A 576,716-nucleotide genomic window follows, 5' to 3' on the forward strand; every position below is an offset into this window, starting at 1 on the left:
TGGTGGCTACCCCGAAGAGCCCCCCCCTTGCCTGCCTGCAACGCTGAAGAGATCCCTTGATCTCTCATTGAAAACCATTGTGAACCCGCCGCGTGTTTGCACCCTGCACCCGGCCGCCCCGCGCTGCTGAGGGTGTACTTTCTGTGCTGACTCGTGTCCCCCCCGGTGCCCTACAAAACCCCCCTGGTCTGCCCTCCGAAGACGCAGGTACTTACCTGCTGGCAGACTGGAACCGGGGCACCCCCTTCTCTCCATTGAAGCCTATGTGATTTGGGCACCTCTTTGACCTTTGCATCTGACCGGCCCTGAGCTGCTGGTGTGATAACTTTGGGGTTCCTCTGAACCCCCAACGGTGGGCTACCTTGGACCCAAACCTGAGACTTGTAAGTGATTTACTTACCTGACAAAACTAACAAAAACTTACCTCCCCCAGGAACTGTGAAAATTGCACTGTGTCCACTTTTAAAACAGCTTATTGTGTTTTATGTAAAAAGTATACATGCTAAAGTAATGATTCAAAGTTCCTAGAGTACTTACCTGCAATACCTTTCAAATGAGATATTACATGTAAAATTTGAACCTGTGGTTCTTAAAATAAACTAAGAAAAGATATTTTTCTATAACAAAACCTATTGGCTGGATTTGTCTCTGAGTGTGTGTTCCTCATTTATTGCCTGTGTGTATGTACAACAAATGCTTAACACTACTCCTTGGATAAGCCTACTGCTCGACCACACTACCACAAAATAGAGCATTAGTATTATCTCTTTTTGCCACTATCTTACCTCTAAGGGGAACCCTTGGACTCTGTGCATGCTATTCCTTACTTTGAAATAGCACATACAGAGCCAACTTCCTACATTGGTGGCAGCGGTGGGATACAAGACTTTGCATTTGCTGGACTACTCAGCCAATACCTGATCACACGACAAATTCCAAAAATTGTCATTAGAAATTGATTTTTTGCAATTTGAAATTTTTCTAAATTCTTTAAAGTCCTGCTAGGGCCTTGTGTTAGTCCCTGTTAGCATTTCTTTTAGAGTTTAAATGGTAAAAGTTTGAATTAGAACCTAGAACTAGTTTTAGATTCTAAAAAAGTATTCCAACTTTTAGAAGCATAATGTCTAGTGCAGAGATGAATGTGGTGGAACTCGACACCACAACTTACCTCCATCTTAAGATGAGGGAGCTAAGGTCACTCTGTAAAATAAAGAAAATAGTAATTGGCCCCAGACCTTCCAAACTACAGCTCCAGGAGCTGTTGGCAGAGTTTGAAAAGGCCAACCCCTCTGAGGATGGCAACACAGAGGATGAGTATAGTGACTTGGAGGGTGATTCCCCCCCACCAGTCCTATCTAGGGAGGACAGGGCCTCTCAAGCCCTGACTCACCAAATCATAGTCAGAGATGCTGGTTCCCTCACAGGAGGGACCAACCTCTCTGAGATCACTGAGGATAACTCCAGTGAAGAGGACATCCAGTTAGCCAGGATGGCCAAAAGATTGGCTTTGGAAAGACAGATCCTAGCCATAGAAAGGGAAAGACAAGAGATGGGACTAGGACCCATCAATGGTGGCAGCAACATAAATAGGGTCAGAGATTCTCCTGACATGTTGAAAATCCCTAAAGGGATTGTAACTAAATATGAAGAGGGTGATGACATCACCAAATGGTTCACAGCTTTTGAGAGGGCTTGTGTAACCAGAAAAGTTAACAGATCTCACTGGGGTGCTCTCCTTTGGGAAATGTTCACAGGAAAGTGTAGGGATAGACTCCTCACACTCTCTGGAAAAGATGCAGAATCTTATGACCTCATGAAGGGTACCCTGATTGAGGGCTTTGGATTCTCCACTGAGGAGTACAGGATTAGGTTCAGGGGGCTCAAAAATCCTCGAGCCAGACCTGGGTTGATTTTGTAGACTACTCAGTGAAAACACTGGATGGTTGGGTAACTGGAAATGAAGTGCATGACTATGTTGGGCTTTATAATTTGTTTATGAAAGAACACATTTTAAGTAACTGCTTCAATGAAAAGTTGCATCAGTATCTGGTAGACCTAGGTCCAATTTCTCCCCAAGAATTGGGAAAGAAGGCAGACCACTGGGTCAAGACTAGGGTAACCAAAACTTCCACTGGGGGTGACCAAAAGAAAGGGGTTACAAAGCCTCCCCAGGAGAAAGTGGGTGACACTAGAAACAAAGAAAAAGAGTCCTCTGTAGGCCCCCAAAAACCAGACCAGGTGGGTGGGCCCCGGGACACAACCCAAAACAAAGGTGGGTACCAGGGCAAGAACTGGGATGCCACTAAGGCATGGTGCCATAACTGTAGACAGACAGAGCACCACACCAAGGACACTTCTTGTCCCAAAAACAAACCCCCTAGCAAAATCCCAGGGGTGACCAGTGTAGCCATTGGGGATGACTCCTCAGATGAAGAGGTCTTCATAGCCTTCAACTGGAAAAAGGGCCCAACAGGTGAGTTGGAGATTCCAGAGGGAAGTAGACACTTCCACCACCTACTGGTGAATGGAATCCCAGCCACTGCCCTGAGAGACACTTGTGCCAGTCACACTATTGTGCATGACAGGCTGGTGTTCTCCAACCAGTACATCCCAGGTGAGATGGCCAGAGTAAGAGTTAGCCCAGACAGGGTCACTGATAGGCCTGTGGCTTTTGTGCCCATAGAAGTGGGTGGGACTTTTAGCTGGAGAAGGGTGGTAGTCAGTACAGACCTCCCCCTTGATTGTCTCCTTGGAAATGACTACCCAGAGGTTAGTCAGAGCCGAAGAGAGGAACTGGTCCAGTGCCAGTCCTCTCCCAAGGATTCTGAAGGTGCTACCCCTGCAGTAACTGCAAGTAGGCCCCAAAAGAAAAAGAAAAGAAAACAGAGTAGGAAAGGTGGACAACCTTTAGCCAAGGTCCCAGCAAGCCAGGGAGATTCTGCTCCAGTAGGGGAGAACTCCAGAAATGGCACTGTTAAAGTCCAACCTGACCCACAAGAAGTCCTGACTAGTCAGGCAACTGTTAAGCCTGAGTGGGTGGCTCCTCAGCTAACAGAAGAAAGAGTGGAAGAAGGGTGTTTACTACAAGATGTGGTAACCCCCCACTCTAATACAGCAGACAGGCACCCTGAACCCAAAGAAGCCTGTAACTTAGCCCCTTTCCTTGTAGGTGAAGAGCTAAAGGTGTGGGTCTGGGCACTGACAGCTGTCAGTGGCCTCTGCTGGGTGTTAGCCTTTATGGCTGCACTATCCTTGGCATGGTGGTCTGACCCCATGCCAAATAGCAAGTTAGGCCCCCTGACCCTGTTGGTCATGGTGGGGTTACTCCATCTCTGGGTACCCTCTTTGGGTAAGCTAGGGGTGACCCTGGCTAAGATAAGATTAGCAGAGGTGGATACCTCTAACCCCAAAATAGAGAGAATGGGTGAAGACATAAAAAGCACAGACAAGAGGCAGTTCAGACTAGGTCCTATCACTGTGGAAGTGGGTCAGTTCCCCAGAGGGAATGACCTGAACAGGAGGATGTAAGGCAGAGTAGGCCCTGCAACAAACCAGCCTATTTCCTCTACTCTTCCTCGCCTGACAGACTAGGAAGACTCTCCCAGCTTTGGCTGAGTCTCCTGGCCTGTGGGCTGGGGGGGGCTTGTGTAAAGAAATGGCTCCCTGTTGCAGTTACCCCCCACTTTTTGCCTGATACTGATGCTGACTTGACTGAGAAGTGTGCTGGGACCCTGCTAACCAGGCCCCAGCACCAGTGTTCTTTCACCTAAAATGTACCATTGTTTCCACAATTGGCACAACCCTGGCACCTAGGTAAGTCCCTTTTAACTGGTACCCCTGGTACCAAGGGCCCTGATGCCAGGGAAGGTCTCTAAGGGCTGCAGCATGTCTTATGCCACCCTAGGGACCCCTCACTCAGCACAGACACACTGCTTGCCAGCTTGTGTGTGCTGATGGGGAGAAAATGACTAAGTCGACATGGCACTCCCCTCAGGGTGCCATGCCAACCTCCCACTGCCTGTGGCATAGGTAAGTCACCCCTCTAGTAGGCCTTACAGCCCTAAGGCAGGGTGCACTATACCATAGGTGAGGGCATATGTGCATGATCACTATGCCCCTACAGTGTCAAAGCAAAACCTTAGACATTGTAAGTGCAGGGTAGCCATAAGAGTATATGGGCTGGGAGTCTGTCAAAAACGAACTCCACAGCTCCATAATGGCTACACTGAATACTGGGAAGTTTAGTATCAAACTTCTCAGAATAATAAACCCACACTGATGCCAGTGTTGGATTTATTAAAAAATGCACACAGAGGGCATCTTAGAGATACCCCCTGTATTTTACCCAATTGTTCAGTGCAGGACTGACTGGTCTGTGCCAGCCTGCTGCTGAGAGACGAGTGTCTGACCTCATGCGGTGAGAGCCTTTGTGCTCTCTGAGGACAGAAACAAAGCCTGCTCTGGGTGGAGGTGCTTCACACCTCCCCCCTGCAGGAACTGTAACACCTAGCAGTGAGCTTCAAAGGCTCAAGCTTCGTGTTACAATGCCCCAGGGCACTCCAGCTAGTGGAGATGCCCGCCCCCCTGGACACAGCCCCCACTTTTGGCAGCAAGTCCAGGAGAGATAATGAGAAAAACAAGGAGGAGTCACTGGCCAGTCAGGACAGCCCCAAAGGTGTCCTGAGCTGAGGTGACTCTTACTTTTAGAAATCCTCCATCTTGTAGAAGGAGGATTCCCCCAATAGGGATAGGAATGTGACCCCCTCCCCTTGGGAGGAGGCACAAAGAGGGTGTACCCACCCTCAGGGCTAGTAGCCATTGGCTACTAACCCCCCAGACCTAAACACGCCCTTAAATTTAGTATTTAAGGGCTTCCCTGAACCTAAGAATTTAGATTCCTGCAACTAACAAGAAGAAGGACTGCTGAGCTGAAAAACCCCTGCAGAGGAAGAACAGAAGACACCAACTGCCTTGGTCCCAGACTTACCGGCCTGTCTCCTGCCTTCCAAAGAAACCTGCTCCAGCGACGCTTTCCAAGGGACCAGCGACCTCTGAATCCTCTGAGGACTGCCCTGCTTCGAAAAAGACAAGAAACTCCCGAGGACAGCGGCACTGCTCCAAAAGAACTGCAACTTTGTTACAAGGAGCAGATTTAAAGACCCCTGCAACTCCCCGCAAGAAGCGTGAGACTTGCAACACTGCACCCGGCGACCCCGACTCGACTGGTGGAGAACAAACAACTCAGGGAGGACCCTCCGGCGACTCTACGACTGTGAGTAACCAAAGTTGTCCCCCCTGAGTCCCCACAGCGACGCCTGCAGAGGGAATCCCCAGGCTCCCCCTGACCGCGACTGTCTGAACTCCATTTCCCGACGGCTGGAAAAGACCCTGCACCCGCAGCCCCCAGCACCTAAAGGAACAGAACTTCGGTGCAGGAGTGACCCCCAGGAAGCCCTCTCCCTTGCCCAGGTGGTGGCTACCCCGAGGAGCCCCCCCCTTGCCTGCCTGCAACGCTGGAGAGATCCCTTGATCTCTCATTGAAAACCATTGTGAACCCGACGCGTGTTTGCACCCTGCACCCGGCCGCCCCCGCGCTGCTGAGGGTGTACTTTCTGTGCTGACTCGTGTCCCCCCCAGTGCCCTACAAAACCCCCCTGGTCTGCCCTCCGAAGACGCGGGTACTTACCTGCTGGCAGACTGGAACCGGGGCACCCCCTTCTCTCCATTGAAGCCTATGTGTTTTGGGCACCTCTTTGACCTTTGCATCTGACCGGCCCTGAGCTGCTGGTGTGATAACTTTGGGGTTGCTCTGAACCCCCAACGGTGGGCTACCTTGGACCCAAACCTGAGACTTGTAAGTGATTTACTTACGTGACAAAACTAACAAAAACTTACCTCCCCCAGGAACTGTGAAAATTGCACTGTGTCCACTTTTAAAACAGCTTATTGTGTTTTATGTAAAAAGTATACATGCTAAAGTAATGATTCAAAGTTCCTAGAGTACTTACCTGCAATACCTTTCAAATGAGATATTACATGTAAAATTTGAACCTGTGGTTCTTAAACTAAGAAAAGATATTTTTCTATAACAAAACCTATTGGCTGGATTTGTCTCTGAGTGTGTGTTCCTCATTTATTGCCTGTGTGTATGTACAACAAATGCTTAACACTACTCCTTGGATAAGCCTACTGCTCGACCACACTACCACAAAATAGAGCATTAGTATTATCTCTTTTTGCCACTATCTTACCTCTAAGGGGAACCCTTGGACTCTGTGCATGCTATTCCTTACTTTGAAATAGCACATACAGAGCCAACTTCCTACACACGTCATCCTGCCCTCCCCACAATCTGCATCAATCGCTTAAGGAGCAAGTACTTTGCCCATGTATCCTGTCTGTGTGTTCTTACTTGGCAATAAGGACGGCGACTGCTCCACAGCTTGCTGCCTTACCAGCTATAAGTTCCTCTCCATTGCCGAGGTGCCAGCTGGCTGTGCCCATGCCCCTTCACAACCTGAAAAACACACTGGCTATAAGGAGGCATGGTGGTGGTAACACTGAAGAAAAGTAACCAACATTAGTTCAGCAATGTAAAACATGAAAATTAACTGAGCTATAAAAATTTCACAACACACATCCTCCTTTACCATCAAATGTTACCCCAGAACACATACACTTTTTGCAAACAAAACATGAAATGCAAACAATAGCAAAACATTTTTTTAAAAATATTTGTATAAAAATTTCAGTGCAGATCTGCTTTCCATCATGTTGCATTTACAATATTAGGATTTGGTTGATCTGATATAAAATAAACATGCAAAAAAAACAATAAAAACTTAACTTAGGTCTTATTATAATGCTCGGAAAGTATTTGTCTGCTGTCCCTAGGTGATAAGTCTTGCAGTGTGGTTTTGATCGCCATGTGATCAACAGCTCGGTTATGCTCTTTCTTGCTAGTGTATGATTTGTTTGTGTAGGTGGGGGATTCCGGTCTAGTGTCTGTTTGTGGCATGTGGTGCAGTAGTACTTATTATTCGTATTCTAATTGTTTACACCTCACTTGTTAGTCGCTGTAGGTTGCAGCAGAATGAGGGTGTGGGAGTGGGAGCGCTCTTGACCTTTATAGTTTATCATGTCCGGCTTGCTTGGTGATGGAGGTGATCGGGTGCAAGCCTATTTATCTCGAAGCTGTCACTTAGTCGAGTTCATGGCGGCCTCTCATCATTCTTGGCCTCTAGTCTGCTTACTAATGTTTTCCCAGGCTTCACATCCTGTGGGTTGTTGGCCCTCCCTTTCTAATTTTCGTAATACCAGAGATTCTGTACGGGCCCAAAGCAATGTCATGTTGTGCCAGGCTCTGAAACCTCTTCTACCACTACACTCCACTCCCTGTTCACCTGGGCGCATTCCCAGACCATATGATAAAAATGTGCCAGTGGGGCTTTACATCTAGGGCGGGCTGGGTCCGAGCCGGGGAACATGCGTTTAATCCTAGCTGGCGAAAGGTATGTTTGGTGTGTGTAGTTGAATTGTGTGTAGCGTAATCTGGGATTTCTCGATACCCCCATGTGTGGTGTAAGACTTTCGGCCAGTCCTCTTGCGGTATTGGGTTTGGCAGGACTGTGTTCCATCTTTCCCTTACATTCTCCAGGTTAGGTTCGGGGAGTTTATTCAGGGTTTTATGGAAATTCAACACTACCTTTATTTGATTATCATATTGCAGCATGTGGTGCAGTGCAGGGGACATCGCTGGTTCTTGGTTCCAGCCTCCCATGCCTTCTTAATTGAGTGACATATAGCATAGTATGTTATAAATTGCCCGGGATTCACTGCTGTGAGGGCTTGCATAGATTCGAATGACATCAGTTTCCCTTCCTCAAAGTAGTATCCTGCTGACACTATGCCCGCCTCTACCCAGGCCGTTAGCGAGTGCATCCTTGCCGCATTGGTCCATCCAGGAATCAGTCCCAGTGGGATGAGCGGCAAATAGGGGAGCGCACTATGACCGTTTTGAATATATCTCTTCCAACATGCATGTGCCACTAGCATTAACGGATTGTCAGACGCCCCTTTCGGTGTTTTGTTTGCTAGCCATGTGATCAGAGGTTCCCCGAGTAGGCTCACCAGCACCCAGGCAGACTCGCCTGTGTGGGTCTATGTATCCAAATAAGTATCCACTGTAGCTGTGCAGCCGCGTAATAGAGTTCGAAGTTGGGGGCGCCCAGGCCGCCTGCGTTTACTGGGCGCTGCAATGTGGTGAGTGTGACGCGCGCTCTGCCTCCTCCCCATATAAGCTGCAGCAGGATTGCATTCAAGTCGCGAAAGAAACTCTTGGGGACCGGGAGTCGCAGTGCCGCGAAGTAATATAACAGCCGGGGCAATAACAGCATGTTCTGATGGATACACCTACCTGTGGATTCCTCACCTAAAGAATTCTCCCCTCGTGCCAGCTTCAACTGAAATTTCTTCTAGCTCTGCACGTCGACGATGACGTCACAATCGCCCGACTCCACGCGACGCCGTCTGACGTCATCTAGGCAATAAGAAGCCCTCGTCGACGTGCAGACGTCAGTTCTCTTTTTTCCGTGCCTTCGAATAACATTTTTTCTTCGAGGCTAACAGGGAGCTACAGTTGCGCATCTGTAGTTACAATGTCGCAGCCAAGAAAATCAGGTTTTCAGCCTTGTAACCAGTGTGGGCGTCGAATGTCGGTCACTGACCCCCATGAAAATTGTATCTGGTGCCTTAGTTCCGACCATGAGGTTGAGTCATGCAGTTCCTGCCAGCACATGAACCCAAAGGCGCTTAAGGAAAGGGAGGCTAAATTGTTCCTGGCCCGTTCCAAGAAGTGGAAGGAAAGGCGACATCGGAGAGAGTCCTCTTCGAAATCTTCGAGGACTCATCGTCGTCATGGAGACTCTCGGCGCCGTCACGACTCCCGGCGCCGATCGAGTAGAGGTCGGTCCAGGTCCAGATCTGCATCTCCATCAGCTCGGCACCGTCTGACGTGGGAGATTAGCCCGACCATCACTCCTCCGCCTCCTACGACTCCGACTTCATCTTTGTCGGTGTTTGAAGTCAAGCCGCTTCAGGAGCCGGCGGCTTCTCCGGAGCAGGAGTTGCCTGGCCCATCATCGGCTTCTATGCCGGCGCTGACACCGCAAGCATACCCAGCTTTCCCGGCGCCGGGTACGGATCCTGCGGCATTTTTAAATGCCATATTCAATATCTTTTCCACCATGGCGCCAGGTGGAGGGCATGCGGGTCCGTCGGGCCCTTTGGCTTTTAATTTGGGTGCTCCGGCTCCTTACAAGCCGACGCCATTCATGCCTTTTTTGCTGTCTGGAGCCGCTACGGCGCCGATGCCCGTGGCGTCACCAAGGAGACCAGCGACACCTACAACGTCTGCAACTCCGGCACTGGTGGATTCTCCACGGATCCAGTCTACTGTCAAGGTGCCTGTGGCGCCGGAGGGTCTGGCGTCGGATGCATCCGAAGAACGGCGCCGGCAAAGATCTTCGGTGTCGGCCGACGCCTTATCGACGCCAGGTCTCGAGTCCAGACTCCGGTCCAGACGTCTAGCTTTGCGCCTCCTGGAGGAAGAGGAATATAGCAGGCAACATCTGGAAGAAGGCGAGATCTTGAGCCTTCGGGTGATTTTCAGGGACTGGACACTGCGAGCGGTATTGATACTTCCCCTGAATGGGATTTGGCTTCCCCTGGGGAGTATACTGAAGAGGCTGCATCTTTTCATGCAGTGATAAGGAAGGCTGCAGACTTTTTACATCTTCCTCTTCCGGCTGCTGAGGTGAAAAGGAACCTTTTGACGGAAGTGCTGCATCCGGCCTCTGTGGTGGCGGAGCCTCTCTTGCCCTTCAATGAGGCTCTCCTGGACCCCATCAAGGACATTTGGAAGAAACCTGTGACTTCTACAGCTGTCAACAGGGCGGTAGCAAGGCGCTATCATGCGGCTCCAGGTGACCCGGACTTCCTCTCCAAACATCCAACTCCGGAGAGTTTGGTTGTTCAGGCTTCCTGTTCTTCCCGGTCGTCTCCTGGTTCGTTCCCCGGGACCCCTGCGGACAGGGAGTCAAAGAAAATGGACCATGCTGCAAAGAAGGCCTTTTCGTCATGCAGTATGGCCTTGAAGTCAACCAATGCAACCTGCATTTTGGGACGTTATATTCATGCCCTTATGGAGAAAGCAAAAGGTCATCCAAACTTGCCGCAAGAGGTGTTGCATTTGCTAGCGGACGCTCAGGCGGCGGCGACCCAGGTGATCCAGTCTGGGTTGGACACCTCTGACTCTGTGGCAAGGGCTATGGGCACATCCATAGTATCGAGACGTCAGGCTTGGCTGCGCTCATCAGGCTTTTCTATGGATGTGCAGGCGACTCTCCTGGATCTGCCTTTTGATGGAGAAAAACTCTTTGGGACAAAGGCAGATTCTGCTCTTGAACGGTTCAAAGAGAGCAGGGCCACAGATAGGTCGTTAGGACTTCAGGCAGCTACTTCCACTTCCTTTAGATCGTATAGGAAGTTTAGGGGTTTTGGACGTGGCTCCTCCTTTCGTGGCAGATTCCAGGCGCCACAACAACAATCTGCAAGCTCCCTGCCTTACAGATCCTTTAGAGGCAGGGGCAGAGTACGTACAAGAGGAGCAACCCAGCAGCACTCTGCCTCTTCCTCTCCCTCGGGAAGGGTACAGCAGGGAAAGCAGCCTTAGTCTTCCTCCACTCCCTGTTCACTTGTCTCCGGTAGGGGGGAGACTTGCCCAATTTCTTCCAATGTGGGAGTTTATAACATCAGACTCTTGGGTCATCGACATTGTGAGGAGAGGGTATGCTCTTCCCTTTTGGGAGTTCCCTCCTCCCTTCCCTCCCCGCCCATCCATCTGTTCGGAAGACCATCTTCTGTTACTGCAACAGGAGGTGTTATCCCTATTGGCAAAAGGCGCAGTATTGTAGAGTTGGTTCCCGAGCAGGAGAGTGGTCAGGGCTGTTATTCAAGATACTTCCTGATCCCCAAAAAGGATAGTCGGTTGAGACCAATTCTGGACTTGAGGATTTTGAATTGGTTCCTCAAACAGGGGAAATTCAAAATGCTGACCCTTTCACAGGTTCTTTTGGCATTGAACAAAGGAGATTGGATGGTCTCTGTCGATTTGCAGGATGAGTACTTCCATATTCCGATCCTCAAATCGCACAGGAATTATCTCCGGTTTGTGGTGGGATCGCAGCATTATCAGTTTGCGGTCCTCCCGTTTGGTCTTACTTCAGCACCTCAAGTCTTCACAAAGGTGATGGCGGTGGTAGCAGCAGAGCTCAGAAGAAGAGGGATAGCGGTGTTTCCCTATCTGGACGATTGGTTGATCAAAGCCAAGACTCCGGAGCTCGTGCGGCATCACCTGCAGTCGACAACTCAGTTGTTGTACGACCTGGGTTTTTCAATCAATGTGCCCAAATCTCACCTGGAGCCCTCTCAACGCCTGCTGTTCATAGGGGCAGTACTGGACACGACATTGAATAACATTCAGGCATTGATTCCGATGTTTCGAAATGGAGCAGTAGTTCCAGTTCTCAAGGTCCATCGTCTGCTCGGTCTGTTTGCTTCTTGCATACTGCTTGTAGGAATCACGCGGTAATCCTGGTTCGTTTTCTTCGTCTTTATTTCAATGTTGATGGTACAACAATATATATATAACCCCCAGCGACATATCAAGCCTCCATCTCCGCTCAGCTCCTCACTGCTTCTCCCTCTCTTCACTTCCGGAATCCTAGGATCCTAAGATTCCACCCTCTCAACATTCCATCACTCTGAGGCATGATCCTACACATCTTCCCCCTTATGAATTACAACAATTATAACCATAATGAAATTACAATAATCGGAAAGAAAAAAAATAAGATGAGTTGAAATGGGAAGAAATAAAAACAAGAATAAACATATAATATACTCCTAAGCAATACATTCTTAAACATGCAACAGTGTATAATTTCCATTACATATAATTTCCACTACTGGAACATCGCAAGATGTACATCATTATAGTCGGTGCAGATTGCATGGAATTGTGTGTATAACCATTACTTCTGTTTGACTATGCACAGATTCCCCGTACTCCATTCTCTCCCATCTTCCAACTTGACTACAGAATTCTTTACAGAAATTACTTTTTGTGGCATGTAAAATTTTCTGTCACCCTTTCTTACCATTCCTACTTTCTTAACTGCTACGAGATCCCCACACTTCACTTCAGTAAATTTAACACCTTTCCTTCTGTCGTAACTCATTTTATTCCTTTTCTGAGAAAACATGACTCTTGTCTGCAACTTCTCCTGATCAACACACACTTGCCGTTTCTCACTGATCCACCAAGGAGATTCCTTAGTACCCGGCTCTCTCCCTTTAAGAGCAATGGTGTATCCTGTGCGCCCATAACATATTGTTCAACTCACGTCTCCAGTTCAATCCATTAGATAAGGACAATTGAATATTCCCATTATGATTCTGTTCACTCTTTCTACTAGACCGTTAGCCTGCGGACGACCTAACGCAACTTTCTCATGTTTTATCCTCAACTCATCTAGAAACGTGGTCATGGAAACAGAAACCAATTGTACACCGTTGTCCGTTACCAAAATTTTCGGAACCCCTTCCTCTAAAAATGAATCTCTAAGAAACTCAATTACTTTGTCTGGAGTAATTTGCTCAGTGCACTTAATACGGAACCATTTACTGTAATAATCCACAAGGACCATGAGGAAGCGATTATTTTTTCCTAATCTTTCAATTGGCCCCACTAAATCCAAAGCTAGCTTCTCCCATGGTGCCTTGGGAAATTGCAATTCACCTAAGGGAGGTTCCCTCATAATCTTCGACTTGTCACTGTTCCTACATGCTTGGCACTCTTCAACCACCTTCTCTACATCCCTGTCCATCCCAGGCCACCAGTAAAATTGCCGCAACCTTCTTTTAGTTGCACTTTTACCCAAATGTTCCTCATGCACAATTGTTACCAATCTTTTCCTCAATTTCAACGGTGGTACTATTCTATTCCTTCTCAAAATCTTTTCTCCTTGTAAACTTAGTTCATCTTTTACTGCTAAAAAAATCTTCAAATCTTCCTCCTCCCCAAAGTTTTGATCCATCACAAGCACTTTTAACTTATTATATTCTGAGTCATCTTTCACAGCTTCATCCCATTCCTCCTTACTTAAAGCCAATTCTCCATCAATCAAGAAGGCCTCCAATTGCACACTGCACATTTCATCATTTCCATCTCCACACCCTTCAATAGGTAGTCTTGACAGGCAATCTGCAACCACATTCTTCTTTCCCTTCACATATTCTACCTTAAAATTGAACTCCATAACAGACAACAACCACCTGGAAATCCTGGGAGTTAAACTCCCTTCCAACCCTCGACCACACTTAAAAATTTGCAATAAGGGTTTGTGATCAGTTCTTAGAGTGAAGGGTAGTCCCCATAAATAATACTTAAAATGGTTAATTCCCCAACAACAAGCCAAAGTTTCTTTTTCTATGGCAGAATATGTCCGTTCCGCCCCTTGCAATCTCCGTGAGGCGAAGCCAATGATTTTTTCAACATCATCTTCAATCTGAATTAAAACCGCCCGCAATCCCACATTACTGGCATCGGTAAATATAATTGTCTTCCTCATCACATTAAAATGACCTAAAGTTGGAGATCCAGCAATGGACACCTTAATCTGTTCAAATGCCTTTGCACAATCTTCATTCCATTCAAACACTGCTCCTTTTTTCAGTAAGATCCTCATGGGTTCTACACGTTCCGCAAAATTGTATACAAATATTGAGCAATATTCTGCTAGCCCTAAAAATGACTTAAACTGATCTTTACTGGTAGGACATGGGGCATTTCTAATTGCCTCCACTATGCTTCTCTTCGGTTTAATGCCATCAGCTGAAATCTCATGTCCCAAGTAATTCACACTACTTCTCCTTAGTTGACATTTCTCTTTTTTTACCATCAAACCATGATCTTCTATCCTCTTCAACACTTTCAACAGTAACTCATCATGATGCTCCAGTGACTTTCCTATTACAATTACATCATCTTGGAAACATAAGACATTATCCAGGTTTCAAAAAATATTCTGCATTATCCGTTGGAAGACAGCAGAAGCTGATGCCAAACCGAAAGGCATCCTACAATACCTATATGCTCCAAGAGGTGTTACAAAAGAAGTCAAAGGTCTAGATTCTGGATGTAAATTGACCTGGTGGTATGCAGCTGACATGTCCAATACACTAAATACCCTTCCACTACTCATTACGCTCAACATCTCGTTAATATTCGGAAGAGGCTGCCTATCCACCCATATATTCTTATTGAGATCTCTCAAATCGATGCACAACCGCACCTTGTTCCCATCCTTGGGTGCCAAAACTATTGGTGCCAACCACTCAGACGACTCAATAGGTTCTATTATTTTTTGTTGAAGAAGTTTATCTAATTCATGTCGTAATGGTTCTCTCATCAAAAAGGGGACTGGTCTTACTTTATGTACTATGGGGATCGCCTGTCTTTTCAAAATTATACGGTGTGTAAATCCCTTCAATTTCCCAAGTTTGTCAGTGAAAACTTTCGAAAACTTAGACATTAAGGGGGTCATTCTGACCCTGGTGGTAATTACCGCCATGGCGGAGGTCGGCGGTAGCACCGCCAACAGGCTGGCGGTGCACCGCTGGGCATTCTGACCGCGGCGGTTCAGCCGCGGCCAGAAACGGAAAGTCGGCGGTGTCCCGCCGACTTTCCGCTGCCCTTGAGAATCCTCCATGGCGGCGGAGCGCGCTCCGCCGCCATGGGGATTCTGACACCCCCTACCGCCATCCAGTTCCTGGCGGTTCTCCCGCCGGGAACAGGATGGCGGTAGGGGGTGCTGCGGGGCCCCTGGGGGCCCCTGCAGTGCCCATGCCAATGGCATGGGCACTGCAGGGGCCCCCGTAAGAGGGCCCCAAAAAGAATTTCAGTGTCTGCCTAGCAGACACTGAAATTCGCGACGGGTGCAACTGCACCCGTCGCACCTTCCCACACTGCCGGCTCAATTCTGAGCCGGCGTCCTCGTGGGAAGGGTGTTTCCCGCTGGGCTGGCGGGCGGACTTTCGGCGGTCGCCCGCCAGCCCAGTGGGAAAGCCAGAATGACCGCCGCGGTCTTTTGACCGCAGAGCGGTCTTTCGGCGGGAACCGCGTGGCGGGCGGCGACCGCCGTCCGCCACGGTCAGAATGACCCCCTAAATCTTCAGACCACTGTTCATTGGGAACCAAATTATCCACATTGGCCGCTTGCTCCATAATCATAACTGGATTTGGAGCATTCGGATCGAGCACTATATTCAAATCTTTTTGATGTCTCCATCCCAGAAGATCTGATCCTTCGTTCGTGACATAAACTTTACCATAAACTCCATTCCCTTCAAACACAATATCCATCCATTTCATTCCTAAAATTTCTATTCTCCTGCCTCCATAGCCAACCGCCTTCACATCAGTTTTAAACAAATCATCAACCCTTTTTTTTAATGTGCCTTCAAAAGTCTCCCTAGAAATCAATGTGAATAGACTACCCGAATCTAATAATACTTTCACTATTACAGAATCCATAAGCACATGACAATGTGGTTTTTCTAATTTGTAGGAACTTTCACTCTTCTACCTTCCCACACATTTAGGTCCTGCCAGAGATTGCTTTGTTTCACCAATTTCATGGATGGGTAATATGATTTCTTGGTGATCATCATCTAAATTGTCAATAGATTTCACACTATTCGTTGCCTTCCCTTTGGATCTGCATACCTTAGCCAAGTGTCCCTTCCTCCCACAGTACCTACATACTAAGTTACGTGCAGTACACTTAGAACTAGATGCAATGTGGCCTGAACACCCACATCTAAAACATATTATGTTAAAAGTCTTTCTTTCACCTATTTTTCTTTCTGTATTGTCAACTGAATATCCCTGTTTTTTCAATTTTACTTCCTTCACTTATATCGTTGATTTATCATCAGTATCCCTCAACTGAGTGCTGGACTTTTCTATTTCCTTCATCCAGGTAGCCGTGTGTTCCATACTCCTGGCTACTTGAATACTTTCCTCCAGCGTAGTGTCCATTGATAATAATTTTTCCTTCACCTTCTTATTATTTGTGCAACGTACTATTTGGTCCCGAATCAAGGAGTCAGATAAATCACGAAAGTCACACGTGACTGCCAACCCTCTAAGAGTTGCCACAAATGACATAATGTCTTCATCTTGGCCTTGAACACGGGAGAAGAATTTATGACGCTCAAACACTATGCTCAGTTTGGGAGTGAAATGTTTTTCTAGCATCAGCAATGACATTTCATAGACATTAGTAGGATGACCATCTCCAGTGCCCAAAGGTATTTCAGGTAGGTCATCATAAATTCTTCTCCCCTCCGCTCCAAGATGGTGAAGCAGTATTGCTTGTTTCCAAACAGGGGTATATCTATCCCCCGCAATGGCCAACAAATATGTGGAAAACATATTTCGCCACCGTTTCCACGATATTGAAGGTTCGCCAGGTACAGGTAGGAATCACGGTGGTGAAGACATATTTTGTTCTGCCATCCTGAAGGAGGAAAAACAATAAACTACAATAATATACTAAAATAATAAATTTAAGTAAGAAGTTAAAATAATAATCTAAAATAATAATTTAACATAACAACACTTTAGCTCAAATGCTCCCATTAGTTCATAATATAATTCTTCTCCAGCACTATGTGCAAACAATAGTCCTTTTTTCTTTCTACTATTGTTTCTTCTGTCCAGTAGTCCTTTTACACTGTTCACTACTCTATTTCATCCAATCGGTGTAGCCTCGTCTCCCACAGTTAAGCTGAACTCCACGAAAGAGGAAGCTGGCTGGTAAAACTGTGTTCCGAAAATAGTAAGGTAAGCATATTTAATTTTCCATGTCTTTTCTTTTCTCAAATAAGGCACGTCAGTAGCACGATGTATGTCCATGCAGCACGCACGCTCAAATGCTGTGCTCGGTGCAGTGCGTGTGTGCTCAACACGCGCACTGTTTATGCTTGAATTGAATCCGTTTTACGCGTGTGTTTATACACGCGCGCGCCGCTTCTTAGCTGCAAGACGGTTTTTTGAAAATAACCAAAATCTACTTGGTCACGCCGCACAAAATTAACGACCAAGAGATTTTTTTTAAATTTATATAATCATACTAGTCGTATTTAACTCCAAAGTTCCCACTTCAGATTGAAGTTCGTTTGAAACATACAAGCTGTACAAATAGCATTAACACCGTTAGAAAGTCTTTCCTTTCGATTATTGCTGCATCAAATGACAAGAAGAACTTACTTTTAGGAAGCAGATACCTGTTTACAGTCATTAATAAAAGTCTTGCCTGGTTGATAGAGATTGAAGATATCCAGGGGTTGGGGGTTATAAGTAATTTCTGCCCCCTGCGCAGAACAATCCTTGTCGCCAAATTATGTAGGAATCACGCGGTAATCCTGGTTTGTTTCCTTCGTCTTTATTTCAATGTTGATGGTACAACAACATATATATAACCCCCAGCGACATATCAATCCTCCATCTCCGCTCAGCTCCTGACTGCTTCTCCCTCTCTCCACTTCTGGAATCCTAGGATCCTAAGATTCCACCCTCTCAACATTCCATCACTCTGAGGCATGATCCTACACTGCTGGTCACTCATGCACGCTGGCACATGAGGGCTCTTCAGTGGTGCGTCCGCAGGCAGTGGTTTCAGCACAAAGGGGATCTTGAAGATTCGATTACGATCACCAGAGACACTGCAGTGGATCTTCAGTGGTGGGAAGCGATCGGCAACCTGTCGCAAGGAAGGCCGTTCTCGCTGCCTCCGCCGGTGGCCACAGTTGTAATGGATGCTTCCACTCTAGGGTGGGGGGCTCATCTGGGGACCTGGAGATCAAAGGCCTTTGGTCTCCAGTGGAACAGAGATTTCACATCAATCTGTTGGCATTGCGGGAAGTACGTCTGGCTATCAAGGCCTTCCTCCTTTCCATTCACGGTCAGTCAGTCCAGATTCTGACGGACAACACTACCGCGATGTGGTATATAAACAAGCAGGGAGGAGTGGGGTCGTACCTTCTTTGCAGAGAAGCTCTTCGACTCTGGTCCTGGCTTCAGGACCACAAGATTTGGTTGGTAGCAAATCATTTGGCCAGGGTTCTGAATGTACGTGCAGATGTTCTCAGTCGACGCAGCTCAGTCGACCACGAGTGGAGTCTTCATCCGGATCTGGTTCTTTATATCTTCCAGATGTGGGGGTGTCCGCAGATAGATCTGTTTGCTACTCAGGAGAATGCGCAGTGCCTGTTATTTTGCAGCCTCCAGTATCCGGTGCAAGGAGCTTTGGGGGACACGTTTCAGATGTCCTGGAAGGGTCAGTTGCTTTACGCGTTTCATCCCATACCCCTGATTCCTCGAGTTCTGAGGAAGATCCGCCAAGACCGAGCCCAGATCATCTTGATAGCTCCGGATTGGCCAAGAAGGGTGTGGTACACAGACCTTCTTCAACTCTCTCTGTGCCCTCCGCTCCATCTCCCTTACAGGGTGGACCTCCTCTTGCAGTCGCAGGGGCTGATTCTACACCCCCACCTCCTGAGTCTGCACCTTCATGCTTGGAGATTGAACTGGGCAATCTGAGTGCTTTTTCTCTCCCACCGGAAGTGGTGGATGTTATTTTATCTGCCAGGCAACACTCCACTAAATCGATCTATGCAAATCAATGGGCTAAATGTGTACGTTGGTTTGGAGAGAACCGAATTGATCCCTTAAAGGCTCACTTGTCTGATATATTATCATTTGCTCTTTCCTTGGCACAGAAGGGTTGTGCAGTTGCCACAGTTAAGGGCTATTTATCTGCACTGTGGGCTTTTCTGTGCCTCCCTAATCAACCTTCCTTGTTTAAGTCTCCAATTGTTTTGAGGTTTGTTAAGGGGCTCACTAATAAGTTTCCACCCTCACCATTTGTTATGCCTCAGTGGGACCTTAATTTAGTATTAGCATTTCTAACGGGATCGCCATTTGAACCAATGCATTCTTGTGCTTTGCATTTGCTGGTTCTTAAGACTGTATTCCTGGTAGCCATAACATCGGGCAGAAGAGTCAGTGAGCTTCAGGCTCTTAGGGCCAGATGTAGCAAACAGTTTGCGAGTCGCAAACGGCGAAAATCGCAGTTTGCGAGTACAAACGTGTGTTTGCTATGCAGAAATGCATTTTGCGAGTCGGAACCAACTTGCAAAATGCATTTCCGACTTCCAAATAGGAAGGGGTGTTCCCTTCCTATTTGCGACTCACAGTGGTATGCAATTCCATTTGCGACTGCATACGCGGTCGCAAATGGAGCCGCAGTTACCATCCACTTGAAGTGGATGGTAACCCACTCGCAAACTGGAAGGGGTCCCCATGGGACCCCTTCCCCTTTGTGAGTGGACCCAAAAATATTTTTTCAGAGCAGGCAGTGGTCCAAGGGACCACTACCTGCCCTGAAAAAATCCGAAACTAAAGTTTTTTTTTTTTTTCTAAGTGCAGCTCGTTTTTCTTTAAGGAAAACGGGCTACACTTGGAAAAAAAAAACTGCTTTATTTAAAAGCAGTCACGGACATGGAGGTCTGCTGTTCCCAGCAGGCCTCCATCCCCGTGAGTGCCCATAGTCGCTATGGGAGCGCAAATTGCGACCCACCTCATTAATATTAATGAGGTGGGTCTTTGCACCCCATAGCGACTTGCTCGGACTCGCAAATTGCAAGTTGCAATTTGCCGGCTTCCTACATCTGGCCCCTAGTGTAGAGTCTCCATACCTTTCCTTCTTTAGAGACAAAGTGGTGTTAAGGACCAAGGCGTCTTTCCTCCCGAAGGTTGTTACACCCTTTCACTTGGGGCAGTCTATTACTCTCTCTTCCTTTTCCCTCCGCCTCATCCATCCAAGGAGGAAGAGAGGCTCCACCAACTGGATCCACGAAGAGCATTGAGCTTCTTTGTTGACAGGACGAGGGAGTTCAGGCAAGATGATCAGCTCTTCGTTGGATACGTGGGGAAGAGGAAAGGTAGAGTAGTCCACAAGAGAACGCTATCCAGGTGGGTCATTCTCTGTATTAAGCTTTGTTATTCCTTAGCTAAGAAAGAACCACCTGTGGGGCTTCGTGCCCATTCTACCAGAGCTAAGGCTGCTTCTTCGGCTTTGGCTAGGGGTGTTCCTGTGGTTGACATCTGCAGGGCGGCAACTTGGACATCCCTCCATACTTTTGTCAAACATTATTGTTTGGATTCTGAGGTTAGGAGGGATGGCCATTTTGCTCGCTCGGTGCTGCAGGATTTCTTGGTTTGACCATTAGGGCACCCACCTCCGGAGGTAGTACTGCTTTGGGACTCTATTCTTTAGGTGAGGAATCCACAGGTAGGTGTATCCATCAGAAGAATAAGTTACTTACCTTCGGTAACGCTTTTTCTGGTGGATACATTAACTACCTGTGGATTCCTCACGGTCCCACCCGCCTCCCTGTTGCCTGAATGGTTGTTCCTCGAAATCCTTGGGTGAGCGCCTATTGTCTTGTATATATGTGTGTATATATATATATATATATATGTATGCCTACTTTTGGTATATAGTTAAAGCATGTATATATGTATTTCGTTCTCTAGAATTGATAATTCACGTACTCATGATTAATTTTGACTAGCATATTAAATTGCTTGCTATTTTTAGTATAATAAATGTTGTGTTTTCAATTCTTTGGATGTGATTATGTTCTCTTCAAGGTCTAATTTTCACCTGTTCGCCTCTAAGGCACGTAAAAAATGGTGATAACTGACGTCTGCACGTCGACGCAGGGAGTTAATAGCAAACTTCAAACAGAGTATAATGCAATAGGTTAAGGTCTTCAACCACACAGACGACAATATACAATGCATGTAGCTTGCTAAAATTCCCTCAAAGGCAAAGAACACGCAGAATAGTTTGTAGCAGTGGTAACTTCCTTCTTACCCACAGCAGGTTCGGCACATCGGCAGAGGAGTGAAAACATTCCTCACATGCATAGACACAGCACTCCTACAGTTTCAACCAAACAGAGCAGTATTGAACTAGAATGAGCATTCTTCAATAATGCATTTGTACTTCAGTCCCATAATGCAGGTAGCAGATTACTGAATGAAGGAACACATATTGAAATGTCAGGACTTCCAGGGGAATCATTTTTGTTCATATTTCAATAGTGATGGAAAAGGCGATTGTTTTAATAATGTTAAGTAGCACTGAAATAAGAATCAACTACATGTTAGTGAATAACACATACTATGAAAGTGTGCCTTTCTCTGTGTCTGCTGTAAATTTGTCTAACTACATAATTTATAACACTGCCAGCCCCGTGCCTATTGGTATCTTTGCCATGAATAAAAGACACAACCACCCACACACACGTGAGACTGCATGTGTGTAATACTGACCAGCTGTATATGTATTGTTTCTTTTTTCAAAATAAAATGTGTGTATTTTGCTCTGTGTTAAAAAACACATATACATCCCTTTTGTGCAAAGTTTAAATGATAGGTAGCCAGCTGCACCCCCCTCTATTAAAAACAAGAAATGGTAATTTGGGAAAGGAAATACTGTTGAGCTTTTCAGATGAGAAAGGCAGATGAAGTCCTTTACATTAGGAGGACAGGGGAAGAGGCGCCCTATTGCCTAGATGACATCATACGGCGTCGCGCTGAGTCGGGCGATTGTGACGTCATCGTCGAAGTGCAGAGCTAGAAGAAATTTCCATCGAAGCTGCCGCGAGGGGAGAATTCTTTAGGTGAGGAATGCACAGGTAGTTAAAGCATCCACCAGAAAAAGCGTTACCGAAGGTAAGTAACTTATTCTTTGCTACCGCCACTCTGTCCAGAGGTGACAATGGTAGTCTACTCCAGAATTGCAGCGACCCCTTCATAGAGGCCAATGCTCTCCCCAGATTTCCATCTCTAAAGTCTTCAGTTCTATGATATATATGGACCCCCAAATATTTGAACGTGTCAAAACACCATTTCAAGTGTCCAGCTGGGGCCGTTTCTTTTCTCGACGGGGACCATATGGTTAATGGGAATACACACGATTTTTCCCAATTTACCACCAGACCCGATATCTCCCCGTATTCAGTCAGGAGTGAGATTGCTAAGAGTATCATCTCGCTACCTTTACGCACATATATTAGAGCGTCGTCTGCATATAATGATATAACTTGGTGTAGCCCATTCCTGGATATTCCCCAACTGTCTTCCATGGCCCGTAATCGAGTCGCTAGTGGTTCCATTGCTATAGCGAACAACAAGGGGGAAATGGGGCATCCCTGTCTGGTGCCTCTAGCAATCGGGAAGCTATCAGATATGACCCCTCCTGATTTCACCCGAGCTTGTGGGTTGGCGTATAATGTCTGTACCCACTGTATGTAATTAGGGCCAATTCCCATTTTCCGCATGGTGGCGAACAAGAAGTCCCACCCTAGTGTGTCAAATGCTTTCTCAATATCTAGCGAAAGTACCATTTCCTCATAGGCATCTGCGGATGTTTAAAAAAGTGTTGCGTTTTGTGATGAATCCATTTTGGTGGTCGTGTATCAAAGTGTGTATGATGGGAGCTAACCTGTTAGCCAATATTTTACCTAGGATTTTACAGTCGAGATTTAGGAGTGAGAGTGGGCTATAGGATTTAACATCTGTGGGATTGCGTCCTTGCTTAGGAAGGACCACTATCATTGCTTCTCTCTGAATGGGGGATAGTGCCTTACGGTTCCATGCCTCCTCGAACATTTTCAGCAGGTGAGGCTATAAGTGTTTTGAATACATCGCGTAGTATTCTATAGGGAGGCCGTCTATACCTGGCGCTTTGTTCCTGGGCATCTGTGCTAATGCTAAGTCCAGTTCCTCCACGCCCAGAGGGGCCTCCAGCGTCTCCCCGTCCGCCTGTGACAGTTGCGCCAAGGGAGATCCTGCAAGAAAGGATTTGAGTTGTACGGCCGTGCAGACTGTACGTTTGGTATACAGGTTTGTGTAGTATTCCCTAAACGCCCCATTTATCTCTCCTTGCGTGGTGGCCATTTTACTGTTGTCTAGTTTTATAGCCCCTATGGGAGACTGCTGTCGGTTCTCATGAAGGAACCTTGCCAGCAGCCTGCCCGATCTATCCCCCTCCAATTGTAGGCGCATTAAATGGTATTTGGGGTCGCGTCGGCGGAGATGAGAATCTACTTCATTATATTTTATGCGCGCCTCTTTTAGCACTGTATAGGGTGTCTTCTTTCGTGCCACAGCTGTTTCCATTGTTCTCAGTTCCTTTTCCAGTTTACTAATCTCTGCATGAAGGGCACGTCTCACTCCCCAAGTGGACGATATACAATGTCCTCTGACAACCGCCTTGTGTGCTTCCCACTCTACTGCTCTTGTGTCTGTGGAGTCTTTCTTGATTTCCCAGTACTGACTCAGTGTCATGTTCAGTCCCTCTGCGAATGCCTGGTCCTGGAGAGCTTCCACTCGTAATCGCCATGCAGGGATCACCGAGCATCTCCTGCCCCAATTTAGTGTCAATCTAAGCAGCGAGTGATCCGACAGTGTCTTGGCCAGGTATTCTGTCCCATTGGTCAGTGCGCATATGTCCAGGGTCCCCCATATTATATCTATTCTAGTGTGCACTTTATGGGGTATTGAGTAAAATGAGTATTCCCTCTGTTGAGGATGTTTCATGCGCCATAAATCATAGTCTCATGTCTCCCGCCCATGTCAGCAAGGGGCACCTGGCATTTCTATTTGTTGATCCTTTCGGGGGGTGTTTGATCTGTCTAAAACTGCATTCAGTATACTGTTGAAGTCGCCCCCCCCCATATGGCCGGGGCTGCAGGGTTTACTAGTAGTGCTGGGGTGAGCATGCCCAGGAATTCCGCTAACAAATTGTTGGGGGCATAAATCCCTATTATCGATAATTGTCTCCCATCTAATTGCCCTTCTATTGCCACATATCTTCCTCCTTGATCTATCCTATGCAAGGTTTGGGCAAATGGGACGCCACCTGCTATCCTGCTAGCGAAGGCTGACTATGTTGTGCCTGTTATCTACCCACCCCATTTCCCGCGAATCTCCTGTAGATCAGGCTCCAGTAGGTGTGTTTCTTGTAAAATAGCGATATGTACTCTCTGGCATCTGAGACGTGCATATACCCGAGCTCTTTTACTTGGTGCACCCAGTCCTCTCACGTTCCACGTGACTATTTCATATTGGTGTGTATTGAGATTTGCGTGCTGAGTCATGTAGTGTTGTATGATATACCTATATGAAACCCGCTCCGGGTTACAATGCCAGTCCGGGCCCCGCCCTCCTCACCGAATATGTATTTAAGGCTGATAACCACAGCAGTGTTCTCTGTGTTCTGAGTTGACCTATTGTACACAACTTAACTATCTCCCCCCCTCCTCCCGCCTCAACTAGTTCCCTCACACAACTACAAACACGTAGTAAACTACACAACACACTACTACTTAGGAAACCTGTATCCGTGCTAATACCTGTAGGGGAGCTATTTTGGCAACCAGATGTCGCTCTTATACCGGGCTCACATCCTTCCACAGACATGGTCTGCTCATATATATATATGGGCGCTCCCGGAGTGTTAGCCCCTCCCCCGAACCGCATGCACAGTAATATTAGACAATGTTCACAGTGAAGAGGAATGAATTGTTCAAAAGATACTCATGGGTGGCAACGGCGTCCAACGAGTAGATTCCTGCATCGTCCACCCCTGCTTCCCATCAGCTTGTCACACAGTTCGGGTGGGGAGGCGAACTAGCCTTTTACATTCACAGTGCATCTGCAGATCTGGGGGTGAGGTTCGGGCCCCTGAGCACTTCTGTTATCGTGGAATCCGAGCTGGCTGAATCTGAGTCCGAGCTGGCGGCAGGGGCCGCCCTGAGTGCCTCAAAGGAGTTTTGCGTGTGCAGGGGAGTTTCTTTCAGCACTTTTGCCCCTTCTTCTGCTGCCTGTCTCTCCATGGGTTGACCCTAGAGGTGCCTCCTGGTGCGCTTCCTCGATGAGGAGGTTAGCCATTCCTCACCTTTATTCATTCCGTCTTGGGATTGTGTGAGGCCTTTGGCATGCAACCACGTCCAGGCCTCTTCAGGGGAGGTGAATATGTGGGTGCGCTCTTCTGATATTACTCTCAATTTAGCAGGGAAAAGAAGGGCATATTTAACGTTGTGCTCGCGAAGGCGTTGTTTAATTTTTACATAGGAGGTACATTGTTTCTGTACCTCTTGTGTGAAGTCTGGGTAGGCATTAACCACTGAGTCTTCGTGTCGAAATGGGCCTTTGCTGCGGAATTGCTGCAATATTAAATTGCGATCTCTGTAGTTTAAGAATCTTGCTATCAGTGGTCTAGGTGGTTGACCCGGGGACGGCGGCCTCCCCGGGACTCTATGCGCCCTTTCCACAGAGAAGAACTTCGATGGGGACCCATTTAGTACTTCTTTGATTAGCCATTGCTCTAAGAATATTTCCAAGCTCTGTTCTGGTAATCTCTCAGGAAACCCTAGAAAGCGAACATTATTGCGCCGGAATCTGCTTTCTGCTTCTTCAGCGCGTCGCCATAGGATCTTCACCTCTGCATCCAAATACTGGATTTGTTTTTGATTATCCAAGACTATGGGATTTGTCGCGTTTAGCACATCTTCCGTCGACTTCACTCTCTCCGCCAGGTTGCGATGGTCCACTCTAAGTAGATTCAGATCTTGTGATACTGTGTCTATTCTGAGTTCCAGAGAGGATTTAGTGTCCATGATTGCCTGTAGCACTTTTTCAAATTGTGTAGAGTGGGCTTAGAGTGTGCTTTCCAGCGACTGTAGGATTGGAATTAGCTGTTGGTCGCTCGGTGCCGGTCCAGGCGCATTTCGTTCTTGATTTTTGGCAGATTTAGACTTTCCAGTCATGTTGCATGTCTATGGGCAGCTCTCGCGATGTAGGGCAGCGTTGTTATGTGCTGCTTAGACGTCTTAATTCACTGGTGGCGCCGGCGCACTCCACGTGTGTGATTCCCCGCTGTGGCTCCGCCGAGCTTGCCTATGACTCCCCTCGGTCCAACCGGTCGGCGACGGCACAGGTCGAGGACAAATGGGTGGTAAACACTACCCCTGATAGTTAAATGCCCTGGGATCGAAGTGCGTCTCCTCCTTCAATGTGCCCAACCACCGCCAGCCAAATGAATTTCTGGGCAGCCCGGGTAACCCCCTATGGTCCACCACAGACACCGCTCCCGCGTGTGTATGTGACCTCTGGCAGAGACGAGGAAGGGAGGCCGGAAGGAGAGGCCGGTAGAGAAAAGATGGCGGGTGGGGGGGGAGAGCCCGGGCCCTCCTGTCCGAACAGCCCCCCCAACAGTGTTGTTGTTGCCCCCGCTTTACAGGGGGGAGGGAGTTCGATTTTATGTGGTGCAGTGGGAGCTGTCCTTCGGTCGCATGGGTGCCACCCCTGGGTCCGCGTGAGCGCCCGTTAGCCCGGAGCAGCTCCTCCCCTGTTGCACTGCGACCTTGTCACCGCCTCCGCCTCACTTTGGCCGCTGCAGGCGGCAGAACTTCTCAGCGGAGCGGCGCTCATCGCCCGGCCGCGGCACACCAGCTTCCCTGCTCCTCTTCTCCAGATGCAGGGGGCGTCCCGCCCTGCGGGGGGATGCCGAGTCGACCGTGGCAGCCCTGCCGTCTGATCGAGGTGGGGGGTGGGAGGGAGAGTGGAGAAGCCGTACGTTGATGCAGTCCCCCCCAATGAGATCCCCCCTCCGTTACGTCCCCCTCACCTCTTGCCGCTGTCCGCCGATCGCCGGGGCGTGTAGCCCAGCGCCGCCTCCGCGGCCGCCCGAAGTCAAGCAGTGTTGCGGCCTCTGGCTGCCTCACGGCACACGGCCGATCCCGGCACCTCCGTCCTCCCGCACTATGTCGCTCAGCTCTTCAGTAGCGCGACGGCCTCTGGGACTTGCGTGCAATGTTTTGAGCACCTAGTTCCACTCCAGGAGCGCCCTGCAGGATAATTACCGTAAGTCCGAGTCGGAGCTCACAGATTAGGTGTCCGACACGACCACCATTTTGGCTCCTCCGGGTCAATAGCCAACATTTTTAATTAATTCAATGCCATCCCTGCTCTAAATAAATTGTTAGAAACATATACCACTGAAACATGTATTTCATACACTGATGATTGCCCTTTCAAAATCTAGGCCACATATTAAAATAATATCTCAAATGTTACAAACATGTAGGAAAGGTAATGAGCTGTGCAGCAATTTTCCTTTACAAAAGGAGAAAAATCAATAAAATGCAAAATAAATAGTTACTAGTCCTATACTAAAACTCCCGTCCACCCACTACTATAAAATTAAAAAATCTGATTAAAGTACAAAGAAATTCTGGTGCATGCCCAAGCAAACAAACAACATCCTTACTTGTATGATTCAACAAAAACAAAGTCCTTAAATCCAAATTTATATCCAGGAGACAAAGAGGGTGATCCTTCCACCTAGAATTCCAAGTATCCAAGTAAAAAGTGACCAGGAGATGGACAAAGCATTGGGAGGAGCCTGCTGGACTGGAACAGGAAGTTGGAGTCTCTGATGCACGTCCTTCCTGTTTGGAAAAAAAGGCTTCCTAATCTGAAAAACAATTGCAGGGTCCACTGGAGTAGAAATCTCTTGTTATAGTCAAAAATCTCTTTTTGACAGTATTTAGTGGCATCTGGAGTAGAAAATCCGTCCGGAAGCAGTGCAAGCGAACACAAAGTCTTGCGTGTGCTTGCTAGCGGCCCAGGAGTATTTCGGCGCTTGTTTGAGAGAGCCAAAACCCAATCTCAAGCGCGCCAGAGTGTTAAATTCGGGAACTCCTTGCTATTCTGCATAGAGTGAAATGTCCGAATTCGGGAAACTCCACAAACGGAGCAGAGTTCTATGCCCGGGCCTCGTTGGAAGGTAGTTTATTAGTAGGGGATGGTAGGTGTTTACCACTAATAATAAGGCCACAAACACAATGTAAGATACAGTGAAGCTCTCCGTAAATTAATCTCTTGCTCAACCCTTGGTAGCTGGCAATGAGGAGGCAGGCTTAATGTAGGAGATTTAAAAACACCAATACAATAAATAAATAAGACACAAGGCACAATAAAAATAAAACACCAATTTTACAAAAAAATAGGGAATATTTTTGTGAGTGAATGACACCAAAATGGCAAAAAATCCAGTGTAGAGAACCAGAAATATGAATTTTAAACATTAAAAGTAAAACTAGCACTTTGAAGCAAATTGAACTCAAAGGGTTAAAAAAGGTCACACTGGACCGGGACATAGTCAAGGGTTCCAGCTGCCTGCAATGTAACACTTTTACACTTACTTCCCGACGTGTTTCTTGATGCTAGAAAGTGGTTCACAACCCCAATCAAAAGGTTCCAGAACCTCAAAGTTTTACCTTGGGACTTTGGGACTACAATTGCTACAATGCACCTGGCTAGATCCTTAAAAGTCCACTGAATGCTGTCCAGCTGGGCTCTTCTGGCAGGAATTGATGCAGGTGACTCTTGGTAGCTCCTTTATACCTGTTGCGTACAGGGAGGCCACTCCTAAATACTTTAGGAGCCCTTTGTGAATCCCCGAGGGTGCACAGGTGCAGTCCTTGTGAGTGCAATCCTTCTTGGTGCAGACCAAGGGTTCGGCAGGGCAGTCTTTCTTCTTGCAGGGATCTTTGGGTGTCTATAACATCAAATCAAAGGATATATAAGCTCTGGGGTGGTCTTTGGGATATTGGGACTATGTTTCCCAGAATGCATCTGGCCAATTCCTTCAAGGTTAGGGGAGGCTGTCCAGCTGGGGTCTTCTTGATGGAGATGCTGCAGGTGAAGCTCTGTTAACCTGTTGCTGTCAGAGAGTCCACTCCTTCACTTTTTAAAGCCAGGCAAAGTCATTAGCGCTGTAGTTCCTCAGTGTGCAACAGGTGCAGTCATGCGGCATGCAGTCCTTTGGGGTGGAGACCAGGGTTCCAGCAAGGCAGTCCTTCTTATCTTTTCAGTTTCAGGCAGTGATCTGAGTTGCTGGGCAACTCTTCTATTTTTATTCAGTGTTACTCGGCTGGCAAGCAGGAGAGCACCCCTGACCAATGGGTGCAGGGTGCCACCTTCTGTGGTAGCCACTTCCTGCAAAGTGTGGCAAAAATGAATCCACTGGTGTGGCTAATTTTCCTTAATACTCCCCCTCAAGAACCTCTACTAATTTAATCACTACGGCTTGCATCTGGCTGGGGTGGAAGAAAGTAGGGGTGAGCCTGTGTCCTGTCCTAAGTGTAATTCCCCATTTGAAAACCAGATTGGCTACCCAGCACCTTTCTGCCTTTTGCTCTGCACCTCGCAGCTCTCCAACCATCAGATGTCTCATTGCCAGATGCAAGGCAGGGCTGGCTTTTAAATTGACGGCAGGCAACACATCAGTGCATACTTAAGAGCATTAAGTCTGCTGGGTCTCAACATATACAAAGGATGTACAGGAAGGCTGTCATCCCAATTATAGTTATACCTAATTGGCATGTACCTTTTAGTCACAGCACAGGCCCTGGGTCTGGTTAGCAGAGCCCAGGGCACCATCAGAGTCAGACAACCAGCATCTAGTAGTCATAAATGAGGGCAAAAAGTGGGGGGACACTGCAAAAGGTCCTGTTTTCTTACAGTTGAAAGGTGGACCATTGTCAGACTTGAGGATCCCAGGGATACCCCATGTCTCAAAGATGCCATCTAATCTAAGTCAACAGCAATTCTTTGCTAGGCATGCTTTGGCTACTCTGACATGCTTAAGGGGTATTGAGTGTTTTTAGATGATAGGCAGTTGCACAGATGACAGGCCTTCAACTCTCTTTCAACTCTTTCATCAAGATGAGGAAACCAAACTCAGTCTCAGAGAGCCCACTTTGTAGCAACTATTCCACAATGTCCTTCATGTGCCACTTCAATTATCTGTTGACTCTGGAAAAACAATCCTCAAACCTCTCTGGATAAGGCCTTGAGTTATGAACAGTTCATCTTTGACAATCTTCAACTTCCACTATTCGCTGTCACTGATAAAAGGTCGAGTGTGGTTCCACAACTCATGTGTAATAATGTCTTTCAGTTTTAACATGTCACTATCTTGACTCATGGCAGTGACAATTTGCTTGAACGATAAACCCAGATGCTTTGTTTGATTTAATAATGAAGTTTATGTAGGCTTCAGCTGTCTTGGATGGGATACCCTGACACTATATAGGCACTCCAGAGAAGTAGTCGGCAGAGTTTTGATCTTTCCCTGGACGTTGCACAATTGTGTAGTTGTACGCTTCTATTCGTAGGCCCCAACATTCAATGCAAGAAGACACCCTGGCTATTGGATTGTCAAAGATGATCAACAGTGCTTGATGATCTGTCACAAGCGTAAATGGGTTCCATATAAGAACACATAGGAATGTTCAAAAGCCCACACCACTGCTAAACTTTCTTTTTCAGGTTGTGAATAAACACACTCAGTTTGGGACAAATGTTTGCTTGCTTATGCCACAATATGTTTTCAAGCGTGTCCACTGTGCTATGCAAGGATTGTGCCTAACCCAACTAGGCTAGCTTCAACAACTACTTCTGTATGGAGCTGTGGATCAAAATATGCCATTTCAGTAGCATTCTCAATAGCTTGTTTGATTCTCTTAAAGCTTTGCTCAAGTTTCAATGAAATGAAACATTCTTTTTCGTCAAGTATCTCAATGGAGCTTTCACAGTGGCGAACTGGAACACTAACTGGCCATGCCAAGGAATTAACATAACCTGGAAACATCTTGTGGGGGACTTGCAGTTGATAACACTTGCACTTTAGCGGGATCAGGTCTCATACCTCATCAGAAAAGATATTGCCAAAGAACTTTAGCTTTGTTTTATTAAAATCACATTTCTCAGTTTTCAAAGTTAAACCTGCATCAACTAGTAAACAATGCACTTGCGTGAAAGCTTTATCATGTTCCTTCTGTGTAGCACCGAAGACTAATAAAGCATCACTATAGTTAAAAGCATTCATGACAGGCTATATGATAGGTTAAATGACATTTTGAAAAATCTCTGCAGCGGGTGACACACCAAAATGTAGGGCCTGATTTACGGTTTGGCAGACGGGCTTACTCTGTCAAAAATGTGACAGATATCCTTGTCCACCGTACTACAACTCCATTATAGCCTATTGAACTTGTAATACGGCGGACAGGATATCGATCATGTTTGTGACGGAGTAACCCATCCGCCAAACTCTAAATCAGTCCCTCAGTCTTTTATATCTATATAGATCAAATATGTGTAGAAAAGGTTGTAATTTACCTGCAATTCTCCTCAAGTTTTAACTGATGATATCCTTTATTTAAACCAATGGGAGAGAGAACTTCTGCACTGTTCGATTGTGTTATCACGTCAGCAATGTGGGGACCTTGATGTCGTTCTCTTTTAGTTGCCTTGTTCACTTGACGTATATCCACACAGATGCGTACAGCTCCTTCACTCTCCTTTTGGGGCACTACCATTATGGGAGAAACCCATGTCGTTGGACCAGCAGAATGCTCAATGATATCATGTTTAAGTAATGATTTGAGTTCCTTTTTAACATCTTCTTGTAAATGAAATGCAATTCTTCTGTGTCTTTGTGCAACAGGACTGACAACCTTATTAATATGCAGCTCTACTTTCATAGTTGTAAATGTTCATAACCCATGAAACAAAGAAGGTAACTGACTTACGATGTTGTGATGAGCATTCATGTTGTAGTTCACTGAGATCAGTCCCATAACAGCAGCTGTGCTGAAACTGAGTAAACAGGCACTTGTTGTCATATCTTGAAGCACATGAATGGGTGCTTGCGCTTTCGTCTTCTTGTGTTTCATTGTCACTACGAATGAACCTTGACTTTTCAATTATGTCTCTGTGTAAACTTTAGCTTTCAATGCCATCAGTCGCGGTAATGCAGATAGTTTATTGTATTTCTCTCCAGGCATATTGTTTATTGACGCACCACTGTCGATAATGAAAGTTATTGAACAACAGTTTACTTTCAGCATCATTTTCTGACAATGTTTAATGACTTTTCACCTTTTTCATGCCAAATTTATTTTGATTGCTACTTCTCTTGTGGCTAGTCCCCCACAGGCACATTTTTCTGAGGTAAACATCAGCATTGCAACATCATCTTCTTCACTTTCACTTGATAGTGATACTGAAGAATATTTAGATGATGATTTAGATGACGATCGACTTCAGTAGGTGTTGATTTGTCTCAACTGGTGTTGTTGCTTGGAACTGTGGACGTGCGTCGAACATCGCTTTTGCAACATTCAGGCAGCCATTTTGTCTTCTCTCTGTGATGCACTTTTTCCTTCACCTTGCAAACGGTTACAAAATGGTTCTCCTTCCCACAGTCTTTGAAAATCTGTCCAATGGCAGGACATTTACCTTTGTGTGTGAACGACAATCCACACCTGAAACGCAACTTCTTTTTCTGTGGAGACATCACCTTGTGTCTATCAGCTTTGTATTTCTGTTTGCTTTTCATGTTCATGACTGACTCACTGTGGGCACCTCTGGCCTCCATGTCAGCAGCTTGTCGATTGGCAAGCTCTTCTGCTCTGACAGCCATGAGAACTGGCTCCAGACTAAGAGTTTCTCTCATCAATCATCGCCTGAATGAATCTTATAAAGATTCATCAATGACTCGGAGGCGTATTGCTTCCTCATCATTATATTCACTAAACTTACAGTGTTTGGCAAGGGTATCCAGTCTCTCAACAAATTACTTTATGGTTTCACCAACTTTCTGTTCTTCTTGACTGAAAATGTACCTTTTGTAATCTACATTTGGTATTGAATTGAACTTTAGATTCAATGCTTCCTTAATTTGACAGTATGTAACTCGCTACATTTTATAATGACTTCTTTTACACATTCACAAGCAAGATTCTTGACCCATTTCATAAACTTCTTGTTATCAGTTTCTTATAGTGCATAAATAAAATAACAAACCGTCTCTATCCAAGCAGTCCATCTATCACCAATAATCTGCTTTTTCGTGGTATCAAATGGTGGTGCATTATAACTGTTTACAGAATTGACTGATAATCAGAATGGAGTTCTCTCTGACTTGTGGTATTGGTGAACTTGTTCATGATCACCATTTTTGAGACCTTATGATGCGCTGGCCTCTGGGTCATCTTTGATAACTACCGGAAAGATGGCATCTTTCTTGGTCTCCATTGGAAGAACAGCCTTTGACTCTTCTGATCACCTCTTCAGATCTGGATGGCTCCGTAAGCACAACCCTGGACACTTCTCCTTGGGTCACTTCCCAGTGCTGCGGTGTTAGAGCTTGGGTCACTAGTTGACAGAGGTATACACCCTGTCCAAGTAGGGCAAGTCACAACACAACCTAAATTATCCTTTGCTCACGCTCCAGTAACTTGGCACACAGCAGGCAGCCTTAAGTTAGAAGGCAATGTCTGAAGTATTTGTGCAATAACTTATACGGAAACACAGTGAAAATACCCCCAAAAGTACTCCACACCAGTTTAGGAAAATAATTAATATTTATCTGACTAAAATAAGACCAAAACATCAGCAATCCAAAATGCATAAGTCAACCCATCACTTTTAAAAGGATTAAACGAGTCTCAATCCTTAAGGATCAGTGGTTGTATCCTTTTAACACACAGTACCTGAGATGCATAGAAAATAATGACGCAGATGTAAAGCAATGCGTCAATTTTTACAGAGCAGCAAGGGCGATGCATCGTTTTCTTCCATGTTGCAAGGTGATATGTCGGTTTCCAGGAGTGCAGCCTTAGTTCCTCACAGCAAAACGGGGATATTTTGACACCCAAGAACGATACATGGAAAACCCAGAACCTGCTGAGAAGAGGCAACAGACGGTGCGTTGATCCGGCAGGTGATGTGGTGATTTTTCAGTTGTGAGGCAGGCACTACATCAATCCGGCAGGCAATGCATCAAAGTTTGCAAGTGTTGTGTTGATTTTTTTCCACACTGGATTTTCTTCTCTTTGGTGAAGTATTTGGCAGCCCTGAGTCCTCAGAACAGGAGACAAGCTCAATCCAAGCCCTTGGAGAGAACTTGTGGGGAAAGGCAAAGTACTGTCAACATCAGGGCAGTGCGCGCTCTACGAGCGACTGGAATGCAAAAATCCAGCACTCCCAAGATAACATAATTCATGCATTATGCTGATGTGCTTTTGTTTAACCTTTTGCATTGCAGAGTTTAATCCTGAAGACTAATATTCAAGGTGCTTATAAATACTGTTCATTTGCAATGTATTGCTGCAGGCTTTCAAAGTGTGTCAGGGTGTGGTCCCTTTCCAGGGCCTTTTAGAAGCTTCCTCTGCAGCATGACTGGGTGTGGTTGTGGGCTGAGCCAAGACTCTATATAAGGGAGGCAGCCCAGCTCCACGTGCTCACTATTCAGGGGTCCAGGTGCAGAGCAGCAGCAACTTCCAGAGCTCCTGTTCCAGAGGCCTACTTTGATCTTCCAGGCCTTGCCCTTCACTTTGTTGGTGATTCTTGATCAGGGTGGTAAGACCGAGGTCAGGCTGGGCCCCCGATCCCGTTCTCGAAGGCTTTCGAGTTCTTGGGCCTAATTTTCATGATAAATGATTTTACCTTGTGCATGTGAATGTGTGCTTGGCTTTTTCTGGCATTTGCATGCTAGCATTCGAATCGGCAAGACACGCGATTCATTTCTTGTGCTAAATCCATGTTATTCATTGTGTGCTACCATTTCATGACATTTACAAGGTAGCATTCGAATCGGCAAGACACGCGATTCGTTTCTTGTGCTAAATCCATGTTATTCATTGTGTGCTACCATTTCATGGCATTTACAAGGTAGCATTCGAATCGGCAAGACGTGCAATTCAATTCTTGTGCCTAACTCGTGATATTCATTGTGCGCTACCATTTCTTGGCATTCGCATGGTGGCATTCAAATCGGCAAGACGTGCAATTCATTTCTTGCGCTTAACTCGTGATATTCATTGTGTGCTAACATTTCTTGGCATTCACATGGTGGCATTTGAATCGGCAAGACGCGCAATTCATTTCTTGTGTTGAACTCGTGATATTTAGTGTGTACTACCATTTCATGACATTTACATGGTGGTTTTCAAATCAGCAAGATGCGCGATTCATTTCTTGTGCTTAACTCATGATATTCATTGTACGCTACCATTTCATGGCATTTACAAGGTAGCATTCGAATCGGCAAGACGCTCGATTCATTTCTTGTGCTTAATCCATGTTATTCATTGTGCGCTACCATTTCATGGTATTTACAAGATAGCATTCGAATCGGCAAGACGCGCAATTCATATCTTGTGTTTAACTCATGATATTCATTGTACGCTACCATTTCATGGCATTTACAAGGTAGCATTCGAATCGGCAAAACGTGCGATTCATTTCTTGTGCTTAATTCATGTTATTCATTGTGCACTAACGTTTCATGGCATTTACATGGTGGCATTCGAATAGGCAAGACATGCGATTCATTTCTTGTGCTTAACTCATGATATTCATTGTGTGCAACCATTTCATGGCGTTTACATATTCTTGTGGAAATCAGCAATGTGCGCAATTCATGTTTCTGCATTTAAAAACTAAGGGTGTCATTCCGACCCCGGCGGGCGGCGGGCAGCGCCCGCCGGGCGGAGACCGCCAGAAGACCGCACCACGGTCAAATGACCGCGGCGGTCATTCTGACTTTCCCGTTGGGCGGGTGGGCGACCGCCAAAAGGCCGCCCGCCCACCCAGCGGGAAAGCCCCAGCAACGATGAAGCCGGCTCCGAATGGAGCCGGCGGAGTTGCTGGTGTGCGACGGGTGCAGTGGCACACGTCGCGATTTTCAGTTTGCAGACACTGAAAATCTGAATGGGGCCCTGTTAGCAGTGGCATGGGCACTGCAGGGGCCCCTAGGGGCCCCACGACACCCGTTCCTGCAAGCCTCTTCCTGGCGGTGTAAACCGCCAGGAACAGGCTGGCGGAAAGGGGGTCGGAATCCCCATGGAGGATTCCCTGGGGCAGGGGAAAACCGGCGGGAAACCGCCAGTTCCCCTTTTCTGACCGCAGCTTTACCGCCGCGGTCAGAATTGCCCCAGAAGCCCCGCCAGCCTGTTGCCGGTGCTTCCCCCGTCCCCGGCGGTCCATGACCGCCAGGGTCGGAATGAGGCCCTCAGTGTTAGAATTCTAGATGTTACATTATATGTGCATAATAAGCCCCTTAATACAACTCCTATGGTGCTCCAGAAAACGTTCAGATTATTTCCTTGTCCTCATGCAAAAAGACTGTGTTTGATTTTGAAGACATAATTCTAGAGGGTGCTTATGTTTCTAGTCAATGTGTAACAATTCATTAAGAGGTTTTATTGAGAAGTTGTATTAATCATTCTTAATTTCTTCCCAGGTAACCAGACGTCTTGAGGCCTAGTTATTTTAGTCCATGCTTAAGTTATTCTAGGTTACAATATGACAATGCTTAGAATCATAGGGGGTCATTACAACCCTGGTAGATGGCGGAGAACCGGCAGTAAGACCGCCAACAGGCTGGCGGTCCTACCTAGGTGAATTATGACCATGGCGGTTACCGCCATGGTCATCCGCCGGTTCTCCGTCCCGCCCGCCAGGGCGGAAACGACCGCCGGGCTGGAGACCTGGGTCTCCAGCCCTGCGGCCATCAGTATACCGCCGGCGGTATTTGGACCCGGCTTACCGCCGTGGATTTCCAGCGGTTTGAACCGCCATGAAATCCATGGCGGTAAGCACTATCAGTGCCAGGGAATTCCTTCCCTGGCACTGATAGGGGTCTCCCCCACCCCGACTCCCTCCCCTACACCCCCACCACCCCTGCCACCCCCCAAAGGTGGCAGGGCCCCCCCCAACCCGACCCCCAACATAACATTACTGACACACACCCGACATGCATGCAGGCACCACCAACACACACACGCACACACCCCGACATACATGCCCACAGCCACACACACTGTCAGGCACGCACACCCACATTCAAACATACACACACACATCCATACAGACATACCCACAGCCATACACGCACTCATTCCCATACACACAACACCCCCGCAAGCATACACGCACTCACACACCCCTTCTACATACACACACGCACACCCCCATGCACGCACACAACACACAACACCTCCCCACCCCCTCCCCTAATGGACGATCGACTTACCTGTTCCGTCGATCCTCCGGGAGGGGACAGGAGCCATGGGGGCAGCTCCGCCGACACCGCCACGCCAACAGAACACCGCCACAGCGAATCACAGGACGTGATTCGCTGGGCGGTGTTCTGTTGGGGTGGCGGTGGAGGTGGAGCAACCTCCACTTCCCCGCCGCCCGCAAGTATGGCTGTTGGCGGCTCTCCGTCGGAATAATGATGGAGAGCAGCCAACAGTCATAATACGCCGAGCGGCAAACTGCCTGCACAGGCGGTCTTCCGCACGGCGGTCCCTCGGCGGTCTTGCAAAAAGACCGCTGAGGTCGTAATGAGCCCTTAGTCTAGTAAAGATTAATATGATATAATTTCGATATTGTGAGTTTTAACCTTTTGCTTTCTACAGGTGTCCTTCCCAACTGTTCGCTACCTAATCCCCTTTTCCCCACTTGGACTCTCTTAGACTCTGTGACATTCTATTCAGAGTATTGGAGCTGTCTTGTGGTGGACATGTTGGGAATGTGCACAGACCCCGAGGATCTGGTGACTATGACAAGTACTTCCAGCACAGTCAAGGGTCAGCATGTAACAGGGCAACAAGCAGGCCAGCAGTCCTTCCAGCAAAGCAGTCCTGATGAGTCCTTTGGGCAGACAGGCAGTCCCTCTGACGGAGTCCAGTTGTAGGTCCAGAAGTGTCTGATTTGGTGGGGTAACAGGCCCAGTATATATACCCAAATGTGCCTTTGAAATGGAGGAAACTTTAAAGAGTGGTTTTGAAGTACACAAGTTCCCATTTCAACCCAGCCCTGTCTGAAAGGAGCCATGTTGGGGGAGGTGGGTATCAGTCCTTTGTGTGAGGGCAGGCCACTGGCCTTTGAAGTGTACAAGAGAGCCCCTCCACCCTTACTGCCCAGGGAATCCCATCTGTATGCAGATTAATGCAGATGCAGCTGAGTGTCCTGATTTTGTAACTGTCTGGGTGGAATGCACAAGGGGGGCTGTCAACGAGCACAGACCAGACATGGATTGGAAACAGGCTGTAAGGTACAGATGACAGTAAGTGCAGAGAAATGCCTACTTTCTAAAAGTGGCATTTCTGAAATAGTAATCTAAAACCCAATTTCACCAGTAATCAGGATTTCTGATGGATACAACTACCTGTGGATTCCTCACCTCATGAATACTCCCATGGCGCCAGCATTCTACGGAAATCTTCTTACTAGTCTCTGCACGTCGACGAGGACGTCACTGTCTCGCACGCGACGCCGTCTGACGTCATACAGGCAATAAGAGGTCCTCGACGACGTGCGGACGTCAGTTCCCTTTTTTCCGTGCATTCGAAACGGTTATCTTCGAGGGAGCAACTGTTACTCTTGCGGTTACAGTGTATATCTTGCTGCGTACTCTTTCTCCGTGGAAATAATGTCGCAGAGAAAGTCTGGATTTAAGCCTTGTCGTGAGTGTGGAGGCAAGATGTCGGTGACGGATCCTCATTCCGATTGCCTTTGGTGTTTGAGCTCCGACCACGACGTCTCGACTTGTGATTCATGTCAGCACATGAATCCGAAGGCCCTTAAAGAACGTGAGGCGAAGCTGTTTATGGCCAAGTCAAAGGAGAAGCATCACAAGAAGTCTTCTCCAAAACATCGGCGTCATCGAGACTCCCGGCGCCGTAGAGAATCTCGGCGTCATTCAAGGGAGGCTCGTTCCAGGTCTCCGGATCGGCGCCGAAAGACATGGGAGGTCAGCCCCACGGTGACGCCGCATCCTTCGACGCCGTTGCCCTCTCCGGCGTCACCAACTTCGCCTGGACAGGCGTCGGTGATTGAGGTATTGGAGCCTCAAGTGTTTTCTCCGGCGCAGACGCCGAGGCCGGAGTCGGGGTCGCCTCCGAGACAGGCACCCCAGTATCCGGCTTTTCCCACCCCTGGAGCCGATAGTTCCGCATTCTTGAATGCGATGTATGCCATCTTCCAACAGATGGCTCCAGGGGGTGCTCCGGCTGGGCCTTTGGCCTTTTCTTTGGGTGATCCTGCGCCTCTTCGGCCGGCACCCTTTATGCCCTTTCTCCCGTTTGGGAACGTGGGCTCGGCGCCAGTGTCGGCGCCGGTGGCCGCTCCGGTGGCTTCAGAAGGATTGGCCCCGGGGATTTCCATCCCGTCGACGTCGGGATTTCGGCCTGTGACTCCGGTGGGTCCATCTGCTTCAGCTGCTCTTTCGTCGGCGCCGAAGTTACATGTGGCGCCGGACGCGGCGTCGGTGGCTTCTGAAGATCGGCGCCGATCTTCGACTTCGGCGGAGGCATTGTCGACTCCGCGTATTGAACAACGACTTCATTCGAGGAGACGTGCTCTCCGGGTACTAGAAGAGCAGGAGTACCAACGAGCCCTAGAGGAAGGAGAGCTAGAGGACTCGGGTGATGGGCTGCGTGGACTGGAGTCGGCCAGTGGGCTGGACACTTCCCCTGAGTGGGACCTTTCGTCCCCGGGGGAGTATACTGAGGAAGCTGCTTCCTTTCATACAGTGGTACGGAAGGCAGCTAGTTTTTTGGACCTGCCTTTGCCGGTGGTGGAGGCAAAACAAAACCTTTTGACGGAGGTGTTGCATCCGGCCTCAGCCGCGGCGGAGCCTCTGTTACCTTTTAATGACGCTCTGCTGGATCCGGTTTTAGAGGTGTGGAAGAGGCCGGCATCTTCCCCAGCAGTTCACAGAGCCGTGGCCAGGAGGTATCGGACGGCTCCAACTGATCCTGGTTTCCTATCTAGGCACCCTACGCCGGAGAGCTTGGTAGTGCAGGCCTCCTGTTCGTCCAAGTCAGCGCCTGGTTCTTTCCCGACGGTGCCTGGGGACAGAGACTCAAAAAAGCTAGAGGCGCAGTCGAAGAAGATTTTTTCGTCCTGCAGTCTGGCGTTAAAGGCCACTAATGCGACCTGTATCCTGGGGAGGTATATTCATGCTCTGATGGATGACATCTCCTCTTCGTTTACAGAGCTTCCCCAGGGTCTTTTGGATCTTGTCTCTGATGCCCAGGCTGCTGCGACCCAAATTATCCAGACGGGACTGGATACCACCGACTCGGTAGCCAGAGCAATGGGCACAACTGTGGTGGAAAGGAGACAGGCCTGGCTCCGTAACTCGGGCTTTTCGGCAGATGTACAGTCCACATTGTTGGATCTCCCGTTTGATGGGGACAAACTGTTTGGGGCTAAGGCTGATTCGGCCTTGGAACGTTTTAAGGAGAGCAGGGCCACGGCTAAGTCGTTGGGACTCCAAGCTCCTTCTTCCACGGCCTCTTCCAGATTCTTCAGGAGGTTTCGTGGATTTGGGCGTGGCTCTTCCTCCTCTTCCTTTCGGGGAAGATATCAGCAACCTGCCTCTTCCCACCCCTATAGATCTTTTAGGGGGAGGGGTAGGGTCCGCACCAGGGGAGCCTCTCAGCAGCACTCTGCCTCTTCCTCATCCTCTGGCGGGGTGCAGCAGGGGAAGCAGCCTTAGGCTTCCACCATTTCCCACTCACTCCTCTCCTGTAGGGGGAAGATTACAGCATTTTCTCACCAAATGGGAGACTGTTACGTCGGACACTTGGGTTCTCAGTGTTGTGGGAAAAGGCTACACCCTTCCCTTTCGGGAGTTTCCGCCCCTCATCCCGCCCCGCCCTTCGTATTGTTCACAAGAACACCTCCTGTTGCTAGAACAGGAGGTAGAAGTCCTCCTTTTAAAGGGCGCGGTGGAGTTGGTCCCGGAGCAGGAAAGGGGTCAAGGAGTTTACTCAAGGTATTTCCTGATTCCCAAGAAGGATGGTCGTTTGAGACCAATTCTGGACCTGAGGATCTTGAATTGGTTCCTCAAGCAGGAAAAGTTCAAGATGCTGACCCTAGCACAGGTGCTTTTGGCGTTGAACATGGAAGACTGGATGGTGTCTGTCGACTTGCAGGATGCTTACTTTCATATCCCGATACTCAAGTCACACAGGAAGTATCTCCGGTTTGTGGTGGGATCGCAACACTACCAGTTTGCGGTCCTTCCGTTTGGTCTTACTTCAGCACCTCGAGTCTTCACGAAGGTGATGTCGGTGGTTGCGGCAGAGCTCAGAAGGAAGGGGATAGCAGTATTCCCTTACTTGGACGATTGGTTGATCAAAGCCAAGTCCCCGGAGCTTGTGTTGCGTCATCTGCAGTCAACAACCCAGTTGTTGTTCGACCTGGGCTTTTCGGTGAACGAGCCCAAATCTCACCTGGAGCCCTCTCAGCGCCTCCTGTTCATAGGGGCAGTACTGGATACAACATTGGGTCGGGCCTTTCCTCCGCCTCAGCGGATTCAAGATATTCAGGATTTGGTTCCAATGTTTCGAAATGGAGCGGTAGTTCCAGTCCTCAAGGTCCTTCGTCTGCTCGGTCTTTTTGCCTCCTGCATTCTGTTGGTCATGCATGCTCGCTGGCACATGAGGGCTCTTCAGTGGTGCCTCCGAAGGCAGTGGTCTCAACACAGAGGGGATCTAGAGGGTACTGTCAAGATCTCCAGAGATGCTGCTGTGGATTTGAAGTGGTGGATTGCAAGCAACAATCTTTCACAAGGAAAGCCGTTCCAGCAGTCGCCACCAGTGGCCACAGTCATAACGGATGCTTCCACTCTAGGGTGGGGAGCTCATCTGGGGGATCTGGAGATCAAAGGTCTTTGGTCTCCAGAGGAACAGATTTTTCACATCAATCTGTTAGAGTTACGGGCTGTACGTCTGGCTCTCAAGGCCTTCCTCCCTTCCCTTCGTGGTCAGTCGGTACAGGTCCTAACGGACAATACTACCACGATGTGGTACATAAACAAGCAGGGAGGAGTGGGGTCGTACCTTCTCTGCAGAGAAGCTCTTCGACTATGGTCCTGGGCAAAGGACCATCGGATTTGCTTGATAGCAAACCATCTGGCCGGAGTCTTGAACGTGCGTGCGGACAGTCTCAGTCGCCACTTCTCGGCAGACCACGAGTGGCGTCTCCATCCAGATCAAGTCCGTTTAATCTTCCACAAGTGGGGGTTTCCTCGGGTAGATCTGTTCGCCACTCGAGAGAACGCGCATTGTCCGTTGTTCTGCAGCCTTCAGTATCCGATGCAGGAAGCGTTGGGGGACGCGTTTCAAATGACCTGGTGCGGCCAGTTGCTTTACGCGTTTCCTCCCATACCCTTGATTCCTCGAGTATTGAGGAAGATTCGCCAAGACCGGGCTCTAGTAATCTTAATAGCTCCGGATTGGCCAAGGAGGGTGTGGTACTCCGACCTTCTCCAACTCTCAACGTGCCCGCCGCTCCGTCTCCCTTTCAGGGCAGACCTCCTCTCACAGTCGCAGGGGCAGGTTCTACACCCCAACCTCCAGAGTCTGCACCTACATGCCTGGAGATTGAACGGGGCAACCTGAGTTCCTTCTCTCTCCCGCCTGAGGTAGTGGATGTTATATTAGCGGCCAGGCGACACTCCACTAAATCTATCTACACTAATAGGTGGTCTAAATTTGTTGCGTGGTGTGGAGAGAGGCAGATTGATCCTTTACATGCTCATCTATCGGACGTTTTGTCTTTTGCTCTATCTCTGGCGCAGAAAGGCTGTGCAGTGGCTACCATTAAAGGTTATTTATCGGCCTTGTCAGCCTTCATATGTCTTCCAGACCAACCATCTTTATTTAAATCCCCTATTGTTATCAGATTCTTGAAAGGTCTTCTAAATCAATATCCTCCAAAGCCATTCGTTATGCCGCAATGGGATTTGTCCTTAGTCCTGACTTTCCTTATGGGGTCCCCTTTTGAACCTATGCATTCTTGCCCCTTGAGGTATTTGGTTTTAAAAACAGTCTTCCTGATAGCTATAACATCAGCAAGGAGAGTGAGTGAGTTGCAGGCCTTATCAGTAAAACCCCCTTATACAACTTTTTATGGGGATAAGGTGGTGTTGAGGACCAAGGCTGCTTTCCTCCCGAAGGTTGTTTCACCCTTCCATTTGGCTCAGGCAATTACTTTGTCCACGTTCTATCCTCCGCCTCATCCTTCCAAAGAGGAAGAAAGACTGCACCGTCTGGACCCAAAGAGAGCGTTGAGCTTCTTTATCGATAGAACAAAGGATTTCAGGCTGGAGGATCAGCTGTTTATTGGATACGTGGGCAAGAGGAGAGGAAAGGCAGTCCACAAGAGAACACTATCCAGGTGGGTTGTTCTTTGCATTAAAATATGTTACTCTTTGGCAAAGAAGGATCCTCCTGAGGGCATTAGAGCTCATTCCACCAGAGCTAAGTCGGCCACTTCGGCCTTAGCCAGAGGTGTTCCTGTGGTCGACATCTGCAAGGCCGCAACTTGGTCGTCCCTTCACACTTTTGCAAAACATTACTGTTTAGATTCTGAGGTTAGAAGGGACGGCCATTTTGCACGGTCAGTGCTGCAGGATTTCTTGGTTTGACCATTTAGGCACCCACCGCCGGGCGTGGTACTGCTTTGGGACTCTATTCATGAGGTGAGGAATCCACAGGTAGTTGTATCCATCAGAAGAACGAGTTACTTACCTTCGGTAACGACTTTTCTGGTGGATACATTAGCTACCTGTGGATTCCTCACGGTCCCACCCGCCTCCCCGTTGCCTTTATGGTCTTGCCAAGTAATCCTTGAGTGTGCTCCTCTTGGTCTTTGAGGGTGCAATAGATGTATATATATAATATATTTATATATATGTAGGTATATGTCTATATATCTTTATGTATATACTTGGTGTGTGTATATATTTTAAAAGAGAGAGTTTTATATATATATATATATATATATGTACATAAAAAGATTTACAGTTATTCATACAATGTGGTGTATTTTTACATTATAATGGATGTTGCTTTGTTCTTTCATTGCATTGCCTGGTTGTTCTCATGCACGTAAAAAATGATTGGTACTGACGTCCGCACGTCGTCGAGGACCTCTTATTGCCTGTATGACGTCAGACGGCGTCGCGTGCGAGACAGTGACGTCCTCGTCGACGTGCAGAGACTAGTAAGAAGATTTCCGTAGAATGCTGGCGCCATGGGAGTATTCATGAGGTGAGGAATCCACAGGTAGCTAATGTATCCACCAGAAAAGTCGTTACCGAAGGTAAGTAACTCGTTCTTCTCGCTAATAATCCACCCATACCAAATATGACAAGTCTATTTCTCTCAGATCAGAAATTACCACTACCAGGACATGTAAAACACATAAGTATATGTCCTGCCTTTTGCTTACATAGCACCCTGCCCTGTGGGTTACCTAGGGTCTACCTTAGGGTGGCTTTCATGTAAGAAAAGGGGAATTTAAGGCTTGGCAAGTAGCTTTAAATGCCAAGTCAAAGTGGCAGTAAAACTGCACACACAGACCTAGCAATGGCAGACCTGAGACATGGTTAAGGGGCTACCTATGTGGGTGGTACAATCAGTGCTCCAGGGCCACTAGTAGCATTCAATTTATAGCCATGGACACATCTAGTGCACTATACTAGGGACTTATAGGTATGTTTAATATGCCAATTGGGTATGAGCCAATGTTACCATGTTTTAGGGAGAGAGCACATGCACGTTAGCACTGGTTGACAGTGGTAAAGTGCCCATAGTCCTAAAGCCAACAAACATGACGTCAGAAAAAGAGGAGGAGGAAGTCAAAAAGCGTTTGGGTCATTTTCCAACATGTAGTATGATGTTTCTTTTTCATTGGTTCTGGTAAGCAGATGACCTTTTCTTGAATCTGAATTGCTGTGTTTTCAGGCATTCTTTTGTGCTTTTTGACACCTGGTTGATCTCTGTCTCACAGCATTTCTGATTGCAGAGTTATCTTGCAATTAGCTGTCGCTGTTTGCTGCTCTTTCAAAACCAGGTTGTATCCACCTTCAGCATTATCACTTCGTACACTGTATAGCTTTACATTGCGTAGTAGCACAGTACCTCTCTTTACAGCCTTGCCAGCAGGTTCTGATGGATACAACTACCTGTCGATTCCTCACCTTATGAATTCCCGCAAGAAGCGTGAGACTTGCAACACTGCACCCGGCGACCCCGACTCGACTGGTGGAGAAACAACGCTACAGGGAGGACCCTCCGGCGACTCCAAGACTGTGAGTAACCAAAGTTGTCCCCCCTGAGCCCCCACAGCGACGCCTGCAGAGGGAATCCCGAGGCTCCCCCTGACCGTGACTGCCTGACTCTAAAATCCCGACGGCTGGAAAAGACCCTGCACCCGCAGCCCCCAGCACCTGAAGGATCGGAACTTCAGTGCAGGAGTGACCCCCAGGAGGCCCTCTCCCCTGCCCAGGTGGTGGCTACCCCGAGGCTACCCCCCCCTTGCCTGCCTGCACCGCTGAAGAGACCCCTTGGTCTCCCATTGATTTACATTGCGAACCCGACGCTTGTTTGCACACTGCACCCAGCCGCCCCCGCGCTGCTGAGGGTGTACTTTCTGTGTGGACTTGTGTCCCCCCCGGTGCCCTACAAAACCCCCCTGGTCTGCCCTCCGAAGACGCGGGTACTTACCTGCTGGCAGACCGGAACCGGGGCACCCCCTTCTCTCCATTGAAGCCTATGCGTTTTGGGCACCACTTTGAACTCTGCACCTGACCGGCCCTGAGCTGCTGGTGTGGTGACTTTGGGGTTGCTCTGAACCCCCAACGGTGGGCTACCTTGGACCCCAATTTGAACCCCGTAGGTGGTTTACTTACCTGCAAGAACTAACAATACTTTACCTCCCCCAGGAACTGTGAAAATTGCACTGTGTCCACTTTTAAAACAGCTTATTGTGTTTTATGTAAAAAGTATATATGCTATTGTAATTATTCAAAGTTCCTAGAGTACTTACCTGCAATACCTTTCAAATGAGATATTACATGTAGAATTTGAACCTGTGGTTCTTAAAATAAACTAAGACAATATATTTTTCTATAACAAAACCTATTGGCCTGGATTTGTCTCTGAGTGTGTGTTCCTCATTTATTGCCTGTGTGTATGTACAACAAATGCTTAACACTACTCCTTTGATAAGCCTACTGCTCGACCACACTACCACAAAATAGAGCATTAGTATTATCTCTTTTTGCCACTATCTTACCTCTAAGGGGGACCCTTGGACTCTGTGCATACTATTCCTTACTTTGAAATAGTGCATACAGAGCCAACTTCCTACACTATACATTAACAATCTTAGTTCACACTTAGATAAGACATCGTATGACATTCACAGGCTTAAGGGCACCCCCCTTCCCGCATTACTCTATGAGGATGATGCCGTAATATTGGCTCGTATGCCAAACGCCCTATGCCAGCTAGTTCACTCTTTTTAGTATTTTATGGCCAATTTGTATCTACTGACTAATTTTTCTAAATCATTTATTATGACCTGTGGCTTTAAGCAGTTACAAATCTTCAGTTTCTCAGTTTGTTCAAATTCCTTGCATAGCACTAATATTTTGTCCTACGTGGGTGTGACTTTTGGCTCAGCAGGTTCTTGGGCTTTGCATGTTGCCCAAAGCAAGGTAAAGCTATCCAGAGCAATCGGTTCCCTGTTAAGTCTTCCATTTCCCCCACGTGGCAGGGCACTGGCCACCTTGTTACAAATATATACAGCTCAATGTGTCCCGATAGCTTCTTACGGGCGGGAATTTGGGGCACATCAGATTGCTTTGCCTTGCCTAGTCTTGCAAGGCGAAGAACCGATTATGCAGGGAAATTATGGCTTCCCCCATATCGACCCCTCACTATATCTGCCATGAAGAGCTGGGCCTCACTTACTTGAGTAATTATATCTGTGCTAGACCCCCATTGCTGTGGCTGTCCATTTGGCGGGCAGAGGAAGCAACACTAACAATAGATATAATCACCGACTGCTTATCTTGGGACAAGGGCTTATCAATTCCATGGCTGGCAAATGTCAAAAGATCACTGGAAGAGACTGGTTTTGATCAAGCCTTTTTCGGTACCACCCTATGTGCGGTTGTAGATTAAAAACATGTGCAGGCACTACTTTTATCTCAGTCACAAGAAGACAGGTTAAAGGCTGAATCCTTGAATACCACAGTTGTAACCTATTTGAGCTTTAGTACTGTGGCTACCAGTTATCTGTGGCAGAGCAGGGGGAACTGGGACTGTTATTTTGTTTCAGAACCAATACAATCAAGTTTTTATTGTACTTCCCTCTTAGGTAGCAACATAATCTTGAAGAGAGTGTATGCCCTTGTAGCGGGTCATCTAAACAATCTATGTTGCACTTTTTATATTTTTGTGATTTTTACAAATTGTATACAAAAAAACTTTAGCGCCTTTTATGAAATTAGGAAACCTTAGGCATTGTACTCCATCTTTCCACTATTTGCAACAGCTGTCAGATGAAGAGACATGTACGTGTGTAAGCCTTTTTCTCCGTGCAGCTGTTCGCTCATGGGGCTCAATGCCTTTTTAATTAGACCGGTTCTTATTAATATCTTACTATTGGTGTATGCTAAGTGGGCTTTTTGGTTTATGTAATTGGCAGGCTAACTGATCTCACATTTTAGATTCTTCTTAGTTTTAACATATTTTAAGAGTGTTGGCGTGCTCTGTTCATTGATATGGCAAATTAGCTTCTATTCTATTGTATAGTTTTATATTGTATGTATGCTTTTATGGTTGATTATCATCTGTATAAAGTTTAATAAACTGAAATTAAAACTCACATTTCTCTCTATGAAGTAATGATGAACACTGTCTTGCAGTCTTTGATTGCTTGAGGTGTTCTTCAAGAGTTGGGTGATGTATCAAAGTGTAACTGCTGACATTGCACTCCAGAAATCCTAGCTAACACCTAGTAAACTGCCCTCAAACACTTTTGCAGCACTACACATGCTTAAGCTGAGGTGCTTATAACGCCGGAGATCAAGGTGAGTAGGAGAATATGGTTATGTTTCAAGATTCCACTGCTAGCAGGAGTTAGTTGACGGTACCCCGATCGGAGATCCACCTTCGAAAACCAACAGGACCCTGTGCTCTCACTCACTATGTCGTCTTTCATTGGGGTAAGGTATTTCTCCTGTTTAATGGCTAGGTTCAGCATGCGCATATACACGCATATTCGTACTACACCTGGTTGTTTCAGTTTTTGGGTCACCACAATCAGAGATACCCATTAAGTGGGGCTTTCCAGTCGTACAATCATGTCAGTCATCTACAGTTTTTTTTAGTTCTTCCTCCCCCCACTCAGAAATGATGCAATACTACAGATTGGATAGATTTATAATGTGAAGTGGCACCATTTTCCCTTTGAGACATCCTATACCATGGAACAATAGCTGAAATGTGTTCATAAGTGAGTCTATACCTAGCACGTGAACCCTAAGTGCAAACTTTACCAACTGGAATTTTTCAGCAGTCTGACAACTTAATAATATGCCTTTTCCTACATTTGTGACATATATCTTGGCGGGATCAAATGTCCTATATGACCAATGTCAGTTGCCCTATGTCCTATATGACCAATGTCAGTTGCCCTTGCCAGCGGAAGGTGATTGGTACTCTCAAGCACATATACCCTCACCCTTCAAGCTTCAACTTCCCCTCAAGCATCTCGAAGATTTCCTGTGACATTACATTTATGGACATCCCTGTTGTGATAGTCGTGGTCTGGTTGCAGACTGGCTTCACTGCCTGGACGACATGAAGGGTGCTCTCCAACTCATCATAGTAAATGATACCATACAGGTGTGGCCGGCGAGGGTTCCGTTGGGGTTGTGTGATGTTCACCACTTGTTTGGGTTGTTTTTGAGGCACTAGGGGTCAATCAACATACCTTAGCATTTTGGTTCAGTGTTCCCCACACCAAGCACTTTTTGCCCATTACAGGGCACTTCTCTTGTTTGCAGGAAAGGGCCACCACACCATTTACAGGATCTGCTGGTATCTGTGACTTTGGTCTGTCTCTTGTGTCGGCTGGCCCCAAGATACTTGGTTGATCAGTTCACTTTAGATCAGTCACTGCACCGCTGATTCCATGTGCAATGCTCAAGCTTTCAACGGTTACTTGGACTGTTCCAGCAAAAAGATATCCTGCATGGATTTTCCTGGGTCTTGCAGGATTTGTTTGTTTAGCTTACCAATTTCATCAAGGAGGGTACACACGCTGGCCAGCTCTCTCAGTGTAAAAAGCATCTACTGATTCATCTGGCTTGTCTGGCTTGGTGCATTAGAAATCTTTCATAATCAGGATTGACCATCTACATAAAGAATGATAGGGCTGCCTTTTGTGTGGCATACACGAAAGGAGGCACTGCCTCCAAAACAATTCTGGAGATTTTGGGGGTCATTCTAACATTGGCGGGCAGCGGAGGCCGCCCGCCAATGTTCCCCCGTCAAAATACCGCTCCGCGGTCACAAGACCGCTGAGGGTATTTTGAGATTTGCCCTGGGCTGGCGGGCGGCCGCCAAAAGGCCGCCCGCCAGCCCAGGGCAAATCGACCTTCCCACGAGGACGCGTAGTGGGAAGGTGCGACGGGTGCAGTTGCACCTGTCGCGTATTTCAGTGTCTGCTTTGCAGACACTGAAATACTTTGTGGGGCCCTCTTACGGGGGCCCCTGCAGTGCCCATGCCATTGGCATGGGCACTGCAGGGGCCCCCAGGGGCCCTGCGGCACCCCCTACCGCCATCCTGTTCCTGGCGGGAGACCCGCCAGGAACAGGATGGCGGTAGGGGGTGTCAGAATCCCCATGGCGGCGGAGCGCGCTCCGCCGCCATGGAGGATTCACAAGGGCAGTGGTAAACCGGCGGGAGACCGCCGGTTTACCCTTTCTGGCCGCGGCTGAACCGCCGCGGTCAGAATGCCCTTGGGAGCACCGCCAGCCTGTTGGCGGTGCTCCCGTGGTCGGTGACCCTGGCGGTCACCGGCCGCCAGGGTCAGAATGACCCCCTTTGTATTTTTTTTCTCCTGCACCATGAAATAACATGGGCCACTTTAACATGGTCCTCTTGCAATCATTTTTAATTGCCACAGCTGCAAAAAAAACTGTAACCTCTCAAGCCATTGCTACCATCTGGGTGTTGGTGCAGATGGAGGCTCAGACATTATGAACAGCTCGATTGCTGGGATGGAGCCCATAATAATGGTGGGTAAGCTTGAACTCCTGGAGTCTTAGGTGCAAGGGCCAGCCTCCACTCTGTCACAATATTTCAGCCTTCATTTGAATCACTGACCCCAAGACTAGCCCATCAACAGCATTAGAATCAAGGGGATATTTGTGTTATAGATTCTTTTCTTTTGGGCCTTTCAGTCTCTTTGGGCTGTTATGGTGGATGACTGATTGTGCCCCCTCTATCATAGTCACCAGGCCGTATGGGAAGCTACATGCTTCTAGGGACCATTCCATACTAGCCTTTTCATCTCTTTTCCTTGCCAGCTACAGCTGACTGTTGGTGGTGCAGAGCTAACAGTCACCCTGCCCAGATGTCTTATTGTGGTACCAAGAGGTCAATTGCCCCTACTTGTATCAATCACCACTCAGTGCATGGTCCTCCAGTACCACAACACTCAAAGCACCTCAGGCACCTTTGTCAGCCTTATTATGCCCTGGAGCAATTCTAAATGATTCAGGCTAAGGGGAACAGAGTCCCTTTTCCAAAATTAGTGGGGGGACACTGTACACCTCTGTACATCCCCAGCTTTTGCCCTGGATGTTGTAGATTATAAGTGTGACAACGTTCTCCCAAACATGTACACAAATGCCAGAAAAACAAATGTAGAAATTAAATGCACCCCTACACAGATGCTTGGCACACTGGGCCATAGATTTACATCGGGCCACAGACATGGGCTTCAGCCGATGCACAGTCAGGGTGATGATTGTCAATGATGGGCTCAGTGTTAGTTTGTAAATCAGACATAGCACTGTTGTTAAACTATTACAAAACATGCATTAGCAAAGCCAACAGGTCTTGGTTTAAAGTGCTAATGAATGCAGCGTGACCACACTGATGATGTGAGATGGGATTTGCAAAGCACACAGATACCTCTCAGAGTTCCCCGGCGGTGGCTTCAAGGCCGCCTGCAGAAAGTGGGCTATAGAATTACTCAGGTTGGAACAACCGGGTTTTTAAGTTTCTTTAAAAAAACAATGTCTCAGCTGTTGTGCGTAACTCCAAGGGAAGTTTATTTCAGGATAGCGGCGCAAGATAGGAGAAAGACTTGCCTCCAATTTCGCCCAACAGATTTTGGGGATTCTAGACAACCAACCGGCTGTAAACTGAAGATTTGGAGAGGGGACATATTCTTTAATCCTTTCCCTGAGATAGCCTGCCTATGTGGAATGCAGTGCATTGTGGACAAGGACTAGTTATTTTAAAAGAATCCTTTTTAATTGGAAGCCAATGGAGAGCCTTTAAGAAAGGGGATAAGTGAGATCTCGAGGAAAGGTTAAGGAGAGTTCAGGCAACCAAATTCTGGGCCACTTAATGTCTGTTAAGAAGGTAGTCTAGGAGACCTAAATAAAAGGCATTTCCATAGTCCAGTCTGGACATTATCAAAGCCTGAATGAGTGTTTTTTTTGTGAAAAAGGAAAGTAAGGGAAGAAACTTTTTCAAAGTTCATAGTATCCCAAAACAAGAGCTAACCACCGATTGAATTTGTAGTTGAAAGGAGAGGGCACTATCAAATGTGATGCCCAGGTTCTAAACTGTGTTGTGTTGAGGTCCAGGGAGTGGGGAATTCTTCAGCCAGAAGGTCTGCCATGAGGCTGGCGAGATAGGGCTGAAAAATAATATTTCTGATGGATACACCTACCTGTGGATTCCTCACCTAAAGAATTCTCCCCTCGCGCCAGCCCTCGACGGAAATTTCTTCTAGCTCTGCACGTCGACGATGACGTCACAATCGCCCGACTCCACGCGACGCCACATAACGTCATCCAGGCAATAAGAAGCCCTCGTCGACGTGCAGACGTCAGTTCCCTTTTTTCCGTGCCCGAATAATGGTTAATTCTCCGAGGCTCACAGGGAGCTACTGTTTCCAACGGCGGTTACGATGTCGCAGCCTAGAAAATCCGGCTTTATACCTTGTAGCCAGTGCGGGGGTCGGATGTCGGTTACCGATCCCCACGAAAACTGCCTCTGGTGCCTTAGTTCCGACCATGAGGTCGAGGCATGCGGTTCGTGTCAACGCATGAACCCTAAGGCACTTAAGGAGAGGGATGCAAAGTTGTTCTTGGCCCGGTCCAAGAAGAAGAAGGAGAGACGTCATAGGAGGGAGTCTTCATCGAGATCTTCGAGGTCTCGTCACCATCATAGTGACTCTCTGCGCCGTCATGGATCTCGGCACCGATCGAGCAAGGGACGGTCCAGATCTAGATCGACTTCTCCGTTGGCTCGGCGTCGTCTGACGTGGGAGATAAGCCCGACTGTCACCCCTCCGCCTCCGACGACCCCGACGTCACCCAGGTCGGTCTTTGAGGTTGAGCCTCCCCAGAGGCCTGAGGGTTCTCCTGGCCAGGAGTTACCGGGACCCTCTTCGGCAGCTTTGCCGGCGCCGGTGCAGCAGCAGCAGTACCCGGCTTTCCCGACTCCGGGATCGGATCCTGCAGTGTTTTTAAACGCTATGTATAACATCTTTACTTCCATGACGCCGGGTGGAAGTCATGCAGGTCCGTCTGGCCCTCTGGCCTATGATTTGGGTGTTCCGGCGTCTTAAAGGTCGGCGCCGTTCACCCCGTTTTTATCTGCTGCACCTGAAGCGGCGCCGATGCCTATGACGTCGCCCAGGATGGCTGCACCTGTTACGGCGCCGTCGGATTCGCCTCGGATCCGATCGACGTCTAAGAACCCTTTGGAACCGGAGCCTCCGGCTTCGGACGGATCCGAGGTTCGGCGCCGTCGAAGATCTTTGGCGTCGGCCGACGCCTTGTCGACTCCAGGCTTGGAGTCAAGACTTAAGTCAAGACGCCTGGCTCTTCGTCTCTTGGAGGAAGAGGAGTACGCGAGGCAACACCTGGAGGACGGTGAAGTTTTCGAGACCTCTGGTGACTTCCAGGGACTGGACTCAGCTAGTGGCCTAGACACTACCCCGGAATGGGATCTGGCTTCCCCTGGAGAGGTCACGGAGGAAGCTGCTTCTTTCCACGCAGTCATTCGTAAGGCTGCAGTCTTTTTGGATCTTCCCCTTCCTACCACGGAGGTCAAGAGAAATTTATTAACAGAAGTCCTCCATCCGACATCTGCTTCTGCTGAGCCTCTTCTACCATTCAATGAGGCTCTGCTGGACCCCATTAAGGATATCTGGCTGAAACCTGTGTCCACCGCTGCGGTCAACAGAGCGGTGGCTCGGCGGTACAGGACGGCACCTGGGGATCCGGTGTTTCTTTCCAGACAATCAACTCCGGAGAGCCTAGTGGTGCAAGCTTCATGTTCATCCAGATCCTCTCCTGGCTCGTTTCCTGGGGCCCATGTGGACAGGGAGTCAAAAAAGATGGACCATACTGCTAAAAAGACATTTTCATCTTGCAGTATGGCCCTAAAATCTTCCAATGCCACATGCGTACTAGGGCGTTACATCCATGCCCTTATGGAAGAGGCGAAGGGCCACCCTAATTTGTCCCAGGAGATGCTGCAACTATTAGCGGATGCTCAGGCGGCTGCGACGCAAGTTATCCAGTCTGGATTGGACACTTTGGACTCGGTGGCTAGGGCTATGGGCACGACCATAGTCTCTAGGCGGCAGTCTTGGCTTCGGTCATCTGGCTTCTCGTCGGACGTGCAGGCCACACTCCTTGATCTTCCGTTTGATGGAGAGAAGCTCTTCGGCACAAAGGCTGGCTCTGCCCTGGAACGTTTTAAAGAAAGCAGAGCGACTGCTAGGTCTTTGGGACTCCAGTCGTCAGCCTCATCCTCCTTTAGAGGCTTTCGGAGATTTAAGGGATTTGGACGTGGTTCCTTTCGGGGAAGATTGTAAGGACCACAACAATCTACTTCTACCCTGCCTTACAGATCCTTGAGGGGCAGGGGCAGAGTCCGTACAAGAGGAGCCACCTTGCAGCACTTTGCCTCTTCCTCTTCCTCGGGAGGGGTGCAGGAAGGAAAGCAGCCGTAGTCCTCCAACACTCCCTGTCCATTCGTCTCCGGTAGGGGGGAGACTTTCCTCTTTTCTTCCAATGTGGGAGGTCATAACATCGGACTCCTGGGTCCTCGACATTGTGAAGAGGGGGTATGCTCTTCCCTTTTGGGAATTCCCTCCTACCTTCCCTCCCCGCCCATCCTTCTGTTCGGAAGACCATCTTCTCTTATTACAGCAGGAGGTATTATCCCTATTACAAAAAGGTGCAATAGAGTTGGTTCCCGAGCAAGAGAAGGGTCAGGGGTGTTATTCAAGATGCTTTCTGATTTCCAAAAAGGATGGTCGACTGAGACCGATTTTTGACTTGAGGATTTTGAATTGGTTCCTCAAACAGGAAATGTTCAAAATGCTGACCCTCTCACAGGTTCTTTTGGCGTTGAACGAAGGAGACTGGATGGTGTCGGTCGATTTGCAGGACGCGTATTTTCATATTCCGATCCTCAAATCGCACAGGAAGTATCTCCGGTTTTTAGTGGGATCACAGCATTATTAGTTTGTGGTCCTTCCCTTTGGTCTTACTTCAGCACCTCGAGTCTTCACGAAGGTGATGGCGGTGGTAGCAGCAGAGCTCAGAAGAAGGGGGATAGCTGTGTTTCCCTATCTGGACGATTGGTTGATCAAGGCCAAAACTCCGGAGCTCGTGCGGTGCCATCTCCAGTCGACGAATCAATTGTTGTACGACCTGGGTTTTTCAGTCAGTGTACCCAAATCTCACCTGGAGCCCTCTCAACGCCTCCTGTTCATAGGGGCAGTAATGGACACGACATTGAATCGGGCCTTTCCTCCATCCCAGCGGGTTCAGGACATCCAGGCTTTGATTCCAATGTTTCGAAATGGAGCGGCAGTTCCAGTCCTCAAGGTCCTTTGTCTGCTCGGTCTGTTTGCTTCTTGAATACTGTTGGTCACTCATGCACGCTGGCACATGAGGTCTCTCCAGTGGTGCGTCCGCAGGCAGTGGTTTCAACACAAAGGGGATCTCGAAGATTCGATAAAGATCTCCAGAGACACTGCGGAGGATCTTCGATGGTGGGCAGCGGTCGACAACCTGTCTCAAGGAAGGCCGTTCTTGCTGCCTCCTCCAGTGGCCACGGTGGTAACGGATGCTTCCACTCTAGGGTGGGGAGCTCATCTGGGGGACCTGGAGATCAAAGGCCTTTGGTCTCCGGGGGAACAGAAGTTGCATATCAATCTGTTAGAGTTGCAGGCAGTACGTCTGGCACTCAAGGCCTTCCTCCCTTCCATTTGCGGTCAATCAGTCCAAGTTCTAACGGACAACACGACTGCGATGTGGTATATAAACAAACAGGGAGGAGTGGGGTCGTATCTTCTCAGCAGAGAAGCTCTTCGTCTCTGGTCCTGGCTTCAGGATCACAAGATCTGCTTAGTTGCACATCATTTGGCCGGAGTCCTGAACGTGCGTGCAGACATTCTCAGTCGACGCAGCTCGGTCTATCATGAGTGGCGTCTTCATCCAGATCTAGTTCTGGGTATCTTCCGGATGTGGGGATATCCACAAATAGATCTGTTTGCAACTCAAGAGAATGCGCAGTGTCCGCTATTTTGCAGCCTCCAGTATCCGGTGCAAGGAGCTTTGGGGGACGCGTTTCAGATGTCCTGGAAGGGTCAGTTGCTTTACACGTTTCCCCCCATACCCTTGATTCCTCGAGTTCTCAGGAAGATCTGCCAAGACCGAGCTCAAGTCATCTTAATAGCTCCGGATTGGCCGAGAAGGGTGTGGTATTCGGACCTACTCCAACTCTCTCAGTGCCCTCCGCTCCGTCTCCCTTGCAGGGTGGACCTCCTCTCGCAGTCGCAAGGGCAGATTCTACACCCCCACCTCCAGAGCCTGCATCTTCATGCCTGGAGATTGAACGGGGCAATCTGAGTTCCTTTTCTCTCCCTCCAGATGTGGTGGAAGTTATTTTATCGGCCAGGCGACACTCCACCAAGTCAATCTATGCTAATCGTTGGGCTAAATTTACAAGCTGGTGTGGAGAGAATAGTTTAGATCCTTTAAAGGCTGGTTTATCTGACATTTTGTCATTTGCACTACATCTGGCACAGAAAGGTTTTGCAATTGCCACTGTTAAAGGTTATCTGTCTGCACTATCTGCTTTTCTGTGCCTTCCTGATCAACCGTCCTTCTTTAAATCACAAATTGTTTTAAAGTTTCTAAAGGGACTCACTAATAAGTATCCACCCATGCCATTCGTTATGCCTCAGTGGGATCTTAACTTAGTCTTAACTTTTCTTATGGGGGCACCGTTCGAACCAATGCATTCTTGTTCTTTACGGTACCTGGTATTTAAAACTGTTTTCCTGGTGGCCATAACATCTGCCAGAAGGGTTAGCGAGCTTCAGGCTCTCTCGGTGGAAACCCCATATCTTTCTTTCTTTAAGGACAAAGTGGTGTTGAGGACCAAGGCGGCTTTCCTACTGAAGGTTGTTACACCCTTTCACCTTGGGCAGTCGATTACTCTCTCTTCCTTTTACCCTCCACCTCACCCATCCAAAGTGGAAGAGAGGCTCCACCGGCTGGATCCGCGAAGAGCTCTGAGCTTCTACGTCGCCAGGACGAAAGAGTTCAGACAGGATGAACAGCTCTTCGTTGGATACGTGGGGAAGAGGAAAGGTAGAGCGGTCCACAAGAGAACGCTATCCAGGTGGGTCATTCTATGTATTAAGATCTGCTATTCTTTGGCGAAGAAGGATCCACCTGTGGGGATTCGTGCCCATTCCACCAGAGCCAAAGCAGCTTCATCAGCTTTGGCTAGAGGTGTTCCTGTGGCTGACATCTGCAGGGCAGCGACTTGGGCGTCCCTCCATACTTTTGCCAAGCATTACTGTTTGGACTCTGAGGTTAGGAGGGATGGCCATTTTGCTCGCTCGGTGCTGCAAGATTTCTTGGTTTGACCATTCGGGCACCCACCACCGGAGGTTTTACTGCTTGGGGTCTCTATTCTTTAGGTGAGGAATCCACAGGTAGGTGTATTCATCAGAAAAATAAGTTACTTACCTTCGGTAACGCTTTTTCTGGTGGATACAATAACTACCTGTGGATTCGTCACGGTCCCACCCACCTCCCCGTTGCCTGACTGGTCAAACCAAGATCTCTTTGGGTGCGCATCCTTGATCTTGTAACATATGTATATAGCTGTTTCATGCATATAGTTGTATTCATTGTATATACTTTTCCTTTGCACATTAAGATAGTGAAAGGGACATTTTGGACTGGATTTATACATATATATATTTATTTCTGTCTCGAATTGAGCACTCATAACTGTGATTTTTATTGAGTTTTATATTAAATGTTTTATTTTCATCTATTCTGGATGAATGTGTACTTTTTAGGTTTAACTTGTTCGCCTCTATGGCACGTGAAAAATGGTGATAACTGACGTCTGCACGTCGACGAGGGCTTCTTATTGCCTGGATGACGTCATGTGGCGTCGCGTGGAGTCGGGCGATTGTGACGTCATCGTCGACATGCAGAGCTAGAAGAAATTTCCGTTGAGGGCTGGCGCAAGGGGAGAATTCTTTAGGTGAGGAATACACAGGTAGTTATTGTATCCACCAGAAAAAGCGTTACCGAAGGTAAGTAACTTATTCTTCTGTCTAGTTGGCATTACATTTCAGTTGATTGGTGGACATCCAGTGAAACATGGATGAGAGGCATTTTTTCTGTCCTCCAATCTCCTGTCCCTTTCCACAGGTAAAAGATACATGGGGATTGTCAGCATATGAAATCCCCTTAGCCCCTGAGGCCTCATAAGCAGGGCTAAGGGCATAAGTATTGTTATATAATGCAATACACTGTTCCAAAAGGGCATAAGTAAACAATGAATAAAGTGGGGCTAAGGGCTGATCCTTGAGGCACACTAACTGACAACACATGTACTTTTGAAGACAAGGGGGGCATCCAAACTTCCATAAAGAAGGTGAGCCACTTCAAGGCTGTTCCGACAATCCCAACTGATTGGAGTCAGGCTAGCAACCTTGAGTGGGGGGACTGTATCGAGGGCCATCGATAGACTTAGCATAACCAGGACAGCCTTCCCCTCAGCGACTTCCATCAGCGTCTTCTCAGTACTGAAATTGGACCTGAATCTAGACTGGCTCAGTGCAGTACGTCATTAGTTTCCCAATATGGTGAAAGTTACTAATTTACAAGTTTCTCCAATACATTTGAAAAAACATGGAGTAGGGATATTGGTCTATAGTTAGATTGAACATTTGGGTCAGCAGAAGATTTTTTAAGCAAGGGCAACATTTTGGCTTGTTTTCATTGCAAAGGGATAATTCCTGCTGACAACAAGGCGATAAGCACTTTGCTTGCTATAGGATTAATGGTTGATGCCCCTATTGCAAGTAAGCTGGGTGGACACAGGTCAGATGGAGACCTTGATTTGAGGCTTTTAATGGCCGCCAGTGACCCCTCCAAAGAATCAGGGAGGAAGTTAGAAAAATATGCCGTCCCAGAGGTAATCTTACTACTACTTGCCACCTCAGGTGGATTCTCAATTGCCTGTGAATCTAATAAAAGGCTTGCTTGAATAGTTCTCATTTTATTTTGCAAATATGAAGCCAGATGGTCACACCATTCAGCTAAGGGATGGTGCCTCTAATTGTGGCCTCTGGGCTCATTAACATTTTACCTAGTCTTAAAAATTCCTTGGACTTGTTGCCCTGACTCTTCTATCCTTGCCTCGAAGTAGGTTTTCTTGGCTATACGGACCAATGAATAATATTTCTGATGGATACAAACTACTGTGGATTCCTCACCTTATGAATTCACCCTTGCGCCAGCATCCAACAGAAAATCTTCTTCCCAGCTCTCCACATCGCTGGGGACGTCACAATAGCATGCCTCCACGCGACTCTGTCTGACAACACCGTGCCAATAAGAGGTCCTCGCCGGCGTGCTGACGTCAGTTCCCTTTTTTCCGTGCCTTCAGCGGTAACAGTTTTCTTCTAGCTCTCGCTTCTGTTGGAGGTTTCATCTTGTTGCTATTTGTAGTTACAATGTCTCCCCCTAGGAAGTCTGGGTTCAAGCCTTGAAGAGAGTGTGGGGGTCGCATGTCGGTCAATGACCCTTATGACGATTGTCTTTGGTGCCTTAGCTCTGAGCATGACGTCGAGGAGTGTGCATCTTGCCAGAGCATGAATCCTAAGGCTTTAAAGGAAAGGGAGGCCAAACTCTTTTTGGCCAAGGCGAAGAAGGTTCATAGGAGCCATAGAAGATCCTCTTCCCAAGCTTCTTCGAAGAAGCATAAGAAACTGCCCTGTCATGACTCTCGGCGCCGTTCGGCTCGGAGCCAATCAAGACCGAGGTCTCCATCTCGTCGGCAACGTGCGACGTGGGAGGTGAGTCCGATGGTGACTCCACAACCCCAGAGTCCTGAGGCTTCTCCGGCGCCGTCCGTCTTTGAGGTTGTGGCACCTCAGGACAGTCCTCCGTACAAGGTGGCGCCCTTTATGCCATTCTATCCGTCTGAGGGTACTGGAACGGCGCCGATGACATAGCCTCGAGGACCTGTGAATCCCATGACGTCGCCTTCTACATCTATGGCGCCGATATCATCACCCCGTCAGCCGGCGCCGATGGTGGTGTCACATGCATCCTCCGCACTATTAAGATCCATGCCGGGGCAGGACCCGGGTGGTGGATTCCAGCGGAGTCAACCTTCCTCTCCTGTGCCATGTCAGGTTTTGAACCCAGTGTTTTCTCTTGGAAGAGGAAGAATATCAAAGGGAGTTGAAGGAAGGAGAGATTGTCAAGCCTTTGGGAGAGTATCAAGGCTTGGAGTCGGCCAGTGAGCTGGATACTTTCCCGGAATGGGACTTGCCTTCACCGAGGGAATTTACGGAGGAGGCAGCTTCATTTCACATGGTGATCAGGAAGGCAGTGGACTTTTTAGAACTTCAATTGCCTGCTGCGGAAGTTAAAACAAACAACATATTAACGGAGGTGCTACATCCTTGTTCGGCTTCTGCAGACCCTTTGCTTCCTTTCAATGAGGCTCTTGCGGAACCCATTTTAGAACTTTGGAGGAAGCCGGTTTCGTCGCCTGTGGTGAATAGAGCTGTGGCATAGAGATATAGAGTGGTGCCTGGTGATCCGGGGTTTTTATCGCAACATCCTACCCCGGAGAGCTTGGTGGTCCAGGCCTCTTGCTCTACAAGGTCTGCTCCTGGCTCTTTCCCTGTAATATCATCTGACAGGGAATCCAAGCGGATGGAGCAGTCCGCAAATAAGACTTTTTCTTCTTGCAGCATGGCTCTCAAGGCGGCAAATGCTACCTGTGTGCTGGGTAGGTATGTCCACGCCCTCATAGACTCTGCAGAAGCCATGGTTCCTGATCTGACGCAAGATATACAGAGACCATTTGGGGAACTCCTGTCTGATGCGCAGGCGGCAGCGAAACAAATAGATCAGTCTGGCCTGGACTCTACGGACTCGGTGGCCAGGGCATTGGGTGCATCTATTGCTACCAGGAGGGACGCTTGGTTGAGGTCCTCTGGGTTTTCTTCGGATGGACAGACCACCTTGTTGAATTTGCCATTTGATGAGGAAAAACTGTTTGGAGATAAAGCGGATTCTGCCCTAGAGCGCTTTAAAGATAGCTGGGCCACGGTGAAGTCTTTAGGATTGCAAGCCTCCTCTAGGTCCTTTCATAGGTTCAGGGGGTTTGGACGTGGGGCAGTTTATCGAGGGAGACCCCAGTCCTCAGTCCAGCAGCCTACCATCCTCCCATATCAGTCCTTTAGAGGGTGGGGGAGGGTTAGAACCAAAGGGGCCACCCAGCAGCACCCCACGTCATCCTCTTCCTCTGTGCTCCGATGTTTTCTTTTAGTCGTCCAGGTTCATTTTTTTAAACGCCTAAGGAAGCGTGTGTGTACTTTAGAAAAATAAAAAACATAGGTTTCCCAAACGTTTAAAAAAGCTTTCCTTCTACTCCTACGTTATACTATTGTGGTCTGCAACCATAACTTCACATGATGGCTGGCGAGTGATAAGGCTGTGCGCCTTGTTGTCTGCCACCACAAAATCCCACATCGCTTTATGGTCATCACCAGCTGTTGGGGACAGCAGGTGCAACTTGCTGGAAAACACTGCTCCCCAATTGTTGCAGTTGCAGTATGTATTTTTAAAGTGCACACACTTTAAATTATTCTTTCGCTTTAGTTGCTCTGCTTCGTTCTCCGTTGTTTTTATTTCAATTGCTCTACTTAATTTTTTTAAATGCTTCCGGAAGCGTGTGAAAGATAAACAAATAGGTTTCTGAAGCACGCACACACGCATCCCAAAACATTTTTAAAAAGTTTAGTTTCTACTCCCCTTGTCGTAATCACCGACCGTTGGGGACAGGATGTGCAACTTGCGGGAAACATTGTCCCCCACCTGAAGGCGAACAAAGCTATGGTGTTGTAGTTGTTGCTTTTTCCCGTGATGTATTTAGGTTGTTTGATTAAAAGTGTCACACGCACATTCTAGTCACTTGGTGCAACAAAACAAAACAAGCATCACGTTCACCTTTTCAGTTGTGACATGACCATGATCAGTAACACAGCGTCAGAGTCGACGTGCAGGCACTGAAAACTCCTGTTGTACCATTCAGCAATTATTGTGCATTATTTAGCACAATTTGTGAACTACAACAGCTATTCCTGTTCTTAACCCGCTTGAAATTGCTAGTACACAGCCATCCCAAGCTCCAAAATGGCCTGTTTATATTCGCTGCTAGTGAGGTACTACTATTGCAATGATATTAATTTTATTGACCTTGGGTGTATGAAGAGTTGAATCAGTCATGTCAGGGTTGGAACTGAGACCACAGATTGCACACAAATACCTCCATTTGGTTATTTCCTGTTGAATGTGAAGGTACTGCCCTGAACCTGCACACATGTCTGTCGTTAATCAGTTTAGATGTGCATGAGGCACGTAGAGGTATGATTGGCAGCTCTGCTGTGTTGCACCTGGTGTAATCAGCACAATCGCCAATCCTTTGTCCTACATTGTATTAATCCTCGATCACATTTCCTGGTATGTCATGATCTGCAAGTAAAGGACAGTGTCGGTACTGGGAATCATTGCGCTTGTAATACAATACGTGTGGTTTTCCGTTCACTGCCATGTCTGGGTGTATATGATGTATTTGTTTCACCACCAGAAACTGCACTGCCTGTTTATATTTAAAAGTTCGGAGTTTTTGTTTGTTGGTACTGAGTTTTGCCCATGTTTTCTCCCAGCTCGTTGTCCGAACGTCTAGCATTTAAAAATGGAAATGCAGAATGATATCTTAAAAATTACACTCCTCTAAGGTACTGTAGTTTCTAAGTAGACACTTAGGCCTTCATTATGACTTCAGCGGTCTTTTTCGCAGACCACCAAAGTCATGCCCGCCGCTTGACCGCCAGCGTTGGCAGTTTTCCGACTGCCATATTATGGCTGCTGGCAGCTCTTCGCCACTATTTGACAGGGAAGCCGCCAGCAGCCATACTGGCAGTCGGCGGTCAAGTGGAGCTTCCTCCGTTGCCACCGCCACATCACTACAACACCGCCTGCCATATTACTACATTGTAGACGGCGTGGCGGTGTTGTGTTGGCAGGGCGCTGGTGGTGGAGCAGGCTCCATGAACCCCCGTTCCCTCCCAGACGACCACCAGGTAAGGTGATCGACCGACAGGGGAGGACGGGGTGTTGAGTGTTGTGTGTGTGAAGGGGTGTGTGTGTGTGAATAGAGGGGGGTGGTGGGGGTGTTGTGTGTGTTTATCTGTGTGTGTGTGCAAGTGTCTGTGTGCTTGTGAGAATGCCTGCATGTTGGGGGTGGAGGGGTGTTGTGGCTTTGTGTGCATGTGTACGTGAATGAGTGAGCGTGGATGTGTGTGTGTATGTATGTATGTGTGGTTTATGCGTGCATAGATGGGGGTTAGGGGGTACAGTATGTGGATGGGGGAGGGGATCGTCGCTCCTTGGGGGTTGGGGGGTTTTGATGGGTTCAGGGGTGGGGGGGTTTCAGCATTGAAGGTGGGTTGGAGTGTCCTATAGTGGCGACAGGAATGAGTATTCCTGTCACCAGTATCCTTACCGCCAGGAATTCCGTGGCAGGGCTGCCGCCACAGAATCCCTGGTGGTAAGGATACTCAAAATACCGCAGGCGGTGTTAGGTGGACCGCCAGGTCGAAGGTGGACAACCTTCGGCCAGGCGGTCCTACCCCCTGGAGGTACAGGTGGGGAACTGGCTGCAAACTGGCTGCAATGCAGTCAGTTCGCTACCCTTGTCATAATTTGGCGGTCCTGCACCGCCACGCTGTCGGCGGTCTGGCTGCTACAGCCGGCGCGGCAGGGAAGGACTGCCAGGGCCATAATGACCCCCTTAGTGAAACTACATTTTCGTTACATGCATTTGTGTCTTACATGAGCTTTGTGATGTAAAGTAAAAGATGCATAGTTCATAGTAGCATGATGAAATGAAAAAGTAAGTTATTGAACAAATCAATTGCATAGCTGTCCCATGAGCAGACTTTATGAGGTGACCTGATATTTGCTTTTCAGGTGCTCTCCACCCAGCCATAGTTAAAAATGTAGGCTTCACTTGTTAGTTTTCGCAGAACACCCGATGTCTCCTGCATCTAAATGGCTGCAGTTTGTAGGTGGGCCTGACAGGGTCAGTACTTTTGATCTTGAGGGCATTCCTGGGTCTTCAAACAGTATTCCTATTAACATGACAAACAACACACAATTTCTCACCACATAATTCACCGCCACATAATTCAACACCACCCAACATGATTGCACTCCACATAATACCACTCAATGCAACATTATTCAAATCCACATAATTATACTCACCTTCATACCAGGTAAACACACCCCACATAAAACCACTCTATGCCACATAGCAACAATCCACAAAGATATTTTGCACACCATGCCACATAATTCCAATCAGCATAATTTCACTCAACGCCACACAGTTCCACACCACACAGTTCAACTACACACATTTCCATTCCACACCAGATAATTCGACAACAAACCATTAATTTCAACTCAACAACACAATTACACAACACACCACGTGAGTCTAAATCACACCACAGAATTCCACATTGTGCCACATAATTCAACAGCACAACACATAATTAGACTCCACTACATACCACTCTACAACACAAAATACCACTTCACATAAATACACTCCACACTCAATATCACATAATTACTATTCACATAATCCCACTGCACACCATGCCACATACTTTAACTACACAAATCCACTCCACATCACACTATTTCATGCAGCACAATTCAACAGCTAACAATTCCAATCCAACTCACATATTCCACTCTGCACCACATACACCCACTCCCTAACCCATGGGTAAAAGACAGTGGCCCTCATTATGACATTGGCGGTAAATCCCACTTACCGTCACGCTAACTGCCGCCAACCTACTCCCACCACAGTGGATAACCATTCACCATATTATGACACACACACACCAATCCGTCACTATTCAGCCACGTACACAATTCCGCCACACCAAAGGTCAGTGATAAACTGGCAGTATCAAAACCCACACTGTTACGCCAACATAACTACGCCTATCACATTATGACCCACAAATCACCACGGTGGACATTCAATGGCAGAAAACCATTGGTGGGACATACCGCTGCACTCAAAATACACACACACAAACAAAACCACACCACATAGGACAATTCAAACAACACACACCTGACACCCATACACACACCACACCCACCCACTCACACCACTATAAAACACACCCACATTACCCACAACCCTTTACTATTACAAACAATTGCCACCAGAGAGACAGCAAGACCACAGACACAACCAGAACCACACACTACCTATACCTATACACCACCCAGGCAGCCCGCATCACACACCCCAAAACATTACCCTACACACCGTCACCTACACACCTCACACAACACCCATGGCACCACAAAGACACCCTCGATTCACAGAGGAGGAGCTAAGGGTCATGGTGGAGGAAATCATCAGGGTAGAGCCTCAGCTATTTGGAGCACAGGTGCAGCATATATCGATAGCTAGGAAGATGGAGCTATGATGGAGAATCATGGACAGGGTCAACGCAGTGGGACAGCACCCAAGAACTAGGGATGACATCAGGAAGAGGTGGAACGACCTATGGGGGAAGGTACGTTCCATTGCAGCAAGACACCAACCTACTGTACAGAGGACTGGCAGTGGAACCCCACCTCCTCCCCCGCAATTCACAGCATGGGAGGAGCAAGTCTTGGCAATCATGCATCCTGAGGGCCTGGCCGGAGTAGGAGGAGGACTGGACTCTGGTAAGTCAACTCTTTACTACTATAACCCCCCCTACCTGCATACCATCACATACCCCCACCCTCACCCTCACTCCCATTACTCCACCACGTCCCCCATCATCACATCTAACTCATCCCAATGCCAAGCCCTGCATGCCATACCAATGCATGGGCACCACTCACAGCCCTGCTCACAAAAACATGTACACTAGAGAGAATCAGCTATCCCACCACATACCAACTTACACAAGTGAAAGCTGCCAGGGCAAATACAACCAAAGGAGGCAAGCCATGGATGCACAATATGTCAGACACAGAAACCATAACACATCAATTACATCCCTACAGGTACCCCAGCCAATGTCAGCAGAGAGGAGGTGCTAGCAATATCCAGTGCCCCAACTGAAGAGGCCCACAGTGATGACATCATCTCTGGTCTTCTGGATCTGGATGACCAACCTGGCCCATCAGGAACCTCTGGACAGTCGGTTACCCAGGCACAGTCACACACCACCACAGAGCCTCCCCCATCAGGAAACACCACCACAGCACCCACCCAGCGTACCCACACCTCTGTCCCCAGGACACGTCAATCAGCAGTGTGTCCACCTGTACAGGCACCCCAGGCCAGAACTCATACCCAAGACAATCAGGGACCTGGGTTTAGTGACAGTGGGCACATGGTTCAGGGGACAGAGGCACAGGCCAACAGGGAAACTGGGAGGACCGCTGCGCGCCAGTGGGAGGACAGGCCCAGGGAACCGACTCTCCAGGAGGCACTTGCAGAGATCCTGGGAGCATATCAACATTCCCAGGACACAATGGGCCAGATCATGGACAATGTGCTGGAGAACAGGCGGCTGCAGGAGAGACAGTACCAGGGGATCAGGGAGGACTTGCAGGCCATCAACACCACCCTGGTCTCCATAGCAGGGTTGCTGGCAGACATGGCCAATATTATGAGGGAGACAGTAACAGAACAGCGGGCCCCTGCCACTAGCCAGACATCTGAACAGCCTTCCACCTCCTTTGTCCCTAGTGGACAAGAGGCCTCCCCACAGGACCAACAGGCCACCAGCACCCCTCCCCCTGCAGAAAGAGAACCACCCTGCAAACGTTCCCTGCGATCCAGATAGAAGCCTGAGACACTTGCCAAGACCCCCCCCCCCCAGGAAATGAGACTCTCCTGATTGTCACCCTTGTGTCCCACACAGTCACCCTGTACACCTTGATCTGCCATTGCTCCCCTTCCTATGTCCGATTGGACAATGCACCTGTGCTACAGACTGGAACAATACCCTGGACTTTCCTCCATCATCACCCCATCCCATTGCACTTGCCCCCAATATTTTAGCATTTCAATAAACACCCTTGAAAAAGTATGGAGTATGTCAAATTTTTCAAGTATGTTTTCATTTAACCAGTTCCCAAACATTGCAATTCAACTGTACAGTAAATGAGCATATGTTAATGACCTGTAGATGGCTGCAGTGATCACACCAGGAGCTATTGTGAGGCACCAACATCTATAAAATGAATTGCCAAAGAGTACAGTAAGTGGGCATAGAAGTGGGAAATAACATGCCAGCATGCCAGTGCCACAGAAATAATTCAAAATAATAATTACAATGAAAAGTGAAGAAACATTGCCTTACCTGTGTGTCTTTAGAAGTATTGTCTGATGACTGCTGTTCAGTTGTCCTCATCCTCATCCTCTGCCTCCTCATCCTCACTGTCCACAGGGTCCCCTGCTGCCACACGGGCATATCCAGCCTCCTCCTCCTGCAGAAAAGGCACTTGGCGTCTCAGGGCAAGGTTGTGCAAAATGCAGCATGCCACTATTATCTGGCAGACCTTCTTGGGTGAGTAGCACAGCGATCCACCTGTTAGACGGAGGCACCTGAACATGGCCTTCAGGAGGCCAAAGGTCCTTTCTATAATCCTTCTGGTTCGCCCAGGTGCCTCATTATAACGTTCTTCTGCTCTTGTCCTGACATTCTTCACAGGGGTCAGCAGCCAAGATAGGTTGGGGTAACCAGAGTCACCTGCAATATTGAGTGACAACTTTTAGCCACACAGTATCCAATATGGCCCACACCATACACCAACATATACTGGGTGGGGACAAGGGCTCAAATATTAGCCACACCCTGTGTCTCTGTAGTTGGGCCATCACATTTGGGATGCTGCTATTCATCAGGACAAAGGCATCATGCACCGACCCAGGATACTTAGCATTGACATGGGAGATGTACTGGTCCGCCAAGCACACCATTTGTACATTCATAGAGTGGAAACTCTTACAATTTCTGAACACCTGTTCATTTTGACGGGTGGGGGAAATATGCAACATGTGTTCAATCAGTCGCCCCAATGATGTTGGGGATATGTCCCATTGCATAGAAGTCGGCCTTCACTGTAGCCAAATCTTCAACCTGGGGAAATACAATGTAGCTGTACATGTGTTTAATCAGGGCAGACAACACTCTTGTCAGCACTATTGAGAACATTGGCTGTGACATTCTTGCTGCCAAGCCCACTGTCACTTGGAAAGAACCAGTTGTCAGGAAATGAAGCACTGATACAACTTGCACAAGTGGGGTGACCCCAGTGGGATGACGGATAGCAGATATTAGGTCAGACTCCAATTGGGCATACAGCTCTGTGATTGTGGCCCTGTCAAGCCAATAGGTGAGGATAATATTCCTGACCTCCATTGTTGCCAAGTCCACCATGGGTCTGTATACGGGGGTTCGTCTTCTCCTCCCATTCATCCGCAGCAGCAGGTATCTAAGGTACACAAGAGTGAGTAGGCTGTCACAATTTGAACAATGGGACCACAACCTCAGTGTACATGTTGTATTTATGTGATGGGACAGTCAGTGATGGGATCTGGGCAGTAACGCAGTAAAGGTTAATCTGATGATCTCCATCTCCTATTCATCTGCAGCGGTAGCAATCTATGGGGCAAAAGATTGAGGAGCTGGTCACAAACTGAACAATGGGGCTACAACAGAACATTGCATGCTGTTAACTTGTAATGGATCAGTGTGAATTGTCCAGTATGTCCCTATTTAGACAGTGACGCAGCAATTATCCAGGGCCTGCCCCCCCCCTTCTGAAATGACACCCACCTGTCCTGTGCAGAGGGACAGGTGGAAGTGAGGTAATTCTGCTGACGATGTGTGCCGTTGCGGGAGGCGGTCGGCAACCGCAGTGCAACTCTTCATTGGTTATAATTGGGCCCTATGGGTTGCAGTGGCCAATGGTGATCTACGCTGGTAGTGAGGGTATACACCGCCACGGACGTGACCGCCATTTTATATCAGATTCCTCACTTGCTACCTGATCTTCAACAGGAGAGGACCTACACTGCATGTGCTGCTGTGTCCTGTGTCTGGAACCTACCATGGCCTGTGTGACTCGGGAAAGGGCCCCTGCCTTCACTTCAGCGGAGTTGGAGAGACTGGTGGATGGGGTCTTACCCCAGTACGGACCGCTGTATGGGCCTCCAGACCAACAGCTGAGTACACTGTGGGCATGATGCATGTGGCATGAATGCATGGAGTGGTCTGTGAAGGCCTTGTGTAAGGGGGTTGGTGGATGTCCTCTGGGCGGCATATTGGTTGTGTGCTGGGCCATGTGTGTGGAAATGGTGATGTGAAGGGGTATGGTGGGCCATAAGTGTAACAGGCCCGACTGTCTGACTAATACTATTTTCCTGTGTGTATTTCCTCTGCAGGTCAGCACCCATCAAAAGAAGGGTATATGGCGTGCCATCACCAAGGACGTGCGGACCCTGGGGGTCTACAGCAGGCGGAGCACCCACTGTCGGAAATGGTGGGAGGACCTGAGATGCTGGGTACGGAAGACTGTGGAGTCCCAGCTGGTGATGGCCTCCCAACGAGGAAGGGGTGCCGGTCGAACCCTGATCCCCTGGATGGCCCGCATCCTGGGGGCGGCCTGTCCAGAGCTGTATGGGCACTTGAGGGCATCACAGCAGCCACAATGGGGTGAGTACAGTGCCCATCATTACTACTGATGCCTGGTGGGATGGTATTCGGGTGGTGGATGTGTGTCAGTGGGTGCCCCTAGGCCAGGCCTGACATTGTAGCATAGGTCCCCTGGTGGCTATAATTCTGAAGGGATAATCCTGCTACCTAGCTCGTAGGCATCCACTACTGGTCAAGGCTGCGTGGGTCCCAGGTGTGCTGGATTTGCTGGTGTGTGCCCCCCCATGCCTTGGTGGTTACCAATAGCACTGGTAGTGCAATGCATAGTGTGTAGCCCTGTTCCCTGTGTGACGGTGCTGTGTACGCCAACGGTGGTGTTGGTGCAGCCATTGACCCAGTGTATCCTTTGTCTCTCCCCCACTTCTTGTTTTGTCACCCTGTCCTTATGTGCATTTGCATCATCTGGCAGAGGAGCAGAGGCACTGGCCATGGAGGGAGCTGCATCCCACAGGACCCAGGAGGCAGAGTCTACCGACGATGAGGGCACCAGTGGAGCGGAGGGCGTGGGGAGCACCATGGCAGGGACTGGAGGGGAAAGTTCTGACACAGATACCTCCTCCGATGGAAGCTCCCTGGTGGTGGCGGACACCTCTGTGACCATACCAGCTACAGGTACAGCCGCCACCCTCCGTACCAGCACCGCCCTCCCAGCAGCTCCTCATCAAGTTGCCCGTGCCCTCTCACCCAGGAGGATGGGCATCTCCTTTTCCCCACGCACCGCAGGCCCTGCCCCAGTGAGTCCTGCTGCCCTGAGTGAGGAGGCTATTGACCTCCTGAGATCCATCTCTGTAGAGCAGTCAACCATTGTGAATGCCATCCAGGGGCTGGTAGCCCAGATGAAACAGACTAATGCATTCCTGGAGGGCATTCACACTGGCTTGGCGGCCCAACAGAGATAGATCCTCTCCGATGGCAGCTATTGTCCCTGTTTCCACCCCCCCAACTTCCTCTTCCCAATCCCATTCTCCTCAACCCCAACCTATCCCAAGCACACAGACAGACAAGCATGCACACAAGACAACACACAAGAGTGGCACAGGCAAACACAAGCACCACACTTCATCCTACAGGCACTCACACAAACACCATCCAGATGCAGACATCCCAACATCCACAAATTCTACTGTCTCCCCTCCTCCTCCTCCTCCACCTCCCTCCCAGTTCCGTCTACACTCACACCTGCATGCACTACACCATCATCCAGTACCAGCATCACCACCACACCCAGCAGAACTCACACCTCACTGGCAGACATCTCCACAACAGCCATGCACACGTCCCCTGTGTCCTCTCCGACTGTGTTTGTCCCCCCCTCCCAAGGTACACAAACACAAGCACTCAGACACCCAACAGCCATCCACCTCACAACAGCATCCAGCCCATCCACCTGCACCCAAAATCAGCAGACAGACACCTCCTACAACCACTCCCTCTTCCTCCACTCCCAATCCATCTCCCTCTTCCCTCCCCAATGTCCCTAAAAAACTCTTCCTATCCACCATTGACCTCTTCCCTACCCCTCCCCCCCATCCTGCACATCTGGCCAGGGTGGCAAAAACCCAGCCAAGCACCTTAGCCACCCAGTCCATGGGCCCAGTCGTCACCATACCCGCTCATGGTGGAAAAGGATCCAGGGCACATGTCTTGAGGGTCAAGGAGCCTGCACCAGGCAGCCTCAAAGGAAAGGAGCCTGCCACAGCTGCCGGAAGGAGCAAGAAGCCTGCCCAAGCTGCTGCCAGGAAGACTAAGGAGCCTGCCCTACCTGCTGATAAAAAGTTAAAGGAGCCTGCCCCAGCTGCTGCCAGGAAGTCTAAGGAGCCTGCCCCAGCTGCTGGTAAGAAGTTAAAGGAGCCTGCCCCAGCTGCTGCCAGGAAGACTAAGGAGCCTGCCCCAACTGCCAGGAAGAGCAAGAAGCCAGCACCAACAGGCAGTAAGGGCAAGGGGCCTGGGGCAGGAACTGTGACAGAGCCCCCACCATCAACCATGGTTGTGCAGCTGTCCGAGGTTGCAGGGGATGGGCAGGAGCCTCCCCTCCCCAGCAGCAGCACCACCACCATTGAGCAGCCGTCGGAGGTTGCAGGGGACGGACAGGAGCCTCCCTCCCCCAGCAGCAGCACACCACCATTGAGCAGTTGTCTGAGGTTGCAGGGGATGGGTAGGAGCCTCCCCCCCCCCAGCAGCACCACCACCACCACTGAGCAGCAGTCCAAGGTTGCAGGGGATGGGCAGGAGCCTTACCCCCAGCAGCAGCACCACCACCACCACTGAGCAGCCGTCCGAGGTTGCAGGGGATGGGCAGGAGCCTCCCCCCCCCCCCAGCAGCACCACCATTGAGCAGCCGTCACCGCCAGCAGACGGTATGTAATCCTACCTCCATGGGCTGCTGTGTGGCCTGCACCCACCTGAGAGACTGTGACCTGGCACTCCCCAGGATCGAGAGCACAGGGCACAATGGCCCCTCCAGAACCAGTGGGTAAGACACCTTCCTACCCCAGACTCCCAAGGATCAAGAGCACAGAGCGCGATGCTCCTTCCAAATTCAGTGGGTAAGACACCCACCTACCCCAGACTCCCCAAGATCAAGAGCACAGGGCACGATGCACCCTCCAGAACCAGTGGGTAAGACACCTACCTACCCCAGCCTCCCCTGAATCAAGAGCACAGGGCACGGTGCCCCCTCCAGAACCAGTGGGTAAGACACCCACCTACCCCAGAATCCCCAGGATCAAGAGCACAGGGCACAATGCCCCCTACAGGGCATGTGGGTAAGTCACCCACTTGAGGGACTGTGGCCGATCATTCGTGAGGACCAAGCACAGGGCATGTTGCCCCCTCCAGAGCATGTGGGCAAGCCACCCACTTGAAAGACTCTGACCTATCACTCCCGGGGACCAAGCACAGTGCATGTTGCCCCCTCCAGAGCATGTGGGCAAGTCACCCACTTGAGAGATTCTGGCCTATCACTCCCGGAGACCAAGCACAGGGCATGTTGCCCCCTCCAGAGCATGTGGGCAACTCACCCACTTGGGAGACTGTGGCCTTGCACTCCCCAGGACCAAGCACAGGGCATGTTGCCCCCTCCAGGACCAATGGTCTTGTTCCATCTGCTGGCTAAGGTGCCCCCCGTTTCCCGTCCCTCTGAGGTGCCTGCCTATTTCCAAACTGATGCCCCTGCAGTGTTCTCTCCATGTTGAGGCAGGTGCCATGTGTGGCCCTAGAATTTGGCCTGTGGCCATGTGGACAACATACATTGTGGACTGGGCTTTGTCCCTTTTTATGTACATATGTATATATCTATTATCTTGCTTCACTTATTTATCTTGATGTGTTGCTCTCACTTTTTGTAAAAGGTTTTGTCCTTGCATTATTCATCCGAGGTACAGGGTAAATATGTTTTAGTACTGCAGCTGTTTGTGTGTATGGTGTTGGGGAGGAGTGTGTGTGTTGTGCATGTGTGTGTCACTCTCTTATTCCCTCTCCCTCCCTTGTGTGCTAGGCGGCTGTACTTACCATCATCGTCTTCGCCGTAGTTGGTTTTCATAGTGGAGCAGCAGGTAGAAGACCATGGGGAAGACATCCAGCTCGGGCTCCATGGCAGCATGGTTGTTCCCTGTGTCTCCAATGGTGAGTCCTTTCCCTTCTGAGGTCTGTTTCCACCAGGCTTTTGATGTCCTTGGTACCACCCCGGAAAAGATGGCAGTTTCTTAGGTCATAATATGGTGGGTGGAAAATTGACTTCCACTTGGCTGTAGGCGGCTACTGCCATGGTGCCTGTTGTTCCCGCCCTGGCGGTCGGTGTGGTACATAGCTGTCTATCGGAAATAACACCAACATGGTCATAATTTGGTGGTAATTACCAGCGACGTGTTGATGGTATTACCGCCACTTTTACACCAACCACCAGGGTTGTAATGAGGGCCATTGTCATTTACAACGCCAATATTTAGTTTTAGTCAGAAACAGCCCACATCCCACCCAGCTCCTCTGTTGTTCCCCTAACTCCATACTGCTGCTGCAGCTCCTGCGTTTGTCTTCTTAATTAATCTTTACAGGCCCCAACCCCTAGCTATTCACCATACCACATAATTCCACTCCACACATAATTCCACTCCACACAATTCCACAACTAACAATTCCTATCCAACCCACATAACTCCGCTCCAAAACACATACATCCATTCCACTCCAAACCAAAACACATGGGGAAAAGACGTTGTCATTTTCAACGCCAATAGCTCTAACTTTCACAAATGCAAGCCCTATTGCATTGCAAATACTTGTTTTCATGTTTATTGTTCAGTGTTGCCTTTGTGTTTACAGCCTGATGTGACAGCAGGATGCTACCAGATGGTTGTAAGCACAGGGCGCGTTCCCTGCTTTATTAGTTCCTGACTCATGCTAATGCTGTTGTAAATGCGGGTATGTATTTTAATTGAAGACTACAATTCTCTATGCAACCTCATCTGTCTGTCTACTTATCTATCAATCTACTAGTTTTATCTTTCTTTCTGTCTGTCTAACTACCTCTCTTCTTACATGTCTGTCTACCTGCCTATCTACCTGTCGGTCTTACTGCCTATCAATGTAGTCTGTCTAGCTACCTTGCTATCTATCTACCTGCCTGTCTATTCAACTATTCCTGCAGCACTATCTATCTATCTATCTATCTATCTATCTATCTATCTATCTATCTATCTATCTATCTATCTATCTATCTTCACAGCCCTATCTGTCTGTCTATCTATCTGTCTGCCTACCTACCTGTCTCTCTACCTGTCTTTCTACCTGTTGGTCTGTCTACCTACTTTGCTACCTACGTGGCAGTCTGTTACCTGCCTGTCTGTCTATTTACCTGTCTGTTTGTCTATCCTTCTGCCTATCTGCACAGCTCTATCGGTCTGTCTGTCTATATAAGCAACCCTATTTATATCTATCTTAGCAACCCTATTGATATCCGTCTATTTTTACAACCCTTTATGCCTGTCTACCTATCTATGTACTAGTCTGATCTGTCTATTTACCTATCAACCTACTTGTCTGTCTAGCTATCTACCTGTCTGTCTATCAAACTACCTGTGTGTCTATCTACTCTGTCTGCCAACTTGTCTATTACATGTTGGTCTGTGTACCTGCCTGTTGGTCATCTATCTATCTATCTATCTATCTATCTATCTATCTATCTATCTATCTATCTATCTATCTATCTATGTTTGTCTATCTTATCAACCTTTTCTATCTCTAATCAATCCTTATTCTATCTATGTATCTGTCTTTGCAAGACTCTCGAGCTGTGTTTCTCTGCAAGCCAGCCGCGGCCTGTCCTTTAGGGCAGAGGGGCCACGCCCCCCACCTTTTGCCCCTCATGAAGAGTGCCCGTCAGGCTGAGCAAAGGTCAGCTGACAGACACACTTTGGGGGTCATTCTGACCTCGGGGGTAAAAAGCTCTTACCGCCGGTCAGAAGACCGCCATTCTACCGCCGCGGCCGCGGTAACCCGCCACGGTCATTCTGACCAACAACTGCCAAGCCGCCAAAAACCCGACATCCACGGAAGGCCGCCTCATCAGCGGGTAGCGATAAACTGGAGATGACCCAACCTCCACCGCCACGCCAACACAAACACGCCCATGCCATTACGACCCACCAATCCACGCAGCGGTACTTCAACCATTCCATTGGCGGTACACACCGCCGCGGTCAAAATTCACACCCAGGCTCCAAAACCCAGCCACATTGGACAATTTGAAATACACACACCTGATACACATACAAACACCACCCCCACACATCCAAGCAACTATAAAACACACACCCACATCACCCACAAACCCCCACTAGTTGGAAATCGGAGAGAAGGCGAGAGAGAGCGAGCGAGCACAGCAATCGAAAACCCCAACACACACAGGAACCCAACATCATCAACCACACCACATCTACGCACACATCACCACACACCACCACTCACATCACCGCAACCACCACCCCACACCTCATCCACACCACCCCATGGAACCCCAAAGACACCCCAGGTTTTCGGACCAAGAACTCCGGGTCATGGTGGAGGAAATCATAAGGGTAGAGCCCCAGCTCTTCGGCACACAGGTGCAACACACCACAATAGCCAGGAAGGCGGAGCTATGGCAGAGGATTGTCGACAGGGTCAACGCTGTGGGACAGCATCCCAGAAACCGGGAAGACATCAGAAAGCGCTGGAACGACCTACGGGGGAAGGTACGGTCGATGGTCTCCAGACACAACATCGCTGTGCAGAGGACTGGCGGCGGACCCCCACCCACCCCTCCCGAATTCACAGCATGGGAGCAAGAGGTCCTTAACATCCTGCATCCTGCGGGCTTCGCTGGAGTAGGCGGAGGAATGGACTCTGGTAAGTCTAGTCTCAACTACTCCCCCCCCCACACCACCAGCATGCCAACCCACACCCCCACCCTCACCCCCAACCCCCCAGCCCACAGCCTCCCTGCCAATGCCTCACCAGCACAACCCACCCAACCCAAAACCAAACCCTGAATGCCAACACAAACCATGGACACCCATCACCTATGCATGACCACTGCACATACCCATCCCCCCCACAAACCACCCTCACAACTCCTGCCACAAGGGGATGCCAGCACTGGGGGACAAGGGCACCCACAAATCGCACACCATGGAACACACAGAAGCAATAACCATACTCTTTCACCCCTGCAGGGCCCGAACGCCAACACACCGGCCAGGAGGGTCCAGATATGTCCATCCCACCCCCAGAACAGGCCTGCAGTGAGGACAGCAGCTCTGTCGACCTGGAACCTGATGACCAGCCCGGACCATCAGGGACCTCTGGACAGTCGGTTCCCCACACACAGACACAGGCCACAGCAGACCTAACCCCCTCTGGGAATATCAGCACCGCTCACACCCAGCGGGCCATGCCTCTGTCTCCAGGACAGGTCAATCAGCGGTGTGTCCGCCACTACAGGGCACCCAGGCTGACCCAACACCCCAACAACAACAGGGACCTGGGGGCAGTGGTAGTGGGCACACCGTCCAGGGGACAGAGGCCCGGGGACACAGGGCAACTGGGAGGGCTGCAGTGCGACAGGGGGGGGAGGACAGGCCCAGGGAACCGACTCTCCAAGAGGCCCTCACCACCATCATGGGAGCATACCACCGCTCCCAGGAGACGATGGCGACGGTAATGGCCAGGTTCCAGGAGATCCAGGCACAGCAGGAGGAACGGTACATGGGGTACAGAGAGGAGCTCAGGAACATCGTCCAGGCCCTGAACCTAATAGTCACCACATTGCGGGACCATGTGGCACCCCAAAGGGCCCCTGTCACCAGCCCGGACCAGGAACAGCCTACCACCTCTGCCGTCGCTAATGGACAGGAAGCCCCCACACAACGACGGGCCACCAGAACCCCACCTCCTGCTGAAGATCAACCACCCCGCAAGAGGAGCCTGAGATCACAAAGGAAGACAGAGTAGGATGCCAAGACCCCCGCCAGCCTAAGATCCCCCCGGATGTCATTCCACTGTCCCACATCGTCACCCTGTCCAACCTTGAACTGCCCCTGCTCCATCCTTCCACAGGCATATGGACAATGCACCTGTGCGACCGAGAACTGGACTCTGCCATGGACAACACTCCACCCCCACCCATCACCGTTTTACTATCATGGACCTATATGCAGCACTTTAAATAAATCATTTATTGCACTTAAAACACTCAGGAGTCTGCTTGTATTCTTAACAAATGTATTACACATAACGGGTCAAAAATGTACAGTTACATTGTGATGACAACATACCAATGTCAATTTGCTTTACTCCATGGCCGAACAAACCAGAAGTCACGCAGTGGGTCATACAGCTCTGAAAAGCCAAGGGAAAGTCACAATTCAGTTGAAAGGAACTGGGGGGAAACACAGAAAGTAGAGATGCAGGAGGCCAGAAGTACATGTAAAATGACGTGGGGGATTCTTACCTGGGTGCTACTGAAAATACTGTTGTATGACCGTGTCCCTGTTGTCCGTGTCGTCACCGTCGTCTTCCTCCTCTTCACTCTCCACAGGCTCCACAGCTGCTACAACACCACCATCTGGACCATCCTCCTGCAGAAAAGGCACCTGGCGTCGCAATGCAAGATTGTGAAGCATACAGCAGGCCACGATGATCTGGCACACCTTCTTGGGTGAGTACATTAGGGATCCCCCTGTCATATGCAGGCACCTAAACCTGGCCTTCAGGAGGCTGAAGGTCCTTTCTATAATCCTCCTAGATCGCCCATGGGCCTCATTGTACCGTTCCTCTGCCCTGGTCCGGGGATTCCTCACTGGGGTCAGTAGCCACGGCAGGTTGGGGTAACCAGAGTCAACTATTAGCCACACACGGTGTCTCTGTAGCTGTTCCATCACATAGGGGATGCTGCTATTTCGCATAACATACGCGTCATGCACTGACCCCGGGAACTTGGCATTTACATGGGAGATGTACTGGTCAGCCAAACAGACCACCTGGACATTCATCGAATGGTAACTTTTCCTGTTTCTGTACACCTGCTCATCGTCTTTTGGGGGTACTAAGGGCACATGGGTCCCATCAATGGCACCAATGATGTTGGGGATATGTCCAAGGGCATAGAAGTCAGCCTTCACAGTGGCCAAATCACCCTCCTCAGGGAAAATAATGTAGCTCCGCATGTATTTCGTCAGGGCAGACAACACTCTGGACAAAATCTTAGAAAACATAGGCTGAGACATCCCTGATGACATGGCCACTGTTGTCTGAAAAGACCCACTTGCCAAGAAATGGAGGACTGACAGAACCTGCACCAGAGGGGGAATTCCTGTGGGTTGGCGGATGGGGGACATCAGTGCTGGCTCCAGCTGGGCACACAGTTCATGTATAGTGGCTCGGTCAAGTCGGTAGTGAAGTATTATATGATGTTCCTCCATTGTCGACAGGTCCACCAGCGGTCGGTACACGGGAGGATTCATCCTTCTCCTCACAAGTCCCAGCGGACGGTGCCTAGGAAGGACAACATGGAGCACAGAGTCAAACAACCCACAGGTACGTAACTACAGCTTGCACAGTACACGATTGTCAATGCATTGAATGGCTTGTATGAGTGGCAATGCAAGGCCTAGGCCTGTGTGACGCAGTAGTAATTAAGCCCTGTGGTCCCTTGTAATGGCGGCTGCCTGACCTGTGAAGTGTGACAGTGGGATGTGAGGTCAATGCGCTGGCGTGACACACCGTGGCGGTAGGCGGTCGAAGACCGCGGCGCAAAGCCGCATTGGTTAACATCGAACCCTATGGGTTTCACGAGCCAATGACTAGCTGCGCCGGCGGTCGCGGAACGCACCGTGGCGGTACGCGCCGCCGCGGGCGTGACCGCCATTTTCTATCTGATTAATCACTCGAGACCTGATCATCCACAGGAGAGGACCTATACTGCAAGTGCTGCTGTGACCTCGGTCTGGGAGATACAATGGCTGCTGCGACTGGGGAAAGGGCCCCTGCCTTCACTACAGAAGAGTTGGAGAAACTTGTGGATGGGGTCCTGCCCCAGTATGCGCGACTCTACGGTCCTCCAGACCAACAGGTAAGTACACTGGGTGCACGTTGAATGGGCTATGCCTGGGTTGTGTATGGTGGATGTAAGATGGCGGGGTGGGGGGACAATGACGAGTGCAAGGCACGACAGATGAGAGCATGTGCCACATGGCAAGGTTGGGGAGGGGGGGCCAATCGCATCTATTATGCGGAAAATTGATGATATTTCAATTTCCACCCTGTACATGTCAAATAGGTCAGCGCCCATCAGAAGATCGACATTTGGCGTGCCATCGCCAAGGAAGTCCGGAACCTGGGGGTCCACAACAGACGGGGCACCCACTGCCGCAAGAGGTGGGAGGACATTCGTCGCGGGACCAGGAAGACCGCCAAGTCACTGCTGGGGATGGCCTCCCAACCTAGGAGGGGTGCCAGTCGTACCCTGACCCCCCTGATGTCCCGGATCCTGGCGGTGGCCTACCCCGATTTGGATGGGCGCGTGACGACATCACAGCAGACACAAGGGGGTGAGTACCAGCACATTCAGCTATCTTTACGCGCAGTGGAGGTGCCTGGGTGGGGGAGGAGGGCTGTGGGTGACATTAGGCCAGGGCGCTTTCTGTAGTGTAGTCCTCTCCTTTAGCCATGTCCCTGTACCCCCGCCCCCCACCTCTGTATGGTGCCAGGTACAGCTAGCCATGGTCCTGCATCACCCATGTGCGCGTTTGTTGTCCCTAGACCTGTTGGCCCAGTCACAAGTACTCAGTAGTGTATCCCGATTGCGCGGCTTAGTGCATGAGGCTCCTGTGTCTGTCCTCTCCGCCAACGGTGTTGACAATGCATGTACTCAACCTTTTACTATGTCTCCCCCCACCCTTTTTCTTTATCTTCTTGTGCATGTGTGCTTCAGCATCATCAGGCGGAGGAGACTTGGGACCGGAGCACGAGGGAGCTGCAACTCACAAGGCCCCGGTGGGCCATGGCACAGACACCGAGGCCACCAGTGATACGGAGGGCGAGGGGAGCTTCACAATGGGGAGCCGTGAGGAGACCAGCGACACCGACACGTCCTCGGAAGGGAGCTCCCTAGCGGTGGTGGCAACATCCGTGCCCCCCGCCTCTACAGGTACAGCCGCCACCCAGCGCACCAGCTCCGCCCTCCCAGCAGCCCCTCAGCCTACGCTCCGTGCCCGCTCGCCCAAGAATGCGGGCATCTCCTTCGCCCCAGGCACCTCAGGCCCTGCCCCTGTTACCCATGCTGCCCTCAGTGAGGAGGTCATTGACCTCCTGAGGACCATCATTGTTGGGTAGACTACCCTTTTGAATGCCATCCAGGGGGTAGAGAGGGAGGTGCATCGTAGCAATGCATACCTGGAGGGCATTCATTTGGGTCAGTCTGCCCATCAACGATCGTTCAATTCTCTGGCCTCAGCACTGACGGCAGCCATTGTCCCTGTTTCCAGCCTCCCTCTTCTAACTGCCTCCACCCTGTCTCTGTCTCCTGTTCCTCTGCCTATCCCATCCACACCATCAGACCAGCCTGCACACACCTCAACACCCAAGGGCAGCTCATCCAGACATAAGCACCACAGATCACACAAGCATTCACCCAAGCAACACCCAGATGCAGACATGCCAACAGCCACTACCACCTCTGTGTCCCCCACCTCCTCGTCTCCCTCCTCCCTCCCTGTGACGTCTACACTCACACCTGCATGCACACCACCAACAGCCAGTACACCCATCACCAGCACACCCTCCAGTACAGTCTGCACACGTGCAGTCACCACCCCCACTGCCGTTTACACGTCCCCTGTGTCCTCTCCCACTGTGTCTGTCACCCCCTCTTCCAAGACACACAAACGCAGGCAGCCATTCACCCAACAGCCAACCACCTCACGACAGCCTGCAGCCCATGCACCTTCACCCAAGGACAGCACACCTGACTCTCCTACAACCACCTCCTCTTCCTCCACTCCCATAACCACTGCACCTACCTTTTACCTTGGTCCTAAAAAGTGTTACCTCTCCAATCTTGACCTCTTTCCCTCACCTGACCCACCCCCTCCATCTGCTAAGAGTCCCAAGAGCACCTCAGCCACCACCAGCCCGGGTTCACGTGTCAACATAGTCCATGGATTTTGGAGTCACCCTTTGCCAGCAGTGAGACATCGGTCAGCAGCAAGGGGACAGCCAGCCCCCCCCCTGGAAAGAGGACCCGGAAAGTGAGGGGCCGCCGCGGGAGGAGTGCCACGGCTGCCCCCAAGGACCAAAGTTCGGACACTTCACCTGCCACAACATCCAGGGGAGGCAAGGCCCAGAGAGCCACAGCGAAGGAGGGCAAGGGCAGCAGGGCGGAGAAGTCAGGCAGAAGGAGCGCGGACCAGGAGGGCCCCACAAGCCCCATCCCGGGTGTGAGGGAGGACACCCAAGGGCCCAGGACACCGTCACCGAAGGGTCCAGCAACTGCACGGTCGGAGGGCGACTGAGCAGGGAGTCCTGCCCAGGTTCTGACTCCCTGGAATTACAGCACAAACACCGCTGAAGAGGGCCCCGCCGTGCAGGAAGGCACCGCTGAAGAGGGCCCCGCCGTGCAGGAAGGCACCGCTGAAGAGGGCCCCGCCGTGCAGGAAGGCACCGCTGAAGAGGACCCCGCCGTGCAGGAAGGCACCGCTGAAGAGGGCCCCGCCGTGCAGGAAGGCACCGCTGAAGAGGGCCCCGCCGTCCAGAAAGGCACCGCTGAAGAGGGCCCCGACGTCCAGAAAGGCACAGCTGAAGAGGGCCCCGCCGTGCAGGAAGGCACCGCTGAATAGGGCCCCGCCGTCCAGAAAGGCCCTGCTGAAGAGGGCCCCGCCGTGCAGGAAGGCACCGCTGAAGAGGGCCCCGCCAAGACAGGCCCCGCTCCGCTGGGCCCTTCATCTCAAGCACCGCTCCGCTGGGCCCTTCATCTCAAGCACCGCTACGCTGGGCCCTTCCTGTCAAGCACCGCTCCGCTGGGCCCCGCTGTCTCAAGCACCGCTCCGCTGGGCCCTTCATCTCAAGCACCGCTCCGCTGGGCCCTTCCTGTCAAGCACCGCTCCGCTGGGCCCCGCTGTCTCAAGCACCGCTCCGCTGGGCCCTTCCTGTCAAGCACCGCTCCGCTGGGCCCTTCATCTCAAGCACCGCTCCGCTGGGCCCTTCCTGTCAAGCACCGCTCCGCTGGGCCCCGCCGTCTCAAGCACCGCTCCGCTGGGCCCTTCATCTCAAGCCCCGCTCCGCTGGGCCCTTCCTGTCAAGCACCGCTCCGCTGGGCCCCGCCGTCTCAAGCACCGCTCCGCTGGGCCCTTCATCTCAAGCACCGCTCCGCTGGGCCCTTCCTGTCAAGCACCGCTCCGCTGGGCCCCGCCGTCTCAAGCACCGCTCCGCTGGGCCCTTCCTGTCAAGCACCGCTCCGCTGGGCCCCGCCGTCTCAAGCACCGCTCCGCTGGGCCCTTCATCTCAAGCACCGCTCCGCTGGGCCCTTCCTGTCAAGCACCGCTCCGCTGGGCCCCGCCGTCTCAAGCACTGCTCCGCTGGGCCCTTCCTGTCAAGCACCGCTCCGCTGGGCCCCGCCGTCTCAAGCACCGCTCCGCTGGGCCCTTCATCTCAAGCACCGCTCCGCTGGGCCCTTCATCTCAAGCACCGCTCCGCTGGGCCCCGCCGTCTCAAGCACCGCTCCGCTGGGCCCTTCCTGTCAAGCACCGCTCCGCTGGGCCCCGCCGTCTCAAGCACCGCTCCGCTGGGCCCTTCATCTCAAGCACCGCTCCGCTGGGCCCTTCACCTCAAGCACTGCTCCGCTGGGCCCTTCCTGTCAAGCACCGCTCCGCTGGGCCCCGCCGTCTCAAGCACCGCTCCGCTGGGCCCTTCCTGTCAAGCACCGGTCCGCTGGGCCCCGCCGTCTCAAGCACCGCTCCGCTGGGCCCTTCATCTCAAGCACTGCTCCGCTGGGCCCCGCCGTCTCAAGCACCGCTCCGCTGGGCCCTTCATCTCAAGCACCGCTCCGCTGGGCCCTTCATCTCAAGCACCGCTCCGCTGGGCCCTTCCTGTCAAGTACCGCTCCGCTGGGCCCCGCCGTCTCAAGCACCGCTCCGCTGGGCCCTTCATCTCAAGCACCGCTCCGCTGGGCCCCGCCGTCTCAAGCCCCGTTGTGCCAATGACTGTGCCGGTTCTGTGTCGTGCCAATGTTCACGCTGCACTCGGCCCACCCTGCCTCCTCCATTGCCTGTGGAGACTGTTATCCACTTGATGGACTGTGACTTTGCACTCCCCAGGATATGACAGTGGGCAAGCCACCCACTGTAGAGACTTGAGAGACTGTGGCTTTGCACTCCCCAGGATTGGACAGTGGGCATGGTGGCCCCTTCTTGGATCTGGCGTCATGGACTCATGTGGCTGTGGTGCCCCCCCTTCCCTTCCCCCTGAGGTGCCTGTAGTTTTGTCATCTGATGCCCCTGCAGTGTTCTCTCCAACGGACTCAGGTCTCCTGTGTGGGCTTTGCCCATGTGTTGATACACTTCGGCCCACGGACATTTGCAATTTCTGTGACTGTGCGGGACTTTCTGCCTCTATTTCTCGGTCACGCAATGTTTACATTTGAATTTTTTTCCATCATTTTCCTATTTTGCCATGTCTTCAATGAACCTATTTTGTACATAAATGTTGTTTCTCACTTGAATCATATCTTTTCGTTATTCCGGGGGTTTGGGTGGGGTCACTTTGACTTGGTGCTCTGCATTGGTGTGTAGATAGCTGGGGGGTGGGTGTGATGCGTATGTGTGTGCCCGTAACCCTTCCTCCTCCCCCCCTCCCCTGTGTCGTAGGTGCGGTACTCATCGTTGTCATCTGCGCCGGAGTTCGTACTCGTGGTAGATGAGCAGGTAGACGAGAGCGGGTAGGATGTGTAATTCGGGCTCCATGCTGTCCTCCGTCCTCGTGGAGTGTATAGAGGTGAGCGTTTTCCCGTTCGTAGTCTGTTTCCGCCGTGGTTTTATCGGCGGGGCTCCCGCCCCGGATGAGGTGGCGGATTGGTGAGTTGTGATAGGGTGGGCGGTACATTGTCTGCCGCCTGCCTGTTGGCGGTGACCGCCACGCTGCTTGTCTGTCCCGCCGTGGCGGTCGGAGTGGTAAAGTGGTGGGCTCTGTTGGCAGTTCCTGCCAGGGTCAGAATTCCATTTTTTGAACCGCCAGCCTGTTGGCGGGTTGGCCGCCGCTTTATCACCGACCGCCAGGGTCAGAATGACCCCCTTTGTGTTCAGCTCAGGCAGCCAGAAGAGCGACATGTGCGATTTGCGCAGACTCCTGGCTGCCTGAGCTGAACTTTGCTGGGCTGAATAGGCCACAGCTCCTATGGGCATGACCTCCTCGGCTCAGCAAAGGTGCTTAGAGGCCCTCCCCCTCGGTGATGAGGGGAAGTGTCACTCATTGACTCCGACCTGGGCACTTCAGGTTTAAGCCCTGAAGCACCCAGGGCGAGTGTCAATCAGTGACACCCCGTCACAGAGTGCGGTGGGGTCAGAAACCTCACTGACTCTATCCCACTCTGTGATGAAGTTTGGAGTGTTGCCTTCCCTTATTGGCTGACCCAAGGTCAGCCAGTGAGGGAATGCAGCAGTCCCAACCCTCCTGTGACCTCCAAGGCTGAAGGAAAGTGTGTGTTTGTTTTTTAAACTAATGTTTGGTGCATGCGTGTATGTTTGAATGAATGTTGAAGAGAGTTGTGAATGGATGTGTGTGCGCCTGTGAATAAATGAGTGTGAGTGTGCTTGCCATTTGCCCCCTCCCTCCTAAAATTACCAGCTATCACTACTGCAAGCCTCTCTATCTGTCTTTCTTTGCAATTCTCTCTGGCTGTCTGTAATGACAATTTACACAAACATCACAAAGAAAATCATTTGGAAAGGCAAGATGCTGTCAACCAACGTCAGACTGATTGGCTGTTTTTAGGTTGGTCTTAGCCAAGGCGTTTTGATTTTAATTAAGTTATGTGTATAACAAAGTATAGTTATGGGGGTTTTAACCAGACTTCCTCCATTAGTCTGTTGCTGTGTCATTCACATTTGTCTTTCACCCACTCTAGCATGAATCATGGGGCAATGGATCAGTCCACTTCAGCCACTGGCTAAACTCACTCTGAGTTGCGGCATGCTGCCCTTTGGTAAAGAGCACATCTACGCACAAATTAGTTCCTTTCAGTGGCAGGTACGTCTGTGGTAATTTGTGCTTTTCTCTGACAAAAAATATTTTTGCTTTTAGCCAATGATGTTTTTTTAGATCGCTGAGGGCCTGGCAGCTTCCCTAACAATAACGTTTTGCAAAAACACTTAGCGAACAAAATAAAAACTATCAAAAGGTTAGCGGCCTACAACAGACCTATTGGCTTTGCCAATGCTTGTCACTGTTTGGATGGCAGACAAGTTGTTTTTTCTCTATAGCAATTTCTAGGCATTAACGGTAAAAAGATACTAAAGAATATCTCTTTCTTCTAAATTGTTCGCCTAGTTGACAGAAGTGGAATAGCAGCAATGTATTTATTTATTACCAGGCTGGCACATAGTCCCGCTAAGAGTTATCTTCTGCCTAGTCTACTTTCGAGGTCTATTCCCAGGCTTCTGTGCCCATTCCTGGTATATGCCCTCTCTCTTTAATTTGTCCACCAGTTCATCTTAAAGCTGTTTTCCTGTGGCTCAGGTGAGGTCTGGTTACAGTTGCACTGACAAGCCAGGCTCATGAAAGGTAAAAATTAATTTGAACCCGTGTTAAGAAAAAACCTCTTAAAATGAAAACACATTGACAATGCTACAAGGCAATCAGATCTCCAAAAAGGAGGGCCATCACATTTGCTGAATTAAAATCTAACACAAATTACCAAATACATTTTTTTAGAATATTTGGAAGTTGGATTGTTGTTTTGTTGTTGTTGGTTTACTTTTTCAGTGTTTTGGAAAAATATTTTAATCCCTGGTTGTTTTTTTCAAACTTCCACTTTATTTTATGTATGTATTATCATCCACAAATATTCTTTCCTGTTTTAAATTTGTTGAGCTATTTTAGTGTTAAGTATATTTCAATGAGCTAAGTATGTTTAATTATATGTAATTTCTAAAGCACAAATGTTGCCGAGACATGCTGCGCCATGTAGGATGCCCCTAGTCGGTAACAGTGTGGAGTCTGGGTCCTATGGAGTAGGACATTACCACCATCCACATATGAGAGAACAAGTGCTTGAACAGCAGTGCTGAAGACACTATTTAGAAGAAAGAGCTTGAATTTTTTTAGCAGAGCTAGCTGGCACCAGGTCATCTTTGGGTTTTTGCAATATGTTTTTTGAGGAAGAGGTTAGTGTCTAGAGTGAATCCAAGTGATTTGGTATCTGGTTAGAGTTGTGTTGTGAAGCCATCAAGATTCATGTAATTGAGCCAGGTTCACACTGTATCTTGTTTCTTGTTCTTGCAAATAATAGGAATTCTGTCTTGGTTCGGTTGAGTTTTAGGTAGGAGCTGGACATTCAGGTCCTACAAGCAGTGTCTGACGCATTGGATGTCTGAAGCACAGACGACTTTTCAGTACAGTTGTGTATCATTGCAATATTGTTGAATATTGAGGCAGTTATCTGTGAGTAGACATCAAGTGGCTCTACCTAAAGGGTAAAGATGACAGGAGACAGTACGGAATTCGGAGTACTACATCTGAAAGGAATCTTTTGTGACGTGAAGTGCCCATGTAAACAAGGTGGTGTCGGTTGGAAAGGTAAAAGGAGAACCAGTGAAGGACATTGCCGGTGAAACTTATTTGCGACTCAAGACTGCAAGTAAACATTTAAAGAGTAAATATTTAAAAAGTAAATGAAAAAGTAAGTGTTGCTTTCCCATGAAGGTGAATGTTCTAATTCAAAACATTTCACATTTATACATAGGATCCCAATGAAGATACTGAGTGGAATGATGTATTGCGTGACTTTGGGATCATTCCTCCAAAAAAAGAGGAAAAAGACGAAATTGAAGAAATGGTATTAAAATTGCAGAAAGAAGCCGAAGGTAAGAAAAAGAGCACATAAAACTGCTTCTGAAATTCAAGTCCTGCAGTTCCATATAGCTGTCTGTTACCATATAGCTTTTTTTCTTATTAGTTCACTTACCCAGATAGACTTATGCCTATTGACAAATGTATTTAACCCCAGAGAGAGGGTTAATTATTGAACTAACCTTAGGAATACACCATCATAAGAAATTAGCATCAGGCTGTTACTGATAAGATGTTTTCCTGATAAGGTGTTTTTAATTTAAAGTAAGGTGCAGACATTTGTGGGAGAAGAGCATCAACACTCATCAATTTCCAACCACACCCTATCAAACTCATTGTAGATTTATTTCGGATTTATCAGGAGAATGTTCTCGGCTGAAAGCACAGGAATGAAAAACCTACTTGCCAGTATCAAAATCACTAATGGGTCTTGATTCTTGCTGGCCTGTGTTTATAAATCCCTTGTTATTCTCTGGAAATAAGTAGATTTTCAGGCTTAATAATGTATACCTAATGGCAGCTGTACTGATTAGGACCCCCTTGGATTTTGCAGTTTCGGGTGGCAAACTTTGCACCCCAAAAAAGCACACTTTGCAGCTGGAAACCTCAAAATTCACTGTATTTCTATGGTGGGGAGAAAATGTGCATGCCACAAAAATACTGCACTGCCTGTGCTCAGTCACCGATACCCAGGCAGCCTAAATTTGATGCCTGGGTATCGGTCTTTGACAAAAACCCCCTCTCCTGTTTGAATCGGACTGGGAGGGGCTCTGCGTACAGTACTGGCCTGTTGGTTGGTTTTCCTCCTTTTGTGAAGTACTTCAGAATCATCAATGGAGACCAGTGGCCATCTGGGGTGGTGAGGAATGATATCTGTAACTATCTGCCCCATACTGGAATGTCCTGGGGCTCGACCAGTTTTCGAGTGGGGTGTGTGGCGGTATTTTTGCAGAAAGCTGTATATGGCTTTCTCCACCAATTGGTTTTCAGCATGGGAAATGTGGAGCACTTTGTTGAGGGCCCTCATGAACTGCTTCTCTTCCCAATTCACTTGAGGCTATCTCGGGCTCACATTCCGGTGCTGAATGCCCCATGACTGTAAGTATTCTCTAAATTCTTGTCCATGGAACAGGGGGCCATTGTCAGTCCTTATGCTGCTCATGATGCCATGCGTGGCAATCACCTTTTCCAGTTTTGCGATTACTTCTGTGGCAGACTGGGATCCGACAACCTCTATCTCTGGATATTTGGTATAGTCATCAACGATGACTAGGGAAGACCTCCTATCTGGGAGATGTCCAAAATCAATGCTGGTGGATTCCCACTGCTGGTGTAGGCCTTTCTCTGTGATAACTGGTGGTAGTGGTCCAGGCAGCTTGCCACTTGACACCAGTGACATGATTGAATGGCTTGCATCCATATCGGGAAACCAGACTTTCGTGCAGAGCCTATTCGTGATTCCTTGGTGTCCATCATAGGCTAGCTGGACTACACGGTGGATGAGACTGGTAGGGATGACAAGGGGAGGTCCACATAAAAGACATCCGCCATAGCATCTGTTGATAGTTCACGTTGAATGTGTACAGGGATTCTAAGACTTTCTTGGCCTCCATTGTTTTTTGCGAGAGTTGTGCTTCGAAGGTGCACCAGTTGTTTGACTGAAGTGCAGCCAGGACCAGTTGTAGGCACTCACCTTCCTTTGTAGCTTGCTGCAGTGTTGTCAGTGATATCGGAAGCACTCAAGAACGTTCTTTAATAAAGTTTACATTTGCCTCTGTTTCTGCCTCCTTTCTGAGAGCTGCTGGGGGCTGTCGGGAGAGGTAGTCAGCCAGGTTGGTTGAGCCTGGCCGTTATTCCACATGGCAGTCGTATTCCTGTAATTGCAACATCCACTTCTCAATGCGAGGGGGCGGTTTGGACACGGACCACTTGAATAAGGGTATCAGTGGCTTGTGATCGGTCGTAAAAACAAAAAGGTGGCCATACACATACAGATGAAAATGTCTGCAGGCCCAGTGTATGGCGATGGCCTCCCTCTCAATTTGCGAGTACCGTTGCTGTCGGTGACAGAACAACTTACATATGCAACTGGGGCACAATTGCCATGAGACTGTTGGGTGAGCACCGCCCGAGCCCACTGGGGATGGCATCTACTGCAATGTTCACTGGTTTAGTTGGATCGAAATAGGCCAATGTGGTTGTTGCCGACAGTGCTTCTTTGGTCCGCTGAAATGCTTCCTCTTCTGCCTGGCCCCAAGTCCACTGCGTTTTAATTTCGGTGAGCTCCATCAGTGGTTGGGTGAGGCTGGAAAGGTCAGGAATGAAACGTTCACAGAAATTGACCATGCCTAGGAAGCTCCTGACCTGAGAGGTGTTGGTGGGTGTGGGGCAGCTTGTACATCTTTAACTTTGGTGGCATCTGGGGCAATGCTGTCCATGGAGAAGTGTATCCAAAGAAACATATTTCTTGCTTGAGGAACTCACGCTTCTCCCAGTGTAGTGTGAGGCTGGCATCCCGAACCCTCTGGAGAACTCCTCGTAGATGATCATGATATTCAACGAGGGACTTTAATGAAGATGTCATTGCTGACGTTGAGGACTCCTGGGAACCCAGTGAGTACTTCACGTATGGTGTTTTGGAATATTTTCGTGGCACTTGAAATTCCAAAATTGAGGCGCTGGTAGCGTCGGACCCCCAGATGGGTCAAAAAGGTTCTGATGTATCATGAGTCCTTGTGAAGGGGCAACTGGTGATATCCCGACCGTAAGACAACTTTTTAGAACCATTAAGCTCCTGTAGGTTTGCTGAGAATGTCATCTGCTGTGGGCGTTGAATGTTGTTCCTGTCTGATTGCTGCATTTTGTTGTCTCATGTCGATACAGATGCAGACTACCCCTGGTTGTTTGGGTTTTCTGGTGATGACAATTGGGGAAACCCACGCAGTGGGTCCGACACTTTCTCGATAATGCCAGCTTTCTCCATCTTGAGCAGTTCTTCTTCCACTTTGGGCCGGAGATGGAAAGCAATGCGCTTGTGACGTAGGGCAATTGGCTGGATCGACTTATAAATGTGTTACGACTATGCCTACCAATCTCTGGGGGGTGCTATAAATGGACTATCTATAGCCTGGGGATCACCATTAACACTCACCCAGGGTCCCATTCTGACTCCTGTTTGCATCCCTATTTGATATGTCATGCTATGGAAGAACTACATTTGCTCCCATGGACTTCAGGTCCCATAATGCACTACCTGGTAGTCGGTAAGACCTGTATTCTGCTGTCCATTGTTTCCTATGGGAAAAGTCTGGTTGTTCCTTTGGACTGGATTGTCTCCTCCAGGACTTGGTAAAGATGGAAACTGCACACACCTGTAACCTCTCTTGTGCAGCCCAGCCTTGTGACTCCACCCTGGGTTTGCTGCTGCCTGGAACTGCTTATAAGCTGCCATTCCCTGAAGCTCCTCATCATGCATTGGAGTTCCATTCCTTTGTGTACCAGACCCCTTGTTGGATTGTGTTCCAGTCCTGTTCTGCTTCAGCCTGAACCTGCTCTTTGTTTCCCAGTCCTGTTCCAGCTTGTTCCAGCCAGAGCCTGTTCTCTGTTTCCCAGTCCTGTTCCTGCTTGTTCCAGCCACAGCCTGCTCCCCTGTTCCTACTTTGCTTCAGCCTGGGCCTGTTCCCTGTTCCTGCCTCTGCCTCTTAGTTCATTCCTTCTGTTTCGGTTTCCTCTTGGGTTAATATGTCTGGTAAGTGTACTATCAGCCCTCACCTGTGTGTAGGTGTTTTCCTTTGTACTGGGGTTGGCTCCTGGTTTCCAGGAGGCAATTCCTGCCCCATCCTTTGTCTAGTGTTGTATGTAGTCTTAAGTGCCTAACAGTGACAGTGTACTATTGCTGCAGGAATTGCCACTGTGCTTCCAGCTGGACCCACAAGGGCCTGTCTTGTGTATGTAACTACAATCCTTGTTTGTGCCCTAAGGGTCCACAGACAGAATCACTTCTGCTGCCTCCTTTCTCTGGGGCTTGCGGTGTGACTATTTTTCAGAGTAATCTGCACTGAGGCATTGATACTCCCTGTTGCTGTAGGAAGTTCTGAGCCTTACCCTCTGTACAAACTTAGTGGTAACCCCAGTGTGTTTGTCCATTACTGATCTGTTCCCCATTTGTTAACACTAAGATTGCTCTGCCTTCACTATCCTGTTTTCTGTGCCTTACCTTAGCTGTCCTTTCCCAGTGTATGCCTTTAGCTGCTCTTCTGCTTCGGTACACTACCTCCTTGGGAGATATTCTGTGACCTCAAGGGGTGCCTCAACCAGAGTCATGACAGACCCGCCCGAAACCGTGAAACAGTGTGGAGTTTGACGTCCCCTCCTTTGAGACAGCCAATGCCATTGAAGACATCATCATACTCACACCGAAGGTTTGCTATCTCTTCTTCTTGCACCTCCAAGGCGAATGATATCAACCCCAATACCTCTGTTATCTGTCCACTGATTAGCATGTTGGTCCCGCCTTTGGCTACATGTATAACTGTGCTGGTTTCCATGTTGCCATGGGATATGGACATCTGGAAACATCCCAATTGTGGTATAGGTTCTCTTTAGCCAGAGGCCAACACTCTAACTTTCACTTTGTTTAACTTGGGGGTTTATTTTAGCGATGAGTGGGTTTCCTCTGACATTAGTTCGATAGATGACCCAGTGTCAATGACAGCAGTGAGCTGCTGATCTCCTGTCTTTATTTGACACTTCAAGGGCAGATGGCGGGTTTGAAGTTTGGCTCCTATGGTGAAGACAGTGGGAAGGATATAACTTTTGGCATCATGTTCTATGTCTTCCGATTCTTCGGGGTCCTCTGTGACTGCCTGGACAACTTCCCTCAAGGTCTTGGGCTTGGAGGAGAGGCGCGCTTTTAGGAAGTCATTGTAATTTCCACATGCAGCGAAACGCTGTCCTTTTGCTGAGCAGAAGTTAAGCCGGTGAGGCGCTCCCCCACAGGATCCAGACTCCTGGCTTCTGTCTGAAGGTCCTTTTGGGTGGTCATGTCAGATCCATACTTCCGGAGCCTGTCGGAAGGTCCTTTCTGAGTTGCGCTGTGGGGTCGAACTCAGATGGCATTAATCAGCTTGTTGAGTGGCGCATCCATGTGAGAGGCTCTCACTTCGACAGATCTTTTGACCTCCATAAGGTCATGATGCTCTGCAGTGATTTGCCCAGCTCTTGGAGGATCGTTTCACGTAACTTTGTCGATGAGCACCCTTGTATGATCTGTCCACGTATCTTGTCTTGCTCATCTGCGACTCTAGAGATGCGGGCCAACTCTATTAACTTAATGTGGCATGCGTCTAGAGATTTTTCAGGATCTTAGCGTGCTTGGCAAAACACAAATCGCTCATAGACTTCATTTGCCATTGGTTCAAAATGGCTGTTCAGGGCTCTTAGCAAGGTGTCGTACGTTTTTGGTATTTCTTCTTTCAGCGTCTTATATATTTTATGGACGTCTTTTCCGCCCAGATGTAGCAGTAGGGCTCTCTGTCATTCTGCGGGGATGGCAGCCCCTTCAATGTAGAACTGCAGACGCTCCACCCAGTCTTTCCATTCTGGAACAAGTGCTGAGGGTGCCCCACCGACGGCAAAGGGTTCAATGGTTGAAATGGTAGCCATTTTGTCATAACTGACAAGAGTGTTTGCTTTCTATCATGGTGCAGGCAGTTTCTGGGGTACTGTCCGCTCACAGCACGAGCCCTGTGTGTAGTGGGCGAAGACAGATGCCAGTCCTAGGCTTCCTTGGTGTCCCTTCCTGTCCCCCCAAAGGGTGTTCCAGTGGTTTGGGTCCACTTGGTGAGTGCAGTGTGGTGTGGAGTGCTGCTAGTGACACAAGTTCTTTATTGTAGACCACGTGTGTGTTACTTGCACTGATGTGTGTGTGATTGTGCAGCATGCCAGGGCCATGGGCGTAGGAAGTGTGGGGGACGCGGGGATATGTCCCTCCCCCAGATTTTGGAGTGGGGGGCACATGGGGGACAAGGTTGGGGAGATAAGGGGACACAAGAATTTTCCCTTCTTTTCTGTAATTCGCAAGGCCATTAGCGCATGGAAGCACTACCTATAGTGGCCCTGCACTTGACGTCTGACCTGCCTCCAGGACACTCGCCCTCTGCCCTTTTGTTGTGCTGCAGCATGCAAGGGATTCCTTCTCACCTTGCCGCCACAGCTGCCTGCAGTCTGCACTTCTGAGAACAAAGGGAGACAAGAGGCCCTTTGTTGATTGCTGTCTGCATCCCATCCCTCCTGAGCACTGCCCTTCCCTTCCCTTGAAAATCAAACCCTGAAGACAACAGCAAGATTTGAGAAGGTAAGGAGGTTTGGGTAATTAAATAAACTATTGCCGAGCAACTCCCTTTCTTTTTAATACAGTTCTGTGTTGCAGAGTATCTCCCTTTCTAAAAACAGTATTGTTGAGTTACTGTGAGATATGAGCAGGGCAGGCTTTAGCGCGCTACTGGCACCCTGTGCGACAATGTTTGTTAGGGCCCCCGTTTCTGTCGCTTCTCTCTCACTCTCTTATCTCCTCTGTCTCCAGCTTGCCTGCCCCAGTGCTAATTATTGTCACCTAAGTTGACATCATGCCCCCCCAACATTTCGGTCCCCTGTTTCTCCCTCAGCCTTCCTGGTATTTGTGAAAGCCCGCTCTGAAGGCCAAGGGCTCTGTAAATCTCATTTCCTGCCAACGGCCTGTGGATGCGAAGCCAGCACTGTGGCAGCTCACAGGCTTTACAGGACTTCACAGGCTGTGATGGAAGAGAGCCTGACACTGCTGGATAGACAGCGGAGAGACTAGCACACAGCATGGGTCCTAGGAAAAACCAGATGGCCTGAGAGATGGACAGGGCCAAGTAAGGCAGCAGGGCCTGCTCTAGGACGATGCAGCCAGTGCTGCTGCATTGGGTGCTGACTTAGGATGGGGGTGCTGTGTTTGCAAGTATATTGTGGCTTTAAAAGCACCTGCTGGGTGTTCCTTGCCACCAACAGTTTTCAGGCAACAATAAAAATCTCAAGATAATTCCGGTGATTAATGGTCTTCCTGGAGAGAGATTGAAGTTTTGTCTAGTGGAAATTTTGACTCATCATAACGTACAGGGTTACTATACCTGTTGCAAGAATCTCTACATGCAGCACAAAGTGCATATAATGTGAATAGGTCAGTGGGTTACTGCTTTTGTCAGATGCAGGAAAGTACCCTCTTTTTGACATGATTACCCCACTGTTTGCCTGCTGTCAGTATGTTTTGACTGTGTTCACTGGGTTCCTGCTAACCAGGACCATAGTGCTCTCTCCCATTAAATTTGGTTGCGTGGACCACACACACCCCACATTTGGCATACTGGTGCCCCTTATAAGTCCTTGGTATATGGCATTGGGGGATCAGGGGTTCCCCATGGGCTGCAGCATGTATTGTGCCAACCATGGTAGCCCATCTAAAATGTGTCTGCAGGCCTGCCATTGCAGTCTGCGTAAACCAGGTGCATGCACCCTTTCACTGCTGGTCACTGCACCAGGTCACTGTAAGTCACCCATATGGCGGGCCCGCCTAGCCCAGAGGGCAGGGTGCAAGTACCTGTGTTAAGTACCAGGAGCAGAGGTGCCCCCACGAACTCCAGCTTCATTTTCCTGGACTTTGTGAATGCGGGACTCCATTTTACACGTGTTCTGGACATAGGTCACTACCTATGTCCAGCTACATAATGGTAACTCCGAACCTGGCCATGTTTGGTATCAAACATGTCAGAATCATACCCCAATACTATTGTCAGTATTGATTGTATGATTCCATGCACTTTGGGGGCTTCTCAGAGGATCCCTAACATTGCTCCTACCACCTTTCTGGGGTTTTCCAGGCAGCCCACGCTGCTGCCTCCCCTCAGACAGATTTCTGCCCTCCTTCTACTGCTTAAACAGCTCATGCCCAGGAAGGCAGAACAAAGGATTTCCTTTGGAAGAGGGAGGCAAGACCCTCTCCCTTTGGAAATAAGTGTTACAAGGCTTGGGAGGGGTAGCCTCCCCAAGCTACTGGTGTGCTTTGTGCGTAACCACTCCCCTGTCCGTCACCACCCCAGGGGTGGTGCCCGGAGCTCCTCGAGGTGGCTACTTGATTTAGCCATCTTGAATCCAAGGTGGGCAAAGGCCTCTGTGAGCATCTGAGTGGCCAGGTCAGGCAAGTGACATCACAGCCCCCTCCTAGGTGGTCACCCTCCTAGGTGACCAATCCCCCTTTCTGGGCTATTTAGGGTTTCCCTCTTGGGTGGGTTCTCAGATTCGACGTGCAAAATTCCAGCAGGACTCCTCTGCATTGTTTACTTTGACTTCTGGCCACTGGAACTGCAACTGGACTTCACAGGAACCTACAATCTGCAGCTCCAGTGACGACCTGCAACATTGTTTCTCTGGCTCCTTCCAGCAACTGCAACATTTACCCGGCTGTGCTTCCTCTGAGGGCAGCAAGTCTTCAGTCTGCATGAGAAGAAAGAAGGAAATTCCTTGGAGTGAAGGAGTCGTTTACCTGCATCCGCAGGCACCAACTGCAACAACATCCGGCTGTGTGGATCTCCTCTCCTCCTGAGCTGCGTGGATCTTGCATAAGGCCTGTTAGTCCGGAGTGGTCTCCTTGGTCCTCTCTACCAGCTGTCCAACTTTGGAGTAGGTAGGTCCCTGCCTTCCCATTCAGGACAGTACCCCCATGCACTGCATCTCTTGCATCTACCAAGGCTTGTTCTTATCTCCTCTAAGGGATCTTCAGGCTCCGTGTAGCCCCACCCCCCAGCACTCTTCTCTGTGAAGCACAGCCCTCAATGTGCTTCGCCTGCGACGTGGGACCTCTCTTCAGGTGTGCTGCGTGGGCCTCTCTGCAGCTCCTGGGCTCCTTGCCTGTAGGTCTTCTGTGGGGGCTCTCTCTCCTTCTCCAGACTCTCTGCCTTGCTGAGGGTCACTTGGGACTCCCCTCCATGGGTTGAGTTCCCCTGGACCTTGCTGGTCCCCGGCAGCTCCACTTTTCTCTTACTGCGACATTTGCCTTTGCCAAGGCTTGTTGGCGGGTTTTCCACACCACAGACTGACTGCAATTCTTCATCTGCCGTGGGACCTCGACTGCATCACCTAGGAACTCTTCATCTGCTCCTGTGCTGCATTGCTGACCATCTTCGTCTCCCCTTTCACCAACTCCTGCATCCACAGATGGGAGGGAAGTGGCTCCTGCCACGATCGGACACTCCAACGTAAACTGGACTTGGTCCCCTTCTTTTCCAGGTCTTCCTCTTCCAGGATCCACCTCTAGTTTCTTGCAGTCTTGTCTGCGTTTTGCAATATCCTTCTCTGAGTCCTTTTGGTAGGTTGGGCAAAAAACAGTAACTTACCTCTTTTCTCCTGGTCGCTGGGGGGGCACTCTGGTACGTACCTTTGAGGTTTCCTAGTTCCTCCAGCTCCCCTCTACCGATTCCACTTCCTTGGGTGGGGACCCGGCTTTCGCATTCCACTTTTTTAGTATATGGTCTGGTCCCCTCTAGGCCTTCAGTATTGCCTATTGCTTTTCACTGTTTTCTATTGCTTTTTATGCTAATTTCTGATTGCTGCTGTACATATAATAGTATTGTACTTACATCCTATTGGAGTATTGCCTATCTAGTGTTTTAGTGTTTGTGTTACTGTAATAAGGAGCCTTTGGGGGACGCGCATCATTGGGCAGCGGCAGCACCAGCACAATCGGGGCAGGAGCCCTTTAAAACTCGACCCTCGCGCTCCCGCCCTGCGGGACGCGCATCATTGGGCAGCGGCAGCACCAGCATAATCGGGGCAGGAGCCCTTTAAAACTCTACCCTCGCGCTCCCGCCCAGCGGGACGCGCATCATTGGGCAGCGGCAGCACCAGCATAATCGGGGCAGGAGCCCTTTAAAACTCTACCCTCGCGCTCCCGCCCAGCGGGACGCTCATCATTAGGCAGCGGCAGCACCAGCATAATTGCTTTCACCAACTCATAGGTCTATTTACATTATTAAAAACTCATGGGGAAGAGGAAGGCTACCGAGATGCCGGAAACTCGGTTAGAACATAAAAAAACAAAAAAACGTACAAGTAACCTTGCCATCAAGTCCAAAAGAGACGGACTCAAATCGTTTGAAGAGATTGACCATCTCATTGAGGAGGTGGAGGCAATTTTAAATTGCGCAGCAGGCACCAGGAAAGTCCCTGCACAATCTAAGAGGTTCAAGGACTTCTTCTCCAAGAAGAGCAAGGGCCCTGATCTGGGAAGAAACTCTCCACCTTATGGAGTAGGGGTCGTACTTAATGTATCTTCTTCAACCCCTCGTCTATCCTGTGAAGTAAAGGAAGCAAGCAAGTCCTGTTCTCTTATTCAAAGCTCAATTCAAATAGAAGAGGGAACTAGTCCACCTATTGCTCATATTCCTCTAAGTCCGGAGATCAAAGTGCTCCCAAACATTCCTTGTTTTAACCGATTTCAGCCGTTAGCTGAGGAGGTCATTTCTCCTGGGTCACATGTCGCTTCTTCCGAAATTTTAGATCCTATGATTCCTGTTTGTCCAGCTTCTCCAATTATAAATTCTTCATTGGCCCATCCGTCTCCAGGATTCAACATGTCTCTCATCTTGCAGAGAGTAGACGAGCTCAAAGGGATGGTGCAGCAATTAACTCGTCTTGTCCAAGAAAGATCGGGCACCTTCTCTGGTTGCACGTGTTGCTCAAAGGAGGAAAGGGGGAGAAGTGGTCCTCTTAATTCTAAAGGGAGCACTCATCCAAAGTTAGTACCTGATCCTTACGACAAATCTTACCTCAAGAAAGGTCCTACTTACATCCAGCCCGGGAACCTGCAGCCATTATCTGTGAAGTCTGTTGCGACAAACGGGACATCTACCATTATTAGCCCCCTTCCTCCTACAAGGGCGAGGGGTCTAGAAAGACCCAAAGCTTTGGGAAATTCTAGATATGCTGGGGGGGGTCTTCCTTCGTCCCTAAGTGGTTCTCTTACACTTACCAACGAGTTTACATACCCTCCTCCTCCTCGGGGAGCCTCTGCCGTTCTTAGCCCACTGAAAGATAATCAGAATTACAAGTATGAGAGGAACATTCTCTTTTTATCCAACGTACCCAAGTTGCTTCAAGGAACAAAGGAGGACCATGAATCTAGGGTAAATAAAGCCATCTATTGGCTTCGGAACCAAAGGGGTTGCTTATCGGTTGTACGTTCAGACATTTTTAATGTTAAACGGCTGAGCCCCCCGGAGTCCACCTTTGATATTCTTACAATCAAGTTTTTTGATAACTCCCTGCTTGATCATCTGAGAGCTTTCGATTCTCGTACTCGTTCGCTTTGGCTCAAAGGGAAAAGGGGGGCTATCAACTTAGAGTTTGGGATGTCTGACGCATTGCAGGTCCCAACGATTGCACGAGTCTGTAATGATATTATTCCGTCTTGGCAAGTTGATGTTACTCTGCCTAAACCACAATGACTGCCTATAAGTCAAGAGGCTCCCGACGGGGTTAGAACTAACGAGCCACCCCTGATCCGTACTATTGAGCCAAGCCAACAAGATGTCACACAGCCATATATCACCTCACCTGACGCCAGAGGTGGCTTACTCCTTATGTCATGGAACTTGGCTGGCATTGGGAGGAAATTGGACGATAATGACTGGTGCACTTACATCAAATCTCAAGATGTTTGCCTTTTTCAGGAAACATGGGCTGAGGATATGATCTTTATTGATGGGTTTCTCTCTTTTAATGTCCCTGCCCAACCTTCAGAAAAAGGGTCAGGTCGTGCCAAAGGGGGGCTGTTGATTCTTCTGAACAAAAGATTGCAATGCGATTATAAGATCTTACATTTTGACTGTGCTGACTTGATGGGGTTGCAATTAGTTTTTCGACAGCATCTTACTATCACCCTCATTAATGTCTATGCAAGATCAGTTTCACGTAGTGTAGAATCCCAGACCCTCACCCAGCTTCTTGAGTATTTGGACACTTCTAATTCTCTTGGTCAGCTGATTATAGCAGGGGACATAAACTGCACTTTCGAACCATCGACCCTCCTAATTGATCTAACTAAAGAGGAAGATTCACTATGGGGGATAGCACAATTGAATGCTGACCGCTATTGTTCTCGCACTTGTGTGGCAGTACAACTAGCCACACTATGGGGGTCATTCTGACCCTGGCGGTCTTTGACCGCCAGGGCGGAGGACCGCGGGAGCACCGCCGACAGGCCGGCGGTGCTCCAATGGGGATTCCGACCGCGGCGGTAAAGCCGCGGTCGGACCGGCACCACTGGCGGGGTCCCGCCAGTGTACCGCGGCCCCATTGAATCCTCCGCGGCGGCGCAGCTTGCTGCACCGCCGCGGGGATTCCGACCCCCCCTACCGCCATCCAGATCCCGGCGGTCGGACCGCCGAGATCCGGATGGCGGTAGGGGGGGTCGCGGGGCCCCTGGGGGCCCCTGCAGTGCCCATGCCACTGGCATGGGCATTGCAGGGGCCCCCGTAAGAGGGCCCCTAAATGTATTTCACTGTCTGCTGCGCAGACAGTGAAATACGCGACGGGTGCAACTGCACCCGTCGCACAGCTTCCACTCCGCCGGCTCGATTCCGAGCCGGCTTCATCGTGGAAGCCTCTTTCCCGCTGGACTGGCTGGCGGTCTGAAGGCGACCGCCCGCCAGCCCAGCGGGAAAGTCAGAATTACCGCCGCGGTCTTTCGACCGCGGAACGGTAACCTGACGGCGGGACTTTGGCGGTCGGCCTCCGCCGCCCGCCAAGGTCAGAATGAGGGCCTATGTCTGAAACAAGGTCTTAGGGCCTGTAATGGCCGAACGCCCTCTGACCCGGACATTGCCCCTACCTTCAAAAGAGGCAGTTGTACCAGTACAATCGATTACTTCTTAGTAGATGTCAGACTGTGGCCACAGCTTAAAGATATGCTGGTAGATTGCAGGAGCGAAAGTGACCACTATCCACTATTATTGTCCTTTTCAGGGGAAGTATTTGGTCGTCTTGCCAACAATCAAGTTACTAAGGTACCCACCCCCATTGTGAAGTATTCAACTACCAAGGTTAAATGGCCAAATGTGGTGTCAAATCCTCTCTTGCTGCATGCAATATACTCATCCTTATTAGATAATCTGGCACCCTATCAAGATCAAGACCCCCAAGTCATCCCCATTCTTCACATACATGAAATCTTGGTGGGCAAATTTCAAGATATTTTTTATAGGAAGTGCAAAGCAAGCCCAAAAAGAGGTAACCCGTTAAGGAACTCCTGGTTTGACGAATCATGTGCCAGGGCCAAGTCAGGGGTTAAGTGTGCTATTTCGGAAGGGTCAATAGGGGATATTCAGTCATCTAGACGTATATATAAGGAATCTATCTTACGAGCTAAAAAAACTTGGGAGGACTCCATTTGGCAAGAACTGCTAAAAGCATCCAAATCCAACAATAATGGTAGGTTTTGGGAACTTGTAGCCAAATGAGAGCACGGGGGTAGAACCATCACGTCAACTCACATCCAGCCAGAAAGCTGGGTGAACCATTTTTCCTCCCTCTATAGTATAATGGACATTCTTGATGTTCCCACAGAACATGGTAAGAGAGAAGACCTCGACACTCATCAAGATATCGAATCCCCTCTTATTCAATTGAGAGAGGACCATCTAGATATCAAGGACCCAATCTGCTTCTCCATAGAAGAGACTATAGAGGCAATTTGTTCACTAAAAATCGGGAAGGCTCCAGGTCCTGATGGAATACCAGGGGATCTATATAGATCGGAACCCCGAATTTGGGCCTGGTATATAAATGCTCTCTCTAACAAAATTTCTGAAGAGGGACAGATCCCTTCTACTTGGAAGGGTGCTGTGATCATACCCATTCATAAAAAGGGTAATGCTAATCTACCAGTAAACTACAGGCCAGTTAGCCTCTTAGATAATCTACAAAAGATTTTTGCTAAACAACTGTTTGGTAGATTAATACGATGGGCAGAGGAATGTAAGGTACTATCTCCCCTTCAAGCAGGGTTTCGACCTAGAATCAGCACAGTGGACCAGATCTTTAGGTTGTCAGTGCTGTATTGGAAATACACTGTTCTCGCCAAACAGCCTTTGTACGTTGCATTTGTAGATTTGAAATCTGCCTTTGACTTGGTCCCTAGGGAGAAGTTGTGGGTGGTTTTAGCTAGAACCGGAGTACCCAGAAACCTAGTCTCCCTAATAAAGCTTCTACACGAGGAGAACTATGCGCAAGTTCGTTGGGGTGAACAAGGTGAACTCACGGACAAAATTCCTATACACAGGGGTGTAAGACAGGGATGTGTGCTGGCACCACTCTTGTTCTCTTTATTTATTAACGAGGTAGTGCAACATATGATGAACTGCCAGAGTGACGCTCCCATTCTAGGGACCCATAAAACACCCATACTCCTCTTTGCTGATGATTCGCTTTTAATCTCAAAGACTCCCATGGGTCTGCAAACCCTCCTTGATAGATTTAGTGCTTTTTGCCAGGAATATGGCTTGGAGTTAAACACAAAGAAAACCAAGTTAATGGTGTTGCGCTCCGTGAAAAGGAAGAAATGTTCCATCTTTCTCGATGGAGTTTCCCTTGACAAGGTTAGTTTCTTCGATTACCTAGGTGTAAGGATGACCGATAATTTACGCTGGGAAGAACAGATTAACAAAAGCACTGGCCTTCTCATGCATAGTGCAGCTTCCATCTTGCGCTTTTTCAGGAGTACCTCCACAAAATCTGTTTCCCCTGCTATTAAGATATATGTAGCTAAGGCGCAGGGAGCTGCTGTGTACGGCGCAGAAGTATGGGGCTTCACTAATACCAGCAAACTAACACTTGGGGAGAACACATTTGCAAGGGCCCTCTGTGCATGTCCCCCCAGTACCCCACTGACACCTCTTTTCCTGGACTTGGGTTTTAAAAGGATCGCTGACCTGATAAACTTAAGACCCTTGACATATTGGGTCAGGCTATGGACCGTCCCTGAATTAGATACATATAAAGTCGCACTTTTAGACTTGTTAACATCTTCTAATGCAACTTCTATTCCATGGGTCAAGCATGTATCTACCTGGTTCAGGTTATTGGGATTAGAGGATTACTGGGAGCACCCAAACAAACTTGCAAAAGTCCATCTTAAAACACTGAAACATGTATATTGGTCCTACATAAGGAATGTTGCTATTACCCATAATTCAGGCGGCCATCTAACCAACTTATTTATAGACATCAAATGGTATCCACAGCTTGAGTCCTATTTAGACATTATACCCGATATGTTAGGCAAAAGCCTATTTGCCAGATTTCGTTTCGGGACCTTACCACTGAAGACCGTGGTGTGCAGGTGGGACACAAATGCGTCAAATGACCTTTGCCCTGCTTGTGGCTCTAATTCTGAATCAGTGGAGCACTTTATGTTTTTTTGTCCCGCATATAGGGCTCCTAGGAACAAATGGATTCGAGCCCCTTGTCTAGAAATGGGAATTAGGAACTGTGCACTAGCTTTAAGGATTTTAAAAAGCGATTCTACCAAAATGCTAATAGCTTCAGTTAGCAAATATTTACTCATGGCATGGCGCATTAGGAGCTTTTATATCCCAAAGGGTTAGCGAATATTTTATTTTTCTGTTGTCGATGTTACAATTGTGTTTTTATAGTGGGGATGAAATGCTTTTAATATTCATATTTATATTTATATTTTAATTTTTATATTCGTTATGGTAAATAGATTATGTATTGCTTTGATGATCATTGATCGAATAAAGCTCTGTTGAATGATGAAGGAGCCTTTATTTTCGTAACACGTGTTTCTTTCATGTGTGTAAGTGCTTTGTGACTACAGTGGTATTGCATGATCTTTGCATGTGTCCTAGATAAGTCTGGGCTGCTCATCCACAGCTACCTCTAGAGAGCCTGGCTTCTAGACACTGCCTACACTTCACTAATAAGGGGATACCCGGACCTGGTATAAGGTGATAATACCATAGGTGCCCACCACACACCAGGCCAGCTTCCTACATCAGAGAGCTCCTTTTTTGTCCCCTGCAATTTATAAATTAAAACTGAATATAGAATGGTGAGCAATTAACTCATCAAAGAGCTGCATGCAAACATCAAGATATAGATTAGAGTGTTATGAATTATCCCCACTTTTTCATTCACTTAATGTTGCAAAACAAGTTAATTTGAGCTCAAATCAATTCTTATTATTAAAGAGAGCCCCCAACCATGGTGTTATGTTTTAAATTCTGAGTTTGTGCTTCTCCAGATAAAGCACTCTTAAACTATACCTGCTACCAGTATGGATGACCTGTGACACCTACACCTTGTAGTCCTCTGTCGTATGTAACATTTCATATACACTGATTTACACACACATATGATGATTGTCTCTGTGTAATGTCTGTGTGATGTAAAGTGCTTTGACACCCTAGACTGGTATGAGGGATGAATGATGGAACAACACATGCGTATATCGTGCATGCCTGAACATCGCGGTCTCAACAACGACTGTGTCTTTACTACACATGACTTTAAAATGAATATCGTTGTAAAAGCATGTTTGGTAAAGGAACATGTGTGGTAAATTCTCCCCGCCCTGCCCCCTTACACCTGATACCATACTCCACCCCGCCCATGCACTTAAAAATGCCCCTGGGCCCTAAGCCCCCCACCCTGAGACCTAAAAGTAACCCTGCCCTGTCCTAAAAACTACCCCGACCCCCACTCTGAACCCTAAAACCTACCCTGAAATTCTCTAAAAACTACCTTACGCCCCTGCCCCCACCCTGAACCCTAAAACCTGCCCCGCTCTGTCCTAAATATTACATGACCCCCACCCTGTACCCTAAAACCTACCCCACACTATCCTAAAAGCTACTTGACCCCCACGGCCTCGTCCTGAACCCTAAAACCTACCCCACCCTGTCCTAAAAACGACCCAGACCCTACCCTGTCCTAAAAATGACCCCAACCTCCCACCCTAAACCCGGCCACAGCCCTTCTTACCTCTCTCTCCTCTGCTTCTTCCTGTTCCACCCGGACAGATAGACCGCTCTCTATGCTGTAACCATGCATATGCTTGGTAAAGACATGTGTGGTAAAGGCATGCATGCTAGACCCATATGTGTGGTAATGGCAGCGTGGTCAATGCATTGCATTGTATTGATTGCGTTGTAAGGGATATTTCCCGGTATGAGTGGTGCTATAAAACTAATGAAATGCATCTGAGAGAGAGTGGTGATGGATAGTAGTGAGGGAACCCGTGGCGGAGGTGGTCACTGGGGGGGCGCCAACAAACAATGTCACACAGGGCGCCACTAGCACTAAGGCCGGCCCTGTCAGACAGCACAGCAGTTCACAAGAAGGCGGCAGCACAGAGACTGCCACTTGACAGTGAGACAAGGACCTAGCAGCAATCGTAGCCCTTACTGGCCTTCATAGGCAGGCGGGGGCGCAGAGACTGGCACAGCCTGACTAGAAAGAAAGCTCCCAACAGGCAGCACAGTGCATGGCAGGCAGCACAGGAATTGACAGGAAGCACTGCGCCCAGCAGGCAGTACAGACCTCTTAGGACTTCACACAGGCGAACAGCATCACAGGGACTGTCGCTGCCTAACAGGCAGCAAAGGGCCCAGCAGACAGGGAATTGCAGGCTGCACAGGACTCGACTGGAAGCGACCGCCTCCCCCCATCTGTCCCCCCCCCACGGCAACCCTTCTGGGTGCAAACTTTATGCAGGGGGCCCACCTCAAGGTTGTCCCTGTCCCCCCCAGAACTTTAGTGTCTTCTACGCCCCAGGCCAGGGCTCCCTCACAGTCTGGGGATACTGGTGGTAAATTGGCTCTGTCAGTGGGTGCTGGGATCTTCACTTGAGCGCTCAAACTGAAGTCATGCAGGCTGGGCCCACGTGGAATACTTGTCTTTTCGTCTGCGTTGTGGCCGCATGGGCCAAAGTGGCTCATCTCTAACTGTCGGACCTGGGATGGTGGGGGTGGGCGGGGCCCGCACTCGACTCGTCACCAATGTACTACTGAGCTATAAATAGATCATGCGCTACACAGAGGCAAGTAGGCTAGTCGTGGCGGCAAATGAACACGCAGACGTCCGAGTAGTGCTGGAAGCGGGACATGACTAACAAAGCCATGCCCTGCACTCTTTTATTATCGATCCAGCATCTGCGGGAGTGAACCATTAACCATCACGTATGTGGGGTTCTCCCTTGAGATCACCCCGCTATAGCACCATAATTGAATTCTACACCGAACAGAATTTAAAAAGTCTGGTGATTGTTATCCAGCTTAAAAAACACACAGAGGTCTTGTTGAGGGGACTTAGGGGGTCATTATGACCCTGGCGGAAGGTGGAGAAGTGGCGGTAAGACCGCCAACAAGCTGGCGGTCTTTTTTTTGTATTATGACCATGGCGGTTACCGCCATGGTCATCCGCCGGTTCTCCGTTCCGCCCGCCAGGGCGTGGACGACTGCCGGGTGGGAGACCAGGGTCTCCAGCCCGGCGCTGTCACTATACCGCCGGCTGTATTTTGAACCCGGCTTACCCCTGTGGATTTCCTGCGGTTGGAACCGCCATGAAATCCATGGCGGTAAGCACTATCAGTGCCAGGGAATTCCTTCCCTGGCACTGATAGGGGTCTGCCCACCCGACTCCCTCCCCTACCCCCCCCACCACCCCTGCCACCCCCCAAAGCCCCAAAGGTGGCAGGGCCCCCGACCCCCAACATCACAGAACTCACACACACACAACACGCACGCAGGCACCACCAACACACACACACACACACACTGACATACATGCCTACATCCACACACACAGTCAGACACGCACACCTACATACAAACATACACGCACACATCTATACAGACATACCCACAGACATACACGCACTCATTCCCAAAACACGCAACACCCCCGCAAGCATACACGCACTCACACACCCCCTCTACATACACACATGCACACCCCCACGCACGCTCACAACACACAACACCCCCCTCCCCTCACGGACGATCGACTTACCTGGTCCGACGATCCTCCGGGAGGGGACGGGAGCCATGGGGGCTGCTCCGCCGACACCACACCGCCAACAGAACACCGCCACACCGAATCACAGGACGTGATTCGCTGGGCGGGGTTCTGTTGGCGCGGCGGTGGAGGTGGAGCAGGAGCAACCTCCACTTCCCCGCCGCCCGCCAGTATGGCTGTTGGTGGCTCTCCCTCCGTAAAAGGACAGAGAGCTGACAACGGTCATAATAGGCCGAGCGGCAAACCGCCACCACTGGCGGTCTTCCGCACGGCGGTCCCTCAGCGGTCTTGGGAAAAGACCGCCGAGGTCAATATGACCCCCTTTGTGTAGCATAAAAGCTGACAGAGGCAGTGGATAAGGAAGTGTCAGAATTTACAGGAAAACACTTGTCATTTACTCACCACAGTCGGAACTTGAACAAATGCTGGCCATTTGGTGCTCTGCCACAGTCCAGGAAGCAGTTTTATGGGCCTCCCGGAATACAGACAGCTCCGTTCCAGTCACGCTAAGTTCAACTTCTCAAATGCAGGCTGCATGAGTGCAGCCTCTTGTCCCTTCCCCACTGCCATAATTGCTGACTCCCAAGGCCTGGGCTGTCATAAAACATGTGGCTTTCTTATCTGTTCTGGTTTATATATTTGTAATGTTTATTTTTCTTTTGCAGCATTGCAGCACTATTTTTTGCTCTCCTAGCACGGGTAGCATGTAACCAGCATTGTTACTGTTCTTTGGTGCTTTCAACCACTATGTGCTTTAGACCCCAGTCTGTATTCCCCATCTTGCTATTTCCTTTCTACAGCCCGTTTTTGAGTTTAGTTGTTGTCAACCCAATTTCACCCCTAATGTCTCTAAAAACGTTTTCACATTGATAACATTAAATTGACTCTCTGTTTTTCCAGGTCAACTTCCTCTTATGTCCTGTCTCAATTACGACACAGCATTGGCTTATTCATGAGTTTCAGAGCAGTTTCTGTGAGCATTTGTTTAGAAGAGGATTCATTTCTTCCACTCTCTCCTGTCTCACTATGAGATGAGTCAGATAGGTCTGTATGTTAGTCTAATGGTGAGGAGTTTGCACATTACTTTTTTCTTGTTGATTAGCTCCTCATCTAGCATTATATTTAACATTATCTTCGGCTAGTCTGTGTGCTCATCACTGGCATATCCTCTGGTGCACTCTATTTGTCAGGTGCCCCTATGCACTTTTCCTCCAAGGCCCTTGTCTTAGCTTCTTCTTTCCATTGCTTTTTCCTTCTCTTGCAAACTACTAAATCTTTATAACATACATAATTTTTCATATATTTTTGCATTTCTTTTTGTCTTTTCCGTTGATTTGTTCTGTGATGGGAGAGGAGAAGAGGTTGGATATTTACCAGATTCCCGAGCTTGCTTAAGCTCTCGCATGTAACAATACGGCCTGGTGTGTCCTGATGGCGGGGTGCCACCGGCGGTGGGAGTGTCGGGTCCTGTCCCCTCAGGGAGGAGCACCTCTCGGACGGGCTAAGTGTCCTCCACAGAGTAGGGGGGTGAGGTGTATTAACGGATGTGTATGAGTGTGTGTATGCATGTAATGAAAGGGGGGTAGGAGGGTAGTGTAAATGTGGTGATGGTGATGCATGTGTGGGTGAAAGTGCATTCTGGGTGAGGGTGCCTGTGTGCATGCATGTAGACAGGGGTGCGGGTTGTGTATGTATGTTGAGAAAAGGAGGGGGTGGGGGATGGAGTGTATTCATGTCAATTGGGTGAATATAGTGAGTGCGTGTGTGAGCGGGGGTGTTGTGCGTGTATGGTTTTGGGCGGTGTTGCGTGTGTGCACATGAGTGTAAGGGTGTTGTGAGTACGAGTGAGTATGTGTCAGGGAGTGTGTGTCTGTGGGTGTGTGTGGGTATGTGCATATAGGCGGGGGTGAGGGTAAGTACGGGGATCGGGATTGGAGGTAAGTACAGGGTTCGGGGGTGTCGGGTCACCACTGGGAGCAGGAGGGTTACTGGGGGGTTCGGGGAGGTGAGGGGTGGAAATGTTCTAAGTGAAGGGGGGTTGTGGGGTTCATGGGAAATAGGGGGGGTGAGTCATCTACCGCAAATGCAAATTCCTGTCGCCGGTAGCCTTTCCACCAGTGATTTCGTGGCAGTTATCCAACAGGAGCCCACAGCTTTGCATAAAATATCTACCCAAGTGGAGTTCTTTCTGCTTCCTTGGGTAAATGTCTAGTATGTATTCTACACTACAGCCACGTAATGGAGCACAAGGAAATTTCACCAGTGATTTTGTGTGCGTTTGGCAATGTGATTTTTCCTCATGCATCTTTCTCCAGAATTCTGTGATATAATGAATCCTCCTATAGAGAGGCCAACGAGACTACAAAGATGTACATCTCCACCAAACTAGTGTCCTTCCTCTTATCTATATTAAATAAGTGCTTCTATGTTTTGTGGAGATGTCCTCATATTCCTCGGCATCAAGAACGTGCCGTCAAAATCAGCAGCAAACGCACTCGGGGACCCTTTTGGAAGCTGTCCATCACCCTGGCAAAAGGGGGAAAGATATGCATACTACTAAGGTAGACAGTGCGGGGCCAGGCAGGCACAGCTTCCAGGTGATTTGCACATTTGCTTACTCTTAGCAATTTAAAGGGAGAACCATGGGGGAGTGGGACCGTGTGGGCCCTTCCCTCTGCCGATTTCAGCCCCCGGGACCACATCCTCCAGGGCCCACCACTATTTGGTGGGGGGGGATGCGCTGTTCCCCTCTCTTGGCCGATTTCAGTCCCAGGGACCCCATCCCCTGAGGCTTGTGAGGCTTGAGGCGGATTGTGCCACCCACATGAGTAGCCCTGTAAACATGGCTCAGACCTGCCACTGCAGTGTCTCTGTGTGCAGTTTCAAACTGCCAATATGTCTTGGAAAGTGTACCCACTTGCCAAGCCCAAACATTCCCTTTTTATACATGTGAGGCACCCCTAAGGTAGGCCCCAGGTAGCCCCATATGCAGGGTGCAGTGTATGTTAAAGGAAGGACACGTGCTGGTGTGTTTTGGCATGTCCTAACAGTGAAATACTGCCAAATACGTGTTTCACTGTTGCAAGGCCTCTATCTCATAGGTTAACATGGGGGCTGCCTTTAAATGTCCTTAAAGTGCAGTTTCCCTTGGAGAGCAGATAGACATCTGGAGTTTGGGGTCTCTGAACTCACACTTAAAAAATACAACTTTTAGTGAAGTTGGTTGTTAGATTGCTATTTTGAAAATGCCACTTTTAGAAAGTAGGCATTTTCTTGCTTATATAATTCTGTGACTCAGCCTGTTTGTGGATTCCTTGTCTGGGTCAGACTGACAGTTGGGCTGCTGGTGCATTTCCACTAGACAGTGACGCAAACGGTACTGGGGTGTAACCTGCATATCCAGATGGGCCATCTGGGCTAGGCTGGAGGGAGGAGTGGTCATTCACACCTGGAAGGACTGTGCCTGCCCTTACACAAAGCAGTCTCCAACTCCCTGGTGTGTGGCTGGAGCCAGGCCTGGGCAAGGCAGGGTCCTGTAAACAACAGAAACTTTTATTTGAAGTTGGGCAACTTCAAAGGCAGAAAGGGGTATAAGTATTGGGCCCAAAACCCCGGACCTTAGAGTACTTCAAGGATTCAAGAGGAACCTCTGCAAGGAGAAGAGCCAAGGAGAAGTGCTGCCCCTGCCTGTGGGCAGTGCTTTGTTGGGCTATCCTGCAGTTGCTGCTTCTGCCTGTGAAAGGGGACAAAGACTGGACTTTGTTGTGTATTCCTGTTGAGAGGTTTCTTCAAGGGCTTGGACTGAGCCTGTCTCCTGTTTTTGAATTCTCAGGGACAGCAAAGGCTTCACCAACCAGTCTCTGAGTCTGCATGCTGTGGACTCTAGCTTGCCAGAGGGTGCCATTCCAGTTCCTGGGGCCCTGGAAGTGAATTTCTGGTGAAAATCCTGTGAAACGATGCCAGGCGACCCCGTACGACTTCGCTAATGATGCTGCTGCCCGAAGCCTGCAGTGCAGCCTAAACCTGGACACCGTGGACCTCGCTGAGACGCAACGACCCCACCGTCAACTCATGAGTTGGAGTGTCGTACACCTGACGTTCGTGACACCTGACTCTGTCACAGTGCCTGTGATGTGATTGCAACCCTGTGAGTTCTCCCTGCAGCATTGTGACTTCGCCGGACTTTGACTTTTCCGGAGGTGCCACGTGACCGACTCCTAGCAACCGGCGCCGCCTCACCTTCACCACTCTGCAGCAAGGACCCGACGCCTCTTTGTGACGCCTCCAATCCTTACACTTGCAGCACCGGAACAAATGCTGCATTGGATCCAGTGATGCTTCACTCCCCAACTCAGCGCACCAGCTTTTTTTCCACACATTTTGCTAAGGTGCTGTACCTGGGGGTCCGTAAATGGTGCCAGTGGCTTTGAATTATGGGAAACGACTCACTCACAATGCCACTTTAACATCAGGGTGCAGCATTTGTGCCTCTATTTTGGTGTTTTTAATTGCTAAAGTCATATTTTTCATTGTGTATGGTGGATTTTTAACGTATTTGGCCTTCTTTTAATTAGATAAATATTTAATATTTTTCTAAACCCTTGTGGTGTCCATTTTGCAGTGTTTCACTGTATTACTAAGTGTGTTGGTACAAATACTTTACACATTGCCTCTGGGTTAAGCCTTCTGCTTGTGCCAAGCTACCAAGGGGGTGAGCGGGGGTTAACCCAGGTGTCTTTCTGCTTTTCCCTGACTAGAGTGAGGGTCCTTGATTGGACAAGCGGCAACCTGACTGCCAGCCAAAGAACCTATTTGTAACTATACATATATATATATATATATATATATATATATATATATATATATATATATATATATATATATATATATATATATATATGTATATTACCTGGTGGCGGTCGCCACTAGGTAGTTATAGCTACAATCTGGTTTCTGAAGAAAAAGCTGTTTTTTACTTGCCTATATCTTTGACGCCGCTTGATGAATCTTTTCAAAATTTTCCAAACAAATTCAACAGACACATCAGCTGTTGTCTGGAACATTTTGGGGTGATCCGTCAAGCAGGGGGCCGAAAAAAGTGGGGTCACAAAAGGAACATTTCCCATGTTAATTACCATAGGGATTTCGAACAGCAATAGTGCCCGATAATGCTGAGACCCCCGGGTGGGCCAAGTCCCAGGGGCATTGCCAATTATGAAAACTAATGCAGGGGGGCCACCCAGTCTCCCTGCAGCCCCCAGGACTACCACCTCCCTGGGGTGCCAAAGTAAAACTAATGCAGGGGCACTGTTGCCCCAGGGACAGCCACACCCTACGGCCTGCTCCTGCTGCACACAGCCAAAGGCCGTTCGTGGTGCAGGGTTGGGAGGTTATAGGGGTCAGCTGCAGGTCCTGCAGCCAACTCCCGCTGGGCATGGCTGAAGACCATGCACAGCACAGGGTTGATGGTTATAGGGGTTAGCTGAAGGTTGGGTTGGGTTGTTATAGGGGTTGGCTGCAGGACCTGGTTGAAGGCCATGTGCGGTGGCGGTTGGATTAATGTATAGTAATGAAATTTACTTTACTTTAATAAAAAACATAGAAATTTGCTGAAAATACAAATGTTACAGGGACATTATAGCTAGGCTCACATTTTAAACATACCAAACCATAGAACTTCAACAGTTTGTTCAAGTAACTATAACTTATGCCGTAAGGTAACTGTAACTCTCACCCTCACCATGCACTGCTAATTATCCCACATAATACGTCACTCATGACATCATGATATTATTAATGTAACATCAATCAATATCACTGTAACATTTGCAATAAAATTATTTAGCAGAAAACTGTGCATGGCGGGGGTGCGAATCATAGTTAAAAATGAACTTTGTGGTGCCTGAACCAAAAACTGGCTTTGATCTCGCTTTATCACTGATGTCATCCACAGGCCCATCACACTTGATTGCAGTTACCAACTGGAGTCTCCAGAGGACAAAGGCTTTGCCTATGGGCCAGCTGGGAAGGGATCAGCGATAGTTTGAATAACAAAGGCCAGCCTTAAAACCACCTCTTTTGAGTTAGAGTTGCCTATTGGAGCTGACAGGATCATTTCTGTTCCATTCTGGGGCCCTCCTACCCCATCCATGCACCCAGCTGCAAGAGGAAGAACTAGCTTGAACATGTGCAGAGAGGAGATTATCTGATCTACACAGAGGTGTGGTTTAGGGGGAGCAAGATACCTTCCAGTGAAAGAAAGGGCTAGGCATTTTGGTTTTAGGCTTTCTGGGACTTTTTATAGTAAAGCAAAGAGGAAATGCTGCAAAACGAGATTGACACCCCAGGTGAGAAAGTGGGCATGATTGGGTGGGGAAAATGTGCCAGTCACTGGCTGATGCACAGGATAAAACTGGCATTCTCTACTACCTCCTCAAAACATTCCTGGACCTCAGAAGACTGCACTGCTGACGAACTAGAAGACCCAATGACTTCTCCTCTCCAAGGCTGATGTGGCTGATCTCCTTTTTAGCTGCTACAGGGACATAAAATGCAGAAACAATCCTAACTCCCACAATGTCCAGCTGACCACAGAGGACTGGATTCTGCAGGAGACATGGGTGGGGATAGACATGGTGCCTAGAACTCTGACCTGAGTTGCCAGAAATACATATCTAGCATTTGGAGTAAAGCAAGACTTAATCATTCACCACCCCACCTCCACCCTGAGGCCAAGTCAAGGTATTGAGGCTTGCCACAGGAGGTTGCAAAGAAGTCTGGCAAGAAAATCAGGGGTGTCCTGCTTGGACCGTTTCGGCACACTGAAAACGAGTTCACTGGGATTTCCCAGACCAGGTATTCCCTTCATGGAGCCTTGCCCACAGCAGCTTTCAGCCTTTCTCTGCTGGCAGATTTTGAGAATTAAAAAAGTGACTAAGTGACTGAGCAGGTGGTAAGAAGGAGTGGGGGCCATGGGGTGTGTTGCAAAAGGGGGTTGTGGGTAGCTGCCATGGGCTACCTAGTCTTGATGCTCCCCTGTAATGTTGTCAGGGACCCTGACCTAGAGTTGTGCCTTCTCCCTCTAGTTAGATTGCTGCTGTAGCGTGGGGCTGTGGTGGGGTGGGGTCAGGAGATAGTCTGGGGACCTGGAGCAGTTGCTATCTGCCTAGGCTCGTACTGCTTGTAGATAGAATGGGACGGGAACATTAGGAATCCAGTAGGAGTGTTGTCACCTACCCCCTGATGCCTGCAAGGGTCAGGCAGATGGAATGGTATATACCAGGGAGATACCTGGGAGATACTGTTTCACCCATCTCATAATTAGCCATTAAGGCATGGCAAAAACAGTACAAATCAAAGATATTACCTAAAGATAAATAGGCATTCTATGCAAAGCCATGACATCCTAGGTGACCTTGATGGATCATCTGGAAATGTGCTGCCTTTGATTGGGCCTCTATGCTATCTTAATAATTCTGGCCAGAGTGAAGATTTGCAACATGTGCTCATACAGTGTGCAAGGAAAAGAAATAGCTATTTGGTTAGCCCTGTAGAAACCCTTCAGATGTTAGAGCTGGATGACCAGTTGCGCTATCTTTCTGGCTTCCAGATTCCAGTGATTACTTAGCAAATAGCATCCTTCCTCCTGTCACATGTAGTTGGAATGGCCAAAAATCCGAAATGAGAAAAGACCCATTCTAGATCAGTAGTTCTTAACTTTTTGACTTATGTGGACCCCCACTTAAGGCCTGATTTAGTTTTCGGTGGACGGTTACTCCATTACAACAATAGCCCGTCTGCAAAAATATCAATTACTTTATATCAGATGAGATTTATATTTTGTCAGACAAGATATCCATCAATGTTGTGAGGGAGTAACCCATCTACCGAAATCTAAATCAGGCCCTTAATAATTACTGGAATCCAGGGACCCCCACTAAATGATTCTGGATTTCAGGGACTCCCAGAGTCATTACTGGAAGCTGGGTAACCCCAGCTATGCAATTCCGGTGATTTGAACCACAAAAATATACGCAAAGCATTTTTCAAACAAATACACAAATAAGGAAGTATTTTATTTAGTTCACAAATAAATATAAAAAATCTAAATGTATATTTCAGTGAGAAGGTGAGAGCTATTATAAATTCACCTAAGGCCACCCATCATCCATATTATATTCCGCTTGCTGCACTTGTACTGATCACTCCCATAAACCAATCTTCGGATACCAACGCTATTTTTAGCTTCCACTTTAACATTCCTTCACATTTATAGAACATTTTGGGGGTCATTCTAACATTGGCGGGCGGCGGAGGCCGCCCGCCAATGTTCCCCCGTCAAAATACCGCTCCGCGGTCACAAGACCGCTGAGGGTATTTTGAGATTTGCCCTGGGCTGGCGGGCAGCCGCCAAAAGGCCGCCCGCCAGCCCAGGGCAAATCTACCTTCCCACGAGGACGCTGGCTCCGAATGGAGCCGGCGTAGTGGGAAGGTGCGACGGGTGCAGTTGCACCCGTCGCGTATTTCAGTGTCTGCTTTGCAGACACTGAAATACACAGTGGGGCCCTCTTACGGGGGCCCCTGCGGCACCCCCTACCGCCATCCTGTTCCTGGTGGGAGACCCGCCAGGAACAGGATGGCGGTAGGGGGTGTCAGAATCCCCATGGCTGCGGAGCACGCTCCGCAGCCATGGAGGATTCACCCGAGCAGCGGAAAGTCGGCCGGAGACCGCCGACTTTCCGTTTCTGACCGCGGCTGAACCGCCGCGGTCAGAATGCTCGAGGGAGCACCGCCAGCCTGTTGGCGGTGCTCCCGTGGTCGGTGACCCTGACGGTCACCAGCCGCCAGGGTCAGAATGACCCCCTTTGTTTCTTTATCTATATATATTTAATTAATCTGTTACTATTATTTAATTTTCCAAGCAGTCGCAGACCCCTGCTGGCCCTCAGTGACCCCCAGACTACATATTAAGAATCACTAATCCAGATAGCCTTCAAATACTTTAGAAGTGATTTCGTTTTGTATTGGGTGTTTCTGATGGATACAACTACCTGTGGATTCCTCACCTCATGAATACTCCCATGGCGCCAGCATTCAACGGAAATCTTCTTACTAGTCTCTGCACGTCGACGAGGACGTCACTGTCTCGCACGTGACGCCGTCTGACGTCATACAGGCAATAAGAGGTCCTCGACGACGTGCGGACGTCAGTTCCCTTTTTTCCGTGCATTCGAAACGGTTATCTTCGAGGGAGCAACTGGTACTCTTGCGGTTACAGTGTATATCTTGCTGCGTACTCTTTCTCTGTGGAAATAATGTCGCAGAGAAAGTCTGGATTTAAGCCTTGTCGTGAGTGTGGAGGCAAGATGTCGGTGACGGATCCTCATTCCGATTGCCTTTGGTGTTTGAGCTCCGACCACGACGTCTCGACTTGTGATTCGTGTCAGCACATGAATCCGAAGGCCATTAAAGAACGCGAGGCGAAGCTGTTTATGGCCAAGTCAAAGGAGAAGCATCACAAGAAAAAGTCTTCTCCAAGACATCGGCGTCATCGAGACTCCCGGCGCCGTAGAGAATCTCGGCGTCATTCAAGGGAGGCTCGTTCCAGGTCTCCGGATCGGCGCCGGAGGACATGGGAGGTCAGCCCCACGGTGACGCCGCATCCTTCGACGCCGTTGCTCTCTCCGACGTCTCCAACTTCGCCTGGACAGGCGTCGGTGATTGAGGTATTGGAGCCTCAGGTGTTTTCTCCGGCGCAGACGCCGAGGCCGGCGTCGGGGTCGCCTCCGAGTCAGGCACCCCAGTATCCGGCTTTTCCCACCCCTGGAGCCGATAGTTCCGCATTCTTGAATGCGATGTATGCCATCTTCCAACAGATGGCTCCAGGGGGTGCTCCGGCTGGGCCTTTGGCCTTTTCTTTGGGTGATCCTGCGCCTCTTCGGCCGGCACCCTTTATGCCCTTTCTCCCGTTTGGGAACGTGGGCTCGGCGCCAGTGTCGGCGCCGGTGGCCGCTCCGATGGCTTCGGAGGGATTGGCCCCAGGGATTTCCATCCCGTCGACGTCGAGATTTCGGCCTGTGACTCCGGTGGGTCCATCCGTTTCATCTGCTCTTCAGTCGGCGCCGAAGTTACCTGTGGCGCCGGATGCGGCGTCGGTGGCTTCGGAAGATCGGCGCCGATCTCCGACTTCGGCGGAGGTGTTGTCGACTCCGCGGATTGAGCAACGACTGCATTCAAGGAGGCGTGCTCTCCGGGTACTAGAGGAGCAGGAGTACCAACGAGCCCTAGAGGAAGGAGAGCTAGAGGACTCGGGTGATGGGCTGCGTGGACTGGAGTCGGCCAGTGGGCTGGACACTTCCCCTGAGTGGGACCTTTCGTCCCCGGGGGAATATACCGAGGAAGCTGCTTCCTTTCATACAGTGGTACGGAAGGCAGCTAGTTTTTTGGACCTGCCTTTGCCGGTGGTGGAGGCGAAACAAAACCTTTTGACAGAGGTGTTGCATCCGGCCTCAGCCGCGGCGGAGCCTCTATTACCTTTTAATGACGCTCTGCTGGATCCGGTTTTAGAGGTGTGGAAGAAGCCGGCATCTTCCCCAGCAGTTCACAGAGCCGTGGCCAGGAGGTATTGGACGGCTCCAACTGATCCTGGTTTCCTATCTAGGCACCCTACGCCGGAGAGCTTGGTTGTGCAGGCCTCCTGTTCGTCCAAATCAGCGCCTGGATCTTTCCCGACGGTGCCTGGGGACAGAGACTCAAAAAAGCTAGAGGCGCAGTCGAAGAAGATTTTTTCGTCCTGCAGTCTGGCGTTAAAAGCCACTAATGCGACCTGTATCCTGGGGAGGTATATTCATGCTCTGATGGATGACATCTCCTCTTCGTTTACAGAGCTTCCCCAGGGTCTTTTGGATCTTGTCTCTGATGCCCAGGCTGCTGCGACCCAAATTATCCAGACGGGACTGGATACCACCGACTCGGTAGCCAGAGCAATGGGCACAACTGTGGTGGAAAGGAGACAGGCCTGGCTCCGTAACTCGGGCTTTTCGGCAGATGTACAGTCCACATTGTTGGATCTCCCGTTTGATGGGGACAAACTGTTTGGGGCTAAGGCTGATTCGGCCTTGGAACGTTTTAAGGAGAGCAGGGCCACGGCTAAGTCGTTGGGACTCCAAGCTCCTTCTTCCACGGCCTCTTCCAGATTCTTCAGGAGGTTTCGTGGATTTGGGCGTGGCTCTTCCTCCTCTTCCTTTCGGGGAAGATATCAGCAACCTGCCTCTTCCCATCCATATAGATCTTTTAGGGGGAGGGGTAGGGTCCGCACCAGGGGAGCCTCTCAGCAGCACTCTGCCTCTTCCTCATCCTCTGGCGGGGTGCAGCAGGGGAAGCAGCCTTAGGCTTCCACCATTTCCCACTCACTCCTCTCCTGTAGGGGGAAGATTACAGCATTTTCTCACCAAATGGGAGACTGTTACGTCGGACACTTGGGTTCTCAGTGTTGTGGGAAAAGGCTACACCCTTCCCTTTCGGGAGTTTCCGCCCCTCATCCCGCCCCGCCCTTCGTATTGTTCACAAGAACACCTCCTGTTGCTAGAACAGGAGGTAGAAGTCCTCCTTTTAAAGGGCGCGGTGGAGTTGGTCCCGGAGCAGGAAAGGGGTCAAGGAGTTTACTCAAGGTATTTCCTGATTCCCAAGAAGGATGGTCGTTTGAGACCAATTCTGGACCTGAGGATCTTGAATTGGTTCCTCAAGCAGGAAAAGTTCAAGATGCTGACCCTAGCACAGGTGCTTTTGGCGTTGAACATGGAAGACTGGATGGTGTCTGTCGACTTGCAGGATGCTTACTTTCATATCCCGATACTCAAGTCACACAGGAAGTATCTCCGGTTTGTGGTGGGATCGCAACACTACCAGTTTGCGGTCCTTCCGTTTGGTCTTACTTCAGCACCTCGAGTCTTCACGAAGGTGATGTCGGTGGTTGCGGCAGAGCTCAGAAGGAAGGGGATAGCAGTATTCCCTTACTTGGACGATTGGTTGATCAAAGCCAAGTCCCCGGAGCTTGTGTTGCGTCATCTGCAGTCAACAACCCAGTTGTTGTTCGACCTGGGCTTTTCGGTGAACGAGCCCAAATCTCACCTGGAGCCCTCTCAGCGCCTCCTGTTCATAGGGGCAGTACTGGATACGACATTGGGTCGGGCCTTTCCTCCGCCTCCGCGGATTCAAGATATTCAGGATTTGGTTCCAATGTTTCGAAATGGAGCGGTAGTTCCAGTCCTCAAGGTCCTTCGTCTGCTCGGTCTTTTTGCCTCCTGCATTCTGTTGGTCACGCATGCTCGCTGGCACATGAGGGCTCTTCAGTGGTGCCTCCGAAGGCAGTGGTCTCAACACAGAGGGGATCTAGAGGGTACTGTCAAGATCTCCAGAGATGCTGCTGTGGATTTGAAGTGGTGGATTGCAAGCAACAATCTTTCACAAGGAAAACCGTTCCAGCAGTCGCCACCAGTGGCCACAGTCATAACGGGTGCTTCCACTCTAGGGTGGGGAGCTCATCTGGGGGATCTGGAGATCAAAGGTCTTTGGTCTCCAGAGGAACAGATTTTTCACATCAATCTGTTAGAGTTACGGGCTGTACGTCTGGCTCTCAAGGCCTTCCTCCCTTCCCTTCGTGGTCAGTCGGTACAGGTCCTAACGGACAATACTACCACGATGTGGTACATAAACAAGCAGGGAGGAGTGGGGTCGTACCTTCTCTGCAGAGAAGCTCTTCGACTATGGTCCTGGGCAAAGGACCATCGGATTTGCTTGATAGCAAACCATCTGGCCGGAGTCTTGAACGTGCGTGCGGACAGTCTCAGTCGCCACTTCTCGGCAGACCACGAGTGGCGTCTCCATCCAGATCAAGTCAGTTTAATCTTCCAGAAGTGGGGGTTTCCTCGGGTAGATCTGTTCGCCACTCGAGAGAACGCGCATTGTCCGTTGTTCTGCAGCCTTCAGTATCCGATGCAGGAAGCGTTGGGGGACGCGTTTCAAATGACCTGGTGCGGCCAGTTGCTTTACGCGTTTCCTCCCATACCCTTGATTCCTCGAGTATTGAGGAAGATTCGCCAAGACCGGGCTCTAGTAATCGTAATAGCTCCGGATTGGCCAAGGAGGGTGTGGTACTCCGACCTTCTCCAACTCTCAATGTGCCCGCCGCTCCGTCTCCCTTTCAGGGCAGACCTCCTCTCGCAGTCGCAGGGGCAGGTTCTACACCCCAACCTCCAGAGTCTGCACCTACATGCCTGGAGATTGAACGGGGCAACCTGAGTTCCTTCTCTCTCCCGCCTGAGGTAGTGGATGTTATATTAGCGGCCAGGCGACACTCCACTAAATCTATCTACGCTAATAGGTGGTCTAAATTTGTTGCGTGGTGTGGAGAGAGGCAGATTGATCCTTTACAAGCTCATCTATCGGACGTTTTGTCTTTTGCTCTATCTCTGGCGCAGAAAGGTTGTGCAGTGGCTACCATTAAAGGTTATTTATCGGCCTTGTCAGCCTTCATATGTCTTCCAGACCAACCATCTTTATTTAAATCCCCTATTGTTATCAGATTCTTGAAAGGTCTTCTAAATCAATATCCTCCAAAGCCATTCGTTATGCCGCAATGGGATTTGTCCTTAGTCCTGACTTTCCTTATGGGGTCCCCTTTTGAACCTATGCATTCTTGCCCCTTGAGGTATTTGTTTTTAAAAACAGTCTTCCTGATAGCTATAACATCAGCAAGGAGAGTGAGTGAGTTGCAGGCCTTATCAGTAAAACCCCCTTATACAACTTTTTATGGGGATAAGGTGGTGTTGAGGACCAAGGCTGCTTTCCTCCCGAAGGTTGTTTCACCCTTCCATTTGGCTCAGGCAATTACTTTGTCCACGTTCTATCCTCCGCCTCATCCTTCCAAAGAGGAAGAAAGACTGCACCGTCTGGATCCAAAGAGAGCGTTGAGCTTCTTTATCGATAGAACAAAGGATTTCAGGCTGGAGGATCAGCTGTTTATTGGATACGTGGGCAAGAGGAGAGGAAAGGCAGTCCACAAGAGAACACTATCCAGGTGGGTTGTTCTTTGCATTAAAATATGTTACTCTTTGGCAAAGAAGGATCCTCCTGAGGGCATTAGAGCTCATTCCACCAGAGCTAAGTCGGCCACTTCGGCCTTAGCCAGAGGTGTTCCTGTGGTCGACATCTGCAAGGCCGCAACTTGGTCGTCCCTTCACACTTTTGCAAAACATTACTGTTTAGATTCTGAGGTTAGAAGGGACGGCCATTTTGCACGGTCAGTGCTGCAGGATTTCTTGGTTTGACCATTTAGGCACCCACCGCCGGGCGTGGTACTGCTTTGGGACTCTATTCATGAGGTGAGGAATCCACAGGTAGTTGTATCCATCAGAAGAACGAGTTACTTACCTTCGGTAACGACTTTTCTGGTGGATACATTAGCTACCTGTGGATTCCTCACGGTCCCACCCGCCTCCCCGTTGCCTTTATGGTCTTGCCAAGTAATCCTTGAGTGAGCTCCTCTTGATCTTTGAGGGTGCAATAGATGTATATATATAATATATTTATATATATATAGGTATATGTGTATATATCTTTATGTATATACTTGGTGTGTGTATATATTTTTAAAAGAAAGAGTTTTATATATATATATATATATATGTACATAAAAAAGATTTACAGTTATTCATACAATGTGGTGTATTTTTACAATATAATGGATGTTGCTTTGTTCTTTCATTGCATTGCCTGGTTGTTCTCATGCACGTAAAAAATGATTGGTACTGACGTCCGCACGTCGTCGAGGACCTCTTATTGCCTGTATGACGTCAGACGGCGTCGCGTGCGAGACAGTGACGTCCTCGTCGACGTGCAGAGACTAGTAAGAAGATTTCCGTTGAATGCTGGCGCCATGGGAGTATTCATGAGGTGAGGAATCCACAGGTAGCTAATGTATCCACCAGAAAAGTCGTTACCGAAGGTAAGTAACTCGTTCTTTAGGCTCATAGTTTAAAGTAAAAACAAAATCTACTGTTTTTTTATTGATAATCCAAGTTTTTTTACAAGTCTTGACATAAAAATTCCAACTATGGCGATGTTGCATTTCTGCAGAGTAGAGGAGAAAAAAATTGCATAACATTGGTTCCTCTCAGACTTCACTGAAAGAGACTCTCTCCTTCCTCTTACCTGGATATGTTAGAATCTGACAATGGTTTTAATGTTAGCAAAGTTCTGAAAGAAATTACAGCTCTTTTCCATCCCTTGTTATTTTGTGTTTACTTAATTTAGTTTGAGTGTTGAATGAGCAACCTCTTTTTTGCAATGACCATACTCTGAACGATTTATAGCAAATATTGTAAAAAAAATTCGTTTCCGAAAAGGAAAATGTTTTGCAATTAAAGAGAGGTTTCTATTTTGCACTTATCTGGAATGTGACAGCCCCGTACGTGTTACTGCGTATATCTTTGAGAGTTCCTCCATTTCTGCTTCTGTGTCAAACTTTTTTGCAGTTGGGCAGGCTTTACATACAATATATTGTATAAATACTGTTAACAAAAATATCATCTGACAGAAATATTGCATCCAAAATGTTGTTGACAAAACCTTGTACCTCTGGGTATATAGTTGCAGTTATTAACTCCAACTGGCAAATAATTTGTAAATAACATTTGGGACACACTATTTCTGTATAAATTTACAATATTCTGGCACCAAACTACACATACCCTTAATATGAAGCAAGCAATATGCTTTTATTTCGATAAAATAGCTGAGGGTGATGAGGTAGCTGTTTGTGACATATGGAGAACGTGCTTAGAAACAGCTGGTTTTAGACTGGCCATATCAAGTATATTGTATTGTTTTCAAAGGTCAATTGGTCTTTGTTGAGTCACCATAGAGTTCATTTTGAAAAGGGTTAGTGCTGAAACAGTGGATGTAAGAAATTGGATTACGGATTGAAGGGGGTGAGAACTAATTTCAAATAATAATCACAGTCCTTGCCAGCGTGACTCACAGAAGTCACTAAGTAAACTTCTGCCTAACCTTCTGGTAGCTTGGCAGAAGAGCAGTTAGGCTTAACTCAGAGGCAATGTGCAAAGTATTTACGAAGCACTCAAACAGTAATAAAGTGTAAACACAACAAAAACACAATCCCAAACCTACTTTGAAAAATAGATTATATTTTAATGAATAAAGTGACACCAAAACAAAAGCAATCTAATTAGTAGAATCTGCATAACAGGTTTTTAAAGGGTCAGCTAAAAAATGGCACCAAAAGTCACTAAGCACTAACTGCATGCATCTGGTCACACCAGACAGGGCCAATATCTCAAGTTCAGGCTATCTATGATGAGGTGGCAGCTAGATACAAGACCAATTTCATCCTGCTAGGGGCTTTACCTTCTGACTGTGGTGCAGGGTCTGGACAGCGTTGCTTTGCAGAGCTGTGCATCGCTCGGCATTGAATCAGGTGAGCCTTTCAGCTGTATGGTGATGCTCTGTCCTGCCTTTGGTCACTATACATCAAATACAGCGAGGCTTTTAGCTGTGTGGCAAGTCTCTGAGGGGCTTCGCTTCACTTTCCCTCGGATCCATTGAAGCTTTCAGTCAGGATCTGTGTAGCATGGCTGTGCAGGGCTCTGTGTCTGATCTGGTGAGGCTCTCGATGAGAAGCTGCAAGGTTCTGCGGGGCTTTGCATTGCTTCAAGTTGGATCCAGTGAAACCTTCAGTTAGGCAGGGGAAAGTACACTCTGACTCCAACCAAGGGTCCAGGACATTGAGGACAGCACTTGGGGGTCAGGACTCACTTCCACACTGGCCAGCATAGGGGCCTAGAACAGGTCCAGTTGGAGCTGGTCAGGATAGACCGCTGGAAGTTTGTTGTGTCCCTGTAGCTCACACAGGAGGTCAGCAAGCCGATGCTTGGAATCACTTCTGGGGTCCTGGGTTTAAGGCAAGAATGCCAAATCTTTCTTCTTCAGACAGTAAAGAAGTCCTTTTTCTGAATCTTCTCAGATCCAGCACTGTTGTCATTTTAAGTTCAGGGGTTGCCATTTTTATCTAGTGAAAGCCTTTAAGTGGGGGGAGAACTCTTCATCTAACTCTAAACTGGTTCTGGTCAGTTGGTCCCTTTCCCTAGGTCTGCCTCCAGTCCGGCCAGTGAAACAAAGGGCCGGAAGGCCCAGGTGTGAGCTGTAAGGCATTATCAGTTCTAAAGAATATTCGAAGACTTCAGGCAAAGGACCAAAACAGGATTGAAAGTATTTCCAGAGAAGAATGTTTTTTTTACTGGAACTAGACCCTCAGTCCTTGAAGTCCTCTCGAAGAGGAAAATCCATTAAGAGAAAATCGAGCACAGCAGAAAAAAGAAACATTGCAATGCCATGGTCCCACTTGACTTTGAGCATCTCAGAGTAAATCTTCTACATCAAAACACCCTCATCTCCCACCCATTCAATCTCACACCATTTGCCATCCAGGTATTTGTTAAGTCAGAGCATTCACTATGTAACGCAGCATAGACCAACATCGAGGCTCTAACACTGTCACACTCATTGGTGTCAAAAACTATATCACCAAGGAACAGTTTCTCATTATCACACATACTGGTTTTAATGCCTGCTTCCCTTGGTACTGTGTCCTTAAAGATCACACCAGAGACCTCTGCAACTTCCTCCACATACAACACGAAGAATCACACCACTAAGTAGACTTCAATGCTATACATGAGAAAGAGACATCCATCTCTTCAGAGGTCTCCTAAGAGACTTCTGCCAGAGGAGAGTATCAACCACTGCGGAAGCAGAGACACAAAAGGTCACTTACAAGGTGAGTTGAATGGGACTCAGAAATGTCAACCTACATGCCCCTCCATCCATCAGTCCACCACACACAGGTTCCTCTTTGGATGGCATCTCAACCTTCCATGACGTCTTAGAGTGAGGCATGGAGAAACTCAACATTTCATTAGAACAGCCTCATACTGCAGTCTCACTAATTACAGAGACTATGCAAACAAGATCAGCACCCAGGACTTTACTGCCTCTGGTGCCAGGTATGTTATGTTAAGCATAGGAGCAGGAGACATGCCTTATGCCTGCAGTGATCAACGCATGGCTCCTAGGCTTCTAAAGACATACAGAACATGACCTGGCCTTCTGCAACCTGATCTAAACCACACTCTGCTACAGTCTCACTTGTCTGAAAAAGTCATGCATCATTTCCCAAGATCTGCTTCACCGAACAAAGAAAGCAAGAGGATGGATGCCGCTTGAAAAAGGATATGTTGCACAACTGCCAAAACCTTTAAATCTTCCACCGCTGCTGCTCTATAGAAAACAATGCAAATATTTACAGAAGAGCTTTCTGAAAAATGAACATATTAGCTCTGGGTTTGGTACAGGAGTCTGTGCTGATACCTAATCAGCTAATAACTGGCTCTCTTGACTTAATTGAGCTCACAGTGTAAAGTTACTGACATAGCACTAGACTGAGATAGTCATCTTAGCTGTGCCTTACATTCCTAACACCAGAGGAGGTCATGATCCGCATGAAGAACAACGTTTACACCTCAAAAGCAGTTCCCATTAAGTAGTGCAAACATGTGCATTAGATTGCATTTCTTTCACAAGGACTGCTGATGTTACCAGAGCCAGAGAGTTCAATTCCTTCGATGAGCCTACCAAATGCATCATCAGCAACAACAATAGCAGAGATACTTCCATCAGTAGAGGTAGAGCTAAAGATAGAATTCCTCCAGCAAACCACTATCAGCTAATTTTTCTGGACGATCTCTATCCAATTCCAGTAAATTACTTTTCCATCCTAAAATCCTCACCCCTATATGCCACTCCAGTAGGGATTGTATTTCACAACATCTACACAGGTGACAAATTATTACAGGCATCAAGTGGGTGCTCACCATTATTTGAAATGGAGACAATCAGAGCTCATTACATTGTAGATCAAGCTACCATTAAAAATCTTCACTCAATGCTTTACATAGAATGGTGTAATAGTTTATTTTTATTAGATTGCTGCACCTTCTTTCTTAAGAAGAGAGATTGAGAATATTAAGGAATTTCTAACATTTATGATTATGAATGAAGATCCTAGAGTACAAAATAAATGACTACACACTTGTAGTTCTTGTCCTCTTTCTGTATTGTGGTGATCTTCATTGAACAAATGAACCTCTACCCTCCCAACTGTTTCCCAGTCATGTGGAATAAAGTGCAATGAGCTTAGTTTCTGTACATCTCTATATTTCTGTGAAAAAGACGTGACTCTGAGAGGCAACTGCCTGTACAAGGAACCATAGGGCTGGAAGCCTTCAGATGTCTTAAATGGTCAGTTTGTTTTTTTGTAATTCCAATGTTAAGCTATCCTGCATTCTCTTTCCCTCATTATAGACAGACTTAGGCAGCAGTTTAGACTAAAAGATGCAGGAATGTAATTTTAAATAAGGGGTTTTAATTTGGAATAGTGAAAATGTTGGGGAATTTATGGTTGTTTAAAGATAAATGTGTAAACTAAATGTTCTGGGACCCCCGCATACAGGAGGAACTTATTCTAATGTTTATGTTTCCAATGAATATCCCTACAATCCAGAACCTGACCTACAGTTAATTAATAATTTCTTCAGGTTAAACTATAAAGGGTAGGAGTACCAATATGGTATCATTGAAAAAGCGCTGGAGGGAAGAGTGTCTTTTCTACAGGTAAATGAGCTTCTTCTTTTTGATCACTGTTGGAATTCTAAGGTATTTCTATTGACTTGAGAATCTTCAATAACCTTGATTTGTGAAAACCTTAATGGTATAACTGATCCTATTTCCTTGTTGTTAATATTAAGTGCAGGGCAATCTTATGGATGCACTGGTGGCCAGAGCATTTCAAGTGAGGTACTGACAAGGAAAGAGATTTCCATACAGTGACAAAGTAAATGTTTCATAGACTTGAAAAATATGACTATAACTATTCTTGCTTTGTAAGATACTAAGCAGATGCCTTTATAATAATGAACACATCTGTTGTTGAGTATTAGGGACTGTACAGAATTCTGGAATCTGTGTGTTATATTTAATGGGAAAGATGGCACATTCTACTGTAAATGTTGTCTTTCCGTCAGGCAAACCTTATGAAAGAATGACTCTTCAAGATTTAAAAGAAGCTGAAGATGAGTTTGATGAAGATGATGAAAGAGCTATTGAACAGTACAGGTAAAATAAAATGTGAACAAAAAAATTTCATTAAAACCCCCCACTGCTTTATATCACCAACTAATATGTCTGTGAATAAGGAAATGTGCTAGAAAACATTTCCTATATGTGAATATCGTACTAATTTGAGTAATATCCAGCGTACAATCAAGATATATGATCATAATTGTTTTTTAACTGATTGTCTTTTTTCACATGACTTCATTCGTTCTTTCTTTAAAAACTATTCACAATAAACCCTCACTTTATTAAAACTGCATGCACAGTACCTTGTTTAGAGGAGAAGAGAGAATTTTCCCAAGCTCTAGTGATTTTCAGTCAAATATATTCAACGAAAATTGCAAATCTCATTAGTTTCAAATAGAGATCATTGGATTGTGGAAAACTCTATTATCTAGTGATCAGAAAGTGATGTTGTTATGCAATAATCAGACAGATTGTGAGGATGATGTTAGGGTGCTATTACTAAGTTATGTATGTAAATTGTAAACTGTTCATGTTAAACCTAATTTTTGAATGTGACACCTATGAGAAATAATTGCATTTGTGATTTTACTGGCAAAGTATATATGCATGTGGTGTTAGGTCCCAAATGCATACGCAGGAGTAGAGTAGAACCTCGTGCCACCCTAACCTTTAAGCAGTAGCCACACAACTGTTACAAATTGCAAACAGCTACAAGATAAAGGGGGAGTGAGTTAGGATAGGGATGCAAGGGAGTAAATTCTACTGATAGGGGAAATCTTGTTATTGATGATTTCAACATTTGTGTTTTCTCCCTAATGGCATTTAAATAAAGTCTTCTCCTACCTTTATGTGGAAACAACCCAGTGGCATAAGCATTATTTTTATGCAGCTACTCCTTGACCAGCGATGGGAATGAAGCGGAGTCCTGGTTAAACCGAAACCCTGTAATGATAAACCACAGTTATTGTGAACCGTTTATGAGTGGTACAGTCATATTGCAAGGTTATCAACCATATTGAGAATACACACATTTGTACAGGTATGATTGTTTTTTTCAGTGCGTAGTCATTTTAAACTCGGATTCACGACCTAATGCTCTTTGTTACAATCACAAAGCCCTTCTCCTAGCTTAGGTCTTTCATCAAACCTCCAAGAACATCTTTTACTTTTTAGCTCTTGTCAAGTAACCTGCAAAATGAACTGTAAAGTACTCATTAACTGGTCATGAATATGAGTCAACATCTTTCCCCAAAGGGATCTCCTTTCCTTTCAATTCTTAATGTAATCCTTAAATATATGCTATGTATTCTAGCAAGAAAAAACAACACTGTCTAGTCTTACTTCCATGTTAATGATCAGTGTTCTCATTCTGCCTTTATATTCCTTTGAAACAATGAATTCCACTCCTAAACACATGATTGTAGTCTTCAACCTGTATTTCAAGCCAAATCTTGCTACTGCAGACTCAAGTCCCCAGAAGCTATCCTGCACGCTACTACTGCCATGCTGGATCAGCATCTCCTGGAAGTAAGAAGAGGGGGCAGATTCATCTTGAATAGCTTCTCTCTGCCCAAGATGGCCACTAAATCTCATGGCTTTAACACATACAGTGAGATTTCAGCCAAAGTTTGGGAACCAAAACAGCCTCTCAAGCTAAACAACTGGGCACACTTTTAACCAAGCTAAAGCCAGTTTGATGGAGTGCACATGGAAGTGGTAGTCAATCTTCATCTGATGGATCTTTTTAATTGACTAGAAAGCAAGGGAGTTAAATAACCAATTTACAATTTAACTTGCATGGAGCCCATTTGGCCACACAGTGAGGACCAGGAATTGGTAATTAAAGTTTAGTGGGCTTATTACAAATTAGTAATCAATCCAATATAGGTGCATATCATATTATAATATTATAAAGATACAGAATTATAACTGGCAAGCTGAAACACCGGAATAGGATCAGCCTGAGTAGCATAAGGCATACAAAGAACATCCTGCAGACTCTGCCTTTTTGGTGAGGAGAAGGTCTAACTCAAGACGAAATTGCAGAACCATGGATCTCACAGATACCATTTCAGTATCCACAGCCAATAAAGCTCCTACTGTACTGGTGGACAGATTATCCACTACACTAGACAACTTTCTAATCTTTTTGTCATTTAAAGGTATACATACAGGTGGAATCATTGCACCAAATATGTCTCCCACTACCTGCTCAGCACTAGCATCTTATTTAGGTCTAGAATTAATTTCCCATACAGGATCATTTAAATGTTCCACAGGATATATTTTCGGGAAAACTACACCTATATAACATACTACTGATATACCTATATAACATGTGGGTATGTGTGGAGTTGAAATAGTAACTTTAGACTCCCCAGAGTCCAACACTTTCCCTTTTGTGGTTAGGTGTGGAGTGGGAATAGTAAAATTGACCAGTCCCTAGAACCAACACTTTACTCAATGTGGTTAAGTTTGGAATTACAATGATAGCCCTGAAGCCCTCAAAGTCCAACACTTTCCCCAATGTGGTTAGGAGGAATTGGAATAGTATATTTGAAGCCCCCAAAGCCAAACACTTTCCCTAATGTGGCTAGGTTTGGAGTTGGAATGGTAAATCTGCCCCCCACTCAGTCCAAATTTATTTCCATTGTGGGTAAATATGGAGTGGGAAAAATAAATATGACCCCCCTTCCAAAGTCAAACACTTTCACCAATGTGTGAATAGACAATCTGCCCCCTCCCCCCAAAGTGCATTTTGTGAAGTTTGGAACGGAAGTAGTAACTTAGACTTTCCCCTTGTATACCATTTTCTCCATTCAGGCTATGTTTTTATTGGGAATAGAAAATGTGATCTCCAAAAACTCTAAGCATTTGTTTGCATTTTTTATTTTGTGCATTAAAAAATTATTGCTATATATCGTGTAGATAGTTTGTTAATGAATATAGTTTTATATAAAGTATACCTTTTAACATTTTATTATTATATACATTTTTTAAACATCTCTTTTATTGTATACCATTTTTACTGTGCCTAATTTTCGAATAATTCTAGGTTTTTGGGAATATTTATATATATTTTTTTAAATAATATCTTATGTTCAAATAATTGCATTTCAACATATAGGGCCTGAATATGATTTTGCCAGATAGGATATTCTATCACAAACGTGACAGATATCCCGTCCACCACATTACAAGTTACAATATATCCTATGGAACTTGTAAAATGGCGGATGAGATGTCCGTCACATTTGTGACAGAGTATCCCATCCGCCATGGTCGTAATCAGGCCCATATTATAGTTGTAATGTACGTACATTTTTATTTGGAGTTATACAGTTTTTAAGAACTTGTACAGTCATTTTTTACATTACTTATATTGTTTGAATATAACATACTACAAAGTACTGAAAACATGGGTGTTATATTTGTATCAGTCTTATTAACCTCTATTTCTACATGAAACATGCTGTACATTGTTTAAAACACTGAATTGTTTTTGGTAACTTTTGTAACATTCTGTTTATTATTTTGTAAATTAATAAGTAAAATATTTTTTAACATTGATTTCTATGGAATAGAAATCTTGTTTTATTTTAATTCTTCTGCCAATATTTCCAGTTTCTGTGATTTTGTAGTCTTCCTTTGTCATTTTAGGCGGTTAGTGGAAATTAAGATTGCAGTTTCTCATTGCTGGTATCCGGGTCAAATAACACTATTTCTAACTTATTTTCTAAGCAAAAACACCTCTAAGCAAGCAAGTTGGTACATGCCAGAGCTCAGAAACGCCAAACGCAATGTGACTCGAGAAACAATGGCACACAACCAAAGACCCCTCCGAAAGAGCTGCTCACAAGGCAGCCCTCAACAACTACCACTGTCCTATCAAGACAGCCAAGAGAGCAGCTATCACCACCCACATTGACACCACAGCCAACCACACGAAGGAACTCTTCAAAATCATCAAGGAATTCTCCAACCCGACAGCCACAGAAGCCACCATCAACCCATCCCAGGACCTCTGCAACACCCTCTGAGACTACTTCCACAGCAAGATCACCACCATCTACAACAATTCGACCCCCAACCCACCACTTCCAACCTGGATGACCTCCCTCAAACAGCAATTACCAGCCAAACGATGACCAAGTGGGCCCCAATCACCACTCAGACCACCACAGCCATGATGGCGACCATCCACTCAGGGGCACCCACCGACCCCTGCCCTCATTGTCACTTCAACTTCAGAACCAACACCATGAGCATGGAACTAACCAGCATCTTCAACACCTCCATCTCCACAGCATCTTTTCCAGACGGATAGAAGCACACAGAGGTTAGGACCCCTCCAGAAGAAACCATCCGCTAACACCAGCGACCTCAAAAATTATAGACTGATCTCCTTGCTCCCCTACCCTGCCAAAGAACTCAAAACAGCCATCAACCAACAGCTCGCCGAACACCCAGAACGAAACCACCTTCTAGACTCCTCACAATTAGGGTTCTGTGTCAACTAGAGTGTGGAAGCCGCTTTGATCCACTATGGATGACAATAGGACCCTCCTCGGCCGGGGGAAAATGGCAGCACTAACCCTACTGGATCTCTCTGCAGTGTTTGATACAGTCTCCCACCATGCTCTCTTCAAGAGGCTCCACAACGTAGGTATTCAACAGAACACCCTCAATTGGAATGCCTATTTTCTCTCAGGCCACACTCAGATCATCTGCCTTCCTCCCTTAACGCCCGTACCCAAGACCATCAACTACGGCATACCCCAAGAATCTTCCTTCAGCCCCACTCTTTTTAACATCTACATGATTTCCCTCCCTGACATCATTAGATCCCACGGACCAACATAGGCCCTCATTCCGACATTGGCCGGCGGCGGTCGCCGCCGGCCTGTCGGGGGCCGCCAGAATACCGTTCCGCGGTCGAAAGACCGCGGCGGTGATTCTGACTTTCCCGCTGGGCTGGCGGGCGCCCGCCTTCAGGCCGCCCGCCAGCCCAGCGGGAAAGAGGCTTCCACGATGAAGCCGGCTCGGAATCGAGCCGGCGGAGTGGAAGCTGTGCGACGGGTGCAGTTGCACCCGTCGCGTATTTCACTGTCTGCGAAGCAGACAGTGAAATACATTTAGGGGCCCTCTTACGGGGGCCCCTGCAGTGCCCATGCCGGTGGCATGGGCACTGCAGGGGCCCCCAGGGGCCCCGCGACCCCCCCTACCACCATCCGGTTCCCGGCGGGAGAACCGCCGGGAACTGGATGGCGGTAGGGGGGGTTGGAATCCCCTCGGCGGCGCAGCTAGCTGCGCCGCCTTGGAGGATTCCTATGGGCGGCGGTACACTGGCGGGAGACCGCCAGTGTTGCCGGTCCGACCGCGGCTTTACCGCCGCGGTCGGAATGCCCATTGGAGCACCGCCGGCCTGTCGGCGGTGCTCCCGCGGTCCTCCACCCTGGCGGTTTGAAACCGCCAGGGTCGGAATGAGGGCCATAGTCTCCTACTCCAACGATACCCAACTGATCCTCTCACTCACCGAGGACCTCCACATCGCCAAAAGCAACTTCAACAGTGCCATGACCAACGTAGCTACATGGATGAAAGACACCTGCCTCAAACTTAACACTGACAAAACGGAAGTCCTGATCTTCGGAAAGAACACCTCTGCATGGGACCATAGCTGGTGGCCAGCAGAACTCGGACCAACATCCACTCCATCTGACCACGTGCCAAACCGCTGCATCATCCTAGAGAGCCAACTGTCCCTGAAATAGCATGTAAACTCAGTAGCCTACTCCTGTTTCTAGGTACTTCGAATGCTCTGCCGAATCTTTAAATGGATCCCAACCAATACTAGAAAAACTTCTACACATGCACTCGTAACCAGCAGTCTTGACTACGGCAATACTCTATATGTCAGAATTTCAACCAAGCTGCTCAAAACACTCCAGACCTTACAGAACACCACAGCCAGACGTATCCTGAACTTTCCCAAATGGACCAGCATCACCCTTACCTCTAGGACCTCCACTGGATCCCAATCCAGAAGAGATGCTAGTTCAAAATCCTCATACTGGCGTACAAAGCTCTACATAATCAAGGGCTGGCCTACATCAGCCACCAACTAAGCTTCCACGTCCCAGGAAGACAGCTGCACTCCGCCATGCTCAAAGTCGCACACACCCGCAGCATCCATCGCACCCGCAGCAGGGGCCGCTCCTTCGCCTACTTCGCAGCAAAGCCCTGGAACAACCTGCCCCTCCATCTCTGGACAGCTCCCTCCTTGGCGGTTTTCAGAAGAAGGCTCAAGACATAGCTCTTCAATGTAGACACAGCACCCTCAGTTCCCACATACCCCTACGGGTGATAGTGCTGCACTTTACATATGACTGATTGATTGATTGAGTAGTGTGTGAGAGGAGTTTAGACTTAGGTTGGTCTTTGTAAGTAGCTATTGTTCTGATGGATACAACTACCTGTGGATTCCTCACCTCATGAATACTCCCATGGCGCCAGCATTCGACGGAAATCTTCTTACTAGTCTCTGCACGTCGACGAGGACGTCACTGTCGCCCACGCGACGCCGTCTGACGTCATACAGGCAATAAGAGGTCCTCGACGACGTGCGGACGTCAGTTCCCTTTTTTCCGTGCATTCGAAACGGTTATCTTCGAGGGAGCAACTGTTACTCTTGCGGTTACAGTGTATATCTTGCTGCGTAGTCTTTCGCTGTGGAAATAATGTCGCAGAGAAAGTCTGGATTTAAGCCTTGTCGTGAGTGTGGAGGCAAGATGTCGGTGACGGATCCTCATTCCGATTGCCTTTGGTGTTTGAGCTCCGACCACGACGTCTCGACTTGTGATCCATGTCAGCACATGAATCCAAAGGCTCTTAAAGAACGTGAGGCGAAGCTGTTTATGGCCAAGTCAAAGGAGAAGCATCACAAGAAGTCTTCTCCAAGACATCGGCGTCATCGAGACTCCCGGCGCCGTAGAGAATCTCGGCGTCATTCAAGGGAGGCTCGTTCCAGGTCTCCGGATCGGCGCCGAAGAACATGGGAGGTCAGCCCCACGGTTATGCCGCATCCTTCGACGCCGTTGCCTTCTCCGGCGTCTCCAACTTCACCTGGACAGGCGTCGGTGATTGAGGTATTGGAGCCTCAAGTGTTTTCTCCGGCGCAGACGCCGAGGCCGGCGTCGGGGTCGCCTCCGAGACAGGCACCCCAGTATCCGGCTTTTCCCACCCCTGGAGCCGATAGTTCCGCATTCTTGAATGCGATGTATGCCATCTTCCAACAGATGGCTCCAGGGGGTGCTCCGGCTGGGCCTTTGGCCTTTTCTTTGGGTGATCCTGCGCCTCTTCAGCCGGCACCCTTTAAGCCCTTTCTCCCGTTTGGGAACGTGGGCTCGGCGCCAGTGTCGGCGCCGGTGGCCGCTCCGGTGGCTTCGGAAGGATTGGCCCCAGGGATTTCGATCCCGTCGACGTCGAGATTTCGGCCTGTGACTCCGGTGGGTCCATCCGTTTCAACTGCTCTTCAGTCGGCGCCGAAGTTACCTATGGCGCCGGATGCGGCGTCGGTGGCTTCGGAAGATCGGCGCCGATCTCCGACTTCCGCAGAGGCATTGTCGACTCCGCGGATTGAGCAACGACTGCATTCAAGGAGACGTGCTCTCCGGGTACTAGAAGAGCAGGAGTACCAACGAGCCCTAGAGGAAGGAGAGCTAGAGGACTCAGGTGATGGGCTGCGTGGACTGGAGTCGGCCAGTGGGCTGGACACTTCCCCTGAGTGGGACCTTTCGTCCCCGGGGGAATATACTGAGGAGGCTGCTTCCTTTCATGCAGTGGTACGGAAGGCAGCTAGTTTTTTGGACCTGCCTTTGCCGGTGGTGGAGGCGAAACAAAACCTTTTGACAGAGGTGTTACATCCGGCCTCAGCCGCAGCGGAGCCTCTGTTACCTTTTAATGACGCTCTGCTGGATCCGGTTTTAGAGGTGTAGAAGAGGCCGGCATCTTCCCCAGCAGTTCACAGAGCCGCGGCCAGGAGGTATCGGGCGGCTCCAACTGACCCTGGTTTTCTGTCCAGGCACCCTACGCCGGAGAGCTTGGTGGTGCAGGCCTCCTGTTCGTCCAAGTCAGCGCCTGGTTCTTTTCCGACGGTGCCTGGGGACAGAGATTCAAAGAAGCTAGAGGCGCAGTCGAAGAAGATTTTTTCGTCCTGCAGTCTGGCGTTAAAAGCCACCAATGCAACCTGTATCCTGGGGAGGTATATTCATGCTCTGATGGATGACATCTCCTCTTTGTTTACAGAGCTTCCCCAGGGTCTTTTGGATCTTGTCTCAAATGCCCAGGCTGCTGCGACCCAAATTATCCAGACGGGACTGGATACCACCGACTCGGTAGCCAGAGCAATGGGCACAACTGTGGTGGCAAGGAGACAGGCCTGGCTCCGTAACTCGGGCTTTTCGGCTGATGTACAGTCCACATTGTTGGATCTCCCGTTTGATGGGGACAAACTGTTTGGGGCTAAGGCTGATTCGGCCTTGGAACGTTTTAAGGAAAGCAGGGCCACGGCTAAGTCGTTAGGGCTCCAAGCTCATTCTTCCACGGCCTCTTCCAGATTTTTCAGGAGGTTTCGTGGATTTGGGCGTGGCTCTTCCTCCTCTTCCTTTCGGGGAAGATATCAGCAACCTGCCTCTTCCCATCCCTATAGATCTTTTAGGGGGAGAGGTAGGGTCCGCACCAGAGGAGCCTCTCAGCAGCACTCTGCCTCTTCCTCATCCTCTGGCGGGGTGCAGCAGGGGAAGCAGCCTTAGGCTTCCACCATTTCCAACTCACGCCTCTCCTGTAGGGGGAAGATTACAGCATTTTCTCACCAAATGGGAGACTGTTACGTCGGACAATTGGGTTCTCAGTGTTGTGGGAAAAGGCTACACCCTTCCTTTTCGGGAGTTTCCACCCCTCATCCCGCCCCGCCCTTCGTATTGTTCACAAGAACACCTCCTGTTGCTAGAACAGGAGGTAGAAGTCCTCCTTTTAAAGGGCGCGGTGGAGTTGGTCCCGGAGCAGGAAAGGGGTCAAGGAGTTTACTCAAGGTATTTCCTGATTCCCAAGAAGGATGGTCGTTTGAGACCAATTCTGGACCTGAGGATCTTGAATTGGTTCCTCAAGCAGGAAAAGTTCAAGATGCTGACCCTAGCACAGGTGCTTTTGGCGTTGAACATGGAAGACTGGATGGTGTCTGTCGACTTGCAGGATGCTTACTTTCATATCCCGATACTCAAGTCACACAGGAAGTATCTCCGGTTTGTGGTGGGATCGCAACACTATCAGTTTGCGGTCCTTCCGTTTGGTCTTACTTCAGCACCTCGAGTCTTCACGAAGGTGATGTCGGTGGTTGCGGCAGAGCTCAGAAGGAAGGGGATAGCAGTATTCCCTTACTTGGATGACTGGTTGATCAAAGCCAAGTCCCCGGAGCTTGTGTTGCGTCATCTGCAGTCAACAACCCAGTTGTTGTTCGACCTGGGTTTTTCGGTGAACGAGCCCAAATCTCACCTAGAGCCCTCTCAGCGCCTCCTGTTCATAGGGGCAGTACTGGATACAACATTGGGTCGGGCCTTTCCTCCGCCTCAGCGGATTCAAGATATTCAGGATTTGGTTCCAATGTTTCGAAATGGAGCGGTAGTTCCAGTCCTCAAGGTCCTTCGTCTGCTCGGTCTTTTTGCCTCCTGCATTCTGTTGGTCACGCATGCTCGCTGGCACATGAGGGCTCTTCAATGGTGCCTCCGAAGGCAGTGGTCTCAACACAGAGGGGATCTAGAGGGTACTGTCAAGATCTCCAGAGATGCTGCTGTGGATTTGAAGTGGTGGATTGTAAGCAACAATCTTTCGCAAGGAAAGCCGTTCCAGCAGTCGCCACCAGTGGCCACAGTCATAACGGATGCTTCCACTCTAGGATGGGGAGCTCATCTGGGGGATCTGGAGATCAAAGGTCTTTGGTCTCCAGAGGAACAGATTTTTCACATCAATCTGTTAGAATTACGGGCTGTACGTCTGGCTCTCAAGGCCTTCCTCCGTTCCCTTCGTGGTCAGTCGGTACAGGTCCTAACGGACAATACTACCACGATGTGGTACATAAACAAGCAGGGAGGAGTGGGGTCGTACCTTCTCTGCAGAGAAGCTCTTCGACTATGGTCCTGGGCAAAGGACCATCGGATTTGCTTGATAGCAAACCATCTGGCCGGAGTTTTGAACGTGCGTGCGGACAGTCTCAGTCGCCGCTTCTCGGCAGACCACGAGTGGCGTCTCCATCCAGATCAAGTCCGTTTAATCTTCCAGAGGTGGGGGTTTCCTCGGGTAGATCTGTTCGCCACTCGAGAGAACGCGCATTGTCCGTTGTTCTGCAGCCTTCAGTATCCGATGCAGGAAGCGTTGGGGGACGCGTTTCAAATGACCTGGTGCGGCCAGTTGCTTTACGCGTTTCCTCCCATACCCTTGATTCCTCGAGTATTGAGGAAGATTCGCCAAGACCGGGCTCTAGTAATCTTAATAGCTCCGGATTGGCCAAGGAGGGTGTGGTACTCCGACCTTCTCCAACTCTCAATGTGCCCGCCGCTCCGTCTCCCTTTCAGGGCAGACCTCCTCTCGCAGTCGCAGGGGCAGGTTCTACACCCCAACCTCCAGAGTCTGCACCTACATGCCTGGAGATTGAACGGGGCAACCTGAGTTCCTTCTCTCTCCCGCCTGAGGTAGTGGATGTTATATTAGCGGCCAGGCGACACTCCACTAAATCTATCTACGCTAATAGGTGGTCTAAATTTGTTGCGTGGTGTGGAGAGAGGCAGATTGATCCTTTGCATGCTCATCTATCGGACGTTTTGTCTTTTGCTCTATCTCTGGCGCAGAAAGGTTGTGCAGTGGCTACCATTAAAGGTTATTTATCGGCCATGTCAGCCTTCTTATGTCTTCCAGACCAACCTTCTTTATTTAAATCCCCTATTGTTATCAGATTCTTGAAAGGTCTTCTAAATCAATATCCTCTAAAGCCATTCGTTATGCCGCAATGGGATTTGTCCTTAGTCCTGACTTTCCTTATGGGGTCCCCTTTTGAACCTATGCATTCTTGCCCCTTGAGGTATTTGGTTTTAAAAACAGTCTTCCTGATAGCTATAACATCAGCAAGGAGAGTGAGTGAGTTGCAGGCCTTATCAGTAAAACCCCCTTTACAACTTTTTATGGGGATAAGGTGGTGTTGAGGACCAAGGCTGCTTTCCTCCCGAAGGTTGTTTCACCCTTCCATTTGGCTCAGGCAATTACTTTGTCCACGTTCTATCCTCCGCCTCATCCTTCCAAAGAGGAAGAAAGACTGCACCGTCTGGACCCAAAGAGAGCGTTGAGCTTCTTTATCGATAGAACAAAGGATTTCAGGCTGGAGGATCAGCTGTTTATTGGATACGTGGGCAAGAGGAGAGGAAAGGCAGTCCACAAGAGAACACTATCCAGGTGGGTTGTTCTTTGCATTAAAATATGTTACTCTTTGGCAAAGAAGGATCCTCCTGAGGGCATTAGAGCTCATTCCACCAGAGCTAAGTCGGCCACTTCGGCCTTGGCCAGAGGTGTTCCTGTGGTCGACATCTGCAAGGCCGCAACTTGGTCGTCCCTTCACACTTTTGCAAAACATTACTGTTTGGATTCTGAGGTTAGAAGGGACGGCCATTTTGCACGGTCAGTGCTGCAGGATTTCTTGGTTTGACCATTTAGGCACCCACCGCCGGGCGTGGTACTGCTTTGGGACTCTATTCATGAGGTGAGGAATCCACAGGTAGTTGTATCCATCAGAAGAACGAGTTACTTACCTTCGGTAACGACTTTTCTGGTGGATACATTAGCTACCTGTGGATTCCTCACGGTCCCACCCGCCTCCCCGTTGCCTTTCTGGTCTTACCAAGTAATCCTTGAGTGCGCTCCTCTTGGTCTTTGAGGGTGCAATAGATGTATATATAATATATTTATATATATATATGTATATATGTATATATCTTTATGTATATACTTGGTGTGTGTATATATTTTAAAAGAGAGAGTTTTATATATATATATATGTACATAAAAAGATTTACAGTTATTCATACAATGTGGTGTATTTTTACAATATAATGGATGTTGCCTTGCTCTTTCATTGCATTGCCTGGTTGTTCTCATGCACGTAAAAAATGATTGGTACTGACGTCCGCACGTCGTCGAGGACCTCTTATTGCCTGTATGACGTCAGACGGCGTCGCGTGGGCGACAGTGACGTCCTCGTCGACGTGCAGAGACTAGTAAGAAGATTTCCGTCGAATGCTGGCGCCATGGGAGTATTCATGAGGTGAGGAATCCACAGGTAGCTAATGTATCCACCAGAAAAGTCGTTACCGAAGGTAAGTAACTCGTTCTTTCAGTGCATTTTCATTTTTATTTTTGGTTTACACAGTATTGAGGTACGGCGTATTGTGCAATGTAATGTTTATCTGTATTTTATTAGTGTATTTAAGTGTTTATCATTGATTTTAATACTTTTTGACTGTGCATTGTTTTATGAATGGGGTTTATATATTTTCCTTCACAGTTTCAGATTTCAGATTTTATTTGTAACCTCAATAAATTTTTTCAAACAAATAGAGTTGGCTTTTGTAACGTAACCGACTATTTTTTCTTTTTCCTTGACTATTTGGTTTTCCTGGAGAAATATTTTTTCTTTCTATTTTGTTAGGTTTTCAGTGGCTGCTTCAAATATTTGACTCGTGTGGTATTAGCAAATTTTGTAGTTGGTAGAAAAGTCTTTGTCAATTTAAAATAATGTAGGTTATTATGCATTGTATATGTATTTATTTTTAAATTTGTAATATAGCTAGTATTAACTGTCAATCTGATTTTTTGTCTTTTGAATTATTTTTTCCAGATTAGTACTTTACATATATTTTTAATAATATTAATAAAGTATACATGTTTGTATTTTAGGGAGATTACATGGTGTTGATGTTTAGCGTGTTTTTAAAGTACGGATCTTGCTATTGAGTCTAGATATGGTATGCCTGGGTTGTTAGTAAAGAACCTAACTTTGAATGCTTGGAGTTCATGTTTTCGTTCCGTTTGTGTAGAGATTTTTGGTTTGGGTTGGATTGAAACTGTTTTTTTCTTAGCTTCTGGAAGGTTGATATTTATATGTTTTGCAAGGACTTGGTAGAGTGTAGATTGGGTTCCTGCAAGTGTTCCTTGAAAGGAATTGTGCCGCCCTTCCACTGCATTATTTGTCTTTGGTTCTTGGGACATAGGGGGTCATTACAACCCTGGCGGACGATGTTAAAGCGGAGGTAAGACCGCCAACAGGCTGGCGGTCTTTTTTTTAGTATTATGACCATGGCGGTTACCGCCATGGTCATCTGCCGCTTCCCCGTTCCGCCTGCCAGGGCGGAGACGACCGCAGGGCTGAAGACCTGGGTCTCCAGCCCGGTGGCCGTGACAATACCGCCGCCGGTATTGTGACCCGGCTTACCGCCGTGGATTTCCAGCGGTAGGAACCGCCATGAAATCCATGGCGGTAAGCACTATCAGTGCCAGGGAATTCCTTCCCTAGCACTGATAGGGGTCTCCCCCACCCCCCATCCCCACCCCGACTCCCTCCCCTACACCCCCCACCACCCCTGCCACCCCCCAAAGGTGGCAGGGCCCCCCTCCACACCCCGACCCCCGACATTACCTTACACATACACACCCAACACGCACGCAGGCACCACCAACACACATACACGCACACACACCGACATACATGCCAACATCCACACACACAGTCAGACACCCACATTCACACACACATTTCCGAAACACGCAACCCCCCGCAAGCAAACACGCACTCACACACCCCCCTACATACACAGATGCACACCCCCATGCACCCACACAACACACAACACCCCCCACCCCCCTTCCCTAACGGATGATCGACTTACCTGTTCCGTCGATCCTCCGGGAGGGGACGGGAGCCATGGGGGCAGCTCCGCCAACACCACATCGCCAACAGAACACCGCCGCGCAGAATCACAGGACGTGATTAGCTCGGCAGTGTTCTGTTGGCGTGGCGGTGGAGGTGGAGCAACCTCCACTTCCCTGCCGCCCGCAAGGATGGCTGTTGGCAGCTCTCCGTTGGAAAAACGACGGAGAGCAGCCAACGGTCATAATACGCCGAGCGGCAAACCGCCACTACTGGCGGTCTTCCGCACGGTGGTCCCTCTGCGGTCTTCTTAAAAGACCGCCGAGGTTGTAATGACCACCATAGTGTTGTCATACACATTCCAACATGGAATGTAGTATTTTGGTGGGCATCTGTGGCCAGACCTGTGCAGGCACCCAACAGAACTATGCTCAATTAATCCAATTGTGGGGCTAGTTTTGTTTCATGTTGTTAGTATTAGGGGAATTCAATAGCATATCATAAAATAGGTGACAGCTGTTGTCTTTTTCTGTGGGATTAGCAAGTGTGTCTGTATCTTCATATTTGTTAGGTGCTATTGGTAGTTACCTAGCTGTTCTACATGTTCTGCCAATTTGTCTTTTTAGGATTGGCATCCCAGGGAATTGTTAGCCTGTTGCTTCGTTCAGGAATGTTTAGTATAATATTTAAAAGTGTTGTTCCTGCTGGTTATTCTACACTTGTACTGACCTCTTTTAGGTCCTTTAAAACATTTCCTGACTTCGATTTTAGAATTTTCTGATGGATACAACTACCTGTGGATTTCTCACCTAATGAATTCTCCCAATGCGCCAGCATTGGACGGAAATTTTCTTCCCATCTCTGCATGTCGATGAGGGCGTCACTATTGCCCAACTCCCACGCGACTCGGTCTGACGTCATCGTAGCAATAAGAGGACCTCGCCGGCGTGCTGAGGTCGTCGGAATCGGCCAATTCTATGTCGACGCCGAGGATAGAGGCCGAGCTGCACTCAAGAAGAAGGGCTCTGAGGCTTTTGGAGGAGCAAGAGTATAGAAGGCAGCTCCTGGAGGAAGGAGAGATCGCTGAGCCCCTGGGAGACTTTTAGGGTTTGGATTCCACGAGTGGTCTTGATACTTCCTCTGAGTGGGATTTAGCCTCTCCTGGGGAATTTACTGAGGAGGTTGCCTCGTTCCATACAGTGATAAGGAAGGCGGCAGACTTTCTGGACCTTCCACTACCGGCAGCTGTGGTAAAGACGAACATTGTGATGGAAGTCTTGCATCCTGCTTCGGCTGCTGCGGAACCACTCCTTCCGTTCAATGAGGCTCTTACAGAACCAATCCTGGAAGTATGGAGGAAGCAGGTATCTTCGACTGCTGTAAACAGATCGGTGGCAAGAAGATATAGAGTGGCTCCTGGGGACCGAGGATTTCTCTCTCGGCATCCGACTCCGGAGAGTCTGGAGGTTCAGGACTCGTGCTCCTGATGTTCTGTACCTTTGTCTCCACAATTGGCACAACCCTGGCACCCAGGTAAGTCCCTTGTAACTGGTACCCCTGGTACCAAGGGCCCTGATGCCATGGAAGGTCTCTAAGGGCTGCAGCATGGTTTATGCCACCTTGGGGACCCCTCACTCAGCACATGCACACTGCTTCACAGCTTGTGTGTGCTGGTGGGGAGAAAATGACTAAGTCGACATGGCACTCCCCTCAGAGTGCCATGCCAACCTCACACTGCCTGTGGCATAGGTAAGTCATCCCTCTAGCAGGCCTTACAGCCCTAAGGCAGGGTGCACTATACCACAGGTGAGGGCATATGTGCATGAGCACTATGCCCCTACAGTGTCAAAGCAAAACCTTATACATTGTAAGTGCAGGGTAGCCATAAGAGTATATGGTCTGGGAGTTTGTCAAACACGAACTCCACAGATTAGGATTAGGGATGTGCCCCCCTCCCCACAGGGAGGAGACACAAAGCGGGTGTAGCCACCCTCAAGGACAGTAGCACTGCCCTCCCAGACGTAAACACACCCCTAAATTCAGTATTTAGGGGCTCCCCATAACCTAGGAAACTAGATTCCTGCAACCTTAACAAGAAGAAGGACTGCTGACCTGAAGCCCTGCAGTGAAGACGGAGACGACAACTGCTTTGGCCCCAGCCCTACCGGCCTGTCTCCCAACTTCGAAGAAAACTGCAACAGCGACGCATCCAACAGGGACCAGAGACCTCTGCAGCCTCAGAGGACTGCCCTGCAACCAAGGACCAAGAAACTCCCGTGAACAGCGGCCCTGTTCAACAACCTGCAACTTTCTTGCAACAAAGAAACAACTTTAAAGACTTCACGTTTCCCGCTGGAAGCGTGAGACTTTCCACTCTGCACCCGACGCCCCCAGCTCGACCTGCGGAAAATCAACACTACAGGGAGGACTCCCCGGCGACTGTGAGCCTGTGAGTAGCCAGAGACGACCCCTCTGAGCCCCCATAGCGCCGCCTGCAGAGGAAATCCAGAGGCTCAACCTGACCGTGACTGCCTGTAACAAGGGACCTGACGCCTGGAACCAACACTGAACCCTCAGCCTCCAGGACCTCAAGGAACCGAACTCCAGTGCAGGAGCGACCCCCAGGCGACCCTCTACCTAGCCCAGGTGGTGGCTACCCCGAGAAGCCCCCCCTGTGCCTGCCTGCAGCGCTGAAGTGACCCCTGGGTTCCTCCATTACTTCCTATCTAAAACCCGACGCCTGTTTGCACACTGCACCCGGCTGCCCCTGTGCCGCTGAGGGTGTACTTTCTGTGCCTGCTTGTGTCCCCCCTGGTGCCCTACAAAACCCCCTGGTCTGCCCCCCGAGGACGCGGGTACTTACCTGCTGGCAGACTGGAACTGGGGCACCCCTGTTCTCCATTGAAGCCTATGTGTTTTGGGCGCCACTTTGACCTCTGCACCTGACTGGCCCTGAGCTGCTGGTGTGGTAACTTTGGGGTTGACTTGAACCCCCAACGGTGGGCTACCTTGGACCCAACTTTGAGACATGTAAGTGTTTTACTTACCTGCAAACTTAACCTTTACTTACCTTTTCCCCAGGAACTGTTGATTTTTGCACTGTGTCCACTTTTAAAATAGCTTATTGCCATTTTTACAAAGACTGTACATGATATTGTGATTATTCAAAGTTCCTAGAGTACCTAAGTGAAATACCTTTCATTTGAAGTATTACTTGTAAATCTTGAACCTGTGGTTCTTAAAATAAACTAAGAAAATATATTTGTTTATTTAAAAAAACTATTGGCCTGGAGTAAGTCTTTGAGTGTGTGTTCCTCATTTATTGCCTGTGTGTGAACAACAAATGCTTAACACTACCCTCTGATATGCCTACTGCTCCACCACACTACCACAAAATAGAGCATTAGAATTATCTCTTTTTGCCACTATCTTACCTCTAAGGGGAACCCTTGGACTCTGTGCACACTATTTCTTACTTTGAAATAGTATATACAGAGCCAACTTCCTACATTTGTGGCAGCGGTGTGATCTAAGACTTTGCATTTGCTGGACTACTCAGCCAATACCTGATCACACAACTAGATTCCACAAATTGTCATTAGAAACTGATTTTTGCAATTTGAGCTATTTTTCTAAACTTTTAAAAGTCCTGCTAGGGCCTTGTGTAAGTCCCTGTTAGCATTTATTTTAGAGTTTAAAAGTTTTGTAAAAGTTTGGATTAAGTTCTAGGGAGAGTTTTAGATTTTTAAAAAGTATCCCAACTTTTTGAGAAATATTGTCTAGTACAGATGAGATGGTGGTGGAACTCAACCTCACCCCTTACCTGCATCTCAGGATTTCATAGTTAAGGACTCTCTGTAAAACAAAAAAGATAAAAACTGGATCAAACCCTACCAAAGTACAGCTCCAGGAGCTTTTGGCAAAGTTTGCTAGAGACCACCCCTCTGAAGACAACCTTACAGAGGGGGAAGCTAGTGACCAGGAGGATAATTTCCCCCCTCCTGTCCTACTTAGGGAGACCAGGGTTTCTCAAACCCTGACTCGACAAGTGATAGTCAGAGATGCTGCTTCTCCCACAGGGGAGTCCAGCAACTCTGGAAGCATTGAGGGCAGCCTCAATGAAGATGACCTCCTGTTAGCCAGGATGGCCAAAAGATTGGCTTTGGAGAGACAGCTCCTAGCCATAGAAAGGGAAAGACAAGAGATGGGTTTAGCTCCCATCAATGGTGGCAGCAACTTAAATAGGGTCAGAGAGAATACTGACATGCTAAAAATCCCCAAAGGGATTGTAACAAAATATGAAGAGGGTGATGATATCACCCAATGATTTGCAGCTTTTGAGAGGGCTTGTGTAACCAGAAAAGTAAACAAATCTCACTGGGGTGCTCTCCTTTGGGAAATGTTCACTGGAAAGTGTAGGGATAGACTCCTCACACTCTCTGGAAAAGATGCAGAATCATATGACCTCATGAAGGCTACCCTGATTGAGGGCTTTGGATTCTCAACTGAGGAGTACAGGATTAGGTTCAAAGGGGCTCAAAAATCCTCGAGCCAGACCTGGGTTGATTTTGTTGACTTCTCAGTCAAAACACTTGATGGTTGGATTAATGGCAGTGGTGTAAATGATTATGAAGGGCTGTATAATTTGTTTATGAAGGAACACCTTTTAAGTAATTGTTTCAATGATAAAATGCATCAGCATCTGGTAGACCTAGGTCCACTTTCTCCCCAAGAACTGGGAAAGAAGGCAGACCATTGGGTCAAGACAAGAGTGACCAAGACTACCACAGGGGGTGACCAAAAGAAAGGGGTCACAAAGCCTCCCCAGGGGAAGAGTGTTGAGATATCCAATGGAGAAAGTAAAGAGTCTTCTACAGGGCCCCAAACATCTGCTCAGGAGGGTGGGTCCAAAGAATCTTCACAATCCTCATTTGGGTACAAGGGTAAAAACTTGAATCCCAAAAAGGCCTGGTGTTGTAGCTGTAATCAGCAGGGACACCAAACTGGAGACAAGGCCTGTCCCAAGAAAGGTTCCACTTCTACTACTACTCCAGTTAGCACTGGAATAGCAGTCTCCAGGTGGGATCAACAGTGTGCCCAGAGCAAATCAGGGTTCACACTGAAGCTACATTAGTCTCTGAGGGTGGGGTGGACCTAGCCACACTAGCTGCCTGCCCCCCTAGCATGCAAAAATACAGGCAGCAGCTCTTTATTAATGGGACTAGAGTAGAAGCCCTGAGGGATACAGGTGCCAGTGTCACAATGGTGACTGACAAACTGGTTTCCCCAGGACAATACCTGACTGGACAAACTTATCCAGTCACCAATGCTGACAATCAGACTAAAGTACATCCCATGGCTATGGTAACTTTAGAATGGGGAGGGGTCACTGGCCTGAAACAGGTAGTAGTCTCCTCTGCTATACCAGTAGACTGTCTGCTTGGAAATGATCTGGAGTCCTCAGCATGGGCTGAGGAAGAACTCAAAACCCATGCAGCCATGCTGGGTATCCCTGAACTGGTGTGTGTCAAGACAAGGGCACAGTGCAAGGCTCAGGGTGAAAAAGAGGTGTTGGAGTCTGCAATAATGGCACAACCCTCCAAGAGAAAAGGAAAGAAGACTGGGGAACCAGCTTCAGCACAGAAAAAGAACCTTTCTTCTCAGGAAGAAGTTCTATCCCCTGAGGGAACTGAGCCTATGGAGTTGGAACCTTATCAGGTTGAGCTCTTGGGCCCAGGGGGACCCACAAGGGAACAACTGTGCAAGGGGCAAGAAACAAGTCCCTCTCTTGAAGGCCTTAGGCAGCAAGCTGCGGAGGAAACAAAAGGAAATGTCAGTGGAACCCACAGGGTCTATTGGGAAGATGGACTCCTTTACCCTGAGGCAAGAGATCCAAAACCTGGTGCCACCAGGAGAGTGGTAGTACCTCAGGAGTTTAGGGAGTTCATTCTGACCTTAGCCCATGACATTATACTTGCTGGGCATTTGGGATAAACCAAGACATGGGAGAGGTTAGTCAACCATTTCTATTGGCCCAATATGTCCCAGAAAGTAAAGAGGTTTTGTGCCTCCTGTGCCACCTGTCAAGCCAGTAGTAAGACAGGTGGCCGCCCAAAGGCCGCCCTCATTCCACTTCCAGTGGTGGGGGTCCCTTTTGAAAGAGTGGGAGTGGATATAGTGGGTCCACTTGAACCTCCCAGAGCCTCAAGGAATCAGTATATCCTAGTAGTAGTAGATCATGCTACTAGGTACCCTGAAGCAGTTCTCCTTAGGTCCACTACTGCCCCTGCTGTAGCCAAAGCACTCATAGGTATTTTTACCAGAGTGGGATTTCCTAAGGAGGTGGTTTCTGACAGAGGTACTAACTTCATGTCAGCTTACCTAAAACACATGTGGAATGAGTGTGGGTGACTTCCAAATTCACCACACCATACCATCCACAAACCAATGGTCTGGTTGAAAGATTTAACAAGACATTGAAGGGAATGATCATGGGGCTCCCTGAAAAGCTCAAAAGGAGATGGGATGTTCTCTTGCCATGCCTGCTTTTCGCCTACAGAGAGGTGCCTCAGAAGGGAGTAGGGTTTTCCCCCTTTGAACTTCTGTTTGGCCACCCTGTTAGGGGACCACTAGCTCTTGTGAAAGAAGGCTGGGAGAGACCTCTTCATGAGCCTAAGCAAGATATAGTGGACTATGTACTAGGCCTACTTTCTAGGATGGCAGCGTACATGGAAAAGGCAAGCAAAAACCTTGAGGCCAGCCAACAACTCCAGAAGATGTGGTATGACCAAAAGGCTGCTATGGTTGAGTTTCAGCCAGGGCAGAAAGTCTGGATTCTGGAACCTGTGGCTCCCAGGCCACTTCAGGACAGATGGAGTGGCCCTTACCCAGTGCTAGAAAGAAAGAGTCAGGTCACCTACTTGGTAGACCTAGGCACTAGCAGGACCCCCAAAAGGGTTATCCATGTGAACCGCCTCAAACTCTTTCATGACAGGGCAGATGTAAACATGTTAATGGTTACAGATGAGGGCCAGGAAGCTGAGAGTGAACCTCTCCCCGATCTCCTCTCCACTGACCCTAAAGATGGCTCAGTAGATGGAGTGGTCTACTCAGACACCCTCTCTGGCCAACAGCAAGCTGACTGCAGGCAAGTCCTGCAACAGTTTGCTGAGATCTTTTCCCTAATCCCTCGTCAGACACACCTGTGTGCCCATGATGTGGACACAGGGGACAGCATGCCTGTCAAAAACACAATTTCTAGACAGTCTGATCAAGTTAAGGAAAGCATCAAAGTGGAAGTCCACAAGATGCTGGAATTGGGAGTGATTGAGCACTCTGACAGCCCCTGGGCTAGTCAGTGGTCTTGCTGCCCAAACCTCACACAAAAGATGGCAAGAGAGAGATGAGGTTCTGTGTTGACTACAGAGGGCTTAATTTTGTCACCAAGACAGATGCCCATCCCATTCCAAAAGCAGACGAGTTAATTGATAAATTGGGTCCTGCCAAATACTTGAGTACCTTTTACTTAACAGCAGGGTAGTGGCAAATAAGAATGGCACCAGAAGCAAAAGAGAAAACAGCATTCTGTACACCTGATGGGCACTACCAGTTTACGGTGATGCCCTTTGGCTTAAAGAATGCCCCTGCCACCTTCCAAAGGTTGATGAATCAAGTCCTTGCTGGCTTGGAGTCCTTTAGTGCAGCTTATCTAGATTATATCGCGGTCTTTAGCTCCAACTGGCAGGATCACCTGGTCCACCTGAAGAAGGTTTTGCTGGCCCTGCAAGCAGCAGGCCTCTCTATTAAGGCATCTAAATGTCAGATAGGGCAGGGTACTGTGGTTTACTTGGGACACCTTGTAGGTGGAGGCCAAGTTCAGCCACTCCAACACAAGATCCAGACTATTCTGGACTAGGTAGCTCCAAAACCCCAGACTCAAGTCAGGGCATTCCTTGGCTTGACTGGTTACTATAGGAGGTTTGTGAAGGGATATGGATCAACAGTGACACCCCTAACAGAACTTACCTCCAAGAAAATGCCCAAGAAGGTTAACTGGACAGTGGAATGTCAACAGGACTTTGACACCCTGAAACAAGCTATGTGCACAGCACCAGTTCTAAAATCTCCAGATTACTGTAAGCAGTTCATTGTGCAGACAGATGCCTCTGAACATGGGATAGGGGCAGTCCTGTCCCAAACAAATGATGATGGACTTGACCAGCCTGTTGCTTTTATTAGCAGGAGGTTACTCCCCAGGGAGCCGAGTTGGAGTGCCATTGAGAAGGAGGCCTTTGCTGTGGTCTGGTCCCTGGTGAAGTTGAGACCATACCTCTTTGGTACTCACTTCATAGTTCAGACTGACCACAGACCTCTCAGATGGCTCATGCAAATGAAAGGAGAAAACCTACAACTGTTGAGGTTGTCAATATCCCTACAGGGAATGGACTTTATAGTGGAACACAGACCTGGGACTGCCCAGGCCAATGCTGATGGCCTTTCCAGGTTCTTCCACTTAGAAAATGAAGACTCTCTTCGGAAAGGATAGTCTCATCCTCTTTCGTTTGGGGGGGGGTTGTGTAAGGAAATGCCTCCTTGGCATGGTTACCCCCTGACTTTTTGCCTTTGCTGATGCTAAGTTATGACTTGAAAGTGTGCTGGGACCCTGCTACCCAGGCCCCAGCACCAGTGTTCTTTCCCTAAACTGTACCTTTGTCTCCACAATTGTCACAACCCTGGCACCCAGGTAAGTCCCTTGTAACTGGTACCCCTGGTACCAAGGGCCCTGATGCCAGGGAAGGTCTCTAAGGGCTGCAGCATGGTTTATGCCACCCTGGGGACCTCTCACTCAGCACATACACACTGCTTCACAGCTTGTGTGTGCTGGTGGAGAGAAAATGACTAAGTCGACATGGCACTCCCCTCAGAGTGCCATGCCAACCTCACACTACCTGTGGCATAGGTAAGTCACCCCTCTAGCAAGCCTCACAGCCCTAAGGCAGGGTGCACTATACCACAGGTGAGGGCATATGTGCATGAGCACTATGCCCCTACAGTGTCTAAGAAAAACCTTAGACATTGTAAGTGCAGGGTAGCCATAAGAGTATATGGTCTGGGAGTTTGTCAAACACGAACTCCATAGTACCATAATGGCTACACTGAAAACTGGGAAGTTTGGTATCAAACTTCTCAGCACAATAAATGCACACTGATGCCAGTGTGCAATTTATTGTAAAATTCACCCAGAGGGCACCTTAGAGATGCCCCCTGAAAACATACCTGACCTCCAGTGTAGGCTGATTAGTTTATTGCAGTATGCCACACACCAGACATATTGCTGGCCACATGGGGAGAGTGCCTTTGTCACTCTGTGTCCAGGAACAAAGACTGTACTGGGTGGAGGTGCTTCTCACCTCCCCCTGCAGGAACTGTAACACCTGGCGGTGAGCCCCTTTTGTCACAGCGCCACAGGGCATCCCAGCTAGTGGAGATGCCCGTCCCTCCGGCCACTGCCCCCATTTTTGGCAGCAAGGCTGGAGGAGATAATTAGAAAAACAAGGAGGAGTCACCCACCAGTCAGGACAGCCCCTAAGGTGTCCTGAGCTGAGGTGACCCTTACTTTTAGAAATCCTCCATCTTGTGGATGGAGGATTCCCTCAATAGGATTGGGGATGTGCCTCCCGCCCCCCAGGGGGGAGACACAAAGAGGGTGTAGCCACCCTCAAGGACAGTAGCCATTGGCTACTGCCCTCCCAGACCTAAACACACCCCTAAATTCAGTAGTTAGGGGCTCCCCAGAACCTCGGAAACTAGATTCCTGCAACCTTAACAAGAAGAAGGACTGCTGACCTGAAGCCCTGCAGTGAAGACGGAGACGACAACTGTTTTGGCCCCAGCCCTACCGGCCTGTCTCCCAACTTCGAAGAAAACTGCAACAGCGACGCATCCAACAGGGACCAGCGACCTCTGCAGCCTCAGAGGACTGCCCTGCAACCAAGGACCAAGAAACTCCTGTGAACAGCGGCCCTGTTCAACAACCTGCAACTTTCTTGCAACAAAGAAACAACTTTAAAGACTTCACGTTTCCCGCCGGAAGCGTGAGACTTTCCACTCTGCACCCAACGCCCCCAGCTCGACCTGCGGAAAATCAACACTACAGGGAGGACTCCCCGGCGACTGTGAGCCTGTGAGTAGCCAGAGACGACCCCTCTGAGCCCCCATAGCGACGCCTTCAGAGGAAATCCAGAGGCTCAACCTGACCGTGACTGCCTGTAACAAGGGACCTGACGCCTGGAACCAACACTGCACCCTCAGCCTCCAGGACCTCAAGGAACCAAACTCCAGTGCAGAAGCGACCCCCAGGCGACCCTCTGCTTAGCCCAGGTGGTGGCTACCCCGAGGTGCCCCCCTGTGCCTGCCTGCATCGCTGAAGTGACCCCTGGGTCCCTCCATTACTTCCTATCTAAAACCCGATGCCTGCTTGCACACTGCCCCTGGCCGCCCCTATGCTGCTGAGGGTGTACTTTCTGCGCATGCTTGTGTCCCCCCCCCGGTGCCCTACAAACCCCCCCTGGTCTGCCCCCCGAGGACGCTGGTACTTACCTGCTGGCAGACTGGAACCGGGGCACCCCTGTTCTCTATTGAAGCCTATGTGTTTTGGGCACCTCTTTGACCTCTGCACCTGACCAGCCCTGAGCTGCTGGTGTGGTATCTTTGGGGTTGCCTTGAACCCCCAATGGTGGGCTACCTTGGACCCAACTTTGAGACTTGTAAGTGTTTTACTTACCTGCAAACTTAACCTTTACTTACCTCCCCAGGAGCTGTTGATTTTTGCACTGTGTCCACTTTAAAAATAGCTTATTGCCATTTTTACAAAGACTGTACATGATATTGTGATCATTCAAAGTTCCTAGAATACCTAAGTGAAATACCTTTCACTTGAAGTATTACTAAACTAAGAAAATATATTTTTCTATATAAAAACCTAATGGCCTGGGGTAAGTCTTTGAGTGTGTGTTCCTCATTTATTGCCTGTGTGTGTACAACAAATGCTTAACACTACCCTCTGATAAACCTACTGCTCGACCACACTACCACAAAATAGAGCATTAGAATTATCTCTTTTTGCCACTATCTTATCACTAAGGGGAACCCTTGGACTCTGTGCACACTCTTTCTTACTTTGAAATAGTATATACAGAGCCAACTTCCTACAGGCCCTTACTCTTGATGTGGCTTTGAGTAATTTGATGTTCATTTCTGTATATTTTTTTCTTAGTATGTTTTTAATTCTTGCATGGGACGCCCCTGTAATTTGGAGAAATAAACACATAGCATAGTTTTAATCAATTGTTAAATTTGAATTATATATTAATTTTGTTAGCTTTCCATTCATTGTCAGTCTTACTTTATTTGTAGAGTTTAGCGGTCTGTGGATGTGTTTCAGTCTGCTTTTCTAGATTTGGAATCAGGCAGAGTAGCATTGTCCTACTGTAATTCTTTTTTAATGAAGCATCTTGTTGTGTTTTTTGTGGCCTTTTCACATGGGTTTTAATTGGGAAAAAGTTTCTATTTGTTATGTATTTTAAGGTTTATTTTGCTAGGTTGATTGGAGACTAGTTTCAATTGTATTTGCACCATGTATGCCAAATAGTAGTTACTGTTTTTGTTATATATATTTAATGTAGATGATTTTATTTGTACATATATATATATATGTATATATATATATATATGTATATATATATATATATATATATATATATATATATATATATATATATATATATATATATATGTTTATATTTCATGTAGTAGTGTGTTGTTTTTTTAATTTGTCAATTTTGCAGCGTTCAATATTTTGTTTTTTTAATTGTTTTTATGTTTCTTCAGTTTGATTGTGTATGTGATAGTTGTTATTTATTTTTGCTTACAATGTATTTTAAATATTTTTTCTGCAATATTTTTGTTGTCAATATTTATGTGTTTCGGGTTTAAGTAGAGTGTTTTCAATATTTTTTGGTGATATTCATATATTTTGATATTGTTTTTCTTGATATAGTGTCCTACAACAGCACAGTATTATATTTTAAGGGTTTTATTCCGCACTCTTCCCCTCCCCAGAGTAAATGGATTTACTAGGGGAATTGTATTTGTGAGGTATCTAACCCTCATCAGGAATTCCATATTAAGCTGATATGGTACTGATACTTATAGTTCTGAATCAGTGCATGGTGAGATTCTTCGGGGCTTTAGCAGAGACACATCTCTGCAATAGATGAAAATGAAAAAATAAATATGGAAAAATATTTTACTTTATTCATGCACTCCCACATTTCTTTTTCAATAGTTTATTTCATTTTTATTGTCCTTCACCAATTATGATGGTTAAAATAAATAAACAGACATTATTAGATTTTCAGATCATGCCATGGTGTCTACCAAAATTGCCAAACTACAACAAAGACTTAGATTGTGAAAATGAAGGTCTTTCGTTTACTCAATGATATCCTGGCAAAAAAACAACTATGGCAGGTCAGTTTAGAAGCCTGTTCAGTAAATATCTTTAATGGTACATATATTAATATAAGGTGGAATGCATTTAGGAAAACTATTTGGATCAATTGGTTGCTAAGAATTCAGCGCTGAGGCAGCAGAGTGGAATTACATACCTCTGAATAAGGTGAGCAGCTGGAAGCTAGCAGGTACATAAACACTGTGGCTTTTCTCAATATTTTGAAGGAAAATAAGAGGTTGAAGTTTTTACCAGAAAAGGAGATGTGATTCTGGCAATGAGATCTTTCAAAATCAACAAGTCAGGCAGCATGAACAGTTGGCTTTTCAGCAAATTTAACAACGTGTCCCTTAAGCTGCTTTAACATTCTTTGATAGATAGGTATAGCCATTTTGGTAAGAAGATACAGTGTCACAGTCTATGAGAGAGGGTTATTATGCTTTCTAAACCAGAACAGATCCTATGCAGTATGCACACCTGAACATAGACTCCATATTGTATGCAAATGTCCAAGTTAATATGCTGGATACCCTCCTACTGGATGTCATTAATATGGAACATCCAGGCTTTGTTAAATGTAGTCATTCAGACTTTAGACAATATGACCAAAATTATTGACTCTGCAGGCATTGCTAAATGTTGTGAGATCCTATGGTTCTTGGTTTTACTAAACGCACACACACTTTTACCACGTCACAAGGCCTTTCATAGCAGAGGTACTCCCTTGATTTGATAGACTGCTGATTTACTGAATTTGCCTTTGCTTTATATGCAAAGTCTCACAAACAGATCAGGTTGAATGTCTTTGCTTTCACTAAGATGGTACTCCAGGGAAGAACATGGCAATGATGACCAACTGAAGGCAATAATTTAATTATAGACATTTACACCAGGGAAGAAAATAAACTCTCTTTTGTTAATGATGTTATGATAACCCTGGGTTGATGTCCATGCCACGCCCTACTTCGGAATTTGGTGAAATGTTGGAAGGATTCAGATGTTAAAGTAAATTTAGACAAATCAATGATATTGTAACATTGGATCAAATTATTTGTCCTTGTATAAGGTTAAATATGCAGAAGGTATTATCTAAATTCAGTAACAAATGTGTTTGGGGAGCAATCTGGTGATTTGTGTTGTAGTATCTGTCTCACATTTTAGTAGCTGAGATCCCCAACTATGGGCCTGATTACGATCTTGGCGAGTGGAATACTCTGTCACAAACGTGATGGATATTCCATTTGCCATATTACAATCTCCACAGAATATAATGGGATCATAATATGGCGGACGGGATATTCGTCATGTTTGTGACAGAGAAAACCCGTCTGCTATGTGCTATGATTGTGATCAGGTCCTATGTCTTTAAGTGGATTCAAAGTGATGCGATGTGTTAGGTGTAAAGAGGAGCAGCCTATAGGTATCAAAACATTTTCTTATGTCCTCGAGAAAGGAGGGGGGTCTGGCTTGTGAGAACATAAGGGTATATTATGAAGGAGGACAATCAGAAAATTTAAATTACTCTAAGATGCTTCAGTGGCAGATGACCAAAAAGTAGTAGTTTGAGGCCATCAGGGAGCTTACACTTCTCATGAATCTAATGATTTTCAGCCCATCCAGAAAGTACAAGTAGCCCAGTTTTAATGAAGGGCTGACATTGTTACACATTCTGTTTCATTTTATTTTATTTTATTGGAGTACTTGGTGCCCAAGAGACTTAAATGCTGAATACTTTGAAGCTTCTGTTATAGAAAGATTTGCATACATAAAATGATTCATTATTTTATTTATACACTAGGCAACAACGATTACTAGAATGGAAATATCTACAGAAAACAAAAGTGTTTGGGGAGCTCACTGAAATTCCTGGTGACCAGTATATAAATGAAGTCACAAATGCCAGAGAAGGTACATGGGTTGTGATTCATCTTTACAGATCTGGGTAATTCATACTTTCCATACCAATCCTATATAGTATTGTTGTTTGTAAGAGCCTTAATATTGCATGTCTGTTCATCCTTCTGTGTTTGGAGTTGGTCTACTACTCCCTCTATTCTGAACATTACTTTAAAACAGTATCATAAAGACAGCAAGGCACGCGACTCATTCATCAGACACACTACAGCAAACCCAATTGAAAATGTCTCTGCCAAAAGAGGACACACACAGATGGACCAGATGCATTAATGGTGACATGGTGATACAGAAACCATGTTAATCAGGCATTATCTTGAAATATATATTTGGGAGGGAAGCAGGGAGTGAGGGACGGAGGGAGGAGTAATCAGTCCAATGCATGGACCATTTAGAAGTAGACCTTGATATCGTAATCAGATACCTATCTACAGACAATATTGTTGATGTTTTTTTTCTAAATAATTCCAAAAAAACAATTCAGTTATGCAAATTTTTTTTAGCTAAGCCAATGTATCATTTTACTGTCGTAACATGCTCCTAGAGCTTTATTACTCATTAGGTGTTTTTGGGTCTACCTTAACCCCTTCCCCGCCAAGGACGTAGTGGTTACGTCCAGTGGCGCGGCGCTGAGGCGCCACAGACATAACCACTACGTCCTGGCTGGTGCTTCCCCCAAGGTCCTCCCACCCACGCCCCCAGGGCAGGGCTGGAAGGGGAATCGCTTCCCATACCACCCCGAACCACCCCTCAGTGACGTCTGATGACATCAGTGTACCAACATGCGCTGACCTCATCAGAGGTCAACTCCTGTTGCGCTGGAAGTAATGCTTCCAGCGTGACCAGAGGAGAAACTGATTAGTTTCTCCTTGGTACAGGCGGTCAGGGGAGGCAGAGAGGCATGAAAAGGGAAGGAAAGGCTTTTCCTTCCATTTTCATGGCTCTCTCTGTGCATTCCTGCAGCACGATCGCATAGCGATCGTGCTGCAGGAATGCCCACTAGACATCAGGGACTTTGTTTACTTTAGGTAAACAGAGAAGGGGAGCGGCCCCTTGGACAAGGGTCCCTCCACAAGGAGGGGCATTTAATCTAGGGCCATTTCGCCCCCCTCCCAGGGGCAGATCAGCCTATATTAATTAGGCCGATCTGCCCCCGGGGGGCAGAAGCCATTAGAAACCAGGGATGTTTTTTTTCTATACATTGATAAGGGGAGTGACCCCTTTAGGCAAGGGTCGCTCCCAGGGGGGTAATTCTTTTATTAGGCCTTTTCTGCCCCCCCGGGGGAAGATCGGCCTATATTAATTAGGCCGATGGGGGCAGAAGCCACTGGACACCAGATTTTTTTTTTTATGGATTTATATTGATAAGGGGGGTGACCCCTTAGGCAAGGGTCGCTCCCCGGGGGGCAATATTTTTATTAGGCCTTTTCTGCCCCCCATGGGGCAGATCGGCCTATATTAATTAGGCTGATCTGCCTCCGGGGGCAGAAGCAACTAGACACTAGAGATTTGATTTTTTTATTTATATTGATAAGTGGGGGCGACCCATAGGCAAGGGTTGCTCCCCGGAAGGCAATTTTTTTATTAGGCCTTTTCTGCCCCCCTGCGGGCAGATCGGTCTATAGTAATTAGGCCAATCTGCCCCCGGGGGGGCAGAAACCACTTAGGCACCTGGGATTGGTGTGAGGGTATGTGTGTGTTTTGTTTGGGTGGGCAGCCCCTTGGACAAGGGTCGCTCCTCATGGGGGCCCATTGGGGGGGGCAGAAATCCCACCAGAGACCAGGGAAGATTTTTTTTTTCAAAATAAGAGGGTGGGGTTATGGCCATACCCCCACCCCAAATAAATGGGACCAAAGTTGTTCTGCCCACCAGTGGGCAGATGGGGCAATTACCCCATTCCGCACGCGGGGGTGGCAGAAAGTCTACTAGATGCTAGGGAATTAAAAAAGAAATGGTGTGGTGGTGACTACCAACCAGTATGGGCATGGTTATGCCCCCACACCACCTGAAGGGGGTAACAGTCTTTCAGCTCTCCCCCGCACACTAAAACATCTTATCCCACAGCAAGCAAGAGGACGTTTGATTATTTTGGATTTTGGTTTTACATTTGGGCCATGAGAGCTTGGCTAACTCTCAAAATCGTCCCACTTAAAATGGTGAGGGCTGCACTTTTTGGACTTTGGGGATGCTGCCATGTAGAAAAATCCACAAGACCTAGACACATCTGAAAACTAAACATCTGGGTGAGTCCAGGGTGGTGTGCTTCACATGCACTCTGCACCATTTTCTTACCCACAATGCCCTGCAAACCTCCAACTTTGCTGGAAATCACACATTTTCCCACATTTTTGTGATGGAATCTTCCAGAATCTACAGGAATACAAAAAATTCCTACCAACCAGCATTGTCTCATCTATACCGATAAAAATTCTGCCCCACTTATCAGCCTAAAAACTTTTTTTTTTTAAACTGCCCTTTTGGACCCACTTTGATTGCCCTAAATTTTGACATGTTTTTGGCTATTCCCTGTCACAGGCACTTGGCCCACCTACACAGGTGAGGTATCATTTTTACCGGGAGACTGAAGGGAACATTGGGTGGTAGGAAATTTGTCCTGGTGCGGTGATCCCACAAAGAAATGCGGGAAAAATTTGACTTTTTTAGCAAAATTTTAGATTTGCTGAGGATTCTGGGTAAGAAAACATTGGAGGATCCACGCAAGTCACACCTCCCTAGATTCCCTCAGGGGTCTAGTTTTCAGAAATGTTTGGGTTTGGTAGGTTTCCCTATATCGCTGCTGAGCCCAGGACCAAAAACGCAGGTCCCCCCCCAACGCAAAAACTGGTAGTTTAGTATTTGATCATTTAGATGTGTCCACATAGTGTTTTGGGGCATTTACTTTTGCGGGCACTAGGCCTACCCACACAAGTGAGGTACCATTTTTATCGGGAGTTTTGGGGGAATGCTGGGTGGAAGGAAATTTGTGACTCTTCTCAGATTCCAGAACTTCCTGTCACCGAAATCTGAGGAAAGTGTTTTTTTAGCCAAAGTGTGAGGTTTGCAAAGGATTCTGAGCAACAGAACCTGGTGCGAGCCCCACAAATAACTCCATCTTGGATTCCTTTAGGTGTCTAGTTTTAAAAAATGCACAGGTTTGGTAGGTTTTCTGTAGGTGCCGGTTGAGCTAGAGACCAAAATCCACAGCTAGGCACTTTGCCAAAAAACAGCTTGGTTTTCTTTGGGAAAATGTGATGTGGCTACGTTGTGTTTTGGGGCATTTCCTGTCGCGGGTACCAGGCCTACCCACACAAGTGAGGTACTATTTTTATCGGAAGACTTTGAGGAACGCTGAATAGAAGTACATTTGAGGCTTCTTTCAGATTCCAGAACGTTAAGTCACCGAAATGAGAGGAAAAAGTGTTTTTTTGGCCAAATTTTGAGGTTTGCATAGCATTCTGGGTAACAGAACCTGGTGAGAGCCCAACAAGTCACCCCATCACGGATTCCCCTAGGTGTCTAGTTTTCAAAAATGCGCAGGTTTGGTAGGTTTCCCTAAGTGCTGGCTGAGCTAGAGGCCAAAATCCAAAGCTTGGCACTTTGCAAAAAACACCCCTGTTTTCTTTGGGAAAATGTAATGTGCCCATGTTGTATTTTGGGGGCATTTCTTGTCACAGGCGCCAGGCCTAGCCACACAAGTGAGGTTCATTTTTATCAGGAGACTTGGGGGAACATTGGGTGGTAGGAAATTTGTCCCGGTGCGGTGATCCCACACAGAAATGTGGGAAAAATGTGACTTTTTTAGCTAAATTTTAGATTTGCTGAGGATTCTGGGTAAGAAAACATTGAAAGATCCACGCAAGTCACACCTCCCTAGATTCCCTCAGGTGTCTAGTTTTCAGAAATGTTTGGGTTTGGTAGGTTTCCATATATGGCTGCTCAGCACAGGACCAAAAACGCAGATCCCCCCCTAACGCAAAAACGGGTAGTTTAGTATTTGATAATTTTGATGTGTCCACATAGTGTTTTGGGGCATTTCCTTTTGCGGGCACTAGGCCTACCCACACAAGTGAGGTACCATTTTTATTGGGAGTTTTGGGGGAATGCTGGGTGGAAGGAAACTTATGGCTCCTCTCAGATTCCAGAACTTTCTGTCACCGAAATGTGAGGAAAATGTGTTTTTTTAGCCACATTTTGGGGTTTGCAAAGGATTCTGGGTAACAGAACCTGGCGAGAGCGCCACATGTCACCCCATCTTGGATTCCCCTAGGAGTCTAGTTTTAAAAAATGTGTAGGTTTGGTAGGTTTCCCTAGGTGCCGGCTGAGCTAGAGGCCAATATCTACAGCTAGGCATTTTGCAAAAAGCACGTCAGATTTCAAAGTAAAAATGTGATGTGTCTATGTTCCGTTTCCTGTAGCGAGCATTAGGCCTACGCACGCATGTGAGGTACCATTGTTATCGGGAGACTTGGGGGAACACAAAAAAGCAAAACAAGTGTTATTGCCCCTTGTCTTTCTCTACATTTTTCCCTTCCAAATGTAAGACAGTGTGTAAAAAAGACATCTATTTGAGAAACGCCCTGTAATTCACATGCTAGTATGGGCACCCCGCAATTTAGAGATGTGCAAATAACCACTGCTTCTCAATACCTTATCTTGTGCCCATTTTGGAAATACAAAGGTTTTCTTGATACCTATTTCTCACTCTTTATATTTCAGCAAATGAATTGCTGTATACCCGGTATAGAATGAAAACCCATTGCACAGTGCAGCTCATTAATTGGCTCTGGGTACCTAGGGTTCTTGATGAACCTACAAGCCCTATATATCCCCGCAACCAGTAGAGTCCAGCAGACGTAACGGTATATTGCTTTCAAACATTTGACATTGCAGGAAAAAGTTACAGAGTAAAACGTTGACAAAAATGGCTGTTTTTTTACCTCAATTTCAATATCTTTTTTATTTCAGCTGTTATTTTCTGTAGGAAAACCTTGTAAGGTCTACACAAAATTATCCCTTGCTGAATTCAGAATTTTGTCTACTTTTCAGAAATGTTTAGCTTTCGGGAATCCAGCATTGGTTTCATACCCATGTCTGTCACTAACTGAAAGGAGGCTAAAGCACAAAAAATAGTAAAAATGGGGTATGTCTCAGTAAAATGCCAAAATTGTGTTGAAATATGGTGTTTTCTGATCGAACTCTGCCTGTAACTGAAAGCTGGGAAGCTGGTGATTTTAGCACCGCAAATCCTTTGTTGATGCCTTTTCCAGGAATAAAAACACAAGCCTTCTTCAGCAGCCCTTTTTTCCTATTTGTTTGAAAAAAACTAAGTTTTCGCCGTATTTTGGCTAATTTCTTGGTCTCCTTTATGGAAACCAACAAAGTCTGGGTACCTCTAGAATCCCTAGGATGTTGGAAAAAAAGGACACATATTTGGCGTGGGTAGCTTATGTGGACAAAAAGTTATGAGGGTCTAAGCGCAAACTGCCCCAAATGGCCAAAAAACAGGCTTTGCACCTGAGGGGGAAAAGGCCTGGCAGCGAAGGGGTTAGCAGTGAAGCTTTTGTCAGTACTCTTCAACCAATATGCATACAGTAGATTTCAGAGGAGTAAACATCTCTTATCACATGCTATTGGCTGTATGGGGATTCATTCCGCCTTTTAGGCAGTGCTTCCAGTGGCCATGATATGCATCGGTTTTAGCATCTGGTAAGGACTATGTAGCAAATGCTTACATTATCTAGCACAGATGGATTTTCACTCTAAAACAATACGTTCTGCAGGCTTAGTCGGAGCGTAATATAAAAAATAAGTATGCCAATGTGAGTGTTGTGGTGCTTTTTAAATAACATGGCTTTGTGATGTGGAAAACTAATTCTACATTAAAGAAATACAATTAAAAAAGATGTTCATCGAAAAAAATGACACGACAAATGTTATCCAGTATTTACAAGCATCACAAGCTACAAAACTCCGGCACTAACTTTTTACTGCAGCTTCCACCCTTCAAGACCATGACAGTAATCACATGATTATGCAACAGGTCCTGGGAAGCCACGTGCGTTGGGGCTGAAAAGTGCCCTGAGTCTCTGTCTCTCTATCAGTTACTACAGTCACAAAGCCCTTGTCGAGCAGAATCTCACTTCATTGATAGGCACCATAAATACTGGGTATAGTAAATAAGGTAGCGATTTTGAAAAGGGTGTAATTTTCTTGTCAGAGACTCAGAAACAATCAGAAAGCAGATTTAAGAGCCCCCTAACACCACCTTAGCGCCACCATAGTGTCATTTTATAAATGCTAAGGCGGCACTAAAGTGACATTTTCCCCACGCCATATTTACAAAGTGGCGCAATGCATGCATTGCGCAACTTTGTAAACCCTTGTGCCACATTATGCCTGCACCAGGCATAATATCAGCAAGGTGGGCGTGCTTCCTTGCATATATTATGCCTGAAAAAATGGCGCAAAGAAATCTAACAGATTTCCTTGCGCCATTCTTTTTGGCACTTTTAACGCCTGCTTGGAGCAGGCGTTAAAATTAAAAGAGGACTTCCATTATTTATAATGGGCCCTTATTTACTCTGCAGGCGTAGGGACATATTTTTGGTGCTACTCTTGCTAAGTACATCAATAGCGTCAATAAAAATGACACTATTGCCCCCTAACCTGCGCCATGGTGTGCCGTATTTTAAATAAGGCACACACATGGTGGCCGAAAGGTGAGCTAAGGGGCACAAGGAAAGTGGCGCTGCACTAGGTGCAGCACCACTTTTCTTAAATCTGCCCCTAAATGTCTATCCGAGTCCCGTGTATAATCCCATGTCCTTATTTGCGCAATTAGTTATCATTGTTGAGCCTCTGACAACATCTCTGTCTGTAAGTTTCATACGCCAATTATTTTCACATTAACATCTTTATAAAAAGCTGCAGCACCAATGTCAGTCCTCTGCATCATTGATAGATGAATGTGATTGTTTTGCGAATGAAAGGGGGCAGAATCTACCTATTGGTGCAGCACAGCTTCAGCTGTTTTGGCCTTGTCATGATGAGGAGCCAAGTCTGTCTCTTCTGTTTTTGTGGCGAATGGGAGGACAGAAGTGGTCTCTCAGTGTAGCGCAGCTTCATCCCTTTCCTTCCACTTTTGCGTTTGTTGTGACAGGCCATAAGCAGAGAGTGAGAAACCATGTGCAGGGAACCTGTTTGTTGCCATTATCGACCATCAAGATGGAGGTGTCCTAAATGCAACATCCTCTTACTGACTCTGACTATGTAAAATTGTTCTACCTCTAAATCGTGATCACACTATGGACCTACAAATATATTTCATCGACTCTAGTGACCTTGCAGGATTAATCTAGATAAGTCGGTGTAGAGTTAACAATAATATATACATACTTACCTTGATGGCATAGTAGTAGGTAATGTAGTAGTGGTGTTGAAGATCATGGCGACATTGATGGTAATGGCAGTGGTATTGTTGATGTGGTTTGGGTGGGGTAGTGTTGGTGGCATTGTGACTGGCATCATTTAATGCAACATTTAAGGCAACAATAGCATCACTACATGTCCTAGTCATACAATATTATCTTCAGATCCAGGAGCTTCAGAGCCAATTTTGGACATTAACATTCAAATGCATGCCAACTGCATTTATGCATGCCTGTGTTTGCACACATTAATGAATTACCACCAGGCATATTATTTTTGTCAGTGCTTGCTTTATAATCAAATGTCTTGAGATTTCCACCCCTTTCCAATCAATTCAATGCACATAGTTGTTTTCACCAAGCTGCTTTCAATAATTAGCAATATATAAAAACATCTACAGCTCTGAAAAACAACATACAATGCCAGAGAAGGGGAAAACCAACATCATTGCCATGCACTAATTTGTGATTGGTTTTAGAGGCTACAAAAATATGGCTTGTGGTCTAAACAAGGAAGTATGTACTTTCAACACAGTCTTAGGTGCTGTACAAATCCACCATTGAGAGGTCTAGTTCTCCTCCACGGCAAGTCTCTGTCATTCTCCTGCATTCACAGGTTCTCGTGGACTCCAAAAGAACCAAGAGCACCAAAGGACTCTGAGTGAGGAAACATTTTACACAATACTGCTGGCAGGTAATTCGCCACAAACACTCATGCTTAATGGTGTAAAAATGGACAGCAGACAAAAGTCCAATTTGGGCAATATGGTGGTGAACAGACCACATAGTAAACAGATTTCTGCATGAACTCATAGGAGACCCTCTTTGCCGTGCCCTTTAATCTACTACTTTCATGATTAGGGCCAGAAAGATACTAAGGGGGTCATTATAACCCTGGCAGATGGCAGTAATTTGGGGACAGGTACTGCCAGCAGGCTGGCGGTACCTTTTCCCAAATTATGACATTGGCGGTTTGGCTCAAGACAAACAGCCAATGTACCACTCCGTCCGCCAGGGTGGTAACAGCCGCCGGGCTGGAGACTTTTGTCTCCAGCCCGGCAGCCGTCACAATCGCACCCTCGGGATTATGACCCCACCCACTGCCATGGTTTTCGTGGCATCAGTGCCAGGGAATACCACAACACACACCAACATACATTGTTGAACACAACAGACACGTACACTCACATTAAGTCGCACGCATACCACGCGACTCACACCCACATGCACGCATACAAACACAGATACACACACCCCCACTCACGTACACAACACCCCACGCCCCCCTCTCCTGTCGGAGAACCTGACTTACCTGCTTGCAGGGGGTCCTCCGGCAGTAGACGGGACACAGCACTGCTGCTAGCAGCAGCGTCCGCCATCAAAACACCACCAGGCCGTATCATGTAACATGATACAGTCGGCTGTGTTTTGCTAGCATGGCGCTGCTGCTGGCAGCAGCGCCACCTTACCGCCGTCCGCCACCATGACCGTCAACGGAATTCCACCAGCCTTCTAGCGGAATTCTACCTACAGTCATAATGCAGTTGTTGGCTGGTGGCCATGGCGATGGTATCTTGGCAGCCGTTGCAGTGGCGGTAGGCGGCATTTGCCGCCAATGTCATAATGAGGGCCTAAATATTACAATCAAGGACTTTTTCAGCACCCCGTGCCCCATGTCTGACTCCCAATCTTCGCAAAGGTTGGATCAGTGAAACCGGTTGGTTCATCTGTATGCCACAAGGACTTTGTTTTTGCATAGTTTACCTCTGAACGGATATAGTTTGCGGTGAAAGCAGGAGTCAGCTCTCATTTTGTATGTAGGCCAATCTAGGGCCTACATCCTCTGGGCGCAATTAAGTGGAACTTGGTGCTCTGATGATTCCTGAAGACATTGGAGAATTCCACTAAGGACGCCAAAGCTGACTGGGGTTGACTGCTGCCAAAAATATATGACAGGAGACACAGATCATGCTGAAGCTCAGACACATAGCTGACTGTGTCCAACAGGCACAGTGAATCAGGAGACAAATGTTGGATATGTTTGTGTTCTGTTTTTTCCCTCTCTCCAGTCTTCCTGGTACCAAACGTCACCAAGAGCTACAACCCCAAATTCCATTTCTACTGGCCTGATCCCTGTGATGCCTGATGCCAATCAGGTAAGATGTTTGAATCTTGGGATATTGGGAAAGCTGGGGTTTGTTGACAGGGCACTCAGGACCTTTGACACTAGTCAATAGAGCACATACAAGTAATATTGTTTTCAGGAATTCAACAAGAACGGTAAATATTATTGCTAGAGAACACCACAGGATCTCCAATGAGGAAGGCTACACATTTTTGATCTTCCAGAATCTTGCCTGGGACACTGCATACCGCTAACAATAATTAAGGACCCTTATTGCAGAATTACAACTTACTCCAGTATTGGAGCTTTCATAGATTCACATACTTGAATCATTCCCCGTTGTCGAGATGGGAGTCCCCGATACCTTAGAAAATACAATGTCCCAAAGACATAACAGCTATAACATTAGAACTCTACATTATAGCAATCTATCCAAGTACTTATGTAAAAAGGATCAAACTTGAGCTTCAGCCAATCAGAGAGCACCGCCCTCTAGAACCCTCCTGAGAGAAGCTCCAATACCTCAGATTTTCTAAGCACTAGTGCGCATGTTAACGGTTGAACAAGAGATATTGAAGGTGAGCTTCCCCCGGGAGGTAGGTGGGTCGCATATGAATCTATGAAAGATTCCAATACTGGAGAGCTATAGTTACAGGTAAGTAACTTATTTTCTTACTCCAGTATTGGAACTTTCATAGATTCACATGCTTGAATCAGACTACAAAGCAGTATTCAGAGCACATTGCCTTGACTCTACATCATTCAAATTAATGAGAGATCACTGAGCTGTCCTTAATAACATGAAAACATTACATTCCATGCATATAATATCATTTCTCTGTACACATACTTATATACTATGAAAAAAACATATGCAAATGAAATATATAAAACTTAAACCATGCAATGTGCCTAATAGAAAAGAAGGATGGAGGGAGGCACAGTGAGCTCACCGTTACTGGAACAGATGTCGCAGGACTGCCTGACCAACCGCCACATCTCCCTTAGGAGATGTCTTACCTAAATGTATCTCCTTACACCCAAAAGCTTTATTCAACTCCCGGCTCACTTGCAGTGCAGGTGGAGGAGGGGATAGGTGGGAGAGAAAAGGGGGAAAGGAAGGCATGGGAAATAAAAATATGAAGCATGGCAACAGACTCTTTGAAACTTTTACCATCTACATTTCCAAGCCCTTCAAACAGCTGTCTGAACACAAAATTGTTAAAATACTAAGGAGGTCATTACAACCCTGGCGGACGGTGTTAAAGCGGCGGTAAGACCGCCAACAGGCTGGCGGTATTTTTTGTGGAATTATGACCATGGCGGTTACCGACATGGTCATCCGCCGCTTCTCCGTTCCACCCGCCAGGGCGGAGACAACCACTGGGCTGGAGACCTTGGTCTCCAGCCCGGCGGCCATGACAATACCGCCGCCGGTATTGTGACCCGGCTTACCGCCGTGGATTTCCAGCGGTAGGAACCGCCATGAAATCCATGGCGGTAAGCACTATCAGTGCCAGGGAATTCCTTCCCTGGCACTGATAGGGGTCTCCCCCACCCCCCACCCGACTCCCTCTCCTACACCCCCCACCACCACTGCCACCCCCCAAGGGTGGCAGGACCCCCCTCCCCACCCCGACCCCGACATTACCTTACACATACACACCCGACACGCACGCAGGCACCACCAACACACATACACGCACACACACCGACACACATGCCAACATACACACAGTCAGACACGCACACCCACATTCAAACATACACGCGCACATCCATACAGACATACCTACAGACATACACGCACTCATTCCCAAAACACGCAACACCCCGCAAGCATACACGCACTCACACACCCCCTCTACATACACCCATGCACACCCCCATGCACGCACAAAACACACAACACCCCCACACCCCCCTCCCCTAACGGACGATCGACTTACCTGTTCCGTCGATCCTCCGGGAGGGGACGGGAGCCATGGGGGCAGCTCCGCCGACACCACACCGCCAACAGAACACCCCGCGTAGTATCACAGGACGTGATTCGCTGGGCAGTGTTCTGTTGGCGTGGCGGTGGAGGTGGAGCAACCTCCACTTCCCCGCCGCCCGTCACTATGGCTGTTGGCGGCTCTCCGTCGGAAAAACGAACGAAAGAGCTGCCAACAGTCATAATACGCCGAGCGGTCGGCGGTCTTCTTCTTTACAAGACCGCCGAGGTTGTAATGACCCCCTAAGTTGTAATGTAAATGGCATTTGAAAGCAGATCAAAAGGGCTTGTATTCTATTGGAATCATAGCATCTTCAACCTGATATCTTATGTCTACAAGAGATTGGCACTAGCCAGTTTTTTACTTGCATCTGCTCAAATGTCTCAGGACCAGCTAGAAGCAGAAGAAAGGGTGAGAGCTCAGAGATCAAGACAGACTGCACTTGTACTCACAATGAACCTTTCTCAAGGCTATGTCTGAAATGGAAAATTCTTCTCTGTCTGAATAAAGTAAAGGCTATTGCACGCCAAAAATGTAGGACTTGGTGAGTTCCTCATCTTATGCAGGTATAAAAGAGTTAGTATCAAGACACTGAGCATAGATACAAACGGGGGGGCTAACTTTAGCCCCCGGGAGGCAGTGCAGCAACTGGAGGTCCCACCCACTACCCTTGCGCCAGGAGGTGCTTAATTGGAAGGAGGGGCTCCCACTGTGTGGGTCGAGCATAGCTACGGACCGGGGGGAACCTGACTTCAACCCCTGGCAAGCAGCGCAGCACCAGGAGGTCCCACCCACTACCCTTGCACCCAGAGGTGCTTATATGGAAGCAGGTGCCCAGCTGCGCAGGTCGCGCACAGGACATGCCAGGGCAGAGGCCGGGCCAAAACCAGGCCTGACTGTCCCCGTATGCGGCCTGACGAGGCTGGGCTGAGCCACCCCTCTTAGCCCTGTATTGCTGAGAAGGCAGAGAGTCTTACAAGGTGCTGTAAACATTCCAAGGTCCCCTTAATTTGCCATAGGAGTGCGTCCCTTTATATTTCAACTTAGTGACTGTTAGAGATTGCCACCAGGGGAAGGCATGGTTAAACGTAAAGCTAACCAAAGGCCGTTAGCAGCAGGTACTACTTTAGATGAGTTCTTGCAGTGTGCTGTAGGGGTTATAACAAAATAAATTGAATTGGCTGAACGGAGATTGTTTTTATCTGCCTCTCCCCCATTGATAACAACATTGACATAAGTTAGAACTTTTAACTACATGAGGTAAAAATTGAGAGGGCTTTGCAAATTATAGCCCTGTCTTCTCCAATGACTGGGTGCATGAACCCGCCTGCAGGCCCACTTACCTGCCCCCAAACTCTCAACTTAGACACTGGTATGGAAGAAGGGCAAAAGGCAAAAAGTGTAAAAAATAAAAGAATGGAGGTGGGCACAAAAGCAAAAAAGCAGAGGACGGGACCTCAAAAAGTAATCTAATTCAGAATCCCAGCCTAAAGAGAAGCATATTTAATGTTGATTCAAACAAAGGGAGGGTAGTGAACCTAGCAGAGGAATTTTACTCCTGTATTGGTAACATAATTGTTGATGTTTTAAAACCAATAATGATCTGGTTAGGGAAAATTGAGGATAATTTAGAGGTGCTAGCAAGCATTGCTAAAAAGGGTCAACAAATAGTGCCCCCTGAAGCAAAGTATGGAGGGCAAGTCTGTAACCAACCCTCAGGAATTGAAGGGGGTCCCAACAAGATTTTTTTTCCCAAGAAGCCTTAGTTTCAACAAGTCATACCGCATCAACTGCCATTACAGCAGAAGGCAGGGATACTTAGAACTTTGGGTCTATGTCAAGGGCTCCAATGTAACTATCCTTCTGGGGTTAAACAACGGGCAAACCAGCCATTATTCTGTGCATCTGTTCCATCAAAATGGGCTCCAGATTCTTTGTAATTACTCCCCGAGAGCACCCCATATACATTGATTCTTGTGAATTTTCCGCCATTGGCAGAAGGTGTGCAAGAGAGTTGCTAGAGTCTCTTAAATAAAGCTGCATTTTGTTGTAGGAAAAATTTGGGACACCACCAACCTTCAATTAACAAAATCATAATGGCACCTTGAGTCAATTGGGTTGGTCCCATGATGAAGACCATTTAAGGTGACTGTCTGGTCCTGAATTTTAAGGACCCGGATGATAACCTGAGGAGAATCCAGGTATGGCCTTTAGGCTTCTTTTATCCTCCCTCATTGGTTCAGGCTGTTTTACTACTTATGTGGTAGGCTTCACAGACCTTTATGGAGGCCACAGAGGGCATTGCCCCTTACCTTTCCTTTTTATTCAAATCGCTTTCAACTCTTGACAAGGACTGACGTCCAGAGCGGCTGGGTGCCATAGCGAAGGCTAGTAGTCAAATTGTTATGAAGATCTCACCCACTCACCCCCTCAACCATTGTGTAATGAAAATTGTGAGAATACAAATATCGATCTCTCCCAGGATTTGCAGTTCCTCTCTTGGAACATTGCAGGGTCACTGAGTAAGCTTTTGAGTGAGTATTGGCTGTTTTTTGTTCAAATATTTGACTTTATTTGTTGCCAAGAAACATGGGCCACTGATATGATTGCTTTGAATGGGCTCAAATCTTACTGTGTATCTACAATACCGTCATCTGCGGGGAGAGGAAAGGAAGGTCTGGCCATATTTATCTCCTGTGTGGTTGCAGGTCTCCAGGTTAAAGTAGTTACAACGATCTCATGTTACTAAATTTGATATCTGTAATTAGCTAACATGATAAACGTGGTTTTAATAAAAGAAAAATGTCGGCACAGCGCTTAGAGATACTTGAGGAGTTAGAGTGGACACTCACGGTCTTTGTTGGAAAACAAGAGGAAAAGGCTTCTCAGTTATGTGGGCTGGTGATTGTAATATTACAAAATGTACATATCCTGCAGATCAAGTTTGTGGATTCTCTGATATATATTGAATCCCTGTCAACGACTTTGCGCACTCCGCTTATGGTGAAGCATTAAACCAAATGATATTATCGCATAACTAAGTTATGCATCTGAGGCCTATGGGCAGGGTAACCACAATCCCCCAACTTTTACCGGCAGGGGTAAGGGTAGCACAATAGATTTTGTGCTTCTTTCATCTGATCTTTTGGGTAAAATAGTACACTATGAAGTGCCCTCTACCCATTTAGCGATCATAACCCTATTCACCTGTGTTCTTCTTTTAATGTAAATTGTGAGCCAGTGAATACAGTAAAGGTGCCTCTTTGTCATCCTGAAAATAGGGTGGTACGGCTAAAGTGGCAGAATATTGAACCAGTTAAGGTTTTCAATGAATTGATAAGTGCAACATTTAATGATGTTATATGCTGTCTTTCAATGGATAGGCCCCCTTAATATGTCATAGAGAGTTGTATTAAAATTGGTAGTATGGTGGCAAAACAATTATCCAAAACCATCCCAAAGAGAAAGTCCCCTGTTAACACATGGTTTAGTTCAGAATGTACAGCACACGTAAAGTCTTAAAAAAGGCTACTAGTAAAATTCTGCATAATATAGAAGATGTAAGGGAGCAAGGAAAGCCTACAAGCAGGGAAAATGGAATAGAAGGCAGGAAACCAGAAAAGAGGCTTGGGAGGACTTGGAAAAAGCTGCCCACTTAAAGACAATATATTCTATTGGGATACTGTAAATCAACCGATTTTTTCCAATAAAGAATACTTAGGCATCCAGTGCCACATCAGCAAACAGGACTGGATAGAACATATTACTCAGATTTTTAACCCAGAGAGTGAGGTGGCTGAGCAAAGATGGGATTCCAGTATACACCCTAAAGAGGCAAGCGAGGAGTGGTTAGTTGATTTGATTAACCACGCATCCGTTGCCATGGCCATTCAGTGCGCAGCTGGTGGCAAGGCCCCAGGCCCTGATGGCTTCCCAGTGGGCCTATTAAAAAATGATGTTGACTTCTGGGCCTCTCTTTTGACAAACGTTTTAAGGTTTTAAGGGCGTCAGTTAAGAGTAGCCTATTGGATTCTTGGAAGGGGGCCAATATAGTCCCCATATTCAAAAAGGGTGATCGGAACCTGCCCTCATGTTATCGCTCAATTTCGTTATTAGAATCTACTTTAAAAATCCTTGGGGGGTAATCCTCAGTAAATTGGAGGATTGGGCAGAGGCCACCTCCTTTTTTTCCCTGTACCAAATGACTTTAGACCCGGCTTAGGGACGGTAGAACAGGCTCTTAATTTAACACTCATCTGGGGGAAATATGTCAAGGCCAGGAGAGGTGTTCTCCATATGGCATTTATGGACCTCTCCCGCGCCTTTGACCTAGTGGATAGGGAAATTCTATGGGAGCTACTGGGTCAGGTAGGTATTGATCAGCCCTTACTGGATCTAATGAAGCTTCTGCATCAGCACACATCCACCACAGTTCATTATACCCCTGTTGGGGTTGTACAACACCTATTAGAGTTACTAGAGGTGTAAGGGAGGGCTGCATTTTAGCTCATTTTTTATTTGTATTGTATATAAATTCTTTAGGAGCTTTTTTACGGACATACAATAAAGATGCTCCCCAAATAGGGTTGAAGGCAGTCCCTGTACTTTTATATGTGGGCAATGCCATCCTTTTAGCTCTAACAGCAAATGGTCTCCAGAGTCTTTTAAATGGTTTTAATGATTTTATGATAAAACTAAAACTTAAGGTTAGGAGGCGTGGCTTCGGGCGTCAAGATGGCGGTCGCACTCTAGGAGGGCTCCGTACTCCTCCGTCATCCGCCACGTTAAGCCCTGCCGGCGCTGCGCTCGATTTGTCCTCGTTGGGCCCCCACATGCTTGGGAGTCGGATGAGGCGGTGTGGGGGCCCGGGCTTGCTGCACGTCCACGACGGAGCCCGAAGGGGGAGCTTTGTCGTGTGGAGCCGGTGCTAAAGGCCTGCCCCTCGGCCCCGTCGAGCGGGGCGGGCCGTTGGTGGTGACCGAGGCGGCCTCCCGGAGCTGCACGCTGTGCCTGTGCCCGTGCTCCAGGAGTGAAGTGCTGCCTGATTCCTGCTGCGTGATTGCGGTGAAGATGGCAGGGGTCCCCTGCCCCCCGTGAAATGCGGCCTGAGCGATCTGCGTTTTTTAGTACCCTCCGCCACTTTGCTCCGTCCATAGTCTTACTCCAGGATACTCACTTACTTGGTACCCGGTGCCCTATGATTATGCGAGCAGGGTATGACAGGATTTATCATGCGGGGTTCTCCAGGGGCTCTAGGGGTGTGGATGTCCGGTTGCATCGTTCATTACCCATGGTGGTAGCTGCAGGGATTTTATGTAGCAATTTCCGGGCTGCTCAGGGGGGACCCAGTCAATATTATAAGTGTCTATGCTCCTCCTGGAGCGCTTGAGCGCTTTCTTGTGGCCCTCCGGGATGTAGTGGCGGGGCTTACCCTCAGGTTTAACCATACTGGGGGGGACTTAAACTTGGTTATGAACCCAGAGATGGACATCACCGGGCCTTTGTCTCTGAGCAGAGCTATCCAGGCGACCGGACTGAACCGATGGGTGGAGGGCCACAAACGGGACAATATACCCACACGTCGGCGGCATACCACACTCACGTCAGATTAGACCTCTTTCTTGTGCCAGCCGTCAATGTGTCTACTGTATAGTCACGGGGGTTGAGATACTCTCCGACGGGGTCTCGGACCACACACCACTCATTGTTCAGCTAGATGATATTGACTTGTCCAGCATCCGGTATGGCGACTTAATGCCTGGTACCTGCAGGATAGTGACTATACTCAGTCACTGGGGGACCGGCTTACCGAATACTTTACTTTTAATCTTGGGTCTTTACCGTCCCCGGGTACAATCTGGGCTACTTGCAAAGCCACCCTTGGGGGCATGGCAGACATCTCCTTCGTATATGGGAGCGCGGACGTAACCAAAAGGTGTCGGTGCTCAAGGCCAGGGCATTATGGGGGTCATTCCGACCCCAAAAGGCCACCCGCCGGCCCAGCGGGAAAGACCCAGCAATGATGAAGCCGGCTCCGAATGGAGCCGGCGGAGTTGCTGGGGTGGACGGCTGCAGTGGCACCCGTCGCGATTTTCAGTGTCTGCCAAGCAGACACTGAAAATCTTGCTGGGGCCCTGTTAGGGGGCCCCACGACACCCGTTCCCGCCAGCCTCTTCCTGGCGGTGTAAACCGCCAGGAACAGGCTGGCGGGAAGGGGGTCGGAATGCAGCGCCGCCATGGAGGATTCCTTTGGCCAGGGGAAAACCGTCGGGAAACCGCTGGTTTCCCTTTTCTGACCGCGCCTCTACCGCCGCGGTCAGAATTGGCCAGGAAGCACCGCCAGCCTGTTGGCGGTGCTTCCGTGGTCGTTGGCCCTGGCGGTCAATGACCGCCAGGGTCAGAATGACCACCTATGTCTGGAGGGCCAACTCACCGTCTCCACGCACGCATCCGTCATGAGACAGCTAGCATTAGTTAGAGAGGAGATTAGACACGCTACTCTTGAAACAGCAAAGCACATGTGGCGAGCCTCTGCGGCACGCGTGTACGGGTGGGGGGACAAGAATGGCAAGTTCTTGCACTGGCTTGCAACTGGACCGATAGCAAACAGAGTTGTTCCAGAAGTTGTCGATGACTCGGGAATCATCTCCCGGATGCCATACGAAACAGCGCAGAGTTTCGCCTTTGTTGGAGGAAGTGTCCTTTCCAAAGGTCTCGATGGTGGAAAGACAGGACCTAGACGAACCCATTGGACGCGAGGAAGTTGGTACCTCCATATCGGAACTGGCTGCGTGCAAAACCCCGGGCCCAATGGCTTTCTGGCGGAGCTTTACTATAAGTTTTGTGATCTCCTAGCTCCCCACCTACTCGCCATGTTTGAAGAGGCCAAAAAGACGGATGGTTTTCCCCCGGGCCTTGATCAGGCCACCATAGTGGTGATTCCCAAGACTAGCCCCCCCTCACGGCACTGCTCTACGTATCGCCCCATCTCACTCCTGAATACCAAAATTAAGATACTGTCCATGGTTTTAGCCACTAGACTGAAGAGAGTGTTGTCCTCGTTGATCCACCCAGACCAGTGCAGCTTTTTGCCAGCTAGAAGTACCAGGCATTGTATTAGACAACTACACGTGGCACTGGCTAACAGGGCCCTCTTAACCCCTCCCCTGGTGCTCCTCCTCTTGGACCTCAAAAAGGCATTCGATACAGTGGACTGGTCCTACCTTCAGCGGGTGCTCTCAAGCGCTGGGTTTGGCCCTCGATTCCGAATGCTGGTGAGACTCCTCTACTCTAATCCAACGGCCCGCGTGCAGGTAAATGGGGCAGTGTCGGACCAGTTTCCTATCTGACAGGGAACCCGCCAGGCATGTCCCCTGTCCCCGCTCCTATTCGCATTGGCAATGCAGTTGTTTGCGAAGCTCATACAGGAAGATCCCTTGATTGACGGTTGGTCGTGGCCTACCGGGAGGGAGGACTGCATCGGGTTAGTCGCAGATGATGTACTCTTGTTTCTGGCCAATCCGACCAGCAGTGGACCTAGGGTGATGCAACTGCTGGGGCTGTTTGCTGAGGCCTCAGGTTTGATAATTAACCCCAGTAAATCACCATTGGTTCCGCTATGCCCCACAAGGGATTGTTATGATTGTCAGAGTGCCATTCCTATCCGACGCAATAGCTTCCGGTACCTGGGGGTGAATGTAGCTCTGCTACCCGAGCTGGCATGATCACTTAATGTCTCGCCACTTACCCGGAGAGTCAAGGAGGACCTTGGTTTGAGGGGGGGTTGGTCGGAGTTTAGCCCTGTTGAGGCCAAGACACTGATGGGTGACTTGGGTAGAGGAGGAGTGTTGCGCATATATTGCACCCTAGTCACCAATACAGCACAGACACTTGACAAACTTCAAGAGCAGTGGGAGCAGTGGTTGGATCCGATGGAGGATGAGGACTGGAGAGATGCTTTGATGGCCCCGAGAATACTGACCATGACCTCCCGTCTCTGGGTGGTGCAGACCTACTACCTCCACATGGCTTACCTCACTCCTGACAGGTTGCACAGAGCAGGTCTCCTACCCCCCGCTGTGCAGGTCCTGATGCTGACTTCTACCATATGGTGTGGAGCTGCCCCCACATAGCAACCTATTGGCAAGCAGTGGTGACGGAGAACTCTAGAGTCCTGCAGGTGGAGGTCGAGGTTGCCCCGTTGCCAATTTTATTGGGGGTCCTGGAGGGGTGGGGTCCAGCAGAGTGGACCGGGCCTTTGTGGGAATGGCATGTTTAGTGGCCAAGAGGGACATTGCAGCAAGTTGGAAGGCGGAGACGGCACCTGCAATTGCGAAGTGGCAGCGAGGGGTAGACTGGTGCGCCCAGCAAGAAAATCTTGTACATGAGGCAAGAGGCTGCCCTGCTAAATATGACAAAGTGTGGGGGAAATGGATGGGGACCTGGGGAGATTGTGCTGCAGACATGTGTTAGATGTAGCGATGTTGTGTGCCTTGTCTTTGACTACTACGACTGTTCTTGATCATATGCCTATGTTAATTTCTTGGGACTTGTGCAATGTTCATTCCACAAAGTGTGGTTGAGACCTGTTGGGTTTTATGTTGCTATATAAAACTAATAAAATTGCTTTAAAAAAAAAAACCTTAAGGTTAACCCCTTCGCTACCAAGCCTTTTCCCCCTCAGGTGCCAAGCCTTTTTTCGGCTGTTTGGGGCAGTTCGCGCTTAGGCCCTCATAAAGTTTTGTCCACATAAGCTACCCACGCCAAATTTGCGTCCTTTTTTTCCAATATCCTAGGGATTCTAGTGGTACCCAGACTTTGTGGGTTCCCCTGAAGGAGACCAAGAAATTAGCCAAAATACAGCTAAAATGTTGTTTTTTAAAACAAATGGGAAAAAAGGGCTGCAGAAGAAGGCTTGTGTTTTTTTCCCTGAAAATGGCATCAACAAAGGGTTTATGGAGCTAAAATCACCCTCTTCCCAGCTTTCAGGAACAGGCAGACTTGAATCAGAAAACCCAATTTTTCAACACAATTTTGGCATTTTACTTGGACATACCCCATTTTTACTATTTTTTGTGCTTTCAACCTCCTTCCAGTTAATGAAAGAAATGGGTATGAAATCAATACTGGATCCCAGAACGCTAAACATTTCTAAAAGTAGACAAAATTCTGAATTTAGCAAGAGGTAATTTGTGTAGCTCCTACAAGGGTTTCCTACAGAAAATAATAGCTGAAATAAAAAAAAATGTAATTGAGGTGAAAAAAACAGCAATTTTTCTTCCCATTTTACTCTGTAACTTTTTCCTGCGATGTCAGATTTTTGAAAGCAATATACTGTTACGCCTGCTGGACTCTTCTGGTTGCTGGGATATATAGGGCTTGTAGGTTCATTAAGAACCCTAGGTACCCAGAGCCAATAAATGAGCTGCACCTTGCAACGGGTTTTCATTCTATACCTGGTATACAACAATACATTTGCTGAAATATAAAGAGTGAAAAATAGGTATCAGGAAAACCTTTGTATTTCCAAAATGGGCACAAGATAAGGTGTTGAGAAGCAGTGGTTATTTGCACATCTCTGAATTCTGGGGTGCCCATACTAGCATGCGGATTATAGGGCATTTCTCAAATGGACGTCTTTTTTACACACTGTCTTACATTGTGAAGGGAAAAATATAGAGAAAGACAAGGCGCTATAATACTTGTTTTGCTATTCTGTGTTCCCCCAAGTCTTTCCATACAAATGGTACCTCACTTGCGTGGGTAGGCCTAATGCTCACGACAGGAAGCACAACATAGACACATCAATTTGTACATTGAAATCTGACGTGTTTTTTTGCAAAATGCCTAGCTGTAGATTTTGGCCTCTAGCTCAGCCTGAACATAGGGAAACCTACCAAACCAGTGCATTTGTGAAAACTAGACACCTAGAGGAATCCAAGATGGGGTGAATTGTGGGGCTCTCACCAGGTTCTGTTACCCAGAATGCTTTGCAAACCTCAAAATTTGGCCCAAAAAACACTTTTTCCTCTCATTTTGGTGACTTAACGTTCTGGAATCTGAAAGAAGCCTCAAATTTACTTCTATTCAGCGTTCCTCAAAGTCTTCTGATAAAAATGGTACCTCACTTGTGTGGGTAGGCCTGGTGCCCGCGACAGGAAATGCCCCAAAACACAACGTAGCCACATCTCAGTTCCCCAAAGAAAACAGATCTGTTTTTTGCAAAGTGTCTAGCTGTGGATTTTGGCCTCTAGCTCAGCGGGCACCTAAGGAAACCTACCAAACCTGTGCATTTTTTAAAACTAGACACCTAAATGGTGACCTTTGTTAAACAGTGGTCTACCAAATTCCCACACAATTTTCTCACTAACTACAAAAGGGGGGTCAATACTGGAATCCCTACCAGTGTAGACCCGGAAATTATAAACATATCTTGTACTACTTTCAGACGGCATATACAATTTAATTCCATACCGTGCCCTCTTGCTAGGAATGTACTGCCTAAAAACCAAACGACCCTTGAACAGGACACAAGGCTCATCTACAGATACTTATTTGCCTGGAACATTGATCTCTGAAAACTGATCTACCAAATGATCAAGGGCAGGTCTAATCTTAAAGAGACGGTCAGAATCAGGGCAATCTTGTGGCAAGGCTAAAGCATTATCTACAAAAGGCAACATCCGAAGAAGAAGCTCGTACCGGTTACGACTCATGATTGCAGGAAATATAGCAGTTGCTATCAAGGGACTAGTAGACCAATCTGAAGACAGTGATGGCTTCCTTGTTAGCCCCATCAAAAAGGTTAAACCCAAGAACTTTTTCAACTCTTCCAGATTTGTGGGAATCCACCGGCTACCTCTAGCTCTAGAGTGTGGCCTAAGTCTGGCAGCGTTGTCCCTCAAATACTGCTCTGAATACAAATTAGTCTGCTCAACAATCTCTTCCAAAAATATATCGTCTATAAACAACTCAAAGAAGTTGACAGGCAAAAAGTTTTCCGTATTAAATCGACACTCTGGGAAACCAGTAAATGGCATGTTTGGTGCAACCCACGTGTCAGGTCTTCCAATGGGAAGCCTTTCAGCCACTGGCTGCTGCACCATTGGCACATCAGTGTCCTCCTCTAAAATAGGCCCTTCATCAGCACTGAAAGTGGCTTCATCATCAGATGATTCCTCTCCGACAGAAAATTCACTTCCAGAATCTTGCACTTCCTCCTCTGCCTCAGATGCAGAGTCAGTCTCATAATCATGGTCAGAAGACGACTCAAAAAGCACACGAACAACCTGCTGAGCGGTCATCCTACGGCTAGCCATGATCCTTCCTACAAAAAGTAACTGGACAAATGCACAACTTACAACCAGCACTGTGTAAGATAAGTAATAAACAAAGTGTAGCTTTAGCACTAAGAGTTATAAACTCAAAAACTATACCACTCACTTGCTTGAAAAAGCTTAACTCACCAGCAACTACTCTGCACAGCCACAGCAATCACCAATGATATCCCATTAAAAATTAAAATGAAAAGCAAATTAGACTTAAGACAACACAAATATCATTGTGCATAAATTTAAGGACAATTTCAAACACAATCCTGCATTCAGTACACCACCTACAAACATGTCATTCATGCATGGCAACAATACTCCTTTGGAGTAAATGTATTTACTTACCTAAAAAGTGCAACTATACAAACCGCAGGACAACCACTGCCAGAACCACAACAAGCCACAGCAAAGGAAGCAAAAGCTTTAAACTAGAACAAAAAGGAGAAATAAACTGTTATAATCACAAATGCAAATATTTCCCCAGTTGACAAACACCCCACCCCCAACCATTTATACATTTTCCATGGTGTCCAGTGTTCTCTGCTTGGGGGCAGATGGGCCTAAAAAATAGGCCTATCTGCCCCCAAGGGGGGCAGAAATGGCATAGAATATATTGCCCCTTTTGGGGGGGCGACCCTTGCCCAAGGAGACACCCCCCACCCAAAGCACACACACAATCTCTGGGGCTAAGTGGATTCTGCCTCGCTTGGGGGCAGATGGGCCTAAAATAAATAAGGACATCTACCCCCAAAGGGGGGCAGAACTGCCCAATAGTGCTTTTTGCCCTTTGGGGGTGACTCTTGCCGAAGGGGGGCGCCCCCCAAACACAGAAAAAAAACAAAAGAAAGAAAACAAAAAAACTCCCTGGCATCTTTATGCTTTCTGCACCCCATGGGAGCAGAGGGGTCTAAAAAAAATTGCATAGATTATATTGCCCCCTTTGGGGGGGTGACCCATGCCCGAGGGGCCACACCCCCACACAAAGTACACACACATGATCCCTGGTGCTAAGTGGATTCTCCCCCCTTGGGGGCAGATGGGCCTAAATAAATAGGCTGATCTGCCCCCAAAGGGGCAGAACTGCCTAATAGTGCTTTTTGCCCCTTGGGGTGACCCTTGCCCAAGGGGGCACCCCCCAACACAAAAAAACAGCCACAAAAACAATCCTTGGTTTCTAGTGGTTTCTGCCCCCCTTGGGGGCAGATCAGCCTAAAAATAAAAGGCTGATCTACTCCCAAGGGGGGCAGAAATGGTGATAAATATAATGGTCCCCCAAGGGGAGCGACTCTGGCCCAAGGGGTCGCTCTCCCACACTGTATATACACACATACACACACACTAATTCCCTGCTGTCTAATGGGCATTCCTGCTGCCCGATTGCATCGCGATCGGGCAGCAGGAATGCTGAAAGAGACATCGAGAGAAAGGAAAACCCTTTCCCCCGAGGCGTCTTTTTGTGTATTCCCTCCACCCCCCCCAAACCCGGAGGAAAAACTCACCTTCTCCTCCGTAGACGTGCTGGAAGCAAATGGCTTCCAGCGCATCTTGCACCCTTTGATGATGTCAGTGTGCGATCGCACGCCAATGTCATTGGGGGGGGGTGATGGGAGTCGGGATTGGAAGGGGAAGCAATTCCCCTTCCAACCCTGACCTGAGGGGGTAGAGATGTGGCCCTCAGGGGGAGCGCTAGCGCTTCCCCCCTGGGTACCTTGACGTAATGGTTACGTCTGTGGCGCCTGTGCGCCATAGCCACGGACGTAACCATTACGTCCACGGAGGGGAAGAGGTTAACCAACAAAAGTCATTTGTGATGCAGTGTGGGCCCAGTGGCACGAAATCTAAATGTTTTATTATCAGAGGGACCCTAATTGAGAAAGTTCTGTATATTAATTATCTAGGCTTTCTGCTTGATTCTAGTGGGTCATGGGAGAGGTTAATTAAACAAAGAGCGCAAAAAATGGAGGCAGTGTGTGGCATGGTATTTAGATTTGCTGCAAGGATTTGTCTTAAGCCAATCAGGGAGATGATTCAGCTTTATAGGAGTAAATGTCTTCACACTGAGATTTATGGGGCAGAATTGTGGGGTTGTGCCATGCCAGAAAAATTGTAGGTAATGGAAAATACATTTTTGTTCTGATTACTTCTGATCTCTTGTACTTCTGCAAGTTACATTTTATATCTTGAACTTGGAATAGAGCACTTAGAGAACCTTGCGGGCATTGTTCCCCTGTTATTGTGGCTGAAAATCTGGAACTTGCCAACGGCTAGTTTATCCTGAGAAGTTCTGAAAGATTGTTTGATCTTAGATAATATGCAATCCATCCTATAGCTGGCTTATATTAAGAATACTTTTTATAGTCTGAGTCTGAACACTCTGTTTGATTCTCCCAAAGTGATAAATTGCGGTGTAAAAGACAGAGTGAAAAGGGCTTTTGCTTCACATAGAGAAGAGGGCAGAATTGTAAGGTCCCTCGATATGTACTCTGTCGTAAATTATATTCAAATTCACAATGTGTCAGCAATGAATTCATATCTAACCTGGCTCACCAATCCCCAACATAGGTTTTATTTGACAAGGTTTAAATTAAATGTGGTTCACCATTACGTTGCTTTTTCCATTGCTGGCCCAAGGGTAGAACTTTAATTACGGCGCCTATGTGACGCTGTTTCTATTCAATCAACAGGGCATTTTATGTTATTCGGCAAAATGTAACTCAGAGTCCAGTTCTTGCGCCATACTTTATTACACAAGCAACTTATAGCATATAAAGAGGGTCTCAGATACTAGCAGTCTTTAGCTACACCGGAAATTTTCACCTCTGTACTAAGTTATATAACTGCTGCAATTAGATTAAGGAAATGTTATGCTTTTTAAATCAGTTTAATGATTGCACTGTAGGATTTTATGTATTTTTAGAATTATTTCAAGTTTCTTATTTCGTAAGATATGAATTGATTTATTATTGTGCTTGTATGGCTGGAAAAATGTTTGATCGAATAAAGATTGACTTTGACTCTGAATAACAGGTATATGAGCAAATCCCATAAAACTGTTAAGAAACCCGTTGGTTAATAGCAAACATCACTGCTTCAAAGAAGGGAACCAATTTTACTCTTCACTTGTATATGCACCCCAACCACTACAGCTTCAAGTTTTATCTGACCCTTCGGTTGAACTGTCAAACAATTCTGGTCCTGTTATCATTAGTGAAGATTTTAACTGTATTCTAGATACTCAGTTAGATGCTTCTAATTCTGCTGAAATTGGTTGTATGAAACACTTTAAACTTAGAATGCACAATATGATAATAACCTTGAATCTCCTTCTTGTCTGGTGCCATCAAAATAAAAAATAAAATAAAAACTCGTGCATATCCAGAAATGCAAAACAGAAATTCACCTCCTATTGTACGCCTCTCGTTCCACTATCTTTCTCAGCTGGCACAACAAACATGAACCTTTAGCTGCAAGTAATTGGTCCTTCCCTACCTACATGTTATAGATGGAATATTTTATTAAATATTTCAAAAACTTTAGCTACATAAGGTAAGTATTGGAAGAAAATGAAAGCATATGTCAGAGCTATAACACAATCTGAAAGAAAAGGAAAGCGTATGTCAGAGGTATCGCACAATCATCTTTGATTCAGATCCGTAAAGCAGATTGAATGGGAAAGAGTTCTTTAAGGAAACAAATGGAAATTGTAATTAAGATACAGACTAAGCATGTAGTTAGGGACTCCAATTCAACATATTGTAATATATCTGCTATCTCAGAATGCATACACGCTAAATATATTATTAGAGCCAACAAAAAGCCTTGCAACTTAAATCCAGAATCTTTGAAATAGGAGAACATTTTGGCAGGATGCTCACTTTTTATAAGTAGACAACCAAAATTACAAAAAACATCTATGCTATTAAAGGCAAAATTGGTGATGTTACGTTCAACAACAAAAACGTTTCAACGTCTGAGGAATATTGTTCCACTCGCTACCATTGTAATATAAGCACAATACCCTTAGCACCTCTGAATACATTAATAACCTGAGCATGCCATTGATAGACAAGTACATGAATCCTATTCTAATGGCTGAATCCATAACAGAAGATATTAGGACTGTTTTAACACACTTATCATCCAGGACCAGATAACATTCCAGTCGAAGTCTACAAAATATTGGTAGATGTATGTCAAGATTCTCAGCGAGATCTGACAAAACAAGCAGACCCCTCCATCTTATGCAAAAACAACATTAACATTTTGTTAAACGAGACTAGGAACCCCCTGATGGCAGATCTTACTGTATGATATCTTTACTAACATCAACACTTTGCAGTGCGTAGCACTGACTGCTCATGCAGGAACTGTAATAGAACCACTTGTTACGAATATATTACTAGATGTTGTATTGGGAATTGCTGTGAGAGATGCTATACAAATCCACACAGATTTTAGTAGCTTGATTTAGACTCTATAGGAATCACCCAAGGCCGCATAGATATTAAAAGGAGCCCCTTCCACATAATTCCCATTTTGTGCAGCACCTATAATGGGTACCCACTCTCTGCCCATCAAATGTTTTGTACCTGGACAGGAACCACTGTGGCTGTGGATCCTATATATACAGAGACCACTTTTGAGTCAGTGATGATCTCTAAATCTGACGGATGGTAGTCCATTTGGGTGGAGGGTGAAATGTCCTCCACCATCCTTACGGATGGAGTACCTTGTTCTAATCTTTAAACCTGGCCCATTGAAATCTTTTCTATCAATACAGAAAGAACTAAGCCTACACAGAAAAAAAGTTCTTAAAATATCTACAGATTAAAAAGGTTTTTTTGAACAAACCCTAATTCTTTTGCTTTATCAACACAGTTTCCTGAATTTAGTTTTCAGTCAAAGTAACCCATCTGTCATGTATACTTCCCTAGTTGAAATCAAAGAAGACAATAAGTATACTGGGCAGAGAAATGATCTGTTGTCCAAACCTATATCCCAAGAGCAAATATTTAATCTACTTATCAAAATCTGCTGAATTATCACACCTAGTAGAATAAGAAATCTGGCCAGTGTAGACCAAAATATGAGTGGCTCAGATTCAGACATCTCAAATTCAAGTTATGCATCAGGGAGTTAAACATCTGGAACTTTTTTGCAAGAGTTAAAACATGTCAAGGATAACAGACCAAAGAGCAGCTAGGAGAGAGTAGAGAGGAACAAGTTCAAAAGTCCAGACAACCAGAGGAAAAAGAGGTGAAAAGAGAGGACTTCAAGGAGACAAGATAGAAAAGTATAGAGTACAGACAAGGGCACAGACCACAAAGTAGGAAGGCAGAGTTTGATTACTGTTATCAGTCTGTTACAAAGAGAGCTCACAAAATTGAACTACAAGCGTTAAGTAAGTGACAAAAATGTGCTCCTTTGATGCACATGGTTGAGTTACGAGTTAAGTCAGATTTATTGAAATTCACAAGGACACTCAAATTGAAAACGTTTTTACAGAAAAATCCAAACCGAAATCTCATGTTAAAATAAAGGAAGATGTGAACCATACAACTATTAAGGACCTTCCAGATGTGGCAACATTGATGAGCCTAGAAGATGATGACTTCATAAATATTGAGGATATAGCTGAGGATTTGGGTGTTATAGAAATGGCACCTCCTGATAGTGGACTTAAATTGTCTTCAAAATGAGTCCCTGATTTAGTAAATGATAATTCGATTGATGTTTTTTATAAATTGTACTCAATTAATTTGACTTGTTTTAGAAAAAAGATGAGTTTTGAGCATTACATAGACTGCAGAATGATACCTCAGTTATTATCAGACAAGCAGACAAAGGTGGTAATGTGGTGATCACAGATTTTGTGGATTATGACAAGGAGGCTATCAGACAGCTGAGTGATGTAGAAAATGATGTGTCTGTGGAACAATATGGAGAATTTGTACTTACTGATTATTGTTATTGATATCTTAATACTAATATAGAACACTCTAAAGCACCCATAATTAGTTTTTTCCTAAAATACATATAAAAAGGAAAATTCGACATGGACAGCCTATTATTTCAGGTATTAGGTCTCATACTGAAATGGTGTCACAATATATTTTCAGTGTATGTAGCCCCTCCGGCTCCAACACTCCCCTCGCATGTTTGTGACACACAGTATTTATTGAATGAAATTGCAGAAGTTCCACGGGAAACCAATTTCTTTTTGGTAATCATAGATGTAACTACTATGGGCAGCTTGCTGCCCTTGCCTCTTTCCCCTTGGGTCCTCGTTGTCCATGTGCATGGCGCTGTCCCCTCCCTATCGCTTTCCATGGCCTGTTGTGCTGCTCTGCCCTCCCACTTGCCCTGTGTGGTGTGTTGAGCAACCCCTGGCACTTGCCCTGTAAGGTCACTTTGGTGCCTCTGCCCACTTCTTTCCTGCCTTGTCCGAGTCCATGTCTCTACACCATTCCTGTTGCTGTCCGTGGTAAAATGTACCATACATGCCAACAATTTGAACTTGGTGAGAGGGAGATTTTGAAAAAAGGTTCTAGGGAATTGGCTTTCCCCATGGACCCACATTGAAAAAGGGGAGATTTTAAGTGGGAGACAGCTAAAATTAAGCACTTTTGGACTTAAAAACATCCGAAATGTCTCGTGTGTATCAGGTCTGTTGGCATGTATGGCTGTACTGCCACTGCCTCTCCCTTCTGCCCTCAATAGTTTTTTATATTGCCACTCTTGCCTGTCCTGCACAGTTGGTGTGTTGCCCCTGGCCCCTGTTTCCCTGCCCTTCATGGTCTGTTGTGCTGCCACTGCCCCTTCCGTCTGCCCAGTGTGGTCAACTTGCTGCCTATGCCATCTCCTCCCTGCCCTCAAATGTCTGAGTCCGTGCCCCTGACCTCTGCATCCCCACAATGTTATGGCGAACAACTAGACTGCTAACATTCTATATATACTACAAAAGTATTGCACACCTGAAGTCATGGTGATGTAATTAAAACTGTAATACCTAAAGCATTTCCTTTAGAAATTATAAAAATTAGGGGGTCTTTTTCCCATAGAAATTATGGTTAGAGCGCTAAAAAAGTAAAATAAGGACACATTTTCTGGGCTCTTATATAGTAACAAAGGGCCAGATGTAAGTAGAAAGCACATTGCGAGTTGCAATTTGCGAGTCCTTCCGACTCGCAAATTGCAACTCGCAATTTGCTATGCAGAAAGGTGTCTCAGACACCTTCTGCGACTCGCTATGGGGTCACAAAGACCCACCTCATTTATATTAATGAGGTGGGTCGCAGTTTGCGCCCCCATAGCGGGTCTAGGCACTCACGGGGATGGTGGCCTGCCGGAGACAGCAGACCACCATGTCCGTGACTGCTTTTAAATAAAGCAGTTTTTTTTTCTATCTGCAGCCCGTTTTCCTTAAAGGAAAACGAGCTGCACTTAGAAAAAAATACCGAAACCTTTTGTTACATCCAGTCCCCCCACAGAAGAGGCCTACAGTGATGACAGCGAATCTGCTCGCCTGGATCTGGATGTCCAACCTGGCCCATCAGGGACCTCTGGACAGTAGGTTACCCAGGCACAGTCACACACCACCACAGAGCCTCCCCCCTCAGGAAACACCACCACATCACCTACCCAGCGTACCCTTACCTCTGTCCCCAGGACACGTCAATCAGAAGTGTGTCCACCACTACAGGGACCCCAGGGCACACCACAGACCCAAGACAATCAGGGACCTGCGGTCAGTGACAGTGGGCACACGGTTCAGGGGAACACGATAACAGGGAAGCTGTGAGGACTGCTGTGCGCTAGGGGGCAGACAGGCCCAGGGAACCGACTCTCCAGGACGCACTCACCGCGATCCTGGGAGCATACCAACATTCCCAGGATACGCTGGGCCAGATCCTGGACAAGTTGCAGGAGACATGCGGCTGCAGGAGGGACAGTACCAGGGGATCAGGGAGGACTTGAAGTCCATTAACACCACTCTGGTCTATTGCAGGGGTGCTTGCAGACATGGACAACATAATGATGGCGGCAGTGTCACACCAGCGGGCCCCTGCCACTAGCCAGACTACTGAACAGCCCTCCACCTCAGGTGCCGCTAGTGGACAGCAGGCCCCGCCACAGAACCAACAGGCCACCAGCACCCCTCCCCCTGCAGAAGGAGAACCACCCCGCAAATGTTCCCTGCAATCCAGGCAGAAGCCAGAGACTATTGCCAAGACCCCTGCCAGGAAATAAAACTCTCCTGATTTTCACCCTTGTGTCCCACCCTGTCCACATTGAACTGCTATTGCTCCCCTTCCTATGCCCCCTTGGACAATGCACCTGTGCTACAAATAGCCTGGACTCTACCCTGGACTTTCCTCCATCATCACCCCATCCCATTGCACTTCCCCCTTTTCTTCAGAGCACTGCAATAAACACACTTTGAAAAAATACAAGTATGGAGTAAGTCAAATGATTTAAGTATGTATTCATTTAACTAGGTTTAAAATTTAAACATTGCAATTCAACTGTACAGTAATGTATACATAGGAAAGACCTGTAGTTGGCTGCAGTGAACACACCAGGTGCGATAGTGGGGCACCAACATCTGCAAAAAGAGTTGCCAAAGGGTACAGTGAGTGGCCATAGAAGTGGGAAATAACAGCCTGCCAGTGACAATGTCAAGCAAAAAATGTCAATGAAATGTGAAGTTACACTGTCTTACCTGTGTGTCATTGGAAGTATTGTCGTATCACTGCAGATCTGTTGTCCTCATCCTCATCCTCTGCCTCCTCATCTTCACTGTCCACAGGGTCCACTGCTGCCACACGGTCATCTCCAGCCTCCTGCAGAAAAGGCACATGGCATCTCAAGGCAAGGTTATGTAACATGCAGCATGCCACGATTATCTGGCAGACCTTCGTGGGTGAGTAGCACAGGGATCCACAAGTTAGATGAAGGCACCGAAACCTGGCCTTCAGGAGATCAAATGTACGTTCAATGACCCTTCTTGTTTGCCCATGTGCCTCATTGTAACGTTCCACAGCCCTTGTCCTGGGATTCCTCACAGGGGTCAGTAGCCATGAGAGGTTGGAGTAACCTGAGTCACCTGCAAATATCGAGGGACAACTGTTAGCCACACACTAACCCTTATGGCTCACACCATACCCATACACCAACATCCACTGGGTGGGAACCAGGGCTCATCTATTAGCGACACTCTGTGCCTCTGGAGTTGGACCATCACATTTGGGATGCTGCTATTCCTCAGGATAAAGGCATCATGCACAGACCCAGGATACTTAGCATTGACATGGCAGATGTACTGGTCCGCCAAACACACCATCTGCACATTCATTGAGTGAAAACTTTTTCGATTTCTTAAGACCTGTTCATTTTGCCGGGGGGAGACAAATGCAATATGTGTTCCATCAATTGCCATGGGGGGTGTACATGGGGGGGGTGTCTCCATCTCCTATTCATCCGCAGTGGTTGCAATCTGTGGGGCAAAAGAGTGAGGAGTCGGTCATAAACTGTACATTGAAGCAACTACAGTTCAATGCATGATGTGATTATTCAATGTACAATTGTGAACTGTGACGCAGTTATGACCCATGGCCTGCCCCCCTCCCCCTAAAATGGCATCCGTCTGTCCGGTATGGAGGGACAGGTGGAAGTGAGATAATTCCACTGATGTTGTGCGCCGTTGCGGGAGGCAGTCGGGAACCGCTGCACAACTCCTCATTGGTTATTATTGGGCCCTATGGGTTACAGTGGTCAATGGTGATGTACGCCGGCGGTAACAGTATGCACCGCCGCGGAAGTCACCGCCATTTTCTATCTGTTCACTCACTTGCTACCTGACCTTCAACAGGAGAGGACCTACACTGCATGTGCTGCGGTGACCTATGCCTAGAGCCTACCATGGCCCGTGTGACTGGGGAAAGGGCCCCAGCTTTCACCTCGGTGGAGTTGGAGAGACTGGTGGGTGGGGTCCTACCCCAGTACGGACTGCTGTATGGGCCTCCAGACCAACAGGTGAGTACACTGTGAGCACAATGCATGGGGCATGAATGCATGGAGTGCTGTGTGTGAAGGCTTCGTGTAGGGGGGGTTGGTGGATGGGCCCTGGGCAGCGTGCAGCATGTATGCTGGGCCAATGTTTGTGCGTAAGGGGATGGGAAGGGCTGTGGTGGGCCATGCGTGTAACAGGCAGGACGGTGTAACTAATACATTTATCTGTATGTATTTTCCCTGCAGGTCAGCGCCCATCAAAAGATTGGTATATGGCGTGCCATCGCCAAGAAGGTGCAGACCCTGGGGGTCTACGGCAGGCGGAGCACCCACTGTCGGAAACAGTGGGAGGACCCGAGACGCTGGGTACGGATGATGGTGGAGGCCCAGCTGGGGATGGCCTCCCAATGAGGAAGGGGTACCTGTCGAACCCTGACCCCCCTGATGGCTCGCATACTGGCAGGGGCCTTTCCGGAGCTGGATGGGCGCTTGAGGGCCTGGTGGGGTGGTATCCGGGTGGGGGATGTGTGCCTGTGAGTGCCCCTAGGCCAAGCTTGACATTGCAGAGTAGGTCCCATGTTGGACAGGGTTCTGATGTGAAATTGCTCCAACCTAGCTAGTAGGCATCCACTACTGGGCAGGGGTGTGGGGGTTCCAGGTATGCTGCAGTTGGGGGCATGTGTCCCTCCCCATGCCCTGGTGACTAGCATTGTTACTGGTAGTGCATTGCATAGTCTGTAGGGCTGTACCCTGTGTGTGAGGGTACTGTGTACGCCAACAGTATTGTTGGTGCAGCTATTGACCAAGTGTAGGGAGTTGGCTCTGTATGTACTATTTCAAAGTAAGAAATAGCATGGACAGAGTCCAAAGGTTCCCCTTAGAGGTAAGATAGTGGCAAAAAGAGATAATTAAGTGATAAGAACCACAGGTTCAAGATTTACAATCAATACATAAAATGAAAGGTACTTCACTTAGGTATCATAGGGACTTTGAATCAGCACAATATCATGTACAGGTTTCACAAAAATGGCAATAAGCTATTTTAAAACTAGACACTGCAAATTTCAACAGTTCCTGGGGGAGGTAAGTGTTTGTTTGTTTTGCAGGTAAGTAAACCACCTACAGCGTTCAAAGTTGGGTCCAAGGTAGCCCACTGTTGGGGGTTCAGGGCAACCCCAAAGGTACCACACCAGCAGTTCAGGGCTGGTCAGGTGCAGAGGTCAAAGTGGTGCCCAAAACGCATAGGCTTCAATAGAGAAGGGGGTGCCCCGGTTCCAGTCTGCCAGCAGGTAAGTACCCGCGACTTCGGAGGGCAGACCAGAGGGGATTTGTAGGGCACCGGGGGGGACACAAGTCAGCACAAAAAGTACACCCTCAGCGGCACGGGGGCGGCCGGGTGCAGAGTGCAAACAGGCGTCGGGTTTGCAATGGAGTTTAATGGGAGACCCAGGGGGCTCTTCAGCGAAGCAGGCAGGCAAGGGGAGGGCTCCTCGGGGTAGCCACCACCTGGGCAAGGGAGAGGGCCACCTGGGGGTTGCTTCTGCACTGGAGGTCGGATCCTTCAGGTCCTGGGGGCTGCGGGTGCAGTGTCTTTACCAGGCGTCGGGTTCTTAGAAGCAGGCAGTCGCGGTCAGGGGGAGCCTCTGGATTCCCTCTGCATGCATCGCTGGGAGGGTTCAGGGGGGTCAACTCTGGCTACTCACAGGGTCGCAGTTACCGGGGAGTCCTCCCTGTAGTGTTGTTTCTCCGCAGGTCGAGCCGGGGGCGTCAGGTGCAGAGTGGAAAGTCTCACGCTTCAGGCGGGAAACGTGCAGTCCTTTAAAAGTTGTTTCTTTCTTGCAAAGTTATTTCTTCTTTGAAGCAGAGCCGCTGTCCTCTGAAGTTCTTGGTCCTTTTAGATGCAGGGTAGTCCTCTGAGGCTTCAGAGGTCGCTGGACCCTGGGGAACGCGTTGCTGTTGCAGTTTTTCTTGAAGTGGGGAGACAGGCCGGTAGGGCTGGGGCCAAAGCAGTTGGTGTCTCCGTCTTCTCTGCAGGGCTTTCAGGTCAGCAGTCCTTCTTCGTCTTCAGGTTGCAGGAATCTATCTTGCTTGGTTCTGGGGGCACCTAAATACTCAATTTAGGGGTGTGTTTAGGTCTGGGGGGTTAGTACCCAATGGCTACTAGCCCTGAGGGTGGCTACACCCTCTTTGTGCCTCCTCCCTGAGGGGAGGGGGGCACATCCCTAATCCTATTGGGGGAATCGTCCACCTGCAAGATGGAGGATTTCTAAAAGTCATAGTCACCTCAGCTCAGGACACCTTAGGGGCTGTCCTGACTGGCCAGTGACTCCTCCTTGTTTTTCTCATTATCTCCTCGGCCTTGTTGCCAAAAGTGGGGCTGTGGCCGGAGGGGGCGGGCATCTCCACTAGCTGGAGTGCCCTGGGGTGCTGTAACAAAGGGGGTGAGCCTTTGAGGCTCACCGCCAGGTGTTACAGTTCCTGCAGGGGGAGGTGAGAAGCACCTCCACCCAGTACAGGCTTTGTTACTAGCCACAGAATGACAAAGGCACTCTCCCCATGTGGCCAGCAACATGTCTGGTGTGTGGCAGGCTGGCAAAACTAGTCAGCCCACACTGGAAGTCGGGTATGTTTTCAGGGGGCATCTCTAAGATGCCCTCTGGTGTGTCTTTCACAATAAAATGTACACTGGCATCGGTGTACATTTATTGTGCTGAGAAGTTTGATACCAAACTTCCCAGTTTTCAGTGTAGCCATTAAGGTGCTGTGGAGTTCGTGTATGCCAGACACCCAGACCATATACTCGTATTGCTACCCTGCACTTACAATGTCTAAGGTTTTGCTTAGACACTGTAGGGGCATAGTGCTCATGCACCTTTGCCCTTACCTATGGTATAGTGCACCCTGCCTTAGGGCTGTAAGGCCTGCTAGAGGGGTGACTTATCTATGCCATAGGCAGTGTGAGGTTGGCATGGCACCCTCAGGGGAGTGCCATGTTGACTTAGTCATTTTCTCCCCACCAGCACACACAAGCTGGCAAGCAGTGTGTCTGTGCTAAGTGAGGGGTCCCCAGGGTGGCATAAGACATGCTGCAGCCCTTAGAGGCCTTCCCTGGCATCAGGGCCCTTGGTACCAGGGTTACCAGTTACAAGGGACTTACCTGGATGCCAGGGTGTGCCAATTGTGAAAACAAAGGTACAGTTTTAGGGAAAAAACACTGGTGCTGGGGCCTGGTTAGCAGGCCTCAGCACACTTTCAAATCATAACTTGGCATCAGCAAAGGCAAAAAGTCAGGGGGTAACCATGCCAAGGAGGCATTTCCTTACACACACACCCTCAAACGAAAGAGGGTGAGACTAACCTTTCCCAAGAGAGTCTTCATTTTCTAAGTGTAAGAACCTGGAAAGGCCATCTGCATGGGCATGGGCAATCCCAGGTCTGTGTTCCACTATAAAGTCCATTCCCTGTAGGGAGATGGACCACCTCAACAGTTTTGGATTTTCACCTTTCATTTGCATTAGCCATCTGAGAGGTCTGTGGTCAGTTTGAACTGCAAAGTGAGTACCAAAGAGGTATGGTCTCATCTTCTTCAGGGACCAAACAACAGCAAAGGCCTCCCTCTCAATGGCTGCTCCGTGGGGAGTATCCTCCTGCTAATGAAAGCAACAGGCTGGTAAAGGCCATCATCATTTGTTTGAGACAAAACTGCCCCTATCCCATGTTCAGAGGCATCAGTCTGCACAATGAACTGCTTGGAGTAATCTGGAGCTTTTAGAACTGGTGCTGTGCACATAGCTTGTTTCAGGGTGTCAAAGGCCTGTTGGCATTCTACAGACCAGTTTACCTTCTTGGGCATTTTCTTGGAGGTAAGTTCTGTGAGGGGTGTCACTATTGATCCATATCCCTTCAAAATCCTCCTGTAGTACCCAGTCAAGCCAAGGAATGCCCTGACTTGAGTCTGGGTTTTTGGAGCTGCCCAGTCCAGAATAGTCTGGATCTTGGGTTGGAGTGGCTGAACTTGGCCTCCACCTACAAGGTGTCCCAAGTAAACCACAGTTCCCTGCCCTATCTGGCATTTGGATGCCTTGATAGAGAGGCCTGCTGCTTGCAGGGCCTTCAAAACTTTCTTCAGGTGGACCAGGTGATCCTGCCAGCTGGAGCTAAAGACAGCAATATCGTCAAGATAAGCTGCACTAAAGGACTCCAAGCCAGCAAGGACTTGATTCACCAACCTTTGGAAGGTGGCAGGGGCACTCTTTAAACCAAAGGGCATAACAGTAACCTGATAGTGCCCATCAGGTGTGGAGAATGCTATATTTTCTTTTGCTCCTGGTGCCATTTTGATTTGCCAGTACCCTGCTGTCAAGTCAAGGGTACTTAAGTATCTGGCAGTACCTAGTTTATCAATCAATTCATCTACCCTTTGGATGAGATGGCCATCTGTCTTGGTGACAGAATTAAGTCCTCTATAGTCCACACAAAACCTCATCTCTCTCTTTCCATCCTTGGTGTGAGGTTTGGGGACTAAGATCACTGGGCTAGCCCAGGGGCTGTCAGAGTGCTCAATGACTCCCAATTCCAGCATCTTGTGGACTTCCACTTTGATGTTTTCCTTAACTTGGTCAGACTGTCTGAAAATGTTGTTTTTGACAGGCATGCTGTCTCCTTTGTCCACATCATGGGTACACAGGTGTGTCTGACCGGGGGTTAGGGAAAAGAGCTCAGCAAACTGTTGTAAGACTTTCCTACAGTCAGATTGCTGTTGGCCAGAGAGGGTGTCTGAATAGATCACTCCATCAACTGAGCCATCTTTAGGGTCTGTGGAGAGGAGATCAGGGAGAGGTTCACTCTCAGCTTCCTGGTCCTCATCTGTTACCATCAACAGATTCACATCTGCCCTGTCATGAAATTAGTTTGAGGCGGTTCACATGGATCACCCTTTTGGGGGTCCTGCTAGTGCCTAGGTCTACCAGGTAGGTGTAGAGGGAAGAGGTCAATGGTGGAAAGGAAAAGCTACTTAGGAACATTGGGGTGGGGAAAGGGAGAAGGTTTGGGAGTGGAGGAAGAGGGATTGGTTGTAGGAGGTGTCTGTCTGCTGTGTTTGGGTGCATGGGCTAGATGCTGTTGTGAGGCGGATGGCTGTTGGGTGTCTGAGTGCTTGTATTTGTGTACCTTGGCAGGAAGGGGCACAGACACAGTGGGAGAGGACACAGGGGACATGTGCATGGATGTTGGGGTGGTGACTGCCAGTGAGGTGTGTGGTCTGATAGGTGTGCTGGTGATGACGGTAGTGGATGAGGATGTAGTGCATGCAGGTGTGAGTGTAGCCATCTGTCCTGAAGTGCCCTGGGAGCCACAGGCTCCAGAACCCAGACTTTCTGCTCTGGCTGAAACTCAACCATAGCAGCCTTTTGGTCATACCACATCTTCTGGAGTTGTTGGCTGGCCTCAAGGTTTTTGCTTGCCTGTTCCATGTACTCTGCCATCCTTGAACATGGGCCTAGTACATAGTCCACCACATCCTGTTTAGGCTCATGGAGAGGTCTCTCCCAGCCTTCTTTTACAAGAGCTAGTGGTCCCCTGACAGAATTGCCAAACAGAAGTTCAAAGGGGGAAACCCCTACTCCCTTCTGAGGCACCTCTCTGTAGGCGAAAAGCAGGCATGGCATGAGGACATCATATCTCCTTTTGAGCTTTTCAGGGAGTCCCATGATCATGCCCTTCAATGTCTTGTTGAATCTTTCCACAAGACCATTGGTTTGTGGATGGTATGGTGTGGTGAATTTTTAAGTCACCCCACACTCATTCCACATATGTTTTAGGGAAGCTGATATGAAGTTAGTACCTCTGTCACAAACCGTAGTGGACCTAAGGGGAATTGCTTCACGGTACCTAGTAGCATGATCTGCTACTACTATGATATACTGATTCCCTGAGGCTGTGGGAGGTTCAAGTGGACCCACTATATCCACTCCCTCTTTCAAAGGGGACCCCCACCACTGGAAGTGGAATGAGGGGGGCCTTTGAGTGGCCACCTGTCTTACCATTGGCTTGACAGGTGGCACAGGAGGCTCAAAACTCCTTTACTTTCTGGGACATATTGGGCCAATAGAAATGGTTGACTAACCTCTCCCATGTCTTGGTTTGGCCCAAATGCCCAGCAAGGGGAATGTCATGGACTAAGGTCAGAATGAACTCCCTAAACTCCTGAGGCACTACCACTCTCCTAGTGGCACCAGGTTTTGGATCTCTTGCCTCAGTGTAAAGGAGTCCATCTTCCCAATAGACCCTGTGGGTTCCACTGACATTTCCTTTTGTTTCCTCAGCAGCTTGCTGCCTAAGGCCTTCAAGAGAGGGACATGTTTCTTGCCCCTTGCACAGTTGTTCCCTTGTGGGTCCCCCTGGGCCCAAGAGCTCAACCTGATAAGGTTCCAACTCCGTAGGCTCAGTTCCCTCAGGGGATAGAACTTCTTCCTGGGAAGAGAGGTTCTGCTTTTTCTGTGCTGAGGCTGCTTCCCCAGTCTTCTTTCCTTTTCTCTTGGAAGGTTGGGCCATTATTCCAGACTCCAACACTTCTTTTTCACCCTGAGCCTTGCACTGTGTCCTTGTCTTGAAACACACCTGTTCGGGGATACCCAGCATGGCTGCATGGGTCTCGAGTTCTACCTCAGCCTATGCTGAGGACTTCAGATCATTTCCAAGCAGACAGTCTACTGGTATAGCAGAGGGGACTACCACCTGTTTCAGGCCAGTGACCCCTCCCTATTCTAAAGTTACCATAGCCATGGGATGTACTTTAGTCTGATTGTTAGCGTTGGTGACTGAATAAGTTTGTCCAGTCAGGTATTGTCTTGGGGAAACCAGTTTGTCAGTCACCATTGTGACACTGGCATCTGTATCCCTCAGGGCTTCTACTCTAGTCCCATTAATAAAGAGCTGCTGCCTGTATTTTTGCATGTTAGGCGGCCAGGCAGCTAGTGTGACTAGGTCCACCCCACCCTCAGAGACTACTGTAGCTTCAGTGTGGACCCTGATTTGCTCTGGGCACACTGTTGATCCCACCTGAAGACTGGCTATTCCAGTGCTAACTGGAGTAGTAGTAGAAGTGGAACCTTTCTTGGGACAGGCCTTGTCTCCAGTTTGGTGTCCCTACTGATCACAGCTGCGACACCAGGCCTTTTTGGGATCAAAGTTTTTACCCTTGTACCCAAATGAGGATTGTGAAGAGGCTTTGGACCCTCCCTCCTGAGCAGGTTTTTGGGGCCCTGTAGAAGACTTTACTTTTCCCTTGGATGTCTCAACACTCTTCCCCTTGGGAGTCTTTGTGACCACTTTCTTTTGGTCACCCCCTGTGGAAGTCTTGGTCACCCTAGTCTTGACCCAATGGTCTGCCTTCTTTCCCAATTCTTGGGGAGAAACTGGACCTAGGTCTACCATATGCTGATGCAGTTTATCATTGAAACAATTACTTAAAAGGTGTTCTTTCATAAACAAATTATACAGCCCTTCATAATCATTTACACCACTGCCATTAATCCAACCATCCAGTGTTTTGACTGAGAAGTCAACAAAATCAACCCATGTCTGGCTCGAGGATTTTTGAGCCCCCCTGAACCTAATCCTGTACTCCTCAGTTGAGAATCCAAAGCCCTCAATCAGGGTAGCCTTCATGAGGTCATAGGATTCTGCATCTTTACCAGAGAGTGTGAGGAGTCTATCCCTACACTTTCCAGTAAACATTTCCCAAAGGAGAGCACCCCAGTGAGAGTTGTTTACTTTTCTGGTTGCACAAGCCCTCTCAAAAGCTGTGAACCATTTGGTGATGTCATCACCATCTTCATATTTTGTTACAATCCCTTTGGGAATTTTTAGCATGTCAGTTTTCTCTCTGACCCTATTTAAGTTGCTGCCACCATTGATGGGAGCTAAACCCATCTTTGTCTTTTCCTTTCTATGGCTAGGAGCTGTCTTTCCAAAGCCAATCTTTTGGCCATGCTGGCTAGCAGAAGGTCATCTTCATTGAGGCTGCCCTCAATGCTTCCAGAGTTGCTGGACTCACCTGTGGGAGAAGCAGCATCTCTGACTATCACTTGTGGAGTCAGGGTTTGAGGAACCCTGGGCTCCCTAACTAGGACAGGAGGGGGGAAATTCTCCTCCAGGTCACTAGTTTCCCCCTCTGTAAGGTTGTCTTCAGAGGGGTGGTCTCTAGCAAACTCTGCCAAAAGCTCCTCGAGCTTTGCTTTGGTAGGGTTTGATCCAGTTTTTATATTTTTTTATTTTATAGAGAGTCCTTAACTCTGACATGCTAAGATGCAGGTAAGGGGTGAGGTTGAGTTCCATCACCATCTCTTCTGTGCTAGACATAATTTCTCTAAAAGTTGGGATACTTTTTAAGAATCTAAAACTCTCTCTAGAACTTAATCCAAACTTTTACAAAACTTTTAAGCTCTAAAAGAAATGCTAACAGGGACTTACACAAGGCCCTAGCAGGACCTTTAAAAATTTAGAAAAATAACTCAAATTTCAAAAATCAGTTTCTAATGACAATTTTTGGAATTTAGTTGTGTGATCAGGTATTGGCTGAGTAGTCCAGCAAATGCAAAGACCCCACCGCTGATCCACAAATGTAGGAAGTTGGCTCTGTATATACCATTTCAAAGTGAGAAATAGTGTGCACAGAGTCCAAGGGTTCCCCTTAGAGGTAAGATAGTGGCAAAAATAAATAATTCTAATGCTCTATTTTGTGGTAGTGTGGTCAAGCAGTAGGCTTATCAGAGGGTAGTGTTAAGCATTTGTTGTATACATACAGGCACTAAGGGCCAGATGTAGCAATGTCAGGATTTGCGATTCTGAAATTGCGAGTCGGTGCGACTCGCAATTTCAGAATCGCAAATCCTGATGCAGAACGGTGTCTCAGACACCGTCTGCGACTCGCTATGGGGTCGCAAAGACCCACCTCATAAACATTAATGAGGTGGGTCGCATTTTGTGACCCCATAGCGAGTACCTGCACTCACAGGTATGGTGGCCTGCTGAAGTCATCAGACCTCCATGTCTATGACTGCTTTTTCAATAAAGCAGTTTTTTATTTTTTATTTTGCAGCCCGTTTTCCTTAAAGGAAAACAAGTTGCAAAATAAAATAAAAAACAAAACCATTTGGTTTCGTTTTTTCAGAGCAGGCAGTGGTCCAATGGACCACTGCCTGCTCTGAAAAAATCTTGTGGGCAACATTCACAAAGGGGAAGGGGTCCCATGGGGTCCCCTTCCCTTTTGCGAATGAGTTACCACCAGTGTGACACTGGTGATAACTGCGATCACAAAGCAATTCTGCATTGCGATGCGAGTCGCAAATAGGAAGGGAACACCCCTTCCTATTTGCGAGTCGCATTCACAATTTGCGAGTCAGCACCGACTCGCAATTGTGAATGTGCATCGCAGAAGGCTGTTTCCATGGTACAAACTGCGATTTTCATAGTTTGCACCATGCAAACAGCTTACTACATCTGGCCCTAAATGAGGAACACACACTCAAAGACTTACTCCAGGCCAATAGGTTTTTATATTGAAAAATATATTTTCTTAGTTTATTTTAAGAACCACAGGTTCAAGATTTACAAGTAATACTTCAAATGAAAGGTATTTCACTGAGATACTCTAGGAACATTTAATGAACACAATATCATGTACAGTCTTTGTAAAAATGGCAATAAGCTTTTTTTAAAGTGGACATAGTGCAAAAATCAACAGTGCCTGGGGGAGGTAAGTAAAGGTTAGTTTTGCAGGTAAGTGTAAGGAAATGCCTCCTTGGCATGGTTACCCCCTGACTTTTTGCCTTTGCTGATGTCAAGTTATGATTTGAAAGTGTGCTGAGGCCTGCTAACCAGACCCCAGCACCAGTGTTCTTTCCCTAATACTGTACCTTTGCTTTCACAATTGGCACACCCTGGCATTCAGGTAAGTCTCTTGTAACTGGCACCCCTGGTACCAAGGGCCCTGATGCCAGGGAAGGTCTCTAAGGGCTGCAGCATGTCTTATGCCACCCTGGGTACCCCTCACTCAGCACAGACACACTGCTTGCCAGCTTGTGTGTGCTGGTGGGGAGAAAATTACTAAGTCGGCATGGCACTCCCCTGAGGGTGCCATACCAACCTCACACTGCCCATGGCATAGATAAGTCACCCCTCTAGCAGGCCTTATAGCCCTAAGGCAGGGTGCACTATACCATAGGTGAGGGCATAAGTGCATGAACACTATGCCCCTACAGTGTCTAAGCAAAACCTTAGACATTGTAAGTGCAGGGTAGCCATAAAAGTATATGGTCTGGGAGTCTGTCATACACGAACTCCACAGCACCATAATGGCTACACTGAAAACTGGGAAGTTTGGTATCAAACTTCTCAGCACAATAAATGCACACTGATGCCATTGTACATTTTATTGTGAAATACACCCCAGAGGCCATCGTAGAGATGCACCCTGCAAACATACCCGACCTCCAGTGTGGGCTGACTAATTTTGACAGCCTGCCACACACCAGACATGTTGCTGGCCACATGGGGAGAGTGCCTTCGTCACTCCATGGCTGGTAACAAAGCCTGTACTGGGTGGAGGTGCTTCTCACCTCCCCCTGCAGGAACTGTAACACCTGGCAGTGAGCCTCAAAGGCTCACCCCCTTTGTTACAGCACCACAGGGCACTCCAGCTAGTGGAGATGCCCACCCCCTCCGGCTATGGCCCCACTTCAACCCCTAAGGTGTCCTGAGCTGAGGTGACTCTGACTTTTAGAAATCCTCCATCTTGCAGATGGAGGATTCCCCCAATAGGATTAGGGATGTGCCCCCCTCCCCTCAGGGAGGAGGCACAAAGAGGGTGTAGCCATCATCAGGGCTAGTAGCCACTGGCTACTAACCCCCCAGGCCTAAACACACCCCTAAATTCAGTATTTAGGGGCCCCCAGAACCTAGGAAAACAGTTTCCTGCAACCTAAGACGAAGAAGGACTGCTGACCTGAAGCCCTGCAGAGAAGACGGAGACACCAACTGCTTTGGCCCCAGCCCTACCGGCCTGTCTCCCCACTTCGAGAAAAACTGCAACAGTGACGCATCCCCCAGGGTCCAGTGACCTCTGAAGCCTTAGTGGACTATCCTGCATCTAAAAGGACCAAGAACTCCTGAGGACAGCGGCTCTGCTCCAAAGAAGATACAACTTTGCAACAAAGAAACAACTTTTAAAGGACCACACGTTTTCCGCCGGAAGCGTGAGACTTTCCACTCTGCACCCGACGTCCCCGGCTCGACCTGCGGAGAAACAATACTACAGGGAGGACTCCCCAGTGACTGCAAGCCTGTGAGTAGCCAGAGTTGACCCCCCCTGAGCCCCTCCAGCGACGCCTGCAGAGGGAATCCAGAGGCTCCCCCTGACCGCGACTGCCTGCTTCTAAGAACCTGACGCCTGTTAAAGACACTGCACCCGCAGCCCCAGGACCTGAAGGATCCGACCTCCAGTGTAGAAGCGACCCCCAGGTGGCCCTCTCCCTTGCCCAGTGTGGTGGCTACCCCGAAGAGCCCCCCCCTTGTCTGCCTGCTTCGCTGAAGAGACCCCTGGATCTCCCATTGAACTCCAATGCAAACCCGACGCCTGTTTGCACTCTGCACCTGGCCGCCCCCGTGCCGCTGAGGGTGTACTTTTTGTGCTAACTTGTGTCCCCCCCGGTGCCCTACAAAACCCCCCTGGTCTGCCCTCCGAAGTCGCGGGTACCTACCTGCTGGCAGATTGGAACCGGGCCACCTCCTTCTCCATTGAAGCCTATGCGTTTTGGGCACCACTTTGACCTCTGCACCTGACCGGCCCTGAGCTGCTGGTGTGGTACCTTTGGGGTTGCCCTGAACCCCCAACAGTGGGCTACCTTGGACCCAACTTTGAACGCTGTAGGTGGTTTATTTACCTGCAAAACTAACAAATACTTACCTCCCCAGGGAACTGTTGAAAATTGCACTGTCTAGTTTTAAAATAGCTTATTGCCATTTTTACCAAAACTGTACATGCTATTTTGCTGATTCAAAGTTCCTATGATACCTGAGTGAAATACCTTTCATTCAAATTGTTGATTGTAAATCTTGAACCTGTGGTTCTTAAAATAAACTAAAAACATAAAAACCTATTGGCCTGGAATTGTCTTTGAGTGTGTGTTCCTCATTTATTGCCTGTGTGTGTACAACAAATTCTGAACACTACCCTCTGATAAGCCTACTGCTCGACCACACTACCACAAAATAGAGCATTAGAATTATCTCTTTTTGCCACTATCTTACCTCTAAGGGGAACCCTTGGACTCTGTGCATGCTATTTCTTACTTTGAAATAGTACATACAGAGCCAACTTCCTACATTGGTGGATCAGCGGTGGGGTACAAGACTTTGCATTTGCTGGACTACTCAGCCAATACCTGATCACACGACTAAATTCCCAAAATTGTCATTAGAAACTGATTTTTGAAATTTGAGCTATTTTTCTAAAATTTTAAAAGTCCTGCTAGGGCCTTGTGTTAGTCCCTGTTAGCATTTCTTATAGAGTTTAAAAGTTTTGTAAAAGTTTGAATTAAGTTCTAGAGATGGTTTTAGATTCTTAAAAAGTATTCCAACTTTTAGAAACATAGGGGGTCATTCCAATCTTGGCGGGCGGCGGAAGCCGCCCGCCAAGCGGGAACCACCAGAAGACCGTACCGCGGTCAAAAGACCACGGCGGTCATTCTGAGTTTCCCGCTGGGCTGGCGGGCGACCGCCAGAAGGCCGCCCGCCCAGCGGGAAACCCCCTTCCACAGGGATGCCGGCTCCGAATGGAGCCGGCGGAGTGGAAAGGGTGCAACGGGTGCAGTTGCACTCGTCGCAATTTTCAGTGTCTGCATAGATACTGAAAATCTTTGTGGGGCCCTGTTAGGGGGCCCCTGCAGTGCCCATGCCATTGGCATGGGCACTGCAGGGGCCCCCAGGGGCCTCACGACACCCGTTCCCGCCAGCCAGGTTCTGCCGGTCAAAACCGCCAGAACCAGGCTGGCGGGAAGGTGGTCGGAATCCCCATGGCGGCGCTGCCTGCAGCGCCACCATGGAGGATTCTTCAGGCCAGGGGAAAACCGGCGGGAAACCGCTGGTTTCCCTTTTCTGACCGCGGCTTTTTTAGCGCCGCGGTCAGAATTGGCCTGGATGCACCGCGAGCCTGTCGGCGGTGCATCCGCGGTCCCCGGCCCTGGCGGTCTATGACCGCCAGGGTCGGAATGACCCCCATAATGTCTGCTGCAGAAGAGATAGTGATGGAACACTACTTCACCCCTTACCTGCATCTTAAGATGTCAGAGATAAGGTCTCTCTGCAAAATCAAAAAGATAAAAAATGGATCAAACCCTACCAAAGTACAGCTCCAGGGGCTTTTGGCAGAGTTTTCTAAAAACAACCCCTCTGATGATATCGTCACAGAGGGGGAAGCTAGTGATGAGGAGGGAAATCTCCTACCCCCTCTTCTAGTTAGGGAGACCAGGGTTTCTCCAACCCTGACTCCAGAAGTGATAGTCAGAGTTGTTGCTTCTCTCACAGGAGAGTCCAACAGCTCTGCAAGCATTGAGGGCAGCCTCAATGAAGATAACCTCCTGCTAGCCAGGTTGGCCAAAAGATTGGCTTTGGAAAGACAGATCCTAGCCATAGAAAGGGAAAGACAAGAGATGGGCTTAGGTCCCATCAATGGTGGCAGCAACATAAATAGGGTCAGAGATTCTCCTGACATGCTAAAAATCCCTAAAGGGATTGTAACTAAATATGAAGATGGTGATGACATCACCAAATGGTTCACAGCTTTTGAGAGGGCTTGTGCAACCAGAAAAGTAAACAAATCTCACTGGGGTGCTCTCCTTTGGGAAATGTTCACTGGAAAGTGTAGGGATAGACTCCTTACACTCTCTGGAAAAGATGCAGAATCCTATGACCTCATGGAGGCTACCCTGATTGAGGGCTTTGGATTCTCAACTAAGGAGTACAGGATTATGTTCAGGGGGGCTCAAAAATCCTCGAGCCAGACATGGGTTGATTTTGTTGACTTCTCAGTCAAAACACTGGATGGTTGGATTCATGGCAGTGGTGTACATGATTATGATGGGCTGTACAATTTATTTGTGAAAGAACACCTGTTAAGTAATTGTTTCAATGATAAACTGCATCAGCATCTGGTAGACCTAGGACCAATTTCTCCCCAACAATTGGGAAAGAAGGCGGACCATTGGGTCAAGACTAAGGTGACCAAGACTTCCACAGGGGGTGACCAAAAGAAAGGGGTCACAAAGACTCCCCAGGGGAAGAGTGTTGAGACATCCAAGGGAAAAAGTAAAGAGTCTTCTACAGGGCCCCAAAAACCTGCTCAGGGGGGAGGGTCCAAAGCCTCTTCACAATCCAATTTTGGGTAAAAGGGTAAAAACTTTGATCCCAAGAAGGCCTGGTGTCGTAGCTGTAATCAGCAGGTACACCAAACTGGAGACAAGGCCTGTCCCAAGAAAGGTTCCACTTCAAACTCTACTCCAGTTAGCACTGTAATAGCCAGTCTCCAGGTGGGATCAACAGTGTGCCCAGAGCAAATCAGGGTCCACACTGAAGCTACATTAGTCTCTGAGGGTGGGGTGGACTTAGCCACACTGGATGCCTGGCCCCCTAATATGCAAAAATACAGACAACAACTCTTAATTAATGGGATTAGTGTAGAAGGCCTGAGGGATACAGGTGCCAGTGTCACCATGGTGACAGAGAAGCTGGTTTCCCCTGGTCAATACCTGACTGGACAAACTTATCCAGTCACCAACGCTGACAATCAGACTAAAGTACATCCCATGGCAACTTTAGAGTGGGGAGGGGTCAATGGCCTGAAACAGGTGGTGGTCTCCTCAAATATCCCTGTAGACTGTTTGCTTGGAAATTACCTGGAGTCCTCAGCATGGGCTGAGGTAGAACTCAAAACCCATGCAGCCATGCTGGGAATCCCTGAACTGGTGTGTGTCAAAACAAGGGCACAGGGCAAGGCTCAGGGTGAAAAAACGGTGTTGGAGCCTGGAAAAATGGCACAACCCTCCAAGAGGAAAGGAAAGAAGGCTTGGGAACCAGCTTCAACAAAACAAAAGAAAGAGAACCTCTCTTCTCAGGAAGAAGTTCTGCCCTCTGAGGAAACTGAGCCCATGGAGTTAGAACCTTATCAGGCTGAGCTCTTAGGCCCAGGGGGACCCACAAGGGAACAGTTGTGTAATGGGCAAGAAAAATGTTCCTCTCTTGAAGGCCTTAGGCAGCAAGCTGCTGAAGAGACAAAGGAAAAATTACTGGAACACATAGAGTCTATTGGGAAGATGGACTCCTCTACACTGAGGCAAGAGATCCCAAACCTGGTGCCACTAGGAGAGTGGTAGTGCCTCAGGAGTTTAGGAAGTTCATTCTGACCTTAGCTCATGATATTCCACTTGCTGGGCATTTGGGACAAACCAAGACTTGGGAAAGGTTAGTTAACCATTTCTATTGGCCCAACATGTCCCAGAAGGTAAAGGAGTTTCGTGTCTCCTGTGCCACCTGTCAAGCCAGTGGTAAGACAAGTGGACACCCAAAGGCCCCCCTCATTCCACTTCCAGTGGTGGGGGTCCCCTTTGAAAGAGTGGGTGTGGACATAGTGGGTCCACTTGAACCTCCCACAGCCTCAGGGAACCAGTATATCCTAGTGGTAGTGGAGCATGCCAAGACGTACCCTGAAGCAATTCCCCTAAGGTCCACCACTGCTCCTGCAGTAGCAAAAGCACTCATTGGTATATTTACCAGAGTGGGATTTCATAAGGAGGCGGTGTCTGACAGGGGTACCAACTTCATGTCAGCATACCTGAAGCATATGTGGAATGAGTGTGGGGTGACTTACAAATTCACCACACCATACCATCCACAAACCAATGGTCTTGTGGAAAGATTTAACAAGACATTGCAAGGCATGACCATGGGGCTCCCTGGAAAGCTCAAAAGGAGATGGGATGTCCTCTTGCCATGTCTGCTTTTCGCCTACAGAGAGGTGCCTCAGAAGGGAGTAGGGTTTTCCCCCTTTGAACTTCTGTTTGGCCATCCTGTCAGGGGACCACTAGCTCTTGTAAAAGAAGTTCTGGGAGAGACCTCTTCATGAGCCTAAACAAGATATAGTGGACTATGTACTAGGCCTACGTTCCAGGATGGCAGAGTACATGGAAAAGGCAAGCAAAAACCTTGAGGCCAGCCAACAACTCCAGAAGATGTGGTATGACCAAAAGGCTGCTATGGTTGAGTTTCAGACAGGGCAGAAAGTCTGGGTTCTGGAGCCTGTGGCGCGCCAGGGCACTTCAGCACATATGGAGTGGCCCTTACCCAGTGCTAGAGAGAAAGAGTCAGGTCACCTACCTGGTAGACCTGGGCACTAGCAAGACCCCCAAAAGGGTGATCCGTGTGAACCGCCTCAAACTCTTTCATGACAGGGCAGATGTGAATCTGTTGATGGTAACAGATGAGGACCAGGAAGCTGGGAGTGAACTTCTCCCTGATCTCCTCTCCACTGACCCTATAGATGGCTCAGTGGAGTAGATGGAGTGATCTATTCAGACACCCTCTCTGACCAACAGCAATCTGACTGTAAGAAGGTCTTACAACAATTTGCTGAGCTCTTTTCCCTAACCCCTGGTCAGACACACCTGTGTACCCATGATGTGGACAAAGGAGACAGCATGCCTGTCAAATTTTTTTTTTTTCAGACAGTCTGACCAAGTTAAGGAAAGCATCAAAGTGGAAGTCCACAAGATGCTGGAATTGGGAGTCATTGAGCACTTTGACAGCCCCTGGGTAGCCCAGTGGTCTTAGTCCCCAAACCTCACACCAAGGATTGAAAGAGAGAGATGAGGTTTTGTGTGGACTACAGAGGACTTAATTCTGTGACCAAGACAGATGCCCATCCCATTCCAAGGGCAGATGAGTTAATTGATAAACTAGGTGCTGCCAGATACTTAAGTACCTTTGACTTGGCAGCAGGGTACTGGCAAATCAAAATGGCACCAGGAGCAAAAGAAAAGACAGCATTCTCCACACCTGATGGGCATGATCAGTTTACTGTTATGCCCTTTGGCTTAAAGAATGCCCCTGCCACCTTAGTGAATCAAGTTCTTGCTGGCTTGGAGTCCTTTAGTGCAGCTTATCTTGACGATATTGCTGTCTTTAGCTCCAGCTGGCAGGATCACCTGGTCCACCTGAAGGAGGTTTTGAAGGCCCTGCAAGCAGCAGGCCTCTCTATCAAGGCATCCAAATGCCAGATAGGGCAGGGAACTGTGGCTTACTTGGGACACCTTGTAGGTGGAGGCCAAGTTCAGCCACTCCAACCCAAGATCCAGACTATTCTGGACTGGGTAGCTCCAAAAACCCAGACTCAAGTCAGGGCATTCCTTGGCTTCACTGGGTACTACAGGAGGTTTGTGAAGGGATATGGATCAATAGTCACACCCCTCACAGAACTTACCTCTAAGAAATGCCCAAAAAGTTAATCTGGACTGTAGAACGCCAACATGCCTTTGACACCCTGAAACAAGCTATGTGCACAGCACCAGTTCTAAAAGCTCCAGATTACTCCAAGCCGTTCATTGTGCAGACTGATGCCTCTGAACATGGGATAGGGGCAGTTTTGTCTCAAACAAATGATGATGGCCTTGACCAGAATGTTGCTTTCATTAGCAGGAGGTTACTCCCCAGGGAGCAGCGTTGGAGTGTCATTTACAGGGAGACCTTTGCTGTGGTTTGGTCCCTGAAGAAGCTGAGACCATACCTCTTTGGTACTCACTTTGTAGTTCAAACTGGCCACAGACCTCTCATATGGCTAATGCAAATGAAAGGTGAAAATCCAAAACTGTTGAGGTGGTCCATCTCCCTACAGGGAATTGACTTTATAGTGGAACACAGATCTGGTACTGCCCATGCCAATGCAGATGGCCTTTCCAGGTTCTTCCACTTAGAAAATGAAGACTCTCTTGGGAAAGGTTAGTCTCATCCTCTTTCGTTTGGGGGGGGGGTTTGTGTAAGGAAATGCCTCCTTGGCATGGTTACCCCCTGACTTTTTACCTTTGCTGATGCCAAGTTATGATTTGAAAGTGTGCTGAGGCCTGCTAACAAGGCCCCAGCACCAGTGTTCTTTCCCTAAAACTGTACCTTTGCTTTCACAATTGGCACACCCTGGCATTCAGGTAAGTCCCTTGTAACTGGTACACCTGGTACCAAGGGCTCTGATGCCAGGGAAGGTCTCTAAGGGCTGCAGCATGTCTTATGCCACCCTGGGGACCCCTCACTCAGCACAGACACACTGCTTGCCAGCTTGTGTGTGCTGGTGGGGAGAAAATGACTAAGTCGACATGGTACTCCCCTCAGGGTGCCATGCCAACCTCACACTGCCCATGGCATAGATAGGTCACCCTTCTAGCAGGTCTTACAGCCCTAAGGCAGGGTGCACTATACCATAGGTGAGGGCATAAGTGCATGAGCACTATGCCCCTACAGTGTCTAAGCAAAACCTTAGACATTGTAAGTGCAGGGTAGCCATAAGAGTATATGGTCTGGGAGGAGCCAAAATGGCGGCCGGGAAGGACACCTAGTTAGTGAGCTCCGTCCCAGACTTGCCATAATTATCCTGCAGGGCGCCCCCCCGGAACCCCATTGGCGCCACAGAGGGTGCGAATTACCCCCGTCAAACAGGTGCGGTCTAGAGGAGACATCGCCCGGAGGAACGGGTCCGAACAGCCGGGATTTGCCCTGTGGCCGAGAGACGTCGCTCGGGGCTCCTGTAATGGCGGCGCCCGGCGCGAAGTGAATTGCGTTCAGTGGCCCTGATCTCCCCCCCTGTGGGGCCGGAGCGCTGGATCGACGTGCCGCTGCCCACACTGGGGATCGCCCAGGGCGGTCGGCGCGCAGAGAAGCAAGGTGAGACCCCTTTCCCTCGCCCCCTCCCTGCACGGGGCCTCGCCGAGTCATCAGGCCTGCCAGGGGGCCGGGAGTGGCACACGGTGCACCCGGAGCGGGGTGCGGTGCCGGTGGATCGAGGCTGCAGCGGCCCCGGGCTGGGGCGCCGCGCCGGATCGAGTGACGACCCGCAGGAGGCCGATCCAGCCGCCGGGCTCGAAGTGAACAGGAGGGCCCGCACCGGACCGGCCCAGAATGACTGATTGAAGAGCGGTGCAGCCCCCGACTGGAGGCGAGGACCGCGGCATACGCAGCCGGTGGCCACGCTGCTTCGGGGCGGGGGGCAGGCAGAGGGGACCCGGTTTCCTGTGGTGGGGGTGGCAAAGCGATGGGGAGCGGTGGGGGCTCCCCCCCACTACTGATTGTACTTGCTGAGGCGCTGCTGACCGGCTGCGGGGCACACTCCACAGATCACAATGCGGTGGCCTTGCCGGCCCCACCCAGGCAGGATGATGGGTGCAGGAACGAGCCCAGCCCACAGGGGCAGAGGGGCGACACATCGGATCGGCTAGCGCAACTACGGGGCGGAGAACACCGGCAGCTACTCATCCTTGGACCTCGGCCGTCGAGGGCGGAGGTGGACGTGAGCCAGTCCGGGGGTCAGTTCCCCCCTTTTCTTTTTGACTTGATTTGCTTCCCCTTGTTTGTGTCCCTGGTTGCTTCCCTCATCCCCCCTCGAGCAACTGTGGCCCGTCTCTACCGTTGCCCCCCCGGGTGACTGGATTTCCAGCGCAGCAGGTACAGATTCCCGACCCTACGGAGGACACGCTATTGGTTCCCAGGGCAACTCGACACTGGTCTCGCCAGCTGTGCTGGCAGCCCCCTGCATTAGCCTGTGGACAAGCAGTGGCATGCTCTGGTCAGTTAATAGTGAAGAATAAGCTTCGTTCAAACTCCATTAGCCAACGCGAAGCCCGGTGGGCAAGGGAGTAATCACTGTGTCAAGGCCATACGGCGCAGGGTCAACTCACTGTGAGAACAAAGCTAAGCAGTGCATCGCTGCATCCCGTAAGGCTCCTTTCAGGCAGGCATAATGGCAGGCAGGCTTAAATCGACTATGAACCAAGATCGGAACGCCCAAAGCGCGGCGCCCTGTGACCAGCAGTCAAACCCGACTCTACAAACATTAGAAAGCACACTCTTGTCACACTCCGCACAATTTGAGAACGTATTACAGGCGATCATGGACACTAAATCCTCCCTGGAAAACAGAATAGATGCAGTCTCCCAAGACTTGAATTTACTCTGAGTGGATCACCGCAATTTGTCGGAAAGAGTGAAAACGGCAGAAGAGAGGATATCCGAATTGGCTCCCATGGCCCAAGACAATCAAAAACAAATACAGCGCCTAGATGCGGAGGTGAAGGCGCTCCGGAGGAGGTCAGAGGAGGCGGAGAGTAGATCGCGCCGCAATAACGTTCGCTTTCTGGGGTTCCCTGAAAACATGAGGCAACCGAACTCTGAGATATTCCTGGAACAATGGCTAATCAAGGAAGTACTAAATGGGGCTCCATCCAAGTTCTTCTCCATGGAAAGGGTGCACAGAATCCCGGGCATACCTCCGGCCCCAGGTCAACCGCCCAGACCACTGATTGCTAGATTTTTAAATTACAGGGATCGAAGGCCCATATAATTATGAGGACTCAAACATTAATGCATACCCAGAATTCACACAGGAGGTGTAAAATCAACGTAACACTTATGTTAAAATCAAACAGCGCCTGCGAGAACATGATATTAAATATGCTCTGTTGTTCCCTGCTAAACTACGAGTGGTGTCGGAAGATCGCACCCACATCTTCACCTCCCCCAAGGACGCCTGGACATGGCTGCACGCCAAGGGCCTGGCGCGCCCCCGGGAGGGTGCGGAAGGAGACGAGGAATGGATAGCCCCCGCATCGTGAAGCGCTCTAAGAGGCGCACCAGGGGTCAACCTAATGATCAACAGGCAGCCGAAGAAAGGGCTAAAGTGTTGAAGGAAACGCCTCTGCTGACACAAAGTAACTTTGGGATACCCAGGTCGACCCCCAAGATCAACTTGGACTCCGACACGGCCAGCTCCGACTCTACAATAACAGGAGTGTGAAAAAGGACCGATTGTTACCCCTAGAACTGCAGACGAACTTTAATTATACTCCACTGCTCCACCTTTCCACTAGTACCAATAGTGTCTGGGATCGGTTGGCACCGGGGGCTTCCGGGAAGAGACGTTCCCTGAAGATTGGGCACTCATAACAGCGTGTATCTTTTGCATAAACTCACTCCCATCTGTTGGGGCACCTTCTTGGGGGTTCAAGGGGGCGGGCGCGCTTGGGAGGGAGGGGGGGTTCTTTCTTTCTCTCTCCTCCACAATGGGGGAGCGCCCAATTGTAGCAGCAGATTAAGTCTGCGGAAAGATGTGAGACCCGCAAAAGAGCCACATCTGGTTGTCAATATTACACCACCACGGATATCCAGTCGGATACAGGTTTTTTCACACTGTTATGGGTTAAGTAGTTTCACACAAGTTTTTAGTAGGGTGAAGGTTGCAGTTGGGGAGGGAGGGAGTTGTAAATTAGTAACAAAGCACACAACAGATCCACTTAAAAAGCAGGGTACACTGCTGCAAACAGAAACTTTATTAAATGGTACTGTAGAAGGGGAGGTTGAGCATAGGACGAAGGTAATCGGCAGGTATCCACGAATAGGCACATCTTATAAATCCATATGGCACCCCACGTGAAACGCAACATAAACCAATATGATATTGTGACATGGAATGTGAGGGGCTTGGGAGCGCCGAGTAAACGGTCTCGTGTGTACACACGCCTTAAACGTCTGGGAACACACATTGCTATTATACAAGAGACACACATGCTGGAGCCAGACCTGCAGGAGTTGCGCGCGAAGTGGGGAGGGCAGGTAATAGGCACAACATATTCGGCCTTCGCGAGGGGCGTATTGATCCGGATAGCAGGCGGTGTCCCATTCCTCCAAACGGCGCACAGAATAGATCAAGGCGGAAGATTTGAAGTGGTGGAAGGCCAGTTAGATGGCAGACAGCTGACCGTAGTTGGTATATACGCCCCAAACAGCGGGATCACAGGCTTCCTGAGCACACTCACGCCGTCATTACTGACTAACCCCTCGGCTCCGGCCATTTGGGGTGGAGACTTTAAAAGCACACCAACTGCAACGCTAGGCAGGTCCAACGCTCCAGCGAGCCCGATAGCAAAAAGAAACACCACAAGTTCATTACAGTTATGGGTGGGGGATATGAGATTATATGACTTATGGCGCATGAGACACCCGCAACAGAGGGAATACTCATTCTACTTAGTACCACACAAAACTCATACTAGAATAGATATAATATGGAGAACCCAGGATATAGGAGCATTGGTTAATGGGTCGGAATACCTAGCAAGAACATTGTCAGATCACTCACCACTGAGAGTGTCACTGGACTGGGGTAGGAGGCGACAGGCGATCCCCACATGGCGCCTTCAGGTAGACGCTCTACAAGACCTGGCATTTGTGGAAACTCTGAAAACCACATTGAATCAGTACTGGGAAACAAATGACTCAACCGCAAACTCACGGACAGTTTAGTGGTATGCCCATAAAGTGGTGGTACGAGGACAATGCATTTCCGCCACGTGGGGAGTAAGACGCACCTTGCATGTGGAAATCGGTAAACTAGAACAGGAGCTCAGGGCAGCAGAAATAGCGGTAGCGCAAGGAAATCCCCTACACAGGGCTAAAAGAAGCGCGCTCAAAATACAATGAAGCAGACAGCAGACTCCGATGCCACGATTATAACTACCACTTATCGCACTTGCACACAGAAGGCGACAGGTCGGGTAGATTGTTGGCGTGGCTGCTACGGAAGGAAAGACAGCAGTCCCCTATTGGGGCCATACGGGTCGGCTTACATACTACAGTTACCACACAACTCGAAATAAACAAAACGTTCCGTGAATATTATACAAAGTTATACACTAAACGTACCTCGTGCACGTTTCTGCAACTTGAGTCCTTCCTGGGAGACTCTCTCTTACCGCAATTATCCCCAGCAGACAGGGACTCCCTTGAAACCACTGTGACAGCGGGCGAAATAGAAATAGCCCTGACGCAAATGCCCAGGAACAAAGCACCTGGCATAGATGGCCTCCCAATAGAGTACTATGCCACCTACTCTTCTCGTCTAAAGCCCCAACTGTTGAAGGTGTTTGAAGAGGCGTGGGCCAATGAGCAACTTCCCCCATCCCAGAGAGAAGCTATGATAGTGGTTCTCCCCAAGCAGGGTCGGGACCCTACTGATGTCAAATCTTATAGACCACTCTCGCTCCTAAACTTAGACTGCAAAATATTAGGTAAAATACTGGCTAACCGATTAGCTCCCATCATACACACCCTAATACATAACGATCAAAATGGCTTCATCCCGAAGCGCAACACTTTCTTAAACATCTGCAGATTGTTGAGCATAATGGGTGACACCCCCCTGGAGCCATACGACGAAATGGTGCTGTCATTGGACATTGAAAAAGCGTTTGATACGCTAGAGTGGGACTTCCTCCTGGCCACAATGCGGCGAATGGGAATAGGCCCCAATTATATTCGCTGGGTCCGGACACTCTACTCCAACCCCCAAGCCAGAGTGAGGACGGGTGGGGTTACATCGGACAGTTTTCCAATCTCCAGCGGCACGAGACAGGGTTGTCATCTCTCCCCGTTATTGTTCGCTATAGCAATGGAACCACTAGCAGCAAGAATACGCTCGATGGAAGATAACTGGGGGATAGTCAGGAACGGGCTTCATCATGCAATCTCCCTATACCCTGATGATGCTTTAATCTACATCTGGAAAAGTAATGAGGTGATACCTGCGGTAATGTCATTGCTGGCCGAATTTGGAAGCATATCCGGCCTAGTGGTAAACTGGGATAAGTCGTGCGCATTCCCGCTGGTCAGGTGGCCACCGGCGAGGCAGTAGACTGCCCCGCCGGGGCGGCTGAAATGGTGCTTTGAAACGTTCAAATACCTCGGGATAAATATATACCACAACACAGATGACCTGAGAGACGGGAACCTGGGGAGAGAGCTAGCTTCCATAAAGGGCTCGCTACGATTCTGGAACAGACTACCGCTCTCGCCCCCAGGCAGGGTGGCGGTCGCAAATATGCTAATACTACTGAGGCTGTTATATTATTTTGCGGCCTTGCCGACTAACATCCCAAGGAGCTTTTTCAGAAATCTGAATACAGTGCTACTACAACTCATATGGGTGGGGGCAGAGCGCATGTGGCACTAACTTCACTGCAATGCCCAGTGGACGCGGGCGGCATGGGAGCTCCCAATTTTGAACTTTACTGCGCGGCTGCTCAGCTGCAGTGGCTACAGAATTGGATCCACAGACCAACGTCGGCAGAATCCGAATGGCTGGAGTCCTGGTTAAAAGGGACTCCACTGTTAACGTGGCTGTCAATTAAACACACCAAAAGCGAATCTGTTAACCCACTGCTGGCAGTGGCACACGCATGTTGGGGTAAATACGTCCAAAAAGGGCACAAGACGCTCCCTTACTCCCCGCATATCCCACTGGTTCTCCTCCCGGGGTGGAACGAGGCTGCAACGTCCCAGCCGTCTGTGTGGACAGAGGCGGGCATACAGTCAGTGGGCGATTGCTTTGAGGACGGTAAGCTAATGTCATTCAAAGCCATACAGGCTCTCACTGCAGTAAACCCCGGCCAATTCCTGACATACCACGCCATATGCTCTGCAATCAAAAAATCGTGGGGCGCAGGAGTCCTAGAACCAAAGACCTCCCCCATAATTCACCATATACTACAACACAATACGCAAACAAAAGTAGTATCGAGTCTATACAAGCTCCTTAACAATCCCCCTGAGCCGCACATGGAGAGAGCCAGGGAGAGGTGGGAACACTGTCCTTCCTGACCCGGTACCACAAGAGGATTTGCTGAGAGCCCTGCAACATGCTCGAGGTGTGTCGAGGAACCCCAGATTTCGCTACACCCAGTTCAACTTCACACACCAAACATACTTGTCCCCAGCCAGGATAAAGCGAATGTTCCCCGGCTCGGAGCCGACATGTCCTAGATGCAAAGCGCCATGGGCACACTTCTACAACATGGTTTGGGAATGCCCTCAAGTACAAAAAGTATGGAAAGAGGTGGTACTAGCGATCTCGGAACTGACAGGACTCGTGCTGACAGTGGACCCCAAGTCATGCCTTCTGGGGCTGAGGACAAGAACAAAAAAGCACAGGCACTTACACAAATTTGTCGACCTAGCATGCGTGATGTATAAAAGATTGATCGCAATGCACTGGAAAGCGCCTAGAGCACCCGATCAGACATTATGGCATACCCTTACACTGCGCTGGGCCCACACAGAATATCAAGTGCTGAGGAAACTAGCATGGGAGGGGAAACAACATACAGGGTGCGACGCCTGGGAAGCATTGGTGACCAAACTTGAGGCTAAAAATGATGACAAGCCCCCATGAAGTGGGCGACCCATTGCATAAACATATTAAGTAGTAATACGCCTGCATATCCCACGACAGTATTGCCACCTGATGCGTAACTCACTGCCGACGAGTAAGCCCAATAATCCTTGCCCTAGCTGCCCACCCACCCACTGGCTCTGGCACTGGAGTCCATACACACTGCGAACACACTACCATAAACACCGCTCACCATCACCGAATACACATAAAGGTACCATTATCCAACATAAAAGGAGGACCCAGCAGAAGATAGTCCATCTCAGAAAGCGCATGCGGGGCTTTCCAACATCACAACACAGGCGCAGGAGCCCAACCAATGCGGAATGTAATAATATTGACTTTCACAGGGGGATCTGAAGTGTGCACAAGTGGGGGGGTTAGGTGTTTGACTGTATTCAATTCAGATAAATGTGATCCTGTTGTTTATTTGCGCAAAGTATATAATATGTATCTGGAAAGTAAAACCAATAAAAATTATTATAAAAAAAAAAAAAAGAGTATATGGTCTGGGAGCCTATCATACACGAACTCCACAGCACCATAATGGCTACACTGAAAACTGGGAAGTTTGGTATCAAACTTCTCAGCACAAGAAATGCACACTGATGCCAGTGTACATTTTATTGTGAAATACACCCCAGAGGGCATCTTAGAGATGCCCCCTGAAAACATACCCGACCTCCAGTGTATGCTGACTAGTTTTGCCAGCCTGCCACACACCAGACACGTTAATGGCCACATGGGGAGAGTGCCTTTGTCACTCTGTGGCTAGTAACAAAGCCTGTACTGGGTGGAGGTGCTTCTCACCTCCCCCTGCAGGAACTGTAACACCTGGACCTGAGCCTCAAAGGCTCACCCCCTTTGTTACAGCACCACAGGGCACTCCAGCTAGTGGAGATGCCCGCCCCCTCCGGCCACGGCCCCACTTTTGGCAGCAAGGCCGGAGGAGATAATGAGAAAAACAAGGAGGAGTCACTGGCCAGTCAGGACAACCCCTAAGGTGTCCTGAGCTGAGGTGACTCTGACTTTTAGAAATCCTCCATCTTGCAGATGGAGGATTCCCCCAATAGGATTAGGGATGTGCCCCACTCCCCTCAGGGAGGAGGCGCAAAGAGGGTGTAGCCACCATCAGCGCTAGTAGCCATTGGCTACTAACCCCCCCAGGCCTAAACACACCCCTAAATTGAGTATTTAGGGTCCCCCAGAACCTAAGAAAACAGATTCCTGCAACCTAAGACGAAGAAGTACTGCTGACCTGAAGCCCTGCAGAGAAGACGGAGACACCAACTGCTTTGGCCCAAGCCCTCCCGGCCTGTCGCCCCACTTCGAGAAAAACTGCAACAGTGACGCATCCCCCAGGGTCCAGCGACCTCTGAAGCCTCAGAGGACTACCCTGCATCTAAAAGGACCAAGAACCCCAGAGGACAGTGGCTCTGCTCCAAAGAAGATACAACTTTGCAACAAAGAAACAACTTTTAAAGGACTGCACGTTTTCCGCCGGAAGCGTGAGACTTTCCACTTTGAACCCGACGCCCCCAGCTCGACCTGCGGAGAAACAACACTACAGGGAGGACTCCCCGGTGACTGCGACCCTGTGAGTAGCCAGAGTTGACCCCCCCCCTGAGCCCCTCCAGCGACGCCTGCAGAGGGAATCCAGAGGCTCCCCCTGACCGCGACTGCCTGCTTCTAAGAACCCAATGCCTGGAAAAGACACTGCACCCGCAGCCCCCAGGACCTGAAGGATCCGACCTCCAGTGCAGAAGCGACCCCCAGGTGGCCCTCTGCCTTGCCAGGTGGTGGCTACCCCGAGGAGCCCCCCCCCCCTTGCCTGCCTGCTTTGCTGAAGAGACCCCTGGATCTCCCATTGAACTCTATTGCCAACCCGACGCCTGTTTGCACTCTGCACCCGGCCGCCCCTGTGCCGCTGAGGGTGTACTTTTTGTGCTAACGTGTGTCCCCCCCGGTGCCCTACAAACCCCCCCTGGTTTGCCCTCCGAAGTCGCGGGTACTTACCTGCTGGCAGACTGGAACCGGGGCACCCCCTTCTCCATTAAAGCCTATGCGTTTTGGGCACCACTTTGACCTCTGCACCTGACCGGACCTGTGCTGCTGGTGTGGTACCTTTGGGGTTGCCCATTTATTGTGCTGAGAAGTTTGATACCAAACTTCCCAGTTTTCAGTGTAGCCATTATGGAACTGTGGAGTTCGTGTTTGACAAACTGCCAGACCATATACTCTTATGGCTACCCTGCACTTACAATGTCTAAGGTTTTGCTCAGACACTGTAGGGTCATAGTGCTCATGCACATATGCCCTCACCTGTGGTATAGTGCACCCTGCCTTAGGGCTGTAAGGCCTGCTAGAGGGGTGACTTACCTATGCCACAGGCAGTGTGAGGTTGGCATGGCACTGTGAGGGGAGTGCCATGTCGACTTAGTCATTTTCTCCCCACCAGCACACATTAGCTATGAGGCAGTGTGCATGTGCTGAGTGAGGGCTCCCAGGGCGGCATAAAACATGCTGCAGCCCTTAGAGACCTTCCCTGGCATCAGGGCCCTTGGTACCAGGAGATTCTGATGGATACACCTACCTGTGGATTCCTCACCTAAAGAATTTTCCCCCACGCGCCAGCTTCGACTGAAATTTTCTTCTAGCTCTGCACGTCGACGATGACGTCACAATTGCCTGACTCCACGCGATGCTGTATGACATCATCCAGGCAATAAGAAGCCCTTGTCGACGTGCACACGTCAGTTCCCTTTTTTCCGTGCCTTTGAGTAACGGTTTTTCTTCAAGGCTAACAGGGAGCTACAGTTGCACTTCGGTGTTACTATGTCCTAGCCGAGAAAATCTGGCTTTAAACCTTGCAACCAGTGTGGGGGTCGGATGTCGGTCATGGACCCCCATGAAAATTGTTTATGGTGCCTTAGTTCCGACCATGAGGTCGAGTCATGCGGATCGTGTCAACGCATGAATCCTAAGGCACTTAAGGAGAGAGAGGCGAAGTTATTCCTGGCCCATTCCAAGAAAAGGAAGGAAAGGCGTCACTGCAGAGAGTCTTCTTCAAAATCTTCGTCACGAGTCTTGGCGCCGATCAAGCAGGGGCCGATCCAAGTCCAGATCCAGATCTCCGTCATCTTGGCGTCAACCGACGTGGGAGTTTAGCCTGACCGTCACACCTCCACCTCCAACGACTCCGGGTTCTCCGACTTCGCCTTTGTCGGTGTTTGAAGTCGAGCCTCATCAGGAGCCTGCAGCTTCTCCGGAGCAGGAGATGCCTGGTCCATCATCGGCCTCTATGCCGGCGCCGGTTCCACAAGCTTATCCGGCTTTCCCGATGCTGGGTATGTATCCCGCTGCATTTTTAAATGCAATGTTTAAGATCTTTTCCACCATGGCGCCTGGTGGAGGGCATGCAGGTCCATCAGGTCCTTTGGCCTTTAACTTGGGTGCTCTGGCTCCTTACAAGCCGACACCCTTTATGCCCTTTCTTCCTTCTGGAGCTGCTTCGGCGCCAATGCCCTTGGCGTCATCTAGAAGGCCTGTGATGCCGACGATGTCTGCTGTCCCGGCGCCGGTGGATTCACCATGGATCCAGTCTACAGTGAAATTACCTGTGGCGCCGGAGGTTCCGGCGTCGGATGGATCCGAAGAGCGGCGCCGGAGAAGATCTTCGGTGTCGCCCGATGCCTTATCGACGCCGGGACTCGAATCCAGGCTCCGATCCAGGAGATTAGCTTTGCGGCTCCTGGAGGAAGAGGAATACAGCAGACAACGTTTGGAGGAAGGCGAGATCTTGGAGCCTTCGGGTGATTTCCAAGGCTTGGACACAGCAAGTGGCATTGACACTTTCCCTGAATGGGATTTGGCTTCCCCAGGGGAGTATACTGAGGAAGCTGCAACATTTCATGCGGTAGTAAGGAAGGCTGCAGATTTTTTGGACCTTCCTCTTCCTGCTGCAGAGGTGAAAACAAACCTTCTGCCTGAACTGCTGCATCCGGGGTCAGCGGTGCCGGAACCCCTCTTGCCCTTCAATGAGGCTCTTTTGGACCCCATTAAAGATATCTGGAAGAAGCCAGTGACTTCAGCAGCCGTCAACAGGGCGGTAGCGAGACGCTATCGTGCAGCTCCAGGTGACCCGGACTTTCTCTCCAAACATCCAACTCTGGAGAGTTTGGTTGTTCAAGCATTGTGCTCCTCTCGGTCAGCTCCTGGTTCATTCCCCGGGACCCCTGCAGACAGGAAGTCTAAGAAAATGGACCGTGCAGCAAAGAAGGCCTTTTCTTCGTGCAGCATGGCCTTGAAGTTGACCAATGCGACTTGCATTTTGGGGCGTTATATTCATTCCCCTTATGGAGGAGGCTAAGGGTCATTCTGAATTGCCACAGGAGGTGTTGCATCTATTATCGGACGCTTAGGCGGCGGCGACCCAGGTGATTCAATCTGTGTTGGACACCTCAGACTCCGTGGTAAGAGCTATGGGTACATCCATAGTGACGAGGCGACAGGCTTGGCTTCGTTCATCAGGTTTCTCCCCGGATGTGCCGGCTACTCTCCTGGACCTGCCTTTTGACTGAGAAAAACTCTTTGGGACAAAAGCAGATTCTGCCATTGAATGCTTTAAAGAGAGCAGAGCCACAGCGAGGTCATTGGGACTTCAAGCAGCCACTTCCTCTACCTTTAGATCTTTTAGAAAATTTAGAGGTTTTGGTCGTGGCACCTCCTTTCGTGGCAGGTTCCAGGCAGCACAGCAATCTGCAGGATCCCTGCCTTACAGATCTTTCAGAGGCAGGGGTAGAGTACGAACTAGAGGGGCCACCCAGCAGCCTTCCTCCTCCTCAGGAGGGGTGCAGCAGGGAAAGCAGCCTTAGTCCTCCACCACTCCCTGCTCAAGTGTCTCCTGTAGGGGGGAGACTTGCCCGATTTCTTCCCATGTGGGAGTTTATAACATCAGACTCCTGGGTCATTGACATCGTGAAGAAGGGGTATGCTCTTCCCTTTCGGGAATTCCCTCCTCCCTTCCCTCCCCGCCTATCCTTCTGTTCGGACGACCATCTTCTGTTACTACAACAGGAGGTGTTATCCCTTTTGTCAAAGGGCGCAGTGGAGTTGGTCCCGGAGCAGGAGAGGGGTCAGGGCTGTTATTCAAGATACTTCCTGATCCCCAAAAAGGATGGTCGGTTGAGACCAATCCTGGACCTGAGGATGTTGAATTGGTTCCTCAAGCAGGAAAAGTTCAAGATGCTGACCCTATCACAGGTTCTTTTGGCGCTGAACGAAGGAGATTGGATGGTGTCTGTCGATTTGCAGGATGCGTACTTCCATATTCCGATCCTCAAATCGCACAGGAAGTATCTCCGGTTTGTAGTGGGGTTGCAGGATTATCAGTTTGCGGTCCTCCCGTTTGGTCTTACTTCAGCACCTCGAGTCTTCACAAAGGTGATGGTGGTGGTTGCGGTACAGCTCAGAAGAAGTGGGATACCAGTATTTCCCTATTTGGATGATTGGTTGATCAAAGCCAAGTCTCCAGAGCTTGTGTGACGTCACCTGCAGTCGACAACTCAGTTTTTGTTCGACCTGGGTTTTTCAATCAATGTTCCCAAATCTCACCTGGAGCCCTCTCAACGCCTCCTGTTCATAGGAGCAGTACTGGACACAACAGTGAATCGGGCCTTTCCTCCGCCCCAGTGGGTTCAGGACATTCAGACGTTCATTCCAATGTTTCGAATTGGAGCGGTAGTTCCAGTCCTCAAGGTCCTTCGTCTGCTCGGTCTGTTTGCTTCTTGCATACTGCTGGTCACTCATGCACGCCTGCACATGAGGGCTCTTCAGTGGTGCATCCGCAGGCAGTGGTTTCAGCACAAAGGAGATCTTGAGGATTGGATCAGGATCTCCAGAGACACTGCTGTGGATCTTCGGTGGTGGGCTCCGGTCGGCAACCTGTCGCAAGGAAGGCCGTTCTCGCTGCCTCCGCCAGTGGCCACAGTTGTAACGGATGCTTCCACTCTAGGGTGGGGAGCTCATCTGGGGGACCTGGAGATCAAAGGTCGTTGGTCTCCAGTGGAACAGAGGTTTCACATCAATCTGTTGGAATTGCGGGCAGTACGTCTGGCTCTCAAGGCCTTTCGCCCTTCCCTTCGCGGTCAGTCAGTCCAGGTCCTGACAGACAACACTACCGCGATGTGGTATATAAACAAGCAGGGAGGAGTGGGGTCGTATCTTCTCTGCAGAGAAGTTCTTTTACTCTGGTCCTGGCTTCAGGACCACAAGTATTGCTTGGTAGCAAATCATTTGGCCGGTGTTCTGAATGTACGTGCAGATGTTCTCAGTCAACGCATCTCAGTCAACCACGAGTGGCGTCTTCATCCGGATCGGGTTCTTTACATCTTCCAGATGTGGGGGTGTCCGCAGATAGATCTGTTTGCTACTCAGGAGAACGCGCAGTGCCCGTTGTTTTGCAGCCTCCAGTATCCGGTTCAAGGAGCTTTGGGGGACGCGTTTCAGATGTCCTGGAAGGGTCAGCTGCTTTACGCGTTTCCTCCCATACCCCTAATTCCTCGAGTTCTGAGGAAGATCCGCCAAGACCGGGCCCAGGTCATCTTGATATCCCCGGATTGACCGAGAACGGTGTGGTATTCGGACCTTCTCCAACTCTCTCTGTGCCCTCCGCTCCGTCTCCCTTACAAGGTGGACCTCCTCTCGCAGTCGCAGGGACAGATTCTACACCCCCACCTCCAGAGTCTGCACCTTCATGCCTGGAGATTGAACGGGGCAATCTGAGTGCTTTTTCTCTCCTGCCGGAAGTGGTGGATGTTATTTTATCGGCCAGGCGACACTCCACCAAATCGATCTATGTAAGCAGGTGGGCCATATTTGTAGGTTGGTGTGGAGAGAACCAAATCAATCCCTTAAAGGATCACTTGTCTGACATATTATTATTTGCTCTTTCCTTGGCACAGAAGGGTTGTGCAGTTGCCACAGTTAAGGGCTATTTATCAGCGCTGTCAGCTTTTCTGTGCCTCCCAGACCAACCCTCCTTGTTTAAATCACCACTTGTTTTGAGGTTCATTAAGGGTCTCACTAGTAGGTTTCCGCCTACTCCGTTTGTTATGCCACAGTTGGATTTTAATTTAGTGTTGACATTTCTGATGGGATTGCCATTTGAGCCGATGCACTCTTGTTCTTTGCGTTTGCTGGTCTTAAAAACTGTATTTCTGGTAGCCATAACATCGGCCAGAAGAGTGAGTGAGCTTCAGTCTCTTAGTGTAGAGTCTCCATACCTTTCCTTCTTTAGAGACAAAGGGGGTCATTCCAACCTCGGCAGTAAAAGGCGCTTACCGCCGTGCAGAAGACCGCCATAACACCGCCGCGGCCGCGGTAAACCGCCACGGTCATTCTGACCCACAACAGGCAAACCGCCAAAATACAGACATCCACAAAAGTCCGCCACACCAAAGGGCAGCGAGAAACTGGCGATGACCAAACCTCCACCGTCACGCCAACAGAAATACGCCCACACTATCACGACACACGAATCCACGCGGCGGTCTTTCAACCACGGTATTCCATTGGCGGTACACACCGCCGCGCTCAAAATACACACACATCTCCAAAACACAGCCACATTGGACAATTCCAAATACACACACCTGATACACATACACACACCACTCCCACACACCCAACACAATATAAAACACACACTCACATCACCCACAAACCCCTACTCCTAGAGATTCGTGAACACGCACAGAGATAAGAGACCCGAGCACACAGACGAGCAATTCACTGTCACCCAGCAATACTACCACGCACGTCAAAATACACACCAATACACATCACCACACTTAGCACCACACAATCCACCCCACACATCACCCAAACCACCCCATGGCACCGCAAAGACACCCCAGGTTTTCTGAGGCTGAACTCAGGGTCATGGTGGAGGAAATTGTACGGGTAGAGCCACAGTTCTTCGGGACACAGGTGCAGCACACCACCATTGCCAGGAAGATGGAGCTATGGAGCAGAATAGTGGACAGGGTCAACGCTGTGGGACAGCACCCAAGAAATCGGGACGACATCAGGAAGTGGTGGAACGACCTACGGGGGAAGGTGCGTTTCATGGTATCCAGGCACAACATCGCGGTGCAGCGGACTGGCAGCGGACCCCCACCTCCTCCCCCAGAATTTACAACATGGGAGGAGCAGGTCTTGGCGATCCTGCATCCTGAGGGCCTTGCAGGAGTAGGCGGAGGAATGGACTCTGGTAAGTCATATCTTAATTACTTCATCCCCCCAGCCCCACCAGCATGCCAACTCATACCCCCACCCTCACCCCCACCCCCATCACACCTACTCCTTGCAAATGTCTCACCCTCACAACCCACCCATCCCAACACCAAGCCCTGCATGTGACCACTAAGCGTGGACACCCATCACCTAAGCATGCCCACTGCACATACCCATCCCCCCCCCAAACCACCCTCACAAAAGCCCCCACACAGGAATGCAAGCACAGGGGTACACGGGCACCCACCCATTGCACGCTATGGCACACACAGAAGCAATAATCATACTATTATACCCCTGCAGGACCTGAACGCCACGTCACCGCGCAGGAGGGTCCACAAATGTCCACTCCACCCCCAGAAGAGGCCCACAGTGATGACAGCACCTCTGTCTCCCTGGATCTAGATGACCAGCCCGGCCCATCGGGGACCTCTGGACAGTCGGTTCCCCTCAGACAGCCACAGGCCACAGCAGACCTTCCCCCCTCTGGGAACACCAGCACAGCACCCACCCAGCGGGCCCATATCTCTGTCCCCAGGACATGTCAATCAGCGGTGTGTCCACCACTACAGGGCACCCAGGTTAACCCACCACCCCAACAACAACAGGGACCTGGGGGCAGTGGTAGTGGGCACACGGTCCAGGGGACAGAGGCACAGGGAAACAGGGGAACTGGGAGGGCTGCTGTGCGACAGGGGGCGGACAGGCCCAGGGAACCCACCCTCCACGAGGCCCTCTCCTCCATCATGGGAGCATACCACCAATCCCAGGAGACGATGGCGACGGTCCTGGCCAGGTTCCAGGAGATCCAGCTTCTGCAGGAGCAACAGTATATGGGGTTCAGGGAAGAACTAAGAAACATCAGTACCGCCATGGGCACCATCGTAGTGGCTCTGAATCAGGTAGTCACCACATTGCGGGACACTGTTGCACCACAAAGGGCCCCTGACACTAGCATGGACCAAGAACTGTCTATCACCTCCGCCGGCGCTAGTGGACAGGAGGCCCCGCCACAGGACCAACAGGCCACCAGAACCCCACCCCCTGCAGAAGGTGAACCACCCCGCAAGCGGGCCCTGAGATCCAGGAAGAAGACAGAGTAAGATGCCAAGACCCCCGCCAGCAAAGGATACCTCCCTGATTGTCATCCAACTGTCCCACATTGACACCCTGTCCATTCTTACACTGCCCCTGCTCCACTTTCCACAGGCATCTGGACAATGCACCTGTGATACTGATAGTCTGGACTCTGCCATGGACAATCCTCCACAATCATACCTCAACGATTTGCAACCACCCACCAATTTAGAGCACTGTAATAAACACACTTATTGCATAAAAGAATCTGGAGTCTGGCTGTGATTATGTACAAATGTATTAGACATTACCGTGCCAAATGGCATATTCACATTGTGATGCCAACATACCAATGTCACACAGCTGTAGTCCATGGGGAAATAAAGCAGATGTCACGCAGTGGGGCCCACATCTCTGAAATTGGAAGGGAAAGTCACAACTCAGTTACCATACACTTGGGGAAAAGGACAGACAGTAGAGAGGTAGTAGGGGTTAAGTATATTTAATATGCCGGTGTGGATTCTTACCTGTGTGTCATTGAAAATACTGCTGTATTACAGTGTTCCTGTTCTCTATGTCGTCCTCTTCGCCTTCCTCGTCTTCACTCTCCACAGGCTCCACAGCTGCTACAACACCACCATCTGGACCATCCTCCTGCAGAAAAGGCACCTGGTGTCGCAAAGCCAGGTTGTGAAGCATACAGCAGGCCACGATGATCTGGCACACCTTCTTTGGTGAGTACATTAGGGATCCACCAGTCATATGGAGGCACCTAAACCTGGCCTTCAGGAGGCCGAAGGTCCGCTCGATCACCCTCCTAGTTCTCCCATGGGCCTCATTGTACCGTTCCTCTGCCCTTGTCCTGGGATTCCTCACTGGGGTCAGTAGCCATGACAGGTTGGGGTAACCAGAGTCTCCTAATAGCCACACACGGTGCCTCTGGAGTTGAACCATCACGTAAGGGATGCTGCTATTCCGCAGGATGTAGGCATCATGCACTGACCCAGGGAACTTGGTATTAACATGGGAGATGTACTGGTCAGCCAAACACACCATCTGGACATTCATGGAATGATAACTCTTCCTGTTCCTGTACACCTGTTCACTCCTGCTGGGGGGGACCAAAGCAACATGTGTCCCATCAATGGCACCAATGATGTTGGGGATATGTTGAAGGGCAAAGAAATCAGCCTTCACTGTAGCCAAGTCCCCCACCTCAGGGAAGACGATGTAGCTCCGCATGTGTTTCAGCAGGGCAGACAACACTCTGGACAACACCTTGGAAAACATGGGCTGGGATATCCCTGATGATATGGCCACTGTTGTTTGAAATGACCCACTTGCAAGGAAATGGAGTACTGACAGCACCTGCACTAGAGGGGGGATCCCTGTGGGTTGGCGGATTGGTGACATCAGGTCTGGCTCCAACTGGGTACATAGTTCCTGTATAGTGGCTCGGTCAAGCCTGTATGTCAGTATGACATGTCTTTCCTCCATTGTCGACAGGTCCACCAGCGGTCTGTACACGGGAAGATTTCTCCATCTCCTCGCATGTCCCAGTGGACGGTGCCTATGAAGGACAACAGCGAGCACAGAGTCAATCAACCCACAGGTACGTAACCACAGCTTGCACATAACACGATTCCCAATGCATTGAATGGCTTGTATGAGTGTCGATGCAAGGCCTAGGTATGTGTGACGCAGTAGAAAATAAGGGATGTGGGCCCTTGAAATGGCGGCTGCCTGACCTGTGAAGTGCGACAATGGGATGTGAGGTCAATGCGCTGGCGTGGGACACCGTGGCGGTAGGCGGTCGAAGACCGCGGCGCAAAGCTGCATTGGTTAACACTGAACCCTATGGGTCTCAGGAGCCAATGACGATGTGCGCCGGCGGTCGCGGTACGCACCGCCGCGGGCGTGACCGCCATTTTCTATCAGCTTAATCACTCGATACCTGATCTTCCACAGGAGAGGACCTACACTGCAAGTGCTGCTGTGACCACGGTCTGGAAGAGACAATGGCTCATGCGACTGGGGAAAGGGCCCCTGCCTTCACTGCTCAGGAGTTGGAGAAACTCGTTGATGGGGTCCTCCCCCAGTATGCGCTACTCTACGGTCCTCCAGACCAACAGGTAAGTACACTGGGACCATGCTTTGTGGGCAATGCCCGTGTTGAGTCGGGTGGATGAAAGATTATTGGGAGGGGAGCAATTGAGGCATGCATCAAACAACAGATGAGAGCATGTGCCACATGGCAAGGGTGGGGATGAGGGGGCCACTCACATCGAGCATGCAGAAGGTGATGATTATTCTTCTCTCCCTGTACATGTCACATAGGTCAGCGCCCACCAGAAAATCGGTATTTGGCGTGCCATAGCCAAGGACGTCCGGACCCTGGGGGTCCACCTGAGACAGGGCACCCACTGCAGGAAGAGATGGGAGGACATCCGACGCTGGAGCAGGAAGACGGCGGAGGCTCAGCTGGGGATGGCCTCCCAACGTGGGAGGGGTGCCAGTCGTACTTTGACCCCCCTGATGTCCCGGATCCTGGCGGTGGCCTACCCCGAGTTGGATGGGTGCGTGAGGACATCACAGCAGACACAAGGGGGTGAGTACACTCAAATCCTGGTGACTTTGCGTGCAGTGGAGGTGTCTGGGTGGGGGAGGAGGGCTGTAGGTATCCCTAGGCCAGTGCGATATCTGTAGGCTAGGCCCCTCCGTAAGGCATGGCCCTGTGCCCCCACCCCCCACCTCTGTAGGGTGCCAAGTACAGCTATTCATTGCCCTGTGTCATGTATGTGAGCAGAGGTCGCCCATAGGCTTGTAGGCCATGTCCCACAGATTGCGTAGTCGACCCCAAGTGCGCGGCGTAGTGCAGGGGGCTTCTGTGTCTGTCCTGTCCGCCAACGGTGTCGCCAATGCATGCACTCAACATTTCTTTATTTTTCCCCACCCCCCTTCTTTGTTGTCTTCCTGTTCATTTGTGCATTAGCATCATCGGGCGGAGGAGAAGTGGCATCGGAGCACGAGGGAGCTGCATCTCACATGGCCATGGCGGGCCATGCAACTGACTCGGATTTCACCAGTGAGACGGAGGGCGAGGGGAGCTCCACAGCGTGGACTCGTGCGGATGTCAGTGACAGCGACTCATCCTCTGAAGGGAGCTCCCTTGTGGTGGCGGCAACATCCGTGCCCCCGCTACAACAGGTACAGCCGCCACCCAGCGCACCAGCACCGCCCTCCCAGCAGCCCCACAGCGTTTGCCCCGTGTCCGCTCACCCAGGAAGGTGGGCATCTCCTTCGCCCCAGGCACCTCAGGCCCTGCCCCAGTCACCCCTGCTGCCCTCAGTGAGGAGGTCATTGACCTCCTGTGGATGCTCATTGTTGGGCAGTCTACCCTTTTGAATGCCATCCAGGGTGTAGAAAGGGAGGTGGACCAGAGTAATGCATACCTGGAGGGCATTCATTCGGGTCAGGCTGCCCATCAGTGATCGTTCAACACTCTGGCCTCAGCACTGATGGCAGCAATTGTCCCTGTCTCTAGCCTCCCCCCTCCAACTTCCTCCACCCAGACCCAATCCCCTGTACCTCTGCCTATCCCAGACACACCATCAGACCAGCCTGCACACACCTCAACACCCAAGGGAAGCTCATCTAGACATAAGCACCACACATCACATAAGCATTCACACAAGCAACATCCACATGCAGACATACCAACACCCACTGCCTCCACTGTATCCCCCTCCTCCTCGTCTCCCTCCTCCCTCCCTATCACATCTACACTCACACCTGCATGCACAACATCTTCAGCCACTACGTCCATCACCAGCACACCCACCAGAACCCCCCGCACACGTGCAGTCACCACCCCCACTACCATTCACACGTCCCCTGTGTCCTCTCCCAGTGTGTCTGTCACCCCCACTTCCAAGCTACACAAACGCAGGCAGCCACCCACCCAACAGCCATCCACCTCACGACAGCCTCCAGCACAAGCACCTGCACCCAAAGGCACCAGACTTCAAACTCCTACAACCACAACCTCCTCCTCCACTCCCATACCTACTACACCTACCCGTCCCTCTCTTCCTAAACTTATTTTCCTTTCCAAACTTGACCTCTTCCCAACAACTCCCCCACCCCGTCCATCTAAAAAGACTCCAGTCAGCACCTCAGCCACCACAACAGCGGGCCCTGTGAAGACAATCTGCCATGGACTGTGGAGTACCCCACCCTCAAGGGCAGCCAGCTCAGTAGGGAGCCAAGGCACGGGCAGCCCACCGCCGCAAAAACATGCCAAAATTGTCAGTGCCCAGCGTGAGAGGCCTAAAACACCTGGGACCAAAATCCCTACCATGGCTCCGGCAGGGAGTGTGGTGCCACCTGGCACACCGCCAAAGGAGGGGAAGGGCCACAGGCGACCAGGGAAGGCTGGGAAGGGCAGCACGCCCGACAAGACCGCCAGCAGCCCAGCTGAGCAGGAGGGCCCCGCATGCCCCATCCCAGGTGGGCAGGAGGACGCCAACAGGCCCGGGACTGCAGCCCAGGAGGGCCCCACCAGGCCGATCCCAGGTGGGCAGGAAGGCGCAGCCAGCCACAGGTCAGGTGGCAAATGACCTCCACGCCATGGGCTTATCCGCTGAACTGGGCACTCATCCGAAGCACCGCTGCGCTGGGCCCTTCATCTCAAGCACCGCTCCGCTGGGCCCTTCATCTCAAGCACCACTCCGCTGGGCACCGCCGTCTCAAGCACCGCTCCGCTGGGCACCGCCGTCTCAAGCACCGCTGAACTTGGCCCTTCATCTCAAGCACTGCTCCGCTGGGCACCGCCGTCTCAAGCACCGCTCGGCTGGGCACCGCCGTCTCAAGCACCGCTGAACTGGGCCCTTCATCTCAAGCACCGCTCCGCTGGGCCCTTCATCTCAAGCACCGCTCCGCTGGGCCCTTCATCTCAAGCACCGCTCCGCTGGGCACCGCTGTCTCAAGCACCGCTCCGCTGGGCACCGCCGTCTCAAGCACCGCTGAACTGGGCCCTTCATCTCAAGCACCGCTGCGCTGGGCACCGCCGTCTCAAGCACCGCTGAACTGGGCCCTTCATCTCAAGCACCGCTCCGCTGGGCACCGCCGTCTCAAGCACCGCTGAACTGGGCCCTTCATCTCAAGCACCGCTGCGCTGAGCCCTTCATCTCAAGCACCGCTCCGCTGGGCACCGCCGTCTCAAGCACCGCTCCGCTGGGCACCGCCGTCTCAAGCACCGCTGAACTGGGCCCTTCATCTCAAGCACTGCTCCGCTGGGCACCGCCGTCTCAAGCACCGCTCCGCTGGGCACCGCCGTCTCAAGCACCGCTGAACTGGGCCCTTCATCTCAAGCACCGCTGCGCTGGGCCCTTCATCTCAAGCACCGCTCTGCTGGGCACCGCCGTCTCAAGCACCGCTCCGCTGGGCACCGCCGTCTCAAGCACCGCTGAACTGGGCCCTTCATCTCAAGCACTGCTCCGCTGGGCACCGCCGTCTCAAGCACCGCTCGGCTGGGCACTGCCGTCTCAAGCACCGCTGAACTGGGCCCTTCATCTCAAGCACCGCTCCGCTGGGCCCGTCATCTCAAGCACCGCTCCGCTGGGCACCGCTGTCTCAAGCACCGCTGCGCTGGGCACCGCCGTCTCAAGCACCGCTGAACTGGGCCCTTCATCTCAAGCACCGCTGCGCTGGGCACCGCCGTCTCAAGCACCGCTGAACTGGGCCCTTCATCTCAAGCACCGCTCCGCTGGGCACCGCCGTCTCAAGCACCGCTGAACTGGGCCCTTCATCTCAAGCACCGCTGCGCTGAGCCCTTCATCTCAAGCACCGCTCCGCTGGGCACCGCCGTCTCAAGCACCGCTCCGCTGGGCACCGCCGTCTCAAGCACCGCTGAACTGGGCCCTTCATCTCAAGCACTGCTCCGCTGGGCACCGCCGTCTCAAGCACCGCTCCGCTGGGCACCGCCGTCTCAAGCACCGCTGAACTGGGCCCTTCATCTCAAGCACCGCTGCGCTGGGCCCTTCATCTCAAGCACCGCTCCACTGGGCACCGCCGTCTCAAGCACCGCTGAACTGGGCCCTTCATCTCAAGCACCGCTGCGCTGGGCCCTTCATCTCAAGCACCGCTCCGCTGGGCACCGCTGTCTCAAGCACCGCTGAACTGGGCCATTCATCTCAAGCACTGCTCCGCTGGGCACCGCCGTCTCAAGCACCGCTCCGCTGGGCCCTTCATCTCAAGCACTGCTCCGCTGGGCACCGCCGTCTCAAGCACCGCTGAACTGGGCCCTTCATCTCAAGCACCGCTCCGCTGGGCACCGCCGTCTCAAGCACCGCTGAACTGGGCCCTTCATCTCAAGCACCGCTGCGCTGGGCCCTTCATCTCAAGCACCACTCCGCTGGGCACCGCCGTCTCAAGCACCGCTCCGCTGGGCACCGCCGTCTCAAGCACCGCTGCGCTGGGCCCTTCATCTCAAGCACTGCTCCGCTGGGCACCGCCGTCTCAAGCACTGCTGAACTGGGCCCTTCATCTCAAGCACCGCTGCGCTGGGCCCTTCATCTCAAGCACCGCTCCGCTGGGCACCGCCGTCTCAAGCACTGCTCCGCTGGGCCCTTCATCTCAAGCACCGCTCCGCTGGGCCCTTCATCTCAAGCACCGCTGGCCCATTGGCGGAAGGGGCAGGCCCGCATCTGTGTAGGGCAGGGCTGCACGAAGCACTCTGGGCACTAGTCCCCCTCCAGTACCAGTGGAGACTGATATTGACTTGAGAGACCGTGGCTTTGCACGCCCCAGGATGGCACAGTGGGCAAGCCACCCACTATAGAGACTTGAGAGACTGTGGCTTTGCACTCCCCAGGATGGCACAGTGGGCAAGCCACCCACTGTAGAGACTTGAGAGACTGTGGCTTTGCACTCCCCAGGATGGCACAGTGGGCAACCCACCCACTGTAGAGACTTGAGAGACTGTGGCTTTGCACTCCCCAGGATGGCACAGTGGGCAAGCCACCCACTGTAGAGACTTGAGAGACTGTGGCTTTGCACTCCCAGGATGGCACAGTGGCCATGGAGGCCCCTCGGGGATCTGGCGTTGTGGACTCATCTGGCTGAGGTTCCCCCCCTTCCCTTCCCCCTGAGGTGCCTGTAGTTTTGCTATCTGATGCCCCTGCAGTGTTCTCTCCATTGGAGTCAGGTATCCTGTGTGGGCTTTGCCCATGTGATTTTGGCCCAGTGGCCCACGAACAATGGCTGATACACATATCGGACTGGACAATTTATGTATATAAAGTTTTAGATGTGTGATATATTTTATACTCAGTCATATAATATATTTCTAAGTTTATAGTCATTTACTTTTGTCTTTGCATTCTTCCGGGGGGTTTGTGGGGGTAACTGTGATGTGTTGCTATGCATTGATGTGTGTGTTGTTGTGGGTGAGGGTGAGGGTGGGTGTGTCGCATATGTGTGTACCCGTAATATTTTCTCCACCCCCCTCCCCTGTGTCGTAGGTGCAGTACTCACCGTTGTCTTCTGTGTCGGCGTTCATGCTCCTGGTAGAGGAGCAGGAAGACAATAGCTGGGAGGATGTGGAGTTCGGGTTCCATGCTGTCCAGATTCCTCGTGGGGTGCATGGAGGTGAGCGTTTTCCATTTGAAATGTCTGTTTCCGTCGTGTTTTTATCAGCGGGGCTACCGCCCCGGAAAAGGTGGCGGATTGGTGGGTTGTGATAGGGTGGGCGGTACATTGTCTCCCGCCTGTCTGTTGGCGGTGACCGCCGCACTGTTTGTTTGTCCCGCCGTGGCGGGCAGTGTGTTAAAGTGGCGGTCTCTGTTGGCGGTTTCCGCCAGGGTCGGAATTGCATTTTATTTACCGCCAGCCTGTTGGCGGTTTTGCCGCCGCTTTAACACCGACCGCCAGGGTTGGAATGACCCCCAAAGTGGTGTTAAGGACCAAGGCAGCTTTCCTCCCGAAGGTTGTTACACCCTTTCACTTGGGGCAGTCTATTACTCTCTCTTCCTTTTACCCTCCGCCTCATCCATCCAAGGAGGAAGAGAGGCTCCACCGATTGGATCCACGAAGAGCATTGAGCTTCTTTGTGGACAGGAAGAGGGAGTTCAGGCAAGACGATCAGCTCTTCTTTGGATATGTGGGGAAGAGAAAAGGCAGAGCAGTCCACAAGAGAACGCTGTCCAGGTGTGTCATTCTCTGTATCAAACTTTGTTATTCTTTAGCAAAGAAATAACCACATGTGGAGCTTCAAGCTTATTCCACCAGAGCTAAGGCTACTTCATCGGCCTTCGCTAAGGGTGTCCCTGTGGTTGACATCTGCAAGGCGGCAACTTGGGCATCCCTCCATACTTTTGTCAAACATTATTGTTTGGACTCTGAGGTCAGGAGGGATAGCCATTTTGCACGCTCAGTGCTGCAGGATTTCTTGGTTTGACCATTCAGGCACCCTACTGGTGTATCCATCAGAAGAATAAGTTACTTTCCTTCGGTAACGCCTTTTCTGGTGGATGCATTAACTACCTGTGGATTCCTCACGGTCCCACCCGCCTCCCCGTTGCCTGGCTGGTCTTACCACGAAATCCGTCGTGAGCACTGTTTTCTTGTATATTTGTATATAATTGGATTGTGTATATAATGATGGCATGTATATATGTATTTCTTTCTCTAATTTATATAATTCAAGGAAACATGGTTAAACTTGACTGGTATATTTGTTACCATATGAAGGTATTGTTGCAGTTAGTTTCTTTTTCTTTTTATTGTAATAAATGCTGCGGTTTCACTTTAATTGATGTGATTATGTTCTCTTCAAGGTCAATGTTCACCTCAAAGGCACGTAAAAAATAGTGATAACTGACGTCTGCACGTCGACGAGGGATTCTTATTGCCTGGATGATGTCATACAGCGTCGCGTGGAGTCGGGCAATTGTGATGTCATCGTTGACGTGCAGAGCTAGAAGAAAATTTCCATTGAAGGCGGCGCGTGGGGGAAAATTCTTTAGGTGAGGAATCCACAGGTAGTTAATGTATCCACCAGAAACGGCGTTACCGAAGGTAAGTAACTTATTCACCAGTTACAAGGGACTTACCTGAGTGCCAGGGATGTGCCAATTGTGGAGACAAAGGTACAGTTTAGGGAAAGAACACTGGTGCTGGGGCCTGGTTAGCAGGGTCCCAGCACACTTTCAAGTCGTAACTTAGCATCAGCATAGGGAAAAATTCAGGGGGTAACAATGCCAAGGAGGCATTTCCTTACAGTGTGTCACTCTCTTTTTGCTCCCCCCTCCCTTGTGTGCTAGGCGGCTGTACTCACTGTGGTCATGGTCGTTTTCACCATCAATGGTGTTTGTGGTGGAGCAGGGCGTAGAAAAGCATTAGGAATATATGCAGTTCAGGCTCCATGGTGGCGTGGTTCTTCCCTGAGTCTCCACAGGGAAGTAGTTTCCCTTCTGTGCATTGTTTCCTCCAGACTTTTGATGTCATTGGCACCGCCCCGGAAAAGGTGGCGGTTTCCTGTGTCTTAATACAGTGGGCGGAGCATTGACTGCCGGGGTTGTAATAAGGGCCTATATTTGAAAAATCTCCCACTTTCCTCTTTTGAAATGTTGGCATGTATGTATACAGTCTGTCAGAATGTTTTAACGAAATAGAAGAGGAAGATATTTGAGAAATTTTGCATTCTACAGCACTAACCATAATTCCTATGACAAATGTTTTAAATTTTACGAGTTTGATTAGGAATATAAATGCCAATGTTTTGAAAGTGGCATTTTAAAAATTATGACTGAATATCCAACTTTAGTATTAAAGAAGATTCATTGGGGGTGGCCAGGCAAGATAGCTGCTTAGACATGTCCCAGTGAGCTTCCGTCCCCGAACTCACTGAATCCTGCGGGATCCTGCCTGGAGCGAGTCAATCCGCTCTCCAGGGGATCCATTCTGACCCTGCTGCGTACTGTTGAGGCCCCAGGGTAGCTGGGGGGAGATGCAGTGATATCGGCCCGCAGGCAACAGCAGGTCTAGTCCACCGCATGGAGTAGGGCTGTAGCTGTATGCCGACCAGAGTGCCTCTTGCGGCTCTGTTGACCCACCGGATGTGCGATTGCTCCATGCGAGGAACATCGGGGCTGGCGCCAGGCCAAGCCGGAGGGAGCAGCTAAAGGGAGCGGGTGAGGGGCTGCCCACTCGGGTGGGCATATGTGGCCACAGATGCCACTGAGCCTGCTGTGGCTGACGGGGACCAGAGTCGGCAGATCCCCTGGGGATCGGCGGGAGACCAAGTGAGGTGAGAGGTCAGCACCCCCACCCAGGGGGTCCACTCCTATATTAATGAACCCTTGGATCTACATGCTGGCCTGGCCGCATGGGTGGTGGTGAGGCTCTCAGCCCTAGATGCTGCACGGCATTTGGAGTCCTGTGGTCTGCGATGGGAAGGGGGCCCCATTATAAGGTCTGGATTAGGATGCTATCCTGATTACTTAAGGGGAGCCTCTCCACTGTAAGCCAGGTGCTTTCCTTTGTTTGGGACTGTAATCCTTACAGACCTAGGTATAATCCATACTTCTGATGGATACAACTACCTGTGGATTCCTCACCTCATGAATACTCCCATGGCGCCAGCATTCGACGGAAATCTTCTTACTAGTCTCTGCACGTCGACGAGGACGTCACTGTCTCGCACGCGACGCCGTCTGACGTCATACAGGCAATAAGAGGTCCTCGACGACGTGCGGACGTCAGTTCCCTTTTTTCCGTGCATTCGAAACGGTTATCTTCGAGGGAGCAACTGTTACTCTTGCGGTTACAGTGTATATCTTGCTGCGTACTCTTTCTCTGTGGAAATAATGTCGCAGAGAAAGTCTGGATTTAAGCCTTGTCGTGAGTGCGGAGGCAAGATGTCGGTGACGGATCCTCATTCCGATTGCCTTTGGTGTTTGAGCTCCGACCACGACGTCTCGACTTGTGATTCATGTCAGCACATGAATCCGAAGGCCCTTAAAGAACGTGAGGCGAAGCTGTTTATGGCCAAGTCAAAGGAGAAGCATCACAAGAAGTCTTCTCCAAGACATCGGCGTCATCGAGACTCCCGGCGCCGTAGAGAATCTCGGCGTCATTCAAGGGAGGCTCGTTCCAGGTCTCCGGATCGGCGCCGAAAGACATGGGAGGTCAGCCCCACGGTGACGCCGCATCCTTCGACGCCGTTGCCCTCTCCGGCGTCACCAACTTCGCCTGGACAGTCGTCGGTGATTGAGGTATTGGAGCCTCAAGTGTTTTCTCCGGCGCAGACGCCGAGGCCGGCGTCGGGGTCGCCTCCGAGACAGGCACCCCAGTATCCGGCTTTTCCCACCCCTGGAGCCGATAGTTCCGCATTCTTGAATGCGATGTATGCCATCTTCCAACAGATGGCTCCAGGGGGTGCTCCGGCTGGGCCTTTGGCCTTTTCTTTGGGTGATCCTGCGCCTCTTCGGCCGGCACCCTTTATGCCCTTTCTCCCGTTTGGGAACGTGGGCTCGGCGCCAGTGTCGGTGGCCGCTCCGGTGTCTACGGAGGGATTGGCCCCAGGGATTTCCATCCCGTCGACGTCGAGATTTCGGCCTGTGACTCCGGTGGGTCCATCTGTTTCAGCTGCTCTTCAGTCGGCGCCGAAGTTACCCGTGGCGCCGGATGCGGCGTCGGTGGCTTCAGAAGATCGGCGCCGATCTCCGACTTCGGCGGAGGCATTGTCGACTCCGCGGATTGAGCAACGACTGCATTCAAGGAGGCGTGCTCTCCGGGTACTAGAAGAGCAGGAGTACCAACGAGCCCTAGAGGAAGGAGAGCTAGAGGACTCGGGTGATGGGCTGCGTGGACTGGAGTCGGCCAGTGGGCTGGACACTTCCCCTGAGTGGGACCTTTCGTCCCCGGGGGAATATACTGAGGAATCTGCTTCCTTTCATACAGTGGTACGGAAGGCAGCTAGTTTTTTGGACCTGCCTTTGCCGGTGGTGGAGGCGAAGCAAAACCTTTTGACGGAGGTGTTGCATCCGGCCTCAGCCGCGGCGGAGCCTCTGTTACCTTTTAATGACGCTCTGCTGGATCCGGTTTTAGAGGTGTGGAAGAGGCCGGCATCTTCCCCAGCAGTTCACAGAGCCGTGGCCAGGAGGTATCGGACGGCTCCAACTGATCCTGGTTTCCTATCTAGGCACCCTACGCCGGAGAGCTTGGTAGTGCAGGCCTCCTGTTCGTCCAAGTCAGCGCCTGGTTCTTTCCCGACGGTGCCTGGGGACAGAGACTCAAAAAAGCTAGAGGCGCAGTCGAAGAAGATTTTTTCGTCCTGCAGTCTGGCGTTAAAAGCCACTAATGCGACCTGTATCCTGGGGAGGTATATTCATGCTCTGATGGATGACATCTCCTCTTCGTTTACAGAGCTTCCCCAGGGTCTTTTGGATCTTGTCTCTGATGCCCAGGCTGCTGCGACCCAAATTATCCAGACGGGACTGGATACCACCGACTCGGTAGCCAGAGCAATGGGCACAACTGTGGTGGAAAGGAGACAGGCCTGGCTCCGTAACTCGGGCTTTTCGGCAGATGTACAGTCCACATTGTTGGATCTCCCGTTTGATGGGGACAAACTGTTTGGGGCTAAGGCTGATTCGGCCTTGGAACGTTTTAAGGAGAGCAGGGCCACGGCTAAGTCGTTGGGACTCCAAGCTCCTTCTTCCACGGCCTCTTCCAGATTCTTCAGGAGGTTTCGTGGATTTGGGCGTGGCTCTTCCTCCTCTTCCTTTCGGGGAAGATATCAGCAACCTGCCTCTTCCCATCCATATAGATCTTTTAGGGGGAGGGGTAGGGTCCGCACCAGGGGAGCCTCTCAGCAGCACTCTGCCTCTTCCTCATCCTCTGGCGGGGTGCAGCAGGGGAAGCAGCCTTAGGCTTCCACCATTTCCCACTCACTCCTCTCCTGTAGGGGGAAGATTACAGCATTTTCTCACCAAATGGGAGACTGTTACGTCGGACACTTGGGTTCTCAGTGTTGTGGGAAAAGGCTACACCCTTCCCTTTCGGGAGTTTCCGCCCCTCATCCCGCCCCGCCCTTCGTATTGTTCACAAGAACACCTCCTGTTGCTAGAACAGGAGGTAGAAGTCCTCCTTTTAAAGGGCGCGGTGGAGTTGGTCCCGGAGCAGGAAAGGGGTCAAGGAGTTTACTCAAGGTATTTCCTGATTCCCAAGAAGGATGGTCGTTTGAGACCAATTCTGGACCTGAGGATCTTGAATTGGTTCCTCAAGCAGGAAAAGTTCAAGATGCTGACCCTAGCACAGGTGCTTTTGGCGTTGAACATGGAAGACTGGATGGTGTCTGTCGACTTGCAGGATGCTTACTTTCATATCCCGATACTCAAGTCACACAGGAAGTATCTCCGGTTTGTGGTGGGATCGCAACACTACCAGTTTGCGGTCCTTCCGTTTGGTCTTACTTCAGCACCTCGAGTCTTCACGAAGGTGATGTCGGTGGTTGCGGCAGAGCTCAGAAGGAAGGGGATAGCAGTATTCCCTTACTTGGACGATTGGTTGATCAAAGCCAAGTCCCCGGAGCTTGTGTTGCGTCATCTGCAGTCAACAACCCAGTTGTTGTTCGACCTGGGCTTTTCGGTGAACGAGCCCAAATCTCACCTAGAGCCCTCTCAGCGCCTCCTGTTCATAGGGGCAGTACTGGATACAACATTGGGTCGGGCCTTTCCTCCGCCTCAGCGGATTCAAGATATTCAGGATTTGGTTCCAATGTTTCGAAATGGAGCGGTAGTTCCAGTCCTCAAGGTCCTTCGTCTGCTCGGTCTTTTTGCCTCCTGCATTCTGTTGGTCACGCATGCTCGCTGGCACATGAGGGCTCTTCAGTGGTGCCTCCGAAGGCAGTGGTCTCAACACAGAGGGGATCTAGAGGGTACTGTCAAGATCTCCAGAGATGCTGCTGTGGATTTGAAGTGGTGGATTGCAAGCAACAATCTTTCACAAGGAAAGCCGTTCCAGCAGTCGCCACCAGTGGCCACAGTCATAATGGATGCTTCCACTCTAGGGTGGGGAGCTCATCTGGGGGATCTGGAGATCAAAGGTCTTTGGTCTCCAGAGGAACAGATTTTTCACATCAATCTGTTAGAGTTACGGGCTGTACGTCTGGCTCTCAAGGCCTTCCTCCCTTCCCTTCGTGGTCAGTCGGTACAGGTCCTAACGGACAATACTACCACGATGTGGTACATAAACAAGCAGGGAGGAGTGGGGTCGTACCTTCTCTGCAGAGAAGCTCTTCGACTATGGTCCTGGGCAAAGGACCATCGGATTTGCTTGATAGCAAACCATCTGGCCGGAGTCTTGAACGTGCGTGCGGACAGTCTCAGTCGCCACTTCTCGGCAGACCACGAGTGGCGTCTCCATCCAGATCAAGTCCGTTTAATCTTCCAGAAGTGGGGGTTTCCTCGGGTAGATCTGTTCGCCACTCGAGAGAAGGCGCATTGTCCGTTGTTCTGCAGCCTTCAGTATCCGATGCAGGAAGCGTTGGGGGACGCGTTTCAAATGACCTGGTGCGGCCAGTTGCTTTACGCGTTTCCTCCCATACCCTTGATTCCTCGAGTATTGAGGAAGATTCGCCAAGACCGGGCTCTAGTAATCTTAATAGCTCCGGATTGGCCAAGGAGGGTGTGGTACTCCGACCTTCTCCAACTCTCAACGTGCCCGCCGCTCCGTCTCCCTTTCAGGGCAGACCTCCTCTCACAGTCGCAGGGGCAGGTTCTACACCCCAACCTCCAGAGTCTGCACCTACATGCCTGGAGATTGAACGGGGCAACCTGAGTTCCTTCTCTCTCCCGCCTGAGGTAGTGGATGTTATATTAGCGGCCAGGCGACACTCCACTAAATCTATCTACGCTAATAGGTGGTCTAAATTTGTTGCGTGGTGTGGAGAGAGGCAGATTGATCCTTTACATGCTCATCTATCGGACGTTTTGTATTTTGCTCTATCTCTGGCGCAAAAAGGTTGTGCAGTGGCTACCATTAAAGGTTATTTATCGGCCTTGTCAGCCTTCATATGTCTTCCAGACCAACCATCTTTATTTAAATCCCCTATTGTTATCAGATTCTTGAAAGGTCTTCTAAATCAATATCCTCCAAAGCCATTCGTTATGCCGCAATGGGATTTGTCCTTAGTCCTGACTTTCCTTATGGGGTCCCCTTTTGAACCTATGCATTCTTGCCCCTTGAGGTATTTGGTTTTAAAAACAGTCTTCCTGATAGCTATAACATCAGCAAGGAGAGTGAGTGAGTTGCAGGCCTTATCAGTAAAACCCCCTTATACAACTTTTTATGGGGATAAGGTGGTGTTGAGGACCAAGGCTGCTTTCCTCCCGAAGGTTGTTTCACCCTTCCATTTGGCTCAGGCAATTACTTTGTCCACGTTCTATCCTCCGCCTCATCCTTCCAAAGAGGAAGAAAGACTGCACCGTCTGGACCCAAAGAGAGCGTTGAGCTTCTTTATCGATAGAACAAAGGATTTCAGGCTGGAGGATCAGCTGTTTATTGGATACGTGGGCAAGAGGAGAGGAAAGGCAGTCCACAAGAGAACACTATCCAGGTGGGTTGTTCTTTGCATTAAAATATGTTACTCTTTGGCAAAGAAGGATCCTCCTGAGGGCATTAGAGCTCATTCCACCAGAGCTAAGTCGGCCACTTCGGCCTTGGCCAGAGGTGTTCCTGTGGTCGACATCTGCAAGGCCGCAACTTGGTCGTCCCTTCACACTTTTGCAAAACATTACTGTTTAGATTCTGAGGTTAGAAGGGACGGCCATTTTGCACGGTCAGTGCTGCAGGATTTCTTGGTTTGACCATTTAGGCACCCACCGCCGGGCGTGGTACTGCTTTGGGACTCTATTCATGAGGTGAGGAATCCACAGGTAGTTGTATCCATCAGAAGAACGAGTTACTTACCTTCGGTAACGACTTTTCTGGTGGATACATTAGCTACCTGTGGATTCCTCACGGTCCCACCCGCCTCCCCGTTGCCTTTATGGTCTTGCCAAGTAATCCTTGAGTGCGCTCCTCTTGGTCTTTGAGGGTGCAATAGATGTATATATATAATATATTTATATATATGTAGGTATATGTGTATATATCTTTATGTATATACTTGGTGTGTGTATATATTTTAAAAGAGAGAGTTTTATATATATATATATATATATATATATATATATATATGTACATAAAAAGATTTACAGTTATTCATACAATGTGGTGTATTTTTACAATATAATGGATGTTGCTTTGTTCTTTCATTGCATTGCCTGGTTGTTCTCATGCACGTAAAAAATGATTGGTACTGACGTCCGCACGTCGTCGAGGACCTCTTATTGCCTGTATGACGTCAGACGGCGTCGCGTGCGAGACAGTGACGTCCTCGTCGACGTGCAGAGACTAGTAAGAAGATTTCCGTCGAATGCTGGCGCCATGGGAGTATTCATGAGGTGAGGAATCCACAGGTAGCTAATGTATCCACCAGAAAAGTCGTTACCGAAGGTAAGTAACTCGTTCTTCTGGAATGTTGTGTGTTTTTAATGCAGCCGCATTTGGGGCAAGTTCCTCCCTCCCAAGATACTGCTAATCCTGTTTGGCCGAGGGAGGTAATGAGATGTGCCCGGGGAGCAGCACCTTGACAGTGTGTTCCCTGGGGCCTTCATTGGTATCTCTGGTCGTACACGAACTGAGGAGGCAGTCCTGGAGCCATGGTGAAGTATAGAGGCTAAAGGATGCAGCAAACCAATAAAAATGTTAATTATACCCAGGCAACGCCGCCGCTAATGCCATCAGCAGAGCAATCTGATGGCGACCTTTGGGGGCGGCGGGAAATGTTGAGGCATCCGCCCCCTCTTTGACTGACCTTACAAGCAGAGGACTCCGAGGGCCGCTCCCGTCAGAACAACCTCCGATTTGTGGGGTTCCCCGAGAGAGCGAAGGGGCCCTAGGTGGAACACTTTCTGGAGGACTGGATAACCACAGCTCTGGTGCCCAGGAGACTCTCCAAGTTCTTTACGATTGAGAGGGCCCAAACGGCATTGTCCCGCCACCTAAATCGGGTGCCTCCCCAAGAGCAATTATTGCACGCCTTTTTAACTTCCTTGACAGGGATGCCATCCTCCATTGGGTCAGGGCTCGCAGTCCCACCGTGATCCAGGACAAACCAATATCCATCTTCCCAGACTACACCCAGAGGGGCCGGGAATAAAGGACATCGTTTCTGGCTGTTAAGCAATGGCTGCAGGCTATGGATCTGAAGTACAGTCTACTATTCCCGGCCAAGCTAAGGGTACAACATAACGGAACAATACACCTTTTCTTCAGCCCAGTGGAGGCGAGCGAAAGGTTGGATGCCCTTCTACAACCAATGGAACATGTACGGTCTCAGCAGGTCCTGGGTCTGGCCCCTGCCTTGTGGCGGCGCACCAGTCCAGGCTGTAGAAAACCTGGTTAAAAAAGATGCACAAACGGCTGCTCCACAAGTACAATGAAATTCTGTGCCAATGGCTCCCTGAGAGAATTGATGGAACAACTTAGTCTGGCAGACTCCTTTCAGCAACATCGCAGTGCTCCAGAGTCTTCTAATGAAAGTACTGGTAGAGACTGACTCTATTTCTTGACCTTGATTTGTCATACTGTAGGAAGTTGGCTCTGTATGTACTATTTCAAAGTAAGAAATAGCATGCACAGAGTCCAAGGGTTCCCCTTAGAGGGAAGATAGTGGCAAAAAGAGATAATTCTAATACTCTATTTTGTGGTAGTGTGGTCAAGCAGTAGGCTTATCAGAGAGTAGTGTTAAGCATTTGTTGTACACACACAGGCAATAAATGAGGAACACACACTAACAGAAGATAATTCCAGGCCAATAGGTTTTTGTATAGAAAAATATATTTTCTTAGTTTATTTTAAGAATCACAGGTTCAAGATTTACAAGTAATACTTCAAATGAAAGGTATTTCACTTAGGTACTTTAGGAACTTTGAATCAGCAAAATAGCATGTACAGTTTTCACAAAAATGGCAATAAGCTATTTTAAAACTAGACACAGTGCAATTTTCAACAGTTCCTGGGGGAGGTAAGTGTTTGTTAGTTTTGCAGGTAAGTAAACGACCTACTGGGTTCAAAGTTGGGTCCAAGGTAGCCCACCGTTGGGGGTTCAGGGCAACCCCAAAGTTATCACACCAGCAGCTCAGGGCCGGTCAGGTGCAGAGGTCAAAGTGGTGCCCAAAACGCATCGGCTTCAATGGAGAAGGGGGTGCCCTGGTTCCAGTCTTCCAGCAGGTAAGTACCTGCGTCTTCGGAGGGCAGACCAGAGGGGTTTTGTAGGGCACCGGGGGGGGGGGCACAAGTTAGCACAAAAAGTACACCCTCAGGGGCACGGGGGCGGCCGGGTGCAGAGTGCAAACAGGCGTCGGGTTTGTAATGGAGTTCAATGGGAGACCCAGGGGTCTCTTCAGCGAAGCAGGCAGGCAAGGGGGGGGCTCCTTGGGGTAGCCACCACCTGGGCAAGGGAGAGGGCCACCTGGGGGTCGCTTCTGCACTGGAGGTCGGATCCTTCAGGTCCTGGGAGCTGCGGGTATAGTGTCTTTACCAGGCGTCGGGTTCTTAGAAGCAGGCAGTCGCGGTCAGGGGGAGCCTCTGGATTCCCTCTGCAAGCGTCGCTGGGGAGGCTCAGGGGGGCCAACTCTGGCTACTCACAGGGTCGCAGTCGCCGGGGAGTCCTCCCTGTAGTGCTGTTTCTCTGCAGGTCGAGCCGGGGGCGTCGGGTGCAGAGTGCAAAGTCTCACGCTTCTGGCGGGAAACGTGTTGTCTTTAAATGTTGCTTCTTTGTTCCAAAGTTGCAGTCTTTGTGGAACAGAGCCGCTGTCCTTGGGAGTTCTTGGTCCTTTTAGATGCAGGGTAGTCCTCTGAGGCTTCAGAGGTTGCTGGACCCTGGGGGACGCGTCGCTGTTGCAGTTTTTCTTGAAGTGGGGAGACAGGCCGGTAGGGCTGGGGCCAAAGCAGTTGGTGTCTCCGTCTTCTCTGCAGGGCTTCAGGTCAGCAGTCCTTCTTCGTCTTCAGGTTGCAGGAATCTGTTTTCCTAGGTTCTGGGGAGCTCCTAAATACTGAATTTAGGGGTGTGTTTAGTTCTGGGAGGGCAATAGCCAATGGCTACTGTCCTTGAGGGTGGCTACACCCTCTTTGTGCCTCCTCCCTGAGGGGAGGGGGGCACATCCATATTCCTATTGGGGGAATCCTCCAAAATCAAGATGGAGGATTTCTAAAGGCAGGGGTCACCTCAGCTCAGGACACCTTAGGGGCTGTCCTGACTGGTGGGTGACTCCTCCTTGTTTTTCTCATTATCTCTCCTGGACTTGTCACCAAAAGTGGGGGCTGTGTCCAGGGGGCGGGCATCTCCACTAGCTGGAGTGCCCTGGGGCATTGTAACATGAAGCCTGAGCCTTTGAGGCTCACTGCTAGGTGTTACAGTTCCTGCAGGGGTGAAGCACCTCCACCGAGAGCAGGCTTTGTTTCTGTCCTCAGAGAGCACACACCACATGGGGTCAAAAACTCGTCTCTCAGCAGCAGGCTGGCACAGACCAGTCAGTCCTGCACTGAACAATTGGGTAAAATACAGGGGGCATCTCTAAGATGCCCTCTGTGTGCATTTCTTAATAAATCCAACACTGGCATCAGTGTGGGTTTATTATTCTGAGAAGTTTGATACCAAACTTCCCAGTATTCAGTATAGCCATTATGGAGCTGTTGAGTTCGTTTTTGACAGACTCCCAGTCCATATACTCTTATGGCTACCCTGCACTTACAATGTCTAAGGTTTTGCTTAGACACTGTAGGGGCATAGTGCTCATGTACCTATGCCCTCACCTGTGGTATAGTGCACCCTGCCTTAGGGCTCTAAGGCCTGCTAGAGGGGTGACTTGCCTATGCCACAGGCAGTGTGAGGTTGGCATGGCACCCTGAGGGGAGTGCCATGTCGACTTAGTCATTTTCTCCCCACCAGCACACACAAGCTGGCAAGCAGTGTGTCTGTGCTGAGTGAGGGGTCCCTAGGGTGGCATAAGACATGCTGCAGCCCTTAGAGACATTTACTGGCATCAGGGCCCTTGGTACCAGGGGTACCAGTTACAAGGGACTTACCTGGGTGCCAGGGTTGTGCAATTGTGGAGACAATGGTACATTTTAGGTGAAAGAACACTGGTGCTGGGGCCTGGTTAGCAGGGTCCCAGCACACTTCTCAGTCAAGTCAGCATCAGTATCAGGCAAAAAGTGGGGGATAATTGCACCAAGGAGCCATTTCCTTACACATACCATTTGATATTTTCTTTTGATTGAACGACTGCCTGGGCCTTGGGGAGAATGCCAGGATTCTGGTTACACTGTCTCCCTGAAGAGCATTGTACATAGGCACTAATGGGGCAGCCAAAGATTGTTGCTCTATACTTTACTGTTGAATTTGTATGGGAGGGTGGTGATGCTGGACGCTCTGTGATGGTTTTGTGTGATATTTTCCTATGTGTGTTCATGATTTCTTATTCATACCTCCTCAGGGACAAGGGTTCCTACATAGGAGTAGTGGGGTATGGAGCGAGTGCTTGAGTGTTGTTTACCTCGTACCTTCCAGGGTCCTTCCCTCTTGCATAGCACACAAAGTTTTATCATTGTATTTTGGTTGATGTACTAAGGGATCTTGGTTTTGTCCCTCAGAGTTGGAGATAGTAGGGTGGTCTCTGCAAGTCTGCTCCTGGCCAAGTGGTGGGTGGGTATACCTGATAGGTCTGACCAGTGGGTGGGAGCAGTTGGATATTGGAGTTTGGGTTCTTTTAGTTCACTGCTTGTTCTATGTGTATGCTCAGTGCATCTGTGTGGGTCATACTTAATGGTGTTTTGATTATCCTCTTTTCGACAAGGGGAGCGGGGGAAGCAAGGTGCTGACATGTGTAAAGACATTACCCCAAACATTATATGGGCTGCAATATTAAGGGCATAACCTGGAATGTCTGGAATATTGCTCATCTGGAGAAAGGTAAATGCCTACCTAAGACAATACAGGTCCTCAATTGTTTTCTTGCAGGAGACGCACATTAGGGGGGTTGTATTCAGTTTCATAGAAGACGATGGAGGGGACAGAGTTATGCTACTTCATATTCAGGCTATGTCTGGGGGATATTGACATGGGTAGCCCCGAGAGTCCCATTTTAACATCAGGACCACATCAGGGACCCCGAGGGCCAGTTTGTGATTCTATATTGCTTGTTGGAAGGTCTTGAAGTGTGCCTGATAAACATGTATGCTTCTAATGCTGACTGCTCTACCTTTGTCACCTCAGTGGCCCAAGTGTCCACCCCTTTTGTTACTGCCAAGGTTATACTGGTGGGCAACTGCAATTGTGTCTTGGATGGCACCCTCAACTGTTCCCCTCCCAGGATACATACTAAACCTCATTTGACGTATGACCTCAGTACCATGATGAGGGAACTGGATCTTAGGGATATATGGAGGGATCGTAACCCTGATGCACTACAGTTTTCTTGTGCACTCATGGTCGCCTCAATTATTGTTTCGTATCAGAGAGTTTGGCCCCGAAGGTGGCGAACATGGTTTATCTTCCGCGTTTCTCTTGGACTATTACCCAGTACTTCTCACTCTGGGGGCAGATACCAGGGTATCACCTATACCGTCCTGGCGCCTACATGCAGATGCACTTTTGAACCCCACCCTTTGAACAGACCATTGCACAACCCCTGTTCCTATCTTTAAAACAAATTGCGGTACATCTACTAACAAGGCGACGCCTGGGAGGCGATGAAATCCGTATTGCTGGGAATTTGTCTCAACATGACGTATGGGGTTCGCAAACAACTTGAGAGGGATATTTAGACCCTTGAAAAGGCTTTGGGGTAATTGAACAGGACCTTCCTCGAGGAGTGGAGCAGAACACGTCAAACGCATGGGGTCGCCTAGAAAAACACCTCTACATAGCGCGTCTCCAGCGCCTCCATGCAGAGGGTGATAAGACTCATGCTCTATTGACCAGACTGGCCAAACAGTAAGGTCCTCATAACCCTATCCTAACCATGACTGATGCTGGTGGCCACCTGGTCTATTCCCAACGTGCCATCAATTATATATTTTGCTCCCATCTTTGGTTGAGTTATTCTTCCCTGCCGTATATCGATACATCCAAAATTGAGAATTATCTCTCTCGGGTGGTTCTTTCCACACTTACCCCCGAGGTTCGAGAGAATCTTGATCGCCCCCTGTTTTGCTTCACTAATGACTGAGCTGAAACACTCATGCACTGAAATATATCTCTGGAATGCACTTCTTAGTCCAAAGAAGACATTTATTATTTCACTATGTAAGGTTACTAAAAGGAGATTAACATGCTAAAAGCACATGTTTAAAAATGGTCACATCAATGAAATGAAAACATGTTCAAATGATTTTCCACTGCAATATACACAGCAAATATATGTATCTATGTTATAGTGCAGAACAAATAATGAATTAAAAAATATGCTTCACCATGAGGCAAGGGCATCACTTCTTCATCTCCCTCCTATTCAGCATTAGATCACCAGATCCCACAATCGATCAAGGAGAGATAGATCAATTATCCTCACATGAAGGACGACACACTCCAGCGTCCTGGATATGCCTGAGATCTGCAAACACTCTCTGTCCCTGGTCCATCTGGTCTCGGCCTCTTATATTTTGAACAAACAAGAAAGGAAAATTCTAGACCTCATTCTCACTGCAGAAGTTATTTCTTCAGAAAATGCTGATTGCTTTAGGCCAGCTTTGAAAATAACACAACAGGACTTGGCCACAATCCCAAGGTGCCTATTCAAAACAAGACCATTCCCTGCCGTCTTGGTACATTGTTATCAGCCTAAGCCCTTGATGGGAAAGAACACGAAGAATAAAAACATGTGCACATTGTACAATGTGGAAAACTACTTGCAGCTTTTAATGTGGCAGTGGCTAATGCTAAAATAAAGTCACTAGGCAAAATGAAGTTGGTGGTCACTAATGTGACGTTTTGCTGCTAGGCTAAGTGCAACATGGAGTCAGTGGTCAAAACTCACATATCATTACATTCCACCCTTTTGACCAATGACTCATACCCTATAGTCCTAAAATCAACTTCTCTTTTTTTTGTTAAAAAAAAAAAAGCAAATTAGGTATGCATTGTACACAGCAACATAATGAAATGACAAGAGCAATTACTATAAAGCAATGGAAGTGGGATTAATTTATTGATATTATAAACTGTTAAGCCAGGCACACCTACAATAAAACAAATGAAGCTTAAATATTCAGATTGGGATAATAACTGATTGAATAGTGTCTCTAGGATAATGAGTTGGTATAGAGTTAGATGGAAACATCCTGAGTCCTAATCATGTAAATGTACACGATCCACCTGTGATGTTTGCTGGAATGTAGGTAAAAGTGAGGTTCCCATATGAGAATAGTCAGCCAACTGGCAACGTAAACATGCTTAATGTGACTGGCAACAGCCACCAGGTGATAACAAGTCATGTTTGTTCCATTAGAATTGCCATCAAACAGGTTGATAGAACATCCATGGTACTTTGTGCTTTATTACCATGCAGAACTTCAATCTGTGGAGCACGATTTGTACCACATGGATCCATAGGTATTGCCGGTCAAAAGCAGCAGGAGTGTTGCGCAATGTAATTGATCAATCAGGTTAAGGTTGGGGGTGCTGTCCCTCCCGACAGCACACGCCCCAAGGGGGACTACACGGCACATATGATCTTTCTTGCAAATAACATTGCTGAAATGTGCTCCCCTTTTCCTTTCCTTGTTTTGTGATCAGCAGAACATTATTAAGGCCCTTGGCTATAATTTCTGCAGGTTCTGGAGGGCCATTTGGGGATTCCACCTTAGCATCAGAGTTTTTGTCAGTGAAACCAAAAACCTCTCTTTCCTTGTACTGTCAGAAGGGCTGGGGCAGTCTCCTTCCTCACCAATCCTCCATACATTGGACTTATAACAAGTTGGGCAATTTTGTAAGCATGTAGGTCAAGACCTGCAGATTCTGGTTTGGCTCAGTAAGGAGCTGAAGCTCCAGGTTTTATTTCCCAGTACACAATGGTGTTGGTGGCCACATGTGGTTGTTTCTGAGTTCACATTTTCATCAGGGCAGTTTCAGCATTTGTCAAGGGTCTGTTATTCAAAATCTGGAGGGCTTCATTTAAAAGCTCTCTCCAGTTTTTCAAAGTCCCATCAGATATTTTTTTTGTCCAGAATCCCAGGGACACTCCTGTTCTTCTCTGCTTTTGCAACCTGCTCCAATCTACATATTGTCCCTGTATAGTTACATGCAACACAATGTCTCCTTCCTGCACTGTCCACAAGTCTAAAGCCTGTTGAATTATTTATTTTGCCAAATCAAAAGCACACTGCTGCTCGTCACCCCATTCAAACTCATGTTTTATTCTTGTCACTTTGTACCAAAGAGTTAAGATTTTACTCGGAGGAGGGTCATGCTGTCTCCAAAAATCAAACAATCCCATTAATCACTCTACACAGTCCAGCCCAACAGAAATGGCCCTAGTATTTCTAAATATAGCGCAGGCCTTCGATTCCCTGTGCTGGCAATACTTATGGCAGGTACTGCAGAAATTTGGCATCAGACCTAGCTATGTGCTCTAGATTCAACATCTTTATATGAACCAATGCGTGCGGATGAGAACGGGTTCAGCTGTGTCACTGAGCTTTTCTCTTGGTTGGGGGACACGTCAAGGGTGTCCCCTCTCCCCACTTCTTTTTGCCTTGGCTATGGAGCGGTTAGCTGAAAGCCTTCACCAGACATTGTTTCTATGAGGCATTCTCATCAGGGAGACCACCCATTTGGTCTCCCTATATGCCTATGACACCTTGATATATCTCCGAAATCCATCCGACTCGGTACCCCATCTTATGTCAGTGCTGCAAAACTATGAGGAAGTCTCCGCTGTGCCAATATATCCCTCCAAATCTAAATGATACCATTTGGGCTCACCGAGCGGTAGAGCTAGGGAGAGTCTCCCTTCCCTCATAATAACATAGAATACTGCAGATGTGAGATATCTTGGTATTTGTCTAGCCCCTATGGCACAGTCTTTCCATGAAGCTAATATCGGAAGAGTAATCTTGGACCTTTTCAGGCCTCTGTAAAATTTTGGCAGGAACTGCCTTTGTCTCTCATGGGGAGGATAGCTGTAACCAAAATGATCTTTCTTTCCCATTGCCTACAGGCACTCTACTGGGCTTGTTCTACATGATCCCCAGGGACTACTTCAGAAAAAATAAATAGTATTATGGTTGACTTATTGTGGGTGGACAGGAGAAAACGGGTAAGCCTCTCCATCCTACAGCGTATGTGGGGGTGCTTGGAGGTTCCCAATATGTAGCTGCATTACATGGCGACACATCTCCAACATGCTGTCTACTGGCTCTCCCCAAAAGATTCCTGGGAGAAGGCCTTACTGAGAGGTACATGTGCAGAAGGTGAGCTACCAACACTCCTGATGCAGGGCTGTAGGCTTGCACCTGCCATTCTGTATTTGATTCATCAGGTGGCTGTCATGCGGGCAGGGAAACAGATGAAATATTGCTCTTGCACGCAGGGAGCTGCATATTTAGCAGCTCCGTGCGTGCGGAGGCAATGCCGGCTTCCTCAGGAGACAGAGATCCAGCTGGGACAGTGGGGTCTTAAGGCTCCCACTGCGGTCCTCATCATGTAATGAAGAAGCAGAGGAACGATCACATTGGCAAAGTTACAGACACAAACTCACTGAAGACATTATCTCGGCATCCTTTATGCAGCTCTAGTGTAGAAGATTGTAAGGAAATGGCTCCCTGTTGCAGTTACCCCCCACTTTTTGCCTGATACTGATGCTGACTTGACTAAGAAGTGTGCTGGGACCCTGCTAACCAGACCCCAGCACCAGTGTTCTTTCACCTAAAATGTACCATTGTTTCCACAATTGGCACACAGATAAGTCCCTTGTGAAAGGTACCAGTAGTACCAAGGGCCCTGTGACCAGGGAAGGTCCCTAAGGGCTGCAGCATATGTTGGGCCACCCTAAGGGACCCCTCACCTAACACATGCACACTGCCATTGTAGATTGTGTGTGTTGGTGGGGAGAAAAAGGCAAAGTCGACATGGCATGCCCCTCAGGATGCCATGCACACAAAATACTGCCTGTGGTATAGGTAAGTCACCCCTCTAGCAGGCCTTACAGCCCTAAGGCAGGGTGCACTATACCACAGGTGAGGGCATAGCTGCATGAGCAATATGCCCCTACAGTGTCTAAGTCTATTCTTAGACATTGTAAGTACAGTTGTTGCCATATTAAGTATATGGTCTGGGAGTTTGTCAAAACAAACTCCACAGCTCCATAATGGCTACACTGAATACTGGGAAGTTTGGTATCAAACTTCTCAGAATAATAAACCCACACTGATGAAAGTGTTGGATTTATTAAAAAATGCTGCTTCCATTTACAAACACTGTGCACCTGTAAATTGGTCTGATGCCCTTTTTACGCTCCCCCAATAGCAGCCCCTTCATTTGAAAAGAGGCGCAGTGGAGTGTTATTTTTGAATGTCTTGTATGAGAACTAACAAATAACTTCATACCATTTACCCTTCCTAAAGAACTGCAAGTGTAGAGTACTGTTGTACTTAGTACCAGATAACACATTCACCACAGAATATTTTGTGGAATTGTGAAAAAAACATTTTATTAGGACGGGTCTGCAGTAAATTAAACTCATTAAATGTAATGCATGTATTTTAAAAAAAAAACACAAACAAGCCTCACTAAAACATGGCAACAAAGCTGACAAACCCCTGTAAGATTCCTTCCCCACATAACTGGCCCCTACCCACAGCTCTCACACACCCCTTTTTTCTGCTTCCACATCCCAAGTCCATTCTTGCTAAAGCCAGCTCACCCAAGCACGCCCCAAAACTCTTCAATCTCTCACGCTTAACCCGTTGCAACAGTCCCCAAGGCTGTCCTCCACTCCCTGCTCTGTGCTCCCTGCCTCTGATTGATGGATACACCCACTCATGAATCACCACCCCCCCAAATACTGCCTTAACCCCTTCGGTCCCAGGCCTTTTCCCCCGCAGGTGCCAAACCTTTTTTGGGCTATTTGGGGCAGTTCACGCTTAGGACCTCATAACTTTTTGTTCACATAAGCTGACCACGCCAAATTTCCGTCCTTTTTTTCCAACATCCTAGGGATTCTAGAGGTACCCAGACTTTGTGGGGTCCCCAGAAGGAGGCCAAGAAATTAGCCAAAATACAGTGAACATTTCGTTTTGTTAAAAAAAAGGGGAAAAAGGGGCTGCAGAAGAAGGCTTGTGTTTTTTTTCCCTGAAAATGGCATCAACAAAGGGTTTGCGGTGCTAAAATCACCAGCTTCCTAGCTTTCAGGAACAGGCAGACTTGAATCAGAAAACCCAATTTTTCAACACAATTTTTTGGCATTTTACTGGGACATACCCCATTTTTACGATTTTTTGTGCTTTCAGCCTCCTTCCAGTCAGTGACAGAAATGGGCATGAAACCAATGCTGGATCCCAGACACCGCAACATTTCTGAAAAGTAGACAAAATTCTGAATTCAGCAAGGGGTAATTTGTGTAGATCCTACAAGGGTTTCCTACAGAAAATAACAACTGAAAAAACAAAATATTGAAATTGAGGTGAAAAAATCTGCAATTTTTCTCTACGTTTTACTCTGTAACTTTTTCCTGCAGTGTCAGATTTTTGAAAGCAATATACCGTTACGTCTGCTGGACTCTTCTGGTTGCGGGGATATATAGGGCTTGTAGGCTTATCAAGAACCCTAGGTACCCAGAGCCAATAAATGAGCTGCACCCTGCAGTGCGTTTTCATTCTATACTGGGTATACAGCAATTCATTTGCTGAAATATACAGAGTGAAAAATAGCTATCAAGAAAACCTTTGTATTTACAAAAAGGGCACAAGATAAGGTGTTGAGGAGCAATGGTTATTTGCACATCTCTGAATTCTGGGGTGACCATACTAGCATGTGAATTACAGGGCATTTCTCAAATAGATGTCTTTTTTACACACTCTCTTATATTTGGAAGGAAAAAATGTAGAGAAAGACAAGGGGTAATAACAATTGTTTTGCTAATATATGTTCCCCCAAGTCTCCCAATAAAAATTATACCTCACTTGTGTGGGTAGGCCTAGCGCCCGTGACAGGAAATGCCCCAAAACACAACGTGGACACATCCCATTTTTTGAAAGAAAACAGAGGTGTTTTTTGCAAAGTGCCTACCTGTAGATTTTGGCCTCTAGCTCAGCCGGCACCTAGGGAAACCTACCAAACCTGTGCATTTTTGAAAACTAGAGACCTAGGGGAATCCAAGATGGGGTGACTTGTGGGGCTCTGACCAGGTTCTGTTACCCAGAATCCTTTGCAAACCTCAAACTTTGGCTAAAAAAACACATTTTCCTCACATTTCGGTGACGAAAAGTTCTGGAATCTGAGAGGAGCCACAAATTTCCTTCCACCCAGTGTTCCCCCAAGTCTCCCGATAAAAATGATACCTCACTTGTGTGGGTAGGCCTAGCGCCCGCAACAGGAAATGGTCCAAAACACAACGTGGACACATCACATTTTTTCATAGAAAACAGTGCCTACCTGTGGATTTTGGCCTCTAGCTCAGCCGGCACCTGGGGAAACCTAGCAAACCAGCGCATTTTTCAAAACTTAAAACCCAGGGGAATCCAAGATGGGGTGACTTGTGGGGCTCTGACCAGGTTCTGTTACCCAGAATCCTTTGCAAACTTCAAAATTTGGCCGAAAAAACACGTTTTCCTCACATTTCGGTGACAGAAAGCTCTGGAATCTGAGAGGAGCCACAAATTTCCTTCCACCCAGCGTTCCCCCAAGTCTCCCGATAAAAATGATACCTCACTTGTGTGGGTAGGCTTAGCGCCCGCAACAGGAAATGGCCCAAAACACAACATGGACACATCACATTTTTTCATAGAAAACAGTGCCTACCTGTAGATTTTGGCCTCTAGCTCAGCCGGCCCCAGGGGGGGCAGAAATGGCCTAAAATAAATTTGTCACCCACCCCCCCAACCTACCCCCCGGGAGCGACCCTTGCCTACGGGGTCGCTCCCTCTGCGTGACATTGTCGTAAAAAAAAAAATCCCCGGTGCCTAGTAGTTTCTGCCCCCTTGGAGGCAGATTGACCTAAAATCGGCCAATCTGCCCCCAAGGGGGGCAGAAATGGTCTAAATACAATTTGCCCCCCAGGAGAGCGACCCTTGCCTAATGGGTCGCTCCCCATCTCTAAAAAAACAAACAAACAAAAAAAAACACAAAACAAAATTGCCCTGGCGCCTAGAGGTTTCTGCCCCCTCCGGGGGCTGATCGGCCTAATAACAATAGGCCAATCTGCCCCCAGGGGGGGCAGAAATGGCCTAAAATAAATTGCCCCCCCCACCCTCCCAACCCCCCCTGGGAGCGACCCTTGCCTACGGGGTCGCTCCGCCTGCGTGACATTGGCACCAAAAAGAAAATCCCCGGTGCTTAGTGGTTTCTGCCCCCTTGGGGGCAGATTGGCCTAAAATCGGCCAATCTGCCCCCAAGGGGGGCAGAAATGGTCTAAATACAATTTGACCCCCAGTGGAGCGACCCTTGCCTAATGGGTAGCTCCCCATCTCTAAAAAACAAATAAACAAAAAAAAAATTTGCCTAGAGGTTTCTGCCCACACTGGGGGCGGATCGGTCTAATAACAATAGGCCGATCTGTCCCCGGGAGGGCAGAAATGGCCTAAAATAAATGTGCCCCCCCCACCACCCCCGGGGAGCGACCCTTGCCTACAAGGTCGCTCCCCTTGCGTAACGGCGCAAAAAAAGATCCCTGGTGCCTAGTGGTTTCTGCCCCCCTTGGGGGCAGATTGACCTAAAATCAGCCGATCTGCCCCCAAAGCGGGCAGAAATGGCCTAAATACAATTTGCCCCTCCAGGGGAGCGACCCTTGCCTGAGGGGTCGCTCCCCATCTCTAAAAAAACAAACAAGAAAAAATAAATTGCCCTGGCGCCTAGACGTTTTTGCCTCCCCTGGGGGCAGATCGGCCTAATAACAATAGGCCGATCTGCCCCCAGGGGGAGCAGAAATGGCCTAAAATAAATTTGCCCCCCCCCCGGAGCGACCCTTGCCTACAAGGTCGCTCCCCTTGTGTGACGGCGCAAAAAAAGATCCCTGGTGCCTAGTGGTTTCTGCCCCCCTTGGGGGCAGATTGACCTAATATCAGCCGATCTGCCCCCAAAGCGGGCAGAAATGGCCTAAATACAATTTGCCCCTCCAGGAGAGCGACTCTTGCCTGAGGGGACGCTCCCCATCTGTAAAACAACAACAACCAAAAATGCCCGGTGACTAGTCGTTTCTGCCCCCCTTGGGGGCAGATAGGCCTAATTACAATAGGCTGACCTGCCCCCATGGGGGGCAGAAAAGGCCTTTAAAAAAAATGCCCCCCTGGGAGCGACCCTTGCCCAAGGGGTCGCTTCCTTATGTCACTTTAAAAAAAAAAAAAAACACCCCTGGTGTCTAGTGGGGTTTCAAAAGACGGATTGCAAGCAAACCCTGGGAGGGACTTCAAAGGGAAGGAAATACATTTCCTTCCCTTTGAAGCCTCTCCTTGCCTCCCCCACGTGATCGAAAGAGAAATGCTGAGCATTTCTCTTCCTGCGCGATGGGGGAGGCTCTGTGATTGTCAGCGCGCGCTCACGCGCTGACGTCACAGGGGGGGTGGGGGAGTCAGGGTTGAAGGGGAAGGGATTCCCCTTTCAGCCCTGACCTGGGGGGGTGGGGCGGCGGCCCTCGGGGGGAGCGCTAGCGCTTCCCCCGAGGGCCGGTAGCAGGACGTAATGGTTACGTCCATGGCGCCGTACGTCCATGGCGCCACACGGGCGCTGCCATGGACGTAACCATTACGTCCATGGCGGGGAAGGGTTTAAGGCAATAAAACTGCACCTGTCCTACTGTGGAAAACTACCCAAAGTGTATTAATCCCAACCAACCAGAAAACTTAAAAATGCCTTTTTCTGCCCACCACCCTATACAAGCCAGTCGGAGCGGATGATTTAAAAAATGTGTTTTTACCATTAAATATTTTTAAGGCCATCTACACCACTGTCCACTGGATCAAGGGTCAGACAAAGAGGCTGGCCCCTACCCCAGGGCCCTAATTTAAACTCCCTATAAATCACACCCTCCCTAACCTCCCTCACCTATCCTAACACGGGCTCAATGGCCAGTTCCACTTGCCCCAATCACCCTGGGCTGGGGGGAGGCCAGTCTAAGGGACCAGATTACTCCTTGATCCCTTACAGTACCAGATTACACATTCAGCACAGACCAGCATATTGTGAAAAAAGCCACTTTAATAGGACACATCTGCAGTAAATTAACCTCATTAAACATAATACATGTATGAAAAAAACCCAAGCCTTACTAATACATGGAAACAAACCATGACAGAAACCCTCTCCCTTAAAGTTCCCTCCCCACAACTAATTCCTATCCACAGCTCTCACACACTGCTTTTCTTTTTCCCCTTTCAGATCTCACATCCATTCTTGCTACAACTATCTCACCCAAGCATGCCCCAAAACTCACCAATCTCTGACTCTTAACCAGTTGCAACAGTCCCAAAGGTTGTATGCCAATCACTGTTCTGTGCACCCCACCCCAAGGGGTGGAAATGCCCGCTCATGACTCACTATCGTCCTGTAGGAAATTGCCTCTTTTGACATGGTCATCCCCCCACTTTTTGCCTGGCTTCTGGTGCAATTTTGAGTGAACGTGTACTGAGTCCCTGCTCAACAGGTCCCCAGTGCCAGATCGCTTTCCTTAAAGTTGCACAGTTGTTTTTTCCCAATTGGCAAACCTTTAGTTGCCACTGTAATTCCCTAGTAAATGGTATCCCTGGTACCTAGGGCATGTGGTACCAAAGGAAGGCCTCTGAGGCTGCAGCACAGATTGTGCCACCCTCAGGGACCATCTCACCTAAGTGCACACAGTGCTGCCTTTGCAGACTGCATGTCTTAGTGCAGACCTAAAATGAAAACACGACATGGGACACAGCCTGTGCGCCCTTTCCCCCACACACTGCATGCAATATATGCAAGTCACTCCTCACAGTTGTGCTAGTCCCCAAACCTCCTTCCCAGGGTGGAAAGAAAGAGATGAGGTTCTGTGTGGACTATAGGGGTCTCAATGAAGTGACTAAAACAGATGCCCACCCAATTCTAAGAGAAGATTAACTCATTGGCAGATTGGGAGCAGCCAAATATCTGAGTACTTTTGATCGCACATCAGGGTACCAGCAGATAGGCCTGACTCCATGAGCAAAAAAAAGATCTGCATTCTCCACTCCTGATGTGCATTATAATTTTGCTCTTATGCCCTTTGGTCCCAAGAATTCCACAGCCACCTTCTGGAAGTTGGTGAACAAAGTCCTTGCTGGGTTAGAAGACTTTAGGGCAGCATATCTCAATTATATTGCTGCCTTCAGCTCTACCTGGCCGGATCATCTGATCCACATCAGAAAGGTCCTTGTAGCTCTGCAAAGTGCATGCTTTACTATCAAGGCAAGCTAATGGCAGATAGGGTGGGGTCAGGTTGTATACTTGGGACACCTTGTTGGTGCAGGCCAAGTTCAACCACTCCAACCCAAGATCCAGACTATTCTGGACTGGGTAGCTCCAACAACCCAGACCCAAGTCAGGGTATTCCTTGACTTGACTGGGTATTACAGAAGGTTTGTGAAGGGCTATGGCACCATTGTGACACCCCTCACAGAACTCACATCCAAAAGGATGCCCAAAAAGGTAAACTGGACAGTCAGGAGTCAACAGGCCTGTGACACCCTGAAAGAAGCAATGTGCTCTGTGCCTGTTCTAAAGGCGCCAGATTACTCTAAGCAGTTCATTGTGCAGACAGATGCCTCTGAGCATGGGATAGGAGCACCCCTGTCTCAAATCAACCTGTTGCTTTCATTAGCAGGAGGTTCCTTCCCAGAGGGCAGCATTGGAGTGCCATTGTGAGGGAAGCCATCGCTGTGGTTTGGTCCCAGAAGAAGCTGGGACCATACTTGTTTTGTTATCACTAGTTCAAACTGACCGCAGGCCTCTCAGATGGCTAATGCAAATGAAAGGTGAAAACCCTAAACTGTTAAGGTGGTCCATCTCCCTACAGGGAATGGACTTACATTTGAACACAGACCTGGTACTGACCATGCCATGGCCTTTTCAAGATCTTCCACTTAGAAGAAGAAGACCCCCCCTGGGAAAGGTTAGCCTTATCCTCTACCATTTGGGAGGGAGTCATGTAGGAAAGTGCCTCACACCACCCATTTTTTGCCTGGTTTCTGGTGCAATTTCGACTGAAAGTGAACAGGGTCCCTGCTAAACAGGTCTTTAATGCCATATCCCTTTCCCTAAAACTGCATAGTCATTTTCCTCATTGGCAAACCTTTATGTTCCAATGTACGTGCTTAGTAAATGGTACCCCTGGTACTTAGGGCATGGAGTAGTAAAGGAAGGCCCTAAGAACTGCAGCACAGATTGTGACACCCTCAGGGACCCTCTCACCTAAGTGCACACAGACCTGCCTTCGGAGCTGCATGTCTTGGTGCAGACCTAAAATGAAAACACAACATGCAACACAGCCTGTGTTCCCTGTCCCCTGCACACTGCATACAATATATGTAAGTCACCGCTCTGGCAGGCCTTCCAGCCCTAAAAGCAGGGTGCATGATATTACATGTGAGGGCATACCTGCATGAGCAGATATTCCCCTGCTCTGTCTTTATCAATTCTCAGATATAGTAAGTGAACAGTGCAGCCATTGTAAGTACCTGTGCTGGACACTGGTCAGTATGAATTCCCAAGCTACATGATGGCTTCACTGACAATAGGGATGTTTGGTATCAAACATCTTGTATTATTAAACCCTCACTGAATCCAGTGAAGTGATGGATTTACTACTACATGTAGCCGGAGAGAGCACCTTAGAGGTGCCCCTTGAAACCCACCAACTCCTACAGTGGGCACAGACTGGTCAGAACCAGCGTAGCCACTTTAGACAGAGTTCTGGCCCTCTGAGGAGAAAAGACAATGCTCTTGAGGGCTCAGAACAAAGGCCTGCTCTGGGCAGAGGTGTGACCTTTTCTCCCAGGCAGGATGGACATTCCAGGGCGATAAGCTTCAAAGGCATTGCCACCTTTGAAATGCAACCCAGGCCTTTCCAAATGGTGAAGGAGGCCGACCCTCAGTTCCTGAACCCACTTTTGGTTGCAGGACTGGTGGGAAAATTAGGTAAATAAGGAGGAGTGCCCACGTCATGTCAATCCCAACCCTAGGGTGGACGAGCTGAAGTGGACAAGACTTTTTAAATTCCTCCATCTTGCATGGAAGGAATTAGGCAAATAGGATTAGGGTTATGCCTCTCCCCAAAGGAAGTGGTCATGGGAAGACTGTAGTCACCCTAAAGGTGAGTAGCCCATTGGATACCACTTGGCACTCCCTATATCACCCCTAGATTCATTATTTAGGTGGCACCCCTGAATCCTAGAATCAGATTCCTGTGAACTCAAAAAAATGAGGACACCACAGCGGTCGCCAAGCAGAGAAGATTGAAGACACCCACTGACCTGGTCCCAGCCCTACAGGCCTGTCTGCAGCCTTCAAAGAACCTGCACCCAGAAGACGACTGCCCTGCGGCTCAGTGGCCTCGAAAGCCTTAGCAGGACAGCCTGCCTTCAATAAAGAACAAGAACAGAGTTGTCCATCAAATAAAGCAAACTATCATACTTTGATAGATGAACTCCATCATCGCATAATACCTTAACATCTGCTTTCAATCAATCAATCAATACTTTACTTTATTCTGTACAAAATAGACCATAAAAGACATCCAATAAATACAAACATACAAATGTCATGATCATTAAATTAATAAAAGCATTTTTTAATACGTATTTCGAATTCCAAAAGCAGCATATATCAAATTTAGCACAGCCTGTATTGTGTCTACATTTCCCAAGTTATGTAAATAAAAGTAAGCAAGCTGGGTAGTTCTAATATGTTTAGATAAAAATAACGGACGTAAAAACCTTTTTCTTGGGATATCATAAAAAGTGCGGAAGAGTATAAAGTGCAAGGTGCTTTGGGATGTTTTTCCATCACAGCAACACGGTGGAAGATTCTTAAACCAAGTTCTGCGGGTAGGAAATGCTACCAAGTAATGTAATGTATTCAAGCGTAGCCTGGTAAGTAAGAACCTATGCCGCTCAAGGCTGGTAGTAGTCAAATATAACATTGGATGTAATTGCTGTGTCTGGTTCCTCACCTGGATTCTGTCTGTAGCCAAATTTGGCTTTAAGTCATACATTTTCTGCCAATATATTTCCTTTACCTTTTTAATATCTCGCTTTGCCAGAAGGTCTGGCTTGAGAAAGAACTCCCCTAATCCTAAAGAAAGAAGAGAGGAGTGGACATATCTGAGCCAAGGTATGTCCAATGATCGTGATAATAAGAGGCAATCCTGTATCACCGTTCCACATAAATGGGCTTCCGGTTTTAACCAAACTGTTAACCATAATAATATGGGTTGGAGCTTTATGTGGTTGGATATACCTCTCAGGCCCACTTCTTCATGACAAAACGTTACTAAAGTTGATTGCGGGACTGCTAATAGTCTCCTTAGGAACTTATTTTCTACGATCTGGAGGCTCGACCATTCAGCATATCCCCAAACCCCTGCTCCAAATGTCGCGATAGAGTGACATTTACTAGAAAAAACAGTCATCATCTCTTTTACAGGTTTGTGTCACAACCTTTTCGAAAATCTAAAATATTCTTCTATGGCTTTCTGAAATTGTATTGAGCGTGTGTTTACTAAAAATTTCCAATTAAAATCTACATCAATGGGAACCCTCAAGTACGTAAAATGTGGGACCTTAAGTATTTCTTCCCCATCCAAAACAATTTTTTTAGTTTTTGCTAGCTTTGGCCCAGTCTTCATCACAAATGACTTTGATCTATTGATTTTAAGAACGAGGTTTCCCATGAATATATTAAAAGCATTCAATAAAATCTGAAGGCCATTTGCTGTCCATGAAATGAGTACGGCTTCATCCGCATACAATAGTACTGGAATTGGGGAGTTGTTAATAATTGGCAGATCCTTCCCGTTTCACGGAGAAATTTCTCTAGCCCATTTATGTGAAGAAGAAAAAGAAAGGGGGCCAGCACACAACACTGCCTGACCCCCTTTAATGAAGGGAACTTCTCTGTTAAACCGCCCTCCTGCGAGTAACAAACTCGTGCTGTGGTACAAGCATGGAGTCTACTAAGCAGGACAATTATGTCTTTATCCAACCCCATATTTGACATAACCGTCCACAGTTTCTCTCTATTAACTGTGTTAAAAGCACAGAACAAGTCCATAAAAGCTAAATGTACACACCCCTTTTTGGCTTTTGTATATTTTTGGACTATCAGAGTCAAGTTGAGTGTTTGTTGGACTGTACCCAGCCCTGGTCGAAAGCCAAATTGCACTTCTGAGAGACAATTGGTCACCATTGCCCAGTTTTCCAGCTTGTTTAAAATCACTCAACCTAGAATTTTAACTGAGCTGCCCAACAGGGAAATTGGTCGGTAGCATAAAGGATCTGCCCTATCCCCCTTCTTAAAAATCGGGACAATGATCGCCTCTCTCCAGGTATCTACTAATGGGTCTATCATGACAGATCTCAAAACATTGGTGAGCAATGGTCCCCAAAAATCTGGAAGCGCTTTGTATAAATCAGCTGGAATTCTACCTGGGCCAGGAGCTTTCTCAGGAGGGCAGTCTTGGATAGCCTGTTTTATGTCAGCTACACTTATAGTATTACTAAAAACCGCACTAATCAAAGCATTTCCTATTGTCATAAAACAATTTGTGTCATCTTGTGGGACATTGTTGTCTATTGCAAACGTTTTGTGTTTATCATTCAACAGTGGGGAGTTAACCACTCACCAAAAGGCAATTGTATCTCTATTTTTGCTTGCTTCAGTCAATTCCTCCCAGGCAGACTCTCTCAGTTCAGCCTTCCTAATGGCAAGTGCTTCCTTATAACTCTTTCTTGCGATTTTAATGGCTTGTCGATCTTGCGGTGATACATTAATTATTTTCTTTCCATTTTTAGGGAAGAGGTACATGCATGATTGAACCATCGAGGGCCTCTTATTTTATTAGTGCTAGGGCACTGCAGTTTTTCAGCCATAAACTTTGTTAAGGAAGAGAAGGCATAGACGATTTCATGAGGGAGCATGTCTTCGCCCAATGTTGTCATAACATCTTTCCATTTATTCAGCATAAAATCTTTAAAAAAGGTGTTACTATCTATTTTTCCCCATTTGATGGTAAGACTTTTTCGGGCTGAAAACTTCATGTCTGGATGTCGTTTCGCTGATCTAAAGTCACTCTTCAAACCCAAGTTTGTTTCAACAGTTAGAGGGTTATGATCACTAATGCAGGTTAGCGTCACACTAAACTGCCCAGCAAAGGGGGTTAATTCTCTGGAATAAATAATAAAATAATAAAATCAATTATAGTGTGGGCTCTCCTCTTATAAACATCGGTACCCCCTCTGATACTGATATAGGAAAAAGCAGAGAATTGGCTGTTATCACACGGTTGAGAGCATTTCCATAAGGAGAATGTTTAAAGTGCTGGATGGGACAGTCGTATTCATCGAGGAGCCCGCAAAAGTCTAGATACTCTGGTTCACACAAATGAGCATTAAAATCACCAGCCCATATTATTCTTAGGTCCTTCTTGCTAGTATTCATTGCCCTGTGTATTGTAATCTCCAGGTTACCAACCACGCTAGTGTCTCGAGTGGTCAAAGATGTTATTATAATAATTAATCAGAAATATATCAAATGGCTCAGATAATTTCAAAATTAAAGCCAAGAAAAAAGGGGATGTGCCCACAACACACACATCCACCCCCTTTGCCATTACTGATAGAAAAGTGACCAAACCTCCCTTAGCCCTGCCCATTGAGGTCTTAATTGCAGGGACACTATATGTGGTGTAACCATTAATATATGAGGCTCTATAAGCCAGGTCTCTTGGCAGAAAATAAAAAGGTTTTCTGTCACTAATCTTAGCCAATCAGGGTTTCCCATTTTTTATTTTAATCCTGCCACATTCCAAGAAATAATCCCAGAAACTGTCATATCATGTATATCAGAGGCTCCCTTAGATTGCAAATAGGGCTGATGCAATATGTTTATCTCCAGAGTCTCCTGTGGAGAAGACCCAGTTGCTAATGGTCAGTCTAGCTGCTCTAGAGAATCCAGGGGCTCGAATCTGTTAGACAGCATCAGGGTGGTATCAAGCGGCTTAGAGGCACCAGGATGGCTAAGATTCTGTTTTCCAGAGTGATTTAGGTCAGATGAATAGGGCTTGGGTGAAGAAAGGATAAACTCAGTTAGACGTTGTACTCTTATAGACCCTGTGGGTTGCATTATGGTTGAAAAGTGATGGTGCAATGCATTAACTATGCAGGGGCTCCTAAAATGTATGATTATACAATCCCCTTGTGAAGACTTGGGGAATAAGCCAACCCAGGGGACCCTTCTTACAGTTAAAATGTCCTTCCAAAAATCTGCCCTCCACCCCGAATACTTTCCAACCCAGCGTGTGACTTTATTTAGCAGTGATGTATGAGACTCAGAATGCGAGTTGCCTAGTGTAGGCACATTTTCCAAAATTAAAATATAAGGAGCACATGCCAGCGGAATCCTTGGGTAAGATGTTTGAGTTCTTATAGGCACATGACCCTCACAACCCTCCCGCTTGTCTGTTCCCCACTGGGATTGCATATTTGTTTTGTATTGCCACAGGATTCAGGGACTTTGAAGCTAAATTCTGGACATGATTTAGCCTATGTTTTTGATATGGCAAAATAACCGGGCTGGTGGGCCTGCAGAGTCAATGTGGTTGAGCTGAGATTCCACCCTCATTAATGATGGCTTCGTTGTTGTTGCTATAAAGTCAACCTTCTCCTCGAGGACAGCCACTTTCTCCAGAACCAAAGAACATAACTTTTTTATATCATTGAGATGGTTCTCAATCTGGCTAAGATAATCATTAGAAAGCTCAGAGGTCTTAGTGTCTCTTGCCTGTTTTCCAATAGTTCTCTTTAATGGGTTAGATTGTGGTTTTCCCTTTCTCTTCTCCATTCCTGCTAGTTCCTTTCCAAGCGCATAAGATTTTACTGGAGACAGGGCTGGATCTGAAGAAGGGACTGTAACATGGGGTGATATCACTTGCCTGCTCTTTTTTGGGGGTGGACTCTCGGAGGTCATATAAGTAATTAGGTCAACTCGGGGACCCTTGTCCGTTATAACACAGGAATTCCTTGTCCTTATCTTAGTTAGTGGGGATTTTACACAGGGAGTATTTTCTTCCATCCCACCTTTCCCTATTTTCTCAAAGGATGACTCTAAAGTAACTTCCACTCTCCCTATCTCCGACTCACTAACACCCATCACGGAGGTGAGATAGCTAGTTATCAGCCTAGGGGCCGGGGCCTCCTGAAAAGGACCCCTCCTTCCACAATCTCCTTTCTAAGACTTCCCAAATGGCAGCTGTCTCCCTCAAGGGATCTAATCTTTATGGGGGCCTGCTTCAGAATGGACCTGGGGTGTGTTTTTCTACCAGAGAAAATGATTTTGTATTTTCAGTGGGCAGTGCAGGATCTTCTCTTCAGGGATCAGGCTTTGGAAAAACTGGTTGGAAGTTTAGGGGGACTTGTTGTGCTACAGTGCATACAGTACAATGGGTACGGGTTCATATGTGGCCTCTTCTGTGGCATTTGAACAGTCATTGATCAGCGACACTTCATTCCTTGGACAAATTAATTCCTCTGTATCAGGAGATCAGGCTCAGTCTTCTTTGGTGGTTTGACACAAGGAATCTCTCCAAAGGGGTTCAGATGCATCTTGATCCTCTAGTAATCCTGACAACAGATGCCAGCAAACTGGACTTGGGTGCTACTCTGGTAGACAAATCATTGCAATTTAAGTGGTCCCTTCTGAAGAGTCACAGATCATCGAAATGGAGGGAGCTAATTGCAATCTTCAGGGCATTGAAGTTTTCCCAACATGATATCTTTCAGAAAAAAGTACTGATAAAGACAGACAAAATGAGTGCAGTCTCTTACATAAACCATCAGGGATGGTTCATGGATCTTTCAAGATCCCTCAATGCAATAGCAACATAATTGGGCTCCATGGCAGAGATCAACCTGTTGTATTTGGTGGCAGTTCACACCAAGGGCACAGACAATATGATGGCAGATAGCCTCAGCAAGACATTCCCAAGTTTGCAGGATTTGATGCTGTTGAGGTCAACATTTCAGAAAATATGCACATGGTTCTAAAAACCCTTTTTGGAACTCTTTGCAACCAAGCACAATGTGCATCTTCGCAGATTCTGCTTCTGGTTTCCAAAACAGATAGCTTGGGGAATGGACACATTGGTGATGGAATGGTCAAAACATCTCCTCTATGCATTCCCTTCTTTTCCATTGACACAGAAGGCTCTCTCCAAGTTCCGGCAGGAGGGAGTAGACTTGATACTTGTAGTCATTTATTGGCCATAGAGGTCATGGTTTCCGTTTCTGAAGTTCCTGTCTCTTCTTCTTCCTTGGATACTGCCGAAATCTCTGTCCCCCCTCAAAATCTCAGCCCTGACCTTCCAGCTCCAACTTACTCTACAAGTTTGGAGGTTATGAAGTCAGGAAATCTATGAAAGGGCCTTTCCCCTGGTGGAGGTAATTCAGTCCTCCAGACAGCTTTCCACTTTGAAGTCTTACTCAATGCACTGGTAGACTTTTGACACATGGTGTTTGGCTCACAATCTTTCAGCACTTACCTGTAGTTTTTCCTGATGTTTTGCACTATCTTCTGGATGGGTTTCACTTGAATTTCATTATTTCCACTGTGAAAGTTCAATGGTTTGCAATCAAGGCTTTTAGGGACTTTTCAGATCCTCCTTCAGTGCTACAATCATTGGTGTCTCGACTGTTCAGGATTTTTTCAGTGGTAAGACCAATGAAAAATCCCCTTTTACCAACATGGGATTTTCCTACTGTTTTGTGGGCTTTGCAATGCCACCCCTTTGAGCCTCTGGATACAGTAGCCTTAAAGTTTCTTTCCTATAAGGTGCTTTTCCTAGTTATTATCACATTGGCAGGACAATTGGGGAAATTGAAGCCTTAAAATGATGCCCTCCCTTTATTTGATTTTTGGATGATGGGGTTGTATTAAGAACTGATCACACCTTTGTTCCAAAAGTTAACTCTCTTTTGCATACATGTAAGTAAATAATTCTTGTTTCTGATGGATACAACTACCTGTGGATTCCTCACCTTATGAATTCTCCCAATGCACCAGCATTTGATGGAAACTTTTTCCTAGTTCTCCACGTCAACGAGGATGGGACAATTGCATGGCTCCACACGCAACTCCGTCTGACGTCATCGGAGCCATAAGAAGTCCTTGCCGGCATGCTGACGTCAGTTCCCTTTTTCCGCGCAATCGACGCTAACTGTTTTTCTATCTCTCCGTTATATTTCAACTGTATCGAGGGAATTGTTGCGTAGTGCTTCTATGTCTCCACTGAAACAATCTGGGTTTAAACCTTGTAGCGAGTGCAAAGGCCACATGTCGGTGGTGGAGCTGCACGAGAACTGCCTCTGGTGTTTGAGCTCTGATCACGATGTGGCAGGTTGCTCGTCCTGCCAACCTATGAACCCAAAAGCTCTGAGAGAAAGAGAGGCTAAGCTTTTCCTAGCAAAAGCTAAGAAGGAGAACAGATGACTCACGGTGCCGTTTATCCATAGATTGGTCGGAGTCTCCCCTGAGACGGCACCACACGACGCGGGAAGTCAACCCCACTGTAACTCCACAACAAGAGTCTCCTGAGGCATTACCGGTGGCAACTGTGATTGAGATCTCTGAGTCACCTGCTAGTCCAATGGCTCATTTTTCTCCTGCATCCTCCCACGGTCAGGAGTTTGGAGTACAAGCGCCTGATCCATCGCACCCACTGCAAGGGGACCAAGAGTCTCCTGCCTTTCCGGCTCCGGGAGTATATACGTCTTTATTCCTCAATGCTAGGTTGTAAGGAAATGCCTCCTTGGCATGGATACCCCCTGACTTTTTGCCTTCGCTGATGCTAAGTTATGATTTGAAAGTGTGCTGGGACCCTGCTAACTAAGCCCCAGTACCAGTGTTCTTTCCCTAAACTGTACCTTTGTCTCCACAATTGGCACAACCCTGGCACTCAGGTAAGTCCTTGTAACTGGTACCCCTGGTACCAAGGGCCTCGATGCCAGGGAAGGTCTCTAAGGGCTGCAGCATGTCTTATGCCACCCTAGGGACCCCTCACTCAGCACATACACACTGCTTGCCAGCTTGTGTGTGCTGGTGGGGAGAAAATGACTAAGTCGACATGGCACTTCCCTCGATGCCCACTTCCCGAGGGCATCGAGGGTTTTCGCAAGAATGAAGAAGCTTTGAAGAAATGTGTTGAGAATTATGCTGCTAAGGTTCAAAAGGAAGAGCATCGGTATCAAGCACTTAAAGCACATGCAGAAGAAAAAAAAGACCATGCCAACCTCACACTGCCTGTGGCATAGGTAAGTCACCCCTCTAGCAGGCCTTACAGCCCTAAGGCAGGGTGCACTATACCACAAGTGAGGGCATATGTGCATGAGCACTATGCCCCTACAGTGTCTAAGCCAAACCTTAGACATTGTAAGTGCAGGGTAGCCATAAGAGTATATGGTCTGGGAGTCTGTCAAACACGAACTCCACAGCACCATAATGGCTACACTGAAAACTGGGAAGTTTGGTATCAAACTTCTCAGCACAATAAATGCACACTGATGCCAGTGTGCACTTTATTGTAAAAATACACCCAGAGGGCATCATTAGAGATGCCCCCTGAAAACATACCCGACTTCCAGTGTGGGCTGACTAGTTTTTGCCAGCCTGCCACACACCAGACATGTTGCTGGCCACATGGGGAGAGTGCCTTTGTCACTCTGTGGCCAGGAACAAAGCCTGTACTGGGTGGAGGTGCTTCTCACCTCCCCCTGCAGGAACTGTAACACCTGGTGGTGAGCCTCTAAGGCTCACCCCCTTTGTTACAGGGCCCAGGGCATCCCAGCTAGTGGAGATGCCCGCCCTTCCGGCCACTGCCCCCACTTTTGGCGGCAAGGCTGGAGGAGATAATGAGAAAAACAAGGAGGAGTCACCCCCCAGTCAGGACAGCCCCTAAGGTGTCCTGAGATGAGGTGACTCTTACTTTTAGAAATCCTCCATCTTGTGGATGGAGGATTCCCCCAATAGGATTAGGGATGTGCCCCCCCTCCCGACAGGGAGGAGGCACAAAGAGGGTGTACCCACCCTCAAGGACAGTAGCCATTGGCTACTGCCCTCCCAGACCTAAACTCACCCCCTAATTCAGTATTTAGGGGCTCCACAGAACCTAGGAAACTAGATTCCTGCAACCTAAAGGAGAAGAAGGACTGCTGAACTGAAGCCCTGCAGTGAAGATGGAGAAGACAACTGCTTTGGCCTGTCTCCCAACTTCGAAGAAAACTGCAACAGCGACGCATCCAACAGGGACCAGCGACCTCTGAAGCCTCAGAGGACTGCCCTGCACCCAAGGACCAAGAAACTCCAGTGAACAGCGGCTCTGTTCAACCATCTGCAACTTTCTTGCAACAAAGAAACAACTTCAAGGACTTCACGTTTCCCGCCGGAAGCATGAAACTTTCTACTCTGCACCCGATGCCCCCGGCTCGACCTGCGGAAAACCAACACTACAGGGAGGACTCCCTGGTGACTGTGAGCCCGTGAGTAGCCAGAGTTGACCCTCTTGAGCCCCCACAGCGACGCTTGCAGAGGAAATCCAGAGGCTCACCCTGACCGCGACTGCCTGTAACAAGGGACCCGACGCCTCGAACCAACACTCTACCTGCAGCCCCCAGGACCGGAAGGAACCCAACCCAGTGCAGGAGCGACCCCCAGGTGACCCTCTGCATAGCCCAGGTGGTGGCTACCCCGATGAGTCCCCCTCTGTGCCTCCCTGCATCATTGAAGAGACCCCCGGGTCTCCCCATTGCTTTCAATACAAAACCTGACACCTGTTTGCACTCTGCACCCGGCTGCCCCTGTGCCGCTGAGGGAGTACTTTCTGTGCCTGCTTGTGTCCCCCCGGTGCCCTACAAAACCCCCCTGGCCTGCCCTCCGAGGACGCGGGTACTTACCTGCTGGCAGACTGGAACCGGGGCACCCCTGCTCTCCATTAAAGCTTATGTGTTTTTGGCACCTCTTTGACCTCTGCACCTGACCGGCCCTGAGCTGCTGGTGTGGTAACTTTGGGGTTGCCTTGAACCCCCAACGGTGGGCTACCTTGGACCCAACTTTGAACCCCGTAAGTGTTTTACTTACCTGTGAACTTAACAATTACTTACCTCCCCCAGGAACTGTTGATTTTTGCAGTGTGTCCACTTTTAAAATAGCTTATTGCCATTTTTGTCAAAACTGTACAGGCTATTGTGATTATTCAAACTTCCTAGAATACCTGAGTGAAATACCTTTCATTTGAAGTATTACTGTGGTTACTGTGGTGAACCTGTGGTTCTTAAAATAAACTAAAAATATATATTTTTCTATATAAAAACCTATTGGCCTGGAGTAAGTCTTTGAGTGTGTGTTCCTCATTTATTGCCTGTGTGTGTACAACAAATGCTTAACACTACCCTCTGATAAGCCTAGTGCTCGACCACACTACCACAAAATAGAGCATTAGAATTATCTCTTTTTGCCACTATCTTACCTCTAAGGGGAACCCTTGGACTCTGTGCACACTATTTTTTACTTTGAAAGTAAGCAGTGGTTGCAGCGGACCTCAGAAGGAAGGGAGTATCTGTATTTCCCTTACCTGGACAATTGGCAGGTCCCCAGAGCTTGTGCTGCATCACTTGCAAATGACAACACAGTTGTTGTTCAACCTGGGCTTCACGATAAACATGCCCAAGTCTCATCTGGAGCCCCCTCAGCGCCTCCTGTTCATAGGGGCAGTACTGGATACAACATTGAATCGGGCCTACACTCCACCTCAGAGAATTCAGGACATTCAGGCGATGATCCCAATGTTTCAAAAGGGAGCAGCTGTTCCGGTCCTCAAGGTCCTACGTCTGCTTGGTCTGTTTGCTTCTTGCATTCTGTTGGTCACTCATGCACGTTGGCACATGAGGGCTCTCCAGTGGTGCCTCAGCAAGCAGTGGTTCAACACAAAGGGGATCTGGAGGAGTCGATATCGATCTCCAGAGACGCTGCAGCGGATCTACGATGGTGGGCTGTGGATGGCAACCTTTCCCAAGGAAGGCCGTTTTGCCTCTGACCTCCGGTGGCCACGGTCATAACAGATGCTTCCACTCTGGGGTGAGGAGCTCATCTGGGGGACTTGGAGTTTAAGGGCCATTGGTCTCCAGTGGAACAGATGTTTCACATCAATCTGTTGGAATTACGGGCAATACGTCTGGCTCTCAAGGCCTTCCTCCCGTCCCTTCACGTTCAGTCAGTTCAAATCTTGACGAACAACAGTACCGTGATGTGGTACATCAACAAGCAGAGAGGTTTAGGGTCGTACCTTCTCTGCAAAGAGGCTCTGTGGCTCTGGTCCTGAGCGCAGGACCATCGGATTTGCATAGTAGCAAACCATCTGGCCGGAGTTCTCAACGTACTTGCGGACAGTCTCAGTCGGCATTTCTCGACAGATCACGAATGGCGTCTTCATCCAGACCTGGTTCTTCACATCTTTCGGATGTGATGATTTCCACAGATAGACCTGTTTTCCACTCAGGAGAACGCACACTGCCCGCCATTCTGCAGCCTCCAGTATCCAGTGCAGGGGGTGTTGGGGGACAAGTTTCAGATGTCTTGGTGTGACCAGTTGCTTTACGCGTTTCCCCCCAGACCCTTGATTCCTCGGGTTCTGAGGAAGATTCAGCAAGATCGGGCTCAAGTAATTTTATTAGCCCCGGATTGACCACGAAGGGTGTGGTACACAGACCTTCTCCAACTCTCACTGTGCCCTCCGCTCCGTCTCCCTCACAGGGCAGACCTCCTCCCATGCCTGTAGATTTAACGGGGCAATCTGAGTTCTTTTTCTCTCCCTCCAGAAGTGGTGGATGTTATTTTATCGGCCAGGCGACACTCCACCAAGACTGTCTATGCTTACAGATGGGCAAAATGTTTTGCTTGGCGTGGAGAGAGGCAAATTGATTCCTTAAAGGCCCATTTGTCTGATGTTTTGCTTTTTGCCCTTTTCTTGGCACAGAAGGGATGTGCAGTTGCGACTGTGAGGGGTTATTTATCAGCACTGTCGGCCTTTCTGCGCCCTCCTAATCAGCCTTCCTTATTTAAGTCCCCTATAGTTATTAGATTCCTGAAAGGTGTGACTAACAATTTTCCTCCCACTCCATTTGTCATGCCTCAGTGGGATTTGAATTTGGTTCTGACTTTCTTAATGGGTTCACCGTTTGAGCCTATGCATTCTTGCCCGTTGAGACTTTTAGTTTTAAAAACAGTTTTCTTAGCGGCTGTCATGTCGGCTAGGCAGGTGAGTGAGCTTCAGGCTCTTAGTGTGAAACTTCTTTTTACAACCTTTTGTGCTGACAAGGTGGTGCTGAGAACCAGGGTGGCTTTCCTTCCTAAAGTAGTCACTCCCTTTCATATGGGCCAGTCTATAACACTCTCATCCTTTTACCCTCGTCCTCATCCATCAAGGGAGGAGGAAAGACTTCATCGCTTGGATCCAAAAAGGGCTCTGAGTTTCTACATTGAGAGGACAAGAGACTTTCGAGTTGATGATCAACTCTTAGTTGGATATGTGGGCAAGATGAGGGGCAAGGATGTCCATAAGAGAACCCTTTCCAGGTGGGTCTTTCTTTGCATAAAGATTTGTAATTCACTGGCAAAGAAGGTTCCCCCCCAGGGCATTAGGGCCCATTCTACCAGGGCTAAGTCTGCCACTCCGGCTTTGGCTAGAGGTGTCCCAGTTGCAGAAATTTGTAATGCTGCAACTTGGGCTTCCCTCCACACTTTCGCGAAGCATTATTGCTTAGACTCGGAAGTTAGGAGGGACGGCCATTTTGCACGTTCTATTTTGCAGGGCTTCTTGGTGTCACTGGTCAGGCACCCACCTCTGAATGCGAGACTGCTTTGGGATTCTATTCATAAGGTGAGAAATCCACAGGTAGTTATATCCATCAGAAGAACAAGTTACTTACTTTCGGTAACGCTTTTGCTGGAGGATACAGTAGCTACCTGTGGATTCCTCACAGTCCCACCCGCCTCCCCGTTGCCTGTCTGGTCATATGAAGACTTCTTTTATTATAAATGTATATACGTTTTTGGTGTTTTTATATAAACAAATATTGTGGTTTATGTTTGTATTTGGATTAGTATATATTGTTCTTGTGAGGTCGGTATTCACCTGTTCACCTCGAAGGCACGTAAAAAATGGAGAAACTGGCATCAGCAAGCCAGCGAGGACTGCATATTGCCACAATGACGTCAGATGAAGTCGCGTGCGGAACCATGTAATCGTGACGCCCTCGTTGACGTGGAGAGCTGGGAAGAAAGTTTCCATCGAATACTGTTGCATAGGGAGAATTAATAAGGTGAGGAACACACAGGTAGCTACTGTATCCACCAGAGAAAGCGTTACCATAGGTAAGTAACTTGTTCGTTTGTAATGTGAACTGTACCAATGCTTCCTGTGTGATGGGAAAATATGGATTGTTAGGTAATGTCAGGGCGGGAGAGTAAAGTAAGTCACACCTTAACACGCGTGCAAGTTTACGTCATGCCCAGCTTGTAGTGGATAACGTTTGAACGTCTCTGCGCTCTAATGGAATGCTCTGGGGTAACAGCATGTACAAAGGTACTGGGGTAGCCAGGTCTCGCTCTGGAATCGCATAAGGAATGCGCGCATCTGGATAAAACCAGTGATAGGAGAAGTGACTCTGTGCTGCTAGGAAATAGAGCTTCATATGGGGCACTCTGAAGCCTCAGCATACGTCGTCTTGGCAAAACAAAATGTATATGTTGCCTTTGTGGACCTACAATCTGCTTTTGATTTGGTACCCAGAGGGAAGCTATGGGAAGTTTTGTATAAGACAGGTATTCCAGAGTATATAGTACACTTAATACAACGGTTGCATGAGAATACTTATGACCAGGTGAGATGGGGCAGCCAGGGAGAACTAACTGATCGTATAGATATTTGGCAGGGGGTTCGTCAGGGTTGTGTCCTTGCACCTACCCTTTTTACTTTGTTTATCAATGAGGTGGTGCATGCCGTGTCTTCGTGCCAAAACAACGCTTCCTCTCTGAATGCTCAAAAAATTCCTATTTTACTATTTGCTGACAACTCCCTTTTGATTTCCAAAAGCCCTATGGGTCGTCATAACCTGGTTGACAGGTTTAGTGCTTTTTGTGTGGACCATGGCTTGGAACTTAAGGCCAGCAAAACTAAGTTAATGATATTAAGCATGGGCTCTGATAGGAGATGCACTATTACATTAGACGGGGCTCCCTTAAGTAAGGTACGCTCAATAGACTATTTGGGAGTAAGAATTATAAACAACATGCAGTGGGAGGACCAGATTGGTAAGAGTGCCTCACTCCTCCAGCATAGGTCAGGTGCCATTCTACGCTTTTACAATACCACCACTGTGAAAGCTGTTTATCCGGCTATTAAGATTTATTTGGCAAAGGCGCAGGGTGCGGCGACCTATGGCGCTGAGGTGTGGGGTCCTTCAAATGCTAGCAAACTGTAGGTGAAAATAATTTGGTAAGAACTCTTCTTGCATGCCCTTGCATTGATTCCGGTTTATATGGATTTTGAGTTTTCCCGCATTTCTGATGTGATAGCTTTAAGACCTTTACTTTTTTGGGTACATATTTGGACTACTCCAGAGCTCACTGTTTACAAGGAATCCCTTACAAACGTTCTAGGCAGAACTAATGCAGGTTCTATTCCTTGGCTTAAGTATGTTTTGAAGTGGTTTTATACTTTGGGGCTTGTGGACTTTTGGAAGTATCCCTATAATCTGGGAAAGACTCAGAACAACATCAGAAATCAGTTTACTGGTCCTACGTTATCTCCTATGCACATCACATGGTCGATTGACAACACAATTTCTTGATTTTAAATGGTATCCTCAGTTTGAACCCTATCTGGACTTAATTCCCGATTTACCATGCAAAAGTTTGTATGCGCACTTTAGATATGGGTGTTTACCGTTAAAGTCTTTTACCGGTAACTGGCGACTATCACCAATACTTGATTTATGCCCTAGTTGTAACTGTGCATCCACATATGTAGTACATTTTATGTTTATTTGCCCAGCTTATGCCTTGGCTCTGTGGAAATGGATTCGTCCAGTTTGCACCTGGGCTTAAGACAATGAAAAGTTGCACTTAGGATGTTGATGAGAGATACTTCTCCTATTTTAATTTGTGCGGTTAGCAAGTTCCTTGCGCCCGCATGTGTGTGACCGTATAAAGCTTTTTTATTTCGTAACACGTGCATTGTCTCATGGAAATGCCATGCATGGTGTGGTGCTAGGTCTCAGAACCACATAGGTGTATGTGAAAAATTAAAGACGGGGACAGGGCCATATTGTCATGTGTGGTGCTGTGGCATCAGCACACCAACATTCATTGCAAGGCCTCACCATGCAAATGGAAGCAGAGAGAAGGTTGATGAGGACAAGAAGATGGCAAGCCACAATTTGGACAGAACCCACACCTAGAAGATGTGACGTAGACAATTGCCCAAATTGCCCTTCACTACATGTGACATGCAGGTGGGCCATAGGGCTGAGAGACTGCAAACGTTAATGACAGGAACAATGCATGGGAACCAAGATGACAATGTACCACCAATAGGAAGTCAGTGACGTCACATTACAACTGCCACAACACAGACACACTAATTGTACAATATCTCATTGCAGAGGACGATGGCTCTCCTGTGGATCTGCCTGTCCTGGACTACCCTGATGACCTAGATGACCAGCTGACAACCATCAGCCAGGAAACCCTCCAAGATGTGCTGGGAACCCTCCAGACACCACCTCCAGTCGCAAGGAGGAGCATACATGTAGCAGCCATCCCAGAGGACCCACCCACCACCCCAATAGTACGACCTGCCAGCTCAAACACAGCTGAGGACTCTGATGACACAGGGACCAACTTTGAGAGGACAGTAATGGGAGTACAGTGGGAGCTGGCCAAGGAGGTGTGGGTGGGGATGCAAACTATAGCAGCCAGCCTTGAGGGGATGCGCATGTGCATGATAAAGTCAGCTGAACAGACAGCAGCCAAACAAGTCACACAATCCCTACTGCATGGAGTCCAACAGTGTGTGAGGGACATAACCACTGCAGTGAGGGAGTTGCCACAACACCTGCCCTCCCAATCTTGCTGCTGCATGCATGACAACATGAAGGACTCCATGCGCCGGGAACTAGCCTCCCTCAGGGCAGACATGGCTGCCTACCACAGGGATGTTGCTGCCATACTCAATGATCAGTAGCTCCTCCTTCCTGCAGGGATGCCATATGTAGTTTCACAGATAGCAGCTGCCGGGACTTTGGTGTCCACTTCTCCAACCACTGAAGTGTGTGTGGCCTCCTCAAACTCACCACCACAACCAAGGGCAGAGGAGACGACACACACATCAGAGGATGAAGTTGTGGAACAGATCATCTTCACCCATAGGAGTACCCGGCAGCACCAGCCCATGCCACGTGGGCAGGGATTTCCCTGTGGCCTGTGCTTGACAACATGCCAGTGTTGCTACAGTTGGTGAAATGCACTCTTCACCGACACACTGTTAACCTTTCCACTATGGACTGCAAATGTCTCTCCATATTCCATTGGCAATTCATGTTCCCCTGCACTAAACAACACTTCACCTCAGCATGTCCAATGACATGTCCCTCAACCTTGCACTTGTGTTGCGTCACAATAGAATGGTTTACACTAATGAGGTCACAGACCTGCACTATGTTAATATTGCACTACAGCATTTTAAAATAAACAGCACCTACACAACCACTTTGTTTCTGTGTAATGTGACACATCTACTTTGCTGGAGATTTGTGATGCGTGTAACATGCCTATGGTCACAGGGTGTCTATACAAGAGTGCTGAAATAATGCGGGCAGATATCTACGCACAAGATATCTACATGATGAATGTCAATGCTGGCCACATGCCCTACAAGGAGGTCACTGTTTATGTGACATTTGTTTTAAAACAAATATGCCTCACCCACTACATACAGCAGGAATGTATGTGTAAGAGTGCTCTGCCAATAACGTCAGCTGGGAGTACAAGTAAAACACATTGGCGTGAAATTTGTATACCGGACCTCATCTGAAATTGGCACTAGTCAGCTTAGCAGTGTTGACATGAACTTTTAGCTGCAGGCAGGCATCCAACAGTGCCCAACATCACAACACAGGATCCAAAAAGCATACCTACCTGTCCAATACATGGGAACCATAGTCACGTTGAGTGGTGGGTACAATGGATGGCAGATGCATTGAGATTTAGATTTGTTGTAGCTACCAATGTGACAGCTCAGTTGGAAGTGGGAATTAACATGTCAAGAGAGGGATGTGGATGCAGGATGGAATTCACAGGCCAACAAACAATTGGCACTGTACACTCAGGCAAAAACCCTGAGCCCCAAGCATGTGACACATGCAGTAAGGAAGTACCTAAATTTGTATTATCTATTTATGGAACTGAACTTAAAACTATGTAACACACCTACTAACCTAATCTATCCTAACTATACATTACCCACAACTGGCCCTAACTACCCTATGCTAAGCTTACTTACCACATTTAACAACACACTCTAAGCATTTGCCCCTCACCCCCTTATATGATGAGCCACCTGCAGGACAACATTTACTAACCTAAACATATACTACCTAATACTAAACAAATATATATATATATATATTTTTTTTTTTTATTGATTTACATTTTTTTTTGTGTTTTTTATATACTCAAAAGCCCCAACATTAACCCCCACCCACCCACAAACTTACATGTAATAATATGAAAAACCACCCCAAACCTACTTATCCTATCTGAACAACTACCCTACTCTAACCTATCACTAAACCCCTTAAACCCACTACAAAACAGGATGAGGAATGAAGAGGGAGGGGACTGAACTAGAGATGAGGGGAGGCAAGAGTTCACAGGTTAGCCCTCCTCAGTGTCTTTTTGATGGCCTTCAATCTCCTTGTGTTCCTGTCAACATCCTTCTGAATGCTGTCCAGCGTTTTGAGGACCTCCGGAGCTCCCCTACTGCCGACATGTCCATTGCAGCAGGCGTGGTGGGCTGTGGTGCTAAGATTGATGGTCCAGCAGGTGGGGCAGATGTGACGGTGGCAGCTGTGGTCACCTGTGTAGGTGTGGTGGTGGCTACACTCTTTGCGGCCAAAGCGGGTCCCTCTTGGCTGAAAGCCCGCCATTCCCCTGTGGCTTGCTCTCTTTAATAGCGTTGTGCCATCTTGCAGAACCCAGACTCAATATCCAAGATGTGGCGATACCACACTGCCTGCTTTTGGAAAGCCCTGATTTCCGCACCATCCACGTTGGCAGCTGTAAAAATGAGACAGGCAACCATCAGTGTCATCATTGTGTGATGCATGTCCAGATGATAATCTAACACTCTGCCTCGATTTGCACATGCAGTCCGAATCACAGTCCAGATGAAAAAAGGTCCCTGATGAATGTAATGGCAACGCTGCCTACCCATCATGTCATTTACACCACAGCAAAGCACAACAATAGTTGGACCAAATAAAGTGATCTTGCATTGCTTTAGTGCAATGTGTAACAATGCAAAGGCAGCATCTACTTCACATGGGCCAGGACCCACTAACCTTTATCATCTGAGTCAACTTCAAAAGCACACAAGACCAGTGACTGGTAGATGTAATTGGCAGGATGGTATGCAGTTGCTAATCATAAGGTGTAGGAAGTTGGCTCTGTATATACTACTTCAAAGTAAGAAATAGTGTGCATAGAGTCCAAGGGTTCCCCTCAGAGGTAAGATAGTGGCAAAAAGAGATAATTCGAATGCTCTATTTTGTGGTAGTGTGGTCGAGCAGTAGGCTTATCAGAGGGTAGTGTTAAGCATTTGTTGTGCACACACAGGCAATAAATGAGGAACACACACTCAAAGACAAATTCCAGGCCAATAAGTTTTTATATAGAAAAATATATTTTCTTAGTTTATTTTAAGAACCACAGGTTCAAGATTTACAAACATTACTTTAAATGAAAGGTATTTCACTCAGGTATTCTAGGAACTTAGAATAATCACAATAGCATGTACAGTAAGCTATTTTAAAAGTGGACACTGCAAAAATCAACAGTTCCTGGGGGAGGTAAGTAAATGTTAAGTTCACAGGTAAGTAAAACACTTACAGGGTTCAAAGTAGGGTCCACGGTAGCCCACCGTTGGGGGTTCAAGGCAACCCCAAAGTTACCACACCAGCAGCTCAAGGCCGGTCAGATGCAGAGGTCAAAATGGTGCCCAAAACACATAGGCTTCAATGGAAATAGGGGTGCCCCGGTTCCAGCCTGCCAGCAGGTAAGTACCCGCGTCTTCGGAGGGCAGACCAGGGGGTTTTGTATGGCACCGGGGGGGACACAAGCAGGCACAGAAAGTACACCCTCAGCGGCACAGGTGCGGCCGGGTGCAGAGTGCAAACAGGCGTCGGGTTTCTAATAGGAATCAATGGGGCGACCCGGACGTCTCTTCAACAATGCAGGCAGGCACAGGGGGGGCTCCTCGGGGTAGCCACCACCTGGGCTAGGCAGAGGGTCGCCTGGGGGTCGCTCCTGTACTGAAGTTCGGTTCCTTCAGGTCCTGGGGGCTGCGGGTGCAGTGTGGTTTCCAGGCGTCACGTCCTTGGAGCAGGCAGTCGCGGTCAGGGGGAGTCTCTGGATTTCCTCTGCAGGCGTCGCTGTGGGGGCTCAGGGGGGTCAACTCCGGCTACTCACGGGCTCGCAGTCGCCGGGGAGTCCTCCCTGTAGTGTTAGTTTTCCGCAGGTCGAGCCGGGGGCGTCGGGTGCAGAGTGGAAAGTCTCATGCTTCCGGCGGGAAACGTGTGGTCTTTAAAAGTTGCTTCTTTGTTTCAAAAAGTTGCAGTTTCTTGAACAGGGCTGCTGTTCTCAGGAGCTTCTTGGCCCTTTAGATGCAGGGTAGTCCTCTGAGGCTTCAGAGGTTGCTGGACCCTGTTGGATGCGTCGCTGTTGCAGTTTTCTTCGAAGTAGGGAGACAGGCCGGTGGGGCTGGGGCCAAATCAGTTGTCGTCTCTGTCTTCACTTCAGGGCTTCAGGTCAGCAGTCCTTCTTCTTCTTTAGGTTGCAGGAATCTATCTTCCTCGGTTCTAGGAGCCCCTAAATACTCAATCTAGGGGTGTGTTTAGATCTGGGAGGGCAGTAGCCAATGGCTACTGGCCCTGAGGGTGGCTACACCCTCTTTGTGCCTCCTACCTGTGGGGAGGGGGGCATATCCCTAATCTTATTGGGGGGAATCCTCCTCTACAAGATGGAGGATTTCTAAAAGTAAGAGTCACCTCAGCTCAGGACACCTTAGGGGCTGTCCTGACTGGTGGGTGACTCCTCCTTGTTTTCCTCATTATCTCCTCCAGCCTTGCCGCCAAAAGTGGGGGCAGTGGCCGGAGGGGCGGGCATCTCCACTAGCTGGGATGCCTTGTGGCGCTGTAACAAAGGGAGTGTGCCTTTGAGGCTCACCACCAGGTGTTACAGTTCCTGCAGGGGGAGGTGAGAAGCACCTCCACCCAGGACAGGCTTTGTTCCTGGCCACAGAGTGACAAAGTCACTCTCCCCATGTGGCCAGCAACATGTCTGGTGTGTGGCAGGCTGACAAAAGCTAGTCAGCCCACACTGGAAGTCGGGTATGTTTTCAGGGGGCATCTCTAAGATGCCCTCTGGGTGTATTTTTACAATAAAGTGCACACTGGCATCAGTGTGCATTTATTGTGCTGAGAAGTTAGATACCAAACTTCCCAGTTTTCAGTGCAGCCAATATGGTGCTGTGGAGTTCGTGTTTGACAGACTCCCAGACCATATACTCTTATGGCTACCCTGCACTTACAGTGTCTAAGGTTTGGCTTAGACACTGTAGGGGCATAGTGCTCATGCACATATGCCCTCACCTGTGGTATAGTGCACCCTGCCTTAGGGCTGTAAGGCCTGCTAGAGGGGTGACTTACCTATGCCACAGGCAGTGTGAGGTTGGCATGGCACTCTGAGGGCAGTGCCATGTCGACTTAGTCATTTTCACCCCACCAGCACACACAAGCTGGCAAGCAGTGTGTATGTGCTGAGTGAGGGGTCCCTAGGGTGGCATAAGACATACTGCAGCCCTTAGAGACCTTCCCTGGCATCAGGGCCCTTGGTACCAGGGGTACCAGTTACAAGGGACTTACCTGGGTGCCAGGGTTGTGCCAATTGTGGAGCCAAAGGTACAGTTTAGGGAAAGAACACTGGTGCTGGGGCCTGGTTTGCAGAGTCCCAGCACACTTTCAAATCATAACTTAGCATCAGCAAAGGCAAAAAGTTAGGGGGTAACCATGCCAAGGAGGCATTTCCTTACATAAGGTGTCAGTGTTGTTTGGGACACATGCATGCTTGAATGAGATGACTGTCATCCACACTGTGGCCATCACATCTATCGACATATATGTTGTTCCCCTACCCCTGTGCCTCAGGGATGATGGGCATGCAATACATCCTCACAACTGTCGAGGACTACCACAAAGGCATGTCCACTTATACTTGAATTTAGTGAGTGGAACACATGTGAGGAGGGCTGCCACCTAGGAATAAGATTTCCATGGGTCATTCACATCTACATCCATGTGTCCAGTTGTGGACAGCCATCAACACCTGTTCTGCCAACACAATACCCAAAACACCCACAGTGATGCCAGCACACGTCTGGCCTTGACCTGCATGCACGCCTATTACATACCACATGAGGGTATGACCCAGTGCCAATATACTGCCACTGGTGCACTTCCAAGTCACATGTGGGCCTACATGTGGCTATTAATCACCTTGTTCACACGCTGCTGCCTACTGAGCAGCACAAGACTCCCAAGATATGACTTTCTGCTTGTGAATGTATAACCCTTGCATGGACACTATGGCCCTCATTACAACCTTGGCGGTAAATCCCGCTTTCTGCTGTGCAGAAGACCGCCAATATACCGTTGCGGCTGCGGAATTTTGCTACAGGTATTACGACTCACAGCTCAGAATCCGCCACAATACAGACACCCTCACAAGTCCGCTACACCAAAGGTCAGTGATAAACTGGCTATACCAAAACCCACACCGTCACGCCAACAAGAATACTCCCACACTATCACGACCCATTAATCAACGCGGTAATCCATTGGCGGTACACACCTCCGCGCTCAAAATACACACACATTTACAAAACACAACCACATTGGACAAATCAAAAAACACACACCTGATACACATACACACACCACACCCACACACCCAATCCAATATAAAGCACACACCCACATCACCCACAAACCCTTACAACCAAAATTTTGAACGAAGGCCAGAGAGAGAGATTAGCTAGCACAACACCAGCATCCACAGACACAAAAGACCATCACTTATACAACATCCACGCACCTCAAACAACACACACCAACACATCCCCTCCCACATCACAACAGACAGCACCTCACACATCATCCAACCCACATCATGGCACCTCAAAGACACCCCAGGTTTTCGGAGGAGGAGCTCAGGGTCATCGTGGAGGAAATCATCCGGGTAGAGCCACAGCTATTCGGATCACAGGTGCAGCAGACATCCATTGCTAGGAAGATGGAGCTATGGCGGAGAATCATCGACAGGGTCAACGCAGTGGGACAGCATCCAAGAACACGGGATAACATCAGAAAGAGGTGAAACGACCTACGGGTGAAGGTACGTTCCGTGGTATCCAGACACCAGATTGCTGTACAGAGGACTGGCGGTGGGCCCCCACCTCCTCCCCCACAACTAACAACATGGGAGGAGCAAGTCTTGGCAATCATGCATCCTGAGGGCCTTGCAGGAGTAGCAAGAGGACTGGACTCTGGTAAGTCAAATCTTTACTACTTTATCCCCCCACCCCACCTGCATGCCACCACATACTCCCACCCTCACCCTCACACCCATCACCGCAACACCCCACAGATACCCCACTACCACAACCCACACATCCCAAAATCAAGCCCTGCAGGTAACACCAATGCATGGACACCCATCACCAAAGCATGTCCAGTAAAGAGACTCACCCATGCCCCAAAATCACCAATCACACAAGGGCCACGGCAATAATGCAAGCATAGGAGTAGAGGTTAACTCACCCATTGCACAAGATGGCAGACGCAGATACTAAGATTATGCATTCACAACCCAACAGGACCCATGTACAACGTCACCGGACAGGAGGTGCCAGACATATCCAGTCCCCCCACAGAAGAGGCCCACAGTGACGACAGCAGCTCTGCACGCTTGGATCAAGATGACCAGCCCGCCCCATCAGGGACCTCTGGACAGTCGGTTCCCCTGACACAGTCACAAACCACCACTGAACTTCCCCCCCTCAGGAAACACAGCCACAGCACCCACCCAGCAGGCCTATCCCTCTGTCCCAAGGACACATCAATCAGCAGTGTGTCCACCACTACAGGGAACCCAGGCAAACCCACTAACACAGGATGATCAGGGACCTGGGGGCAGTGGGCACACTGTTCAGGGGACAGAGGCACAGGATGACAAGGAAGCTGGGAGGACTGCTGTGCGACAGAGGGAGGACAGGCCCAGGGAACCCACTCTCCACGAGGCACTCTCCAACATCATGGGAGTGTACCACCATTCCCAGGAGACCATTGGCACGGTACTGGCCAAGTTTCAGGAGACCCAGCAGCTGCAGGAGGAATACTACCTGGTTATCAGGGAGGACTTGAAGTCCATCAACTCCACCCTGGTCAACATCCAGGGGTGCTGGCAGACCTTCTCAACACCAGGAGGGACACAGTGGCACACAAATGGGCCCCTGACACTAGCCTGGACGATGAACAGCCCTCCACCTCTGCCTGCACTAGTAGACAGGAGGCACCACCACAGGACCAACAGGCTACCAGCACCCCACCCCCTGAAGAAGGAGAACCACCCCGCAAATGGTTCCTGAGATCCAGGAACAAGACAGAGAACATTGCCAAGTCCCCTGCCAGGAAATAAGACCCCCCCTGAATATCACCCTTCTGTCCCACTGTGACATCCTTTCCACCTTAAACTGCCATTGCTCCACTTCCTATGCCCCATTGGGCAATGTACCTGTGAAACAAATAGACTGGACTCTGCCATGGACATTCCTCCACCATCACCCCAGCCCATTTCACACCCCCTCCACTTATTTGCACAGAAATAAACACACTTGAATCACAAAACAATCTGGAGTATGTCTGTGCTTTCACTAATGTGTAATTGCAAAACCTCTGGAATATAGCAATGTCAATGTACTTGTTCACATACCAATGTAACACAGCTGTAGGCCAGCAGTAAACATAGCAGAGGGCACAAAGTAGGACCCAGATCTGCGAAATGGAAAGGCAAAGTAACAAGTCAGGGTCCATACACTGAGTGAAAATGACAGACTTATGCTAGCTCCAACTATAGTATGAGATGTGGGAAGCAGTTACATCTTCTTACCTGTGTCTCACTGGAAGTATTGCATGATGATGTTGTTTCAGTTGTCAACATCTTCTTCTTCTGCCTCCTCTTCTTCACTGTCCACAGGCTCCACAGTTGCCACAAGACCACCTGGCCCATCCTCCTACAGAAAAGGCACCTGGCGTCGCAAAGCCAGGTTGTGCAACTTACAGCAGGCAACGATTATCTGGCACACCTTCTTTGGTGCGTAGTATAGGGATCCACCTGTCAGATGGAGGCACCGGAAACTGGCCTTCAGGAAGCAAAAGGTGCGTTCTATAATCCTCCTAGTTCACCCATGTGCCTCATTGTAGCGTTCCTCTGCCCTTGTCCTGGGATTCCTCACTTGGGTCAGTAGCCATGATAGGTTGGGGTAACCAGAGTCGCCTGCAAATGTCGAGGGACAACTGTTAGACAGACACTAACCCTTAGGGACAACCCCATACCCAGACACCTATGTCAACTGTGTTGGGACCTTGGGCTCACCTAATAGCCACACATGAGGGATGCTGCTATTCCTCAAAATGTAAGCGTCATGCACAGAGACAGGATACTTGGCATTCACATGGGAGATGTGCTGATCTGTTAAACACACCATCTGCACTTTCAGTGAATGGTAGTTTTTCCAGTTTCTGTACACCTGTTCATTCCTGCTGGGGGGAACAAATGCCACATGTGTACCATCAATGGCACCAATTATGTTGGGGATATGACCCAGGGCAAAAAAGTCACCTTTCACCTGAGGGAAAACGATGTAGCTGTGCATGTGTTTCAGCAGGGCAGAGAATACTCTGGACAACATGTTAGAGAACATTGGCTGGGACATCCCTGATGCCATGGCCACTGTTGTTTGAAAAGATCCACTGGCCAGGAAATGGAGTGCAGACAGAACCTGCACTAGAGGGGGGATTCCTGTAGGATGGCGGATAGCTGACATCAGGTCTGGTTCCAACTGGGCACACAGTTCCAGGATTGTTGCACGATCAAGTCTGTATGTGATAATGATGTGTCTATCTTCCATTGTCGACAGGTCCACCAGGGGTCTGTACACCGGAGGATGCCGCCATCACATCAGCTGCCCCAGCAGACGTGCCCTATGGAGGAGAACAGCGAGCAGAGGGTCATCCAACACTTAGGTATCACAATGTGTGATTTGGTAAAACATTGGAAAATCATATATGTCCCTATTCCAGGCCTAAATAGGTGTGACGCTGTTTTTTTCCATGCCATGTGGCTCCCTGAAATGGTGGCTGCCTGACATGTAAGGTGGGACAAGGGGAAATGATGTAACCGTGCTGACGTTGTACACCGTCGCGGTGGGCGGTCGAAGACCGCTGCACAATTCAGCATTGGTTAACATTGGGCCCTATGGGCCCCAGGAGCCAATGACGATGTACTCCGGCGGTGACGGTACGCACCGCTGCGGACGTGGCCGCCATTTTCTTACTGTTCCCTCACTTGATATCTGACCTTCAACAGGAGAGGACCTACACTGCAAGTGCTGCTGTGACCTGTGTCTGGAAGCGATGATGGCTCATGTGTCTGGGGAAAGGGCCCTGCCTTCCCTTCGGAGGAGTTGGAGAAACTGGTGGATGGGGTCCTCCCACAGTACACACAACTGTATGGTCCTCCAGACAAACAGGTGAGTACACTGTGAGCATGGTGGATGGCACATGAGTGTATGGAGTGTCGTGGATGGAAGAGGGTGGGGAGGGGGACAGGCCAGCATGTCAGGATTGTGTGTGTGTGTATGTATGTCTGGGTCAGGATGGGAGGTATTTGGCAATGCATGAGATTAAATGTACGGCTAGAAACATCAATTTTTACTTCACTTTTCCTCTAGGTCAGCGCCCACCAGAAGAAGGGTATTTGGCGTGCCATCGTCAAGGACATCCGGACCCTGGGGGTCTACCATAGACGGAGCACCCACTGCTGTAAAAGATGGGAGGACCTGCGCCGCTGGAGCATGAAGACGGCAGAGGCCCAGCTGGGGATGGCCTCTCATCGTGGAAGGGGTGCCCGTCGCACCATGACCCCTCCTGATGTACCGGATCCTGGCGGTGGCCTATCCGGAGTTGGATGGGCGCTTGAGGGCATCACAGCAGCCACAAGGGGGTGAGTACACTCTAATTCAGCTGACTCTGCGCGCTGTATGAGGTGTCTGGGTGGTCGAAGTGGGCTGTGGGTTCCCCTACGCAAGGACGAACTTGGTAGGCTAGGCCCCTTGTTAGGCAGGCTCAGTGGCACCCCAACCCCACTACTAGTAATAGCCATCTACACCCAGTCAGTCTCCTGTGACTTCCAGGTGTGCAGCAATTGGGCTTAGGCCTCGTCCCCCATGGGCATGTGCATTTGCTAGGAACTGTTAGTACATGGCTTAGTGCATAGGGCTGCTCTCTGTGTGTCCTGTTCGCCAACGGTAGTAGTGTTGCATGCACTGAACATGTGTTTCTTCTGTCTGCCCCCCCTTTTTGTTTTGTCTCCCTGTTCTTGCGTTCATTAGTATCATCTGGCGGAGGAGCAGTGGCCCCGGAGCAGGAGAGAGCTGCAACCCACATGGCCATGGAGGGTGAAGCAACGGAGTCTGAAGCCGCCAGTGGGACGGAGGGTTAGGGGAACTCCACGACGGGGACAGGAGCATACACTAGCGACAGTGACTCCTCCTCTGATGGGAGCTCCCTTGCTGTGGCGGGCACCTCTGTGCCCACCGCATCAACCGGTACAGCCGCCACCCGCTACCAGCACCGCCCTCCCAGCAGCCCCTCACCATGTGTCCCGTGCCCGCTCACCCAGGAGGGTGGCATCTCCTTTGCCCCAGGCACCTCAGGCCCTGCCGAAGTCAGCCCTGCTGCCCTCAGTGAGGAGGCTATTGACCTCCTGAGAACCTTCACTGTGGGCAATCTACCATTTTGAATGCCATCCAGGGTGTTCAACAAACAAATGCATACCTGGAGGGCATTCATTCTGGGCAGGCGGCCCAACAGAGAGCATTTTAGGCTCTGGCCTCAGCACTGATGGCAGCCATTGTCCCTGTGTTTAGCCTCCCCCTCCAACTTCCTCCACCCAGACCCAATCCCTCGTACCTCAGCCTATCCCAAGCACACCATCAGACCAGCATGCACACTCATCAACAAACAAGAGTGGACATGGCAAACATAAGCACCACACACCCCACAAGCAGTCACAGAAGCACCATCCCCATGCAGACACAGCAACATCCACTGCCTCCACTGTGTCCCCCTCCTCCACGTCCTCCTCCCTCCCTCCCTGTTTCATCTCCACTCACAACTGCATGCACTAAATCCTCAGCCACTACCTCCATCACCAGCACGCCCATCACCACACACCGCTCACATGCAATCACCACCCCCACTGCCATTCACACATCCCCAGTGTCCTCTCCCAGTGTGTCTGTGAGCCCTCCTCCCAAAGTACACAAACGCAGGCACACACCCACCCAACAGCCATCCACCTCACAACAGCCTCCGGCCCATGCACCTTCACCCAAATTCAGCAAACGTACACCTCCTACAACCACTACCTCTTCCTCCACTCCCAAACCCCCTCCATCTTCCCGTCCCAGTGTTTCTAAGAAGCTTTTCCTGGCTAACATTGACCTCTTCCCTACACCTCCCCCCCCGTCCTTCCCCTAGGGCCAGGCTTTCCAGGTCTCAGCCCAGCACCTCAGCCACCAAATCCCCAGGCACAGTGGTGCCAGCGACTGCGGGGTCATCGAGTGCGCCACCTATCAGGGCTGCCTGTGCCAAAGGACATTGTGCCACCTGCCAAGGTGAGGAAGGTGCCCACATCCTGGGGGGAGAAGCCGCACCTACCAGCCACCCAGGGCTCCTCCAAAACAAAAGAGGAGAGTGTCAAGACACCTGCGGCACTATCACAGGTGGGGAAGGGACACAAGCCAAAGAGCAGGTCAGGACAGGGCACGGTGGCTCCGACTGAGGGACTAGAGTCACCCCTTCTGTCAACCACTACACCAACCTGTACGGCGGCGAATACCGCCACCAGCCCCACCACCTGCACCGCCACCAGCACCACCACATGCACATCCACCTGCACTGCCACCTGCACGTCTGCAGCCTCAGCAACAGTCCCCAGCATCTTCCCCAGTGGGCAGCCGTCCGAGGCTGCAGGAGACATCCTGCTGTGTCCCTCAACAGGTGCAGACACATGCACCACCGCCAGCACCTCCGCCACAGACACCGCCGCAAGCACCGCCACCAGCCCCGTGACGTGCTCAGACGGTGTCACCACAGCTGACATGGCTGCCATCCCCAGTGGGAAGCCGTCCGAGGCTGAAGGAGACTTCCTGGACCCAGCCCAGCTTCCATGAGGCATGACTATCATCACTGGTTGCACCTGCAGGTGGAAGGTGAAGCCGCAGCATGGTGGGGTATGTCTCTGCCTCCATGGTGTATCATGCTACCTGTTCCTAGGCAATATCGTGGCACACACACCCATGTGAGGTAATGGGACCAGCCACACTGCATGTGTTGGCACTCTTGGCACCAAGCCCCCTCCAGAACCAGTGGAGACTGTTATCCACTTGAGAGACTGCGGCTTTGCACTCCCCAGGATAAAGCAGTGGGCAAATCACCCACTGGAAAGACTTGGGAGACTGTGGCTTTGCACTCCTCAGGATACCTCAATGGGCATGGAGCCCCCAGTAGAGCTGGCGTCGTGCACTCATCCGGCTGAGGTACCCCCCTTCTCTTCCCCCTGAGGTGCCTGTTTTATTTCGATCTGATGCCCCAGCAGTGTTCTCTCCATTTGGATCGAGAATCTTGTGTTGGCCTCGCCCATGCATTTTGGGCCCAGTGGTCCACGGACTATGTAGGTGCAGTACATGGACTTGAAATCTTGGTGTACATATTTGTTAATAGTGTATATATATATTTTTGACTAATGGATTTTTACTCATTACAATCGTTCAAATCATTTCCTTTTGTCCTTGCGTTCTTCCAGGGGGGGTTGGAGGGTGTAAATGTATTGTTTCAACATGTATTTGTGTGTATGTTGTTGTGGGTGGGGGTGTTTCGTGTTGCGTCTGTGTGTCACTCTCTTTTCCCTCCCCCTCCCCTGTGTCGTAGGTGCAGTACTCACCGTGGTGGTCGCCGCCATCAGTTGTGCTCCTGGTAGAGGAGCAGGAAGAGAATGGCAGGTAGAATTTGGCGTTCCTGGCTCCATGGCGACCTGGTTCCTCGTGGGGTGTGTAGAGGTGAGCGTTTTCCCTTCCAAGTCCTGGTTCCGCCGTGTTTTTGTTCGTGTTGAATCCGCCGCGGAAAAGGTGGCGGATTGACCTCTCATAATGGTGTGGGCAGTACATTGTCTTCCGCCTGTCTGTTGGCGGTGACCGCCATGCTGTTTGTTTGTACCAATGTGGCGGTCGGAGTGTTAAAGTGGCTGTCTATGTTGGCGGTTTCCGCCACGGTCATAATTCAATTTTTTTACCGCCCGCCTGTTGGCGGTCTTACCGCCGCTTTAACACCGTCCACCAGGGTTGTAATGAGGGCCTATATCATTTATTTTTATTTTTTTTAAGCAGACAGTGGTCTGTGAGACAAGTGCCCGCTCTGAACAATTTTTTACGTGCATTCACAAAGGGGAAGGGGTCCCCTGGGGACCCCTTCCCTTTTACGAATGGGTTAGCACCAGCTTGAAGCTGGTGGTAACTGCAAGTGTTTTGTGAAGGCATTCGCGGTCACCAAACAATCATACATCGGACTGCGACTTGCAAATAGGAAGTGAACTCCCCTTCCTAAATGCCAAAAACAAACCCTGTTTTGTTATTCGGCAATATGATTGCAGAGTGGCAAAATTGGGTTTGTGCATTGGAATACATTTTTTTCTTGACGTAAACACACAAATTCAGAAGCCGTTCATGACAATAAAAAATTGCTTCATACATGTGGCCCTAAGCAATAGTCATACATGGCTCAACAAACCTCAGGCCTGCATTGTTAACATGTATAGACATCTCAATACTGGGACACTAACACTTTGTTCTGCTTGCATTCAACCACAAACATTTCATGCAGCACGTCAACACATCTGCTACTGTCACTCAGGAGCATTCTACTGTACACCTTTGTCAATGTGATACTCACCAACAGGGCCACCAATCAACACACCCAAGGGGGTCCAGCAGACCCTGCTCTCTGGCCACCAGGTCAGCCCAGCGATGCTTTAGCTGGTGCTCATTCCTGGTTGTATAGTACACCCTCTTGAAGTGGTAGAGCATCTTGCCCCAACGCAGCCGCCTCGCCTCTGTGTGATACCCCTGTATCACCCACCCACCCATCTCCAGCATCAAGGGTGGGAAGTGGCACACCAGCCAGACAAAGCCCCCAAGCTCCTTCTCCCCCTTGTGTGCCAGCCTCGTCCTTCCCAGCATGTCTCTGAACAACAAATCCAAACAGAGAATGTATAAAAAAAAGAAGAAAAGAAATGGAAATAAAGGAAACTTACAGCCCAAACCTAAGAACCACAACTAACCCAACTAATCTAACCCCCAGACAGACACCCAACAGTACAAATACAATATGAAAGACACTAAACTATACAAAATCTCATACACAGGTACAAAAAACAAACACATTTCACAAAAGATACAACAAGAGAGACACCACAAGATACAAGAAACGCAATCGAGACACCAGCAACACCGAGAGACAGCCAAACAGTCAAGAAATAGCACAGACTGTAAAGTGAAAGTACACCCACTGTATCATGCCTGTAAACAGGATTTCCTATTACATCACTTCCTGTCCACTTTGCACCCCATTTTCCGTCATGCGTGTATTTTTTTTACACCTAGGATGTTTGTGTGAATATTTTCGATGCATCACCTACATGTGCGGCAAAATACCACGCATTACCTGTATACTTCAATTACATATGTGTGGTGCGCAGGTGGAATTCACTCTAATGGCCCATGTATGGTTAGTTTAGTTTTCGACACATTTGCATGAACATTTTTGACTCTATCTGTAATTGTGTGATTTTCTAATATTTAACATGGACGCACCATGTATCAACATGAAGATAGGGTGGCATGGCTTGCAGGGTGTAATACAGTGTTTGGCCACATGTGGTAGAGCATGCAACTTTGTGTTTTGGGTGTGAATGATCTGTAACAACGATGTGTTTGTTTCTGAAGGAACAGCATGCAATACTTTGGACGTCATGCAAATGTATAAATGTGTTCCAAATGTGTATCTACATCTGATGGCAATCAGTGATCTACAACAGTCATGGTATGTGTTTGTAACATGTGTTGACTCATGTGATGTGTATAGTTGTTTGACTTAGGGGACATTACATTTCACATGACAAACAAAACTCAGGTATAATTGAGGATGGCTGATGAGTGCTATGTAGAATATGTTACCCCTCATATGTCATTAATTGTTGGTTGCGACTTCATGGTGACTTGTGTGTGGACTACACAAATGTCTGACATGTGTACATGTTTCGTACGTACTGTGTTTGAGACACTGTGCCTTAATTCCACCGATAAAATGTTTGGTACACGTCAGTTTGACTCATTGCAATTACCTATGTCAATCAATCAATCAATCAATCATATTTATAAAGCGCGCTACTCACCCGTGAGGGTCTCAAGGCGCTAGGGGAGGGGGTTACTGCTGCTCGAAGAGCCAGGTTTTGAGCTGCCTCCGGAATGTGAGGTGGTCCTGAGTGGTCCTGAGGTTGGCGGGGAGGGAGTTCCAAGTCTTGGCCGCCAGGTAGGAGAAGGATTTCCCACCTGCCGTGCAGTGGAAGCGAGGGACGGCGGCGAGTGCGAGGCTGGCGGAGCGAAGTTGACGGGTGGGCGTGTAGAAACTGAGGCGACGGTTGAGGTATTTGGGTCCCTTGTTGTGGAGGGCTTTGTGTGCGTGGGTGAGGAGCCTGAAGGTGATCCTTTTGTTGACGGGTAGCCAGTGCAGGTGTCTCAGGTGAGCGGAGATGTGGCTGTTGCAGGGTATGTCGAGGATGAGGCGAGCGGAGGCGTTTTGTATTCGCTGAAGGTGTTTCTGGAGTTTTGTGGTGGTTTCTGCGTATAGGGTGTTTCCATAGTCCAGGCGGTTTGTGACGAGGGCGTGGGTCACAGTTTTTCTGGTGCCGGCGGGGATCCAGCGGAAGATCTTTCGGAGCATGCGGAGAGTGAGGAAGCAGGAAGACGAGACGGCGTTGACTTGTTTGGTCATGGTGAGAAGCGGGTCCAGGATGAATCCGAGGTTGCGTGCGTGGTCGGAGGGGGTTGGTGCGGTGCCCAGGGCCGTGGGCCACCAGGAGTTGTCCCAGGCGGACGGGGTGTTTCCGAGGATGAGGACTTCCGTTTTGTCGGAGTTCAGTTTCAGACGGCTGAGTTTCATCCATTCTGCGACGTCTTTCATTCCATCCTGCAGGTTGGTCTTGGCGATGGTAGGGTCTTTGGTGAGGGAAAGTATCAGCTGGGTGTCGTCGGCGTAGGAGATGATGTTGATGTTGTGATTGCGTACGATGTCGGCGAGGGGGCTCATGTAGACAATGAAGAGAGTCGGGCTGAGCGAGGAGCCCTGTGGGACGCCGCAGATGATCTCGGTGGGGTCCGAGCGGAACGGCGGGAGGTAGACTCTTTGGGAGCGGTTAGAGAGGAAAGAGGTGATCCAGTCCAGGGCCTGTCCTTGGATGCCGGTGGAGCGGAGGCGGGATATTAGGGTTCGGTGGCAGACGGTGTCAAAGGCAGCCGAGAGGTCGAGGAGGATGAGGGCGGCTGTTTCTCCGTTGTCCAGCAGAGTTCTGATGTCATCGGTGACTGCGATGAGGGCGGTTTGTGTGCTGTGGTTGGCTCGGAATCCGGACTGGGAGGGGTCGAGAAGGTTGTTGTCTTCAAGGAATTTGGTCAGTTGCTTGTTGACAGTCTTCTCGATGATTTTGGCAGGGAAGGGGAGGAGCGAGATGGGGCGGAAGTTCTTCAGGTCGCTGGGGTCCGCCGTAGGTTTCTTCAGGAGAGCGTTGACTTCCGCGTGTTTCCAGCTCTTGGGGAAGGTGGGGGATGCGAACGAGCTGTTGATGATGGTCTGGAGATGGGGGGCAATGATGTCGTCGGCTTTGTTGAAGATGAAGTGGGGGCAGGGGTCTGAGGGGGCACCGGAGTGGATGGTGTTCATGGTAGTTTTGGTCTCTTCTGCGCTGATGGGTGTCCAGGCGTTGAGGGTGACGGCTGGGGCTGTGGGTTCCCTGGTGGTCGGCGGAATCTGAGGGCCGAAGCTGTTGTGTAGGTCGGTGATCTTTCGATGGAAGAAGGTAGCGAAGGAGTTGCAGAGATCTTGTGAGGGCGTGATTGGAGTTGGTGTTAGGATTGGAGAGCTCTTTGACGATGTTGAAGAGTTCTTTGCTGTTGTGAGTGTTCTTGTCCAGTCTGTCTTTGAAGGATGTTCTTTTGGTGGCGCGGATCAGCTGATGGTGTTCGCGGGTGGCGTTTTTGAGGGCAGACATGTTTTCTACGGTGTGGTCTTTGCGCCAAGCTTTCTCGAGGGTACGGCAGTTTTTTTTGGATTCCTTGAGGGTGTCTGTGAACCATTGAGGTTTCCTGGTGTTGGTCTGTCTTGGGAGGCATCTGAGGGGTGCGAGGTTGTCCGCACAGTTGGTGATCCACTGTATAAAAAAATTTAAATGTTAATTTTGCACTTGTATAGCGCACTACTCACCCGTTAGGGTCTCAAGGCGCTGTACTCATACCGCTATGGAACCCCTCCTGGCTTTTCCCTGTGAGGTGCCCACTCCTGGGCACCCCCAGGGTGAAGCCAGGCATCCAAGCGCTGTTGGGGCCGTTGTGGAGATTAAGCAAGCTATTGCCCAGAGTTGCAGAGTGGGACCCATTAATTAGATTAGGCACTGAGGCGAGAATTATCTGGTCCAAGGGAATTGAGCCCAAGACCTGCCGAAGCCGGACTTGAACCCTGGTCTTGAGCCAGATCTCTGCTTCAGGGTCTAGCCGCTCTAACCATTGTGCCACACTTCTCCACTGTGTGAGGCTGAGGGCTGCGTTGTTGGCATCGGTGGAGATGGTAGGTTGGTTGTGGCTGAGAGTGGAGAGTAGCTGTTCCGTGGAGATTTTGTTCCAATGTCTGCGTGGGATGGGTTGTGTGCGGAGGTGGAGAGTCTTGCGTCTGAAGGTGAAGTGGACACATCTGTGGTCGGTCCAATGTATTACGGAGGAGTGGCTGAAGGATACATGGTTGCTGGCGGAGAAGATGGGGTCGAGCGTGTGTCCGGCGATGTGGGTGGGGGTGTTCACCAGTTGCTTGAGACCGAGATTGGCGAGGCTGTCGAGCAGGGTGGTGGTGTTGGTGTTGTTGTTCTGCTCCAGGTCGAAGTTGAGGTCTCCGAGGAGGATGTAGTCCGGCGAGGCTAGGGCGTGCGAAGAGATAAAGTCAGCGATGGATTCGCTGAAGAGGGCGCGTGGTCCAGGGGGCCTGTAGACGAGAGTTCCTCTGAGGGTGGTCCTGGGGTCGGTGTGGATCTGGAAGTGCATGTGTTCGGCGGCAAGGGGGGTGTCTTCGGTGGAAGTGGTGACGTTGATGGAGTCCTTGAATATGATGGCGAGTCCTCCTCCGACTTGGTTGGTGTGGTCTCTCCTGGTGATCTTGTAGCCGTCTGGGATGGCTATGGCGATGTCGGGGGCCGAGGCGGCGTTCATTCAGGTCTCAGTGATGAAGGCGACGTCCGGTGCGGTGGAGTCCAGGAGGTCCCATAGTTCAATGGCGTGCTTGTGGACGGAGCGTGCGTTGATGAGGATGCATTTGAGGTGGTTATAGGCGCGTGGGCTGGCGGGCGGGGTGCAGTCGCGGTGGAAGGTATGCTTGCAGGTAAGGCATGTGGAGGGTCCATGAGTGGGTTTCGGGTTGGCTTGGAAGCAGGTTCTAGAGCGTCCCGGGTTGAGTGCGTGGAGGGAGGTGGGGTCGTAGCGGCACTGCGGGGTTTGGGAGTGCTGGGGGACAGGGGTCGTGGTGCTGGGCGCGGTCCAGGCGTGGACGGGCACAGACGGGCTTTCCTCTGGCGCGCCCGCTGCGCGCAGCCGCATAGCGGCCACCATAAGAGGGAGGAGGGGGGGGAGGGGTCCGCTGTGGGGGGGCGATGAATGGGAGCGGGGCTTGGCAGAGCGGGTGGTGGCGGCGGGAAAGCAGAGGGCGGGGGGGTCAGATAGGAGGGAAAGGGAAAGAAGAGAAGGAAGGTAAGAAATGGATTACAGAAGAAGAGAGGAGGAGAAGACTACAGAAGAAGAGAACAGAAGAAGAGAAGAGAGGACTACAGAAGAAGAGAAGAGAAGACTAGAGAAGAAGAGAACAGAAGAAGAGAAGAGAAGACTACAGAAGAAGAGAAGAGCACAGAAGAAGAAAAGAACACGAAGGATGGGGGGCAGAAGAAGAGAAGAACACAGATGAAGAAAAGAACACAAAGGATGGGGTGCAGAAGAAGAGAAGAACACAGATGAAGAAAAGAACACGAAGGATGGGGTGCAGAAGAAGAGAAGAACACAGATGAAGAAAAGAACACGAAGGATGGGGTGCAGAAAAAGAGAAGAACACAGATGAAGAAAAGAACACGAAGGATGGGGTGCAGAAGAAGAGAAGAACACAGATGAAGAAAAGAACACGAAGGATGGGGTGCAGAAGAAGAGAAGAACACAGATGTTACTTGTGTTGCTGTGGTGGACCTGCTGCCCTGGCTGCATGTGTTCACATATTTTCAGATATGCATTCCACAGAAGTATCCAGTTCAAGTGTGTGGGCATGTGTACGCTGTATCAGGATTTGGCTCCACGGTGTCACGGTTTCAGGCGGGTCTAGTCAGGACTCTGTTAGGGGCCCCCCTTGAGTTCACAGAGTATCTCGCAAGGAGGTAGTGTACCAAAGCCGAAGAACAGCTAAAGGCATACAAGGGGAAAGGACAGCTATGGTAAGGCAGAGAAAACAGAAAAGTGGAGGCAGAGCAACCTTAGTGTGCACAAATATGGAACAGGTCAGTAATGGACAAACACGCTGGGGTTATCACTAAGGTTGTACACAGGGTAGGGCTCAGAACCTCCCAAAGCAACAGGGCACATCAATGCCTCTGTGCAGATTACTCTTACAGATAGTCTCCACGCAAGCCCCATAGAAAGGAGGCAACAGAAGAGATTCTGTCGCTGGACCCTTAGGGCACAAACAAGGATTGTACTTACATACACGAGACTAGCCCTTTCTGATGGATACAACTACCTGTGGATTCCTCACCTAATGAATACTCCCATGGCGCCAGCATTCAACGGAAATCTTCTTCCTAGCTTCTGCATGTCGACGAGGACGTCACATTAGCCCACGCGACGCCGTCAGACGTCATACAGGCAATAAGAGGTCCTCGCCGACGTGCCGACGTCAGTTCCCTTTTTTCCGTGCATTCGAAACGGTTATCTTCGAGGGAGCTACTGTTACTTTCGTAGGAGAGATTGAGGACTCTGGTGAGGGTCTTCATGGTCTGGATACAGCCAGTGGGCTGGATACTTCCCCTGAGTAGGACCTGTCATCTCCAGGGGAGTATACGGAGGAGGCAGCTACCTTTCACGCTGTGGTAAGGAAAGCAGCTAACTTTCTGGAACTGCCTTTGCCGGTGGTGGAGGCAAAACAGAATTTGTTGACTGAAGTTCTACATCCGGCCTCTACTGCAGCGGAGCCTCTTTTACCATTCAATGAGGCTTTGCTTGATCCGGTGTTGGAGGTGTGGAAGAAGCCAGTATCTTCCTCGGCTGTTCATAGGTCTGTGGCCAGGAGGTATCGGGCTGCGCCATCTGACCCTGGCTTTCTGTCCAGACACCCTACACCGGAGATCTTGGTGGTCCAGGCCTCCTGTTCTTCTAGATCTGCACCTGGATCTTTTCCGACGGTGCCGGGGGACAGAGACTCCAAGAAGTTGGATTCACAGTCCAAGAAGATATTCTCGTCCTGTAGTATGACGTTGAAGTCCTCCAACGCGACTTGTATCTTGGGGAGGTACATCTATGCTCTTATGGACGACATAACATCATCATATACGGAGCTTCCCCAAGGACTTTTGAACATTGTTTCGGATGCCCAGGCTGCCGCAACCCAGATCATCCAAACTGGGTTGGATACGACTGACTCGGTGGCTAGGGCGATGGGCACGGCTGTGGTGGCGAGGAGGCAGGCTTGGCTCCGCAACTCAGGGTTCTCTGCGGACGTGCAGTCGACCCTGTTGGACCTCCCGTTTGATGGGGACAAACTGTTTGGAGCCAAAGCGGATTCGGCCTTGGAAAGGTTTAAAGAAAGCAGGGCCACAGCCAGGTCACTAGGACTGCAAGCCCCTTCTTCTGCCTCCTCCAGATTTTTTAGGAGGTTTTGTGGATTTGGACGTGGCTCTTCCTCCTCTTCCTTTCGGGGGAGATTCCAGCAACCTGCCTCTTCTCTCACCTTTAGATCAATTAGAGGGAGGGGTAGGGTCCGCACCAGGGGAGCCTCTCAGCAGCACTCTGCCTCTTCCTCATCCTCTGGAGGGGTGCAGCAGGGGAAGCAGCCTTAGGCTTCCACCAATCCCCACTCACTCCACTCCTGTAGGGGGAAGGTTACAACACTTTCTTCACAAGTGGCAGACTATTACATCGGACACTTGGGTTATCAGCGTTGTGGGGAAAGGCTACACCCTTCCCTTTCGGGAGTTTCCGCCCCTCATCCCGCCCCGCCCATTGTATTGTTCAAAAGAACATCTCCTGTTGCTATAACAGGAAGTTCAAGTCCTCCTATTAAAGGGCGCGGTGGAGTTGGTCCCAGAGCAGGAAAGGGGTCGAGGTTGTTACTCAAGATACTTCCTGATTCCCAAGAAGGATGGTCGGTTGAGACCAATCCTGGACCTGAGGATCTTGAATTGGTTCCTCAAGCAGGAAAAGTTCAAGATGCTGACCCTAGCTCAGGTGCTTTTGGCGTTGAACAATGGAGATTGGATGGTGTCTGTCGACTTGCAGGATGCTTATTTTCATATCCCGATACTCAAGTCGCACAGGAGGTATCTCCGGTTTGTGGTAGGGTCGCAGCACTATCAGTTTGCGGTCCTTCCGTTCGGTCTTACTTCAGCACCCCGAGTCTTCACAAAGGTGATGTCAGTGGTTGCGGCAGAGCTCAGAAGGAAGGGGATAGCAGTATTCCCTTACTTGGACGACTGGTTGATCAAAGCCAAGTCCCCGGAGCTTGTGTCGCATCATCTGCAGTCAACAACCCAGTTGTTGTTCGACCTGGGCTTTTCGGTGAAAGTGCCCAAATCTCACCTAGAGCCCTCTCAACGTCTCCTGTTCATAGGGGCAGTACATGATACAACATTGGATCGAGCCGTTCCTCCGCCTCAGCGGATTCAAGATATTCAGGAGTTGGTTCCAATGTTTCGAAATGGAGCGGTCATTCCAGTCCTCAAGGTCCTTCGTCTGCTCGGTCTCTTTGCCTCCTGCATACTGTTGGTCACGCATGCTCGCTGGCACATGAGGGCTCTTCAGTGGTGCCTCCGAAGGCAGTGGTCTCAATACAAAGGAGATCTCGAAGGTTCTGTCAAAATCTCCAGAGATGCTGCTACGGACTTGAAGTGGTGGATTGCGGGCAACAATCTTTCACAAGGGAAGCCGTTCACGCAGTCACCACCAGTGACCACGGTAATAACGGATGCTTCCACTCTAGGGTGGGGAGCTCATCTGGGGGATCTGGAGATCAAAGGGCTTTGGTCTCCAGAGGAACAGGTTTTTCATATCAATCTGTTGGAGTTGCGGGCTGTACGTCTGGCTCTCAAGGCCTTCCTCCCATCCCTTCGCGGTCAGTCTGTTCAGGTCCTAACGGACAATACCACCGCGATGTGGTATATAAACAAACAGGGTGGAGTAGGGTCGTGCCTTCTCTGCAGAGAAGCTCTTCGACTATGGTCCTGGGCAAAGGACCATCAGATTTGCTTGGTAGCGAATCATCTGCCCGGAGTCTTGAATGTACGTGCGGACAGTCTCAGTGTGGTATTCCGATCTTCTCCAACTCTCAATGTGCCCTCCGCTCCGTCTCCCTCTCGGGGCAGACCTCCTCTCGCAGTCGCAGGGGCAGGTTTTACACCCCAACCTCCAGAGCCTGCACCTTCATGCCTGGAGATTGAACGGGGCAACCTGAGTTCCTTCTCTCTCCCACCTGATGTAGTGGATGTTATCTTAGCGGCCAGGCGACACTCCACTAAAACTATTTACGCTAGTAGGTGGTCTAAATTTGTGGCATGGTGTGGAGAGACACAGATTGATCCCTTACGTGCTCATTTGTCAGATGTTTTATCTTTTGCTTTGTCTCTAGCGCAGAAAGGTTGTGCATTGGCTACTATTAAAGGTTACTTGTCTGCCTTGTCAGCCTTCATTTGTCTGTCAGACCAACCATCGCTGTTTAAATCCCCTATTGTTCTTAGATTCTTGAAGGGTCTTCTAAATAAATATCCTCCAAAACCATTTGTTATGCCTCAATGGGATTTGTCCTTGGTCCTGACTTTCCTTATGGGGTCCCCTTTTGAGCCTATGCATTCTTGCCCCTTGAGGTACTTAGTTATTAAAACAGTTTTCCTGGTGGCCATAACATCTGCAAGGAGAGTGAGTGAGTTGCAGGCTTTATCTGTAAAACCCCCTTATACAACTTTTTATGCGGATAAGGTGGTGTTGAGGACCAAGGCTGCTTTCCTTCCGAAGGTTGTTTCACCCTTCCATTTGGCTCAGACAATCACTTTGTCCACGTTCTATCCTCCGCCTCATCCTTCAAAGGAAGAAGAGAGACTACATCGCTTGGACCCAAAGAGGGCATTAAGCTTCTACATTGAAAAAATGAAGGATTTCAGGCTGGAGGATCAGCTGTTTATTGGATACGTGGGCAAGAGGAGAGGAAAGGCAGTCCACAAGAGAACACTCTCCAGGTGGGTTGTTCTTTGCATTAAAATCTGTTACTCTTTAGCAAAGAAGGATCCTCCTGATGGTATTAGAGCTCATTCCACCAGGGCTAAGTCGGCCACTTCGGCTTTGGCTAGAGGTGTTCCTTTGGTCGACATCTGTAAGGCCGCAACTTGGTCGTCCCTTCACACTTTTGTGAAGCACTACTGGTTGGACTCTGAGGTCAGAAGGGACGGCCATTTTGCGCGGTCAGTGCTGCAGGATTTCTTGGTTTGACCATACAGGCACCCACCACCGAGTGTGGTACTGCTTTGGGACTCTATTCATTAGGTGAGGAATCCACAGGTAGTTGTATCCATCAGAAGAACGAGTTACTTACCTTCGGTAACAACTTTTCTGGTGGATACATTAGCTACCTGTGGATTCCTCACGGTCCCACCCGCCTCCCCGTTGCCTTTTTGGTCTCACCAAGTAATCCTTGGGTGTGCTCCTCTTGGTTTTTAGGACTGCAATAGAGTTTGTATATATGGATACTTGTATATGTATATATTTCTTTGTGTGTATACATATTTGGTATATATAAATGTTTTGTTTTAAAAAAGAAACAAAAGTTATATTAAACCTATAGCCATTTTATTGAAATGTGGTGTACTTTGCAATGTTATGAGATGTTGCCTTGATCTTTCATTGCATAAGGGTATTGTTCTCATGCACGTAAAAAAATGTTGGTACTGACGTTGGCACGTCGGCGAGGACCTCTTATTGCCTGTATGACGTCTAACGGCGTCGCGTGGACTAATGTGACGTCCTCGTCGACGTGCAGAAGCTAGGAAGAAGATTTCCGTCTAATGCTGGTGCCATGGGAGTATTCATTAGGTGAGGAATCCACAGGTAGCTAATGTATCCACCAGAAAAGTCGTTACCGAAGGTAAGTAACTCGTTCTGTAGGTCCAGCTGGAGACAAGGTGGCAATTCCGGGAAAACAGCCATAGCACACTGTTGCCGTTAGGCACTAAAGACTGTATGCAACACTAGACAAAGGATGGGGGCTGGATTTGCCTCCTGGAAACCAGGTGCCAACCCAAGTACAAAGGAAAACACTTCTACACAGGTGAGGACTGATGGTACACGATAACCCAAGAAGAAACAGAAACAGAAGGAACAAACTAGGAGGCAAAGCCAGGAACAGGGAACAGGCTCAGGCTGACGCAAAGGCAGGAACAGTTCTGGGAAACAGAAAGCAGGCTCTGGCTGAAACAAACAGGAACAAGGCTGAGAAACAGGAGCAGACTCTGATTGGAAGAAGCAGGAACAGGACTGGGAAAACAGACAGCAGGTTCAGGCTGAATCAGGACTGTAACACAATTCAACAAGGGGTCTGGAACACAAAGGAATCGTACTCCAATGCAGGACAAGGACTTTCAGGGAATGGCAGCTTTTAAGCAGTTCCAGGCAGCAGCAAGGCAAGGGCAGAGTCATGTGGCTGGGCTGCAGAAGAGAGGGCACAGGTGTGTGAAGTTTCAGTCTCTCACAAGACCTGGAGGAGAGAATCCAGTATAAAGGGGCAACCAGACTTTTCCCATGGGAAGCAATGGAGAGACAATTACAGGTCTTACCAACTACCAGGCAGTGCATTATGGGGCCTGAAGTCCATGGAAGCAAATGTTGTTCTTCTATAGCATGCCATATGGAAAAGGGAAGCAAACAGGAGTCAGAAAGGGACTCTGGGTAAGTGTTAATGATGATTCCCAGGGTACAGATAGTCTGTTTACAGCGCCCCCTAGAGATGGAAGGGCAGAGACTTAACACAGCAGTGGCAGGACTGATTTCCAGGGATGGACTGTGCAGGGCAAGTGTTGTGAACATTGCTTGTCATACCTGGAACACTCATGCTATCCATTTTCACAAATGATGCCCCCCTTGCCACACAAGCTCCTTGCAGAGATTGCAAGTGTCACACTTACTAATGTCAGGGGTCTGTTCATACATTCCTGTTTCCACTGATATTTCACATCCACTGCCTCATATATGGGGCGCTTATTTACCTTATGATTGGAGATGTCATAGTTGTGTGTCATGTGCTACAGTAGACCATTTTGGCAATGTGGATGTGAGTCATATGCTGTGGTCCATTGATTTGGTCCTTCATATGTGAAATTCAAGAGATGAGTATTTTTTATATGTGTGTGATGTTTGCTGTACAATCATACGCATCACATGTGATGTTGCATCACAATTAGTCAGATTTGTCTTTGTAACATGCTCCCTGAGGGAATACTCACATTCCTAAGGGACATGTGATGGAGAATGAAGAAACCAGAGCATGATTGTGTGATCAAGTAAGGTGTTTATTTACATATCTTAACAAGGTGTGTAGACTGGCTATTAAGTGAAAAAGTTTCGAACAATTTGCTGTCTGCGGCGCATTCCTGCTGCCGTTTCTCCTCATTTTCCCTGCCACCATCCTCCTCCTCCTCCTCCTCAGGCAGTTCTTGGTCTGGCTCATATAAAGGGATGTTCCTCCTCACACAAATGTTGTGCAGGATAGCACAGGTCAGTATAATTTTATAGGAGGCTGCCTTCTGTGATGTCCAGGCACCTGAATCTGGACTTCAGGATGCCAAAGGACCTTTCCACAATGGTGCGTGTCCTCCGATGTGCCTCATTACAGGCACGCTCTGCTGCTGTGTTTGGATTGGGGAATGGGGTCATGATCCATGGCTGGATCCCGTAACCCTGATCCACTGCAAAAGTTAATAGGAGTGAGTATTTTGTTAGTGCTTGCAACAGGAATGTCATGTAGCATGGCAGTTGATATCTTGTGTCGTCTGTGACTCATATGTGTTTGTGGTATTGTGTGAGATCCTGGGCTTCTGTGAGGTTTTATCTGCAGTGGGTTGTTTGACATGACAACTTGTGTTTGGCTCATTGACTTGGGATCAATGATTTTTTTTCTCCAAACTGTTGGTCAGTATGTATGTAACCATGCATTGTGTAGTGTTCAACATGTTTTAGTGTGCTTTCACTGGAGGGAACATGATACTTCCACACACACAATGGATTGAAATGTGGTGGTAATATGGTTGCACTACATGGCCTGGACATCCCATCCATTTAGACATATGTCATTGCTGATGAAATGCGACAGTGAGGCCCTTTGATTTGGCTAGGTAACAATGCACAACACATCTCCATAAGTTGGCAGCACTGAGGTGTTCAGTATCGACAATGCACAATTGTCCCTTGTGTGACTTGTTTCTAGGCAAGCCTTTGTTGTTCCCTCTGCTAGTAGGTCATGTGCAACCGTGCACCTACACTACTGAACTTGCTCCAGGGAACCTGGCTAACTGCCTTGTGGAGGTGGATGTATCTGTGCAGGAATGGCCATCTCCCTGTACATATGCTATTTTGATGTACAATTTGCTCTTTCAGTGTGTGCATCAGTGTGCAGTTTGCACTAGTGCCACATCAATATGTGTTCATAGCACAGTCCACTTCCTTATTGCAATGTGGAAACGGCACCCCAGGAGTGATGTATGATGTTGGGACTGCCTCAGTATTTCCGTGTCACCTAGATCTGAGTCAGTATCATCATGCTATGTGTCTCATGGTGTTAGACCTGCTGCAACACACATCGCACACCCCTTCCACGATACATACTGTTTGGGAGGGTGGCCGATTGACTATGTGGCCTAATGTAATTGTAAATGATTCCTTTTCTAAGTTGTACTTCCAGTGCAGGCCATGTCATTGTCACTGTGGGCTTTGACATTGGTCCCTTGTTGCTCTAGGGTGGCAGCTAATGTTTGTGGCAGCCGTCATTTTTCCAGAGGTGTGTATCCCATTGTGTCAGGGCATACAACATAACTACCAGTGTCATACATCAGTATCAGCCTGCCCACGTGTCAATGTAGTGGTGTATGTTTTGTGTATCCTACAGGGTTGTTGTGCTGTGTGTATATTGCTAGGTTTATTGACTTACCAACAAGAAGGCCATTACCATATTGTACGTCTGGAAGTGCTGATTGATCCTGCTTTGGCGGAATATGAATGAATCATGGACACACCCAGGATACTTGGCCAAAATGTTTGTGAACAATCTCTGGTGGTCAATTATGGCCTACACATTGATGAAATGCGTTTGCTTTCTGTTCCTGAATAGGTGCTCTGTTGCTGCAGGTGGGACGATCCGGACATGGGTACAGTCAATTGCACCGAGCACATGCTGGAAGCCATGGATTTGATTGAAGCCCTGTTTTATCTCCTGCTGCTTCTGCTGGGTGTTGGGGAAGCTGATGTGGCGGGGTGTGAGGGAGATTATGGCATCTAACACCTTGGGCAGGATGGCCGAGAATGAGAGCTGTGATACCCCGGCGACCTGGGCACCCGTTGTCTGGAAGGAGCCACTTGCCAACATATGCAGGACAGCTAGCAGCTTGGTCACCGGTGGTATGTTGTGTGGTGTCTGCAGGTTAGTTGTGGCTCAATATGGTGCAGCAGCTGCTGTATGCCTTGCCAGTTGAGTCAATACCTCTGGATGATGTCCTGTTCCCTGAGGCCATGGAGGGTTGATGATGTCCTGTTCCTGAAAAGTCTCTCCTGTCTTCTGCATTGCCTTTGTGGGCCACGTTGGGGTGGTGGTGGCTGCTGCCATTGGTCCTGTGCTTGGCGTTGTCTTGCAAGCTGCATCAGTAGCACCTCCATGTTGTTTTGTTGGTTTGTAATGGTGCTTGTGTGTGTTTTCCTTAAGTAGTGGTGTGTTTGCCTCATTTTAACGCCATCCCTGACCCGTTAAAGGTGTTAAATTTTTATGCAAATCGGGTTTAACCGTCACTTTCCAGGTCCGCCCCGTGCGTCATTTTAGCCCTGGTTAATAAATATGGCGCTAGGGTGTTTGAGTCATTTTGTGGACGGGAACGCAAACTTGCATCTCATTGACGCGAGGTGGTTTCACACATCCTTAAAATGACGTTAACTCCATATTTTTGACGCTAGACTGGTCTAGCATCAAAATATAAATATGAAGTTAAGTTTGCGCTGTATTTGCATAAAAAAATGACATAAATCCAGCGTAAACAGAGTATAAATATGGGCCCGAGTTTCTTTGGGCTCAGGCACTCAGAGCCCGTCAGGTTGGAATTCTTCATCCTCAGTACTTCTTTAGTCCTCCACCAGGGGAGTCTTCCTTAGGTTTTTGGTGTCCACAGAGGTCCTTCTGGTCGTGACCAACAAGTTTTCACCACTAGCACACTCCGGGCGCACAGTTCAAGGTGTGGTCTCCACATGTCACTCTCTGTCCTCTTCTTTGCGCTGGGGCTGGAGTCCAGTTCCTGTTGGTGCAGGTGTCGCTTTGTGCTTCTTTCTTCTTGTCCAGGTAAGATCTAAGTTCTGGTGCCAGGGAAGCCCCTTAAATCCTGATTTAGGAGGCTTTTAAGGGTGTGAGGGACAATAGCCAATGCTACTGTCCCTGCCGCTAGTCCACCCCTGGAGTGACGACTTCCTGTGGGGAGTACATCACTTTCTATTCAGAACCCACTATTCTAGGGGTCTGCCAAGATGGCAGAAACCTTCCTTGGCCATGCAGACCCCCTAGCCCACCCTCAAAAGTGTGGCTAGGTTGAGGGAGGTGCACACCTCCTGCATAGCTAAATTCCCGCTTGTCCAGCCGGGCAGGGCGGTATGGCTTTGTCCTCCACTGGCAGGAGGTCAGACTTTTGTCTGTGGCGGGAGCAGTTCGGGAGAGCCTGCCAAAACAGTACAGGACTGGGTGTCACCTGGACATCTGCTTTTTACTCCTAAACATGGGCATCATGTTTAGGGTTAAAAAGCACAGTGTTTGATACCAAACATGATGGAATTTGGCTGGGCCATTGCAGAGCTGAACATCTGAGGAGTGGTAAGATACCAGCCTATGTTATCCAATGGACCGCCGGTTACTCGGGCCACATTGCAGTTTAAATGCCTTCACGGTGGCAAATATGCTCCTGCACATATGCCTTAGTTCGTGGAATAGTGCACCCCCCTTGGGCTAGAGGGGGCCTGCTTTAGGGGTGAGTGACCTGTCCATGGGCAGTAACAGGGACTCTATCTGCACCTGGTGTGGGCACAGTCTCACTCGAGCAGCAGGCTGCTCGTGCAGGCTGACATGGCAGCTCTGCAGTCTCTTGTTTCCTTGGGGGACTCAGGGTGGCACAATCAGTGCTTCAGCCCTGGTACCCTTTTTACCACCCTTGCCCTAGGTACCCTGGGTATCAGTTACTGGGGACTTACAGGGGTGGTATAGTGCTTGCAAATTGGCCTAGCAATTTGACATTTACTTTAAGAGAAAGAGCATTGGTACTGGGGCCTAGTTAGCAGGCATCAGTACACTAACATGTCACAAACCACAGCATCTGACAGCAAAAAGTGTTGGGTTACCATCCAGAAAGGGGCACTTTACAACATTGTGCAGTTCCTTTCAGCTGTTTGCTTTTCCTATGGAAAAATGAATGGGATCCCCCACCTTTTTCTTCGCCCATTGTTGACGAATTACCCAAAACCTTTACAGGAAGGAGTTGAGATGGGTTAGATATATTTTTGGAAAATTTAGTGAAGGTTAGTCAATGGTTCCAAAGTTATAAGCAAACCAAAAAATGCTTTTCCTCTGGACACACAGTCCTAGCTATAACTGCACATACCGATATGCATACATATATAAAGAATACAAAGAAAGTGGCTCAGAGATGCCATCCAGAGGAACCAAAAGACAACAAGCGACCCAAAGATGAGGATGCTGGGGTTAGGGGTGGGAAGGAGGGAGATGCGTGGTCAGAAGAGTGGTAGACACCACCGACCAGCGCCTCATATCCTACTGCAGTCCAGGACTGTGGCATCCCGGGTGACTGATTGCTCTCTGAACACCTTATCGTAACAGAAGTTTGAGCAGACTTTAATTTTTTTCCTTTCTGTTCTCTTTCCATTTCCTTCAGAGTGTTGAGAAATTACATGGGTGACAGGTCCTCACGGCTTTCCTCTTCCTCAATGGTGATTGGGCCACAAGGAACCTGATAGGAAGTATATAGAGTCAGTTTTGTGAACATTTTATTATTAACTTGGAGCACAAACTGTTTCTTTTCACTTATATGCAGTTATTCTGCCACTCATAGGGAGCCAAGGCAGACCTGCCATTGCATTCTGCGTGAAACGGGTACGTGTACCTTTTTTCACTACAGGTCACTGCACTGGGTCACTATAAGTCACCCCTATGGTAGGCCCTCTCAGCCCAGAGGGCAGGGTGCAGGTACCTGTATGTGAGGGCAGCCCTGCACTAGCAGAGGTCCCTCCACAAACTCCAGATCCATTTTCCTGGACTTTGTGAGTGCGGGGACGCCATTTTACACGTGTACTGAACATAGGTCACTACCTATGTCCAGCTACATAATGGTATCTCCAAACCTGGGCATGTTTAGTACTAAACATTGTGGAATCATACCCCAATACTGTTACAAGTATTGGAAGTATGATTCCATGCACTCTGGGGGCTCTTTAGAGGACCTCCAGCATTACTACCACCAGTCTTACAGATTTCTGCCCTCCTGGTGCTTGATCTGATCAAGCCCAGGAAGGCAGAACAAAGGATTTCCTTTGGCAGAGGGAGGTAACACTTTGGAAATATGTGTGACTGGCTTGGGAGGGGTAGCCTCCTTAAGCCACTGGTATGCTTTGAAGGGCACATTTGGTGCCCTCCATTCATAAACCAGTCCACGCCGGTTCAGGGACCACCAGTCCCCCGCTCTGGCATTAAACTGGACAATGGAAAGGGGAGTGACCCCTCCCCTGTCTATCACCACCCCAGAGGTGGTGCTCAGAGCTCCTCCAGAGGGTCCCTGGGTTCTGCCATCTTGTTTCCAAGGTTGGCAGGGAACTCTGGGAGCATCTGTTTGGCCAGGCAGGTGACATCAGAGCCCCCTCCTTATAGGTGCTTACCTGGCTAGGTGACCAATCCCCCTTTCAGGGCTATTGAGGGTCTCTTCTTAGGTGGGTCCTCAGATCTGGCTTGCAAGACTGCAGCAGGATTCCTCTGCAACCTCCACTCCGACTTCTAGCCACTGGAAGTGCGACTGGACCATCCAGGAACCAACAACGCTGCAATCCACGAAGAAGACTCTTCTGCAACTTTGTTTCCACGGCTCCTGTCAGCTGTGCATCCTCAGGAGAAAGCAACTCTTCAGCCTGTACAAGAAGAAAGAAAGGAGGAATCTCCCTTAGAGCGGAGGAGTCACTCCCCTGCATCAGCTGGCACCAACAGCAAAGGCGACTGGCTGCGTGGATCGCCTCTCCTCCTGAGCTACAAGGATCCTGCATCATGGGTGGTGGTCCAGAGTAGTTCTGGTCCTCCCTACTTGCTGTCCAACTTTGGTGAAGGTAAGCCCTTGTCTTCCCATGCAGGACAGTACCTCCATGCACCGTGTCTCTTGCAGCTGCCAAGGCTTGTTGCCATCTCCTCAAAGGGATTTTCCGGTTGCATGCAGCTCCATCCCCCAGCACTTCTTCCTGTGATGCTCAGCCCTCTGAGCGGCTTTTCGGAGGAGTGGGACCTCTTCTGTAGTGCTGCCTGGGCTCCTTCTGTGACTCCTGGGTCCCCGTCCTGTGGGACTCTTGTGGGTGCTGCCTCTGCACCTGTGGGCTCTTTGTGTTGTTGAGGGTCCCCTCTGGCTCCCCATCCTGGGTCGGGTCCTCCTGGGCCTTGCTGGCCCCAAGGCAGCACCACTTTTCCACTAACTGCAAATTTGCCTTTGCCAAGGCTTGTTGTTGGAATTTCTGTCTGCACCGACACCCATCTGCAATCTTCACTCTATTGTGGGACATCTTATGCATCCTTCAGGAACTCTCTTCCAGGTTCTGGGCTGCAGTGCTGACCTGTTCTTCATCACCATCGACCAACTCCTACAAGTACAGCTAGGTGGGTAGTAGCTCCTACTCCTCCTGGATTCCACTGTGACTCTTGGACTTGGTCCCCTCTCTCCACAGATCTTCCTCTCCAGGAATCCACCGCTGGTTTCATTCAGCAGTCTTGTCTAGGTGTCTTCTTTTCTTCTTATCCTTCCTTGTGGGTGGTTTGGGGAAATTCCAGTGATTTACTCCTGCTTTCCTGGTCGCTGGGGGGTACTATGTTACCTATCTCTGTGGTGTCCTACTAGTTCCAGCTCCCCTCTACACATTACACTTACCTAGGTGAGGGTCCTGCATTCACATTCCATTTTAGTATATGGTTTGGGCTCCCCCTAGGGTCACTTTTATCTATTTGCATTTGCACTATTTTCCATTGCTTTCTATGCCTATTTCTGATTACTAGTGTATATAATTAGTGTTTTTTCTTACCTCCTAAGGGAGTATTGCCTTTTTAGTAATATTTGGTATTGTGTCACTAAATGAAAGTACCTTTACTTTTGTAACACTGTGTGGTTTCCTTCGTGTGTGTAAGTGATGTGTGACTACAAGTGGTACTGCATGAGCTTTGCATGTCTCCTAGATAAGCCTTGGCTGCTCATCCACAGCTACCTCTAGAGAGCCTGGCTTCTTAACACTGGCTACACTCTTCTAATAGGGGAACCCTGTACCTGGTATAAGGTGTAAGTACCATAGGTACCCACCACACACCAGGCCAGCTTCCTACACTTTATGTGATTACTTTGGTCCCCACAGGCATTCATGCTTTATTATTTTGTACATACATATATCACAAAATAAAACAGCGCTGTCATTAATGGTCCTTATTCTGAATCGCTTGTTATCCCAATGAGACCAGTAACTGGAGTTACCAGTCCATCGTAGTAACAGGATATGCGTTTTTTATCAGGAATCTTCAGTTCTTGAAAGTAGACACACCAAACCCTCCATGCTATTGCTTAAAAATATGTCTGCATGCCTAAAGCATTGTAACTCTTCACCCCTTCACATCATTATAACAGTTTGTTGAAGCACATAGAATTGTACTACTGGCTCCACAGAGGAAGGGTGAGGGTTAGTTTTGAGTTTAATGAAGATATCCTTTGTAGGGTATTGGTCTTATAGGTAAATCTCTTTTTCATCTCTATCAAGAATATCTGTTTTACCATTAGATGTGATAACAAAGGGGCATCCAGCATAGGTACAGTAGGGAAGGTTCCACATCACATTTTCATGATATTCATAGAAGGAACAGTTCCATATAATCTAAATGGAGATCATTTAAATTCTCACTAGATGTTCAGAAAGTTTGGCATAATTCCTTCCCTATCATGCATTTGACATGTTAAATGGCAGTGATAAAAAAAGGCGCAGCAATCCACCACCCCTCCTTTAAAAACTGGATAGTGATTACTTTGCCCAAAGTAGTCTTCATATTTGGTGAACATAGTGTTCCCAAATATGTAAAGAATTGTGTAGCTTTCAGTAGCAGTGCATTGATCAGTCCCTTTAACTTTTTGCCCTGATGGTTCCTTAACTAATATGAGCAGGACTGGTGATGAAGAGAAACCAAGTCTTTTCTTTCCCTTTCATATCTCTTAATTCTTAGAAAGCCCCTGTGGCTGTGTGTAACTTATTCCAAATCTATCTAACTTAGCTACAGTGATAGTAAGCAGGTAGAGCTACTTTATTGAATCAGATGTGATCATGGAATACTACTCCTATAGCACTAACTATAGTTATTAAGACTCATTCCTACCTCTTCGACATCATGTAATGATTATACGATTGGACACATTGAGATATGGGAACTTCTACATGAAACGTATCATAAGCAGATAGCTTTGCTCAATACAATAATTAATTAATAATAGCCTGCTTTTTATGTATCACTGTATGCCACTTCTGAAAGATTTGATCACTGCAAATAGCAAGTTTTACGGTTAAAGATTGAACAGTACTCACTCTAATGACCTAGAGGTAGGAGTTGGCCCTGGTGGTATTCAGATCTGTGACCTGCAGATGAGTGTATCTATGAAGTGAGCATTTTAATCTAATTAGTTTTTTTACTGGCACTTAATAATCTATAGTACATCTTCTCATCCATCTCAAGTTCTGCAAACATGGATGCCCTTAAACTGCGCAGTCTCGCTGATTGCAGTCTACATGTGGAGGTGGCTTATATTTGATGGCTGTTAGCTAAGGACATTCTTGAGCAATTGTATAGCATCAATTCTTGCAATGTGCTTTCCAGATTAGGGCAAATAACTCAAGACCTAGAATGAAGTTTACAAAGTATCTCTTCTCTTTTCAGCATACCAATGTGCACAGTAGTTGATACTCATCTTGGCGTGCTGGCAAGAAAATTTCCAGAAACCAAGTTCCTAAAAGCCAATGTGAACAGCTGCATTCCAAACTATCACGACACATATTTACCTACAGTGATTGTTTACAAAAATGGACAGATTATGGGACAGTATATTGGGCTTAATGAATGTGGAGGTATGCATCTCAAAGTTGAAGGTAAGATAAATCAACTTGTCACAATATTCTTCAGAGCTACTCCTTTACATGTTGACTTGTCTGTGCTTCTAATTCTACTAATATTATGCAACTACTCATATGTTCAAATGCTCTGTGTGTTGAGTGCCATCGTATATCGTGACCACACATGGTAGATTCCCCCTGACCCTAAGTAAGTATAGGGAGACCAACTTGTACATCATAGGATTTTCTTTGAGAGTCATAAATGTTAGACTAATTCCCCACTACATCTGTGGCATCTCGAATACTTTCTTATTCAGTGTTTGTCTGTAAAATTAACAGCACAGAGTGCCTGTATCAATGGGTCCATGTAATGTATCATTCAATGGAAGCCTCTGCATGGCAATATATTTCCAAATGCGGATTCTTTGTAGACCTGCTGCAGCTGACAGAGTTTGCAAAAGATGATTGAAAATTGTAGTTGAACTGCCTGATGGTGAGTACAGCAGCAATGTTCATGCATGTGAACGCGTCATATGTGCCACAGTAGGAGAACCAGGAATTGTCAAGTGATGACGATGACACAATCTATGAAGTAAAAGAGCTTGATGGCACATGAGCCAGCAACAACAGTGATTCGTAGGCAGCAGAGATGATGATGCACTGTTGCAATACACCACAAAGTGAGCAATAGATAGCAAGTGGCTGAATCAGCTTCCTCCAATCCACAGAGAGCACAGATTTATGTTCCAAAATAATTTTGGGCAGTCGTGTAACAGCAGATATGGCACTGAAACATGGGTTTTAATGCTGGTGGTTATAGCCCATAAAATTCAAAGGTCATTGTTCATGCAGAATGAAAAACAAACTCACCACCAAATGAACATCAATATCAAACTGGCAGTGATGTTCAAAAGAATAAAGTAAATTCAGCACATCAAATGATATTGAGACTTGTTGCACCTGCAATGAGGAGAACAGATACCAATCCACTAAATACATTTGAAATGGGTGCGCCATGAAAAGATGGAAAAGCACCAAAGACAGACGGGCAGTTAATATTGTGGAGTCAATCATCTTAGGTGTGTAGGCAACATCTGTAGTACTGGAAGCATTACAACCAGCACCAGATAGATCAGAAAATTGTGTTGGGTAATGTATGTTCAGTAGACATTCTGTATCTGCCACAGATTGTGCTTTCTGAAGGTCAAAATGAATGAGATGCTGAGGTCTTTGAAACTTCATCCTGTGTTATATATGTGACTAAATTGTTAACTTTATCATGGCAAAATCGGAGAGTAACTTTCAACCAAAAGGGGTATCAGAATCCCTAACTGGAGCAAGATACAGTGTAACACTGCAACATTTAAAGTCTTTTGGACTGTAAAATTGTTAGACCTGACAGCATTTCGTGTCGTCTTCCCCAAACATTTTGCCTTCTCCCCTGTGTACGGCATTTATTTTTTGTTGCCATTAAGGCTGTGTGCACTTTACCACTGCTAACCAGTGTTAAAGTGCTTGTACTGTCCTCTAGATATGGTAAAATCAGCTTCCACCCAATTGGCAAATTTAATTTACTTATAAGTCCTTGGTAAAGTGGTACTACATATACTCAGAGTTGTTAAATTAAATACACATTTTGCCTAACCTAAACCTCTCTTTTAAATCCATATAAGGCACCCCTTTTCCAGGCCTTAAACAGCCTATAGACAAAACCAATGGGGGTTCAACCAAGCCGGGATAGATTATATAATTTGTTATAAAAAAATGTGATCAATAAATTTTTCGTGGTTAGATTACTTCCCAAATTTTATTTATCAATTAAAGTAAAGCCGAGAATGTCTCATTAGCCATTAAACATATATGGCGTTAGTATACCAACTAAACAAAAAATATACATAAACACAAGATAACTGTACAGAATTTAACTGTACAACATTTAGTCCCATAGGTGACTGCTGTATTACTGTTGCAGCCTCTGTGGAAAGCAAACTTTCAGTAGGGGTTGTCCCCTAATGTCGAGTTTTTTGGAAAAGTGGTTACTGATATTTTTTAGAATTGTAATCCACTATGTAGCGATGATTGATGGTCCATGTCGCGACCTCTCTTAAAGTCCTTCTAAATTTCTTCCCAAAGGTATCTAGTGTGGTGAGGCCCGAATATTTACAAAATTTAAACCTTTCCAAGGACTCAATCTTGCAAAAACATGCGTCAACGCGTTTCGGCCTCCAAGTTTAGGCCTCATCAGGACTTATCAAGGGACAACTCCAAAAACAGCTCAAAGCAGGAGCCTGTATCTTTAAGACGCCCCTGAGTAGGGGCCAGTGGTCCTGCTTGCCTTGCAGCAGTGGTTCACATGAGCTGCAGTCTTTTACTGATGGAGTCTTACAGGTCAGCCATCACAGTGCAAATCCATGCAATGCAGGAATAAAACTCAAAACAAATAGCAGGTTGTACTCCTGGCCTCCTTGCCCGTGCCCCCTGTTAGCCTCTAGGGTGCCCCCGGCCCACTGGGTGACCGGACCCCCGCACACTCAGCCAGTGGGACTAAATGTTGTACAGTTAAATTCTGTACAGTTATCTTGTGTTTATGTATATTTTTTGTTTAGTTGGTATACTAACGCCATATATGTTTAATTGCTAATGAGACATTCTCGGCTTTACTTTAATTGATAAATAAAATTTGGGAAGTAATCTAACCACGAAAAATGTATTGATCACATTTTTTGATAACAAATGATATAATCTATCCCGGCATGGTTGAACCCCCATTGGTTTTGTCAGTTTTGTGCCCAGACCAAGCACGGGTTATTGGGTCACCCTCTATTTTTGACACAATATTAAACAGCCTATAGGGCAGAGTGCATTGTATCTAAAATGTGGGACGTGGTTTTAACGTTTTACATGTCCTTGTATGAAAACCTCCCAAATTAGTTTTTCACCACTGTGAGGCCTACTTCTCTCTAACATTATGTTACCTTACCACATTTAATAGATGCTAACTTTTGATTCGAAAGGAGTAAGGTCATGTTTAGTCTCAAAACAATTTTAATTTTAAATCCTCTTTAATGGTAAAGTCGGATTTCAAGTCCCGGTTCTGAAACTGTCACTTTTAAAAAGTTGGCATTTTTTGTCCTAACCATTTGGTGCCTACAGCCTGTGTGCTGGGTGATATGACTGTATAGTTGGCAGTTGCCAGTTGGCCTTTGTGTATTCCTTCCAGACTGTGAGACAAAGGAGGACTAGGTGTTGGCAGAATGGGTGGGGCGGAGCAGTTTCCTGCCCCCACTCACATTTCAAAGGGCTGTCCCCAGCACTCTCACAAAGGAACTTGACTTCATCCTTTTGTCACCCTAGATCACTTGGAGCCTGGGCAGGGGCAAGAAGGAAATTTCCAAAACCAGATGTGTTGAAGTAAGCCTCAGCAAGGCCTACTAGTGCAAGGGGTTCACCTTTCTCCGCACAAAGTCCTCAGACCATGTAGGAAGAAGTTGGCACAGGAACTGAAATAAAAGACAAAAGTTTATTAACCTCATGAGGTGGTACCACAGTTCAAACAGCACCCTTAGGTAATGTCTGAAGTAGCACACTGAACTGAGAGAGCATGGTCCTTTTATACCCACGCAGGGGCTAAAAGGAGGTGGTACAATTATAGAAGCAAGACTTGTATACATGTAAGGTCATGTGGAAAATGCACAGTCGACAGGTAGGAGGAGCTAACAGTTTTCAAGGACTTACAGCTGCAGACCTTACTGAGCATGTGCAAAAGTGGGAGATGCTAAATATAACTTGTCACTAGGCAGATTTCAAGAGTAGTTAACAGAAAGGTAGGACAGAGCACATGGTCAGCACATGGCAGCATGTGGCAGAGAAAATGGCTGCCATGAATACAAAATGGATTCCGCGAAATGTTCACAATAGTTGCTAAATACAAGATGTCTTCCGCTAATGCTTAATCTAATCGCTGCTAAACTACAACAGACCACCCTTTCAGCATTAGCTGAAGACATTCGTCTTTCTGGGATAATCTAAATATTCATCTTGTATATTTATGCTCATCATTTCAGCTATTTCTTTATCTAACATATGTTGTGCTTTCATTTCTGTAATATTTCTTTTGGTAGGCATACAAGCAGTAATACACATGGAGCAGAACATTGGACTACACTGAATACAGATACAGCATGTGAAAAATATTCCAATCATTACACACACATGACCTTCCAACAGGTAGTTGGTAATATCCATAGTTACCACAAACAAAATATGTATTATGTGAAGCTGTAAAACTACTATTATTTACACCCTCAATAGTTAAAATCAAGGTACAATCGCTTATCCCTACTGGAATTCGCCCAATGCTACGTATACATAAATCTGCTTTAGTTTTTGTAACAGAAATCACAAATTGTTCTTTCTTGTCAGAGTCTCTTATATTTGTGAAGACATATGGTATTGAAACATTGTCCGGTTGATACTCTTCCCATTCCCATTTAGTTCCTTTGGCTTGGGGATACCCATCTTTGTCTTGGTAGCATACTTTATTAAGGCGAAAAAGAAGTTCGCCCTATGTACGTTTTCCAGATGCAAACAAAAGTGTGTACCAAGCTTGATAAGAACCATTGTGTGAAAAAGGAAGAGGAATGAAAGGTGTTCCTCCTTTCTTTTGATGCGCAGGTATCATTCCACATACCCAACAGTCAGTAGTATTTATGGCATTATGAGTATGATGCAACATCTGAATGAAAATATTATTGAAGTACGATTGACGGTGCTTCTGCTCCTGATAGGGAAGTGTAAAGTAATAGTGATCCTCTGGTACTGGAGTAGTGGCAACAAAAAACTCACGAGCAGGAGCCTTCTTTTCAACAAACCAGGTGATTGTTGCTGTAACCACCAAAACAACAACAAACCCCATAGTACTAATGATCAGTTTGTTTTTCATTTTAGCAACAGTGATAATCGACCCTTTCAGAAATGGATTAAAAACAATTGTTGGAGCTCTTATCCCTGGGCAGCCGCTGATTTCTTCACCACGGGCCAAGACGGGTGTCACTACTCTAATGCATGACTGATCCCCCCCCCTTGCCACATTGGTTCTCTGTTTCACTAACCCAGGGCGGTAGCTCAACCAGTTTTTTCAAAACATTTTCAGATTCTCTCCTCGGTCTCAAATTATATTGCGACACTCCAGAAGTCGTATGGTCCGGGAAGACCTCTGCAGATTCGTCAGGTGATATAGCACGGCCTTTCTCCATAGTCAAAATCTCTTGATGATCGGTCAGCACAGCAGGTTCCACCAAGGTAGGTAGCACTCTCTTGCAGTGAGTACTATGGACCCAATTCTTTCGGTTCGTCACTCGAACTGCTGTCCTTGTCGCAAGGAGCACCTGTTCTGGGCCTCACCACCTTGGTTCCAAGCTGCTTGATCTTTCAAAGGACTTAATCATGACCTGGTCACCAGGTCGGAGTTCATGGCCTTCACCTGTAGATCTGTCAGGAAGTGCTTCTCGAACCTGTTGATGAATAGAAACCAAATTGTCAGTTAACTGTGCCAAATAATCATTCATCAGGACACAAGGTACATCATATACGGATTTTGGCTTAGGAACTCCCCAAATATTCATTGGCCTCCCAAATACTATTTTGTTTGGGCTAAGGCTGAGTCGAGAGTGTGGCACTGACCTAATAGACAATAATGCCAATGGTAATGCATCCGGCCAAGTTAAGGATGTGGAAGCCTGTATCTTCGCTAACTTCAGCTTCAAAGTAGCATTATACCTTTCCACCAACCCTGCTGATTGTGGGTGGAAAACCGCATGGAACTTCTGTTTGATCCCTAATCCTTTCAGGACATACTTAAAAACTTCCCCAACAAAGTGAGGTCCGTTATCACTCCATAAAAGTCTGCAAACACCAAGCCTAGGGAAAAATTCTTTCAAAAGCACCTTCGCTGTGGTAATGGCAGTATTATCCTTTGTGGGATACACCTCTATCCATTTACTGAAGGCACATACCACCACCAAGACAGACTTTAAATTGTTGCAGCGTTCAAGCTGAATATAATCCATTTGTAGAACTTCAAAAGGTGCAGTTGGTGTAGCAAACCCTCCCGCAGGAGTTCGTGTCCCTTTTCCAGGATTGTATTGTGAACAGATCAAACAAGACTGTACTACTCTCTTAGCTGTACCCGAAATTTCTGATGGATACAACTACCTGTGGATTCCTCACCTAATGAATACTCCCATGGCGCCAGCATTCGACGGAAATCTTCTTCCTAGTCTCTGCACGTCGACGAGGACGTCACTCTAGCCCACGCAACGCCGTCTTACGTCATACAGGCAATAAGAGGTCCTCGACGACGTGCCGACGTCAGTTCCCTTTTTTCCGTGCATTCGAAACGGTTATCTTCGAGGGAGCAACTGTTACTTTCGTGGTTACAGTGTATTTTTTGCTGCGTAGTCCTTCGCTGCAGTAATAATGTCGCAGAGAAAGTCGGGTTTTAAGCCTTGTCGTGAGTGTGGGGGCAAGATGTCAGTTACCGATCCTCACTCCGACTGTCTTTGGTGTTTAAGCTCCGACCACGACGTCTCGACTTGCGATTCATGTCAGCACATGAATCCAAAGGCCCTCAAGGAACGTGAGGCGAAGTTGTTTATGGCGAAGTCGAAGAAAGAAAAACATCATAAGAAGTCTTCTTCGCCAAGGCATCGGCGTCATCGAGACTCCCGGCGCCGTAGAGAATCACGGCGCCATTCGAGCAAGGAGACTCGTTCCAGGTCTTCGGATCGGCGCCGGAGGACTTGGGAGGTCAGTCCCACGGTCACGCCGCATCCATCGACGCCGTTGCCCTCTCCGGCGTCACCGACTTCACCTGGACAGGCGTCGGTGATTGAAGTGGTGCAGCCTCTGGTGTTGTCCCCGGCGTCGCAGACGTCGAGGCCGGCGTCGGGGTCGCCTTCGATACAGGCACCCCAGTATCCGGCTTTTCCCACCCCTGGAGCCGATAGTACCGCATTCCTAAATGCGATGTATACCATCTTCCAACAGATGGCTCCAGGGGGTGCCCCGGCTGGCCCTTTGGCCTTTTCATTGCGTGATCCTGCGCCTCTACGGCCGGCACCCTTTATGCCCTTTCTCCCTTTTGGGAACGTGGGCTCGGCGCCGGTGTCGGCGCCGGTGGCCGCTCCGGTGGCTTCGGAGGGATTGGCCCCGGAGATTTCCATCCCGTCGACTTCGGGATTTCGTCCTGTGACTCCGGTGGGTCCATCCGCTCCGAGTGCTCTTTCATCGGCGCCGAAGTTACCTGTGGCGCCGGACGCGGCGTCGGTGGCTTCTGAAGATCGGCGCCGATCTTCGGCTTCGGCGGAGGCATTGTCGACTCCGCGTATCGAGCAGAGGCTTCATTCGAGGAGACGTGCTCTCCGTTTATTAGAGGAGCAGGAGTACCAACGAGTCCTGGAAGAAGGAGAACTAGAGGACTCGGTTGATGGACTGCATGGTCTAGATACAGCCAGTGGGCTGGACACTTCCCCCTGAGTGGGATCTTTCGTCTCCAGGGGAATACACGGAGGAGGCTGCTTCCTTTCACGCAGTGGTACGGAAGGCAGCTAGTTTTCTGGACCTGCCTTTGCCGGTGGCAGAGACAAAACAGAACCTTCTGACAGAGGTGCTTCATCCGGCCTCAGCTGCGGCAGAGCCTCTATTGCCCTTTAATGATGCTTTGCTGGATCCGGTGCTAGAGGTGTGGAAGAGACCAGTATCTTCCCCAGCGGTTCATAGAGCCGTAGCCAGGAGGTATCGAGCTGCACCAACTGACCCTGGCTTTCTTTCTAGACACCCTACACCGGAGAGCTTGGTGGTGCAGGCCTCCTGTTCATCCAAATCAGCGCCTGGTTCTTTCCCGACGGTGCCTGGGGACAGAGACTCGAAGAAACTGGATGCGCAGTCCAAGAAAATCTTTTCGTCCTGCAGTCTGGCGTTGAAGGCCACCAACGCAACTTGTATCCTGGGGAGATATGTTCATGCTCTTATGGAGGACATTTCCTCATCATTTACGGAGCTTCCCCAGGGTCTTTTGGATGTTGTTTCAGATGCCCAGGCTGCTGCGACCCAGATTATTCAGGCTGGGCTGGATACGACCGACTCGGTGGCCAGAGCAATGGGCACGACTGTGGTGGCAAGGAGACAGGCCTGGCTCCGTAATTCGGGGTTTTCTGCAGATGTGCAGTCAACCCTATTGGATCTCCCTTTTGATGGGGACAAGCTGTTTGGCGCCAAGGCAGATTCGGCCTTGGAACGTTTTAAGGAGAGCAGGGCCACAGCCAAATCGCTAGGACTCCAAGCTCCTTCTTCCTCTGCCTCTTCCAGGATTTTCAGGAGGTTTCGGGGATTTGGGAGTGGCTCTTCCTCCTCTTCCTTTCGGGGGAGATTCCAGCAACCTGCCTCTTCCCATCCCTATAGATCTTTTAGAGGGAGAGGGAGGGCCCGCACCAGAGGAGCCTCTCAGCAGCACTCTGCCTCTTCCTCGTCCTCTGGAGGGGTGCAGCAGGGAAAGCAGCCTTAGGCTTCCACCATTTCCCACTCACTCCTCTCCTGTAGGGGGAAGATTACAGCATTTTCTCCGCAAGTGGAAGACTATTACAACGGACACTTGGGTTCTCAGTATTGTGGGAAAAGGCTACACCCTTCCCTTTCGGGAGTTCCCGCCCCTCATCCCGCCCCGCCAATCTTATTGTTCAGAAGAACACCTCCTGTTGCTAGAACAGGAGGTACAAGTCCTCCTTTCAAAGGGTGCGGTAGAGTTGGTCCCAGAGCAGGAAAGGGGTCGAGGTTGTTACTCAAGGTATTTCCTGATTCCCAAGAAGGATGGTCGGTTGAGACCAATCCTGGACCTGAGGATCTTGAATTGGTTCCTCAAACAGGAAAAGTTCAAGATGCTGACCCTAGCTCAGGTGCTTTGGGCGTTGAACAAGGAAGATTGGATGGTGTCTGTCGACTTGCAGGATGCTTACTTTCATATCCCGATACTCAAGTCACACAGGAAGTATCTCCGGTTTATGGTGGGATCGCAGCACTATCAGTTTGCGGTCCTTCCGTTTGGTCTTACTTCAGCACCTCGAGTCTTCACGAAGGTGATGTCGGTGGTTGCGGCAGAGCTCAGAAGGAAGGGGATAGCAGTATTCCCTTACTTGGACGACTGGTTGATCAAAGCCAAGTCGCCGGAGCTTGTGTCGCATCATCTGCAGTCAACGACTCAGTTGTTGTTCGACCTGGGTTTTTCGGTGAACGAGCCCAAATCTCACCTGGAGCCCTCTCAGCGCCTCCTGTTCATAGGGGCAGTACTGGATACAACATTGAGTCGAGCCTTTCCTCCGCCTCAGCGGATTCAAGATATTCAGGAATTGGTTCCAATGTTTCGAAATGGAGCGGTAGTTCCAGTCCTCAAGGTCCTTCGTCTGCTCGGTCTGTTTGCCTCCTGCATTCTGTTGGTCACGCATGCTCGCTGGCACATGAGGGCTCTTCAGTGGTGCCTCCGAAGGCAGTGGTCTCAACACAAAGGAGATCTAGAAGGTGCTGTCAAGATCTCCAGAGATGCTGCTGTGGACTTGAAGTGGTGGATTGCGAGCAACAATCTTTCACAAGGAAAGCCGTTCGCGCAGTCGCCACCAGTGGCCACGGTCATAACGGATGCTTCCACTCTAGGGTGGGGAGCTCATCTGGGGGATCTGGAGATCAAAGGCCTTTGGTCTCCAGAGGAGCAGATGTTTCATATCAATCTGTTAGAGTTACGGGCTGTACGTCTGGCTCTCAAGGCCTTCCTCCCTTCCCTTCGTGGTCAGTCGGTACAGGTCCTGACGGACAATACTACCACGATGTGGTACATAAACAAACAGGGAGGAGTAGGGTCGTACCTTCTCTGCAGAGAAGCTCTTCGACTATGGTCTTGGGCAAAGGACCATCAGATTTGCTTGGTAGCAAATCATCTGGCCGGGGTCTTGAATGTACGTGTGGACAGTCTCAGTCGCCAATTCTCAGCCGACCACGAGTGGCGTCTCCATCCAGATCAAGTCCGTTTAATCTTCCAGATGTGGGGGTTTCCTCGGATAGATCTGTTTGCCACTCGGGAGAACGCGCATTGTCCGTTATTCTGCAGCCTCCAGTATCCGATGCAGGGAGCTTTAGGGGACGCGTTTCAAATAACCTGGTGTGGCCAGTTGCTTTACGCGTTTCCTCCCATACCCTTGATTCCTCGAGTATTGAGGAAGATTCGCCAAGACCGGGCGCTAGTCATCTTAATAGCTCCGGATTGGCCAAGGAGGGTGTGGTACTCCGACCTTCTCCAACTCTCAATGTGCCCTCCGCTCCGTCTCCCTTTCAGGGCAGACCTCCTCTCGCAGTCGCAGGGGCAGGTTTTACACCCCAACCTCCAGAGTCTGCACCTACATGCCTGGAGATTGAACGGGGCAACCTGAGTTCCTTCTCTCTCCCGCCTGATGTAGTGGATGTTATATTAGCGGCCAGGCGACACTCCACTAAATCTATCTACGCTAATAGGTGGTCTAAATTTGTTGCGTGGTGTGGAGAGAGGCAGATTGATCCCTTACATGCTCATCTATCGGACGTTTTGTCTTTTGCTCTCTCTCTAGCGCAGAAAGGTTGTGCAGTGGCTACCATTAAGGGTTATTTGTCGGCCTTGTCAGCCTTCATTTGTCTTCCAGACCAACCATCGTTATTTAAATCCCCTATTGTTATCAGATTCTTGAAAGGTCTTCTAAATAAATATCCTCCAAAACCATTCGTTATGCCGCAATGGGATTTGTCCTTGGTCCTGACTTTCCTTATGGGGTCCCCTTTTGAGCCTATGCATTCTTGCCCCTTAAGGTATTTGGTTATAAAAACAGTTTTCCTGGTAGCGATAACATCTGCAAGGAGAGTGAGTGAGTTGCAGGCCTTATCGGTAAAGCCCCCTTATACAACTTTTTATGGGGATAAGGTGGTGTTGAGGACCAAGGCTGCTTTCCTCCCGAAGGTTGTTTCACCCTTCCATTTGGCTCAGACAATTACTTTGTCCACGTTCTATCCTCCGCCTCATCCTTCTAAAGAGGAAGAAAGACTGCACCGTCTGGACCCAAAGAGGGCGTTGAGCTTCTTTATTGATAGAACAAAGGATTTCAGGCTGGAGGATCAGCTGTTCATCGGGTACGTGGGCAAGAGGAGAGGAAAGGCAGTCCACAAGAGAACACTCTCCAGGTGGGTGGTTCTTTGCATTAAAATCTGTTACTCTTTGGCAAAGAAGGACCCTCCTGAGGGCATTAGAGCTCATTCCACCAGAGCTAAGTCGGCCACTTCGGCCTTGGCCAGGGGTGTTCCTGTGGTTGACATCTGCAAGGCCGCAACTTGGTCGTCCCTTCACACTTTTGCGAAACATTACTGTTTGGACTCTGAGGTCAGAAGGGACGGCCATTTTGCACGGTCAGTGCTGCAGGATTTCTTGGTTTGACCATTTAGGCACCCGCCACCGGGCGTGGTACTGCTTTGGGACTCTATTCATTAGGTGAGGAATCCACAGGTAGTTGTATCCATCAGAAGAACGAGTTACTTACCTTCGGTAACTACTTTTCTGGTGGATACATTAGCTACCTGTGGATTCCTCACGGTCCCACCCGCCTCCCCGTTGCCTTTCTGGTCTTACCAAGTAATCCTTGAGTGCGCTCCTCTTGGTCTTCAAGGTTGCAATAGACGTTGTATATATGGATACGTGTGTATATTATCTGTATATATATATATATATATATATATGTATATATCTTTGTGTACATACATGATTTGCATATATTTGTTCGTTATATTAAATTTACAGCTATTCATTGCAATATTGTGTATTTTACAAGGTTATGGGATGTTGCCTTGCTCTTTCATTGCATTGGGTGGTTGTTCTCATGCACGTAAAAAATGTTGGTACTGACGTCGGCACGTCGTCGAGGACCTCTTATTGACTGTATGACGTCAGACGGCGTCGCGTGGGCTAGAGTGACGTCCTCGTCGACGTGCAGAGACTAGGAAGAAGATTTCCGTCGAATGCTGGCGCCATGGGAGTATTCATTAGGTGAGGAATCCACAGGTAGCTAATGTATCCACCAGAAAAGTCGTTACCGAAGGTAAGTAACTCGTTCTTCTGGATGCTCCCAAACTTGCTGAGCAACTTTGTTATGGTTTAAGCTCCAACATGTGCCAGCCCATGTGCCATCTGAACCACAGGTTGTACAAAAGCTATAGGCAATTTCCATTTATCCATCTGCTTATTCCGCCAACAGCCCTCATCATCCAATTCTCCATTTTCAGACCATTGCTCATGTTCTTTTCACAGAAGCAGATTTCTGTATATCTAATACGTCTTGTCTAGCATTATGCCAACGTTCAGCTTGTGACTTCACTACATACATAGAAGTAGTACTTCGCTGCATCGCAGTCTCACGTGCTACGCGGTCTGCAAGAGCATTACCTTGCCCTATCTTATCGGTCACTTTCTTATGTGCACTACATTTCACAATAGATAGTTTCTTTGGATATGTCAATGCAGTCAAGAGGTTATGCACTAATTCTCCGTGCATTATCTGCATCCCGTGGGATGTGAGAAAGCCTCTCTTCTTCCAAAGCAAACCAAAATCATGAGCCACTCCAAAAGCATAGCGGTTGTCTGCATAAATGTTCACACATAAGTCAGTACTAAGCTCACATGCTCGTGTCAAAGCTATTAGTTCAGCTGCTTGAGCTGACTTCTGTGGTATATGAGCTGTCTCCACTACCGTGTGTATTGTGGTGATTGAATATGCAGCTGAAGTCGTACCATCTGGCAACTTCAAACAAGACCCATCAACCCACAATTCCCCATCTACATCTAAAAGGGGCGTATCTTGTAAATCAATACGACCCTTTGTCTGTTCTTCGGTAAGGAATATACAATCATGTGTTTCTTGTGACTGAGGCTGAGTCACCGGATATGGCAACAAAGTGGCTGGATTTAGTGTTGCACATCTCTTCAGTGTAATGTGAGGAGCCAGCAATGTCAACTCATATCCTGTGATACGGGCGCTAGTTAAATGTTGTGTCTTTGTTTGATTTAAAAGAGCATCAACCGCATGGGGTACTAACACCATCAGCTTATGTGACAAAACTATCCCTTCACTCTGACGTATTGACACAGCTGTTGCTGCAACTGAACGAAAACACCCAGGCAATGCTCGAGCGACAGGATCAAGTACTGCTGAAAAATATGCACAGGGATGCTGCTTATCGCCATGTGTCTGTACTAAAACTGACAATGCACATCCATCTTTCTCATGTACGTAAAGTGCAAAAGGCTTCATGTAATCTGGAGTACCTAACACTGGTGCGGAACAAAGGGCTTGTCGCAGCTGCCTGAAAGCAGTCTCACATTCATCTGTCCATGGGAGGGGCATTGGAGTATCTTTAGTCAAAAGTGCTAGCAAAGATTTGACAATGTGTGAAAACCCTAATATCCATTGCCTACAAAAAGAAATAAGACCAAGGAATGCACAAACATCTTTCTGAGTAGAGGGTACTGGTGTGTCTAAAATTGCTTGAATACGATCTGATGTAAGTGCACGGCCCTCCTCTGACAAAAGGTGACCTAAATAGGTTACCTTTGGTCTACAATATTGCAATTTCTTTTGTGACACTTTATGATGGTGTGAAGCAAGAAAAGAAAGTAAGGACAAAGAGCACTTTTCACATTGCTCAGGGGTATCAGCCGCCAACAAAATATCATTGACATATTGTATGAGAGCCACACCTTCAGGCAAAATAAAAGAATCAAGTTGTCCAAAGTCATAGTACAAGAACTAATTGCTCCCTCAACTTCCTCATAAAAGGCGGCTGGATTTTTCCACGGGTCAGGTAATGCTGTTTTAAGTGCCATTACATCTGCCCTATTCCAAGGAGTATACACCAATTATAAATAAAATAACCCTTAGCATCAACAGAAGTTTTATCATCACTTGTACCCAATCCTTTAAGAGGAACATACAAAGGCGCGGCCTCCCGCATTGGTTTCGCGTGAACTATCATAGTCTTATCTGTTCCGAAGATGGAAGCTTGCACCCCACCGGTCTGAGATGTCCCTGCAACTACATCCACAGCCCTTTTCTCCTCTTGCAAGCAGACTGCCGTAACACATAATTTTACCAACTGCCTGATTGCATCAGCCACGTAGGAGGAAACAAAAAGACCATCACGCATTTGCTTATGATCAGCTGCTACATCATCAGGCTCTAACTCATCAGAATATTTCCGATATAGTTCAATAACTTCTGAGCCAAATGCCTCAGTAAAATATAGCTGCTCCTTTTCCATCCACCCTTTCATGTTGTCTAAAAGTTCAGAAGCAAAGACAACGCTACGAATTGTTTTACGAGCAATAGATCTAAGCTCAGACGCACGGTCAGCAGGCAACATAGAGCGACTGTCCCGCATCTTCTGTTGCTCCGAACTGGAGACCTCAGCTAACTCATGAGGGGCAGAAGGAACGACATACGGAGGTGGAGGGCGATCTAGTAACAAAAAATCATCATGTGGTTTATTATGGATAGGATAGAGAGGTTGCCTAATGGTGTATTGGCCAGTTACCTGTAATTTACGTTCTTTTTCTTCTAGCTCCTTTAAGTCATTTATTTCTTTCTTTCTCATTTCCAATGCTTTCACATATACATTCTTCCGCTGCTCTTTTTCAAGCAAGGCTTGCTCACGCTTCACTCGTCCACGCACTTCTTTCTCACACATTTGTACACAGTCAAACATATCTTGCCTAGACCTTCGCTTACACATACATTGTTCCACATACTCAATCTTTCGCAAATCAAATGACCCATGCATAGGCCAACGTAACTCAGGATCTGCACGAGTGTATTTATTCTATAATGTGCTGTACATTATAGAAGAAAGACCATGTTTAACAGACATATCTCTATTTGGCGTCCTCTCTGGGGGTGCCGGTTGCGATTCTTCCAGTCTCAAATTGGTACCATTACAAAAGCAACACATCCTACGAAGTGCGCTAAAAACAGGCATGCCAAAAAATAGTGCAGAATATGCAATATTATAATCAAAGTAGCACTTAAGGTGCCGTTCAAATCAAAATTAAATTGGAGAAAATTCTCATGATTACCTGCCTATATAAATTGCAATTCATATATCAATTCAAAGGATACAAATTGACTAGTCACCCAAAACACGAGAGCCACAGTAAGTAGTGCTAAACTACATTACCAAACAAAGGCATCAAAACCCACAGCAAGTGCCGTAAAACGGCTCTTACCAATCACAGGGTGTCCAGGTTCCAACTGCCAAGTTCTAAAATCGACCAAATGGTCACTGCATGACGAATGAACAAAAAGGATCTCAGTCGAGGACTGGCGCCACTTGACCTACGGAGGACCCCCAGAATAAATGCCTTGTACTTTAGAGGACTGCTAATGTCGCAGGTTATGCATTGTGAAAACCACCTTAAAATGTGAGGGCCTCCTGAAACATGAAAGGCAGCATCCTTGAAACTGAAGTTCTGCTACTTTTGATTGACCAGGACTTGACTCTGTCCACCCTTTAGGGGATACCCAGGGATACCTTCTTGTGAACCCCGGTGCTGAGCAAGTGGTCTGTCTCACTAGCAAGCTCCCTAGGGTCAGTTAGCTTACTATCCAGTAAGTGTTGGTGTAGCTCTGTAAAACGACAGCTGAACATGTGCTCTATGGCAATCAAATTGTACAGCCCTTATAGTTATTCACATCTGAGAGAGACTTCTAACTGCAGATTCCTTACCTTTGAATTCCTTGGCGTCAGCTTTCAATCTGGAATCTTTTTGATGAGCAATACCGTGTGCGTGCCGTCGGGTGGCGTTGTTCGGTTCCGCGTGCGTCATCCGCCTTCGTCAGCATCGCTGGAGGCTTTTTCAGCATCGCTGGAGCGCTCTGTGACGTCATGGTCATCTATGTAGATGCCACCTCAGTGCACGTACCTCAGTTCTTTTCCTACCCCGAGAGCTTTGAGGGAGCGGTCCCTAAAGCTCATGGCGCCCGGCAGTCGACTTCAGTGGGCGCGACTCCTCGGAGGTCACAGTCCTGCTCAAGGAGTAGGTCGCAGAACCGCTCCAGGAGCCCCAAGTCCTCTTCATCCCACTCGAGGTCCTCGGGGCACTCGAGGAAGAGGCACAAACAGAAGAAGAAGTCCAAGCGGACCTTCGGTCAACAAGGCATGTTGGGAACGTCAACGTTCCGAGCACGGTTCCGCAGGGCTGTTGCTAGGGACAAATTCACGTCTCCGCCCTGTAAGGAAATGCCTCCTTGGCATGGTTACCCCCTGACTTTTTGCCTTTGCTGATGCCAAGTTATGATTTGAAAGTGTGCTGAGGCCTGCTAACCAGGCCCCAGCACCAGTGTTCTTTCCCTAACCTGTACCTTTGTTTCCACAATTGGCACACCCTGGCATCCAGGTAAGTCCCTTGTAACTGGTACCCCTGGTACCAAGGGCCCTGATGCCAGGGAAGCTTTCTAAGGGCTGCAGCATGTCATATGCCACCCTGGGGACCCCTCACTCAGCACAGACACACTGCTTGCCAGCTTGTGTGTGCTGGTTGGGAGAAAATGACTAAGTCGACATGGCACTCCCCTCAGGGTGCCATGCCAACCTCACACTGCCTATGACATAGATAAGTCACCCCTCTAGCAGGCCTAACAGCCCTAAGGCAGGATGCACTGTGTCATAGGTGAGGGCATAGGTGTATGAGCACTATGCCCCTACAGTGTCTAAACAAAACCTTAGACATTGTAAGTTCAGGGTAGCCATAAGAGTATATGGTCTGGGAGTCTGTCAAACACGAACTCCACAGCACCATAATGGCTACACTGAAAACTGGGAAGTTTGGTATTAAACATCTCAGCACAATAAATGCACACTGATGCCAGTGTACATTTTATTGTGAAATACACCCCAGAGGGCATCTTAGAGATGCCCCCTGAAAACATACCCGACTTCCAGTGTGGTCTGACTAGTTTTGCCAGCCTGCCACACACCAGACAAGATGCTAGCCAAATGGGGAGAGTGCCTTTGTCACTCTGTGGCTAGTAACAAAGCCTGTAGTGGGTGGAGGTGCTTCTCACCTCCCCCTGCAGGAACTGTAACACCTGGTGGTGATCCTCAAAGGCTCACCCCCTTTGTTACAGCGCCACAGTGCATTCCAGCTAGTGGAGATGCCCGCACCTCCGGCCACGGCCCCACTTTTGGCGGCAAGGCCGGAGGAGATAATGAGAAAAACAAGGAGGAGTCACTGGCCAGTCAGGGCAACCCCTAAGGTGTCCTGAGCTGAGGTGACTCTGACTTTTAGAAATCCTCCATCTTGCAGATGGAGGATTCCCCCAATAGGATTAGGGATGTGCCCCCCTCCCCTCAGGGAGGAGGCACAAAGAGGGTGTAGCCACCCTCAGGGCTAGTAGCCATTGGCTACTAACCCCCCAGACCTAAACATACCCCTAAATTGAGTATTTAGGGCCCCCCAGAACCAAGCAAGATAGATTCCTGCAACCTGAAGATGAAGAAGGACTGCTGACCTGAAGCCCTGCAGAGAAGACGGAGCCACCAACTGCTTTGGCCCCAGCCCTATCGGCCTGTCTCCCCACTTCGAGAAAAACTGCAACAGCGACGCGTCCCCCAGGGTCCAGTGACCTCTGAAGCCTCAGAGGACTACCCTGCATCTAAAAGGACCAAGAACTTCAGAGGACAGCGGCCCTGTTCCAAAGAAACTGCAACTTTGCAACAAAGAAACAACTTTTAAAGGACTGCACATTTCCCGCCGGAAGCGTGAGACTTTCCACTCTGCACCCAATGGCCCCAGCTCGACCTGCGGAGAAACAACACTACAGGGAGGACTCCCGGCGACTGCGACCCTGTGAGTAGCCAGAGTTGACCCCCCCTGACACCCCCCAGCGACACCTGCAGAGGGAATCCAGAGGCTCCCCCTGACCGCAACTGCCTGCTTCAAAGAACCTGACGCCTGGTAAAGACACTGCACCCGCAGCCCCCAGGACCTGAAGGATCCAACCTCCAGTGCAGAAGCGACCCCCAGGTGGCCCTCTCCCTTGCCCAGCTGGTGGCTACCCCGAGGAGCCCCATCTTGCCTGCCTGCATCGCTGAAGAGACCCCTGGGTGCTGACTTGTGTCCCCCCCGGTGCCTTACAAAACCCCCCTGGTCTGCCCTCCGAAGTCGCGGGTACTTACCTGCTGGCAGACTGGAACCGGGGCACCCCCTTCTCCATTGAAGCCTATGCGTTTTGGACACCACTTTGACCTCTGCACCTGACCGGCCCTGAGCTGCTGGTGTGGTAACTTTGGGGTTGCCCTGAACCTCCAACGTTGGGCTACCTTGGACCCAACTTTGAACCCTATAGGTTTTTCACTTACCAGCAAAACTAACCAAAACTTACCTCCCCCAGGAACTGTTGAAAATTGCACTGTCTAGTTTTAAAATAGCTTATTGCCATTTTTGCTAAAATTGTACATGATATTGTGTTGATTCAAAGTTCCTAAGATACCTGAGTGAAATACCTTTCATTTGAAGTATTACTTGTAAATCTTGAACCTGTGGTTCTTAAAATAAACTAAGAAATTATATTTTTTTATATAAAAACCTATTGGCCTGGAATTGTCTTTGAGCGTGTGTTCCTCATTTATTGCCTGTGTGTGTACAACAAATGCTTAACACTACCCTGTGATAAGCCTACTGCTCGACCACACTACCACAAAATAGAGCATTAGAATTATCTCTTTTTGCCACTATCTTACCTCGAAGGGGAACCCTTGGACTCTGTGCATGCTATTTCTTACTTTGAAATTGTACATACAGAGCCAACTTCCTACACCCCCCTTTCCGGGAGCCAGAGCGACCCCCGCTCAAATAAAGGAATTTTACGAGGCCTTGTGCCATGTTTTTGAGCGGGCTGCCCCCGCAGTGGGTCTTCGTACCCCGTGGGGTTAGCAGGGGCCCCATCAAATTTGACACCGGCGGCTTTGGCCCCAGCATCGTTCGGGACCCCAGGATCCGATAGCAGATCCAGACCTGTGCTGGGTTCTCACAGTTAGCCTCCTCTGGTGCTGGGCCCAAAGTTGATGCTCCCTCCACCACCAGCGCCATCTGGTGGTGGTAGCCCCATCCTCATTCCTGATGATCGGAGCCGGAACAACGTCGTATGATGCCAATTCTGACTTCGACTGCGCCGACTAGGCCAGGATTAGTACCTGAGGCTTATTTTGAACAGCCAGACATAGGTGAAACATGCCAGATGGTATATGAGGGCTCTGCAATGGGACCTGAAGTTCCAGTGGTCACAGCATCAGGGAAATCTTGCCGACACGGTTCAGATCTCAGAGGGAACTGCAAAAGACCTGCAGTGGTGGTTAGTGAACTGCAATTGGGTCAAAGGCAGACTCCTCTCCCTTCCCCAACCAGATCTCACAGTAGTGACAGATGCATCACTTCTGGGATGGGGTGGTCACCTGGAAGAGGTGGAAATCAGGAGCCTCTTGTCCCCGGCGGAATCTGGGCTCCAACTCAACTTATTGGAGCTCCGGGCGATCCGGCTAGCATTGATAGCATTTCTTCCTGTTGTGAAAGGGAAGATAGTGCAGGTGTTCATGGACAACACCACTGCAATGTGGTACTGCAGCAAGCAGAGCAGTGTGGGGTCATGGACCCTTGGTCAAGAGGCTCTGCATCTCTGGATATGGCTGGAACACTAGGGTATAACCCTGGTGGCTCAACTCCTGGCAGTTTCTTTGAATGCCAGGGCAGACTAACTCAGCTGTCGATGCCTAGTGGATCACGAATGGTATCTCAATCCGGAGGTGGCACAAGGACTCTTTCAGCAGTGGGGAGAACCTTGTTTAGATCTGTTCGCCTCCGCAGGGAATGCGCAATGTCAGCAGTATTGCACGTTGGAGTTTCCAAGGCGGAAATCGCTCACTGATGCTTTTCGCCGTGAGTGGAATTCAGGCCTCCTATATACATTTCCGCCCATACCACTTCTGCCCAGAGTTCTCAAGAAGATCAAGAACGACTGGGCACAAGTAATTTTAGTGGCTCTGGATTGGGCACGAAGAGTCTGGTATCCCGAGCTACTCAAAATGAGCATCAATCCTCCAATCAGGCTGCCCATCGAGAGGATCTTCTAACGAGGCAGAAGGGGAGGGTTCTCCACCCGAACCTGTCAACTCTGCACCTTCATGCATGGAGATTGAGAGGCAGCAGTTGATGGCTTTTGACCTTCCTCCTGAAGTCTGTAAGGTTGATATGGCAGCCAGGCATCCCTCCACTAAAACGGTATACGCCTTCCGTTGGTAACGCTTTGTATATTATTTTACAGAAAGGTCTATTGACCCTCTTTCTACTTCTCTTTCTGACATTCTTCTCTTCATTCTGTCTGTAGCCCAGCAGGGTCCTACCATTGGTACTCTAAAGGGCTACCGTTCTGCCTTATCGTCATTTCTGCGGCTGCCTGACCAGCCTTCTTTGTTCAAATCTCCCATTGTACATAGATTCCTCAAAGGACTTGTACATATGTTTCCCCCATGTCCTTTATAATGTCTCAATAGGACTTAAATCTTGTCCTCACATTTCTCATGTGTGCTTCCTTCGAGCCTTTGCACAACTGTCCCCTCCGGCAGCTCACCATCAAGACAGCCTTCTTAGTGGCAATAACATCTGCCAGGAAGGTGAGTTAGATGCAAGCCCTGTCCTCAAAGCCACAGTATCTCACTATCCATCCAGAAAAAGTGGTTCTTAGAACTCGTACCTCTTTCCTCCCCAAGGTGGAGACCCCATTTCATCTGGGTCAGAACATCACCCTGCCCACCTTCTTTTCTCCACCGCATCCCTCTAGGGAGGAGGTGCGACTCCATCGACTGGACCCAAAAAGAGCATTATCATTCTACCTTGACCACACAAAAAAGTTCTGGGTGGATAACTAACTCTTTTTGAGGTACATTGGAGCAAAGAAGGGTCGGGCAGTGCAGAAGCAAACCATTTTATGCTGGGTCGTTCTACGCATCGGCCAGGAAGCCCCTTCCTGAGGGCTTGCGGGCTCATTTTACCAGGGGCAAAGCTGCTACCACTGTGCTAGCTCGAGGCGTACCAGTCCTGGAGATCTGTGAGGCGGCAACGTGGGTGTCTTTGCACACATTTGCAAAACATTACTGCCTGGACAGTCATGTACGAAGGGACGGGTACTTTGCCCATTCAGTCCAACAGGACTTTTTAGTGTAGGGAGTAGTATCCGCAGCCAATTTCCAGGAGGTTACGGCTTGGGTATCTATTCAAAGGTAAGGAATCTGCAGCTAGAAGTCTCCATCAGATGTACAAGTTACTTACCTTCGGTAACGCATTATCTGGTAGATACTCTATCTAGCTGCAGATCCCTTACACCCACCCATGCCTCCCCGCTCTGCGGATATGACTAGTAGGGTTAGGGTTTATCCCTTTTCTATCCATGACTCTGCGCTTCTGGCGTGGAAATTTTGTGGATAAAAGAATTGACGTATGCACGCGGAGGTGGCGTCTATATAGATGACCGTAACGTTATTGGAGGAAGAATAAGGAGGCACAAGTCTCAGACATATCTTTTACTATATATAGAGCAAACAATCCCAAATAAGCATCAGCAAATAATGTGTGCCCTCCTTGTCATGGTGGACAAGTCCTCTGCATGATAAAGGACATGTACACCTGCGCTGAGTGCCCATCTGTACTGTTTTCTGGATCCCTAATGCAGATTTTTGTTGTCAAGGCAAACACAGATCATGCGTGTGTGCCATGATATAGGCCTGTCTCAAGGATTGTGATATTGTTGGACCAAAAGGGGCACCCAAAACGCCACCCTCGTAGTGGTGGAAAGCTACTGCCTTCACCAAGAGCTAAGCAGAATGAGCGTAGTGGTGGTAGCATACCGTATAGTGATCAATAGAAGAGACCTGGATTTTTTACCCTGTGTCACTGGGGTGAGGCCTACAGGCTCACTCAACTTTTTTTAAGTTTCATTAATGTGTTGCTAACTCACTCTTGATCTACATCATTTAGATGCAGAGTGCTGTGCAGCTCAGGAGTTGTGACTCACTGGGTGTATGTATGTCTGTGAACGGTGCAGTAGAGGATAGATCAGTGTTGCGCAGTACATAAATGGTTAGTTCATGTACTAAGTGTATGTATGCCTGCAAGGAATACATTATATGAGAGATATAGGCCCTCATTACGACCCTGGCGGTATAGAACCGCCAGGGCCGCGGCACGCGGGAGCACCGCCGACAGGCCGGCGGTGCCCCGCGGGGCATTCTGACCGCGGCGGCTTAGCCGCGGTCAGAGAAGGGAAACCGGCGGTCTCCCGCCGGTTTCCCGCTGCCCCCAAGGAATCCTCCGGCTTGGGGATTCCGACTCCCCCTCCCGCCATCCAGTTCCTGGCGGTTCTCCCGCCGGGAACCGGATGGCGGGAGGGGGAGTCACGGGGCCCCTGGGGGCCCCTGCAGTGCCCATGCCAATGGCATGGGCACTGCAGGGGCCCCCGTAAGAGGGCCCCAAAATGTATTTCACTGTCTGCTGTGCAGACAGTGAAATACGCGACGGGTGCAACTGCACCCGTCGCACAGCTTCCACTCCGCCGGCTCGATTCCGAGCCGGCTTCATCGTGGAAGCCTCTTTCCCGCTGGGCTGGCGGGCGGCCTTAAGGCGGCCGCCCGCCCGCCCAGCGGGAAACTCAGAATGCCGGCCGCGGTCTTCAGACCGCGGTGCGGTATTCCTGCGGCGCAACTTTGGCGGGCGGCCTCCGCCGCCCGTCAAAGTTGTAATGAGGGCCATAGTGCTGTGCATGTGCAGTAAAAGCATGTGCTGGGTGTATGCTTGCGAGAAGTACAATACATGAAGGGTGAACTGTTGTACAGCGCATATGAATGGTGAGTGTGTGTGCTTGCAGTGTGTGTGTTTGCAAATAGCACACCATGGCACAATACAGAAAGGATACAGTGCTGAGCAGGATGTGCACAGTGTGATTGTGTGTGCTGAATGTATGTGCATCTTGGGTGGCACAATATATGCAGGTGACTTACTGGACAATAGGTAGGCTGTACATGTACACTGAGTACAAGTATACCTGCAATGGTGCATTACATGGAGGACCTTGGGTTCTATTTTAGAAATCCCAAGCCTGCCTGGTGAAAACATGAGGAGTAGAGGAACACCCTCAGACAGATTTGTGTATTGCTGTATTCTTGTGAGCTATATGGGACACTCTGGATGGAGGGAGAAAGAGACTCCCCTTACATTTCAAAAAGCTTCTCTTGGATTCAGTGATAGATCACAAGGAACGGCCCTGGACACATCTCAGGAAGGAGATGGGGCTGATAAAGGAATCATGAAGAGTAGGGCTTAACTTTTTGATGCACAAATCACTGTGGCTGACATCCTGGTGTAAACTCTAGTCTTTCCCATGGCCTGTGTTGTGGGATTATCAGCCTCAGAGTCACTTCTGTTGTTACAGACAGCCTTTCAAGAGGAAGAAGAAAGAGAAAAGGGCACTCTTCAAAAGAAGCAGAACCTCGGCATAAAACTTCAAAGACCCAGCTTCTAAATCACATTTGGTGTCTGGAAATGAACTGTAAAATGGGGAGATTGAGACCTCATAATTTGTCATCAGCCAAGCAGCCAGACAGGCTGTGTGAAGAGGGGAAGCTCTGCAAGACTTCTTCCTGTGACCAGGACTGGGGGCCAAGGCCTGTTAGTCTCCCTTTTGGTTGAGGGTACATCACCCAGTGAAACCAAGATCATCTGCACTGGGGTCTGAAGCACCAGCGCTTTCCTGCTTGCAAAACCTGATGTGCCCTGTAAGGAAGGGAATGAGGTCCAGTGTGGAGCCCTACAGAGAGACCTCCTGGTGGGAGGTGTGAGGAGAGAGCTGTGCGCTGATGAGGTTGTTGTCCGTGTGCATGAGTGATCCGGTGAACCCTGTAACCAAAGAGATAGCTGCCATGGACAAAGTTGTTTATTGAGCGCTGTACCTGGACTGCCAAGGCCACACTGCCTTGTTGCAGTGACTCCATATGCCAGAGAGGACAACAGTAGAAATTACTGTGCTGATAAAGTACCAAGACTTGTGTGAGCCTTAGCGGCCACCCTGTATACCAGTAAGGACTGCCAGCACCAAGTATTGCTGAGTTAGGGCCGTTGCCTGGGAAAACTGAAGCTGTGACCTGAGGGTTAAAACTGAGTATCAAGTCTTGCCCCCTGACTGACACCATGGACGCTGAAGGATGCCGAAAGGACTTTGCTCTGTTGCTAAGACCCAGTTGGGCTGAACTTACAGCACCAACAGAAGTTGGAGCACCTTCAAACCCTGTTGAGGCTGGCAGCACCTTTTGGGAGACAACCTGTAGGGTGCTGCTGCATGACCCATGAGCAGCCCAACTCCACTGAGCAGGATCAGAGCATTGCAAATGCCTGCGGTCAGGGTGCCTGCTGAAACACTGAATGCTTCCATGCTGCTGGAGAGAATAAGACTTGAATCAGGCTTTCCATCCCCAGGGGACTCACTGCTGCAGGTGCAGAGGCACAGTAGATGCTTTTGACTATTTGCTAAGAGTCAAAGGGGACTCCTAAGTAAGGCCTGCTAGAGATCATTCATTGGATGCAGCCACCAGTTTTTGGGGAATAAATCGGACCACATTGTAAGGAAGAAGGTGAGACAGGGATTTGTCTGATAAAGAGCCTCAACCTCAAGGGAACTGTATTGCTGCTTACGGATGTCATATACATGTTTCAATTCATAGAGTTAGAAATAATATACTTCTGATGGATACAACTACCTGTGGATTCCTCACCTCATGAATACTCCCATGGCGCCAGCATTCGACGGAAATCTTCTTACTAGTCTCTGCACGTCGACGAGGACGTCACTGTCGCCCACGCGACGCCGTCTGACGTCATACAGGCAATAAGAGGTCCTCGACGACGTGCGGACGTCAGTTCCCTTTTTTCCCTGCATTCGAAACGGTTATCTTCGAGGGAGCAACTGTTACTCTTGCGGTTACAGTGTATATCTTGCTGCGTACTCTTTCTCTGTGGAAATAATGTCGCAGAGAAAGTCTGGATTTAAGCCTTGTCGTGAGTGTGGAGGCAAGATGTCGGTGACGGATCCTCATTCCGATTGCCTTTGGTGTTTGAGCTCCGACCACGACGTCTCGACTTGTGATTCATGTCAGCACATGAATCCGAAGGCCCTTAAAGAACGTGAGGCGAAGCTGTTTATGGCCAAGTCAAAGGAGAAGCATCACAAGAAGTCTTCTCCAAGACATCGGCGTCATCGAGACTCCCGGCGCCGTAGAGAATCTCGGCGTCATTCAAGGGAGGCTCGTTCCAGGTCTCCGGATCGGCGCCGAAGGACATGGGAGGTCAGCCCCACGGTGACGCCGCATCCTTCGACGCCGTTGCCCTCTCCGGCGTCTCCAACTTCGCCTGGACAGGCGTCGGTGATTGAGGTATTGGAGCCTCAAGTGTTTTCTCCGGCGCAGACGCCGAGGCCGGCGTCGGGGTCGCCTCCGAGACAGGCACCCCAGTATCCGGCTTTTCCCACCCCTGGAGCCGATAGTTCCGCATTCTTGAATGCGATGTACGCCATCTTCCAACAGATGGCTCCAGGGGGTGCTCCGGCTGGGCCTTTGGCCTTTTCTTTGGGTGATCCTGCGCCTCTTCGGCCGGCACCCTTTATGCCCTTTCTCCCGTTTGGGAACGTGGGCTCGGCGCCAGTGTCGGCGCCGGTGGCCGCTCCGGTGGATTCGGAGGGATTGGCCCCAGGGATTTCCATCCCGTCGACGTCGAGATTTCGGCCTGTGACTCCGGTGGGTCCATCCGTTTCAACTGCTCTTCAGTCGGCGCCGAAGTTACCTGTGGCGCCGGATGCGGCGTCGGTGGCTTCGGAAGATCGGCGCCGATCTCCGACTTCGGCGGAGGCATTGTCGACTCCGCGGATTGAGCAACGACTGCATTCAAGGAGGCGTGCTCTCCGGGTACTAGAAGAGCAGGAGTACCAACGAGCCCTAGAGGAAGGAGAGCTAGAGGACTCGGGTGATGGGCTGCGTGGACTGGAGTCGGCCAGTGGGCTGGACACTTCCAGTGAGTGGGACCTTTCGTCCCCGGGGGAATATACTGAGGAAGCTGCTTCCTTTCATACAGTGGTACGGAAGGCAGCTAGTTTTTTGGACCTGCCTTTGCCGGTGGTGGAGGCGAAACAAAACCTTTTGACAGAGGTGTTGCATCCGGCCTCAGCCGCGGCGGAGCCTCTGTTACCTTTTAATGACGCTCTGCTGGATCCGGTTTTAGAGGTGTGGAAGAGGCCGGCATCTTCCCCAGCAGTTCACAGAGCCGTGGCCAGGAGGTATCGGACGGCTCCAACTGATCCTGGTTTCCTATCTAGGCACCCTACGCCGGAGAGCTTGGTAGTGCAGGCCTCCTGTTCGTCCAAGTCAGCGCCTGGTTCTTTTCCGACGGTGCCTGGGGACAGAGATTCAAAAAAGCTAGAGGCGCAGTCGAAGAAGATTTTTTCGTCCTGCAGTCTGGCGTTAAAAGCCACCAATGCAACCTGTATCCTGGGGAGGTATATTCATGCTCTGATGGATGACATCTCCTCTTCGTTTACAGAGCTTCCCCAGGGTCTTTTGGATCTTGTCTCTGATGCCCAGGCTGCTGCGACCCAAATTATCCAGACGGGACTGGATACCACCGACTCGGTAGCCAGAGCAATGGGCACAACTGTGGTGGAAAGGAGACAGGCCTGGCTCCGTAACTCGGGCTTTTCGGCAGATGTACAGTCCACATTGTTGGATCTCCCGTTTGATGGGGACAAACTGTTTGGGGCTAAGGCTGATTCGGCCTTGGAACGTTTTAAGGAGAGCAGGGCCACGGCTAAGTCGTTGGGACTCCAAGCTCCTTCTTCCACGGCCTCTTCCAGATTCTTCAGGAGGTTTCGTGGATTTGGGCGTGGCTCTTCCTCCTCTTCCTTTCGGGGAAGATATCAGCAACCTGCCTCTTCCCATCCCTATAGATCTTTTAGGGGGAGGGGTAGGGTCCGCACCAGGGGAGCCTCTCAGCAGCACTCTGCCTCTTCCTCATCCTCTGGCGGGGTGCAGCAGGGGAAGCAGCCTTAGGCTTCCACCATTTCCCACTCACTCCTCTCCTGTAGGGGGAAGATTACAGCATTTTCTCACCAAATGGGAGACTGTTACGTCGGACACTTGGGTTCTCAGTGTTGTGGGAAAAGGCTACACCCTTCCCTTTCGGGAGTTTCCGCCCCTCATCCCGCCCCGCCCTTCGTATTGTTCACAAGAACACCTCCTGTTGCTAGAACAGGAGGTAGAAGTCCTCCTTTTAAAGGGCGCGGTGGAGTTGGTCCCGGAGCAGGAAAGGGGTCAAGGAGTTTACTCAAGGTATTTCCTGATTCCCAAGAAGGATGGTCGTTTGAGACCAATTCTGGACCTGAGGATCTTGAATTGGTTCCTCAAGCAGGAGAAGTTCAAGATGCTGACCCTAGCACAGGTGCTTTTGGCGTTGAACATGGAAGACTGGATGGTGTCTGTCGACTTGCAGGATGCTTACTTTCATATCCCGATACTCAAGTCACACAGGAAGTATCTCCGGTTTGTGGTGGGATCGCAACACTACCAGTTTGCGGTCCTTCCGTTTGGTCTTACTTCAGCACCTCGAGTCTTCACGAAGGTGATGTCGGTGGTTGCGGCAGAGCTCAGAAGGAAGGGGATAGCAGTATTCCCTTACTTGGACGATTGGTTGATCAAAGCCAAGTCCCCGGAGCTTGTGTTGCGTCATCTGCAGTCAACAACCCAGTTGTTGTTCGACCTGGGCTTTTCGGTGAACGAGCCCAAATCTCACCTAGAGCCCTCTCAGCGCCTCCTGTTCATAGGAGCAGTACTGGATACAACATTGGGTCGGGCCTTTCCTCCGCCTCAGCGGATTCAAGATATTCAGGATTTGGTTCCAATGTTTCGAAATGGAGCGGTAGTTCCAGTCCTCAAGGTCCTTCGTCTGCTCGGTCTTTTTGCCTCCTGCATTCTGTTGGTCACGCATGCTCGCTGGCACATGAGGGCTCTTCAGTGGTGCCTCCGAAGGCAGTGGTCTCAACACAGAGGGGATCTAGAGGGTACTGTCAAGATCTCCAGAGATGCTGCTGTGGATTTGAAGTGGTGGATTGCAAGCAACAATCTTTCACAAGGAAAGCCGTTCCAGCAGTCGCCACCAGTGGCCACAGTCATAACGGATGCTTCCACTCTAGGGTGGGGAGCTCATCTGGGGGATCTGGAGATCAAAGGTCTTTGGTCTCCAGAGGAACAGATTTTTCACATCAATCTGTTAGAGTTACGGGCTGTACGTCTGGCTCTCAAGGCCTTCCTCCCTTCCCTTCGTGGTCAGTCGGTACAGGTCCTAACGGACAATACTACCACGATGTGGTACATAAACAAGCAGGGAGGAGTGGGGTCGTACCTTCTCTGCAGAGAAGCTCTTCGACTATGGTCCTGGGCAAAGGACCATCGGATTTGCTTGATAGCAAACCATCTGGCCGGAGTTTTGAACGTGCGTGCGGACAGTCTCAGTCGCCACTTCTCGGCAGACCACGAGTGGCGTCTCCATCCAGATCAAGTCCGTTTAATCTTCCAGAAGTGGGGGTTTCCTCGGGTAGATCTGTTCGCCACTCGAGAGAACGCGCATTGTCCGTTGTTCTGCAGCCTTCAGTATCCGATGCAGGAAGCGTTGGGGGACGCGTTTCAAATGACCTGGTGCGGCCAGTTGCTTTACGCGTTTCCTCCCATACCCTTGATTCCTCGAGTATTGAGGAAGATTCGCCAAGACCGGGCTCTAGTAATCTTAATAGCTCCGGATTGGCCAAGGAGGGTGTGGTACTCCGACCTTCTCCAACTCTCAATGTGCCCGCTGCTCCGTCTCCCTTTCAGGGCAGACCTCCTCTCACAGTCGCAGGGGCAGGTTCTACACCCCAACCTCCAGAGTCTGCACCTACATGCCTGGAGATTGAACGGGGCAACCTGAGTTCCTTCTCTCTCCCGCCTGAGGTAGTGGATGTTATATTAGCGGCCAGGCGACACTCCACTAAATCTATCTACGCTAATAGGTGGTCTAAATTTGTTGCGTGGTGTGGAGAGAGGCAGATTGATCCTTTACATGCTCATCTATCGGACGTTTTGTCTTTTGCTCTATCTCTGGCGCAGAAAGGTTGTGCAGTGGCTACCATTAAAGGTTATTTATCGGCCTTGTCAGCCTTCATATGTCTTCCAGACCAACCATCTTTATTTAAATCCCCTATTGTTATCAGATTCTTGAAAGGTCTTCTAAATCAATATCCTCCAAAGCCATTCGTTATGCCGCAATGGGATTTGTCCTTAGTCCTGACTTTCCTTATGGGGTCCCCTTTTGAACCTATGCATTCTTGCCCCTTGAGGTATTTGGTTTTAAAAACAGTCTTCCTGATAGCTATAACATCAGCAAGGAGAGTGAGTGAGTTGCAGGCCTTATCAGTAAAACCCCCTTATACAACTTTTTATGGGGATAAGGTGGTGTTGAGGACCAAGGCTGCTTTCCTCCCGAAGGTTGTTTCACCCTTCCATTTGGCTCAGGCAATTACTTTGTCCACGTTCTATCCTCCGCCTCATCCTTCCAAAGAGGAAGAAAGACTGCACCGTCTGGACCCAAAGAGAGCGTTGAGCTTCTTTATCGATAGAACAAGGGATTTCAGGCTGGAGGATCAGCTGTTTATTGGATACGTGGGCAAGAGGAGAGGAAAGGCAGTCCACAAGAGAACACTATCCAGGTGGGTTGTTCTTTGCATTAAAATATGTTACTCTTTGGCAAAGAAGGATCCTCCTGAGGGCATTAGAGCTCATTCCACCAGAGCTAAGTCGGCCACTTCGGCCTTAGCCAGAGGTGTTCCTGTGGTCGACATCTGCAAGGCCGCAACTTGGTCGTCCCTTCACACTTTTGCAAAACATTACTGTTTAGATTCTGAGGTTAGAAGGGACGGCCATTTTGCACGGTCAGTGCTGCAGGATTTCTTGGTTTGACCATTTAGGCACCCACCGCCGGGCGTGGTACTGCTTTGGGACTCTATTCATGAGGTGAGGAATCCACAGGTAGTTGTATCCATCAGAAGAACGAGTTACTTACCTTCGGTAACGACTTTTCTGATGGATACATTAGCTACCTGTGGATTCCTCACGGTCCCACCCGCCTCCCCGTTGCCTTTCTGGTCTTGCCAAGTAATCCTTGAGTGCGCTCCTCTTGGTCTTTGAGGGTGCAATAGATGTATATATAATATATTTATATATATATATGTATATATGTATATATCTTTATGTATATACTTGGTGTGTGTATATATTTTAAAAGAGAGAGTTTTATATATATATTTTTTTATGTACATAAAAAGATTTACAGTTATTCATACAATGTGGTGTATTTTTACAATATAATGGATGTTGCCTTGCTCTTTCATTGCATTGCCTGGTTGTTCTCATGCACGTAAAAAATGATTGGTACTGACGTCCGCACGTCGTCGAGGACCTCTTATTGCCTGTATGACGTCAGACGGCGTCGCGTGGGCGACAGTGACGTCCTCGTCGACGTGCAGAGACTAGTAAGAAGATTTCCGTCGAATGCTGGCGCCATGGGAGTATTCATGAGGTGAGGAATCCACAGGTAGCTAATGTATCCACCAGAAAAGTCGTTACCGAAGGTAAGTAACTCGTTCTTCTTTTCCATATAAAAATAAGAATTTCGCTGGACCTTGATATATTGGCTTTATTGAGTGCTCTTTGATTTATGAGTTGTGTTCACTAACTTGTAACTACACTTCCCCCGAGGAAGACTTTCACTGATCGTCCGCAACTACCACTGAGAGTTAAGTGCAGAAGGGGTACTTGGCCCTGTTGCTCAGGATTCATTTTGGGTCAGGCAATAGGACATCAGTATTAAAATACCTCAACCACCACGGTTTGGCCCGGTAGCCCCTGCATGCCCCACGGCCCTCTGAAAGGGGTTCTGACACTCCTCATGTAATTTATATGTAATAATTCATTCTATGTTGAGGGTGCCTTACATAGTGGAGGTGCCCCGTAATTTATTTGCTAGCCTTCAAGCGATGGCATCTTGTTTCGTTTGCATGTAGACACTTTTGTTGAAATTCGTTATTGTGTTGCTGAACTTTTCCAGTTAAAATAAGACTATTTATAACAGCCCTGAATTCTTAGGGCTTAAGTTCACCAATGGAAAGGTGAGCCTTAAACAAGTAGCTACACTTCAGTGAATTTTATAGAGTACTACTCCAGAACACCCACCTGTTCTAAGAAGATAAAAACAGATTCAAATTTTATCAGTTTCCCTCACAATTTCACACATGTACCAACAATAAGACCAAAAGAGTAGCTATGCTAATATGCAGATATCTTCCATTTCAACTTGAGTCCTGCTACAAAAATAAGAATGGCAGAATACTAGGCAATATTGGAAAATAAGTCCAAGACATCTTATAGTTTTTTCCATATCCACATATAATGAGAACAGAGAAGAATTATTTGCAGTACTATTTACCCCTTATCGCAAAATTCATCAAAGGTGAAATCATAATAAGAGCTGTTGTTAATTCTATCCTAAACTCTTCTTTAGACTGCTTTGCCAAACAGATATTGGTCCCAATCAGTATCCCAGCACTGACACAAGCAATAACATACTTGCAGCGATTAGATGTATGCTGAAGGAATCATAATATTGAGAATGATTACACATTTCTTTCTGCAGTCCACTAATCATTTTCAAGAATATATTTCTTTCTAGTATGTTCAAATGTGACCTCAATAACTACTGATGTAAAAGAAGTACAAATGTCCTCTCTGACCATTCAACAGAAATAGTACAACTAGTTTTGTTGACCCCTCTAGCCTCCCATACTCCATTATGGCGACTATACCAACCCTCGATATGAGATTCTCAAGAATAGCTTCCATTCAAGAAACATTAAGAAATTATTTATGAGAAACACGCGAAAATGAAGTTTTGTGGAAAGTGATATGGGATACTGCATAAGCAGATATTAGTGGAGAGCTAATTTCATGAGCATCCACGTTCAAACATCTCAAAAGAAAATGAAAACTACATTTAGAGAAATTAAAAGCACAAAATAGTCTGTTTGTCAGCAACACGTAAGGCCCTTACGAAAACACGATTTAATCAATAGAAAACACGACTTCAATCAGTAAAAGTTTATACTTAAATCAGAAATATTATAAATGTGGAAACAAGGCAGATTGCTTACTGCCAAACAGAAGCAAAACAACAACTGATCTGGAATTATATTCACTTAATGCATGACAATATTCTGCATGATTCAACATAAGAAATTTTTCAAACTGTTGCAGACACTGGAATCGTGAGTGAAGTAAAACTCTCTTCTTTATTTCACTTTTGAAGTACCTCAGCAATACACTGCTCAGAAGTGCCCCACAGAAAAGATCTCACATCACCAACTCAACATTCTCTAACATTCTACTCTAGTAAGGAGAACCAAAGCATGTGAAGAGGAGGAGGGCAAGGAAAGAAGGAAAGGTAGAAAAGAGGCAAGGGTAAAATTTACAAAGTTACAACACATACCTTTCAAACCTGCTATACAAAATTTACACATACCAACAAATACCAGAAACAGTGCTGTAGGAAGTTGGCTCTGTATATACTGTTTCAAAGTAAGAAATAGTGCGCACAGAGTCCAAGCGTTCCCCTTAGAGGTAAGATAGTGGCAAAAAGAGATAATTCTAATGCTCTATTTTGTGGTAGTGTGGTTGAGCAGCAGGCTTATCAGAGGGTAGTGTTAAGAATTTGTTGTACACACAGAGACAATAAATGAGGAACACACACTCAAAGACTTACTCCAGGCCAATAGTTTTTGTATATAGAAAAATATATTTTCTTAGTTTATTTTAAGAACCACAGGTTCAAGATTTACAAGTAATACTTCAAATGAAAGGTATTTCACTCAGGTATTCTTGGAACTTTGAATAATGACAATAGCATGTACAGTTTTGACAAAAATGGCAATAATCTATTTAAAAACTAGACACAGTGCAAAAATCAACAGTTCCTGGGGGAGGTGAGTATTTGTTAAGTTCACAGGTAAGTAAAACACTCACAGGGTTCAAAATTGGGTCCAAGGTAGCCCACAGTTGGGGGTTCAAGGCAACCCCAAAGTTACCACACCAGCAGCTCAGGTCCGGTCAGGTGCAGAGGTCAAAGTGGTGCCCAAAACACATAGGCTTCAATGAAAATAGGGGTGCCCCGGTTCCAGTCTGTAAGCAGGTAAGTACCCGCGTCCTCGGAGGGCAGACCAGGGGGGTTTTGTAGGGCACCGGGGGAGACACAAGGAGGCACAGAAAGCACACCCTCAGCGGCACAGGGGCAGCTGGGTGCAGAGTGCAAACAGGCATCGGGTTTCTGATAAGAATCAATGGGGCGACCTGGGGGTCTCTTCAACAATGCAGGTAGGCACAGGGGGGGCTCCTCGGGGTAGCCACCACCTGGGCTAGGCAGAGGGTCGCCGGGGGGTTCCGTTCCTTCAGGTCCTGGAGGCTGCGGGTGCAGTGCTGGTTCCAGGCGTCAGGTTCCTTGTTACAGGCAGTCGCGGTCAGGGAAAGCCTCTGGATTTCCTCTGCAGGTGTCGCTGTGGGGGCTCAGGGGGGCCAACTCTGGCTATTCACGGGCTCACAGTCGCCAGGGAGTCCTCCCTGTAGTGTTGGTTTTCCGCAGGTCGAGCCGGGGGCGTCAGGTGCAGAGTGGAAAGTCTCACGCTTCCGGCGGGAAACGTGTGGTCTTTAAAAGTTGTTTCTTTGTTGCAGAAAGTTGCAGTTTCTTGAACAGGGCAGCTGTTCTCTGGAGCTTATTGGTCCTTTAGATGCAGGGTAGTCCTCTGAGGCTTCAGAGGTCGCTGGACCCTGTTGTATGCGTCGCTGTTGCAGTTTTCTTCAAAGTAGGGAGACAGGCCGGTGGGTCTGGGGCCCAATCAGTTGTCGTCTCCGTCTTCCCTGCAGGGCTTCAGTTCAGCAGTCCTTCTTCTTCTTTACGTTGCAGAAATCTATCTTCCTCGGTTCTGGGAGCCCCTAAATACTGAATTTAGGGGTGTGTTTAGGCCTGGGAGGGCAGTAGCCAATGGCTACTGTCCTTGAGGGTGGCTACACCCTCTTTGTGCCTCCTCCGTGTGGGGAGGGGGGACATCCCCAATCCTATTGGGGGAATCCTCCTTCTACAAGATGGAAGATTTCTAAAAGTAAGAGCCTCCTCAGCTCAGGACACCTTAGGGGCTGTCCTAACTGGGGGGTGACTCCTCGTTGTTTTTCTCATTATCTCCTCCAGCCTTGCCGCCAAAAGTGGGGGCAATGGCCAGAGGGGCGGGTATCTCCACTAGCTGGGATGCCCTGTGGCGCTGTAACAAAGGGGGTGAGCCTTTGAGGCTCACCGCCAGGTGTTACAGTTCCTGCAGGGGGAGGTGAGAAGCACCTCCACCCAATACAGGCTTTGTTCCTGGCCACAGAGTGACAAAGGCACTCTCCCCATGTGGCCAGCAACATGTCTGGTGTGTGGCAGGCTGGCAAAACTAGTCATCCCACACTGGAAGTCGGGTATGTTTTCAGGGAGCATCTCTAAGATACCCTCTGGGTATATTTTACAATAAAGTGCACACTGGCCTCAGTGTGCATTTATTGTGCTGAGAAGTTTGATACCAAACTTCCCAGTTTTCAGTGTAGCCATTAAGGTGCTGTGGATTTCATGTTTGACAGACTCCCAGACCATATATCTTATGGCTACCCTGCACTTACAATGTCTAAGGTTTTGCTTAGACACTGTAGGGGCATAGTACTCATGCACATATGCCCTCACCTGTGGTATAGTGCACCCTGTCTTAGGGCTGTAAGGCCTGCTAGAGGGGTGACTTATCTATGCCACAGGCAGTGTGAGGTTAGCATGGCACTCTGAGGGGAGTGCCATGTCGACTTAGTCATTTTCTCCCCACCAGCACACACAAGCTGGCAAGCAGTGTGTATGTGCTGAGTGAGGGGTCCCCAGGGTGGCATAAGACATGCTGCAGCACTTGGAGACCTTCCCTGGCATCAGGGCCCTTGGTACCAGGGGCACCAGTTACAAGGGACTTACCTGGGTGCCAGGGTTGTGCCAATTGTGGAGAAAAAGGTACAGTTTAGGGAAAGAACACTGGTGCTGGAGCCTGGTTAGCAGGGTCCCAGCACACTTTCAAATCATAACTTAGCATCAGCAAAGGCAAAAGGTCAGGGGGTAACCATGCCAAGGAGGCATTTCCTTACACAGCCCCCTTACAAACGAAAGAGGATGAGACTAACCTTTCCTGAGAGAGTCTTCATTTTCTAAGTGGAAGAACCTGGAAAGGCCATCTGCATTGGCATGGGCAGTCCCAGGTCTGTGTTCCAATATAAAGTCCATTCCCTGTAGGGATATGGACCACCTCAACAGTTTAGGATTTTCGCCTTTCATTTGCATTAGGCATCTGAGAGGTCTGTGGTCAGTCTGAACTACAAAGTGAGTACCAAAGAGGTATGGTCTCAGCTTCTTCAGGGACCAGACCACAGCAAAGGCCTCCCTCTCAATGACACTCCAACGCTGCTCCCTGGGGAGTAACCTCCTGCTAATGAAAGCAACAGGCTGGTCAAGGCCATCATCGTTTGTTTGGGACAGAATTGCCCCTATCCCATGTTCAGAGGCATCAGTCTGCACAATGAACTGCTTGGAGTAATCTGGAGCTTTGAGAACTGGTGCTGTGCACATAGCTTGTTTCAGGATGTCAAAGGCCTGTTGGCATTCTACAGTCCAGTTTACCTTCTTGGGCATTTTCTTAGAGGTAAGTTCTGTGAAGGGTGTCACTATGGAGCCATATCCCTTCACAAAACTCCTATAGTACCCAGTCAAGCCAAGGAATGCCGTGACTTGAGTCTGGGTTTTTGGAGCTACCCAGTCCAGAATAGTCTGGATCTTGGGTTGGAGTGGCTGAACTTGGCCTCCACCTACAAAGTGTCCCAAGTAAACCACAGTACCCGTCCCTATCTGACATTTGGATTCCTTGATAAAGAGGCCTGCTGCTTGCAGAGCCCGCAAAACCTTCTTCAGGTGGACCAGGTGATCCTGCCAGCTGGAGCTAAAGACAGCAATATCATCAAGATAAGCTGCACTAAAGGACTCTAAGCCAGCAAGGACTTGATTCACCAACCTTTGGAAGGTGGCAGGGGCATTCTTTAAGCCAAAGGGCATCACAGTAAACTGATAGTGCCCATCAGGTGTAGAGAATGCTATCTTTTCTTTTGCTCCTGGTGCCATTTTTATTTGCCAGTACCCTGCTGTCAAGTCAAAGGTACTCAAGTATTTGGCAGCACCCAATTTATCAATTAACTAATCTGCCCTTGGAATGGGATGGGCATCTGTCTGGGTGACAGAATTAAGTCCTCTGTAGTCCACACAAAACCTCATCTCTCTCTTGCAATATTTTGTGTGAGGTTTGGGGACTAAGACCACTGGGCTAGCCCAGGGGCTGTCAGAGTGCTCAATGACTCCCAATTCCAGCATCTTGTGGACTTCCACTTTGATGCTTTCCTTAACTTGGTCAGACTGTCTAAAGCTTTTGTTCTTGACAGGCATGCTGTCTCCTGTGTCCACATCATGGGTACACAGGTGTGTCTGACCAGGGGTTAGGGAAAAGAGCTCAGCAAACTGTTGTATGACTTTCCTACAGTCAGCTTGCTGTTGGGCAGGCAGGGTGTCTGAGTAGACCACTCCATCTAATGAGCCATCTTTAGGGTCAGTGGAGAGGAGATCAGGGAGAGGTTCACTCTCAGCTTCCTGCTCCTCATCTGTAACCATTAACATGTTTACATCTGCCCTGTCAGGGAAGAGTTTGAGGCGGTTCACATGGATCACCCTTTTGGGGGTCCTGCTAGGGCCTAGGTCTACCAGGTAGGTGACCTGACTCTTTCTCTCTAGCACTGGGTAAGGGCCACTCCATCTGTCCTGAAGTGCCCTGGGAGCCACAGGCTCCAGAACCCAGACTTTCTGCCCTGGCTGAAACTCAACCATAGCAGCCTTTTGGTCATACCACATCTTCTGGAGTTGTTGGCTGGCCTCAAGGTTTTTACTTGCCTTTTCCATGTACTCTGCCATTCTGGAACATAGGCCTAGTACATAGTCCACTATATCTTGCTAATGCTCATGAAGAGGTCTCTCCCAGCCTTCTTTCACAAGAGCTAGTGGTCCCCTTACAGGATGGCCAAACAGAAGTTCAAAGGGGGAAAACCCTACTCCCTTCTGAGGCACCTCTCTGTAGGTGAAAAGCAGACATGGCAAGATGACATCCCATCTCCTTTTGAGCTTTTCTGGGAGCCCCATGATCATGCCCTTCAATGTCTTGTTAAACCTTTCAACAAGACCATTGGTTTGTGGATGGCATGGTGTGGTGAATTTGTAAGTCACCCCACACTCATTCCACATATGTTTAGGGTATGCTGACATGAAGTTGGTACCTCTGTCAGAAACCACCTCCTTAGGAAATCCCACTCTGGTAATGATACCAATGAGTGCTTTGGCTACTGCAGGGGCAGTAGTGGACCTAAGGGGAATTGCTTCAGGGTACCTAGTAGCATGATCCACTACTACTAGGATATACTGATTCCCTGAGGCTGTGGGAGGTTCAAGTGGACCCACTATGTCCACTCCCACTCTTTCAAAGGGGACCCCCACCACTGGAAGTGGAATGAGGGGGGCCTTTGGATGGCCACCTGTCTTACCACTGGCTTGACAGGTGGCACAGGAGACACAAAACTCCTTTACTTTCTCTGACATGTTGGGCCAATAGAAATGGTTGACTAACCTCTCCCATGTGTTGGTTTGTCCCAAATGCCCAGCAAGTGGAAAGTTATGGGCTAAGGTCAGAATGAACTCCCTAAACTCCTGAGGCACTACCACTCTCCTAGTGGCACCAGGTTTGGGATCTCTTGCCTCAGTGTAAAGGAGTCCATCTTCCCAATAGACCCTGTGTGTTCCACTGACTTTTCCTTTTGTTTCCTCAGCAGCTTGCTGCCTAAGGCCTTCAAGAGAGGGACAGGTTTCTTGCCCCTTACAGAGCTGTTCCCTTGTGGGCCCCCCTGGGCCTAAGAGTTCAACCTAATAAGGTTCCAACTCGATGGGCTCAGTTCCCTCAGAGGGTAGAACTTCTTCCTGGGAAGAGAGGTTCTTTTTCTTTTGCTGTATTGAGGCTGGTTCCCCAGTCTTCCTTCCTTTTCTCTTGGAGGGTTGGGCCATTCTTCCAGGCTCCAACACCTCTTTTTCACCCTGAGCCTTGCACTGTGCCCTTGTCTTGACACACACCAGTTCAGGGATACCCAGCATGGCTGCATGGGTTTTGAGTTCTACCTAAGCCCATGCTGAGGACTCCAGGTCATTTCCAAGCAAACAGTCTACTGGGATAGCAGAGGAGACTACCACCTGTTTCAGGCCAGTGACCCCTCCCCATTCTAAAGTTACCATAGCCATGGGATGTACTTTAGTCTGATTGTCAGCGTTGGTGACCAGATAAGTTTGTCCAGTCAGGTATTGTCTTGAGGAAACCAGTTTGTCTGTCACCATTGTGACACTGGCACCTGTATCCCTCGGGGCTTCTACACTAGTCCCATTAATTAAGAGCTGCTGCCTGTATTTCTGCATATTAGGGGGCCAGGCAGCTAGTGTGGTTAAGTCCACCCCACCCTCAGAAACTAATGTTGCTTCAGTGGGAACCCTGATTTGCCCTGGGCACACTGTTCATCTAACCTGGAGACTGGCTATTCCAGTGCTAACTGGAGTAGTAGTAGAAGTGGAACCTTTCTTGGGACAGGCCTTGTGTCCAGTTTGGTGTCCCTGCTGATTACAGCTACGACACCAGGCCTTCTTGGGATCAAAGTTTGTACCCTTGTACCCATATGTGGATTGTGAAGAGGCTTTGGACCCTCCCTCCTGAGCAGGTTTTGGGGCCCTGTAGAAGACTTTACTTCTACCCTTGGATGTCTCAACACTCTTCCCCTGGGGAGACTTTGTGACCCCTTTCTTTTGGTCACCTCCTGTGGAAGTCTTGGTCACCCTAGTCTTGACCCAATGGTCTGCCTTCTTTCCCAATTCTTGGGGAGAAATTGGACCTAGGTCTACCAGATGCTGATGCAGTTTATCATTGAAACAATTACTCAAAAGTTGTTCTTTCATAAACAGATTGTACAACCCATCGTAATCATTTATACCACTGCCATTAATCCAACCATCCAGTGTTTTGACTGAGAAGTCAACAAAATCAACCCAGGTCTGGCTCGAGGATTTTTGAGCCCCCCTGAACCTAATCCTGTACTCCTCAGTTGAGAATCCAAAGCCCTCAATCAGGGTAGCCTTCATGAGGTCATAGGATTCTGCATCTTTTCCAGAGAGTGTGAGGAGTCTATCCCTACACTTTCCAGTGAACATTTCTCAAAGGAGGGCACCCCAGTGAGATTTGTTTACTTTTCTGGTTGCACAAGCCCTCTCAAAAGCTGTGAACCATTTGGTGATATCATCACCATCTTCATATCTTGTTACAATCCCTTTGGGGATTTTGAGCATGTCAATATTCTCTCTGACCCTATTTAAGTTGCTGCCACCATTGATGGGAGCTAAACCCATCTCTTGTCTTTCCCTTTCTATGGCTAGGAGCTGTCTCTCCAAAGCTGATCTTTTGGCCATCCTGGCTAACAGGAGGTCATCTTCATTGAGGCTGCCCTCAATGCTTCCAGAGCTGTTGGACTCCCCTGTGGGAGAAGCAGCATCTCTGACTATCACTTGTGGAGTCAGGGTTGGAGGAACCCTGGTGTCCCTAACTAGGAGTGGAGGGGGGAAATTGTCCTCCACTTCACCAGCTTCATCCTCCTCTGTAAGGGTATCTTTAGAGGGGTTGTCTCTAGCAAACTCTGCCAAGAGCTCCTGGAGCTGTCCTTTTGTAGGGTTCGATCCAGTTTTTATCTTTTTGATTTTGCAGAGAGTCCTTAACTTTGACATCCTAAGATGCAGGTAAGGGGTGAGGTTGAGCTCTACCACCATCTCTTCTGCAGTAGACATTATTCCTCTCAAAGTTGGGATACTTTTTAATAATCTAAAACTATCTCTAGAACTTAATCCAAACTTTTACAAAACTTATAAACTCTAAAAGAAATGCTAACAGGGACTAACACAAGGCCCTAGCAGGACTTTTAAAAATTTAGAAAAATAGCTCACATTTCAAAAATCTGTTTCTAATGACAATTTTTGGAATTTAGTTGTGTGATCAGGTATTGGCTGAGTAGTCCAGCAAATGCAAAGTCTTAGACCCCACGGCTGATCCACCAGTGAAGGAAGTTGGCTCTGTATATATTATTTCAAAGTAAGAAATAGTGTGCACAAAGTCCAAGGGTTCCCCTTAGAGGAAAGATAGTGGCAAAAAGAGATAATTCTAATGCTCTATTTTGTGGTAGTGTGGTCGAGCAGTAGGCTTATCAGAGGGTAGTGTTAAGCATTTGTTGTACACACACAGGCAATAAATGAGGAACACACACTCAAAGACTTACTCCAGGCCAATAAGTTTTTTTTATAGAAATATATCTTTTCTTAGTTTATTTTAAGAACCACAGGTTCAAGATTTACAACTAATACTTCAAATGAAAGGTATTTCACTCAGGTATTCTTGGAACTTTGAATAATCACAATAGCATGTACAGTTTTGACAAAAATGGCAATAAGCTATTTTAAAAGTGGACACAGTGCAAAAATCAACAGTTCCTGGGGGAGGTAAGTATTTGTTAAGTTCACAGGTACGTAAAACACTCACAGGGTTCACAGTTGGGTCCAAGGTAGCCCACCGTTGGGGGTTCAAGGCAACCCCAAAGTTACCACACCAGCAGCTCAGGGCCGGTCAGGTGCAGAGGTCAAAGTGGTGCTCAAAACACATAGGCTTCAATGGAAATAGGGGTGCCCCGGTTCCAGTCTGTAGGCAGGTAAGTACCCGCATCCTTGGAGGGCAGACCAGGGGGGTTTTGTAGGGCACCGGGGGGACACAAGCAGGCACAGAAAGTACACCTTCAGCGACACAGGGGCGGCTGGGTGCAGAGTGCAAACAGGCATCGGGTTTCTGATAGGAATCAATGGGGAGACCTGTGGGTCTCTTCAACGATGCAGGCAGGCACAGGGGGGCTCCTCGGGGTAGCCACCACCTGGGCTAGGCAGAGGGTCGCTCGGGGGTCGCTCCTGCACTGGAGTTCCATTCCTTCAGGTCATGGGGGCTGAGGGTGCAGTGCTGGTTCCAGGCGTCGGGTTCCTTGTTACAGGCAGTCGCAGTGAGGGGGAGCCTCTGGATTTCCTCTGCAGGTGTCGCTGTGGGGGCTCAGAGGGGCCAACTCTGGCTACTCACGGGCTCGCAGTCGCCGGGGAGTCCTCCCTGTAGTGTTGGTTTTCTGCAGGTCGAGCCGGGGGCGTCGGGTGCAGAGTGGAAAGTCTCACGCTTCCGGCGGGAAACGTGTGGTCTTTAAAAGTTATTTCTTTGTTGCAAAAAGTTGCAGTTTCTTGAAGAGGGCTGCTGTTCTCAGGAGCTTCTTGGTCCTTTAGATGCAGGGTAGTCCTCTGAGGCTTCAGAGGTCGCTGGACCCTGTTGGATGCGTCGCTGTTGCAGTTTTCTTCGAAGTAGGGAGACAGGCCGGTGGGCTGGGGCCAAATCAGTTGTCGTCTTTGTCTTCCCTGCAGGGCTTCAGGTCAGCAGTCCTTCTTCTTCTTTAGGTTGCAGGAATCTATCTTCCTCGGTTCTGGGAGCCCCTAAATACTCAATTTAGGGGGGTGTTTAGGTCTGGGAGGACAGTAGCCAATGGCCACTGTCCTTGAGGGAGGCTACACCCTTTTTGTGCCTCCTCCCTGTGGGGAAGGGGGCACATCCCTAATCCTATTGGGGGAATCCTCCTTCTACAAGATGGAGGATTTGTAAAAGTAAGAGTCACCTCAGCTCAGGACACCTTAGGGGCTGTCCTGACTGTGGGGTGACTCCTCCTTGTTTTTCTCATTATCTCCTCCAGCCTTGCCGCCAAAAGTGGGGGCAGTGGACGGAGGGGCGGGCAACGCCACTAGCTGGGATGCCCTGTGGCGCTGTACAAAGGGTGTGAGCCTTTGAGGCTCACCACCAGGTGTTACAGTTCCTGCAGGGGGAGGTGAGAAGCACCTCCACCCAGTACAGGCTTTGTTCCTGCCCACAGAGTGACAAAGGCACTCTCCCCATGTGGCCAGCAACTTGTCTGGTGTGTGGCAGGCTGGCAGAAACTAGTCAGCCCACACTGGAAGTCGGGTATGTTTTCAGGGGGCATCTCTAAGATGCCCTCTGGGTGTATTTTACAATAAAGTGCACACTGGCATCAGTGTGCATTTATTGTGCTGAGAAGTTTGATACCAAACTTCCCAGTTTTCAGTGTAGCTATTATGGTGCTTTGGAGTTCGTGTTTGACAGACTCCCAGACCATATACTCTTATGGCTACCCTGCACTTACAATGTCTAAGGTTTTGATTAGACACTGTAGGGGCATAGTGCTCATGCACATATGACCTCACCTGTGGTATAGTGCACCCTGCCTTAGGGTTGTAAGGACTGCAAGAGGGGTGACTTATCTATGCCACAGGCAGTGTGAGGTTGCATGGCACTCTGAGGGGAGTGACATGTCTAGTCAGTTTCTCCCCACCAGCACACACAAGCTGGCAAGCAGTGTTTATGTGCTGAGTGAGGGGTCCCCAGGGTGGCATAAGACATGATGCAGCCCTTGGAGACCTTCCCTGACATCAGGGCCCTTGGTACCAGGGGCACCAGTTACAAGGGACTTACCTGGGCTCCAGAGTTGTGCCAATTGTGGAGACAAAGGTACCGTTTAGGGAAAGAACACTGGTGTTGGGGCCTGGTTAGCAGGGTCCCAGCACACTTTCAAATCATAACTTAGCATCAGCAAAGGCAAAAAGTCAGAGGGTAACCATGCCAGGGAGGCATTTCCTTTCAAGTGCTTAAAAACAATTTGGAAAATGTCAATTTCCCTCCATTAGACCTAGATTAACTTTTATCACTAGAAGAATCAATTACAGACAAGGAAGCGCAGGAATCAGTTATAACTGTGCCCAGTTATAAAACTCTGGGTCCATATGGGTTTAAAGACACATGGCCCAGTTCACAACGGTAAAGTTACACTTCGGTGTAAGTTTACGATTTTTTCCAATTCGCAAAAGTATTTTACATGTAGTCTCTTTACGGCTGCGGAGTCTCTGCACTCATAGCGGAAAATCCGCAACTAAAATCAGAGGGCAGTTTTATCTTTTTATGTGCGGAGTCTCCGCCAAGAGTGTGGAGCTTCCGCATTCTTAAACAGACTACTTGTAAAGTGCTTTTGCAAGTAGGAAAAAAATGTCAACTTACACAGAAGTTTAACTTTACCTTTGTGAATCAGCCCTTTTTCCATAACTGCTTTACAAATATACTGATCAACCCACTAACAAAAGTATTTAATCATGTCTACAAATAGGGAATGTGTAGGGCACAATGGCAGAGTCAATATTAACATTATTATTGAAATCTAACAAAGAGAGCCATTTCTGTAACTCCTATTCACCAATAGATTTACTACAACCAGATGTAAAAATTCTATTAAGACGATAGTATCAACATGAAATTCTATTTGGTCAACCTTAATCTCTCACTTTTTTCAAAAAATCTTTTTGTTGTACATTTTTTAATTTTTCTTTTCTCACAGCTTAGTATGCAGTCAGTAAACAAATCAAGCAATTGTCCGCACCACTGCACAGTATGTAGCAATTAATGTCGGGTCGAATAGTAAAAAGACATGTAGATCACCAGGTATAGTCTAATGTGACAGATCTCAAAGGCCATGCAATTACATAAGCCTTAAAAAGATGATAAATTTCAGAACTACAAACGATAGAACTAGACCACACAGTATGCAAGGAAAAAAGATGCAACAATAAAACACAGGAATGTATAGGTCTGGGGCTGGAGGGGTAAAATGAATAATTGTGATTGGACGTTGGGTGGAAGTGCCTCAAGTGAGGAGGTTCTCATCCTGCAAGCTAGACCTCAACAGAGTGTCCCATCTGGCAGAGATAGGGTATTTGTGCAGGCCCGTAATATCCTCCCTATGCAAGGCCGAGATTCTAGCCTGAGCCCAGGCATCCATGAAGTATGGGCAGGCAGACAGCACATGAGGGGTTGGTGATTTCCCTCTGCAAGTGATCAAGAGCTAAACAAGTATCGGTGCTAGGTCTATGAACCGTACAGTTTCTCTGGTCTTTTTGTTCCGGCACAGCATTCCTAACAGGCACACCTCCTGTGCGTAGCGAGGAATTTCCCTGTGCATTTTGCTAAATAATTTGTGACACCTAATCAGTACTGTGAAAGCGTGTGGCATATTCAGAACATGTGTATGAAATCAACATCGGGTAGAAGGCAGCGGGGGCAGGCAGCATCTGTGCGGTGTAAATAGAGTTTGATTGTGTGTGTGGTGCGGTGGGCCCAGTGTAGTATGTAGTTTTGCAATAGTTTAAAATGAGAGTTGTGGGATGCCAGCCCAGGATATGCCAGGATGCTCTGCCACACTGCGATTCAGCTCATGGTCCCAGTGGTGTCGCAGTGAAGTCAGAGACACTGGAGTGCATGTGTGTAGTGAACTGGCATGCCATCTTATTAGTTGGCTGCTCATCTCTGTGAAATGTAAATACTGGATTATTAAGTGCATTGTGTGTTCCTGCTGCATGGAGCCCCAGTGTGTTCCCATCGCCCAAATAAGGGAATTGTATAGCAGAAATTGCTCTGGATTGCCCTGACATCTGTGTCTGGTTCCTCTATTGAGAGGAGAGCACCGTCCTGATATATATCTCCCAGGGTTTGGAGCCCCGCCTCCAGCCAAGGGCCCACCTCTGCCAGCGAAGGTACCAAATCGCCCAATTGTGTACCAAGTAATGGGAGCGTCTATAGCGTGACTGACTGAGTGAGGAAAAGGCTTTTCCAAAAGCAGCGGCACATAACCCCCATAAGGCGGGAGTGGGGTAGAGCTTGTTTGAAAAAGAGATGAAAAAGGTGCAGTAATCATGTTAAGTACCTGGCTATCCACCGTTACTGAGATGATAGTAGTGTTCAAAATTCGGTACTCCAAAACCTCTCTGGTCAGTTGAAAGAAAAAGTTTAGCAAAAGCGAGCCTGCGACGAGAAAATCTCATAGCAGCCGTTGAAGCAAGCAAAAGAAGGGCTTGGTGACATAAAGGGGAAGATTGGGGTAAAATACAGTAGGCGTGGCAGCATTGCCATTTTTATGAGACCTATGCGGCCCGCCACTGAGAACGTCAGGGTCTGCCAGAATGACATATGCACTAGCAGGGAGGTCACCGCTCATGTAAGATTTCCATCCAGGAGATCAGCAGGGCTAAAATATATTCCAATGCCCAGTTAGCAGAATGTGACAGGTTGCAATGATAAAAGTGCACCATTTATTTAAGTCTAGCACTCGACAGCCTGTTTTATGACAAATGGCATGGGCATACTCCAGTACGCTAAATAATCAATGCAGGTTGAGGGAAGTATTTCTAGCTGGCACAAATCCATTTTGGTAGGGGTGGACCCGATGTAGGACTAAGGTGGGGGGGTTGGGGGGGGCAGACTGCCTGCTAAAACTTTAGCGAGTATTTTGTAATCTGCATTCAGGAGTGCCAGTGGCCGAAAGGACTCCAGTGCCATAGAATCCCTACCAGGTTTTGGTATTGATATAAGCAGCGCGAAGACAGGTAGCATTTTAAACATTTTCATATAGCATTCATATAGCATTTTCAAGCGTGGGGTGAGAAGGGAAGCATAAGTTTTATAAAATTCAGGCGGTAGCCCGTCAGGACCTGGAATCCAGTGGTGAGCGCACGGATAGGCTTCTTGAGCCATCTGTTTAGGCAACCCTCGGGAGTTAGGACACAGTGGTTAAGAAGGACTCAACCTTCTCTGCTGCTGCGATGGTCACAGATGTGTGTAAGGAAGTGTACTGTTGTGTGAATGCAGCTTTTATATCTCTCTGCATGTGCCTGAGGGCCCCAGACTCTGCACTAATGGGCAGTATAGGGCTTTGTGGCTGCTCTTGGCGGATAAACCAAGCAAGTAGTGCTCCTGATTTATCCAGCTCAGAATGCGTTTTTGCAGAGAGAGTAACATAGTTTAGGCACTGCAGTCTCTTCAGCAATGCTGTGTGCCCGTGTCGTGCCTGCTTAAGGCACTCTGCCCTCCACAGAAGACTGCACCTATCTCACATATTGGAGCAGGCCCCGCTCCACCTGAGAGACATATCAATGAAGCTGGGGGTGCATGTTCAAAGCACTACCCAGGCAGTGTCACCTGCTCACCACCTTAAAGATATCCCACTCAATCAATCAGGGCGTGGCAGTGTTTGCATTCATGTTGAAATATTCTGATATGCTGTTGCTGAGGAAAGCCCAAAAGTGAGGATCTTGCAACGCCACCTGCAAGCGCATTTCAAGATTTCAGGATTACACGCCACATCCAGGCATCATAAGGTGGCCTTATTTACAGACCACATCCTATGCTTCTTAACTCAACCTGATTTCTCAGTACCTCAAATGTCCAATGAACAAATCAATGGAAATAAATGTGGCTGATCTACATGATTTAAACAGTAAACCTCTGAAGGAGGCTGTCATCCCAGGTTCCATAACCCAATAAAGTACCTAGGAGTATAACTTCCCCATTACACAAACAACTACATAGATGTAATGTAGCTTATGTTTGGAGCACATTATGTATGGACCTATGCACATGGAGCAGGTCAGTTCTCCTGAATGGGGTACATCACCTGCATCAAAATGGAATTCATATAGAGACTGAGATACCTAGCACAAACAATCCCTCTCAAATTACCAGTCTCAATAACTAAAATATTAGAGAAAAACCTTCTAACATTCACTTGGTCTAATAAAAACCCCAATCTTTCCCCAAAAAACAGTGATGAGACAGGTTCTACATTACATCTGTGTAGTTGTTTGTGTAATGGGGAAGTTATACTCCTAGGTAAACTATCATTTTACTATCAAAAGGTTTTCAGCTGCTGCTGCTGGCGCGGGGGAGACACCCCTCCGCCATAGAGGAGGAGCAGCTGCTGCTTAATACTAACTTTTATAATAAATCAAAAAAGTTATTGTGCCACCCACTAAAGTAGCACTTTAAAAATTGCCTTAGACCTGCCACTAGAGCCTGTAGTGCAATTTCAAACAGCCATTCATCCTCACACAATAAAACTCTTTGCCAGGACTAAACCTTACTTTTTAATACCTATACGTCACCCCCAGTGTAGGCCCTAAAGGCTCAGAGGCAGGATGCCTTGCATTTAGAAAGTAGGACATGTGGGTTTAAGTTTGGCAGGTCCTGGTAATGAAAAAACTACTTATATCATTTTTCCCTTGGGTTGTGGAGTCCATACAAAGTATCCTAGAGGCCAAGTGGCACTCTACAGTAGCATTGCATCTATCAAAGTAGGAAAGGTCTATGTCCATAGAGAGGCATCTTGCTTGATAAGCACAAAAAAGAAAACACATTTTGACTTTGTCATTCTAAGCTTGAGATGGGTATTGGACCTCCTTGCTTCAATAGCCTGGCTGGGGAACAAATTCTGTCTTTGTCATCTTCAGCTTCAGATAGGTATTGGTCTTCCCTGCTTTAATAGTCTGGTGTTGTCCAGCCTAGATGTGACCCTAGGTGTCTATATAGAAGCCCTATGGCTACACTGGTCCTGGGTGGGTAGAGCTCTCCATCATTCAGTATCTGCAGGGATACCCTTCAGGGTTGTCCATTATCTCTCCTGTTATTTGCTGTATATATCGGACCCTACATAAGGCTACTTATGACCAACCAACAGATACAGCCAGGTGTTTGAATTGAAAATAAGTGCATATGCAGACGATGTCGCAACATATATGTCGGACACCATGTTAGCTATCAAGCAAGTATCAAGCAAGGCTGAGAGATTTGGGGATATCTCTGAAAATAAACTGAACCTATCAAAAACCCACTTTGTACTCAAATTTCAAGCAGAAATTCCAATTCCTGGAACTGTCTCAGCTGCTACCTACTTAGAGGTTAAGATCTGTACTAGAGTGGATTGTGTCTTGCAACTATAAGCCCCTTCTACATTTATCTATAGCCAAGATGCGGTCATGGAAACTCCTTCCAACTAGTATAATAGAACAGTGTAATAATGTAAAAATGAATATCCTTCCAAAGTTCCTTTACCTCTTTCGTGCAGTCAAGCTTTGTGTTCCAAATTAATTTTTTAAACAAATTGAGGTGGCTATTGGTAGCTTTATCTGGGGATATAGAAGAGCTAGGTGGACTATACGTTTTATAAAACTTCCTATTAATCATGGTAGATTTTAACTACACGATTTTAAGCTTCATTTCTGGGCTGCCTTCGGTGCCCCAATTATGAACCTGCTAACCGATCATGACCCAGACTAATTTGTATTGGTGTATCAAGGGCCTCATTTATTAGGAAATGGCGCGGCGCAGCGCAGTGCCATAAGCAATATTGCTGTGCCAAGCTCTGTCATTTGCAAAATGCAGGAATGTGCCGTATTTTCAAGAATATGGTGCATCCCTTTGTTTACCCCTGCACCAGAGCTAAATCAGCTGTTTAGCCCCAACGCAGGCACCCTTGCACCATGGTGCAAAGATGCCTGCATTGCGGGGGTTATTGTTTATGTGCCGTAAGGGACGCCTTCCTGCACATAAACAATCATTAATGGAAATTTGCTCCTTCCTTGTGTGCTGCAAAATGCAGCACACATAGAAAGAGCAAACAGCGAAGAGAAATAAAAGTATTTCTCCTCGTTGCGCCACTCTAATGCCACCCCTGGAGAGGCATTTGTGTTTGGCGCTGCCTCAAGTTTACGAATTCTCATAAATCTGGGGCAGCATCAAAAAACAATGTCTATTGCCTGGGTGCGCTACAGCAACACCCATTGCATGCACCTTTGCTGCAGAAAACTGCGTGGGGTTGCTCATATTTACAAGACCGCATTAAGCCCCAAAAAGTGGCTTAAAGTGGCTTACAGCTGCCTTGGTAATATGGAGCAGAGCACAACACTACCACAGCGTTGCTGAAAGTGACATTCCAGTGGCGCAAGGGCCTCGTAAATGAGGCCTCAAATGGACATGAGACCCGATTTCAGGTTAATTTTTAGTAGACATTAAGATCCTAATTTTTTCAAATGACTCCGGTTTTATTATTTTCAGTGATATTTCTCGGATCTTCTACACACTCATTTACACCGATGTCGGGTAATCTCAACTTTCCACATATTTTTCATGATTCATTGACTAAGTCATGGTATAATTTGCGGTTAAAAACTCTTGAACAGATTTTTGGTTTTAACAGGTTTTGTACTTTTTCCTTGCTACAAACATATGGTCTCCCACAACGATCTTTTTTAAAATATTTACAAGTTTGTGATTTTTTTCTTACATAATTCCCTATATACTGCTCCCTGGAAGGATGCAGATATTCTGACCTATCTCTATACTATAGTAGGCAAGCTAACAATCAGGGTACTAAATAAGATTTTGTGTTCTCATGTATATGATGACCGGCCTATATTGGCTGCTAAAGTGAGCGCTAGGCTCGAACTGGACATTCTATCAGAAGAAATTACAAACCCCTTTGATATTGGGGTGGTGAGCTTCAGATTTCCCAACAATCACGCTGGTTCATCTTCTTAAAGTACTTTATATGAGAACAGGACATGAGGGGTACTTACCGGGCAGTAGAAAGAGAGGGGAGTGTGGATTATTCTGGGTATTTAAAACACAGTATTTTTCAAATTAATCAACATTTTTAAGGCCTTCAAACCGTTGAGGAGAAAGTCTGTGTGGATGTGTGTGCGTGTGTTTGGTAGTGTGGTCATGTAAAAATCCCAAGTGAAATCCGACAGACACTCCACATCACCCGACTGAAAGCACCTGTACCCAACTACTTATTACAGACTACATTTTTTAGGGGGGTTGAAAAACCCCAAACACCCCTCTGGAGATAAGTGCCTGTTGATATCATCAATCGATCAGTCCTCTCAGTTAGTCTTAGACTCCAGCAATTTAAAACTATTTATATGGTACACTACACACCGTATAGAATCTGTAAATGGGCCATGAACTATGTTAATAACAAGACCTGTTGTGCAAAGTGCGGTCTTCATGCTGCAGAAATCTTTTATATATTTGCAGGATGTACTCTCCTGTGAGCTTTCTGCTGTAGCATGGCCCAGCTCTTCTCTTTCCGACTGGATTATGATCTTCAGTTATCTGTTAAAGATATTGTGTTGGCACACAAACATGACATTAGCCCCAGATTATCAGCAGTGATAGCTATTGAGATCTCTACTCCCCAACTATGCATCGCTCACACACACACGCACACAAGCGTGCGTGCACACACACACACACACTCTGCCAGATTTTTGAACTTGAGTCCGCTATTCTCAGAGCCAAGGACACTAATGGCTGTATGTATCTTAAAGATATCTGAGCTATTCTGTTTGATTGCTGAGATTTGGCATCATTTATCCTAAGTATCACCTCAAATGTTCTCTTTTTCAATATGTTCTCTTTATTCAAGTTGTTTTGATAAGCACCATAGTATAATTGCATTGTGATTTTGTGTGATAATATTCAATTCAAATAAAACAAAATGTGACCCTCAAGCAGAGCGGTGAATCATCCTTATATTATGGGTGTTCATGTTTTTGATGACCAGTAGGGCTCCCACAGGTTCCATCCAGGTGTTAAAAATCGCAAGTGAGGAGAATAAACCTTTAGAAACTCTGCATAGTATGGAAATGGAATCTGACATAAGGAGCTCTTCTGGGCCATGTGAGTTCTGTTCTTAAGCTATGACTAGAACCATTATAAGACATCATCATCAAATTCTATTCGGTAAGGCATGTTGTCAAGCAGGCTTCTATGGTCAATGATGTTGTCAACATCAGCGAAGTGGTACAGGAGGAACAGGCAATACTTACTATTATTGGAAGCTAGCGAGTTGTGAAAGGGTTAATATTAGACCATACGTTAGTAAAAGAACTCGAGAAATATGTTCAGACTTTCAAAATGCTGAACAAGGCACAACTGAAAAGATTTTTCCAGTTGTGCTTTTTTTTCAGGGACAAGCGAACAGCGCTCGCAGATGAGCACCGGATTTTTCACACGGTGGAAGATGGTGAGGTGTATTTGTACATCATTGCATGGCAGAACAAGTCATCCATTTCACTGACTTTCTCAGCACAAAGGAGGCTTTTGCAGTTTGTGTGGCAGGGACAACTTTGGGAATTTACTTGTTTTCCTTCCCTTCGAGCTCTCTTCAGTCCCTTGGGTGTTTTCAAACTGAATGAAACCAGGTAGTGCTCAGTTGGTCACAAGTCACCACGATGAGAAAATACCGAAATGGCATTATTTGCATGTTGAAAATGAGGCCAACTGAAAGAAGTGCAGGTACTGCTTGGTGTCACCCTCCTAGAAGTGTTAGTTTTTGTTGTCAACAAGATTGTAGGAAGTTGGCTCTTATGTACTATTTCAAAGTAAGAAATAGCATGCACAGAGTCCAAGGGTTCCCCTTAGAGGTAAGATAGTGGCAAAAAGAGATACTTCTAATGCTCTATTTTGTGGTAGTGTGGTCGAGCAGTAGGCTTATCAGAGGGTAGTGTTAAGCATTTGTCATACACACACAGGCAATAAATGAGGAACACACACTCAAAGGCAATTCCAGGCCAATAGGTTTTTATATAGAAAAATATCTTTTCTCAATTTATTTTAAGAACCACATGTTCAAGATTTACAAACAATACTTTAAATGAAAGGTATTTCACTCAGGTATCTTAGGAACTTTGAATCATCACAATAGGATGTCAAGTTTTGGCAAAAATGGCAATAAGCTATTTTAAAATTGGACATACTGCAAAATTCAACAGTTCCTGGGGGAGGTAAGTATTTGTTAGTTTCACAGGTAAGTAAAGCACTTACAGGGTTCAAAGTTGGGTCCAAGGTAGCCCACCGTTGGGGGTTTAAGGCAACCTCAAAGTTACCACACCAGCAGCTCAGGGCCGGTCAGGTGCAGAGGTCAAAGTGGTGCCCAAAACCTCCGCCGCCCGCCAAAGTCGGAATGACCCCCATAGGCTTTAATGGAAATATGGGTGCCCCGGTTCCAGTCTGCCAGCAGGCAAGTACCCACGACTTCGGAGGGCAGACCAGGGGGGTTTTGTAGGGCACAGGGGGGGACACAAGTCAGCACAGAAAGTACACCCTCAGCGGCACAGGGGCGGCCGGGTGCAGAGTGCAAACAGGCGTCAGGTTCGCAATAGGTTTCAATGGGAGACCCAGGGGTCTCTTCAGCGATGCAGGCAGGCAAGGAGGGGGCTCCTCGGGGTAGCCACCACCTGGGCTAGGAAGAGGGCCGCCTGGGGGTCGCTCCTGCACTGGAGGTCGGATCCTTCAGGTCCTGGGGGCTGCGGGTGCAGTGTGTTTACCAGGCGTCGGGTTCTTTGAAGCAGGCAGTCGCGGTCAGGGGGAGCCTCTGGATTCCCTCTGCAGGCGTCGCTGTGGGGGATCAGGGGGGTCCACTCTGGCTACTCACGGGCTTGCAGTCGCCGGAGAGTCCTCCCTGTAGAGTTAGTTTTCCGCAGGTCGAGCCGGGGGCGTCGGGTGCAGAGTGGAAAGTCTCACGCTTCCGGCGGGAAACGTGTGGTCTTTAAAAGTTGCTTCTTTGTTGCAAAGTTGCAGTTCCTTTGGAACAGGGCTGCTGTCCTTGGGAGTTCTTGGTCCTTTTAGATGCAGGGTAGTCCTCTGAGGCTTCAGAGGTCGCTGGACCCTGGGGGACACGTCGCTGTTGCAGTTTTTCTTGAAGTGGGGAGACAGGCCGGTAGGTCTGGGGCCAAAGCAGTTGGTGTCTCCGTCTTCTCTGCAGGGCTTCAGGTCAGCGGTCCTTCTTCGTCTTCAGGTTGCAGGAATCTGATTTCCTAGGTTCTGGGGTGCCCCTAAATACTGAATTTAGGGGTGTGTCTAGGTCTGGGAGGGCAATAGCCCATGGCTACTGTCCTTGAGGGTGGCTACACCCTCTTTATGCCTCCTCCCTGAGGGGAGGGGGGCACATCCCTATTCCTATTGGGGAATCCTCCAAAATCAAGATGGAGGATTTCTAAAGGCAGGGGTCACCTCAGCTCAGGACACCTTAGGGTCTGTCCTGACCGGTGGGTGACTCCTCCTTGTTTTTCTCATTATCTCCCCTGGACTTGCCGCCAAAAGTGGGGGCTGTGTCCTGGGGGCGGGCATCTCCACTAGCTGGAGTGCCCTGGGGCATTGTAACACGAAGCCTGAGCCTTTGAGGCTCACTGCTAGGTGTTACAGTTCCTGCAGGGGGGAGGTGTGAAGCACCTCCACCCAGAGCAGGCTTTTTTTTCTGTCCTCAGAGAGCACAAAGGCCCTCACCACATGGGGTCAGAAACTCGTCTCTCAGCAGCAGGCTGACACAGACTAGTCAGTCCTGCACTGAACAATTGGGTAAAATACAGGGGGCATCTCTAAGATGCCTTCTGTGTGCATTTTTTAATAAATCCAACACTGGCATCAGTGTGGGTTTATTATTCTGAGAAGTTGGATACCAAACTTCCCAGTATTCAGTGTAGCCATTATGGAGCTGTGGAGTTCGTTTTTGACAAATCCCAGACCAAATACTTAATATGGCCACACTGTACTTAAAATGTCTAAGAATAGACTTAGACACCATAGGGGCATTTTGCTCATACAGCTATGCCCTCACCTGTGGTATAGTGCACCCTGCCTTAGGGCTGTAGGGCCTGCTAGAGGGGTGACTTACCTATGCCACAGGCAGTATTTTATGGGCATGGCATCCTGAGGGGGATGCCATGTCAACTTTGCCTTTTTCTCCCAACCAACACACACAATCTACAATGGCAGTGTGCATGTGTTAGGTGAGGGGTCCCTTAGGGTGGCACAACATATGCTGCAGCCCTTAGGGACCTTCCCTGGTCACAGGGCCCTTGGTACCACTGGTACCTTTTACAAGGGACTTATCTGTGTGCCAGGGGTGTGCCAATTGTGGGAACCAATAGTACATTTTAGGTGAAAGAACACTGGTGCTGGGGCCTGGTTAGCAGGGTCCCAGCACACTTCTCAGTCAAGTCAGCATCAGTATCAGGCAACAAGTGGGGGCTAACTGCAACAGGGAGCCATTTCCTTACAAAGATCAAATTAGATATGATTCTGAATGGAAAACTAGATTTCTCGTGATTCATAGTGAACTCGGCAAAGCAACATTGAGCCTGTATACTCAAAAATATGTGACATGAAAACAGAGATCGTCAGATCGCTGATGTCACACGCCTTTATGCTGTTTAGACTACTTTCTCAGGATCCATACAATACAAATTTTATGTTGCATATACCTGAGCCCAATGCTCACTGTGCTAAAGGATTCAAACCAACTGCAATGATGAGCCCCTGAGCCCCATCAAGACTGAAACCTGTCTGGGGTTGTTTGTATTACATTTAGGGGAACCTGGCCTGGCACGTTAAATTGGACTATTGTATTTGGAGCAGGCTAAGACGGGTTGGCATAGTGGGCAAAACATAGATAGGAATGTGGCTTAAGTAATTACCAGTGACTGGAATTAAAGTATTCCATCCATCATTATAATTTTTTGGTTTTTATAAGTGAGATACCCTAAGAGCAACAGTACTGCCAAATGTGGATTCCTTCCTCACTATGACAAATGACTCAAGCCATACCTTTTTGAGGAGGCCTACCAAGTCAGATACCAGTCTGTGGTTACTTGTGTTCTCATCTAGAGGGCATATGGCCTGACAGTTTGAGATAGACTTTTGGAGCAGGACCAAGACTGATTTGCACACCACTAGTGTCTGGGGTGGCATAGTGGGCAAAATCTATGGACTGGAATGTTGCTTTAGTAGGTAAGAAATCCTTAGGTTAATTCAAATCTTCACCTACTGCTGTTTTCGTTTTTTAAGTAAGGTCCTCTACTTGCAACAGGTATACCCAGGCTTGGACTCTGTGCTTCAGACATGCATCCTGTGCTCACTGTGCCATTGTTCAAGCAGGGCCTCGCTGTTTATGTCCAGCAAGACTGAAACTTGTCTGGTTTGCCCACTTTCCTGTCTAGGGGGACGTTGCCAGGCAGTTTGTGTCATGCTGCTACCACTGCTGTGCTTGTCTGGCCTACAGCACTGTAACACAACTGCCTCTGGCAGGTGGGACAATGGAGGAGAACTGCTGCGCCACACTATCTGGGATAGGCAAAGCTTGAAAATGATGCATCACAGCACAGCAGAATGCTACTGACCAGTCAGATGGCAACCTGCTGGTACATGCTCTCTTCTTCGGTTTCCTATCCTTGGGGCCGACTCGATGGCATCATGCCGCACCTTGCATGGCTATTCTGGCTTATCACTGCCCTCCTTCTGAAAATTATGTAGAAAGGGATATCTAATACTTCTTTGAGAGTTTGGGAACATGAATACAAACAATATGCTTGCATAGAAAAGTTTTAAAAGCCTTCAGAGAGTTACTTAGAAATGAATTGGATTTAGAAGAAAGGTGATATAACAACCAATCTTGATTAAGCAATAGATGAGAATTGAGACAAACAAATGCTAAATATACAGGCAAGTATCTACTGACTTTAAATGCTGACAATCAGACAATAGTTTATACAAAATGGTGAAAACTAATTCCGGCATACAGAAGTCATGCATGTTGCTTATTACTCTTAAAGGCAGTATGTCATTTCAATATGTAAGAAACTATGGGGTTGACAAAGTAGCATATGCGCCTATATATCCAGCTAAAAAAACAATACACTCATGAAGACATGCATCATCACCTATGTGTGCTATTTCACTCTTGTTTAGTCTAGTGCCCAAATGTGCCAGCAATAGCATAAATAGTTGATGTATTGCCACTCTGTGGTTTGTTGAGCAAGGTGCAAAAGCGGTGTTGATCTTTCAGTCTCCAGTTTAATCAATAAGGGAAGCAATCCTCAGGGCTGCATGCATAGAAATGAGCCAAATGGCTGACCCCATAATCCTAAAGAAAAACACAAACCACAAACATATATACACCAGACCAAAGACTAAACACAACAGTATATTAGAAATGGTGACAGGTGAGTAGACGGTACACATATTCTAAGAAAGAAAACAGTGAAAAAGGGTAAATGTCAGCAACCATTCCAGAAGCGAAGGGAGCGCCAATAGACCCCCACGATGGACGACATTATCGCTGATCTGACAGGTGCAAAATGGTTTTTGAAGGTTGCCCTCAACTCAGGGTATGGCCCATTCCTCCTCATCCTGTTTAGTAAATATATCACACCATTCTCAACCCATCTCAGTCTGAGAAGTTATAAACGTTTAAACTTTGGCATTTCTTCAGCAACAGAAGTTTTCTAGAACACCATAAGGGAAACACTGTCCGGGCTGCAAGGAGTCCTCAAAGTAAATGATGATGTCTTGATCTATTTCAAATCATGCAATGAACACTGATCAGTAGGATTTTTTGCCATCATTTTCACTGTGGGTGGTGACATGTCTTTGTGCGGTGCCCTCCCACACCAAAGAAAGACACAGGAGATAGGTATGTGCACAGCTGCTTTCTTATTCTTATTATGCGGGCCGGTTCCGGGCACATCTTGCCTCATTCTCAGGCTGGGCAGAAGTGTCCAGCTTTCCCTGGAACCCCGCCTAGGTCCCTAATGACTGGAAGCGGTGTCCAGTGACCACACGTGCTCCTGATGTGCGTGTGGTCCTAGTGCCCGGTGCTGCCATCTCCCTCTTTGTTGCCAAAATATACCCATTCCCCACAGTCACTTCTCCTGAGCATATTTGGTGCCCTTCTTGGGCCACTTGGCGTGGAGGTGCAGCACCAAGAGAGGGAGAGATGGAAAGAGAGAGAAAGAGAAAGAGCAAGAGAGAGAGAGAGAGACTGTTGCAGCAGCTTTTCTTCGAGTCAGTCCTCACAATTCTTCAATCAGTCTTTTGGACTTCCTGCTCACTCTCGTTGGGTGGAAGCTCCCCTTTCCATGGTCTGTTTCTTTCACTGCATGTTTGGTTTCGAGGGAGCCCTCCTTGTTGGCCGAAGTCACTTCCATTGGCTCTTCACTTCGAGATGTCCATTCGTCATCTGGCCGTGTCTCTTCTTCCTCGTCTGATGTTCTGAACTCTCTGAAGTGAGAGTGTTTCTAGTTATGGAGTAAGGCCTTGCCGCTGCCGTGATCATTGACCCCTTGATGTTGGTTATCCTGAGAGGTTGGCTTAAGAACGGACTGTCAGATTTTTTATTTGTCGTTGGCGCACAAGGACTAGGTCTCCAGTTTTAGGCCAGATGGCATGGCATGGCGTAATGCGTCCGCTTACCGTTTCATTTCCCTCTTGGCTTCTTGGTCACGTGTGACAATATTACTGTGATCCGATGGTGCCTTGGGTTCAAGTTTGGGCAGTCAGGTCCTGCATGACCTCCCTAGCACCAGTTCTGATGGGCACGTTCCCATGGAGCTATGTGGGGTGTTGCGGTAGTGCCAAAGTACTTAGCACAGTGCTTGTCCTACAGAGATTTTTGCTAGTTTTGCCCGTTGGACAGCCTTTTTTATGTTACCCATGAACCTTTCTACCACACCATTTGCTTGTGGCCACAGTGGTGTTATTTTCCTGTGGTGTATTCCCAGGAATGCCATGAACCTGCAAAATTATTTCCCTGATAATGGAGGTCCTAACTTTAAGATGGCCACTGATGATGTCATGCTCCCACAAGATCTCGCAAAGTCCTGAGATCAACGTGGGAGGCATGAAAACTGCAGGAAACATTTGACCATAATTAGGGCCTCGAGGGTGCTTACCACATTGTTTGTGGGTGGCCCATGGCCTGGAGGTCACATGTAAAGGAATCAGGACAGTGTAGGTGCCAAATGGAATGTTGATGGTGTGAAGAAGCAGGGCGCCGGGTAAAGGTCGCAAAGGCCGACTGGAGGGGCAAGGAGTGAAATGGGGTGAGCAGGCTCCTCTCTGTTGTTGCCAGTTATGTCTTTATGCAGTGCCCTCCCACACCAAAGAATGACACAGGAGATAGGTATTGCACAGCTGCTTTATTCTTCTTATGATGCGGGCCGGTGCCGGGCACTTCTTGCTTCGTCCACAGCTAGACAGAAGTGTCCAGTTCTCCCCGGAACTCCGCCTCGGTCCCTAATGACCGGAAGCGGTGTCCACTGTCCACTCGTGCACCTGGCGTGGCCCTCGTGCCCCGTGCTGACAGGGGGCATCAAAGTGGATCCCAAGAATCAATGGATATCAAGCAGCACTGAGATTAGGAGTTTCCTTGCAATGTAAACTACTGTGATTACTTTATACCTAATTTGGCAATGCTCACAGAACCTCTAAGAGCCCTGACGAAGAGAGATGCTCAATGGAAATGGGGCCCCACTCATGGTGAGGCATTTCAGAAGATCAAGAAGGTGCTCCTGTATGATGTAACAATGGCCTATTTTGATCCTGCACTGGAAACTTAACTAGTATTCGGCGCCAGTCCCATGGGCTTTGGGCAGTCCTGATGCCGAAACAGCACCCAGACCACAATGGGTTCCTGTCACGTTTGCCAGCAGGGGCTCAGCAGTTGGAACGCTCAGTTTGTGAGACCCTCACCTAGCTGTTGTGAGTTCCAACACGACTGAGTGCAACAGAGGAAGGACTATTCCTTTGAGGAAAGAGGACTGTAGTGTCTACAACCCTGTAAGACATAGTGGTTGAGTTAAGCCACCGAAGGACGGCAAAGGCAAAAGCCAGGCTACAGGAAAAACTGTGGTTCCCTGGAAAGGATACCTAAGTGGAAACACGAGTGGCCCAATGTAGAAAGTTGGCTCTATATATACTATCTCAAAGTGAGAGACAGTGTGCACAGGATCTAAGGGTTCCATTAGAGGTTGATAGTGGCACAATTAGATAATTCTAATGCTCTATTTTGTGGTAGTGTGGTCGAGCAGTAGGCTTATCAGAGGGTAGTGTTAAGCATTTGTTGTACACACACAGGTAATAAATGAGGAACACACACTCAAAGACGTAACTCCAGGCCAATAGTTTTTATATAGAAAAATATATTTTCTTAATTTATTTTAAGAACCACAGGTTCAAGATTTACAAACAATACTTTAAATGAAAGGTATTTCACTCAGGTATCTTAGGAACTTTGAATCATCACAATAGCATGTACAGTTTTGGCAAAAATGGCAATAAGCTATTTTAAAAGTGGGCACAGTGCAAAAATCAACAGTTCCTGGGGGATGTAAGTTTTGGTTAGTGTTTCAGGTAAGTAAGGCACTTACAAGTTCAGTTTCCTGGGCATAGGTAGCCCACCGTTGGGGGTTCAAGGCAACCCCAAAGTCACTGCACCAGCAACACAGGGCCGGTCAGATGCAGAGATCAAAGGAGGGCCCAAAGCACATTGGCGCCTATGGAGAACTAGGGTGCTCCGGTTCCAGTCTGCCAGCAGGTAAGTACCTGCGTCTTTGGAGGGCAGATCGGGGGGGTTTGTAGAGCACTGGGGAGGACACAAGTAGGCACACAAAACACACCCTCAGCGGCACGCGGGGCGGCCGGGTGCAGTGTGCTTAGCAGGCGTCAGGTTTTCAATAGAAGTCAATGGAGGGACCCGGGGGTCACTCTAGCGGCGCAGGCAGGGTAAAATGGGGCTTCTCGGGCCAGCCACAGACAGGGCTAGACAGAGGATCGCCTGATGGTTACTCCCGCGCTGGAGTTTGATTCCTTTTGGTCCTGGGGGCTGCGGGTGCCTTGCTTGGTCCAGGCGTTGTGTTCTTTGTTCCAGGCAGTCGCGGGAGCCTCTGGATCCTCTCTGCATGCGTCACTGTGGGGGTGCAGAGGGTTGTCTCAGGTTACTCACGGAGTTGCAGTCACCTGGGAGTCCTCTCTGCGGTGTTAGTTATCTGGAGCTCGAGCCGGGGCGTTTGGTGCAGCGTGTGAAGTCTCACGCTTCTGGCGGGAAGAGTTAGTTCTTTGGAAGTTGCTAAAAAGTTGCAAAGTTGTTGCTGTTGTTGAGCAGTGCCACTGCTCTCAGGAGTTTCTTGGTCCTTCGGGTTCAGGACAGTCTTCTGAGGCTTGAGTCTGGAGACAGGCCGGTAGGGCTGGGGCCAAGTCAGTTGTTGTCTCTGTGTCTCCGTCGTCTCTGCAGGGCTTTCAGGTCAGTGGTCCTTCTTCTTGTTGTAGGTTGCAAGAATCTGATTTCCTGGGTTCTGGGTTGCCCTAAATACTGAATTTAGAGGTGTGTTTAGGTCAGGAGGGCAGTAGCTAATGGCTACTGTCCTGGAGGATGGCTACACCCTCTTTGTGCCTCCTCCCTGAGGGGAGAGGGGCACATCCCTAATCCTATTGGGGGAAAGTCTCCAATCTCAAGATGGAGGGTTTCTAAAGGCAGGGGTCACCTCTGCTCAGGACACCTTAGGGGCAGTCCTGACTGGTGGGGACTCCTCCTTGTTTTTCTCATTATCCTCCCCTGCCTTGCCTCCAAAAGTGGGGGCAGTGGCCAGAGGGGCGGGCATCTCCACTAGCTTGGATACCCTGGGGTGCTGTAACAAAGGCATGAGCCTTTGAGGCTCACCGCCAGGTGTTACAGTTCCTGCAGGGGGAGGTGAGAGGCACCTCCACCCAGTGCAGGCTTTGTTTCTGTCCTCAGAGAGCACAAAGGTTCTCACCCCAGGGGGGCAGAAACTCATCTCAGTGGCAGGCTGGGACGGACCAGTCAGTCCTGCACTGAAGGATTGGGTAAATTACAGGGGGTATCTTGTAAAATGCCCTCTGTGTGCATTCTGTAATAAATCCAGCACTGGCATCAGTGTGGGTTTATTATTCTGAGAAGTTTGATACCAAGCTTCCCAGTATTCAGTGTAGCCATTATGGAGCTGTGGAGTTCGTTTTGACAAACTCCCAGACCATATACTTAATATGGCCACACTGTACTTACAATGTCTAAGAATAGACTTAGACACTGTAGGGGTATATTGCTCATGCAGCTATGCCCTCACCTGTGGTATAGTGCACCCTGCCTTAGGGCTGTGAGCCCTGCTAGAGGGGTGACTTACCTATGCCACAGCCAGTATTTTGTGGGCATGGCATCCTGAGAGGGATGCCATGTCGACTTTGCCTTTTTCTCCCACCAACACACACAATCTGCAATGGCAGTGTGCATATGTTAGGTGAGGGGTCCCTTAGGGTGGCACAACATATGCTGAAGCCCTTAGGTCCCTTCCTTGGTCACAGGGCCCTTGGTACCACTGCTACCTTTTATAAGGGACTTATCTGTGTGCCAGGGATGTGCCAATTGTGGAACAATGGTACATTTTAAGTGAAAGAACACTGGTGCTGGGGCCTGGTTAGCAGGGTCCCAGCACACTTCTCAGTCAAGTCAGCATCAATATCAGGCAACAGATGGGGGCTAACTGCAACAGGGAGCCATTTTCCTACACCCAATGCATGCCATATAAACTCAACAGCGTGAGAGACAATCCTGCACCCATCATAACTGAAAGCCATTTTTTTGGAAGTATTACAAACAAAATGCAAACTCAATGGCATAGCAACAAAATATAATGTCAATGTGACCTAATCTGTGGGGGTTACGCTGTGGCCATACTAGAGGTCCGCAACCTAGCAAACAAAGATTCAAACAAAACATGAAAGTGGCCAGCTATCCCAAATTGTGATATGATACAACATTCACATCTAAAGGAAAGTACGTCTAACCATATCAGTTGAGGTAAAAAAAAACTGGGTGCTAGAAATTAAAACATAAATCAACACTGAACAAAGAAAAATGTATAGCAATTGTAGGAAAGTGCCTTCTCTCTTGGCATGGATACCCCCATTTTCTGCCTGGTGTCAGTGCGTTTGACTGTGTCCACTGGGATCCTGCTAACCAGGACCCCCCTGGTTATGCTCTCTCATGTTGGTAACTGTAACTTTTTCTTTCCACAATTGGCATACTGGCCCCCCCATGTACGTCCCTAGTATATGGTACCCAGGTACCCAGGGCTTTGAGGTACCAGGGGATCCCTATGGGCTGCAGCAGTTATTCTGCCACCCATAGGGAGCCCAGGCAAAGGGTTCTGCAGACCTGCCATTGCAGTCTGCGTTTTTCACTACAAGCCAATGTACCAGGTCACTATAAGTCACCCATATGGTAGGCCCTCTCAGCCCATAGAGCAGGGTGAAGGTACCTGCCCCCACAAACTCCAGATCCATTTTCCTGGACTTTGTGAGTGCAGGGATGCCTTTTATGTGTGTACTGGACATAGGTCACTACCTATGTCCAGCTACATAATAGTAACTCCGAACCTGGGCATGTTTGGTATCAAACACATTGGAATCATACGTCAATACTGTTGCCAGTATTGGAAGTATTATTCCATGCACTCTGGGGGCTCCTTAGAGGACACCCAGCATTGCTCCTACCAGCTTTCTTGTCTTTTCTGGGCAGCCCAAGCTGCTACCACCCCTCTGACAGGTTTATTCCCTCCTGCAGCTCGATCTGATCATGCCCAGGAAGGCAGAACCAAGAATTTCCTTTTGGAGAGGGCGGTAACACCCTCTCCCTTTAGAAATAGGTGTGACTGGCTTGGGAGGGTTAGCCTCCCCACGCCACTGGTATGCTTTGAAGGGCACATTTGGTGCCCTCTGTGCATAAACCAGTCCACACCGGTTTAGGGACCCCCAGTCCCTGCACTGGCGCTGGACAATGGAAACGGTAGTGACCACTCCCCTGTCCATCATCACCCCAGGGGTGGGGACCAGACCTCCTCCAGAGGGTCCCTGGGTACTGCCATCTTGTTATTAAGGTTGGCAGGGAACTCTGGGAGCATCTGAGTGCCAGGCCAGCCAGTGACGTCAGAGCCCCCTCCTGATAGGTGCTTACCTGGTTAGGTAACCAATCCCCCCTTTCAGGGCTATTTAAGGTCTCTCTCTTGGGTGGGTCCTCAGATTTGGCTTGCAAGATTCCAGCAAGACTCCTCTGCAACCTCAATTTCAACTTCTAGCCACTGGAACCATGATTGGACCCTCCAGGAACCGACAAGCTGCATCCACGAAGATGACTCTTCTTGCAACATTGTTTCCATGACTCCTTCCAGATTCTACAACATTTCCCCAGCTGTGCATCCTCTGAGGGTGGCAAGTCTTCAGTCTGCATGGGAAGGAAGAAGGCATCAACTTTGGAGTGAAGGAGTCACTCCCCTGCATCGGCAGGCACCTACTGCAACGACAACCGGCTGTGTGGATCTCCTCTCATTCTGAGCTGCGTAGATCCTACATCACAGGGGGTTGTCCAGAGTAGTCCTCTTGGTCCTCTCTGCCAGCTGTCCAACTTTGGTGAAGGTAAGCCCTTGCCTTCCCACACAGGACAGTACCCCCATGCACCGCGTCTCATGCAGCTGCCAAGGCTTGTTTGCATCTCCTCCAAGGAATCTTCAGGCAACATGTAGCTCTAGTCCCAGCACTCTTTCCTGTAACACACAGCCCTCTGCGTGGTTCTCCTGCGGCGTGAGATCCCTTTCTGTAGTGCTGCGTGGGCTCCTTCTGCAACTTCTGTGTCCCCACCATGTGGGACTCCTTTGGGTGCTGCCTCCACTCTTGTGGGTCCTCTGCATCGCTCAGGGTCCCCTGAGACTCCCCCACTTGGATTGAGTCCGCCTGGGCCTTGCTGGACCCCGGCAACGCCACTTTTCCACTAACCATGAATTTGCCTTTGCCAAGGCTTGTTGGTTGAATTCTTACACCGACACCCATCTGCAATCTTCACGCCAGCGTGGGACATCTTCTGAATCAATCAGGAACTCTTCTCCAGCTACAGGGCTGCAGTGCTAACCTGTTCTTCCTCACCATCGACCAACTCCTGCAAGTACAGCTGGGTGGGGGGTAGTAGCTCCATCTCCTCCCGAACTTCACTGACACTTTTGGAATTGGTCTCCTCTCCCCACAGGTCTTTTTCTCCAGGAATCCACTGCTGGTTTCTTGCAGTCTTGTCTGGGTGTCTTCTTTTCCTTCTTTTTGGGTGGTTTGGGGAAATTCCAGTGATTTACTCCTGCTTCCTGGTCGCTGGGGGGGTATTGTGTTACTTACCTCTGTGGTTTTCTAGTACCTCCAGCTCCCATCTACACATTCCACTTACCTAGGTGGGAGTCCTGTGTTTGCATTCCATTTTTTTAGCATATAGTTTGGGCTCCTCCTAAGGTCCCTATTGATTATCTACATTTGTGTCAACATCAGGACAGTGCGCGTTCTACGGGAGACAAAAATACAAAAACCCAGTCTTTATGCAAGAGCATAATTCATGCATTGTGTTTATATGCAGTATGTTAACCTTTTGCATTGCAGAGTTTAACCTTGAAAAGCACTATTAATGATGTTTGCAATAACTGTTCATTTGCAAGGTATTGCTGCAGGCTTACTGAGTGGTTAGGGTGTGGTCCCTTTCTAGGACCTTCTAGAAGCTTTCCCTGCAACATGACTGGGTGTGGTTTGTGGGCTGGGCTTGACTCTATATAAGGGAGCCAGCCCAGCTCCACATGCTCACTATTCAGAGGTCCTGGTGCAGAGCAGCAGCAACTTCCTGAGCTCCTGTTCCGGAGGCATACCTTTAATATTCCAGGCCTGCCCTCATTATATTGGTGATCCTTGAGCAGGGCGGTAAGGCGGAGGTCGGGCTGGGCCCCCAACCCCTATTCTCAAAGACATTCGAGTTTTGGGCCTAGTTGTGAAACTCTCTGTGTGCATGAGTGTTATTTCATTGCATTTGCATATTCTTGTTCGAATCGGCAGAGTGCGCAATTCATTTCTAACATGTAAACTTTGGCATTCAGATCGGCAACAGTGTGCGCGATCATTTCATGGCATTTACATATTCTTGTTCTAATCGGCAGAGTGCGTGATTCATTTCTAACATGTAAACCTTGGCATTCAGATCGGCAACAGTGTGCACAATCATTTCATGGCATTTGCATATTCTTGTTCGAATCGGCAGAGTGCACAATTCATTTCTAACATGTAAATTTTGGCATTCAGATCAGCAACAGTGTGCGCGATAATTCCATGGCATTTGCACATTCTTGTTCGGATCAGCAGAGTGCGCGATTCATTTCTAACATGTAAACCTTGGCATTCAGATCGGCAACAGTGTGCGCGATCATTTCAATGGCATTTCATATTCTTGTTCGAATCGGCAGAGTGCGCAATTCAACCCTGGCATAAAACGCTTAGCTTTTAGATCAGCAGTGTGCATATTAAGTTCCTAATACAGTTCTTGTTGTTTCCAGGGAATGTTCAGATAGCCTTCGTCCTCATGTGAAAATGCAATGTTTATTCTGAAACATTATATGTAACAGTATGTGATATTTCCAGAAAAGCTCATATGAAACATTGTATTAACCCATTCTTGATTTTTCCAGGTACCTAGATTTCTTGAGGTCTAGTTATTGTCATTTCTTAGGTTATCCATGATTATAGTATAAGAACTCTTAGAACCATAGTCTATTGAAAGTCAATGTGATAATATCTTGACATTGTGTTGTTTAACCTTTTGCTTCCTACAGGTCTCCTTCCCAGCTGTTCCCTACCTAATCCCCTTTTCCCCCACATGGACTCTCTCAGGCTCTGTGGTATATCTATCGGAGCTTTGGAGCTGTCTAGTGGTGGACATGTTGGGAACGTGCACAGGCCCCGAGGATCTTGTCTCCCTGGCAGAATAGTGAGCCCACAAATTTAAAATCCTCCTGGTTTGCATGTGTTCTCAGCATGGCCACATTAGACGAGCTAGTCAAAGTTATCACGCAGCTCCAAGCAGAGGTAGTGTCATCTAAGGATATAGCAGCCAGCTTAGCTGAGAGAGTGAGTCAGTTGCAGGAAAGGGTAGAAAAGAAGGAACAAAGACCTTTGGGTGTGGCTTGGCCTGGTCCTGCTTCTCAAGCTTCAGGAGGTAATCCTCCTACGAACATTTCCCTCAACGTTCTCTCAGCTATCCCCCTGGCTCCTCCAGAACAGTTTTCGGACGATCCCCTGAAAGCGCAATCTTTCTTGGTTCAAGTGGAATTACATTTTACCTGTTGATCAAACTCTTTCCCTGATGCCCAATCCAGGGTGGCCTTCTTGTTATCTTACCTGACTGGGGACGCAGCCACCTGGGCAATCCCTCCTGTGCGTGAAGACAGTCCCCTGCTTTACAGTTGGAGACGTTTTGTCTGTGAGTTTGAACGAGTGTTTAATCTTAGAACAGTGACATTGTCGGCAGATCGTGAACTATTAGACTTGTGACAAGGTAATCAAGATCTAGTTTCCTACTTAGCTAGTTTTAATCAGCTGGTAGCAGAGACATCCTGGCCTAAAAAAAAGCAAGCAGCCTTGTTCTACAAAGGACTCAAGGATGAGTTAAAGGACATTCTTCCCCAGATAGATCCTCAGCCTACAGATTGTCAAAATCTAATAAACCTTGTTTTGAGATTAGATCATCGTCTTGCAGAATGACGGGGAACACGCAAAAAGACTGAGAAATATTCATGGCGTGTTCACGATCATAGAGAATCAACAACTCAGAAAGAGAGAACCCCGGAACCCATGGAAATTGGAACTATCAGGAGACCTTTGACCAAAGACGAAAAGGACCTACGTAGAAAGATCGGACAATGTCTTTATTGCGGGCGCAAGGGTCACTTCGCCAAAGAAAGCCATCTCAAGCTGGGCATTAAAGTTCAAGTAAAGAAAAATAACTATTTCAAGAATGCCCATGTAGATTCTGGGGCTACCGGGAATTTTGTTGATGCCCAATTGGTTCGCACATGGGGAATCCCATGCACCAAGAAGAAGACTCCAGAGATAATACAAGCAGTAGATGGAAAACTCTTGACTGGAGGCCCAGTAACTCTTCAGACTGTCCCCTTGTTGGTGATCTGTGATGGGGGAGATCAAAGAACCAAACATGAAGAGAAGCTCATCCTTGATGTTATCCATGCTCCTCAGTATGGAATTATCCTTGGCTTACCATGGTTAACTCATCACAATCCTGAGATTAACTGGGCAGGACGTAAAGTCGTGTTCTCTTCCACCTTATGTAATGAGAAATGTCTCCAGACATCTCGATTCGCCAAACATTGCAACTCTCACATAGCCACTGCGGCGGAGAAAGAAGTAAAGTTGCCCTGGCAGTATTCCTCCTATGAAGATGTGTTTGATGAAAGAGAAGAAGAAACCTTGCCTCCTCATAGACCTTATGACTGTCAAATTGATCTAACTCCTGGTGCGTTACTCCCTAGTTGTCGTGTGTACGCCTTGTCAGAACATGAAAATCAACACTTACGAAAGTACCTAGATACATTTTTAGAGAATGGCTTCATCCGCCCTTCCAAGTCTCCTGCAGCCTCTCCTTTGTTTTTTGTCCCCAAGGCTAGTGGGGATCTTCAAACCTGTATTGACTATAGGGGTTTGAACAAGATCACAGTCAAGAACAAATACCCCTTGCTTCTGATTCCTGTCTTGTTGGACCAAGTGAAAAAAGCAAAAATCTACACTAAGCTCGATTTACGAGGTGCTTACCATTTAGTCAGAATGAGAGAAGGTGACAAATGGAAAACTGCATTCAAGACAAGATATGGTCTCTTTGAATACACCGTCATGCCCTTTGGACTGTGCAATGCTCCAGCAGCATTTCAATTTTTCCTAAATGACGTCCTTAGAGAGTATCTAGACATATTTGCAATAGTCTATATTGATGATATTTTAATCTAATCTGACAATAAAGCCGAACATGTACAACATGTCAAGAAGATTCTCACAGCTCTTCGAAAGCATCATCTATATTGCAAACTAACCGAGTGTGAATTTCATGTTACCACAGTTGAGTTTTTAGGGGTTATCCTTACCCCTTAAGGTATGATCATAGCAGAAAAGAAAGTACAAGCAGTATCCGATTGGCCCACTCCAAAGACTGTTCGAGATGTACAGTGCTTCCTGGGTTTTGCAAACTTTTATCACAGGTTTATAAACCATTTCTCTCAGACAGTATCGCCAATCACCAAGTTATTGAGAAAGAAAGAAAAATTTGTGTGGTCTCCATAAGCTGATAGAGCCTTTTCAACTTTGAAAGAAGCTTTTTCCACTGCCCCAGTCTTGACTCACCCTGATGTGGATCGTCCATTCATAGTTGAAGCAGATGCCTCAGATGTGGCAATTGGTGCAGTCTTGTCACAACGAAGTAAAGACACTGGTCAACTTCATCCTGTAGCTTACAGGTCTCGAAAACTGAACGAAGCCGAACGGAACTATGTCACTGCTGAGAAAGAGCTTCTGGCAATTTGTGATGCCTTTAAAGAGTGGAGACATCATTTGTTAGGTGCCAAGTACACTACCACAGTATACATCGATCATCCCAATCTCCAGTTCATGAGTTCAGCTAGACTTTTGACTCCTCGGCAATTACGCTGGATGCTGTTTTTTGCCGAGTTCGATTTTGTGGTAACTTTTCGTCCTGGTAAAGATAATCTCAAAGCAGACGCCTTGTCCCGCCAAGAGTCTACCACGTTACCCACAATCCAGCCTTCCAGAGCTATCATTGGTCCAGACAAGGTCCTCTGCATCATAAGGACCAAAGACTTCTTTGAAGACATCCGTAATTCCTTCACCATTGAAAAATGGCAGGCATGGGCTCAAGCAGGTCCCAAAAGATCAATCAAGCAAGGACTACCTTTCCATGACGCACGTTTGTTCGTGCCCACTACCAAGCTTCGCAAGTTAGTATTTCATTGGTTGCATGTTATACCTACGGCAGGTCACCCAGGCACTCCAAAAACTCTTTAATTAATCCAACGCTACTTTTGGTGGCCTACTCTGACAAAGACGGTAAAAAAACAGTGGTCATTAACTGCGAAGTCTGTGCTCGCATCAAGACAAGTCATTCAAAACCGAAAGGTTTGTTGCATCCGCTCCCAACTCCACTTCAACCTTGGGATCACATCTCGTTAGACTTCGATAAAGGGCTACCAGTTGTTCAACAGCACTCAGTAATCCTTGTGGTGTTAGATAGTCTCACGAAATATGGACATTTCATTGCCTGCAAAAAATTGCCCTCCTCCAGTGAACTGGCAACCATCCTTCTGAATAGAGTGATCGGTTATCACGGGCTGCCGAGAATGATTCTCTCCGATCGAGGATCGCAATTTTCCTCCAACTCCTGGAAAACGTGGTGCAAAACGCTTCAAGTTGCATCCACACTATCTACTAGCTATCATCCTCAAACAGATGGCCAGACTGAGAGCATACACCTAGAAAGCACTTCATTCCTGGACATCAATGCTCTGGTTAGCTGAACTAGCCTACAATAACTCATTTCACACCTCCACTGGTGTCACACCCTTTTTTGGCTTGTTTGGCTACCATCCTGATACCTTGCCAATCACGATTCCTCAGGAAAGTTCTCTTACACCAGCTGTGTCGGAAACTATTCAACAACTCCATCAAACCCAGAAACCGATTCAACAGCATCTAGAAAAAGCTAAACAAAAATACAAAAAGCACTACGACAAGAAACATTGTGAAGGACCTCAGTATCAACCAAGACATATTGACTTCAAGAAAAAGCACATGTTTAATCCCAAATTCATAGGTCCTTACACTGTCCTCCAGCAAATGAATCCAGTGACCTATAAACTGCAGTTGCCCCGGTCACTACGTATTCATCCGGTGACCCATACTTCCCTCCTGAAAAAAGCAGCCCAGAAGGTACACTCCCAACCAGCTCCAGTTCTAGTACAGGGGGAATTGGAATACGAAGTTAAACAGGTGTTGGATTCCAAACTTAGAGGTCGTAACCTGTTGTAGTGTTGCCATTTTTAATATAGCTTTCTGCGCGTTGCTTAAAGTATTAGGCCTCTGTGCACTTTGCCCTAGATGCATTTTATTTAGCCTCGCACTGTTATTTTACAATAACCAGTTTCACAGTCTTGTTTTATTTCCTTTTATCACACTGTTTAGCTTACTTCAGCACTGAAGTTCTCAAACAATACATTCTGATGGATACAACTACCTGTGGATTCCTCAACTTATGAATTCGATCCCTGCGCCAGCATCCAACGGAAAGTCTTCTTCCTAGCTGTCTACGTCGACGAGGACGTCATAATGGCACGGCTCCACGTGACTCCGTCTGACGTCAGCGTGCCAATAAGAGGTCCCCGTCGGCGTACTAACGTCAGTTTTTCCTTTTTCCGTGCATTCGACTTCAACGGTTTTCTTCCTGGCCCGTTGGTTACTGTAGCGATCTTGTGAAGTTACAATGTCGCCTCCGAAGAAGTCCGGTTTTAAGCCGTGTAGGGAATGCGGGGGTCGGATGTCAGTGACCGACCCCCATTCGGATTGTATTTGGTGTTTGAGCTCTGAGCATGATGTGGAAGGCTGTTCTTCGTGCCAGAGCATGAATCCGAAAGCTCTGAAGGAACGAGAAGAGAAGCTCTTCTTGGCCAAGGCAAAGAAGAAGGAACACAAGAAGGTTTCTTCCCATGCTTCTCCCAAAAAACTAAGAAGCGGCGTCATCATGACTCTCGGCGCCGTCATGACTCTCGGTGCCGTTCGGAGCGGAGTCGATCGAGGAGTCGTTCGAGGTCGAGGTCGAGGTTCGTCACGGCGCCAGAAGACGTGGGAGATGAGTCCTACAGTCACGCCTCAGCCGGAGAGTCCGAGGTTGTCACCAGCGCCTTCAGTCTATGAGGTCACTCAAGATAGTCCTCGTTTCTCACCGGCGCCGAGGGATCCTGATGTTCCCCAGACGTCTACACAGGAGTACCCAGCATTCCCGACTCCAGGGACGGATCCAGCCGCATTTTTTAATGCGATGTATGCTGTGTTTCAAGCCATGGCCCCTGCTGGTGCTCCGGCGGGTCCACGGGGCCATTGGCATTCAATTTGGGCTCGCCGGCGTCGTACAGGGCTGCTCCATTCATGCCCTTCTGCCCTTCAGAGCCTGGTGGTCCGGCTCCTGGGGTTTCCCCTGGCAGGAGTCCTTCTCCTGGGACTGTGGATCCGTCGGCTTCTCGTCCGACTCCTTCTCCGCGCCATCCGGCGTCTTTGGTGGCCTCATCCAGACCGGCTCCATCTCCTTCTGCGCATTCGGCGTCGAGGAGGTCATCGGCCGACTTCGGGTCGGCGCCGGCACCGGCTGAATCTGGGGGCCTTCCGGAACCAACTCAAGGTTTGAGGTCATCGGCGTCGATGGAGTCCTTGTCGACGCCAGCTCTGGAGACCCATTTAAGATCTCGGAGGAAGGCGTTGAGGCTTTTGGAGGAAGAGGAGTACAGAAGGCTTGAGGAAGGTGAGATAGAGCCTTCTGATGATTTTCAAGGACTTGCCACTGCAAGTGGCTTGGATACTTCCCCGGAGTGGGACATTGCTTCTCCGGTGGAGTTTACTGAGGAGTCCTCCTCTTTCCATGCTGTGGTGAGAAAGGCGGCTGACTATCTAGATTTGCCTTTGTCCTCGGCAGAAGTCAAGACTAACTTGCTCACGGAGGTTCTTCATCCTTCTTCCTCCAGTGCTGGCCCCTTGTTGCCTTTTAATGAGGCGTTGACTGAGCCTATTATGGACCTGTGGAGAAAGCCGGTGACATCTCCTGCGGTGAACAGGGCAGTGGCGAGAAGGCATAGGAGTGCCCCAGGAGATCCATCATTCCTATCTCGTCACCCGTCTCCGGAGAGTTTGGTGGTTCAGGCATCATGTTCTGCTAAATCTGCCCTCGGTACATTCCCTGGTGTTCCAACAGACAGAGAATCCAAGAGGATGGAGCAATCCTCGAAGAACATTTTCTCTTCTTGTAGCATGGCCCTGAAAGCTACCAATTCCACTTGTGTGCTGGGCAGATACATTCATGCCCTGATGGACTCTGCGAAGGAGATGGCAAAAGATCTGCCACAGGAAGTGCGAAAATCTTTTGGGGCCCTTTTCTTGGACGCGCAAGCGGCTGCACAGCAGATTATTCAATCTGGCCTGGATACTACGGATTCTATAGCCAGGGCCATGGGAACATCGGTGGCTATGAGAAGGCATGCCTGGCTAAGGTCTTCAGGTTTCTCGTCGGATGTACAGTCCACTTTAATGGACCTTCCATTTGATGGGGAAAAGCTGTTTGGGGACAAGGCAGATTCTGCCCTTGAACGGTTTAAGGACTGTCGGGCTACAGCTAAGTCCCTGGGTTTGCAGACCCCTTCTGCTACTATGTACAGGCCTTTTCGTAGGTTTTGAGGGTTTGCTAGAGGCTCTGCCTTTCGTAGGTCTCAATCGTATGCCCAACAACCTGCCAACCCGCCCTATCGTGCCTTCAGGGGGCAAGGTAGGGGCAGGACTAGAGGTCTCTTCTTCTTCAGCAGCTCTCTTCTTCTTCATCCTCCTCGGGTGGACAGCAGCAGAAGCAGCCCTAGTTTTCCCCACTTTATCAGTCACACTTCTCCTGTAGGAGGAAGATTGAGTCTTTTTCTGCAGCAATGGAGGTCAATTACAACAGACTTGTGGGTGCTAGGAATTGTGGAAAAGGGCTATGCTCTCCCCTTTCAGGAGTTTCCTCCTCCCTTCCCTCCCCGTCCCTCCTTTTGTTCAGAAGAACATCTTCTGTTGTTGCAACAGGAGGTTGTAGTCATGTTGGCAAAGGGCGCTATAGAGTTGGTACCGTTGCAGGAAATGGGTCAGGGGTGTTATTCAAGGTATTTCCTGATTCCCAAGGTGGACGGTCGTCTAAGGCCGATCCTAGACTTGAGGATTTTGAATTTGTTCCTCAAGCAGGAAAAATTCAAAATGCTGACCCTAGCGCAGGTGCTATTGGCGTTGAACGAAGGAGACTGGATGGTGTCTGTCGATTTGCAGGACACGTACTTTCATGTTCCCATAGTCAAGTCGCACAGGAAGTATCTCCGTTTTGTGGTCGGATCGCAGCATTACCAGTTCGCGGTCCTCCCGTTTGGTCTTACTTCAGCACCCCGGGTCTTCACAAAGGTGATGGCAGTTGTTGCAGCACATCTCAGAAAGAGGGAGGTAGCGGTTTTTCCCTACCTGGACGATTGGTTGATCAAAGCCAAGTCTCCAGAGATTGTGTTGTCTCATCTGCGAATGACAACGCAGTTGTTGTTCGATCTGGGTTTTTCAGTGAACGTACCCAAATCTCACCTGGAGCCCTCTCAATGCCTCCTGTTCATAGGGGCAGTGTTGGACACGACAAGGTTTTGGGCCTACCCCCAGCCTCAGCAGGTGCGGGACATTCAGGCACTGATTCCTTTGTTTCAAAGAGGAGCGGCAGTTCCAGTCCTCAAAGTCTTACGCCTGCTAGGTCTGTTTACTTCATGCATTCTGTTGGTCACTCATGCTCGCTGGCATATGAGGGCTCTTCAGTGGTGTCTCCGCAGACAGTGGTTCCAGCACAAAGGGGATCTCAGGGATTCAAAAAAGATCTCCAGGGACGCTGTAGCGGATCTTCATTGGTGGTCAGTGGACGGCAACCTTTCCCAAGGGAAACCGTTTTCACTACCACCTCCGGTGGCCACAGTGATATCGGATGCTTCCACTCTAGGGTGGGGAGCTCATCTGGGGGACCTGGAGATCAAGGGTCGTTGGTCTCCAGTGGAACAGATGTTGCATATCAATCTGTTGGAATTGCGGGCTGTACGTTTGGGGCTCAAGGTCTTCCTCCCTTCCCTTCGCGGTCAGTCAGTTCAGATCCTGACGGACAACACTACCGCATGTGGTATATAAACAAGCAAGGAGGAGTGGGGTCGTATCTTCTTTGCAGAGAAGCCCTACGACTCTGGTCCTGAGCTCAGGACCATCAGATTTGCTTGATAGCAAATCATTTGGCCGGAGTGTTGACTGTACGTGCGGACGTTCTCAGTCGTCACTTCTCATTAGATCACGAGTGGCGTCTCCATCCGGATGTAGTCCTCCACATCTTCGAGATGTGGGGTACTCCTCAGGTGGGTTTATTTGCCACTCGGGAGAAAGCGCATTGCCCGTTATTCGGCAGCCTCCAGTATCCGATGCAAGGGGCGTTGGGGGATGCGTTTCAGATGTCCTGGAACGGCCAGTTGCTTTACGCGTTTCCCCCTATACCCTTGATTCCTCGGGTTTTGAGGAAGGTTCGTCAAGACCGGGCCCAAATCATATTGGTGGCACCGGACTGGCCGAGAAGGGTATGGTATACAGACCTACTTCAACTCTCTCAGTGCCCTCCGCTCCGTCTCCCGCTCAGGGCAGATCTCCTCTCTCAATCGCAGGGGCAGGTTCTACGCCCCCACCTCCAGAGCCTGCACCTTCATGCCTGGAGATTGAACGGGGCAATCTGAGTTCTTTTTCTCTCCCACCGGATGTAGTGGATGTTATACTATCGTCCAGGCGACACTCCACTAAGTCTATTTATGCCGGAAGGTGGGCAAAATTTGTGTTGTGGTGTGGAGAGAACCAAAAAGATCCTTTAAAGGCCCATCTTTCAGATGTACTTTTGTTTGTTCTCAGTTTGGCGAAGAAAGGTTGTGCTATAGCTACAGTTAAGGGTTATTTGGCAGCTCTGTCTGCGTTTCTTTGCCTTCCGGATCAGCCATCTTTATTCAAGTCTCCCATTGTACATAGGTTCCTTAAGGGTTTGGTGAATAGATTTCCTCCTACTCCTTTTCACATGCCTCAGTGGGACTTAAATCTTGTTTTAACATTTTTAATGGGTTCGCCTTTCGAGCCCATGCATTCATGTTCATTGAGATATTTAGCCTTCAAGACTGTTTTCTTGATCGCGATTACTTCTGCTAGAAGGATTGGTGAGCTTCAGGCGCTCTCCGTTAAGCCTCCCTTCACTGTGTTTTTCCCTGATAAAGTGGTTCTAAAAACCAGGGCTGCTTTTCTGCCGAAAGTTGTCACCCCTTTTCATTTAGGGCAGAAAATCACTCTTCCTGCTTTTTACCCTCCTCCCCACCCGTCTAAAGAAGAGGAGAGACTCCATAGGTTGGATCCTAGGAGGGCCCTGAGTTTTTATCTCAAAAGAACTAAAGACTTTCGTTTGGATGAGCAACTATTTGTTGGGTATGCTGGTCAACAGAAAGGCAGAGCTGTACAGAAAAGGACACTCTCCAGGTGGGTCATCTTGTGTATCAAGATCTGTTACTCTTTGACAAAAAAGGCCCCTCCTGAAGGTATCAGGGCCCACTCTACTAGAGCTAAATCTGCATCCTCGGCTCTGGCGAGGGGAGTTCCATTGGTAGACATATGTAAAGTGGCAACTTGGGCGTCCCTCCATACTTTCGTGAAACATTACTGTTTAGACTCCGAGATGAGGAGGGACGGTCACTTTGCTCGCTCGGTATTGCAAGATTTCTTAGTGTAATCAGGTGGGCACCCACCACCGAGTGCGGTACTGCTTGGGACTCTATTCATAAGGTGAGGAATCCACAGGTAGTTGTATCCATCAGAAGAACAAGTTACTTACCTTCGGTAACGCTTTTTCTGGTGGATACACTGACTACCTGTGGATTCCTCACGGTCCCTCCCGCCTCCCCGTTGCCTACCTGGTTACACTCTTATCTTGCAGTATTTAGCTTTATATTTATATAAATGAAAGTGTATATATATATATATATATATATATATATATATATATATATATATATGTATATTTATATGTATATAGTGATATTTCTCTATTTATTTTGTATATTTATGTATCCCAGCTTTCAATAAGAATGGATTGTTTAAATGATCAAGGTTTTTGTGTGTGTACATCTTTCTATATTATTTATAAATTTTCATGGTCGGTTTACTCCTATTTGCTTTAAAGGCACGAAAAAAGTGAGGTGAAACTGACGTTAATACGCCGACGGGGACCTCTTATTGGCACGCTGACGTCAGACGGAGTCACGTGGAGCCGTGCCATTATGATGTCCTCGTCGACGTAGACAGCTAGGAAGAAGACTTTCAGTCGGATGCTGGCGCAGGGATCGAATTCATAAGGTGAGGAATCCACAAGTAGTCAGTGTATCCACCAGAAAAAGCATTACCGAAGGTAAGTAACTTGTTCTTATTGATCGCTTTGTGCTTCAGTCAAGGATACAGTCTGGTACATTGCCGATAGACTTGGTAGAAGTTTAGTTTTTAGGGTTCGTAGAAAGTACACATTCTTACGTAGGGACGTTTCTTAGAACACCGGCGTGTTAGTTATAAAAACACTTCCTAGTCCTGGTACACGGACGAGGGAGATTCCGACCAGGAACCCACAACTAGACGCTGACTGCCCTGTTGCAGATGCTGATCCCGATCACAGGCCTTTGCTCAGTTATGAGGGTCGATGTCCTCCCGGGGAAACCTAAAAGGCAGGCTTAGAGCTTAACATGCTGTGCTTAAAATAGAATTTAGGAGAGAGAACGTAATCTAGTTGCATTATGATAGCGATAGTTTCACTCTCCTCGTTAATATTTCAATATTACTGTGTTGTATGGTTCTGGTTATTGCAGCTCACGCCTTGTTATCTAAAATTCAGTCGTTTTATTAAACCAATCTCTAAAACTCAAACTGCCTTTGTCATTTATATATGAGACCGCACTGTGTATGAGAGAACTGGTTGGGACCTGAGTGACCACGACTTCCCTGGGAAACACTAAGATGTCATGCGCTCGGCTGCCCAATTGTCTCTTCCCTTTGGGAGAGATGAGGCACTGCTAGTTAGCCGAAACTCAACCCGGATTTAGGGTGGCAATGGTCTTCTGCCGTGGGTTGGACTTAGTCCCCCACACTGCGAACGATCTTGCCGCCCAAAAATCCAGTAGTCTCATTAGGATAAGGAGAACCTACGCTACACTGTGGTATCTGATCTCTTGGAAAGGTTACGGTCCTGAAAGCAACTCATGGGTCTCTGACATTCATGCTCCATGACTAGAGAAAACGTTTTCATCGTCTTAACCCAGGCAAACCAGGACCTAGAGCGCGTTTGGGAGAGGGGAGTACTGTCAACATCAGGACAGTGCGCGCTCTACGGGCGACAAACATGCAAAAACCCAGTATTGATGCAAGAGCATAATTCATGCATTGTGTTTATATGCAGTATGTTACCCTTTCGCATTGGAGAGTTTAACCTTGAAAAGCACTATTAATGATGTTTGCAATAACTGTTCATTTGCAAAGTATTGCTGCAGGCTTACGGAGTGTGTTATGGTGTGGTCCCTTTCTAGGACCTTCTAGAACCTTTCTCTGCAGCATGACTGGGTGTGGTTTGTGCACTGGGCTTGACGCTATATAGGGGAGCCAGCCCAGCTCCACGTGCTCACTATTTAGAGGTCCCGGTGCAGAGCAGCAGCAACTTCCTGAGCTCCTGTTCCGGAGGCCTACCTTGATATTCCAGGCCTGCCCTCATTATATTGGTGATCCTTGAGCAGGGCGGTAAGGCGGAGGTCGGGCTGGGCCCCTGACCCCCGTTCTCAAAGACATTCGAGTTTTGGGCCTAGTTGTGAAGCTCTCTGTGTGCATGAGTGTCATTTCATGGCATTTGCATATTCTTGTTCGAATCGGCAGAGTGAGCGATTCATTTCTAACATGTAAACTTTGGCATTCAGATCGGCAACAGTGTGCGCAATCATTTCATGGCATTTGCATATTCTTGTTCGAATCGGCAGAGTGCGCAATTCATTTCTAACATGTAAACCTTGGCATTCAGATCGGCAACAGTGTGCGCAATCATTTCATGGCATTTGCATAGTCTTGTTCGAATTTGCAGAGTGCGCGATTCATTTCTAACATGTAAACCTTGGCATTCAGATCGGTAACAGTGTGCACGATCATTTCATGGCATTTGCATATTCTTGTTCGAATCAGCAGAGTGCGCGATTCATTTCTAACATGTAAACATTGGCATTCAAATCGGCAACAGTGTGCGTGATCATTTCATTGCATTTGCATATTCTTGTTCGAATCGGCAGAGTGCGCAATTCATTTCTAACATGTAAACCTTGGCATTCAGATCGGCAACAGTGTGCGCAATCATTTCATGGCATTTGCATAGTCTGGTTCGAATCGGCAGAGTGCGCGATTCATTTCTAACATGAAAACTTTGCCATTCAGATCGGTAACAGTGTGCACGATCATTTCATGGCATTTGCATATTCTTGTTCGAATCAGCAGAGTGCGCGATTCATTTCTAACATGTAAACCTTGGCATTCAGATCGGCAACGGTGTGCGCGATCATTTCATGGCATTCGCATATTCTTGTTTTCATTTCTAACATGTAAACCTTGGCATTCAGATCGGCAACAGTGTGCGTGATCATTTCATGGCATTTGCATATTCTTGTTCGAATCGGCAGAGTGCGCAATTCATTTCTAACATGTAAACCTTGGCATTCAGATCGGCAACAGTGTGCGCGATCGTTTCATGGCATTTGCATATTCTTGTTTGAATCGGCAGAGTGCGCGATTCAACCCTGGCATAAAACGCTTGGCTTTTAGATCGGCAGTGTGCGCGATCATTTCATGACATTGAAAACTTTGGTGTGCTATGTTTGTTGAGGTGCACACATTTACCTGAGCTTTTGGATTTCTTTGATACGCTTAATTCAAAGTGCGACATTCTTTGTGCATATTAAGTTCCTAATACAGTTCCTGTTGTTTCCAGGGAATGTTCAGATAGCCTTTGTCCTCATATAAAAATGCAATGTTTATTCTGAAACATTATTGATGAAGGTTCTTGTATTCTAGACAGTATGTGATATTTCCTGAAAAGCTCATATGAAACATTGTATTAACCCATTCTTGATTTTTCCAGGTACCTAGATTTCTTGAGGTCTAGTTAAAGTCATTTCTTAGGTTATCCATGATTACAGTATAAGAACTCTTAGAACCTTAGTCTATTGAAAGTCAATGTGATAATATCTTGACATTGTGTTGTTTAACCTTTTGCTTCCTACAGGTCTCCTTCCCAGCTGTTCCCTACCTAATCCCCTTTTCCCCCACTTGGACTCTCTCAGGCTCTGTGGTATATCTATCGGAGCTTTGGAGCTGTCTAGTGGCGGACATGTTGGGAACGTGCACAGGCCCCGAGGATCTGGTCTCCCTGACAATTTGCACTGTTTTCTAACCTTTTCTATGCCTCTTTCTGATTACTAGTGTACATATTTAGTGTGCTTATTTGCCTCCTAAGGGAGTATTGCCCTTTTTTTTGTAGTTTTGGTATTGTGTCACTAAAATGAAGTACCCTTATTTTTGTAACACTGTGGTTTCTTTCATGTGTGTAAGTGCTATGTGACTACAGTGGTATAATGAGCTTTGCATGTCTCCTAGATAAGCCTTGGCTGCTCATCCACAGCTACCCCTAGAGAGCCTGGCTTCTGGACACTGCCTACACTTCACTAAGAGGGGGTACCTGGACCTGGTATAAGGTGTAAGTACCTTAGGTACCCACCACACACCAGGCCAGCTTCCTACAGCAATGAAATCCTATGGGTGAGTAGCCAGAAAAAAACATTATAGGCACACGTTCAAGCCATTGTTTACAGTGTTAGTCCTCCAAATCCATCTATTTGCATGGAATGAAAGCAGCTAGTCAACATTTGCTTTCTGGGAGTTCCTTTGACCACTTTAATGGCCCACTATTTTATTTCCATTGCAGGGTCATGACCTTTATGTAAGACTCAACTGATGAGGTGTGTTGAACACAACATCTAATTCAGGGTTGCAGTTGTAGGATTCCTTTATGAATCTCCTTCTGAATCTCATTTTTCCTTTGAAAGAAAGACAGCAGAGGTCTGGCAGCAATAGATCACATTCCTAGCCAAACCATTTGAAAAATGTTGTCTGTGCCATGTGTGATTGTTCAAGAAAAGTTATTTCATCGTACTCATAGTATTACAGGCAGTGCAGTTGCCACATTGACAATGACCAATGATAGGATTAAGACCCAGTTGTTAGGTCAAGCTAATTGTAGGAGCTCATTGTAAACCACAACAAATTTATTTTGCAGGATCTGTTATATTGTAAAGGCAAAGAAAGGTTTGTCTATTTAAATTGCCCTGTTGCTAATCAAATGCCAGTATTTAAGTATATTTTTTATATTGTTAGATTATGTGCCAAGCATGGATACACAAACTGTTTTGGAATCCTTTTTGTCAGTCTTTTGTCTAGAGTGGTAACTGTCGATTATTAACCAAGCACAGTTTGCCCCATATTACGAACATGGGGGGATAACCCTCTGCCCTAGCTTTTGACATCTCTTTTCTGATGTAGTCAGTTTTTTTATGCAGTTATGTATTAGACAGAGGAACTGACCAAATATAAGATTATCTTCAAGATTTTGAGGATGATGACTAAAGAATTTTAAAAGTGTATTCCAAGGTGTAGGTTTGATGAATAATTAAATATATTGCCTGCTATCATCTTCCTCAATGGACAGATCTAAATAAAATGAGAAATGCTGTTGTTGTCTTCATGACTGAATGATAAATTAGTACTTCTGGAAATATTCCAGTCTTGGAATGCATTAAATTTAATGTCTCTGCCTCTCCTGATCATACATACATCACCTATCTATCTTATCCATTGATGAATGTTGATTTTAATGGGTTGCTGCCATGGTAGATGTTTCTCCTCAAAGTCTACAATAGAAATGTTTGTTATGTTGAGGAAAGATTGCACTCATAACTACAGCTTTTCTTTGAGTATAGTAGATGCCATCAAAAATGAAGGTCAGTATTGGCACATTTAATAATAAAAGATGTAGGTACTCTACTGTATGAGCATGGATCCTTGTTTCAAGTACTGTTTCAAAGGTGTTCAAGTGCTCTGATTGTAGAATATTTGTGTAAAATCTCTTTATTCATATTAACTAAGTGATCAAAGGAATGGTCTTTAACAGTATTACTAACTATTGTTCTGTTATGAACAAATTATTTGCTGAGACACACAAATGGTGTAATGAAATATATTCTTCCAATGGCCTTGGGAGTTTGAGATATTTTATAGCCTTTAGGTAAGATGAAAATCATACGAATGGTATACTCAAGGCAATCAATGCAATGCTTTTCTTTGTTGAATTCATCAATCCCTGGCTTTAGTTCTCCTCCAGTCTTGTTTTAGGTATTGCTCCAGCTTTCTTCACTCCTCCTGCTAGCCATTCCTTTCCACACCTGAGATTCTTCAGTCACTTCCAGTCTTTTCCAATCTTTGAAGCCAATCTGTTACCTTCATCTTTCCAGAGGTTTTTCGTCCTTGAGCCTCCTTCCTGGAGGCACCAACTGCTAGGCACTACCCAGTGTCTGCAGCACTGTGACTACTGGAAAGGGTCACCCTCACCTCAGGCAGACGAAGACACAGAAAATTAGATCATTGAAGTGTTGCATCCTTGACAGATTATGTCTAGCAACTAGTTGCCAAGAGGAAGATTTGGATTCTTTAAAAAAATTATCAATGCATTAATTGCAAGCATTAGCTCAGACCATTCAGCAACAGACACAAGAGTGGTAACAGCTGAGAGGTAAACAATTGGCACTAAGGCAGGCATTAGCTGCCATAGCTTCCAATTTTCCTGTGGTTTCTTCTACAATGCTACTATTCTCCAAAGACTGAAGCAAGTTGAAGGAATTCCTGGACTCTCTAACAGTGTTATTATTGCTTTCCAGACAGCCTAATTTGCACAAGATCGAGCCCAGGTGGGATACCTGATAAGTGCCTTTTCAGGGCCAGCTTTCATTTGGGCTACACCCCAGTCAACTCTAATGATCCAAGTCTTCCTACATTTTCAAATTTTCTAAACATGTTAAAGAAGATGTTCAAATGGCAGAGGAAGCCCTTTGCAATATTAAATAAGAAAACCTTGATGTCTTGACCTACATTACTAAGTTTTGTCAGCTTGCTCCATTGGTTGAAAGACCCTTAATGACCCTGTTTCGAAGGGGCTTAAAGGAAGAAATCAAAGATGAACTTGTCCACTCTGTTCAACCTTCTAATTTTCCATTGTTGGTAGACTTAACCCTGCACATCGAACACCGTTTACATGAACGAAGGTCCACGAGATGATGACTCAGATGACTTCTGCTGTTGGAAGCACCTGGACCTTCTACAGAAGGCAGGAGAATGTCCCTGAGGACTCACCAGCATACTCTAATGAGGACCCAATGTATAGAGGCACAATTTTAGGAGCTCTCTCTGAGACAGAAAGGGAACATTGCTGAAAAAATGGGCTCTATATGTATTGTGGCCTATCTGACACCTGTTCCATTCCTGCCTTGTCTGCCCACAAAGACACTTGGGAAACACCAAGGCCCATCCTTTGTAAGAAGAAAAAGGATGCTAAGCACCAAATCCCCTTTGTTCAAACCTCCAAAGATTCCCATTTTACATTATTCCTTCTTCCAATCATCAGACTCTGCCACAGAAAGTCATCTGGAGCCTCAGCCTTTCAAGACTGCAGAGCTAGTGGACTATACATAGATGGAAAGCGTGTCACCAAGAGGAATATCCTCTGACTGCATGAAAGATTACCTGAACAGGTCCGAACTGTGGATGACAAAAAATTGGTCTCTGGTCTAGTCAAATGAATAATGATATATATTGTGGTAAATCTGGTCTGTTTATATTATTGTTTCTCCTAACTGTGTGATCATTCTGGGAATGTCGTGGCTTGCTCACCACAGTCATTATGTGAATTAGGAAAAGAGCACAATCCCCCTGCCATCTCAATTTCGTTGTGAATATTTCTATCCATCTGAGAATTATTGGGCTCCTAAGGAAAATATCTCGCACTGGTCTCAAGATCCAAAAACAATTAATACTCTTCATTCTGATGGATACAACTACCTGTGGATTCCTCACCTAATGGATTCCTCACCTAATGAATACTCCCATGGCGCCAGCATTCGACGGAAATCTTCTTACTAGTCTCTGCACGTCGACGAGGACGTCACTCTAGCCCACGCGACGCCGTCTGACGTCATACAGGCAATAAGAGGTCCTCGACGACGTGCGGACGTCAGTTCCCTTTTTTCCGTGCATTCGAAACGGTTATCTTCGAGGGAGCAACTGTTACTTTTGTGGTTACAGTGTATTTTTGCTGCGTAGTCTTTCGTTGTGGTAATAATGTCGCAGAGAAAGTCTGGATTCAAGCCTTGTCGTGAGTGTGGAGGCAAGATGTCGGTGACGGATCCTCATTTCGATTGCCTTTGGTGTTTGAGCTCCGACCGCGACGTCTCGACTTGTGATTCATGCCAGCACATGAATCCAAAGGCCCTCAAGGAACGTGAGGCGAAGCTGTTTATGGCGAAATCGAAGGAGAAGCATCACAAGAAGTCTTCTTCTCCAAGACATCGGCGTCATCGAGACTCCCGGCGCCGTAGAGAATCTCGGCGTCATTCGAAGGAGACTCGTTCCAGGTCTTCGGATCGGCGCCGAAGGACATGGGAGATCAGTCCCACGGTTACGCCGCATCCTTCAACGCCGTTGCCCTCTCCGGCGTCTCCAACTTCACCTGGACAGGCGTCGGTGATTGAGGTATTGGAGCCTCAGGTGTTTTCTCCGGCGTTGCAGACGTCGAGGCCAGCGTCGGGGTCGCCTCCGAGACAGGCACCCCAGTATCCGGCTTTTCCCACCCCTGGAGCCGATAGTTCCGCATTCTTGAATGCGATGTATGCCATCTTCCAACAGATGGCTCCAGGGGGTGCTCCGGCTGGGCCTTTGGCCTTTTCATTGGGTGATCCTGCGCCTCTTCGGCCGGCACCCTTTATGCCCTTTCTCCCTTTTGGGAACGTGGGCTCGGCGCCAGTGTCGGCGCCGGTGGCCGCTCCGGTGGCTTCAGAAGGATTGGCCCCGGGGATTTCCATCCCGTCGACGTCGACGTCGGGATTTCGGCCTGTGACTCCGGTGGGTCCATCTGCTTCAACTGCTCTTTCGTCGGCGCCGAAGTTACCTGTGGCGCCGGACGCGGCGTCGGTGGCTTCTGAAGATCGGCGCCGATCTTCGACTTCGGCGGAGGCATTGTCGACTCCGCGTATTGAACAACGGCTTCATTCGAGGAGACGTGCTCTCCGTGTATTAGAGGAGCAGGAGTACCAACGAGCCCTGGAGGAAGGAGAGCTAGAGGACTCGGGTGATGGGCTGCGTGGTCTGGAGTCGGCCAGTGGGCTGGACACTTCCCCTGAGTGGGATCTTTCGTCCCCGGGAGAATACACTGAGGAGGCTGCTTCCTTTCATGCAGTGGTACGGAAGGCAGCTAGTTTTTTGGACCTGCCTTTGCCGGTGGTGGAGGCTAAACAAAACCTTCTAACAGAGGTGCTACATCCGGCCTCAGCTGCGGCGGAGCCTCTTTTGCCATTTAATGACGCTCTGCTGGATCCGGTGTTAGAGGTGTGGAAGAGGCCGGCATCTTCCCCAGCAGTTCACAGAGCTGTGCCCAGGAGGTATCGGGCGGCTCCGACTGACCCTGGTTTTCTGTCCAGGCACCCTACGCCGGAGAGCTTGGTGGTGCAGGCCTCCTGTTCATCTAAGTCAGCGCCTGGTTCTTTCCCGACGGTGCCTGGGGACAGAGATTCAAAGAAACTAGAGGCGCAGTCCAAGTAGATTTTTTCGTCCTGCAGTCTGGCGTTGAAGGCCACCAACGCAACCTGTATCCTGGGGAGGTATATTCATGCTCTGATGGATGACATTTCCTCATCATTTACAGAGCTTCCCCAGGGTCTTTTGGATGTTGTTTCAAATGCCCAGGCTGCTGCGACCCAGATTATCCAGACGGGACTGGATACGACCGACTCGGTAGCCAGAGCAATGGGCACAACTGTGGTGGCAAGGAGGCAGGCCTGGCTCCGTAACTCGGGCTTTTCTGCGGATGTACAGTCCACATTGTTGGATCTCCCGTTTGATGGGGACAAACTGTTTGGAGCCAAGGCTGATTCGGCCATGGAACGTTTTAAGGAGAGCAGGGCCACGGCTAAGTCGTTAGGGCTCCAAGCTCCTTCTTCCACGGCCTCTTCCAGATTTTTCAGGAGGTTTCGTGGATTTGGGCGTGGCTCTTCCTCCTCTTCCTTTCGGGGAAGATATCAGCAACCTGCCTCTTCCCATCCCTATAGATCTTTTAGGGGGAGAGGTAGGGTCCGCACCAGAGGAGCCTCTCAGCAGCACTCTGCCTCTTCCTCATCCTCTGGCGGGGTGCAGCAGGGGAAGCAGCCTTAGGCTTCCACCATTTCCCACTCACTCCTCTCCTGTAGGGGGAAGATTACAGCATTTTCTCACCAAATGGAAGACTGTTACAACGGACACTTGGGTTCTCAGTATTGTGGGAAAAGGCTACACCCTTCCCTTTCGGGAGTTCCCGCCCCTCATCCCGCCCCGCCCTTCTTATTGTTCAGAAGAACACCTCCTGTTGCTAGAACAGGAGGTACAAGCCCTCCTTTCAAAGGGCGCGGTGGAGTTGGTCCCAGAGCAGGAAAGGGGTCGAGGATGTTACTCAAGGTATTTCCTGATTCCCAAGAAGGATGGTCGTTTGAGACCAATCCTGGACCTGAGGATCTTGAATTGGTTCCTCAAGCAGGAAAAGTTCAAGATGCTGACCCTAGCACAGGTGCTTTTGGCGTTGAACAAGGAAGACTGGATGGTGTCTGTCGACTTGCAGGATGCTTACTTTCATATCCCGATACTCAAGTCACACAGGAAGTATCTCCGGTTTGTGGTGGGATCGCAGCACTATCAGTTTGCGGTCCTTCCGTTTGGTCTTACTTCAGCACCTCGAGTCTTCACGAAGGTGATGTCGGTGGTTGCGGCAGAACTCAGAAGGAAGGGGATAGCAGTATTCCCTTATTTGGACGACTGGTTGATCAAAGCCAAGTCCCCGGAGCTTGTGTCGCATCATCTGCAGTCAACAACCCAGTTGTTGTTCGACCTGGGTTTTTCGGTGAACGAGCCCAAATCTCACCTAGAGCCCTCTCAGCGCCTCCTGTTCATAGGGGCAGTACTGGATACAACATTGGGTCGGGCCTTTCCTCCGCCTCAGCGGATTCAAGATATTCAGGATTTGGTTCCAATGTTTCGAAATGGAGCGGTAGTTCCAGTCCTCAAGGTCCTTCGTCTGCTCGGTCTGTTTGCCTCCTGCATTCTGTTGGTCACGCATGCTCGCTGGCACATGAGGGCTCTTCAGTGGTGCCTCCGAAGGCAGTGGTCTCAACACAAAGGGGATCTAGAGGGTACTGTCAAGATCTCCAGAGATGCTGCTGTGGATTTGAAGTGGTGGATTGCAAGCAACAATCTTTCACAAGGAAAGCCGTTCCAGCAGTCGCCACCAGTGGCCACAGTCATAACGGATGCTTCCACTCTAGGGTGGGGAGCTCATCTGGGGGATCTGGAGATCAAAGGTCTTTGGTCTCCAGAGGAACAGATGTTTCACATCAATCTGTTAGAGTTACGGGCTGTACGTCTGGCTCTCAAGGCCTTCCTCCCTTCCCTTCGTGGTCAGTCGGTACAGGTCCTAACGGACAATACTACCACGATGTGGTACATAAACAAGCAGGGAGGAGTGGGGTTGTACCTTCTCTGCAGAGAAGCTCTTCGACTATGGTCCTGGGCAAAGGACCATCAGATTTGCTTGATAGCAAACCATCTGGCCGGAGTCTTAAACGTGCGTGCGGACAGTCTCAGTCGCCAATTCTCGGCAGACCACGAGTGGCGTCTCCATCCAGATCAAGTCCGTTTAATCTTCCTGAGGTGGGGGTTTCCTCGGGTAGATCTGTTTGCCAATCGATAGAACGCGCATTGTCCGTTATTCTGCAGCCTCCAGTATCCGATGCAGGGAGCGTTGGGGGACGCGTTTCAAATAACCTGGTGCGGCCAGTTGCTTTACGCATTTCCTCCCATACCCTTGATTCCTCGAGTATTGAGGAAGATTCGCCAGGACCGGGCTCTAGTCATCCTAATAGCTCCGGATTGGCCAGGGAGGGTATGGTACTCCGACCTTCTCCAACTCTCAATGTGCCCTCCGCTCCGTCTCCCTTTCAGGGCAGACCTCCTCTCGCAGTCGCAGGGGCAGGTTCTACACCCCAACCTCCAGAGTCTGCACCTACATGCCTGGAGATTGAACGGGGCAACCTGAGTTCCTTCTCTCTCCCGCCTGAGGTAGTGGATGTTATATTAGCGGCCAGGCGACACTCCACTAAATCTATCTACGCTAATAGATGGTCTAAATTTGTTGCGTGGTGTGGAGAGAGGCAGATTGATCCTTTGCATGCTCATCTATCGGACGTTTTGTCTTTTGCTCTGTCTCTAGCGCAGAAAGGTTGTGCAGTGGCTACCATTAAGGGTTATTTATCGGCCTTGTCAGCCTTCATATGTCTTCCAGACCAACCATCTTTATTTAAATCCCCTATTGTTATCAGATTCTTGAAAGGTCTTCTAAATAAATATCCTCCAAAGCCATTCGTTATGCCGCAATGGGATTTGTCCTTGGTCCTGACTTTCCTTATGGGGTCCCCTTTTGAACCTATGCATTCTTGCCCCTTAAGGTATTTGGTTTTAAAAACAGTCTTCCTGATAGCTATAACATCAGCAAGGAGAGTGAGTGAGTTGCAGGCCTTATCAGTAAAGCCCCCTTATACAACTTTTTATGGGGATAAGGTGGTGTTGAGGACCAAGGCTGCTTTCCTCCCGAAGGTTGTTTCACCCTTCCATTTGGCTCAGGCAATTACTTTGTCCACGTTCTATCCTCCGCCTCATCCTTCCAAAGAGGAAGAAAGACTGCACCGTCTGGACCCAAAGAGGGCGTTGAGCTTCTTTATTGATAGAACAAAGGATTTCAGGCTGGAGGATCAGCTGTTTATTGGATACGTGGGCAAGAGGAGAGGAAAGGCAGTCCACAAGAGAACACTATCCAGGTGGGTTGTTCTTTGCATTAAAATCTGTTACTCTTTGGCAAAGAAGGATCCTCCTGAGGGCATTAGAGCTCATTCCACCAGAGCTAAGTCGGCCACTTCGGCCTTGGCCAGAGGTGTTCCTGTGGTGACATCTGCAAGGCCGCAACTTGGTCGTCCCTTCACACTTTTGCAAAACATTACTGTCTGGATTCTGAGGTTAGAAGGGACGGCCATTTTGCACGGTCAGTGCTGCAGGATTTCTTGGTTTGACCATTTAGGCACCCACCGCCGGGCGTGGTACTGCTTTGGGACTCTATTCATTAGGTGAGGAATCCACAGGTAGTTGTATCCATCAGAAGAACGAGTTACTTACCTTCGATAACGACTTTTCTGGTGGATACATTAGCTACCTGTGGATTCCTCACGGTCCCACCCGCCTCCCCGTTGCCTTTCTGGTCTTACCAAGTAATCCTTGAGTACGCTCCTCTTGGTCTTTGAGGGTGCAATAGATGTTGTATATATATTATATGTATATATGTATATATCTTTGTGTATATACTTGATGTGTAGATATATATTTTAAAAAAGAGAGAGTTATATATATATATAAAAGATTTACAGTTATTCATGCAATGTTGTGTATTTTTACAATGTAATGGGATGTTGCCTTGCTCTTTCATTGCATTGCCTGGTTGTTCTCATGCACGTAAAAAATGATTGGTACTGACGTCCGCACGTCGTCGAGGACCTCTTATTGCCTGTATGACGTCAGACGGTGTCGCGTGGGCTAGAGTGACGTCCTCGTCGACGTGCAGAGACTAGTAAGAAGATTTCCGTCGAATGCTGGCGCCATGGGAGTATTCATTAGGTGAGGAATCCATTAGGTGAGGAATCCACAGGTAGCTAATGTATCCACCAGAAAAGTCGTTACCGAAGGTAAGTAACTCGTTCGTCTATTCCTGTCCAGTACCAAAAATACTCAGATAGATTTGAAAAACTTAAGTTGTTATTTTTTCCCTTTAACAGGGAATTTGATTGTGCCATTCTACTAGAACCAGGGGCTTCTGTACCATTTAATGCAACCTGTTTCTTATCTGAGTCTGAGAAGGATGTTCTAAGACAATAGCCCCATCGGTTTTTGAGTGGTTAATGGACCACCTCTTCTCTGATACAGTAAATCAGTTTGTAGTTGTCTACTTTTATTTGTGACATTTTGTTTTATTCAAAGGACAATGAAATCCATCACCAGCATATAAATCAATTCTTAAATAGACAACACCAGAACCACTGTTTTTGGAAACCGGAGAAGTGTAAGTTTGACCATGCGGAGGTGTAATATTTGGGCTTTCAATTCAACATCCAAGAAATATAATTAACCATCATAAAGTAGCTGGAATTTTAGAACACCCTCTCCCTTTAAAATCAAAGAGACACAATGGCCCCCATTATGACAATGGCAGTAAAAACCGCCTACCGCTGCGGCGATGGCCGCCAAAAGACCGTCGACGCGGCTACCATCTGTCTGACATATTATGATGACAGCTGGATTTTCACCACAAGAAGGGCGGAAATCCGGCTGTGGCCATAATAGTGGATGGTGGTAAGGTGGCGCTGCTACCACCAGCAGTGCCACGCCAGTGGACCGCCGCCAGCCGTATTATGAAAAATAATACGGGCTAGCGGTGTTCTGATGGTGGGCGCTGCTGGTGGTAGCAGCGCCCCGTCCTGTCCCCTGCTGGAAGACCCCATGGATCCATGTAAGTCGGGTTTTGGAGGGGGCTGGGAGGTGTTGTGTGTGTGTATGGGGGGGTGTGTGCATGAATGTGTGTGAGTACGTGTATGTATGGAAATGTGAATGTGTGTCTGCGTGTATGGTTTGATGTGTGTGCGTGAATGAATGAATGCATGCATGCATGTGTGTGTGGATGAGTGTGTGTCTGCATGTGTGTGTGTGATGAGGGTTGTGGATGCAGGGGGGGTGTCTGGGGAGTGTTGGGGGGGAGGGGACCTCCTTTCAGTGACAGGGAAGGAATTCCCTTTGACTGATAGGGCCTACCGCCATGGTTTTCATGGCGTTTCGAACTCCACAAAAACCATGGCGGTAGGCAGGGTCATGATACCACCAGCGGCACAATGGCAGCCGCAGGCTGGAGATTCACATCTTCAGCCCGGTGGCTGCTACCACCTTGGCGGTCAGATAGGTACATTGACGGATTGGCTTCAGCCAACCTGCCAATGTCATAATGTGGCGGTAAGTACTGCCAGCCTGTTGGCGGTACTACCACCACATTAGCTCCGACCTCCGGGGTTATAATGACCCCTTTCATCTTTTACTTATCCCATGTCTTAACAGAAACTGAGAGAAGTTGCTCAGTTTCAGAAAGGGAGCTTCTGGTGATGAACCGACATTCCCTTATGGAAGCTCGAGAACCACAGACAATTAGAATATACAGTATCTTAGAAACATGCAATGTAGAAATAGTCGCCAACCCTGTTTGGCATACATTTTTAATGAATATGATTTCATCACTACAACCATTCCTGGCACAAGAAATATTCTGGCAGATGCTCTTTCTCGCAGATGCCCAGAATCCCTACCATCCTATGGCCTACACACTATCCCACCACAAAGAATAGTGAGGGCAGTTCAGTCTTTTCTTCAAAGGGTATGTTTGAGTTATTCCAAAGTCTACGGTAAATGCCTTACTTAAGTAAATCTGCTATTATATGGAGTACCCCTGCCGTCCATTTAAGTGTACTGAGGTATTCTCGTTAGCTTCTTCTGAGGATCGAACTTCGACTTTACAGGTTCTGTTGAAGAGATGAACCCCCACATTGTTGGCCCCTTTAGACAAAAATGTGGACGGTATATGCAAAAGCAATAAAGTTAAATCAGGGGACATAATAGCTTTATCCACTTCACTTTGGCAACCTAAACTTTCACATAATTGTGAGAGTACCTGTTTTTATTGTTGTTGAGGTATATTTGAGGACACCCATTCCGGATTGCAAAATACAATACAGTTCACTTTACAGACTATGGCGGTCATTCTAGCGGCGGCGGTCGGCGCCCGCCAAGCGGTTCCCGCCGAAAGACCGCGGCGTCCATTCCGGCTTTCCCGCTGGGCCGGCGGGTGACCGCCAGAAGACCGCCGGCCGGCCCAGCGGGACAGCCCCTTCAACAATGAAGCCGGCTCGGAATGGAGCCGGCGGAGTTGAAGGGGTGCGACGGGTGCAGTGGCACCCGTCGCGATTTTCACTGTCTGCACAGCAGACAGTGAAAATCTTTGTGGGGCCCTGTTAGGGGGCCCCTGCACTGCCCATGCCATGCCAGTGGCATGGGCAGGTCAGGGGCCCCCAGGGGCCCCACGGCAGCCGTGCCCGCCATCCTGGTTCCGGCGGTGGACACCGCCAGAAACAGGCTGGCGGGAAGGCGCTCGGAATCCCCATGGCGGTGCTGCAAGCAGCGCCGCCATGGCGGATTCCCTGGGCCAGCGGGAAACCGTCGGGAAACCGCTGGCTCCCCTTTTCTGACCGCGGCTTTACCGCCGCGGTCAGAATCGCCCAGGAAGCACCGCCAGCCTGTTGGCGGTGCTACCGCCGCCCTCCGCCATGGCGGTCATGGACCGCCAAGGTCAGAATGACCCCCTATATCTCTGTCTAACATATGAATTGGGCAACTTTGACTAAGCCAACAGTATTGTTTATTACTAATGGGACCCAGAGAAATAGATACTGGGTAGGAATATATTGAGGAACTCCTTGATAAGAAATATTGACTACATCTACGGACAAGAGGATTCAGAGGTCACGTAATCTACATGTAAGCCCTTTTGATCTACCAGGATTAAGATATTTATGGCATAGACCGAACATTTTGGGCTGTCCTAAAATTGAGGATAAGAGTCTTGAGTAAACTGATGAAACCCATACTGATCTGGAAGGGTTGGTGCAGTATTACAAGGTTGGGACAGTTCAATTTCCAGTGCCCCAGCTATCCGCAGGCAAAATACGATCCTTCTACTGTCAGGGCCTCTACCATGCCCTTTGCTTTGCCTACTCCTTTTTTCTTTCCCCTTTGTTCTTCGTTTTGCGCGTTTTTTTGCTTAACACCCTTAATGGTTCTCTGCATGGTCTGCAACTTATTTGAGTTTCGACTCTACATCCTCTCTTTTCTGTCATGCAAGGCTATGCAGTGCTTAGCAACTGCCACCAATGCAACCAACTTTTTAGTCTGATATCCGATGCAGATAGTCATCAACTGACTGCTGACATTCTAGAACAACCCCTGCACAAATACAGCACCTTCAGCCTACTGGGCCCTCTCTGTAGGATAAACTATAAGCAAGTATCTCTCAAATATGACTTAATGTATGTCTAAATAACCAGCTAGTGTGTCACCCTTCTTCTGTTAACAATTTGAGATCATAGTCCAGTCAGTTTCACTAGGCTCACATCCACAATCGCATTCAACAACACGTCCTTTGCTGCACTCAACCCTCCTTCATTACCAGGGGCAACTTTTAGCCAGTTTTTCTCTTACCTCACTCAGCTCCACTTATCACAAAAATGATTCACATCAGCCTTGTTTGGTTTGTATATTTCAAAAACACTCTGCAGCTCCTCTTAGAACCAAGTGGGGTTTCCCTGGAACTTAGGGATTTATTTCTTAATATTTATTAAATGAGAGGGAGTCCAAAGAAAATGGACAACAATTCTACTCCTGGCCACTGGCTAATATCTCAAAGGAAGGAGTGTAGAGGAAAGAGGGTCCTTCTAATTAGTGTCACTTGAATGTTGAGATGGGTAATTTCTCCTACACAACTGTTCTGCACTTTGCCTTAAATTATCAAGAGTAATAGTAAGGCTTTATTGTTTGCAGTTTTTAGATCCCGGGATGGACTATACCCTGGTCACTGACTAATTTGCAGTGGAGGAGTCACCTTCTTTACTGCTTCCTCACACATCTCTACCAGAGGCCTTACTGTCTATTAATCATATTGCAGCCACTGGCAGGTCTGTAGGTGGTGATCCTTTTCTGGGTGCATAAGAGGCTGCATCCCTAGCCCTTTCGGCCGCTATAGGAAACCTATCCTATTCCCCTCTTTTGGGTCCCCAATCTGTATTTTGCGTGTGTTTCAGTGATTAATGCTTACACATGTACGCCTCCTCATGCCACTGAAGGAAGAGAAGTAATTGTTCGGCATCTATCATACATGGAAGATTCTTCAAGTTTCTTCTGCAAGTTTTTTTAATAACTTCTTTCCATCCTTGTTAGTGATTCCCACCCTCTCTCATAAGTACTGGCACGTGCATTTATTATATTTTTTGGAACATAGAATGGGCAGGGGTCTCTTTCAGTAAGGGCTCGCTAAGTATCGATTTCTCTGCGTCAGTCTCTTATCTGTATCCCTCGCTCTCGCCTTGGTAACAAGGAAGAGGGTCTGCGGGCCTTGCGCCTACAGCTCTTCCTGCCAAGTGATGTAGGGAAGGAAACAGAAAACATGATAGGGTTGCCTTAAGGTATATTTTGTATTTATCCAGTGAAAGGAGGGAGGAAGAATGGGAAGACATCCTGCTCTAAAACCAAAAGATCCCCTTGGGTTCGACAAACGTTCAGTCAAAACCCGGAGAAGCTATTGAAGGGGTTAGGCAACTAGATCAGAAGCCCCCTTCTCACACACATTCATCCTTCCAGTTTCTTTGCTTCACGTTCTGGCACTTCTGCCGATCGTCCTCGTTATCGCACTGCAATTAGTGCCCGCTCGTTCAGAACCATGGATTAACATTCATAAGTATTTTCTGTTCAATCGACTCCTCCCAGTCCTAAGTATCCAAACGATTTTGTATTCTCCATCATCTCCTAGCCCGACGGCATCTGTGCACACCCATTTTGACAATACATTAACCTCGAGACAATATACGCCATGCAAAGTAAGCAAACAAAACACATCATAAGCGCTGTTAGACTTTACCTAAAGTTTTTGTGCGATTTACGCTCACACCTTTAGCCAATTCACCACTTCCAATGCTTAGCCATTCTCTAGCCCAGTTCCCCTGGATAAATGATTCCCTTATCTCTGCCACTTGGGGCGTCCGGAACAGGGCTCCCCTATCTTCTATTTAATGATGTGATTCCTGATGCCTTATGCATCGTCTATTAAAAATGAAACACAGCACTTTGGGAAGCCATCCATTCTAACATGCATTTAATGCAAAATAGCAAGCAGCACAACAAATAATAACAAAGTGTCATTTCAATTGACCGGAGCTCTTGGAAGAAAATGGTTATTTGGAATATGATGCTAAAATACATGAAATATATGTTTTTCTATGGAAGTCTACATAACCTAATCCTGTGACAGAAAACTACTACTTTCAGTAGAAACGTCTCTAATGAGCAAGTGGCAGGATGTTCTTCTGGAGGCTGCACAAGACAATATTGTGGAGAGGATATTATTCACCATAAAAACCATGCTGAGTACATTATTCTCCTAAAATCCCACTTCCAGCTGCCAGACACTGAAAACAAGGGTATGCCTTGCAGAAATGTGCAAATGTATCACTCTGAATAAAATGGCTTTAGTGCCTTTTAGAGCCATGAAACCTAGCAAGGATAATCAAAGCTAAGGGATACTTCAGATACATTAGAAATTACTTCCATATTTGATTATAAAATATAACAATACACACAGTGATATGTGGCTATGTAAAAAAAATGTAGGAGTATATAAGAATATATGATACTGTTTTCACAGGTAGTATAGTATTACAATTTTAACTCCACATATACTTACCTTGACAATTTACTGCAAATCATTACTGTGGAGTCAATATATGTGCAGATCTCTGTTAAAACGTTCCTTTTTTTGTGCCGAATTTAACCTTATATTGGTGGGAAAAAGCAGCAAGATTTTCTCCAGATAATTGCTGGTTATAAGTACTTAAGCCTCATCAAAATATTAAAGTCACAAAATAAACCAATATCTGATAGAGACTTCTAGCTCCAGATTCCTTACCTTTGAATTCCCTGGCGTCAGCTTCAAATCCAGATATCTTTTTGCTGAGCAATACCCTGCGTGCACCATCAGGTGGCATTGTTCAGATCCGCGTGTGTCGACAGCTCCACATGGCTTCATCAGCGTCGTTGGAGCTATCTGTGACGTCACGGTCGCCTATAATGGAACCACGCTGGAGCACGTAAGGCAGTTCTTTTCCTTCAGTGCCGGTTAAGCACAGATCCAGGATCAAGCTACCCTTTGCCTTTTTTGGCAAGCCTTTTTTCAACCATTTTGTCTAAGAATTTTTTCATCTGTGCGAGGAGATGTCATCCAGAAAGATGGGGTTCAAGCCGTGTGGCGCCTGTCATCGCGCCATGTTGGTGACGGACCCCCACCTGGTATGTCTCTGGTGCCTCGACAGGGACCACGACCCAAAGTCGTGCTCCGACTGCTGGACCATGGCCCGAAGGCTTTGAGAGAGGGGTCTCTGAAGCTCATGGCAGCCTGGCAGTTGACTTCGGTCGGCATGACTCCTTGGAGGTCACGGTCCCACTTGAGGAAGAGGTCGCGGGACTGCTCCAGTAGCCCCAATTTCTCTTCTTCCCACTTGAGGTCCTTGAAGCACTCTGGGCACTCGGGGAAGAGGCACAAGAGGAAGAAAAAGTCCAAGCGGACTTCTACTTCACCATGCCCGTCGGCCGGTGAGGCATCAGGGGAACATCAACGTTCTGAGCACGGTTCCGCTGAGATGTTGCCAGGGCGAATTTGCGTTTCCCCCCTCATGTGGGAGCCAGAGCGACCGCCACTCAGATAAAAGACTTCTATGAAGCCATGCATCTCATTTTTGAGCGGGCTGCCCCTGCGGCTGGTTCCTCGGACCCCACGGGAGCGACAGGCTCCCCATCAGGTTCGACGATGGCGGCTTCGCCCTCAACACTTTTGGGACCCCAGGATCCGATATCGGATCCGGACCGGCACCGGTTCCACACAGTCGGCCTCCTCCAGCACCGGGCCCAATGTCGACGCTCCCTCCACCCCCGGCACCCACTGGTGTGAGAGCCCCACCCTCATTCTAGATGATCCAGAGATGGAACGACGTCGCACAATGCCGATTCCGACTTTGACGTCACCAACCCAGCCCAGATCAGTGCCTGAGGCTTATTTTGATCAGCCAGGCTCAGATGAGGAATGGGAGAGTTCTGAAGACCCTTTGGAATATGGATTGAAAGAACAGCTGATGGAGGATCATTTAATCTTGATCCGCAAGGAAGTTATGGCTCCCTTGGCCAAGCGAGCCTTAGAAAGTGTCCCAATGTCAGAAGTAGGCAGTGGTTGTTATTCCAGCTATTTTCTGATTCAAAAGAAGAACAAGGGTCTTCCCCCTATCTTGGATTTAAGGGACGTTAATCTCTTCCTCAAAAAAGAGAATTTCAAGATGCTCACTCTGTCTCAGGTCTTTTCTGCCCTAGACCAAGAAGACTGGATGGTAGCGCTGGACTTGCAGGATGCGTATTTTCACATCCCCATCCTGCCCGCCCACAGACATTACTTGGGCACAGAGAGTCTGGTATCCCCAGCTTCTCGAAATGAGCATCAATCTTCCGATCAGGCTGCCCCTTCGGGAGGATCTTCTGTTACAGCAGCAGGGGGGTTCTCCACCCGAACCTGTCAACTCTGCGCCTTCATGTGTGGAGATTGAGCGGCAGCAGTTGATGGCTTTTGACCTTCCTCCTGAAGTCTGTAAAGTTGTTTTGGCAGCCAGGTGTCCCTCCACTAAAACGATATAAGCCTGCTGTTGGAAACGCTTTGTATATTAATGTACAGAAAGGTCTATTGATCCTCTTTCTGTTTCTCTTTCTGATATTCTTCTCTTCATTCTTTCCCTTGCCCAGCAGGTATCTGCCTTGGGGACTCACCAGGGCTATCTTTCTGCCTTATCTGCATTTCATTGGCTGCCTGATCAGCCTGGTGTGGTAACTTTGGGGTTGCCCTGAACCCCCAACGGTGGGCTACCTTGGTCCCAACTTTGAACCCTGTAGGTGGTTTACTTGCCTGCAAAACTAACAAATACTTACCTCCCCCAGGAACTGTTGAAATGTGCAGTGTGTCTAGTTTTAAAATAGCTTATTGCCATTTTTGCCAAAACTCTACATGCTATTTTGCTGATTCAGAGTTCCTATGATACCTAAGTGAAGTACCTTTCATTTGAAGTATTGATTGTAAATCTTGAACCTGTGGTTCTTAAAATAAACTAAGACAATATATTTTTCCTTACAAAAACCTATTGGCCTGGAATTGTCTTTGAGTGTGTGTTCCTCATTTATTGCCTGTGTGTGTACAACAAATGCTTAACACTACCCTCTGATAAGCCTACTGCTCGACCACACTACCACAAAATAGAGCATTAGAATTATCTCTTTTTGCCACTATCTTACCTCTAAGGGGAGCCCTTGGACTCTGTGCATGCTATTTCTTACTTTGAAATAGGGCATACAGAGCCAACTTCCTACAGTATCTTTGCATACATTTGCAAAGCATTACTGCCTGGACAATCCAGTACGAAGAGACGGGCACTTTGCCCGTTCCGCCCAACAGGACTTCTTAGTGTAAGGAGAAGTATCCGGAACCCACTGCCAGGAGGTTATGACTTGGGTATCTATTCAAAGGTAAGGAATCTGCAGCTGGAAGTCTCTATCAGATTAACAAGCTACTTACATTCGGTAATGCATTATCTGGTCTATCAGATGAAAAAGCTACTTACATTCGGTAATGCATTATCTGGTAGAGACCCAATCTAGCTGCAGATTCCTTACACCCACCCATGCCTCCCCGCTCTGCAGATTTTCCTATTAGGGCTGGTTAGGGTTTATCCCTTTCAGGGCCCTAGTTTTGCACAGACAAAATTGTTGGTTCTATCCATGCCTCTGCACTTCTGGGTGGACGTTTTGTGGATAAAAGAGCTGACGTATGTGCGTCGTGGGTGGTGCCTTTACAGGTGACCGTGACGTCACAGACGGCTCCAACGACACTGATGAAGCCATGCAGAGCCAGACTACGCACGCTGATCCGAACGACACCACCCGGCAGCACGCGCAGGGTATTGATCAGCAAAAAGATTCCAGATTCGACGCCAGGGAATTCAAAAGTAAGGAATCTGCAGCGAGACAGAGTCTCTACCAGATAATGCGTTACCAAAGGTAAGTAACTTGTTCATGATTACCAACCCAAGTAAAAGGAAGTGTAATTGGAACCCGGTCGTCATGAAAACAAACTCCAATATGGCCATCATGGATAGGAAAACAAACATGGAAGACAGTGGTCTAGCCATGGGAAAACGTGTTGACGTAATGATGGAGGCAGGGAAATATCCACACAGTAACCCTGGCGTCTTTGTGGGTTACAGAATTCAGCTGCAGGAGGGAGAGCGTTGGAGGACAGCAATGAGGCAGAAGCTGAAACCTGCGCGGAGAACCAAAAAGCCCGGGAACCGCCATCGGAAACAGCAACCTTTTAGGTTGCTGAACACAGAGAGGACCAAGTGGCAACCCCAGCAGGCGAGGACCAAATGGGCAAGAGAACTCCCCAATGGCATCTCCGAAGAGAGGAGAGCCTTGCTGTTAACCACTATGGTTCTCCCAGGGGACTGTAGTTTCAGGCAAGTTGCGGGCTACTCTTTAATTAATCTGGTGAAAGGGTGGATGAGCTTCCCTTGAACTACTCACTGCAGTCCCTCATTAGATGAAAAGGGGTCATCGCACCGACTAAAAGAAACTTCACAATAAGGCCACAAGTTATTTTCAATTCAAGCACAGATACTCACAGGTGAAGGTGACAGGGTAAGATTACCAGGAGACGACATGACATTCAGGTATTTTTGTTGTTTTCGTTCCAAGGGTCGCAGTCATCTCTGACATAAGACGAACAAGAGAACACTGCACAGAAATAGACACCCTGACTTCTGAGTTTCTTGGAACAGTGAGAGACCATGAGCCCACAGACCACTGACTTATTTGCTCCTCTATTAAAAACAAAATATGTATATCTATATATTACCTACTGGCGGTTGCCAGTAGATAGTTATTGTTAGGAAAAGGCATTTTTTTCACATGCCTATATCTATGGCGCAGTTTGACGAATCTTCACAAACTTTTCCACAAAAGTGTTCCAGAAACTCTTGTTGTACATGGGGAGTTTCGGGGTGATCCGTCATGCGGGGGCCAAGAAAAAGAGGGGGTAAAAAAGTGCATTTCCCATGTTAATTCCCATAGGAGCTTTAAACACGACTACAGCCTGAACCATTGGACAGAATTGCACCAAATTTGGCAGAAAAGTAGCTTTCGGAACACAGATTAAGGCCCTCATTATGACATTGGTGGTACATCTTGCTTACCGCCGTGGTGATGGTCGCCAACATACCGCCGTGGTGGCGAATATCCGTTTGTCATATTATGACTCACACACACCAATCTGACAGAATACAGTCACACACACAAATCCGCCAGCCCAAAGGTCAGTGCTAAAATGGCGTTACCAAAACCTATACCGTTACGCCAACAAAACAACTTCCACTATATTATGACCCACTATTCACCACGGCGGACATTCAACAGTGGTAAACCATTGGCGGTACATAACGCCGCACTCAGAATGGACACCCACATAAAAAACAACACTACATTGGCCAAAACTAAAAACACACACCTGACATTCATAGACACACCACACCCACCAACCCACCCACAGCACTATAAAACACACACCCACATTACCCACAACCGCTTACGATCAACAATTACTGCAAGGAGATTGACACGAACAGCAAAGAGACAACTAGACACACACACCACATACACCCATACATCCCTCACGCACCCCACATCACACACCCCACCACATTACTCAACACTCTCTCCCCAACACACACCACACAACACCCATGTCCCCACAAAGGCACCCCTGTTTCACTGATGAGGAGTTAAGGGTCATGGTGGAGGAAATTGTCAGGGTAGAGCCACAGCTGTTTGGAGCACAGGTACAGCAGATATCCATTGCAAGCAAGATGGAGCTATGGCGGAGAATCATGGACAGGGTGAACACTGTGGGACAGCACCCAAGAACAAGGGGCGACATCAGGAAGAGGTGGAACGACCTATGGGGGAAGGTATGTTCCGTGGCAGCAAGGTACCAGTTTGCCATATAGAGGGCTGGCGGTGGACCCTCATCTTCTCCCCCACAACTCACAGCATGGGAGTGGCAAGTCTTGGCAATACTGCATCCTGAGGGATTCGCTGTAGTAGCCGGAGGACTGGAAACTGGTAAGTCAACATTTACCACTTATCAACCCCATACCTGCATGCCATCACACTCCCTCACCTTCACTCACATCACTCCACTCCACCCCACACACTGCACCAACGCAGATGACTAACCCCAATGCCAAATCCTTCATGCCATACCAATGCATTGACACCCCTCCCAGCCCTGCATGGACACTTATTACCAAAGCATGCATAGCACAGGGAAACTAATATTCACACAATACATCACCATACACAAGCAAAACGTGGCAGGCCAACACCAACAATAGAGGGGAAGCCAGGGATGTACAATATATCACAAACATGAAGTATAATACAGCACTTACATCCCTACAGGTGCCCCAGCCAATGTCAGCAGAGAGGAGAGGAGGTGCCACGACAAACCAGTCCCCCAACAGAAGATGCCCCTAGTGATGACAGTAACTCTGGACCTCTGGACCTGGACCAACAACCTGGCCCATCACTGGACAGTTGGTCACCCAAGCACACTCCCAGTCAACCACAGAGCCTCCCCCATCAGTATCCAACACCACAGCTCCCACCCAGCGCCCCCACACCTCTGCCCCTAGGACATGTCAATCAGCAGTGTGCCCACCTGTACAGGGACCCCAGGCCACATCTCATACCCAAGACAATCATGGGCACACCATTCAGGCGACAGAGGTACAGGCCTACTGGGATACTGGGAGGAGCGCTGTGCACCAGGGGGAGAACAGGCCCAGGGAACCGACTCTCCAGGAGGCACTCACCGAGATCCTGGGAGCCTACCAACATTCCCAGGACACGAAGGGCCAGATCCTGGAGAATGTGCGTGAGAACAGGCGGCTGCAGGAGGGACAGTATCAGGGGATCAGGGAGGACTTGCAGGCCATTAACACCACCTTGATCTCCATAGAAGGGGTGCTGGCAGACATGGCCAACATCACGAGGGAGGCAATAGCACAGCAGCGGGCCCCTACCACTAGCCTATCCACTGACCAGCCCTCCACCTCCGCTGCAGCTAGTGGGCAGGAGGCCCCGCCACAGGACCCATAGGCCACCAGTACCCCTCCCCCTGCAGAAGGTGAACCACCCTGCAAAAGTTCCCTGCTACCCTGACAGAAGCCAGAGGCACCTGCCAAGACCATAGCCAGGAAATGAGACTCTCCTGATTGTTCCCCTTGTGTCTCACTGTAGGAGGTGTGGGTATAGCGCTGGCAACAGAGTATTATGAAGGATACTATACGAGGCGAAAAACTGATTTTTAATGCATTTGTGATTTTATTTCTCTTATGTATTTCAGACCCTTTGTCTCTTTTATGCATTCTTATTCAGTTCATGTTCTTTGGTCCACAGTCCCTTCCTTTGGACTTTTATTGTATCTTCTGATTGGCCCTTTCTTTTGGCTTCTAATGTATTGTTCTGTTTTCTTTTTAGGAGGCCTCTCTTCAATGGTGTGGACTCCGTCGATCAAGGAGAGCCAGAAGGATCAGCAGCATGGGTGTTGGCAGCGGGAAGAACATAAGAGAAAGGAAAGGTAAGTGGGGTATTCAAGGGCTCCTGGATTAAGGTAAGGAGATGTGCATTGAGGTGGGAAGGGTGGTGCATATCCCTTAACATGTGTCCCAAAAGTGTCACCAAGTCTTGGGTGTGTCCCTTTCTGGCTCCAAAATGAATGAAAGTAAACCGGTTCAGGAGGATTGTTGGTTTCACAGTCCCCCTGGTGCAAGTTAGTAGCACAGACCAAAACGATTACTAACCAAGGAATCAAATGAAAATCACCAACAAGCAAACAAAAAAAAAAACTTTAAGAGTTCGTTGGTTGGATCAACGCTGTTGGGTTGTTCTTAATTCGCCTGTCCCCGTTTCCCTCCCCACACCAACCACTCTCTCCTCCTTCCCAAGTAGTATGCTGTAGCGATTAAGGAGGCAGGAACGTACCTGCGATAGCCACGTCCCTCCGGGGACGTGGCAGGAAAGTGCGCCTCCACGGAGTTCTGTTGCCCGCGACGGCAGGTTCAGGTTTTCAATGGCTCCTTCTTCGTTTCCTGGCATCTGTAATGGTCGCTCTCCGTCTCCAGTCTTTTTCGTTGATGCCGCGCGCGTCGGTAGTCCCTTGTTTATGTTGTTGGATACCCGGATATCCTGGTTTCTACAGGATTCAGCAGTCTCATTGCTCTGAACAGTGCCCCCGGGGCACTGGTTAGTCAGCCCAGGATCGCCATCGGTAACCAGGGTGCTAGCGACCCAGTTACACATTCCTCCCCTGGAAAGGGACTGTTGGAGTTCCTGGCCCATGGGGTATCTCGACAAATACTCAGCAGTACACAGTTGATCCGCTGGGAGGTGCTGCACCTGAAAGGTAAAGGGATGCAGTTCCATAAACCAACGCAGTATGCGCGAATTGGTATTCTTGTGTCAGTACAACCACATAAGGGGAGCATGGTTGGTATACAGTATAAAGGGGTGTCCCAGGAGATAATACTGGAGGTTTTCGCTGGCCCATTCGATCGCTAGACACTCCCTTTTGATTATGGGATAGCGTTGTTCACGGGGAAGGAGTTTGCGATTAATGAATACAATGGGGTGGTTGTTATCAGCCTCGTCTTTTTGAAACAATATGGCCTCTATACCCACATCAGAAGCGTCTGTTTGAAGATAGAACGGCTTCTGAAAGTCTGGTTAACATAACACTGGCTCGGTAGTAAGACTTTTCTGTAGAGTGTAATAACTTTGTTGTTGGCCGGCATCAGGTTTGTTATCTTCGCTGGTTGTCCCTTCGTTAGGAGATCAGTTAAAGGGGCAGCTAAGGTGGAATAGTAGGGTATAAATCTTCTATAGTAGCCTACCAGACCAAGAAAGGAGCGCAAATCTTTTTTCGTGGACGGGATAGGTATTCGTAGGATGGCTTCTATTTTGCTCATTTGTGGTTTAATCTGTCCTTTTCCTATATAATAGCCAAGGCGATTTTGTTGCATGCTAGTTGACACTTTAAGGGGTTAGCAGTGAGCCCTGCATTTTGTAGTAAATGAAATATTTTGTCTAGGTGAGTTATGTGTTCATTCAAGGATTCGCGATAGATCACTATGTCATCTAAATAAGCGGCAGCATAACCACCATGGTGTCGCAATAAGTTATCCATGAGTCTCTGGAGAGTTGCTGGGGCCCCGTGCAATCCAAAAGCGAGTACAGTAAAGTGGTAGAGACCTGATGGGGTGGAGAAGGCCGTCTTTTCTTTATCCCCGGGTGACAAAGAGATCTGCCAGTAACCTTTAGTGAGGTCCAAGGTGGACATGTAACAGGCTTTTCCCAGCCTTTCTAATAGCTTGTCAACTTAAGGGATCGGGTAGGTGTCAAATTGCGATGTGATGTTTAACTGCCTAAAATCAATACAAAAGCGGATGGACCCATTTGGTTTCGATCCCAGAACGACTGGCGAGCACCATGGGCTCACAGAGGGTTCTATGATCCCCATCTGGAGCATTATTCTCACTTCTTTCTCTACCAGTTGTTTTCGGGCTTCTGGGATTCGATAAGGTCGAAGGCAAACGACTTTCCCAGGTTGAGTTTTAATTTGGTGATGTGTCAAAGTGGTTCTCCCAGAGTTCGAAGAAAAGAGCGATATGTGCTTGATAAGGAGGGAACTGAGTTGTTCCTGTTGGTATGGCAATAGGGATGTGTTTATATGGGGTCTCACGGGGGTTGGTTCTTGCTCTGTTGGACAAAACCCAATGTCTAGCTCCTTAACAGTATTTACAAGGAACCCTGTTGTCAAAGGAGGGATGGTAGGTTCAGGTTCCTCCCATTTCTTTAGTAGATTTATATGATATATTTGTGTTTTTTTGGGGTTTTCTGACAACTCAATCGTATAAGTTACAGGAGTTACTGCCCCCAGCACTCTATATGGACCTTGCAATTTCGCCAACAGTTTGTTGTCTGAACTGGGCAATAATAGAAGGACTTTATCTCTGGGGTGTAACTGTCCGAGTTGGGTGTTCCTGTCATAGTATTGTTTTTGCTTGTCTTGGGCTCTTTCAAGATGTATTCGTACATCCCCCCATACTGTTTGGATCTGGGATTTCAGCTGTTGGGTGTATTCTAATAGGACTTTTTCACCCCCTTCTTCTTCTTCCCAGAACTCTGCGGCTATATCTAAGAGGGTTCAGGGTTGTCGACCGAAAACTAATCCAAAGGGGCTATGGCCTGTAGAGGAATGTACATGAGTCCTTATCGCGTAAAGGACCAGGGGTAGCTTTTTGTCCCAGTCCCTCCCGGATTCAGAGATGTTTTTTTTCAAAAGGGACTTTAATGTACGGTTATACCTCTCTACAAGGCTGTCTGTTTGTGGGTGATATACGGAGGTTCTTAAGTGCTTTACGCCTATTATCTGACATATTTGTGTCATGAGATGTGACATGAACGGTGTTCCCTGATCCGTCAGAATCTCCTAAGGAAACCCTACCCGTGAAAAGAACCCGACCATAGCATGAGCCATGTTTTTGGTGGTTATACTGGACAACGGTATAGCCTCCGGGTACCGGGTCGCGTAGTCGACTAGGACAAGGATGTAGGTGTACCCTTTTGAAGAAGGAATAAGTGGGCCCACTAAATCCATACCTATTCTTGAGAAGGGTATATCGATAATGGGTAGTGGGTACAGGGCTGCTCTCTTTTTGGGCCCGCATCTATCAACTGGCATCTAGGACATTGCTGGCAGAAGCGTGTGGGAATATACCCCAGGCCAGTAAACATAGAAGGTATTCTTCCATCTTTTCCCTTCCGAAATGCTCTCCCCCCATGTGACTATGCGCTAGGTGTAAAGCTTGCATGCGATAGGGTTCGGGAATTACCAGCTGTTTTTTTTCTTGGTTGTTATAATTCGTGATCTTATATAGGAGACCTTTTTGTATCACAAAATAGGGACCCCCCTCTCCTGTTATCTCGGGCTTGGCTTCTTTCCAGGTGTTTTGGAGGGTAGAATCTTCTCTTTGGCTACTACGGAAAGGGGGAATAGAGGTGACTGCTATAGTTCATGTATCCATCGCTTTGTTCTTCTCTTCTCTTGATTGGTACAGTTTTTTCCCTTCTCTTTTTTCTTTCTTACTGGGTTTGTGCCTGTCTTCACCCGGCCTTATGTATATTCCGGCGAAAGGTGCTTCCTCCCACCATAGGTCCATCTGGCTTTTACCCTGTATACTATGCAACAAGTCAGCAAAACATGTATAATCAGTACCCACGATGACTTCTTCCACTAAAGCTCAATGACTCCCATCTCTATTACGTCTCGCCGTCCCTCCCACTCAAGGGAAACGGAGACTAAAGGGTATTCCCTCAGGTCACCATGGATGCAGCATATAGAGACAATATTCCTGGGTATTTGAGTTTTAAGATCGACCAGATTAGCTCTAATGACGGACTGGCTGCAGCCGGAATCAACCAGTACCGTGGCATTGTGTCCCTTAACCGCCTATCCTGTATGTAGGGACAGGTGGATGTGAGGTAACTCTGACGACATTAGGCGTCGTGGCAGAAGGCAGTCTTGCACCTCTGTGCAATTCCTCATTGGATAATATGGGGCTCTATGGAGTACAGTGGCCAATGGGGATCTGCGGTTACGGTGTACACTGCCGCGGATGTGACTGCCATTTTATATCTGATTCCTCACTTGTTTTCTGACCTTCAACAGGAGAACACCTACACTGCGTGTGCTGCTGTGACCTGTGTCTGGAACCTACCATGGCCCGTGTGACCGGGGAAAGGGCCCCTGCCTTCACTTCAGCGGCGTTGGAGCGATTGGTGGAATGGCATCCTACCCCCGTACGGACTGCTGTACGGGCCTCCATACCAAGAGGTGAGTACACCGTGGGCACGATGCATCTGTGAAGGATACATGGAGATGTGTGTGCAAGCATTGTGTCATCAGGGGGGATGTCTTGTGGTGGTGTACATGGTGTGAGCCGACCGATGTGTGTGCCAAAGGTGATGGAAACGGGATTGGTGGGCCATATTTGTGACAGGCTGAATTGTATGGTTAATGGTGTTCTCCTGTCTGTATTACCTCTGCAGGTCAGCGCTCATCAAAAGAAGGGATTATGGCGTGCCATCGCCAAGGACGGGCTATGGCAGGCGGAGCACCCACTGTCGGAAATGGTGGGAAGACCTGAGACGCTGGGCACAGAAGACCGCGAAGGCCCCAGCTGGGGATGGCCTATCAACAAGGAGGGGGTGCCCGTCGGAACCTGACGTCCCTGATGGCCCGCATACTGGTGGTGGCCTACCCAGAGCTGGATGGGAGCTTGAGGGAATCACAGCAGCCACAAGGGGGTGAGTACAGTGGGCATTATTAAAGTAATTGGCAGGTGGCATGGGATCCGGGTGGTGGATGTGAGTTAGCGGGTGCCCCTAAGGCCAGGCCAGACATTGCAGCGTGATTCAACTCTAGGGTAATGTGTGTATGGCAAATGCAGGTAACATAACTTGTGAGCATTCCATGTCAGTCAGGGCTTTGTGGGTCCCAGGTGGGGTGCAATTGGTGGTGTGTGGCCCTCATCTTGCAGTGGCATCTAGCCAAATCACTGGCAGTGCAATGCATAGTGCTCAAGGTTAATCCCCGTGTCAGACAGCGCTGTGTATACCAACTGTGGTGTTGGTGCAGTAATTGACCCAGTGTTTCCTTTTTCTCTCTCCCCACCTTTTTATTATGTCATCCTGTTCATGTGTGCATTAGCATCATCTGGCGGAGGAGCAGGGGCACCGGTGATAGAGGGAGCTGCATCCCACAGGTCCCAGGAGGCAGAGTCTACTGATGGAATCAGTTGGACGGCGGGCCAGGGGAGCACCACAGCGGAGACAGGAGGTTACAACACTGACTCAGATACCTCCTCCGATGGAAGCTCCCTGGTGGTGGTGGACATCTCTGTGACCACCCCAGCTGCAGGGACATCCGCCACCCTCTGTACCAGCACTGCCCTCCCAGTAGCCCCTCAGCGACTTGCCCATGCCTGCTCACCCAGTATGGTGGGCATCTCTTTCACCCCAGGCACCTCAGGCCCTGCCCCAGTGAGCCCTGATGTCCTGAGTGAGGAGGCTATTGACCTCCTGTGATCCATCTCTGTAGGGGAGTCAACCATTATGAATGCCATCCAGGGGCTGGCATCCCAGATGCAGTAATGCAATGCATTCCTAGAGGGCATCCACAGTCTATTGCCAGTCCATCAGAGATCGATTCAGGCACTGGCCTCCTCTCTGATGGCAGCCATTGTCCCTGTTCCTACCGTCCCCCCTCCAACTACAACTTCCCAGTCCCAGTCTCCTCAACCCCAACCCATCCGATGCACACATACAGACGAGCATGCACACAAGACAACACCCAAGAATGGCACAGTTAAACACAGGCACAACACTTCATCCCACAAGCACTCACACAAACACCAGAAAGTTACAGACACAACCACATCCACTGCCTCCACTGTCTCCCCCTCCTCCTCCTCCACCTTCCTCACAATCTCATCCACACTCACACCTGCATGCACTGCATCAACATCCACCACTAGCATCACCACACCAAGCAGCACACAGCTGAGGAAGTGAATCCCTCAACACCAGCAGAGGCTACCCAGGAGGCACCTCCACCTGCCACCAAAGTTCAGCCCTCAACACCAGCAGAGACTGCCTGGAGGTACCTCCACCTGCCACCACAGTTCAGCCCTCACCACCAGCAGAGGCTGCCCAGGAGGCACCTCCATCTGCTGACACTGTGCAGCCCTCACCTCCAGATGGCACAGTGCAGCCATCACCACCAGCGAAAGCCATGTAGGTCACCCTCCAGGGACTGCTGTACAAGGGGCCCCCTCCAGGAGCAGTTGGCATGTTCCCCACCTGAGAGATTGTGGCCTTGCATTCCCCAGCACAGAGTAATGGGCATGGAGCCCCCTCCAGAACCAGTGGGAAAGACACCGACTCCAGAGACTGTGGCCTTGCACTCCCCAGCACAGAGTACTGGGCATGGAGCCCCCTCCAGGACCAGTGGGCTTGTTCCTGACTTCAGCTGAGGTCCCCCCACTCCCCCCCATCCCCCTGAGGTGCCTGCCCACTTGCAAACTGATGCCCCTGCAGAGTTCTATCTGGATTAAGTCAGGATTCGAGTTGAGCCTTGGACTGTGCCCTGTGGCTATATGGGGCCTTAGTACATTGGACTGGGCAGTGGCCCTTTGTGTACATTTGTACATATCTGTTTCTCGTACAACTAGTTTATTTAGTAGCTGTTCATATCAATACATTCTCATTACTTTATTCTTGTTGTCCTTGCATTATTCTGCTGTGTATTGTGTGCCATTGTTTTTCATCTGCAGCTGGCTGTGTGTATGGTGTGTTTGTGTCGGGTGTGTGTCGTGCGTGTGTGTGTCACTCTCGTTTTCCTCCCTCCCTCCCTTGTGTGCTAGGCGGCTGTACTCACTGTTGTCATCTTCGTCGGCGTTGGTGTTCCAGGTGGAGCATGACGTAGATGAGCATCGGGAAGACTTGCAGTTCTGGTTCCATGGCGGAGTTGTTCTTCCCTGTGTCTCCAATGGTGAGTCTTTGCTCTTCTGTGATGCGTTTCTGGCAGGCTTTTAATGGTGTTGGTACCGCCCCAGAAAACATGGTGGATTGAAGGGTCAAAATATGGTGGGCGTTACTTTGTCTTCCGTCTGGCTGTTGACGGCTACCGCCGTGGTGAGTGTTGTTTCTGCCCTGGCGGTTGGTGTGGTACTTTGGCTGTCTATGGGAGTTATGACCGCCATGGTTATAATTTGGCGGTAATTACCGCCAGCCTGCTGGCGGTATTACCGCCACTTTATCACTCACCGACAGGGTCATAATGAGGGCCAAAGTTTTTTGTTATTTGGTGTAAATCCGTTCAGTAGTGGACTTGGTGAAGGCAAAGCAAGTGTGTTTACTCCACAATTCCATATTGAAAAATGATCTGAAATCCTTCATGGCAGTGAATGCATCTTTCACCCATGGAGTGCAATCTCACAACTGGACAATCACGCATTTGGACACTCTCACACCCACTATCATACCCACATAAACCCTCTCACACCCAGACACTCTCACAGCTACTCTTACACTAAGACACCCTCTCACACCTATTCTCACACCCAGAGAGACAGGGCCTGCGGCAGACTCCTGCTGCGCATGCCCAAAGGCTGTGCACAGCATGGGGTTGTGTGGCAGTGGTTGGATTAACGTATACTAATGAAAATTATTTTACTTTAACCATAGAAATGCACTGAAAAAAACAAAGGTTACAGGGACGTTATAGTTAGGAAATAGAATTTTAAAAAACTTTGGAAATTCACTTAAAAAAACCTAGGTTACAGGGACATTATATTTAGGTTCTGAATTAACTCGCACAAAGCCAAAGAAATTAAGAAAATATAGTTAGAGTTGTTTCAAGTTAATATAAATTGTGTAACTATAACTCGAGCATTTGCCATGCACTGCTCATTACACCAGATATTACAGTACTCATGACAACTTTTATAACGTCAATAAAAATATCAATGAAACATTAGAAGTCAAATTATTGACAAAAAAACTGCATTGCAGGGACGCAAATTATAGTTACCTTAGGCTGCGAGTTATAGTTACTTGAAATAACTCTCTGGTTTTGTGCGAGTACATTCAGAACTTAACTATGATGTCCCTGTAACCTTTGTTTTTTTCAGTATATATATATATATATATATATATATATATATATATATATATATATATGTATGCATGTATCTTGTCAATTAGCTTCTTATATAATTAAAACAGTTGCTTTTAATCTACAGGTTGGTGTCATCCTTGGCTAAACTGTCACAGTGGTGTGAGAAGTTAGATCTTAAATAATAGCCACCAACATAATACGAATATGACCATACTGGATGCTAGGAGACAGGCGGTTGAAGAAGAGGTAGCTACCATGTTACAAAACAAGATTGTAGCACCATTTAACAGCGCTTGGTGTTCCCCTTTCATTCTGATACCCAAACCGAAAGGCTCTCTAGCGTTTTGAATAGATTTCCACCAACTAAACAACATTTCTAAATTTGATACATATCCTATGCCCTGAGAGGATGAGTTAATTGAAGAATTGGGTAAAGATGAAAATTGTACCGCACTAGACCGTACAAAATATTACTGACAAATACCTTTTACAGACACAGTCAAAGAAAAGACAGAAAATTCTACACCCACACAACCAGCATGCAGACACATATCTGAATGACATTGTTCTATTTAATTCTTCCTGGGAGTTACATCTTTCACACCTGCAAGCTGCTTTTACTGTGCTGCCTATGGAGAGCTGGCTTCATAGCCAACCCAGACAAATGTGTACTTGCCACTGATTCTATACAATATCTTGCGTACCAGATACAGGGCGAGTGATCTGTCCCCAGGTAGGCAAGGTAAAGGCAATTACAGATATACCCATGCCCACCACTGAGAAAAAGGTTTGGTATTTTCTGGGCTTAGTACCCTGTTATAGATAACTTATGCCCTATTTCTCCAATCTAGCAGCTCCCCTCACTGATATGCTCAAGAAAGAACAACTGATGCAACTATACTTATGGGGACCAGTCCAACCACAATACTTTGATAGACTGTAAAACGGTTAATGCCAAGACCATGTATTATTTTGCCCAGATTTTTAGCAACCATTTACACACCAAACTGACGCCTCTGGCAACAGGCTTGGGGTGGTCCTGTCAAAACCCGATAATGCTGGTTTCCTCCACCCAGTAGCCTACATTCGCTGAAAACTCCTTGCCTGTGAATGCCATTATGCCACTATAGAGAAAGAATGTTTGGCTATTAAATGTGTCATGGAAGCCCTCCAATATTACTTATTGGGTCAACCCTTTTTGCTACTGAAGAATCATGCCTCTTTAGGCTGGCTTGCTCGCAACAAGGAGTCCAATCCCAGAATCTTACGTTGCTTTTTTGGCCCTTCAACCTTTTTCCTTCCAGGTTGGTCACACAACAGGTAGACTTCCTTTCCCGGCATGCCTCATCTGAATGGCCCGAATGGCTATCCCCAGATGGGCGGTTCTCTAATGGGGGCCCAGCTGTCACAAATACAAACTTCAACGTAACCACCATGGACAGGAAAACAACCATGGAAGTTAGTGGTCTAGCCAAAGGAAAATGTGCCGATGTAACTATGGAGCCATGGAAATATCAACAAAGTAACCCTGGTGTCTTCGTGGGTTATGGAAGTTCAGCCGAAGGAGAGAGAGTGCCAGAAGAGAGTAACTCAGCAGAAGCTGAAACCCGAGCGGAGAGCCGAATACCCTGGGAACCAATATCGGAGACAAGTGGAGAAGACAGATTGGCAACACCAGGTGAGGATGAAGTGAGTGAGAGAACTTCGGAGGAGAACTCCAAGCGGCATGTCTCAACTCCAGAGAGAAAGGCGCTTTGATTTCAACTGCTATGGTTCTCCCAAAGAACCGTAATTTCGGACAAGTTGCGGGGTTGTCTTTAATTAATCTGGTGAAAGGGTGGAGGAGCTTCCCTCAAACCACTCAGTGGGGTCACTTATGAGGTGAAAAGGGGTCTTCTCGCCAACTAAAAGAAACTTCATGATAAGGCCACAAGTTATTGCAATTTAAGCACAGATAATCACAGGTGAAGATTACCAGACAAGGACGTAACATTCAGGTATTTTTGTTGGTTTCTTTCTGAAGGCCTCAGTCACCCCTGGCATAAGAGGAACGAGAGGATACTGTGCAGAACTTTTTCCACATGTGAAAATGGTTTATTTTCAAAAGTTCTCAGGTGACTATTGTAAACCTATTCTACAACATACATGTGACAAGTAACCTTTATGCCATTGGTGCATTTCTTACACCCTATCAATGTGGCATTACTGAAATGTTAAATATGCTAATTGGGCCAACGTTTTACCATATTTAGAGTTCAGAATAGACTCATCACAGATTCGGTGTGAAAATATGCAAGTAATTGAGTTCCATAAAAACAAAGACATCAGGGAAGATCATGTCAAAAGGTGAATTCCCTATAAGTCAGGTTAAAAATGGTATGTACCTTTAACTGGCCAGACCCATCTTGACAGATGGATATATTCAAAATTGGTAATCTTTGATCCAGCTTGGACTAAACCGCAAATTGTTTACTCTGCTGAATCTTTCTGTCTCTGGTCCGAGGGATGAAAAGACTCACATGAAATTATTTGAGATCGATTACAATACAACTAAATGGTCACACATTCCATCTCAGAAACCATCTTAAAGATTCAAAAGGCTTTACTACGGACTCAAAGTCAAACTTACATAAATGAGTCTCATAGTATAAAGAGACATACAAAATCACTAAAGGAGAGTTAAGACATTGCACAATACTGAATCGGATTAACATATGCAAGACCAGTATATCAATAGCGGCAATGCAGAAAATCAAGGAAAAGTGTTTGGTGTTCAAAATCCAACATCAAATTCTCCTGCCTAACCATTCAATCTTGATTCCTAGCTATACTAATATTCAGAAGGTTTCGGAGAAAAGGTCAGCATAACATAACTTCTGTAGAACATTCAGTTAAAAGAGGTGTGTGCAGCACAACACCACTGAATATTTAGGAATTTGAGGACTATACCTCAGAGAGGTCCACTCTGCTCAAAGGAATAAAGTTAGTTTCACTTTCAAGAACACTTTCAAATTAAATGGTTTCTGTATATCTTCTTATTTTGAATATAAAGTGATTATAAAGAATAATAGTGCTTAAAATACTATAACATAAACATTTTTCAAATGATGAATAAATGTGGCATACATGAAACTTTATATTCGTCTGTGCACTTTCTCGTATGCATTTCAGTCCAACTTGGTTAAAAAGGAAAACACTTTTCCATTATACAGGAAAATAACCACCCCTTAATTTAATGTTTTAAGAGACATAATGGCACACTCTAAAAATGGTGATTTTTAGAGTCATCTTAATCCCACTTCATTCCTGAATGAGACTCTCTAAAACCTGGCTATTTTAAACAACTTTCGCCTAGATTCCTCCAAACATTTCATATTATCATAATATTTACACTGATTATCTTCCATCTCAACTTCTGCTCTCTTTCTTCCTTTCTGAAAATTGTTCTCTGGAAGATTTTGTATTCAACCAACAGAACTATTGCCACTGTTGAAATAATCAACAATGGGTCAGCACAAAGCCTACAATTCCACTTCCCAAATTTCCAAACCACCTGCCTATTGCAGAAAATCCATTTCCAATTGCTTCCTTTGTCCACCCAGAAATAGTCTGATATACTTCTGCAAATCCTTACTATATCTGGAATATAGGTACAACATTGTTGGACCTTCAGCATTCAACAGAATCCGCCATCTTTTGCAAAGGGTAAGTCTAGCACAAGTCGATTTTGTAAAGCTATTGATATTATCGCTACCATCTTGGTGTTTACCAACAGCAATTAATTTTCAGTGCTAGTAGCTAACTTATCCACTATTGTAGACAACCTTCTAATCTTCAGGTGATTCAGAATCACTCCAACTGATGGAATCAATTCGCCAAAGACATACCCTACTATTTCAGCAGCACTTGCTCCTCATCTACTTCTAGCTTTTATCTTCCACACAAGATCTTCAAGGTGTTCCACATGATAGATCTTTGGAAGCACTTTTGCCAGATTACACACACCAAGCCAGCCTTTCGCCAACTTAAAATATGCATGCTGTCCACAAATAAAATACACTCTAGGGATCACAGGATCATTTGCATCCAAAAGGAATCCACTCTTTCCCCTGACATCAAAAACATGCTCATAATCACTTTTCCCTAAAAGCAATGGCTCTTATAACTCTGGTCATTGTGTATGCACAACCTCCCTCTATGTTGCCAGTATAAAGTCAAAGCTGGAAAATTCCATTGCACTTGATGTTTTATTTCCTCTTTCTTCCATTTGTGTTGTGCTCTAAGACACATATCTGTTTTGGATTTTGCTTCTAATTCCCTCCTTCGATCTCCCAAATTTAGACATTTCCTCTCTATCTCAGTTATCGAACAGGTTTAAATTATGTTTAAGTGCATGTGCAGTTTCTAAAGGTTTTAATGATGCAAAATATTTCCCTGCAATTTCAGGACCTTTAAAATAAGGATTTTTATTCAGATGCGTAAATAAGGGAATTTCTGGCAACACTAGGTCATAATTCGAGAAATAATATTGGAAACTTCCCTTTTTATAAAATATTCTCAATAGTAAACTACAAGAAATACCGTATGTCGGTGGAATATGATGATAAGTGATACTCTCTGATGCAGAAGAAGGTAACTGTGTACAGACAATCACTTGCATCCATTGTATTGATATATTCTTACAGCAATTTAAAATATGCATTAGGTGAGTAATCACCTCTAGACTCATCTAGATGTAATGCTTTCTCATTTAACATCTATGCCCTCATTACGAGTCGGGCCATCTCCGGGCAAGACCACCATGCGAAATGCCACCACCACACCGGCAGTGGTGGCGGTAAAGCGGCCGCCGTATTACGAGTCACAAAACATACACCGCCCAAATACAGACACAAAACTAACAACGCCAGGTCAACCCACAACGAAAGAGTGACTGATCAACCGCCGGCCCAGCCACGCTGACACCATTCCGACCGTCATCTTATGAGGCAACCTCACGCACAGCGAACATGCACAGCGGAAAACAATGGCGTTATGCACCGCGGCGGAACAAAAAGGCACAGCGGAAAGTACCCAACACCATATTGGCCAGTTCAAATAACCCACACCTGATAACCATACACACACCACAGACACCTGACCACACCACCGTATGACTCCCCCTCCCACCCACCTACAATCCTTTGCGGCAGATCTGAGCAGCCACAGCCAAAGACGAGAAGAAGCACACCCCAAACACAGCTAACAAACATCACACAGCACACATTGCACAAATCAACACTGCAGCCCACCAACACACACAGCCAAATACCACACATCACCACACACCCCGTGCTGCACCCAACATGCACTACACATACCCACCATACAAAATATTATGCCAGAAAGCACCCACGGTTCACCGGCAATGAGTTGCAATTCATGGTAGACGAGATCATCAGAGTAGAGCCACAGCGAATGGGAGTCCAGGTTCAACTAACATCATTAGCCAAAAGGACGGAGTTATGGCAGAAGATCGTCAACAGGGTCAACACAGTTGGCATATACCCATGCACAAAGGAGGACATCAGAAAGAGGTGGAACGCCCGGTCCATGGCATCCAGGCAGAGGATAGCCAGTAATAAGACCGGCTGTGGGCCCACACCTCCTCCCCTCCAGCTGACAACCTAGGAGAAGAAGGTCCTGGACATCATGTATCCTGAGGGCCTGACTGGCATCAGCGGAGTAAGTCAGCAATACCCCCAAGCACCAATCACCCATGCCCGGCATGCCCCCGACCACTTTCAAAAACACTGCAACCCACCCCACTGACCCCGTGCCAAACACCCCATGCCCCTCCTCTGCATGCCACATCACCCCACTCCCACCAACCTCACTCACACACTCCGAATGCATGGATGTCAAGCACAATGTGGAAGAACCACATCTCCCACAATCCAATCCAAACCAATTCCTGCAGTGCAGCAGCTGTCATTGCGATCACTGTGTAACAAGTTGAGCCAATGAATGCATCTTAACAGGGACACAACAACAACAGTCAAACAACTAACATCTACTGTATCCAACCACAGGTACCCCTGCCACTGACACCCTGCAGAGGATGCCAGACTCAGCCAGCCCTCCCCAGGATGCAGGCCCTACTGGATGGCTGGATGAGGACGACTTGCCTGGGCCACCTGGGGCCACTGGGCAGTCCACCAATGGCACACCCACCCTGGACACAACAGAAGACCCTACCCATGTGGCGAAAACACCACAGCCAGACCCTGAAACCTAAACCTGTGCCTCAGGGACCCAACATTCAGAGGTGTGCCCTGTAGTACAGTGGCCAGGGTCAAGTGTACCCACCCCAGACAATGATGGCCCTGCTGATACTGGGAGTGGGCACACTGTGACAGGGCAGAGGGGGACAGGGGTAGTGGGAGGGGAACCGTGACCCAAGAGTCGGCACAGCCACACCAACTGACTGCCCAGGAGGGCCTCAACCAAGTACTGGGTGTTTACCAGCACACCTAGGACACAGTGACCCAGATCCTCGCCACTGTGCAGGAGACCCAGCAGCTGCAGGGGCAATACCATCAGGAGACCATGCAACCGTGGCAGGCCCACAATACCACCATGACCTCCATTGTAGGGGTGATCAAGGACCTGACCACTGTCATGCGTGGGTCCACCACACACCAGCAGTCCCCTAGCACTGGCCACATCCCGCCACAGCCCTCCATGTCAGCGGCAGCCAGTGGATTGGAGGCCCCGCCACAGGTCTCGCAGGACACCACCACCCCTACACTTGTAGCTGAGGAGACCCCACGCAAGCAAGGACATCCAAGTAGACATCCAGCCGGACATAATGCTCAGACCAAGACCACTGCCAGGAAGTGACCCTCTCCTGAACATTCTCCCTTGTGTGTGACAACCTGTTGGCTGTCCACTCCCATAACACCATCTATCCAGCATACAGACCTGGACTACCTACAACTGGCCTTACCATTCTGATGATCTCCACCGCCATGACCTCACTCATCACCCCTTGCACCTGTACATCACAAATAATCGACAACTGAGCACAGACCATGTCTATGTGTTTATTTCCCATGAGTATGTATATAACAGCCAATAAGTGTACAAGTGGCAACCACACGGCAAGCACATTTATTGGAGGGTGACAGCGTGGGGAGCAAAATGCCGACAGGTTGATTGTGGAGCAGGCAGTGGCAGGACATATGTGTCAATGGAGGCAACAGCCCAGGCAGGGAGCACAGAACACCACTACATTGCCCTGAAAGGAGACCAAGACAGGGACAACAATCACTGTAGGAGTCACAGATGCCAACTCCACACAAATGCACTGTAGGAACAGGAATCCAGGGCAGACATGCCAGGCAGGTCCAAAACCATATGGCCAGTACCAACACACATACACAAAACATACCAACCCAATGGACTCACCCTCACATCGCCCAGCATCAGACCTGGACCCACACCACTGCCACCAACAACAATGTTGCACTGTCACCCAATGTCGACTCCCAGGATGGATGCTGCACACATGCAACAACACTATGTGGCAAATGCTTAGCTCTTGAACTGGCATATCAGGGAACATTCCACATACACATAGATGGCACCAGTGCACCAGCACAACGCCTGCCTGAATATAGGCCTGACCTGTACACTGTGACTACTTCAGTCATGGCCACATGTGACACCCCCCCAAACCCACCCTGAGTCAGAGCAGCAACCAATACAGTCAATTCTCATACACAACAGGTGGCAGCAGGGACATGGCAGACAGTTGTAGAGGACACATACCACACAGTTTGCACATTTTTATTTATTTTATTTATTTATAAGAGTTTTCTATAGCGCTAGCAAGACTGAGAGGGTAACGGAGCGCTTTACAACAGAACAGGAAATAAACATGAGAATAAACATAAGAGACACACAAGTCAAGAGTCACTTTGTACAAAGAGGGTACATATGGGTTCTCAATAATAGAAGGGTGGCAAATCGAGGAAGGGGGGGTGGAGAGGGAGAGACCTTTATTAATGAGAGGGTTGGTTTAGGAGGAATTCTTTCAGTAGTTTCTTAAAGGTCATGTGGGAGGTGTTAGATCTGATGTGGATGGGTAAGGAGTTCCATATTCTCGGAGCGTTGTTAGAGAAGGAGCATGATCAAGTTTTTTGCTTGTTGGGTTTCGGGAGGAGGAGGAGGAGAGAGTTTGTGCTTCTCAAAGATCTGGTTTGACCAGCTTTCACTAGCTTGTTAGCGAGGTATTCAGGTTTCCCAGTGTGAAGAGCTTTGTGTGTCAGGCAGGCAGTGCGGAACAGGCAGCGGGCCTCAATCGAGAGCCATTTCAGGTTCTTCAGGGCTGGGGAGATGTGGTCAAATTTTTAGTTCCTGTCACTAGTCTAGCTGCTGCATGAAGAGTGGACCTCATTGGGGCGAGTCGGGATTTGGCCGTGCCAGTGAGGATAGAGATCCCATAGTCAAGTCTTGAGAGTGCCAGTGCTTGAGTGGCCTGTTTGAGGTCATCTTGGGGTATGAAGGATTTGATTTTGTGAAGAAGTTTAAGGCTGCGGAAGGCATTATTGGCGTTTGACTTAATATGGTCCTGCAAGGTCAGGTTGGAGTCCAGAGAGATTCCCAGGGATTTGACCGTAGTATATGGGGAAAGAGTACATTTGAGGGCGTCAATAGATTTTAGCCATTCTTGCAGTTGAGGAAGCTGGTTAGATTTCGAGAGGAGGAGTATTTCCGTCTTGTCGTGATTGAGTTTGAGGTGGTTATGTGAGAGCCAGCAAAGGGCTTCTTTAAGGGTATTGTTCAGACGGTGGATGTCATCTAAGGAAGATAGTTCAATATAGAGTTGCGTGTCATCAGCATAGAGGTGGAAGGGGATATTAGCTCGAGTGAGGATAGTGGTAAGAGGGTCCATGTAGATGTTGAAGAGGGTTGGAGAGAGGACAGAACCCTGGGGGACCCCTCTGGTAATGGGGGAGGTGGGCGAGGTCGAATTTAGAAGTTTTACTAGTTGAGTACGGTTTTGTAGGAAGGAGGAAAACCAGCGGAGGACAGTGCCTTCAAAGCCTAATCTCTTTTGGAGGGAGTCGAGAAGGAGTTTATGGTCGACAGTGTCAAAGGCTGCTGTAAGATGAAGGAGAATGAGTAGGCAGGGTCTGTGAGAGTCAAGAGAGATGAGGAGGTCATCTACAATGTTGAGGATGGCGGATTCAGTGCTGCAGCCTTTCCGGAAACCAGATTGAAGAGGGTTTAGGAGGCTGTTGGAATCAATATGTTGGGTTAATTGTTGGAGAGCACATTTTTCGAGAATTTTGGCCAGGAAGGAAAGGTTGGAGACAGGTCTGTAGTTGTGGAGGTTGTTCGGGTCTGCTCCTGGTTTCTTCAAAATTGGTGTGATTTGGCCTAGTTTTAGGCAGTCTGGGAACACGTCAGTCTGAAGGGAGCTATTGATGATCATTGTCCAAGTAGGGGAGAGGGACTGGTGGAGTTTTTTTGCCAAGGAGAAAGGAAGGGGGTCAGCTAGGTGGGAGGAGGTTTTGGAGGAGGACATGAGTTTGGAGATGTCCGATACCAGGAGGGGTTGGAAAGAACTCCAGTTGGCAGAGGCCGGCCGATGCGTCCGGGTGGGGAGAGTGATTTCGGTTAGGGGGGAAGAGTTGTCGGAGAGGTATAGAGCGGGGATAAGATTGACAGTGGATGGGAGGAGGGGCACAATGTTGGGGGGAGAATCCCTTGCTAAGGAACGTTCAATCTCAGTGATTTTATCGTTGAAGAAATTGGCAAAGTTAACGCAGGTGGCCTCAGTAGTGGGTAAGGGGTTGGGAGTAGGTTTGGTCGTTTGTTGTTTAATGATGTTAAAGAGCTCTTTCGGGCGGTTTATGGCTCTGTCAAGGGTATTCTGGAAGAAGGATCTTTTTAAATTATATATGTGTTTTTTGTAATTTCTCCGTGCACTTCTGAGCTGATCTAAGTGGGTAGAGGAGGGGTCAGATATCCAAAGTCTTTCCATGGCTCTGAGTTGTCTTCTCTCTGAGTTGAGGTCATTGTTGAACCAAGCTCTAGATGGGATGTTTCGCAGTCTTTTCAGTTTTAGAGGGGCAAGCTGATCCAATATGGTAGTTATAGTTGAGTTGTAGTGGGTGGTTAAGTCCGTCGTGGAGAGGATGGTCGAAGGGGGGGGGAGAAGAGAGGTGATTTTTTCTTCAAAGGTAGATAGGGGGATTTGGCTGACATTTCTTTTCCAACTAAAGGATTTTTGGGGATGGGGAGTGAGTTGGGGGATATAGTTGAGATGGAAAAGGATGATATGATGATCTGACCAGTCGACAGGAAGGATATCAACGACCTTGAGGGAGTCTTTATGTGCTATAATCGCATCTAATATAGCACCTTTGCTGTGGGTTGGGCCCTTGCAGTGTTGAGAAAGGTTGTTGCTGTGAAGGAGGTCATGTAGGGATTGAATGAGTGCATTGTTCTCATCATTCCAGCCAAGGTTGAGATCGCCCAAGATGATAAAGTTGGGGTCAGAGAGGGAGCAGTGAGTTATTAGGTCAGCTAGGTGATCCGCAAAAGGTTGGGTATTACCCAGGGGTGGTAGAGAAGGTGGAAGGTCACCTTAGAGTTGGCGCTGGTCTTCAAGGAGGCGTTCAAGTGTTCACAGGAATTGAAAATGAGGGTTTCTTTGAAATCAATTTCTATGGTATTTTTGTGGATGATGGCAATACCTCCCCCCCGTCGGTTCTTTCTCTCTTTGTTGTAGATAGAGTAGCCGGGAGGGACAAGGGTGTCCAAGATTGGTTGAGAGAGTTCGGTTAGCCAGGTCCCTGTGATGAAGGCAATGTCAATGTTATGGTTGAGGATAGCGTCAGCAAGATCCATAGCGTGTTTGACTGCTGATCTACAGTTTATGAGCATGCAGTTGGTGCGAGGATGGATCTTAGGGTCAAGTCTGGAAGGGAGAGGGGGGATATTAACGAGGTGGGCAGGGGGTCTGGGAGAGGGGGGTTGTATACGATGTCTCCTGAAACCGGTGATGACTGGTATGTTAGAAGGGGGGTCGGGGTGGGGAGGGACGAGATATAGGAGAGAGCGAGAATAGTGGCTTCCTTGTGGGATAAAGGAGGGCTGGTTCTTCTAGGTCTCGGGGTGTTACGAGGAAGGGGTATAGAGGGCCAGTGGAAGCTCTGGGAAGAGTTGATGGCCGACAGAAGCGTGAGTGTCTGGGTCGGTATTGGGGGAAACAGTGAGTCAAGGCTTCTCGCTAATTTGTTAATGCCTTGAACGATGAGTTTTAGTTGGGATTCAAGGTTGGAGAGCCGTGAATTAATATTAGTGGAGGGAGAGGAATTAGGGGTGAAGGAGTGGGAGGAAAAATTATTCTTAGGTAGGGGCTGGGGAGATTGATTCCGATGGGATATAGGATCATTGGGCAGAAGGTTAAAGGAGGCTGTCGAGGGGTGGGAGGGGTTAGAGTCAGAGTAAGGGTTAGGGGAGAAAGGGGGGGGCAGGCTTGGTATGAAAGTTTCTACAGGTCAACAAGTTGGGTCTAGAAGAGATCCGGGGGGGAGGGGGGGTATGAGGGGCGATAAATGGGGGGGAATCGAAGGGGGGGTTCGGGGAAAGGAGAGGTGATGTGGGGGAGGATCAAGGGAGTTTGGGAGGAGGAGACAGAGAGGGCATAGTGACTGGGGGTATTGAGGTTAAGGGAGTAAGAGGCATGATTAAGGTGAGAGGGGAAAATGGGGATGAATGGGTCAGACAGGATGGGGTTGTCGGCACTGGGAGCCGGGGGGGGCAGAGGGTGGTGGTAGGGGGAATAATGGGGGTGGGGTGTCAATGGGCTGGGGGTGGATGGGGGGGAAGGAGTGTAGACTTAAGGGAGGGGAATAAGGATTTAAAGGCACGGAGGTTGGAGTCATTAGCTTGAATCATGATGGTTCCATTTCTGAAGATGGAGATGATGACATTTCCCTGGAAAGCCGGGGAGCTGGAGATAGAGAGTTTGCAACCGTAAGGGATATTAGTAGTCTTAAAGGGGTGGAGGTGAGTAGTGAGGAGGGTGTTCCATTTAGCCGGGCGTTTAGTGAAGAAGATGAGATCAGTCTTTTTCGGGCCTTTATGGGCAGTGAAGTAGGTGTCCACAAGAAGAAGCTCCGGATGTTGCCTGGAAAGTTTGCGTTTGAAGTTTTTCAGCGCAGAGGGGGAGGGGTGATTAGGGGGAGAAATGGAGAAGGAGTTGGGCCCGTGGGGTTTGAGGAAGGGGGAAATGGGAGATGAGGTGTATCCTGTGGGGGGCGACATCAGGAGGACGAGGACAACAGGAGGACTACCCCAGGTTAGGGGTCTTCAGCGTCAGCAAAGATGGTTGATGGGCAGCTCCTCACAGGTGAAAGCCGGAGATGGGGGCACCTCTAGGGACGGTGTAGTCAGGCGGATCCTCGCGGGTCAGAGTCGGGGGAGGAGATTCCTTAACCGTTGGAGCCAGAGAAGAGGCTCCGGGAGGTAGGAGTCCGGTCCTGCCTTTAGACCCGAACTGTTCGGGGAGGGCAGAACGCCCGCGGCCCGGCAGCGGGATCAGGGACGCAGAAGAATGCCCAATTGTCGACTCAGTACAGAAGGCGGTCGGGTAGGTTCCCACGAGCAGGAGCTGGCGATAACAGCTCCTCAGAGGTAGGGGCAAGAGCGGAGACTTAGACCAGAATCTGACTCACCCGGTGGGACCAAAGACACTGAAAAAGATGCCCTCAGCTGCCTCAGTGCAAAGACAGCCCGACTGCGGGGGCAGGCAAGGCTTCGGCAGAGCGGAGACCGGGTCCGGCGTCAGTCTCATCCAGTGGGACCAAAGATGCTGAATAATGCTCATGGATGTATCAGTGCAAAGGCAGCCCAACTGCTGGGACGGGCGAGGCCCAGGGGGACCTGGACGCCAATCGATCCTCAGTCCTCACATGTAGGGCTCAAAGGCGTCAACTAACCCCCAAAAAACCCTGTCCGAGTCAGGAGGTTCAAGGGCGGTCAGTAGTAGAGGGGGGGGGCACCAGAGGGAAGGAGGAGAATCAGGACTTACATAAAAAAGTGATCCCAACCCTCAGGAGCTCCTCGAGGTGCGTCCGTCGCGGCGGCCATCTTGTTAAAACTGCCAGGATCTGCGGTGAAAACCATACATCCAGGGGGGGCTCCCCAGTGGGCAAGGGGCTGATAGAGGGGCGGATGGAGAGGCGGCTTGTAAATGAAGGGAAGCAGCGCCAGGGCGGTGTCGTGGTCTCAAGCTCGAAGGAGCAGCCTTCCTCTATGGCTGCCAGGAGAAGACGCAGAGCAGTCCTCAGCCTTCCCCTGATCGGCGGCTCTCGGAGACCCGCGGCGGGTCCTCCACTCCACCAGGACTCGGGCCAGCAACAGCTCTAGTGCCCTGTTGGATCCAGGGACCTACGGCCCCACGCAGGGGGGTGAAATCCCGGGCAGCTCTTGCTGCCACCCCAGGACTGAAAGGACTGGAGCTCCGGAGAAGGTTTCCCTGAAACCCAGCCCTCCCTCTGGCCGTGTCTGGGGCAAAGGACTGTACCTAATCGCTCCCCGGTGCTCGGCTGCGTCTGGTGCCTTCCCCGGACAGATGGACGGAGGCTGCGTGAGAATATCGGATCCCGACAGAATCCTGGATGTCCGACTGCTCCAGGTGAGGACGCTTCCGCACGCTCCCTCGACAGCAATCCGAAGCTGCAGATGCCGCAGGAGACCGGGCTCTCCATCGGGAGCGCTGCTCCACTGAGTTCCAGCCCCGGGACAAGGCGATGATCTCTCCCCAAGCTGGCTGCTTCTATCCTGAGGGAAGCCGGAGCTGTAGAAGCGCCAGGACCAACAGATGGCGTGGGTTCACCGGGGCTGCCTGGGGTCACCCAGTACCAGCGAATATTCTCTGGGAGCTGTTCATTCCACCGGTGTGACTCCTGCATTGGCTGAGACGGTCGAGGGGAAGATCGGGATTTACACAAAAAAATTATCCCGTCCCTCGGGAGCTCCTCGAGGAGCGTCCGTCGCGGCGGCCATCTTGGATCTTGCACATACCTGCATCTCAGCCGACGTAATGTTGAATCAGCTCCACCCTGGAGCCAGCTCCATCCTCATCATCCTACTCTTCATCAGTCCCCATGTCCCCTTCATCAGCCACTGGCACAGCAACCCCCTACTCTGCATCCAGCAATGGGATGTGATGCCTCAGGGCCGGATTGTGCACCATGCAGCAGGCCACAATGATATGGCACACCTTCTGTGGCTTGTAGAGCAGGGCACCCCCGGAGACATGCAAACACCGAAACCTGGCCTTCAGCAGACCAAAGCATCTCTCAATGACCCGTCTGGTATGACCGTGGGCCTCATTGTAACAGTCCTCTGCAGCAGAGGATGGATGCCTCATGGGTGTCAGGAGCCATCGCAGGTTGGGATAGCCAGAGTCACCTGGATGCATAGAGGGAAGTGGCATGTCAAGACCGGGAGGTCAATGGGCCAGGGAAACAAGGGTGCAGTGAGCTGAGGGGCACACATATGCAGGGGTACAAACCGATGAGACAGGCCTGGTCCCTCTGGAGTGGTGCCATCATGTGTGGGACGCTGCTGTTCCACAGGTTGTAGGAATCATGCTCAGAGCCGGGGTACTTGGCCATCACCTTGGAGTTGTACTGGTCCACGAGACAAACCACCTGCACATTGACCGAATTAAAGTTTTTGCGGTTTCTGTACACCTCTTCATTCCTCCTGGGTGGCACCAGGGCAATGTGCGTGGTGTCAATGGCACCAATGACATGGGGGATGTGTGTCACAGTGTAGAATGCAGCCTTGACAGTGGGCAAATCTGCACGTCGGGGGAACCGGATGTAGATGGCCATATGTTTTATCAGGGCACACAGTATATCCATCAGGACGTTGCTGAACATGGGCTGCGACATCCTACTTGCGAGGCCCACTGTGACCTGGAAGGAGCCAGAGAAAAGGTAGTGGAGGACTGACAACACCTACACCGTGGGAGGGATGGCATTAGGATTGCATCTGGCAGGCAACAGATCTGGCTCTAGCAGGACCACTAGTTTCGTTATGGTCACACGGTTCAGGCGATAGGTCTGGATAATGTGACGCTCCTCCAGGGTAGCAAGGTCAACTAGGGGCCTGTACACTGGTGCATTCCTCATCCTCAACTGTGCATAGTACCTGGGAACAGGAGAGAGGTGGTAATATGTTGTGCAGCATAGACACAGGACACACTGAATTTCACCCACATCACACACTGTAATTGTAAAATGGTTGCTGCCTGTCTGCATGCATTTGACAGGTGGAAGTGAGATCATCCCGCAGGCGTAACACATCAAGTCGGTAGGCGTCACGACAGCCATGCAACTCACCATTGGCTCACACTGTTGCCAATGGGAGGCAGGAGCCAATGGTGATCACCGCCGGCGGTGACAGTGATATTCATGGCGGCCGTGACCGCCGTTTCATGTGCTTATGCTCACTTGACTCCTGAACCTCATGCACTGAAGACCTCTACTGCAACTTCTGCTGTGTACTGACTCTGGTAGCCAAGATGCTGCGTCGTGCAGGAGACAGGGCCCCAACATTCACTCAGGAAGAGTTGGTGCGACAGTGGTCCTGCCCCTGTATGGACAGTTGTATGGGGCACCAGAGCAGAGCAGCAGGTGAGCCCCTTGTCATTGTCCTGTGTGTGAGTTGCGCACGTGGGCATGGGGGCTTTGGTGGGTGGCAGTGTGAATGGAGCATGTACATGGGTGAGGAGCCGAGGACTAGGTTGGCTGACAACATGTGGGTGTGGATGTGTGATGTGTGCTGTACACTACTGTCCCAGGTATGCCATACTACATGACTGTGTTCTTCCATCTGTGTCACCAATGCAGGTCAGCATCCATCAGAAGTAGGAGATTTGGCGTACCTTCGCCAAGCAAGTGCAGACTCTGAGGGTTCATGCAATGCAGAGCACCCATGGCAGAAAGCAGTGGGAAGACCTGAGACGCTGGGCCCGGAAGACCGCAAAGGCCCAGCTGGGGACGTCCTCCCAACAAGGGAGAGATGCCCGTCAGACCCTGACCCCGCTAATGGCGTGCATATTGGCAGTGGCCTACCCTGAGGTGGATGGGCGCTTGCAGGCAGCACAGCAGCCACATGGGGTGAGTACTCACTCTCACTTGTGACATGTGTTGACATGGTGGCTCTAGGTGGCCACCATTGGGTAGCTGTAGCGTGGATGCTTGGTACACTGATCTCCACTATGGGTTGTGTCCATCTGGGCAGGATTGACATCACAGGTGTGAGTAATGCCATGCAGTCAGTGGTAGCTGGGCAGACTCCTCAATGAAGTACTGTGTGGCCACCTACTTGCTGGATCTGCCTGCCAGCACATGGCAACTGGATCTTCAGAGCTGGGGTGTCAGGGCATTGTGATAGGTCCTGGCCAACCACTGTGCCAGGGGTGTATTCATGACCTTAATCAGCTGGCAGGCACCGTGTATGGTGGGGTGGGTGCACCAAGTGGTGACAGTGCTTCTTGACATTAGCCAAGGGGGCCATCCAACTAGTCATGCAGGATCCTCTTGAGTGTCCAGTCCTTGGCATGCGTGTCACGACGGCCATGGCTAGTGGGCAGGTACTGGACAGGTGTGGCGGGTATGACACTCCTTATGTTGAGATATGCCTCAGTTAGACCGTCAGCGGTTGACATGTGCATTGTTGCTCTTTCTCCCATGGTGTCACCAAGTAGTAGGATGTTCAGAGGTGGGCAAAATGTATCATGACATGGCATCAAATGCAGATGTAATCAAGAGAAGGGGGAGGGACCGGGAGATTGATTGGTCCAGTGTACACTCTCCCTACACTAATGCAATTTAAGTCAAGTACACTGTTCCATGGAAAGAAAGAGAAACTAGAGAGACCTGAATTATCAGGAGCCAGAACCCTCAAGCATCACTATGGATGACTCGCATCATCATCGGGTAAAGCTCCTCACCAGGCCGGCAGTGCAACGCCTGATGGGCTCCTCACACGGAGGAGCACTCAACTGTATTGTTCTGATAATTACTGATGAACAATAGTTATCTAAATGGGCAAGCATCCATTCATACGCCTGTACCCAGAGGAGAGAACAAAAAGAATAAAGAGTAAAATTGGTTAATCATTCCTACATATATCATCATTTTAATCAATAGTCAGGGATGGAACCAAAATTAAAAACACGGGAAAGTAATATAATGAGGCAATTGCGGCGTCACGTCCTGGAGGGTAGGTCCATAGTTTGGACCGGCGGCAGTAATACTGATAGCCGAGTCTAGGGGACGTGTGTACCAAGGAGTCCGTTCCTGACTTGGGGGTGGGCGACCTGACTGTGACTTAGCCTATTAATCTTCAATGTAAGTGACCGGCTTTGTGTTCATAATTTTTGTTTAATTGGAGAAGAGCGTTTTAATATTCTGGTCCTGATGAAGCGTCATTGGATCCATGGGGACCACACAACGCGAAACATGTTGGCCCTAATTAAGGAGGATTCCTAGTGGGTTTTGCTCCAAGTTCATAGCTTATAGAAAGTAATTGAGCATAGATACTCATTATATTACTTTCCCGTGTTTTTAATTTTGGTTCCATCCCTGACTATTGATTAAAATGATGATATATGTTGGAATGATTAACCAATTTTACTCTTTATTCTTTTTGTTCTCTCCTGTGGGTACAGGCGTATGAATGGATGCTTGCCCATTTAGATAACTATTGTTCATCAGTAATTATCAGAACAATACGGTTGAGTGCTCCTCCGTGTGAGGAGCCCATCAGGCGTTGCACTGCCGGCCTGGTGAGGAGCTTTACCCGATGATGATGCGAGTCATCCATAGTGATGCTTGAGGGTTCTGGCTCCTGATAATTCAGGTCTCTCTAGTTTCTCTTTCTTTCCATGGAACAGTGTACTTGACTTAAATTGCATCAAATGCAGATGTACTACCCTGTGTGACTGTTGTGCTGGGATTGACCAATTGCACCCTGTCTCTCTCTCTCTCTCCTTGTCCTCCTCTATCTTTGTTTGCATTAGCATCATCTGGTGAAGGAGAAGGGGCAACGACGAGTGGGTAAGCTGCAGCCCACAGGACCCAAGAGGCTGACACCAGCAGAGCCAAGGGGACTAGTGGGATGAAGGGCAAGGGGAGTGCAACAGGAGAGACTGGATTGACCACTACATCTTCAGATTCCTCCTCCGACAGTGGCTTCCTGGCGGTGGCAGACCCATCTGGGACCACCTCGTCACCATCCTTGTCCGCCACCCCCATACCAGCACCGCCCTCCCTGTAACTCCCCACCCAGTTGCCCATGCCCGCTCACCCAAGAGGGTGTGGCATCTCCTTTGCCGCAGACACATCTGGCCCTGCCCCAGTCAGCCCTGCTGCCCTCAATGAGGAGGCTATTGACCTCCTGAGGTCCATCTCTGTGGGGCAGACAACTATTGTGAATGCCATCCAGGGACTGGCATCCCAGATGCAATAGACTAATGCTTTCCTGGAAGGCATTCACGGTGCCTTGTCTGGCCTACAGAGATTGTTTCAGGCTCTGGCCTCCTCGTTGATGGCCGCCAGTGTCCCTTTTTCTTCCGTTCCCCCTCCAGCTACCTGTTCCCAGTCCCAAATCCCTCTCCCCTCACCCATTCAAGGCACACCTACTGACATACATGCATCCATATCAGCCGACACGGTACACAAGGACATACATAGGCACCACAGATGCCGCCACCGCCATGCACACACTCAACACACCCATGCAGACATGTCAACATCCACACCCTGCACCGACTCCCCAACCACCTCCCCCCTCACAGTCAACACTACACTCACACCTGCAGTCAGCCTCACATCAGTCACTGTTCCTGCCACATGTGCCCTCACTGCCACCGTCACCACATCTTCTGACCCCATTCATGTATCCCATATGCCACTGGCACAGACACCACAACTATCAACACACCCACATGCGCCACATCCACACTACCTGCAGACACCACCCCAACATACACTCACACTCACACTTCCCCCTGCGATCTCCCTGAATCTCCTCCCCATCTCCTCCCCACCTCCTCCCAGTACATCTAAACACACACACTCACCCACCCAACAGTCCCCCAGCACACACATTTCATCTTCCCACACACCTGCACCCATGGCGCACCCACGTACACAATCATACCCTCCACTCCCAAACGTCTTTCCAGTGACGTCTCATGTGTTCCCAGAAAACGTTTCCTGCACGGGTTTTCCCTGTCCCCCCAAGTGCCTTGCTACCCTTCCTCTGGTCCAGCCTTCCACATACCAGTCTGCCACTGCCCCTGCCCCACCGCCACCTGCCACTTCCGCCCTTGTGGCGTCCACTGCTCATGCTGCCAAACCCAAGCCCACTCCCCCCTCTTCCCAGGCCAAGCCCACTCCTTCCACCTCCAAGGCCAAGCCCATGTCCACCCCTCTTATTAAGCCCCCGGCATCCAAGGGAAAACCCAAACCGCAGCCCCTTGCTAAGCCCCCACCATCCAAGGGCAAGCGCAGGGACCCCCCCATCTAAGGGCACCCCTTAGGAGCCCCCCTTCAGGCCCAGATGGAAGGACCCCCCCTCCAAGCCAAAGGACCCCACAGCCCCCACCCCCCCACTCCTGAGGTGCCTGCATTCCTCATTGATGCCCCTGCCCTGTGGAGATCTGCACTTTGCAGTCAGGAGCCAAGTTGGGGTGTCATCTTGTGCCCAGTGTGCTCGGGGCACTATGGTTTTCGGACTGGCCTTTGGGCCTGTATGTACATAGATTTTATCACATTTTTAATATATGGTTATCATGCGGCACTCCACCGTTGGTGTCGATGTTACCTACTTAGTTCTGGCTTTCATTCTCCATGTATGTGTGGTGGTTGTGGGCACTGGTGTGTGTGTGTCTGTGTTGGTATGGGTGTCTGTTTGCGTGTGTACATGGCTTCCCGTGTCGTGTGTATGGTATGTGTGTGTGTACTAATGTCGCTCCCTCCAGTGTGTGCTAGGCTAGTGTACTTGTGGTTGGTGTTGTGGTCGCCGTCGCTGGTCCGGGAGTTGCAGGGCCAGGTAGAGGATTGGAAGGAGTTGCATTTTGCATGCCAATGCACCTATGGACGTGCCTGTGTTCCTGAAGGTAGGTGTTCCCTTTATCTTGTTTGTTTCCGCCGGGGTTTTGGTAGCGGTGGTTCCACCCCGGAAATCCTGACGGTGTGCAACCTCGTAATATGGTCGTGGGATGCTGCCTGACTGCCAGGCTGGAGATGGTTGCTGCCTGGCGCGCCAGCACTTCCACTGTGGTGGCTCAGACGGTAACTGCAGGTACCATTCCGGGGCTTGTAATGTGGCGGACTTCACCACCGGGCCTGCAGCAGTGCGGCCGCCAACTCCAGTGCAACAGTACGCTGACCGCCAAACTCCTAATGAGGGCCATAGTGATTATTATCATTAGGATTAAGAGTCAACGGGGCTACACCAAGGGATAACTCCTCTTCAGAACGTGTAGAAGTAAACACTCCTACTAGCAGCACTACTAATATTAAAAGAAAAATAAGCGCCAAAGCACCTACTATGCATTTACATCTAACTTTCTGATTTGGCTCCATTACGTTTTTAGAATCAGATCTATTGTCAGATAAGCACAGCGATGGTAAAATACTCCTTCATTGGTTAAAACAATGTGAACAGCAAGAGAATTAAAAAATGTCCAAAGTTCTTATCAGCAACATGCAAATATTTGTGAAACTGCCTTAGCCCTACTATGCGTTCTTCTAAGTGATAGCCCTCTTTGTTCTTCTAGTGGGGCCTAGCAAATCTTCCAAATTCCCTATCCCAATCAATATAAATGTCTCTAATGCAGTTGTGGTGTGGTAAAGGGGTAGGGCAGCAAGTGGCAGAGGGAAACATGACAAAGGAAAACATAAAAAAAGCTTACCTAACTCCCTACAGCTGTGCTGCTCTTCTGGCTCCACTTGCAGGCACAGGCTCCCAGCCTGCCCTGCGGCCAATCCTAGCACTACTCTCATGCTGCTGGAGGCATGAAAGCAGTGTTAGCATTGGCGCTCCTGGTAGCCTGGGACTGCTGTCTCCAACCCAGCAGCACAGTGCCAGGTTGGAGATAGCTCGGTGCACATGTATGTTTGTTGGGACAGACAAACACACATGTGCACTCCGCCTCGGTCCCTGTCATTCTCTAGGCCCCAACCCTTTAAAATTAAAACAATAATAAACATTGTTTATTATAGTTTTATTTTTAAAGGTTTGCAGCTGCTGTTGGCGGGGGGCAATGCTCCTCTGCCATAGCAGAAGAGCCACCACTGCTCTAACATGCATGCAAACTAAGCTCATAGATGACAGGAGGTTCATCCGAAACTGTACATTGATCCCAATGTTTCCAAAACTCTTGATCTGCGGCTGTGTCATTTGCAAAGTCCACTTTGGTGAAGAATACCTACGACTAGGCACTCTTGTCCTTTTTGACCTTCTCAGTGCCACGCCTTCATCTTCACTTTCTCATTCCCTTCAGCAATTGTCAATGGCACACATGTTTTTAGGCAAACTCACTTTTCCTCTTTCTTGTCTTCTGAGCCAACTGTCTTTAGCTTCCTCTAGCTTTCTTTCAGCACTTGTTCCTTCTCCAGGGACTGATTCTGAGTCTGACTCGTTCACCACAGGACAGGACTCAATTGTTTCTGCTTCAGAGTCAGATGTGACCTGTTCAAGACCCTCTTCAACTTCCTCTAGTGCTATTTCAAACTCAGGTTGCTCCCACAACTTGACTGACCTGCCCCTGTTGTCTCTCTCATACTACTGGTTCTTATGGAACAGACGCTGTTGTATCAAGGAGACATTCAACTCTACGAGTGTGGGAAGCATGTATCCGGTTGGGGCGACCTCCACACTTCACAGCAGTCGTCGTAACCAGGATCACCTGCTATGGCCCTCGCCAACGGGGTTCCAGATACGTTTTCCTAATGTGTTTCTTCACCAAGATCCAATCTCCAGGACTAAGGTCACGGCACAGTTCTTGCTGGCTGCTCCAACCTGATGAGACACAGAATGCACCACATCAGCTAGTCCCTTGCAATAATCTAGGACCATATCATCTGTTATATTCATAAATGAATTTACAGGAATCGCCAGCAGTCTCAACACTTTCCCCATCAGGATTTTGTGGGGGGACAGTCCAGTCTTTTGATCAGGTACACTCAGAAGACTCATCACTACAAGGTACAAAGCTTCGGCCATTTTAAAGATGTTGAAGCACACACTTTTGCAAATCTTGATTTCAGAGTGCCATTCATCTACTCATCAAGACCTGAAGCCTCAGGTCTGTAGCTACAGTGCACTGTTCCATTTGCAATGCTGCACACAGCAAGTTCAAGCCCTAATTGTTAAAATGAGTTCCTCGATCTGATTCCAAAGAAGCTGGAAAACTAAATCTGGGAATGAGTTCCCTCAATAGTAGTTTGGCTACAGTAAGGCTATCATTTCGCATAGTCTGGGATGCTTCGACCCAAAAGGAAAAGAATCAGACAATGACCACAGCATACCTTAATCCGTTGCACACAGGCATCTCAATAAAATCCATCTGCATCCTGTTAAAATGCACTCCTGACCTTCCTTCAGGGTTCAATGTTCCCAACAGTGTTCTGTTGACAAACAACACACCTGTGACATAATGCTTCAGCCATCAATCTGAGTTTCAGATTAAACCAGGTCTGCTGAACAACCTCATCATTGTGTCCCAACCGATGTGAGCTGGAACATAGAAATGTCTAGCAATAGGAGGTCACAAGCTATTTGGTAACACTGGTGGTCATTCCATTGAAACCCAAATGTCATCATCTCTTTTGACACAACCTGCTCTAACCCAACTCTGTTGTTCCTCTTCAGACACTTCATCTTGGAGCCTTTTCACCTCATTCCAGGTATAAGCTGTTGTCAACAAGAGGTTAAAGTTAGTCTCATCCATTTCCTCATTTTTGAATTCACCGTTAACTGTACAAACATTATGAGTGCAATTCTTGGCAACCTCGTTGGCGCACCTATTGCCCAAAGTCACATGATCGTCTCCAGAATGATGGGCAGGGCACTTGAACACAGCAACTTGATCAGGCAATTGTAGTACGTCAAGGAGGTTTCTTATCTGTTCACTGTTCTGGATCGGAGATCCAGAGGACATCATAAACCTTTGTGAGACCACAGTTGTCCGAAGTCATGAACAACACCAAAGTCATATAGACTATCAGTAAAGATTGTCACCTTCAATTGATCAGAAGTGCAGCATGCTTTGGCAAGCAACTCAGCAACTTGGGCAGAGAATATTCCTTGAAGCCAGGAAGCTTCAACAACTTCAGAAAGGGTGCTGACAGCATAGGCTGCTCTTAAACTTTCTCCACTGTCTCTCAGGCATGAACCATCAACATAAAGAACACAATCAGATTCAGGTAATGGTCTATCTCATATATCTGGTCTCTGCTTGGGGCACAGTTAAGTAACATCAAGACAATTGTGGTCCCCTTCACAATCTTCATTGGTTCCTTGACCTACTATTGGCAACATAGTAGCAGGATTCAAAATCCTGCAACATTTGATTGTCACATTCTCTGCAGCCAGGATTACTTGCTCATAATTAGTCAGTTGACTGCTTGTCAGGTGCAGTGTTCTGATTTTAGTTAACAAACGCTCTACTGAATGGGGCACATACACAGTTAATGGGTGACCCCTAACAATATTTTCACACCTCTCAATACTAGTGGTGACCACTGCTACTGATTTTAGAAATTCAGGCAATGCATAAGCAACAAGATCTAACGTGGCTGAAAACTATGCCACTGGTTTCTTAGCATTGCCACAAGTTTGAGTCAGCACTGAGAGAGCACAACTCTCCCTCTCACTGCAGAATAGTCCAGTAGATTTGTTATAACTGGGCATCCCCAAAGCTGGGGCACAAAAGAGACATTCTCTCAGCTGTACGAACATGTCAAGGCAATCATTGTCCCATGCTATCGGACCAGACACATTCAGATGTGTCAACATCTGTAAAGGCCTAGCCACCATGGAAAAGGATGGTACCCACTGTCTACTGTAGCCCACCACTCCCAAAAACATTCCTGACTTCTGTGTAGTTGGAGGACTCATTAACAATATGGCTGAAATCCTCTCTTATGACACTTTTCTCACTCCTTTCTCAATGTTTGTCCCAGAAATTGAACCTGTTTCTGATAATATAGTAACTTTCCCCTGGATACTTTATGTCAATTCTCAGCCAGGTGGTTCAATAATGCAATTGTATCCTGTTTGCAAGCCTCTTGAGTATTCAATGCCACCATTAGGTTGATGTACTTAATCAGGACTGAATTGCAAGGCATGATCAAAGATTCCAAGTTCTTCTTTAAAATCTGATTAAAAATAAATAGAGACTCAGTATTTCCTTGTGGAACTTGGCACCATGCCAAACCCTGTTTCTGAGCCAAATTGCAAAGCGGAATTGGCTATCTTCATGCAATGGTATTAAAAAGAAGGCATGACACATGTCAATGACAGTGAATCACTCAGCTTCACATAGAATCTGAAACAATATTACAGCTGGATTCTGTACCACGGGGCAACAAGGAACAACAATATTATTAATTTCCTATGGTCCTGTACAATTCTATACTTGGCATTTGGTTTCTGAAGATCCGTAATGGGAGAGTTACAAGGACTCCTCATTATCCCCCTCAGAATTCCCTGCTGTATCATGGACTCTATTACAGGAGTTATTCCAGAAATCATTTCAGGGGTCAAATTGTACTATGGGGTTCTCGGGAATTCAGCATTAGGTTTCAAAGCTATTTGGTCAGGTTCTATACCTTTTATCAGTCCATATCTTTGCCTGAGAAATACCACACTTCATGTTTGACAGTTTCTCTCAAATCTGGAGGCAAATCGTCAACTGTTAATAAAGTCAAAAACGTGCAACGTGATTTATCTCTTGATACTTTAAAGAAAGCGTCTTCATCCAGAGTCTGAATCTCAGTCACGTCTGGGGTACAAAAGATAAAACAAATCAGCTTTGTAAGCAAGTCTCTTCCGAAGAGCTTCACTGGGCTGTGGTCACACAGTATACCTGTGCTTGTCCTCAATAGTTATTTTTTTCACTGTGATTGGGGCAGTTTCTTGAGCTGTCATTTACATATTCTCTATACCAACAACTTGGACTGTTTTTCCAAAGATGGGTAGGTTTGGCACTTCTACTGTTCTTGGAGTAGAACGAGTAGCACCAATGTCAACCAGAAATGACACAGGGTGGTCATCCACTTCGCAGCCTATGAATGTTCCAGTCTGGTATACCTCTAAGGCTGCGCCAAGTACGGAGTCTTCCTCCAATCTCGGGCACCATCAGGCTGACTGATAAGAGCCATCTCCCTCATTTGAATCAAACAAAGGAAATTGTTTAAGTGGATTATTATCCTGCCTCTGATTCGTATTCATCTTCAAACCCTGACTTATGTTCTGACGCATCCAACAACATTTTGCTGTGGCATCGGAGATTGAGGTACCTGCATGATTGGAGCTTAGGGCACATTCAAATGTTATCTCCTGCATCTTTGGACACCATGGATCTGATTAGAATTATTATTCTTAGAAGGCACAAACCCTGCATTTTGGACTTGATTAGCTGGATTCAAATGACATTTCCGCTTCCAGTGTCCCAGTTTATTGCAGATGTGACAAGGAGTTGGTCTTTTTAGGTTATTTACATCCATTCCCGTACCAGGATCTATAGAACTCCCCAACCTCTGCCTTGCATTGGATTTTGTAGTTGTTGATATACACCTTGCATTGGGCTTGCATTATTTACAGCTAGGGTCATCTGACTAGTTCTCTGAGCTGCTTTCATTTGAGCTACCAACAACTTTTCCTTGAGCTTTTTACACTTCATATCTTTCTTATCATGGCAATATTTTGCATAGTGCAAAATGTTGTCACTAGACCTAATCTGCCAACAAATCAAATGTTGGTGAATCATCATACTGATTTATATCCTCAGTCCCGTCACAAACCTCAACACAAGATGTCCCTTATCCTTAGCCTCTAAGGTCTCCATACCACTATACTATTACTGTTATGGCTGTTACAACCTGGATCGATTCCTTTGCTTGTTGAGTCGTCCTGTCAGTCTTGACACAATCAACATCTTGTGGAGGCACCTTCCCTTTCAGGAATGTCAGACCTCCTGACAATTCTTCATTACCAACGGCGAAGGACCCTTGGTTATTGCATTTCTAGTTGGTTTCATCTCAGGCCATATAACACCTATATTACAGTCAGTCCACAAGTCACTTGAAACAACAATGTCGAATAACGTATTCAAATCAACCCACAACAGCTGTGAAAATTTCACAAACCTTTCAACCTGTCGATACCATTTCACTGGCTTCTCTCGTAATTTTGGGATATCATTGTCAAATTATGCGAAATCACTTCTGCTCCATGGCACATGAACATAACCTCCACCAGGCACATCTCTCAAAGGGAAGGTTGTAACACCTCCCTCACCTCCACCTGGAGGCGGCTCACCTGGAGGCTTTTTTACCTCCTTCATTGCCCATTTGGTCTCTCATTTAGCTAATTCATTCCATTTCCTAATGTTCTGAATTAATCCTTTGATCTGCATTTTCAATCCTGGGGTTCTCATTTCAGCAATGTCTTTCTCACTGAAACACACTCAATAGCTCCTTTGCAGAGACTTAGTTTTATTTAAGCCTAATTCATACTTTTGAGCCAATTCTGTCAGTTTATCATGAACCTGGCCCACTCGTTTAGTAATATCCCTACACATATATATGAGCTCATCCTCTTAAGAAGTCTCCAATTGTTCTAAGCCAAGATTTCCAACAATCATTGCATCCAATTCTATTGTCAGCTTCGCTACATCCAGAGTTTTTTTTCTCAGTCTTGATGGAATTGTTCCCTGACACACTTCTGTACTTACACTCTCTTTAGGTGGAGTACCTCCTTTAAAGAATTGTACCAATTTATCTATCTCTTTCGCAGTAATAGATCGAGTCACCACAGAAATCTGGAATTATTACCCTGAGCACCATTTTCAAAATCCAAAGGTGATTCCGAAACATGAGTAGTGCAGGTGGGTACTTTCTGATAAGAACCTATTGAAGTGCATACTGACATATTTAAAGTTTTATCTGCACACGCTCCACACAGAGTACTTTGGAATCAAAGGAACAAACTCCCTAGTATCTGGGCTATTTGAAACTGCTATTGAAACTGCTCTGTGTTTAAATATTATTAGGCACAGCCAAATTGTATGTATTTCTCCAAGAGTCTTCAGATTTATATATAGGAACTACTGGGCCAATAGTAACTGGGACCGTGAATGCATCGGCACTACTCACAGTGAGATCAACTAAAACTCATTCTCTCAAACCTTTGCTTCTTGGTTCACAAGGCACAATAACTGGAATGGATCCCACAGGACTAGGAGTCATCTTACCTAGAGCAGTGAGAAAGGTCACTATGCCACTGCTATCAGTACCATTGTTTACCTCTTCACTCATAATATCATTATATGGGGGTGGACATTCAGACAATAACACATCCAAAAGATTGTCTCCAGAATCATCACTGTCTAGACTCATGTCATCATGCTCTTTCGATTTCTTCTCCTTTTGTCTTTGAACCATTTTCTTTTCCCCTTCTCCCTCGACCACGTCAGTAGTCACTCCTTCTATCATGTCTATTCTGCCCTTTTTCTGCTCAGCATCCCATCTAGCATTTGCATAAGTACGTATAGCTTTCTTTGCTCTACCTTGGTATTTCTTTTTTTCTCAAGCATGGGCTGCACGATCCCAAACATTAAGTGCTTCATATTGTGGCGGTCTAGGAGGTAGCTTCATTTTGTACAGCACCCTTCTCAAATTCTCAATAATCAGCTAATTAAATGTGTCATGTAGTGGAAATCTCAATTGACCTTTTTCTGTGATCTTATGCCATTGACCAATCCAAACACATGCATGAAGCCCTACGTAAACCACTATATAATGACCTAGAGTACCTTCAGGAGGTGCCACTTTGCCTTCCCTTCTGGGGAGATGAACATTTCCTATAAACAAATCTTGCATGACATTAAAACATTTCATTTTTCAATAAATTCCACAGAACTTAAATTCAGTCCAAAACAATGCCATATCCACAATCCCTTGGTTCACCAGAAACACCAATCGCAGTGTGGCACCTTATGACATTGTCCACCAAGGACAGCGCTGTACCATACCAACCAATCTATACCAGCGCTGCACACTGTGACGTAGACCTCGTTCCTTGCAGCAGTTCCCCTCCTTTACAATCTGCATGCACATTCGCTCCGCAAAATACAGAACCATTGTCTGCTCCGCTAAAACATGAATAGGTTCAAACACCTAAGAAAGTTTTTGATCACTTCTGATGAAACCTCGACCTGCGGGTTGTCATCTAGATCAGTACAGTTTCAACCTATGCATTAAGATCCACTATACCAATTGCATCACATTCACACAAAGTAAGTCACTATGTGCAGTTGACGACATCTCAAAACAAACACAACCTCTCAGCAGACAATATAATATGGTGTCATCTGATAGACAGCTGCAGATTCTTTACCTTAGAATTTCCTGGTGTCAGCTTAGAATCTGCAATTTTTGCTGAGCAGTACCCTGCACGTGGCTTCGTCAGCGTCATTGGAGCCATCTGTGACATCATGGTCACTTATAAAGGCACCACCCTGGCACGCGTACGTCAGTTCTATTCCTTCCACGCCGGTTAAGTGCAGATCCGGACTCGAGCTACCCTTTGTCTTTTTTGACAGGCCTTTTTAGACATTTTTGTAAACTCTTTTTGAAGTCTGTGCAGGGTGACATCAAGGAAGACGGGGTTTAAGCTGTGTGGCACCTGCCTTTGCACCATGTTGGTGATGGACCCCCACCAGGTAAGTCTCTGGTGCCTTGACCGAGACCACGACTCAAAGTCGTGTTCCGACTGCCAGGCCATGGCCCCAAAAGAGAGAGTGGTCTCTGAAGCTCATGGCGGCCCCACAGTCGACACTGGTTGGCATGACTCCTAGGAGGTCACGGTCCCGATCGAGGAGGAGGTTGTGGGACTGCTCCAGGAGCCCCAAGTCCTCTTCTTTCAATTCAAGGTCCTCCGGGCACTTGGGGAAGAGGCACAAGAAGAAGAAGAAGTCCAAGCAGACTTCGACTTCGCCCCACCCGTCGACTGATGAGGCAACTCGGGAACGTCAACATTCCAGGTATGGTTCCGCAGAACCGATGCCAGGGCCGACTTCGAGCCTCTCCCCCTTCCCGGGAGCCGGAGCAACCCTCATGCAACTCAAGGAGTTTTACGAAGCCATGCGTCTCATCTTCGAGCGGGCTAGGCCTGCTGGTATGCCTTCGGGCCCTGCGTTGTTAGCAGGGGCCCCATCAGATTCTATGCCAGCAGACCCAGGCCTCAACTCTGATGGGCCCTCTTGGATCCGATCGCGGATCCGGAACGATGCCGAGTTCACACAATCGGCCTCCTCTGGCGTCGTTCCCTACGTCGACGCTCCTCTCGCCACCGGCACCCACCGGTGGTCCAAGCTCCATCTGCATACCTGATCATCTGGAGCGGGAGCGGCATCGTATGGCGCTGATTCCGACTTCAACGGCGCTGACAGAGGCCAGATCATTGTCTGAGTCTCATTATGAGCATCCAGTCGTAGGTGAGGAATGGGAGGGGTCTCAGGATCCTATAGTGTATGGTTTGGAGCAAATGGACTGGTATGGGAAATTAGGGGAAGCCTGCGGACTGGACACCTCTCCAGATGCTGGTATGCTCTCACCTACTACAGTGGCAACAGAGGCGGGTACTTTATAGGCTATAGTGGTGCGTATGGCTGCTGAGGTCTCGGGCCTGGATTAGCCTATGGTGCCGGTCAGGACTAACCTCCTGACTGAGGTGTTTCAGCCGGAGGTTTCCACATTGAAACCAATGTTACTCTTTAACGAAGCCCTCCCCGATGTCCTGCTGAGGATATGGTCAAAACCCAGCACATGGGCTCCTGTAAATAGGACAACTGGCCGCCGCCATCTCCTAGCTCCTAATGATCCTAGTTTCCTCACCCAACACCCCACATTGGAGAGCTTGGTGGTCCAGGATCTCCATTTCTCATGTGCCGTCCCTTCCACTTCCCAGAACAGGGAATCCAAGAGGCTGGATCAGCTTGGAAAGAAAATGTTTTCTTCCTCCAGCCTGGCATTGAGGTCTGTAAACACCTCTTGCCTTTCGGGCCATTATTCCCATACTTTATGGGACACACTGGCACAGGTGCTGCCCCAGGTCCCAGAGTGGGTGTGGGACTCTCTCACTCAAGCTGTTAAAGATGGGAGAGATGCAGCAAAATTTACAATAAGTTGTGGTTTGGACATGATTGACTCGCTGGGTACGGCGATTTCATCGACCTTGGTGCTTCGTCGCCAAGCCTGGCTACGAACATCTGGCTTTTAGGTGGATGTCCAGGCCCTTCGATGTCTCACACCTGTTCTGTTAAAAGGCAGATTCAGCACTAGAATGCTTCAAGGATTCTCAGGCAACAGCCAGGTCCTTTGGCCTCTCGGCAACTCTTCACCAGCAACTTGCCTTTCGCCCCTTTTGAGGCTTCGGAAGAGGTGGGGTCCCACATCATCCACAGTCCACCCACCAGCCTCTGTCAGGTCAGCACCCTGTGCAAGGATGAGGTTGTGGTACCTTCAGACCCAGGGGGTCTTGCCAGAAGTCGTCCACCACTCAGCACCCCCTATTCCTCAGTACCCAAGTCCTCCTAGTATGATTCTGCAAGACCACAGTTGGAGGGAGGATTCAATATCATCTCCCTCACTGGCGGTCCTAACATCGGACAAATGGGGTTTGCAAATCATACAGAAGGGCTATTCCCTTCCCTTCCAGTCTTTCCCTCCCTCCACGCCTCCACTGAAAGAACAGCTGATGGAGGATCATTTAGTCTTGCTCCAGAAGGAAGTTATGGCTTCCTTGGCCAAGGGAGCCATAGAAAGGGTCCCGATGTCAGAAGTAGGCAGTTGTTCTTATCCCCGCTATTTTCTGATTCGCAAAAAGAACAAGGGTCTTCGCCCCATTCTGGATTTACGGGATGTCAATATCTTTCTCAAAAAGGAGAAATTCAAGATGCTCACTCTTGCTCAGGTCTTGTCTGCCCTAGAACAAGGAGATTGGATGGTAGCGCCGGACTTGCAGGAGGCGTATTTCCACATCCCCATCTTGCCTGCCCACAGGGGTTACTTATAGTTCAAGGTGGGCCAAGAGCACTTTCAGTTTACTGTGCTTCCTTTCGGTCTCACCAGTGCCCCTTGGGTGTACACAAAAGTGATGGTGGTGGTAGCAGCCCATTGGCGCAGGTTAGGGATTTCAGTCTTCCCCTACCTGGACGACTGGCTGTTGAAGGCTCCTACGCCCCAGGCTCTCGTCACCCACCTTCAGACTATGGCAAACCTCCTGCATTCGCTGGGGTTCACTATAAATGTGCCAAAGTCACATCTGACTTCCTCTCAGAAGCTCCCTTTCATCGGGGCTGTTCTGGGTACATGCAGTTTTGGGCCTATCCTCCCCAGCAACAAGTCCAGGATATTCCGTTTATGACACCGATGTTTCAGCCTCTATCCTCGATTTCGATGAGACAGACTCTGAGGCTTCTGGGCCTCATGGCTTCCTGCATTCTGTTAGCCAAGCATGCCAGATGGCATATGAGGGCTCTGAAGTGAGACCTGAAGTTCCAGGGGGCACAGCATCAGGGGAAGCTCACCGACACGGTTCAGATCTCAGAGGAATCTGCAAATGACCTGCAGTGGTGGTTAGTGAACTGCGATTGGGTCAGAGGTAGACGACTCTTCCTTCCACAACCAAATTTCACAGTGGTGACAGATGCGTAACTTCTGGGATGGGGCGGCCATCTGGGAGAGGTGGAGATCAGAAGCCTCTGGTCTCCTGAGGAATCCGGACTCCATATTAACTTAATGGACCTCCGGGTGATCCGCTGGCATTAAAAGCATTTCTTCTTGTTGTAAAAGGGAAGATGGTGCAGGTGTTCAAGGACAACACTACCGCAATGTGGTACTGCAACAAGCACAGCGGTGTGGGGTAGGTTGACCCTATGGCAGGAGGCTCTGCATCTCTGGACATAGCTGGAACAGCAGGGCGTAACCCTGGCATTTCAACACCTGGCAGGTCTCTGAACGAACTCAGCCGTCAATGCCTAGCGGCTCATGAGTGGTGTCTCCATCCGGAGGTAGAGCAAGGACTCTTTCACCAGTGGGGAGGGCCTTGGTTAGATCTGTTCTCCTCTGCAGAGAGTGCACAATGTCAGCGGCATTGTGTGTTGGAGTTTCCAAGGTGGCAATCGCTTGGCAATGCTTTTTGTCGTAAGTGGTATTCAGGCCTCCTGACCGCCTTTCTGCCCATACTATTTCAGTCCAGAGTCCTCAAGAAGATCAAGAACGATGACTGATACTAGTGGCTCCAGAATGGGCTTGGAGAGTCTGGTATCCTGAGCTTCTGAAAATGAGCATTGATCCTCCGATCAGGCTGCCTCTTCTGGAGGATCTTCTGTCGCAGAAGCAGGGGAAGGTTCTCCACCCGAACCTGGCAACTCCATGCCTTCATGCATGGAGATGGAGCGGCACCAATGAACGGCTTTTGAAATTCATCCCAAAGTCTGTGAAGTTATTTTGGCAGCCAGGCATCCCTCCCCTAAAATGGTATACGCCTGCCGTTGGAAACATTTGGTATATTATTGTGCAAAAAGGTCTATTGATACGCTTTCTGCTTCTCTTTCTGATATCCTTCTCTTTATACTATTCCTTGCCCGGCAGAGTTCTGCATTGGGTACTCTCAAGGGCTATTTTTCCACCTTATCGGCGTTCCTTCGGCTGCCTGGTCAGCCTTCACTTTTCAAGTCCCCTATTGTACATAGATTTCTTAAAGGGCTTGTACATTTGTTTCCCACTACGCCCTTTGTTATGCCTCAATGGGACTTAAATCTTCTTTTCTCATGTGTGCTCCCTTTGAGCCTTTACCCAACTGTCCCCTCCAGCTGCTCACCATCAAGACAGCCTTTTTAGTGGCAATAACATCTGCAGGAGGGTGAGTGAGATGCAAGCTCTTTCATCTAAGCCACCGTATCTCACTATGTTTCCAGACAAGGTGGTTCTCAGAACACGTGCCTCTTTTCCTTCCCAAGGTGGTGACCCCATTTTATCTGCGTCAGAATATCACCCTGCCCACTTTCTTTGCTCCACTGCACCCCTCTATGGAAGAGGAGCTACTCCACCGACTGGACCCAAAAAGAACGCTGTCATTCTACCTTGACCACACAAGAGTTTGGGGTGGATAACCAACTCTTTGTGGGGTACGTGGGAGCAACGAGGGGTCAGGCAGTGCAGGAACAAACCATTTTGCGATGGGTTGCTCTCTGCATTAAGATCTGCTATGCACTGGCCAAGATGCAGCTTCCTGAGGGCTCGGAGGCTCATTCCACCAGGGGCAAGGCTGCTACGACTGCGCTAGCACGAGGTGTTCCAGTTCTGGATATCTGTCAGGCAGCAATGTGGGCATCCTTGCACACTTTTGCAAAAAACACCCCAAAGGATGAAAAGAAGAAAACGAAGGCACCCAGAACAGCGTGCAAGGAACCAGCAGTGGATTATCGAAGACGGAGACCTGTGGAGAGAGGGGACCAAGTCCAGAAGTGTCTGTGGAGTCCAGGGTGAGTAGGAGATACTACCCACCCAGAGGCACCTTTTGGAGTTGGTCAAGGAAGAAGGAAGGCAGGTCAGCACTGCAGCACAGAAGCTGAAGAAGAGTTCCTGATGTGTTCAAAAGGTGTCCCACGTTGGAAGCTGGATTGCAGATGGGTGTTGGTGAAGGATTTCCACCAACAAGCCTTGGCAAAGGCAAACTCGTGGTTGGAGGAAAAGGGGTGCTGCAGGGGGCTAGCAAGGTACAGGAGGACTCTACCCAGGAGGGGTAGTCACAGGGGGCCCTCCACGTCACAGAAGGCCCTCAGGAGCAGAGGCAGCTCCCACAGGTGTCCCAGGACAGGGACACAGAAGTCTCTGAAGCAGCCCATGCAGCACCACAGAAGTTGCTCCCACGTCACCGGAGGACCACGATTTGCAGGAGGGAGACCTGGGGGCTGGAGTTACACGTTGCCTGAAGTTCCCTTGGAGGTGAAGCAAACAAGCCTTGGCAGCTGCAAAGGACTCAGTGCACGGGGTACTGTCTTTCGTGGAGTGGAAAGGACTTACCACCACCAAAGGGCGACAGCTGGTAGAGAGGACAAAGGGTGACTCTCCGGACTACTACCTGTGATTCAGGACCCATGCCACTCAGGATGGGGGAGATCCATGCAGCCAGTCGTTGTTGCAGCCAGGTACCTGTAGCTACAGGGGAGTGATGCCTTCACCCCAAGGGAGATTCCTTCTTCTTCTTGTGCAGGCTGAAGGGTTGCAGTCTTGTGAGGATGCCCAGCCGGGAAAATGTTGCAAAGCTGGCAGGAATGCTAAATACAATTTTGCAGAAGAGTCTTCCTCGTGGATCTGAAGATTGTAGGTTCGTGGAGGGTTCAGTAGTAGTTCCAAATGCCAGAAGTCGAAGCAAAGGTTGCAGAGGAGTCCTGCTGGAATCTTGCAAGCCGAATCTGAGGACCCACCCCAGAGGAAGACCCTATATAGCCCAAAGAGATAGCTACCTATCAGAGGGTGCCTCTGACATCACCTGCCTGGCCTGGCCACTCAGATGCTCGCAGAGTTCCCTGCCAACCTTGGAATAAAGATGGAAGAACCCAGGGACCCTCTGGAGGAGCTCTGAGCACCACCCCTGGGGTGGTGATGGACAGGGGAGTGGTCACTCCTTTTTCCATTATCCAGTTTTGCGCCATAACGGGGACTGGGGTCCCTGAGCCGGTATGGACTGGTTTATGCACAGAGGGCACCAAATGTGCCCTTCAGAGCAAACCAGTGGCTTGGGGAGGCTACCTCTCCCAAGCCAGTCACACCTATTTCCAAAGGGAGAGGGTGTTACCTCCCTCTCCCAAAGGAAATACTTTGGTCTGCCTTCCTTGACTTGATCAGATCAAGCAGCAGGAGGACAGAAACCTGTCTGAGGGGCGGCAGCAGTTGGGCTGCCCGGAAAACCCTGTAAGACTGGTGGTAGCAATGCTGGGGGTCCTGTAAGGATCCCCCAGAGTGCATGGAATCATACTTCAAATACTAGCAACAGAATTGGTGTATGATTCTGACATGTTTGATACCAAACATGCCAAGGTTTGGAGTTACCATTATGTAGGTGGACATAGGTAGTGACCTATGTCCGGTACACATATAAAATGGCATCCCCGCACTCACAGTCTAGTAAAACGGGGCTGGGGTTCATGGGGGCATCTCTGCTAGTGCAAGGGTGTCCTCACGCACAGGTACCTGCACCCTGCCCTTTGGGCTGAGAGGGCCTACCACAGGGGTGAGTTACAGTGACCTGGTGCAATGACCTGTAGTGAACACGGGTGCGTGCACCCAGTTCACGCAGACTGCAATGGCAGCCCTGCAGAACCCTTTGCATGGCCTCCCTACGGGTGGCAGAATAACTGCTGCAGCCCATAGGGATCCCCTGGAACCCCAATGCCCTGGGTACCTAGGTACCATATACTAGAGACTTACATGGGGGCACCAGTATGCCTATTGTGGGGAGAAAAGGTTAGTAGCAACCAAATTTAGAGGAGAGAGCATAATCACTGGGGTCCTGGTTAGCAGTGAACACACTGACAACAGGCAGAAAATGGGGGTAACCATGTAAAGAAAGAGGGAACTTTCCCACAGGTATCTATTCTAAGGTAAGGAATCTGCAGCTAGAAGTCTCTATCAGATTAACAAGTTACTTACCTTCAGTAATGCATTATCTGGTAGAGACTCTGCCTAGCTGCAGATTCCTTACACCCACCCATGCCTCGCGCTCTGCGGATATGTCTAATAGTGTCAGGGATCGTTCCTTTCAGGGCCCTTTTTTTGCACAGACGAACTGTTAGTTCTATCCACAGCTCTGCGCTTCTGGAGTGAAAGTTTGTGGGTAAAAGAACTGACGTACGCGCACCGGGGTGGTGCCTTTATAGGCGACTGTGACGTCACAGAAGGCCCTAACCCCGACACCATGCAGATCCGAATGACACCACCCAATGGCACGCGCAGGGTACTGCTCAGCAAAAGTTCTGGATTCCAAGCTGAGGCCAGGAAATTCTAAAGTAAGGAATCTGCAGCTAGATAGAGTCTCTGCCTTTTACGCTATCCCAGGATCTTAGCCCATGTCAGACCAGGTAACCATTTGAACTCCTTTATAAATCACCACACTCATACAATAGACAAAATATCTCCGCAAGGCACCATCCAACCTCACAATCAACGCAAGCTAAACGTGAACTGCTGCACAACCCTGTTTATACTCACGTTCTCAATGCCAATACGACTCTCTTTCCAGTCTCCGCAACTTCACCAATTCTCCAACTCTGGACATGGGCACTTGGGAATGGGCTCTAAGGGACTAACTAGTCTAGAGTATGGTTCTAGTACTCCTCACTTCAGAAAGAGAACCATTCTTGTCGCTAATATCTGATCCACCTTGGACTATATCTCCACTTGTTGACTCCGATGAATCTTTCTGTCTCTGTTCCGAGGGTTGAAGAGACTCACGTCAAATTATTTAAGATCAAATACAGTGCAACCAAATGGTCACACATTCAATCTTGTAAACCAATTTAATGTTTCAAAAGGCTTTATTACAGAATAAAAGTCAAACTTACATAAATGAGTCTCAAAATCATAGTATAGACATACAAAATCACTAAAGAAGAATTAAAACATCGTACAATATTGAATTCGGTTAACATATGTAATACCAGTATCTCAATAGCGACAATGCAGAAAATCAAGAAAAGTGGTTTCAGAGAGAAGGTCAGCATAACAGAACTTCTGTAGAAGATTTTGTTAAGAGAGGTGTGTGCAGCACAGAGCCTTTAGGAATTTGGGGTCTATGCCTCAAAGAGGTCCGCTCTGCTCAGAGGAATAAAGGGGTCTGAACCTTTCACTAGCTGAACCACACTTAAATCTGAATACTTCTAAAAATTACATAATTGTCAAACTCTTCCTCTGAAAACAAAATCATAAATCAAATAGATAATTGGTAACTGTTAGAAATGGGGTCTCTAGTTGGCAGAGGTATACACCCTTGTCCAAGTAGGGACCACAACCCTGGTCAGAGTAAGTCATACGCAGTCCAAATTATCTTGTGCCAACCCTCTGGTTGGTTGGCACTGAGCAGTCAGGCTTAACTTGTAAAGTATTTGTGCAATAAATCATGCAATAACACAGTGAGGACACAACAAAAAGACACCACACAGGTTTAGAAAAATAAAAGATATTTATCTGAGTGAATTAAGGTCAAAACAATCACAACTTGACACAGTACAAGTTGGAATATCACTTTTGCAATGATAAGAAGAGTCTTAAGTCTTTGAAAAGCAACAGGTGTCACTTGCATGAACAAAGTACCTGGTATATGTCAAAGTTACACGCACGGAGACACGCAGAGGAGGATATGCGGGGAAAACGAAGGGTGTGCGTCAGATTCCCAGGTGCACACAGACGAAGCGTCGATTCTTTTCCATGCTGCAAGGACTTTGCATTGAATTCCGACATGCAGGCTTGAATCCCCTTTGCGATGTGGGGTCTTTTGATGCCCAGGGACGATGCGTGGAAATCCTGGGCATGCAGGACAAAGTCACAGGCGCTGCGTCAGTCCGGAGGGCGATGCGTTGGAGTTTCTGTCGCATGACAGGTACTGCATCGATTCCTTCCGCAGGAAGTTGGGCTGCGTCATTCCAGCTCAGCGATGCGTCGATCCGGTGGGCTGTGCATCTAAGTTCCAGTCGCAACCCTGGCGCTGCATCGGTCGCCACTTGGGGAGCCGGGCTGCATCATTCCGGTTCGGCGAAGCAGTGATTCTTTCACTGCAGGGCAGGCTCTGCGTGCCAATTTTCACCGCACAAGCAGTTTCCTTTGCAGAGAAGAAGTCTTTTTGGCCCTGAGACTTCAGGAACAGGAGGCAAGCTCAATCCAAGCCCTTGGAGAGCACTTCTCAGCAGAGCCAGAGGCCATCAAAGCAGCAGAGCAACAGCAAGACAGCAGTCCTTCACAGCAAAGCAGTCCAGGTGAGTCCTTTGGGCAGCGAGGCAGCTCCTCTTGGCAAGTTGTCGGGTCTGGTTCAGAGTATCTGTCCCAGGAAGTGTCTACGTTGGTAGGGTCAGGTACCAAGTTTATATACCCAAAAGTACCTTTGAAGTGGGGGAGACTTCAAAGAGTGGTTTTGAAGTGCACAAGGTCCCCTTTAGGAACAACTCTGTCTGCCAGGGTCCCAGTAGGGGGTTTGGCAGTCCATTGTGTGAGGGCAGGCCACTGTCCTTTGAAATGTATGTGGGAGGTCCGCCACCCTCCCAGCCCAGGAAGACCCACTCAGTATGCAGATGTGGGCAGGTGTCTGAGCATCCTGTGTTTGTGGTTGTCTGGGTGAAATGTACATGGGAGCTGTCAACCAGCCCAGCCCAGACATGGATTGGAGACAGGCTGTAAGGCACAGGTGGATTTTAAGTGCAGAGAAATGCTCACTTTCTAAAAGTGGCATTTGTAAAATAGTAATATAAAATCCAACCTCACCAGTCAGCAGGATTTTGTATTACCATTCTGGCCATACTAAATATGATCTGTCTACTCCTTTCTGACCTGAATCTACCACTCAAACAGTATGTGAGGGTAGCCCTAATGTTAGCCTATCAAAGGAGCAGACCTCACAGCAAAGGGAAAACGAATTTAGGAGTTTTCCACTACCAACACATATAAAACACACTGGTACATGTCCTGCCTTTTGCCTACACCGCACCTTGCCCTATGGGTTACCTGGGACCTACCTTAGGGGTAACTTAGATGTAGAAAAAGGGACTTAGAAGTAAATTAAATATACCAATTGGATATGAGCCAATGTTACCATGTTTTAAGGGAGAGAGCATATGCACTTTAGCACTGGTTAGCAGTGGTAAAGTGCACAGAGTCCTAAAACCAGCAAAAACAGTGTTGAAAAGTGGAGGGAGGCAGGCAAAAAGTTAGGGGTGACCACCTTAAGGCTGTCAGGTCTAACAGTGCACCTTTCTTCTATGTGGCCATGGTACAGCTTCGTGCTCAGGAATTCCAAAACTATAAATACCAATTCAGGATACTCCTTCCATCCTTGTAGCACTTCCCTCAGACTCGCTGATCTCACACACACAATAGGCTCCTTATTGGTTGCAGCACCTGCAGGTTTACAAAACCAAGCAAACTTCACATTGAAAATTAAAACACAAGACAAATGTGGGCATTCACTCTGGCCAAGCAAAATATGCACAAGTACACTTTAAATGGTTTCTGTATGTCATTTTAAGTTGAATATAAAATGATTATAAAGAATAATAGTGATTAAAATATTATACCACAAAAATTTTTTAAACAATGATTAAATGTGGCATACATGAAACATTATATTAATCTGTTCACTTTCTCCAATGCATTTTGGTGCAACATGACTAAATGGAAATCACTTTTACGTTATACAGGGAAATACCATCCCTTCATGTCACGTTTTAAAAGACATAGGCCCTCATTCTCCGCCAGGGCCGCGGGTGACGGAAGCACCGCCAACAGGCTGGCGGTGCTTCCTTGCCTATTCTGACCGCGGCGGTAAAGCCGCGGTCAGAAAACCGGGTCTGGTGGTTTCCCGCCGGATTTCCCCCGGCTGGGCGAATCCGCCATGGTGGCGGGGATTCTGACCCCCTTACCGCCATCCTGTTTCTGGCGGTTTTTACCGCCAGGAACAGGATGGCGGGAACGGGTGTCCTGGGGCCCCTGGGGGCCCCTGCACTGCCCATGCCAATGGCATGGGCAGTGCAGGGGCCCCCTAACAGGGCCCCAGCATGCTTTTCACTGTCTGCCTAGCAGACAGTGAAAAGCGCGACGGGTGCAACTGCACCCGTCGCACACCTGCAACACCGCCGGCTCCATCCGGAGCCGGCTTCAGTGTTGCAGGCCCCTTTCCCGCTGGGCCGGCAGGCGCTACCTTAGGTAGCGCCCGCCGGCCCCGCGGGAAAGTTGGAATGGCCCCAGCGGTCTTTTGACCGCGGGGCGGCCAAATGGCGGTTCCCTCCAGGCGGGCGGAAACCGCCGCCCGCCGGGGTCAGAATGACCCCCATAATGACACAGCCAGGTTATGCTCTCTCATATTTAAAAAAGTTCAAAGATTCATCGTTACACAGAAGAAACTTGAACCTGCTGGCTCTGGGACAGCAAATGCCTGTATTCTGCCTGCCCAGGAGTGATTGGCCTGATGTATTTAAGGTTTGCCTCCGAAGCGGTGGGAATTTTCATCGAAAGTACCCCTGCTAATAAGGTGAAGTTACTTTCTTGAAAATATAACATTTGACAATGTTTTTGCTGTCCAGTAACAAAACCCAAAGCAGGGCTTTTCTACTACATAACATAACATATGGGGAGTGACAGATGCGCTTACAAGCTAGGCCTAAAAAGAGATGTCCCAGGGGTGCTTGGAAGATTTCTTCCAGCTTGTGGTTCAGTTTGTTTTATCCCTGTTCATTGTTGTGTTGTAGCTCTTATAAGAGCTAAAACACACGATGAGCGATCGATAATCCACACTCCTAGAACACTCGCGACTCCGGATTTAACAACGGGTCGGAGTGGTCGGGTTGGACCTTTGTTCTGGCTCTCGACAGCTCCTTGGTGCGGCCCAACTGTAGAATATCCGGTAAAGATTTTCCAGATTCCTCTAGGATACGTTCCCTGAGCCTAAGGGACGCACACCCTTGGATCAGCTGTCCTCTGACCTCCTCAGTCTCATTATTGAATCTGCACGTGCTTGCTAATTCTCTTAGCCTTAGGTGGAAAGCATCTAGCGACTCCTCCACTTGTTGCCTCGCTTGTCTAAATATAAACCTCTCGTAATCAGTGTTGACCATAGGTTCGAAATGGCGGTTAAGGGCCATGGTTGAGTGTTGCATGGGTGTTGGGCGCGTCTTCCACTAGGTTTTTTGATATCTTATATATGTCCTTCACTCCTATGTGGATGATCATAGCACGCTTCTGGTCATTTGCTACCTTAGTGGCCTCGTAGAATAATAGTACTCTTTCCACCAATTCCTTCTATTTTGGCGCGTGTGTAGATGGAGTACCTTCCACCACAAATGGTTCTACTGGAGGTATTGCGGACATTGTGGCCGGGGGATGCTAGATGTGTCTCTTGTAGTTGTGCAGACACTAGAAGATATTGTTCAATATCACCTACTAATACCACGAGTTATGGGGGAGGACACTCATGTACTCACTGTGTCCTTCTTTTATTTCCCCACTCTTCCTTTGCCTGGACTCTTTTCTCCGATGTAGATGTGGTATTTGGAGTTGTTTTTTCAAAGTTGCAGAGTCGGCACGAGCACCGTGAGACTCACGGCCGCCACTCTGGTATTTTTCTGATATCGACGAAAGAAGAAAAAAAAATCCTTTTTTATTTTTTTTTCCGCCTGCCGCACAAGCACTGCGTCGCATACGCGGCCGCAGCGGGGCACGGGCCGCTCCCCCTCGTTGCCAAAATGTTGTGTTGTAGCTCTTCTAAGAGCTACAACACACGATGAGCGATCGATAATCGACACTCACAGAACACACACGACTCCGGATTTAACAGCGGGTCGGCGTGGTCGGGTTGGGCCTTTGTTTCGGAAGCGCCCGGCAGCACGGGTGTCCGTCTGCTTGTGGCGCGGCAACTCCCTCACAGACCACGCCTCTTTTTATTCTTATAGCTCCGGGCCAGAGGCCGCGGAGCAAACCATGAACACCATTCAAGGAGGTGGAATCCCTCGGAACATCCGGGGATTCCACAAACCGTAATTACATAACCTCAAACACCCCCGCGTATCACCGAGTGTCGGCTGGCCGGTTATATCACTGGCCAGCGACACTACATTCATGACCACCGTGCCCTTCACAGCTAACACGGACAGGAAGGAACATCAGAAGGACTGCCATATATAGGTTGGTCATTCCAGTGCTGGTATGGAGGAAGCCCTGTTGCGGATGTTCTATTGGCAATGGATAACTGGTGTTGGAGCCTGCTGACTCAGCACTAGATCAGCTCCTTACAGGGACTGCTGCATGTGGAGCAAACACAAAACCTGCTGATAAATGATTTTCTATTTCTGCCCCACTCTAAATGGCCCCGACCAAACGTTCCATTTCTTTTGTGCTTCGCCTGCCCAGCTCTTGCTCTGGGCTTGTGAAATCTCTTGTAAAAAAATAATAATCTTAAAACAGGCTCAGAACCTGCCCATTATATGCCATTACTTACCATTGGTTAGTCCCTCCCACCCTTCCCCAGCTGTCTCTTCTGTTTCCCTGTCCTCCCGCTGTCCATTGTTTTTACCTGCCTCCACGCTCCCCACCTTTCTTCCGCTGTCCATTGTGTTTATCTACACCTGGACCTTCTCCTCCCTCGTCATGTGCATCCCTTCCCATTGTAGGAAACAAAGCTTTATTTAACTTCCTGCTGTGCGTTGTGGTTCCTCACTCCTGAGGGTGTGAACCGGATTTAATGTAGCCTGGCGGCAGTCAGTTTTACCACACAGCTCCGTTTAGTGCTTCATTAAGTGTGCAGCCATTCCAGGACCGGCAGTTCCGCAGCTTCTTGACAGAGGTTTTACAGGAAGTCAAGTGAAAGGTAACATCGAGGACAATGAGGACATACTCATCAGTGAGTAACCCTGGAACTCTTAATTGTATGCCTTCTTGTGGGTGGAGTTAGGCGAGTTTAGACAACAGGTGCGCATTTTATGGGCACGTTATATTAACTTACATGGTGCCTTCCATTCTTAACATGCTCGGGTGACACTAGAACAAAACGTTGTGACACTTTTTACCCAAATGTTCCATAAGCATGAGTGCTTTTTAAATTTTGTATAAAGATTGACAATGTGTTTTAAAAAGCACGTCCCTGGCCAGCTGGTAGTGGTTTTGCAGTTTATGTGACAGTAACAGAGATGTGCTAGGGTCGCGGGCATGTTTGATAGTAAAATGACTTAATCATGTTCAATGTTTTAAATAAAAATGCATATAAGTGCAGATACTATTTAGCGTTCCTGTTTACTCCTGAGAAAGGCCGATGCTCTCCCAATACATTTATTGCAGCGGTGCTGAGAAGGGCAGGATCTCTCTTTCTCAAATTAAAGACGGGGAAGGGACTAAGTACTAGACAGTTCCTGACCATTTAAACCACTGCTCGTGTTATATGCTTCATCCTTCAAGCTAGCACTTAACACATTATTTATGAGAAGGTAGTAAGTTTGTAATTTCAATACAGTTCAACACTACTCACACTCCGTCTGACTGCACCTCAGAGCTATCTTCTTTAAGAAAAAGAAAATCTTCATTAACACTCCTTAACAATAACTAGCACTCCATAAGAATAAGAGTACATGCGGTTTGCAGGCCCACCATGTCCCTCCCACACTCTCCTACGTTCTTCTTCTCTTACCCTGGCCACCTAGAGCGCTGTAATTTTCTTTACTTTCACCCATCTTGCATATAAAGCCTGGCTGCTGTGCATCATTTCTAAAAAAACATTGACAAAATATACAGATCTCGCATAGGCGAAACCTATGCTTGTTTACTATCGGCACGTATTATTTCCTTCTCTGCTTTATTGCGTACATTGCCTACTGACTGTTGTATTTTCCAGACAATATCCTGTTTCTGTTGTAATTCTTAGGGGCACGGATTAGGTGTGAAATGTTTGTATAATATGCGCATATATATATTCACTTTCTGGGCTGTTTATTTCAAATGTGCTTTCACTCAAAGAAACTCCATGTATTATTGCAGAACTTGAATGGAAGCTGACAGAAGTAGGTGCCATATGCTCTGACATGGAAAAAGATAACAGGAAAGAAATTGATGAGAAAATGGAGCCTTCAATTAGAAGTACATCTTTTCACAACTCAGATGAGGATCTCTGTGATGATTCACGTGATGAACTTAAAGTCCAAAATTAACACTGATAGCAATATGTAACAAGTACTATTTGGAATGTTGGCTAGGATAAATTCTTTCTGACGTTTTATCAACCTTGCCACATTACCATTCCTTGTGATGGAAATGTCTTTGTACATGAAGTGTTAATTAAAGAAAAAAAACATACTGCTGTTTGACAAACTGCTAAGTCTTGGTGTCCAGTTCAGTTCACAAAAAAGTACTCTTTTTTTTTACTGGCAGAATATCAGCATTAATGTAGAAGAAGACTGAGTTATTGAATAAGTTGTATGTTCCCCAAGAAGAAGTGGTCATTATTATTCATAGAAACTCCTTATCTCCAGCCGTCAATTAGATACAACCAACATTTCTTTCCAGAAGGACCCCATCTTAGAAAAATCGACAACTTCATATTGCTAAATCAAAAACCTAAAGTTTCTGGTAATTTTTTAGCCCTAATTTCATTTATAAATACTGGTAAATGCTTAAAAACAAAACGTTTGGGGCCAGATGTATGAACAATGCTAATCGTGCACCAACATTTACCTAATTCATTCTGTTATTACGTACCAGCCTATGTACTAATAGGTCAGTCTGCAAAAACCCAATTGATAGGTGTAGGAAAATGCCACTGTTGTCATGGCCACCCCCCACTTTTTGCCTAGTGTTGATGTCAGCTTTGATTGGAAGTGTGCTGGGACCCTGTTAACCACGCTCCAGAACCAGTGTTCTTTCCCTAAAACTGTACCTTTGTTTCCACAATTAGCATAGCCCTGGCACACAGTTAAGTCTCTTGTAAAAGGTACCCTTGGTATCAAGGGCCCTGTGGACAGGGAAAGTCCCTAAGGGCTGCAGCATGTATTATGCCACCCTTAGGGACCCCTCACTCAGTACATGCACACTGCCTTGCAGCTTGTGTGTGCTAAGGGGGAGAAAATAAAAAGTCGACATGGCACTCCCTTAAGGGTGCCATGCCCACAAACCACTGCCTGTGGCATAGGTAAGTCTCCCCTCTAGCAGGCCTTACAGACCTAGGACAGGGTGCACTATACCACGGGTGAGGGCATAGCTGCATGAGCACTATGCCCCTACAGCATCTAAGTCAATCCTTTAGACATTGTACGTGAGGGTAGTCATAATGAGTATATGGTCTCGGAGTTTGTCATTACGAACTCCACAGCACCATAAGGGCTACACTGAATACTGGGAAGTTTGGTATCAAACGTCTCAGCACAATAAACCCACACGGATGCCAGTGTGGGATTTATTAAAAAATGCACACAGAGGGCATCTTAGAGACATAACATAACATAACATGGTCTATGCCAGCCTGCCACTTCCAGACAAGTTTCTGACCACATGGGGTGAGTGCCTTTGTGCAATCTGTAGTTAGAAACAAAGCCTGCCTGGGTGGAGGTGCTTCACACCTCCCCCTGCAGGAACTGTAACACTTGGCGGTGAGCCTCAAAGGCTAAAACCTGGTGTTACAGTGTCCCAGGGCACTCCAGCCAGTGAAGATGCCCAGCCCTTGGTCAAGCCCCCACTTTTGGCGGCAAGTCGAGAGGGATAATGGGAAAAACAAGGAGGAGTCACCACCTCAGCCAGGACGACCCTTAAGGTGTACAGAGCTGAAGTGACCCCCTCCTTGAGAAATCCTCCATCTTGCTTTGAAGGATTAGGACCAATAGGAATAGGGATGTGCCCCTCTGCCCAGAGGGAGTGGGCACAAGGAAGGTGTAGCCACCCACCGGGACAGTAGCCAATGGCTACTGTCCCCAGACCCTAAGCACACGGCTACCCTAACCAAGCTCTTCGAATTCCTAATGACCTCAAGAAAGAAGAAGGACTGCTGAGCTGAAAACTCAGCAGAGAAGAGAAGGAGACACCATCTGGCATGGCCCCAGCCCTACCGGCCCGTCTCCTGGTTCAAAAAGCTGCAAAAGAAGAAGCAACGCGTTCTGCAGGGCCAGCGAACCCTGAAAAGCCTCCAGGGGACTTCCAGCATTACCGAGGATCGAGAAACTCCCATGGACAGCAGACCTGTCCAAAAAGAAGTAAAAAAAAACATCTTTAAAGGGACTCTCACCTCACTCCAGCAGCGCAAGTACAACTACTCTGCACCCAACGCCCCCAACGCCCCCAGCCTGTTTCCAGAGAAACTAACTAGCCAGAGAGGATCTCCAGCCGATTCCGAATACATGTCCACCCTGGTCTGACCTCTCTACATCCCCACGATGACACCTGCAGAGGGAATCCCGAGGACCCCCTTGACCAGGACGAAGATATCCATCACCTGGAGAAGCACTGCATCTGTAGCCCCTAGGCCAGAGAAAAAACAACCACGGGTGGAGCAACAACCAGCAGGCAGCCCTCACCCTTACCCAGCCATTGGCTTGCCCGAGAGGCCCCGCTGTGCCCTGCCTGCAGCGCCTAAGTGACTCTCGGGTCCCTCCATGGAGTTCTATTGAGAACCTGACGCCATGTTTGCACACTGCACCCGGCAGCCCCTGTGCCGCTGAGGGTGTGGTTTTTGTGCCTACTTGTGGTGCTTCTTCAAATGCCCTGGTCTGCCCTCTGACGACGCAGGTAGACCGGAACTGGAGTACCCCCTATCTCCATTTGGCTCCTGTTTGACATCTGCACCTAAACGTTCTAAGTATTACTACACAACGTACCTTTCATTTAATGTACTTACCTACTAAATGAATCTTGTGGTTCTAGAAATAAATTAACAAAAGAATATCTTTCTATATAAAACATATTGGTCTGGAGTTAAGTCATTGAGTGTGTGTTTTCACTTATTGCTTGTGTGTGTACAACAAATGCCTAACACTACCTTCTGGTAAGCCTAACTGCTCAACCACACTACCACAAATAGAGCATTAGCATTATCTATTATTGCTTCTGTCAAGCCTCTTGGGGACTCTGTGCACACTACATCTCATTTTGATATTGTATATACAGAGCCAGCTTTCAATAATAGGAGATCGTAATTCAACCTACCTCATGAATATTAGTAAAGTAGATTACAAATCGAGACCCTCTATGAATCGCAGCTATAACAGGGATGGTGATTGGCTGAGGTTAGCAGACCACCATTGTAGGAAGTTGGCTCTGTATATACTATTTCATACTCAATTTAGGGATGTGTTTAGGTCTGGGAGGGCAGTAGCCAACGGCTACTAGCCCTGAGGGCTGAGCCCTCTTTGTGCCTCCTCCCTGTGGGGAGGGGGCACATCCCTAATCCTATTGGGAGAATCCTCCATCAGCAAGATGGAGGATTTCTAAAAGTTAGAGTCACCTCAGCTCAGGACACCTTAGGGGCTGTCCTGATTGGGGAGTGACTCCTCCTTGTTTTTCTCATGATCTCCTCCAGCCTTGCCGCCAAAAGTGGGGGCAGTGGCCGGAGGGGAGGGCATCTCCACTAGCTGGGATGCTCTGTGGCGCTGTAACAAAGGGGGTGAGCCTTTGAGGCTCACCGCCAGGTGTTACAGTTCCTGCAGGGGGAGGTGAGAAGCACCTCCACCCAGTACAGGCTTTGTTCCTGGCCAAAGAGTGACAAAGGCACTCTCCCCATGTAGCCAGCAACATGTCTGGTGTGTGGCAGGCTGCTAAAACTAGTCAGCCCACACTGGAAGTCGGGTATGTTTTCAGGGGGCATCTCTAAGATGCCCTCTGGGTGTATTTCACAATAAAATATACACTGGCATTAGTGTGCATTTATTGTGCTGAGAAGTTTGATACCAAACTTCCCAGTTTTCAGTGTAGCCATTATGGTGCTGTGGAGTTCGTGGATGACAGACTCCCAGACCATATACTCTAATGGCTACCCTGCACATACAATGTCTAAGGTTTTGCTTAGACACTATAGGGGCATAGTGCTCATGCACATATGCCCTCACCTGTGGTATAGTGCACCCTTCCTTAGGGCTGTAAGGCCTGCTAGAGGGGTGACTTATCCATGCCATAGGTAGTGTGAGGTTGGCATGGCACTCTGAGGGGAGTGCCATATCGACTTAGTCATTTTCTCCCCACCAGCACACACAAGCTTGCAAGCAGTGTGCATGTGCTGAGTGAGAGGTCCCCAGGGTGGCATAAGACATGCTGCAGCCCTTAGAGACCTTCCCTGGCATCAAGGCCCTTGGTACCAGGGGTACCAGTTACAAGGGACTTACCTGGGTGCCAGGGTTGTGCCAATTGTGGAGACAAAGGTACAGTTTAGGGAAAGAACCCTGGTGCTGGGGCCTGGTTAGCAGGTACCAGCACACTTTCAAATCATAACTTGGCAACAGCAAAGGCAAAAAGTCAGGGGGTAACCATGCCAAGGAGCCATTTCCTTACACAACACCCCCCCAAACGAAAGAGGATGAGACTAACTTTTCCCAAGAGAGTCTTCATTTTCTAAGTGGAAGAACCTGGAAAGGCCATCAGCATTGGCATGGGCAGTCCCAGGTCTGTGTTCCACTATAAAGTCCATTCCCTGTAGGGAGATGGACCACCTCAACAGTTTTGGATTTTCACCTTTCATTTGCATTAGCCATCTGAGAGGTCTGTGGTCAGTTTGAACTACAAAGTGAGTACCAAAGAGGTATGGTCTCAGCTTCTTCAGGGACCAAATCACAGCAAAGGCCTCCCTCTCAATGTTGCTCCCCATGGGGGCACATTACTGTTGGCCATTTCTGCCTCCCTTGGGGCAGATCGGCCTATTTTTGTAAGGCCCATCTGCCCCCAAAGGGGCAGAAAGCCCACCAGAGACCAGGGAAAAAAAAGAGGATGGGGATATGGCCATACCCCGACCCCAAATAAATGGAGAGAAAGTTGTTCTGCCCACCGGTGGGCAGATGGGGCAGTTACCCCCGATCCACACCCCAGGAGGGCAGAAAGTCTACTCCATGCCAGGGAATTAAAAAAAAACTAAAAATAGTGTGGTGGTGGCTACCAACCAGTATGGGCATGGTTATGCCCCCACCACAACTGAAAGTGGTAACAGTCTTTCAGCTCTCCCCCTGCACACTAAGACATCTTATCCCACGGCAAGCAAGAGGACATTCGATTATTTTGGGTTTCGGTTTTACATTTGGGCCACAACAGCTTGTGTAACTCTCAAAAACGTCCCACTTGGAATGGTGAGGGCTGCACATTTTGGATTTTGGAATGCTGCCAGAAAGAAAAATCGACGAGACCTAGACACATCTGAAAACTAAACAATTCTGGCCCACTTGTCAGCCTAAAAACGTTTTTCTTCAAACTGCCCTTTTGGCCCCATTTTGGCTCCCCCTCATTTTCGACATGTTTTGGCTCTTCCCTGTCACAGGCACTTGGCCCACCTACACAAGTGAGGTATCATTGTTACCGGGAGACTGAGGGGAACGTTGGGCGTTGTCCCACTGCGGTGATCCCACACAGAAATGTGGGAAAATGTGATTTCTATAGCTAAATTTGAGGTTCGCTGAGGATTCTGGGTAAGAAAACACTGGGGGATCCATGCAAGTCACATTTCCCTGGACTCCCTCAGGTGTCTAGTTTGCAGAAATGTTAGGGTTTGGTAGGTTTCCCTAGATGGCTGCTGAGCCCATGACCAAAAATGCAGGTGCCTCCTCCCACAAAAACAGGTAGTTTTGTATTTCATAATTTTGATCGGGACAGATAGTGTTTTGGGGTATTTTCTGTTGCAGGCACTAGGCCTACCCATACAAGTGAGGTACCATGTTTATCGGGAGATCTTGGGGAGCCCTGGATAGAACAAAATTTGTGGCTCCTCTCAGATCCCAGAACTTTCTATCACCGAAATGTGAGAAAAAGGTGTTTTGTTTGCAAATTTTGAGGTTTGCAAAGGATTCTGGGAGACATAACCCGGTGAGAGCGCCACAAGTCCTTGGTTCCCCTCAGTGTCTAGTTTTAAAAAATACACAGGTTTGGTAGGCTTTCCCAGGTGCCAGCTGAGCTAGAGACCAAAATCCACAGCTAGGCACTTTCCAAAAAATATGTCAGTTGTCAATGTAAAAATGTGATGTGTGCATGTTGCGTTTTGGGGCGTTTCCAGTTGCGGGCACTAGACCTACCCACACAAGTGAGGTACCATTTTTTTCTGATGGATACACCTACCTGTGGATTCCTCACCTAAAGAATTTTCCCCCACAAGCCAGCTTCGATGGAAATTTTCTTCTAGCTCTGCACATCGACGATGACGTCACAATTGCCCGATTCCACGCGACGCCGTATGACGTCATCCAGGCAATAAGAAGCCCTCGTTGCCGTGCAGACGTCAGTCCCCTTTTTTCCGTGCCTTCGAGTAACGGTTTTTCTTCGAGGCTAACAGGGAGCTACAGTTTCACTTCGGTGTTACTATGTCACGGCTGAGAAAATCTGGTTTTAAAGCTTGTAACCAGTGTGGGGGTCGGATGTAGGTCACGGATCCCCATGAAAATTGTTTATGGTGCCTTAGTTCCGACCATGAGGTCGAGTCATGCGGCTCATGCCAACGCATGAATCCTAAGGCCCTTAAAGAGCGAGAGGCAAAGTTATTTCTGGCGCGTTCAAAGAAGAGGAAGGAGAGGTGTCATTGTAGAGAGTCTTCTTCGCAATCTTCAAAGACTCATCGACGTAATGGGAACTCTCGGCGTCGTCACGAATCACGGCGCCGATCGAGCAGGGACCGATCCCGATCTCCGTCAGCTCGGCGCCGGCTGACGTGGGAGATTAGCCCAACTGTCACGCCTCCACATCTGACGACTCCGGCTTCTCCGACGTCTCCTCTGTCGGTGTTTGAAGTCGTGCCTCATCCGGAGCCGACGGCTTCTCTGGGGCAGGAGATGCCTGGTCCATCTTCGGCTTCTCCTCCGGCGCCGGTTCCACAGACTTATCCAGCTTTCGCGGCGCCTGGTACGGATCCCGCTGCATTTTTAAATGCAATGTTTAACATCTTTGCCACCATGGCGCCTGGTGGAGGGCATGCAGGTCCGTCAGGTCCTTTGGCCTTTAACTTGGGTGCTCTGGCTCCCTACAAGCCAACACCCTTTATGCCCTTTCTTCCTTCTGGAGCCACTTCGGCGCCGATGCCCTTGGCGTCACCCAGAAGGCCTGTGACGCCGACGACGTCTGCTGTCCCGGCGCCGATGGATTTACCATGGATCCTGTCTACTGTGAAGTTGCCAGTGGCGCCGGAGGGTCCGGCGTCGGATGGATCTAAGGAGCAGCGCCGACGAAGATCTTCGGCGTCGGCCAACGCCTTATCGACGCCGGGGCTCGAATCCCGACTCCGATCCAGGAGATTGGCTTTACGGCTCCTGGAGGAAGAAGAGTATAGCAGACAACATTTGGAGGAAAGTGAGATCATGGAGCCTTCGGGAGACCTACAAGGCTTGGACACAGCAAGTGGTCTGGACACTTCCCCTGAATAGGATCTGGCTTCCCCAGGGGAGTATACGGAGGAGGCTGCATCATTTCATGCTGTAGTAAGGAAGGCTGCAGACTTTTTAGACCTTCCTCTTCCTGCTGCAGAGGAGAAAACAAACCTTCTGACCGAAGTGCTGCATCCAGCGTCGGTGGTGGCAGAGCCTCTCTTGCGTTTCAATGAGGCTCTTTTGGACCCCATTAAAGATATCTGGAAGAAGCCAGTGACTTCGGCAGCTGTCAACAGGGCGGTAGTGAGACGCTATCGTGTGGCTCCAGGTGATCTGGAGTTTCTCACCAAGCATCCAACTCCGGAGAGTTTGGTTGTTCAGGCGTCGTGCTCCTCCCGTTCAGCTCCTGGTTCGTTCCCCGGGGCCCCTGCGGACAGGAAGTCTAAGAAAATGGACCAGGCAGAAAAAAGGCATTTTCTTCTTGCAGCATGGCCTTAAAGTTGACCAATGCGACTTGCATTTTGGGGCGTTATATCCATGTCTTTATGGAGGAGGCTAAGGGTCACCCTGATTTGCCACAGGAGGTATTGCACCTATTGTCAGATGCTCAGGCGGCGGTCACCCAGGTGATTCAATCTGGGCTGGACACCTCGGATTCAGTGGCAAGAGCTATGGGCACGTCCATAGTGACGAGGCGGCAGGCTTGGCTGCGTTCATCAGGTTTCTCCCCGGATGTACAGACTACTCTCCTGGACCTGCCATTTGACGGAGATAAACTTTTTGGAGCAAAAGCTGATTCTGCTCTTGAACACTTTAAAGAGAGTAGAGCCACGGCGAGGTCGTTGGGACTTCAGGCAGCCACTTCCTCTACTTTTAGATCTTTTAGAAAATTTAGAGGTTTTGGTCATGGCACCTCCTTTCGTGGCAGGCTTCATGCAGCAGGGCAGCAACCTACAGGGACCCTACCTTACAGATCCTTCAGGGGCAGCGGTAGAGTACGAACTAGAGGGGCCACCCAGCAGCCCTCTGCCTCTTCCTCTTCCTCAGGAGGGGTGCAGCAGGGAAAGCAGTCTTAGTCCTCCACCACTCCCTGCTCACATGTCTCCGGTAGGGGGGAGACTTGCCCGCTTTCTTCCCATGTGGGAGTCCATAACATCAGACTCCTGGGTCATCGACATCGTGAAGAAGGGGTATGCTCTTCCCTTTCGGGAATTCCCTCCTCCCTTCCCTCCCCGCCCCTCCATCTGTTCGGACAACCAGCTTCTGTTGTTGCAACAGGAGGTGATGTCCCTTTTGTCAAAAGGTGCAGTGGAGATGGTTCCAGAGCAGGAGAGGGGTCAGGGCTGCTACTCAGGGTACTTCCTGATCCCCAAAAAGGATGGTCTAATCTTGGACATGAGGATTTTGAATTGGTTCCTCAAGCAGGAAAAGTTCAAGATGCTAACCCTGTCACAGGTTCTTTTGGCGTTAAACAAAGGAAATTGGATGGTGTCTGTAGATTTGCAGGATGCGTACTTCCATATTCCGATACTCAAGTCGCACAGGAAGTATCTCCGTTTTGTGGTGGGGTCGCAGCACTATCAGTTTGCGGTCCTCCCGTTTGGTCTTACTTCGGCACCTTGAGTCTTCACAAAGGTGATGGCGGTGGTTGCAGCAGAGCTCAGAAAAAGGGGGATAACGGTATTTCCTTATCTGGACGATTGGTTGATCAAAGCCAAGTCTCCGGAGCTCTTGCCGACTCTGCAGTCGACAGCTCAGTTGTTCGACCTGGCTTTCTCAGTCAATGTGCCCAAATCTCACCTGGAGCCCTCTCAACGCCTTCTGTTCATAGGGGCAGTACTGGACACAACATTGAATAGGGCCTTTCCTCCACCCCAGCAGGTTCAGGACATTCAGGCGTTGTAAGGAAATGCCTCCTTGGCATGGTTACCCCCTGACTTTTTGCCTTTGCTGATGCCAAGTTATGATTTGAAAGTGTGCTGAGGCCTGCTAACCAGGCCCCAGCACCAGTGTTTTTTCCCTAAAACTGTACCTTTGTTTTCACAATTGGCACACCCTGGCATCCAGGTAAGTCCCTTGTAACTGGTACCAAGGACCCTGATGCCAGGGAAGGTCTCTAAGGGCTGCAGCATGTCTTATGTCACCCTGGGGACCCCTCACTCAGCACAGACACACTGCTTGCCAGCTTGTGTGTGCTGGTGGGGAGAAAATGACTAAGTCGACATGGCACTCCCCCCAGGGTGCCATGCCAACCTCACACTGCCCATGGCATAGATAAGTCACCCCTCTAGCAGGCCTTACAGCCCTAAGGCAGGGTGCACTATACCATAGGTGAGGGCATAGGTGCATGAGCACTATGCCCCTACAGTGTCTAAGCAAAACCTTAGACATTGTAAGTGCAGGGTAGCCATAACAGTATATGGTCTGGGAGTCTTTCATACACGAACTCCATAGCACTATAATGGCTACACTGAAAACTGGGAAGTTTGGTATCAAACTTCTCAGCACAATAAATGCACACTGATGCCAGTGTACATTTTATTGTGAAATACATCCCAGAGGGCATCTTAGAGATGTCCCCTGAAAACATACCTGACTTCCAGTGTGGGCTGACTAGTTTTACCAGCCTGCCACACACCAGACATGTTGCTGGCCACATGGGGAGAGTGCCTTTGTCATTCTGTGGCTAGTAACAAAGCCTGTACTGGGTCGAGGTGCTTCTCACCTCCTCCTGCAGGAGCTGTAACACCTGGGGGTGAGCCTCAAAGGCTCACCCCCTTTGTTACAGCGCCACAGGGCATTCCAGCTAGTGGAGACGCCCACCCCCTCGGCCACAGCCCCACTTTTGGCGGGAAGGCCGGGGGAGATAATCAGAAAAACAAGGAGAAGTCACTGGCCCGTCAGGACAACCCCTAAGGAGATGGAGGATTCCCCCAGTAGGATTAGGGATGTGCCCCCCTCCCCTCAGGGAGGAAGCACAAAGAGGGTGTAGCAACCCTCAGGACTAGTAGCCATTGGCTACTAACCCCCCAGACCTAAACACACCCCTAAATCGAGTATTTAGGGGCCCCCAGAACCTAGGAAGACAGATTCCTGCAACCTGAAGAAGAAGAAGGACTGCTGACCTGAAGCCCTGCAGAAAAGACGGAGACACCAACTGCTCTGTCCCCAGCCCTACCGGCCTGTCTCCCCACTTCGAGAAAAACTGCAACAGCGACGCGTCCCCCAGGGTCCAGCGACCTCTGAAGCCTCAGAGGACTACCCTGCATCTAAAAGGACCAAGAACTCCCGAGGACAGCGGCTCTGCTCCAAAGAAGATACAACTTTGCAATAAAGAAACAACTTTTAAAGGACTGCACGTTTCCCGCCGGAAGCGTGAGACTTTCCACTCTGCACCCGACGCCCCCGGCTCGACCTGCAGAGACACAACACTACAGGAAGGACTCCCCGGCGACTGCAACCCTGTGAGTAGCCAGAGTTGACCCCCCTGAGCCATCCCAGCGATGCCTGCAGAGGGAATCCAGAGGCTCCCCCTGACCGCGACTGCCTACTTCTAAGAACCCGACGCCTGGTAAAGACACTGCAGCCGCAGCCCCAGGACCTGAAGGATCCGACCTCCAGTGCAGAAGCGACCCCCAGGTGGCCCTCTCCCTTGCCCAGGTGGTGGCTACCCCGAGGAGCCCCCCCCCCCCTTGCCTGCCTGCTTCGCTGAAGAGAACCCTGAGTCTCCCATTGAACTCTATTGCCATCCCGATGCCTGTTTGCACTCGGCACCCAGACGCCCACGTGCCGCTGAGGGTGTACTTTCTGTGCTGACTTGTGTCCCCCCCGGTGCCCTACAAAACCCCCCTGGTCTGCTCTCCGAAGTCACGGGTACTTACCTGCTGGCAGACTGGAACCGGGGCACCCCCTTCTCCATTGAAGCCTATGCGTTTTGGGCACCACTTTGACCTCTGCACCTGACCGGCCCTGAGCTGCTGGTGTGGTAACTTTGGGGTTGCCCTGAACCCCCAATGGTGGGCTACCTTGGACCCAACTTTGAACCCTGTAGGTGGATTACTTTCCTGCAAAACTTACAAATACTTACCTCGCCCAGGAACTGCTGAAATGTGCACTGTCTAGTTTTAAAATAACTTATTGCCATTTTTGCCAAAACTGTACATGCTATTTTGCTGATTCAAAGTTCCTATGATACCTAAGTGAAGTACCTTTCATCTGAAGTATTGATTGTAAATCTTGAACCTGTGGTTCTTAAAATAAACTAAGAAAATATATTTTTCTATATAAAAACCTATTGGCCTGGAATTGTCTTTGAGTGTGTGTTCCTCATTTATTGCCTGTGGGTGTACAACAAATGCTTAACACTACCCTCTGATAAGCCTACTGCTCGACCACACTACCACAAAATAGAGCAGTAGAATTATCTCTTTTTGCCACTATCTTACCTCTAAGGGGAACCCTTGGACTCTGTGCATGCTATTTCTTACTTTGAAATAGTACATACAGAGCCAACTTCCTACATTGGTGGATCAGCGGTGGGGTACAAGACTTTGCATTTGCTGGACTTCTCAGCCAATACCTGATCACACGACTAAGGGCCACATGTAGTAAACTCCGAGATTGCGACTCGGAAATTGCGAGTCTGTCCGACTCGCAATTTCCGAGTCGCAATCTCGGATGCAGAACGGTGTCTCAGACACCGTCTGCGACTCGCTATGGGGTCGCAAAGACCCACCTCATCAATATTCATGAGGTGGGTTGCATTTTGCGAACCCATAGCGAGTCCCTGCACTCACAGGGATGGTGGCCTGCGGAAGTCAGCAGACCTCCATGTCTGTGACTGCTTTTTAAATAAAGCTGTTTTTTTTTTTCATTTTGCAGCCCGTTTTCCTTAAAGGAAAACGAGTTGCAAAATGAAAAAACTTCCGAAACCATTTGGTTTCATTTTTTCAGAGCAGGCAGTGGTCCATAGGACCACTGCCTGCTCTGAAAAAACCTTTTTGTCGACATTCACAAAGGGGAAGGGGTACCATGGGGACCCCTTCCCTTTTGCGAATGAGTTACCACTAGTGTGACACTGGTGGTAACTGCGAGTTGCTTTGCGACCGCATTCGCGGTCACAAAGCAATTCTGAATTGCGATGCGAGTCGCAAATAGGAAGGGAACACCCCTATCTATTTGCGAGTCGCATTCACAAATTGCGAGTTGGCAATTTGTGAATGTGCGTTAGGCCGTTTGCGTGGCGCAAACTGCGATTTTCGCAGTTTGCGTCATGCAAACGGCTTGCTACATCTGGCCCATAATTCCCAAAATTGTCATTAGAAACAGATTTTTGAAATTTGAGCTATTTTTCTAAATTTTTAAAAAACCTGCTAGGGCCTTGTGTTAGTCCCTATTAGCATTTCTTTTAGAGTTTTAAAGTTTTGTAAAAGTTTGAATTAAGTTCTAGAGATAGTTTTAGATTCTTAAAAAGTATTCCAACTTTTAGAAACATAGGTGGTCATTACAACCCTGGCGGACGGTGTTAAAGTGGCGATAAGACCGCCAACAGGCCGGCGGTAAAAATTTTGCAACTATGACAGTGGTGGAAACCGCCAACAAAGACAGCCACTTTAACACTCCGACCGCCACGGTGGTACAAACAAACAGCGCGGCGGTCACCGCCAACAGACAGGCGGAAGACAATGTGCCGCCCACAGTATCACAACCTACCAATCCGCCACCTTTTCCGGGGCGGATTCACCACAGAGAAAAATACGGTGGAAACATCCATTTCAAAGGGAAAACGCTCACCTCTACACACTCCACGAGGAAGGAGGGCACCATGGAGCCGGTACTTCATATTCTCCCAGCGCAAGTCTTCCTGCTCTTCTACGAGGAGCATCAATGCCGGCGGCGAAGACCACAGTGAGTACTGCACCTACGACATAGGGGAGGAGGGATGCAAAAAACATGGACACACACACTCAACACCCCAACCCCCAACCCCACCCCGACCCTCACCCACTACAACACACACACCAATGCTTATCTATACATTACAGTAACACCCCCAACCCCCCCCGGAAGAATGCAAAGACAAAAGGAAATGAGTGGAACCATCGTAATATATCAAAATACAGTAAGCAAATATATACATATTTATACACAATAAACAAAATATACTCCACGATTAGTAGTGCAGGTATTGCACCATTTATAGTCCATGGACCACTGGGCCCAAAATGCATGGGCGAGGCCCACACAAGATACCCAATCCCAACAGAGAGAACACTGCAGGGGCATCAGATAGAAATACAACAGGCACCTCAGGGGGAAGGGAAGGGGGGGGGCACCTCAGCCAGATGAGTGCACCACGCCAGATCCACGAGGGGGCTCCATGCCCATTGATGTATCCTGGGGAGTGCAAAGCCACAGTCTCTCAAGTCTCTACAGTGGGTGGTTTGCCCACTGTACCATCCTGGGGAGTGCAAAGCCACAGTCTCTCAAGTCTCTACAGTGGGTGGTTTGCCCACTGTTCATTCCTGGGGAGTGTAAAGTCACAGTCTCTCAAGTCTCTACAGTGGGTGGGTTGCCCACTGAACCATCCTGTGGAGTGCAAAGCCACAGTCTCTCAAGTGGATGCAGGTCTCCACTGGTTCTGGAGGGGGACTGGTGCCCAGAGTGCTTCATCCTGTGCAGGACAGACGGAGTGGATGCAGGTCTCCACTGGTTCTGGAGGGGGACTGGTGCCCAGAGTGCTTCATCCTGTGCAGGACAGACGGAGTGGATGCAGGTCTCCACTGGTTCTGGAGGGGGACTGGTGCCCAGAGTGCTTCATCCTGTGCAGGACAGACGGAGTGGATGCTGGTCTCCACTGGTTCTGGAGGGGGACTGGTGCCCAGAGTGCTTCATCCTGTGCAGGACAGACGGAGTGGATGCGGGTCTCCACTGGTTCTGGAGGGAGACTGGTGCTCAGAGTGCTTCATCCTGTGCAGGACAGACAGAGTGGATGCAGGTCTCCACTGGTTCTGGAGTGGGACTGGTGCCCAGATTGCAGCACTCACCCCGTGACAGTCCCAGTTGCGTCACTGCCCCTGACGCAAATGGGCTAGCGGTGCTTTCCATGGCGGTCTTTGCCCTGTTCAGCGGTCCTTGGCCTGTTCAGCGGTGCTTGAGTTGCCAGTGTCTGACCTGTTCAGCGGTGCTTTCCATGGCGGTCTTTGCCCAGTTCAGCGGTTCTTGGCCTGTTCAGCGGTGCTTGAGCTGCCAGTGTCTGACCTGTTCAGCGGTGCTTTCCATGGCGGTCTTTGCCCTGTTCAGCGGTCCTTGCCATGGCGGTCTTTGCCCTGTTCAGCAGTCCTTGCCATGGCGGTCTATGCCCTGTTCAGCGGTCCTTGGCCTGTTCAGCAGTGCTTGAGTTGCCAGTGTCTGACCTGTTCAGCGGTGCTTGAGTTGCCAGTGTCTCACCTGTTCAGCGGTGCTTTCCATGGCGGTCTTGTGTCTGACCTGTTCAGCGGTGCTTTCCATGGCAGTCTTTGCCCTGTTCAGCGGTCCTTGGCCTGTTCAGCGGTGCTTTCCATGGCGGTCTTTGCCCTGTTCAGCGGTCCTTGCCATATCGGCCTTTGCCCTGTTCAGCGGTCCTTGGCCTGTTCAGCGGTGCTTCAGTTGCCAGTGTCTGACCTGTTCAGCAGTGCTTTCCATGGCGGTCTTTGCCCTGTTCAGCGGTCCTTGGCCTGTTCAGCGGTGCTTGAGTTGCCAGAGTCTGACCTGTTCAGCGGTGCTTTCCATGCCAGTCTTTGTCCTGTTCAGCGGTCTTTGCCATGGCGGTCTTTGCCCTGTTCAGCGGTCCTTGCCATGGCGGTCTTTGCCCTGTTCAGCGGTCCTTGGCCTGTTCAGCACTGCTTGAGTTGCCAGTGTCTGACCTGTTCAGCGGTGCTTGAGTTGCCAGTGTCTCACCTGTTCAGCGGTGCTTTCCATGGCGGTCTTTGCCCTGTTCAGCGGTCCTTGCTATGGCGGTCTTTGCCCTGTTCAGCGGTGCTTGGCTTGTTCAGCAGTGCTTGAGTTGCCAGTGTCTGACCTGTTCAGCGGTGATTTCCATGACAGTCTTTGCCCTGTTCAGCGGTCCTTGGCCTGTTCAGCGGTGCTTTCCATAGCGGCCTTTGCCCTGTTCAGCGGTCCTTGGCCTGTTCAGCGGTGCTTGAGTTGCCAGTGTCTGACCTGTTCAGCGGTACTTTCCATGGCGGTCTTTGCCCTGTTCAGCGATCCTTGGCCTGTTCAGCAGTGCTTGAGTTGCCAGTGTCTGACCTGTTCAGCGGTGCTTTCCATGGCGGTCTTTGTCCTGTTCAGCGGTCCTTGCCATGGCGGTCTTTGCCCTGTTCAGCGTTCCTTGGCCTGTTCAGCGGTGCTTGAGTTGCCAGTGTCTGACCTGTTCAGCGGTGCTTGAGTTGCCAGTGTCTGACCTGTTCAGCGGTGCTTTCCATGGCGGTTTTTGCCCTGTTCAGCGGTCCTTGCCATGGTGGTCATTGCCCTGTTCAGCGGTCCTTGCCATGGCGGTCTTTGCCCTGTTCAGCGGTCCTTGGCCTGTTCAGCGGTGCTTGAGTTGCCAGTGTCTGACCTGTTCAGCGGTGCTTGAGTTGCCAGTGTCTGACCTGTTCAGCGGTGCTTTCCATGGCGGTTTTTGCCCTGTTCAGCGGTCCTTGCCATGGTGGTCATTGCCCTGTTCAGCGGTCCTTGCCATGGCGGTCTTTGCCCTGTTCAGCGGTCCTTGGCCTGTTCAGCGGTGCTTGAGTTGCCAGTGTCTGACCTGTTCAGCGGTCCTTGCCAAGGCGGTCCTTCATTGCCCAGCAGGGCTGTGGCTGGCGGTCCTTCATGGGTCAGCTGGGCTGTGGCTTGCGGGGCCCTCCTGGCCAGCTGGGCTGTGGCTAGCGGTGGCCTCCTGGGCAGTGACTCTGGCGGTGGCTTCCTGGTCAGTGACTTTGGCGGTGGCCTCCTGGGTAGTGACTATGGGGCTGGCGGAGGCCTCCTGGGCTGCGGGGATGATGGCAGTCTTCTCCGCCGTGCTGCTCCTCCCACACTTTGGAGATTTCTTCTGCCCCTACCCCACCTTGGGAGGAGTCACAGCTGAGTCGACACTCCCCCTGGGACCCCGGTGAGCGGCTTGGCTGGCTGGAGTCTTCCCCCTCTCCCGCCGGGCACTGTCCAACTTCTGGTGCTTCACGGGGGGACTGGCTGTGCTATGGCTCCGTGCCACACTGGCTGGCCTGGTGGCCGGTGCACTCCACATACCTGTCGCAACAGGCACCACTGGTCCCGGAGATTTTTTGGCTGAGGTGCTAGTTCGGGACCTATGAGTTGGAGGGGGGTTGGTTGAAATAGGTTAAGGGTGGACAGGAAAAGTTTTTGGGAGACACTGGGACGAGTAGCTGGAGGGGGTTTGGGAGTGGAGGAAGAGGTGGTGGTTGTAGGAGGTGTAACTTTTGTGGATTTGGATGCAGGTGCATGGGCTGGAGGCTGTCGTGAGGTGGATGGCTGTTGGGTGGGTGTGTGCCTGCGTTTGTGTATCTTCGGAGGGGGCGTCACAGACACACTTGGAGAGGGCAGAGGGGACGTGTAAATGGTAGTGGGGGTGGAAAGTGCACGTGAGTGGGGTGTGGTGGTGGGTGTGCTGGTGCGGGACGTAGTGGCTGTAGTGGTACTGCATGCAGGTGTGAGTGTAGACGAGACTGGGAGGGAGGAGGGAGACGACGAGGAGGGGGACACAGTGGAGGCAGTGGATGTTGGTGTGTCTGTATGTGTGTGATGCTTGCGTGAGTGCCTGTGGGATGTGTTGTGCTTATGTTTGCCTGAGCTTCCCTTGTGTGTTGAGGTGTGTGCAGGCTGGTCTGATGGTGTGCTTGGGATAGGCAGAGGTACAGGGGATTGGGTCTGGGTGGAGGAAGTTGGAGGGGGGAGGCTAGACACAGGGACAATGGCTGCCATCAGTGCTGAGGCCAGAGTCTGAACGGTTCGATGAAGGGCAGCCTGACCATAATGAATTCCCTCCACGAATGCATTTGTGTGTTGCAACTCCCTTTCTACACCCTGGATGGCATTCAAAATGGTAGACTGCCCAATAGTGAGGGACCTGAGGAGGTCAATGGCCTCCTCACTGAGGGCAGCAGAGGTGACAGGGGCAGGGGCTGAGGTGCCTGGGGCGAAGGTGATGCCCACCCTCCTGGGTGACCGGGCACGGGGCAAAGGCTGAGGGCCTGCTGGGAGGGCGGTGCTGGTAGGGGGGGTGGCGGCTGTACCTGTAGAAGTGGGGGGCACAGATTTTCCCGCCACCACAAGGGAGCTCTCATTGGAGGATGAGTCCGTGTCGCTGGTTGCAGATCCATGGGAGCGGAGCCGATCGAGGTCGAGGTCGAGATCTCGGTCTTCTCGACGCCAGAAGACATGGGAGATGAGCCCTACTGTCACACCTCAGCCCGAGAGTCCGGAGTTGTCGCCGGCGCCATCTGTCTTTGAGGTCGTTCATCGTAGCCCTCAATTTTTGCCGGCGTCGAGGGAGCCTGATGTACAGCAGACCTCTGCTCAACAATACTCGGCTTTCCCAGCTCCAGGGACGGACCCGGCTGCATTTTTTAATGCAGTGTATGCCGTGTTCCAATCCATGGCCCCTGCTGGTGCACCGGCGGGTCCCACGGGGCCATTGGCGTTTAATTTGGGCTCTCCAGCGCCGTACAAGGCGGCTCCATTCATGCCCTTTTGCCCTTCGGAGACTGGCGGTTCGGCGCCGAGGGTATCCCCTGGCGGGAGTTCACCACTTGTGACGGTGGATCCTCCATCACGTCAACCGACTCCATCACCGCGCCATCCGACATCGTTGATGTCCCCATCCAGACCGGCTCCATCGCCTTCCTGCCAACCGACTCCAAGAAGTTCATCGTTCGACTCCGTATCGGCGCCGGCACCGGCGTCGGGTGAGTCTAGGAGCCATCCATCTCTTCCTGGGCCCGTTCGAGGTTCGAAGTCGTCGGCGTCGATGGACTCTTTATCGACGCCGGCCCTAGAGACACATCTTCGATCTCATAGGAAGGCATTAAGACTTTTGGAGGAAGAGGAATATAGACAGCTGGAGGAAGGAGAGATTGAGCCTTCAGATGAGTTCCAGGGTCTAGCCACTGCGAGTGGTATGGATACTTCCCCGGAGTGGGACATTGCGTCTCCGGGGGAGTTTACAGAAGAGGCCGCTTCCTTCCATACAGTGGTAAGAAAGGCAGCAGAGTTCCTGGACTTGCCTTTGTCTGTGGCGGAGGTGAAAACTAACCTGCTCACAGAGGTACTACATCCCTCTTCGTCCAGTGCTGACCCTTTGCTGCCTTTCAATGAGGCTTTAACTGAACCTATATTGGACTTATGGAAGAAGCCAGTAACAACTCCTGCAGTGAACAGGGCAGTGGCGAGGAGACATAGGGGCGCACCAGGAGATCCGTTTTTTCTATCACGACATCCAACTCCTGAAAGCTTAGTAGTCCAGGCGTCATGTTCCGCGAAATCTGCTCCTGGGACATTCCCTGGAGTCCCAACTGATAGGGAGTCCAAGAGGATGGAGCAGTCTTCGAAGAAGATCTTTTCATCATGTAGTATGGCGCTTAAGGCTACTAATTCCACCTGTTTGCTGGGCAGATACATCCACGCCCTTATGGACTCCGCTAAGGAAATGGCAAAGGATCTGCCACAGGAGATGCAAAAATCATTTGGATCCCTCTTTATGGATGCGCAGGCGGCTGCTCAACAAATTATACAATCTGGGCTGGATACTTCGGATTCCATAGCCAGGGCCATGGGAACATCTGTGGCTACTAGGAGGCATGCCTGGTTAAGGTCCTCTGGTTTTTCTTCGGATGTTCAATCCACCTTAATTGATCTACCATTTGATGGGGAAAAGTTGTTTGGGGACAAGGCGGACTCTGCCCTTGAACGGTTTAAGGACTTTCGGGCGACAGCTAAGTCCTTGGGCTTACAGACCTCTGCTACAACACCTTATAGACCTTTTCGCAGGTTTCGGGGGTTCACTCGAGGCTCTGCCTTTCGGAGGTCGCAGTCCTTCGCCCAGCAACCTGCCAATCCGCCCTATCGTGCCTTTAGAGGGCGGGGTAAGGGTAGAGCTAGAGGGCCAGCCCAGCAGCTGTCATCTTCGTCATCCTCCTCTGGTGGACAACAGCAGAAGCAGCCTTAGTTTTCCCCACTTTATCATCCATACTTCTCCTGTAGGGGGAAGATTGAGTCTTTTTCTGCAGAAATGGAAGTCAATTACAACAGACTCGTGGGTGCTAAGAATTGTGGAAGAGGGCTATGCTCTCCCCTTTCAGGAGTTCCCTCCTCCCTTTCCCCCCATCCCTCCTTTTATTCAGAAGACCATCTTCTGTTGTTGCAACAGGAGGTTGTCACCATGTTGGCAAAAGGCACTATAGAGTTGGTGCCGTTGCAGGAGAGGGGTCAGGGGTGTTATTCAAGATATTTCCTGATTCCCAAAGTGGACGGTCGTTTATGGCCGATCCTAGACTTGAGGATTTTGAATTTGTTCCTCAAAAATTCAAAATGCTGACCCTAGCGCAGGTACTATTGGCATTGAACGAAGGAGACTGAATGGTGTCTGTCGACTTGCAGGACGCGTACTTTCATGTTCCGATAATCAAGTCGCACAGGAAGTATCTCCAGTTTGTGGTCGGAACGCAACACTACCAGTTTGCGGTCCTTCCGTTTGGACTTACCTTCAGCACCTCGGGTTTTCACGAAGGTGATGGTAGTTGTTGCAGCACATCTCAGAAGGAGGGAAGTAGCGGTTTTTCCCTACCTGGACGATTGGTTGATCAAAGCCAAATCTCCAGAGGTTGTGTTGTCTCATCTGCGAATGACAACCCAACTGTTGTTCGATCTGGGTTTTTCTGTAAATGTGCCCAAATGTCACCTGGAGCCCTCTCAACGCCTCCTGTTCATAGGGGCAGTACTGGACACAACAATGTTTCGGGCCTACCCCCCGCTTCAGCGGGTTCGGGACATTCAGGCGCTGATTCTGTTGCTTCAAGTTGGAGCGGCAGTTCCAGTCCTCAAGGTCTTACGACTGCTAGGTCTGTTTGCTTCTTGCATTCTGTTGGTCAATCATGCTCGCTGGCATATGAGGGCTCTTCAGTGGTGTCTCCGCAGGCAGTGGTTCCAGCACAAAGGAGATCTCAGGGATTCAATAAAGATCTTCATTGGTGGACAGTGGACGGCAACCTTTCCCAAGGAAAACCGTTTTCACTGCCACCTCCGGTGACCACAGTGATATCGGATGCTTCCACTCTAGGGTGGAGAGCTCATCTGGGGGACCTGGAGGTCAAGGGTCATTGGTCTCCAGCGGAACAGATGTTGCATATCAATCTGTTGGAATTGCGGGCGGCACGTTTGGCGCTCAAGGCCTTCCTCCCTTCCCTTCGCGGTCGGTCTGTTCAGATCTTAACAGACAACACTACCGCGATGTGGTATATAAACATGCAGGGAGGAGTAGGGTCGTACCTTCTCTGCAGAGAAGCTCTGCGACTCTGGTCCTGGGCAGAGGACCATCGGATGTGCTTAGTAGCAAACCATCTCGCCGGAGTTCTGAATGTACGTGCGGACGGTCTCAGTCGTCACTTCTCGATAGATCACGAGTGGCGTCTCCATCCAGACCTGGTCCTCCGCATCTTTGGAATGTGGGGTACTCCTCAGGTGGATTTGTTCGCCACTCGGGAGAACTCGCATTGCCCGTTGTTCGGCAGCCTCCAGTATCCGTTGCAAGGAGCATTGGGGGATGCGTTTCAGATGTCCTGGAGAGGCCAGTTGCTTTACGCGTTTCCCCCCATACCCTTGATTCCTCAGGTTCTGAGGAAGGTTCGTCAAGACCGGGCTCGAGTCATCTTAGTGGCACCGGACTGGCCGAGAAGGGTATGGTATACAGACCTGCTTCAACTCTCTCAGTGCCCTCCGCTCCGTCTCCCGCTCAGGGCAGACCTCCTCTCACAGTTGTAGGGGCAGGTTCTACACCCCCACCTCCAGAGCCTGCACCTTCATGCCTGGAGATTGAACGGGGCAACCTGAGTTCGTTTTCTCTCCCACCGGATGTAGTGGATGTTATTCTATCGTCCAGGCGACACTCCACTAAATCCATTTTTGCCGGCAGGTGGGCAAAATTTGTGGTTTGGTGTGAGGAGAATCAAAAAGATCCCTTGAAGGCCCACCTTTCTGATATTCTTTTGTTTGCTCTTAGTTTAGCAAGGAAAGGCTGTACGGTAGCTACGGTTAAAGGTTATTTGGCAGCTCTGTCGGCTTTTCTTTGCCTTCCGGACCAGCCTTCTTTGTTTAAATCTCCAATTGTAAATAGGTTTATTAAAGGTTTAGTGAATAAGTTTCCTCCCACGCCCTTTCACATGCCTCAGTGGGACTTGAATCTGGTATTAACGTTTCTGATGGGTTCGCCTTTCGAGCCCATGCATTCATGTCCGTTGAGATATTTGGTCTTAAACACTGTTTTCTTAATTGCGATCACATCTGCTAGGAGGGTTGGGGAGCTTCAAGCCCTTTCTGTTAAACCTCCTTTTACCATATTTTTCCCTGATGAAGTGGTGCTGAAAACCAGGGCGGCTTTTCTGCCAAAAGTTGTCACTCCTTTTCATATAGGGCAGTCTATTTATTACCCTACACTCGTGCTACCCTCCTCCCCACCCTTCTAAAGATGAAGACAGGCTCCATAGGCTGGACCCTAAGAGGGCGCTGAGTTTCTACCTGGAGAGGACTGAAGACTTTCGCTTGGATGATCAGCTGTTCGTAGGGTATGTTGGACAGCGAAAGGGCAGAGCGGTCCAGAAACGAACACTCTCCAGGTGGGTCATCTTGTGTATAAAGATTTATTACTCTCTGGTGAAGAAAGTCCCTCCTGAAGGTATCAGGGCCCATTCTACTAGGGCTAAGTCTGCTTCCTCGGCTCTAGCGAGAGGAGTTCCGTTGGTAGGTATATGCAAAGCGGCAATCTTGGGCGTCCCTCCATACCTTCGTAAAACATTATTGTTTGGACTCTGAAGTGAGGAGGGATGGTAATTTTGCTCGTTCAGTATTGCAAGATTTCTTGGTGTAATCAGGCGGGCACCCACCACCGAGTGCGGTACTTCTTTGGGACTCTATTCATAAGGTGAGGAATCCACAGGTAGTTGTATCCATCAGAAGAACAAGTTACTTACCTTCGGTAACGCTTTTTCTGATGGATACACTAGCTACCTGTGGATTCCTCATAGTCCCTCCGCCTCCCCGTTGCCTGCCTGATTTCACAGTTATCTTGCAGTGGTTGGAAATATGTTTATTTGTATATATGTATATATATATTTATTTTAAGGTATCTATGTAAATATATGGGTTCAATGGACAATTTTATTGTGTGTGTATATATATCTTTCTTTACGGTTTTTGATGGGTCGGTTCTCACCTGTTCGCCCCAAAGGCACGTAACAAATTAGGTGAAACTGACGTCAGTACGCCGACGAGGACCTCTTATTGGCACGTTGACGTCAGACGGAGTCACCTTGAGCCGTGCCATTATGATGTCCTCGTCGACGTGGACAGCTAGGAAGAATACTTTCCGTCGGATGCTAACGCAAGGACGAATTTATAAGGTGAGGAATCCACAGGTAGCTAGTGTATCCACCAGAAAAAGCGTTACCAAAGGTAAGTAACTTGTTCTTCTACCTCTATCCTGTCTGTCGATTTCACCCAGTGTATGGTCACTGAGTTGTCATTTTCCCTTACGGTTTCACAGGTGTGGTTTCCAACGTGTGTCACCTGCTTAGATTCCTCATGGACTTGAGCTGTGTGACATAGGTATGTTGACATTACATTTGAAAAAGCATTTTGTCACTGTAATTGCTAATACACAATTTCGAAATCACAGACTGACTCCAGATTGTTTTGTACTTCAAGGGTATTTATTGAAGTGCTCAATATTGGAGGGGGTTGTAAAATGGTGAGGGGGGATGGTGGAGGAATGTCCATGGCAGAGTCCAGTCTATTAGTCTCACAGGTGCATTGCCCATATGGGCATAGGAAGTGGAGCTGGGGCAGTTCCAATATAGACAGGGTTACAAAGTGGGACAGTAGTTTGACAATCAGGGTGGTCTCATTTCTTGGCGGGGGTCTTGGCATCGTGCTCTGTTTTGTTCCTGGATCTCAGGGACCGCTTGCGGGGTGGTTCTCCGTCTGCAGGGAGTGGGGTGCTGGTGTGGTGGTCCTGTGGCGGTGCCTCCTGTCCACTAGCGCCGGCAGAGGTCGTGGGCAGTTCATCGTCCATGCTAGTGTCAGGGGCCCCTTGTAGTGCCACAGTGTCCCTCCTGGTGTTAAGTATTTCCTTCAGCACCCCTATGGTGGTGCCCAGGGCGGAGCTGATGGTTCTGAGTTCCTCCCTGAACCCCAAATACGGTTCCTCCTGCATGCGCTGGGTCTCCTGAAACTTGGCCAGGACCGTTGCCATCGTCTCCTGGGAGTGGTGGTAGCCTCCCATGATAGAGGAGAGGGCCTCGTGGAGAGTGGGTTCCCTTGGCCTGTCCGCCCCCTGTCGCACGGCAGCACTCCCAGTTCCCCTGTGTTCCTGGGCCTCCGTCCCCTGGACCGTGTGCCCACTGCACTGCCCCCAGGTCCCTGTTGTTGTTGGGGTGGTGGGTTATCCTGGGTTCCCTGTAGTGGTGGACACACAGCTGACTGACGTATCCTGGGGACGGAGGTATGGGCCCGCTGGGTGGGTGCTGTGCTGGTGTTACCAGAGGGTGGAAGGTCTGTGGTGGGCTGTGCCTGTGTGAGGGGAACCGACTGTCCCGAGGCCCACGATGGTCCGGGCTGGTCATCTGGATCCAGTTGGACAGAGCTGCTGTCATCACTGTGGGCCTCTTCTGTGGGTGGGGTGGAGATGTCTGGACCCTCCTGTCTGGTGACGTTGGGTAGTGGTCATGCAGTGGTATAAAAGCATGATTATTGCATCTGTGTGTGTCATGGTGTGCAATGGGTGGGTGACCGTGTACCCCAGTGCTAGCATTCCTGTGTGGGGGCTTGTGTGATGATGGTTGAGGGGGGTGTTATGGGTATGTGCAGTGGGCATGCTTAAGTGATGGGTGTCCATGCTTTGTTGTGTCATGCAGGGCTTGGTGTTTGGATGTGTGGTTTGTGTTATTAGTACATTTGTGAGGAGTTGGAGTGATAGGGGAGGGGGCGAGGGAGGGGGTCTGTGATAGCATGCAGGTAGGGTGGGGGATATGGTAGTTAAAGGTTTGACTTACCAGAGTCCATTCCTCCACCGACTCCTGCGAGGCCCTCAGGATGCAGAATCGCCAAGACCTGCTCCTCCCATGTTATTAGTTGTGGGGGAGGAGGTGGGGGTCCGCCGCCAGTCCGCTGTACCTCCAGGTGGTGTCTGGAGACCACGGAACGCACCTTCCCCCGTAGGTCGTTCCACCTCTTCCTGATGTCGTCCCGATTTCTTGGGTGCTGTCCCACTGCGTTGACCCTGTCGACTATTCTTCGCCATAACTCCATCTTCCTTGCAATTGAGGTGTGCTGAACCTGTGCTCCAAATAGCTGTGGCTCTACCCGGACGATTTCCTCCACCATGACCCTGAGCTCCTCCTCCGAGAACCTGGGGTGTCTTTGCCGTGCCATGGGGTGGTGTGGGTGATGTGTGGGGTGGTGTGTGTGGTGATAAGTGTGGTGATATGTAGTGGTGTGTGGTGTTTTGTGCGTGGAAGTTGTGTGGGTGATGGTGTTGAGTGCCTGTGGCTGCTAGTTTGTGGATGGTGGTGTCTCTCTCTGGCCTTCTTTCGGAATTTTTGGTAGTAGGGGTTTGTGGGTGATGTGGGTGTGTGTTTTATATAGTATTGGGTGTGTGGGAGTGGTGTGTGTATGTGTATCAGGTGTGTGTATTTGGAATTGGCCAATGTGGCGATGTTTTGTAGAAGTGTGTGTCTTTTGAGCGCAGCGGTGTGTACCGCAAATGGAATACCACGGTTGAAAGACCGCCGCGTCGATTCGTGTGTCGTGATAGTGTGGGTGCATTTCTCTTGGCGTGACGGTGTCGGTTTTGTTTTCGCCAGTTTCTCACTGACCTTTGGTGTGGCGGACTTGTGTGGGTGTCTGAATTTTGTCGGATTTCGAGATGTGGGTCATAATAGCTGTGGCGGAATTCCGCGGCCACGGCAGTGTGTTGGCGGTCTTCTGCACGGCGGTAAGCGGCTTTTACCGCCAATGTTGTAATGACCCCCATAATGTCTGCTGCAGAAGAGATAGTGATGGAACTCAACCTCACCCCTTACCTGCATCTTAGGATGTCAGAGTTAAGGTCTCTCTGCAAAATCAAAAAGATAAAGACTGGTTCAAACCCTACCAAAGTACAGCTCCAGGAGCTTTTGGCAGAGTTTGCTAAAAACAACCCCTCTGATGATATCTTCACAGAGGGGGAAGCTAGTGATGAGGAGGGAAATTTCCCACCCCCTTTCCTAGTTAGGGAGCCCAGGGTATCTCCAACCCTGACTCCAGAAGTGATAGTCAGAGATGTTGCTTCTCTCACAGGAGAGTCCAAAAGCTCTGCAAGAATTGAGGGCAGCCTCAATGAAGATGACCTCCTGCTAGCCAGGTTGGCCAAAAGATTGGCTTTGGAAAGACAGATCCTAGCCATAGAAAGGGAAAGACAAGAGATAGGCTTAGGTCCCATCAATGGTGGCAGCAATTTAAATAGGGTCAGAGATTCTCCTGACATGCTAAAAATCCCCAAAGGGATTGTAACTAAATATGAAGATGGTGATGACATCACCAAATGGTTCACAGCTTTTGAGAAGGCTTGTGCAACCAGAAAAGTAAACAAATCTCACTGGGGTGCTCTCCTATGGGAAATGTTCACTGGAAAGTGTAGGGATAGAGTCCTCACACTCTCTGGAAAAGATGCAGAATCCTATGACCTCATGAAGGCTACCCTGATTGAGGGCTCTGGATTCTCAACTGAGGAGTACAGGATTAGGTTCAGGGGGGCTCAAAAATCCTCAAGACAGACCTGGGTTGATTTTGTTGACTTCTCAGTCAAAACACTGGATGGTTGGATTCATGGTAGTGGTGTAAATGATTATGATGGGCTGTACAATTTATTTGTGAAAGAACACCTGTTAAGTAATTATTTCAATGATAAACTGCATCAGCATCTGGTAGACCTAGGACCAATTTCTCCCCAAGAATTGGGAAAGAAGGCAGACCATTGGGTCAAGACTAGGGTGACCAAGACTTCCACAGGAGGTGACCAAAAGAAAGGGGTCACAAAGACTCCCCAGGGGAAGAGTGTTGAGACATCCAAGGGAAAAAGTAAAGAGTCTTCTACAGGGCCCCAAAAACCTGCTCAGGAGGGAGGGTCCAAAGCCTCTTCACAATCCAATTTTGGGTACAAGGGTAAAAACGTTGATCCCAAAAAGGCCTAGTTTTGTAGCTGTAACCAGCAGGGACACCAAACTGGAGACAAGGCCTGTCCCAAAAAAGGTTCCACTTCAAACTCTACTCCAGTTAGCAATGGAATAGCCAGTCTCCAGTTGGGATCAACAGTGTGCCCAGAGCAAATCAGGGTTCACACTGAAGCTACATTAGTCTCTGAGGGTGGGGTTGACTTAGTCACACTGGCTGCCTGGCCCCCTAATATGAACAAATACAGGTAGCAACTCTTAATTAATGGGATTAGTGTAGAAGGCCTGAGGGATACAGGTGCCAGTGTCACCATGGTGACAGAGAAACTAGTTTCCCAAGATCAATACCTGGCTGGACAAAATTATCCAGTCACCAACGCTGACAATCAGACTAAAGTACATCCCATGGCTATGGTAACTTTAGAGTGGGGAGGGGTCAATGGCCTGAAACAGATGGTGGTCTCTTCACATATCCCTGTAGACTGTTTGCTTAGAAATGATCTGGAGTCCTCAGCATGGGCTGAGGTAGAACTCAAAACCCATGCAGCCATGCTGGGTATCCCTGAACTGGTGCGTGTCAAGACAAGGGCACAGTGCAAGGCTCAGGGTGAAAAAGTGGTGTTGGAGCCTGGAAAACGGGCCCAACCCTCCAAGAGAAAAGGAAAGAAGACTGGGGAACCAGCTTCAACACAATAAAATAAAGAGAACCTCTCTTCTCAGGAAGACGTTCTGTCCTCCGAGGGAATTGAGCCCATGGAGTTGGAACCTTATCACATTGAACTCTTAGGCCCAGGGGGACCCACAAGGAACAGTTGTGTAAGGGGCAAGAAACATGTCCCTCTCTTGAAGACCTTAGGCAGCAAGCTGCTGAAGAGACCAAAGGAAAAATCACTGGAACACATAGAGTCTATTGGGAAGATGGACTCCTCTACACTGAGGCAAGAGATCCCAAACCTGGTGCCACTAGGAGAGTAGCAGTGCCTCAGGAGTTTAGGAAGGTCATTCTAACCTTAGCTCATGATATTCCACTTGCTGGGCATTTGGGACAAACCAAGACTTGGGAAAGGTTAGTTAACCATTTCTATTGGCCCAACATGTCCCAGAAAGTAAAGGAGTTTTGTGTCTCCTGTGCCACCTGCCAAGCCAGTGGTAAGACAGGTGGAAACCCAAAGGCCCCCCTCATTCCACTTCCAGTGGTGGGGGTCCCCTTTGAAAGAGTGGGTGTGGACATAGTGGGTCCACTTGAACCTCCCACAGCTTCAGGGAACCAGTATATCCTAGTGGTAGTGGAGCATGCCACTACGTACCCTGAAGCGATTTCCCCTTAGGTCCACTACTGCCCCTGCAGTAGCTAAAGCACTCATTGGTATCTTTACCTGAGTGGGATTTCCTAAGGAGGTGGTGTCTGACAGGGGTACCAACTTCATGTCAGCATACCTGAAGCACATGTGGAATGAGTGTGGGGTGACTTACAAATTCACCACACCATACCATCCACAAACCAATGGCCTTGTAGAAAGATTTAACAAGACATTGAAAGGCATGATCATGGGGCTCGCTGAAAAGCTCAAAAGGAGATGGGATGTCCTCTTGCCATGTCTGCTTTTCGCCTACAGAGAGGTGCCTCAGAAGGGAGTAGGGTTTTCCCCCTTTGAACTTCTGTTTGGCCATCCTGTAAGGGGACCACTAGCTCTTGTAAAAGAAGGCTGGGAGAGACCTCTTCATGAGCCTAAACAAGATATAGTTGACTAGGTACTAGGCCTACTTTCCAGGATGGCAGAGTACATGGAAAAGGCAAGTGAAAACCTTGAGGCCAGCCAACAACTCCAGAAGATGTGGTATGACCAAAAGGCTGCTATGGTTGAGTTTCAGCCAGGGCAGAAAGTCTAGGTTCTGAAGCCTGTGGCTCCCAGGGCACTTCAGGACAGATGGAGTGGCCCTTACCCAGTGCTAGAGAGAAAGAGTCAGGCCACCTACCTGGTAGACCTAGGCACTAGCAGGACCCCCAAAAGGGTGATCCATGTGAACCGCCTCAAACTCTTTCATGACAGGGCAGATGTGAATCTGTTTATGGTAACAGATGAGGACCAGGAAGCTGAGAGTGAACCTCCCCCTGATCTCCTCTCCACAGACCCTAAAGATGGCTCAGTAGATGGAGTGATCTATTCAGACACCCTCTCTGGCCAACAGCAATCTGACTGTAGGAAGGTCTTACAATAGCTTGCTGAGCTCTTTTTCCTAACCCCTGGTCAGACACACCTGTGTACCCATGATGTGGACACAGGAGACAGCATGCCTGTCAAAAACAACATTTTCAGACAGTCTGACCAAGTTAAGGAAAGCATTAAAGTGGCAGTCCACAAGATGCTGGAATTGGGAGTCATTGAGGACTCTGACAGCCCCTGGGCTAGCCCAGTGGTCTTAGTCCCCAAACCTCACACCAAGGATAGAAAGAGCGAGATGAGGTTTTGTGTGGACTACAGCGGTCTTAATTCTGTCACCAAGACAGATGCCCATCCCATTCCAAGGGCAGATGAATTAATTGACAAACTAGGTGCTGCCAGATACTTAAGTACCTTTGACTTGACAGCAGGGTACTGGCAAATCAAAATGGCACCAGGAGCAAAAGAAAAGACAGCATTCTACACACCTGATGGGCACTGTCAGTTTACTGTTAAGCCCTTTGATTTAAAGAATGCCCCTGCCACCTTCCAAAGGTTTGTGAATCAAGTCCTTGCTGGCTTGGAGTCCTTTAGTGCAGCTTATCTTGACGATATTGCTGTCTTTAGCTCCAGCTGGCAGGATCACCTGGTCCACCTGAAGAAGGTTTTGAAGGCCCTGCAAGCAGCAGGCCTCTCTATCAAGGCATCCAAATGTCAGATAGGGCAGGGAACTGTGGTTTACTTGGGACACCTTGTAGATGGAGGCTAAGTTCAGCCACTCCAACCCAAGATTCAGACTATTCTGGACTGGGTAGCTCCAAAACCCAGACTCAAGTCAGGGCATTCCTTGGCTTGACTGGGTACTACAGGAGGTTTGTGAAGGGATATGGATGTATAGTGACACCCCTCACAGAACTTACCTCCAAGAAAATGCCCAAGAAGGTAAACTGGACTGTAGAATGCCAACAGGACTTTGACACCCTGAAACAAGCTATGTGCACAGCGCCAGTTCTAAAAGCTCCAGATTACTCTAAGCAGTTCATTGTGCAGACTGATGCCTCTGAACATGGGATAGGGGCAGTTTTGTCCCAAACAAATGATGATGGCCTTGACCAGCCTGTTGCTTTCATTAGCAGGAGGTTACTCCCCAGGGAGCAGCGTTAAAGTGCCATTGAGAGAGAGGCCTTTGCTGTGGTTTGGTCCCTGAAGAAGCTGAGACCATACCTCTTTGGTACTTTCTTTGTAGTTCAAACTGTCCACAGACCTCTCAGATGGCTAATGCAAATGAAAGGTGAAAATCCAAAACTGTTGAGGTGGTCCATCTCCCTACAGGGAATGGACTTTATAGTGGAACACAGACCTGGGACTGCCCATGCCAATGCAGGTGGCCTTTCCAGGTTCTTACACTTAGAAAATGAAGACTCTCTTGGGAAAGGTTAGTCTCATTCTCTTTCGTTTTTGGGGGGGGAGGTTGTATAAGGAAATGCCTCCTTGGCATGGTTACCCCCTGACTTTTTGCCTTTGCTGATGCCAAGTTATGATTTGAAAGTGTGCTGAGGCCTGCTGACCAGGCCCCAGCACCAGTGTTCTTTCCCTAAAACTGTACCTTTGTTTTTACAATTGGCACACCCTGGCATCCAGGTAAGTCCCTTGTAACTGCTATTCCTGGTACCAAGGGCCCTGATGGCAGGGAAGGTCTCTAAGGACTGCAGCATGTCTTATGCCACCCTGGGGTCCCCTCACTCAGCACAGACACACTGCTTGCCAGCTTGTTGGGCTGGTGGGGAGAAAATGACTAAGTCGACATGGCACTCCCTTCAGGGTGCCATGCCAACCTCACACTGCCCATGGCATAGATAAGTCACCCCTCTAGCAGGCCTTACAGCCCTAAGGCAGGGTGCACTATACCATAGGTGAGGGCATAGGTGCATGAGCACTATGCCCCTACAGTGTCTAAGCAAAACCTTAGACATTGTAAGTGCAGGGTAGCCATAAGAGTATATGGTCTGGGAGTCTGTCATACCCGAACTCCACATGGCTACACTGAAAACTGGGAAGTTTGGTATCAAACTTCTCAGCACAATAAATGCACACTGACGCCAGTTTACATTTTATTGTGAAATACACCCCAGAGGGCATCTTAGAGATGCCCCCTGAAAACATACCCGACTTCCAGTGTGGGCTGACTAGTTTTACCAGCGTGCCACACACCAGACATGTTGCTGGCCACATGGGGAGAGTGCCTTTGTCACTCTGTGGCTAGTAACAAAGCCTGTACTGGGTGGAGGTGCTTCTTCTTCAGCAGGAGCTGTAACACCTGGCGGTGAGCCTCAAAGGCTCACCCCCTTTGTTACAGCGCCATAGGGCATTCCAGCTAGTGGAGATGCCCGCCCCCTCTGGCCACGGCCCCACTTTTGGCGGCAAGGCCAGGGGAGATAATGAGAAAAACAAGGAGGAGTCACTGGCCAGTCAGGATAACCCCTAAGGTGTCCTGAGCTGAGGTGACTCTGACTTTTAGAAATCCTCCATCTTGCAGATGGAGGATTCCCCCAATAGGATTAGGGATGTGCCCCCCTCCCCTCAGGGAGGAGGCACAAAGAGGATGCAGCCACCCTCAGGGCTAGTAGCCATTGGCTACTAACCCCCAGACCTAAACACACCCCTAAATCGAGTATTTAAGGGCCCCCAGAACCTAAGAAGACAGATTCCTGCAACCTGAGGATGAAGATGGACTGCTGACCTGAAGCTCTACAGAGAAGGCAGAGACACCAACTGCTTTGGCCCCAGCCCTACCGGCCTGTCTCCCCACTTCGAGAAAAACTGCAACAGCGACGTGTCCCCCAGGGTCCAGCGACCTCTGAAGCCTCAGAGGGCTACCCTGCATCTAAAAGGACCAAGAACTCCAGAGGACAGAGGCGCTGCTCCAAAGAAGATACAACTTTGCAACAAAGAAACAACTTTTAAAGGACTGTACTTTTCTCGCCGGAAGCGTGAGACTTTCCACTCTGCACCCGACGCCCCCAGCTCGACCTGCGGAGAAACAACACTACAGGGAGGACTCCCTGGCGACTGCGACCCTGTGAGTAGCCAGAGTTTACCCCCCTGAGCCCCCCAGTGACGCCTGCAGAGGGAATCCAGAGGCTCACCCTGACCGCGACTTCCTGCTCCTAAGAACCCGACGCCTGGTAAAGACACTGCACCCGCAGTCCTCAGGACCTGAAAGATCCGACCTCCAGTGCAGAAGCGACCCCCAGGTGGCCCTCTCCCTTGCCCAGGTAATGGCTACGCCCATGATCCCCCCCCCCTTGCTTGCCTGCTTCGCTGAAGAGACCCCTGGGTCTCCCACTGAACTCTATTGCAAACCTGACGCCTGTTTGCACTCTGCACCCAGCCGCCCCATGCCGCTGAGGGTGTACATTCTGTGCTGACTTGTGTCCCCCCCCGGTGCCCTACAAAACCCCCCTGGTCTGCCCTCCGAAGTTGCGGGTACTTACCTGCTGGCAGACTGGAACCGGGGCACCCCCTTCTCCATTGAAGCCCATGCGTTTTGGGCACCACTTTGACCTCTGCACCTGACCGGCCCTGAGCTGCTGGTGTGGTAACTTTGGGGTTGCCCTGAACCCCCAACGGTGGGCTACCTTGGACCCAACTTTGAACCCTTTAGGTGGTTTACTTACCTGCAAAACTAACAAATACTTACCTCCCCCAGGAACTGTTGAAATTTGCAGTGTCTAGTTTTAAAATAGATTAGTGCCATTTATGCCAAAACTGTACATGCTATTTTGCTGATTGAAAGTTCCTATGATACCTAAGTGAAGTACCTTTCATTTGAAGTATTGATTGTAAATCTTGAACTTGTGGTTCTTAAAATAAACTAAGAAAATATATTTTTCTATATAAAAACCTATTGGCCTGGAATTGTCTTTGAGTGTGTGTTCCTCATTTATTGCCTGTGGGTGTACAACAAATGCTTAACACTACCCTCTGATAAGCCTACTGCTCGATCACACTACCACAAAATAGAGCATTAGAATTATCTCTTTTTGCCACTATCTTACCTCTAAGGGGAACCCTTGGACTCTTTGCATGCTATTTCTTACTTTGAAATAGTACACACAGAGCCAACTTCCTACAGGCGTTGATTCCAATGTTTCGAAATGGAGCGGTAGTTCCAGTCCTCAAGGTCCTTCGTCTGCTCGGTCTGTTGACTTCTTGCATTCTCCTGGTCACTCATGCACGCTGGCACATGAGGGCTCTTCAGTGGTGCGTCCGCAGGCAGTGGTTTCAACACAAAGGAGATCTCGCGGATTCGATCAGGATCTCCAGAGACACTGCTGCGGATCTTCAATGGTGGGCTGCGGTCAGCAACCTGTCGCAAGGAAGGACGTTTTCTCTGCCTCCGCCAGTGGCCACAGTTGTGACGGATGCTTCCACTCTAGGGTGGGGAGCTCATCTGGGGGACCTGGAGATCAAAGGTCTTTGGTCTCCAGTGGAACAGAGGTTTCACATCAATCTGTTGGAATTGCGGGCAACACGTCTGGCTCTCAAGGCCTTCCTCCCTTCCCTTAGCGGTCAGTCTGTTAAGGTCCTGACGGACAACACTACCGCGATGTGGTATATAAACAAGTAGGGGGGAGTGGGGTCGTATCTTCTCTGCAGAGAAGCTCTTCGACTCTGGTCCTGGCTTCAGGACCACGAGAATTGGTTGGTAACAAATCATTTGGCCGGAGTTTTGAACGTACGTGCAGACGTTCTCAGTCGGCGCCTCTCGATCGATCACGAGTGGCGTCTTCATCCGGATCTGGTTCTTTACATCTTCCAGATGTGGGGATACCCGCAGATAGATCTGTTTGCCCCTCAGGAGAACACGCACTGCCCATCGTTTTGCAACCTCCAGTATCCGGTGCAAGGAGCTTTGGGGGATGCGTTTCAGATGCCCTGGAAGGGTCAGTTGCTTTACGCGTTTCCTCCCATACCCTTGTTTCCTCGAGTTCTGAGGAAGATCCGCCAAGACCGGGCCCAAGTCATCTTAATAGCCCCGGATTGGCAAAGAAGGGTGTGGTATTCAGACCTTCTCCAATTCTCTCTGTGCCCTCCGCTCCGCTCCCTTACAGGGCAGACGTATTGTTATTTGCTCTTTCGTTGGCACAGAAGGGTTGTGCAGTTGCCACAGTTAAGGGCTATTTATCAGCGCTGTCGGCTTTTCTGTGCCTCCCAGACCAGCCCTCTCTGTTTAAGTCTTTGGTATTGAGGTTCATTAAGGGTCTCACTAATAAGTTTCTGCCCACTCCGTTTGTGATGCCACAGTGGGATCTTAATTTAGTATTGACATTTCTAATGGGATCGCCATTTGAGCCGATGCACTCTTGTTCCTTACGTATACTAGTTTTCAAAACTGTGTTTCTAGTGGCCATAACATCGGCCAGAAGAGTGAGTGAGCTCCAGGCTCATAGTGTAGAGTCTCCATACCTTTCCTTTTTTAGAGACAAGGTGGTGTTAAGGACCAAGGCGGCTTTCCTCCCAAAGGTTGTTACACCCTTTCACTTGGGGCAGTCTATTACTCTCTCTTCCTTTTACCCTTCGACTCATCCATCCAAAGAGGAAGAGAGGCTTCACCGGTTGGGTCCATGAAGAGCATTGAGCTTCTTTGTCGACAGGACGAGGGAGTTCAGGCAAGACGATCAGCTCTTCTTTGGATACGTGGGGAAGAGGAGAGGCAGAGAAGTCCACAAGAGAACACTGTCCAGGTGGGTCATTCTCTGTATCAAACTTTGTTATTCCTTAGCAAAGAAAGAACCACCTGTGGGGCTTCAAGCTCATTCCACCAGAGCTAAGGCTGCTTCATCGGCCTTGGCTAGGGGTGTTCCTGTGGTTGACATCTGCAAGGCGGCAACTTGGGCATCCCTCCATACTTTTGTCAAACATTATTGTTTGGACTCTGAGGTCAGGAGAGATGGCCATTTTGCACGCTCAGTGCTGCAGGATTACTTGGTTTGACCATTCAGGCACCTGCCTCCAGAGGTAGTACTGCTTTGGGACTCTATTCTTTAGGTGAGGAATCCACAGGTATGTGTATCCATCAGAAGAACAAGTTAGTTACCTTCGGTAACGCCTTTTCTGGTGGATACATTAACTACCTGTGGATTCCTCACGGTCCCACCCGCCTCCCCGTTGCCTGGTTGGTCTTACCACAAAATCCTTGGGTGAGCACCGTTTTCTTGTATATTTGTAGATAATGAGGGCATGTATATAATGATGGCATGTATATATGTATTTCTTTCTCTATATGGTATATTTCGAAGGAAACATGTTTGAACTTGGCTATGTATATATGTTTCCATATGAGGGTGTTATTGCCATTAGTTTCATTTTATTTTATTGTAATAAATGTTGCGGTTTAACTTTACTTGATGTGATTATATTTCTCTTCAAGGTCAATGTTCACCTGTTCGCCTCAAAGGCACGTAAAAAATGGTGATAACTGACGTCTGCACGTCGACTAGGGCTTCTTATTGCCTGGATGACGTCATACGGCGTCGCGTGGAGACGGGCAATTGTGACATCATCGTCGACGTGAAGAGCTAGAAGAAAATTTCCGTTGAAGCTGGCGCGTGGGGGAAAATTCTTTAGGTGAGGAATCCACAGGTAGTTAATGTATCCACCAGAAAAGGCGTTACCGAAGGTAAATAACTTGTTCATCGGGAGACTTGGGGGAATGCTGGGTGGAAGGAAATGTGTGTCTCCCCTCAGATTCCAGAACTTTCTGTCACCAAAATGTGAGGAAAAAGTGCTTTTTTGCCAAATTTTGAGGTTTGCAAAGGATTCTGGGTAACAGAACCTGGTGAGAGCCCCACAAGGCACCCTATCCTGGATTCCCCTAGGTGTCTAGTTTTCAAAAATGCACAGGTTTGGTAGATTTCCCTAGGGGTAGATTTCCCGAGGTGAGCTGGAGGCCAAAATACACAGCTAGGCAAAAATCATGTCAGATTTCAATGTAAAAATGTGATGTGTCCATGATGCGTTTCCTGTCGCGGACACTAGGCCTACCCACACAAGTGAGGTACCATTTTTATCGGGAGATTTAGGGGAACACAGAATAGAAGAACATGTGTTATTGCCCCTTGTCTTTCTCTACATTTTTTCCATCCAAATATAAGACAGTGTGAAGAAAAGACGCTGATTTGAGAAATGCCCTGTAATTCACATGCTAATATGGGGACCCCGGGATTCAGATATGTGCAAATAACCACTGCTTCTCAACACCTTATCTTGGGCCCATTTAGGGAATACAAAGATTTCCTTGATATCTATTTTTCACTCTTTATAGTTCACCAAATGAATTCGGTAGACCCAGTACACAACGAAAACCCATTGCAAGGTGCAGCTCATTTATTGTCTCTCGGTACCTAGGATTCTTGATGAACATACAAGCCCGATATATTACCCCAACCAGAAGAGTCCAGTAGACGTAACGGTATATTGCTTTCGAAAATCTGACATCCCAGGAAAAAGTTACGTGGAGAAAAATGGCTGTTTTTTTACCTCCATTTCTATATTTTTTTATTTCGGCTGTTATTTTCTGCAGGAAAACCTTGTAGGATCTACACAAATGATCCCTTGCTGTATTCAGAATTTTGTCTACTTTTCAGAAATGTTTAGCTTACCGGATTCCAGCATTCGTTTCAAACTCATTTCTGTCACTAACTGGAAGAAGGCTAAATGCTACTTTTCAGAAATGTTTAGCTTACCGGATTCCAGCATTCGTTTCAAACTCATTTCTGTCACTAACTGGAAGAAGGCTAAATGCACAGAAAATAGTAAAAATGGGGTACGTCCCAGTAAAATGCCAAAATTGTGTTGAAAATTTTGGTTTTCTGATTCAAGTCTGCCTGTTCCTGAAAGCTGGGAAGATGTTGATTTTAGCACCAGAAACCCTTTGTTGATGGCATTTTCAGGGAAAAAAACACAAGCCTTCTTCTGCAGCCCTTTTTCCCAATTAAAAAAAAAAACGAAATGTTTGCTGTATTTTGTCTAATTTATTGGTCTCTTCCAGGGGAACCCACAAACTCTGGCTACCTCTAGAATCCCTACGATGTTGGGGGAAAAAAGGACACAAATTTGGCGTGGGAAGTGTAGAAAGTTGGCTCTGTATGTACTATTTCAAAGTAAGAAATAGCATGCACAGAGTCCAAGGGTTCCCCGAGAGGTAAGATAGTGGCAAAAAGAGATAATTCTAATGCTCTATTTTGTGGTAGTGTGGTCGAGCAGTAGGCTTATCAGAGGGTAGTGTTAAGCATTTGTTGTACACACAGGCAATAAATGAGGAACACACACTCAAAGACAATTCCAGGTCAATAGGTTTTTGTAAGGAAATGCCTCCTTGGCATGGTTACCCCCTGACTTTTTGTCTTTGCTGATGACAAGTTATGATTTGAAAGTGTGCTGAGGCCTGCTAATCAGGCCCCAGCACCAGTGTTCTTTCCCTAACCTGTACCTTTGTTTCTACAAATGGCACACCCTGGCATCCAGGTAAGTCCCTTGTAACTGGTACCCCTGGTACCAAGGGCCCTGATGCCAGGGAAGGTCCCTAAGGGCTGCAGCATGTCTTATGCCACCCTGGAGACCCCTCACTCAGCACAGATATACTGCTTGCCAGCTTGTGTGTGCTGGTGGGGAGAAAACGACTAAGTCGACATGGCACTCCCCTCAGGGTGCCATGCCAACCTCACACTGCCTATGGCATAGAAAAGTCACCCCTCTAGCAGGCCTTACAGCCCTAAGGCAGGGTGCACTATACCATAGGTGAGGGCATAAGTGTCTAAACAAAACCTTAGACATTGTAAGTACAGGGTAACCATAAGAGTATATGGTCTGGGAGTCTGGCAAACACGAACTCCACAGCACCATAATGGCTACACTGAAAACTGGGAAGTTTGGTATCAAACTTCTCAGCACAATAAATGCACACTGATGCCAGTGTACATTTTGATGTGAAATACACCCCAGAGGGCATCTTAGAGATGCCCCCTGAAACCATACCGACTACCAGTGTGGGCTGACTAGTTTTAGCAGGCTGCCACACACCAGGCATGTTGCTGGCCACATGGGTAGAGTGCCTTTGTCACTCTGTGGCTAGTAACAAAGCCTGTACTGGGTGGAGGTGCCTCTCACCTCCCACAGCAGGAACTGTAACACCTGGCGGTGAGCCTCAAAGGCTCGCCCCCTTTGTTACAGCACCCCAGGGCACTCCAGCTAGTGGAGTTGCCCGCCCCCCTCCGGCCACGGCCCCACTTTTGGCGGCAAGGCCGGAGGAGATAATGAGAAAAACAAGGAGGAGTCACTGGCCAGTCAGGACAGCCCCTAAGGTGTCCTGAGCTGAGGTGACTCTGACTTTTAGAAATCCTCCATCTTGCAGATGGAGGATTCCCCCAATAGGATTAGGGATGTGCCCCCCTCCCCTCAGGGACGTGGCACAAAGAGGCTGTAGCCACCCTCAGGGCTAGTAGCCATTGGCTACTAACCCCCCAGACCTAAACACACCCCTTAATCAAGTATTTAGGGGCTCCCAGAACCTAGGTAACTAGATTCCTGCAACCTAAGACGGAGAAGGACTGCTGAGCTGAAAAACCTGCAGAGAAGACGGAGACACCAACTGCTTTGGCCCCAGCTCTACCGGCCTGTCTCCCCACTTCAAGAGAACTGCTACAGCGATGCGTTCCACAGGGTCCAGCGACCTCTGAAGCCTCAGAGGACTACCCTGCATCTAAAAGGACCAAGAACTCCCAAGGACAGCGCCTCTGTTCCACAAAGACTGCAACTTTGCAACAAAGAAGCAACTTTTGAAAACAACACGTTTCCCGCCGGAAGCGTGAGACTTGGCACTCTGCACCCGACGCCCCCCGGCTCGACTTGTGGAGAACCAACACTACAGGGAGGACTCCCCGGCAACTGCAAGCCCGTGAGTAGCCAGAGTTGACTACCCTGAGACCCCACAGCGACGCCTGCAGAGGGAATCCAGAGGCTCCCCTGACCGTGACTGCCTGCTTTTAAGAACCCGACGCCTGGTAAAGACACTGCACCCGCAGCCCCCAGGACCTGAAGGATCCGAGCTCCAGTCCAGGAGCGTCCCCCAGGTGGCCCTCTCCCTTGCCCAGGTGGTGGCTACCCCGAGGAGCCCCCCCCTTGCCTTCCTGCATCGCTGAAGAGACCCCTGGGTCTCCCATTGAACTACATTGCAAACCCGACACCTGTTTGCACATTGCACCCGGCCGCCCCCGTGCCGCTGAGGGTGTACTTTTTGTGCTAACCTGTGTCCCCCCCCGGTGCCCTACAAAACCCCACTGGTCTGCCCTCCGAAGACGCAGGTACTTACCTGCTGGCAGACTGGAACCGGGGCACCCCCTTCTCCATTGAAGCCTATGCGTTTTGAGCACCACTTTGACCTCTGCACCTGACCGGCCCTGAGCTGCTGGTGTGGTAACTTTGGGGTTGCTCTGAACCCCCAACGGTGGGCTACCTTGGACCCAACTTTGAACCCTGTAGGTGGTTTACTAACCTGCAAAACTAACAAACACTTACCTCCCCCAGGAACTGTTGAAAATTTAAGTGTGTCCAGTTTTAAAATAGCTTATTGCCATTTGTGTGAAAACTGTATATGCTATTTTACTAATTCAAAGTTCCTAAGTGAAATACCTTTCATTTGAAGTATTGTTTGTAAATCTTGAACCTGTGGTTCTTAAAATAAACTAAGAAAATATATTTTTCTATGTAAAAACCTATTGGCCTGGAATTATCTTTGAGTGTGTGTTCCTCATTTATTGCCTGTGTGTGTACAACAAATGCTTAACACTACCCTCTGATAAGCCTACTGCTCGACCACACTACCACAAAATAGAGCATTAGAATTATCTCTTTTTGCCACTATCTTACCTCTAAGGGGAACCCTTAGACTCTGTGCATGCTATTTCTTACTTTGAAATAGTACATACAGAGCCAACTTCCTACAACAGCCGTCAGAAAATTCCGCTCTCGCCCTATGTGTACCTGATGGGTGTGGATGCTGCTCCACCTGGGCTGCGGCGCCGGCAGGCGCAAAACCCATACCACCACACCACCCGGCGGAAGTGTCCGCAGCCTTGCGCTGTCCTCTCCGCACTCCTGCTGATTCTATCCGGCAGGCCTCCCCGGGCCCCGCCTTCTCTTCCCGCCAGGGATCCTGAGCCGCAATCCGCTTGCCTGGTTTTGCGTTGTCAAAATCCACAACCTCCTGCCAACAAAGGTCTGATGTGCCAGGTTGTTAAAAGGCCTCCTCACATACACCCTCTGATGACCCCCAATCTCACCCTACCCCTTCCCCCTCATCTGGTACCCCCCACATCCCTCCCCCTCGCCTACCTGCATGTGCCCCGTAAACTCACGTGGGCACCCTAATGTTAAAACTAGTTGGTGGGTCCTCCTCTTCCTGCCCCTCATCCTCCCTTATCACACTATCCTCCTCCTCCTCACTCCCACTCCACTGTAAAATGGTGGGCATTTTTTTTAAACTGGCACCTTAGTGTCCTTTTCCTGGACCTGGCAACCTCTATCTAACTCCCTGCTTGGATGCTGCCCAACTGTGCCTTTTTCTGGTGGCACTGGAAAATCCCTCGTGTGAAACTCCTCCGTAAGTCCCCGCCCCCGTAGGTGCTCCCCCAACCCCTTCTTTCGGTCCTCACCCACTTCAGCGCCTCTTCGTGAGGGCTGGCAGGCTGTTCCCCTCTTTCCCCAGCCTCTCTGGCCCTTCCCCCCCGCCCCTACCGTCGCCTGGGTGCGCTGAGCAGGCCGCGCCCGGCTCATTTCCCTTCACCCCGCCCCACTCCTCTAGCGCGCTGCGTGAACCCTCCGCCCGTCGGGGATTCCCTTTCGTGCCTGCCCACGCCGGCCCCACCTTTCTCGCGCCTCCAGCCGCCCAGGCCGCACCCTTCCTCCCAGGCCCTCCCTTGCCCCACCCACCCCTCCTCACCTGTGCGACTGTCCTCGCGGCACACCGCGGCGAACACGACATGACCGCTGCTGCAACACCCGCAGACGCTCTGCGCGGCGGGTGCAGCGGCCCCAACGCCTCCGGCCACACTAGATCCATGGGCCCGGCCCCGGCCTGCTCTAGCAGAGCCAATGGTTTCCGGACCTTCTCTTCCGCCATCTTCTCCCAGCTAAGCCTCGAACCCTTATACCTTGCCTGCCTGATTCGGAGGGGGGGTACTCACCACCTGGCAGAAGATATTTCATGATAGATCTCACTTGTTCTCCTCTATGTTTTCCTTTCTGCTCTCTCTCACTCCTGCAACATTCTAATGCACCCCCACCAATGCACCTGTTCCCACATTAACAGTGGCACAGGCCTGCCTGAATGTGCAGGCGGCTATCTGAGGATCTACGTTTCTGCACACTTTATTTCACTTTATGATTTTTTTGTTACACATACACACACTGACAGGTGCTTTATCACTCTAGCAAAATGAAAACCGGAAAGAACTTCATTTCTGTTTTACCCAAACAGGAAAGGTCAGTGAGTCACCAGATAAGAAGTAATAAATGCAGTTTATCTTTGAAGCGTTTAAGCCTTTTATAATTCACAGAAGGACCCAAGAACACTCCTTCCCAGGCTGGGCTTTCCTTTTACAAAGCAATTTAAACAGGTTCCTTTGTCCAGCTGTTTCATTTCAAGCATTGATGGTCTCCAACTCCTAGAATGCACCGATAGTGAAATGAAAGCAGTGAACTGAAATCATTACTGTAGCGCAGTATTTTCAAACAGTTGATTCAAAGAATCACATAATAGGAATTAAAATTCCAGTTTCCTTGTCATTAGTTCTTGGATCCTGAGAGTAAGGAACAAATGAGTTGGGATTATTTTTTATTTTATTTTACCTATTTTTCATTTTTGATTCATAATCGTTGATTGGTTTAGTTGCTTATGCTGACCAATTCTACACTGCTTTGGGATTTCATTCATTGCAAAATATTTTGTTATTGGTAAATTATTTTGTCTCTATCGGGTATAACTTCACTGTGAATTCCAATTTTTTTTTTTTTATTATAGCGCATTTAATGATAACAGTTTGATGATCAAATTTAAGATGCCATGTTTCCTGTAACAATCTGGTGTAAGCATTTATTTGATGTACTGGAAGGGCAACCATATTCTCTTTATTCAAATTGTTTACATTTTATTGCTAACTGTACTCCTTGTTCTAATACCCTATTATACAGCACATCCTCAAGAGAAGTTCTCTCCATTTGCAAAGTCTTACACATTGATTAAATCTGTGCACAAAATATGTTAAAATTTAATTTAGATCTGCACATCTGTAGCCAATGTACGCAATTTAATCTACTTCCATTCATTTTGCAGTGTGTCTTTTTGTCATGTCTCTGACAGATGAATATGCTTGGTGTTTGAATTTGGACATGAACGTTGATATGGATCAAACTGACTTCCATGCAATCATATCTCCTGTGGCAACAAGGTGCAGTTTTATAGGAGTGTGTGAAAAGATGTGCATCACGTAGGCTGAGCATTCTCAGTTGATTGAAAGAACCCGTTCCTTATTGAGACAATAGGCACAATGAAAATATGTAGTGCCACAAGACATTGGTGCACTCTTTAAAGTTTTAAATATTTCCAAGGGGCACCTAAAGAATTGCCTTATAAACCTTACCATTTTTAAATCCAATGCTTTACCAATTTTTTCTTTAAATGTCCCATTTGGTCATCTAATTTTCAAAATTTCTAAGGTAAGAACACATGTGAACATCCACTATGATAATGTTGTGTTAAGATAGTTCACTTTTCAGATGTCAAACACATCACCAACTTTTACACCCTGCCATTTTCAAAAGTCACCAACCGGACGGTCTGAGTGAGTCTATGAATGAGTGAATGAGGGTCTGTGAGTGGATGCATGAGGGTCTCAGTCTGTGAGTAGGTGCATCAGTGTGTGAGTGGGTCTGTGAGTGGGAGCATGAGGGTTTGAGTTGGTCTGTGAGTGGGTGCATCAGTGTCTGAGTAAGTCTGTGATTGGGATTATGAGGGTCTGAGTGAGACTGGCAGTGCGTGTGTCAGGGTCTAAGCAGGGGCGTAGCTTCAGGGGTGTATATAGGGTGTTACACCCCCCTCTAATAAATGTATTTTCTGATAAATAGCTGGGCACACGTGCTCTCAGTAGGGTATGGTGAGATGTCTGTCGGGTTTCTCCAGGACTTTTAACATGCACACAGACAAAAATGTACACGCACACTCCCTCTCTGTTTTTAAAGAATTAAAAATGTAAGTAGTGCCCCTACCAATAATCATCCTCTCCCTTTCCACTGCCCCACAGACCTCTCTCATGCATCCTGCTTGTCGTATAAAGTATTTAAACATTATGGCCCTCATTACAACATTGGCGGTATTGACCGCCTACCGCCACGACGACGGCTGCTAAAAAACCGTCGCCTCGGGTACCTACCGTCCGCTATATTATGACCGTACCCAGAATTCCGCCAGAAGGATGGTGGAATTCCAGTTCCGGTCATGGCGGCGGATGGCAGTAAGGTGGCACTGCTGCCAGCAGCAGCCCCACGCCAGTAGACCGTCGCAGAACGTATCATGACACATGATACGGCCTGGCGGTGTTCTGCTGGCGGACGCTGCTGCTGGCAGCAGCGCCCCATCCTGTCTCCTGCCAGAGGACCCCCCCAAAAGGTAAGTCGTGTTCTCCGTCAGCGGAGAGGGGTGGGGGTGTTTGTGTGTGTGGGGGGGGGGGTGAGGGTGTAGGTGTATGTTGGTGTGTGCGTGCATGCAGGTGTGTGGCATGTGTGTGTGTGCATGCATGGTTGTGAGTGTGCGTGTATGTTGTGTTGTGTGGGTGCGTGTATGTATGTGTGTGTGTGAATGGATGTATGCATGCGTGAGTGAATGTGGGTATGAGTGTGTGTATGCATGTGTATGATGGTGCGTGAATGTGCGTGTATGTTGTGGGGGGTCTGGAGTGGGTGGGAGGGAGGACTGTGGGGACGGGAGGGGGGCACGGGAGACCCCTATCAATGACAGGGAAGGGACACCCTGTCACTGATAGTGCCTACCGCCATGGTTTTCGTGGCAGTAAGGAAGCCACGAAAACCACGGCGATAGGCGGGGTCATAATCCCGTGGGTGGGACAGTGACGGCCACCTGGCTGGAGACTGAAGTCTCCAGCCCGGCGGCTGTTACCGCCCTGGCAGACAGAGTGGTACATTGGCAGTTTGGCTTGAGGCAAACCGCCAATGTCATATTTTGGGTAAGAGTACCGCCAGCCTGTTGGCAGTACTCTTCTCCAAAATACCGCCAGGGTCATAATGAGGGCCTATATGCCAGCCTGATTGTCAGAGAATCTGAAGCTCACAGGCCCCCAATCTGACTGAACAAGCTACGCCCCTGGGTCTGAGTCCGTCTGTGAGTGGGTGCATGAGAGTCTGAGTGGGTGTGTGAGAGGGTACATGAGTGTGTGAGTGGGACTGTGAGTGGGTGCATGAGGGTTTAAGTTGGTCTGTTAGTGGGTGCATCAGTGTCTGAGTAGGTCTGTGATTGGGAGCCAGAAGGTCTGCGTGGGGCTTTGAATGCGTGCATCAGGGTCTGAGTTGGTCAGTGAGTGGGTGCGTGAGGGTCTCAGTCAGTCTGTGAGTAGATGTGTCCGGGTCTGAATCCATCTGTGAATCAGTGTGTGAGTCGGTCTGTGAGTGGGTGCATGAATATGTCAGTGGTTCTGTGAATGGATGTATGATTGACTGAGAGGGTCTAAGAGTGTGTGTACAAGTATCTGTCTGGGTCTGTGAGTGGGTGTGTAAGTGTCTCAGTGGGTCACTGAGTAGGTGCATGAGTTTGAGTGAATGTGTGAATGTGTACTATTTTTTATTTTCTTGTGCCTGGGTTTGTGACTCCATCGTGGCGTTACACGGGGGTCTGCACTGAGCACCGCAGTAGAGTCATGACTCCACAATCATGACAAAAAAGGGGTTTTTAACCATTTTAAACTCCGAAGGGGTCCCTCAGACACTCATTGTTTGCAGCATGGGATCCGAGTACCTCTACCTTGACCCCTTTTATATAATCTATTCACTGAAAAAAACGAAGGTTACAGGGACCGTTATAGTTAAGAAAAATAATTTGTAAAACCTTACAAATTCACTTTAAAAAAACAAATGTTATCGGGCGTTATAGTTCTAAATTTACAGACACTAAACCACAGAAATTCAGCTGTTATAGTTATAGTTATTTCAAGTAACTATAATTTGTCCCCTAAGGCAACTTTAACTTGCGCCCTGCCATGCACAGTTTTCTCATCAATAATTTTATCACAAATGTTGCAGTGATAATATCAATGATGCCTTAGAAGATGTCATTATTGATGTAATATGTGAGGTAATTAGCTGTGCATGGCGGGGGTGAGATTTGTAGTTACCTTAGGCCATGAGTTAAAGTTACTTGAAATAACTAACTATGACGGCTGAATTCCTATAGTTTTGTGCTTGTAAATTCAGAACCTAACTATAACGTCCCTGTAGCCTTTATTTTTTCAGGTAATTTCTAACAATATTTTTTAACGTTCGGTAATATTATATTACTTTATGTGAATCCAACCCTCCTCTCCCTGTGGTCAACCCCCCAATAGCATCTATCACTGCATACGCATGACCTTTGGCTGTGTATGGAGGGGATTGTCTGCAGGCCCTGGGCGCAGGCCAGGTGCTGCAGCAAACCCCCGTAGGCATCCAACTCAGCGCCCGCAGTGGGGGTTGGCTGCAGGTCCTAGCCTTTTGCCAGGCCCTGTGGCCAACCCACCCTAGACACCCAACCCAAGGCCATGCACAGCCTTTGGCCATGCACGGTGGGGGTTGGCCGCAGGCATTTTTTCAGTGTGGAATTGCTGAGCAAATACCGTTGTTTTGCCTTGGATAAGTTCAATAAGTTGGGTGGATTTGTCCTTTACAAAAGCGGAGCCTCTACTGGAGCACCTGCTTCCTGTTGAGTTTTACTTTCTGTGAAATGAGCATTGGTGCCAGAATGGTTCTCCCCTCCTTATTTATCCACAAAGGGTCCGCAGTTTTGTGCAAACTGTCTACCCAAAAGGAGTACTTTCTACTGGCTAAGTGCTACCTCATTGAATAAAGGTATAGTGCACACACTACTCTACAACTATGTAAAGGACCACGAGGTAATGCCTCCAGTGACCATGAAGTAAGTGCTTCTTTGTTTGGCGGAGATGTTTTCATATTCGTGTGCCTCAGGAATGCTCGGGGGTGCTTTTTGGTAAACTGTCTATAAAGTTTGAGAAAGATGGGAAGACAGATGCATATCACTAATGTATATGGAGCGGGGCCAAACAGACAGAGCTTTGAGGGAATTTTGCACATTTGCATACTGGTCATAATAAGATTAAATATTCTGAATGCATAAGAGTTAGTTCTTTTTGAGCAGTATCATAGAACAAACGACTGTCCTCTGGTGTTTCTGATAAAAATGTGCCCCTTTGCAAATTCTTAAACTCCCATTTCAAGATGAGCTGACTCCTCCAAGAAGAAGTGTTGATGCGTTTCGGGCCCTAAACTTCAGGCCTCCTCAGGACAACAACTGGAAGACTTATCGATCGATAAAAACATTGGTACTGTGTTGAGATTCCTATATGTTCATGGTTTTAGGGTTGGTGTTGTGATTGGTACTAGGGTTGAGAATACTATTGGTTCATGATTTTAGGGTTGGTGTTGTGATTGGTACTAGGATTGAGATTCTTATTGGTTCATGATTTTAGGGTTGGAGTTATGATAGTTTGTAAGGACTAGAGGTGCGATTGCTTAATAGGGCTAGGTCTCCCATTGGTTATGGGGTTTAGGGTTACTAATCTGATTGGTTAGGGGTAGGACTAGGTTTCTATTGACCTTTAGGGCTATTTAAGCATAGGGCTCAGGGCGTCTGAGCCCGGGCGTCGAGGCTAAGGGTGGAGAGGACAAGGGCAGTTGCCTGTTTGGAACTGGTCAGGCTTAGGGCCATAAATGCTGCCCAATTTACCATTCATCAGAAAGGACCTTACTCCCTACACATCCTTCTACATGCAAACACATTATCAGCTAAGACATCCAACTCTTGCACCACAAACTGACCTCATACAATTTGCAATGTTTCATCCACCAGCACAAACCCCACATACCACACCTATACACATATCCACCACACCTACAACAGTAAGACACCTTCATTCTCACACCAAACACCTCTCTGTCCATTCCCATTATTCAACCTGTCATCGCCTAAACAACAAAAAACTATATTAGAGATTACTTTCAGCCATCCAGATACGCACTCCCTGTTCCTAGAAACCAACAGCACTATACTCTATTTGCTCCTGCCAGACCCCCTCTTATCATGACAAAACCTAAAATCCAGCCTTCCAACACACCATCTACAAACACCCTCCCCTCTCTTCACTAATTACGTATAACCATACAATCCTAACACTCCACTCTACCACACATATTACCTCTTCCAGTGATCAAAACTAACACAAACACCTCTAACCCACATCCATCCCCTCTTACAAACCTCATGCACACTTCTGTAAAACACATCAACACCCCCTGTAATATTCTAATACCACTCACCAGTACTACCTCACATACAAATCCTTCACAGAAAACCACTATATCAATATCTCCTCTCACTATTCCACAAAAGCAAAACAGACCACGCACATCAGCACATCAAAATAACACAAACTTTCATTATACTTTCCGTCACACCCACTCACACCCTCATGACTACACAAATAATACAAATCCTGCCCAATCATTACTCCTAAGTTCTCCCTCTTCACAAACATCTACCACAACCACCCCAACATTACAACATTATTTCACTCGCCTCTCATCCATTGCTCAATTTAGAGCCTTACATTATGATCCACATGCTCTGCCACCACCCTTACCCATACTCCTTCCACACTAAACAGACGCAGACAAAATAAACAACATGCCACGCTTAACAACTTTGCATCCCCTTGTCTATTACACAGTAAGGCTGCTCTACAACAAAAACTACACTCATCATGTCACTCTCAGCTACCAAGTCCACCACCAACCTACACAGACCCAACACTATATTGAAAAACAGGACTATTGTGACCCTCAGACAGTTATCACAACTAACAACACACCTGATACAAGCTCAACATATACTGCTCACCCTTCTCCAAAACAAAACACCACCACCACAAACACACATCTTCTAAACTGCCTTTTCATAAATGCTCATCGTTCTCAAAAAACAAGCACCACATCTACGACCTGCTCATGGACACACAACCTGACTTACTGTTCGTAATGGAAGCATGGTTGGGAGATAACATGGCCCCAGTGTTGCATGAAGCCATTCCTCCGGGCTATCAAACCATCACACAAAACTGTATAGGCAAGAGAGGAGGTGGACTATCTATTATATTCAAACATGCAATAAATCTCAGTAAGACAGACAGCTTTTCCATACAAGGTTGTGAAACCCTCCTCTCCAGATGCAACCCTACACCAACTTCCTCCTGTAATTTTCTCCTCTTTTACAAAAATCTAACTAACAACTCAACATTCCTAGACACTGCTAGATACAGTCTCAAACCTTAAAACATTATACTCAATCCTATGCATTCTTGGGGACCTAAACATTTGGTTTGACAAACCCAATATGCCCTATCCAAAGCTATCAACACTGGCCTAATCACATTGAACCTACATCAGATTGTACACAATCCCACACACATCGCTGGACACATCCTTGATGTCATTTTTGCAAAGCCTGAACTAGTTACCGTTGAAAGCATCCTGCCAATCACATGGTCAGACCACCATTTGATAACTTTCCAACATAAAACACCACAAATCAACACACCCCATGGCAACTTAAATACATACACCTATTGACCATTGAGCAAACTCAGTTTTGAAAACTTAGAATCACAACTAACAGCCAACACAGATTTAGATACAATTAATTCTGTTTCTAAACTTTATGAGTGGCTACAGGAAGCTTTCGACATGCTAATACCCTAAAAAAAACTAAACAGGACAAAAGAAAACCAACACCTTGGAGAAACACAGAACTTAAAAAGATAAAGCAACAAATCAGAGGTTGCAACAGACCTGGCTCAAAACAAACAACATTCAAGACAAACTTCAGCTACACAAACTTAACAGAATATACAAATCATCAATCAAAAAAGCTAAAAAGGTACTACTCGGACAGAATTCTAATTCTAAATCTGCAACTAAAGAATTTTATAAAATTCATAGTGAATTTTGAAAACCTAAATGAATGGAATGAAGTCATCGCACTACTCAAGATTTCACACTCAAACTGGCAACTCATTACACAACCAAGGCAGACACATTTGGACTCCTATTTAAAACAGAAGCAAACCATCAGCACCAAACCCCTTCCTAAAATCCCCTCCAAGAGTAAACCAACCCAGCTTCTGCACTCCTTCATACAAATATCATTATGGATTTGGTCAAAGCAAACAGGCCTTCCGGTTGCTCTTCTGACCCTTGTCCACCACACATCTTCAAAAACCTTCTTTTATCTACTTCTGCTGCCACACCTGTAAGAAGAATCATCAATAACTCTTTAACTACAGGAACGTTTCCTGAAAACCTGAAAAAGGCATACAGATGTCAGTTATTAAAGAAAACCAACCTAGACCCGTAGGACCCCAACAACTACAGAACAATCACAAATGGATCTTTCCTGGGCGAACTGATAGAAATAGCAGCATTCTCCCAGATGTCACAATTCATTGAAGACAAATCCATACTTTTAGACTAACAAACTGGATTCCGCCCAGGAAGGGGCACTGAATCAGCACTCATAGCAATCTGGGATGATCTTAAAAACACAGTTGACTGCAATAGAATTCCTGCACTACTTCTCTTGGACCTCTCAGCTGCCTTTGATACTTTTGACCATGACACCCTAATTCAAATATTCCACGAAGCTGGCATAGAAGGGACTGCTCTCGACTGGATTACATTCTACCTTTAAAAAGGAACTAATATTATCTAATCTCCTCCTTCTCGTCCAAACCCTACCTCACAAAAGCAGGGGTCACCCAAGGATCAATCATCTCACCTATGCTTTTCTACATCTACATGATGTCATTACCAGAATTGATCAATGATTTTCAACTCACATGCTACAACTACGCAGATGACACACAAATACTACTTAAATTGGAATGCCCCAAAGACATTGAAAACTCACAAATCTTCAGTTGCCTCAGAGCCGTTGATAAGTGGGTGACTTGGAACCATCTTAAACTGAATGCTTCCAAAACTGAAATACTCACATGTGGCGACTGGAAAAATTATGACCCACTGTCCACCTGGCTTGACGATCTCGGACCACCTCCTCAAATATCCAAGGGGAAATTTGATGATAGATGAGACCCGTCTGGTCTGCTCACAGCAGTATGCTCAACTCTGGGCTGGGATATCATACCCCAGTTTTGTTTCTCATTGCACTTTACCCGAGAGTGCTGCAAGCGGGGCTACATGTATGATGCAAATGTAAATTCTAGTGATGAGCTTATATGAACTAGGATTAGTCGCAATCATAGTCAGTAGTGGCCACTCTGGTGGCTCCTCTGAAAATGTTTAGTTGATGGCCTGTAAAGCTCTATGGAGTCTATTATATAGTAAAATGTGCATTGAAAAGGGTAGGAAGCCCACCAGAACTCCTCAAATGAAAGGAATTCCACTGGGGAACAGATCTCCCACCTTCCCAAGACCCTTATAGTGCAATTGTTGAATTATGCCCAGTTCAGACACCATAGGTAGCCTAGGGTGATCAACAAGGGGAATGCAAGGCAAATACCTGTTGATGTAGCTAGTACCTTTGGCGAGATGAGCCCAGATCCAGGGCGGGAGGTGCACCGTATGAATTTCGGCCGAGGCTCTGGGGGCCCGCAAAAGGACCGCTACCTTGAATAGAAGAGAGGCAATCAATCCCACCTCTCAATTTCAATGTGGCAATTGGCAGGTGTCATGGAGCTAGTTATATGGGAATTGAGCCTGTGCTGTCAGATAGTACCACTCAAAGTCAGGGGCAGAAAATCCACCCTCCCCGTACAGTCGTATCAGTTTTGTCCAAGCAATTCTAGGCTGGCCACAGCCCAGGCCAATCTGGTCATTAATATTGTCTAATGTGAAAAGAACACCCTTGTCAATGGTATCGGAAGGTTCAGAAAGAGGTATAGTAATCTTGGGAGAGTTAACATTTTCATTTTTACACCCTACCGGCCAATGATAGGGGAAGCTTGAGCTATCTGTCCACCTGCCTTTCCAATTTAGAAAAACATTTTCCATAGTTTTCTCGAAACAGTGTCTCAGAATTGAGACAAAACCAGATACCCAGGCAGCATACAGGCTCCGCCTGCCATTTTAGCAGATAATCAAAATCTGGCCATTCAGTTCTCTCCATCAGTGGCCTAATAATAAACGTATCTCAGTTAATCTGCAGACCTGACTAAATTCCAATGGCAACAATCTCCCCCACTACCGGAGTTAGATTTTTGTTGGGATTTTTCAGTATCAACAGAATGCTGTCTGCATACATGGATATAATAGCGTGCATGTGTGGAACTGTATTCCTCTGGGGGAATGGTGTTGTCTAATTATGCATGCCAGTAGTTCCATTACCAATGCAAACATGATCAGCTACAGGGGGGCAATTCTGTCGCATTACCCTGTTGTGTAGCCATTTTAGTTATAGCTCCATGCACGTTAGTTTGACGTACTAGGCTGCTGTGCACTTTAACCTAGATATATTTTATTCGGCTTCACATTGTTATTTTTACAATAACCAGTTTTACGGTCTTGTTTTATTTTCATCTCTCTAACTGTTTTTGCTTAGCCCAGCACTGTGTTCTCAAACAAGACATTCTTGTTCACTCTGTGCTTCATTCAAGGCTACAGTTTGGTACATTGCCGGTAAACGTGGTAGAAGTTTAGTCTCCCTCATTTGTAGAAAATACACATCCTTACGTAGGGACATTTTCTCAGAACATCAGATGTGTTATTATAAAAACACTTCCTAGTCCCATCACACGTTAAGAGGGAGATTCCAGCAAGGGAACCACGACTGTATGCTGATTGCTGAATGCTTCGCTACAGATGCTAACGCATGGTATGAGGGTTGATGTCTTCCTGGGGGAACCTGAAAGGCAGAGTTAGAGTTTAACATGCTGTGCTCAGATTATGACTTAGATAGGAAATAGTCTATCGATCCTAGTGACAATATGATAGCGTTATTCTTATGCTTCACTCTCCTCGTCACCATTTTAATACTGTCATGTTGTGACGTCCTGGTTATTGCAACTCACGCTTTGCTATCTAAGATGCAGTTGTTTTATTAAACCAATCATTGAAACATATACTGCTTCTGTTTGTCATTTATATATGAGACTGAATTGTGAATGAGAGAACCGGATGCGACCTGAGTGACCACGACTTCCCTGAGAAGCCTAATATGTCATGCGCTCGGCTGCCCAATCATCCCTATCCTCTGGTAGAGATGAGGCACTGTTAGTTAGCCGGAGCAAAACCCGGATTTAGAGCGACAGGTGTCACCCACAGTGGGTCAGACTCAGTCTGCCACACCGTGGACGTTCTTGTTGCTCAACATCCAGTAGTCTCATTAGAATAATGAGAGCCTACGCGACAACCCTAGTGACTGCAATCGAGGAGAAGAGGAGATTGTTAACGCTGATCCTAGCTTGAGGTTCTGTGTAAAGAAGTTTGGCCCACCTCACCAGTTGCCTACCCATACCCATCCTGTCCAGCACTGTCAAGAGGTAGGACCATTCTATAGAATTGAAAGCCTTGGCTGCATTTAGAAACACCACCGCCACTGGAAAACACTGCATTGACTTGGTGTGCCAGTACAAATACTGTTCACAGATTATCAGAAGTGGATCTAAATTTAATAATGAGAGAGGCCGGTATGATTCACAGATGTGTGTTGGTTTATCAGGTTTAAGGAGTGTGATGACCACTGCCTTTCGTACCGTGAAGGGGAGAATTCCTTCCTTGAGTGGTTCGCTGTAGAATTCTAGGAGAATAAAAGAGAAATCTGCTCAGTGTAGGTTTTATAGAGCTCAACTGGTATTCTGTCCCTGCCAGGTGCTGATCCATTTCTTAAATCTTTGATGCAGTTTTTAATTTTCTGGACTGTGATTGGAGAGCAAAAGAGCTCTCTCTGATATTGATCAAGTCAGGATAACGTTGCCCATACCAAGTATTCGTGTATCAATGGCATTGTGGAGGACTTCTGGCAGTAAAGAGATCAGTGTAGTATGTAACAAATTCATGTAAGAACTCTGTTGATCAATAATGTGTAGTCCTGTTGTGGGACTGGATCTATGCTATGCCTGCTGCAGATCGTGGGGGGCATAGCATTCCAGCTAAGGATCATTCTGCACATTCCGTTTCCCCATACCTCTGAACCCCCATATATTTAATTAAGAAATTAACTTGATGTTCAGCAGCATCCCTGAACGCCATCCGTTTGCTGCTCTACTGGGCCAACATTTGGGGGCCCGTACATTCCTAGGGCCAGATTTACAAGAAAGTAGCATATCAGAACTGATCTGCCACTCTTCTTGCGTCGCTCTTGCCCCACGTAACGACACCATGTGTGCGCCGTATTTCTAATACAGCACACCATGGCAGTCGTTAGAACAATAGCATCAACATTTTTTACACTAGGGTGGCGCTTTGCTACACTAGCTTCAAGATTTTTGACGCTAGTGTAACAAAGTGCAAAGAGGCCCACTGATTTCAATGGGTGTGTAATTTTAACACATTCTCTGAGCTCTGAGGAGGTGTTAAAAATGACACCAAAAATGGCTGAGTGAAATCTTGCCATTTTTGCGGGCCTTCAAACGCCGGAACGCCCTGCTTGCATACATTATGCCTGACAGGCATAATGTGGGGCAAGGGGTCGCAAAGTGGTGCAATGCATGCATTGGGCCACTTTGTAAATATGGCACGGCGAAAATTGCCTCCTTGAGCCATATTAGTGTAAAAAAAACAATGACACTAATGTGACACAATGATGCGCTAGGACCTTGTATATCTGTCCCTTAGCCTGTTTTCAAGTTGGGCAATTTTAGACTATAGCTGGGTCATTTCCTAATGTTTTGACTTCAGTACGTCCTCTCGCTTGGGTAAGGAAATGCCTCCTTGGCATGGTTACCCCCTGACTATTTGCCTTTGCTGATGCTAAGTTATGATTTGAAAGTGCGCTGGGACCCTGCTAACCAGACCCCAGCACCAGTGTTCTTTCCCTAAACTGAACCTTTGTCTCCACAATTGGCACAACCCTGGCACTCAGGTAAGTCCCTTGTAACTGGTACCCCTGGTACCAAGGGCCCTGATGCCAGGGAAGGTTTCTAAGTGCTGCAGCATGTCTTATGCCACCCTAGGGACCCCTCACTCAGCACATGCACACTGTTTCACAGCTTGTGTGTGCTGGTGGGGAGAAAATGACTAAGTCGACATGGCACTCCCCTCAGAGTGCCATGCCAACCTCACACTGCCTGTGGAATAGGTAAGTCTACCAGGCCTTACAGCCCTAAGGCATTATACCACAGGTGAGGGCATATGTGCATGAGTACTATGCCCCTACAGTGTCTAAGCAAAACCTTAGACATTGTAAGTGCAGGGTAGCCATAAGATTATATGGTCTGGGAGTCTGTCAAACACGAACTCCACAGCACCATAATAGCTACACTGGAAACTGGGAAGTTTGGTATCAAACTTCTCAGCACAATAAATGCACACTGATGCCAGTGTGCAATTTATTGTAAAATACACCCAGAGGGCATCTTAGAGATGCCCCCTGAAAACATACCCGACTTCCAGTGTAGGCTGACTAGTTTTTGCCAGCATGCCACACACCACACATGTTGCTGGCCACATGGGGAGAGTGCCTTTGTCAGTCTGTGGCCAGGAACAAAGCCTGTACTGGGTGGAGGAGCTTCTCACCTCCCCCTGCAGGAACTGTAACACCTGGCGGTGAGCCTCAAAGGCTCACATCCTTTGTTACATAGCCACAGGGCATCCCAGCTAGTAGAGATGCCCACCCCTCCGGCCACTGCCCCCATTTTTGGCGGCAAGGCTGGAGGAGATAATTAGAAAAACAAGGAGGAGTCACCCACCAGTCCGGACAGCCCCTAAGGTGTCCTGAGCTGAGGTGACTCTTACTTTCAGAAATCCTCTATCTTGTGGAGGAAGGATTCCCTCAATAGGATCAGGGATGTGCCCCCCTTCCCTCGGGGAGGAGGCACAAAGAGGGTGTAGCCACCCTCAAGGCAAGTAGCCATTGACTACTGCCCTCCCATACCTAAACATACCCATAATTTCAGTATTTAGGAGCCCCCAGAAAGTAGGAAGCTAGATTCCTGCAACCTTAACCAGAAGAAGGACTGCTGACCAGAAGCCCTGCAGTGAAGACAGGACAACTGCTTTGGCCCCAGCCCTACCGGCCTGTCTCCCAACTTCAAAGAAAACTGAAACAGCGACGCATCCAACAGGGACCAGCGACCTCTGAAGCCTCAGAGGAATGCCCTGCAACCAAGGACCAAGAAACTCCAGTGAATAGTGGCCCTGTTCAACAATCTACAACTTTTTTGCAACAAAGAAACAACTCTAAGGACTTCACGTTTCCCGCCTGAAGCGTGAGACTTTCCACTCTACACCCGACGCCCCCGGCTCACCTGAGGAAAACCAACACTACAGGGAGGACTCCCCGGCGACTGCGAGCCCGTGAGTAGCCAGAGACGACCCCCCCGAGGCCCCACAGCGATGCCTGCAGAGGAAACCCAGAGGCTCCCCCTGACAGTGACTGCCTGTAACTAGGCACCCGACGCCTGGAGCCAACACTGCACCCGCAGCCCCCAAGACCTGAAGGATCCGAACTCCAGTGCAGGAGCGACCCCCAGGCGGCCCTCTGCCTAGCCCAGGTGGTGGCTACCCCGAGGAGCCCCCCTGTGCCTGCCTGCATCGTTGAAGAGACCCCCGGGTCTCCCCTTTGCTTTCAATACAAAACCCAATGCATGTTTGCACTCTGCACCCGGCCGCCCGTGTGCCGCTGAGGGTGTACTTTCTGTGCCTGCTTGTGTCCCCCCCAGTGCCCTACAAAACCCCCCTGGTCTGCCCTCCGAGGACGCGGGTACTTACCTGCTGGCAGACTGGAACTGGGGCACCCCAGTTTCCATTGAAGCCTATGGGGGGTCATTACAACATTGGCGGTAAAAGCCGCTTACCGCCGTGCAGAAGACCGCCAACACACCGCCGCGGCTGCGTAATTCCGCCACAGCTATTATGACCCACATCTCGAAACCCGACAAAATCCAGACACCCACACAAGTCCGCCACACCAAAGGTCAGTGATAAACTGGCGAAACAAAACCTCCACCGTCACGCCAACAGAAATACGCCCATGCTATCACGACCCATGAATCTACGTGGCGGTCTTTCAACCGCTGTATTCCATTGGCGGTACACACCGCCGCACTCAAAATACACACACACATACAAAACACCAGCACATTGGACAATTCGAAATACACACACCTGATACACATACACACACCACTCCCACACACCCAATACAATAGAAAACACACACCCACATCACCCACAAACCCCTACTACCAAAATGTTTCCAAAAGAAGGCCAGAGAGAGACACCACCATCCACAAACTAGCAGCCACAGGCACTCAACACCATCACCCACACAACTTCTATGCACAAAACACCACACACCACTACATATCACCATACTTATCACCACACTTATCACCACACACACCACCCCACACATCACCCACACCACCCCATGGCACGGTAAAGACACCCCAGGTTCTCGGAGGAGGAGGTCAGGGTCATGGTGGAGGAAATCGTCCGAGTAGAGCCACAGCTATTTGGAGCACAGGTGCAGCACACCTCCATAGCTGGGAAGATGGAGCTATGGCAAAGAATAGTCGACAGGGTCAACGCAGTGGGACAACACCCAAGAAATAGGGACAACATCAGGAAGAGGTGGAACGACCTACGGGGGAAGGTGCGTTCCGTGGTCTCCAGACACCACCTGGCGGTACAGCGGACTGGCGGCAGACCCCCACCTCCTCCCCCACAACTAACAACATGGGAGGAGCAGGTCTTGGCGATTCTGCATCCGGAGGGCCTCACAGGAGTCGGTGGAGGAATGGACTCTGGTAAGTCAAACCTTTAACTATCATATCCCCACCCTACCTGCATGCTATCACAGACCCCCACCCTCGCCCCCTCCCCTATCACTCCAACTCCTCACAAATGTACTAATAACACAAACCACACATCCCAACACCAAGCCCTGCATGACACAACAAAGAATGGACACCCATCACTAAAGCATGCCCACTGCACATACCCATAACACCCCCCTCAACCATCATCACACAAGCCCACACACAGGAATGCTAACACTGGGGTACAGTCACCCACCCATTGCACACCATGACACACACAGATGCAATAATCATGCTTTTACACCCCTGCAGGACCACTACCCAACGTCACCATACAGGAGGGTCCAGACATCTCCACCCCACCCACAGAAGAGGCCCACAGTGATGACAGCAGCTCTGTCCAACTGGATCCAGATGACCAGCCCGGACCATCGTGGGCCTCGGGACAGTCGGTTCCCCTCACACAGGCACAGCCCACCACAGACCTTCCACCCTCTGGTAACACCAGCACAGCACCCACCCAGCGGGCCCATACCTCCGTCCCCAGGACACGTCAATCAGCTGTGTGTCCACCACTACAGGGAACCCAGGGTAACCCACCACCCCAACAACAACAAGGACCTGGTGGCAGTGGGCACACGGTCCAGGGGACGGAGGCCCAGGAACACAGGGGAACTGGGAGGGCTGCCGTGAGACAGGGGGCAGACAGGCCAAGGGAACCCACTCTCCACGAGGCCCTCTCCTCCATCATGGGAGCATACCACCACTCCCAGGAGACGATGGCAACGGTACTGGCCAAGTTTCAGGAGACCCAACGCATGCAGAAGGAACAGTATTTGGGGTTCAGGGAGGAACTCAGAACCATCAGCTCCGCCCTGGGCACCATCTTAGGGGTGCTGAAGGAAATACTTAACACCAGGAGGGACACTGTGGCACTACAAGGGGCCCCTGACACTAGCATGGACGATGAACTGCCCACCACCTCCGCCGGTGCTAGTGGACAGGAGGCACCGCCACAGGACCACCACACCAGCACCCCACCCCCTGCAGATGGAGAACCACCCCACAAGCGGTCCCTGAGATCCAGGAACAAGACAGAGCACGATGCCAAGACCCCCGCCAAGAAATGAGACCACCCTGATTGTCAAACCACTGTCCCACTTTGTAACCCTGTCCATATTGGAATTGCCCCAGCTCCACTTCCTATGCCCATATGGGCAATGCACCTGTGAGACTAATAGACTTGACTCTGCCATGGACATTCCTCCACCATCACCCCTCACCATTTTACAACCCCCTCCAATATTGAGCACTTCAATAAACACCCTTGAAGCACAAAACAATCTGGAGTCAGTCTGTGATTTCGAAAATGTCTATTAGCAATGACAGTGACAAAATGCTTTTTCAAATGTAATGTCAACATACCTATGTCACACATCTCAAGTCCATGAGGAATCTAAGCAGATGACACACGTTGGAAATCACACCTGTGAACCCGTAAGGGAAATGTACAACTCAGTGACCACATACTGGTTGAAATCGACAGACAGGATAGAGGTAGAAGTGTTAAAGTACTTGTAGTTGTCACGTACTGCGCTGGACTTCTCACCTATGCATTTTGGATTGGCGAATACACCAAGTCTTCTACAGGTCCTGGATACTCCCAGATAAGGGCGACCCCTTCTAGTAGCCACGGTGCCGCTTGACAAGCTACGCCAAAGCAGACCGTACCCTCCAGAAGGATTCCAAAGGGGAAAAAAACCAACACTGGGGAAAAAACCTCTAACAGGAACTCCTGAAGGAAAACAAGAAAAAACAGGACTTGACAACAGGAAACAAAAAAGGCAATATCCAGGGTAAAAGGCAGGAAAAAAGGAACAGGCAAAAATATTCCAAGGCAAAAGCGGGAACAAAGAACAGGCAAAAATCTCCCAAGGCAAAAAGCAGGAACAAAGAACAGGAGCGAACAGCACAACCAGAAGGAAGTGTTTGCAACGCAAGGAGGAACAAGACTGACTGACTTATATACTGAGAAAAGGGAAGTGACATCACAGGAAAGGGTAGTAACACCATCTTGGATTGGGAAAAGCCCATAGACCAGTATAGGAAAAAGGAAGTAGTATAAAATAAAAACAGAGCATGCTGGGACAACAACACGAAGAAGACAAGATGGACACAACATGGATAGAGACAGGCAAAAGGACCAACAAAAAACCCACCACCAACAATAAAAGAAGAAAAAAGGCTACAAGTAAGTGTAGCGCGACTGGGAGCGAAATATATGCTTCCCAGAAAGCATAGTCAAAAAACGAGGGGAATGGCGCTCCGAATATCAGTAGCGCGTTCCACCCGCGAGGACAGAAAGTGACGCCCTGTCAGAGCGCGGCGTTACAGCAGGAATGTTTTCTCACCTGTGTGTCACCGGAAATATTGCTGGATAACTGAGTCCCTGTTGTCAATGTCTTCTTCCTCTGCTTCCTCCTCATCACTGTCCACAGGCTCCACAGCTGCCACAACACCGCCATCTGGACCATCCTCCTGCAGAAAAGGCACCTGGTGTCGCAAAGCCAAGTTGTGAAGCATACAGCAGGCCATGATGATCTGGCACACCTTCTTTGGTGAGTAGAATAGGGAACCACCTGTCATATGGAGGCACCTGAACCTGGCCTTCAGGAGGCCGAAGGTGCGTTCGATCACCCTCCTAGTCCGCCCATGGGCCTCATTGTAGCGTTCCTCTGCCCTGGTCCTGGGATTCCTCACTGGGGTCAGTAGCCATGACAGGTTGGGGTAACCAGAGTTCCCTAATAGCCACACCCAGTGCCTCTGGAGTTGACCCATCACATAAGGGATTGTCGCGTGGGCTCTCATTATCCTAAATGAGACTACTGGATTTCTAGGCAGCAGGATCGATCACGGTGTGGGGGACTGAGTCGGACTCACGTGTAAAGAACTCTGTCACCCTAAATACGGTTTGTGCTCCGGCTAACTAGCAGTGCCTCATTTCTCCCAAGGGGAAGAGATGATTGGGCAGCCGAGCGCATGACATCTTTGGAACTTCTCAGGGAAGTCGTGGTCACTCAGATCCAAACCAACTCTCTCATTTACAGTATGATCTCATATACAAATGACAAAGGCAGTATAAGTTTTATATAATGTTTTAATAAAACGACTGCATTTTAGATAATAAGGCGTGAGCCGCAATAACCAGAACCATACAACACAGTAGGATTGAAATAGTCACCAGGAGAGTAAAACATAAGAACAAAGCTATCATGGTGTCTAATAGTTTCTACTCTCCCTCTGCTTGGTCTATTTCGAGCACAGCATGTTAAGCTTCTAACTTGCCTTTCTGAATCCCTGGGGAGACATCAGCCCTCATACCTGAGCAAAGACCTGTGATCTTGGTTCAGCATCTGCAACGAGGCAGGCAGCGTCTAGTTGTGGTTCCCTGGTCGGAATGTCCCTCCTGCGTGTATTGGGACAAGGAAGTGTTTTTATAACTAACATGTCAGCGTGATCACAAAATGTCCCTAAGCAGGAATGCCAAAGACTAAACTCCTACCACATCTATCGGCAATGTACCAGACTGTATCCTTGACTGAAGCACAGAGTGAACAAGAATGTGTTATGGAGAACTCCAGTGCTGAAGTAGGCTAAACAGTGTGATATGAATATAAAACGAGACCGAGGAACTGGATACTTGAAAAATAACAGTACGAAGCCTAATAAAAAGCATGTAGAGCAAAGTGCAGAGAGGAAGTGCACAGAGGCTCTAAGCTGCAAGCAAATGAATAAAAATACATCCATTGCAAAGTGCACAAAGGCCTAAAGCCTGAAGCTAATGCTCAAAGGATACATAAAACTAACCACACTACAGGATGCTGCTATTCTGCAGGATGTAGGCGTCATGCACAGAGCCAGGGAACATAGCATTTACCTGGGAGATGTACTGGTCTGCCAAACATACCATCTGTACATTCATGGAATGATAACTCTTCTGGTTCCTGTACATCTGTTCACTCCTGTGGGGGGGACCAGAGCTACATGGGTCCCATCAATGGCACCTATGATGTTGGGGATATGTTCAAGGGCATAGAAGTCACCTTTCACTGTAGGCAAGTCGTCCACCTGAGGGAAAACGATATAGCTCTGCATGTGTTTCAGAAGGGCAGACAGCACTCTGGACAACACGTTGGAAAACATAGGCTGGGACATCCCTGATGCCATGGCCACTGTTGTTTGAAATGACCCACTTGCCAGGAAATGGAGCACTGATAGCACCTGCAGTTGAGGGGGGGATCCTGTGGGATGGCGGATTGCTGACATCAGGTCAGGCTCCAACTGGGTACACAGTTCTTGGATTGTGGCACGGTCAAACCTGTAGGTGATGATCAAACTTCTTTCCTCCATTGTCGACAGGTCCACCAGCGGTCGGTACACCGGAGGATTCCGCCATCTCCTCACATGTCCCAGCGGACGGTGCCTATGAAGGACAACAGTGACCACATAGTCAAACAACTCAGAGGTATGTACCCACAGTCTACACAGAACACCATTCATACACAAAATGTGGCCTGTATTTGTGTTGTGAGACAAGGCCTAGGTATGTGTGACGCAGTTGGTAATTAGGCCATGTGGGCCCCTGAAATGGCGGCTGCCTGACCTCTAAACTGGCACAATGGGATGTGAGGTAACTGCGCTGGCGTTGTACACCGTCGTGGTAGGCGGTCGAAGACCGCGGCGCAATGCTGCATTGGTTAACATTGGACCCTATGAGTCCCAGGAGCCAATGACGATGTATGCCGGCGGTGATGGTACGCACCGCCGCCGACGTGACCGCCATTTTCTATCTGTTCAATCACTCGATACCTGATCTTCGACAGGAGAGGACCTACACTGCAAGTGCTGCTGTGACCTCGGTCTGGAAGAGACAATGGCTCGTGCGTCTGGGGAAAGGGCCCCTGCCTTCACTGCGGTGGAGTTGGAGAAGCTCGTCGACGGGGTCCTCCCTCAGTACACGCTACTCTACGGTCCTCCAGACCAACAGGTAAGTACGCAGTGAGCATGTTGTATGGGCTATGCCTGTGTGGAGAGGGCTGGTTTTAAGAAGGAAGGGGGCACAGTTCTGCATGCATGAAGGACTGTGAATGCATGTGCCACATGGCAAGGGTAGGGGTGTGGGCCACTCACTTAGACGGTGCAGTTGGTAATGACTTCTCTTCTTCCCCTGTACATGTCATGTAGGTCAGCGCTCACCAGAAGAAGGATACTTGGCGTGCCATCGCCAAGGATGTCCGGACCCTGGGGTCCACCACAGACGGAGCGCCCACTGCCGGAAAAGATGGGAGGACATTCGCCGCTGGAGCAAGAAGACGGCGGAGGCTCAGCTGGGGATGGCCTCACAACGTGGGAGGGGTGCCTGTCGAACCATGACCCCCCTGATGTTCCAGATCCTGGCGGTGGCCTACCCTGAGTTGGATGGGCGCTTGAGGGCATCACAGCAGACACAAGGGGGTGAGTACAACATCATTCAGCGGACTTTGCGTGCAGTGAAGGTGTCTGGGGGGGAGGAAGGCTGTGGGTTTCCCTAGGCCAGGGCGAGTTCCGTAGGCTAGGCCCCTCCGTAATGCAGGCCATGTGGCACCCCACCCCACCTCTGTAGAGTGCCAAGTACAGGTATTCATGCCCCTGTGTCATCTATGTGTGCAGATGTCGTCCATAGCCATGTAGGCCATTTCCCAGGAATTGCATCTGTAGAGGCCAACATCACGACGTAGTGCAGGGGGCTGCTGTGTCTGTATTGTCCGGCAACGGTAGCAGTAAGCCATGAACTCAACCTGTCTTTCTTCTGTCGTCCCCCCCTTTTTGTGGTCTCCCTTTTCTTGTGTGCATTAGCATCATCAGGCGGAGGTACAGTGGCACCGGAGCACGAGGGAGCTGCATCCCACATGGCCATGGAGGGCCACACCACGGACTCAGAATACACCAGTGGGACGGATGGCGAGGGGAGCACCACGGCGGTCACAGGATCTGCAACCAGCGACACGGACTCATCCTCCGATGGGAGCTCCCTTGTGGTGGCAGCAACTGTGGTGTGCCCCCCACTTCTACAGGTACAGCTGCCACCCCCCCTACCAGCACAGCCCTCCCAGCAGCCCCTCAGCCTTCGCCCTGTGCCCACACACCCAGGAAGGTGAGCATCACCTTTGCCCCAGGCACCTCAGCCCCTGCCCCTGTCACCTCTGCTGCCCTCAGTGAGGAGGCCATTGACCTCCTCAGGTCCCTCACTGTTGGGCAGTCTACCATTTTGAATGCCATCCAGGGTGTAGAAAGGGAGTTGCAACACACAAATGCATTCCTGGAGGGCATTCATTCTGGTCAGGCTGTCCTTCATCGAACCCTGCAAACTCTGGCCTCAGCACTGATGGCAGCCATTGTCCCTGTGTCTAGCCTCCCCCCTCCAACTTCCTCCACCAAGACCCAATCCCCTGTACCCCAGCCTATCCCAAGCACACCATCAGACCTGCCTGCACACATCTCACCACACAAGGGAAGCTCAGGCATACATAAGCACCACACATCCCACAGGCACTCATGCAAGCATCACACACATACAGACACACCAACATCCACTGCCTCCACTGTGTCCCCCTCCTCCTCGTCTCCCTCCTCCCTCCCAGTCTCGTCTACACTCACACCTGCATGAACTACCACTACAGCCACTACGTCCCGCACCAGCACACCCACCACCACACCCCGCTCACATGCAGTCACCACCCCCACTACCATTTCCACGTCCCCTGTGTCCTCTCCCAGTGTGCCTGTGACGCCCTCTCCGAAGATACACAAACGCAGGCACACACCCACCCAACAGCCTCCAACCCATGCACCTGCACCCAAATCCACAAGTGTTGCACCTCCTACAACCACCACCTCTTCCTCCACTTCCAAACCCCCTCCAGCTACCCGTCCCAGTGTCTCCAAAAAGCTTTTCCTGTCCACCCTTAACCTATTCCCCCCACCCCCTCCTCCAACTCATAGGTCCCGTACTAGCACCTCAGCCAAAAAATCTCCGGGACCATTGGTGAATGTTGTTACAGGTATGTGGAGTGCACCGGCCACCAGGCCAGCCAGTGTGGCACGGAGCCACAGCACAGCCAGTCCCCCCCCCCCCCCCCCCTGTGAAGCACCAGAAGTTGGACAGTGCCCGGCGGGAGAGGGGGAAGACTCCATCCAGCAAAGCCGCTCACAGGGGTCCCGGGGGGGAGTGTCGACTCAGCTGTGACTCCTCCCAAGGTGGGGAAGGGGCAGAAGAAATCTCCAAAGTCTGGGAGGAGCAGCACAGCGGAGAAGACCGCCATCATCCCCGCTGCCCAGGAGGCCACCGCCAGCCCCAGAGTCACTGTTCAGGAGGCCACCGCTAGCCCCAGAGTCACTGCCCAGGAGGCCACCACCAGAGTCACTGCCCAGGAGGCCACCGCCAGAGTCACTGCCCAGGAGGCCACCGCCAGCCACAGCACAGCTGGCCAGGAGGGCCCTGAAAGCCACAGCCCAGCTGACCCATGAAGGACCGCCAGCCACAGCCCTTCTGGGCAATGAAGGACCACCTTGGCAAGGACCGCTGAACTGGGCAAAGCCCGCCATGGAAAGCACAGCTGAACAGGTCTGACACTGGCAACTCAAGCACCGCTGAACAGGGCAGGGGCAGTGACGCAACTGGGACTGTCACGGGGTGTGTGCTGCACTCTGGGCACCAGTCCTCCTCCAGAACCAGTGGAGAACAGCATCCACTCCGTCTGTCCTTGGCAGGATGAAGCACTCTGGGCACCAGTCCCCCTCCAGAACCAGTGGAGAACAGCATCCACTCCGTCTGTCCTTGGCAGGATGAAGCACTCTGGGCACCAGTCCCCCTCCAGAACCAGTGGAGAACAGCATCCACTTGAGAGACTGTGGCTTTGCACTCCCCAGGATTGCACAGTGGGCAACCCAAACACTGGTGAGACTTGAGAGACTGTGGCTTTGGACTCCCCAGGATTGCACAGTGGTCAACCCACCCACTGTAGAGATTGAGAGACTGCGGCTTTGCACTCCCCAGGATTGAACAGTGGGCAACCCACCCACTGTAGAGATTTGAGAGACTGTGGCTTTGCACTCCCCAGGATACATCAATGGGCATGGAGCCCCCTCGTGGATCTGGCGTGGTGCACTCATCCGGCTGAGGTGCCCCCCATTCCCATCCCCCTGAGGTGCCTGTTGTATTTCGATCTGATGCCCCTGCAGTGTTCTCTCCATTTTGATCGGGTATTGAGTGTGGGCCTCGCCCATGCATTTTGGGCCCAGTGGTCCACGGACTATGAATGGTGCAATACCTGCACTACTAATCGTGGTGTATATTTTGTTTATTGTGTATATATATCAAATCAAATCATTAACATTTATAAAGCGCGCTACTCACCCGTGCGGGTCTCAAGTCGCTAGGGGAAAGGGGGGGGTTACTGCTGCTCGAAAAGCCAGGTTTTTAGGAGTCTCCGGAATGCGGAGTGGTCCTGGGTGGTCCTGAGGCTGGTGGGGAGGGAGTTCCAGGTCTTGGCTGCCAGGAAGGAGAAAGACCTCCCACCCGCCGTGGAGCGGCGGATGCGAGGGACGGCAGCGAGCGCGAGGCCAGAGGAACGGAGGAGGCGGGTGGGGACGTAGAAGCTGAGGCGTCGGTTGAGGTATTCCAGTCCCTTGTTGTGGAGGGCTTTGTGTGCGTGGGTGAGAAGTCGAAAGGTGATCCTTTTGCTGACTGGGAGCCAATGCAGGTGTCTCAGGTGTGCGGAGATGTGGCTGTTGCGGGGTACGTCGAGGATGAGGCGGGCCGAGGCGTTTTGAATGCGTTGCAGGCGATTTTGGAGTTTGGTGGTTGTCCCAGCGTAGAGGGTGTTGCCGTAGTCCAGGCGGCTCGTGACGAGGGCGTGGGTCACGGTTTTTCTAGTGTCGGCGGGGATCCAGCCGAAGATCTTGCGGAGCATGCGGAGGGTGAGGAAGCAGGCGGAGGACACGGCGTTGACTTGCTTGGTCATGGTGAGAAGGGGGTCCAAGATGAAGCTGAGGTTGCGGGCGTGGTCTGTGGGGGTCGGTGCGGTGCTGAGGGCCGTGGGCCACCAGGAGTCGTCCCAGGCGGACGGGGTGTTGCCGAGGATGAGGACTTCCGTTTTGTCAGAGTTCAGCTTTAGGCGGCTGAGCCTCATCCAATCTGCGACGTCCTTCATACCCTCTTGTAGGTTGGTCTTGGCGCTGGCGGGGTCCTTGGTGAGGGAGAGTATAAGTTGGGTGTCGTCGGCGTAGGAGGTGATGGTGATGTTGTGCTTGCGTACGATGTTGGCGAGGGGGCTCATGTAGACATTGAAGAGTGTCGGGCTGAGCGATGAGCCTTGAGGTACGCCGCAGATGATCTCGGTGGGGTCTGAGCGAAACGGTGGGAGGTAAACTCTTTGGGAACGGTTTGAGAGGAAGGAGGCGATCCAGTCCAGGGCCTGGCCTTGGATCCCGGTGGAGCGGAGGCGGGTGATTAGGGTGCGGTGACAGACGGTGTCGAAGGCTGCCGAGAGGTCGAGGAGGATGAGGGCGACTGTTTCACCGTTGTCCATCAGGGTTCTGATGTCGTCTGTGACTGAGATGAGGGCGGTTTCCGTGCTGTGGTTGGTTCGGAATCCGGTTTGTGAAGGGTCGAGCAGGTTGTTGTTTTCCAGGAAGGTGGTCAGCTGTTTGTTGACGGTCTTCTCTATTACCTTGGCTGGGAAAGGCAGGAGAGGGATGGGGCGGAAGTTTTTCAGGTCGCTCGGGTCAGCCGTAGGTTTCTTTAGGAGGGCGTTGACTTTGGCGTGTTTCCAGCATTCGGGGAAGGTAGCAGAAGAAAAAGAAGAGTTGATAACGGCCTGGAGGTGCGGGGCGATGATGTTGTCGGCTTTATTAAAGATGAAGTGAGGGCAGGGGTCCGAAGGGGCGCCGGAGTGGATAGAGTTCATGATGGATTTGGTTTCTTCAGTGTTGATGTGGGTCCAGTTGTTGAGGGTGAAGGCCGGGGGTGCGGGCTCGGTGATGTTAGGTTGGGTCTGGTGTCCGAAGCTGTTGTGGAGGTCGCTGATCTTGCGGTGGAAGAAGGTGGCGAGGGATTCGCACAAATCCTGTGAGGGCGTGACGGCGTTTGCGTTGGAGAACTCCTTGACTATGCTGAAAAGTTCTCTGCTGTTGTGGCTGTTTTTGTCCAGTCTGTCGGTGAAAAAGTTCCTTTTGGCAGCGCGGATCAGGTGGTGGTGTTCGCGGGTAGCGTTCTTGAGGGCGGTCATGTTGTCAGCGGTGTGGTCCTTGCGCCAGGCCTTCTCGAGGGTGCGACAAGTTTTCTTTGATTCTTTGAGGGTGTCAGAGAACCAGAGAGGTTTTTTGGTGTTGGTCTGTCGATGCGTGCGTTTGAGGGGAGCAAGGTTGTCTGCGCAGTTGGAGATCCAGTTTGTGAGGCTGAGGGCTGCGTCGTTGGGGTCGGTGGTGAGGGTGGGTTGGTTGGCGGCGAGTGCGGAGAGGAGTTGCTCTTTGGGGATCTTGTTCCACTGTCGACGAGGGATGGGTTGAGTGCGGAGGTGGCGGGTCTCGCGTCGGAATGTGAAGTGGACACAGCTGTGGTCGGTCCAGTGTAGAGCGGAGGTGTGGCTGAAGAAGATGTGTTTGCTGGCGGAGAACATAGGGTCGAGCGTGTGTCCGGCGATGTGGGTGGCGGTGTTCACCAGTTGCTTGAGGCCGAGGTTGTCGAGCAGGGCGGTGGTGTTGGGGTCGTTGTTCTGTTCCAGATGGAAGTTGAGGTCGCCTAGGAGGATGTAGTCCGGCGAGGCGAGGGCATGCGGGGAGATGAAGACGGCGATGGTGTCGCTGAAAGGGGCGTGCGGTCCGGGGGGGCGGTAGACAAGGGATCCTCTGAGGGTGGTCCTGGGGTCGGTGCGGATTTGAAAATGCAGATGTTCAGCGGCGAGAGGGGTGTCTTCGGTGGAGGTGGTGACGATGATGGAGTCTTTGAAGACGATGGCGATGCCTCCTCCTACTTGGTTGGTGCGGTCTTTTCTGGAGATCTTGTAGCCTTCGGGGATGGCAATGGCGATGTCTGGAGCTGATGAGGCGTTCATCCAGGTTTCCGTGATGAAGGCGACGTCCGGAGCTGTGGAGTCCAGGAGGTCCCAGAGTTCAACGGCGTGCTTGTGGACAGAGCGAGCGTTGATCAGGATGCACTTGAGGGGGTTGATGGCACGTGGGCTGGTGGTCGTGGTAGTTGCGTGGTGGAAGATGCGTTTGCAGGAGTTACAGGCGAAGGGTCCATCGGTGCGCTTGGAAGCAGGTGTTGGAGCGCCCGGGGTTGAGGGCGTGGAGGGTGGCGGGGTCGTAGCGGGTCAGCGGGGTAGGGGAGGGCTGGGGACGGGTGCAGACGGGCTTGCCTCTGGCGTGCCTCTGGCGCGCCAGCGGCGCGGTCGCGCAGCGGCCGCCATAAGAGGGAGGGGGGGAGGGGTCAGCTGGGGGCGAATGGGAGCTGCGGGGCGGGGGCGTGCAGGAGGTCGCGGCGGGAAAGTGCGAGGGAGGGGGGGACAGGTAGAGTGAGAAGAGCTGGGGGAGGGGGGCTTAAGGGTGGAGGGGGGTGAGTGTTAGAGTTTTAGGAGAATAGGGCGATAGATAGGAGTAGGGTTGAAAAGATAGGGGAGGGGGGTGGTAGAGGTGGGTGAGGGTGAGAGGTAGAGTGAGAGGATAGGGAGATAGGTAACAGAGGGGGTGTCGGGACGGGGGGGAGAGATAGGGAAATAGATAGATGGAGAGATAGGTGGAGAGATAGAAAAATAGGTAGATAGGAGGAGGGGGTGAGTGAGGGAGTTAGGTGGAGAGATAGGTAGAGGAGTGAGGGAGGCAGGTAGCGAAAGGGTAGATGTGGGTGATAGTGAGAGATAGGTGGAGAGATAGAGGGGGGTGAGGCAGGAGCAGGAGGGCAGAGACAGGGGCGGGAAGAGACAGGAGTTGGAGAGGACCGAAGAACAGAAGAAGCGAAGAACACAGAAGACCGGAAAAACACAGAAGAACACAGAGGAAGATGCAGGGGACGAAGAAGCAGAAGAGCAGACGAACAGAAGATCAACAAAGAAGATACGGAAGACTAAGAGCAGAAGGCAGAAGACCACAGAGCAAGATGAGGAAGAAGAGAGGCGACAGGAGAGGCTGATGAGCACACAGAAGAAGAGAGAAGACGGGGAGAAGAAGAGTGCAGATGAAGATTGCAGAGGAGGATCGAGGAGGAAGAGACAGAGAGGAGGAAAAGAAGCAGTAGCAGGAGAGAGGGTGAGTAGTGCGGGGCAGGGCGAGGGGCTGGGAGGTGGGGGGTACTTACTGTATTTTGATATTTTAATATATATATATATATATATATTTGCTTACTGTATTTTGATATATTACAATGGTTCAACTCATTTCCTTTTGTCTTTGCATTCTTCTGGGGGGTTGGGGGTGTTACTGTAATGTATAGATATGCATTGGTGTGTGTGTTGTAGTGGGTGAGGGTCGGGGTGGGGGTTGGGATGTTGGTTGTGTGTGTCCCTATGTTTTTGCCTCCCCCCTCCCCTATGTCGTAGGTGCAGTACTCACCGTGGTCTTCGCCGCCGGCGTTGATGATCCTCGTATAGGAGCAGGAAGACTAGCGATGGCAGAATATGGAGTTCCAGCTCCATGGTGCCCTCCTTCCTCGTGGAGTGTGTAGAGGTGAGAGTTTTCCCTTTGAAATGGCTGTTTCCGCCGTGTTTTTATCCGCGGTGAATCCGCCCTGGAAAAGGTGGCGGATTGGTAGGTTCTGATACTGTGGGCGGTACATTGTCTTCCGCCTGCCTGTTGGCGGTGACCGCTGCGCTGTTTGTCTGTACCGCCGTGGCAGTCGGAGTGTTAAAGTGGCTGTCTTTGTTGGCGGTTTCCGCCACGGTCATAATTCCAATTTTTTTACTGCCGGCCTGTTGGCGGTCTTACCGCCGCTTTAACACCGTCCGCCAGGGTTGTAATGACCACCTATGTGTTTTGGGCACCTCTTTGACCTCTGCACCTGACCGGCCCTGAGTTGCTGGTGTGGTAACTTTGGGGTTGCCTTGAACCCCCAACGGTGGGCTACCTTGGACCCAACTTTGAACCCTGTAAGTGTTTTACTTACCTGTGAACTTAACATTTACTTACCTCCCCCAGGAACTGTTGATTTTTGCACTTAGTGGCCACTTTTAAAATAGCTTATTGCCATTTTTGTCAAAACTGTACATCCTATTGTGATTATTCAAAGTTCCTAAAATACCTGAGTGAAATACCTTTCATTTGAAGTATTACTTGTAAATCTTGAACCTGTGGTTCTTAAAATACACTAAGAAAAGATATCTTTCTATATAAAAACCTATTGGCCAGGAGTAAGTCTTTGAGTGTGTGTTCCTCATTTATTGCCTGTGTGTGTACAACAAATGCTTAACACTACCCTCTGATAAGCCTACTGCTCGACCACACTACCACAAAATAGAGCATTAGAATTATCTCTTTTTGCCACTATCTTACCTCTAGGGGGATCCCTTGGACTCTGTCCACACTATTTCTTACTTTGAAATAGTATATACAGAGCCAACTTCCTATATTGGTGGATCAGCGGTGGGGTACAAGACTTTGCATTTGCTGGACTACTCAGCCAATACCTGATCACATGACTAAATTCCAAAAATGTTCATTAGAAACTGATTTTTGAAATTCCAGCTATTTGTTTACATTTTAAAAGTCCTGCTAGGGCCTTGTGTTAGTCCCTGGTAGCATTTCTTTTAGAGTTTAAAAGTTTTGTAAACGTTTGGATTAAGTTCTAGAGATAGTTTTAGATTCTTAAAAAGTATCCCAACTTTTAGAGAAATAATATCTAGTACAGATGAGATGGTGGTGGAGCTCAACCTCACCCATTACCTGCATCTTAGGATGTCAGAGTTAAGGACTCTCTGTAAAATCAAAAAGATAAAAACTGGATCAAACCCTACTAAAGTACAGCTCCAGGAGTTGCTAGAAACAACCCCTCTGAAGACAACCTTACAGAGGGGGAAACTAGTGACCTGTAGGAGAATTTCCCCCCTCGTCTCCTAGTTAGGCAGCCCAGGGTTTCTCAAACCATGAATCCACAAATGATAGTCAGAGATGCTGCTTCTCCCACAGGGGAGTCCAACAGCTCTGGAAGCATTGAGGGCAACCTCAATGAAGATGACCTTCTGTTAGCCAGAATGGCCAAAAGATTGGCTTTGGAGAGACAGCTCCTAGCCAAAGAAAAGGGAAAGACAAGAGATGGGCTTATCTCCCATCAATGGTGGCAGCAACTTAAATAGGATCAGAGAGAATACTGACATGCTAAAAATCCCCAAAGGGATTGTAACAAAATATGAACATGGTGATGATATCACCAAGTGGTTCACAGCTTTTGAGAGGGCTTGTGCAACCAGAAAAGTAAACAAATCTCACTGGGGTGCTCTCCTTTGGGAAATGTTCACTGGAAAGTATAGGGATGGACTCCTCACACTCTCTGGAAAAGATGCAGAATCCTATGACCTCATGAAGGCTACCCTGATTGAGGGCTTTGGATTCTCAACTGAGGAGTACAGGATTAGGTACAGGGGGGCTCAAAAGTCCCCGAACCAGACCTGGGTTGATTTTGTTGACTTCTCAGTCAAAACACTGGATGGTTGGATTAATGGCAGTGATGTAAATGATTATGAAGGGCTGTATAATTTGTTTATGAAAGAACACCTTTCAAGTAATTGTTTCAATGATAAACTGCATCAGCATCTGGTAGACCTAGGTCCAATTTCTCCCCAAGAATTGGGAAAGAAGGCAGACCACTGGGTCAAGACTAGGGTGACCAAGACTTCCACAGGGGGCGACCAAAAGAAAGGGGTCACAAAGACTCCCCAGGGGAAAAGTGTTGAGACATCCAAGGGAAAAAGTAAAAAGTCTTCTACAGGTCCCCAAAAACCTGCTCAGGAGGGAGGGTCCAAAGCCTCTTCACAATCCTCATTTGGGTACAAGGGTAAAAACTTTGATCCCAAAAAGGCCTGGTGACGTAGCTGTAATCAGCAGGGACACCAAACTGGAGACACGGCCTGTCCCAAGAAAGGTTCTACTTCTACTACTACTCCAGTTAGCACTGGAAAAGCCAGTCTCCAGATGGGACCAACAGTGTGCCCAGAGCAAATCAGGGTCCACACTGAAGCTACATTAGTCTCTGAGGGTGGGGTGGACCTAGCCACACTAGCTGCCTGGTCTCCTAACATGAACAAATACAGACAGCAGCTCTTTATTAATGGGACTAGTGTAGAAGCCCTGAGGGATACAGGTGCCAGTGTCACAATGGTGACAGACAAACTGGTTTCCCCAGGACAATACCTGACTGAACAAACTTATCCAGTCACCAATGCTGACAATCAGACTAAAGTACATTCCATGGCTATGGTAACTTTAGAATGGGGAGGGGTCACTGGCCTGAAACAGGTGGTAGTCTCTTCTGCTATACCAGTTGAATATCTGCTTGGAAATGATCTGGAGTCCTCAGAATGGGCTGAGGTAGAACTCAAAACCCATGCAGCCATGCTGGGTATCCCTAAACTGGTGTGTGTCAAGACAAGAGCACAGTGCAAGGCTCAGGGTGAAAAAGAGATGATGGAGTCTGGAATAGTGGCCCAACCCCTCAAGAGAAAAGGAAAGAAGACTGGGGAACCAGCTTCAGCACAGAAAAAGAAAAAGAACCTCTCTTCTCAGGAAGAAGTTCTATCCCCTGAGGGAACTGAGCCTATAGAGTTGGAACCTTATTAGGTTGAGCTCTTGGGCCCAGGGGGACCCACAAGGGAACAACTGTGCAAGGGGCAAGAAACATGTCCCTCTCTTGAAGGCCTTAGGCAGCAAGCTGCTGAGGAAACAAAAGGAAATGTCAGTGGAACCCACAGGGTCTATTGGGAAGATGGATTCCTTTACACTGAGGCAAGAGATCCAAAACCGGGTGCCACTAGGAGAGTGGTAGTGCCTCAGGAGTTTAGGGAGTTCATTCTAACCTTAGCCCATGACATTCCACTTGCTGGGCATTTGGGACAAACCAAGACATGGGAGAGGTTAGTAAACCATTTCTATTGGCCCAACATCTCCTAGGAACTAAAGGAGTTTTGTGCCTCCTGTGCCACCTGTCAAGCCAGTGGTAAGACAGGTAGCCACCCAAAGGCCCCCCTCATTCAACTTCCAGTGGTGGGGGTCCCCTTTGAAAAAGTGGGAGTGGATATAGTGGGTCCACTTGAACCTCCCACAGCCTCAGTGAATCAGTATATCCTAGTAGTAGTGGATCATGTTACTAGGTACCCTGAAGCAATTCCCCTTAGGTCCACTACTGCCCCTGCAGTAGCCAAAGCACTCATTGGTATCTTTACCAGAGTGGGATTTCCTAAGGAGGTGGTTTCTGACAGAGGTACCAACTTCATGTCAGCTTACCTAAAACACACGTGGAATGAGTGTGGGGTGACTTACAAATTCACTACACCATACCATCCACAAACCAATGGTCTTGTTGAAAGGTTTAACAAAACATTGAAGGGCACGATCATGGGGCTCCCTGAAAAGCTCAAAAGGAGATGGGATGTCCTCTAGCCATGTCTGCTTTTCGCCTACAGAGAGGTGCCTCAGAAGGGAGTAGGGTTTTACCCCTTTGAACTTCTGTTTGGCCATCCTGTTAGGGGACCACTAGCTCTTGTGAAAGAAGGCTGGGAGAGACCTCTTCATGAGCCTAAGCAAGATATAGTGGACTATGTACTAGGCCTACGTTCAAGGATGGCAGAGTACATGGAAAAGGCAAGCAAAACCCTCGAGGCCCGCCAACAGCTCCAGAAGATGTGGTATGACCAAAAGGCTGCAATGGTTGAGTTTCAGCCAGGGCAGAAAGTCTGGGTTCTGGAGCCTGTGGCTTCCAGGGCACTTCAGTACAAATGGAGTGGCCCTTGCCCAGTGATAGAGAAGAAGAGTGAGGTCACCTACCTGGTGGACCTGGGCAATAGCAGGACCCCCAAGAGGGTAATCCATGTTAATCGCCTGAAACTCTTACATGACAGGGCAGATGTGAACCTGTTGATGGTTACAGATGAGGACCAGGAAACTGAGAGTGAACCTCTCCCTGATCTCCTCTTCTCTGACCCTAAAGATGGCTCAGTAGATGGAGTGGTCTACTCAGACACCCTCCCTGGCCAACAGCAGGCTGACTGCAGGCAAGTCCTACAACAGTTTGCTGAGCTCTTTTCCCTAACCCCTGGCCAGACACACCTGTGTACCCATGATGTGGACACAGGAGACAGCATGCCTGTCAAAAACACAATTTTTAGACAGTCTGATCAAGTTCAGGAAAGCATCAAAGTGAAAGTCCATAAGATGCAGGAATTGGGAGTGACTGAGCACTCTGACAGCCCCTGAGAGAGATGAGGTTCTGTGTGGACTACAGAGGGCTTAATTCTGTCACCAAGATAGATGCCAATCCCATTCGAAGAGCAGATGAGTTAATAGACAAATTGGGTGCTGCCAAATACTTAAGTACCTTTGACTTGACAGCAGGGTACTGGCAAATAAGAATGGCACCAGGAGCAAAAGAGAAAACAGCATTCTCTACACCTGATGGGCACTATCAGTTTACTGCGATGCCCTTTGGCTTAAAGAATGCCCCTGCCACCTTCCAAAGGTTGGTGAATCAAGTCCTTGCTGGCTTGGAGTCTTTTAGGGCAGCTTATCTTGATGATATTGCTGTCTTTAGCTCCAACTGGCAGGATCACCTGGTCCACCTGAAGAAGGTTTTGCAGGCCCTGCAAGCAGCAGGCCTCTCTATCAAGGCATCTAAATGTCAGATAGGGCAGGGTACTGTTATTTACTTGGGACACCTTGTAGGTGGATGCCAAGTTCAGCCACTCCAACCCAAGATCCAGACTATTCTGGACTGGGTAGCTCCAAAAACCCAGACTCAAGTCAGGGCATTCCTTGGCTTGACTGGATACTATAGGAGGTTTGTGAAGGGATATTCATCCATAGTGACACCCCTCACAGAACTTACCTCGAAGAAAATGCCCAAGAAGTTAAACTGGACTATAGAGTGCCAACAGGCCTTTGACACCCTGAAACAAGCTATGTGCACAGCACCAGTTCTTAAAGCTCCAGATTACTCTAAGCAGTTAATTGTGCAGACAGATGCCTCTGAACATGGGATAGGAGCAGTCCTGTCCCAAACAAATGATGATGGCCTTGACTAGCCTGTTGCTTTCATTAGCAGGAGGTTACTCCCAAGGGAGCAGCGTTGGAGTGCCATTGAGAGGGAGGCCTTTGCTATGGTCTGGTCCCTAAAGAAGCTGACACCATACCTCTTTGGTACTCACTTTGTAGTTCAGACTGACCACAGACCTCTCACATGGCTCATGCAGATGAAAGGAGAAAACCCTAAACTGTTGAGGTGGTCCATTTCCCTACAGGGAATGGACTTTATAGTGGAACACAGACCTGGGACTGCCCATGCCAATACAGATGGCCTTTCCAGGTTCTTCCACTTAGAAAATGAAGACTCTCTTGGGAAAGGTTAGTCTCATCCTCTTTCGTTTGGGGGGGGGGGGATGTGTAAGGAAATGCCTCCTTGGCATGGTTACCCCCTGACTTTTTGCCTTTGCTGATGCTAAGTTATGATTTGAAAGTGCGCTGGGACCCTGCTAACCAGGCCCCAGCACCTGTGTTCTTTCCCTAAACTGTACCTTTGTCTCCACAATTGGCACATCCCTGGCACTCAGGTAAGTCCCTTGTAACTGGTACCCCTGGTACCAAGGGCACTGATGCCAGGGAAGATTTCTAAGGGCTGCAGCTTGTCTTATGCCACCCTAGGGACCCCTCACTCAGCACATGCACACTGCTTCACAGCTTGTGTGTGATGGTGGGGAGAAAATGACTAAGTCAACATGGCACTCCCCTCAGAGTGCCATGCCAACCTCACACTGCCTGTGGCATAGGTAAGTCACCCCTCTAGCAGGCCTTACAGCCCTAAGGCAGGGTCCACTATACCATAGGTGAGGGCATAAGTGCATGAGCACTATGCCCCTACAGTGTCTAAGCCAAATCTTAGATATTGTAAGTGCAGGGTAGCCATAAGAGTATATGGTCTGGGAGTCTGTCAAACACGAACTCCACAGCACCATAATGGCTACACTGAAAACTGGGAAGTTTGATATCAAACTTCTCAGCACAATAAATGCACACTGATGCCAGTGTGCAATTTATTGTAAAATACACCCAGAGGGCATCTTAGAGATGCCCCCTGAAAACATACCCAACTTCCAGTGTAGGCTGACTAGTTTTTGCCAGCCTGCCACACACCTGTGGCCAGGAACAAAGCCTGTACTGGGTGGAGGTGCTTCTCACCTCCCCCTGCAGGAACTGTAACACCTGGCGGTGAGCCTCAAGGGCTCACCCCCTTTGTTACAGCGCCACCGGGCATCTCAGCTAGTGGCGATGCCCGCCCCTCCGGCCACCGACCCCACTTTTGGCGGCAAGGCTGGAGGAGATAATTAGAAAAACAAGGAGGAGTCACCCACCAGTCAGGACAGCCCCTAAGGTGTCCTGAGCTGAGGTGACTCTTACTTTTAGAAATCCTCCATCTTGTGGATGAAGGATTCCCCCAATAGGATTAGGGATGTGCCCCCCTCCCCTCAGGGAGGAGGCACAAAGAGGGTGTAGCCACCCTCAAGGACAGTAGCCATTGGCTACTGCCCTCCCAGACCTAAACACACCCCTAAATTCAGCATTTAGGGGCCCCCAGAACGTAGGAAACTAGATTGCTGCAACCTTAACCAGAAGAAGGTCTGCTGACCTGAAGCACTGCAGTGAAGTCGGAGACGACAACTGCTTTGGCCCCAGCCCTACCGGCCTGCCTCCCAACTTCAAAGAAAACTGCAACAGCGACGCATCCAACAGGGACCAGCGACCTCTGAAGCCTCGGAGGACTGCCCTGTAACCAAGAAACTCCTGTGAACAGCGGCCCTGTTCAACAATCTGCAACTTTCTTGCAACAAAGAAACAACTCTAAGGACTTCACATTTCCTGCCGGAAGTGTGAGACTTTCCACTCTGCACCCGACGCCCCCGGCTCTACTTGCGGAAAACCAACACTAGAGGGAGGACTCCCCGGCGACTGCGAGCCCGTGAGTAGCCAGAGATGACCTCCCCCTGAGCCCCCACAGCGACGCCTGCAAAGGAAACCCAGAGGCTCCCCTGACCGTGACTGCCTGTAACAAGGGACCCGCCGCCTGGAACCAACACTGCACCTGCACCCCTCAGGACCTGAAGTATCCGAATGCCAGTGCAGGAGCGACCCGCAGGTGACCCTCTGCCTAGCCCAGGTGGTGGCTACCCCGAGGAGCCCCCCGTGCCTGCCTGCATCGTTGAAGAGACCCCTGGGTCTCCCCATTGCTTTGAATACAAAACCCAACGCCTGTTTGCACTCTGCACCCGGCTGCCCCTGTGCGGGTGTACTTTTTGAGCCTGCTTGTTTCCCCCCCGGTGCCCTACAAAACCCCCCTGGTCTGTCCCCCGAGGACGCGGGTACTTACCTGCTGGCAGACTGGAACCGGGCCACCCCTGTTCTCTATTGAAGCCTATGGGGGTCATTACAACATTGGCGGTAAAAGCCGCTTACCGCCGTGCAGAAGACCGCCAACACACTGCCGCGGCCGCAGAATTCCGCCACAGCTATTATGACCTTGGGCACCTCTTTGACCTCTGCACCTGACCGGCCCTGAGCTGCTGGTGTGGTAACTTTGGGGTTGCCTTGAACCCCTAACGGTGAGCTACCTTGGACCCAACTTTGAACCCTGTAAGTGTTTTACTTACCTGTGAACTTAACATTTGCTTACCTCCCCCAGGAACTGTGATTTTTGCAGTGTACACTTTTAAAATAGCTTATTGCCATTTTTGTCAAAATTGTACATGATATTGTGATTATTCAAAGTTCCTAGAATACCCGAGTGAAATACCTTACATTTGAAGTATTACTTGTAAATCTTGAACCTGAAAATATATTTTTCTATATAAAACCTATTGGCCTGGAGTAAGTCTTTGAGTGTGTGTTCCTCATTTATTGCCTGTGTGTGTACAACAAATGCTTAACACTATCCTCTGATAAGCCTACTGCTCGACCACACTACCACAAAATAGAGCATTAGAATTATCTTTGTTTGCACTATCTTACCTCTAAGGGGAACCCTTGGACTCTCTACACACTATTTCTTACTTTGAAATAGTAAATACAGAGCCAACTTCCTACAGCTTGTAAAGTCATTCTCCCGTATTACCACCTCGATTGCTTATCAGAGAATCCCAGTCTTGTCTATGGTGTCAGTGCCGGTCTCAAAGCTGAATGATAAAGCCTGCCCACTCAGTTTTAAAAACCTCCTCCAGTAATTCCTCTGGCGTAACCGCCAGAGTCTGATGCCCTGGGTCATTTCAGAAACATGTATCGGGATAGCAACTGGTGCATGATCGGGTAATGTCTGTGGCATATGTTCGATCTTGTCCAACCAGCCCAGCACAATGCGAGTGTCCAACCAGTAGTATAGTCTTGAGTGACAGTCATGTACTGCGGAGCGGAAGGTGTAGACTCGCTCTTCAGGGAAGCGTGTACGGAATAGGTCCTATAGTGCTCTGCAGGTGCGTGCATGATTTCTTGTTCCCATCCAGTAGTATCTACCTCAGGTTGCATGGAGAGACTGAAATCCCCACCCCACAGTAGCGAGCAGTGGTCATCTAATAAAAGCTGTCACCCTAGGGTTCCATGAAAACCAAGGTTGTCAATATTTGGGCTATAAATGTTAACTATTGTAACACAGTGATCTGCTATCTGTGTATGGATCATAAGGTAATGTCCCCGTCCATCCGTCCAGCAGACCAAGGAGCCGCAACAGCACCTCTTTCTGGATTAAAATAGCAACCCACTGTCATAAGTAGAATACGTAGAGAAGAATCTGTGTAAACTCCACCTGCCAGCAAACGCAAGGGCAGTCTCGTTAGAAGGGTCTCTTGCTTAAATGCTGCATCTATTTTGCGACAAGTGAGATAGGAAAATATAAGCCGGGCCATTCATGAACCACACTCTCCACGTTAGGAACTTGAAAGTTAGTTGGATCAGGCATTGTCTATAGTGATTTGGAAAGTGATGATGGAGCATAGGTATGAGTGATGATCGTGAATCAGTCAAGCTCACTGTGTAATGCACTGTGCCAAATCTACCATCCCCCATCGCATCCATTATCCACAGTGAGCCCCAACTCCTTGATGGAATACCCCATATGAAACTGTAACATAAAAAAAGGTGGTAAGTCAAAGATGCCCATTTCCGGTGTCCTCTTAACTACTGATTTACGTTTTGGGTAGACCAGTTGCGCTGACTGTATGAGGTTGTCGCATGGGCTCTCATTATCCTAAATGAGACTACTGGATTTCTAGGTAGCAGGATCGTTCCCGGTGTGGGGGACTGAGTCTGACCCACTTGGAAGGACCTCTGTCACCCTAAATCCGGTTTTGCTCCGGCTAACTAGCAGTGCCTCATCTCTCCCTAGGGGAAGGGATGATTGGGCAGCCGAGCGCATGGCATCTTTGGAACTTCTCAGGGAAGTCGTGGTCACTCAGATCCAAACCAGCTCTCTCATTTACAGTATGATCTCATATACAAATGACAAAGGCAGGTTAAGTTTTATAGATTGTTTTAATAAAGCGACTGCATTTTAGATATTAAGGCGTGAGCCGCAATAACCAGAACCATACAACACAGTAGGATTGAAATAGTCACGAGGAGAGTAAAACATAAGAATAACGCTATCATGGTGTTAATAAATTCTACTCTCCCTCAGTTAGTTCTATTTCGAGCACATCATGTTAAGCTTCTAACTTGCCTTTTAGATTCCCCTGGAAGCCATCAACCCTCATACCTGAGCAAAGGCCTGTGATCTGGTTCAGCATCTGCAACAAGGCAGTCAGCGTCTAGTTGTGGTTCCCTGGTCGGAATCTCCCTCTTGCCTCTATTAGGACAAGGAAGTGTTTTTATAACTAACATGTCAGTGTGATCACAAAATGTCCCTACGCAAGAATCCCAAAGACTAAACTCCTACCACGTCCATCGGCAATGTATCAGACTGTATCCTTGACTGAAGCACAGAGTGAACAAGAATGTGTTATTGAAAACTTCAGTGCTGAAGTAGGCTAAACAGTGTGATATAAAAAATAAAACAAGACCGTAGAACTGGCTATTTGAAAAATAACAGTACGAAGCTGAATAACAAGCATGTAGAGCAAAGTGCACAGAGGCTCTATGCAGTGAGAAGGAATAAAAGACATCCAGGGCAAAGTGCACAAAGGCCTAACGCCTGAAGCTAACGCGCAAAGGATACCTAAAACTAACCACACTACACCCTCCCCTTGTCGGTAGCAAGTGGTTCATATCAAATTGAAAAATAAAAATATGCCCTAGATATAAAAATATACAAAATATATTTCGACAAGTCCAGAGGACACCAAAGCATAAAATCAAATCTCAAATTTGCAAGCATGTGACGGAAAGCCAAATCGTCATAATGTCAATTTTGTTTATTACTGCTGTAAAAAAAAAAAAAAAAATCCAATCTCAAATGGTAGCCACAGAAAGCAGGAGATCCTCCACTTCGACAGATGTCAACACTGGAAAATCCACGCCAAATACTATCATGGAGCAGGTGTGTTCCAAAGCCCCAGAACCATCCAAGGCGGCACCCCCTGCAGGGCCTATGAATGAGACAATACCATCTTCCTCCAGGAAGGGAATTTCATAAACTGCCTCACGAAGCAAACGCAACCGCAGTGCACAAGTCTGGGAATGAGCCCTAATCAGGAACATCAACAGATCAGCATCAACCACTGGGGGGTGCTGTAGTGAGAGACAGAGAGTCAGTGCATGTTCAGACGAGCACCAAAGGCACTGAAACACGGGTTGCACACAATCCAAAACTGGTCGGAATGACAGAGACCAGTCACACTCCAAATGTCCCAGGAGGGTTGCTCCAAAATGCTGCATCATGCGTTCACGACACAGCTGCGCTGTCGGGAGCGCCAATATTGGATCTCGTTGCGGTGGGACAGCCATTGCGGAAGAACAGCAGCAGCAGCAAAACACCAGCCAACAAAGCCAAAGTAATCGGGAATCCCCCAAAAATGCTTCCGAAAATAGAATGAATAGCCGAAGGTATCAAACCGAATATAGAAGAGAAGGTATGAGCAAAACCAATACCAACGGCTTTGAAAAAATTTGCAATTCCAGCAGTGCTGGACGCATTAAATATACGTCCCACGAGTTCACCAAAGTGGCTCGGAAAGTTAGTATTTAAGAGGGACTGTATTTCTGCTGATGACCTCGCCACCTGAAGTGCGTAGGTCTCGCTTGCAGATGTAAGGGCCACATGCTTTTGAAACAATAGAGCTTTCAGTCGACTCAACTTGTCGAAATTCACCTTGGAAGTAGCAATGTGAGGCCAGATATCCGATACCTCCCTAAATTGAGTGGGGGGAAACAACACATTCCCGCAGCACGTAACGGCCTTGGTGACAACGACCACGTAAACTATTCCGGCACGCATGCCACAACAGGCTTCACCGTTAAGAAGGACGTAGCTGCCGTTTGAAAGCACCTGGAAAGTGTTTTTAATTACAGGGACTACAACTCCCTTTAGATAGCAAGCCAAGTTCGCAACCGAGGCATTACACGCCACATGCAAAGACAGCTGCTTACAAACCATCGAATGGCTGACAGAAGTTTCGCATTCACTACCGCTAAGAAAAACCTCCCTCATACCATTAAGACATCTGTATAAAAAGGGAAGCTCCCACACCTCATGTATGTAACTGTCTCCCAATTTCTAATATCTTCCCACCGGAATATGCTTCAAACAAGAAGTGAATTGCAGAGTGGAAATAGGCAAATTTATAACCCTGTGTATCAACCACTCAGCTGACGGAATCTCAGCCACAGTAAAAGGCAACTTCTCCAACTTTTCAATATTTAACATAACATATGTTGCTTCCTTTTTAGCCATTAGCTGTTGTTGACGTGTCAAATTAAAGGAAAAAAGTATCTCCCTGGCTCGGATGTGCTGCCACGGAACGCATCCAGCCTTCAATGTCTGTAAAGTCCAACCCAACTGCATAATGCACCGCGTTTGACTCTGCCCATGATATAAAGAAGACATATCTGATCTAATAATGTCTATAGCAGAGGAAACAATGCTATCAATCGTATATACACAGTCAGACAGTGTATGCATTCCATTATCTACAACAGACAATGCTTGTTTCAAATTCTCTTGATCTATCTGCCTCAACCGGGCCGCTGCCTCATGTTGTGAAAGTTTCCACATCTCATTGTACACTTCATACAAAAAACGTTTCTTCCGCGGCACTCTTGGACCTGACAAAAAATCTTGCAAGTCAGTATTATTAGACAGTAACGTGAGATGTGTCTTCACTGCATCCAGCGTGGATGACTTCAACCATTGTTTACAAAGTTTCCCCACGCTATATGTAGTAATGATATCAGCATGTTCTGGTGATATGTAGCGAGGGTCCGCCCTACTAGTCCTGAACCCCCCGAAGAGGTAACAAAACGCTGATGACACCCATTAGTGTATATGGGCCACAATAACCACCCGCCTGGACGGGTCAATGAAGTATTAAGCATACCATTTTGGACCCTGTCTGTAAGCTCACTAAACGTGGCATTAATATACTGCTGCCAATTTTTTATTTTGGAAGGGACAGGTATACTAGGCAAATTCAAATCTCTAATTGTCGCTAAGCCCTAACAGCTAGTCTGTTGTACAGTGTAATTTAAGAAAATCATTTGGACAGGAATAATACATGCCCTAAACAATGTGTCCCTACCCCGCATTTGCCAATTTTTCGTGCCCCAAACGCTTTTCAAATCAACATTTTTGGACCAGTATTCATACCCCTCAACCGAAAGTTTGGAAACAAACAAATTTGAATACAGTAATTTAGTATCAGTCAATAACATTTGCTTATTAGCATGCGGAGTAACCTTAAAATAGTAAGACTTAGCACTCTGTTGATGATGCCCAGAAAAATATGCAAATTTATCAGAATACGTTTTAGAACTCCCCTGTGGAGGAGTCGGGCAATGTTCCCATTGCATATACTCAAATATCGATTTAGGGCTACTAGCTTTAAGAATAAAGTGGTGTCCATAATAATTGTAACAAAACATGTCACCTTAATTATCTCTAAACTGGTAAGCATCTTCATTTTCAAAGACAGTATAATACTGCAAATCTGTCAACATAGAATCAACTGTCTTCACATCCCAATCATCAGATACAATGCCTGGTATTACGATATCATTCATTGATAATTTGAGAACATACGGTATTTGAATTATCTCACTGGGATCATATATATCAAACATTACTCTATCCCACACAATCCCATCCGGAATTGGTACAGCAGAAATGTTCACAAAGGACAAGTCTCTTCGAACCATATGTGATGAAAAATGCGGTATCAACACCTTCTCCACGTGCTCAATCTCAGATCGTTCAGGAAGAACATGACCATGTATTACAAGAAAAAAGGTAACAACAAACCCCAGCCATAGGAAAAAAGTCATCACAGTCATGAAAAGCCACAGATAGTTCCAAGGAACAACAAAATATGTGTGTTTGAGCCAACACAGCATCTTACGTGGACCCAGGGCTGATGTTGAAAAGAACGAGGAGTCCGACACGGCATCATCAGTGGTGTTGAAGCAGCCGGAGGCAGTTCTCGCAAAAGGTGCAACCGTAAACAAAGGAGCAGATTGTGGCTCCCGCCTTGGTACGCTGTAGACTATACTTTCAGTAACATCTGTGGTACTCACAGCAACTTGATCAAAAGATTCCAAATTATTCGTCATTAGTGGAACAATCGCAAGATCAGATTCCACCCTCCCCAAGCTCGGAGAGGAAATAGCATTGGTGCAAATCACCTGCAGCGGAACTTCGTCCCCAGTAGTGAGAGGGATTCTGGAACTACTGGGGGTCCCTCTTGGTCTGCTGTGCAGAATAGGCCACATGTTGTAACTTGACATTGTCAATGGAAACAAAGCAATTCCTTTTGGCCCCTTGCAGCGGTGGCAAAATCACAGTTCTTGTGCCGTGGATCCCCAGCACAGGGACTGGCACTCGATATGAAGGGCCAAATTCTTTTTTCACTGTGACCTTTTCACGCACAAGATCCCCAATTCTGGGAATCCAACCAGTAGGTGTTACTGGTACGTCCTTAATACCTGTGGAGGCAGCACTGGCAGAAGAGTTATCTTCACGGAATTGTAAATCCTGTAAAACAGTGACACGATCATTTATGTCAAAGGGCGTATCTGCCGCCTCCACACCAGGACCATCTAGATCAGGAACATACATTTGTGTTCCAAACAGGCACTAATATGAAGTACGACCCCCCAGGGACCTTCTAGGCAAGTTATTAAGTGCTCTCTGTACTCCATACAGGTGGGCTAGCCAACTACGACCCGTACCTATAACTCTGGCCATTAAGGATTGCTTTAAATCACGATTTAAACGCTCCACGACAGAATTTCCCTTGGGATGAAATGGAGACGAGAACTGGAGCTGGACCCCCAACGAAGCCATGGTATCCCTGAATGCCTTAGAGGCAAAGGCAGGGCCCTGGTCCGAATGAAAAGCCGCAACTGCATATGTATTGACCAAGATGCGCAAATCTTTAATAACAGTTCGAGCGTCAGCCGAGCGCTGCGGCCAGACCCACACAAATCTGGAGCACGAATCTACAGCAACCAATATATATTTGTATGCACTATCTGGTGTCAGCGGACCACAATGATCCAAGTACACACACTGTAAAGGTTTATATGAAATCAGAAGGGGAGTCTGCTGCGGGCGTTTAGCCGTGGAAACTTTAATTAGTTGGCAGACATCACAACAAAGGACATACTGCTTTGTCTCCTTATAAAGACCAGGCCACCAATAACGAGCCTGTAATAGTGAAATGGTGGCAGCCACGCCTGCATGTGCAGATGCCGCCCCCTCATGTGCTGCAGTAATTAATCGAGGTCGCTCAATTTTATTGGGCATCTCACGTACACCAACGCCTGGGATTTTAACTACAGCGTTTAGCATACCACCCATGCAATAACTATATTTAGAAGGGAATCCTTTAGGAAATGGCGTGCCATCAGCCGTAGCCTTTATGGCAGCCAAAATGTCTGTGTCTGGTTTGGAAGTCGAACGAGTTACTGCGGCCACAGTGGCAACTGCCACTGCCGATTTCGCGGCTTCATCAGCCAAAGTATTCCCAGTAAGGTGTATTCCAACGCGCTGGTGTCCAAGTGTATGCACAACATGGACTTTAGGAAGCATTTCCTTCAGATCCGCAACTTTCCCCACAGCAATTTCTGTTTAATGGTGTTACCCTTGGAATCTCTGTACCCATTCAACCTCAAGTAATGTAAATATTAATTGAAAGACTGAACACAGTAATAGGAATCACAAACCAGCAGTGTAACTATCGCCGGATCCGCATGTTCCAAGGCTAAAAACAGAGCTTTTAGCTCAGCCAACTGTGCCGTACAGTCTCCCAAGGTCTGTGTATAAGTATGTTGGGGGCAGAACTTTTCCCCCTCCATATAGCCGCTCACCACCGCACATGCAGCAGAATACTTTTGTTTAGTCCCAACCGCTGGTTGCGCAGAGCCATCGGTGTACATGACCACCTGATATTGATCAATAGGCAATGTGCCAGCGGGAGCTGGGTACTCCATTTCATATTGAAGATATTCCTGAGTCTGCAGTTTAGGGTCAAATATGTAATCCACATCAGTGGCTGTCAAAGACATTGCCCATTGTATCCATTGCGGGTGTAAAGCTTTCGAATTAGGAACACTCACTTTTGTAACAGCCTCTAAGGCTGGAACCGGGGAAACGACAACGATGCGTTGCCCCTGGGCAAGAGGTCGTTCTTTAATCACAGCCATCTGTACTGCTGTGAGAATTTTCTCAGTTTGTGCAAAACGTTGTTCTGCAGCAGAGTACAAGTGGGACTTGTATGCTATCGGGACCGTCTCACCCTCATTAAAGGTGACACACGTAAACCCAACTGCCCCAGGTATAACCCTGATGACCAGATGCGTTTTATTGTCCCGTGTGTGTAAATGCTTTACTGCTAAGAGATCAGTTTGTAAATCTCGAAGAATATGTGTATGTTCATTCGTCCAAAATCTACTCAAAAAATGCGGGCGAATCAACTCGTATAATGGTTTTATACGTGTGGCGTAATCAGGAATGTAAGTTCTGCTAAAATTTAGAAACCCCAATAATGACTGGAGTTTCCGAAGCGTATTAGGAGGTTGCAACTGTGCACATCTTTCTAAAAAGTGCGGCGCTAAGCTCTTGCCCTCATTCGACAACTCATATCCCAGGAAAATGACACTTAGGAAGGCAATTTTAGATTTTTTTAAATTACATTTATAGCCTATTTCGGCAAATCCCACAACAATGCGGCCTACCCGCCTTAAATGTTGTAGTAACTCATCATCTGTCAGATATATATCATCAACATATGATAAAGCTTCAGGGTTCAATTCGTGCAAAATTTCAGTCACACGAGCCGAAAACAGTCCTGGGCTATTCTTATACCCCTGAGGCAAACGACAAAAAAATTTCTGAGAGCCAAACGCACTGAAGCTCGTATAGTCCCTACTTTCGGGTGCTACATTTTGGCAGAAGAATCCATTCGAGATATCTAACGTTGTTTTGTATTTCTTACGCACCATATTATTAATGAGCGCTGTGCTGTGTGAATTTTGTATTGCATATGTGCGTGTATGTCCATTTAAATGTCTGTAATCCACCACTATCCTGTAAGAATGGTCCGGTTTAGCCACCGGAAATAAGGGATTATTCATCGGCGAGACACAGGGTTCAATTACTCCCTGGTACTCCAATTGTGTAAGTATTTTCCGTACTGATGCCCTTGCTTCAAATTTTATAGGATATTGCGGTTGCGGCTGAGGTTCGCCCTTAATCGGAATTACATGATAAGGTGAATCCCTATCCCACCCTACATGATTTCTATATAAGGCAGGTGCTTGTACCAGAGCCCATTCAATGCTATAGGACTCTGCGAGTTCTCACGGAACAAGTGGTGAGAACAAAGGTGTAATAACCTCCTCCCCAACTGGACAATCGCGGACAAAGCCTTGGGGCCAATCCTGTTCGGCCAGCAGAATGTCATACATTTTTACTACACGATCCCAAAAGATGGCGTTTATAGTGCGCTCAATGTCTCCTTCTAATTGCAAAGTTACTGTATAAACTCTATCGGGATCAGAGACACGCATATCTGCTGTTTCGACTTGTATGAAGTCATCAGTTGCTTTCACCTCCAGATGCTCTAGAAGATTCCGGCGAACTATTGTGACCTCTGCCGCGCTGTCTAACAGTGCTAACGCCCATGTCTTGTTCTTCAAGAGAACTCTCTTCTTGTGTGGCATGTCTAACTGAGACTGCCGCCACCTTCTTCTTTTTAAACTGCTGCTTTTGTTGGGTCGGTTTCTCTTCTGTCTTGACAGAAACCTCAGTTGAGCGTTGTGATTCCTGTCTCGGTTTCACGTACTCTGTTCTCCGCTCGGACCGCCCACCTCTCTCATTTCTCTTTTCCGATGAGTCCTGAAAGGAACGAGATTGGCGTGTATCAGTATATTGATATCTATCAGGCGTCTTCAAATTATCCCTATTTCTGAGATTGTACCTAGTCTGCGGAGTCTCCGGTTGCGGAGATTGTCCCCTCTCTTTTTTAGGTGTTTGCTGTTTTTTCTCCCAGCGCTTTTTAGTACCCTCAGGTTGCTGTTGTTTAGTAGTATCCTTACTACTCTTACCCTGTAACTGTGGTATTTGCGGTCTAGCCCCTAGGCTATCACGACCGATACTCAAATGTGTTTCCGCTATTATTCTCGGCAGCTCCTGATTAAGCTGCGGGACGTCTCGAAGACGCATACGCACCGCTAGTGCCACTGCCTCCCCTTTGAGATTACTCAATATAATAGAAGAAACTGCGGCAAAATTGCCCATCAGCTGCATCACTAAATCTAAGGCTGGGGCAGCCCCATATTCAAAAATTGAGTCTCCTCTCATTTAGCCGGTACTTTACCCATAACTGAGTGTACAGTGGCCGGATTGATACCCGGAACCACCGCATGTGGTTGCGCCGGAGCAGCACGCGCTGCGTTTGTATTCAGTGTCTGCATTACAAACTGAACTAATCTTCTATATGTAGTCGCTAAGTCTATATACAAACGACGAACGTCAGCCACCGCCAAGTTAGCAACCGCAGGATATGGTGTGTATGTAGCCAATAAAGGCCAGGTAGGACCATCATTACTCAGTGGACCTAACCTAACTTGTGCTACTGTGTGTGGGAGGGTGCCATCAAGCCAATTATGGTGTTCTTGATAAGATAAAGGTATCTCTAAGTATGCATATGCCCTGCATTGTCCAGGGACATTCGCAATAGTGTAATCATGAAAAGTGTGTGTTCCCCCATCAACTGCTGGAAATACGACCCAAGAATAAAAAAGCTCTGTTCTATAGGCTGCATGGGCGTCCACCACAAATGTGCTATTAGATTACCTGTGAGCGTTTGTCGCATATTAAGCACAATATTCACTACTTGAGGATTTGCCATTATAAAAACAGCACTAGAGTAGAGAAGGCACACCAAAATCGGGGTTTTCCTTTCAAAGTTCAAGCTTGAACAACCGACCACAAAACAATAGGACTTACCTATATTGTGGCGGCGGAAATCCTCAACGCCACGGACGTCTCCGTTAACGGAACCGAGGAGTCAATATATATATGAGACCGAGAGAGTCAGCCGGACCCGAAAATTAGAGCCAGACCAATCGTTGGCGGCGCCATGTCGCGTGGGCTCTCATTATCCTAAATGAGACTACTGGATTTCTAGGTAGCAAGATCTTTCCCGTTGTGAGGGACTGAGTCTGACCCACTTGGAAGGACCTCTGTCACCCTAAATCCGGTTTTGCTCCGGCTAACTAGCAGTGCCTCATCTCTCCCTAGGGGAAGGGATGATTGGGCAGCCGAGCGCATGACATCTTTGGAACTTCTCAGGGAAGTCGTGGTCACTCAGATCCAAACCAGCTCTCTCATTTACAGTATGATCTCATATACAAATGACAAAGGCAGGTTAAGTTTTATAGATTGTTTTAATAAAACGACTGCATTTTAGATATTAATTCAATAACCAGAACCATACAACACAGTAGGATTGAAATAGCCACGAGGAGAGTAAAACATAAGAATAACGCTATTGTGGTGTTAATAAATTCTGCTCTTCCTCAGTTAGTTCTATTTCGAGCACAGCATGTTAAGCTTCTAACTTGCCTTTTAGATTCCCCGGGAAGCCATCAACCCTCATACCTGAGCAAAGGCCTGTGATCTGGTTCAGCATCTGCAACAAGGCAGTCAGCGTCTAGTTGTGGTTCCCTGGTCGGAATCTCCCTCTTGCCTCTATTAGGACAAGGAAGTGTTTTTATAACTAACATGTCAGTGTGATCACAAAATGTCCCTACCCAAGAATCCCAAAGACTAAACTCCTACCACGTCCATCGGCAATGTATCAGACTGTATCCTTGACTGAAGCACAGAGTGAACAAGAATGTGTTATTGAAAACTTCAGTGCTGAAGTAGGCTAAACAGTGTGATATAAAAAATAAAACAAGACCGTAGAAATGGTTATTTGAAAAATAACAGTACGAAGCTGAATAACAAGCATGTAGAGCAAAGTGCACAGAGGCTCGTTGCTGCGAGAAGGAATAAAAGACATCCAGGGCAAAGTGTACAAAGGCCTAACGCCTGAAGCTAACTCGCAAAGGATACCTAAAACTGACCACACTACAAGGTCAGTCAGCTGTAGCGCGCAGGATGATCAGCTTGGCTGTAAGGTGAAGTCGGTACTGTTCATTTGTGATATTCGTTTGTCACTGTCCCATCAAGGACATTGTTTCTCCCATTCCAACAGACCCTCTGCCCTCCTCTCACAGCGTGCCCGGCCTTATCCACATGCCCTGTGAGTCTAAGCTGAACTCAGACCTGCTGCGCCAGCAAATCGGTCCTAGAGACGACAAGGCCCAAATGCAGCCCACGGGTCTCTCTCGCGCTCAAGCCAGTGGACAGCAGAAACCACTTCAGGCACTGGCATTTGCTGGAGTCCTCAATTAAGCCAGGTTGCATTGCCCTTCCAGTCCTTCCTCGGGGGCGCCAATCACCAACATGCCCTCATCAGCCCTGCAGACACACAGGGCCACACCCTGTCCATTTGTAATATTCTGGCCATTGCGGGCGGTAGGTAGTCTTGGTTGGTAATGCCGGCTGTGCATTAAATTGCCATGTGGACATTGGGTGCTGAGAAGGGTCAGGAGGAAGCTTATGACTCTCTGGCTGTTGCTGTGTTCCAGCAAGGCTCGACCTTGACTGCCGTCCTCAACAGCATGCAGTCCAGAACTGTCCAATGCCGGGCAGCATAACCAGATGCTCCACCATCTCTGCCCGGAGAGGCCGCTCACTTCCTGTGGCCTGATCCGCCTTTGATCCCCTCACTCCTTTTAAGACCTCCAACAGAAATGCCAGTGCGAAAGGGGGATCTCCCATCCCAGCACCTCAGACAGCTCTCCCACAGTGACAACAAAGTAGGTCCGAATCATCTTGCATAACCAGAGCATGTGGTAAAAGTCGGCAGGAATGTAAGTACACCTGGGACAGGCAGGACTCAGGAGGAGGCCTGTCCGGTGTAAACGATCCGGGGTGAGGTAGATGCAATAAAGTTAGTAGGTCTGCACTAGGCGTAGCCTGGAGGAAATTGTTGTAAGCTGAGGGGCCAATATTGCATCGCACCAGTTATCATCCTCCAGGGACCCCAACCAGCCCTCCCATCGGGTCCTGGGGTGATCAAGTCTGCAAGGGGCATTATTAATTAAAGTACAATAGATCTAGGAGACACCTCCCTTCTCCAGTGCACGAAGGGTAGTTTATCCTCTAGAGGGCTGAGTTCAGGGAGGGGAGTGTCACATGGTGTGTGGGAATGTACAGTATTCCTTAACTGTGAGTATTTGTAAAATTATGAGGAAGAGAACGTGTATGTGTCCAGAAGCTTTAGAAAGGAGTACATGTCCGACGGGCTCCATGCATTCCCAGGTGCGTAAATATAATATCGGCCCTTTTCGCAAAGCCCTCCAGGACTGCCACTTCTCTTAGCCATGTTCCATGCCACAAGGGGATTTGGAGCATGTGGTTAAACTCCCGTTTAGTGTAGCGAAGGGCCACTCTCCCTGCCAGGAAGACCACTGGGTTACTCCAGGCTTTGCAGAAGGGACGGGGGCTCCGTACAGCATGGCCATAATCTAGGGAACCCCAGTGAGGGAAATTCCACTTGATAGGCAGGGTCTGACCATCCTCCTTTAATCAAAACCACAAGTTGTGAAGCTAGATAATAAGGACAGAGGTTGGCCATGCCCAAACCACCGTCATACGGTGCCCATTGACAGTGAGTCAGTGCCACTGTGGCCTTGAGTTATGCCAGAGGAACAACGTCGCTGTTGTGTCCATTTCCCGAAACCAGTGTTGAGGCAATAACAGTGGACGGTTCTGAAGAACATAGAGGAACCTTAGCAGTACCATCATTTTGTAGAGGGCAATCCTTCACCTTCAAATTAAGTGATAGCGATTGCCATTTCCTAAGGTCTTCTTTGGTTTTCTGAGTTGGTGGGGCAAGGTTTAGAGTCCAGATGAGCTCAGGATGAAGCACCACCCATATGCCTAGGTAATGGAACCTTAACCAGCGTATGGGTACAGTGTGGGCCACTCGTTCCAGGTTCAGTAAGGAATAAGAGGAAGTTGTAGGAGGCTGGCCTGGTTTGTAGTGGGTACTTAAGGTCCAGTTATCCCTTATTAGTGAAATGTAAGCAGTGTCTAGAAGCCAGGCTCTCTAGAGCTAGCTGTAGCTGAGCAGCCAAGGCTTATCTAGGCGACAAGCAAAACTCATGCAATACCACTGTAGTCACACAGTACTCACACACATGAAAGAAAATACTCAGGCCCTCATTACGAGTCTGGCGGTCTTGAGACTTTCAGACTCGCCGTGGCGGTGAAGACCACTGTATTAAGAGTTAAAGGTTTTGGTTGAAGCAAAACCTCCAGAACTCCCTCTGGCCCACCGGTGTGGTTGCACCGCCGCGGCCAGCAGTGACCTCTTCCAATCCGGCGGCAGGTCTCAGGTCGCCATCCGGATTACAAGGTTGCAAACTGCCAGGCTTTCCATGGCGGTCACACTGCTACGGAAACCCTGGCGGTCACGCACCCGGCGACAGGAATCTCCATTCCGGTTGCCAGCGTACACATACACACCTGTCCCCACACATGCACACATCCCCCCAACCATCCACACACTCACAAACCCCCCTTCATGCACAAACATGCATACATCCACTCAGACACCCCCACATACTCGCATGCATCCACTCAGACATCCCCACTCACTCGCATGCATCCTCTCAGACACCCCCATACACGTGCACATACATTCACATTCATTCGCATACACGCACGCATTCACCCCCCGCAGACATGCACCCAACCACACAGACACCCTCCCCTTTCAGACGCCCACTTACCTTCTGTGATGAGAAGGACATCCGGGAGGGGCTTCCCTCACCGCCACCACCACAACAGGAGGACACCGCCGAGCCATATTCGGCTCATGATACAGCAGGCGGAGTCATGCTGGTGTGGCGCGCCGGCGAGGGAACAGCCTCAGCATCGCCAGCCGCCAGAACGAATGATGGCTGCTATCTGCCTCAACAATGGCGCAGAGGAGCCACCACTCGTAATATGGGGGTCGTCTGGCAGGTTTAGTTTGGCGGTCAATGAAGCTGACTGCCAAAGTCATAATGAGGGCCTCAGTGTTACAAAAGTAAAGGTTCTTTATTTAGGTGACATAAATGCCAAAAATACCTTAGAGACACTACTCCCTTAGGAGGTAAGTAATATACAGAATATATACACTAGTATGCAGAAATGTGCATAAAAACAGTTAGAAAGCAGTGCAATTAGTGAAAATCACAATAGTTACAAATGGGCCTAGAGGGAACACAAACCATATGCTAAGAAAGTGCGAATGTCGGTTTCCCACCTAGGCAAGTGTAGTGTTTAGAAGGGCGCTGGGAGTATTCGAAAACACCAACATAAGTAATAGAACCCACCCCAGAGCTCAGGAAAGCAGGACTAAAACATAGTAACTTTCCTAGAACACACAAGAACACTAGAAAGAAGATTATGCAAGAACCAGAAGAGACTGCAAGACACCAACAGTGGATTCCTGAACCTAAAGACCTGTGGAAGAAAGGGATGAAGTCTAAAAAGCACAGAAGAGTCCAGGGAGAACAGGACGCCCTGCTTACCCAGATGAAGGTGCAAAAGAAGAACCACCAGTGAAGAACAACAGTCAGTACTGCACCCAAGAAGACGGGTGTTGGTCCCTGGTTGGTGCAGATGATGTCCCACGCTGGATGGAATATTGCAGTCTGGTTTGCGTGGCTGGATTCTGCCAACAAGCCTTGGCACAAGCAAAGCTTGAGGTTAGCGGAAAATGGCACTGCCCGGGACCAGGAGGGGCCTGGTGGACTCTACCCAGGACCGGGAGTTAGAGGGGGCTCTCAACAACTCAGAGAGCCCACAGAAGACCAGGCAGCACACACAGGAGTCCCACAGCAAGGGGACAAAGGAGGTGCAAAAGGAGGACCACGAAGCACAACAACAAAGGAACCCAAGCCGCCGGAGGACAACTCAGGAAGTTGTGCGTCGCAGGATAGGGTGCTGAAGCTGCAGGGTGCACGAAGAACTTTGTGGAAGGATGCCAACAAGCCTAGGCAACTGCAAAGCAAGTGGTGCAAGGGGGTACTGTCTTGCGTGGGGAGGCAGGCTCTTACCTCCACCAAAGTTGGACAGTGGGATGTCAGGACCATCAGAACCACTTCAGTCCACCACCCGTGATGCAAGATCCACGCAGCTTGTCAGGAGAGGGGATCCACGCAGCCAGTCGTCAATGCAGTAGGTGCCTCCTGAAGCAGGGGAGTGACTCTTTGACCCCAAGGAAGATTCCTTTGTTCTTCTGGTGCAGGCTGAAGACAGGCTGTCCTCTGAGGATGCACGGCCGGGAAACATTTTCAGTTGCTGGCAGGAGCTGAAGGTACAATGTTGCAGAAGTCATCTTTGCTTCTTTGTTGCAGTTTGTAGAGTTCCTGTAGGGTCTAGATGCAGTTTATTCGGTGATAAGTTGAAGTGGAGGATGCAGAGGATTCCTGCTGCAGTCTTGCAATCTGAATTTGAAGAACAGCCCAAAGGAGAGACCCTAAATAGCCCTGAAAGGTGAGATTGGTCACTTAAACAGGTAAGCACCTATCAGGGGAGGGCTCTGATGTAATCTGCTGGCACTGGCCACTCAGATGCTCCCAGAGTTCCTTGCCAACTTGGAATCCAAGATGGCAAAACCCAGGGACCCTCTGGAGGTGCTCTGGGCACCACCTCTTGGATGGTGATGGACAGGGAAGTGGTCACCCCCCTTTCCTTTGTCCAGTTTCATTCCAGAGCAGGGACTGGGGGGTCCCTGAACCAGTGTGCCCTTCAAAGCATTTCCAGTGGCGTGGGGAGGCAACTCCTTCCAAGCCTGTAACACCTATTTCCAAAGGGAGAGAGTGTAACATCCATCTCCCAAAGGAAATGCGTTGTTCTGCCTTCCTGGGCTCGAGCTGTTTGAGCAACAGGAGGGCAGAAACCTGTCTGAGAAGTGGCAGGAGCTGGGGTGGCCTGGAAAACCTCAGAAGGCTGTAATGGAGGTACTGGGGTCCTCTAAGGAGCCCCCTGAGTGCATGGTATCATACAACCAATGCTTGCAAAAGCATGGTGGTATGATTCCTACATGTTTGATACCAAACATGACTATGTTCGGAGTTACCATTATGTAATTGGATATAGGTAGTGATCTATGTCCAGTACACGTCTAAAATGGCGTCCCCGCGCTCATGAAGGCCGGAAAAATGGTCGTGGGGGCACCTCTGCTAGTGCAGTGGTGCCTTCACACACAGTTACTCTGTACCCTGCCCTAAGGGCTAGAGGGCCTGCTATAGGGTGACTTATAAGTGACCTGGTGCAGTGTAAATGGCAGTAAAAGGGCGCATGCACCTTTTCACTCAGGCTGCAATGGCAGTCCTGCAGAAGCCTTCGCATGGGCTCCCTATGGGTGGCAAAAGATATGCTGCAGCACATAGGGATCCCCTGGAACCTCAATGCCCTGGGTACCTAAGTATCAAATACTAGGGACTTATAAGGGGGCACCAGTATGTCAATTGTGGGTGAAATACTGGGTTACCAGTATGCAACAACCATAATTTAAGGGAGAGAGCATAACTACTGGGGTCCTGATTAGCAGGATCCCAGCAGATACAGTCAAACATACTGACAAACAGGCCAAAAGTGGGAGTAACTAAGCTAGAAAGAGGCTACTTTCCTACAAAAGTCATCCGAAAACAGAGCTATGCAGTCTTCATGTCCGGTGTCCCATGCTCATCCATCTATCTGCGCGTCACAGCGAAGGAGATGTACAAGGAGCTCTATCACAAGAAAAGAAAAGGGGACAGAGGGCAACTCTGCCGGGTCCCATGCCATATGGGAAAGGCATCAAAGACTGTTGTCTTGATCTGGACTTGCATGGTAGACTTAGAGTGTACAGACAAACCCACGGAATCGGGGTCCAACTCCGGCCCTTTGCGGTAAACTGTCCAGGTATTCCCAGACCACTATGTCGAACGCCTTCTCAAAACCAATGAGAAGAGCTAGTTGAGGCATGTGCAGGTGCCGCTGAGCAAGGGCGACGTGTAGCCACCAGAGGCAGTGCCTTGTGTTCCTGGTCTACATGGAGCCACATTAGTCTGGATGGACGAGTGTTTTGAGGACTCACTTGAGATGGGTGGCCGGGATTGTGGAGAAGATTCTGACTTCCCCATTTATGAGAGAGATTGGACAACAGTCTGCACAGAAGGCAGATGGGATATTAACAATTGTGGTTGTGTCAATTTCGGGCAGAAAGGATCTAGTCTCTGATGCCTCCTTGTAGAGAGCAAGTAATCGAGGGGTTGAGAAGTCTTCTAAATGTGACATAAAATTCCATATGAAACCTGTTGGGCCCGGTGGTATTCCCAGATGTCACTGCGGACATTGTGGCCCCGATTTCTTCAGCTGATAGGGGATGATCCAGCTTCTGAATTTCAGACTGTGAAAAGCAAGGAAGAGGTACTTCCTCTAAGAACTGAGGGCCAGGATCTGTTTTAGGGGTAGTGGCATAAAAGTGACTATAATAGACAGTGAAGGTCTGGACTATGGCGCAGAGGGTGCAGTAAAAACACCAGTGTTTGTCAGAAATCTCTGGTATCACCCTACTTGCATGGGGTCGGGTGGCAAGCCAGTACAGCAGTTTGCCGTTTTTATCTCCCCAACCATAAACTCTGGTGGTCAAGGCCCACCACAATTGCTTCATCACCATGATCGACAGAAGGCGGATCTCCTGGTGTATCTGTGCAAGCTGTCGATGAGTGTCATCTTGAGGGTCAGTGGGAAGATGCGCCTTCAGACAAAGGGCACAAGCCTCTAGTTGAGTTATTTGTGTGGTTTGGGACCTTTCTTTCTCCCTAATTTTACCTCTGGCATAACCCTCTGATGGTGGCCTTACTGGCCACCCACAGGCATCCAGCAGACCGTACAAAGCCTTTGTTTAAAAGTAAACCTTCAACTCATGTTCAAGTGCCTATGTTCTAATCTCTTATTGAAGGTACCATGCATTGAGCCTCCACATGGAACACAAGGCAGAGGAGGAGCGGGCGTGGTCAAAGATCCCACGTGGGAGAATCTGGATTTGGGACACCAAGAGGCAGTACGCAGCTGGCATGAAGACAAGGTCGATACGTGAGTGAATGTGATGCTCTGCTGAGGTGTGGGTGTATTATCATTGCCTGGGGTTCCATATTCTCCAGACATCACAGAGGCCTAGAGCAGAACACCACTGTGAAAGGTGCAGTGGGAAGCCAAGGGGAAGCCAGTGGAGCCCATGGCCAGACTAGGGACTGCACTGAAGTCACCTCCCAGCACAGTGAGGCCACCTGGGAGTGCCAGCACCATCCTCAATAGGTCAGTGAGGAATGTATCAAGGGATGCAGGGGGGCATAGATACACATAAGGTTAACAGTGCGTCCTTCTACAGTGTCAATAAGGACCAGGTGTCAGCCTTGAGGGTCTTGGTAATGGCCATAGGAAAGGAGCAGTGAACCAGGATTGCCACCCACCCCCCCCGGTACACCCTAGTGTATCTGGAGTGATACAGCCGGTCGTAGCCCTGACGGGACAGGAATGGGCAGTGGCTTCCTATGAGGTGCATCTCCTGAAGTATCAGGACAGCGGGAAGGAAGCAGTGGGCGTAGCGCAGGACAGCTGAGCGTTTCATGTGATCCAGCAGCCCATTAATGTTTCAGGACATTATGTGTAAGGCCTACATATCTGTGTAAGGAAGTGTTGTGGATTTAGCTCAGTGGGGGGTGCCTGGAATAACCAGGGGCACCACCCATAGGGAATTACCTGATGTATGCATTGAGTGGTAGTGTACCCAATGCCATAGCCGGAATGATGTGACTCAAAAAATGTATCATAGTGTGACAGTAAATAAGAAGCAATTTAAACTTATAAACAAATAAATGTGAAAATGCTTCTCACCAACAACCCTCCCACCCCATACATCAACCTTGAAAGCATCTGGCACCCTCAAATTATCAGAGACGGGAAAAACCAACTTGTTAATAATTGTGAAGTGGTAGACCTCTATTCTATAGAGGATCAATGTAGCCCAGCAGGAAATTAAAGCATTTTACGAAAACTGAACAGGTCAACAACCCTCCACCATCAGCACTAAAAATGCAGCAGCAGGTCAGAGCACAGGGATCCAGAACAAACCAGAGTAAGTCCCAGGTGTGCTTGGGGTGGGAGGGTCCAGCAAGGCCTTCAGGTCCTGGTCCGGCAGGGCATCCACATTCTCTCCAGATACATGTAGTTCTCGGCTGTGTGATGGCATCTCATTCACAGGGTGATCTGAGGAGAACGGGTCTGCTCTTGCAGCACCTCGGCCCCTGCAGGAGTGGATGCGAGTCCTTTTTGGTGTCGCCTCTGAGGTCACCGATATGGAAGGGGGCACCACCCAGGTCTCCAGAGCCATCCGTGAGCCATTCCCAGGCAGTCACCGGGTGTCAAAAAAGTATGATTTACTGACAAAGATAACTTTGAGCTGTGTCTGGAACAGAAGCATATAGGGGAGAATGAGCGCTCTTGTTTGACCACTGCATAAGTGACGTTGGTTTTGCACCTCATTGGTGTAATCCAGGAAGATAAGGACTTTTGAGTTTTGCTCCTGCAGATCCGGGAGGGATTGGGGTGGAGGGAGGGATGGAGTACTTGTGTTTGAAGTTAAAGATACAAACAGTTAATGGTCTGTGAGGGACTCCCGGAGGCGGTTGAGGTGTCGGGGCACTATGCGCTCTCTTGACAGTGAACTATCGAGACAGTTTGTTCGGTAGTATCTTTATACATGGCTCCAAAAAATCCTTATCACGGGGGGCTCCATGCTCTCTGGGAAAACCACAAAGTGGAGGTTATTACCTTGTGATTGATTTTTGGCATCCTCCGCACTCCTGTGGAGTTCTGCTGTGTTTGAGAGGAGGCGGATGACGTTCACTTTCAGGTCAGTGACTTTGTCCTCCACTGTGGAATGACAATTTTCAGCCTCAGTTAGTCTGCCTGTAGCACTGCACAAGTTCTGCTGCAGCAGGGCCACATCCATGTGTACCTCGCCAATTTTGGATTCAACAGCTGCTTGCGACGTGGGTATGGCCTGTAGAATTGTGGCTAGATCACCCTCCGTAGATGTCAGCTTGTTCATGGCAGCCCCTCCTGCAGGTCTGGAACCCATAGTGTATTGGTCTATAAGGGCTAGAGAAGAGGTCGGGCAAGTGAATTTATCCATCCCCATAATGGTATTCGAGAATTGGAGTCCACGTAAGTGAGTACCTAGCCCACTTGTTACTACGGGCAAAAGCACAAGCAGCTAGGCCCTGGAGGAAGTCACCACTTCGCTGCTGGTCTAGGTCAGGGTGTCAGGCTCTGGGAGATTTCATTAGAGTCCTTCAGGCACACCCAGGGAAAACAATGGAGGACACTAAACAAGCCAAAAGAGAGGGGTGCCAGATGGTCAGAGGTCAATAGTCGCAGGGTCTTCCCCTGACATGGCTTCCACATGCAGTGAGGACAAGGCAATGAGTCGCTGGCCCCAACAATGTTAAAGCGATAACAAGGAAACAGGGTACCCACCTTGAGGGGAGTCCCCAGTTCACGGCAATTAGCTGATCCCGCCCCGCCCTTTGGTCATGGTCGGGAGAGTCAGTCAAAAGGCCCCTCTCACCTTCAAGTTCCCGCAAGGGATTTAGGTGCTCAAGATCTGGTGTAGCCATCAATGTCCAGAGTCAGGCAGGGGCCGCTCACAAATGGGCGCACCATCAGGACTCACCCCTGGGCAGCTAATAGGGTGGTGCAGTACTCAGTTGTGGTTGGATCATCTGTCAGTTATCTGCCTCAGGGCCAAAAATTCCCACAACCGTGTCTCTACAGCCCAAGAACAGCACGGAGGGACCAGGGAGGGCAGTGATGCATACAGAGGGGTGCCCCCTGGCCACACACCTGGCAATGCGTCTCCCCCGTCTCAAGTGTGTTCAGATTACACAAGTTCACTCCAAGAGGCGAGCAGCAGCTCCAACTCCTCCAGTCATACCTCTGGGCTGTCGGCCCCGTTTGAGTTCCCTGCATACCTCACAGCGTGTGGTGAGTGGTCATCCTTGTTAGGCTCAAGGAGGGTACACCAGGTACTCAGCGCCTCTTCGTTGTCAAAGTCAACTCCAGGGCCAATCTGGGGTCCAAATGGACTTAGCTGTGGGGCATAGGCAAGGCAAGCCGAGTGTAGGACCAGGCCCCAGAGCCTGGAGAAGGCTCAGCTCAGTGTCCTTGCTGTCGGATTAGTGTGGCGGCCACAAGGAAGCTTCAAAGTATTCCAAGGCCTGAGTGATGGTCGGGAGCAGCACGCAGGCTGAAGCGGCTCAAGGGAAGGGTGTGCTTCTGAGTGCCGGACTGGCGCAGGTTCAGTCTGCCATGGTCAGGCAGTCCATGAGAGGGGAGCTACAGCCAACCGGCCGCTATTTTCTGTAGGTGAGGGTGCGAAGGCGCTTTGCATCCTAAAGGCAGTCATCTCCATAGTGTCCAGTTGATCCTGGGGGGCGTGTGGGCAACCAAGGAGATGCTCCATGGTGGTGCACAGGGGAAGTGCATCCACCGGACATCACAGCTGGTGTCGTCCTCGGTGGCAGTGCTTTCACCGCATGGGGCTGCTGTCATGGGCAGGGGCTGGATTGTCAGGCATCCATCTGTTCAATGCAGGGCAAGAGAGGTCCTCTGAGCCTTAGTGCCTACAGAGCTAGGGGTGAGGGGTGGGGGCACACCAGCACTGTGTGAAGAGGTGAGAGATTGTCCTGTTGGGTGATGGATGGTGGTGGATGATGGAGGGGTTCTGAGCACTTCCAGAGTGCGACTGCATTTTTGATGGCCCAAGCCACGCCCCATCACCTCATTCCTAAAGTGTGCCCTATGAACTGACTCCAGAGAAACTGGCAGGCTGAACCTGGGAATCAATTCTCTCAACAATTTTGCCACAGTGAGAGTGTCATTTGTCCTAGTCGGGTATACTTCCACCCAACGTTAAAAGATACCCACCACAACTAAGATGTAATGGAGCTGATTGCACATGGGCATTTCAACAAAATAAAGTTGCATGTGATTTAAAGCAGTGTTCCCCAAACCCCGGGCCGCGGACCGGTGCCGGTCCGTGGATCAATCGGCACCGGGCCGCCCGAGGAACTTCAAATCATTTCACTGTGGCGGGCGGCCAAGGCGCAGAGCATTGCGCCCTCCCAAGCCCGCCCATTGTGTGACAATAGCGAATGAAAATTCGCTATTGTTACACTGATGCTCCTCCTGGCCAATCAGGGAGCGGGTCCTCCCGCTTCCTGATTGGCCGAAAGGCAAACCTCACGCCATTGGCCGAGGAGGAGGCGCCACGGGAGGACTGAGGACTCGAGGTCGGAGACGCGGGGACTGAAGAGAAGCTGCCGTGAGGTAAGTGCACGGAGGGGGGGGACTCAGCACTATCAAACGGAAAGAGGAGCAGCAGTGGTTTTATTAGAATGCCCTCTCATTCACCCAGGCCTAAACCATTCAGCTACTGTGGTGTTGCGTGTCGTTAAGGACTGCAAACGAGCATGCCAAGTTTAATGGCGGGTAGCAAGATTTGTCATCTTTAATCGAACACCACCCTCTGGACCACATCATCCAAAAAATCCTATGCATTATTTTATTGTTATTCTTTTGGTTATTACTGTTAAAGTTCCACTACGATCGTCTGTTAAGGGAGACTTGCGTGGCATTTTTCCTTTTTCTATATGTCCCCCCAGTTTTCTTCGGCTACTCCACCCACCTCCAGAGGGACATTCAGTGAATGTCGTGAGACGTGTTTCGTTGCGTGCACCTGTTTCGTAGGAGACACCTGAGGTAAGAGGGCGATGGCGCGCGTGTGCCTGCTTGCGCGCTTTCATCCAGCACCATGAGCTTTTCTAGCCTGCAGCTGGAAAAGCGTCGAGATGCGCGTGGGAGCAGGTGTTTGCGTCACGCATGGGAACCCCAGGCACTCCTTTCCCACTGCGGCGGCCGCGCCTTCGGCAGAGTCACTTCTTGCAACTTTGGGGCAGCGCTGTGGAAGGGCGCGGTGGATGGAAGTTCCGTGTGGAGTACAAGTAAACGTGTTATTGAACACGAACCTTCAGAGCGGTGCACGGGCTGCCTGCCCTGTCTGCTGCCTACTAGCTCAAAGGCTATGATTTGCCTTGGTTTGAGAGAGAGAGATGGGCGACAAGGTAGGGTGGATGGAACATGTTTGTGTTTTTTCTCAGTGTAGGCGCTTCGACCTGATCTAAAACCTCTCCACCGTTTCATGCTCATGTCCAATTTCCGATTTAAGGATACGTGATTGGGTTTCTAGTTATAACTACCCAGCATCACAGCGTTTGTCTGGACAGCGATTGGTAATACCTGTGAATCAGTGCTTAATTTGTAAATAAAAAGGTGCCGGTGCCCAAAGCCCTCCTCTTAAACGCGCGGCTGCTGCAATTCAATGTGTGAACACAGAATACTGAGGCGGCGTAATCTTGAAGCCATCGTGGGCCTCTTCATCTCTGTATTGAAAGGGGGAATGCTGGCATCTCTGCATTGAAAGGGTGAATGCTGACATCTCTGTATTGAAAGGGGAACGCTGGCATCTCTGTATTGAAAGGGGAACGCTGGCATCTCTGCATTGAAAGGGGGAACGCTGGCATCTCTGTATTGAAAGGGGCACACTGGCATCTCTGCATTGAAAGGGGAACGCTGGCATCTCTGTATTGAAAGGGGCATGCTGGCATCTCTGTATTGAAAGGGGCACGCTGGCATCTCTGTATTGAAAGGGGGCACAGTCATCTTTTGTGATTTATATATATATTTCACAGTTATTTTGATACACTGGTCATATATTTAAAACACTGATCACATTTTTGCATTGATAGTTTTTTGATTTACATTCGGATTTAGGTGACATCTGGAGCTGAGCGGTTGCAAGCAGCAGTGGAGTGAAGAGAAAGAGAAGGTATCACTCTTCTAGCTCTTCTATCTGTTCACCGGTACTCGTGTGTACTGACGTGTTATTGTGTCTGCTTTAACCCACAAATTAGCAAAAATGAGTATGAAACAGACATCGTTAGAAAGTTTCCTTGGGAAGAAAAAAGGCCCAGTGAACAGACAGAAGAAGAGCCTTCAACATCAAAGAAACATGCAACTTTTAACAGACAATACCATGAGTCCTATTTGAAATATGGATTTATCGGGACAGGTGATTCCCACGCACTAAAACCGCTCTGCATAGTTTGCGGCGAGAAGCTCTCTAATGAGGCAATGAAACCTTCAAAACTGCTTCGCCACTTGACCGCCAAGCACCCTGGCATAAAAGACAAGCCCCTGGAGTATTTTGAAAGAAAAAAACTGGAGCACGAAGCACAGAAGATATTTATGAGGGCCACCACATCAATAAAGGAGAATGCACTGAGAGCATCATATTTGGTGGCTAACCGCATTGCTAAGGCTAAAAAGCCATTTACTATTGGTGAAGAATTGATCTTGCCCACCACTAAAGACATTTGCCGTGAACTTCTAGGAGAGTCTGCTGTGGAAAAGATAGCACATGTGCCTTTGTCAGCTAGCACTGTGACTAGGCGCATTGAAGAAATAGCCGAAGACATTGAGGCACAATTGTTGGAGAGGATTAATACATCACCGTGGTATGCACTCCAGGTTGACGAATCTACAGATATCGACAACAAGGCACTACTACTTGTTTATGTGCGATATCTATATCAGGAGGATGTGCATGAGGATTTGTTATGTGCACTATCTTTGCCAACCAACACCACAGGAGCAGAACTGTTCAAGTCACTGGATCGTTATATATCAGAAAAACTGAAATGGTCCTTTTGTGTCAGCATATGCACAGACGGAGCTGCTGCCATGACCGGACGACTGTCTGGTTTAACTGCTCGGATTAAGGAGGTTGCACCTGAGAGTGAATCTACGCATTGTCTCATTCACAGGGAAATGCTGGCAAGCCGAAAAATGTCACCGGAATTTAACAGCGTATTGATGGATGTCGTTAAAGTTATTAACCACATCAAAGCACATGCACTTAACTCACGCCTGTTTGAGCAGCTTTGTGAGGAGATGGACGCAGAGTACAGATGCCTTCTCTTATACACAGAAATAAGATGGTTATCCAGAGGAAAATCGCTAACCAGAGTATTTGAATTACGAGAGCCATTGCAAAGATTTCTCTCAGAAAAGAAGTCACCGCTGGCAGCACATTTCAGTGACAAGGTATGGGTCGCAAAACTGGCTTACCTGTGTGACATATTCAGCCTGCTCAATGAACTCAATCTGGGCCTTCAGGGGAAAATGACAACTGTTTTCAAGTTGTCAGACAAAGTAGCTGCATTTAAAGCCAAACTGGAGTTGTGGGGACGGCGCGTGAACAGAGGCATTTTGGACATGTTTCAGACATTAGCAGGGATTGTAGGCGAGACTGAGCTTGAACATTCATTCTGCCAGTTGTTGCACGATCACCTGTCTTTGCTTTTAAAAGAGTTTGAGCGCTACTTCCCAACCACAAAAGACCCACGAACTGGTAAGGAATGGATCCGCGACCCATTTGCCAACAAATCAGGCGAATCTAGCATGTCTATGCAAGAAGAAGAACAACTGCTGGAGATTGCAAATGACAGTGGCCTTAAAACTACGTTCGAGCCAACAACTCTGCCGGTGTTATGGATTAAAGTCATGGCGGAATACCCTGAGATTGCCACCACAGCACTTAAATCCCTATTGCCATTTCCGACAACCAATCTGTGTGAAGCGGGGTTTTCTGCGGTGACAGCAACCAAAACAAAACAACGGAATAAACTGGACATAAGCAACACACTTCGGGTGTCATTGTCTCCTATTACCCCCAGATGGAACCGTCTCGTTGCAAAGAAACAAGCTCAGGGTTCTCATTGATTTGGCATTCTAGTGAGTTAAATAAAATAAATCACTTTATATTCATTTTTTGGTGTAGCTGTATTTTATTTTGAAGGCATGTTTAAATACAATTAAATTAAAATTATTAAATCAAAACAAGCGGGCCACGGAAAAATTATCAAACATTTACCGGTCCACGGCGATAAAAAGGTTGGGGAGCACTGATTTAAAGGACCACCTGATCTCCTTATATGACTCATTGTCACCACGCTCCTCCTGCCTTCATTTAATTGCTGACAGGTGATGCATCGGTGACACAGATTCCCAACAACGACACAGAAACAGGGAGTCAACCAATGTGTCCTATACAAGCGTACCCTCCTAAATTTTCCTATATGGGTTGGGTCATTAAAAAATGTCTAGCCGTAGCAACATAGCGTCTGGCAAGACAGGTCTCCCATCTATTGAAACCCAGATCTTATTCTGATTCTTCACAAAACCTGCTCTGAAAAACACCTCCCGTTCACTTTCGAGGACTTCCCCTTGCAAATTATTGCTCTCTTCCCAGGTATTAGCAACAGACAACAAAAGGCTTGTAAAACATCATTTTCAGAATTATTTGAGAAGCCTATGTTCAATGTGCAAGACCTTAGAGTGCTATCTCTTCTGCTTATCACATCCACTCTTATGTGCTGCACATTTTACAACCTCTATTTCAGCAACAACTGTAATGCTTCCAAAAGGTTCATTATATAAGTACCATCTTGGATATGGGAGCCAGATGAGGCCATGAAACCCCTCTGGGACCACAACTATCCAAAATCATGTACCATGCCCAACCCATATTGGCTATCAGTGTAGATGGTGATTTTCAAATTGCTAGAGGCATGACAGGCTCAAGTAAGGACAATCAGTCTGGCTACATGTGCAGAGATTACATTGCACAAACAGGAGGTTTCCACTACACCTTCTAAGATGCAGACAGCATACGCTACTTTCAAAGTCCCTCATTCATCTCTTAAACAAGAGCAGTCAACAAAAAACATACAATGGGACTCTTCCAGAGGGTTGTCTTGAATGTCAGGTTTAGGCTCGGTACACAATTCTGTGACATCAAGACAATCATGGTCAATTCCATCATCATTTTCATCAGTAACAGGCAAAGGCAGCAGTATTAAGGCTCTTACACCTTTTCAAAGTAATGGTATCTGCTGCAAGAATGAGCTATTCATACTTGGTGAGCCTACTATGGGGGTCATTCCGACCCCGGCGGGCGGCGGGCACCGCCCGCCGGGCGGAGACCGCCAGAAGACCGCACCGCGGTCAAATGACCACGGCGGTCATTCTGACTTTCCCGCTGGACCGGAGGGCGACCGCCAAAAGGCCGCCCGCCGGCCCAGCAGGAAAGACCCAGCAACGATGAAGCCGGCTCCGAATGGAGCCGGCGGAGTTGCTGGGGTGCGACGGGTGCAGTGGCACCTGTCGCGATTTTCAGTGTCTGCCAAGCAGACACTGAAAATCTTGCTGGGGCCCTGTTAGGGGGCCCCTGCACTGCCCATGCCAGTGGCATGGGCAGTGCAGGGGCCCCCAGGGGCCCCACGACACCTGTTCCCGCCAGCCTCTTCCTGGCGGTTTACAGGCTGGCGGGAAGGGGGTCGGAATCCCCATGGCAGCGCTGCTTGCAGCACCGCCATGGAGGATTCCTTTGGCCAGGGGAAAACCAGCGGGAAACCGCCGGTTTCCCTTTTCTGACCGCGGCTTTACTGCCGCGGTCAGAATTGGCCAGGAAGCACCGCCAGCCTGTTGGCGGTGCTTCCGTGGTCGTTGGCCCTGGCGGTCAATGACCGCCAGGGTCAGAATGACCCCCTATGTGTCATGTGTTGTGTTTGCAGGCGGGTGAGCAGCATGGGGAACCATAACTACAACCACTACGATATCCTCAACTTTTCAGAATGTTGATACCAACTGCGGTCACTGCCTTTAGGCAACCCAGGAGTGCTATGGCTACTGGGTCAAAAGTGACAGAAAAGTAGGTGACAAGACGTTTATAATTTCCATGGGTCTGTGTAAGCATAGACAGCAAGCACCCATCACTTTAATTTCAGTGCAAGATAAAATCCTTATTATAGACAGGCATTTCTAGAGCTGGGGCATGACAGAGACTTTCAGCTTGAGAAGGGCACTCATTCATTTGTTGTCCCAAGGTAGCTGATCAGACACATCTTTGTGTATAAGCATCTGGAGAGACTTTGGGGGTCATTACGACCCTGACAGTCGGTGTAATAGTGGTGGTAGTACCACCAACAGGCTGGCGGTACATACTGCCACTATTATGACATTGGCGGTTTGGCCAAAGCCAAACCTCCAAGTTAACACACCGACCGCCACAGCGGTAACGACCGCCGGGCTGGAGACTATAGTCTCCAGCCCGGCGGCCGTTCATGGCATTTTGACCCCGCTCACTGCCATGGTTTCTGTACTGCCACGAAAACCATGGCCATAGGCACTATCAGTGCCAAGGAATTCCTTCCCCCGCACTGATAGGGGGTCTCCCCCGCCCCCCTCCTCAGAGTCCTCCCCCTCCCGACCCCCCTGACTTATACACACATACATGCACATACATACACACCTATGCACACATGCATTCCCACATTCACACATGCATGCATACATTCATACACACACACAGCAACACTCACTAACATACATCCAGGTACACACGCAATCACACAACACAACATGCACATACACACACACTCATTCATGCACATACGCATTACACCCGCATACATGCATTCAAACACAGTCACACACACACCCACACAACACCCTCCACCCCCTCTCCTGTTGGAGAACCTGATGTAGTGAATCCTAGTTCGTTTTAATAGGAACACAGGAGTTAGCTTAGCCCGTGGCTTGTAGACTTGTGCCCCCGTCACCTAGAGACTTTTAACCTACCTAGCTTGCTCTGTCTTAGCCCATTTAATTTTTTCTTTCTTCTAAGATGGCTGCCTTGTTTATAGTTAGGCCACTTGCTATGGGTAACATTATCAGTGTCACCGCGCCAAGGCGTCAAGATCAAGCACTAAAGACAAACAAACAGCAGGTGTTCACACTTAGGGATTTTCCCTTCCTATACTTTCGAGGGATTGTTGATATTAATTGCCGTCCCAAGCATGTCTGTTATCTATTGTTTAGGAACACACCTACATCAGGGGACCTTGTAGATCTGTATAAATACATCACACTTTAGACAGATAATCAGAGGGATTCCGACCAGAGGGCATCACCACCATCACTGATACCGATGCTGCAGTTGTCTTGACGCTGACCCAGTCTTTGTGTCTCTGCGGAGTCTGAGATAGAGACCTCATTCCAAGGTAACGAGGGTTGGGGGCTCCTCTCATGGACATGGCATTGGCAGATTAGGTTTAACAAACCCAGCTCTCCTTTAGGTAGGAGGTTAGGCCTTTCACATTAGGGTATTAGGGCATATTACATCTCATATATCATTTTTATGTATTGCAAGATGGTGGGGGTCTTTGTAATAATGACTCTCGTCTTCACAATTCTGTTTCTTGCATTTTTTATTATCCTAATCATTGCAGCCCATGCAACTTATCGCAAATTGCAGTTATGTTAAATAAAAACTATTGTAACCATACTGCATCTGTGTCATTGCCTGTGTTTGTATGAGACATGATATATCTGTGAGAAAAGGGTAATCTCCGTTTAACCACGACACTCCCTGAGAAATCTTATTCTCGAGTCCATGCGTAACGGCTGCCATAAATCACCTTCTACTATTGTGTTTCTGGTGAGGTGCTGCTAGTAAGCCGGTAAGGTTGGGACAACAGTTGCGACTTGTTGTAGGAAAGATGTAGTCGCTTACAAACAAAAGTACTGTCATCCTAAACCAGTAGTCTTGCCCAGAGCAAGTGTCCAAACTAAGACACTGACTTACCCTCTTGCAGAGGGTCCTTTGGCAGGAGACGGGACGCGGCGCTGCTGCCAGCAGCAGCTTTCAGCAGCAAAACATCATCAGGCCGTATAATGGCTCATGATACGGTCGGCGGCGTTTTGCTGGCGTGGTGCTGCTGCTGGCAGCAGTGCCACTTTACCGATGTCCGCCGCCATGACCATAACCGGAATTCCGCCACCCTTCTGCCGGAATTCCGGCTACGGTCATAATTAGGTGGACCGTCTATAGCCACGGCGACAGTATGTTGGCAGCCATCGTCATGGCAGTAGGCGGCATTCGACGCCAATCTTATAATGAGGGTCTTTGTCACTAGGGAAATGTTGGGAAGCCACTGATGTCCGTAGCTTATCATTCCCAGAAATATACTGACTTCTCTTTGAGTTGTGGGAAGATACATTTTCACTAAGGAAACAATTCTCTCTAGATATACTTTTCTACAGGACTTCCTCTAGCAATACTGCAGTTTAGTTTGAGGACTGAGTTGCATGGTCACTTCAAGGTTTCCATATTATTTCTCAATATCTGATTGAGCATTTTGAGGTCTTTGCATTTGCATATTTTGCATGTGGATCACATTCATATTTGGCATTTAACTATCAATTGGATTTTGATTAGGATTTAACCTACATTGCCGCGTCCAGTGGCCCACCTTATTACAATTATGATACAGAGTAGTCTTTTTCAACATTGCTATGTAAATCCCTAAATTCCGGTCACTTGGCATTCCTCATGCTCTACACTGTAGGACACCATTCCCATTGTGCATCATCTGACCACCACCATGATAACCAACTCCCTGCATTCCTGCACCAACACCAGGTCTATAACCTGAGTTTGCCACGTATAGGTCTTTCTGACATCCCTGCTGTGCTAACTTTGTCTGAACCACCATGAATTTCTCTTTGATCCTATTCTATTTGGCTTCCAAATCATCACTGCAATATTTTGCATACCGCAAAATTTTGTTTGAACGATTCGACAGCTAACAAATTACAGTCTGCTTAATTTGAAAGCTAATATCCGGGTGAAAATCAAAACTGAAATGAGACACAAAATTACTGAGATTTCCTCTTTCAAGAGTTTTGATCCACTATTCTGATGAAAAGCCTGTATTAGTCTCTCATAATAAGCATGTATAGATTCTTTAGACTTTTGGGTGGTTCCTGCTATTTTCAACCAAATCAATCTCTTTCTGTGGAACCTTGGTTTTCAAAAAGTTAATCACATGATTATATTTATCCCTAACAAAAGGGGCTTCCCTTGAGTAACTCTCAGTGGTTATTTGGTCAGCCACTGCACCAATATTTTGTACTCAGCAGGGACCTACAATATCAAAGAAAGTATTAAAATCCTCTCAAAGCACCTTTGATATTTTCACAAACCACTTACCCTGAGTGCACCATAGGCCAGAATTTTCTCTCAGTTTTGGAAATGTATTTGTAAATGTGAAATGATTACCATGATTCCAGGGTACATGCACACATCCACACCATGCACTTCTCTCAAAATGTAAGCTTTGACCTCTGTGTCACTTTAGACACCCTCCCCATCTGGTCCTCCAATGTCATCTTTCTACTTCTTTCTCTTTTCTTTCCAACCCATCAATCTTTCATCTTTTGAAAATCACACCACCACTGGGTGTTGCCAACTAATTCCCATAGCTGTAATTTTAGTCCAGGCTTTCACATTATCTTGAGAGATTCCTCACTTATGAACATCGTGAAATGATTTCTTAGATTTTCACTTTTGGACAAATGAACCCCAATCTCTGTGGCTATTCCCTTCAAACCAGCATGAGTCTCACAAGCATGCCTGGCAGCTTCTATGCACAGGAACAAAAGTTGTTCCTCATCATACTGAGCTATAAGATCCAACTCAAGACTTCTTTTTTTTCAAACTCTGTCTTTACTTTCAGTGCCCTTGAAGGGGTCTCCATCTCCAGAGTTTTGTGGCTCAGCACTTTTCTTAATTTCTGCAACAGGCACACTCACAAAGGGAGTTGCTCCTGTTTGGGTCATCCTCCTATGATCAAGGTAGCACCATCACTTGGTGTCGTGGGAGCTGTTGTAACTGTGGACGTACCTTATGTTGTGATAATGACAGCAGTACTCATGCCTCGTAACGGTGGACCTTGGTACCATGTGGAGGAAAATGCAAGCACTCTTAATGCCCTTGATCTCATTTGACTGTGTGACCAATATACTTAACGTGTGGCGTGCCCTCATTGACAGGTATTCTTACATCATCACTAAACAGAGCTCTCAATTTCTTAAAAGCATTCAGCTTTACTCTGAATGCAGTGCAACACGGAATCAATAAAGCTTCAATTGAAATAACGTGCACTTCTCAGCAAATCACAATGCAATACACAGGTCCCAGACTGAGCTCTTTCTCATGCTGCTGCTGCATCGATCTCCAGCTCCTGCCGCTGTATCGCTCTCCAGCCCTTAATTGCCTTTTGTTGTGCCTCGCCTTAGATCGTGTTTTCTTTCTTAACTCTGCTCAGCTCTTCACTCTGCTTTCTCTCCCATTTTTATAATGCATTTCTATTGCTTTGCTATTGTTTTCTTTTGCTTTTCTATTGTCTTTCCAGTGGTCTTCTATTGCTTTTCTATTGTGTTTCCATTGGTCCTCAATTGCTTTCTATTGTTTTTCCATTGGCTTTCTATGCTTTTTCTTCAATCACTTCATTCCCCTCCCGCACCACTGCCACCTATTTCTCCCTCCCACCAAGCCCTGCCTACCTTCTCCCAGCGCTTCTCCCAGGGCCTACTTAACAGAGGCCGCAGTGCGACCCTATTAAGCAAGTCCCAGACCCAGCTCTTCCTTCTGCTGTTGCATCGATCTCCAGCTCCAACATCGATCTCTTACCCTCATTCACCTCTTGTTGGGCCTCGCCCTATGACTGTTTTCTCCCTGAACTCTGCTCAGCTCTTTACTCTGTTTTCTCTGCGGTTTTTATATCACATTTCTATATTTTCTCTATTGCATTTCTAGTGTTTTCTATCATTTTTATATTGTATTTCTATTGTCTTTCTGTTGGTCTTTGTAAGGAAATGCCTCCTTGGCATGGTTACCACCTGACTTTTTGCCTTTGCTGATGCTAAGTTATGATTTGAAAGTGTGCTGGGACCCTGCTACCCAGGCCCCAGCACCAGTGTTCTTTCCCTAAACTGTACCTTTCTCTCCACAATTGGCACAACCCTGGCACTCAGGTAAGTCCCTTGTAACTGGTACCCCTGGTACCAAGGGCCCTGATGCCAGGGAAGGTTTCTAAGGGCTGCAGCATGTTTTATGCCACCCTAGGGACCCCTCACTCAGCACATACACACTGCTTCACAGCTTGTGTGTGCTGGTGGGGAGAAAATGACTAAGTCGACATGGCACTCCCCTTAGAGTGCCATGCCAACCTCACAATGCCTGTGGCATAGGTAAGTCACCCCTCTAGCACGCCTTACAGCCCTAAGTCGGAGTGCACTATACCACAGGTGAGGGCATATGTGCATGAGCACTATGCCCCTATAGTGTCTAAGCAAAACCTTAGACATTGTAAGTGTAGGGTAGCCATAAGAGTATATAGCCTGGGAGTCTGTTAAACTTGAACTCCACAGCACCATAATGGCTACACTGAAAACTAGGAAGTTTGGTATCAAACTTCTCAGCACAATAAATACACACTGTACACTTTATTGTAAGAT

General features: G+C 48.6%; 2 protein-coding genes across 2 annotated transcripts; both read left to right on the top strand.

Moving 5' to 3' along the window:
• The first annotated feature begins 60,732 nt into the window (after positions 1-60,732).
• PDCL2 (phosducin like 2) lies at positions 60,733-463,825 on the top strand. Its single transcript, XM_069205848.1, has 6 exons — positions 60,733-61,092; positions 87,295-87,415; positions 126,668-126,758; positions 155,001-155,144; positions 309,173-309,381; positions 463,656-463,825. The coding sequence occupies exons 1-6, from the start codon at positions 60,733-60,735 to the stop codon at positions 463,823-463,825; spliced, it is 1,095 nt and encodes a 364-aa protein (XP_069061949.1).
• A 103,600-nt stretch (positions 463,826-567,425) lies between these two features.
• LOC138256007 (SCAN domain-containing protein 3-like) lies at positions 567,426-569,075 on the top strand. Its single transcript, XM_069205849.1, has one exon. It carries the CDS (start codon positions 567,426-567,428, stop codon positions 569,073-569,075), a length of 1,650 nt encoding a protein of 549 aa, XP_069061950.1.
• Positions 569,076-576,716: the final 7,641 nt, after the last annotated feature.

Source organism: Pleurodeles waltl, chromosome 1_2 (assembly GCF_031143425.1).
Source record: "Pleurodeles waltl isolate 20211129_DDA chromosome 1_2, aPleWal1.hap1.20221129, whole genome shotgun sequence".
Taxonomy (NCBI): Eukaryota; Metazoa; Chordata; class Amphibia; order Caudata; family Salamandridae; genus Pleurodeles; species Pleurodeles waltl.

Coding starts and splice junctions, on each gene's coding strand:
- LOC138256007 (XM_069205849.1), top strand. CDS start 567,426: ATGAAACCTTCAAAACTGCTTCGCCACTTGACCGCCAAGCACCCTGGC.
- PDCL2 (XM_069205848.1), top strand. CDS start 60,733: ATGGCTCTCAAGGCGGCAAATGCTACCTGTGTGCTGGGTAGGTATGTC. Junction 126,759..155,000: donor AGAGCTATTGAACAGTACAG/GTAAAATAAAAT, acceptor TTTATACACTAG/GCAACAACGATTACTAGAAT. Junction 155,145..309,172: donor ATTCATCTTTACAGATCTGG/GTAATTCATACT, acceptor TTCTCTTTTCAG/CATACCAATGTGCACAGTAG.